Source organism: Misgurnus anguillicaudatus, chromosome 16 (genome assembly GCF_027580225.2).
Source record: "Misgurnus anguillicaudatus chromosome 16, ASM2758022v2, whole genome shotgun sequence".
Lineage (NCBI taxonomy): Eukaryota > Metazoa > Chordata > Actinopteri > Cypriniformes > Cobitidae > Misgurnus > Misgurnus anguillicaudatus.
In genome coordinates, this window is record NC_073352.2 from 457,497 (window position 1) to 1,024,277 (window position 566,781).

The 566,781-nt window shown below is 39.5% G+C and overlaps 3 protein-coding genes and 3 long non-coding RNA genes across 8 annotated transcripts; 3 read left to right on the plus strand and 3 right to left on the minus strand.

Moving 5' to 3' along the window:
• The first annotated feature begins 7,977 nt into the window (after positions 1 to 7,977).
• On the plus strand, positions 7,978 to 10,317 carry LOC141350103 (uncharacterized). Its single transcript, XM_073854591.1, has 2 exons — positions 7,978 to 8,944; positions 9,388 to 10,317. Exons 1-2 carry the CDS (start codon positions 8,585 to 8,587, stop codon positions 9,712 to 9,714), a joined length of 687 nt encoding a protein of 228 aa, XP_073710692.1. The 5' UTR covers positions 7,978 to 8,584; the 3' UTR covers positions 9,715 to 10,317.
• A 4,613-nt stretch (positions 10,318 to 14,930) lies between these two features.
• Positions 14,931 to 16,220, minus strand: LOC141350104 (uncharacterized). The gene is made up of 3 exons (XR_012358073.1): positions 15,988 to 16,220; positions 15,483 to 15,590; positions 14,931 to 15,233 (listed from the first exon to the last, which is right to left on the minus strand). It is a non-coding gene; the product is annotated as an uncharacterized lncRNA (long non-coding RNA).
• Positions 16,221 to 55,090: 38,870 nt separating this feature from the next.
• Positions 55,091 to 57,676, minus strand: LOC141349999 (uncharacterized). The gene has a single exon (XM_073853988.1). The coding sequence runs from the start codon at positions 56,671 to 56,673 to the stop codon at positions 55,690 to 55,692; it is 984 nt and encodes a 327-aa protein (XP_073710089.1). The 5' UTR covers positions 56,674 to 57,676; the 3' UTR covers positions 55,091 to 55,689.
• A 33,665-nt stretch (positions 57,677 to 91,341) lies between these two features.
• nup210 (nucleoporin 210) lies at positions 91,342 to 393,446 on the minus strand. Of its 3 annotated transcripts, none has more exons than XM_073853990.1 (40): positions 393,318 to 393,446; positions 333,552 to 333,688; positions 311,928 to 312,059; positions 306,772 to 306,868; positions 283,792 to 283,942; positions 282,248 to 282,380; positions 272,147 to 272,305; positions 270,276 to 270,344; positions 266,114 to 266,220; positions 264,128 to 264,268; positions 263,828 to 263,965; positions 242,996 to 243,151; positions 227,886 to 228,079; positions 224,577 to 224,718; positions 224,258 to 224,476; positions 218,277 to 218,450; positions 218,005 to 218,197; positions 217,805 to 217,911; positions 208,220 to 208,324; positions 208,027 to 208,128; positions 201,605 to 201,733; positions 201,388 to 201,515; positions 201,179 to 201,314; positions 195,064 to 195,126; positions 185,903 to 186,082; positions 185,748 to 185,828; positions 185,534 to 185,665; positions 180,612 to 180,770; positions 180,405 to 180,496; positions 178,927 to 179,101; positions 142,787 to 142,965; positions 139,026 to 139,246; positions 138,814 to 138,950; positions 138,387 to 138,501; positions 133,908 to 134,054; positions 133,330 to 133,583; positions 114,464 to 114,668; positions 95,899 to 96,015; positions 95,690 to 95,764; positions 91,342 to 93,138 (listed from the first exon to the last, which is right to left on the minus strand). In XM_073853990.1, exons 1-40 carry the CDS (start codon positions 393,338 to 393,340, stop codon positions 93,035 to 93,037), a joined length of 5,508 nt encoding a protein of 1,835 aa, XP_073710091.1. In that variant the 5' UTR covers positions 393,341 to 393,446; the 3' UTR covers positions 91,342 to 93,034. The 3 variants fall into 3 exon arrangements, with proteins under 3 accessions (XP_073710091.1, XP_073710090.1, XP_073710092.1); XM_073853989.1 differs by lacking the exon at positions 393,318 to 393,446 and adding an exon at positions 391,006 to 391,575; XM_073853991.1 differs by lacking the exons at positions 272,147 to 272,305; positions 282,248 to 282,380; positions 283,792 to 283,942; ... (2 more) ...; positions 333,552 to 333,688; positions 393,318 to 393,446 and adding an exon at positions 270,425 to 270,768.
• On the plus strand, positions 319,140 to 321,177 carry LOC129422051 (uncharacterized). The gene is made up of 3 exons (XR_008637276.2): positions 319,140 to 319,647; positions 320,103 to 320,197; positions 320,938 to 321,177. It is a non-coding gene; the product is annotated as an uncharacterized lncRNA (long non-coding RNA).
• Positions 393,447 to 400,887: 7,441 nt separating the features above from the next.
• LOC141350000 (uncharacterized) lies at positions 400,888 to 416,883 on the plus strand. The gene is made up of 2 exons (XR_012357846.1): positions 400,888 to 401,343; positions 415,740 to 416,883. It is a non-coding gene; the product is annotated as an uncharacterized lncRNA (long non-coding RNA).
• The last annotated feature ends 149,898 nt before the right edge of the window (positions 416,884 to 566,781 follow it).

Consider the following 566,781-nt stretch of genomic DNA (forward strand, 5'->3'; position numbering starts at 1 on the left):
GTCCCTTACAATTATTTTGAACATTTATAATGAAGTAATTTGTTATTGTTTGGTTATAAAAATAGACCTAAGTAAGCAATAACCTTTACCTTGTGGCATACAAAACGTATGTGAATCCCTAAGAATAAACTGGTTTTCTTCAGTGATTTGCCATAAAATGTGATCTGATCCCAGGCCTGGATTGGCCATAAGGAGGACCGAAGAATTCCCGGTGGGCCAGTCTGTTTTTTTTTTGGCTACGAGGGCTGGTGTTGTCATGCCCACTTATCCAGCCCCACTCACTTAATTTGCAGGTGGGAGATGTCTCCATTGCTTTATGCCCAAGTTGATTGTGTCCTGAGTCCCGACCACTTATTGGAAGAATTCTTGCATTAGGGTCCATTAACATCTAATGGCGTTTTTTTTTAATTGCATAGTACCCCAGTTTGGGTTAGGTCAGCTTACGTTTTCCATACTATATTCCTTATTTCGTTTTCTAAATATAAACTTATGAATTTCGAAATGTATATAATATACATATATATTTTTTTAAATCTAATAGATTTCATTCCCTTTATTAAAGGACTAGTTCACCCCAAAATGAAAATGTCCTAATCAATTACCTCAATGCCATCCAAGATATCCATGTCTTTCTTTTTCCGGTGAAAAATACATTGGTTTTTGAGCAACCAACTGAGTTGGTTGCCATCTTGGATGGCATTGGAGTGAGTAAATGATAAGAACATCTTCTCATGAGGTTCATGATGTGAACTAATCCTTTAAATATCTTTGTGTGTTTCCTAGATTAAAAAAAGTCTTATTAGTTTAGAATGACATGAGGGTAAGTAAATGATGAAAGAAATTTCATTTTTGGGTAAATTAATAACCTTTTAAAAAATTGTGACTGATTTAGCATTTTGTTTGTTAAGGTCATTTGAATATAGGATTTCTAAATATTTTATTTATAATTAGCCTATTGTTTAACAGCCAATTAAGCGTTGTCATTTGACTTTAGCTCTATTTTCACATTTTCTGGTTAACTGTACATGAACATCCCTTCTGTTTCTGTAGGGTTTAACAGTTATTTAAATGAACAAAATTACAAATATGAGTAACATTGCTGTTTTAGCATTGCAGTTTTAATTGATGGGAAATTGCATGCCTCTACAATTTAGAAAGAGACTACACAAGTTTAACTTTCATTGGAGGTGTGCAAGGAGGAAACCCTGCTCTCTAAGAAAAACATAAAGGACAGACTGAAGTTTGTCAGCGAGAATGTAGACAAAGACCAGGACTTCTGGAATAATGTTCTTTGGACAGATGTGTCTAAAACTGAATTATTTGGACACCACAACAGAGGACATGTTTGATGTAAACCAAATAAAGCATTCCAGGAAAGGAACCTCATAACAACTGAAAAACATGGAGGTGGAAGTGTCCTGGTTTGGGGGTTCTTTGTTGCAGCAGGACCTGGCCTGCTCACCATCATGAATTCTACTGTGTATCAGGGGGTGCTTGAGGAACATGTGAGACCATTTGTAAATAAAAATTAAGCTGAGGCGGAACTGGATCCTGCAACAGGACAATGACCCAAAACATACCAGTAAAGCCACCAAGAACTGGCTTAAAACAAAATGGAGAGTACTGGAATGGCCGAGTCAAAGCCCAGATCTGAATCTCATTGAGATGCTGTGGGCTGGCTTGAAACGGGCTGTACATGCAAGAAACCCATCAAATTTCTCACAGCTAAAAAAATGGCATTGAGGAGTAGGGCAAACTTTCCTCAGGCCAATGTCAGAGACTGATAGATGGCTACAAGTAGCGTCTCACTGAAGTAATTTCAGCCAAAGGGGGTAACACTCGCTATTAGAGGGCAGGATGTCCTAACTTTTTCCTCTGTGACAATTCACAGTTTTTCTGGTTTACCTGCAACTAAATCACTTTCTTTTCCAGAAAATAAGAGCAAGATGAAATCCAGTGATTTGTAAATATTTCTTAATAAAGAACAGAAAATGTAATGGGGTGTCCTAATTTTTTCACATGTATATATTTAACTGTAGACATGAAGCACTTTTTAATCCATGTGTGCACCAAAACCATGTTGTGTACCTCCAGAGTTGTGTAACGCCAGAGGTTCGGGCTGGAAGACGTGCGTTTAACATGGTTTGTGCTGAACTTATTATGAGAAACATACGTTTCAGGATGGCTTATCCAGCTATCCTGTCATTTAAAGGAGCATTTCACCCATAGAAACATTAATCTTTATTGAAAGTTTGTCATATTTGTAGTGGAAATGTAACATACATTTTGAATTTGGTGCCTATTTGACCGAGAAAATGGCTGTTTGTAGTCTCACTCCCTCAACAAAGATATTGGACTTCCTTCTTTCAATGATGCAAAATTATGATATTTACATCATTGAAAGAAGGAAGTGCAACACTGAAGTCTGTATTTCTCCTGTTTCAGCAGAAACTGAGGAAATGATGCACGACCATTCAAAAACATGACTGGAGTTCTAACTATACACAGCTTAATGCAAATGGGTGAAGTGTCCCTTTAAGGCTAACGAAACGCAAAAGTCATTCAAGGACCCAATTAACGCCAACATTTTTCTTTCAATCCTGACTTGACTGGTAAAGTAGTCTTCACTTATTAATGTGATTATGAGTGCTATTTGCCCCATCTAGTGATAATTTGCTGATAATTATGTGTGAATGGGGCACAGTGGTATTATGCAATACATGATATATCTGAAATGGAGAGTTGGTAACTGGATACTGTGAATGGTTGGTTTTCTTTTTTTTCTCTTCTTTTTTTATGTTTTTCTGTTTGTTTGTTTTTTCCTTTTTTACTCACAGGGTGTTGTTATAAAAATTAGAATATGGTCCCAGGTTTTCTGTATGATATGTACTTCTATAGTTAAGTGAAAATATGATTCTATCATAAACTATGGGAGTGATAGATATAAATTGTAGTATTTAAAATGAGGAATTTGAACATTAATTCTGCACATCTAACAACATAAGCTGTGATTATTATAACCCTGAAGATCTGAAACAAAATAATGACTTATCTTTTTCACTAATGCATCTAAATATTAGAAGTCTTAAAAAACATCATGATGACCTTGTTGCACTTCTTGCTAGCATAGGGAAAAGTTTTGATATAATTGGTTGCAGTGAAACTTGGATGAGTGAGCAAACCCTTTTGGATATTTATAAAATAGAAGGATACTCAATGTATTGTATTAATAGGCAGGGTAAATCAGATGGATAAAAATAGTATTATTTTGGGAGATTTTATTATTGACATTTCTAAAGAAGATATAAAGGGAATTGATTTTATAAATATGCTTTACTCCTCATCATTCTTTCCTACGATTGATAAATACGTGTCACAGAGAGTAGTAGGTCTAAAATTGACAATATTATAACAAATATTCAAAACACTGACTGTAAATCAGATGTAATATATTCTGACATCTCTGATCATTATCCTGTGGTGTTTTTCACAAGCTGGATAAAAAGAGTATCTGATCCATGCATTGATAGGAAGGTAAAAGTTCTTAATAACAAAACATTAACAAATCTAATTCAACACCTCCAAAGTAAAAGCAGGAATGAAATATATAATGCTAGTGATCCTAATTACGCTTATAATTGTTAAATTGGTGTACCAACCGATGCTATCAATGCGAATATTCCAGAAAAGATATTCAAACATAAAAAGGAATCTCATCCGTGGATCACTAAAGGAATCCTAAAGTCTATCCAGAAGAAGGATCCAAATAGTGATAACAAAATCTTATATACACAGTACAAAAATAAATTAACAAGTTAAATATGACATAGCAAAGTGGGTTATTTTACTGATCGTCTCAAAACTGCTTCGGGGATCAGAAGAAATCTTTGAAGATGTTGAATGAGATACTTGGCCATAGTAATAAATCCTCTTTTATGCCTGACACTGCTGTGCCAACCTAATCAAATAAGTATACTATACAAGATCCCCTATCTGACAGATTAAACAGATATTTTGCTTCTGTCTGGAACAATTTATCTCAACAACTTGGTCCACCATGGGGTGCTAATTATAAAAAATTCTTGAAGAATAATTATCCAAACTCTTGTTATTTTAGACCTGTAAAATGGAAGTCACTAACATTATTAATAAAATCAAATGCTCTTATACAGCTGGTGCTGATGGAATCTGTAGTAAGATCCTTAAAGCCATAGTAAAAGAAATAGCTGAGCACTTTGCCCATATAATTAATTTATCACTACAGTGTGGTATAGTTCGTAATCAAACTAAGGTGGCAAAGATATAGTTTACAAATCTGGGGACAAAAGTGATTTTCAAAATTATAGACCTATATCAATTCTACCAAGGTTTTCAAAGGTATTGGAAAGGGTGGTTTGCTTGCGATTGGTAGATTACCTAAGTAAAAATAAGTATGGCCATCTTAGATCTTTTAGAGAAAATAAATGATGCTTTTGAAAGAAAAGAAGCTGGTATTAGGGTTTTCTTTGATCTTTCAAAAGCTTTTGATACGATTGACTTTCAAATTTTACTTGATAAATTGTCGCACTACGGGGTCAGGGGTGTGGCTCTCCAGTAGTTCAGGGACTATATTTGTGGAAGACGGCAATATGTGAACTTAAGACTCTGGATTAGAAAATATAGTATTTGGGGTTCCCCAGGGGTTTATTTTGGGGCCTCTTTTGTTTATCGTTTACATTAATGAATTTGTATTTTGCTCCTTTGATGTTCAAAAATACTCTTTGCTGATGACACAAATCTGTTTGTATCTCATACAAACATGAATTATTTGTAAAAAATCCTAAATGATAAATTAGCAGAAGTAGAGACCTGGTTTAAATGTAATAAATTATCACTAAACATTAGTAAAACCTTTTATATTATTTTTCGTTCAAGTATTCATAACTTTAGGGATTGTGACATTCATTTAAATATAGATGGTAGAGCAATACAAAGAGTTGACGCAATAAAATTTCTTGGATCCATATTGGTCAATTCATAAACTTAAAAGAACATATTAATAAGCTAGTTAAAAAAGCTAAACTTGTGGGTTTGTTCTTTAAAGTGAGACATGTGCTCCCATCAGATGTGCTCTTGTCACTGTATAGGACGCTGTTTGAGCCTCACTTGAGCTACTGTAATTTTATTTGGAATAATTCCTACCCTACTCATACTGAAAAACTTATGATATTACAAAAGAAAGCTATAAGAGCTATTTCACGGGCCACATACAATGCTCATACAAATGCTCTCTTCCATGAATATGGTCTAATAATGCTTCCTGAATGTAACTTTTATCATAATGCATGTATAATGTACAAGGTGGTCAACAGGTTAAATACTAGATTGTGTGAACTCATTCCATTATATACACCTTCTCACACATACCACACTAGACATAAACTACTTTTAAAAGGTAAATGGAGGAACTTAACAAGTGCTAGGTTTAGTGTATGTTATAGTGGTCCTAAATTATGGAATGAACTGGATACTAATTTTAAAAATCTATTTTTTTTTTTTTTATTATTCAAAGCAACAACTACTGGAGAGATACAGACCTGAGGTATCTGCGGCTGATGTGGAAGAATTTTAATTAAAAAAACTATATTTGTGTGAACTATATTTGTGTGAACCAGTTTGATGTGAAGAATGGTTTGCCAGTGAAAAGATTCAAAGATTATTAGAGTGGTCTCATGACTGTAAAGTAGAACTGCACAGCACGGCCTATAAATAGCCATAGGTCCTGTTACATGGGTGCATGGATGCAGAGTTAACATGTGAAGACCAGTACTACCTATACATGGTTCCTATTCAAATATAAGTTGTGCAGCATAAGCAATGTTTAAATGTATACATGATTGGAAAATCCAAATATGGGTAGCTGTGCTTACCAGTTACAAATATTTAAGGTGGCATATGCAGATGATGAAGAAACCAACACCTGGCAAACATAAAACATGTTTAAAAGTAGCATAAAGGGGTGGTTACAACCTTCAGAAAAACTGTATATAAGCATGGGCCTAAGCCAAGAGTTGTTAGTTGCTCAATTGACCAACTCGGCTTTGTATCATTGATATTAAAGTCTATCCTGGAAAAGGAACCCTCTGCTTCCAGACATTATTTTTTAAGACTGAAATTTACAACAACATTCTTTATAAAACTGAAACCACAACACTGATCCATGTACCAAAAGGAAAAGTTTAACCCTCAATGTAAATCATGATGCAAGGTGTAGAAAATGTTAATTACTTTCAGGTGGGGGGAGGGTGGTGTTTGGTGGTGGGATGGAACCCTATTTATAAGCTGCTGCTTCTTGGGAGTCCATTTTTCACAATAGTATTAAATTGTATCTGCTGCATTGAAATGTAATTTTATACCAGAGGTCCTGGGGCCTCATTTATAAAAGTGCGACGTAGGAACTATTCTGAAATGATCTTACGTGTGATTCAGAGAAAAAGAGCGTACGCACAAAAAAACATGCGTATACGCCTCTTTTCCAGATGTGCAGTTTATAAATCACAAATGATCCCAAAATTGTGCGCAGCCGAATGCTCTTAGAACTCCGCCTTGTAAACGCCCCTAATTTAATTCATTAGCATATAAATATTAAATGATCAAAGGCCAAATTCTCTGACTGCTACAATGGCAGTGGTAAAAAACATATTTGTTGTCGTTTGCTTAAGTTTTTAATATTTCTTAATTCTAGCATGGATACTTTATTGCCATCACTTGAGTTAAGGTGATTATTAGTGGACCTTTCAATTCACGTGTTTTATTTTACTTTACAATAAGGTTCATCAGTTAACATAAGTTAATGTATTAACTAACATGAACAAGCAATGATCAATGCATTTATTACAGCATTTATTCATCTTTATTAATGTTAGTTAACTCTTTCCCCGCCATTGACGAGATATCTCATCAATCAAGAGAAAACGCTTCCCCGCCAATGACGAATATTTCCGTCTTTCCGCAATAACGCTATTATCCACTAGGTTGGCGCCCTTCCGCAACTTTTTAAAACCGGAAGTATTGCCCTATGGCAAGCGGCTGCATGTCCGTGTCTGTTTTAAAGATCGCTCTGAATGGGATCTCTATGAAAAGTCCATCACAAAAATGGAATTATCTCAGCTTTTTGCTCAAAATGTGGTGTTTTTGCAGAAACCTATCCATATTCAAAAGCTGATTACAAAAGAACTACTGAAGGTAGGATGAAATTTTTTTTTTTTTGAAAGCAGAGGGTCTGTTCTTTCATTTGGTATATTGTATGTTTATATATTTGAAGAAGAACATTTTCTGGAAGGCATTAAACTTTTGTGAAAATCATGAAAAACGCTGGCGCTGGCTGGCAACTTTTTTTTAAAACGCTGGCGGTGAAAGAGTTAATAGAAATAAAGGTTTAATTGTATGTCCATGTTAAAATGATTGAATTCGCATTCACAGTGTATTAACTAACTTTAACAAGATTTTAATAAAGTAATAATTGTAAAGTAATTGTTGAAATTAACATTAACAAAGATTAATAAATGCTGTATAAGTGCAGTTCATTACTAGTTAATGTTAACTAATGTAGTTAACTAATGAACCTTATTGTAAAGTGTTACCCATTTAAATATATTTTTACACGTAAACATAATGTTTGTGTCTTAAAAGTTTTGTTTCAGTTTGCCATGCCTCCTGCCCGGCTGTGTAAAAATAAAAATATTTTTTTTACTTTAAAATTCAAAGATCGTATCATAAACTGTCTGAATATATTCCATATGGATTCATTTGGATTTACAGATGTTTAACATTAAAATCAATGCATGGGAATACAGAACCCCTAAGGGGACATGGAGAAAAAATTAAAGTTTAGTTTTGCGTGCTCACATGAAACTATCGCATGCTCACGTGAAACTTTCGCGTGCTCACGTGAAACTTTCGCTATAGTTTCGCGTGCGCACGCGATAGTTTCGCGTGAGCACGCGATAGTTTCGCGTGAGCACGCGAAAGTTTCGCGTGAGCACGCGATAGTTTCGCGTGAGCATGTGAAACTTGCGCATGCGCACGTGAAAGTCGTATATTGATGTGGCCATACTGGAGACAGTCACAGCTAGAGAAATGACTACGTTACAGAATTAGTTGCGCTATATTTTAGGACTTTATTATAAGGACATTGCTGCTTTGCTTGCAAGTCGTCACCATTATATGGTTTCGATACGACATTTTAAACGGATTTTAAAGTCTTGTAATCTGTTCCGGTGCAAGGGATACAGCGATTTGGATCAGGCAATTACTTTCATTCATGAACAGTTACAAACATCTGGTCAGCTCCACGGGTATATAGGTGGATGTACACAAAATGCAAGGAGAGTGGAATAAACATAAGGAAAGAGGATGTTCGATTAATTCTACGAGAACTGGATCCAAGGGGTGTTGATCTCAGAGTGAGGAGACGGCTCGTCGCCGAATCTACTTTGCTAAAGGGCCTAATTACATTTGGCAGTTAGACTCTTACAACAAACTGAAGCCTTTTGGCATCTGCATAAATGACTACATTGACGGATTTTCGCAGAAAATCATCTGAATGAATGCATTTACCACCAGCAGTGATCCAAAACTTATTGGTGGCTACTACATGGAGGCAGTGGAAAGGTTGGGTGGTTGTCCAAGGATTGTCCGAGGCGACCGAGGCACTGAGAATGGTAAAGTCAGAGACTGTCAGCGCTACCTCCGTCGCAACATTCACGATGGCTCTGCTATTGACAGCTACATTGAAGGGGCAAGCACGGCCAATCAGAGGATAGAAAGTTGGTGGGGCTTCCTCAGGCGAGAATCAATGGAGTTTTACATTTGTCTGTTTGCTGATCCTAAGGACCGTGGTTTGTTCAACGGTGCGTATTTGGACAGAGGTCTAATTCAATTCTGCTTCATGGGCATCATCCAGGTAAGCTACACATAGCCTACACTCACAGTTGATTACATTGTTACACACCTACATTACTGTAAACATAGGCTGTCACAAAAAATCAATTGTACAAGGTCTACACAGTAACACGCGGCGAATGTGTAAAATAAATGTGATGTTGCCTATGATTGCTGAAACAAAATAGATGGAACATCATGCTATTGGCAAGAGCATATCATTTTTTCATGTGTCTGGATGTTGTGTAACCTACGACATTCTGCATACTAATCAGTTTTTGTGATAACCTAATTATTAGTGACAGTAGTTGGTGTTAAACTGTTAAGGCTTATATATGCAGTAATTATTTTAGTGTGATTTACGAGTTTTTGTTTAATATTTTGTTATGCCCTAAATAAAAAACCCATGACCATAACAAACTGCAAAAATCACTTAATTGCTTCCCAATTAACCTTTTTTTCCAGGATGAGTTAGATGAGACTACCTGTGTGTGGGATTCCCATGTCATCAGACCATCAAAGAATGACAAAGTGCCCAGTGGTCGACCCAGAGTCATGTACATGTTCCCTGAACTCTACAGAACTGATGACTGCATTTCCCCACTGGAAAGAGACGATTTACAGCTTTGTCAGAGTAGCTGCACATTTCGAACAACAGTGCCATGTGACACAGACATTTACGACATCTGCAACTTCCTGATGGTTGAATCCCAATTGCATCTTCCAGCTGATGCTTATCAAGCATTGGATTTGTATCTGCACTTGAGAAATGAAATCAGATCCACTTTCTAATTACATCTACACGAAACACACCAATGTTCTCCATTCAGTGTGTAAATGATAGCCTACTGATGCTGTTAATTCATCTGTTACAATATGTGTATAATGAATCTTGGTCATTTAGAATGTTTTTCTTTGCCATCACATCAATCATAAACAGGGAAATATGGACGAAAGCACAGCAAATAAATAAAGGATATGACATGAATGAACAATTGTAATTTTTATTTAACAGTATTGGACATTTTGAGTATGTTTCCCATGTGAGGCTTCAACAAAAACAGCCATTGGTATTTGCCATTAAAATGTGAATGTGTGAAATGCAATATTCTGCAGTATTGTACAGTAATAAAAGCTTCCCTGAAAAGGCATAACATAAATATAACAAAAATGTATCTTAATAATCACGGTCCAAACGTTCTCATGAACAGCAACAGCATTTAAGTGCTACCTGCAAATCTGCAAAAACTTGTATTAAAACAAATAAGTAAAAGCTTAAAGGGCGTGTTGCAGGTTAACCACCACTTTCGATTAATGGGTACATAAATCACTCAAGATATGTGTATAATTTTTAAAATGTCTCAAAAATGGTCTTAAAGACCATGTTTTTGGTATTAACCGTTTTTTTTTACGCAATTCTGCGATGACGTTACGCAATTTCTGCGAAACGCCCTTTAACATTTTTACTTACATTTAGGGATGCATAACGATTAATCAGAACAAAAGTTTTTGTTTACATCCATATATGTGTGTGAACTGTGTATAATAATTATGTTTATATAAATGTGCACACATGCATGTATCATTTTAAGAATTTAAGACATATTAAGAATTTATATATAAATTATACATAAATATACAAATGTAAACATTTGTTACATGCATGTGTGTGCATGTATCTATACAATGTTATTATACACAGTTCACACACATATATGGATGTAAACAAAAACTTTTATTCTGTTATATGTATAACTGTTTTAATAAACTTTCTGAGTTGCTAACACGTTAGAACCAATGGGGAACAAACCACTTCTGTTGCCAAAATGCGCGCACAGGCTATTTGATCAGGGACGTCACTAGGATTGGAAGACAGGGGGGGCTCAGCCCACAGAGTATTTGTAACTTGTGTTTGCAAAATTTTTGCACTCACATCTGAGCTACAATTATGTCAACAACCAGTCAAGAAACCAAGATGTTAACAAGTAAAACATGACAGACATATCCTCCTCTTCATATTAAATATAATAAAAAAAAATTTAGTGTATGCTTTGCATAGTGCCTAGACCTGCCAACAAATGCTTATTGTTATAAGAAATTCAAGAAAAGAAAAGAAAAACAATCCTTAGACCTATAGACCATTACTGACCTCAATCACACCGGGTCCGGCTCCCTCAGAATCGACTGGCCTGCCAATCTCCTGCAGCTGCTTCTCTTTCTCTCTCCTAAAATATTTTCTAATATCCATCTCATCTGCTCAATGAATTGAAGGATACAACAGTATTGCATTAACAGGGACCCTATGATGACATTTTGTTTTCAGTGACAACAACATTCTATGGCGATTGATACTGTTGAATATGCCTCTTTTTGAGATATTTTATTTTAAAGATTATTAGGCCTATATTGTTGCCAAAGAATAAAGAGTTGTGATTAGATTGCTAAGTTAACAATTTCTTGTATTTTGCTTGTGCAAGACTAAAGTTTTTCATGACATAGCAAACCAAAATATTCCCATTCCTTTACCACAAGAAAACGTAGCTAAAGGTAAGCAGCCAGCAGGTAATTAAAAACAACTTACAATTTTACTCCTCCGTATCACGACACTTACCAATCTTTATTTCACCATTAGCGTGCGTACTAGCGTGTGTATCAGTATCAGTTTGTGTGTGTGTGTGTGTGTGTATTGTGTAATAACAAGCTTCTTCTTCTTCTGGTGTTTAATGGCGGTTGGCAAACCAACTAAAGGTGCATTTTCCGCAACCTACTGGATTGGAGTATGGAGCATAATTTGTAATAACAAGCTACAATAGCACATACAGGCAACCGGAAGCGATCGCCGTTTTCCGGTTTGGTCACTTGACGTTCGACATCTAGCGTATTCTGTCCGACTTGTCAGATGTTTTTTTGTAGCTGGATATATAACATTTGTTGAGTCTAAATATTAATGAGGATACGGTTTTTGATAAATCAAATTTTATTGTTGTTCTTATAATCATTTAGGGGGTCGCTGTCCGATGAAACTCACGTATGTTCATTTTGCCGATTTTGAGATTTTTCGACAGATTGAATGTCCAGGTTCATTTCCATATACAGTATGCGTCACATACCTAAATAGCCAATGAAAACTTGTGAAATCATGTCATCTGATTTTCACGTACCCGTTTGGTGTCAAAGCTGTCAATCACGCCGCATATCTTCCGCCTGTGAAGCATCTCGCCGGTCTCGTAAAGTTTTATCGAAGCTGAGCACTGGATATAGCCGAATAAACATGACAATGACTTTCCTTCGAGGTAAACGTTTCCCCCGGACGCCAGACTAACATCTAGGAGTTACTTCATTACGGTAGGACTGTGCAAACAAAGTATCTGTCTAGCATTGGTAATATTTACGCTGGGGATGTCCCCACCACTTTTTGAAAGCATTTGGTTAAAATGTTCTGAAAAATCAAACGATGCTTAAGACTGGTTTTGTGGTCTAGTGTCACATATGTTGCGTTGTATGCTTATGGTGTGTTTTCTTGTACATATGTAATGAAATTCATTGTAATCATTTATTAAACGCGCTGCGGTTTTCTACGGTATGGTGCTTTGGCATTGTTCGGTTGAGCTGGTGTTGCAGGGATTGTTACGTGTGATGTGTGCATTCGACATTGTTGAGGGTTTATAAATTTATGCTGAGTATTTTCTTGTTGTTGACTGGCCTACGCTATGCCCATTTTTGATGCGCGTTATTCAATATTTTTCCCGTCCTGCAGTAATGTTTTTATAAGATCTTTTGTCCCCACCACTTTTCAACCCAAACTAACGCCCCTGTTGTGTAGCATTACCATGTCAGTGTATTGATTCATTGTCCCTTAATGGTTTGCAAGAGACATTTAATACACTTATAATTAATATTAAATAAAGTAAGCGTATTTAACCAAGACGTAGGCTATTTAATGAACTGAGCGTGTTCATCTGTCAATACGAAACGCGACTTTGGCCATTCTAATTAATGATCGGAAGAACGCGTATCGATCAAAGTTACTGTAAAATATGCACGCATGTCCATTTAAACTCAATTTTGGTCAAATGTGGATTATATCATGACACTGGCAAGAATATGGTTACATGTAAATATGCTGTACCAAGTATGACAACGCTACATTCAACTGCTTCTGATATACTGTGTTTTTTTCACTTTCTGAAAAGTTACCGTTTTGGACATACGTGAGTTTCATCAGGCAGCGACGATATGCTTCATTATACAGTATAATATTCACTAAATGTTAATGTGTTGGGACAGCATGAAGCTTAAAGGGTTAGTTCACCCAAAAATGAGAGTTATGTCATTCATACATTACATATGTACCCGTAAGACCTCCGTTCATCTTTGGAAACACAGCTTAAGATGTTTAAGATTTAGTCCAAGAGCTTGCTGACCCTCCATTGAAAATCTATGCACAGTTTACTGTCCATGTCCAGAAAGGTAATAAAAACATCATCAAAGTAGTCCATGTGACATCAGTGGGGCAGTTAGAATGTGTTGAAGCATCGAAAATACATGTTGGTCAAAAAATAACAAAAATTACAACTTTATTCAGCATTGTCTTCTCTTCCAGTCTGTTTTAAATGCGCATTCCCAAGACTGCAGTGACACTGCTGAAGTAGACGCATGCTGACGTGTTATCTGGTGTGCCCGAGCTTCGTTTACAGTCTGAGGAATTAGGACATCTGCGACATGCACACTTACGCACAATTAAAAAAATATAGCAATACCAAACACAAACAATGTAGAACAGCTTGAATACAGCATGTGTCTCCATCAGACAGTAAACGAAGCTCGGGCACACCAGATAACACGTCAGCATGTCTACGTCATCAGCGTCACTGCAGTCTCGGGAACGCAGGACTCAAAACAGATCGGAAAAGAAGACAATGCTGAATAAAGTTCAAAACATTCTAACTGACCCACTGATGTCACATGGACTACTTTGATGATGTTTTTATTACATTTCTGGACATGGACAGTATATCGTACATACATTTTCAATGAAGGGTCAACAAGCTCTCGGACTAAATCTAAAACATCTTAAACTATGCTTCTGAAGATGAACAGAGGTCTTACAAGTTTGGAACAATATGAGAGTGAGTCATTAATTACATTATTTTCATTTTTGGTGAACTATCACTTTAATGACTATATGAAATTGTTAAAAATATTTTATAACTTCCATTTGAAAAATTAGAAAAAGCCAGGGAGCCGCTAAAAAGCCGTAATACGGCTATAATCAGGTAAATATTAACTTATAATTGACGAGATACTGTAACTCGTTAATGACAGCGAGAGAGTTAAGTATATATAAAATAAATTGAATTGAATATGTGTATCTCATTTTAGACAGCTTAATTGGTTACCTATAGAGGGTAGACTTAAACATCTTAAATTAAAAATGGTACACAAGATATTTAATAAAAGAGCTCTTTTATATTTTAATAATTATTTCTCAAGGGTTAATGAGAAACATACTTATAATACCAGGCAAAGTCTTATGAATGTCACATTATACAATTTTAAGAATATGTATGGGCGTAGGTCTTTTCATTACTCAGGGGCTGTAGAGTGGAATAAAGTGCCTCTTAACATTAAATGCATTATGAATACAGGTGGTTTTAGCATGAAAGTTAAAAATTGGATATTAGGTGGGTTGTCTTAGACTAGAGTAGGTATGGTTTTTGTATATTGTAGGAATTTTATTGTGATTGTATTTGTTGGTATTCTGGAAAAGTTTTTAGATGATGTGGTTTATTTATTTGTAATGCCAATGCCCCTACTTCCTTTGCTCTAAAAGTGAGGTTGTATTTTACTTCAAGGACCACAATGGAAATAAGTTATTTTTAACTTTATTGTGTTATCCTTGACAAATGTGTTATTTCACTTTTTGTCCAATAAATCAAATCAAAAGTAAGTGATAAGGCTGCCGAGGTGTCCTGTTAAACGGTATTAAAGAATAAGGGGGAGGCAAAGCCTGACACTACTTTTGGTAAGTAACACTATACCTGAATATTGTTGAGGTCAGAGGGATTCCAAAGAAGGGTGGAGTCGTCATCACCACCATCATCACCATCATCACCAGCACAAATACCTCCAAACTGTACTTCAAAGTCTTCGAGAGACACATTGATGGCAAGGGCAATTTGGGAATCCACCTCATAACGACACTGGTCTCCAAGTTCATTTGACGCAAGCACATTAGAAACTGAAGGCAGGACTTCTATGTCGCTCATCTCACAAGGGGCTGGTCTTGATTGCCTTGTTGGTTCCCCAGTCTGATGGTAATCAAAGAAAAAAAAGGAAAAAACAGAACAAACACAGAATTATTACATAAGCTCACGTAATGCATGAGCTGATTTAAACTTTCATGTCTAGCATAACATAGCATGTCTTTATGGGGGGTCCATCTCTGACACAGAATGTAATTGGGGCAGCACTACACAGCATTTGTTGAAGACTGCACAACATATCTCAGATTGGGTAAATTTGAGTAAAAATGTAGACTTATATCTACTGGAGATTACGCTTTCATGAGTTGCCTGGACTGAGTCAGTAGGTGCTGCATCTGCATCTGAATCAGACAATTTCTCTAGAGGATCCTCTTTTGTAGTTTCAGTCCTTTTGGTTTTCTTCTGCAAAAATCAGCAGATCAGCAAATAATGGGATTTTACAACCATGGCACACTCTTTCTAACCTCATTGTGAGTTGGCATTTACAGTAGTGGATGGGTGGATGTCCAGACAGCTTTGCATACACTGCCTACATGTACAGTCACTGACAAAAGTTTAGTCATCTCTTTAGATATTTTTTTTTATTCTGATATTTAGCACTTTGAGTCTCGAGACAGGACCTATTGTCAAAATTTCGGTGTCCACCACTCTAGTTCATCCAAAACAAACCAGAAAAGAGACTTAAAGTGCCAAATACCAGGATTTTCCTTTAAGCAAAATACACAAACTTTTGGAGTTTTGTTGAGCAAATGTGGTAAATTTTCATAAAGATGTCATGTGTGGCCAGGCAGCAGCTTACGCTTTCATGAGTTGCCTGGACTGAGTCAGTAGGTGCTGCATCTGAATCTGAAGATTTCTCTAGAGGATCCTCTTTTGTAGTTTCAGTCCTTCTGGTTTTCTTCTGCAAAAATCAGCAGATCAGCAAATAATGGGATTGTACAACCATGGCACACTGTTTCTAACCTCATAGTGAGTTGGCATTTACAGTAGTGGATAAATGGATGGGTGGATGTCCAGACAGCTTTGCATACACTGCCTACATGTACAGTCACTGACAAAAGTCTTGTCATTCCTTTAGATATTTTGGATTTTAAAAGAAAATTCTGGTATTTAGCACTTTGAGTATATTTTCTGATTTGTTTTTCAACGAACTAGAGTGGTAGACACCAAAATTTTGACAATAATTCTCGTCTTGACTTTTTCACTCCTTTATAATCGTCTTTGACTGCTTCACAATGGCTGGCTATGGGCATGCACAAACATGTCATTAAAACAACCATTAAAATTATTTTTCAAAACTGTGCCACTCACCGAGTAGTTAACCTTTTAAGCGTCACCCACCCTATTGAGTTAAATCTATACTCTTGGAGCTTTCAAACAATATACAGTTTGTCATGATTAGATAATGAGAATAACATTGAAGTAAATGTAGTCATCCTGCTGGTGGGACAGTGATATTTAGCAGAAAATAATTTTTTTGAGGCACACTCTCTTCATAAATGAATCAATTACTCTCCCTACATAATTTATTTTATAAAACACTGTTGAAATGTCTATTCTGCAGGCTTAGACCTTTCCAACGATATATAGTTTGTAGTGATAGATTAAAATTTACATCAACAATATTAATGCAAACTTGGGTGTCCCGTATTCGGGACGGCGACGCTTAACAGTTTAAGTATATATCGCCAAAAAATCCCCACAGTTTCTCAAAATGTTTTTAAATGGTTTTTCACATCCAAAACATATCAAACCACAATATCAGCCACCTTTTATATTTCCTAAACTTTTTATATTTGGTACAGAAAATAAGTTTTGACCAAACCTTAAATTTCAAAAGTATACATCAATATTTTAGCTCAATAATCTATAAACCACATTGTTACCCAAAAATGTTTCAGTAATAACTCAGCATTCATATCAATCCCTTTATTTATTTGGGCTCTCTTTATTTTTAGGGCTCATTTCTTGGATACTCTAGCCCTTTATTTGTAGGGTGTATAATTCAGCCAGACTGTTATCCCTTTATTTATAGGGCTTATCTTTCATACTTTATCCCTTATAGGGTTTATCAAACATTCACCTTACACCCAGTAAGACAGCCACAATGACAGACCAAGGGAAACGCATGCACCACCCCCACTAGATGCAAAGTTTAAAGCACACTCACGTACTCACACACTGCAGCTGCATACATACACACTCAAACACAAATCATTAAACAAATAAACAATCGTCAATTCACTTCCCCGACATAACGATTTAAACCTTTACACGTTCTTTTAACTTCAAATTAAACCAAATAAACAATCGTTAATTCACTTCCCCGACATAACGATTTAAACCTTTACCCCTTCTCTTAACTTAAACCTCTACGTCATTCTCTTCCCCGACAGACGTAGCATATGCAACCTTGCATACAAACTCTTACGCGTTTTCTTTTACTTTCAAGTCACTGTGATCATCACCGCCAACTCATCAGTAAGTCAAATACAGATTCATGCATGCAAGCCTTAGTTAGATTGTAACCTTGAAATCAAAACCCAGTTCACATATATGGTTCTTAAATTTAGAAGAGCTTAAATTTCTCACCATGTTGGGCTATTCTGACAAACAACACAAACCTAATTAATAAGCAAAAAGTGCTTACCTTTTAGTATATGGCCATGTTGTTTGTGTTGTCCGTCAGGTTCGCCAGGTGGTGCGACTGTCCAGCCCTTTTTAATCCTGTTCGTGACGCCAAATGTTGTGGTTTTCCTTTTCCTCAAATAAAACAATCTTCAGTCTTAGGTTTTGATTTCAAAGATGGACTTTATTGTTAGCGAAATAAAGCCGTGAGATCTTGCAAGATCCACTGGCTGCTTCTTGTACCATGGCTGATATATATATGCTTTGGCTCCCTCCATCCCCATGCTTAGAACAATATAGGATTTGTAATATGAAGAACCACATGAGATTCCTCAGACCAGTGTCTCCTTCCCATGACCTATTTGACCCTTGGCTATTCATTATTCTAAAACCCTTTGTGCCCTTTGACATGAAACTATTTGACATGAATACACACAGCTGGTTCTTAAATACACACAGATGGTTCTTAAACTACTGCATAGTTGGATTATAATGGTAAACTCATGATGCACATATTGGGATTAAAATAAACTACTTCAGCTTCCAATCTTATATTCCCGGATTTGACTAGTGGCACGTGACGCCCGCATTCTTCATCTGGTGTGAGGTTAAACGCGTAGAGTGTATATCCGTGCAGAAAGGCCTCTCTATTGATAGACAGAGCTTGATTTTTCAAATGTTTTCCCGAAGCCAATGCTAGCTGGTAAAATTCCCTTACAGCAGAACCGCTGCCAAAGTCAGGCTGGAGATGCTTTGAAGGTGTCTGAATGTCATCAGAATAGACCGCTAAGAATTCCAAATTGTAGTTTTTAAATGTAAATGGGTTTTTATTATAAGCGCCTGTAAAGGCGTCATTATCAAACACTCTATGATACACCGATAAGGATACGTGCTGGAACTCTGTGAAATTAGTCCGTCCCCGAGCGACACGTCCGTTTGGGCAAACAAACTTCCAATAGGATAATTAATTACCCCCACAGGCGCTCCGGCGGCTATGTCTGTATCGTCAGGATTAGTAATTTTCACCCTCAAAAACAGCAATGTGTTATTTAAATTGATATAATCCTCTCCGGTTCCTGCTATAAAAAATTCCAATGGGGCTGTGTCTGATTGATAGAGCCGATAAAGGTGGTATTTCTACATAAGTATTTTTTCAATTGATGTCTGACTCAGAGGTACCGTGAATAAATCCAGTTCGGTTTAATGCACTCTTCTGACATATTGTAGCAGAGCCATGATCTAAAACATTTTTTAACTCTCTTTGCCGGGGTTTTTTTGCTGGTGCCTTACGCTTTACGACTGGTGATTTCTTTGCTGTACGGCATGCTTTCTTTGGTTTCTGGCCACTCCTTTTGGTTCCTGGTGGCCTATACGTATGTCTGCGTGACATTACCATCAAACCCAAACCGTCTTGATCGTGGTTGTTGAAAGAACCTGATATCATGTTGCGCATGACGGCTCTCCTGATTTTGCCAAGTGGTTGATGTCCTCAGGGCAACATTATGTTGACCCTGGGACAACATTTCAATCAACCAATCAGATTTCAGAATAAGTTTACAGTTTGTTTTAAGTTTAAGCTTACAACAAGGATTAGCTGTTTCTAGACCATTGTTTTTCCACTTATCATGTCCCTCTGATTTTAGGGTTTGGTTATGGTTAGGGTTTGGATTTGGGGTAGGTTTAGCTTTTATTTAGAAAAATGTTGTCCTTGGGTCAACACAATATGTTGCCCTGAGGACATCAACCACTTGGCAAAATCAGTTCGAGCGCTAATGACATCACTAAATATGTTTTTCGCCGCCGATTTAAGATGCGGTTTGGCTATGTTAAATCCCCGTTTCAACAGGGGTATAGCAAATCTAAACACCCAGCTAACAAAAAAAGGTCCCAAGGACGTCCCCTAAATGGCATCTGCGAACGTCCCCCGGACGTTATCGTGTAGGGTCCCGTTCCGTCGAGCGGACATCCGCGAGGACGTCCTCTGGACTATCACAAGGACGTTCGCAGGACGATCAGCGGACTTTCGGGACTTTTAGGGGACGTTCGCCTAAAGTCCTCAGCACGTTGTTTTATTTCATTACAACCAATGAAATCAGAGACGTGAAACATTGTTTACCACAAAGTTCTTTTATTTTAATTGAATAGAATCCTGTGCTCCGTGTTTGTTTGTTTGAGTGTGCGTGCGCGAGCTCCCGTGCGCGTGCCTGATCTCCCGTACGCGTCAGTCAAACGCGCTTCAGCTGCGTGTGTGTGCTGTCTGCTGGACTCCGATGTCAAATATTTCCGTGGTCTTCTAACCTAAAACAACGAAATGAACACATTTAAAAGTTAAGTAGTTATTATTTATTGGGGTGGTTTCCCAGACAAGGATTAGCTTAAACCAGGACTATGCCTCAGTTTAATTATGAAATATAACTTTAACACACATGCCTTACTAAAAACATTACTTGTGTGCATTATGATGTTAAACAAAGGGCACTGATGTATTTTAAGATTTCTCTGTCCTGGAAACCCCCCCGGTATGTTTAAAATGTCTTGCAAAAAATCTGTAGCAAATATTCAAAAGATAAAGGAAACAGAATTCTGTACTAAAACTAGAAAGCATGCACAACTCACTTTTACCTAGTATTTCATGCTTATGGCATTATTGTTGCTGTTACAGTTCACTCAAAGTAAAGGTGGGTAAATGTCGACATACAGTACTGTGCAAAAGTCTTAGGCCAGCATGGTACCATTAGATTTGTTGTTTTTGTATTTAGGGTAAACTCTCCTTCCACTTGAGCAATAGCAGGCAACTGCAAGATCTCTTAAACCTAAATGAAATTAAATCCTTATTCTAATCATCAAATGACTTAAGGCTTTTTTGAGGAGAATGAAGTCCTGAAGACGTGTTTCGTGCCAAGAGAGGTCACACTAAATACTGACTGATGTCATTTGAAGACATTTACTTCTGAAAATTGTTTTGTTTTTAATTGTGTGTAAGTTTTTCCTGTATTTTCTGTTTGTATCTTAATAGGTACCATCAACTGTGTGCTAACCATCATTTTTCAAAATATTTTCTTCATTATTTATCAAGATACTTCCAAAATATTTTTTCCTACTATGGAAGTCAATGTTAATGTATTTCATTATTTGCTCTACAAGCTTGCGGAGGTGATACGATGACGTATTAAACATCCTCGACACAACTGAAGGCACAACTTAAAGAGATAGTTCAATGAAAATTCTGTCATCATTTCAAAAGAGTCTGGCTGCAGACTCAGCCGCGCAGGCGCACTTTGTCACATGCACGATCAGCCGCACAGGCGCACTTTGTCACATGCACGCTCAGCCGCGCATGTGCACTTTGCAGCGGGTCGAATACGGAAATACTTCAAAATGCTGTCTACAAACTAAAAGCCCATGATAAAAGAACTTCATATTAACATCACCTGAAAATATATATGAAAATGAAAAGTACAGGTTGGCTGTAAAATCCTATTTTTAAAAGGTGGATATTACTTTTAAGAGTAACGTAAAGACTAATGGCTCAGGTCACGGCTGAAAGAAACTTTTTAGCTGAAAGATCTTGTGGAACATCTACAATAATGTCCTATTCACATTGTGAAACAATATTTCATAGCATTACTTCCAAGTACAACAATCTTTTTTCAATTTTCTATTTGACCAAATACTCTCAGATGCATGTCATCAACAACATTTTCTAAAAATGCACACACGTAAAACAAATAACAGTGTTTTGTGTTGTGAAACAATATTTCATAGCATTACTTCCAAGTACAACAATCTTTTTTCAATTTTCTATTTGACCAAATACTCTCAGATGCATGTCATCAACAACATTTTCTAAAAATGCACACACGTACAAACAAATAACAGTGTTTTGAAACAATATTTCATAGCATTACGGACCGTGTACTTTTGCGTCCATTCATTTTTCCTTTATAAAACATGATATGAAAAATAAAATATAAACGGTTGTTGTATTTTTTAAATGCAATATTAAATTTCAAAATTTAAATTCAAACTGTATTTAGAACATCCTACCCCCAAAAAAACAAATATTGATGTATTTTCTGATTTTTGTTTATGATTTTTGCACCTTTATTATACATTTAAAACTAAAATTAAAAAACACGATTATTAGCTATTTCACATTCAGACTTCTTTGGCAGTGATCGCAGTGCTTTGCTTCATGCTGTTGTGGATTTTTTAGTGATTACAAAAAATAATTTTCAGCAGAGGGTTCCATTGCCAAAAGATGACTTTATTGCATACAACAATAAGGCCGAGTTGGTGGCCAAGCAACTAAAGAGTCTTTTTCAGAATGCAACCTAATATACAGTTCTCTAAAAGTTGAAACCCCTCCCATGTAGTTGTTTTTAGCATGTTTTTATGTTTGACAGGTGTGGTAACTTCATTCCTTCCAAATGTCAGCCTATGCATTTTTAGCTCTGCTCTCAGTTACCATATTTTAAACCCTGCATACATTGCAGTCTTTAAGACTGCTAGTCTTCAGCTTACAAACATGAGACATACATACTTGCAAAACACATTTGAATCTGAATACCTTGTTCACCAAAGATACAGATCTGAATTAAAAAATCTTCTTCATTCCACCCTTTGAGACTTTCACAAGTCTCACCCAAAGTGCAACTTCATAATCCAGTTCAATTAAGTTAAGCTTAATCAATGGCCCAACTAAGCCATCTTTCCCTTACCAATGACTAAATCATGCTGCCGCACTTTGGTGGAGTGTGGAACAAATATCCTCTCCTTGGAGAAGGAAAAGAACCTGCTCCCTAATTTAACATACCATTCAAGCATGGGCCATATGATGTTATTGTAGTGGTTAAATCAGAACTTATATTCATATTCATCATAAGAGTGGAAATGAGTCAAAACCTTTTCAATACTTATTATTTTCATTATCTTTTTCTGATGTAGTATTACCATTTTCTAACTTTTGTAAAACCCATTTTTGATGCACTTTGTAATGTCCTATATGAAGTAACTTTTCATCTTGATATTTCAACATTAACATTTGTTTCAAAATAGTAAGTACACAGTCAAATAACAATCCATCCAATTAAAATCCTTACCCTCTGATAATTTGCATCATTTACCTTATACCTTTGATAATATTCATCCTTTAACCTATACCTTTAATCATTTGCATCATTTAACCTATAAATCATTTGACATACCAAAATATATCTTTGATAATTTGACAAACCAATCACCCATTTTCCTAATTTTAAATCACACCAATTCCACATTAAGATTCTTTCTTCCTGTATTAGTTGCAGTTCCTATCCTAAACTCTTATTTGATAGCTTCAATGAATACCTATTTTGATGTTGTATTGTTAGCATAACATTAATCTCCATACAATAAAACTATACCCCTTTGTAGTATCTCATTGTTTGTCTAAGATTGTTAAAACATCATTAGTTAAAGTTAATAAACCTTTGTTGATTATAGTAGATATAATTTAGTAATTCTAGATTTAATCAATATTTATTCTAACCATGATTTTGTCTCATTTCTTGCTTAAATTGGAACATATAAATAGGAATATATACCAAACCAATTTAGGGATAAACTATTTTAGTTTTATCATTTGTTTTCTCTGTATTTTGTTCAATATACTTCAATATAATCATGATGATTTCTTAAATTTACCTTAGTCTTGTACATATATATTTCTTCTCTAATTGCAGAACCACCATAAGTTATCATTTCCCATCAAATCAAAATTAAACCAAAAGAATTCTGCTAACATTACTGTTTACAATCTTCATATGTCCAGTGCTATGATCTGATTCCCACATTCTTTTTACTGTATACTAGCATTGTCCACCCTTTCCATACCTAAAGCCAAAATTATTAAGGATTTATAATAGCTTTTGGAATTTTATATTTGATTTGTTCAATGTTTTTGTATGTTATAGAATATTCCCTTTAAATATCCCTCATCTTTAGTTCCATCAGGTTTACTGTAGCATTCATAATCTTTAGTATTTTTTTTTCCTATTCTGCCTTTTTCCTATTTTAATGCTTTTATTAACTTTCCAAAATTGAGACTATTTACCAAAATATGCCCTATAAAATGGATATTTAAACCAGAATTTGTCAATTTGTTAAATTGAACACCCCTATAATATCATGTTGACTTTTGATTATTATTACCTTTCGTAATTCAGAGCATAATAAGCAATTGTTCATACCAATTTCTCTTATCTTTGAAAATGTTGTACCATTTGTACTATTCATTATGTTTTTGTTGTTTCCCATAAAATATCCCCAATATATATATTTTTCCTTCCGTTGATGTCCTTTTTCTTCTTTTGATGTCCTTGTCTCCTTGTTGTTTTGGTACCTTCAGTATTTTATCTAGATTTTGTTCCTCCTGAGATTATTGTAGAATAAGTTTTCACTGGTGTTACCGGTCCTCGCTGAAGTGTTACTGATCCTTGCTGATAGGTGAAAAGTTAATTGAAAAGAGTTTGATTATTGACTGCAGTCGTGTGAATTTACCATATGTTGCTGATAATTGTCAAACTGCTTATTAGCTTTATTTTTCAATTTCCATGACTAATTCCTTGAAGTTTTCCTTGTGTGTCCTTTACACATTACCAGCAACTTTGTCCCTGTGTATTGCTTGTGAACTCCACTGCTTTGCACTCATTGCTTGTTGCTCCTGAAAGTCTCTCCTTATTTTCATATTTTCTTAACTTTGTTGCCGTTGCTTGATCTGCCTCGAGTGGTCATTACTTAGTTCTTTATTTGTTTGTAGACTTGAATTGCTTTTCATTTTTCTATTGTTGTCTTCTGTATCATGTCTTTTATTATTTTCTTTTCCTCAGTTCTCCTCTTCATTATTGTGTTTAAGTTCTCCTCTGCTCCTCAGCTCTCCTCTTCAGTATCGTGTTTTTTGGTTCTCCTTTTCTCCTCAGCTCTCTTCTTCAGTATTGTGTTTTTGTTGTCCTCCTCTCCGACTGGTATATTCGGAATGCTGTGCAATGGCTCAGATGACATCAGATGTGCTCCTTCCCCTTGGCCTGCTGTTAGGGCTGCTCTCCCTGGTCCTTGTTTTATGTCACTCTCTCCTGAAGACCTTCAGATACACTAGATCCCATGGCATAATATGGTATTTTATCTCCATCTCCTCATCGGGCTCCTTTTCTTGTTCCTGCACACAAATAGCTTATGCATACAGTTAGTTTTATCACATAAGATCTCATCTTTATTTGTAATTGTTCCAAAAGCTCCAACTGCAGTCGTTCCAGAGGCTGTCCTTTTTTGGGGATGAATTTTTGTTATCACATATAGTATAGCGCAGACATTGGTATTGGCATTGGTATTGGCATTGGTCGACCAATAAGCATTCCATGCAGTGTTAGTTGAAGTCTTTCACTCGTTATTGCAAGAGACAAAGCATCCAGTCAGTTCAGTTTCATGCTTTCCCATGTTTTGCTGAGTTTAACCTTGAAGGGATGTTTTACTCTTTATGATTAAAGATGGTAAACACTATGGTAATTTTAGTTTTTCCTTTATTCTTTACTGTTGCAGTATTCGCTTTGTAGTTTTATCTAAAATTATTCCTAATAGTGTTTTAAATTTAGGGATTACTTCTTCTATCATTTTTATCTTTATTTTTTGGCACTAGCTTTACCTGTTGAACAGAAATTTAACCAGTATTGCACTTAAATATTCAGACAATTTCTCAAATATGGAGAATAATACCCATTTTTTCTCTTTTTAATATTTAATATTAATTTGTTATTTTATATCTCTGTTTTTAATTTGAAATTAAAACCACCCATCTGGAAAGGTAACATTTTACTGTATTATAGAATGATTTATCCCCAATGTACATTAGATGTCTTGAATGTCTTTCTTTGTCCCCCTTTGGGTACCACAAAATGTTCATAACATCCTGCTTGTTCTTCTTCTCTTCTATCTTCTAATTAAGGCTTTTATATTAACACTAAGCAAAACTTCTGTGTGGCTTTCTGAGCCTTCTTTAGCCTCCCAATCTGCTGTGTTGTTCCCTGTGATAAAATATCATTCATTTTTATATAAGTTTAATATTTTATGATTGCCATTTACTTTGATAATGTTCAATGCAGAAATTAAACCCCATTTATTCAGTACATTGATTATGTATACCCTCATTCTTTTGAAAGCCTCTTTGTTCCCATACCGAATTGGATATTGTTTAGTTTCCCAAAAAACAAACAAATATTTCTTCTGTTTGACAACTCAAATATATAAAGCAAATATCAATTACAGTATTGGTCATCTGGGAAAACATTTGTTAGCAATGTGGATCTGGATATCAACTGTTTAGTCTTACAATGTCATTAATTGGATACTTCAATTAGTACTTTGTTCTCTACATATTTTAACAATTAATACATCTTCTTAATCTTGCATGTTGTTATCATCCGCATTTATTGTTTTTATGAAAACTATTTCCTGACAAATGATTGACTATAACATATAATTCTAATCAGGGCCGTGCAGAGACAATTGGAGGGGCAGGTGCTCAAAGAATAAAAAGGGCACTTTGCTCGCTGATACGCAAGCAGACAACTGAAACAAATAATAAAGTAATACAGAATAGAAAGATGATTTTAGGTCTAACGTTTTTCTTTATTTTCCTTGCAAATAGAGTGAGACAGAAAAATCTATATAGACTGAGTTTTATATCTATATATTTATGCATTTGGCAGCCACTTTTATCCAAAACGACTTACAGTGCATTTCATTTTGTGTTTGTGTGTGTGTGAACAGTATGCAGTTTTAAAATTATATGATATTATTGCATTGTGACATTAAGATATTATTACGTTTACAGGCTTGTGTTTTTGTTGTCATATTTAAAATATAATTCTATTCTAATCCTGTTCGAAATTTGTATACAAAGATAGTAGCCTACATATTTTAGTTTTGAATCGTGTTTGTGTTGTGTTTTTGCACACTTTGATGCCTTGATGACAGGGCAATAAAATAATGACATTCATCTCTCCTTTCTTTCATTTAATGAAGCCTCTAGTACTTTCTTTATTTTCAGGTAAACTAAAACTGTTTGCAAAGCTGGAGAGTTTTTGACTGAGTTTATAATTTAGCACAAGTATGGCTATATTACCCAACATCAGCTCACATTGTCTTTTATCAAAGGCGAGTCCAATCGTAAATTCAATATGATACAAAAATTAAACGAGTTTTTTACCGTATTCATCGGATCTTGCTCTTCCAACAACCTCCGCGTGACAGGTGGATGACATTAGAACAGCCCGAGAGCAATTTGAAATCAGACTCCTCCGTATGATTTCCCGAATATTTCTCGCGGTACTTAGATGTCATGTGCGTTTCGATTCTTGCATTGCTGCGTTAAGTTGAGCACACCTAAACACGAGACAGCTACCTGTATGAACTCCCGGCAGAGAACGTCCCTGCCTTTGCTTCATCCATTGTTTTTATATGGGAAGAATGTTTTATTTTCAGCGTGAGAAATGCAAGGTGTGGCGAGTAAACTGGCTGAAATGCGTGTGTCTCCCGCCGAATGCGTGAGACTTGAGAGCCCTGTTTGCATCTAACATTCTAGAGATGTTAATACACACAGACAGCAATAAACAAAAGCTGTGCATGCTCTCCTCACGTTGTTCTTGTAAAATAATAACAATATAACAAGCATCGCTTCGGTTCAATGCCGGCTCGAGGGGGATCCTCCCTCTACTGCGCACCATGTCGTGCACGTGTGGGCGCTGTTAGCGCTGTGAGCTAGCTAGTGATCGTCCCTAAAGAGATTGTCCAATGAAAGGTCAAAACGTCATCATGTGACTAATTTTATTTGCGTCTAAATTATTTTTTATTAATTTTACTAATAGTTAGATTGGGCAGGCCTTCACAAAAGGGCATTTAATTACAAAAAAAAATGCCTTGACAAAAAGGGCACTTTGGTCATCCAGGGGTAAAGGGGCAGGTGCTTGGGCACCCACCGCCCCCCCCCTCTGCACGTGCCTGCTCAGATGCATGTCATCAACAACATTTTCTAAAAATGCACACACGTACAAACAAATAACAGTGTTTTAAAACAATATTTCATAGCATTACTTCAAGTACAACAATCTTTTTTCAATTTTCTGTTTGACCAAATACTCTCAGATGCATGTCATCAACAACATTTTCTAAAAATGCACACACATAAAAACAAATAACAGTGTTTTAAAACAATATTTCATAGCATTACTTCAAGTACAACAATCTTTTTTCAATTTTCTGTTTGACCAAATACTCTCAGATGCATGTCATCAACAACATTTTCTAAAAATGCACACACGTACAAACAAATAACAGTGTTTTGTGTTTTGAAACAATATTTCATAGCATTACTTCAAGTACAACAATCTTTTTTCAATTTTCTATTTGACCAAATACTCTCAGATGCATGTCATCAACAACATTTTCTAAAAATGCACACACATAAAAACAAATAACAGTGTTTTAAAACAATATTTCATAGCATTACTTCCAAGTACAACAATCTTTTTTAAATTTTCTATTTGACAAAATACTCTAGGATGCATGTCATCAACAACATTTTCTAAAAATGCACACACGTAAAAACAAATAACAGTGTTTTAAAACAATATTTCATAGCATTACTTCCAAGTACAACAATCTTTTTTCAATTTTCTATTTGAGCAAATACTCTCAGATGCAGGTCATCAACAACATTTTCTAAAAATGCACACACGTAAAAACAAATAACAGTGTTTTGTGTTTTGAAACAATATTTCATAGCATTACTTCCAAGTACAACAATCTTTTTTCAATTTTCTATTTGACCAAATACTCTCAGATGCATGTCATCAACAACATTTTCTAAAAATGCACACACATAAAAACAAATAACAGTGTTTTAAAACAATATTTCATAGCATTACTTCCAAGTACAACAATCTTTTTTCAATTTTCTATTTGACAAAATACTCTCAGATGCATGTCATCAACAACATTTTCTAAAAATGCACACACATAAAAACAAATAACAGTGTTTTAAAACAATATTTCATAGCATTACTTCAAGTACAACAATCTTTTTTCAATTTTCTGTTTGACCAAATACTCTCAGATGCATGTCATCAACAACATTTTCTAAAAATGCACACACGTACAAACAAATAACAGTGTTTTGTGTTTTGAAACAATATTTCATAGCATTACTTCAAGTACAACAATCTTTTTTCAATTTTCTATTTGACCAAATACTCTCAGATGCATGTCATCAACAACATTTTCTAAAAATGCACACACATAAAAACAAATAACAGTGTTTTAAAACAATATTTCATAGCATTACTTCCAAGTACAACAATCTTTTTTAAATTTTCTATTTGACAAAATACTCTCAGATGCATGTCATCAACAACATTTTCTAAAAATGCACACACGTAAAAACAAATAACAGTGTTTTAAAACAATATTTCATAGCATTACTTCCAAGTACAACAATCTTTTTTCAATTTTCTATTTGAGCAAATACTCTCAGATGCAGGTCATCAACAACATTTTCTAAAAATGCACACACGTAAAAACAAATAACAGTGTTTTGTGTTTTGAAACAATATTTCATAGCATTACTTCCAAGTACAACAATCTTTTTTCAATTTTCTATTTGAGCAAATACTCTCAGATGCATGTCATCAACAACATTTTCTAAAAATGCACACACGTAAAAACAAATAACAGTGTTTTGTGTTTTGAAACAATATTTCATAGCATTACTTCCAAGTACAACAATCTTTTTTCAATTTTCTATTTGACAAAATACTCTCAGATGCATGTCATCAACAACATTTTCTAAAAATGCACACACATAAAAACAAATAACAGTGTTTTAAAACAATATTTCATAGCATTACTTCAAGTACAACAATCTTTTTTCAATTTTCTGTTTGACCAAATACTCTCAGATGCATGTCATCAACAACATTTTCTAAAAATGCACACACGTACAAACAAATAACAGTGTTTTGTGTTTTGAAACAATATTTCATAGCATTACTTCAAGTACAACAATCTTTTTTCAATTTTCTATTTGACCAAATACTCTCAGATGCATGTCATCAACAACATTTTCTAAAAATGCACACACATAAAAACAAATAACAGTGTTTTAAAACAATATTTCATAGCATTACTTCCAAGTACAACAATCTTTTTTAAATTTTCTATTTGACAAAATACTCTCAGATGCATGTCATCAACAACATTTTCTAAAAATGCACACACGTAAAAACAAATAACAGTGTTTTAAAACAATATTTCATAGCATTACTTCCAAGTACAACAATCTTTTTTCAATTTTCTATTTGAGCAAATACTCTCAGATGCATGTCATCAACAACATTTTCTAAAAATGCACACACGTAAAAACAAATAACAGTGTTTTGTGTTTTGAAACAATATTTCATAGCATTACTTCCAAGTACAACAATCTTTTTTCAATTTTCTATTTGACCAAATACTCTCAGATGCATGTCATCAACAACATTTTCTAAAAATGCACACACATAAAAACAAATAACAGTGTTTTAAAACAATATTTCATAGCATTACTTCCAAGTACAACAATCTTTTTTCAATTTTCTATTTGACAAAATACTCTCAGATGCATGTCATCAACAACATTTTCTAAAAATGCACACACATAAAAACAAATAACAGTGTTTTAAAACAATATTTCATAGCATTACTTCAAGTACAACAATCTTTTTTCAATTTTCTGTTTGACCAAATACTCTCAGATGCATGTCATCAACAACATTTTCTAAAAATGCACACACGTACAAACAAATAACAGTGTTTTGTGTTTTGAAACAATATTTCATAGCATTACTTCAAGTACAACAATCTTTTTTCAATTTTCTATTTGACCAAATACTCTCAGATGCATGTCATCAACAACATTTTCTAAAAATGCACACACATAAAAACAAATAACAGTGTTTTAAAACAATATTTCATAGCATTACTTCCAAGTACAACAATCTTTTTTAAATTTTCTATTTGACAAAATACTCTCAGATGCATGTCATCAACAACATTTTCTAAAAATGCACACACGTAAAAACAAATAACAGTGTTTTAAAACAATATTTCATAGCATTACTTCCAAGTACAACAATCTTTTTTCAATTTTCTATTTGAGCAAATACTCTCAGATGCAGGTCATCAACAACATTTTCTAAAAATGCACACACGTAAAAACAAATAACAGTGTTTTGTGTTTTGAAACAATATTTCATAGCATTACTTCCAAGTACAACAATCTTTTTTCAATTTTCTATTTGAGCAAATACTCTCAGATGCATGTCATCAACAACATTTTCTAAAAATGCACACACGTAAAAACAAATAACAGTGTTTTGTGTTTTGAAACAATATTTCATAGCATTACTTCCAAGTACAACAATCTTTTTTCAATTTTCTATTTGACAAAATACTCTCAGATGCATGTCATCAACAACATTTTCTAAAAATGCACACACATAAAAACAAATAACAGTGTTTTAAAACAATATTTCATAGCATTACTTCAAGTACAACAATCTTTTTTCAATTTTCTGTTTGACCAAATACTCTCAGATGCATGTCATCAACAACATTTTCTAAAAATGCACACACGTACAAACAAATAACAGTGTTTTGTGTTTTGAAACAATATTTCATAGCATTACTTCAAGTACAACAATCTTTTTTCAATTTTCTATTTGACCAAATACTCTCAGATGCATGTCATCAACAACATTTTCTAAAAATGCACACACATAAAAACAAATAACAGTGTTTTAAAACAATATTTCATAGCATTACTTCCAAGTACAACAATCTTTTTTAAATTTTCTATTTGACAAAATACTCTCAGATGCATGTCATCAACAACATTTTCTAAAAATGCACACACGTAAAAACAAATAACAGTGTTTTAAAACAATATTTCATAGCATTACTTCCAAGTACAACAATCTTTTTTCAATTTTCTATTTGAGCAAATACTCTCAGATGCAGGTCATCAACAACATTTTCTAAAAATGCACACACGTAAAAACAAATAACAGTGTTTTGTGTTTTGAAACAATATTTCATAGCATTACTTCCAAGTACAACAATCTTTTTTCAATTTTCTATTTGACAAAATACTCTCAGATGCATGTCATCAACAACATTTTCTAAAAATGCACACACATAAAAACAAATAACAGTGTTTTAAAACAATATTTCATAGCATTACTTCAAGTACAACAATCTTTTTTCAATTTTCTGTTTGACCAAATACTCTCAGATGCATGTCATCAACAACATTTTCTAAAAATGCACACACGTACAAACAAATAACAGTGTTTTGTGTTTTGAAACAATATTTCATAGCATTACTTCAAGTACAACAATCTTTTTTCAATTTTCTATTTGACCAAATACTCTCAGATGCATGTCATCAACAACATTTTCTAAAAATGCACACACATAAAAACAAATAACAGTGTTTTAAAACAATATTTCATAGCATTACTTCCAAGTACAACAATCTTTTTTAAATTTTCTATTTGACAAAATACTCTCAGATGCATGTCATCAACAACATTTTCTAAAAATGCACACACGTAAAAACAAATAACAGTGTTTTAAAACAATATTTCATAGCATTACTTCCAAGTACAACAATCTTTTTTCAATTTTCTATTTGAGCAAATACTCTCAGATGCAGGTCATCAACAACATTTTCTAAAAATGCACACACGTAAAAACAAATAACAGTGTTTTGTGTTTTGAAACAATATTTCATAGCATTACTTCCAAGTACAACAATCTTTTTTCAATTTTCTATTTGACAAAATACTCTCAGATGCATGTCATCAACAACATTTTCTAAAAATCTATGCATGCCCTGCACACACGTAAAAACAAATAACAGTGGCTCTAAGAAATCATCCTTTATGTCCTCCACACTTAAGAACTGTTCCAAGGCCTCATCAGCTTCTTCATCATTCATGCAGAGTATACGAGGTAGCTGAACTGAGCCAAGAAGATCCCCAGAGTTATCCAAGCACCACTGACTGGCAGTCTTAAGTTCTGTCATGAGACGCACCTAAAAAAACAATGCAAAAGAGAATGAATAAAAATATGCTGAACAATACTTGACAAATTAATACTGACTGCAGACACACCCCTTCTATCTAATAAAAATCTCTCTCTCTCTCTCTCTCTCTCTCCGTACAGTTTAAGAATATTGAAAACTTGTAACTTAGCATCTGCTAAATGCCTAAGTGTAAACGTACAATAGCTGGAACCCCTATAACAAATACCTTTGGTAGAGACTGAACCACCTGCTTCTTCGGTGCAACCTCGAGGGTGAAAAGATTGGTTTCACCTACCTAAAAAGCAAATATGAAGTTTTGAGTGTAAGCCTCCCTGCAAGTAAGCCTACGATGGCCCTGTATGGGCATAGCCTAAGGGCCCCGCGCAGGTTTGCTCACTGGCGAAACGTTGGCCCCTTAGCGCTGGCCCTGCATGGGCAGCCCTCACTTAGCCCCCAGGAAGTCCTCATACAGCAAAACACCCAGAGTTAAATAAACACTGCTGGATGTATATATTGTCCCATCTTTCAGAGTGTTAAAAAGTAACAATGAAGCAGAATTAAAAGCTCTGTTATCCTCTCTTTCACCATCTCTGTCTGAAATCTAAAATTGCATTTTACATCTTACTTGTAGAGTCATTTTCTTACTTAAGGTTGAGATTTTGTTTCATTTAAAGTCACCACTATTGTGATCAGTGTTTGATTTAGTTAAACTTGACTCTTACATTGTTCAATTGTTTGATTGCTATAACTTTGTGTGTTTAAGACATGTTTGTTATGGCAGAGTGCAACTGTTTGGTGGTGGTCAGTTCAGTAAATAAAGTCTAACCATCATCATATGAAAACGTATGTATTAATTTATTGTTTGCACACTTATCAGAAGCATCTTTCTCTGACAATAATGTGATACTACAGTATGAGATCCAGCTCTATCATAGCAGTTTGTCTTTCTGCTCAAAACATGAAAGGTAAAACTCTTTTGTAAGTTACATTGGGTGTCCCAAACCTCGTCTGGCTAAGCCCTTTTGCTTCTGGTTATTAAACAATTGTCAAGTGTTTCATTTGGGACAGTAGTACTCTTCCTAAATTCATATACTAGACAGTTGAGTAAATGTTACATATTGTAAGTGCATAGTGTATAGTATATCATTTGAGACACAGCTATTGTTTTAAATTTATTGTAAACTATACTTATACTTACAATTGTGTAGTCAAATGGGGCATCCAGCACAATGTAAAATGCAGACTATAAATGAAAAACAAGCCAGCATTAGGGCAAAAACAATGCAATAAACCACCATAAATTTAACTATTTGTTTATATTGTACATCTTACCATCAACATAAATATACCGCAGTCGTTTCCATATGGTTGCCCTGGAAAACCCTTTAATATGCACAATTAAGATTTAAACAGACAGATAAAATTTAGATAGACAGACAGACGGATGGCAGGCAAAGATTTTGATAAAAGGACAAGACATAGATAGACAGATGGATAAGAGACAGACACAGATGGGTAGATGGATTTGATTTATATAGACAAATGGATAGACAGCTAACCTGTAAATCAAGGCCTGTTTTTTCAGTCCATTTTCCTGGTATTATTCTATGCGCAATGTCCCTGTCAAGAATGCGAAAGACAAATACATGAAGAATAATTTCTGTGTCAAAATGTAAGGCTGTACAAGCATATGTATTGTGCATGCGCAAGGTTATTGCATAGATAAATTATTTATCTATCCATCTATACAACCTTTTCGCATACATCAATATCTAAAATACTGCGTTTCAAATGAGAGACTGGTCAAAAGAAACGGACCAGCTCTAAACAGCAGAACAAATATCTACAGCAGGGGTGTCAATCCTGAACGGCCTAAGTTTAGATTCAACTCTAATTAAACACACATGATCCTGCTAATAACATCCTCATTTGAAAAACCATATATGGAATGCATGCTGTGGCAGGGTTGGAACTAATTTCTGAACGTCTGGGGCACTCCAGGATCTGCGTTTTGACACCCTTGCTCTACAGAGTTCTCAGACGTTAAGCAGAAGCTTAAAAATGATGACACCCTAAAGGTTACAAAATAGTTATGTGACACCCAAAAATGTCAGTTTGGAATTTGTAATGAAATGGTGCAGTGTGAAAAAGGGGTCCCCCGAGGCAAAAGGTCTGAAAAACCTGCTTTATAATAAGAACAGCTTCTATGCAATACATATAACAAAATAATTGAACAGATTGAACTTGATCAATGAACTTGAACAGAGAAAGGTCATAAGAACGTGACCATCTCTAAACAACAGAACCTGATTTTATCTAAAAACCTCAAAAGTGATTTGTATGCCTGGGCACCAAATCCATGCAGTGTCACAGCACATTTAGAATCTAGGTAGAAAATCACTTTCTGTGCTGGTTTCAAAACTTAAAGAAATTTGTTTAAATCAAATTATCATACAGAAATAAACTCTTATTAAAATATACTGCATTTATTAATATGATAATGCTTTCATACAATTTTCAAAATGCTATAACTGTAACTTTATGAATTATACGTTTTTAATTACATACACAGAGCTGGTAGTGTCCTGGGGCCTCATTTATAAAACTTTGCGTAGGATTTGCGTCAGAAGTGGCGTACGGATGAAACATAGGACGGGCGTACGCACAGAAATATTCTGATTTATTAAACCGCGCGCACGCACATCCTACGCATTTTTCCCTTAATAAATCACAATCAATTCTAAATGTAGCGCAGCTTTTGCGGCTTCATGACACGCCCATAGTTGCCAATAAATAGTCCGTGAAACGCCCACAAGTTAATATGCATTGATTGCGAAATCATGGCAAACACATAGAGGAAATAAAAAAAAACGTAAATTCACTCAATGTGAAGTAGAAGTTATCGTTGGCGAGGGGGAAAAGAGGAGAAAAACGTTGTTTGGAGGGCACAGTGTGGGCATTACGCATTGTGATGGGGCATTTTATTTCCATTCATTTAATTGCATCTGACAAGCTACAGATGTCGGTAATAATCGACGTGGAAATGGGACATTGTTCAGTGCAAATGTAATTTCTTGTTGCTTCCTGAATGGTTGAGACATACGCCATACATTGTTTTATCAAAAATAAAACACACTAAAGGCATATGCATGAATACCATAATTCCGTAGATTATGAAGATATGGTTTACTATGAAAACAACTTTCCCCAGTGGACAATTAATACATCTATCTACTTATTTATCTATCTATCTAACTATATATCTCCTTAATTATCTATCTATCTATCTGTCTATGTAATTGCATCTATATCTGCTCCGCCAGACGGACACATTGACGAGAATATCAGTTTTGTACATAGAGGATGAATTGCACAACATGCCAATATTATTGCAGAACATATTTTTACTTTTCTTTTAGCAAATATGTGTTCATTAGAATTTTTGTTGTAATTTTCGATTTATTTATTTATTTATAGTTGTTTCACTGCTGATCGATCAAACGGGTGTTCGTGTAGGCTGTTAATTGTAAGACTTGCTTTGTGAAGTCTTCATGTTATTTATGAGAGGTAGTGTTGTCATTTTTACTTTCACTTTCACGTGTTTCTTCCATCTGCCGTCGGTGTCGCCATTTCTCATTTCACCCGTTTTTGTACCCGTTTTTGTGCGTACCCTGGGTCAGAGCTTGCTTGACGGACAGCACATTTTCCCGTCAAGTTTGCTTTTTATAAATAACAACTATTGCGTACGCAACGTTTATAAATGAGGCCCCTGGTGTCCATATGGGAATCACCACAGAATCTTTTAAGTGAGTATCATCCTAGAGCAGTAATGAAAGATTCAAAGTCAGAACATATGATTTGTAAGCCTAACTAGGCATGGGACAGTGCATACTTACAGGTAGACTTAACATTGGATCACATTTTTTGGGGGGCAGCCATGTTGGTACGACAAACAGGTCAACAACATGAATGTCCTTTCCCTGCAGAATATTTTGTGTAGAATCATCATAAATCTGGCTAATTCTAATTTGATAATTATATCAATACATTTGATAAATTAGAAAGTACCTTTGACTCTGCAATTTGTTCAATCAGTTGAAAACAAGCATTTTCAATCTAGAGAAACACATTGTAAGAGATAATGGCTAACTGTGAATATTGTTATAATACAAACTGTGCATTAAGTGATTTTAACTGACAATGTGGAGGCAAAGAAACACCTCACACAAAGCATTGAAATCATATGATGCACAGCTAGCCGTGCAACACCAGCCAGCCAATCAGAAACAAGCATGTAACTAAATTGAGGAAACACTTGAAACAATCCACACAAAAAATGTATCATAAATATTAAACCACCGATATCTTACAGTAGCTCCATGTATCTGCTTAAACCCAAGGTCCAAAAATCAACACAAGTCAGGCATGCTTTTGCAGTTCGAACAATCAGCTCATCCTTAGGTCTCTCCATGTCCAGTATGTAATTGAGCTAAAAAATTGCAATATTTGGAAACCCATGGTTAAACAAACACAAACTTTTGCAGAACTGTTATATTGTTGATCTTATGAAACTAACCAGTTCTTTCTGAGCTGAATGGTATCTTAAAGACCAAGATGCTCTGCAGGCAGTAATATTTTTGAAATTTGTGTCGACTTCGCATTGAGGTCCACACACTTCTGCTTATTTTAAGATACACAACAATTTAGCAAGAATTAGCAAGGAACCAAAAAAAAAACAATTAAAAAATTCTTACCAAGATCCTCAACTGCATGCGGTGAATGTTTCACTGCTGAGACATGCTCAGGACCTGACCCCAAACCAGGGGTTAGGACCTGACTTGGAACTTGGTTAGTTCCACTGACTTGCTTGTCAGTGGAACGCGAGGCTGAGATGATGATGATAAAAACCAAGATTAGATCTGCAAATTAATTAACATGAATGTATATTAACTCAAAATTGCTTGTCCAAAGTCGGACAGGACCATATTGTTAATGCTGTGAGGTATGTGACCACGCTGAAGCTGTCCCTCCAACAGCTTCTTGTTTGTCGATTCATTTTTGTGATGGATAATGTTTTGCATTATAAAAATGTGTGTTGAAGGAGCCATGATATTGACAAAGTAGTTGTTTTTCCTCAAGTCTCCAAAAAATTGCTCAGCAATTTGGCTGTTCAGCCAACCCTGTAGTTCTGGCACCAGACCGATTTTTCTGAGAACATCCTTTGGGTCTTTTGTATTGGATTCATGTAGAGATACTTTGAGCTTCCCCTGTTTTGCTTTGTTAATATTAGGGATGCACCGAATCCAGGATTCGGATTCAGCCGAATACTGGGCTTTTTTGACGGGGTTCGGGTTCGGCCGAATCCTAGATTTTTTTTCCACCGAACCCTAGACTTGCGCTACGCTGGTCGACGTCACGCGGCCGTTGATTACACACATCGGGTGCTGATGTGGAGATGAGCTTTTTCTTTCGGTGAGCCTTAGGGGCTGGACACACCAAAACTTTTAAACACGGCTGAAAACGCCTTGAGGATGCCAAATGCCAGCTGTTTTTCATCCGAGCGCTTGGTAGCTGTGATGCTTCAGCTGTGAGCTGGTTGGTTGCTGTGGTAATGTCCCGCCCCTCCTCCACTGTAATTGGACGGCCGTGTGAAAACTGACATTAACGAGCGGAGCTTCTCACTCAAAGTTAAATTAACCGTGTGTCTCAATCAGCTTCCTTGTTCAGTAGTCAGGGCACTGATCAGGGAGTCAGCCATTTTAAGGGCTGTCTCAATCGCAAAATCCGTTCAGTGCACTGGAACGTTCATTCCCTAAAAATTCCCACAATGCAACGCAAAAACCAGTGAGCATCGATGGTCCCTATGTTCCCTAACCGGAAATCACGTGACCTTTTCTGAAGCTCGCCAACCAAACATCACGTGATCCAACTCAATAAACTTTATGAAATGATACAGAGCTTTTATAAAAACAAATGTTTGTTTTAGTTGTAAATATAAACACACATTGCTACACAGTAAGGGACCACAATCTACTTAATATTTAACATAATAATATTTATTTAAAATTGTAAATATATTTATTACATTTAAACTGTAATTATATGCCTCCAATTTTATGCACAGATATGTAAGAGAATAATGACAGCATTTTTCATAATGTACTGTTTTTAAAATTAAGAGAGATGTTGGTTTTGCCGGTTGTTGATGAGTAACAGCTGTGAGTGATTACAACACGCTTAAGCATCCACGTGACAGAAAAATAAGTGAACATTGTCCCAATGTGAAGTGAGCTAGGGTCCTTACCAGTGCCCGAACCTGTGTACACGATATACTGATTCACGACCTCGGGAGCTAGGGAACGAATTGAGACACACGGATAGTTTTCAGCGCAGAGCTGCTTGCTTATTGGAAAAACGAGCGTGTCGCAACGCATCACTTTCATTATGCATAGGCTTATGGTAATTGTCAAAATAGTTTTTCCAACTTGTTATCCTGGCATAAGGTACAGTTAAAATTAAATAAAATGAAAAATACACTGCGGACGTTGTTTACTTCATTAATGTGCTTTACTGTGTTAATGGATTAAGGATGCGAGTAGGATTCGGTATTCGGTTTCGGATTCGGCCGAATCTTAAACGGTGGATTCGGGATTCGGCCGAACCTAAAAAATCTGGATTCGGTGCATCCCTAGTTAATATTCTCATGTGTGGAGTCTGCCAGTCTTCCTTCATATGGCTGAAATGGAAGAGACGATGGTACACGGAAATTGGCATGTGTAGCCAAGCCTCGAGCAAAGTCATATATTGTCACATTAGGTAAGTGCTGCCATGACTAAAGCAGGTCCGCAAAATCTTAACTTATAATTATAAACTTCAAACTGTACACCACACCATGTGGACACAGGACAACAGACCACCCACCTGAAAAAGACATTCAAAATGAAGAGAAGTGAAAATAAAAAATTTTAACATATAAAACGAGTTTCTTACCTGATGCCCCCCCAGATTTTCTGGAAAATGTTGTTGTATGATTGCCTGTTTTGCATTTCTGTTCTCAATCTTAATATCAGGTCCATGCGAGATCCCTTGGAGTCCACATTACAAGCCTTGCACAGCTTTCTCACAACACCAACCTATTATATAAATGGTTCGTGATCACACAAGTCATACTGGGTTAAAAGGAAATGATTAAAACAGTTCTACAAGGTTTTAACCTTCTGTTTCATCAACTCATCCACAAGACGATCCTCAGAAACACTGAGAACCTGAGCTTCAGGTGATGTGACTTTTGGAGAGACAACTTTCTCATACTCTGTATTGAGTACTGTGTTACCCTTCCTCGTTTTTTTCCAATCCATGGAGCCCACTTTTCATAACTTGGCTCCACAACAAATGGATTTTTTGCTCGGCCTGAGGGGGAAAACATTTACAAATATGTAAGTAATGTAATCATATCAATATTAAACCAGAAAACCAGACTATAGAATATTGAAGACATGTCACTCTTACATGAATACATATATATATTACTAAAAAAGACAATGTACCATCATACAACTACTTACTGGAAACAAAGCCACGTGCAATCATCTCCAGATCAACTGACTCCCAAAACTCCTCAATGTTTACTTCCCCTTTGAACTCTGATGGTGGTTCTTTGAGGTCACTCACTGTATTGAAAAATGTTTTTAGAAACTCCCTTTAGGTTTTAAAAATGTAACAAAGTTTGTGTAAAGAAATATTAAATATTTGTTCTGAGTTCGTCACACCAAAGAAACGTGTTATTAACCACCCAGCCAAATTTGAATGATAAAAAACTGCTAAATGATAAAAAATAAGGTACCAAAATTGTGTAAACTCAGCAGAATTCTCACAGCAAAGCTGCAATTTGACAAAGTATCATAAAAGCCATTTGAAAGCACAAGAAGCCATCTCACTGATGTCCTACATTAATCTGTCTGAGCAGCACTACTTTCAGTTACAGCAGGGGTGTCCTGGAGAGCCATAGCCCTGCACAGTTTAGATTAAACTGTAATTAAACACACATCATCCAGCTAATCACATCCTTCTGGCTTATTTGAGAATTATATGGTATGCATGTTGTAGTAGGGTTGGGAACTAATTTCCGAAAGGAAATGGCACTCCGGGAACTGAGTTTTGACACCCCGGCTATAAGAGATGTCTTTAACTTAAAGAAGTGCTACACAGAATGATTATTTTACACATGTTATAGTGTTAGGGAAGGGGCCTCATGATTTTAGGCCCACCCAAAAAAAAAACTATATGCACAATTTAGTAGTACATAGTTTACATTTAGAATTAATTATCTTAATTGACAGACTTTACGCAGGCTTCAAATTCCTTTACCTGCCATGCTGAAAACGCTCTTCTTATGCAAATCCATGATTACCACAGAGGGGTGGTAACCACAGTTTACACAAGAATATGTATAATCACTATCTGTTAGGGTCTCAAAATGACAGTAAGCATGGAGTACAGTGTCTCGATTTGGGTACTTCTCTCCCCGAAGGCTCTCCAAAGTATCAATGGCCCTGGAAACAGCAACGTGACTCTGAATCACAAAAAGTGGAATAGATGGTGTTTATGAAATTTTAATTTTAAAATTTAAAGTGTCATTTAACTTAATGATACACACAAACCTGTAAACTGTGTCTAAGATAAAGACAAAGTTCCGAACTCAGAAGAATGTAGTCGTTTAAATTATGGAGCCCATCACGCCATTCTTGGTAGATCATATGGCAACTTGGGCATTTTCGAGTGTAAGTTGAAACCCCTATAAAAGGAAAATAATAAAGATCAGCTGTATTCAGTAAGAAGGCAAACACATAATTCTGTAACTCAAATATTTCTATTTGAACTTATGTAAAATTACCATTAATGACTCCAGTCATGGTGACAATTCTGGCATTTCTTGTTGTTAATACCAGCATTTCAAGTGCTGTATTTTCATTACACACCATACAACTGGTCTCCACAGGAAGCAAACTTGATGGAAACTCAGGTGATGTTTTTGGTTGGGCTACTTTCTTCTTTGAGTAAATATACTTCACAGTGCGGTGCAGGTCAAACTGGGGAGCAGAGGTGAGGTCTTCTGAGAGTTGTGTAACTGAGGAGTCAATTGCTTCAGATGGTTTCTATAATTGTTTATTTGTTTGAAACAAGTGCCATTTGGCAATGTTTTTGTGGGGGCATGATATTCGGGGCCTTGCACAGGGGCAGTGGTAAGTACCGTCAGTTGAATTGTAAGTGACCATAACTTAAGCCCAAGACGACTGAAGTGATGGATCATGGGCTCATGTATAGACAGAGTGATCTGCTTTTGCGAGTCACCTAATGCGACTAACACTGAAAACGGGACATGTGCTGTCTGTGCTACTTTCTGTCTCTTCAGACAAACTGCCTTCTTGGCTTCTCCAAAAAATTTTAGTTGAATCATCTCATCAAGAACATTAGGATCCAAGGGCTCCTCAAACACTGTATCACAACAGTAGTCCAGTGAACGGAGGTGTTCACATAGGCTAAAAGTGCTTCCACTCCTGTAAGCAAACGGCTGGTATTGCCAGCACTCTTGTAACTCACACCTAACTTGATGATGTTTGCCCCAAGTCTTTTTTTTGAACATGCACTGGTACAAAAAAACCATGACCACTCCTCTGAACAGCCTACACTCCATTTGATAGGTCTATACACACACTAGACAGATGTGATTGCATTGTTATATCTTTTGAGTGGTCAGTGTGTTTCCCTTGAATGTGCATGTTCAAGTTCTTCTTTAGCATAACTGCTGAACAGTGTGGGCATGTACTTTTTTTGATTCCTAGTAGCAGTAACTGAAGACTGTCCTGCAGATGCTGGCACAGGTAAGGACATGCATGGGGTCAGCACAGGTGTGGATGTGCATGGATCCGATGCAGATGCTGGCACAGGTAAGGTCGTGCATGGAGTCAGCGCAGGTGTGGATTTGCATGGAGCCGATGCAGATTGTGGCACAGGAAAGGTGGTGCATAGAGTCAATGCAGGTGTGGATTTGAAGGGAGCCAATGCAGATGCTGGCACAGATAAGCACGTGCATGGAGTCAGCGCAGGTGTGGATTTGCATGGAGCCGATGGAGATGCTGGCACAGGTAAGGTCGTGCATGGAGTCAGCGCAGGTGTGGATGTGCATGGAGTCAATGCAGACGGCAGCACAGGTAAGGTCGTGCTGAGAGTCAATGTAGGTGTGGATTTGAATGGAGTCAATGCTGGCACAGGTAAGGATGTGCATGGAGTCAGCGCAGGTGTGGATTTGCATGGGGCCAATGCAGATGGTGGCACAGGAAAGGTTGTGCATGGAGTCAGCACAGGTGTAGATGTGCACGGAGTTAATGCAGAAGGCAGCACAGGTAAGGTCGTGCTGAGAGTCAATGCAGGTGTGGATTTGCATGGATCCGATGCAGATGCTGGCACAGGCAAGGACATGCATGAAGTCAGCACCGGTGTGGATGTGCATGGAGTTAATGCAGATGGTGGCACAGGTAAGGACATGCATGGAGTCAGCGCAGGTGTGGATTTGCATGGAGCCGATGCCGATGCTGGCACAGGTAAGGACATGCATGGAGTCAGCACTGGTGTGGATGTGCATGGAGTCAATGCAGATGGTGGCACAGGTAAGGACATGCATGGAGTCAGCGCAGGTGTGGATTTGCATGGAGCCGATGCAGATGCTGGCACAGGTAAGGTCATGCATGGAGTCAGTGCAGGTGTGGATGTGCATGGAGTCAATGCAGATGGCAGCACCGGTGTGGATGTGCATGGAGTCAATGCAGATGGCAGCACCGGTAAGGTCGTGCTGAGGGCCAATGCAGGTGTGGATTTGCATGGAGCCGAAGCAGATGCTGGCACAGGTAAGGATGTGCATGGAGTCAGCGCAGGTGTGGATTTGCATGCAGCCGATGTTGGCCCAGGAAAGGTTGTGCAGGGAGTCAGAGCAAGTGTGGGTTTGCATGGAGCAGATGCTGGCACAGGTAAGGTCGTGCATGGAGTCAGCGCAGGTGTGGATGTGCATGGAGTCAATGCAGATGGCAGCACAGGTAAGGTCGTGCTGAGAGTCAATGTAGGTGTGGATTTGAATGGAGTCGATGCTGGCACAGGTAAGGATGTGCATGGAGTCAGCGCAGGTGTGGATTTGCATGGAGCCAATGCAGATGGTGGCACAGGAAAGGTTGTGCATGGAGTCAGCACAGGTGTGGATTTTAAGGGAGCCGATGCAGATGCTGGCACAGGTAAGGTTGTGCATGGAGTCAGCACAGGTGTAGATGTGCACGGAGTTAATGCAGAAGGCAGCACAGGTAAGGTCGTGCTGAGAGTCAATGCAGGTGTGGATTTGCATGGATCCGATGCAGATGCTGGCACAGGTAAGGACATGCATGAAGTCAGCACCGGTGTGGATGTGCATGGAGTTAATGCAGATGGTGGCACAGGTAAGGACATGCATGGAGTCAGCGCAGGTGTGGATTTGCATGGAGCCGATGCCGATGCTGGCACAGGTAAGGACATGCATGGAGTCAGCGCAGGTGTGGATTTGCATGGAGCCGATGCAGATGCTGGCACAGGTAAGGTCATGCATGGAGTCAGTGCAGGTGTGGATGTGCATGGAGTCAATGCAGATGGCAGCACCGGTGTGGATGTGCATGGAGTCAATGCAGATGGCAGCACCGGTAAGGTCGTGCTGAGGGCCAATGCAGGTGTGGATTTGCATGGAGCCGAAGCAGATGCTGGCACAGGTAAGGATGTGCATGGAGTCAGCGCAGGTGTGGATTTGCATGCAGCCGATGCTGGCCCAGGCAAGGTTGTGCAGGGAGTCAGAGCAAGTGTGGGTTTGCATGGAGCAGATGCTGGCACAGGTAAGGTCGTGCAAGGAGCCAAAGAAGGTGTGGATGTTCATGGAGCCGATGCTGGCACAGATAAGGACAGAGCCGGTGCAGATAGTGAGGATTGTGGAGCAGGTGTAAGAACAGAGTTCTTTGGAACCACTGGAAATGAAGTAAATTGGGGTTGTACATATAACGTTATGCATTTCTGCAGGTGAACCTCCATTGTATTCCTTCTAAGAACAGTTTAACTGCAAGTAGGGCAGTGATAATGGGCTAATCTGTTCTGCAAGCCAAATGGCATTTGCATAATCTTTTATCTAGAACAGTATGCAAATCAGTGAAAAATAACATAACAAAACAGTTAGATTAAACACAGATTAGTCAATGGGGACCATTTTTAGGTGATCTACTCCTTTAATTAAAAAAGGAATGAACAGATGATACACAGACTGAATGAGAATGAAAATTGAATTAATTTTAAAGTACACTAATCTTACCTTGGAAAATTATTGCATGTTGTATATGGGCCTCCCAGTGAGCCTGAACTTTATTTTTATTCATTGGCTTCAAGGGAAGGACACAAAGGGCAATGATAAAAGTTGCAAGATGTGCATTTTTGTATCAGGTGCTTAACACCTGTCAAGACTATTGAATGATGTATCTGTAAACATAAATGAAAATACAGAAATGAAAATCATTCTGTGGGGGGTTTAATGGTCTTTGACTTTTTGTTTGATCATATTCTATGCACCTCTCGTTTTAAAGAACCATTGTTAACAACATTAAAATGCATTGTGTTATTTTAAAGATCTTAAATAGTCATCTTCAAAAAATAAGCAAAACCTGTCACAGCAACAGCCCAAAACACAGAAGACAGTAAAACACTTAATATTTTTACCACCTAAACAAAATGACTTTAACTTAGATATCTGTTTACTAATTAACTGTATGATAAACAAGCCCTTAATAAAAATTAACCATGGTTTTCCTGCTGTTAAACAAAAAATAACACATTCACTGTAGTAAATCTGTGGTTTTGCTGATGTAATCAATACACAAAACACTTTTTACCACTACACTTTTACCATAAAAAACATGCTTAATTTTCGTAAGGGGGTAACGTTATGTTAACCAATAAAGTTAGCACTGACACGATATATCAAATAGACATTAGGATAGTTTTCGATAACATTGTCTTATAGATTAAAACAACACTTTTACATCTCCTTAATCATGTATGAATGAAACAAATAATTTATACTTGCAAAGTTGAAATTGGTGCAATGAATTTCAGATACATATAAGGATCATTTTCGTTAACATTTAAGTTACCTAATTATTAAAACAACACTTTTACTTCAACTTAATCTTGTACGAATTTAGTAAATATACTTACAAGTGGCATAAGCGCACGTGTCTGATTGCCTCCGTGATGTAGCAGTCTAAGTGCGCATGCGCGGCTGAGCGTGCATGTGTCTAAGTGCGGATGCGCGGGTGAGGGTGCACTATGTCTGCAGCCAGACCCTCCTCCATCATTTACTCATCCTCGTGTTGTTTTAAACCTGTATGCATTTGTTTTTTTTTTGATTAACACAAAAGAAGATATTTTGAGGAATAATGGTTAAACCACAGCAGATAGTGACCATTGACTTCCATAGTAGGAATAAAAAATGATGGAATTTAATAGGTACCATCAACTGTGTGCTAACCATCATTTTTCAAAATATTTTATTCATCATTTATCAAGAAACTTCCAAAATATTTTTTTCCTACTATGGAAGTCAATGTTAATGTATTTCAATATTTGCTTTACAGGCTTGCGGAGGTGATACGAGGACGACTTAAACATCCTCAACACAACTGAAGGCACAACTTAAAGAGATAGTTCAATGAAAATTCTGTCAACATTTACTCATCCTCGTGTTGTTTTAAACCTGTATGCATTAGATTTTTTCTGATTAACACAAATGAAGATATTTTGAGGAATGATGGTAATCCCACAGCGATAGTGACCATTGACTTCCATAGTAGGAATAAAAAAAATGATGGAATGTAATAGGTACCATCAACCGTGTGCTAACCATCATTTTTCAAAATATTTTCTTCATCGTTTATCAAGAAACTTCCAAAATATTTTTTTCCTACTATGGAAGTCAATGGTCACTATCGCTGTGGGATTACCATCATTCCTCAAAATATCTTTTTTTGTGTTAATCAGAAGTAGAAGTCAATGGTAATGTCTTTCATTATTTGCTTTACAAGCTTGCGGAGGTGATACGATGACGACTTAAACATCCTCGACACAACTGAAGGCACAACTTAAAGAGATAGTTCAATGAAAATTCTGTCATCATTTACTCATCCTCATGTTGTTTTAAACCTGTATGCATTTGTTTTTTCTGATTAACACTCTGGGGTCGACTGTGGCGCGGGCGCCACAAACTCTTTATTTTTCAATCACTCCGCAAAGAGACTTAGATTACCCTGCTGATTTTGGACATACAGATATGATTTATACATCATTTAAAACGTTAAAGTGTCTATTTTTTTCTATCCACTCCCAATAAAAACAGAATGTTGGTCTTTTCGCAAAATTAAGAAAATAAACATGATGCATGTTTTGTTCTCTCTCCCTCAGTGAAGTTTCAGAAACATGTCAGAAAATTAACTGTAACTTAATGAATACTTGTCATAGAAACAAAAGATAAATGTCTACATAATGCTGGAATGCATTATGTAGACATTGTAACAGTGCTGACGTGTTTTGGGTGTTGTGCTTCGTTTTTATGAGTAAAAAGTTTGATGACCAATTTTAACCAGTTTGCCTCCCATATATTTACATTCTTGCCTGCAAATCAGCATTTATCAGACTGTGCTTTCATTTGCACCTCCGGATTTAGCGATATCATCGCAGTTTTGCCTTGCCGGCTTACCTGGACGTTGGGATTTTCTGGTTGTCGGCGCGGAGTTTCACTGGACTGCTGCGGTTTACCTGCTGGCGTGTTTATCGGAGTTTCGTTTGTTCCTCGGCCCGCGGCTCTGGTCATCGCAGTTTTGCTCTCATTGACCTGTCTGGATTGGACCTTGCTGCTATGTCGCGAAGTGGTGCCGGTTGGTCTGCTGGCGTGGCTGTCGGAGTCCTGTGGCTCTGCGTTTCGTCTGCCTGCCCGGATCGCGTTGCTGTCGTCGCGGAGAAACGGAGTGCTGACGTGGTCGCTGAGGCTTGGTGCTTTTGCCTGTCATCCTGTTCGGACTGTCCGGTTGTCGGCGCGGAGCTCGGGAAGCTGTGGTGACTGATTCGCTGGAGTGCGTGCAAAGCTGTCGTTTATCAGCCTCAGCTTGTTAGCCGCATTGCCTTATGACTTTTTATTGCATTGTTCATTGAACTGTTGAATTGTTGTCGTTAACCTTTTTTAGGCCTTGTAAAGCCTGATTTTTCGTTTCAATATGTCTGGTGTGCTGTTGTTTAGGCTAGCTATTATTTTTATATTCAATGTAGAATACATAGTTCTCCTCAGCATATCTTTAACGATCAATTTGTTATACTACCTACTTATGCGAAGACCTCATCTGATTTAACCTGTGATTCCAGAGATGTTATCTCTCTTTTTATTACTCACCATCTAGGTTTATCATCATTAAATCCACAACTCACTATACCGTTTGTGTCATATTATGCTTTTAATTTATCCCATCATGTTCAGAACTCTGTTCATATCATTATATGTACCCAAAACAACAGAAGGCCAGTTTTGACAGTTTTTACTTGGTTATTTATTTTACTTCTTTTAAGTTTCTCGGGTGATGTTGAGTCAAACCCTCGTCCGGTTGCTCCAAATACATTGGTCCCCCAGGGGTTTTCCTTTGCCTAATTTTGTAATCGTAAAAGCCTAGGTTTCTTGCATGTTAACATCAGAAGCCTTATGCCTAAATTAGATTTATTCACTGCTTTAGTACACTCAACCAACCCTGATGTTGTAGCCGTGTCTGAATCTTGGCTCAGGAAAGTCATTCAAAATTCTGAAATTTCTATTCCTAACTATAACGTTTTTCATCAGGATAGAACTACTAAGGGAGGTGGTGTAGTAATTTATGGCAGAGATAATTTGCAGATTTCTGTTATACTGTGAAGGTCTGTGCCCAAACAGTTTGAGCTTCTACTTTTAAAAATCCACCTTTCAAGAAACAAGTCGCTCACCGTTGCTACCTGTTACAGACCCCCCTCTGCCCCTAGTTGTGCCCTGGATGCTATTTGTGAGCTGATTGCTCCACACCTGTCCTCAGAGTTTGTGTTGCTGGGTGACTTGAATCTGGACATGCTTAACGCTCCGGCAGCCTTTCATTCTAAGTAAGATGCTCTTAATCTTACACAAATCATTAATGAACCTATTAGATACAATCCCAAATCTGTAAATGCGGGCACTATTATAGATATTATTCTGACTAACATGCCATCCAATTCAATTAAATTCAATTCAATTAAATTTTATTTATATAGCGCTTTTCACAATACTTAATTGTTTCAAAGCAGCTTTACATTAATAGAAGCAGTAAAAGCACAGAAAAACGACAGATAGCACAACATAATACACGATAGCATAAGCAGTCAAATTTGCTGCGGCTATGACTCGACATTATAAGCGAGCGTATTACTAATGTAACGTCTAGAAGAGGAAGCTAAATTAAGGCCAAGAAGGCTGCCTCCCCGGGGTAAAAAAACCCCTAGGAGAAAAAAAACCCTGGGCTGTTTATCCGAGGAAATAAAAAAAAAGTCCTAGGAGGGAAAAACCCTTGGGAGATATATATGTATATACACACATATAAACGGATAAGGAGATTAAGCGGAGATTAAGCGGGTTCTGCCGGTGATCGTTGGTCAGGCATCAACTGGGCATTACGTTGAAGGACGACCAGTAGATCAGAAGTGTGCCGACTTTCACATCTACCAGAACTGGGTCTGTTTGTCCAATTGTCCTCGGGGTCGAGGACGAGACAGGGAGAGAAAAACAAAATCATATTAGCGTAGGGGCCGTTCACATGTAATGCAAGTGTCAGACAGTGATGTAGTTTAATCATCTTAGTTTCAGACAGACTAACTATTGCGGCATAATTATATTATCCACAGTTGAGGATTTTGCAAATTGGTGGCCCACTGCGATGGTATATATGGTAACTAAGGGTCACCTTCCGATCTTTAAGAGAAAATTAAACCTGTCGACCCGTTTGACTAAGGCCTGTAACCACACTGTCGTCGTTAATGCAGGTTCAGTGGAAAACGGGTCTATATTGCATACTATTTACAAGATCACGAGAAAACGCCAACATCGCAACCTGACCATACGTGTCAACCCGTTTGACTAAGGCAGGAGGCCCCACTGTCGTCGTTAATGCAGGTTCAGTGGCAAACTGGTCTGTATGGCATACTATTCACAAGACATACGAAAGCACCAAAATCGCAACCCGACCATACGTGCCAACCCGTTTGACTAAGGCCGGAAGCCCCACTGTCGTCGTTAATGCAGGTTCAGTGGCAAACTGGTCTGTGTGGCATACTATTCGCAAGACAAGGAAAGCGCCAAAATCACAACCCAACCATACGTGCCAACCCGTTTGACTAAGGCTGGAGGCCCCACTGTCGTCATTAATGCAGGTTCAGTGGCAAACGGGTTTGTATGGCATACTATTCACAAGACACACAAAAACGCCAAAATCCCAACCCGACCATATGTGCCAACCCGTTTGACTAAGGCCGGGAGCCCCACTGTCGTCGTTAATGCAGGTTCAGTGGCAAATGGGTCTGTATGGCATCCTATTCACAAGACACACAAAAGTTCCAAAATCGCAACCCGACCATACGATAAGATAAGGTTTTTATGTATTTATTTGGTTGGTCTGTGTTATGACCGCGAGTGCTTTGTTCCGTACAAATAACTATTTCGAGTTAAGTACCTTTACTAGACAAATTATGCAAATGCTTTGTTGAAGAGAAAAGTTTTAAGTCTAGATTTAAAATGATCGACTGTGTCTGATTCTCGGACATCGGTTGGTAAATCATTCCAGAGCTTAGGGGCTAAGTAGGAAAAGGATCTTCCACTTTTAGACACTTTTGACAGTCTAGGGATAATCAAGAGACCAGAATTTTGCGACCGTAGTGTGTGTGATGGATTGTATTCTGATAGTAATTCTCTAAGATATGAGGGTGCTAGGCCATTTAAAGCTTTGTAGGTGATTAGTGATATTTTAAATTGTATGCGATATTTAACTGGAAGACAGTGTAAAGATGCCAGAATTGGGCTTATGTGGTCATACTTTTTAGATCGAGTAAGTACCCTTGCAGAAGCGTTCTGAACTAGCTGAAGCTTGTTTACTTAATTTGCATGGCATCCCCGAGTAGCGAGTTACAATAGTCTATTCTAGAGGTCATAAAAGCATGGATAAGCTTCTCTGTGTCAGATGTAGACAGTATATGGCGTATTTTTGAGATATTTCTAAGATGGAAGAATGCTGTGCGGCAGACGTTGGCGATATGACTATCGAAGGATAAGTTGCTATCGAACATCACACCTAAGTTCCTAACCGTGGAAGATGGCACCACAGTGCAGCCATCTATGTGCAACTTGTAATCTGACATTATTGAACCGAATCGCTACAAACATAATATAAGTATCTCTGTCTTATTGGAGTTGAGCTTAAGAAAGTTATGTGCCATCCAGTCACTAACATCGCTAATGCAGTCTGTTAGCTTAGAAAGCGTGTGTGTTTCACTGGGATGTGAGGAGATGTAAAGCTGGGTATCATCCGCATTATCAGGAAACATAACATAAGTTTTCACTGCTATGTCTCCTAGGGGTAACATATATAACGAGAACAGGATAGGACATAAAACCGATCCCTGCGGTACACCGTATTTAACCAGGGAGTGATATGACTCGTCCTCGTTTACATAAACAAAGTGATAGCGATTGGTTAGATACGACCTAAACCAGGCTAGCGCCTGACCACTGATACCAACATGGTTTTCTAGTCTATTGAGTAAGATTGTGTGATCTATTGTGTCAAAGACTGCACTAAGGTCTAGTAATATAAGAATTGAGATTTCACCACGATCGGATGTTAATAGGAGGTCATTTGTAACATCGCTGTCTCTGTGCTATGGTGGGGCCTGAATCCTGATTGGAACTTTTCATATGTACTACTATTTGTCAAGAATGTGCGTAACTGGCTTGCCACTACCTTTTATAATATTTTCGAAAGAAAAGGGAGATTTGAGATTGGTCTAAAGTTATTAAGCTCTCCCTGATCAAGGTGTGTTTTTTTAATCAGCGGTTTAATGACTGCTAGTTTGAAAGCTGTTGGAACGTATCCTATTTCTAGTGATGAGTTAAAGATATTTAGAACCGGGGTTGACACTACAGGGAATACCTCTTTAAGTAGTTTTGTGGGAACGGGGTCGAATATACAGGACGATGATTTGGATGATGTAACTAGTCTAGAGACCTCATCTATTGTAGTAGGTTTAAATGGACCAAGATGTTCGTATGGTAGTCTAGTGTTAAGTGAACTAACGGGTAGAGTGGTGGCTGCCTGGGTAGCTACGATGTTTTCCCTAATAGCCGTCATTTTGTTAGAAAAGAAGTTCATGAAGTCGTTACTATTGTGTTGAAGTTTACTATTGGTTTCTGTTTGTTCTTTGTTTCTAGTCAGTTTTGCAACTCTGCTAAAGAGGAAACGAGGGTTATTATTATTATTATTATTATTATTATGATTCTCATTTATAAGCTTGCTAAGATAGGTAGATCTGGCGGTTTTAATAGCCTGTCTGTAGTGTTTAACACTCTCTTTCCATGCTGCACGCCATACCTCTAACTTTGTGCTTCTATAATTTCTTTCCATTTTCCTAGTTGCCTTTTTGGGAGCTGGCGGTTTTTCTTTGATTCTCTTTTTTCGAATGGGAGCAACGGCATCCAGTGTGTTAGAACAGACATTGTTTAGGTTTTCTATTACAATATCTAGATCGTCACAGTTATCTGCTACATGTTTAATTTGGGACAGGTCTGAAAGAGTGCTAATAAAGCTTTAGTGGTGGAAATTATTGTTCTGGCTAGGCGGTAGCATGTTGTGGATTGAGTGATCCTATCTAGAAGTACAGTGTTTGACACAAGGTCTTCTCGCGACAGTCCCTCCCTGGAGGATTGCCCTGAGGAGGGACCTTCTGTCTCAAGAAGGGATCTGTGGAACCTCCATGTGTGGTCTCTGGACGGGGCGCGGAGGTTTTAGATGATTTACCCCAGGCGGTATCTAACACCATCGCTGCAGCGCGAGCGCCGTCTACGAGACAGGCGTATACGCTGAAATGGAACCTGTTTGTTGAATGCTGTACCTCTCAACGAGAGGACCCCCGGGAATGCTCAATCAGTATTGTGCTTTCATATCTCCAGCACCGCTTGGAGAAGAGGCTGTAACCATCTACTATTAAAGTAGATATTGCGTCGATATCCGCGCATCACTCACCCATAGACGGTAGATCTGTGGGTCAGCACGATCTGGTCATTAGGTTTTTAAGAGGTGCACAAAGGTTGAATCCTTTGTGCCCTCCCTCTATTCCTCCTTGGGACTTGTCCATGGTGCTGAAAGCCCTGCAGGACACCCCTTTCGAGCCTCTGCGGATGTTGAGCGTCAAGTTTCTCACTATGAAAACGTTGACGCTCCTCGCATTGGCTTCTATTAAGAGGATAGGGGATCTTCATGCATTTTCGGTCAACGATTCGTGCCTTCAGTTCGGGCCGGCTGAATCCAGCGTTACACTGAGACCCCGGCCTTCAGAGATCAGGTGGTGAACTTACAAGCGCTGCCTTCGGAGGAGGCAGACCCAGCCATGGCTTTGTTATGTCCTGTACGTGCACTACGTGTGTATGTGGATCAATCTCAATGCTTTCGGACCTCAGAACAGCTCTTTGTCTGTTACGGTGGTCAGCAGAAAGGGAAAGCTGTCACTAAACAGAGGATGTCTCATTGGACTGTAGACACAATCGCCCTGACTTATGAGAAACAGGGCATTCCTTGCCCTTTTGGTTTGAGAGCCCATTCAACCAGAAGCGTGGCTTCATCTTGGGCTTTGGCTCGTGGTTTCTCGCTTTCAGATATTTGTAGAGCTGCTGGCTGGGTGACACCTAATACGTTCACTAGATTCTACAGTGTTCGTGTTGAGCCGGTATCCTCTCGAGTTCTCTCGTCAGATCAGTCAGAGGAACGGCTCCTGTGTCGGCTTGGAGCCTTTCTTTTTGGTGCTGCACAACGACACCATTATGGAAGGACGTTAAGGCAAAAACGTTACAAAAACTGTTTTTTGTCTCCTCCACCACTTGGTGGCCGATGTTGCGGAGCATCGGCTGTCAGCCTCTCACAAGATGTATCCTTAAGAACCTGGGTGTGGCTAGCGCCCACATTGCGCCCTCTAGTGGTTTCTTTGTGAGAATTTTTGTGGAAAGTTTCTGATTTACCACGTTTCCCTTAGCGGAGCTCGTTCCGCCCCTCTCTAGTGTGCTAAGAGAGTGTATTTGTTAGACCTCGAGTCTTTTCAACCATCATCTTAGTGGTAGACCCCTAGAGGGTTTTTCTTCCGCAGCGATTTTAGTCCCGCCTGACGAGTTCGCTTCCCAGTTCGCCTAGTAACTATCGTGGGTTAAGGAACAAGTAGTGACCGGCCTCTGCTTCAACCCCATTTCCGTCTCCCTAAAAGAGGAGAGTCGGAGGGTTTACTCAGGCACTGGAAGGGTCAGCTTCAGTGGCACTTTGGTAGGGATTCCCAATTCGTCGGTGATGACGTGACGTCGTAGTAACCAACTGAAAGGGAACGTCTCGGTTATATATGTAACCCTCGTTCCCTGAAGGAAGGGAACGGAGACGTCACGTCCCATCGCCACAGTTTGCTGTTCCACTGCTGATACCGGCCGGACCCTTTCCTTCTGTCCAGCTTTCTCAGCAAAAAATTGCTGATTTGATAACTGCACCTGCCGCTCATTAAATACCTGTGCGGCGGGCGGCGCTGGCAGATGCAATTATCTACATGCCAAGTTCATTGGCGTTTTAAAGGTTTCTCGAAGCAGATAAGTAACCCGCGAAGCAGTTCCCAATTCGTTGGTCACGACGTGACGTCTCCGTTTGTACTGGCCTTGTTAGACTTCTCAAGCATGTAACTGTCCAGTAAGTTAAACAGTGACTCAAAAAACCTTGCTGGAGACATCAAGTCGTTTATGAAGTTTATGATTCAACTGTGAAACTGTAAAATATACAAAATTCACTATTACTAAGTATGAAGTTGAAAGATTACAAATTGATGATAAAGTAAGGTTAAATAAATCAAGAAAATGTACATTAAAATATCAAAATAACCTTCTCAAATATATCACACAATATATTAACACTGTGTACTTACAGACATTGCGTTGAACAGATGCAAAGAAAGAAGATGTTTGAGGATATCACAGCTACCACATTTTTCTGAACTTCTGCAGTACAAGTACAACTGATACTTCCTGCTTCCTGAACTAACAGGCTAATTGTGACTGCTTTTCAAAATTAAAGTCCTCAGAGTAGACATACATAAAATAAGTCCCATCAAATCTAAATTAACACCGTCCTGCACACTCCCCACTTGGGATTGAAAGAATCCCAAATCAATTTATAACTTTTCAGATGACAGGAGGAGGATAAGTTCGGAGATAGGACGTGACAGGATTTTTTGAATGCCATCCTTAGTCACTCTAACATCCACTTTCCTGATCAATCCATCTTTGCTTGGTGATGTTTTCACAACAATTGCCATTGGCCACTCATTTCTATTAACTTAAATGTTCTTTAGCAAGACAATATCCCCTTCTTTCAAATTAGTTTTTTTGTCTTGCCACTTTTGTCGGGATTGCAAAGTACTAAGGTATTCCTTTTTCCATCTTGTCCAGAAGATGTCAGCTAACCTTTGCACTTGTTTCCATTGTTCTTTAAGCAACTCATTATTCTCAAAGTCTCCAGGTGGGGGAGGTGTAGCACCTGTCTTTTGTGTCAAAAGAGTAGCAGGGGTGAGAATGAAGGGAAATTCTGGGTCGGAGGACACTGGGATTAAAGGCCGTGAATTCATCACCGCAGTCACTTCCGCCAAGAACGTGGTCAAGACCTCATGTGTGAGACGGGAGGATTTTTCATCAAGTAGCATGCAATCAAGAATGCGACGAGCAATCCCGATCATTCGCTCCCAGTGACCGCCCATATGAGAGGCATGAGGTGGATTGAATATCCAGGTGCAATGCTGTTCCTTTAGATATTTCTGCACATCCTCTGAACTGACACAAGATTCATCCATTTTGAGTTCCCGAGAAGCTCCAACGAAATTTGTGCCACGATCCGAGTGTAGTTGTTTAACTGGCCCTCTGATCGCAAAAAATCTTCTCAGGGCATTGATGAAACTACTAGAGCTCATTGTTTCGATTACTTCAATGTGGACGGCTCTTGTGCACATACATGCAAACATGACTGCCCACCTCTTGGAATTAGCTTGACCTCCTCTGGTCTTACGTACTGTCACTTCCCATGGTCCGAAAACATCAACACCCACATAGGTGAAAGGTGGAGCTACTGTCAACCGTTCCACCGGCAAATCTGACATCTGCTGGTGTTCAGTCTTCCCTCGCAGCTTCTTGCATGTCACACACTTAAAAAGCAGACCTCGTATGCACTTCTTACCTCCTACTAGCCAAAAACCAGCAGCTCGGACAGCACCTTCAGTAAAGTGTCTGCCTTGATGTTTCACAGCCTCATGATAATGTCGCACAATCATTGTTGCCACATGATGTTTACCCGGGACGATGATAGGGTTAACTTCACAAGTTTCCAGATCAGACCTTTTAATACGACCCCCTACTCGAAGTAAGCTGTTGCTGTCAAGTACAGGAGATAGTTTCCTCAACACACTCTTACAAGGAAGGTTGTGAGCTGCAGTGATGCTTTTAATCTCTGTTGAATAACTCTCGTATTTAGCACCCTTCAAAACAAGAATTTTTGCTTTCTCCAGCTCTTCTTCAGAAGGACCTTTGCTACAGATATGCCATCCCCTGCAACTATCATCTTGTGAACGTTTGGAGAAAGAATTGGCAATGTGAATCAGAAGTGCTACTGCTCTTATGAGAGTGCTAAAATTAGAGAATCTGCTGAATCTTGCAGAGTTCCATGCGAACTTTGGAACTTCAGTAAGATTCGAACACAGGTTCTAGTCAGTTTCGCAACTGTGCTAAAGAGGAAACGAGGGTTATTGTGATTCTCGTTTATAAGCTTGCTAAGATAGGTAGATCTGGTGGTTTTAATAGCCTGTCTGTAGTGTTTAACACTCTCTTTCCATGCTGCACGCCATACCTCTAACTTCGTGCTTCTATAATTTCTTTCCATTTTTCTAGCTGCCTTTTTAAGGGCTGCGGTGTGATGGTCATACCATGGAGCTGGCGGTTTTTCTTTGATTCTCTTTTTTCGAATGGTAGCAACGGCATCCAACATGTTAGAACAGACATTGTTCAGGTTTTCTATTACAATATCTAGATCGTCACAGTTATCTGCTACATGTTTCATTTGGGACAAGTCTGGAAGAGTGCTAATAAAGCTTTAGTGGTGGAAATTATTGTTCTGGCTAGTCGGTAGCATGTTGTGGATTGAGTGATCCTATCTAGAAGTACAGTGTATGACACAAGGTAATGGTCAGAAACTGCATCACTCTGAGGTGATAGGCATTGGCCCTGTCACGTTTTGTATAATATTGAGAGAATTCAGAACATCCATAAACGCAGGTCCTAGTGCATCTTTTGGGTTATCCACATGGATATTAAAATCACCAACGATAAGAGCTTTATCTACAGTGACTACAAGCTCAGACAGGAAATCTGCTATTTCTTTAAGGAAATCTGCATGGTGGCCCAGAGGTCTATAGATTGTAGCTAAGGCAAAAGAAAGCTGTTTGTGGTTACGATCAGGTATTTCCATATTTAACAACATTAGTTCAAATGATTTAAATTTTAGTTCAGATTTTTGGTTTACTTTAAAATTTTTGTTGTATATTGTAGCTACACCACCCCCTCTCCCCTTTAATCGAGGTTCGTGTTTATAATAATAGTCTTGTGGGGTGGATTTGTTTAAACTAATGTAGTCGTCTGCTTTAAGCCAGGTTTCTGTTAAACAGAGTGCATCTAAGTTTTGGTCAGTAATTATTTATTGACAATAGGTTCTTTATTGGTAAGCGATCTAATGTTTAGAAGGCCGAATTTTAACATTCAAGGTTCATCTGTTAATGTATTGTTTTCTAATTTTATATTAATCAGATTTGTACCAGATGTGGCAAGCGGTGCTCTGTATTTGTTTGTTCTTGGAACAGATACAGTTGAAATGTGTTGATATTCTGGTAAGATCGACTCAAAGTGCTGGGATATAAGTGATCTTGACATATCACGGCAGCTAACAGACGGACGGTTAAGCCGATCCATCTGTTTCCTGACCTGGGCCCTGGATAGTCAGACTATATCAGAATTAAGACTATTGATCAGATTTCTAGTGAGTATAGCGCTTCCTTCCGGTTACGGGTGAAGGCCATCTCGGCTTAGGAGGAGTGGTCTCCCCCAGAAATGCTTCCAATTGTCTATAAACCCCACATTATGCTGAGGGCACCACTTTGACATCCAGCCATTGAGAGTCACTAATCTACTATGTGTTTCATCTCCCCGGTAGACGGGGAGGGGACCAGAGCATATTACATTGTCTGACATTGTTTTTGCAATTTCACACATATCCTTAATAGTATCTTTGGTGATTTCCGACTGGCGGAGCCTGGTGTCTTTCGTGCCAGCGTGAATAACAATCTTAGAAAACTTCAGCTTAGCATTAGCCAGCACTTTAAGTTTGGATCTATTGTCAGACGTTCTGGCTCCCGGTATACCGTCGACTATGGTGTTTGGTGCCTCAATGTTAGTGTTCCTGAGTATAGAATCTCCAATGACCAGGGCACTTTTAACAGGCTTTTCAGCTGGTGTACTGCTTAGGGGATCGAATCTGTTAGAAATTACCGTAACGTTATGGGTCTTAGAAGGATGCCGGATATGACTATGCCGCCTGACAGTCACCCAGTTAGTCCGCCGACTTAACTCTGATGTCAGAACCGAGCCATGTGTATTTTGATAAACACTATGCGCGCTCGATACAGTATTTGTAATATTTACATTAGCATTTGATGTTGGAACCGAGCCATTAGTATTTCCGCTCGATACAGTATTTGCAACAGTAACATTAGCGGTTTTGCTATCCTCAACTAGCGTTCGGATGCGCGATTCTAGTTCAGCAACCTTCTCAGTCAACCTTACTACTTCAATACACTTAGTGCATGTAAACCCCTCTATGCTAATGACAGAAGCTAAACTATACATGTGGCAAGTAGTACATGTTACAATAACAAGCGGAGTCTTACCGCTTTCATGTTCGGCGATGGCGTCTTCGTTTACCCAAGGCATCCCCAGGACGATGCACCAGTGCCGCAAGCGCTACAATGATATCAGGAGATGGGGGAAGTCCAAGCTTGCCAGCATAAATCGGGCACGCCGTGTAACGAGAGGTGGATCTCCCTCTACACAGGATCTGACGCCAGCAGAGGACATCGCTGCGTCCACTCTCACCGCTGAAAGCGTTGAAGGGTTTGGGGGCTTTGAAATCGGCACCCAAGAAACGCAAGCACTCCAACCCCAAGGTACACTTACAAATCAAGTTCACATACATTAAGGTTTCTTATGAAGACATTTTATTTATCATTATATACATAAAATAAATGTAATACAGCCACACAACAAATTTCTGAAAATATTTTAATCGTTATATGCATAATAATTTTTTTTAACGCAGCCACACAATAAATAAAAATAATGTAATAGCTTTGCAGAAAGACCCTGGCCTGGCGGGCCGTGCGCACAGGCCATCTGAGGAGGGAACAGCACATCAATCAAGACCTACACGCCGTGGCAGCATCGCTAGACCAGAAGACCACCCATTCCTGCAGCTCCAGCAAACCAGATTTGAAATGCTGGAGCGGGAGCTGTCCGGGATGCGGCGAAGTGTGAATGCCCGTCCTGACCGGGTGGCGATGTTGCTGTGGCCTCTCGGACGCATCTTCTCAAGCCTTGAGAGGATTGCTGCAGCCATGGAGCGTGCCCCTTCAAGCGCACCACCACCTCCTGTTGTGTCTCCTCCTGTTGCGCCTATTCCTCCTTCCTCCACTCCATCTCCGTCCACCCGTTCCACCAGACGCACACCGCGCAATGTCATTCCCGGACCCTCAGGTGTCCAATCCCGCCGAGGCGCGCGTCGCAAAACTACCAGAGGAGGGAAAAAGAATTACAGTTTTTCTGTTTAAATATTTTTAACCTAATTTTCCTTTTTTTATCAATTACTGTTTGCTATTGATTTTTCTTTTTGACTAAATGTAAACAAATGTCACAAATAAATACTTTTGAATGTTTTGGACTCGTTCTCTCTGAATCACCACTCGAGTATGGTTATATTTTTGCAATTTAGTATAATATTAGACTTAGATAACTTTGCATACCTCACTATAAACGATGCAGCAGCTCTTCTGCCAAATAAGCTCTCCTCTCCCGTGCTGCTGCTGGGGCATTTGGGTTAAGTGGCATCGGCACATGCAGTTCACCATCACGTCTCCTTAAGTCCTCTAATATTTCCTCATCTATGTCAACACAATTTTGATTTATGGAAATGTTATGTAAAACACAACACGCCACAATGATTGCTGCGACTTTGTGAAGACTGTACTGTAAAGTGCCTCTTGATCTATCCAAACACCTAAATCGAAGAAGCCTGTTGAAAACAAAAGAGACTGTGCTAGGAGATGTGCTAGGAGATGCAGATACAGGTGATATAGACTGTGCAGAGTCAACAACCACATCTGAAACACTTCCAGTGCATAACGAAGAGTTAGTTAAAGAAATGTGTTCAGATTTGTCTAACAAAGAGCCAACCAAAGAACATTCAGAGTTGCATTCACCTGTACTGAGAAGATCTCAACGCACAGTAAAACCTCCTGATAGACTGAACCTCTGAATATTGCTGAAATATATCTTAAGTTTTTGAATTATCATAAAAGTCAAGCTAATACTAAATGTTAACAATTGATTAGTGTTATTGGGATGGTAAGGCAATAATTATTGATATTGTTGTGCAATGCAGTACATCTTGTATAATGTGCTTATTGTTAGCTTAGTATTTATCTGAATTAAGTCACTAGTGTTTTTGTAATAACTTGTTCTTGATGTCTAGTGGAAAGGGGATGTAGTGATAGTATATATATGAGTACTAGTACGGTACAGAACCTAACCACTAGGTGTCAGTAGCATTACATTTATCTGTAGAGTATACAGCTGAAGAGTGAGAAGACTACAAGAACACCTGTGTAGTGATTAATGCTGTGTGCCTGCTGAGTGAGAGCCTCGCATGAATAAAAGATCATTTAATTACGCAATGTTTACTTTATTGAAATAAGAAACATTACACGCATTTTCAGTATGCCGAACGTTCGTTCAATTACAGAGCGTGTTTGTGTGTGTTTTCGATTAAACTGCATTTCACGCATTGTTGCTGGCATCAAAAATGGTGTCATCAGCCATGTCTTTAAGGGATACCCATTGTGCCCTAACAGCCAACCATCCAACGGGGGATTCCCCTCGAAGAAGGCAGGAATGGAAGAGTTTGCCAGTATGAATGAGTCGTGGCTAGAGCCAGGATAAATCGCAAAGACATGGGTGATTTTACTATAAGCATCGCAAATTACTTGTACGTTGATTGAATAGGTTCCCTTGCGGTTGATGTATACAAGTGCGTTTTCGGATGGGGCACATAGCTGCACATGGTTGCAGTCTATACAACCAAGGACACCAGGGAACCCATACTTCGCACAAAATGCCTGCTTTGCTCTTTCCTGGCTGTCAGGTGTGACGGGGAATTTGATGTATTCCCCAGCATGTCAGACTAGACCTGATGTAACTGCATGTATAGCCGAACTTATGGCAGATTGTGAAATGCCTCCAATGGAGCTAAGGGGGTGTTGGAACGACCCAGACTCATAGAAATGTAATGCCGCTGTAACCTTTACTGCAACGGGCAAGGCATATGGAGAGGGTGCATCAGTCCCCAGCTCATCTGCCAGGAGATGACAGATGTCTGTCACAGCCTGGCGGGTCAGGCGTAGCTTGCGCAAGCATTCCTCCTCACTGAGGGAGAGATATCTCAGTCTTGGCCGGTATACCCTCTCCCTCCGGCGTCTAATTCTCTGTCCCAAGACATACTCCATCTTACTGTGCAAAAGAAAAAAAATATGAGCCAACTCAACTGGTAAGTTGAATACTAAGGTTTTTAATGTACTTACATATGGTAAAGGTGATTTCGCAGTCTTCCGATTTTTTTCCTGGTTCTTGACGGACAAACCAATTTGTCAGATGTCCTTATATACACATATGTCTTGTCACTTCTGGGCAAACAGGTCTTATCCGTCATTACTACAATTAGCCTGAATAATTAGTAAGCTACATTTATGCCTATTTTCACCACATCTTCGTGCACACCACAATGATTTCCCTTATCTCATGTATTTATATTTTTTATTGTAACAATTTATGATTCAATGATTTCCCTTATCTCATGTATTCATTTTTTTTATTGTAACAATTTATGATTTAATGATTTCCCTTATCTCATGTATTTATATTTTTTATTGTAACAATTTATGATTTGCAAAAATAACTGTTGCATCTGTGTAGATTAGATAAGCAATGCGCGTTGTGCACGCTGTACATTATGCTCAAGCATGCGCCCTTAAGATAGCATAATGAACTACACGCAACGCGCCACTGACTTCAGACTAGTTTTTTTTGGTTAGTAGCGCAATTGTTTTTTGAAACTGCAAAATAGCATAAGAGATGGTTTGCGCCGGAACACGCCTCCTTTTTTGCGCTGAACCGCCCAGGGAGCGCAAGCTCATTCCCTAGTTTGCCGACGTGTGTCTGTGGAGGGAAAAACCCGCTGTGCGCCGGTGCAAAATAAGAAATGATACATGACACTGGCAAAGTCAATTGCGCTGGGTGAAAGATAGGGCCCTATGTGTCACTATCAGTTGCGGCCGGGATTTCTCTTCAGAGGGACGCGATTCACGCGAATTCATAATGCACACGCATCGAATGTGATAAAAGACACGTGTGTATTTGTGCGTTCGTTACACGCGCGTCGAGGGGGTTTATGTAAAAGACGTTTGTGTGTGTGTGTGTGTGTTTGTGCATGGGTTTACGATAAAAGACACGCGTGTGTGTGTCAAAAGGGTTAATGATAAAATATGCGTGTGTAAGAAGGACACTGTGTCTTAAAACAGTGATTCCCAACCGGGGGTACGCGTACCCCAGGGGGTACGTGAAGAGTTTCCAGGGGGTACGCAAAAAGATTTACATTTTGCTTTGATCTCATTTACTTTTAATAAAAATGTCTTTCGTTTGTCCAGTCATTGACCTACGATTGATTTTTGTGAGGAAAGCATTGTAAAAACAACAACTTTGTAATTTTAATCTTATCATTAATATAATTAGCCGTCAAGAGTAAATGCGCTGCATGATCCAAAACGCAATAGCGATGTCCAACTCAAGAACGATCTTGACTATTTTTAATGAACCTGAATAGTTTCTGAAGACACAAAGTTTATTAACTATAATTAATGTTTAAATAATGTTATAATATTCATTCCCGCTGCCGTTGCATTTTCAAATTTTGCAAAAAAAACTTTTGCATTGTTTTTGGCTAACATATTTTGTCCTGTATGATGTCTTTTGTATTTATAGAGAATAACTTAACACATTTTGTTTCTCTTTATATTTGAACAGAATAATTTAACTTATTTGCAAACTTTAATTATCAGTAACTTAAATTGAGATTTTAGTAAATTTAGGGCATTTACTAAAAAGGACGTGAGAGCTCAATTCCAAATAAGCGCCGGAGTTGAAAATTTGCGTGTGATTTACTACAAAGGCGCAAATAAAATACACAGGCACAATAATGACATAAGCACATTTCTCTAATGACCACTGCAATCTACTAAGAGCAGCGCAAATTAGTACAGGGTCGCAAATAAGAGACCTCGGCAGGACATCGCAATGAAAATGCGGACTGCGGAGTGTGAAATTCCAGCTAAGTAAAAGTACACTATGAACCGGAGGATGAAAGGTGAAGGGTAAAATAAGTTTTGAAATACCTGATTTTACTTCTCCTCGTGACTTCTCCTCCTCTTTTCTCCAGCAAATTAAACATAGCATGGCTTGGCAAACTATATATTTATTTTAAAGTATGTTCCTCTGGCAAAATGTAATACTCTCCTCGCATTAACGTTAACGTAGGAAAACTTCCACAAATGCATATGCAATAAGGTCGCAAAAATAACACCTTTTCAGAGCTAAATATCTATTGCGTGTCTTTAGTAAGTTCAGTCGTTATTTAACGTCAAAATGATGGTTTGCGCAAGCTATTAGTAAATCTGGCCCTTAAAGGGGTCATATGATGAATTTTTTAAATTTGTAAAATAAGTCTTTGGCGTTCCCAGAGTCCATATGGGAAGTTTTATCTCAAAACACCCTACAGATAATTAATTATAGCATGTCAAAATTGCCATTTTGTAGGCCTGAGCAAAATGTGCTGTTTTTGGGTGTGTCTTTTAAAATGCAAATGAGCTGATAAAATGCAAACACTGATCGCAATGGTAGTGGTTTGTTGAAATAAACATGCTTCATCAGTTAGTGCTTTTTACTTTAGTATTTAAAATTAATTAATTAATTAAAATTACTAATGATTTGTCTTTAAAACACAACTTTGGTTTAGTTTCGATGAAGGGGTACTTGAGCCTTACTGATAGGGCTGTGGGGGTACTTAGGGCTAAAAAGGTTGGGAACCACTGTCTTAAAACACTCACTTAACATTAAACTGATTACACATGAGATTAAATTGAAAGTTAGTTTGATCGAAAAATTGTTATCCAATCATAGGAGTGGGCGTTTACTTCCAAGTCGTCAATGCAGCCCGCCCATTAAAACGGATCATTTCTCTAACCAGCCTCAAAACCAGGGTACAAAATGGCCTATTACTTACCATGCAAACGTCATGATTAGACCTCAGACAACAGTATAAAACAATAAAAACGACAGAGGAAGGGCACCGTTAATGGTAATGTATTTCATTATTTGCTTTACAAGCTTTCGGAGATGATACGATGACGACTTAAACATCCTCGACACAACTGAAGGCACAACTTAAAGAGATAGTTCAATGAAAATTCTGTCATCATTTACTCATCCTCGTGTTGTTTTAAACCTGTATGCATTTGGTTTTTTTTCTGATTAACAGAAAAGAAGATATTTTGAGGAATGATGGTAAACCCACAGCAGATAGTGACCATTGACTTCCATAGTAGGATAATAAAATGATGGAATTTAATAGGTACCATCAACTGTGTGCTAAACATCATTTTTCAAAATCGTTTCTTCATTATTTATCAAGATACATCCAAAATATTTTTTTCCTACTATGGAAGTCAATGTTAATGTATTTCAGTATTTGCTTTACAGGCTTGCAGAGGTGATACAATGACAACTTAAACATCCCGACACAACTGAAGGCATAAATTAAAGAGATAGTTCAATGAAAATTCTGTCATCATTTACTCATCCTTGTGTTGTTTTAAACCTGTATGCATTAGTTTTTTCTGATTAGCACAAAAGAAGATATTTTGAGGAATGATGGTAAACCCACAGCAGATAGTGACCATTGACTTCCATAGTAGGAATAAAAAAAATGATGGAATTTAAAAGGTACGATCAACTGTGTGCTAACCATCATTTTTCAAAATATTGTCTTCATTATTTATCAAGATTTTCCAAAATATTTTTTTCCTACTATGGAAGTCAATGTTAATGTATTTCAGTTTTTCCTTTACAGGCTTGCAGAGGTGATACAATGACAACTTAAACATCTCAACACAACTAAAAGCATAAATTAAAGAGATAATTCAATAAAAATTGTGTCATCAATTACTCATCCTCGTGTTGTTTTAAACCTGTATGCATTAATTTTTTCTAATTAACACAAAAGAAGATATTTTGAGGAATGATGGTAAACCCACAGCAGATAGTGACCATTGGCTTCCATAGTAGGAATAAAAAATTATGGAGGAAATGATGGTTATGATGGTTATGCATTATGCAAACCAACAGTAGATAGTGACCATTGACTTCCATAGTAGGAATAAAAAATGATGGAATTTAATAGGTACCATCAACTGTGTGCTAACCATCATTTTTCAAAATATTTTCTTCATTATTTATCAAGATACTTCCAAAAAATTTTTGTTTCTACTATGGAAGTCAATGTTAATGTATTTCAGTATTTGCTTTACAGGCTTGCAGAGGTGATACAATGACAACTTAATCATCCCGACACAACTGAAGGCATAAATTAAAGAGATAGTTCAATGAAAATTGTGTCATCATTTACTCATTCTCGTGTTGTTTTAAACCTGTATGCATTTGTTTTTTTTCTGATTAACACAAAAGAAGATATTTTGAGGAATGATGGTTAAACCACAGCAGATAGTGACCATTGACTTCCATAGTAGGAATAAAAAAATGATGGAATTTAAAAGGTACGATCAACTGTGTGTTAACCATCATTTTTCAAAATATTTTATTAATCATTTATCAGGAAACTTCCCCAAATAAAAATGTCCTGCTATGGAAGTCAATGTTAATGTATTTCAGTATTTGCTTTACAGGCTTGCGGAGGTGATACAATGACGACTTAAACATCCTCGACACAACTGAAGGCATAAATTAAAGAGATATTTCAATTAAAATTCTGTCATCATTTACTCATCCTCGACTTGTTTTAAACCTGTATGCATTAGTTTTTTCTGATTAACACAAAAGAAGATATTTTGAGGAGTGATGGTAAACCTACAGCAGTTAGTGACCATTGACTTCCATAGTAGGAATAAAAAATTATGGAATTTAATAGGTACTGTAGCATATGGCTCGGAGTCAGATCGAGGCCATTTGGCGTCTGGATCGTAACAGCTCTAAAATTATGATAATTAGATAACCCTGTCTCCCTTTGAGACAATCGTCGAGATCTCTATAACCTATTAAGGTTGTAAAATGGGCGACAATTAAAACAAATGCAGTCGTCAAAGGAGGTTCAAAGGAATTCCACCAGAGAAACCTGAGAGCCGATCGAACGACAATCGCCAGAGACACAGCAGGGGGCACAGACTATAGGTCTCTGACGAAACCACGTTTAAAGATCACAATGAGCTGTTTAAATGTATATATATTTTATATTCCTTTACTGCATGATGGTGTATATGTGATGTAACTGTGTGTTAACACTTTAGTTAGATTTTGTTCACTGTAACATGGTTCATATCTTAGGTATGAAATTATTATTCAACGTGAACTTAAACCCATGTCTTGTCTAGTATCAAATTAATCTACTTTTTATTTCCTAATCATTGCTATGTATCATATTACCATAAGCCGCATCAATGTCATTTAATATCGATTTGAAGAGTTATGGAAACAAACTTTTATCATTATGCAATTTTATCACTTTTATCATCATTGTTTTCCCGCGCGATCAAACACTTCCCACATTGGTCATTCACCTTAAATGGGCTGGGCGTGTGAAAGGTCAAAACGGCCTATCGCCCAAGCCATCACTGCTCAGTAGCTCTGTAACTCAGCTGACCCGGTGGCTCAGGAGCGCTCAGTTACTCAGGGAACCCGTCAGCGCAGTTTGGAAACTCGCTGAGACTCACCCAGAGTCATTCGGATTCAGCATCTTTTCTCTGAGCCCTGTCTTTCTTCGGGACAGTCTTCCTGGCTTACACTTTGCACTTCGAGTTCGGACAATCTATGCGGAACAGTCCGGCATATGGAACCACCTAACGGACTCTATCATCTTACGAACACACCTGGATTTTCTTTCCCTCCCTGCTCGCACCGCGCGCATCAGAAACTTCGCACTGCATCACAAAGAGCCAAATGCAAGTATAAACTTGTTTTACTCGCCGATGTTTAAGCTTTACCCCTTATAAAAATGAAGGCGCTCCTTAGATTTTCAGATGGTTTGTGCAGATGTTAAGGAATAGTGCTATTACCAATCTTTTACTCTCTCTCTAGCTTTTTCAGTCTTTTCTTTCTCATCTATGTTTTATGTTATTGTATGTGTGTATGTTTAGTTAATCGTTGTGTGTCCTTCGTTTGTAGTTAATAAACCGGTTTTGCATTTTCACAATTGAATTGTTTCTGTATTCAATGCTCATGAAATTAAAGTCACTATTTCTGCCTTTTGATCCAGCTACAAGCTGCGAGTAGCACTGTATATCAGTGAGAAGGTTCATTTTAAAGGCCATGAAATTAACATTTCTTAGACGTTAATATATGATTATGGATATATGTCTTCGGTGGACGAACATATTAATTAATTGTTAATATTAATTCTGCTACGCCAGGTAAAACCTGATAAATTTGTATAGTTAATTACAGTTAATTATACATAATATTCCCTTTGAGCTAAAAACAAAGATTCCCTTGGGAATCCCGTAGTGTTTCGGTCGGAGGTTCATAGTGTTTGAAATAACGTTATTCCCCTCCTCCCGCTGAATCACTACATTATAATGGTGGAGAATGCGGGCAGATTTAAACATTATTTTCTGAGCAAACCAGTTACAAGTAAAATGTGTTTGGCATTGTGTGAATGAAAAAGAACTATCAGCTATAACTGATTTCGTTCTTTATTTGTATGAATGAAAATGTATTTTCCTGTATCATTTTCAGGACGTAACAGACTTGCGCCCTGTTATGTACAGCAGGCCAGCTGACAGTCTTGCCTGGGCCCGGGACAAGATAATCTTGGAGGGCCCCCCACCCCTTACTTTTTACTGGTAACAAGACATTTGGCATTATCCGATTCAGGACCCACGAATATTGCATATTATACATTGTATAAAACATTTAGTTAAAGGTGCAGTGTGTAATTTTTAGAAGGATCTCTTGACAGAAATGCAAAATAATATACAAAACTATATTATCAGGGCTGTATAAAGACCTTTTTATAATGAACCATTATGTTTTTATTACATTAGAATGAAACGTTTTTATCTACATACACAGAGGGTCCTCTTACGTGGAGTTCGCCATTTTGTGCTGCCATGTTTTCACAGAAGCCTTTAACAGACAAACTTTTTTTACTAAGTTGTCTCCGACGATGACATGTTTTACCGGTGGCAGCTACTGTAGCTTCTCTATGCGTTTCAAAAGCGAGGGGTGAGCAGTGGATTAAGCCGTTGGTTGCAATTTGCAACCTCACCACTAGATGCTTCTAAAATTTACACACTGCACATTTAAATGTAGTACACTGAAAAAAATTATTCATTGAATTTAATCAATTTTTTAAGGTAAGTGGTTGCAATCAATTTATTTAAGCTATATTTAAACAAAAAAGATTAGTAAAGTAAAATAAAATATAAAACTTGTTAAAATGTAGCTTAAATAAATTGATTGCAACCACTTACCTTAAAAAAAACGGATTAAATTCAATGAATAATTTTTTTCAGTGTACTGACACTGTATACTGACACAAAATATCATACAATCACGTATGAATTATGAACAGACTATTGCAAATATCAGTAAAACAACTTCAGCTAATATTATGCCGTGTTTGGACTAAAAATTGAATTCAATTCAATTTTTTATATAGCGCTTTTCACAATTGTTAATTGTTGCAAAGCAGCTTTACATGAGAAGATGTAGAGGAGAACACAGAAAATCAATAGATAATATAAGAAGTAGAGATAGCGGTTAAGGTTAAACCATACAAGCGAGCATATTAATAATGTAACGTATACAGTAAAGTGCTAAGTTAAGCCAAAGTTGGCTGACTCTCCCTGGGACGAAAAAAACCCCTAGGAAAAACCCAATGGAAAAAACTCCTAGAAGGACAAAAACCCTTGGGAGGAATTAATATATATTTATATATATATATATATATACGGTAGGGATAGGAGGCGGGTAAGCGGATTAAACTGGTTTAGCCAGTGGGCGTTGGTCGGGCATCGGCTGGTCATCACATTGAAGGACAGCCAGGAGATCAGTGGTGCGATGACCTTCACAGCAACAGGAACTGGGTCTGTTTGTCTCATTGTCCTCGGGGTCGAGGACAAGACAGGGAGACAAAAACAGAGTTCTATTAGCGTAGGGGCCGTTCGCATGTAATGCAAGTGTCATACATCATAGTGGTTTAAGTCAGCTCGGTTCCAGACAGGCTAACTATTGCGGCAATAGCATATTGCCCATATGAGGTATGTGAGTACTTTGCTCTAGACAAAATAACTACTGCGGGAAAAGTACATTTACTGGACATTTTATGTGAATGCTTTGTTAAAGAAGAATGTCTTAAGTTTAGATTTAAATTGATCGACTGTGTCTGATACTCGAACATTATTTGGTAAATCATTCCAGAGCTTAGGGGCTAAGTATGAAAAGGATCTACCACCTTTAGACACTTCTGATATTCTAGGGATAATTAATTGACCTGAATTTTGTGAGCGCAGTTTACGTGATGGATTGTATTCTGATGTAGTAGTTCTTTAATATACGAGGGCGCTAGGCCATTTAAGGCTTTGTAGGTGATTAGTAATATTTTAAATTGTATGCGATATTTAACTGGTAGCCAGTGTAAAGATGCCAGAATTGGACTGATGTGGTCATACTTTTTGGATTGAGTGAGCGCTCTTGCGGCAGCGTTTTGGGCCGGCTGTGGCTTGTTTGCCTGGTTTGCGTGGCGTCCCCCAAGTAACGAGTTACAATAGTCTATTCTAGAGGTCATAAAAGCATGGATAAGCTTTTCTGCGTCTGATGCGGACGGCGTGTGGCGTATTTTTGGGATGTTTCTGGGGTGGAGGAGTGCTGTGCGGCGGACGTTGGAGATATGACTATCAAAAGATAGATTTCTGTCGAACATCACGCCTAAATTCTTAACCGTGGAAGATGGCACCACCGTGCAGCCATCTATGGGCAACTTGTAATCTGACATATTATGTTTGTAGCGATTCGGTTCAATAATAAGTATCTCTGTCTTATTGGAGTTTAGCATAAGAAAGTTATGTGCCATCCAGTCCCTAATATTACTAATGCAGTCTGTTAGCTTAGAAAACTGGTGGGTTTCGCTAGGATGCGACGAGATGTAAAGCTGGGTATCATCCGCATAGCAGTGAAAACTTATGTTATGTTTCCTGATAATGTCTCCTAGAGGTAACATATATAACAAGAATAGGATAGGGCCTAGAACTGATCCCTGAGGTACGCCGTATTTAACGGGGGAGTGATATGACTCTTCCTCATTTACATAAACAAAGTGATAGCGATTGGTTAGATACGATCTAAAGCAGGCTAACGCCTGACCACTGATGCCAACATAGTTTACTAGTCTGTTGAGTAAGATTGTGTGATCTATTTTGTCAAAGGCTGCACTAAGGTCTAGTAATATACGGATTGAGATTTCACCACGATCGGATGTTAATAGGAGGTAATTTGTAACTCTAAGCAGCGCTGTCTCTGTGCTATGGTGGGGCCTGAATCCTGATTGGAACTTTTCATATGTATTATTATTTGCGTAGCTGGCTTGCCACTACTTTTTCTAATATTTTAGAAAGAAAAGGTAGATTTGAGATTGGTCTAAAGTTATTAAGATCTCCCTGGTGAAGGTTTGGTTTTTTAATGAGGTCTAATAACTGCTAGTTTGAAAGCTGTTGGAACGTATCCTAATTCTAGAGATGAGTTAAAGATATTAAGTACCGTGTCTGACACTACATGAAATACCTCTTTTAGTAATTTTGTGGGAACGGGGTCAAGTATACAGGACGATGATTTGGATGACGTTACAAATTTAGAGAGCTCTTCTATTGTAGTAGGTTTAAATGACTCAAAATGTTTGTTTGGTAATCTAGTGGAAAATGAACTATTGGGTAGATTGGTGGCTGCTTGCGTAGTTTCTATGTTTTCCCTAATGAACATAATTTTGTTAGTAAAGAAGTTCATGAAGTCATCACTATTGTGTTGGAGTTTACTATTGGTTTCTGTTTGTTCTTTGTTTCTAGTTAGTTTCGCAACTGTGCTAAAGAGGAAACGAGGGTTGTTATGATTTTCTTTAATAAGCGTACTGAGATAGGTGGATCTGGCAGTTTTAATAGCCTGTCTGTAGTGTTAAACACTCTCTTTCCATGCTGAACGCCATATCTCTAACTTTGTGCTTCGATAGTTTCTTTCCATTTTTCTAGCTACTTTTTTAAGGGCTGCAGTATGATGGTCATACCATGGAGCTGGCGGTTTTTCTTTGATTCTCTTTTTTCGAATGGGAGCAACGGCATCCAACGTGCTAGAGCAGACGTTGTTTAGGTTTTCTATTATAATATCTAGATCTTCACGGTTATCTGCTACATGTTTCATTTGAGACAGGTCTGGAAGAGTGATAATAAAGCTATCTTTAGTGGTGGAAATTATTGTTCTGGCTAATCTGTAGCATGTTAATAATATGTTTATTTTTTATAGCACCTTTCAAGAACCCAAGGTCGCTTCACAATGTGGGCCGAATACAAATAATAAGACAAATATACAGGCCAATTGCTTATTATGACAGACAAACAAGCAGCATGTTGTAGACTGAGCGGTCCTATCTAGAAGTATTGTGTATGACACAAGGCAATGGGGTGATATTTCGATGTCATTAATATTGAGTCAGAGTGACAGAATTAAGTCTAGTGTGTGATTACGAGTATGCGTGGGCCCTGACACGTTTGTATACAATTGTATGTATACAATTGAATACATATTACTCCTCTCTTTAGAAATTTGAAGGAAACATATAAACTCAATCAATATTTCTCCAAACATGCACACCTTTGACCCAAAAGCCCCGAGGGATATTATTTTGTAAAGAGCTTTCATGATGAGCATGCATTACATTTTTCTCAAGGGTAGAGCCCTGCATTTCAACCCAAGCCCGACCCGACCTTTTAACACCCCTCAGGTCGGGTTTCGGCCAATTTTAACGTCACAGCTGATACGCGGGCGGACCTCGGGCTTATTTAGGCTTCTCCATCTTTTTATATTTTTCAATTTAATTAAAATAACCTTTTGACAGAGGATGATTACAAAACAAACATAGTAAGACTTTTAACCTATAGCATGAGTCCGCTATAAGCACAGCCAGCCACACATTTACAATGCAGCTGTTGCGTATTTAACAGCAGGACCTTCAGCGCACCGGGAAAAAATATTAATGGAGGACTAGATTAAAACATTGGACACTGCGCATAATCTATGCAAACAGCATCCAAGACATAATCTATAATATATATATATATATATGTCACGGCTAGGGGCTGGCTATTAATGGCTAAAGCCACGCCCCTTCTCAACTTCCACCTCGAGGAGGTCCCCAAAGCCAACCCAATGACCAGACAACACGAGAACAGGTAAGTATTAAAACAAACTTTATTTAAATATTTAAAATAACTTGGGAATTGGGGAAGGGGCAATTAAAACTAAGCTTTCTCTCTCTCTGCCTTCCAGGCAGACCACGACACAGAGAGGTGGCAAGAAGGGGAAGAGGGCAACAGGGGTTCCAGGGGGACTGGTGACCAAAGGTATAGGGGGGGAGACGGGAACACAGGCTCCTGCCCAACTCCGCTATCCGTGGCGCCCTCCTCTTCTTTCCTGGAGGCAAAAATAAAATAGTGTGATTTTTAGGGGTTTAACTCTCTCTCTTCACCCGTGTACCTGTGTTGCGCTATGCAGAGACTTCACTGCTCAGGCCCATACAGCTCTTTGTAGTAGCTCACTCTCCTTCCTTCCTCTTTCCACAGGCAGCGACTGGGACACAAAGACACGGTTTAATTTGGACTTGGGTGGTGCTCACCTCTCCGCTGCTTACAGCTCTCGGTAAGTGTGATTTTCCACAGTTCGCATTCCTGATGTTCACTCCTGTTCTCCCTTTCTCCACAGGCAGCTTGGACACAACAACACGGTTAATTCAACTTGAATGCTTCTCACCTCTTCGCTGTTTACAGCTCTGGGTACGTATAACTGTCCACAGTTCGTTCTCCTGACGTTCACTCTCGTTCTCTCTTTCTCCACAGGCAGCTTGGACAACAACAACACGGTTAATTCAACTTGGATGCTTCTCACCTCTCCGCTGTTTACAGCTCTGGGTACGTATGACTGTCCTCTGTTCGTTCTCCTGACGTTCACTCTCGTTCTCTCTTTCTCCACAGGCAGCTTGGACACAACAACACGGTTAATTCAAACTTGGATGCTTCTCACCTCTCCGCTGTATACAGCTCCTAGTAAGTGCAGCTTTTCCCTTAGCTCGCTGTACGGCGTTCTGATCAACAATGTAACGGGGGCGAGCTTACAACGGCTGGCCTACACAGAAGGTCAAACAGGCGATGATTTCCCCAGAAGGCGCCGGGGGCAAAACCCTCTCGGCGAGTTCGCTGGTCAGCAGGGGGGGCGGAATGTCACACCGTCTCGCCGGGCCGAGCGCTGCCCTATCCTCAATGCCCGTAGGCCGATCGAATACCGGACAGGGGCGCCCTTTCGTAGAGACCACGGGGCGGCGGAACTCCTTCGCCTCTCACTCTGCAACAAGGGAAAACACACGGTAAAGTAGTAATGCAAAGGCCCGTAGTTGTACTCACACACACACCGCCAGCTTCCAAGTCTTCACCGCCGCGCTCCGAAACCTGTCGACATACAGACGGGGGCGGCTTCCAGAGGCCCACACCGTCACTTCTCACTCAAACCGCACACAGCGTATAATAGATGATATTCCTTGCGACCGTTAGCCTCTCCGTCTCTTCCTCAGTAAAATGGATGATGCGGGGTATGTCTGACAAGACACACAGCACTTGCACAGCAACCCACAGCAAATACACAGCATCACTTCAACGTGAAAGGTTTTCAAAATACATGGACTCACCCACCACACTACAGGTGTACACAAGAGACGCCCGACGTCCTCCACTTCGCTGAGGTCGGATGGGGGCGATGACCATACGGCCGGAATGTTTAATTCTGCTGCTGTGGCTGCTGAGTCCAAATATTCCTGCGGCTCACCTACCGCGCTGGATCAGGGGTAGGGCCGCCCTCCTCTTCCTGGAGGTATTCGGTAAATGCACAGGTTAGTTGTTACACTTCGTTTTAATCCAGAAGCTAATACTCACAGCGGTCCTCTTGGTTAACGTTTTGCAAAACCGTTACGTTTCCTTCTTCCTTTGTTCCTCTAGATGTGTCACTTAGACCGATGTTTCTTCCACCCACAGGGTTTTCTCTTACTCCCGCGTCCACTGCGAACTACAACAGAGAGAGAGAGAGAAAGTATAGCCAGCCACCAATGCGTACCGAATGAGCACAGCTCCGCACCTCAACACACACACACTAAGCACCAACGTTTACAAAGCACCCTCCGGTGCAGTGCTCCTTTAAATATCACAGCTCCGTCCTTTTCGCCTCTCTTGGCTGCCGCACTCTTTCCTCTTGCTATAAGCACTCCGTGGATCAACGGCGCCCTCCGGCTCCTCCAAGGACGGAGCGTGTGATTTTTCTGCCCTAGGCAGCAATGGAGCTCGTGCCCAAAAAACACTTCTCCTTCGTGCATCTTTTGGCCTCTTTATGTGTCTTGCCTTTTCCCTCTCCTCCAATCATGGATTGCCAGCTTCATTCGCCACACCTGTTGCTCGTTTCCTCATAATCTGTGTTGCTAGGGAGACTAGAAAGTGAAAGGTGCTTTAAAAATCGGGCCCGGGCGGAAACCATCTTCAGGCGGAACCTTTCTCCGCCACTTTCGGTTCCGCCCCATCATAGTCACCCGGTGACATATATATATATATATATATATATATATATATATATATATATATATATATATATATATATATATATATATATATATATATATATATATATGCATAGCGAAGTTGTAAGATAAGGCAGGTTGCATGTTTATTCGGTTTCATGTTTATTTCGTTTTGTTTTGTAGCTATAGCCCTTTAAATTTTTTTATTTCTGCACCCGTTGCAGCTGCGAGCAGCAGAGCAACCTGCCTCCGCTTTTTAAAAATAGTGTGTGTTGATAATAAACGTTTAAACTAACACTGTGATATGCTGAAAATATATATTTTATATAGTTGTTATTATAGACAAGTAAAGTGTTGATTTGAGAGTTCAATTCATCAAACATGTCGTCAACTTGCTGTCGGCTGCTAACCGCTTCGCTTGTTGGTTATCATAAAAAAACTTTAACAAACAAAAATACTCTAAAATGTAAATAAAAAAAGAAATATAACTATTTTGCCATTTAAAACAAATCTGAACTGCTTTAAATGCTGCAAGAGTAGTACAGCTGTGTAAGGAATCTGTGTAAGGAGTTATTTTTTGCTATTTCTGCAGATTTCTTTTGCAAAATCTATGCAGAATTTTGCAGAATAATTAAAAATGTTTTAAAACGATCTGAGAGAATGTGCGCTGTGAATATTACAAAACAATAAAATATTTTATAATTACATTTTATTAAAGGATTACCCTGAATTAAACTGGACCAACATGAACCAACAGATAATGGATAATGTGCTGTCACGACGATAGAGTTTTATATAAAATACATATATTACTGTCTACAGTGTAACAGTAAAAAGAAAAGGCTTCTCATAATGAATGTAGCCTATATCAAGATCATTTCATCTGTTTAACAACACAATGTATATTTATCTTGTAAACGGATTTCAAATAATAAATAATTGTTGCGTCACTTACCAATAGAGACAATCTCATTATCTTCTCCGCGGTAAGTTTTATTTCAAATTCAAGTTTTACATATTAAATAGTTTGTGCTTTCTCTCATAAAAACCTCACTTCAAACAGCACAGACTTCTAAACACACGCGATGCAGTGACTATATCTGCGGTCACAGATTCCTAATGGGGAGAATTAGGAATTCTATTTTCTTCTATTTTCCTCTATACCTTTTGCGTGTTTACAAACAGAGGTTACGTTTTTTGGTGGCGGAGCCCAACTGGTGGCAGAAAGTGAATGCTTCTCAATAGCTGTGTGAAGTGTTTTAGCATTAAACTGTGATTTTTAAGGATCCGTTGTTCTGTAGAAGTCTGTTTCCCCTATATTTCTCTTAAGTGTAATGTTTCTTATAACGTTTTCACCAAGTTACGTTTATTTTTTAAATAAATTAAAAGTTTAAATGGCTTGGCTACTAATTGTGTGCATGTATGTAATGTATATGTATTGTTCATAATTGGTAAATCAATTATTTTTTACAGTACAATACTATCATGTATTCTGTATAATATAATTTATTAAACATTTCATCATTTCCTGTTTTCAATTTCTTCCTTATATTTTTAGTCTACGTGTTTGATCTAAAACTATTATGTTTACATACAAATTAATTTGTATAGGCCTGTTTATATATTATTAACACTTTACATCGTGTGTGTGTGTGTGTGTGTGCTATGTTTATATATTTATTACTAAACATCATAATTTAGAACAAACAGGAAGAAGACATAATTCAATTCAATTCAATTTTATTTATATAGCGCTTTTCACAAGTGTTAATTGTTGCCAAGCAGCTTTACATGAGAAGATGTAGAGGAGAACACAGAAGGCTAAGATATAGGGTAAAAAGAAGTAATAGAAAACGAAAAAAATACGAAAACTTTAATAAATGGTAATATTATTGATATTATGAACTAATTCAAATCTTTACTTTTTCTAAATAAATTATAAACGTAACGTGATGAAAATGCTATAAGAAACACAAAGAGGGATCAGACTTCGACAAAACACCGGATATCTTCTCTAATTATTTTCTATTCAAATTATTAAAAGTTTTTCAGATGATTTCATCACTCCAGTCTGTCCGGTTGAGGGCTTTTATTGCAACTATAAACACCTACGTTTATCTTCAAATGGTGTCTTCGACGACGGTATACTATAAAAATGAAGGTCATCTATTTTGGCATTCCTATTCTGACACTCAACAGCACAACAAAACATTTTCTAGTGAGTTATATTGTTCGTTTCACTCGTGTCTCATTCATTTCCACTGTTTTTCTGCCACCACATGCGCACCTGACGTAACTGTGACGTCAACTCGCAAAAGGTCTATAAGGCCTATATTTTCTTCTTTTCTTTTCTTTTCTTATAGAGTCTGACCGGACATTATGAGCGTACTGAACTTCAAATCAAATGAATCAAATATTTTCTTTATTTTTTAACAGTTATTCCATAGGTTTCAGTTCTGGGCCCCCCCTTTGTCAGTTTAAAGCGTACTACCTAGTTCTAACACTAGATGTCAGTCTTCCTTCTCCATTACTTTACGCTTGACTTCCGCTTTCTTTGTTTGTTGGGCGAAATATCGCCATCTGGTGGGGAAAGCTCGTTTGGTCCTCTCATATACTCTTTTGGGAGTGTATGACAGGAGTCAAACTTTTTTGATAAACCTTACTTCGATAACTAGGTTATTCTACTACTTTGTAGTTTTATTTCCTACATATTGAATGTTATGGTCTTAAATTATAAATAATAATTAATATTGCTGTGGCTTTATTAATTTATTATTTCTTTATTTAATTTTTGTTTAATTTTGATTTATTTTATTTTTATTTTATTTCATTTTTGCTGTTCTCTCTCACTCCTTACTTTCCTGATCTCTTTTCTATTGTAGAGATTGTATTTTAATTAAGTTTAAATTTAAATTTTAATGCAGTTTGATTTATTTAAAAATTTTAATTGAATCAATTCTTTACTCCCCATTCTTTTAGCCCCATAAGTCCCATTCTCAGTGAATTCATTTATGTTTTTAACTGGTGCAATAGGATAAGCCCCTGTGCATCTCTTTAAAGCTAAAACTTGGTGACCTCCACCACCGGGCACTCCAATCGCTAACCGTGCCAGCTGACACACAAAAGCCCTGCAGCCTGGCGGTGTGAAGGGCGTGACTGTTGAGCGGTCGAGGTGGGGAGGGCAGAAGGCCCGGCACTCTTGGCTGCTTGCTCAGGGAAGCGCCTTGTCTCTGTGTTCCACCCTCGGTTGTCTTAAATAGTCAACGAGTGTTGGTGTAAAAGAGATGCACTTTTCTCCCCTCTGTAGCCACTAGAGGCACCAGATCCCTCTCAGGTTGGGTCTAGCCCAGCCAATCTAGCTAAGCCACTCCCCTAGCTTGCATGACTCCATAGTGCCCTCTCCCTGTAAGGCCCTGTCATCAAATTTAGGGTAGAGATCCTGCTAAGCTGAAACAGGAAACCCCTTTTTCCACCTCCTATCCTCTTCATTTTCCCAGCCTTAGGACTTCGTCTGTTGGCTGTCTCCATTTCCATTTTCAGCTTGTTTTATTATTTTTATTTATTTTTTTAATTTATTATTATTTATTTGTTTTTCTTTCCTCTCTTTTCCCTTTCCTGTTTCATTTCATTTCCAGCAACCTATCCTCCTCACCCTTTATTTTAGTTTGTTTTATTTTATTTTTATCATTATAATTAATTGATTTTAATTATTTTGATTCATTCTATTTTGGGCTGAAAGATCAAAACGGCACAAACCATTAGGAGAATTAATTAGTAATACGCTCGATTAACCAAATGTCCAAGGCGACCTATAGGTTTTAACAAAGCGACAAATTACTACAATTTTTCCCTTATTTCCCCAGACTGATTATCTGTGCCGCCAGAGAAATATATATATATATTATTGCCGTAGCTCGCTGAACTGTGCGGACTCGCATTGGCTCTTTGTGTTTTCTCTTGTATCAGTGCGTCAACATGTCCAGATCACCAAGCCCTGTCAACCACTGGGACCAGCTAGAGGCCTGGCTCAGCGCTGTGACATTTGAACTCCTGCCCAACCTTGCTAACGAACTGCAACACCTGGAAAGAGAGCAGCTCGACAGCACCCTGGACAAGTTTATAGCCCACGACCCAACAAGGAGCTACAGTCACAAGGATATAGCCAAGATCACAGTTGCCATTGCTCACAACCTCATCATCCAGCTAAAACTGGAACAGGATGCAGCAGCTCTACAGCTCCAAGCAGCAGAGGCACGGAGGAATCAGGAGGATGCGCAGAATCGTCTAGATCAGCTGACACAGGGATTAGAGGTTCAACAACCATCAATGGAGCAAGAGGAGCACTGGTAGCTAAAGGACAAGATGGGACAACTCCAAGAGGCCTTGTTAAAACTCCGCACAGACACAGAGCACAAGGAGCAACAGGAAAAGACAGCCAGAGAAGAGCTGTCTGGAAAGCTCCAGCAGGCTGAACATCTGGTGAGAGCAAAGGCAGAACTGAAGGAACGTGATGCCAAGTTGAAGGCCTGTGAGAATCATCTGCGAGCGGCTCGAGATGAAGGTCGAGCTCTGGCTCAGCAACGAGACCAAGCTAGGGATGATCTTGACTCCGCTCAAAGATAACTTATTTATGCATATAAACTGCAAGCTGAACGAATAAGGGAAAAACCAACCTTTCCCTTTCATTCAAACAGTGAGCCTGCACCCCCCCACCAAAGCTTTTCTGTTGAAAAGGGGGGCGGGAGCCCACTGTTAAATCAGCCAGCATCCCAGAACCTCTCACTACCACAGAGGGGTGGGGACAGACAAATTTCCCGAGGTCACCTGCAGACATGCCCGGCGTGGCACCCAAAGACCTAGACAAGCTGGCTAGAAATATCCCAACATTTACCCCAGACCCTGCAGGTGGCCATGACATCCACGGTTACCTGCAGGACATTGACTTTTATGTGCAAACACTGCCAAATGTAACCACAAGAGACAAACTGTATCTGCTACCGATTACTTCCAGTCATGAGGTGAGGAGTTTCCTTGACCGGCAGCCAGAAAATGTCAAGATGGATTACGAGCAGCTGCAAAAGGCTTTAATAGAAGAGTTTTCGGATCCAGAGTCAGAACAAGGACTAGTTACAGCAATGGACCTCAAACAGAGCAGAAACGAAACTCCACAGGCCTACTACAACAGACTCAGGCAAGCTTACTTTGGCTCACGAAATGAGCCAGAAATGGAGGAGTACTTTAACTTCAGGACCCTTTTCCTGCTAAATCTTCATTTCACAGTAAGCCAACACTTAGGGGTTATGGCCTGCCCTCGCACGATGACAACCAGGCAGCTGAGGGACAAGCTTATGGTAAACAAAGAGCGGCCTCTGAAAAGACTGTTAAAAACCCTGTCATTCTCCCTGTCTCTGCACTGTACCCTGAACTACCACTGGAGGGCACACGACAGCACCACAGTGAAAGACCTTTCAACAGAGGGCCAAGAGGGTCAAGAGACTTTACAGCCAGCTAGGAATGGTACGGCCATGAGGGGGCTCGTCCCAAGCACCAAATGGGACGCGCCGAGAGGTCATGGAGCCGGCCAAACTCATCTGACAACCAGAAGGGTGGCGGCTCGTGGGAACCTGGCCGACGACCTAGAGGTCCTGCACCTGGCCGATCAAATACTGGTAACAGTCAACAGAGAGATGTCTCGATACACACAGAGCAAGGCTAAGTCTGAACTACCCCAGAAACAGAGTGACACAGACACGTCTGAGTCAGCAGAGATTCTGAGAATATTGAAGGAGTTAATCCAAAAGAGGCCCCACAAGGAGGACCACGAAGACAAACCCGACTCCTTATTCATCCCACAAACCAAAGACTTTGGCATACAAACAATATCTCAAACACCAACCAACCAAAACCTGCAAGTACCAAAGAGTGCTGTGTTAAGTGTCTCCTTCCCTACAGAGTCACAAGAAACCAGCCTTAACTGCCTTCCCATTATTTCAACAGCCCCAGTACCAAGCCTCCTGGGAAACCTGATCGAAAGAGGAGTAGCCAAAAAGCTATATCTATCCATCACCTTGGAAAATGAGGTTGAACTAGAAGCCCTCCTCGACACCGGAGCTGACCTAATGCTGATGTCATCCCAGCTTTTCACCAGACTCCAGAACAGAGCTAAGGCCCAAAATCTGACACTTAAACCCCAAAAGTGTATGCTGAATGTGCAGTCTTACAGTCAGACTGAAGTTCAACTGCAACAGGTGATTCCCATCTACCTGACAATCGGTCCTATGAGCATCATACACCCTGTGTACATCTCACCAATGGACTCATACCCTCTCCTCATTGGCAAAGACCTGCTAGACCGTTTTGAACCCTTAATGGACTTTAAACAGTTAAAAATTTGGGCTCAAGTGCAAGAACCTTTACCCTTTCAATCAGCCAGATCATCTGAGGTAAACTGCCAGGTCACACAGGTCATGGACGACCCCCCAGCCAGCCGCGGGAGCTTCGTCTCAGACCGAAACTCCAAAAGTTCACTGCTCTGCACTCTGCATCCAGCCAAAGACTCAGAGCCATACCCAGGATTTGACGCACAAGTTCAACAAAATTTAAAATATGTAAATGCCATGCAGGATAATGCAGATCATCAGAAACGACAAGCCTTTAACGTCGCTATCCAAGCTATGTTAAACCACCTCTCAGACCCCTCCACCTACCCTATCACAAACTCTGACCTGTCTGCTGCTCCAACCCTCAAACGTCTCAACGATATCAAGCACCTGCTGCGCATACAACACGACATCCTCTGGTATGTCCCTGATGACTGCACTACACCTACGCTTGTGGTTCCTCAGAGCCATAGGGGGGTCATACTGATGTATGCGCATGACACAGCATGTGCCAGACACCACCGCACAAAAGCCACGTATGAAACACTGAAACAGGTGGCATACTGGCCTGGAATGCAGCAGGATGTAGCAGAATACATCAAGGGATGTCTGGTTTGCTGCCAGTTCCAACCAAGCCAAACCACGGAGGACCACTGCAAAAAAGAGGTGTCAACTTCCCATTGTCAGACCTTCAGATAGACTGGGTTGAACCATACTTTCTCACGGTCATCTGCAAATTCACAAAGTTGGTAGAATGCCTTCCAGCACCCAATGACACCACTGAGACCACAGCATACACCACTCACCAGTATCTGGATGAACTTCATCTGGGAACGACCTTCGCTTTTCGAATGACCAAGATCTGGTACTGCAGTTTCGCCCAGCCAATTCAGACAGCTCACCGTCAGCTGTCAAAGAAATTTCTGCCACACTGGACAGGACCTCATGAGATTGTGGACAAACTCTCCCCCATTGCATACCAGATCAAGATGGGCAGGAGTCAGAAAGAACCAATTTTCAGATGGGTCCACCGGAACCAAGTCAAGAGACACTCAACATTTTGGCATGACAGTAAAGGGGGGATGAGCACTAACCAGGCCAAACTCCCTCCACACTGCCTCATCACTAGAACTCTGCCACCAAGGGAACAGCCGCTAATGAAAAGAAAGAGAACTGTCCTGACCAAACAAGGACCTGTAGCGCTCACCTATTGTTCCTTCTCTCTCTCCCTCTCTGTCACCAGGATAATGCTGTGGATCACTGTTCTGTACATCAGCCTACAGGGGAGATGGTCGCAACCTGAAATCGTGTCACCAGGTCCCGCCTCAGGCATCGTCCTAAAAGAGCAACCTGGACTCCTGATCACGAACTGCAGAACACATAGCCAAAAGGTCTACGTCCGACTCAACCCCTGTGATGTCTACAGAGCACACTACACAGCATCAGCACCAAAAACCAGTTGGGCAGGAGAACGATGGGCGCAGAACGCTTTGTTTCACGCAGAGGCCGACATCAAACACATGCTGTACTAACTTCAGAAGATGACTGTCACACAAGCAGATCTCAGCGGACAAACCAAGCGCCCCCAAGCGGTTCCTGGGGGCCCTACTCGGAGCCGCCACAGCAGTCGGAACTTTGTTCAACATTGGAGTCACCAGTGTCAATGCAGTCAGCCTAGCCACGGTGAGACGACATGTGAATGAGATCCAGGAGGAAATACCTTAACTGAGAGAACAACTGACAGCTAAGAGCAAATCACTGCAAACCATGGTCAAATCCTTAAAAGATACTGTAGTAATTCTCAACAAACACTGAACTCTTTGAAACAGATTTTCTCAGTACTGCAGGTGGATCACGCCTATTCTCAACTGGTCACAGCTCTGATGTCAGACATGCTGCGCGAGGTGAGCTCATTGGTGGACAGTCTAGCAATGGGTAGAATTCCACCCTACCTGGTACCCCTAAGCCTGATACAGACCATTTTATCCTCTGCCACTGCAGGCCCAACAAACACCCTGCAGGCGCATCTGGCCTACTCCCTAGGTAGCGCAATTCCCTTAAGCATAGCCCCCGAACAAGGCGAACTTGCTTTTCTGATAAACCTGCCAATCATCGAGTCACACAACATCTACAGACTCAAAGACATTGTCAATGTTGGCTTCTGGCAGGAAAACACCCACATTAGAATACGCACCCCGACGTTGTGGCTTACCACGACAGCAACGAACAGCTGTACCTTGCACCAAACCTGCGCATGTGCAGCCTCACTAAAGACATTCATTATCTCTGCCCCAGCAAACCTTTCCTTCGGGACAACACGGACGGCATCTGTGGGCTACGGCCCATGAAGATTGACTCTCGTTGTCGTGCCTCAGCTAAACCCACGAGCCGAGGTAACTAACACCCAAGCTGAAATCGTAGGTGACCGATGGCTGGTCAACACCCCAGCCAGCACGGCAACTTTGACCTACGACCAACACGAGACAGCCACCCGCATCAGTCTACCAAACCAGACGGTGTGGATTCAAGTTCCAAAAGATGCGATTCTTCACATCGATGAACTCACATTCTATCACCTTCCCAGTGAGGAGTACCACACCGAACTGGAAATTTCAACTTTCTTTAGGGACCACAACTTCACTTTAGACCCTGAACTGGAGATGAGAATTGCAGAAGGGGGGACCCAACTAATTGATGTCACGGCCATCGACACTACCCTCCAGGCACTTGCTCGCATGCCAGCTATGCACAGACTCCCTGTTGTCCGAGCATTGACCGCCGCTGACACGGTACTGTGCCTCTCCACAGGAGTAGGATACGCCCTTACCCTTGGCCTAGCTTTCATCCTCTACCAAGGGGTCAGCGGGATGCAGGAAACAGTGAACAAGTGCACAGCTGCCCTCCCTCGAGCCTTCAAGGGGAACCGTGGAAAGCAAGACACACAAGCCGAGCAAGAGTCCAACCTCATTGAAATCACCCCTCTGTCTACATGTGAAGCGCTGCAGAAAATTAAGATACACCTGCCATCCAGACCAAATGACCTGTCCAAGCATCACCTATTGAACCATCGCCCACCAAAGTGTCTCAGGACCCTGGTGGCCATGAAGAGGGGATATGTAGCAAATGGCTCGAAGTCAAATCGAGGCCATTTGGCGTCTGGATCATAACAGCCCTAAAATTGTGATAATTAGATGACCCTGTCTCCCTTTGTGACAACCGTCGAGATCTCTATCACCTATTAAGGTTGTAAAATGGGCGACAATTAAAACAAATGCAGACTCACCCAGAGTCATTCGGATTCAGCATCTTTTCTCTGAGCCCTGTCTTTCTTCGGGACAGTCTTCCTGGCTTGCACTTTGCACTTTCGGACAATCTATGCGGAACAATCCGCCATACGGAACCACCTAACGGACTCTATCATCTTACGAATACACCTGGATTCTCTCTCCCTCCCTGCTCACACTGCGCGCATCAGAAACTTCGCACCGCATCACAAAGAGCCAAATGCAAGTATAAACTTGTTTTACTCGCTGATGTTTAAGCTTTACCCCTTATAAAAATTAAGGCGCTCCTTAGAGATTTTCAGATGGTTTGTGCAGATGTTAAGCAATAGTGCTATTACCAATCTTTTACTCTCTCTCTAGCTTTTTCAGTCTTTTCTTTCTCATCTATGTTTTATGTTATTGTATGTGTGTATGTTTAGTTAGTCGTTGTGTGTACTTCGTTTGTAGTTAATAAACCGGTTTTGCATTTTCACAATTGAATTGTTTCTGTGTTCAATGCTCATGAAATTAAAGTCACTATTTCTGCCTTTTGATCCAGCTACAAGCTGCGAGTAGCACTGTATATCAGTGAGAAGGTTAATTTTAAAGGCCATGAAATTAACATTTCTTAGACGTTAATGTACGATTATGGATATATGGCTTCGGTGGACGAACATATTAATAAATTTTTAAAATTAATTTTGCTACGTCAGGTAAAACCTGATAAATTTGTATAGTTAATTACAGTTAATTATACATAATATTCCCTTTGAGCTAAAAACAAAGATTCCCTTGGGAATCCCCGTAGTGTTTCGGTCGGAGGTTCATAGTGTTTGAAATAACGTTATTCCCCTCCTCCCGCTGAATCGCTACATTACCATCAACTGTGTGCTAACCATCATTTTTCAAAATATTTTCTTCATTATTTATCAAGATACTTCCAAAAAACATTTTTCCTACTGTGGAAGTCAATGTTAATGTATTTCAGTATTTGCTTTACAGGCTTTCAGAGGTGATACAATGACGACTTAAACATCCCGACACAACTGAAGGCGTAAATTAAAGAGATAGTTAAATGAAAATTGTGTCATTATTTACTCATCCTCGTGTTGTTTTAAACCTGTATGAATTAGTTTTTTCTGATTAACACAAAAGAAGATATTTTGAGGAATGATGGTAAACCTACAGCAGATAGTGACCATTGACTTCCATAGTAGGAATAAAAAAATGATGGAATTTAATAGGTACCATCAACTGTGTGCTAACCATCATTTTTCAAAATATTTTCTTCATTATTTATCAAGATATTTCCAAAATATTTTTTCCTACTATGGAAGTCAATGTTAATGTATTTCAGTATTTGCTTTACAGGCTTGCAGAGGTGATACAATGACAACTTAAACATCCCGACACAACTAAAAGCATAAATTACAGAGATAGTTCAATGAAAATTGTGTCATCATTTACTCATCCTCGTGTTGTTTTAAACCTGTATGCATTAGTTTTTTCTAATTAACACAAAAGAAGATATTTTGAGGAATGATGTAAACCCACAGCATATATTGACCATTGACTTCCATATAGTAGGAATAAAAAAATTATGAAATTTAATAGGTACCATCAACTGTGTGCTAACCATCATTTATCAAGATACTTCCAAAATATTTTTTTCATACTATGGAAGTCAATGTTAATATATTTCAGTATTTGCTTTACAGGCTTGCGGAGGTGATACAATGACGACTTAAACATCCTCGACACAACTGAAGGCACAACTTAAAGAGATAGTTAAATGAAAATACTGTCATCATTTACTCATCCTCGTGTTGTTTTAAAACTGTATGCATTTTTTTCTGATTAACACAAAAGATGATATTTTGAGGAATGATGGTAAACCAACAGCAGATAGTGACCATTGACATCCATAGTAGGAATAAAAAATGATGGAATTTAAAAGGTACCATCAATTGTGTGCTAACCATCATTTTTCAAAATATTTTCTTCATCATTTATTTCCTACTATAGAAGTCAATGTTAATTTTTTTCAGTATTTGCTTTACAGGCTTGCGGAGGTGATACAATGACGACTTAAACATCCTCGACACAACTGAAGGCATAAATTAAAGGTAGGGTAACACATTTTGAAAAATGCTAACGGTAGCCGCCTAGCAATGAAATCCCGATCCCACCCTCAAGTCAAATCGCCATCCAAAGTCATGCCTCTTTCAAAACACATGAACACGCACAGATCAGACGGTCACATCATCATTAGTTTAAGCACACGTTCGGTTGTGTAGACGTAGTAACTATATCGTTACGCTAATCCGTAAACGAACCCAAATTTCATAAGCAACACAATGTTTCATCAAAGTAGAATATCTGAATCCATGTTAATACAAACATATCACGTACCTACCTTACCAAAATAAACAGTGCAACCACCCTTTCAGACCCTTTGCCTCCTGCAGCCGTTTCATCTCGTGGTAAAGCAGTAAAGTTACTGATGTTAATTTGGGTTTTTGCTCTTGCTGATCTAGGCAGTTTTTGCTGTTGTTGTTATAAAAGATGTCTTTCGTTGTGTGCCTCATGTGTAGGTTGTCAATTCAGCAGAAAAGTTTGCTGTTCTCACTGTTTACAGACAGGAGGTGAGCGCACGTGAACGCGCCGATGACATATGGTGTCTGCGTGGACTCGCTGCGCGGTGGGCATTCAAATTATGCTTACGTATAAGGGACAAAAATGGAAACGTCCGTTCGGACCAAAATCTATGATTTGTTGAACATTTTTTTCTTTCACAGATGACATAAACTTCTACAAATACATTTAAGCAACTTAACACAGTAATTGCTATCAGGATGTGAGGAGACTTTTAACCAGCATAACAAAAAATGTTTCAGGATCAAATCTGTTACCCTACCTTTAAAGAGATAGTTCAATGAAAATTGTGTCATCATTTACTCATCCTCGTTTTGTTTTAAACCTGTATGCATTAGTTTTTTCTGATTAACACAAAAAAAGATATTTTGAGTAATGATGGTAAACCCACAGCAGATAGTGACCATTGACTTCCATAGAAGTTTATGGTTGATATAGAAATATGTGAGTGAACAAAGTAGGCTACAGAACAAAAACGTATAAGTTCAGACAGAGCCTAAAGCGGGTTTTTAAGGCAGTGGAGTCGGGATGGTCATCCTAATGTTTCACATGGACGTTGTTGTTGATAAAAAGCATGTGGGTGAAAGTCAAGTTCAGGTAAAGTCTGCGGTGCGGACGCTGCAGATAAACAAAGATAAAACCTTTAAATCTTAAAATATATAGCTTAAAATGTGAATCACGGTTGTTAGGGTTGCTAGTTATTCTCTGCTATTTGCTTCTCAGTAGAACTGTACAATACGGAGTGCGGTTACCGCGACAACCCTAAATCATACAGTTAAAGCCGGTTGTAGCCATTTGGGATTGACAACTATTCATCCGGCGCGTCTCCCCGCGCGGGATCGATCACACATCCAGATACAGAAGCCACTTTGATGTTGATAAATGTAAACGGACTGTGTCCTGATATACTGATGATACGATCTGCCAGATGTGAAAAATGTGTTTGTATGTTAATGCAAATAAACCCTTTGCCGGAACTTCACCGACTTCCCATTTCGGTGTCACATGACCAATGGAGCGTAAATGATTGGCTGGATGTTGAATGATTTGATACAGGGATCGATTGCTTCTCCTTGCTTCCCTGGATGTTGACTCTGAATATTTTTACACAAAATTTTTTGAGACGTTGAATTATTTTGCACTGAATTTTCTGAGACATTGTTTTTTTTACACCGAATCTTTTGAAACATTGAATGTTTTTACACTGAATCTTTTGAGACATTGCATTTCTTTACACTGATTTTTTTTAGACATTGAAAAAAAAATTACTGAATTTTTTTAAAACATTGAAAATTCGATGGCTTTTAAAATTTAAAGTCTGATTTAGATGCAAAATAAAATTCAGTGTTAAAAATTAGAATTTAAAATCCAACGGCACAGATTTACTTCCATAGATACCCTGATATAAAGTTTTTTTTAAACCTTTACAATGTGATCAGATGTTACCTGTCGTGCAGTTATATAACATTTTTACAATGTGATCAGATAATATCCTGTCATGCAGTTATTTAAACCTTTAAAATATGATCAGATGTTACTTGTCGTCTAGTTATATTAAACCTTTACAATGTGATCAGATGGTACCTGTCATGCATTTATATTAAACCTTTAAAATATGATCAGATGTTACTTGTCGTCTAGTTATATTAAACCTTTACAATGTGATCAGATGATTTCCTGTCGTCCAGTTTTATTAAACCTTTACAATGTTATCAGATGTTAACTGCCATGCAGTTATAATAAACATTTAAATTGTGATCAGATGTTACCTGCCATGCAGTTACATAAACCTTCACAATGTGACCAGATGATATACTGTCATGCAGTTTTATTAAACATTTACAATGTGATCAGGTGTTAGTTTCGCATCCTCTAAATACTCATGTGTTGAAACTAATTCACAAAACAAAAGATATATCTGACCACAACATTTAAAAAGAAATTGACAAAAATCTTAAGCAGAATTATTATATAATACTATCAAATAATATTGCCCACTTCAAAACAAACTTCAGTGTTATTCAGCCCTTAACAGAAACACCAAATTGGCAAATTACTTATCAATAAAACAACTAAAAGAAATACAAATCCTGTTAAAATATTGACTTGGGGACCATGAATTCGCAATAGAAAAAGAAAGACACAAACAATCCTGGATACAGCGATTATGCAAACATTGTGATCGAAATGAAATAGAGGATGAGTTGCACTTTCTTCTTGTTTGCCCAAAAGACAAATCTTCAAGGGAATTCTTTTTTGCCAAATTTGAAAACTTGAATTGTTCATTTTTAGTTTGAATAATACAGAAAAACGTCAATATTTGTCGATATAGCAGCCAAATTAGCTGCAAAATCAGGCCAAGTGATATTTCAGGTGGGCTGGTAGGATTGTGGGGGGTTCTTTAACACTCTGGGGTCCGAACACTGGCAGAGGTTCTGACATGCTCTTACATTTGATCTTTTACAGTGGCTTTAAAACATATTAATGGGAAGTGTCTCATAACACAGCATTCAGCAAAAACTGGGCTACAATAATATATGAGCTACATGTATGTACATGTTTGTATTTTTGAGAGAATAATGTTTATGCGTGGTTTTTAAAAAAAGCTAAATTTTTAAGTCACTGATATAAGTCCATAAAACCCATACTAAACATGTGTTCACAACATGTTTTTCTTTAAAATACTAAACTAAAACAAACTAAAAATTTTAATTTGATATGAAATGCTGTTATTCTTAAGAATTATTCTCATGTCTGTAAATACAGATTTTTGGCCAAAAGATTGGCTGTTATGTGTGGGCCCAGGGTGGGCCAAGCCTCTGATTAGGTGGGCCAGGCCCACTCTGCCACCAACACCCCAGGCAAAATATGTATATGAAATCAACAGTTTAAGAGATGTTTAATATATTTTCTTTTAGTTACATGTTTGTATTATTAATAATGAAATAAATAATGATTGATTATAAAGACATTGAGGCAAATGTAATTATCTGCATTGTTTTATTTCTGTTAATTTTGTTATGTATGTATATTCTTTGTATATATTTATTGAAAATGCTTTGACAATACTACAGCTCAAATGTCATGCCAATAAAGTAACTTGAATTTGAACGAGAGAGAGAGAGAGCAAGACAGAGAAAGAGAGAGACAGAGAGAGAATGAGCAAGAATCAAGTGCTTCCTAATAATAGCATATTTATTATTTTAAAATGACAAAACAAAAACATTCTCCTGAAAGTACAATGTAAAGAAAGTTGGTCAATAAGCACAAACTATTATCAACTGAAAGATAAACTATTGATGAAGATATGATTAACAAAAAAGCAAACAGACATTGTCAGTGGAGTGGTATGTATAGGCAGTTTAAAATGTTCAAGGTAAGAAAAAAACAGTGCTACAGTTTAATGGGTCACATTATGGCAAAAGATTAAGCACTTAAACAGGCTCATAAATCTGTGGCATCTATTCATTCAGTCAAAAGTGATCACATAATCAGACCTCACAGTAAAACATGTATCAGTGTTAAAGGGACACCACTTTTTTTTTAAATTGCAAATTTTCCAGCTCCCAAAGAGTCAAACATTATATTTTTACCGTTTTGGAATGCATTCAGCCGATCCCCGGGTCCGGCTGCACCACCCCCAGCATAGCTCAGCACAATCCACCGATTCTGATCAGGCCATTAGCATCGCACAAAATAAACAACCAAAGACTTTCAATATTTTCCTATTTAAATCTTGACTCTTCTGTACTTACAACGTGTACTAAGACTGACGGAACATGACTGCAGCAGGCGCAATGATATTAGGCGGCACCTGAAAATAGTCCCCTTGGTAACTTTTAATAGCAGGGGACTATTTTGGGGCACCGCGAAATATCATTGCGCTCCCTGCAGGCATGTTACGGCAGCAAAGTCCTTGATCATTACCCCAGTTTTAGAGTACAGTTCCTAGACATATCAGCCTAGAAAATGGCAACTTTTAATTTTCCGTTGAAGAGTCAAGTTTTAAATAGAAAAAATATCAAAACCTTTTAGCGCGATGCTAATTGTCCAATCAAAATAAATGGACTATGCCAAGCCACGCCAAAAGTGGCACCGCCAGACCCGGAGATCAGCCGAACGGACTCCAAAACAGCAAAAATCCAACGTTCATGTCTACGGGAGCTGGAAAATGCGCATATTTTTTTAAAAAGTGGAGTGTCCCTTTAAATATAACTATTTTTAAACTTACACTTCACTGACATAAATGACAGAAATAATTCTGGTCTAGAACGACACCTGCTAATAGTTTGACAAAATAATACTCAATTTAGATTAGTAGTCAGTCTTGTAGTTTGATAAACCTTACACAATGTCTAAAGCATTTAACCTGAAGGATTCAATTCACATTTTTAACTGAAAGAAGCTGCACTTATAAAACCAAAGAATTCACTGAACAAGTTCTTCAAAAAATGTTTTAGATCTATACAACATGTGGCTCATGCAATTAAATGACTGGCCATTGGTTTCTTCACCCATAAACATTCGTTATAGCACCTGGTACTATATCAGTGTTCACACTATTAACAGTAAGCTACTGTATGCCCGGTTGACTGCAGACTTATATAAAGCTTGTCCTGAGATTCAAAACAATCATACACATTAACATCTTCAATACTGTAAAAATCATCATAACTTCAAATAAAAGCCGTACTGAAAGAGCTTTTGAAAGCAATACCTACAAAAATCACATCAAGCAACTCAAACATAAGCACACAACAGAATATGCAACACGAATATTAAGTTCAGCCACATATATGATTGTATTAACAAACATTTAGGTATACATCCATGTACTACTATTGTTCCTCGCAAGGCACTTTACTCTTTATCTGGAGTTGTAGTCAGGTGAATACAAGCGCAATCTTGGGCTTCCCTTCATGTCTGAAGACAAGCTGTTGTTGAAGGGGCTGTCAGTCAGTTTAGCGACACCTGACAAACAGCAACATTGTCAATGACAAAAAATAATTAAGAATGAATAAATGGTAAGACATCTGCAAACATCGACCTGAGGGACAGTTCTTTCAAATAAAGAAAATTCCCTGACAACCCTTCGGCTTTCAATAAGGATCAATACTCGGATGCACACTTGTCTAAATAAATCAAGTTCTGAATGTATGTTCGGGAGAAGGGTGTGTAAGTGTGTGTGAGGATGTGTGAGTGTGTAAATGTGAGTGAATGTAAGTAAGAGTGTGTAAGTGAATGTAAGTGAGTGTGGGTGTGTAAGTGTGAGTAAGGATGTGCAAGTGTGAGTGTTGGTGTGTAAGTGTGAGTGAAGGTAAGTGTGAGTAAGGGTGTGTAAGTGGGAGTAAGGGTAAGTGTGAGTGAGGGTGTGTAGGTGTGAGTAAGGGTAAGTGTGAGTGAGGGTGTGTAAGGGCGAGTAAGGGTAAGTGTGAGTGAGGGTGTGTAAGTGTGAGCAAGGGCAAGTGTGAGTGAGTGTAAGTGTGAGTGAGTGTAAGTGTGAGTGTTTAACGCCCCATTCAGACAGCCAACGAAAGTGACCGTTGGCGACCGTATGGGCGTGTCCAGCGACGCGAGAAAGTTAATGTCGAGCGACTTTCAGGAGCGACTACCAATGAGAAAAAAGCATGGAGTTCACGTCATCCTTCTCTCGTCAGTTACTGGCATGGATGGTACTCATTTGTTTATGACAAGCAGATTTAGAAACGCCTCATTGAAAGAGACAAGCGACAACGTCGCTGGCTGTCTGAACGAGGGGTAAGTGTGATTTTGGGTGTGTAAGTGTCAGTAAGGGTGTGTGTGTGTGTGTGTGTGTGTGTGTGTGTGAGAGAGGGAGTGAGGGAGGGTGTGTAAGTAGGGATGGGAATTGATAAGAATTTAACGATTCCGATTCCATTATTGATGTTGCTTATCGATCCGATTCCTTATCGATTCTCATTGGGTAAGGGAATAAGTACAAATTTGTATGTTTGTATTAACTCGCTTTAATATCTGTTTAGAAGACACAGAACAGAGTATACACAAATTAAGTGTAGCAACCTCAGAACAAACTTACAAGTAGGTGAGCTACTTCTTAAAGTAAAGTCCAGGGACCTATAGCCTAGGGCAGTGTTTCTCAACCAGTAAATATGTGTTAGGACTAGGAATTAATAAAACAGAACTAGACTAACATAAAACATGCAACTTTTGGTCATGCATGCATTTATTATTTTCTTTTGAAAAGACTTTTGGGAGTACTTCGACTCGCCTGAAAAGTCCGCTCCCCTTCTCCCTCTCATAATGGGAGAGGGAGGGTGTTAATGCTCCGATTCTAAGTACTCCCATAAGTGCTATTACGCCATACAATATAGTTCCTCTTTTAAATCCGCTTAGAAAAGCGCTACGTTTTATTTTGTACCACCAAACTTGCTCGTATAACTACTCGTCTTAAATAGGAAAAACGTTGATGTGTTTGGTCACTTCTAACTTTATCTCTAAATGGTACCATTGAATGAATGGGGCTAAGCTAAATGCTATCGCAGCGCGCTCCAGCGCTTACGTGCACGCACATAGATGATGGAGGGATGTGTCAACAATTCTTAGTTAAGGTAATAACATAGTTTAATATTGAAAATGAGTAGACTATTCCTTTAACACATTACCTTCGGCATTAATAACAGATGGTGGCCCGTTAGCTCCGCTGGTGTTTGACTCGGTGGTGTTGTTGTTGTGTAATAGTGTATCAAACACGCGACAGTCCTGCAACGCGATCGCTTTTCGCGTGAAATATAAGTTATTGATTCAACTGTTTCAGTGTTTCACGAAGCCTCAATCTGCCCACCACTAATTATAACCAAACTTTGGATCGTTCTGCCTCGATGCAATGTTTGCTGCGTTCTAAACCAAAACAACACAGCGTGTGTGTGTGTGTGACGTCATGACACATTTGCAACCAGCGGAACCGATAAGCGGAATCGTTAAGCAGGCATGCTAACGGTTCAAAGGAATCGATTTCCATCCCTATGTATAAGTGAGTAAGGATGTGTAAGTGAGTGTGAGGGGGAGTATGAGTAAATGTAAGTGAGTGAGGGTGTGTTAGGTGTGAGTGAGGGTGTGTAAGTGAGTATGAATGTGTAAGTGAGTGTGGGGGGGTGTGAGTAAATGTAAGTGAGTGAGGGTGTGTAAGTGTGAGTAAATATAGGTGAGAGTGTGTAAGTGTGAGTGACTGTAAGTGAGTGTTGGTGTGTGAGTGAGAGTATGTAAGTCAGGGATGGGCAACTTCGGTCCTGGAGGGCCGGTGTCCTGCAGAGTTTAGGTCCAACTTGCCTCAGCACACCCGCCTAAAAGTTTCTAGTATGCCTAGTAAGACCTTAATTGGCTGCTTCAGGTGTGTATTGAGTTCTGCACGAGAGCGCTCTCTGGCTTTTGGATGTAGTGGCATTTCACCGTAATTCATTGAGAAGCATAGCAAGCATCATTGGCCGATATATCGGTGCACCTCTACTTATTTTAATCAGCTGGGTGTATTCTCAGATGCATATACCTGCAGGAGGTGGAGTCTTCTGAATGAAAGCAGGATGACTGACAGAATCTCTTGGAGAAAACAGTGCATGACACACTATAAGGATAGAAAACAGTATATATTAATATACACACACCTGCCACATCCATAGACATAAACAATTAAACCCTTGTATTGTGTTTTTAACCATAAAATTCAAAGAGTGTGTGAACAAATGTGGAAGTGTTTACCAATGATTACAACAGCTGTGGAAGCCAGTAGAGCAAATAAAGTGAAGAACATCACTTGATAAGAGTCTAGAAACTGCTGGAAAATATTGGGTCCATCCTCTTCATCTGTCATACGAGCTATAGGAGCAAAGAAACTTGTGAATAATAATGATCAAAAATAAATCAACAACAGGTCTATTCTAAAGAAACAAAAACAAAACATAATTAGAAAAAAAATCATATGATGAACAAAGATTCAGTCATCCTATTTTTCATACTATCAGCCGCATTTTTTTCATAACTTGGCTGGTGCTGCATCTTATTGTCAGGTGTGCCTTGTAAGTCATTATGAATTAATTTTGACATTTATGGGGCAAAAGACATCATTACAGTCTACAGCCGCAAGAGTCCGCTATATGCTGCTCCTGTATTTATGTAAATCAATGGATTCAGTGATGCGGAATGACGAGTCTGTGAACTTCACGCTAGTTGGCTTGTTTGGTTAATTTAGACTATTCAACATTCCAGGTAAGTTCTGTATGCTATGGTTTATCGTTTAAATAACTGATAATATTACTTTAACGTACAGACATCTATTCAGCCTGCTGTTCTGTCTGCTATCGTTTAGTTGAATAACTTGCCTTTTCAGATTAAATTTCTGTTCTTCGGCTTAGATTTTGTGAAATAATTAGACGTATAGTCAACTTCGACTTATATATATGTTATTTCGACTTAATGAAGCATTTTTAAATGATGCGGCTTATAGTCTGGAAAATACGGTACCATTAAAGGTAAACTATTTTGGATTTGTTTTCTAGATGTACCCGGAGTATGTGTGTGTGTGTGTGTTGTTTTGGTTCTAAATACCACACAGATAATTTATTATAGCAGGTTAAAATGCTACTTTTTAGGTGTGAGCTATTTTTTGGATGTGTCACTTTAAATTAAAATAAGCTTGCTGGTGCTCCCTTTCCAGAGGAGGGTGGAGTTTCAACAACTCATGCTACAGCAGGAAGAGAATCGCACACGCAGTCAGTAATGTTCAGTAGTGGTTTTAAGCCTTATGGGGCGGTTTCCCGGACTGTGATTAGACTAGTCCTAGACTAAAATAAATGTAAGAGCAGTCCAAACTGAAAACAACTTGCACTGACATATCTTAAAATACATCAGTGCCTTTTGTTTTGCCTTAAAATGCATGCCAGTAATGTTTTTGTAAGATATGGTTGTTAAAACTAGTTATATTTCCTAATTAAGCTAAGGCCTAGTCCGGGTTTAAGATAATCCCTGTATGGGAAACCACCCCTATATGTTTAAACCAGTTTAAAAAGTCCATCATCTGACTGTATTGTGCTTAAATGCTTATTTATGAATTAGCAGATGGTGAGAATAAAAATAAAGGCACACAGAGGTCAGGTCTCATTATTTTATAAATAATGTGAACACTGCTGTCCTACTTGTGATCATGCATGCTATCATAGTTTCATCATAAAATCACATACTGTTTTTATAATATGGAAGCGAAGTTGCATTCTACTGTTAATCACACACGCAAATTTCCTAGTCACGATGAGCTGAGTGAAGCCTCATCTTTTATAGCAACGCTAAATGGGCTGTTTCCTGTCTGTAATTTGCACTACACAGACCAGAAATAGCACAAAAGTAATGTGAATAAAACATATCAAAGTCATGTGTAAAAGCACACTGGACACGCACTGAAAACGCTCTTCTGATGTGCAGCTCAGGCGTGTGATGATATTAACAGATAATGATTGTTCGGCAGAGAAATCTGTTAACTATCTGGGGTCGCCTGCGGCGCATGTGCTACAAACTTCTAATTTTGGACATACAGATATGATTCATACATAATTTAAAACGTTAAAGTGTTTAGTTTTTTTTGTGTCCACTCCCAATAAAAACACAATGTTGTGTTTTTTCGCAAAATTAAGACAATAAACATGAAGTGTGTCCTGTTCTCTCTCCCTCAGTGAAGTCCTTTCAGAAACGCGTCAGATTAACTGTAACTTAACGAATACTTGTCATACAAACAAATGCTTGGAATGTCTAAATGATGAAAGTGAAAACGAAAACAAATATTGCCATTCGTTGTTAACTTTATAAGAAGAGGGAGACATACCGCCTTTCTCTTGTTACCTCATTATCTGAAATAAGTTGCGAACGCCACACCCACGCGGCATTGATAGTAAGCAGAGACTATCCATATGCATAGGTCATGCCCCGCATGGCAACTCAATCCCTGATCCAGTCTCTCCATTCAGTCTCTGAAAGTTTTCTTTCCAGACGAGAGTAATTTCTCTGTACTTCCGTCAGACAGTAGTACGCACGACGGCCACACGCATACACAAACATACAAGGCATCATATTTGACGCGCTTTGTAATATTCTTATGAAAGACGCACACTGGACATCAAAACCTTGTTTATTCTCGTCTGTCTCTGCACAGCAAGTTAATTACACGCACAAACACACACCTGGCCAGGCATTCCTTTGCTGCTTTCACGTACAACACATGACAGAGAAATGGCATCTGTTAACAGACATCGTGTTTGTATTATAATGATTAGAAAAACACATATAATAGTCCAGACAACGATGGGCAGTTGTTCGTAATCAAAACTCTTATTTTAACAATAGCCAAACAGTACTTTTACCAGAGTTCAATAACAACTTAATATACTACATCCCTTATTAAATTTACCATGATTAACTATAGTATTTGAGCCAAAAACATGGTTGCACTTTTTCTGTAAATATATATCACCTCCATAAATATTGGAACAGACGCACATTGTGTTATTTTAGCTGTTTGACAAAATTTATTCCAGTTACAGTCATATAGTGAACTTATTGGCTTAAAGTGCACACTCTGCTTATGACTTGCAAATATAACTCAGTTAACTGAAATAAACCAGGCTTGATGACATATGCGGCCTCCGGAGGCTGCAGCCTTCGAATTAAGAAATGGCCGTTCTAATTGTTCATTCAAAGTTGCGAAAAAGTAACAATCTGCCCTACCAGTAAACCACCAGAACACGTTTTCAACGCGGCTGGAAACATTATAACCCCAAAAAGGTTCCTCACTTGTTTCACGGATGGAAAGTGCTACAATGCCTTGTAAGAAATTATGGACTCAAATAAAGTTAACCACAAATAAATCAGACATTTAAGTACATGAAACATTAGCCTATATTAATCCATATATCACAGCTTAAAAAAACACTAGGTTATTATTTAGGCAAATTATTTTTGATTAATTATGTTAATGTTATGTGAATATTAGCAGTTATCACAATTATGTTAATGTTATGTGAATGTTAGCAGTTATCACTATAACCACTGCATATAGAGATGTTTTTCATATTTTGTTCAAATGTTTAATATAGCTGCTGTTCATATATTAGTGTGTTATATGATTAGAATATTGTCCCGGTTTTAAATTAAGCACAGCAATCCCAGATAGCACAGGTATGTCTGCAAGATGTCTGGTAAAGATCTGGAGATCTGGAATACATCTAGTGCAGGGGTGGGCAACAGTTTTAGCTCGAGGGCCACAGTGACTTTGGCAAAGTAAGCGGAGGGCCACACTTGGGAAAATTGCAATTAAACATAGTAACATGATTAAATGGTAACATAGTTACATGATTAAATGGCTTCGCGTCGGGTCTTGATCACACTGTCGGGGCTTATTTCCCAATAACTACCGGCTACCTCTACATTATCCCTTACTTAACCACCAGGCAGTGTTTCCCACAGGATTTTGAGAGACTGTGGCGGTGATGACGTCACACGCCAATTAGCATATATGTGACTTCATTGGGTTGTGTTTTACTCTTTCATCTGTTACATTAAATTGCGTTTTAATACAACCGAATGCTATTTTTACATATTATCGGTTCTGTTGTCTATAAAATAGTGACTAAACAGGACCCAGTAATGACCCATGACCCAGTAACTCTTTGTTTAATCCAACCTGCTCTTTGCGGCCCGCCACAGATAAATCAATGTATGGGAAACACTGCAACCATGACAGTTTCATACAAATTGTGAGCGCATCGTGGGGGCCGGATTGAAGCACTATGCGGGCCGGATCCGGCCCCCCGGCCTTATATTGCCCATGTATGATCTAGTGTGTAAAAACATCTTATAAAGCTGCTTTACATACATTCTAAATCAAAAACGTCTTGCAGACTTCTTCAAAATGTCTATATGACATCTTTTAGGAAACGTCTCAGAGACGTATTGCAGATGAGCAAACAATCAAAATAATACGTCTTGCAGATGTAAACGCAGACATCAAATAGACGTCTTCGAGATGTATGTGTGCTATCAGGGATGAGATTTGAGAGTGTTTCTCCCTTTTCAGGAAAAATATCGGAAAAGCATCGGAATCACAATTCTTGACTTGGTATTGGTACCGAAACAATAATATTGGTACCATGACAACACTACTTACTTTATATAAATGACCTACTGTCTGTCCAGATGTTTCTGTGCAGATGTATGCTGATGACATGTAGTTTGTGTTCATGGTAGCAATATTTTTCGGGTAGTTGAGAAAATAACTAACTCCATGGTTAATTTTACAGCTTGGTTGAAACATTCTTGAATACATCAAAAACAGTAGTTTTTTTTTACCAAGTCTAATAATAATTTCAGTGTTGAAGTGTCAGGGGAAAAGCTACAATTTGTGTAGAAGTACAAATATTTTGGGGTTTTAATTGATTCAAAGCTGTTGCTTAAATCACATGTAAAAAGTTTTTTTAATATAATCAAATTCAACCTTATTAACTTTAGATACATTTGCCATCAAATGTCTACACAGGCAGCAAAAATGTACATGCACTCGGATTCACATATCTCTTACTGTTTGCCCATTTCGTTGTGAGCTAGTGTTTCAACTCTGAAACCACTGCAATCATTTTACAAACGAACTGTAAAAATTCTGTATAAGAAACCAAAATATTTCATTCTTGTCCAATATTACAAAATTATAGATTACTTACATTATTCTGTAATCGCCAGCGTTACTGCCAGATTCACAAACCATTAAGAGGAGAAAATGTATGCGTGTGTTTGTCAAGATGACGTTGGATCTGATTCGTGTGAATGCATGCGTTAACGTGATTACAGAATAATAATACAATGCAAGCAAACGTTTTGACACACAAACAACTTTATATTGATATCGCAAGACAGCATTTCACCTCAACGAGGAATCTGATATTAATATTACTGGCATAGCCTGATTTGAAACTGACAGTTTTGTCAAAGCAGCAAAAACCTTGTTCTCTTAATTTCTTACACCAGCTATTAAAATGCTGCCCATTTCTGCCTATTCCTTCTATCCATGCCCAGTGCCACTGTTTAAGACATCTTCCCTAGGCATCATATTACTCTTCATCCTTCTGACAACGTTTACTTGTTGTGACTTCTCTGCGGCATCTGCAGCTGGATCTCAACCACACCTTAAAAACCCCACCTATTCTACTTCTGATTGGCTAGTTTGTTAGTTTGGTTGAGAGTAAAAGATGTGTTCCTCTCATACTATTTGTAGGCGAACCCATAATTTTTTAATTTGCAGCCAGCACCACACACCAGAAATCGTACTGCAGGCTCTTTGGTGAGCTCTGCTTTGAATGAAGTTCCACCGTGACAAATAAATGGACTACTTGTTGAGTGATATGAAGACATGAATCAGAGGCACACAAAACGTTGACAGCGGTGAACGGTCATTTAGAACCGTGCCTTGCTCTTTTAGGGTGACTATTACCATCTCTGTCTAGGGACTACAGGTGAAAAATAGCCATTTGGCTTCCTCTGACATATTGACTTAAATGTGTATGAATATACATTTATTTATTTATTACAGGGACAATGAAGAGTTTGGTTCCAAAACACAATAAATCCATTTTGACAAATTTCGGTAAAAACATGTTTTGTGTACCAAGAAAGTGACAAGATGAAAACCACTATTTTCTGTTACAAACTGTCACATAGTATCTTTAGGTTATAAAAACATCCATAACTTGATTTTCAAAGATTTATTATAAAAGCTGATTATTTTTTCCACAAAATGCAATGAATCCATGACAAGTTTTTATTCAAAATGCTATAAATCTATTGAATCAATCGCCTATATAAATGTGCATTCATCTTGGCCATGTTATATTCCTTTAGTTGACTAGTTGTGCACACTAATTAAAAATATAAACATTAATGTCATTAATCAAAACACTTTGTGATTGTCAGAACACTGTCATTGCTGCGGTTATACTTGACGTCGTCGCTTAACGTTTTTCACAGCGATCAGCTGTAAAATGTTTTGGTCCTGCTCGATTTTCCGTTGACTTTGAGTAAAATTATGGAAAGTTTTTCATAAGATCCCCTGGGGTCAATGCGTTATCATGACAGAAACTTGATGCTGTCAGCCCGGGCAAACAAGCACCCGTCTCCCGAGTGCCTCTTGCGTAAATTATGAGATGTTGATGGCTTACATTTCTTTCCCGTCACAGAAAACCATCACAGGTTTTCCAATGCTATTAAAGTGTTATTTTGCTTTTGTTTGTTTGGTGATCACGAAGTACAAAGTAGATGAGGAAAACTAGGATTCCGTGTATTCAACGTGCCGCCATTGTTTGTTTACATTGCGTGAATGGTGCGCTGTAATCTGTGGAGTGGATTTATGGCATTCTGTAGAAAAGGGGGAGTTGCGTTTATTGCATTTTGGGAAAAAAGGGAGAAAATATGACAGAATAACACGGCAGATATTGGATTTTGCGTAAAATTAAGAATTTACTTTTTAATACTGACCTGATATAATACTGATTCTATTGCGTTTTGGAACCAAACTCTTCAAATACTCATGGTCAAATTTCTAGCGAGAACAGCAGCTGGTACCTGCTACACATTCAACAGTGTTGTCTGGTGCAGGATTCTAGACTGACATTTGAGCAGGGTGGCAGATGTTGGGACTAAATTTGGTAGCACCAGAGTCACTAGTTGGGGCAAAAAAAAAGAAACACTTAAACTATATCCAGATGTTGGACCTCAGACAGATTATAGTCGTGCAAAATAATGTGTCACTCCCGCATAGACTCATCTATGAGTCTCCAATCAATCATGAAAAATATGAAGCGAGTCTAATCAGGTTCTTGCTTTTCATTGCGGTCGCAACAGACACTATAAATTTAGCACTCATGTTGTTGTTAAGTTACTGTTTTTATGTTGTAATATGACTATTCGCTGATACTTCCCATGCAAACCAGCTCCCTTTAATCAAAACAACTGCACCTAGGGGTGTGACGGTTATTATATAACCGTGAGACCGACGGTTATAGTTGAACACCGTCATTAGAACTCTATAACCGACAAAACCGTGTTATTAAAAAATTAAAAAATATATATCATAAAGAATGTTTAAATACTAATTAAAAACAATTGTCAACAGTCTGTGTTACACGCCCCACCATGTTATCACGTCACGCAATGAAAAATACATAGCGGAGCAGACACTGACAACGCGCTGACATACAGGAGAGACCAGGGCACTTTTTGGGTACTTTTGAGATTAAACATATTAAACAAAGTCTCACCTTTCAAATCATCTCTTCCTTCTATTTAATTTATAGAATCAAATTAACATGAACGACCATAAGATGTTTTAACAGCGGAAAGGCTCCGCCCCGCTTTTCAAGTTCAAATCCTCCCATGTTATCTACTAACTCTCCTGAAAGCACATTCACTGCTAGTTGTCTTGCTGTTAATTGTAAATAAACGTAGAGCAAGAGGCTAATCAGTGTCTAATTTATTCAAATGCTGTTTTCACATCGCAAGCATGAACACTGAGCAGCGCGTATGCGGAGAGCGTTTGCCGTGCGTGGCCATTTATTGTGCTTTTGCACCGGCTGCGTTTGCAGCGCATATGGCGCAGTTTAATAACAGTAACAATCTCAAGTTCACATTACTTTATTTTACATGCATTTATGAGCAAAACCTCTTCAAGACGCTTTTTAATTCACATTGTTTTCGTGATGTTCTGGTCCGTGTAATGACAGATATTGACACAATTATAGACATTAAAAGCCCATGGCACAAATCTGTTTCTCTGAAGATTATTAAGATAATGATAGATAGAGAGGATTAATTTATGCTGGGCAGAGAGTGACAGCGCAGTTTTCTGGCAACAGTGTGTTTTTAAAATATTTAATTGCTTTCTGTTAAATTTCTCAAAGTTATTACTGTTTAAAACACACTTGGCATCACATCCCCCCCCCAGACGGTTATGTGACGAACCGTCACATTTGACTCACGTCATAACCATCATCACCAATTCTGAAACCGGCACAGCCCTAACTGCACCATACAGAGATTCAAGAGAGAGAGAGAGAGAGAGATGCAACGATGGTGCGTGCATTGGAGCTCCGTCGAGTTCATCATCTAAATCCTATTTTCTTACTATCTTGTTTCTATCTATATAATATAACTTATTGGTTTATCTTAGGAATACTTTACCATGACAATTATTGAGCAGTACTACTACGTGAAACGTTTTATCACTAGTAAACACCCAGTGTTAGCATATAGCCCACTAGCATCAACAAACGGTGCCGGCTGAAGTTAGCATTAGCCGATCTAATGGCGGATTCATCCGATTTATGTCTTTCAGACCTGTCCTCACCTGAGCGGGAAGCTGTGGAGGAGCTGATGCCCAGCCTTTGCAGATCCAACACGAGGTACAGTGCCCACTCCACCCTGGCTCCAGACGTCCACAAGCGACCGAGGCGTGCAGCGAGCGAGCACCCCACGCGATGCAGCTTCACGGACCGCGTTCGGGTGATCAGATGCTAATGTTAAAATTACAAATACTGTATAGATCGCGCATAGTGTTAAGCAAAATACAGTGGCTCGGTTCCGACATCAGATGCTAATGTTAATATTAAAAAACCTGTATAGAGCGCGCACAGTGTTAAGCGAAATACACATAGCTCGGTTCCGACATCAGATGCTAATGTTAATATTACAAATACTGTATTGAGCGCACATAGTGTTAAGCTAAATACAGTGGTTCGGTTCCGACATCAGATGCTAATGTTAATATTACAAATACTGTATCGAGCGCGCATAGTGTTAAGCGTAATACACATGGCTCGGTTCCGACATCAGAGTCAAAGCGGCTGACTAACTGGTTGACTGTCAGGAGGCATTGTCATATCTGGTGCCCATCCAAGACCCCTGTGGTAATTTCTAACAGATTTGACCCCCTAAGCAGTACACAAGCTGAGACATCTGTTAAAAGTGCGTTGAGGTACCAGCCACCATAGTCGACTGTATACCGGAAGCCAGAACGTCTGACATTAGATCCAAACTTAAAGTGCTGGCTAATGCTAAGCGTAAGTTTTCTAAGATTATTATTCACGCTGGCACGAATGACACCAGACTCCGCCAGTCGGAGATCACCAAAGACACTATTAAAGAGGTGTGTGAAATTGCAAAAACAATGTCAGACAATGTAATATGCTCTGGTCTCCTCCCCGCCTACCGGGGGGATGAAGCACACAGTAGATTAGTGTCACTTCACGGCTGGATGTCAAAGTGGTGCCCTCAGCATAACGTAGGGTTTATAGACAATTGGAAGCATTTCTGGGGGAGACCATTCCTCCTAAACTGAGATGGCCTTCATCCGTCATTGGAAGGAAGTGCTATACTCACTAGAAATCTGACCAATAGTCTTAATTCTGATATAGTCTGACTATCCAGGGCCTAGGTCAGGAAACAGACGGATCGTCTTAACTGTCCGCTTGTCAGCGGCCTTGACATGTCAAGATCACTTATTTCCCAGCAATTAGAGTCAATCATATCAGAGTATCAACACATTTCAACTGTATCCGTTTCTCGAACAAATACAGAGCACCGCTTACCACATCTCGTACAAATCTGATTAACATAAAATTAGAAAACAATACATTAACAGATGAACCTCGAATGTTAAAATTCTGCCTTCTTAACATTAGATCGCTTACCAATAAAGAACCTATTGTCAATGAAATAACTACTGACCAAAACTTAGATGCACTCTGTTTAACAGAAACCTGGCTTAAAGCAGACAATTACATTAGTTTAAACGAATCCACCCCACAAACTACTATTATAAACACGAACCTCGATTAAAGGGGAGAGGGGGTGGTGTAGCTACAATATACAACAAAATATTTCAAGTAAACCATAAATCTGAACTCAAATTTAAATCATTAGAAATAATGTTGTTAAATATGGAAATAACTGATCGTAACAACAAACAGCTTTCTTTTGCCCTAGCTACAATCTATAGACCTCCGGGCCACCACGCAGATTTTCTTAAAGAAATAGCAGATTTCCTCTCTGAGCTTGTAGTCACTGTAGATAAAGCTCTTATCGTTGGTGACTTTAATATCCACGTTGATAACCCAAAAGGTACATTAGGATTAGCGTTTATGGATGTTCTAAATTCTTTAGACAAAACGTGTCAGGGCCCATGCATACCGGTAAACACACATTAGACTTAATTCTGTCACTCGGGCTCAACATTAATGACATCGAAATATCACCTCAGAGCAATGCAGTTTCTGCCCATTGCCTTGGAGGCAGCATCAGAATTTTGGGGGATATTAGGAATAACGGTTCAAATGATTAATGGAATCCTTTTTTCGATCATCAGTTCATGAGGCCTCTCAGTTGTCTAATTAGCCTGATGGTATTAAGTGTTTTACAATGGAATGCAAGAAGTATTACAGCAAATGGACAACAATGTAAGAAGTTTATTACGGAGTTAGATCATAGACCAAACAAAATATGTGTGCAAGAAACATGACTTAAAACAAATTTAGGTATAATTATGTTCGGAAGGAAAGGAAGGAGTCACAAGTTGGAGGGGTAGCAACATTTATTCAAAAAGGTCTGCCATATAGAGTTCTTAATGATGTTAAAGCAACACTATGTAGTTTTCATGTAAAAATGACTTACAGCTCCCCCATGTGGTTGAAAAGCGCAACAGTGCCTGGTATCAGACACTCTTCTGCAGGCAGGGGGAGGGGCGGGGCTGTGTTTCCTAATTCCTACCCTCTACCGCAACTTTCAGAGTGTGCTTGTAGCAGCTAGGAGGCTGCTCAGGTTGCAGCAACAGTACAATTTGTCCAGTTAAAAGTTGTTCTATCACTGAAATAATTTTAGAGACATTATTTAAAGGTAAAAAAAAACTACATAGTGTTGCTTTAAAGAAGTAAAATGTGTATTGTAGGTATAGAAATACACTACCAAGGGGGATCAATTTAGATCTATAATTTCTATAATCCATGCAACAAAATCTCACTAGAGGCAGTTAATAAGGTTGGTGGAAATATTTGGAAAATGGAGTTCCAGTTTATGGGGGATAGGTCATTGGTCTTTTATAATATGTATAATATTCTTATTTATATTATATCTAGATTATTTACACGTTATCAAGTACAGATTTAACTATGATTTCAAGTGAGATGGCAGAAAGGTGTCACTGGGGTGATCACTTTCCAATATTGTGTAATATTAATATTAACAGATTAAGAATAGAATAAAATTTGCAAGGGAAATGGTTGTATGAAAAGGCAGATTGGGACTGAATCTGAGTCCCCTGAGCTTATTGTTCCTAACACGTCTGCTGAGCCCAAGTTTCCTGAGGTTTCTGTCACTACCATAAGGCCTGTTTCTGAATTTCCTGTTTCTGAGGTACCTATGTGTCATGTAGAGGCCAAATTGGTTATTCCTGATTTCCTGTGTCCTCTAGGTTAGCTAGTGTGGTCACTCCTAAGCTCCATGCACTCTCTGCCCTTGCCGAAATTACTATGTATTACTCTGGTCTGGACTCTTTGCCTGTTTCAAGATGAACAATCATGAACTCTCTGAACTCTCTGCCTGGCTCTATAGTGACTTTGTGGAACTCTTTGTATACTTTGCTCTTAATAACCTGTCTTTTGCTAACCTGGCTTTGTCAGCCTCTCCCTCAACTATCCCTGTCTACAGGTCTAGAGCGCCTCCAGCACCACCCAGGTGGGCAGAAGCTCCCCCAAGTTTTTTGGAAGGAGGCAGAGGACAACGAGGAGGAAGCCGAGGCACCTGCCTCACGACCCTGGTCCATGCCTGCCTCACGACCCTGGTCGGTAAAATCAGGCCATGCCCTTGCGAAGTATTGTATGTATGTGTTTCACTGCCTTACCGAGCGTCTCTGTTCATTGCCTCTTCTTATTCTGTTTCTTGTTGATGTTCTGGATTTTGACCAATTGCCTGTATATGTGGATTACTCTTTTGGATTGCCCTTACATTGGATTTGTTGGCTTGCCTAAGTAGATTTACATTTTAATAAACCTCCTGGACATGGATTCGTCTCACTCTCGCTTTGTGTAAAGCAGCCCACGTTACAGACTATAGAATTATCGAGCCGAATTTACCCCGATTTTCCCCTCCCAAGAATCAGAGAGAAAATTGGGTCATGGACCTCAGTCGGCTCCCGAAGTTCGGCCCAGATTATCCTGTAATGTGAGGCGTTCAAATATCTAAAATTACACCTTCCGATATGTTGTCAAGCAAATTCGGGCCGCTCCAATCTAATCAAGGATGTTTGATATTTAGGATTTTAAATCAGGATAATTACATCAATATTTTCACAATAATCAATGAGAGATGGAGATGACAGCTTTTGTAATAGGGACCGCAAACAAGCTGCTGTACGTGTAGACAGTGCAGCTGGAGAAACAGTTTGTGGAGATCAGGGTTTCATTCTTCTTTCATTCTGCCATGGCTGCAGCTTGTTCGGACAGACAGACTATTTAAAATAGCGAAATTAATTCCTTGCTTGATTCATGTTGTTCACTCTTTTTTAAATATATTTTCTAATTTTTTTTTAAAACAACAGAACATGAGGATGGTCACACCACGCACCTGCAGCTCTTCTGTGTATAGAAAAAATTGTATAAAATAAATAGGCATACACGAAATATGTTGCCCTTAAATAATTAGCATATTAACAAAACTAATTTAAAATATGATTTTCAGTTCTTTTTTGTGACGCGCTTCACAAACGCACAGAAACCGATGCTGCAGCCGGCAGAAAGCATGTTTTAAATATTGTTTTACAGAAGCACAAAGTTTTTATCCTATGACCACAAATAACCATAAAAGTAATTTTATTATCCTTTATTTAACCAGGAGAAAAACCCATTGAGATTAAAAATCTCTTTTTCAAGGGAGACCTGGCCAAGATAGGCAGCAAAGGTCATTCATGCTTGCTTTGTTGTTCATCTGCATGTATGCACTCCTAACATTGTGTTATCACGCCACTAGTATAATATAAATGATCCGCTGGAACATCACTCAAGTGCAGCCAGCGCTGATTGCTGAAACAACACTCACTAGGGTTGTTGTGGTGACAGAATTTTCCCAACGTTTAATCAGGAACCTGATGGGAGGGCTTATAAATGTGCAAGCAGACGTGTGCATTTTAGAGGCAATTGTTTAAATGCAGCGCTTGCGTACGGTGCATTAAATTGCTTATGAATCTATGTGCAATGCAAGTGCAACAGCTGGTTTAATAAAGTGCTTGAGCCAGTGGCAGAAATCCGTCAGTCCCAAGCTATGTAACTGGCTCTTTCCTCATTTAAAGCACTGCTTGAATAATAATAACAATAGGGTTTTTATTATTCTTAATGAAACACACTACAATAAATCGTCTAATCTTTTTATACTGCCCCCCAAAAGCTAACTGCAGTAACTATGCAAACACTGAAACCAAGAAAAATGCCCTTGAAGTTTTTACACCAGCCAGTCAAACATGTTACTGCAATTTTGGCACACAAATTTCTGAAATGGGACAAACTTGAACCAGGAGACATTGTCACAAGACACAACAGATCCTCTATGTGTGTGTGCATGGGTTGGGAGGAGGACTAGACCAGGTAGTCAACAAATAGTTAACTTTTATTTCTTTCACAAGCAGCACACAGAAACAACTTTCTGATGAAGTTACCAAAACTTTCAAGTGATGAACAAAGGACAAAACTGAAGATGCATTCTTATATTTTTTAAGTTAAAATGAAAGGCAACATAAACATTCGTTAAATGATTCCTCATAACATTTTAAAGCCACGATCTACAGAACATCACACAAAGATATAACAAAAATATTTGATAACTAAACCTAAAAAAAAAAAGTGATCCTCTGGGAAACAGTGGCTACAATTTAGAGATTTTATCTAATTTTACGATTTAGCGCGTCAAACAGTCATGACCAGAAAAAAAACGACAAAATGACATAATTTGTGATTGTTACTGTAAATTATAAAAACCAAGCTGTATATAAAATTCCTAAAATGTTAAATTATAACAAGATAAACACTGAAATTAATGACTTTATAAACACTACGCTTTATTATTTGAACAGAAATACCTGCTTGCTTACTGTGCCTTTGATAATCTCTGTATTCACTTTAGATACAGAAACACCTAATGATTCCAATCGTTTGTTTCAGAAATCTCTTTTCTATCATCTGAAAGTGAACACCGACCATAATATTAAATCACAAGACAGACAGTCGTGTCAGGCATAAATTTTGGTTATGTGCAGATATGTTTGTGTCATCTGCGAAATTTAAAGAAACGGCTTACTGTTTTGTAGTGTAACTTTTGAATGAACTTTTTAAATACATCTTACAACTTACACCTGTCAAAGTTTTTTGATATTTAGTTTGATGAACTCCTAAATACGATCCTAAATTTTACACGCAGAGAGCACCAAGCGCGTTTGGCTAAATTGCATGCGCCAGCACCATGGCCAGCACGCAACAGCATAACACTGATACAACTAAAAGCAATCCAAAATGTAAACTTACAGTGGCAAGAAAAAGTATGTGAACCCCTAGGAATAAACTGGTTTTCTACTGTGATTGGCCATAAAATGTGATCTGATCCTCATCTAGGTCACAACAATAGACAAACACAATGTGCATAAGGTGACAACACACAAATAATTCTTGTGTCTTTTTTGAGAACCCCCATTAAACATTCATAGTGCTGGAGGAAAATGTAAGTGAACCCTTGGAATTAACAGCTTGTTGAGCCTAATTTGGCAGCAAATACTTCAAGCAAGCGCTTTCAGTAGTTCTGAATCAGACCTGCACATCGTTCAAAAGCAATTTTTGCTCATTCCTCTTTATAAAACCGCTTTAACTCAGACACATTTGTAGGATGTCTGGTGTGAAACGCTCTCTTGAGGTCATTCCACAGGTTAAGGTCTGGGCCTTGACTAGGCCACTCCAAATGACGCATTTTGTTTTTCTTAAGCCAGTCTGTAGTGGATTTACTACAATGCTTAAGGTCTAATGATGGCAAGTGGTCCAGGCCATGAGGCAGCAAAGCAAGCCCAAATCATGATGTCCCCTCCACCATACTTCACTGTTGGGATGATGTTTTGATGTTGGTAAGCTGTGCCCATTTTGCGCCATAACATTTTTCCCAAAAAGTTCAACTTTTGTTTCATCAACCCATAAAATATTTTCCCAGTAGCACTGGGGTTTGCCAAGGTGCTCTTTTGCAAACTTCAGGCTCACAGCAATGTTTTTCGGGAGAGCAGCGGCTTCCTCCATGGTGTACTGTCATAGACACCGTGTCTGTCCAAAGACTTGCGTATGGTAGACTCAGGAACAGAGCTGTGTGCCCTTTCCAATGATGTCTTCAAGCCTTTAGCTGTTACTTGTGGGTTCTTCTTTACTTCATTGAGTATTCTGCATGGTGTCTTAGGAGTGATCTTGACTGTGCGCCCACTTCTAGGAAGGGTAGCTGGGTGATTCTCACGAAACCATTGAAACACCATGGCACTAATGATTTTAGCTTTAAAATGTGTAATATAGTAACATTAAAAAGCATCAGAATTAACACAATACTGTGTTCTACCTTGCACAATTTGTGATTTCAACATAATAATTTAAAATTGTAAATTTTATCTCATTTTCTGCTGAAATTCTCATTACCACAATGTGTCCGGCTGTGTTTGAACATGCGTTATGTTGTAATTTAATCAAATTAACACAAAAATATTAAGAATTTTTTTTTAAAAAATTTCACATATTATTTGCATAGCATTATCATAAGAGGCTGTTTTGTTATATGTGAAATCAGATAATGTGCACCCATATACGGCCAAAATTGAATGCTCCTCATTTCATTACACATCTGCGAGATTAGACTGTGAGATTGGAATCAATCAATTGGAATCAAGCTTCTCCTATCGATGCATCGAATCTTCAACTATTTGGGGTCAACTAAATTCTATAAGTTATAAGGATTAGACTTGAGTTGGTGCTAGAATGAGCATGCATCTACAGTATGCGTGCAAACACTGCCTGCATAACACATCCTTAAAACAACTGTTTTATGATCGTTGCCTCATAAACAAGAGCTGAGGAGGAGAAATCGCCTACGTTTCAAATACAATGGTTAAGTGTAGAAAGCTGCTAGCAAATTTAAATATAAAAAAAATAATAATAAATGTGTCATTCCTTTATATCCTCTTCTCCTGAGGTGACGTAAAGTACTTGCTTTAGCAAAATAATCTTAATAATATCCTGTAGTGTGTGATGCAGTAGGATTTTAAAATCTTGTTGTGTGAGCATGTTTAAGACTTGAGAGAAGAATATCTGACAAGATTCCCTTTCTGTGTGTGCTGCAACCAGATTTCATAATCTGCCAAGATTTAAAAAATCCTGTAATGTGAGCCGGCCATAAGATATTTGGTATTTTATTTTGAAATACTTCTTGATGCATCTTTGACCAACCGTGTCTGTCAGCTTTACTATTACCTTACACTTATCAAATGTGAAGCCTCCCTGATCGTTGACAGCAGCAGCTAAACTATACACGCGGTATGAAGTGCAGGTTACAATTGAGAGGAAGCTATTGCTTTCTGCAGATGTGTTGAGAGAGAAGAATCAGGGATGTCACGAGAACCGATACTTCGGTAACAAGTCGATACCAACATTTTTTTAAACATGACGGTACTTGCTATCTCTGGTGTATTTGTCGCTCCACAAGAGTTAAAGAAGAGGAAGAACGCCTCAGACGAGCACACAGGAATCCCTTCTTGTCGCTTTCAAATATAGAATTTGGCAAAGCTCTTGAAAGACAGAGATGCCGATCTCTTTAAAGAATTCAAGGTAAGTTTTAATTCATATTAACTCATATTAACATTATATACAAACTGTAAACTTTAATTTTATACTGAAACCCAGACCCTATATTATGTTTGTTTGAGGCAGCTGTTATTAATACAGTGTAACCAGCTAACTTTATGCTAGATGTTAATGTTTTGTGTAAGTCAGTTATTTTTTAATGACGCTGTATTTGCAACATTATAAACTATCTATAAATGGGCTACCATGCATCGCCATTTAGCCATCCTGTCAGCAAAATTCAGTCTAATGTCACTGGATTAAATAATTATTGAAATATTAATTATTTAATAACTATTTTCATCCTGCAACAATGTGAGTGATATTAAACTAATACTTGTGTTCAGAGTATGTTTGTGTGTGCACGTGATTGTGTTTATAAGTGCACCTTAGAACCTGTAGCCTTAGTTGATTTATTAGTCATTGTCAGCCAGTATGTTTAATAAATAAAATATCTTTCTTATTCTCTCTCTTTTTGACAGTATCAGCCAGAGGAGGATGTATACAAAGAGAGTCAGGAGAAAAGTCAACAAACATTAACACAGACAACCTAAACAGAAGCTCTTAAAAGTTTTCTGTAATGTTGAAATGTTTTATTAAAAAAAAAAATGTTTAAGTACAGTGGTACTGACTTTTTGTAGTATTGGTGGACTTGTGGACTACTAGATTTTTGGTACCGTGACATCCCTAGAGCACCAGTTAGTAGAAAAGGTAACAAGAGAATGGGAGAAGACAGTGAAGTTTAACTAAAGTTGGGAAAAAATTGCAGGCAAGCGAGCTACAAAAAAACTTGATCCATGCGCCAAAATCCAGAGAGACAGGAAGCGTCCATAAAGACCATAGTTGGATGAGACTGACAGTGAAAGCACTTCAACAGGCCTGCACAGAGCACAGACCTCAAACAACGTTGGAAGAGAGATTATCAGCAAGGTCTGCTTATTTTATATCAGGACCTGACCTCACAAATGCTCTACTTGATAAAAGAGAAAAAAATTCCACAAAAGCACTCTGAAAGAAGCTGCAAGTGGGAAGGTGCAAACAGGTAACCCAACTCCTTATTAATGTCTGTGTGTTTAGAATGCAGTGTAACTGTTAGTGTAATTGTCATTCATTCCAATACTTTTGTCCATTGATAAGAAAACAGAAAATATAAACTATAGCGCATGATTTTGTTGGTTTACCTTTGACATTTAATAAACAATTTTTGCACTAGTGCGCATCCTAACTGAACTATAAAACATGATTAATAAGTGCTGTAACAGATGGTTAAATTGTAAAACATCTATTGTCCAACTATAATCACAGTAATACAAAAGATCTTATTGTGAAAATACGTAACTTACCTTCTATAGTGGTACTGCTGACAGTTAGATGCATGACTGATACAGGAATGATCAGAACTTGATCACTGGATGAGCTGCTTATAGACAGCGATGCTGTCAATGCTCCTTGTGGCTTCAGCACACAAACAGTGTACCTGATATAGCTGGGGAAGCTCTTAGAGACCTCCTTCTCCTGTATGATGACTGCAGGAGAACTGCTCTTCACCTGACCAGAGGAGACGCAACCATTAACACTTATCTGAAACAAAACCCTGTAGTGTCTAAAGTTACAGCATTATCTATTACTTTATGAAGGAGCAACAATTAAACCATGATTCAAGTTTAGGTATTTTCTCACCCTTATATCACCCAAAACGACTCCATTACATTTTCTTGTAAATTACGTCGCATGAATCACAAAAATTTTATTTTTCTTTGATTTGATTGGTCACCGCTCAGCTCTGTTAACAGAAAGTCACGTCTTCTGTCATTTGAAACCACTCGTCACTTCCGATGTGAGAACGCTGGCGCGCTTCACGCTGGTTACTCATCGGTTTGTTGTTTGTTTGTTGATCCGTTTCTGGACATTTTCCAACTGGATATACTTTCTCTTTTGGATATGCTTCTACTGGGAGTCAACATATATGGACTATTTTCTGGACTGTTTTCACTCACTAAGAACTGGTGGACTGACCTGTCGGTTTTTGGGATCATGTCACACTGATCGGCTGCGAGGCCTCTCCCTTCCTTTGCATATCCTTGCGACATCTGATACTGCAAGTCTTTACTATCTTTATCAATTTGTTATGTCATTCCTCAATATGGTCGGGTAACCGTCCCGTCCGTGGTTTGTGTGGATTGTAGAGTTGATACGGTTCTGGCTAACGTTAGTTAAACTGATAAGTTGTTGTGTGGGTCCCACTGGATTTCGGTCACGTCGACAAGTAATAATATGCATGTTTTTCTCTTTGGTCTTTTTCTGTTGTTTCTGGCTGACGTTAATCAAGTAAAGTCACCAGAGATGGCTCTGCAATTTTCTTCTGCCCAACTCAGAAAGGTTCTGCACGCTTGCATTCGGATTCTTATAAATGGTGTGAATGGCTTGGAATTTTACACCGACCTCGTTACATACACCGTTCACGAAAGAAACTTTGGACGTATCACTGCTCGTCTTCAAATGATATTTGGTTATCTGCGCCAACACAGCGTAACTAGAAAACTACAACATCTTGCATTGAAAATGACTGACATAACTTCTGTGGCTGTGATCTTAATCTATCGACCTCCAACATTTCATTCAGACCTTTTCTCTGAGATTAGTGAGTTACTTACTCTTGTCTGTGCTAGTTATTCTTCTGTGATTTTTCTTGGTGATTTTAATATACATGAACACACTGAGCATTGTAATGAACTGATGTCTGTTCTGGATTGTTTCAGTCTAACTCAACATGTAACTTTTGCTACTCACTCCAAGGCTCATATACTAGATCTTATATGTACATCTGGCATAAGTAATATTCTTGTTAGGGGAACTGATTTTGCATTTTCAGACTACAAACTTCTAAACTTCAGTTTTAGTTTTCCTACAACCACATTACTTGTGAAAAAAATGCTCACTTATTGTAAAATCTCTTCTGTGGTTCCATCTGTTATTTCTGATTCAATAAAGTCTTCTACTTTGTCAGACTGTTTATTATCCAACTGTCCATCAGAAATATGCAGTATTTATAATAATTCAATTTCCCAAATATTTGACAAACATACTCCTGTTAAAACCAGACTGGTTCCATCTACACATGTCTCACCCAAAAGAACATTTGCTTAATTATCGTACAGCCCTTAATGCTGCAAGATCCTCATACTTCTTTTCCACTATCAAAAATTCTATGTGCAGACCCAAATCTCTGTTTGCTACGGTCAACAAGCTCACTAACCCTCCACAACATGTTATTTCTGTCTCTGAGACGATTGTGAATAATTGTCCTCATTTCTTTTTAGACAAGCTGAAATCAATCACTGAATCTCTTTCTAAAGACACCTCCTATACAACTGACTCAAATGCACACTTAATGTCGATTGACGCAGTTCACTCTACAAACTCTCTCACTGCTTTTACTCTCACCACTTCTACTGCCATAAGTGATCTAATTGTGAAGTCTAATTTTACATCCTGCCAGCTAGACCCAATACCCACTGTTTTGCTTAAGAAGTGTGTTCCTGAGGTTGAACCTTTTATAACACATATAATAAACTGTATTTTAATATCTAACATTGTTCCAGCAGAATTAAAAATGGCTGCAGTGACCCCGATTGTCAAAAAACCGGGCCTCGACCATCTAAACATGAATAACTACAGGCCAATCTCAAATTTACCCTTCTTAAGTAAAATTCTGGAAAAAGTAGTGGCTTCACAATTAAGATCTTGCTTAAGCGAAAATGGCCTTTTGAACCTTTTCAGTCAGGTTTTGCACTTCACATAGCACAGAAACAGCCCTTCTTCGTGTGGTTAATGACATTCTTATGTCCATGGATTTAGGGTTAATAAATATTTGTATTCTTCTCGATCTAAGCTCTGCTTTTAATACGGTCTGTCATGAAATACTTATCACCCGCCTTTCTAATATCGTTATCACTGGTTTAGCTCTTTCCTGGCTCATTTCCTATATCAGCGACAGAAAATACTATATCACTATACCAGGGCATAAATCTGCCATTGCTCCAGTCTCACAGGGTGTTCCTCAAGGTTCAGTTCTAGGTCCATTTTGTTTATCATTTATATCTCTCCACTTGGTGACATCATACGCATGCATGGACTCCAGTTTTATTGCTATCCTGATGACATCCAAATCTATTTTACCACCAGCTCTGATAGGTTATCCCTGCCTGACTCACTCACAGCATGTATCAGGGACATAAAGCACTGGCTGTCCTTGAATTTTCTCAAAATCAATAACAACAAAACTGAAATATTGGTGATTGGCCCTACTACCAGTCAAAAGGATGGACCTGTCCTTTGAAATTGATGGGGTTCATGTTAAGCCTTCTTCATCCGTCCGTAATCTTGGTGTCTTCTTTGACTCCACTCTATCTTTTGCCTCTCATATTTCTTCTGTTGTTAAAAACTCATTTTTCATCTCCGTAACATTGCCCGTCTTCGACCATCTCTCACTTTAGGTGACGCTGAAATTTTAACCCATGCATTGATCACATCACGTCTGGACTATTGCAATGCACTGTTTCTTGGTCTGACTATAATATAATATAAATATGGAAATAACTGATCGTAACCATAAACAGCTCTCTATTGTCCTTGCTACAATCTATAGACCTCCGGGCCATCATGTAGATTTTCTTAAAGAAATATCAAATTTCCTGTCTGACCTCGTAGTCACTAGATAAAGCTCTTATCGTTGGTGACTTTAATATACATGTTGATAACCCAACAGATACATTAGGATTAGCATTTATGGATATTCTAAATTCTCTCAATATAAGACAAAACGTGACAGGGCCCACGCATACTCATAGGCACACATTAGACTTAATTCTGTCACTCGGGCTCAATATTAATGAAATCGAGATATCACCTCAGAGCGATGCAGTTTCAGACCATTGCCTTGTCTCATACACGGTACTTCTAGATATGATCACTCGATCTACAATACGCTACCGACTAGCCAGAACAATAATTTCCACCACTAAAGATAACTTTATTAGCACTCTTCCAGACCTGTCCCAAATGAAACATGTAGCAGATAACCCTGAAGATCTAGATATTTTAATAGAAAACCTGAACAGTATTTGTTATAACAAATTGGATGCCTTAGATCAAATTCCAAAAAAGAGAATCAAAGAAAAAACGCCAGCTCCATGGTACGACCATCATACCGCTGCCCTTAAAAAGGCTGCTAGAAAAATGGAAAGAAATTATAGAAGCACAAAGCTAGAGGTATGGCATGCAGCATGGAAAGAGAGTGTTAAACACAACAGACAGGCTATAAAAATCGCCAGATCTACGTATCTCAGCAATCTTATTGAAGAAAATCATAATAACCCTCGCTTCCTCTTTAGCACAGTTGCGAAACTGACTAGAAATAAAGAACAAACAGAACCCACTAATAAACTCCCACACAATAGTAACGATTTCATGAACTTCTTTACTAAGAAAATTATGATTATTAGGGAAAACATTGTAGGTACCCAAGCAGCCACCACTCTACCCAGTAATACATTTAACGCTTGCCTACCATACGAACATCTTGAGTCATTTAAACCTACTACAATAGATGAGATATCTAAATTAGTAGGGTCATACAAATCATCGTCCTGTATATTGGACCCTGTTCCCACAAAATTACTCAAAGAGGTATTCCCTATAGTGTCTAACCCAGTATTAAATGTCTTTAACTCATCATTAGAATTAGGCTACGTTCCATCAGCTTTCAAACTAGCAGTTATGAGACCGCTCATTAAAAAAACCAAACCTTGACCAGGGAGATCTAAATAACTTAAGACCAATCTCAAATCTCCCTTTTCTTTCCAAAATTTTAGAAAAGGTAGTGGCAAGCCAGCTACGCACATTCTTAGCAAATAATAGTACGTATGAAAAGTTCCAATCAGGATTCAGGCCCCACCATAGCACAGAGACAGCGTTGCTTAGAGTTACAAATGACCTTCTCCTAACATCCGACCGTGGTGAAATATCACTCCTTATATTATTAGACCTTAGTGCAGCCTTTGACACAATAGATCACACAATCATACTTAATAGGCTAGAAAACTATGTTGGCATCAGTGGTCAGGCGCTAGCTTGGTTCAGATCGTATCTAACCAATCGCTATCATTTTGTTTATGTAAATGAGGAGGAGTCACATCACTCCCTGGTTAAATACGGCGTACCGCAGGGATCAGTTTTAGGTCCTATTCTGTTTTCGTTATATATGTTACCTCTGGGAGATATTATCAGAAATCATAACATACAGTTTCACTGCTATGCAGATGACACACAGCTTTACATCTCCTCGCATCCTAGCGAAACACAAAATTTTTCTAAGCTATCAGACTGCATCAGCGATATAAGTGACTGGATGTCACATAACTTTCTTATGCTAAACTCCAATAAGACAGAGATACTTGTTATCGAACCGAATCGCTACAAATATAATATGACAGATTACAAGTTGCCCATAGATGGCTGCACTGTGGTGCCAACCTCCACGGTTAAGAATTTAGGTGTGATGTTCGACAGCAGTTTATCCTTCGACAGCCATATCTCCAATGTCTGCCGCACAGCATTCTTCCACCTTAGAAATATCTCAAAAATACGCCATATGTTGTCTGCATCAGATGCAGAGAAGCTTATCCACGCTTTTATGACCTCTAGAATAGACTATTGTAACTCGTTACTCGGAGGATGCCATGCAAAACAGGTCAACAAGCTTCAGCTAGTTCAAAACGCTTCTGCAAGAGTTCTTACTCGAACTAAGAAGTATGACCACATAAGCCCAATTCTGGCATCTTTACACTGGCTACCAGTTAAATATCGTATACAATTTAAAATATTACTAATCACCTACAAAGCCTTAAATGGCCTAGCACCCTCATATCTTAGAGAATTATTATCAGAATACAATCCATCACGTGCATTGCGGTCACAAAATTCTGGCCTCTTAATTATCCCTAAAATATCAAAAGTGTCTAAAGGTGGCAGATCCTTTTCCTACTTAGCCCCTAAGCTATGGAATGATTTACCAACCGACGTCCGAAAATCAGAGACAGTAGATAACTTTAAATCTAGACTTAAAACTTTTCTCTTTAACAAGGCTTTCAAATAGTTGTTTTAACAATGGTACTTATCTCCTAATAGCTAGCTTGTACAACCTAATAAATAAATTAATTAATGAATAAATTAAAACCTTTTTTTCGTCAACACTTCAAAGCATGGTAAATCTCATTAATACTCTTTAGTAATATGCTGAAACTTTGAATTGGTTTTCGATTGAGTCTTAACTGCCAAATATGGCCGGCTTGCAATTTTGGTCTTTTCCCATGACCTTAAAATAGTATGTCATACAGAACCGTTTGCCACTGTACGTTAGTATTAACGACGGCAGTGGGGCCTCTGGCCTTAGTCAAACGAGTTATTTTTCCGTTTCTAAAATCATCAACTATATGTAATACACTTAACCAGCAATATTTAGCCTGTCCGGAACCGAGCTGACTAAAACCACATTACTGTGTGACACTTGTTTTCTATGTGAACGGCCCCTATGCTAATAAGATTTTGTTTCTCTCTCCCTGTCTTGTCCTTGATCCCGAGGACGAGACAAACAGATCCAGTTCCGGTACATGTGAAAGTCGGCACACAACTGATCTACTAGCTGTTCTTCAACGTGATGTCCAGCTGATGCCTGACCAAAGACCACCGGCAGAACCCGCTTAATCTCCGCTTAATCTCCTTCCTTTTCAATGTGTATATATATATATATACACCTCCCAAGGGTTTTTTCCTCCTATGACTTTTTTTACTTCCCAGGCTAAAATTCCGGGGGTTTTTTCTCCTAGGGGGTTTTTCAACCCGGGGAGGCAGCCTTTTTGGGCTTAACTTCTATACGTTACATTAGTAATACGTTTGCTTATAATGTTGATTTATAGCCGTAGCAAATTTAACTGCTTGTGCTATCGTTTATTATGTTGTGCTATCTGTCGATTTTCTGTGCTTTTCACTGCATCTATTATGTAAAGCTGCTTTGATACAATTACCAAATTGTGAAAAGCGCTATATAAATAAAATTGAAGTGAATTGAATTGACTAAAAAACTCATAGCAAGGTTACAGTATGTTCAAAACTCTGCAGCAAGAGTTCTCACCTCCACCAGGCGTTCTGCTCACATTACTGCATGATCTTCACTGGCTACCTGTGGCGTCACGCATTCACTTTAAGATATTGCTTCTCACATTTAAGGCATTACACGGTCTTGCACCTCCATACCATCTGCTCTAATGGAAAGGTGCTATATAAATAAAACAACTACTACTTGTTTTTCTTCTATTTGACATGCCCCTCACTTATTTTGACATTAAGGACCGCTGTTGCGTTATATTGCAGCACCAAAATACACTTTTAGACTAGGGCTGCACGATAAATCGCATGCGTTATATCATGCGCATCTCGTCAGTAATGCCAGTTCCTTGATTAGTAGTAAATCGCCATCTGCTGCTTCAGATGGAGCGGCATTTCCTACATAGAGCCGAAGTTTACTAACAAGCTTGGCCGTATTCCATACATATCCCCGGCGATATGGCCGAGATAATTTATACGAAATTGCCCCAATTGTCTGTGAACTCAATTGTGTGAGTCTCACTCCGAATGCGTGAGAGTTGCCAGCCCTGAATCACAAAAAATATGTAAAAAAAATCAAGCCTTATTTTTTTGCCCCAAGTAGCCGCTTAGTTCACTTATGCCTTGGACATTTTAAAAATACTGTCTTACAGTCTAATTCCTCTTTATAACATGAGATTCTGGACAAATGACAGAAAACCATGAGTTTTTAAATAGCTACAATAAACATTATAACCGTAAGATTATGAAATGTAATGTGACGCACTAGGATATTTTATAATGCAAGCAATTTTTACGGTACAGATGTAACCATTAAGAATGTGCTGTCTTTCTAGTGACATTCACCAGTTCGTCTCACTGAGTGCCGCAAAATCTTGCAAGCACGCTTCTTTGAATTTCAATTCAATTTTATTTATATAGCGCTTTTCAAAGCAGCTCTACATGAATAGATGCAGGGGAAAACACAGAAAAATCGATAGATAATATAAGAAGCAGAATACAGCGGCTAATAATAAACCGTAAAAGCGAGCGTAGTAATAATGCAACGTATACAGGAAAGTGCGAAGTTAAGGCAATTTTGGCTGACTCTCCATGGGATGAAAAAAAACCCTAGGAGAAAAAACCTATTTTAAAAACTTATTTTATTGTGCATGGGTATGTGTGTATTCTTAAGTGTATGTGTAATATTTTATGCACTGTGAAGCACTTTGGTCAGCCGTGGCTGTTGTAAATGTGCAATATAAATAAAACTGAACTAAATAAATGTGTTGTGTTTCTGCCTACTTTTAAATGATGTAAGTGAAATTGAAAACAAATATTCCCATTTGGTGTAAACTGTATAACAAGTTAGAGAGGTACAGTCTTTCTCTTGTAACTTCATTATCTGAAATGAGCTGAGATCACTACACCCCCGTGCCATTGACAAGTAAAAGAGCAGAGACGATCCACATGTACTGCTTACGCCCAACAGTTAATGGATACTCAACTCTGATCCAGTCTCTGCATGATAAGTTGACCATGTTCATTCCCTTGTGTTTGTACTATAACACAAAAAAGAGTCAGGACAAGTTTTTTACCCGGCTAAACTAGGTTTTTAAGAGCCAAAAAAAGAAAAGAAAATGGAGGAGTATTATGAAATGGATGAATACGTGAAGGATGTGTCACTGGCAAAAGAAAACTTTCCAAACCAAATGTTTGCCAAAAAGCATTCATGTGTATGTGCATCAAAGTGCTGCGATAGCATAGTTACTTCGATGTCATACAGTATGCCAATTAATCTGCGTAGTGCAGCATGGAGTCGATCACACATTTTGGGTTCAGTGTACATGCTTGAATGACACGTTTAAATGACTGGCGCCCTATCGCTTTCAAACCCAACTTTAGCAACGGTCCGGTACTTGGCCAATGTTAACATTTGATCATGAACCTATGTTCACATGATTAAGTTAATTATGTGTCTGCATTTTACTATTACAAATTAATTTCTGGATATCATTTCTAAGTAATAGAAAGCTACAGAGAAAATTCTGTAAATAGGATATTTATATGTAGGCTATTTTGTAAACTAACTTGAAGTGCTGTGCATTTAGCCAAATACATGTTTACATACTGCTTTTTTTATTTGGGATTTAAAAAAGGAGAAAATGTGTTGAATGCATATTGTCATTTCTCACAAAAGAAATTACAAAATTTCAACGTAAGGTAAGCAAACCAATTAGGGAGATTGTACATTTATTTTAAATGATATGAACAACGTTGATTCAACATGATTTTAGCATACATGCCTGACAGGCGTGGTGGGTGCGTGCAGCAGGTGACGCAAATTATGGGTCCTTTGAGTGTTAGACCGTCTCATTTCAGTTCTCTTTGCGGACTTCTGAGGCTGCCACCGTGAAAGACAGAGTGCTCGCCTTTTAAGGTTGCATGCTTAGAAGGTTGCAGCCCCTGAGATTGACTCTTGCGGATCTGTGGGGTCGTGTGGCGTTTCTCCGGGAACGCTGATCGCCCCTAAGGCGGCGGCTGTGAAGCTACGGAGTGAAGACCTCCACCTCACGGTGCTGAATCCGTCAGCTGGTTCGTCCAGCGGCTCTCAGCAACCGGATCCGCAACCAGCTGAGGTCCCGATGGAGACGGAGAATGCGCGTTCTGTGCCGCTTTCTACCTCTGTCGGACCTCCCGAGGATTCGGTATCTGCCGTAACATCGGAGGGGGAGCCGTCACTCTATAGTATGCACAGATGCCTGCAACACGGGGTGGGGAGCCATGTACGGCGAGCTTGCAGCCTCAGGAGTGTGGACATCACCTCAGCTGTACTGGCATATAAATTGCCTAGAGTCGTGGGCTGTATATCTTGCGCTCGTCCGCTTCAGCAGCGAGGCAAAGATGTATTAGTTTGCACAGACAACATTGCGACTGTTGCGTATATCAATCGCCAAGGCGGTGTGCACTCTAGTCACCGGTCGCATCTCGCCGTCATCTCCTCCTTTGGAGTCAGAAGCATCTGAGGTCTCTTCGTGCCATTCACATTCCGGGGTCGCTCAACACAGCGGCAGACGCGCTTTCACGAGCAGCGCGCCCAGGCGAATGGCGACTCCACCCTCAGTCGGTCCAGCTGATTTGGAAACGTTTCGGCAGAGCACAGATAGATCTGTTTGCATCTCCAGAAACAACCCACTGTCGCCTATTTTATTCACTGAACGAGGGAACACTCGGCGTGGATGCATTGGCACACAGCTGGCCGAGAGGTCTTCGTAAATACGCATTTCCCCCAGTGAGCCTCATTGCGCAGATTGTGCAAAGTCAGGGAGGACGAGGAGAGTATTCTTTTAGTTGCTCCATATTGAGCCACCAGGAGTTGGTTTCCAGAGCTCACCCTCCTCGCGACAGCCCCGCCCTGGCGGATTCCCCTGAGGAGGGACCTTCTGTCTCAAGCAGGGGGCACATTATGGCACCCACGTCCCGATCTGTGGAACCTCCATGTGTGGTCTCTGGACGGGGCGCGGAGGTTCTAGGTGATTTACCCCAGGCGGTATCTAACACCATCGCTGCAGCGCGAGCACCGTCTACGAGACAGGCATATACGCTGAAATGGAACCTGTTTGTTGAATGGTGTACTTCTCAACGAGAGGACCCCCAGGAATGCTCGATCAGAATTGTGCTTTTATATCTCCAGCACCGCTTGCTTACTATTAAAGTAGATATCGCGGAGATATCCGCATATCACGCACCCATAGACGGTAGATACATGGGTCAGCACGATCTGGACATTAGGTTTTTAAGAGGTGCATGAAGGCTGAATCCTTCGCTCCCTCCCTCTATTCCTCCTTGGGACATGCCCATGGTGCTGAAAGCCCTGCAGGACGCCCCCTTCGAGCCTCTGCGGACAGTGAGTATTAAGTTTCTCACTATGAACACTTTGACACTCCTCGCATTGGCTTCTATTAAGAGGATAGGGGATCTTCATGCATTTTCGGTCAACGATTCATGCCTTCAGTTCGGGCCGGCTGAATGCAGTGTTACACTGAGACCCCGGCCGAGCTACGTGCCTAAAGTTCCCACCACTCCTTTCAGAGATCAGGTGGTGAACTTGCAGTGTTGGGGTAGTTACTCAAAAAATGTAATTAGTTAATAGTTACTAGTTACTTCTTTAAATTGTAATGAGATTACTTTACTAGTTACTGCATTTGAAAAGTAACTTCACTACTTATTACTTTACTTTCCTTTTTTTTAATTTACCACATAGATACATGGACATGGTTTAGGCGGGGTGGCTGATGCATGGATTAAAGTGAAAAAAATTATTCTGACTGAAATTTTTTTCAGGCCAAGGCATATTCCTAACTAACACTCTATGTAGGCGAGACCATTAGCATTTTAAGGGGAGCATTTTTTGCCATTAATTCCATATTAAAGTCTCCTGTGGCATATAGGTAGCTGTAGTTTGCAGGGCATTTCAGATTAAGGCGAAACAGCTAAATAACTCACTATATAAAAAGAAAACATGAATATCACCACCTTTAATTAATCTTCTATTAATTATTTATTAATTGTAAATGTATTAATTTTAGCATTTACTAATACTTTTTTGAAATCAGTTGAAGTTGAAACTGTTAACATTAGTAAATGCACCATGAACTACTGTCAATTACTGTAATAACATAAACAAGAATTAATTAATGCTTATATACTCTATATTTTTCATTGTTTGTTCATGGTATATAATGCATTTACATAAACGAATAATCCAGGGTCAGTTCTGTTCACACAACAGCTTACAGTCACAGCTCTAATACAGTAACGTTATGTATGAATATAAACCCTGAAACGATTATGTCGAGTTAAACTCGTGTACAATAGGCACACGATCTCTGTAACCATAGTGACAGTTGTAAATTAAAATGACTGTACCTTTATAAAAAAAATATTACGTTACAATACAGGCGCTGATGTGCTATTTTATGCGCAATGTTTATGCTGTTTACTTTCTCCTAAGACCTAAATGTTCGTGTTTATATGAGGATACTTGCATATATTTTTGATGCATATTTGTATTTAAGGCCAATAAAGTGGCAAAAATACAACACAAGCTCAATGAGAAGCGAATGCGCAACTTGCATACTCTTACACAGAAACAGCGGGCGCATTTAGCACTGTTGTTTGTGTTTGAATGGCTTAAAATCACTTGTTTTTAAACTGCAGTGCTTAAATATATGGACAAATGTTGTGACCACAGCAAATGCAACTGCAAGAACCGACAGGTGGATGACATCAAAGTCCCGCGAGAGCATTTCGGAAGCAGTCTCCTCTTATGATTCCTCGTCAATCGCTCTCACGGGATTTGGATGCCACCACAAGTTTACCTACGAGTTTAACAAACCCGTTGTATCAGCCACTGGTTAAATCAGCATAGCAGTCAAAAACGGGACGCGGGTGATCAAGTACGGGAGAAATCATTTACCCTCAAAATACAGGACCACTAGTCATACTGTGCAATGACACGCAAGGTACCTGGCTGTTTGGTTTTCTTATCCCACGAACTGAAAGGCATGCCAATCTTCATCATTTCGCCAAGCCAAGTCAATCTCCATTGGTCTTTTACACCTTTATCGATCTCCAAAACATCGAAACATTCCTGCATTATCAGTTTGTCATTATCAGCTTAACGTGAAACAGACAGAAAACCCGGAGTGGATCCGGTGCTGATTACAGAACGCTTACAGTGGAGAGAGGAACGTGATTTGGCTCCACTCCAGGCTTTGATCACACGTCGCCTTTATGAAAAGTGAATTTAATAATTTTGCAGTTGACGGAAATCTGTCTAGCGACGGAAAACTTTAATCCATGCTGATGATGAGTGACTCCTTTAAATGACCGGTAAGCAGGATCTTTCGCCACAAGTGTTGTATTTCCATGCTGGGCTTACAAATGCTCAGACAGGTTGCTCATCGCGTTGTCAGCAGTTGAAAGACACTTGTCGTCTGGGCATAGCGTGCATTTCACATAAATATATTTGTCCTTTCGAGCAATAAGCTGAAAGTAATGTGAATATCGCCCCAGTGGCCGAAACCCTCCGTCTTCATTTCCCGCTCCCCTTTGCACCAGCAGCTACGTCAAATCAATCTCTATGGCAACGGCACACGTACAGGCACACGCATGTACGCACCACTTAAACAGACAGAACTTTACACCCAGGCAAACACTGCTTGGGTAACGCAGGAAAGCGCGTTCCTATAGTCTAGTAAAGTAGTGTAGTTACCAATATTATTAGTGTAATGCGTTACTTTACTTCGTTACCCAAAAAAGTAATTTAATTACTGTAATCCGTTACTTTGTAACTCGTTACCCCCAACACTGTGAACTTGCAAGCGCTGCCTTCGGAGGAGGCAGCCCCAGCCATGGCTTTGTTATGTCCTGTACGTGCATTACGTGTGTATGTGGATCGCACTCAAAGCTTTCGCACCTCAGAACAGCTCTTTGTCTGTTACGGTGGTCAGACTCAGCAGAAAGGGAAAGCTGTCACTAAGCAGAGGATGTCTCATTGGATTGTAGACACAATCGCCCTGGCTTATGAGAAACAGGGCATTACTTGCCCTTTTGGTTTGAGAGCCCATTCAACCAGAAGCGTGGCTTCATCTTGGGCTTTGGATCGTGGTTCCTCGCTTTCAGATATTTGTAGAGCTGCTGGCTGGGCGACACCTAATACATTCACTAGATTTTGGAGTGTTCGTATTGAGCCGGTATCTTTTCGAGTTCTCTCTTCAGATCAGTGAGAACATCTAGGAACGGTTCCTGTGTCGGCTTGGAGCCTTTCTTTTCGGTGCTGCACAACCGCATTATTATGGAAGGCCGTTAAGGCAAAAACATAACTGTTTTTTGTCTCCTCCACCGCTTGGTGGCCGATGTTGCGGAGCATCGGCTGCCAGCCTCTCACTAGATGTATCCTTAAGAACCTGGGTGAGGCCAGCACCCACATTGCGCCCCCTAGTGGTTCCTTTGTGAGTATTCCATGGAAAGTTTCTAGTTTACCACGTTTCCCTTAGCGGAACTTGCTCCGCGCCTCTCTAGTGTTACTAAGAGAGTTTATATGATAGACCTCGAGTCTTTTAACCATCACCTTAGTGGTAGACCCCTAGAGGGTTCTCTTTCCGCAGCGATCTTAGTTCCGCCTGACGAGTTTGCTTCCCAGTTCGCCTAGTTCAGTGTTTCTCAAACTTTTTCAGCCCAAGGACCACTTTATCTTCCAATTTTTTTCTGAGGACCACCTAACAGAATCTCACTCTAACACTCCCCCAAAAAACAACAAAATAGGAAGGATAAGCTAAGTTTAAGTTTAATATGCAACTGTTTCAAGTCAAAAACTACTTTTTTTTAAAACAAATGCAATGCTATGTTCAGAAATTATTATATGAATTTTATTGCATTTGAAAAAGTAAATGTGAAATGAGTTGCAGCTTAATATGAAAAACAAACTGCACATGTGAAAAAAAAAATGCAATTAAACATACTAAAACTGAGGTAGTGGGTATATGAAGTCTATGGTTGTAACTATGGTAATAATAAAATACTGGAAAAAAATGTTCCCCTTAATGTCCAAAATCACTGAAGTTACAGGGAAGTTACAAAAACTAGTACATTACAAAACTAATAGATCTGTGGATCTGTGCATTTTAGCTGCTTTCAGTTGATGCTTGATCTTTTATTTTGACTCCTCTTTGGTTTAGCCAACCGATCCATTTTTATGTTATTAAAACAGAAAGGCAAGAACTGATATCACAGTTTTGCAAGTGCATTAAAAATCGACTTAAATAAGTGACAATTGTATAAACCAGGGGTTCTCAAAGTTTACATTCAAAGGTCATAGGTGTGATTGGCGAAAAAAGCAGGAAAATATACGGCACACCTACCATGACGTGGCGACACACACACACACACACACACACACACACACACGCACACACACACACAAAATGAAATACAGTTGAAATATAATTTGGGCTCAAAGTTGATCGATCTGAGTGGCCAATCGTCAATCTGCGTGGGCAAGTGCCACCCTGACCATTATGTAGCCTTGCCACTGCTTCAGACTGAACAAAATCATTTTGTGCATTTAAAGGTAAATACAACAATGTGGTGCATTTTGAGAGTAAAAATAAGTGACTATCTATGAGGATTTTTATGTTCTTGTAAACAAATTTATGCCCTTTTAGTTATTAAAATCTTTGATTGCCTATTGTAAAAATAAAAAGGCACACAAGCCACATAAACATATGATAAATGATATACGCCATTGGTAAAAACATGTTTAATGTTTATAGAATAATTAGTGGGGGCATTTAATACAGATTAATTATTGATTACAACATTTGTTACTTTATTCAAATGTTGTGACTTTCTGGAAAGGCAGTCAAGTGCATTTGTCTTTTGCATAGTTCTTTTGGCAAAGCATCTAACAGTCAAAGCTATGCGTTTCACACACCAGATCCATGAATGTTTGTGCTTATCATTATATTATTCTGTAATCGCAAGCGTTACTGCCAGATTCACAAATCATTAAGAGGAGCAAACGTATGCGTGTGTTCGTCAGGATGACATTGGATCTGATTAGCGTATATGCGCGCGTTAACGTACGTGATTACAGTATAATATAATGCAAGCAAACTTTTTGACAAAAACGCAACTTCATATTGATATTGCGAGACCGCATTTCACCTCGACGAGAAATCTGTTATTTACATTACTGGCATAGCCTGATTTGAAACGGACAGTTTTGTCAAAGCAGCAAACACCTGGCGGGTTCTCTTAATTTCTTCCTACTAAAATACTGTTTGTCTCTGCCTATTCCTTCTATCCATGCCCAGTGCCACTGATTTAAGTCCTTTATCAATTAGGTCGTCTTACCTAGGCTTCATAAACTTACTCTTCATCCTGCTGACTCAACGTAAACTTATGACTTCACCGCGGCCGCGCGGCATCTGTAGCTGAGCTGGACCTCAGCCGCATCTCAAAGACCCCTCCCTATTCTACTTCTGATTGGCTAGTTTGTTAGTTTGGTTGAGAGTGAAAGACGTGTTTCTCTCATACCATTTGTAGGCGAACGCATGATTTTTTTTAATTCGCAGCCAACAACACACACCGGAGATCGGACTGCAGGCTCTGTGAACTCTGCTTTGAATGAAGTTCCATCGTGACAAATAAATAGATTATTGCGGAGTGATATGCGGTTATTTATAACGGTGCCTTGCAAACCCCCCCACACACACGCAAAAAAATGGATTTGCATGATTCACGAAAGCCTCATTTTCAGGTCGGAAAAGCCGGAATTCCGGATTTATCCGGAAGAATCACACCCCTGAAAGGTCCAAATCTGAATTCTCATCATTTACATAGGTCCGGAAAAACTTTATGTAAATCATATGTTTATATAACAAATCAACACAAATAGTTTGGGAAAAACATAAGTGTATTTTGCATTTAAACTAAAAATAATTTTTTAAACAAACACAAGAAATAATGCTTACTATGCTTCTCAATGTCTCAATGAATTACGGTAAAATGACGCTACATCCATAAGCCAGGGGGCGCTCTCGGGCAGAAACTTAATATGCACTGCAAACGAAGAACCAGACACACACAGCTCCAGGAAATGTCTTAAGGATATATTTATATTGCTGTTCTAAACGGGTGAACCTCTCCCTCTTATTGGCCGTGTGCAAATATCAATAAATCAATAGAACATGATGATTAAGTTTTTGTTTGGTGAAAAATGTATAAATAAGCATACACTAAATGTGTTTTACTTTAATAATTAGCAAATTAACAATTAAAAAGTAGCCTAGCCTATATGAGTTTATTATTTTTTCTGACGCGCCCCAAAACCGATGGAGCACAAAACACGTTTTTTATTATCTTAAAAGCACAATGTTTTCTTATTATTGCAAATGTACACAAATAAAAGTATACAATTTACAGTTTTGAATGTTGTTTTTCTTTTATCTGTACGACCATAATTTAAGGTAATTTAAAGGGACACTTCACCCATTTGCATTAAGCTGTGTATAGTTAGAACTCCAGTCATGTTTTTGAATGGTCGTGCATCATTTCCTCAGTTGCCGCTGAGACAGGAGAAATACAGATTTCAGTGTTGCACTTCCTTCTTTCAATGATGTAAAAATCATCATTTTGCATCATTGAAAGCAGGAAGTCCACTATCTTTGTTGAGGGGGTGAGACAACAAACAATTCATTTCTCAGTCAAATAGGCACCAAATTCGAACAAATATAGCACACTTTCAATAAAGATTAATGTTTCTACGGGTGAAATGCTCCTTAAAATATTATTCCCTTATGCCTACAAGTACGTACTGTAGTGGTACCCTGTTGTTACAAATAGGTACGCTGTAAATTCGGTTTAATTACCCGGTACTTTGCGGGTCGTAAAATAAAGTGTTACCAAAATAAGTAAATAATGTTTATTTTGAGCCGCACATCACCAGCTGCTAGTATCTCCTCCTCGCGTACCTTCACAGCCTGGTTGTACTAGTTTTAATGACATGCTGCTCTTGCTCTCAGGTGCTGTTGCTGTGCGTGTTAGGAAATGTAAATGTGCCATACGTCATAGTCATCGATGTCGCTATATCATTTATATCGTGAAATGATATTTTTTATCATGTAAAAAAATTATAGTGGTATTATCATGGACGGTAGGATATGGCACATCCTTACCATACATACACGCTAAACAGGATTTATAACTGCACCCACAACTACATGCCGCCATATACATATTGTGTATAATGTATATTATGTTGAGTATGATTTGTACAGTTTGTCCTATTGTATTCTGCACTGATTTGATTTGAAACATGACAGGTTTGATATTTCCTTCGCCAGAAAGTTTATGCTCTTTCTTCTAAATGCTGAAGTGCTATGCGATTCTTGTCCCCATGACGCACATTTTTAATGGACACATCTGTATTACAGAAAAGTTTTTTTTTTTTTAAAGATTGTTAACAAGATGAAAACACTGCTTGCATGTACATAGTATATTTTATAAGATAGGTACTGAATAAGTTTTTTTTTAATGTTGCAGTCCTAATGCCTTAAAATTACATTCAGTGTTTTATAATTTTTTGATGCGCCTACTGATGGGTATGTACTGCCGTAACACAAATCTCCACCACTCATCTGTCAAAATCGCTATTATTAAAATATTAATGAGTGAAAGTGATCCTAAAACTTTTAAATTGGTAGTCAATGTTACATAAGCTAGTTGGACAGAAAAAAATAATACTGCTCTATGTGTAATTGCATAGCACATAATAAGCTACATAATAATACATTGTACTTCATTATATATTCCAGTATACATACTTCTATCCTCTGTATGTTTCTCCTCATCTTTCCACTTTTCTTAACCTGGACAATTGATGGCTCTTTTTCTTATTTGTAGTTTAATATTGCATTACATCTATCGCTCTGCCTCCCTATGCAGTGTCTCCATTAAAAGCTGTGACTATGTGAACTAACTTAGTTAACAGCTGATATCCACCCAGAAGTAACAAATCTTCTCTGGACAAACACTACTAAGTCCCGACCAGATTAACTGATGACGTGGTGACAATGATATGATTGACACGAGATTCAGATGAAAAATTACAATCTGATCACATATTCCGTTATCCTCGCCATCATGGAGCGCATGGCTCATGGCTGCATAGCAATGGGTGGCGCAACGCCACGCCAAGGAGCGCAACCTCAGCTCCCGAGTACTTTGGAAAGTAAGAAACACCTTGACTCATTAGTTAGACGCGACGCCTGAACGAACCCTTAAACGTTTACATAAAAAAGCAAAGGAATATGAAACAGTGAAAGTGAATCAAAATGTATCTGCGGGCCAGATTATGTTATATTGTTGAAAGGTGATGGAGTTTGAGACCAATGACATAATGGTTTTCAAATGCATAGCTATTTTGTTACACACGTGTTGAACCAAAACTTAAACCAATAACCACAAAGATCTTATGATATGTTATGAAAAACAGTGTTACATTAAGTTGTTGAAGAGCTCCAGCGGTGCCATAGACTGTGAGATCAGCAGATGTGTGTTGGTTACTTAGGATGATTTCTGTCTGATCAGCATATATTCCAGGATTGACAGGCAGCCGAACACTATTGTGATCATCTCCAGTCAAGTGATTTCCTTGTATAGAAGCAGACACCTCCACATCAGTCATAGACATGCTCAACACCTTCACCTGCTGCTCACTCAAGGCCTTAAAGCTCAACACGCAGCTGTAGAAACCTGCAGATCATAGTCAAAAAGAGGACACGTTAATTCAAAACATGATACTGCATTTCAAATTCACACAACACATATACAGTACATATAAAAGGTATAGAAGCTTGGCTAGCATCGCTAACATCAACCAATACAGATACAGACAGGAACCTGGGGTGAAGCTAAGGAGCGACCACATCAAGATACAGTATAGCTGCTTAACAGAATCAGTCATAACAAGGTCACATAACCTAGTATTATCCTGTGTGTCCCAAACATGTCAACTGTGAATGAAGGGTGGATTTCACTTATAAGATTTCAGTGTTAGATTAAAATGTTTAGTGAGACCTGTAGTGGTGTCAAAGGAAGAGTAAAAGTGGTAGACATCATGCGCTGAGAAATCCACAGCACTGCTGGTGAAGCGGGCATGGCAGCTGATGGATGACTCTGGATGAAGAAGTGAGATGCTCTCTAACTGCCAGGAGGAGCAACTTCCTGTCAATGTATCAGATAACAGCATATCAGTTATGAGATGTTGTGGATAAACGCAACCATCATTAAAAATGAATAAACGCTTCAGTCCTAGGAATCAAACGCATGACTCAACAGAAAGGACAGCCAATCTAGGTTTATTGTTGCATTCAATAATTCTTAAAAAGCCAAAGATGTCCTGTGAATATACAGTGGCCTTAAAGCCTCGATAACATAAGAAAATGCACTTTTAAATGTGTTTCTATCAGAGCCACAATGTGGGCAGAAACATCCTGTTATATTATACAAATCAAGTGATGGGAATAACGGCGTTATTTTTTCAGTACTAAGCTTGAGATGTGGATCGTGCTCGCGCTTGAGGTGCGCGCAAACAAAACTTATCAAACAACATGTGAGTAAAGTGAGATCTGTCTCTTTTTTAAAGTGAGATCAGTCTTTTTGTGCTTAAATATTTAAATCTGCCAATCGGGCCAGTGAATGTTGTACCTCTGCTAACACACATTAATGTTAACACGTTTGTAATAATTATCTTACCAATGATGCACAGAGCAATCCCTAAAATTCCAGCAGTACGTAAAAGCGCCTTTTAGAGCATTGTCTGGTGCGCATTTTTTCTTTTAATCGCGCATGCACACCAGTTATGTGCACCCCTGACTATTTCCCCCACTATAATGCCATTACTGACATTAAAATGCTGCGTGTTATTATAATTAATCTCACTGAAGTGAGTAGGCTCTCATTCAGACAGGCAATGTTTTTCTCTTGTGTGTGTGTGTGTGTGTGTGTGTTGAGGGGTGGGAGACACATAACTGATGATGATTGGTCTGTGTGTGTTAGAGGGGGTGGGACAACCACATAACCTATGATGATTGGCTGAATTTCCATCGTTAGCCAACCAGAGGCAGGCAGAGTTCATACACAAATACATGCACAGTGCAAGAAAGTGCAGTGTTGCCCACTTGGTGACTTTGTCGCTAGATTTAGCTATTTTTTTAACCCCCTTTAGCGGCTTAAAATAATGCGACTAGGAAAAACCTAGCAATCTTTTCTGGCAGGTTTGGATACGCAAAAGCATGTATCGTTCTCTCCTCTCAACGAGCAGCGAGTGCTGCTGCTAGCCACTCACAGGCAGCCCAGTGTAGCGGCCGATCCTGTTCCCCTCAGAATGTCTGTTCCCCTCCAGTTGATAAAGTGTTTCTGCTGACAGCGCACATGTGCAGGCATCACAGATTAGCTGGTTGTTTTAAATTTTTTTTGTATGGTACAGCATATGTACAGAGTTTGTACAAACTAATACAGCTCACAACTATTAAAACTATAAAATAAATATTAGGAAAACACAGCTGAGTGTACAGAAACGAGAAGGGGAACAGATATTCCGAGGGGAACAGGATGGGCTGCTACACCGGTCCTCGCGTGCAGTCCGCCCGAGTCGCACACACCTGCAATGACACAGTGATGGCAAGTACAACAAGCTCAAAGGCAGCGGTCACAAACACATAGTATAAGCACAAAAAACAACAAGTTATTTGAAATACTTGAACTTTTTAAAGTAATGCAATAGTTACTTTCCCTGGTAATTAGTTACTTTTATAATGTGACATAGTTACTATTTTTGGGAAAGTAACTAGTAACTGAGTTAGTAACTATAACTAATTAATTTTTTAAACTAACATTGCCAACACTGTACAAATCCACCTATTCTTCTTTGTGTAATCATCCTTTAAACAGCAACAGTCACAAAAAAGGCTGTTGGGGAACCCCATCAATGTGACATTTTTCATTGCAGCCACAAATGGCCATGTTCAATATCTTACTGTATAATGAAAAATTTGTGGTGTATTTTGAGTTGAAACTTTACAGACACATTTTGGGGAAACTAGAGACTATTTTTATATTGCTGAAAACACCTAGGTTAACAGCCATTTAAAATTTTAGACAACTTTGGACTATATAAAGGTTTGTTCATCTTTAAAAGTATTAACTCATCTATTCACAGAAAGATGTCGTTTGACTTTTATCCATAAAACACACAAAATATGTATAAGTCATAAAGAATTAAGTCCAAGTTATACGCCTTATTCAGCCTGCTGCCATGTTGATTCCAAAACAAGGCGTGCAGAGTGTGCGCTTTAAATCTATTGTTTTGTACCGGGATGCTGGTCATTCAGCCATCAAAACACATAAATTACATCATTTGACAAATTTCCACAAGACAAAGAACATCAGAAATAGATAAGAGATAAGAGCAGTGCAATGTGTATATAAAATCTGTTTTGCGATTTGCCTATTGGCTAATCATCTTATGTTTTAAGCATTGTAAGCAACACTAGGGGCTGTGTGCTTAGGGTCATTGTCATGTTGGAAGACCCAGCATCGACCCATCTTCAATGCTCTAACTGAGGGAAGGAGGTTGTTCCCCAAAATCTCGCAATACATGGCCCCAGTCATCCTCTCCTTAATACTGTGCAGGCCCATGTGCAAAAAAACACCCCCAAAACATGATGCTACCACCCCCAATCTTCACAGTAGGGATGGTGTTCTTGGGATGGTACTCATCATTCTTCTTCCTCCAAACAAGTTTAGTGGAATTATGACCAAAAAGTTCTATTTTGGTCTCATCTGACCACATAACTTTCTCCCATGACTCCTCTGGATCATCCAAATGGTCATTGGCAAACTTAAGACAGAAATCGCCAGTACGCTGAAGAAGGGCATTCAGCCCGAAACGTTCGTTGTGCGCGATTAAACGCTATTTTTGAAGCTTGAACTGTGAGTGCTGTCCCTTTCTCACATTTTATGACAAACTTAAGACAGGCCTGGACATGTGCTGGTTTAAGCAGGGGAACATTCCGTGCTATGCATAATTTTAAACCATGACGTCTTAGTGTATTACCAACAGTAACCTTGGAAACGGTGGTCCCAGCTCTTTTCAGGTCATTGACCAGCTCCTCCCATGTAGTTGACAGTCATGCTTAGCTTCTTCAATTTTCTAATGATTGCTCCAACAGGGACCTTTTTTCACCAAGCTGCTTGGCAAATTTCCCTGTAGCCCTTTTCAGCTTTTTGGAGGTCTACAATTTTGTCTCTAGTGTCTTTGGACAGCTCTTTGGTCTTGGTCATGTTAGTAGTTGGATTTTTACTTGATTGTATGGGCTGGACAGGTGTCTTTATGCAGCTAACGACCTCAAACAGGTGCATCTAATTTAGTATAATAAATGGAGTGGAGGTGGACATTTTAAAGGCAGACTAACAGGTCTTAGAGGTCAGAATTCTAGCTGATAGACAGGTGTTCAAATACTTATTTGCAGCTGTATCATACAAATAAATAGTTTAAAAAATCATACATTGTGATTTTTGGATTTTTTTTAGATTGTGTCTCTCACAGTGGACATGCACCTACGATGAAAATTTCAGACCCCTCCATAATTTCTAGGTGGGAGAACTTGCAGAATGGCGGCGTGTTCAAGTGCTTATTTTCCTCTCTGTATATTGGTGTTTTTTAAAAAAGTAAACATGCTTACAACATTAGAAATTAGCGATTAGCCAACAGACTAATATCCAAAACGGGTATTATTTACACAATGTGCTATACTCATCTCAAATTAGGTAATATGTCCCTTCTTATTTTAACAATCCATGATTTCTGAGGTTCTTTGTACTGTGGAAATTTGTCAAATTATGTATTTTCTGTGTTTTGATGGCTGAATGACCAGCATCCTGGTACAAAACAATAGGTTTAAAGCGCATGCTCTGGACGTCTATCCCTCACAGCCTCGTTTTGAAATCAACATGGCGGCAGGCTGAATAAGGCGCATAGTCGTGCGTAAGAGCTACGCAGTAGGCTATAGGCCTGTCAAGATAATGACAATATAGCCTATAGAGCGATAGGTTGGTAGTTTTTTTTAGAGACGATATATCACCAAAGTGTTTACATGTGTATTTGTTTGCAAAAATTTTTTATATCATTAGCATTTTAGCCGATCACAATTGCCCCTGTTATTTCTGTCTGTTTTGGAAGAGAGAGAGAGAGAGAGAGAGAGAGAGAGAGAGGCAAGGGACAGTGACAGGCCAAGAGAAGGCTCCTCAAGCTGAAATTTCGTGTTTTTCTGGTAAATACATACAGTTTGCAAAAATACATCTGACTGGAATTGGATTTTAAGCTAACTTACAACCCAATTATTAGGCTATTTTATTGTCATATCTAATCAGTGACATAAAATGGTCTTAAAAAGACAACAATATCGACTATCTCCATTATTTCTATTATCCTACATCTATGAGGTGTTAGGAAGTGTGAATGTGATTAATACTGAGATGAAGAACTTGATGTACCAATGATGTTACTCTGTCTGTCTCTGGTGGACATCAGGACTTTACTGCCTCTCTCTTTCTTCACTGAAGATGATGGAAGTGTAATAGTTGTTCGCAATGGGGTTTCAATTACAACCTATCAGACAACAAAGTATTACAATACTGTAAAGGCAGTTTTACATAGATGGAGACAACAAGTTCATTTTCAATCGGACAGAGGTGAAAAAAATCTGCGGCTTCAGCATGACATCACAAGTGCAAAGAAATGTCCAGTGTAAAAACAACAAAAACTAAACAGGGTAACACACTTTCTACAGTTCATCAGAGATCACAAATATTCTTCATATACTTGAACATGTAATAAACAATTTATTTTTTATCTGCCGTCATAAAAAGAAAATCCCTACATAAATTCACGGCCTCACAAAACTGTAAGATGTAGTCTCACCTCTCTGTATGTGTGGAGCTGACCGGATATTTCATAATACACAGTAACTGTTCCTGCGTCTCTGGCTACAGCGACTCCAGACCTGGACTCAATCTCCAGCAAAGCACTGGAGGATGAACTCCAAACTCCTGATGTACCTGCACATGAGAACCATCAGTAAGCTGTACACAAACACTGAAGATCATTCTGTAGATGAGAGGATAATATCTTACCCTCCTGATTGACAAACAGAGCTGAGAAACACACCACATCTCCCACCACGAGCCTCTGAGCTTCAGCTGGATGTATGGCGTGTTGGACAGGCAGAGCGAGATAATCGGCGAGTCCAGTCTGACCAGAGTCCCAGACTCCCAAAAGAGTCAAACCCACATTCACTGTCCGCACGATTAGTGTGTTATTACTCGAACCCTTACCAACCTGAACCAAATCATCCCTGCATACACAAGACATATGATAACTGCTCATAAATGAGGATATAAACAAACAAAAAACTCAAATCAAAACAAAAAGGTTTTACATTTCCCTGTCACTTGGAATTATAAACCATTATGATGTTAAACATTTCTGTTATATCTGCAATTAAATAGAACATTGACAAAAAACAACAACACATAATGACTTTTCTCTTACTTGTAGTGCTAAAAGATATCTCTGAATCACAAACATAATTTGTAACACATATCCTTTGACTGCTGATCATATTGGCAAAACCAACTATTCATCACAGTGAACAGACAAAATGAACTTGTTTAATGTTTTTTTTTCTTTCTTTTAATTTATGCACACACAGATGTAGGAAGAATTTCAAACAGTGTTTGTGGGGCTCCACATAAAGAATAAATTGCATTGCTTTTCAGTGCTCTAATCACCAAATGTATTTTAATCGTCTACAGTATGAGACACAATAGAGCAACTCTCTCTGAAGTTTACACATCAAAAGTTCTGATCTTTGAAGGGCATAGGGATGGTCATGTCTGATTCAAACCTCACACAAGTTCATACACAGAGAGATGCCTATCAAAAAGCAAGTGAACACAGAATTTTTTTGTTCTTGACAGGACACAAACAAACAAAATTATCTCAACCACAGTATTCTTTATCAAATAAAAAATTGTCTATGAAGTTAAGTGTATGTATAGAGTAGAGGCAGAAACCTGGTCCGTGTTTATCTTAAAGAGACAGGAACTTAAATTAACCTACTTAAGTCTATGTCCATTTTGACTAATATCGGTAAAACGGGTTTTCTATACCTAGAAAGATGAAAACCACTATTTTCAGTTACAAACCTTCACATAGCATCTTTAGGCAATAATAACATTAAACATTCAAATCCATAATTTGATTTTCAAAGATTTATTATAAAAATAAATTATTTTTTTCCACAAAATGCAATAAATCCATGACAAGCTTTTTTCCAAAATGCTATAAATCTATTGAATCAATATATAAATGAACATTCATCTTTGCCATGTTATGTTCATTTAGTTGACTAGTGGTATACACAGATTAAACATTAAAGGCAGAGTCCACGATGTTTGAAAAACGCTTTGGAAAAGGAGACGGGCCGACTACCAAAACACACTTATAGCCAATCAGAGCAGTAAGGAGCGTGTCTACTAACCGACATCCTTGCCGGGTTGCGTATGTGTGGGGCGGGTCTATCAACAGAAGGTCCCGATTCAATTGGGGTAGGGGCGTGTTTGTTTAGGTGATTTCAAATATCAACATTGGCTTTCAAACATCGTGGACTCCGCCTTTAATCAAAACACTTACTTTGTCATAATAAGATCACTGTCATTGCTGCGGTTATACTTAGCACGTCGTCGCTTTACAGCGATCAGCTGTAAAATATTTTGATTCTGCTCGATTTCCGTTGGCTTCACGTAAAGTAATGAAAAGTTTTTTCTAAGATCCCCTGGGTTCAATGTGTTAGCATGAGATACGCTTAATGTTGACGGGAGAACAAGCAACCGGCATTTTTCGTCTCCCGAGTGCCTCTCATGTAAATTATTAGATGTTGATGCCTTGCGTTTCTTCTCCGTCACAGAAAACCATCCCAGGTTTAGCAATGCCATTAAAGTATTATTTGTTTGTTTGTTGATCACTAAGTACAAGATGAGGAAAACTATCATTCTAGGATATATTGATTTACAATTTCAAAGTCACTTTTTGGTTAGGAAGGCAATATGCAAGGAGGCTGGAAAGCTCTTGAATAATCTGTGATTGACAGCTGAGAAAACAAAAGACTTGCATAATGAGCCTTTAGGCATGAATGTAAGAAGACGCCATTATTCCATCACGTGTTTCTTTGTGCTTTCTCATGCGTAATCCTATGTTAAATAAACGTACTGTGGAGAGATATACACGAATAAACAAGGTTTTAGATGTGCTGTTTGCAATCACGTCTTTTATAAAAATACCACAAAGCGCACACACAAAATGAGTTTGTGTGTGCGTTGGCCATCGGAGATAACTTTTAATTTTAGTTTAGTCTACAGCAGGGGCGTCATGCACCAATTTCTTTTAAGGGAGCACAGTGTCAACAGCTCACAGAAATTTGTGCATACACAGACATCAAACGAAATATTATAGAGCTTTCAGTCTTTTCCATGGCACTTACATTTCTAACAATCTGAAAACCCCTGCTTTCATGCAAAAACCTCCAAAATAAGAGTGATGACTAACTTTAATATCAAATACTATTCAATCGGAATAATGACACATTTGCATCATATTTACATCTGAAACGGCATGTTTTATTTAAGTCTTAATGGCTTGTTTAATTGTGTCATTAATGCATTTTGCACAACAACTACATTATCATATAAAATTAATGTAATTTTAAATCCATAAAGTATATAAACAACGAAAATGACATAAGCTATAGCCACGTGATTAATTTTAATGTTCAATAATGATTTTAAAAAATATGTTTAGATAAAATTATTAGAGGAACGGATTTTTGCATTCAATTTTACCTCATGTGAGCATGTGTGATTCCTCGCCCGCTTGAACTCTGGCGAACTTTGGCGTTGTGCCAAGAAGTTGAATCTCTACTAATATAACGTTGAGACGGTCACATTTAAAACCGTACATTTTCTACACAGAGGAGGTTAACTGCACATTACAAATAACAAACTTTTTATATTAAAACCTTGCATTAAACTAACAAATTAAATTCCTGAATACATTTATAAACTATTATAGCCTATACATTTTTAACACCAAAAATGCATTACTGTTTTGATTTATTTTGGACTTGAATATGTTCGATCTCTGTAAACATTTATATTACTGTGACACCTGTGAGTGCTGACTCATGAATCAAGGTGATAGGTTCAAGGGTTATTATTACCAGTTCGTAATTTCAAATGTAGCCACGCGGTATGCGCGCTCATAATGAAAGTGACGCGCTCATTTTCTTAAAGGAGCATTTCACCCATAGAAACATTAATCTTTATTGAAAGTGTGTCATATTTGTAGTCGAAATCTAACATACATTTCGAATTTGGTGCCAATTTGACTGAGAAAAGGGCTGTTTGTAGTCTCACCCGCTCAACAAAGATATTGTACTTCCTTCTTTCAATGATGCAAAATGATGATTTTTACATCATTGAAAGAAGGAAGTGCAACACTGAAATCTGTATTTCTCCTGTTTCAGCGGCAACTGAGGAAATTATGCACAACCATTCAAAAACATGACTAGGGTTCTAACTATAGAAAGATTAATGCACATGGGTGAAGTGTCCCTTTAAAGCGCATCGGCGCCGAAAGTGCCTCTGATTGTAATTTGCTAATTTTGCCTGCACCTGAGGCTGGACCTGCCATTAAGCCGGAAATCCGGCCCCCGGACGGAATACTTTAAGCCCTGGTGTGTGTGTGTGTGTGTGTGTGTGCACGCAGTGTGTGTGCGTGTGTGTCTGTTCAGTGCGTTGTCTGTATAAGCGGGCACAGTTTATTTGTGTGACATTACCTGTTTGTAGAGAATATGAGGTGTGAGTTATGGCTGTTTAATGTCTCTCCTGTGCTGTCATGAAAGTGAACATTGAAGGTCAGCAGAGCTCCCAGTGGGATGGCAGATAAAGTCTCTTTGTTAGATGTGTACAACACTGGACTGCTGGTGCTCACGCGCAGATATGATACAGTCACCACCTTAAACAACATAACAACAGCTGTGTGTTACTCCTGTCATTCTGACTGACAACAAAAAAACACTTTCATTCTTTCCATCATGTTATTAGGAGGCATTCCTAATTCTAGTTGTCCAACTGGACTCAGTGAGCAAAAATATAAATATATATTTGATTAACATAAAATACTTCGACTACACTTAGGGGCCAGTCACACCAAAAGCGTTTATGGCAGTTGCAGGCGCCTTTTTTGAATGATATTCTTTGGGCAGGGCGCGTTTGCGCGCTGTTTATGCGCGCCGAGCGCCTTGCGGTTTTTTGCCGCCTGCCGCGCACGCGTTTTTGAAGGAGCGCTGAGAGCGGAGAAGCACCCGACGTCATTCGCGTCTTTCCATTGTCCAATCAAATGATGGGAGAGGCGGGCCTTACGTTGTGGTGAGGGAAGTTTACAGTTGCTTTGAAGAACCGGACACCACTCGCTCACTCTCTCCTGCGTGTTTGTGCACCTCTCACCCTCAAACAAGGTCAGAGCAAGCGCCCTCTTTTTAAAGTTTCTGCTAATATGACAGTTAACAACAAAAGAGCGCTCACGCTTTAATATTTGTTTGACAAGACAGCTGACTCGGTGGTTGCTTAGCGATATGAAAAGCCGCGTCGCACTGCTCTTTTTTTTAAAAAAAGGCAGTGCGTCGCGCCTTGCGTTTGCAAGCGTTTAAAGCGCTTTTGGTGTGACTGCCCCCTTATTGTATTATTCATTTTATTGTGTTAATTATTAATTGTGAGATTAAAAGGTCACAAGATTTCTCATGAAGGTGAAATATTGTCTCCTGATACCAGCATAAAGTTGAGTTTCTGAGGGTGCTTTCTTACCTGCTTTATTTAGTTTGGTTGAATGATACTAGAGTTTACTTTATCTCACTTGGTGTGGTTCGTTTGGGCAGGTGAGAATGCAGCAGTGCATTAAAACATTATCTTTAAGCCGTATCCGCACTTCATTTTCTAAATGAATAGTTTGCCTAAAGTGGTGTGTATACACACTCTAAGAAAGGATTTTAACACATTGTTTTGTGTTGTCCTATTTAACACATTGTGTTATTTTATCACATCGTGTCATTTCGTGTTGATTTTATGTTGAAATAAATAAAAGTTAAAATAGTAAAAATTAACACAAAGATGTGTTTAACACTGATTCGTTTTAAGATTGCAAACTATGTAGTTTAAATATATAACGACCATGAATACAATCAGAATGTCGTCTCTCCATACTTTATAAACAGCAGTGTGATGTCTGCTGTTTATTTAGTTCCGGGGTTCTGTTGGAATTCCCCGCATGTTAATTCTGACCAATCGAAAAGCAGTTTAGGAAATACTTTCAAAGTCACATGTGGCCAACAAGTGATGTGGATGTTATCATATGACAGCATTTTGATTTGTTTCAACTGGTCCAGATCAAAGCAATCAATGTGGCGTGAAAGGGAACCAAACAGCTAAAAAAGCTACAATGTATAATTTGTGTGAAAGTAGGGGAGAGCCAGGGCGAAGTAAAGCAGGATGAAAGTAACAAAGTGATTTTCTCAGAGCCCTGATTACATTTGCATTCCAAACTATGACATCAACTTTATCATGTAAACCTTGACAGAGCTGACAAATATTGCGTTATTTCGTCATCGTCTCCCACAAAGCCAATGTTGTGTTTCTGGTTTCATGTGTTACAGTACTTATCAATCTAAAGGTAATTTAGTGCTGTAACACATGCTGAAGTCGGCCTTCTTTCAAAAGTTTTTCAAAAAAGTAAATCTGGTTTAATCTGGTTCGTTCCTGTCGGATGAAACTGAATTTAAAATTAAAATGCAACTTAATTAATTTTTTTCCAAATAAAATAATAATATATGTCTGCAGCTACAAATTATGTCATAGTCATGTTTATTTACTAAAAAATGTGTAACACAAAAATCTATTTTGATCTGTTGTGTTACTTTTAATCCACCTGTGTGAAAATATGAAAATATTACAACGATAAAAGATGCATTAGTCCATAGAGTTTTAATCAAGATAACAGAGAAAAGAGCCCCAGATTTTGTCAAACTGCAAAATTGAATAAGGCAGTGTCTAGCATTGATAGAATGTTCATTAATATCCTTTAAACTCTTTTGCCATAATTCCTCAAAATTTATACTCCGAGTTCTTTCTCCTACCGTGTGTCTCAATCAGCTCCCTTGTTCAGTAGTCAGGGCACTGATCAGGGAGTCAGCCATTTTAAGTGCTGTCTCAATCGCAAAACCCGTTCAGTGCACTGGAACGTTCGTTCCCTAAAAATTCCCACAATGCAACGCAAAAACCAGTGAGCATCGATGGTCCCTATGTTCCCTAACCGGAAATCATGTGACCTTTTCTGAAGCTCGCCAACCGAAAATCACGTGATCCAACTCAAAAAACTTTATGAAATGTTACAGAACTTTTATAAAGACAAACGTTTGTTTTAGTTGTAAATATAAACACACATTGCTACACAGTAAGGGACCACAATCTACTCAATATTTAAAATAATAATATTTATTTAAAATTGTAAATATATTTATTACATTTAAAATGTAATTATATGCCTCCAAATTTATGCACAGATATGTAAGAGAATAATGACAGCATTTTTCACAATGTACTGTTTTTAAAATTAATTCAGAGAGATGTTGGTTTTGCCGGTTGTTGATGAGTAACAGCTGTGAGTGATTACAACGCTAGGGTCCTTACCAGTGCCCGAACCTGTGTACATGATATACTGATTCACGACCTCGGGAGCTAGGGAACGAATTGAGACACACGGCTATTCTAAATCTAATAGTGGGGGAATTGACCTTTCGCCGGCCCCTCCCCCAAAACGGCCATTGTCCAATCACACATCACAGCAACCGTTACTATGCGAGCACCTCCGACAAACATTCACGCCTGCAGCGTTTGTGAGCGGTGCATACAATGGATAAAACAGTGTGGACTGCCCCATTCAGTTAAATGTGTCGAACATTTACGAAGCATAAATACGTCTGCACAAAGGTAAGGCTTACAGCTAACTAGTTACAGTGTGGTCTAGATCTACTAACTAGAGGCAAGAACACAAATTGGACCAAAGTTATGATTACCATGAATATAATTGCCAGAATGTTAACCTACTCTCTAAGCTAAATTTAATGAGTTATTTTGCCAACATTACAGGGCTCGACATTAAGGCTTGTCCGCTTATCCGGGACAAGTGGATTTTTTCTAGGACAAGTGTAAGAGAAAATTAGTTGTCCGACTGGACAAGTTAAATTTCAAACAATGTTACTTAACGTTATGTGCCGTTCAGGGACGTGCACAGACATTTTGAGGGGCAGGGGCTCAAGTGAAATAAAGGGCACTTCTCATAATTATGTATATTTTTTTTCTTTTTTTTTTTTAAACAAAAAGTATATATATATATTAACGCAATTCTGACTTCCTTTTTTAAAAAAATATTTAAAAAAGTTAATTAATTTTATCTTCCTCAAACTCATGCAATTGTTTAATTTTCAAAAGATGTCTACAAAATAATCAGTTGTTCACACAGACACCATGGTCTCCTTAGTATTCTAGGTTTATAGAGCAGCAAAGGAAGCCATTACACAATGTGCATGTTTTGAAAACATTAAATTACACATTAATTACAAATTTGTTAAAATGCTAAAAACAAAGTTGTGACTGCTGAGTTAGCGCTACATGCCAATAAATGCTATATCATATGCTAGCGTTTAGCTGATTAGTTGTTAGTTGTAACTCAAAATGTATTTTTGTCTGATAAGGGCTCAAAATATAAGGTCTGTTTACTAATGTGAGCTTCTGGCATGAGCTTCAGAGCAGAGCCAATCAGAGCAGAGCTCAACATTATTATTCATGACCCTTTCAAATAGGGCAAAATAGACCATTTAATTAAAATGACAAATTCTAGGGTTGTAAATAGACATGTAAAAACGTTTCTGGATAATTTTTGCACTAAATAAAGCAATATACCTTCTATGTAATTGTCAAAGAACAATTTAACATATTATGACAACACATCCTATGGCACCTTTAATCTTAGGTTTCATATTTATTAGGGTTACACATGTCAGAAACAACAAATATAGATTAGGCCTATTTTATTTGTATTTTCTATTTAACTTTTTTGTGATGTCAGGGAAAATTCAGACTGGGCAAGTAAAATACTGAACCATCAGATTTCTTCCCAATCTACTCCAGCACTCCAGTATAACACATTATACTTATTTAACAGCCATTACAAAAAACGCAAACAAAAAAGCTCACTACTGCAGTTAGCAATTATTTTATTGTTTGTGCTTTATTATTATATGAGCAGTGTGTTTAAACTACATACACTACACTGTTACAAGTTTGCAACTCTTCAGGTTAATATGGGATTGTCATGGAAAACAATGTCCCTGAATCGGTATATGTAAAAACGTGTCCCTATTGCATAAAACTGTTAATATAAGAATGCTTTCTTCCTCACACACTTACCGGTAGCTGCCTGCATAATCATGCACATGATCGCGTCTTGTTCGGGCTGAGCTTTGGCGCTTGAAGCGCGAATGATGCAGCACGAGTGTAGACAAGCCAATCATAAAGCGAAGTAAGTTAGAGAGGCGGGACTAAGGAAAGGTCAAGCCAATCATATTAGCGATTTGAATTTTGGAGGCGGGACTCATCTGTTAACCGTTTGTGTGCCACAAATAGCGCTATTTTTCTTTATATAAGAGTTTAAATCTCATTTAAATGATTTCTGAATAAATTCATGTTAAATTAAATAAGCAACAAGTAAAAAACACAAGAAACAGACAGACATCAGTTGTTATATGAATAAAGATCATATTATTATTATTTTTTTAAAATCACCCCCCCCCCCCCTGTGAAAGTACATTTACTGCAATAGATGCAATTTTCATGTTTCCTTTTAATTAGCCTGAACATTTGCGTTTACTAAATAAAAGACAGTATTGCGGTCAGAATTCTGGTAATAGCCCTTTGCATATTTTGCAAATAATGACAGATGTCATATTTAATTTATTTTTCTCTGTGACATTTTTTTTCTCTGCTGACAGTAGGCTACAATGTTTATTTTTATTTTGAGGAAATAACAGGTAGGAAAAACGAATGAAGGTAAACTGGTACAATTTTTGTATACCCTTTTTATACCCAATCTCTCTTTCTCTCTCTTAGAGAAATATAAATGTGAGATTCTGGAAATGAGATACATTTATTTAATGGTATCCGTCGGGAAACAATGCTGTCATAAGAGTTTGAGCATGTGTACTTCTAAAACACAATCGATTAAACAATTGCAGAGGTATGACTTTATGAATCATTTGCAAATGTACCTCGCAAATAATGTTAATACGTGAAGACGTTCATCTCTGTAATAATCGCTGAAAAGTAATTGCAGGCCTCTGCAAAAAAAAACTTTACAATTATCCAGTGATCGTGGCACCATAATCAAAATACTATTTTACTGCAGTAAGAATATTTTAACGAGTAGCATACACTTTTAACGTAGGTTTGAAAGGAACCTGTTTCATTTATCATTAAAAGCATATGCTAAACGTCTCCGTGCCTCCGCGCACAGACGCAATTCATATCTCTCCTCCTCATCTCCTCCGTTTTTTCTTGTTTCTTGAACTTGGTGCTCGAGTCCGAGCTAAGGTTCGAGCTGCCTTTAAGAACAGCAAGCTAAGTTCGTTTACCGTTAATTATTAAGACTGGGCAGGCAAACTCATTACGGGTGGAAAAATAAAAAATAGTTATCTTAATTTTTAGGACTTGGATCATGTACATTGCCAAATAACTTGTGTCATAATAGAACAAATATTTAATGGACTGGTTAGAAAACATTATATTCATATGAAACGTTTTAAATAAACTGATGAGTTTTGCATCAAATAGTTTTTTATAACGAATAATAATGACTATTCATAGACCATTCATTATTGCATGTATGAGTTAGAATTTGAAAAATGACGATTTATCTAATTTTCCTTTAAGTGGCTGTTCGTGTCGCGCATCTAGACGCGCGGCAAGCGCACTCACATATAAACGCATCTGAATCTAAACTCGTGTTCACAGGCGAGCGCTTTGAAAAGCAGAAGAAACCCGTGCGTATTGCGCTAACATTTTTAAAGCCGGCAAATTATGCGAGTGGGGCTGAATAAGTGCAGCACCAACCTTCAACCCGGTGGCATGACAACTCCGGCCCTCGTGGCCAAAAAACAGACCGGCCCACAGGGAATCCTCCCGGTCCTCCCTATGGCCAATCCGGGCCTGGTTTAAAATGTTATACATTTCGCAAAGGATGTTTTTCAGCACTTGTTCGAACAGCAACTCAGCAACCCCTCCCTCCACAATTTTTTTTAAAAGCTGAAACGGTCCGCGGTGAAAAAAGCAAGGGTTGAGGATCCCTGTTCTAATGGAATGGATTTTGACTAACAGCGCCTTGATAAGTGAACAAACAAATGCGCTAAATTAGAGAAAAAGTGGGTGGGTCCATTATCATTGGTCTTAAAAAGTGGGTGGGTCCTGTCCCACCCACTTATAATGGTTCCGATGCCCATGGACTAAAGTCCGTATTTTTCTCTTCTAAATTTCGGTAAAAACACATAATGGGCTTAAAATCTTGATTAAGAATCTGTTTTATAATGAGAATCTCTCTTTCAGCACGCCTATATGTGTTGTCTGGTCTCTATCGTTTTTTTAGCAATGGGAGATATAAATCCTGGTTTCAAAGTAAATTTCAAAAGTTTTACTTGATTAAATAGTTAAAAAAAACATGAGGTTGAATTATGACTATAAATTGTATGTTAATCTCAATTCATTTTAATTAAAATTCAAGTATTGTAGCAATTATGGTAACACTTTATTATAATGTTCATGATTTAACATTAGTTAATGTATTAACTAACATGAACAAACCATGAGCAATACATTTGTTACAGTATTTATTCATCTTTGTTAATGTTAGTTAATAGAAATAAAGCTGTTCATTGTTTGTTCATGTTAGTTCACGGTGCATTAACTAACGTTAACCAAATTTTAATAAAGTATTAGTAATTGTTGAAATTAACATTAATAAAGATTAATAAATGCTGCACAAGTGCAGTTCATCCTTAGTTCATGTTAACTAATGCAGTTAACTAATGTTAAATCATGAACATTATAATAAAGTGTTACCGCAATTATATGTTATACATTATTATTAACACACCTATAATACTTAAAAGTATTTTAAGGTTGGATGATAGAGATTTTATATGCCACCCCAGAGTAACTGCTGGCCCCTGCCTGGCCACCCCTATGAAAAATCCCTTGCTCCGCCACTGATTAGCAAAACACAAAAATCCATAATATTATAAATCTTTACCCGGACAAGTGACTTTTGTGCATGGACAAGTGAAACACAAATTTCGGACAAGTTCCTCAAAAAGTTAATGTCAAGCCCTGCATTAGTTAACATGTTAGCTAACGCTAGCTATATTAGCTGCTGTTGTGTTGGGACTTTCAGCTCCTTAACTTTATTTTTCGTCAGTTTACGATAAAGTTGAACATAGCGCCCTAACAATCAACTTTAAATAATTTGTTTTTTTATCTTTCATGTAGCATTTTATGAACGGAAACCTACCCCTGAGTTTCCCAATCCCGTAAATGCTGTGCAATTTTATCATATTGCACATTTTATTTATTATATTATCTGTCCTGCAACTTTTAAGCCAAAGCAATTTCCTATTTGTGAAATCTGGTTATCACCAAAGGAAATAAAGCATTATGATTCTCAAAACGGCTATCCTCAAAACAACAGACAGAGAAATGTTAGTTAGCTTTGAATGGCTTTGAAACACATCTAGGTTTAGCTAGCTAACATACCCTTGTATTTTAACAAAATAGCTACTCTCAATAGACATTAAAGGCGCTCTAAGCGAATTGAAGCGTTTTAGACCATAAAACATTTTTTGTTACATACTGGAAACATCTCCTCACTATCTGCTTGCTGCCTGTCCGCTGATCAAACTGTAAAAAAACGCGATCTCTGTAGACAGCACAAACGGCAATATCAACAAGTGGCCAAACCTAGCATCACAAAGCAAAACAAAGTATTCCAGCCAATAAACGACAAAAAGGATTTGGGGGTGGGGGCTGGGCGCGTTCATGAAAGCACGGAAGGGAGGGGGAGGAGTTAGCTACGCTCCGTCTGTTTGACAACAGTTTCAAACGTCAACAATAACTAACGTCTCGCAGATTCGCTTAGAGAGCCTTTAATAGACCATACCATATGAAAGAGAACTAACCCGGCATTGCAAGAGCATGACTGGTCCACAAGGCTGTGCTGGTTGCATTTGAGTTACAGGTCATGTGGTTTCTCATTTTTTGCTTGGGTTATTTTTATATTTTGAATATATCCCTCCACTGCATACTGTAACCCCTTTTGCCTTGATCTGGAGGAAATCGCTGAGGTATTGCTACAAAAAAGGTCACTGACACGCACGGGTATATCGCTTTTCGTCATGGCAATCTGTCGCTCTGGTCATTTGTTTGTCGGAAGTAGCAACAGTAACTAAGGGGGGCGGGGCTCGGCGAAAGGCCAATTAAAAGATTGCAGCAGATCATAAATTATCGCTTAAGCTTTTCTACTTCCTTTACTTTGATCAACACACTTATCAATAATTGAGGGTGACGTTTTTTTTTCAATGAAGATATATGGGCACATATATAATTCCTAATCTGTAGATATAAAAAAAAGATTTTGGGGAAGTTAAAATTTCTGTTGCAGCTGACAAAAGGATGCCAGGACCCCATCAACGAAAAGGTCCCCAATAGTACATAGACCCATTTCTTTCCATTGCATGAAGGTCTTGTCCAATATTGATGGTTTAAATGATGGATTCTTAGCAATGGGAATCGAAAACGAAAGGGACTTTATCTTGAGGTATTCTTTAATCTGTTTCCAGATACGCATTATATTCCGAATTACAATACTATTATTGAAAGTTGAGTGGTCTTAAGTTACAGGGGAAAGAATCACCGCTCCTGTATTGTAGGGGTAACACTGACAACAAACTATTTAGAGCCAATCTGGAGGGCTACACTATGATCATCCAACCACAATGAGATTAATCTGATGTAAAAAGCCCAGTAATAAAGACAAAAGTCTGGGAGTGCCAGACCGCCCTCTTGTTTAGATTTACAAAGGTGTGCCTTCTTAACTCTGTGATTTTTATATCCCCATAAGAAAGGAAGAATAATCAAACAGGGCTCAACGCATATAATTTTTTATACTGGCCCAGTCGGGCAAGTGGTTCAGGTTTTCACTTGCCCTGCCAAAATTTTCACTGGCCCCAATAAAAAAAACTCTCTCTCGCTACCATGGCACCACCCGTTGCTATGGGATCTGCCCAGACATGCGCACACCCGATTGATTTGAACCTGCACGAGGCACTCTAGAAAGAGCACAAGCATGGCAGAGAAATTGCATTCAGAACTCCCAGAAACTGAATTCAGAAGTCACAGTACCTGCATATCCAGTCAGCGAAGGCAAACAAGGCAAAAAGGGAATAAACGAAGCAATCAAAGAAGAGTAAATATCACGTGGCTTTTCCTCGTAGCGGTATTGTCTGCGGAGTGTAGTCCTCATCAGAGTCAACATCACGGAAACTCTTCCATGCAAAACACTGGCTTAATAGTGAGTAAGGCATCCTATCTGTTTATATTCCTACTGATAAAGTTAGGTGTATTATTACATGTGATTGTGACATGATGTTATTACATGCACCGCACTCCTTCCTCTCCGCTCGTCTGAGGTAAATCCTTCTCCCAGCAAAGCTGTCAGTGTCGCGCGTTCATGTGTTTTGGGGGCGTGGCTTTAGAAGAAACCCAGAAGGGAGGGGGTGGAGTGAATGGAAAAAATGAGCTGTGTTTAAAACAGTGGTGAGAGGTCTACAGACACTCGATTTTTATACTCTCTTTTACTCTCTTATACTCAGAGTACTTACATTTTACTTATGTATTGATATATAAAGACAGTTTAAACAAATTTGTAAAAAAGTTTTTTTAGATAATTCCTGCCTATCCTGCCTTTAAAGCTGGTTAATGTTATGAAGCTTGTGCTTTGACTGGACGTGTTTAAAAGCGCGCTGTTTATGATGCACATCCACAAAGGGAGTTAATGGACAAGTTCGATATTATACACTTAAAGCCCTGTTTTTAGATTGTTTATGGTGAAATAGAACGGTTTTGACTGAAATTTCGACATGCGGCTGCCCCGAGAATTTTCGGGTGTTTGTGTTTCACCTCCCACGTCTACAATGGGTTGATAGGTGCACTGGAACAATCCTTCCGAAAATGCATTAAACTTTTATTTACAATGACGTGAAACTCACTGAGTGGTCAGGGGTGTTCACTGATATGCTCACACAAAAATCGCTGCAATAGGTTCCAACAGGTGTTTTAGCATTCGTTGTTAACTTGTGGACCTATTTTTCCAAACGCCTCACACCCGTACATTCTTCTGCTGAGAGCTTGAATAATAGACACTCCAGCCCAGGTGGTGGCGCTATTCCCCATTGCCAATTGCAAGAATATAAAACAAAGTTCCCAGCGCGGAGTAATACCGTACCTCACAGCACATCTAATACAAGTCAATGGAGTTGGCAAAAACTACAATAAAACTTGTTGGAAAGCATCTTTTGCAGTGTTTTTTGTGTGAGCATATCAGTGAACACCCCTGACCACTCGGTGAGTTTCATGTCTTAAAAACTCCTAGAAGGAAAAACAGATGTGTGTCGTCAGCAAAGAGTATTTTTTGAACATCACAGGAGCAAAATACAAAATCATTAATGTAAACGATAAACAAAAGAGGCCCCAAAATAGATCCCTGGGGAACCCCAAATACTATATTTTCTAATCCAAAATCTATACCATTTAAATTCACATATTGCCGTCTTCCACAAATATAGTCCCTGAACCACTGGAGAGCCACACCCCTGACCCGTAGTGTGACAATTTATCAAGTAAAATTTGAAAGTCAATCGTATCAAAAGCTTTTGAAAGATCAAGAAAAACCCCAATACCAGCTTCTTTTCTTTCAAAAGCATCATTAATTTTCTCTACCAGATCTAAGATGGCCATACTTGTGCTGCAGTTCTTCCTAAAGCCATATTGTGACGATTCTAATATATTGTGTTTATTTAGGTAATCTACCAATCGCGAGTAAACCACCCTTTCTAATACCTTCGAAAATGTTGGTAAAATTGATATGGGTCTATAATTTTGAAAAACGCTTTTGTCCCCAGATTTGTATACTGGTATTATCTTTGCCACCTTAGTTTGATTAGGAACTACAGAAGACAAGGGAAGCGAGCGGGATTCCGTGTTAAACTGAAGGCTGGCTTAATCTCCGGAACCATCAGGTTCACCTGTTGCAGTACAGCGGGTCCTCGGTTAACCTCTGGTTGCTACGTGAGCGGCCGCTCTCTGGAGAGACTGTATCGGTGGATTCGTCCGACTGATGGGAGCTGTGCTAAGGAATCTGTTCGCTCGCTCTCGCCACGGATTCGCAGGCGAGGATCTAATCTTGGCACCCTTCGTGCACTAAACCGGGAAATCCTTTACCTGCTGCTTCTCTACCGATCAAAATGGGACTACTCAATGTTCGATCTCTAATTATCAAAACTTTTATTCTTCAGGATCTCATTATTTCCAATGATCTAGATTTTATATTTTTGACTGAATCCTGGGTTAAAGAAGGCGATAACAGCCCTTTTTCCGAACTTGTACCACATGATTATTCTTTTCATAACTGCCCGAGGAGAACTGGTCGGGGAGGTGGCATAGCAACAGTTTTTAAATCAAAATTTAACACAAGGACTATTGCGGCTGATGCATACACGAGCTTTGAGGTACAGCTCTTACAAATTAACTTGCGATGCCCAGTTCTTTTTGTTATTGTCTATCGCCCACCGCATATCAACAACAATTTTCTGAATGAATTCGCGGATCTTCTCGGAGGACTAATTCCACAGTTCGATCACATTCTAATTGTGGGGGATTTCAATATACATCTTTGCTGTCCAACCAAACCCTTGGTCACTGACTTTGTGAAACTCACTGAGTCCCTGGACCTTTTGCAGTGGGTGAGAGGGCCGACCCATGTCCATGGGCATAGGCTAGATCTGGTTCTTTCATATGGGTTTGGCATCTCTGATATGGAAATCAGTGATGTCAGCTTTTCCGATCATAAGTCAGTTCTCTTTTTCGCCGAACTGCCTGGATTGGCTGCTGCTGCACCCCCACCTATAACTATGAAGCTCTATCTCTCTTCCCAGTCAGGTGAGATTTTTTCAGCTGCATATGCCTCAAGTGGACTCTCATTGCCTGCTCTCTCTCCTAAATTTGATGTGAATCATCAGCTGGACTGTTTTAATCAAAAATGTTTAAATGCTTTAAATCTTACTGCCCCTCTTAAACCAAAACGAACTGTAACAAAACCTCAACCATGGCTTACTGACTCAACACGATCTCTTAAAAAAGATTGTAGGAAAGCCGAGCGAAAATGGGGTAAGGATAAGCTGCAGGTTTCCTACGAAATTTGGAGAGACTCCACACGTGTGTACCAGAGAGCAGTTAAAGCTGCTAAAGCTAAATATCTATCAGATGTGATTGACAATAACTTGAATAAGCCTCGGACACTCTTTTCTGTCATTGACTCTGTTCTTAACCCACCTGTAAACATCTTTCCTGCCTCCTCAGCAGCCTTGTGTGACCAATTATGTGAATTCTTTAATGAAAAAATTGTCAAGATGAGATCTAATTTATCTTCTAAGGCCAACACTCCTCCCCACATATCAGAGGAACTGACTCTATTTACTGCTTTTTATCCGATCACACTGGAGCTCTGTAAAGATATCGTTGATAATTTAAAACCTACCTCCTCAATCTTTGACACTATTCCAACAAGATTTCTTAAACAGATTTTTAATAATATTGGACATGACTTTTTAAACATTTTAAACCTCAGTCTAACAACAGGGGTCGTTCCTGATGCCCTAAAAACTGCATCAGTATCTCCACTATTAAAAAAAACGAATCTGGACCCTTCAAATTTAAATAATTTTAGACCCATTTCAAATTTACCCTTCCTCTCCAAGATACTGGAAAAAGCTGTGTTATCTCAGTTGCAGTTGCACATGGCGTCCAATAGTCTTTTTGAAAAATTTCAATCAGGGTTCAAATCCATGCACAGCACTGAATCAGCCTTGCTAAAAGTTTTAAATGATGTCTTTTTAGATACAGACAAAGGAAATCCAGTGGCTTTGGTACTCTTGGACTTGAGCTCTGCCTTTGACATGGTTGACCATCAAATCTTGATCTCTCGGCTGGAAAATTGTGTTGGTCTACAGGGTACAGCTTTGAAATGGTTCACATCTTTTTTAACAAATAGGAATTATAGTGTATCTATTGGGCAACATAGCTCATCTCCCTGTAATCTGACCTGTGGTGTACCACAGGGTTCAATTTTAGCTCCTGTCTTATTTTCCATTTTTATGTTACCTCTAGGCTCAATTTTTAGGAAGTATGGTGTTTCTTTTCATTTATACGCCGATGACACCCAGCTTTATCTACCACTGCAGCAAAAAAGCAGCGAACCCTTAGGTCCTCTCCTTTCTTGTTTAAATGAGCTACAATCATGGCTAAAACAGAACTTTTTACTGCTTAATGAAAATAAGACTGAAATTATTTTATTTGGTGTTAAAACATATGATGAATATGCCCCTCAATTTGGCCATCTCGCTTCTTACTTGACCTCTGTAGTTAATAATTTGGGTGTCTAAATTGATAAATACCTTGACTTTGATAAACAAATCAGTGTAGTTGTGAAATCCTGTTTCTACCATCTAAGAAGCATTTCCAAACTTAAAACTCTGTTATCAAAAAAACAATTTGAACAGGTTATTCATTTGTTTGTTCTCGCACGATTAGATTACTGTAACTCTTTGTATTATGGTATCAGTCAGTCATCTTTAATGCGCCTTCAGATGGTACAGAATGCAGCCGCAAGAGTGTTGTCAGGTAGACGTAAGTTCGATCACATTTCTCCAATCTTAATCTCTTTAAATTGGCTACCAATTATTTCACGAATTAGTTATAAAATCCTTATTTTTGTTTATAAAGCCCTTCACAACCAAGCACCATCTTAACTTTCTGAGCTAATTAGTGTTCATAGGCCAAACAAACATCTGAGGTCTGCTGATCTTGATCTCCTTTCAGTCCAGAGAACCAGATTCAGTCGCAGAGGCGATCGAGCTTTTGCGATCTCTGGCCCTACTTTGTGGAATAAGCTCCCTTTGTCTATTAGAGCTGCACCCTCCTTACCAGTTTTTAAATGCAGACTCAAAAAAACATCTAATAGTGTAAGATTTGTAATGTTGTATCATGTAACTGTCTTATGTCTTGTTATTTTATTACTTGTTATTCTTATTTTATTTTATTTTAGTGATTGTGTTATACTTATTGCTGTTTTCTTTTAATAATGTACAGCACTTTGTCCTAACTTAACCGTTGTGTGAAAGTGCTTTATAAAGAAAGAAAGAAGAAGAAGAAGAAGAACTACACCACACTGTAGTGATAAATTTATTATATGGGCAAAGGGCTCAGCTATTTCTTTTACTATGGCTTTAAGGATCTTACTACAGATTCCATCAGCACCAGCTGTATAAGAGCATTTGATTTTATTAATAATGTTAGTGACTTACATTTTACAAGTAGATCTAAAATAACAAGAGTTTGGATAATTATTCCTCAATATTTTTTTATAATTAGCACCCCCTGGTGGACCAAGTGGTTGAGATAAATTCTTCTCAACAGAAGCAAAATATCTTTTTAATCTGTCAGATAGGGAATCTTATATAGTATAATTGTGCAGGATTGTGTTAATTTAGATTTTGATGGGACTTATTTTATGTATGTCTACTCTGAGGACTTTAATTTTGAAAAGCAGTCACAATTAGCCTGCTAGTTCAGGAAGCAGGAAGTATCAGTTGTACTGCAGAATTTCAGAAAACTGTGGTATCTGTGATATCCTCAAACATCATCTTTCTTGGCATCTGTTAAACGCAATGTCTGTAAGTACACAGTGTTAATATATCGTGTGATATATTTGAGAAGGTTATTTTAATATTTTGATGTATTTTTATTTATTTATTTAACCTTACTTTATCATCAATTTGTAATCTTTCAACTTCATACTTATTAATAGTGAATTCTGTATATTTTTACAGTTTCACAGTTGAATCATAAACTTCATAAACGACTTGATGTCTCCAGCGAAGTTTTTTGAGATACTGTTTAACTTACTGGATAGTTACATGCTAGAGAAGTCTAACAAGGCCAGTACAGTGAAAATACATTAATACAACAGACTGAGAAGGACGCTCAAGAATTGTGTGGAATCAAGATTTAAACATTGAAAAGACTCTGTCACATACAATCTGATTTTTCTGCATATTAAGTCCCATATAAGCATGGAAGAAGGTCGGGCAGACTCTGCAAATCTTAAAGGCACAGCCGAAGAGGTGCACTCTGTCACCGCACATTCCTTAAAAGCATCCAGTCATCCCTCAAGAGCATCCAGTCGTCACTCGAGTGCCAGCATAGCTGTTTTCAAAGCGAGAGCAAAAGCTGAAGCTGCGCAAGCCAGAGCAGCATACGCTAAAAGAGAAATTGAATTAAAAGTTGAACAGGCGCGTCTTCAAGCTACACTAGAGGCTTTGCAAGAGGAAAAAGAAAAGGATGCTGCTTTAGCAGAAGCTCAGGTACTGGAGGAAGCATTGTTAGAAACAGAACAGAGCACAGCCACCAGAGTATCAGTATCAGTTCCCCTTCCCATCGAGGACAGTCGAAGTAGAACAGCAGATTATGCGAAAACACAATTTAAGGTCAGTAGTGGTACACTGCCATCTAGTGGAGGAAAAGAAATGCAACCAACAGTTCAATCTTCTTAGTTTGTAAGTCCAATTAAAAGTGAATCAGATTTTAAGGACTTACAAATTAGTTCACAGATCATGGATTTTGGTGCAGACATGTCTCAGAATGTCACCCAAATGCAGTCTCCTTATCACTACCAAATGCAGAGTAGACCTCTTGATAAAGAAGATTCCTTGTCTGTTACCTACGACCTTGCAAAGTATCTAGCTCGTACGCAGCTTGGGTCAGCAGGGCTTACTTACTTTGATGATAAGCCCATTAACTAGCCCATTTTCAAGATGCTATTTCTGGTCTTGGTTTTTATCTTGCAGAAGAGCTTGATCTCTTAATTAAACACCTAGGTAGAGAATCCTCTGAGCATGCACGGAGACTGAAAGCTGTTCATATCAGAAATCCATCAGCTGTGCTGAGAATGACATGGCAGAGACTTGAGGAAATATATGGTTCTCCAGAAGCAATTGAACATGCTCTTTTTGCTAAACTTGAAAACTTCCCCAGAGTGTCAAATAAAGACCCACAAAAGCTTCGTGATTTAGGAGACATCCTCTCAGAACTAGAATCTGCTAAATTTGAAGGATACTTACCAGGTCTGGCATACTTGGACACTTCTAAGGGAGTAAATACTATTGTGGAGAAACTTCCATATAACATTCAAGAAAAGTGGATGTCATTTGGATCCAAATATAAGCAAGAATATCATGTTGCTTTTCCTCCTTTCTCAGTGTTCGCAAATTTTGTGCGTACGGAAGCAAAAGCACGCACAGATCCGAGTAAAAAGAGATCAGTCAGCCCGAACAAAAGCTGCCCAATACATGGAAAACCTCATCCATTGAAAAGATGCAGAGGGTTTAGAGAAAAGTCTCTACAAGATAGAATGCAATTCCTGAAAGAACAGTCTGTGTGTTACCATTGCTGTTCTTCTACAGACCACCTTGCCAAAAACTGCCCCGTAGAAGTTCAGTGCAATGAGTGTGGTAGTGACCGTGACCTTTCGGCACTTCATCCAGGTCCTGCCCCCTGGAAAGCTCAGGCATCTACCCCTTCATTAGACCATGGCGGGGAGAAAGACAAATCATCTAGTCATGAGGTTACATCTGAATGCACAGAAGTCTGTGGAGAAGGTCTGAGTGCACGGTCCTGTTCAAAAATCTGTCTAGTTTCTGTTTATCCAGCTGGACAAAGAGAGAAATCAAAGAGGATGTATGCTATCCTGGATGAGCAAAGCAATCGCTCTTTGGTAAGAAAAGATTTCTTTGACATCTTTAACATCAAAACAAGTCCATTGCCCTACACATTGAAAACATGTGCAGGCCTTCTAGAGACAGCGGGTAGAATAATTTCAGATTTTGTTGTGGAGTCTATTGATGGAAAGATAAGTCTACCTCTCCCTACTCTTCTAGAATGTAATCAGATTCCAAACAACCATGCAGAGATGCCAACTCCTGGTGTAGCATTCCATCACAGCCACCTGAGACATATTGCACAGGAAATACCACCTCTTGACTGCAATGCTGATATTCTTCTTTTACTTGGCAGAGACATCCTGCAAGTACATAAAGTACGCAAACAAATTAATGGTCCAAATAGTGCCCCCTTCGCTCAAAAACTGGATTTGGGCTGGGTTGTCGTCGGGGATGTGTGTCTCAAAGGAGCTCATAGGCCAACTTCAGTTCATACCTTCAAGACTTTCATCTTAGAAAATGGCCGTCACAGCTTTCTGAGTCCATGCTACAGTCAAATCAAGGTAAAAGAGAAGTTGGATGTTAATCCACAACAGCAACAATCTCTAGAATCCCTGTCTGAGGACTCCATTTTGTTAGTGCCTGATGGTGAAAGCATTGGCCATTCAGTTTTCTCTTACACTGCAAATGATCATAAGATGGCTCCATCTGTGGAAGACATTAGGTTTCTTCAGATTATGGACAAAGAGTTTTTTCAGGACAGCGGCAACAGTTGGGTTGCTCCACTGCCCTTTCGTGAGCCCAGACAAAGTCTACCCAACAACAAAGACTACGCATTGAAACGTCTTCTTGCACTGCGACACACTCTGAACAAGCGACCGCAAATGAAAGCACACTTCCTGGAATTTATGAAAAACTTGCTAACAAATGAGCATGCAGAGATTGCACCGTCTCTTCAGCAAGGCCAAGAAGTGTGGTACCTGCCGCTGTTTGGGGTGTACCATCCTAAAAAACCTGACAAAATTCGAGTTGTTTTCGATTCAAGTGCTCCATATCAGGGAGTTTCACTGAACAGCGTACTTCTCACAGGCCCAGATTTGAATAACAGCCTGATAGGGGTCCTGATGAGATTCCGTAAAGGGTCTGTGGCTACTACTGCTGACATACAGCACATGTTCCATTGTTTTCTGGTTAGGGAGGACCACAGGAATTATCTTTGTTTCTGTACCACAGGAACCCATGACCTTGACAGTGAAATTGTGGACCATAGAATGCGTGTGCATGTTTTCGGGAATAGCCCATCACCAGCTGTGGCTACTTATGGTCTACGGAGAGCAGCAAAAGAACATGAAGAGAGTTTCTATGTTGATGACATGCTGAAATCATGTGCTACACAGGCTGAGGCGATCGACCTTCTCAAGCGTACACAAGAGATGCTTGCAGTGTCTAACCTTAGACTCCACAAGATTATCTCTAACTGTCCAAATGTGATTAAAGCATTTCCTATGGAAGATCGTGCTGAAGGCATTAAAGATCTACAACTTTTCTCTAATGGCCTTCCCATCCTGCATAGTCTTGGTGTGGCATGGAATGTTGTAACAGACTCCTTCATGTTTCATGTTTCAGATGATGACAAGCCTTTCACTCGTAGAGGGATCCTATCTACTGTAAATGGCTTGTATGACCCTCTTGGATTCCTTGCGCCCGTTACCATTCAAGGGAGATTACTGTTGAGAGAACTTACCAAACAAGGTGAGGGCTGGGATTCCCCTTTGCCAGAAGACATGGAGGTTGAATGGAAAAAATGGAAAAATTCTCTTCAAGATTTGAAAGAGCTTCAAATACCTCGTGTTTGCACATCCATTCCTCTGACTGACGTCCAGAGTAAAGAACTTTGTGTTTTTGCGGACGCATCAATTAAAGCCATCGCTGCTGTAAGATACCTGAAGGTAACAGATCAACATGGTCACACGGATGTTAACTTCTTATTTGGAAAATAAGCACCACAGCCAGACATTACTATCACAAGACTTAGCAGTGGAAATTGCAGGCATGATTGTGGAAGAGATGGACATGACCTTTGATCACATCTGGTATTATACTGACAGTAAAGTAGTACTAGGCTACATCCATAATCGAACACGGAGGTTCTATGTTTACGTGAACAACAGAGTTCAACGAATCCATAAATCCAGTTCACCTTCACAATGGCGATACGTTCCCATAGGACTTAACCCAGCAGACCCTGGATCCAGATCTGTGCCTGCAGCACTCTTGGGTACCAGTTCATGGCTCACAGGCCCACACTTCTTGCATAATTCTGAGCTTCGATCTGAATCACAAGAATCATATGAGCTTGTGAATCCAACCTCAGATTCAGAATTAGGTCCACAAGTGTGTTCGAACCTTACTGAATTTCCAAAGTTTGCATGGAACTCTGCAAGATTCAGCAGATTCTCTAATTTTAGCACTCTCATAAGAGCAATAGCACATCTGATTCACATTGCTGGTTTTTGGCTAGTAGGAGGTAAGAAGTGCATCCGAGGTCTGCTTTTTAAGTGTGTAACATGCAAGAAGCTGTGAGGGAAGACTGAACATCAGCAGATGTCAGATTTGCCGGTGGAATGGTTGACAGTAGCTCCACCCTTCACCTATGTGGGTGTTGATGTTTTCGGACCGTGGGAAGTGACAGCCCGTAAGACCAGAGGAGGTCAAGCTAATTCCAAGAGGTGGGCAGTCATGTTTGCATGCATGTGCACAAGAGCCATCCACATTGAAGTAATCGAAGCAATGAGCTCTAGTAGTTTCATCAATGCCCTAAGGAGATTTTTTGCGATCAGAGGGCCAGTTAAACAACTACACTTGGATCGTGGCACAAATTTGGTTGGAGCTTCTCGGGAACTCAAAATGGATGAACCTTGTGTCAGTTCAGAGGATGTGCAGAAATATCTAAGGGAACAGCATTGCACCTGGATATTCAATCCACCTCATGCCTCTCATATGGGTGGTCACTGGGAGCGAATGATCGGGATTGCTCGTCGCATTCTTGATTGCATGCTACTTGATGAAAAATCTTCCTGTCTCACACATGAGGTCTTGACCACGTTCTTGGCAGAAGTGACTGCAGTGATAAATTCACGGCCTTTAATTCTAGTGTCCTCCGACCCAGAATTTCCCTTTATTCTCACCCCTGCTATTCTTTTGACTCAAAAGACAGGTGCTACACCTCCCCCACCTGGAGACTTTGAGAATAATGAGTTGCTTAAAGAACAATGGAAACAAGTGCAAAGGTTAGCTGACATCTTCTGGACAAGATGGAAAAAGGAATACCTTAGTACTTTGCAATCCCGACAAAAGTGGCAAGACAAAAAAACTAATTTGAAAGAAGGGGATATTGTCTTGGTGAAGAACATTCAAGTTAATAGAAATGAGTGGCCAATGGCAATTGTTGTGAAAACATCACCAAGCAAAGATGGATTGATAAGGAAATTAGATGTTAGAGTGACTAAGGATGGTATTCAAAAAATCCTGTCACGTCCTATCTCCGAACTTATCCTCCTCCTGTCATCTGAAAAGTTATAAATTGATTTGGGATTCTTACAATCCCAGGCGGGGAGTGTGCAGGACTGTGTTAATTTAGATTTTGATGGGACTTATTTTATGTATGTCCACTCTGAGGACTTTAATTTTGAAAAGCAGTCACAATAAGCCTGTTAGTTCAGGAAGCAGGAAGTATCAGTTGTACTGCAGAATTTCAGAAAAATGTGGTATCTGTGATATCATCAAACATCTTCTTTCTTTGCATCTGTTAAACGCAATATAGCGTGTGATATATTTGAGAAGGTTATTTTGATATTTTGATTTATTTAACCTTACTTTATCATCAATTTGTAATCTTTCAACTTCATACTTATTAATTGTGAAACTGTAAAAATATACAAAATTCACAGTTGAATCATAAACTTCATAAACGACTTGATGTCTCCAGCGAAGTTTTTTGAGTCACTGTTTAACTTACTGGAGAGTTACATGCTAGAGAAGTCTAACAAGGCCAGTACAATAATTATGTGATTGGGTTGGTACAGCAGTATCAGGGATAACCGAGGATTTATTACTACGGCCAAGTATCTCATTCAACACCTTCCAGGATTTCTTCTGATTCCCCGAAGCACTTTGAGACGATCAGTGAAAAAACTCGCTATGCTATCACGTATTAAACTTGTTAATTTATTTTTGTACTGTGTATATAAGATTTTATTATCACTATTTGGATTCTTCCTATATTGTTTGTAAAGTTTATCCTTCTTCTGGATAGACTTTAGGATTCCTTTAGTGATCCACGGATGAGATTTCTTTTTTTCTTTGAATATCTTTTCTGTAATAATCGCATTGATAGCATCGGTTAGTACACCAATTAAACAATTATAAGCGTAATTAAAACTGCAAGCAGTGATGGAAGGGCCCTCGCACACATGACACCGCCACGCCGTGGCATAAGAATGAAAGGGAACAGTAGTAAATAGGCATTTAAGCATGTAAACATAGGTGAACCATTTAAAAGTGTAGTATAATGTGCCACATTTCCTGTTGCTAATTACAAATGACAGCGAGGTAGCATCGTGTAAGATAGCATGAGAGAGAGAGAGTGAGAGAGAGAGAGAGAGAGAGAGAGCGAGTGTGTGTGAGTATGAATGACTACATGTAAATATTGGCACTTAGATGTGTTCAGTCCAGGACTCTTATCAATCATGTGAAGTTTGGGACAAATCCGACATTGCATTATCATTGTAAACATGTTGCTTCCTGTTACCAGCTGGTGGCACTATGACCATAACTGACTATTGGCATCATAGTGACAAAGTAACGCGTTTCTGTAACTCCACTACTTTTAGCAGTAACGAGCATGTAACGAAGTATTTTTTTATCAAATAACGCAATTACATTTACTGAAATTTAAATGAGTTTGTTACTCGCGTTACTCTATTTTGTAAAAAATAGACAAGACATATCTGATGTCGCAGGACCGTAGTTTGCAGCGCAATGATTCATTACACTTCATCATAGCTGACAGTGCATATAGAATGAACATGAAAAATCTAAACGGGACAACATACCTTTGTTTAAAAATTGTGCGCAAGTCATAATCCATCCAGGCTCATGTTTGTAAATTATCTTCACCAAGCAATCGCAGTATGACATCAACTTGCATTTGTAGTCCACAAAGGTAATAAATCTAAGAAATGTTCATATATTCCTAGATGTTTACATCGGCTTCATGGAAGAGAATGATCCGCGATTGTTGTTTCCACTAAAATATTCACACTGCGCTGTACACCCGTGTTAAAACTCCATAGTATGTGTGAGCTCGCTTTTAGTTTTGGTTTCAGTCTCTCCGTATCCGAACAAACAATCCACTCGCTCTGTGTCTGTCTGACAAAACAATCCACTCGCTCTGTGTCCGTCCGACAAAACAATCCACGTAGCCTACTCCGTTTTCTGATTAAATATCTTCCTTTAATCCTGTGTATCATTTAAATCCAACAGAAATCAAACAATATATGACCAAAGAGCGCAGTCCCTGCGGCAAGCTTCACAAGCTGTGTTCCAATGCAAGGGCTGCACTCTACTAAGCATGTGCTAAAAGGTGAGCACTCGGCCTTTCAAGGCGCTCAGAAGTTCGCGAATAGAACTGAAATGAGACGGTCTAACCTTCGGAGGATCCATAATTTGCCTCAACTGGTGCACGCGCATCGCGCCTGTCAGCAGGACACAGCGGAGACGTTTCTAACTTATTAAAATAAATATGAAATCAGAAAAATTATAATTTATTTTAGAAAATATGACATGTTGACACAATTGTCTCCAAGTTTTTAAAGACTACACAATTTTAACACATTATATATTTTTGTAAACATGCAGAATATTTGTCTAAATGGTCTAAATGATATACATAAATAAACTAAGTTTACATATTAAGATAATTTCTAACAAAAATATTCAAAGGTTGAATCTAAAGCAAAATAGGCTCCTACAGTATGTGATATATTAGAGTCTTACGTGTAAAATAGCCCATCCATATCATTTTACTGTTTGACTGTTCAGTACTGTTCATATTTACATTTAAAAAGCAGACATACAAGTAACTAATTACTTTTGATATACAGTAACTGGTAGAGTAATTCAGTTACTTTTAAAAGAAGTAACTAGTAACTGTAACTAATTACTAATTTTCAGTAACTTGCCCAACACTATTGACATGTAGATGTGTTCAGTCCAGGACTCTTATTAATCATGTGAAGTTAGGGAAAGATCGGACATTGCATAATCAGTGTAAACATGTCACTTCCTGTTGCCAGCTGGTGGCGCTATGACCATAAGTGACTACTGACATGTAGATGTGTTCAGTCCAGGACTCTTATTAATCATGTGAAGTTTGGGACAGATTGGACATTGCATGATCATTGTAAACATGTCACTTCCTGTTGCCAGCTGGTGGCGCTATAACCATAAGTGACTATTGACATGTAGATGTGTTCAGTCCAGGACTCTTATTAATCATGTGAAGTTAGGGAAAGATCGGACATTGCATAATCATTGTAAACATGTCACTTCCTGTTGCCAGCTGGTGGCGCTATGACCATAAGTGACTATTGACATGTAGATGTGTTCAGTCCAGGACTCTTATTAATCATGTGAAGTTTGGGACAGATCAGACATTGCATAATCATTGTAAACATGTCACTTCCTGTTGCCAGCTGGTGGCGCTATAACAATAAGTGACTATTGACATGTAGATGTGTTCAGTCCACGACTCTTATTAATCATGTGAAGTTAGGGAAAGATCGGACATTGCATAATCAGTGTAAACATGTCACTTCCTGTTGCCAGCTGGTGGCGCTATGACCATAAGTGACTATTGACATGTAGATGTGGTCAGTCCAGGACTCTTATTAATCCTGTGAAGTTTGGGACAGATCAGACATTGCATAATCAGTGTAAACATGTCACTTCCTGTTGCCAGCTGGTGGCGCTATAACCATAAGTGACTATTGACATGTAGATGTGTTCAGTCCAGGACTCTTATTAATCATGTGAAGTTAGGGAAAGATCGGACATTGCATAATCATTGTAAACATGTCACTTCCTGTTGCCAGCTGGTGGCGCTATGACCATAAGTGACTATTGACATGTAGATGTGTTCAGTCCAGGGGCCTCATTTATCAAACGTGCGTACGCACAGAAGTGTGCGTAAAGTATGCGTAGGAACAGTTTTACGCAAAGTGTGGAATTTATCAAATTGCACTTATACGTAGAAATGTGTGTAAATATACGCACACCTCTGAGTATGCGTACGCAGAGCATCTAGTGGTAGAATAGCGATACTACACAGGACCCTGTTCCAGTGAGTAAAGAAGTGTCTATTTTTTATCCACAAGCAGGTGTTAAAAATGATTAATGTCAGTATGGTAACAGCAATGTATCTGTATCTGTGAAAGCTCTACATGTGATTTGTATGAATGAAGTCTCCGACAAATGCTTGACACAGTGCAAAGGCTTATCTTGCGTTATTGGAAGACTTGGCAAATAATCCATTGCGCCGGTAGCGCGTTTTCAAAGATCGCGCCATGATGCTGGTTATATATGCTGCTGTCCAAGGTAGAAAGTTGTCTGTCCTCCTCCAGTTGCACTCGTTTCACGTCGGTGTGCTGTGACGCTTTTTTTTCTGATAATTTAATGTCAAACCGCTTTTTTATTTCTTGAAGTGTTCTCTCCTCATATTCAACGGAATTAAACTCACTGGTAACATTTTCCCATGCAGATTTGTTTTCTTTTGTCATTCCTCCCGCACTAAGTAAACCAAACAGGATGTGTTATTAGGATTTTACCTCATCCAGCAGTAACTCAATTTCTGCGTCTGTAAAGTTCCTCTTTTACGCTCTCTTTGTCATTATTGCGATGAGGGAAAAAGCACAACCTCGTGACATATAACGGGAGGTGTTGTCACCATATATGGTTCATTGGAGGCGTTTCGGAATGCAAATGACTATGAACGTGCACGAGCATGGTGCTTAAGAACAAGTGGGATTTATCATCAAGGATTACTTACTGATGTGCGTACGAACCACGTGCGCACGTTTGATAAATCCCGATTTTTTTGTACTTAGGCACATTCTAAATTTCATTCGTAGGTACAAATATAGAACATTTTCTACGCAATGTTGATAAATGAGGCCCCAGGACTCTTATTAATCATGTGAAGTTTGGGACAGATCAGACATTGCATAATCATTGTAAACATGTCACTTCCTGTTGCCAGCTGGTGGCGCTATAACAATAAGTGACTATTGACATGTAGATGTGTTCAGTCCATGACTCTTATTAATCATGTGAAGTTAGGGAAAGATCGGACATTGCATAATCAGTGTAAACATGTCACTTCCTGTTGCCAGCTGGTGGCGCTATGACCATAAGTGACTATTGACATGTAGATGTGTTCAGTCCAGGACTCTTATTAATCATGTAAAGTTTTGGACAGATCAGACATTGCATAATCATTGTAAACATGTCACTTCCTGTTGCCAGCTGGTGGCGCTATAACCATAAGTGACTATTGACATGTAGATGTGTTCAGGTCAGGACTCTTAGCAATCATGTGAAGTTTGGGACAGATCGGACACTGTATGCCTGAGTTTCAGCAACCTGTTTCATAGCGAAACATCAAACTTTGGCTGTCCGAAACAGACACAAATTTTAATATAGAATCAAATCCTTCGCAATTTAGCATCACAAAGGCCTTAAGATGACAATCACCAAATATGAAGATGATCCGACTAAAACTGTAGGAGGAGTTAGTTAAAGTATGACTGCTGGAAATGAGAAAAACTGAGCCAAAATCTGAGAAATAATTCAAAATAGCTGACTTCCTGTTTGGTGTAGGGCGTTGCTCTATGACACTTTTTTGTAGGGCTTGTAATAATACATGAGCATACCGAAATTCGTAATTGTAAGTTAAACACAGTCCAAGGGCTGCTTCATTCAATATTTGAAAGTGGCGCTAAAACATGTTCCTTCAGGTTGCCAGTTGGTGGCGCTATGGCTATAAATGAAAATTGTTATGTAGATGTGTTCAGGTCAAGACTCTTAGCAATCATGTGAAATTTGGGACAGATCGGACATTGTATGCATGAGTTCCAGCAACTTCCTGTTTCATTGGAAAACATCAAACTTTGTCGGGCCAGAACCGACACAAATTTTTATGTAGAGTCAAATCCTTCGCAATTTAGCATCACAAAGGCCTTAAGATGACAATCACCAAATATGAAGATGATCCGACGAAAACTGTAGGAGGAGTTAGTTAAAGTATGACGCCTGGAAATGACAAAAACTGCGCCCAAATCACAAAAATAACTCTGAATAGCTGACTTCCTGTTTGATTTACGGCTTCACTCCAAGAGACTTTTTTGTAGGTCTTGTCATGCTACAGAAGGGTACCGAATTTTGTAATTGTACGTCAAACACAGTCCAAGGGCTGCTTCGTTGAAAATTTTTAGGTGGCGCTATAGAGCCATTTTCCCACGCCTAATTCCAAAGCCTACACCACATGTAAATTTTCATCACTCTTGACATCTGTGCAAAATTTCATGAGTTTTCGAGTATGTTTAGGCCCTCTAAAGTCCCGCTGAAGTCGGAGAAGAAAAAGAAAAAAAATAATAATAACTCCTTGAAGAACAATAGGGTCCTCACACCCCGGTGTGCTCGGGCCCTAATTAGGATCACTAGCATTATATATTTCATTCCTGCTTTTACTTTGGAGGTGTTGAATTAGATTTGTTAATGTTTTGTTATTAAGAACGTTAACCTTCCTATCAATGCATGGATCAGATACTCTTTTTATCCAGCTTGTGAAAAACACCACAGGATAATGATCAGAGATGTCAGAATATATTACACCTGATTTACAGTCAGTGTTTTGAATATTTGTTATAATATTGTCAATTTTAGACCTACTACTCTCTGTGACGCGTGTGTAGGTGAGACCAGGTTGGTTGTAACAATTTTTACTCATGCATGAATTGCTCATCTTCAAAAAATCTTTCAGCAGTAATTCCTACATGAAATGAAACTTTGGAGTCTTGGCTATAAATGTGTATACTGTTTACTTTTCGAATGTATTGTATCAGGAAGTAATTAACCATCAAAGACACTCTGACACAATGTGACAACCAACCCCATCACGGGGTTGGTTGTCACAGGGTATGGGGTTGGTTGTCCCTATAGAGGTTCAATAGGATTTCAATGATAAATTGGGATCTGAAAAGATAATGTGTAACTTTTTTGTTTTTTAAGCTAGAAACTGCAAATAAGTTTTTAATATGAATCCACCCCTATGATAGTTGTTATTAATGGCCCTTATTTTTAAACAATGGGATTAAAGTGGGTGATCAGTTACTTAAATAGGCTTTATCCCCAGCTGCACTATGAACTTCAGACAGCTCCTTGTTTCCTGTCTTCCATTATTGGACAAACTGATTAATCCAGGTGTGTCTGATTATTATTGTTGTGACTACTGAGGTCAGGCACACCTGAATTAATCAGTTTGTCCAATAATGGCAGACAGGAAACAAGAAGCTGGCTGAAGCTCAGGAAGTAGTGCAGCTGGGCATAAAGCCTATTGTCTACTGTGTTGAGAAATAAAATGAAATAATTTATAGTGATAAAACCTCTTTATTTAATGCTTTATTTATTTGATTTTAACAGCAAACAAAAACAAACAAACACACAAACAGTCTTAAAAGGTCTACATGTCCAATATTCTTATGTGACAACCAACCCCGCAAGCTATGTGACAACCATCCCCAACTGACTTCTTGACGAACATGATAAGCTAGCTGCCACACCGCTTTAACTTGATCGCTAAAAGATGACTCAAAATAAAGCTACTACTTTTAGCTTTTTAATGAGTGTTTTGTTTTTGAATGACTAATATCCTACAAGATCTCAACACAAAAACAACACCAACATGAAAATTTACTCCGACCCATAAAAATAAAAAATGTCTCCTAACATCAATGTTTTGTGTCTGCTCAGCAAAATTTAAAGTGCAAATGAGTAAGCTATTAAAGGCTAACAAATTGATATCCAAATTGTACCACAGCGCCATGTATTATGTCTGGAATAAGCAGTGTGACAACCAACCCGTGAGACAACCAGCCCCGGTCTCCCCTATTTATCAATCGTAGGAAAGAATGATGAGGAGTAAAGCATATTTATAAAATCAATTCCCTTTATATCTTCTTTAGAAATGTCAAAATTAAAATCTCCCAAAATAATATTATTTTTATTCATCTGATTTATACTAAAAAGGAGATTATTCAAAGTGGATTCTGAATGTTTCATAATCAGAGTTTGGTGGCCGGTAAATTATTCCAATAACGATAAATGAACCATTCGACATTTTAACTTCTAAAAATAATGAATCAGTATAACCATCACTAACTGACAAATCATGGCGCACCTTTACAGAATAATGTGAATTTACATATAAACATACCCCTTCTCCAATTCTACCCTGCCTATTAATACAATACATTGAGTATCCTTCTATTTTATATCACTGCAACCAATTATATCTAATATTTAAATGCATTAGAGAAAAAGAAAAGTAATTATTTTGTTTCAGATCTTCATGGTTATAATAATCACAGCTATTGTTGTTAGATGTGCAGAAATAATGTTCAAATTCCTAATTTTCAATACTACAATTTATATCTATCACTCCCATAGTTTATGATAGAATCATATTTTCACTTAACTATAAAGTACATATCATACAGAAAACCTGGGACCATATTCTCCTTTTATTACAAAATCCTGTGATTTAAAAAAGAAAAAAATAACATAAGAAAACACAAAAATAAGGAAGAAAAAAAGAAGAAAACCAACCATTCACAGTATCCAGTTAGCAACTCTCTGTTTCAGATATATCATGTATTGCATAACACCACCGTGCCCCATTCACAGATAATTATCAGCAAAGAGACTAGATGGGGCAAATAGCACTCATAATCACATTAATAAGTGAAGACTACTTTACCAGTCAAGTCAGGGTTGAAAGAAAAGTTTTGGCCTTAATTGGGTCCTTGAATGACTTTTGTGTTTCGTTTGCCTTAAATGACAGGATAGCTGGATAAGCCATCCTGAAACGTATGTTCCTCCTAATAAGTTCAGCACAAACCATGTTAAACGCACGTCTTGCAGCCCGAACCTCTGGAGGTACATCTGGCACAATGTGCAGTAACCGACCCTCATACTGAAGATTCCCAAGACGTTTCACTGCTGTCATCATCTTCACAACATCTCTGGAATGTTGAAGTTTAATGATCACAGTGCGCGGGCGATCCTCTTCAGGCACTCGAAGACCCCGATGGACACGGTCAATGGAAATAGCCTGGACGGGTAGCTGCAGGAGCATGGGAATAAACACCTCGAAGAACGCGAGCGGGTCACTCCCTTCTATAGACTCCTTCAGATTTACCAGCCTGATGTTCTTCCATCTCTGCCGGCATTCCAATAGACCTTTTACGCACTTCCGCATTTTTCAACTGGAATACGTCAACAAAGTGTATTTTAGCTTCCTGTTATCGTAGCGGCAGATACGAAAAATAACAGAGTCAAAGTGTCGCATTTCTGTGGTGTTGAAGGCTGTTAGTCTTCCAACCAGAAACAGCCCTACCTTTATAATAGTTTATAATAGTTTATAATAGTATATAATAGTAATAGTAAGTGAAGGAAGTGCCGCAGCAAGAAGAGTAAACATGCAAGAACGGGAAACTTTTGCCAACCGGCATTCTGTCTGTATTAAAACCTCCAGTTTGTGAGGCTCCTCGCTCTTTCTCATTGATCTGAAGCATCTACCTCTCACTACTACCTGTCCCTGTAGTATATTTGATACTTTAACCACATGTAACAAGAAAACATTGCGTGTTATCTCTCATATAGAAATACACAACTTTGCAGCAGACTGCCAGTATTATTTACCTAGTACAGCAGCTACACCAAATTACTGGTTGTTATGTTAATCTTATGCCATCTCACTTAAACATAACCTACACACAACATATTCACTGCGATGTGTTAAATCTTATATTACAAACTCACAACCCCTAGATTTACAATTAATGTAAACGGAGTTATAGCCGGTTGTGAAGCTATAGCTTACCTTGATAAATGTGGATAAACTCAGCGTGGAAGAATTTATATCCCTTATCCAGTTTGTTCCCTTTAGTGGACGAATGTATACCCACCGTCTTCACCACATCGGCGCTGGTGAACTTCGGTAGACAAGTTAGGAAAGTTGGAAACACTCTAGCTGCCATTTCTCCACCAACAACAAAGCTTATACCGGAATTGCATTTACACTTTGTTGACGTATTTCCGTTTTTTTGCGTAAATGGTCTATTCCGATACTTTCAGCTCCTTGTTCACTTTTTCCAACGCGTCCACTCAGTCTTTTATCGGAGCGATGTCATCCTCCAGCTGGGAGATGCACGTTTCAGCCTCGGCTTGGCGAGCAACAAGTGCCGTTGTCGTAGCCGCGACATCATCAATACTCTTCATCATATTATCCACTTTAGTCTCAAGTTAATCAAGCGACTCATTTACTGATCGTAGAATGCGCTGACCCTCATCAGCAACCGCCGCAGAAATACTCTTTAACAAAGCTTCAGTCATCAGAAAAGCAATTCTTTCAGAGTTAGCACTAGGACCTATGCCAGTGTCAACTAACTGGCTGGTCGCACTCTCTGAAGCATCACAGTCTTTGGGCAGTTGTTTTGATGGTTTGTGCATTTTTACAAAATACCTTGTTTAATTCCCTGACATTAAAGTAAGAGTGCAATGTTAATAAAGTAGACAAAACTTTGAGTGGAGCGAGTATCTACCGTCAACCTACTTCCTCATCATTTTCTAATTTGGCAAGTAGTTTATGTGGCTTTTCCCCGAATTCAAAATATTTCTGTTTAATTAAAAGAAATGATTTACTTAGTTTGTCTGAAACAATTGTATTATACTCATAACTTAACTGTAGATTTTTGTGTGCTTCTAAAGAGGGGTTTTGCGCATTTTGATTATCTAATAAATGAATCTGCTTCCCCAAATCTAAAAGTTTTGCTTTATACAGTTTATTTTTGGACCCCTGATAAGAAATGACACAACCTCTAATAAAGGCTTTCGGTGTCCCAAAGTAATTCTGATGAAACTTCAGAGGTATCGTTATTCTCAAAAAATATTTCCAGTTGTGTACGCATATACTCTTCAAATTTAGGGTCACTGACTAGTCGAGAATCCATTCTCCACACAGGACGAGAAGATGTTAAATTACTAAAGACAAGTTCAAGTGTGACTGGAGCATGATCTGATATTATCATGGATATCATTAATATATCATCAAAATGGCAAGTCCTTGTGTCATTGTTCATGAACAAGACAGTCAAAATGTTGGCATAATATACCAAGTGTACACAATTATGTGTGTCAGTTTTTTTATGTAAACTGTGGAAGAATTTACATTTTCACCTTTCATTCTGTAAACAAATTACACAACGTGTGATTCTGAAAAAAATGAAAGTACAGAATAAAGAATGTTACAAAGGTATATTTCATTGTACACATGGGATACTTTTTACCCCTGTGTGCACCAAAGTAATGTTGAGTATTTGCTGCTAAAAAAGCAATTTTTTGCTTCATCTGATCATAGAACATTAGGAAAGTAACTGACACTACTGGACATTCAAACGGGATGGTTTCTATGGTCAGATGGGTTCAAATTCATCAGGCATTATAGGTGAAGACTCAGAGCTGTTCTCTTGGGAAAATGAGGTTGCAAATATTTATCTCATAATCCCTAATATCCCTGCATCAGAACATCGTACAGACACGGGGGTTGGACCGTTTTACTCGTGACTCGGAGGGTAATCACTAATGGATGCCAATTTTCTCCCTAGCAACCAAATACAGTACCCTAGCAACCGAATAAACAAAGCCTTATATCTCTGTATCAGAAGAGCATAGATACACAGGGGTTGGACCGTTTACTTGTGACTCCGAGTGTAATCACTATTGGATGCCAATTTTCTCCTTAGCAACCCAATACAGTACCCGAGCAACAGAATAAGCCATTACTCCCTCACGTGTTGATCATGAAAGCAGTAATGCGAGTGATCCTGTGTTTAATAAACTTGCTGTGCGATATAACCTTAGACGCAAGTAAATAAGGATTGTACTGTTTGCAATCGCGTATTTTATACGAATACCAAAAACCGCGTCGATTTCCTGACTCGTGTGTTTGTGTATGTGCGTTTCCCCTCGCGTGAAATGTTTGACGGAATGACAATATATATTTTCGATCTCACTTACATCATTTAAAAGCTGACATTCCAAGCATTATGTAGACATTTATCTTTTGTTTCTATGAAATGTATTCGTTAAGTTACAGTTAATTTTTCTGACGCGTTTGAGAAAGGACTTCTCTGAGGGAGAGAACTATATTGTATGGCGTAATAGCACTTTTGGGAGTACTTCGACTCGGCGCAGTAACACCCTCCCTCTCCCATTATGAGAGTGAGAAGGGGAGCGGACTTTTCAGGCGAGTCGAAGTACTCCCAAAAGTGCTATTACGCCATAAAATATAGTTCCTCTTTTAAATCCGCTTAGAAAAGCGCTACGTTTTATTTTGTACCACCAAACTTGCTCGTATAACTACTTTGGTCACTTCTAACTTTATCTCTAAATGGTACCATTGAATGAATGGGGCTAAGCTAAATGCTATCGAAGCGTCGCAGCTAATGGCGATTCACAACTTACGTGCACGCACACAGATGATAGAGGGATGTATCAACAATTCTTAGTTAAGGTAATAACATATTTTAATATTGAAAATGAGTAGACTATTCCTTTAAACATTCCTAGGTGTCTGGAAAGCCAGTCAAGTGCACTTGTCTTTTGCATCAAGAGCTCCGCGTCCGCAGGTTCTTGTCATCATATTATTCTGTAATCACATGCACTAACGCATGCACGCACCAGAATAACGAACCATCAAGAGGCGCGAATGTATGCGTGTGTTCGTCAGGGTGATGGTTTGCGTGGCTGCGTGCGTTAACGCGTTACAGAATAATATAATACAAGCAAACATTTTGACACAAACGCAACTTTATACTGAAATCGCGAGACAGCATTTCAACTCGACGAGAATTCCTGTAACGCTTTTATACACTCCTTATATTTACATAGTCAAAGCCATATCTATGGTCAAAGCAGCAAGCAAATGTCCTCGGTCTCCGCTCTGCATCTGCAGCTGGCTCTCATCCACACTTCAAAGACCCGCCCCATCCTACTTCTGATTGGCTAGTTTGTTAGAGTGAAATATGTGTGGCTCTCATACTATTTGTAGGCGAACGCTTGAACTTAAACTGATTTTTTTTTACATTCGTCCCCAACGCCGCACGCCGGAGATCCGGCACGGTGCCGGAAAACTTTAAGCCCTGTGTTTATGATCACAACAAACATTATAAGTAAGTAGACTGACAAATTAAAACAAAATGCTACAAAAACTATAAAAAACAGTTTTGCTTATTTGTATCAACATGGTACAAACGGTGCTAAATAGCACTAAAAGTGGTTCTTGGCTCGTAATCATAGAGGAACCATTTTTAGTGCTATATAGCACCTAGGAAGCACCTATGGGCGCACTCACACTATCCAAACCAAACCGCGCTCGGGCGCGTTTGACCCCCAAAGCCTGGTTTGTTTGACTAGTGGATCGCTCTGTTCCGCGCCAGGGCGCGGATTGGTTAATCGCGCCGAGGCCGGGTTGCAGAGGTGGGCCGGAGCGCGATTTACTTGGGCTCAGGCGCGGAAGGCTGTGGTGTGAGCGCGATTCAAAAGGTGAAGACGTCAGTTGCGCGACCACTCACCTTCATCTGTCTCCATAAAAACCTTTTGATGCGCACAGCGGGGTTACGTGAATGTCTGAGCTGCACACGTGACAGATCAACTAAGCAATATGATGACATGTTAGAGGACTGTCTGTAATCGCGCACCAAACGACTCCAGGTAAAAAACACAGACTTATCATTGCGGTGTGTTCCAGTGTTAAAGGTGCCATTTGTAATAATTGAGGTAAAAGATTTTAGAAAATTAGCTACACGCATCAAAAGAATGAGAAGAAATAAGGGCAAAGATGTCATTAAAAAATGACAAGGTATAGTGCTGCAGAAATATCAATCTGAATTAGCATGCTAAATTACTAGCTACAGCCCGACTGGTGTTGTAATACCAGTTTCGACCATGGGAGGCGGTATGCGGGCCACGCACATAACCGCCAGCCAAACTGCAATACACGAATAAGTCGCGTGTGTGGGAGTACAGCCCTTTACTACTACCGCTGCGTCCGAAGCTGACTTGTTGACTTAAGAAGCATGAAGGCAGATCAGAGAAATGCAATTCGGACAGCCATGGATTCGGACATGCCTTCCTGCCTTGCAATAGGGTTTTCGGACGCATTTCAGTTCAGGGAAGAGAGCGGAAGAATGGCTAAAGCAAGAGACATTTACCACTACCACAACCATTTGCTGCAGGGAACAATGCGCTCGGAATCACAAATAAAATTTGATAAATTAAGGAACCGAACCAGAGTAAATACTGGCACTGCTTTTCATCGCTGGAGACAACTAATGGACATGAAAGAAATGAGGTTCGACTCCCAAATGACAACATTTCTTTTCGATTGGTAAGTAAGATGCTGTTAGTATTTCGCTAGAAGTTCACTTATAATAGGTATTGCGATAACCTATGCTCAGCTTGTACATGAACTACGGCTTTGTGCAGTAAATGTGGCTCCATCTGAAAGCAGCTAATGGCAATTCACTTTTAATCAAGAAACAGGCTTCACTGACGAGAAGCGCAATGACTATCGCATGCAAATTATCGCGCATCCTTAGCTGTTAGCGTTTAATAGTTAGCTCTACCCACAGATCCGATCCGGTTTTCACCCGTTATCTACCAAGCTGATACTAAAATGTAACATTAGCTAAGAAGCTTGAAATGTCTTCGATGATAATGAACACCAAATGGACGCACGAAACGTAGCGGAAAACATTGCAATTTTAATGAGACCGAATGTTTTTTTTGTGACTAATGATAACTTAGTTGCTAATGTAAATCAAACTTGATATATGCTGCTAAATTTGCAGCTGCTAAATTAAAATAGACTAACTCACTTTCTGGAGGTATACTGCCCCCGTCTGTTTGGAGTGTGGAGTATGAATTGATTTTTTTTTTGGCGGATATTTTAAATGGTCCCTTTAAGAGAGAGCTTTACTTCCTGCTTTTTTCAAAACAAACGCATCTTAATGACGAAAGCGCGCCCGGACTCGTGTCGATAAAAAGTGCAGTGTGAGTGCGTGCACCTGGGGGAGTAGGGAGGGGTGACAATCGCGCTGGGGCATGGTTTGATTTGGTTTGGATAATGTGAGTGCGCCCTCCATACGGGGGTCAAATAGCACCACATATGGTTCTACATAGCACCTTATGGTTCTTCACAGGTGCTACACAGGTTAGCTTCATTGGTGCTATATGGCACTTAAAATGGTTCCTCTATGATTGCAAGCAAAGAACCACTTTTAGTGGTATTTACCACTTTGTTTTTAGAGTGTATGCATTTATGTCAAATGTAACTTTGTTTAAAGATTTTCTTCCAGGTGTATGTGGGCTTTTACCTTCACAGCGATGATGATGGTTTGATTGACACCAAAGGTTTCTTGCGAGCTGATCTGTAGCGATGCTGTTCCTGTTATAGAACCTGATGTCAGTTGACCTTTATCATCCACCTGAATGACAGCACTTCTGTCTGGGCAATCCAGCACACGATATGACAAAGACCCCAGTCCATCTCTATAGGAAATAACATCATATATTTTCAGTCCAAACTATTTACTGTAACAGCACTTCATGGGTGTTTGGCAGCATTACCATGTGCGTACTGTACCCGAAGATTTAATCCTGCAGGCGCCTCTGACTCCTAACATGTAATTGTGCATGCGTTTCATCAATAAAAACATGCAAAACAATAGGCTATAAATACATCAAGTAAATGGAGGTTTTCATTCTGAGTTAAAACCGGGCTGTTTGCTTTATTAACATTCTTTAAATTTGCTCTTCATGATAACAAAAAAATGCTTTTGCTCTGTGCTTTGTTTACACGCATTGCCTAATGTTTTTGACAAAAAGCAGCATATAAAGTAAGGCATTTTTATTACGTTTTATTTAAATAAACAAATAATCTAATATTCAATTCTACATAACATGTATGCATTTTATTTTATAAGCTTAAAAATATAATAACCACGTTGCTGTTGTTACGCGCCTGGTCTTTTTTAGTCTTATAAGAAGAAAAAGATTAAATAGGAGAACCGTAGGGTGACACTGTCATGCCAACATAATTAGCTGTGTGTGTTGATCAGTGTTGCCAGGTTTGCGGTTTTCCCGCACAATTGGGCTATTCTGAAAATACAGTTGCGGGAAAAATTTCAGAGCCGCAGGTTGAGTTTTTTTGGGCTAGTTTTATAATGTGCCGTGGCCACGAAAATGTTTATCTGTAGACTTATAAAATAAACGTTCTTTATTTTCCTAATGTGCATTAATCCCATAAGAAATAGCTGTCAACCCAAGGACAGCTGCAGCGTTTTGCTCTTAACATCACGTCAGAAACAAGAAATTGCCTTATGTTAGGAGTTACGTCTATACTGAGACAATTTTTACAGACCATGTGAACCCATCTTTGTATGATATTTTCAAGTTAAATAGAAAATTTTAAATACATAGATAGTATGTTAAAAGGGCAGAGTTCATACTGTCTCAAAATGGCACGGTTGGGTACACTTCGATGTTCTTAAGATAATCTTAAGAAGTACTAAAGTAGGTTTTTTTAAAGAACAGAATAGTGTGTGAAAATAGAGCACCTTAAGTGCATTAAGAAAATTTTCATCTGCATGGAAAGTACATTAAAAGCAATAGTAAGAGTTTTTATTTTAGAGCCTTTGTTGTAATCCGCAGTTTTCAACTGTGATTGAACAAATGTAAAAATTGGGCTAGTTTTTATTCCTTTTGGGAGGGTTTTAAGTTGTCATTGGGCTGGAAGTTTTTCTTGGACCTGGCAACCCTGGTGTTGATCTTCAAAACAGTTTACTAATGTTACCTGTTGGTCTGCAGTTTCAGCAGTGAGTTTGGTGACATCAGTATCTCTTCAGTTTGAACTTCTGGGTTGAGCAACTGCAGCTTATCGTAAACCTTCAAGATGACAGTGTTAAATGTCAATGTGCTGAACAGTCATCAAATGGAAGAAAAGGTAAATGTTTTGAAAGCCTGAAGTTATTTTTGAGTAAAAGGACACAATTCAGTCTACCTGAATCTGAATCTCATCGTGGAGCTCCAGTGCATTGTCCTGCATGTGTCCAAAGAGTGGAACAATGGCCTTTAGCTGCACCCTCAGACCTGTTCGACCTTTACTCCTGCCAGATACAGTCATGGCAAAGTTATGCTCTGCGCTGAGCTGGACTGAAGCCTGAAAGAAAAATCGTAATAATTGTTTAACCCTCTGTAGGACTTGATTTAAAGACTGAAGGTATTATAAAATAAAAAATAAAGTGGCACCCCAATAAAAGCGTCTATACAGAGGCAACCCGTGACAGTGGCGCCTGCAGCCATACGGCTGTCCATGCTGTGAGTACTATGGGAGGGGGCTATAATTTGTGGTTTTATTTTTTACACAATTATTAATTGATTGTGGATATATCGGTGTATGCTCATAACATATTAAGAAAGAAAGAGAATAAGGAATATCAATAAAGATGTGCCCCGCGTTGTTCAATTACCCGACAATTAATTTAATTTAATAGAGTAAATTATTGTTGACAAATAACTGATAATTGATTAACCGTTTACATTCCTAGTCACACTCCAATAAATATATGTGAGGCCAGGGGTAAATTTACTTAGTACAAATTAATACATAGGTGGTACTTCACTCCTTCTAAACTTCACAGAATGGCAATTATGCCTAATTATGTATGCTGGAAATGCAGATCAGATCCAGGGACATATTTGCATGCTATTTGGGAATGTGGGACAGTTTACCCTCTTTTGCCAAAGAGTACTGGACAGTATATGAAGATGAATTGGCTTGACAATACCCATGTCACCAAGATTGTGCTTATTAGGGGATAAGTCTGTTTTACCAGGAGTTTTGAAATATGATTTTGTGGTTGTCAAGGTGGGGGTGATTACAGCTGCCCGAGTGATTCTTAGTGTGTGGAAGGATTCATCTACTGTAGAATTTAACAGGTGGAAAGAAAATTAGTTTTTCTTCTTCCTGTGGGTGTTTGGTTTTAACTAACGACTTTATTAAAGCTTTAGTTCAGTCATGTTTTCTCGCGTGCCATCACGTGCATTTCTGAGTGAGCAGTGGCAGCGTGCCACAAAAAAGGAAATTCGTACAGGCGCTCGCGGACATTGATTTCTACATGCTCGCGCCACTTTGTGTTTTCTGTTAAAGGGGTGGTTCAATGGTATTTTATGCATACTGACTTATTAACACAGTTATAGAGTTGTTTCCTCATGCTAAATTTAGGCAGAGTGAAAGAACTTTGTCAAATTGCCCAGGTTAAGAAAAGAGAAAAGATGAGGAGAAATGTACAGAAGATAAAAGTATGTATAGTGCTATATATAATGAAGTATATTTTATTATTATGTAGCTTACTATTCAATTACACATAGAGCAGTATTATTCCTTTTTTTTCTGTCCAAGTAGCTTATATAACATGGACTACCCATTCAAAAGTTTTAGGATCACTTTCACTTATTAATATTTTCCCACATATAACAGAAAATTAATTAAAACTGAAATAACAAATAACAAAATGAAGTCAATACTATGACTAAAAACAAGCCAAAATAAATCAAAATAAACCAAAATAAAAACTTACTGTTGGTAATTTTTTTATAATAGTTTATAAATGTATACAGGAATTACATGTTAGTTTAGTGCAAGGTTATAATAAGTCTTAAGAAAAGATTTACTTACTTTTATAAAATAATGTATATTAAAAAGATAAAACCACTGCTTATATATTTTCAAGTATTATTATTCATTAAATAATAGAAATTAAAAATGATATTTACAGAAATTAAAAATGATATTTACAGAAATATTGTACTTGTTTGAACGTTAAAATAGCTCTGCGGCCCCCCGATGAAATGTCTGTCTTAGAAATGGCCCCAAGCCAGTTTGAGTTTGAGACCCCCCGAGTTAAAAAGTGTTGTATAGTGTTGCAGGACTCGTACTCGCTCCTTCCGCGGTAGTAACTCCTTCTTCATTTTTTTGTATGTTATCGGAAATAATCTGTAAAGCTAATCTTTCATTTATAAATCAGATTAAACTAAAGACTCTTCACAGATATAAAGGATGTAATACTACTCTATAGTTACTCCAGATTAACATCAGGAATGCAGAAACAGGGTGTGTTATGTGAGCTTTAAATGCCACTGCAACGCATTTACAAGTGTGAATTACGTTTCATACAATTACGTTTTTTGTCATGATTAGCAATGTAAATTAATATACTGGCAAATAAAGTGAAATATTAAACTGGGCGTAAAACTTAAACTTGAGGCACAACACAGGACACTTGGGCACAACAGATTTACACTGGAGAAACGCCCTGGTTGGCAGGATAAAATAAAATGGATGCAAAATTACCTTTGAAACGATGTTTAGAACCATCCTCCCTAAAACCACTCACAGTATAAGGATGGACAGAGAGGGATAAAAACCAATTTCGTTATTTTCGTTTTGACGGCTCCCAGCTCTCCACTTGCAGCTTTTTAAAGTTTAAAACTAGCGCTATGATTGGTCAAAGTCTTTTTTTCCCAACAGGTTGCTGCCCAATGCATTTACACCAGTAGACAAGTTGCATACTGCGCATATGCAGAGACAGTTGAACTCAAAGCCATCAATGCATTTTTGCGTATTTTGAAGTGACATATCGTAGCAACGTAGTTTGATGTCTAAAAGCGTATCTGCCATGCAAAATGCGTAAAGGTTGGCAGATCTGCGCTCCTTACCATGATTGAAAGATTCGGCCACAATGCAATGCTAACCGGAGTAAACTTGGCTGAGTTCGAAGCTGGAGGAATTATAGTAATGTCGGTCTTGTCTACACCAATTCCAGGAAGTAAACTGTTGCAAACAATCTGTGTGTTTGTTGTAGTCCAAGAAAATAGATTTACGTTGAAGATAACAACTCACGTCATCGTTTACTTTGGGGAATGTACATTTTGCATGTCATTAACATGTACTAATACACACTTACACATCAAAGTACAGTGAGGAAAATAAGTATTTGAACATCCTGCTATTTTGCAAGTTCTCCCACTTAGAAATCATGAAGGGGTCTGAAATTGTCATCGTAGGTGCATATCCACTGTGAGAGACATAATTTAAAAAAATCCAGAAATCACAATGTATGATTTTTTAACTCTTTGTATGATACAGCTGCAAATAAGTATTTGAACACCTGTCTATCAGCTAGAATTCTGACCCTCAAAGACCTGTTAAAAAGTCTGCCTTTAAAATGTCCACCTCCACTCCATTTATTATCCTAAATTAGATGCCCCTGTTTGAGGTCATTAGCTGCATAAAGACCCCTGTCCACCCCATACAATCAGTAAGAATCCAACTACTATCATGGCCAAGACCAAAGAGCTGTCCAAAGACACTAGAGACAAAATTGTACAACTCCACAAGGGTGGAAAGGGCTACGGGGAAATTGCCAAGCAGCTTGGTGAAAAAAAGGTCCCTGTTGGAGCAATCATTAGAAAGTGGAAGAAGCTAAACATGACTGTCAATCTCCCTCAGACTGGGCTTCTATGCAAGATCTCACCTTGTGGAGGTCTTAATGATCCTAAGAAAGGTGAGAAATCAGCCCAGAACTACACGGGAGGAGCTGGTCAATGACCTGAAAAGAGCTGGAACCACCGTTTCTAAGGTTACTGTTGGTAATACACCAAGACGTCATGGTTTGAAATCATGCATGGCACGGAAGGTTCCCCTGCTTAAACCAGCACATATCCAGGCCCACCTTAAGTTTGCCAATGACCATTTGGATGATCCAGAGAAGTCATGGGAGAAAGTCATGTGGTCAGATGAGACCAAAATAGAACTTTTTGGTCATAATTCCACTAAATGTGTTTGAAGGAAGAAGAATGATGAGTATCATCTCAACAACACCATCGCTACTGTAAAGCATGTGGGTGGTAGCTTCATGCTTTGGGGGTGTTTTTTTGCATATGGGACAGGGTGACTGCACTGTATTAAGGAGAGGATGACCAGGGCCATGTATTCCGAGATTATGGGGAACAACCTCCTTCCTTTAGTTAGAGCATTGAAGATGGGTCTTCCAACATGACAATGACTCAAAGCACACAGCCAGGATAACCAAGGAGTGGCTCTGCAAGAAGCATATCAAGGTTCTTGTGTGGCCTAGCCAGTCCAGGCCTACACCCAATAGAGAATCTTTAAAGGGAGTTCAAACTCCATGTTTCTCAGCGACAGGCCAGAAACCTGACTGATCTAGTGAAGATCTGTGTGGAAGAGTGGGCCAAAATCCCTCCTGCGGTGTGTGCAAACCTGGTGAAAAACTACATGAAACGTTTGACCTCAAATAAAGGCTACTGTAACAAATATTAACATTGACTTTCTCAGGTGTTCAAATACTTATTTGCAGCTGTATCATACAAATAAATGGTTTAAAAATCATACATTGTGATTTCTGGATTTTTTTTAGATTATGTCGCTCACAGTGGACATGCACCTACGATGACAATTTCAGACCCCTCCATGATTTCTAAGTAGGAGAACTTGCAAAATAGCCGTGTGTTCAAATACTTATTTTCCTCACTGTAGATGTAAAATCGTGAATCCGACCATAGGTGCCCTTCAAAGCAAGTGCAGAATGTTGCCTTTTTTACTTGTGGGTAGTGAGGAGGTAGTAGACCACTTTTTGTCATGGGTTATGTATGCCTATTCCACCCACTATCACAATGAGTAGGCCTATATTTCAGATCTATTGGAAACATTGTATATGAATACATAATGTAAAAATGTAAATGTATTCGGCTAAAAATTAAAGTCAAATACACTCAGGATGGCATTAAGGTGAGTAAATTATGGGGTAATTTTCAGTGAACTACACCTTTGAGGTTTATTAAAATTAGCACATCTATAATCAAAGAAACAAAACAAGAAGAGATGGAGTTTTACTCTGAAGCCTCTGCGTGGCGTGTATGAATGTCCAGGATGTCTCTCTTAGTCACAGACCAGTGGAAGGTCAGTCCAGGTAAAGCATTGCCAAAAGAGAAGGGCGTCTGAGAGCTGGTCAAGCCCATCACATACACTGGCATCTACATCAAGAAATCAGAATAAGAGCTTTCTCAAATGCACAAGTACACATCTAATAACATCTAGAGCAAATCATGAGTTTACCTGCATTCCGGTCTTCATTCTGGTGATGGGAGCTCGGATTCGAATAGATTTCAGCTGGACAACCTCGACGTCCACTTGATCCTGATAAGAAACTCGTTTAACACAAAAAACAACAGTAATTTAACCAACCTGTACATCTGTCTGCAGACTCTCACCTGAGACACAACCACTAGTTTGCCAGTTTCAGTGTCGACTGCTTGGACAATGCCAGTTACTGTCATGTTGCCCACCGACAGGCCCTGGACATGCCCCAAACTGTTAACAGAGGCGATCGACTCGTGGGACAAAGAGAAGAGGATGTTGGACTGGGGCTGTGGTCCACCCTCTGATGTTATCTAGAAATCAAGAAGTGACAAATTAGGCATAAGGAAAATGAAGCCTGTAACAATCCTTAAGATATGCAGCATTAAAACTAAGAGAAGTATTACAGGGCACATATTATTCCCATTTTAACAAGATGTAATGTAAGTCTCAGGTGTGCCTAAGATGTGTCTTAAGTTTCAGCTCAAAATACCAACGGATCATGTGTTATAACATGTCCAAAATTACCCTATTTGGGTGAGAGCTTAAAAGTGCTGTTTTCATCTGTGTACCTTAAAATGCAAATGAGCTACAGCTCCTTACTCCCTTACCAACAGACAGTGAGTGCTTTAGATCTGTGAATACAGTCTGAGACAATAGTAACTTTAGCCCCATTAGGGCTACAACGTGCTAACAATCACATTTAGAAAAAGTAAAATACAGACTTTTACATAAAGCCAATCTTACACTTTATATGTACCCTAAACACGGCAAGCTAAATCAAATATTCGTTTCTATGTACATTGTACATAATCCAACAGAACATCTGCGTAAGTGCACAGCCAAGCGTTGCTAGATCCACGTAACACAACCAGTCCAGTCTCCAGTGACTATTTAAACTAGGCCAAAACCATCAGCTTGACTTCTGTGATGATCACAGGTGCAGTGTGAATGCTCTCTAACTTGTTAACATCAGCGCTAAACAAAGTATTGATGTAAACACAGAGTTTAGGTATGCATTGTGCAGTTATGTGTCTCAAACTGCCGAATATAGCATCTATGTACTTATATATCTATAGTACGAGGTGATGCACGCTGTTCTTCAAACTTTTTCAGGTATTTGCATGATAATAAAGAATATTTAAAATGATTATGTTTAACAATTATTGCTTTTCAAATGATTCTGCCGTGTGTGTGCTAAATTTCAAGAGTTTTGAGCATGTTAAGGGCCCAAAAATGCCCTGAACCCAGGGCTGGTGGCACTTGCGCTACTAACTTTTGCAGTTACTGGTGCAAAACATGATTTAGTTTAGTTTAGTTTTATTTAAAATTTGACAAGACAGGACATTGCAGAACAAAACCCTGAAATGTGTCAAAATACACATACTCCAAGAAAAAAAATATTCAAAATTGTATATAATAAATATATATATATATATATACTGCCCTCCAAAGGCTAAGTGCAGTATCTACGCAAACACTGAAACTGAGAAAAATGGCTTTAAAGTTTTTTACACCAGCCAGTCAAACATGTTACTGCAATTTTGGCACACACATTTCTCTGAAATGGGACAAAATTTAACCAGGAGACTTTGTCACAAGACACAACAGATCTCACAAAGCCCATTTTAACCCTTAACTCAATTTTGACCAAATGCGTAGTTACTGCGCTTTCGCTTTGTAGGGCAGTATACACAAATACATATACAAGACAGGACATTGCAGAACAAAACCCATCTATTCAGTCATCTATTCAGCAATTTTAGAGCACGAGGAATAAAAGAAAGTTAATGGCGTTTAGTTTTACTTCTGTGTACATCAAATGTTCTGCGCCGCTGAAGAGAATAAGCAGGAGTAGAAGCCATAGGCAGGAAGCAGTGCAGCGGTGACAAACTATCCTTAAGTGTCTTAGTAAGAGTACGTATTGTGGCTTCCTCACGGCCTCTCATTTAGTTTTGGTAGAGTTGAAGACGGAATACCTATTATCCGACAACACCGCTTTTGAATCCTCTCCAACTCCTCAGAGAGACTTTTAGGAAGTCCACCCCATACTGGACTAGCATACTCGAGAACTGGACGAATAAAGGTCAAACATACTTGCACTAAAGCATCACAAGGAAGTCCAGCTTTTTTTGCAGCACAAAGATATGTATTCTGGGGCGTGCCTTCGAAATCATGTACTTAATGTGGGCATCCCATGACAAGTCAGATGATATTTGGACTCCGAGCAATTTAGAAGTAGAAACTCTGCTAATTGCATTCCCTGAGATAACAGGGAAGAGAGGGGAGGGAATGTTTTCCTGGCTTCTGGCACTGATAACCATGTCCACAGTCTTAACTCCATTTATTGCCAATGAGCGTTCCTGTTCCCAATCCACTACAGAATCCACGTAACTCTGTTAATAACTCTGTAATTGTTAGGTAATCAGCATATTTTACAGGTATTACAGGAGGAGGCAAATATGAATCCAGGCTATTTATGCATAAGACAAAAAGCAATGGGGATAGAAGTCCCCCTTGAGGAACACCAGCTGAAACTGAGAAGGACTTGGACACACAGGAGCCCCACTTGACGCTCTGTTCTCTATTACTCAAATAGCTTTTTACTATGCACAAAAGAGGTCGTCTAACGTGCAAATCAGCTAGAGAATGAAGCAGTCTAGAATGTTCAATTGTGTCAAAGGCTCGAGAGAAATCAACAAAAACAGCGTGGATGTCCATTTTGGGAGAGCTGTTAAGTGCATTGTGCCAGTGTTGCAAAATTTGAATCAATGCAGTATCAACTGACCTGTTCCTCATAAAGCCATGTTGTGATGGCTTGATCTTAGTAGCAGTATCCTCTAGAATGGCATCTCTGAGGATTCCTTCAAACACTTTTCCAACACAGCTGAGTAGTGAGATATGGCGATAATCGGCTGGAAAACTAGGCTTTGCTTTTTTAGGAACAGCTTTGGCTATGGCCTCCTTCCATTGTTTTGGAAAAATGTTATGCTGAATGCATGTGTTAAAGATGTCACATAACACCGGTGCCAACTCTTCATGAAAAGTCTTTAGCACCCAGGGAGGAATGCAGTCAGGACCTACAGCCTTAGCTGCATTTACTTAAAGTCTGGTCTTAACTTTTCCAATACTCAGAGGAGGTACACTACAGTTTGACAGTTTGCAGGTAACTTCTTCCTCAGACAGAGAGATATGACTCGCATAGTTCCACACGGAAGCAAAATGTCCTGCCAAAGTATCACATTCACGTTGCATGATGTTTTGGTCCTAAAACACCATGTCACACTTGTCTCCTTCTATTCCCATTATGCTCTTCAATGACTTAAACCATTGCTTTGGTTTAGAGCATCGCAGTTCTTCCACCTCATGCTGGTAAAATTGTTTCTTTGCGTTCTTAATTTGTTTTGCAGTGATTGATTTTAACTTCTTATACAGGGTTTTGTTACCAGAACAAAAAGCATGCTGTCTGTCTTTAATCAGATCTTTAATTTGAACAGTCATCCAAGGCTTGTCTGTGTTTGTAATAGAGATTTTCTTTAAAGGAATTGTTTTATTCAAGATGGACATAAGAGTGGAAGCAAAGGCACCGACCTTAGCCTCAGGATCCATAACTCCATGAATGTAAGAAAATCAGTAGTGTTCATTTGGAGGCCCAATTCCCTCATTGTCTCTGGGGTGCGTTTTCTGCAGACAATATGTTTAATAGTCTTGGTGGGCCAGTTTCCTGCATTAAGCTGCAAGATGGTCTGATGGTCATACAAACCAACAGGAGGCAAATGCTCAGGTGTATTATACATGGAGGAAATATTGGTGAATATTGAGTCTAATTGGCTAGCCTTTCTTGTTGTTCTGGACACAATTTGTTTCAGACCATTTCTGCTACAGATAGCTTCAGACTTATACTTATTTGTATCACCAAGTATGACAATTGCAGCCTGTTGGTAATTGCATTCAATGTATGTTAGACAGCTATCCAAATACTGTGACTTTAGTAAATCCGGTTGTGCCGTTACAGAGGAACGTGGAGGAAAATATAACACAGCAGCAATAATACAGCTTAACTCACGTGGAAGACGATTAGGACGTAACAAGACCCACAAAACTTCATGTTTGTCCTCTTCTAGTTGCGTCAATCGAATTTGTTGGATGGTGTTACAGACATACAAGGCAACTCCTCCTCCCCCACCTTGTTCACGATCTCGTCGATGTATTGTATATCCAGGCAAAGTAACGACTGAATCTGGGATACTAGCATTTAGCCAAATCTCCGTGACAGCAACAACTGCTGAGTTATTGTTCAGTGCTACACTATGCAGCTCATCACATTTGTAGCGTAAAGAACGCACATTAGAAAAGAGAAAACCAGACATTGTTGATGCTGTCTAGTGTTGGGTTATCTCTAGTGTTGATGCTGCCTAGTGTTGGGTTATCTCAACAATGTTGAGGCATTGTTGATGCTGCCTAGTGTTGGGTTATCTTGATATTAATTAAGTTCTTAGGATGGTACCCATAGTTAGATAAAAACATTCTTTGCCCACTTACCTGTCTTTTAATATCCACATCAGTTCCCGGTTAGGGCGATTTCTAACAATTGTACAGATTGAACGAATATGATTTCTCCCAGCTTTCTTTAGCCTGACGTTGTCATACTCAATTCTAGTCAGAATTTGAGTCTGATACCGCTCCATTGAGCTATAATTATGAGGCGTGTCTCAACCGAAAAATGCCTCTGCACTCAATTGGATAGACCTACGACCAATCAGAGCAACGGAGTGTATGTTGAAATTACGTCTTTGCAGCCTGACCGAACTGCTAGTTATTTCGCTACAATGACACTAACATTGTGATTATACTAAGTCTGAGTTAGCGAATGTACATCAACACCTACTATGTTTACAACATTTCGTTTATATCACAACATGAAGTATTTACTAAGTCATGGAGTATGACTATCTCTTAGCATTTGTACGTTAGGTGAACTTCATCCACGACGATACCCTACGTTGGCTTGAAAATATTGGACCCTAGCATGTCCCTCCAATTATTCAGCAACCACGACTCCGGGCTTCCGAAAAGAAGCTGGCAATGACCGCTAATTATATCCATCTCGTCGTGCACGCAGAGTTGCATCGCCATGATAAGGTTGCCCATTTCAGTTGCGACCAACCTTTGCCGAATCCCATAGGAAGGATTCAACACACGCGCTCTTTGGTGACGTGGTTCATTACGTTACTGTCGTTTATCTGTCAATCATCGTATAAAGCCCGCCCTCACAATTTGATTCGTCGGCCTGTTTTGATATTCTCATAGTAGCTCCTCAACGGTGAATCCCCAGACCGATCTTCCCCGTATTTCAAATCGTGGTGGGCGGGGCTAAGATCGGCTGGCACCCAGGCTAAGCTTTCTTACCCCTTGGACGAGATCTGAGTCGAAAAATCCCATTAAGCTGCAGTATGTTCTTGACTTCAGGAGCCAAAGGAGATGCACATCTTCTCAGACTTTTTAAAAAATGGAGGTCACTTAGATGTCCAATTTGTGCCATTGTATGGAAAAGATGGAAGCAATTACTTGAAGAAAAATTCCTCAGTACTTCCTAGAATCCACCCAGTTTAAGAGAAGTAGGCCACATACCAGAATCCAACCAAAATCTTCCAGAAATAGATCCATCCACATGTCCTTGCTTCCAATTTAGCAATAAAATCATACAAATAAATACATTATCCAAGTTAAAATGGTTAAAAAAAGACTAAAAACTCCCAGCTACCAAACAGCTCAACATTCATGCGGCTGCCATTAAAGGCACCACCCTCTTTTTAGAGCCAACGTTTTTTTTTTTGGTCGCAGATATTAATTATATTTAGCCGCTCTGGATAATAATGAACAATAATGAAACTGTACTGCATACAGATGTGCTTTTTATTTTACTTGCCATCTTTTAAACCACATGCCTTCTATACCGTGTATATGCACAGTAAAAAAAAAATGGATATAGCCATCAAATCAGAATTGGGCATCAAGATTTGCAGTGTAAATGAGGCCTAAAGTATATTAATAGACAGTGCAGGTCTATAGATTATAAATGTGACTGATGTTATAATGGTCATAATTTCTATTAGATAGGCACTTTTACTGCTTCTGCTCTATCTTTCTCTTTCTCTCTTGCTGATTAAAAAAAGCTTAATCCACTCGTTATTTCAGATTTAAAAGTCTACTTTCTGTCCTGGTGACAGGTAATGTAATGTAAAACTTTACATTACAGCTTTGGGTTATTTTATATTTTGAGTCAGCTTGACATTAGCATTGCTTTTTGCTACCATCTCTGTGCAAACCTTTTAGATTTTAGAAAAGATGTGGTTTATTAATAAGATTTTAAAAAATGGGAGAAAGAAAATGCAGCATGTGGTCATAACTAGAGCCAGTTGTTATCACCGTAGAAACCGGTGACACGCTGAAACTGCACTCGAGCTTTAGCGCGGTAGCGCTCACGGCCGTACTCAGATCGACTCGGGTTATACACACAATATTAATCAGACTTAAGACCCTAGTAATTAAACTAGGACTGACCCGGACCCGACTGACCATTTAAAATATAAACCTGGAACCGTACGGGTCCCGAGCCTTCTGTGAGAACCTCTAATGGTAAAACTCTGCTCAAGTTCAGAAACATGGAAGGATACAATGTGACACTGAGCTTCCCTTGCGTCACATTTAATTCATTGAGAAACAGAGAGCACGTGAACGCACACAGATCTCATCGGGAGAGACACGACGTGCTCGCACACCAAATTAACTTGATGTGTTGAAGGCTCAGAGCACGTTATAAAACATGTTCTTAAAATACACATTTCTGTTTTAATAAATGATCGTAGTAACTCATAGAATATTGCCTAAAACATAAGGTAGGTTCAAAAATAATCAGTGACCCATTAAACATTTGGGTCACAATGGCATTTCAAAAGGTCGCATTTTGGTCGCAGCTTATTTCCCTGCCTGAACATAGACACAGATTGTCTGTAAATGAGTACATGATCAAAGTTTTTGCAGTGTATGAAAGAATGTAGACGGTTTCATCAGACACACATGCGTTTTTCCAACCCACGGGTCCCGCTTTTATGAAATATTTGGCCCGCACCAACTTACCCCGCAGCACTGTATCTATTTTTAGAACCAACACACCTCACACTCAGGACCATTAAAATAGACATTCTAGGTATTTGTAATGTAAATGAAAAGAGCCTTTATTTAACCTAAAAGTGCTTGTAAACCATTAGATTACATCGCCCTGTAAACTGGCAAAAACATACGCTTATGAACCATAGAAACCAGCATGGTCATATTAATATTGAGATAGGATAATAATAAACATTTTTAACATTTACAAAGCAGCGTTTGTATTATCTATTTACAAATTCCAGACCTTAATTTCTCCCACACCTTGTCTTTCCTCTTCACTTTTATTGATAACACTTTACAATAAGGTTCATTATTTAACATGAAATAATAATGAACTTCACTTATGCAGCATTAATTCATCTTTGTTAATGTTAATTTCAACAATTACTAATACTTTTTAAAAACCTTGTTAACGTTAGTTAATGCACCGTGAACTAACATGAACAAACAATTAAAAGCTTTATTTCTATTAACTAACATTAACAAAGATTAATAAATAATGTAACATGTATTGCTCGGGGTTTGTTCATGTTAGTTAATACATTAACTTATGTTAACTTATGAACATTATTGTGAAGTGTTACCCTTTTATTTCTACTTGGTACTTTCGTGACGTGAGACCAAAGGTTTGGGGATATCAAGTTACATTGTGGGAGTTGCGTTGCTACATAGGCCTACGTAAATTTAACATCATCAAAGAACCTAATAAAATATGAAAATATATACTCCCAAAATATTTAATATAGGCTTTTGGGAATTGCATGCAACATACATTTTAAAAATGTTGTATTTAATGACTAATCCGCCCCGCAATAAACTTAAACAATTACTTTAATTAAGAGTAGATTTACTTGATTTAGCTAGATTAGATTTTAAACCCTTTCAACTGCAGATTGACCACCCAAATTAAGGCTACATTTATTAGCTGGTATATACCAGGTGTCCATCTATCATCTGTGTGCGTGCACGTAAGCGCTGGAGTGCGCTGCGACGCTTCGATAGCATTTAGCTTATCCCCATTCATTCAATGGTACCATTTAGAGATAAAGTTAGAAGTGACCAAACACATCAACGTTTTTCCTATTTAAGACGAGTAGTTATACGAGCAAGTTTGGTGGTACAAAATAAAACGTAGCGCTTTTCTAAGCGGATTTAAAAGAGGAACTATATTTTATGGCATAATAGCACTTTTGGAAGTACTTCGACTCAGCGCAGTAACACCCTTTAGCTTTTTTGAGTGTTTTGTTTTTGAATGACTAATATCCTACAAGATCTCAACACAAAAACAACACCAACATGAAAATTTACTCCGACCCATAAAAATAAAAAATTGTCTCCTAACATCAATGTTTTGTGTCTGCTCGGCAAAATTTCAAGTGCAAATGAGTAAGCTATTAAAGGCTAACAAATTGATATCGCCATTTAGTATGTCTGGAATAAGCAGTGTGACAACCAACCCATGAGACAACCAGCCCCGGTCTCCCCTACTTTTCCAAACCCTGTAGGAACCCTGCCATGGGGTGGAAGTGCACATGTATGCGAGGGCCCTTCCATCTCTGCTCGCAGATTTATTTTCTTTTGTGGTACAGTTTATAATTATAAAAAAGCTGGCCTAAAATCATCATGTGTAGGTCACATTACAAACAATCTATATCAGCAAGTAGCAGAGAGATTATGTCCTGATACATGAAGCCATAGCATTGAAAGAGGATGTGGTTTGTTTGATTGTATAGAGTATGATACTGACTCTTCTTTAGTGTTAGTTTCATCTGTCTGTGCTTGAGGGCCACTGTCTGGACATTCTGAGTAACAGCAGCTGCAGCAGCAAATCACAAACTCAAATCTAACTGAATAAGCCATTCCATCACAGAGCATCAGGGCAAACATCAATACACTTGTCTTTAACAAGACCAGGCAAAGCTTTAACATACACAAAACTGGAAACACTTTAGTTTTAAAGTCATCATTCTTCTTGTTTGAACATCCAAGGCTTTCTATAACGCATTGATATACAGTGTTTCTCTCATTACTGTATAATACATTACACTAATGGTATTGTACAAATATAATGATTTGTTTAGGGGTGAAATATAACAAGTGGGATTTGTTTGAGAATTAATACCTGCATCATAGCTCCAACTATTAGAGTAACTTTCCTGGGCAGCAGTCTGAAAGGTGGAAAGACCTAGAAAAAAAAAAAAAAACATTACTTCTGCATATGTATTCAAACATATATTTCTAAACTTTTAAAGATATTAGACTGAATAAATATATTGCTGTAACGTTGGTTGTGATTGGTGACGTGCATAGCGCTCACGTACCCCAAGTGGCAGATAAAGTCTGTGCATGTTTAATAAACACATAGGGGCTACATTCACGCACGGGGCTCTGACAAGTGACAACGCAATTCAAGATGCGTTCGTGTCTGCGCGTTATATGTACAATAGTAAAGTCACTGGTTTGGCCACGCTGACAATATATAGTTTCTCTGCACGAATCACGTAAGTGACCCGTTTTGGCTTCAAAACACTGAATTTCTCCGAAAGGTGATGAGTTTGCATGCCTGCATATTACTTCCTCCATAATATATTCATTGTGAAATTACTAATGTTAACCACTCAAAGACACTCAGGAGTTGGCAGGAGTTTGCAGGAGTTGAACTGCCAATCAGTCCGTCATGCTTGTTGAGCATTTCGAAAGCCCGGGCACGCTTCAAACCTCTGCATTCGTCTCTGACAGACCGATTGGGGAATGATATTTACTTACCGCACCGCCTTCATACACTAGCTTGCCCCTGTTCCAACAGCAAATAACATCTTCTATATTCTTAACTCATCACTCATTTGTAGAATATATATCGCAAGGTGTTAAAAAGATTAATGGACAGATAACCTCATGAGCATTGTAGAATTATTAATTTCAAAGCTTGTCATTTTATTTTTAAGACAAAAATTTAAGATGTTCTTAAGTAAATATTTGAGAACTCCTTACATAATGTTCGAGAATTGCAATTAGAAACAATCTTACAAAATTCTATCATTTACATTAAGAACGTTCTTATTTTTTGTCTTAACCCTCAAACTGTCCTCGTTTTCTGTTTACACTTCTGGCTCTTGGGGTCTAAATGACCCCAAAATTAAAAGCATAATTCTGAGAAAAATATATATATTTTTTTACTTCTCATTTATACAATAAAGCTGTGTTTTGAGAGGTTTGAAGTAGTTTTGTACTGGTTTACCACTAAATTCCTCAACTACACCATTGGCTTGCCTGAAAAATATCAATTTTTTATGAAAATTCACATAAATCATGATCTAAATTTGATTTAAATTCTTTTAAGATATTGATATTAGGTGTTGAATTCAGCCATCGGTTTTTAGAAAAAAACAAAAGAATTTCGACCAGCAGATGTCGATTCAGAACTGCTGAAATCACAACTTTAGTGATACATGTTGTGAAATGTTTATATAAACATTAGTGTGTGTGTGTGTGTGTGTGTGTGTGTGTGTGTGTGTGTGTGTGTGTGTGAGAGAGAGAGAGAGAGAGAGAGAGAGAGTGTACCTGGTAATTATCACGTTGTGGGGACCAATTGTCCCCACAAAGATAGGAATACCAGTGTTTTTGTGACCTTGTGGGGACATTTTGATGTCCCCATGAGGAAACAGGCTTATAAATCAAACAGAATGATGTATGTTGAAAATGTGAAGTAGGAGAAGGGTTTCTGTGATGGTTGGGGTTAGGGAATGGGGTAGGTTAGGGGAATAGAATATACCGTTTGTACGGTATAAAATGCATTACGTCTATGGAATGTCCCCACAAAACATGGAAACCAGTGTGTGTGTACATGTGCGTGCATTAGGTCACACCCCTTTATATCTTTTTTCTGAATTTGTGGCTGATTTTATTTGCCAAATTATATAAAAATGCTCTCTGTTGTAGTCATACGTGTGTGTGTGTGTGTAGTATGTGAAACCCTAGGCTAATGACTTCTCCAAGAGCTAATTGGAGCCAGGAGTCAGCCAACCTGGGGTCCAATCAATGTAATGAGATTGGGTGTGTTGATTAAAGCTGCCCTGTCCAATAAAAAACACACACCAGTTTTGAGTTTGCTGTTCTGAAGAAGCATTGTCTGATGTGAACCATGCCTCACACAAAAGAGCTCTCAGAAGACCTACGATCAAGAATTGTTGACTTACATTAAGCTGAAAAGGGCTACAAAAGTATATCTAAAAGCCTTGATGTCCATGTGTCCACGTTAAGACAGATTGTCTACAAATAGAGAAAGTTCAGCACTGTTGCTACCAGAGGTGGCTAAACTATATACAGTTTAAATGAGCATATAATGAGATGAGTGCCATGTCATACATTTGACACGTTTATAGTCTTCTAACTTCCCTGACCTGGGTGCCTGATGTCAGTCTCTCTCTCTCTCTCTCTCTCTCTCCAATGTCTAATGACCTGCGCATTCTCGAGGACGTTCTTAAGTTCAGGCATGAAAACGGGTCAGGCGTGAAAAAGGTGAGAAGGGCGATGTGGCCTCTGATGGGGCCGTGAGGTGGGAGGACCCCCCCAAGAATAAATATTGTGGCCTCATTAGGGAACATGCTGTAACTTAACTTATTTATTCTTCAGGCATATGATTGGCCAAGGACAAAAAAGAAGGAACTCAACATCCCTCCACGTGCACAGAAACAAAATGCACACCATAACATACGCAAAAAATACATTATGACCATTATTTCAATTATTTAAATCTGACGGACAATTTAGATTTAAAATTTAAAATGTAAACATTTGACTAGTAACAGAAACCATGTTTAAATAAATGGGTTGACAAATGTGGAAAGCTGTAACAAGTAGAATTCCCTTATTATTTTAAATCTGCAATAATTTTATTTTGCCATAATCTGACCATCAGTCCAAGGCCATACAATTTTAAGTTGGCCTTGCAATAGGGTGGATCTGAAGGCCTACATCTAATTTAAAATGAATTAATTTTACAATATAGTACTGGTTAAATTAATTACATTATGGTTTTTGAGTCATGGGTTGAATAATTTTCAGATAAGCAAAAAAGTGATGTGGGAAAATAAAATAAGAACAAATCAAGACATTACAAGCATATAAAATAGGAAAGAACAAATTTACAAATAAAGTAAGATCTAACAGTATTGATTAGGTAGAGAAACAATAACAAATTAATATAACACTGTTTTCATTCTATAAATAAAAATAATTGATCTTTTTAACTCGTCAATCAAGAGAAAACGCTTCCCCGCCAATGACAAGTATTTCCGTCTTTCCGCAATACCGCTATTATCCACTAGGTGGCACCCTTCCGCAACTTTTTAAACCCGGAAGTATTGAACTAAGGCAAGCTGCTGCATGTCCGTGTCTGTTTGAAAGATCGCTCTGAATGGGATTTCTATGAAAAGTCCGTCACAAAAATGGAATTATCTCTGCTTTTTGCTCAAAATGTGGTGTTTTTGCAGAAACCTACCCATATTCAAAAGCTGATTACAAAAGAACTACTCAAGGTAGGATAAAACAGGTTTTTTTGTTTGAAAGCAGAGGGTCTGTTCTTTCATTTAGTATATTGTATGTTTATATATTTGAAGATCATGTAAAACGCTGGCGCTGGCTGGCAACTTTTTTAAAAAACGCTGACGGTGAAAGAGTTAAAGTTATAAAATTGATTTTCCTTTTGTCTTTTGTAGTTTGATTAACATAATGAGTCAAACATAAGCATTTCTTATAAGACGAACTGTCCATTTAACAACGGAGAAGCGATCTATACACTGACACATGATCAACTTCTCACTTATATTAAACGACTGTTTTTATGAGAATACTTGCAGAGACGGCGGTATTACAAAATAGTTTGTGCGTATATATCCTGTCGAGCCCAAAAAAATTATGCGTTTGCGTGATTTTTCAAACACGCGTTGGGCGTGGGCTTTTGAGTTTGTGCACGTATGCGCAATGAAAACAGTTCACTTTAGCATCTTTGTCGCTCAAATAGTCTAAAATCGCTTAAATGTTACTGTAAACGGTAAACTTTCTTATTAACTGTACTAGTAACAGTATGTTATATTATCATGCAATATTTTGCAGTTTCACCATATTTACATTTAAGTTCTTACAGCCGTAGACCAATGTGACTTACAAGCGATGAGTATGTCAATAATTCGTTCCAATCCATTCCTTATGACTTCTCGATTCACTCTCATGATACTTTGATGTCAGCTGCCTGCCTGTTGGTTTTTGCAGCGCAGCATGAACTCAAACAAACCTAATGTCTGGGATACATGTTGAATGACGGCGAGGGCGCGTCTACAAACAACACGCGCATACCCCCCTCCCCCCAATTTTTTTTCTCATCGAATCTAAATGATTCGAGTGGGTCACCATTTTTTGGCTTTAAAGCGGCGAATTTTGGTGAGGGATTTTCATCCCTGTAAGTTGTGTTTGACTTGACGCGAAGCTGCTAGACCTCGGAAGATAATGCGCATGGTATTAAAAACGTGTCGTGCAAATGAGCGGTAAAAATCCGGTCGCCAATTTCGTACCCAAAGCATGAATCCTACCTTTCATAGGAATGAAACACTCACTTTGCGTCAGTGGAAAGTGGTCGCTTAAATATGACAAGGGGTTTCTTTAATAAGATTTGAACTGAGGCGGGTCTGCATTAGTGCGCGCCTGTCTCGTGCGTCTCCGTGGTCCTTATTGCGCGTTCCCCCGGCCCCCGCCCATTAATCATACGTTGCGCGTCTTTATCACCTTGCTCTTATAAAATATTTTTTTTTACTCAGTAATGGATATGATTAAAAATGTAGCGAAGTACAATACTTTAAATAAAACATACTTAAGTAAAAGTAAAAGAAACAAAAAAAACTACTCAATTACAGTAACGTGAGTAAATGTAATTCGTTACTTTCCACCTCTGGTTGCTACACTCCCTAGGCGTGGTCGTCCTGTAAAGATGACAGCAAGAGCACAGCGCAGAAAGCTCAATGAGTTAAAGAAGAATCCTAGAGTGTCAGCTAAAGACTAACAGAAATCTCTGGCACATGCTAACATTTTTGTTGACAAATCTACAATAAGGAAAACATTAAACAAAAATGGACTTCATGGGAGGACACCACGGGGGAAGCCACTGCTGTACAAAATAACAACATTGCAGCACGTTTGAAGTTAGCAAAAGAGCACCTGTATGTTCCACAGTACTACTGGCAAAACATTCTGTGGACAGATGAAACCAAAATTGAGTTGTTTGGAAAGAACACACAACGCTATGTGTGAAGAACAAAAGGCACAGCACACCAACATCAAAACCTCATCCCAAATGTGAAATATGGTGGAGGGGGCATCATGAACATCATGCAGGCAGGCTACCGGTAAGTGAGTGAGGAAGAAAGCATCCTTATATTAACAGTTTTATGCACAAAATATGGGACACATAACAATTCAGGGACATTGTTTTCCACTGCAATCCTATATTAACCAGAAGATTTTCACTGACATCACAAAAAAGTAAAATACAAATAAAATAGGCCTAATCTATATTTGTTGTTTCTGACATGTGTAACCCTCATAAATATGAAACCTAAGATTAAAGGTGCCAAAGGATGTGTTGCCATAATGTTAAATTGTTCTTTGACAATTACATAGAAGGTATGTGGCTTTATTGTTTGTACGTGCGTGTGTGTGAGAGAAAGAGCGCGATAAAGTCTGTGTGAGAAGGAGAGAGAAAGGGCGTGTATGTGTGTGTGTGTGTGTGCGTGTGCATTAGGTCACACCCCTTTATATCTTATTTTCTGCATTTGTGACTGATTTTATTTGCCAATTTTCATACAAATGCTCTCTGTGGCAGTCATACTCGTGTGTGTGTGTGTGTGTGTGTTTGTATGTGTTTGTGCACAAGTAGCAGGCCTTCATTTCTGTTTCAAAATTTTAAGATTTATGCTGGATTTATTGATATTTATTTTTTGACAAATGGAAAAAAAAAATTTTTTCTGCATTTCCCATTCATCACTTACAATTGGGGTCACATTGAGCCTTTTTTCTAACTAATGAAATGTTGTTTGGGGTCATATAGACCCCCAAGGACCGTTTGAGGGTTAAGAATGTTTTCGTGAATCCGGCCCCTGATATTTGCTACATAGAAGAGATACTGGTTTAACAAATTATACAGAAACTACTGTGAAAGAAGTGATTGTTGAATAAAGAAGCCTTACTTCGATTTGCTGGAGTGCAGAAATAATTTTTCTGTCATTTTTATCCATCACTGTGGCAGACACACTGGTCTGTCCTATCACCAGACCTTTGACCAGAAATGTGGCTGTATCCTCTTCTGAGGACTCCGACAAAACTCTAACGCACAACAGAGTTGATTAGCTTACATGCATGGCAAAAGAGAAAGTATAGGAGACACAAAGTTACTCACTGTAATGAGATAATAGATGAAGCTGCTTTCAGTTGGAGATTCATGACAGAGAAATATTTGGAGTGGAAAGGCTTTCTATTGCCATCCAAAACCCGAACATATGCTTTGACTGACTTGCCAATCTCCACCTAAAAGATAATAGACAAACAGCAATCTAAAATAAGTAGTCTCTACTAGTACAATTTTGGTAACATTTAAGGTCTTTAATGTAACTGACCTTGTCGACAACACGCACAACAACTTCCAGAATATCAGCGATGTGTACTGTAGCCATGGCAGGAGAAGGAAAGGCCAAGCAGAGATCATGGACCATTACTTGTAAGACCCCTGCCTGTACTGGCACCACCTGAGTTACACATCAAATTAGATTCACATTCACATACACTGCCCAGGAAAAAATAAAAAAAGATTTCAGATTAAGAAATTCATAAAATGATTTCCCACTTTATCCCATGATCCGGTCAGGTAAACTTTGTGTACAAATTCTGTATTTTTAAAATATTAATAATAGACAAATTATGAAATAAAGATCAGGATTCAATGCCAAGTATTATTTCTACTGGTCGGGGGTCAGTAGAGTGGTTCAGATTTTTACTAGCGACACACCATAAAAAAGCACTGAATAAAAACCGCCTGGTTATTGTTTTTGATTCAACAAATCTAAATATTTAAGGTTATGACAGAAAAAATCTACATAGAAATATTGTAAAAGACAAATAAACAGTTAATAATTAAATGTGAACCTAGACCACAAAACGTAAGGGTCAATTTTTTAAACTTCACATTAAAGCCAGCTTTCACAATATATTTTCGCATTAGTGGTGAAAATGTTTATCATAGCATTTATGTGCTTTGTGTCATGATTAAGCACACAATGTGCTTTGAATCGTTGGAATAGCTGAAACTTTGCAAAGCCTGCAGTTCTGTGCCTTCGATCTCTAACACTGACTGTGTTCAGCAGAAAAGTGTGACACCGTCACACAAGAAACATGTTGTACCGCTCATTTTATACATTATATTGTGGTTTTATGTATATTTGAGTTTTAAATAGGTTTTACACGTTTTCTTAGCCATTTTATTCCATTTTATTCCTTTTGCTATTTTATGTGTTTATGTCTTTTATTTTGTTTGGGTTGCCTGTCATGTGAGTAATCACATGACAGGAAACAATGCCAGTATAAAAGGAAGCAGCAGAAGCACATTGTTAGCATATGCTAAAGCTAAACCTCTGTTGGATTGTGGAGTTACCTTTCATTGTGGACTTACCCTTCCAAACACGTTTTGTGGATTACACTTTTATTGTATAAACACTGGAGGACACTTTGAACACTTGGACTTTTAGCACACTTGGACTTTTAGATTGTTTTAGGTTTGGTTTTTTATATTCCTTTCTTTTAACAGTCTTGAGTTTTTAGTGTGTTGTTTTAAGTCTTGTGTTTGTAAATACACTTATTTAAGTTGATTACACTTGTTTGTCTCATCATTTTAACTCTTTTAATCTCATACAGTAAAATCTGACCCCTTATATATATTTTGTGACACAACCGATAGGGCTGATTGTTACAAAAGTAAGTAGACTTAGGCTATGGCATTACATTAATGCGTTTACCTTTTAAAACGCATTACTTTTGCCACGTTTACGCCTTTCATTTACACTACGCCACTGTTTTCGAAAACGCTGAAGACCCTGTTTTAGTTTGAGAACTTCGGGGTTGCTCTGCAGTGTAAATGAACGTAGACAGAGTCTTATGTAAATGAACAGCTGATGTTAATGACATACATACGCACGCACGCACGCACGCACACACACACACAAAATAAAAAAGTTGAAATATAATTTGAGCCCAAAATTGATCGATCTGAGTGGCAAATCGTCAATCAGCATGGGCAAGTGCCCCCCTGAACATTATGTAGCCTTGCCAGTTGCCACTGCATCAGACTGAACAAAATCATTTTGTGCATTTAAAGGTAAATACATCAATGTGGGGCACTTTGAGAGTACAAATAAGTGACTAGATCTATGAGGATTTTTATGTTCTGGTAAACAAATTTGTGCCCTTTTAGTAAAATCTTTGGTTGCATATGGTAATAATAATAAAGGCACAGAAGCCACATACACAACTTGATAAATGAGATTCGCCATTAGTCAAAACATGTTTAACGTTTATAGAATAATTCTTGGGGGCATTTAATAAAGATTAATTATTGATTACAACATTTGAACGCTGAATTTAAAGTGGATACTGTTACATTAAAGTTAGTTACTTGTTGTGACTTTCTGGAAAGGAAGTCAAGTGCATTTGTCTTTTTCGAGCTACGCGTTTCACACACACAAGCACACACACACACATGCATGCACGCACACACGCGCGCACACACAGGCAAACCAGATCCATGAATGTGTGTGTTTGTCATTATATTATTCTATAATCGCAAGCATTACTGCCAGATTCACAAACCATTAAGAGGAGCAAACGTATGCGTGTGTTCGTCAGGATGAGGTTGGATCTGATTTGCTTATATGCGTGCGTTAACGTACGTGATTACAGAATAATAATGCAAGCAAACGTTTTGACACAAACGTAACTTTATATTGATATTGCGAGACAGCATTTCACCTTGACGAGAAATTTTATACTTACATTACTGGCATAGCCTGATTTGAAACGGACAGTTTTGTCAAAGCAGCAAACACCTGGCTGGTTCTCTTAATTTTCTTACTACTAAAATGCTGCTGTCTATTCCTTCTATCCATGCCCAGCGCCACTGATTTAAGTCCTTTATCAATTAGGTCGTCTTACCCAGGCTAGGCTTCATATACTTACTCTTCATCCTGCTGACAACGTTAACTTATGACTTCTCCTTGGCCGCGCGGCATCTGCAGCTGGATCTCAGCCACACCTCAAAGACCCCTCCCCATTCTACTTCTGATTGGCTAGTTTGTTAGTTTGGTTGAGGGTAAAAGATGTGTTCCTCTCATTCTATTTGTAGGCGAACGCATGATTTTTTTTTTTTAATTCGCAGCCAACACCACACGCCGGAGATCCGACTGCAAGCTCTTTGGTGAGCCCTGCTTTGAATAAAGTTCGATCGTAACTAGGGGGGTGCACAGAAAATTTCAGCCGAAAATGGCATTATCGGTTTCGGGACGGAATAAAAAATCCAGCCGAAAAGTCAACCGAAAATGAATATCAACCGCGCGCCTCCCATCCGTGCGCTTGCGCTTGGGTTTCACTCACGGTCAAGCTTGTATAAGTTGTCACCCACCCCTCCCCTCCGTGCTCAATCAGGTTTCACTCACGGTCGAGCTGTTTGCACGCGTCTGCAGCAACATGTCTGCGGTATGGATGTATTTAACTGCAAAAAGGCGATAAAATGAGCAGCTTTCTGTACGCACAGAGGCACACGCGGTTGAATGTGTCCGGTCCAGATGTGATCATCACAGTATGCTCTTCAAAGATCAGAACTCTTGATGTGTAAACTTTAGAGAGAGTTGCGCTAATGTCTCATACTGTAATCCATTAACATACATTTGGCAAATAAAGCAATGAAAAACAACGCAACGTTTTTTATGTGGAGCGACTGTTGCGCTGTTTGGGATTCACCCTTGCAGTCTCTGTGTGTGAACGCGCGTTTTAGTGCCCTTAATAGTGCACATACGAGAGAGACGCGTTTAAAAAAATAAAAAAAAACAAGTGAACATAAAATCTCTCTGTTATTGACAGGTCACATATAAACAAAATTATCTCCACAGTATTCTTTTATAATAAAACATTTGTTTATGTCTTAAGTGTATGTATAGATTACAGTCAGAAACTGTGCTTAGAAGATTAACCTACTTAAAGGAACAGTATGTAAGAAATGTATATCAATTAATCATAAAATGACCATGATATGTCACTAGACATTAAGAAATCATTTTCATTTCAAATACTTATATCAGTGACAACAGTGGTCTGGCCAGGATATTGTCATTTAAAAAGTGGAGTTGCTGCCCTCAACTGATGTTTATGTTGTCATTTTGTGTATTGGCCACCAGTTATGTGACTGCATTACCAGTTTTAGCCACAAGTTTTGTGATTGCAATACCAGTTTTGGCCACAATCCTACATACTGTTCCTTTAAGTCTGTGTCATTAATGTTAATCAAACAACCCATGACAAAGAGACAAATAGCTCTAAAAATAATAATATATTTAATTTATACAATAAAGACAGTGTTATGATTCATTTAATTTAATTTCTGTACCTAATGATAATTTCAGACCTTATTAATGTACAACTTTGTTCTTTTTTATAAATGTCTGCAATTTCTTTATTTGTTATTAGATTTTTCCCACCCGCTTTTTGCTGATTCGAAAAATAATCTGATCTGTGCCTCAAAAACTGTAATGTGATGCGAACTGTGAGATTTGTGATTCTTCACACACCCCTAGTAAAGTTAGTACACAGTGATAGCCATAAATGCAACTGTACTAATAATTGGCATAATAATTTCTTTCGCTGTTTCGGTTTTCGGCCTTGGTTTCCTTTTTTTCGTTTTCGGCCGAGAATTTTCATTTCGGTGCATCCCTAATCGTGATTCGTGACAAATAAATCGACTACTTGCGGAGTGATATGCGGTCATTTATAACGGTGCCTTGCAATCCCCCCCATATACACAAAAAAAAATTGAATTGAATGATTCACGAAAGCCTTATTTTCAGGTCAGAAAAGCCGGAATTCCGGATTTTTCTGGAAGAATCACACCCCTGATTACGAAAGATAGACTGTAATTTTAAACGCCATATAGGGTGTTGTAAAGGCCAATATGAATGGAGAATTGTAATGGGTCTGACATTATTTTCGAGTTTAATTTAAGTTTTGTTTGCTACTTTAAAATGAATTTTGTTTCATAAAATTGGTCTCTTAATTTTAATCGATGTTTTGTTGATAAGTGTTGTGAATATAAATTAATAAAAACAATAAAATCAATGTCATATTTATATTTAATGCTCGTTTAGCCAATTGGGCTTTTTGCTATTTATGTGTTGCTAGCGGAGGACGTGCACTGACCTCGCACACTTTTAAAAATTAACGTCATATTAATATTTATTAATTAATCGCACACTAAACAGCGACAGGTAAGGGAAGATAAATTAATGGGTGTTTTTCTAAAGAATACAGTCAGTTCATAAGAAAATTTTTAAATGGACTATAAGATCATAAATATGAACTGCAAACAATGAACTATAATAAATATAACAGCGTAAAATGGCTGAAGAGGAACTCCCTACATTAAAGCAGTAAGCATTTCTGTAGGCTAAAGCTATACTTCACCTCTTATTATGTTTGATTGAAGTTTGCATTTGCTGAAATTTATTTTTGCTTCAAGTTCATTACTGTTTAGTACTGTTCACTTGAATGCTTCCTTTTTAAATCAAAGACATTTCTGTTTGGTTTATAACATCAACATTAACCTATTAATCATAATTATATGTTGAAGGGGGAGCTAGAAGAATATAAGACTTTCCCAAACACATTTTTCAGGTTCAAATAGTTATAGGTTCAAAAATAGTGTCTGTTGTAGTTGCCGGCAAAGGATCCAGGTATGAATTTTTGTCATATCGCACACCCCTAGGCTGCATAAATGTGCAAAGGTAAGCTATTATTAGAGTAATAAGTTATTTTACACTTTTATGCACATGCCCAGTTACGTGATTGGTCATGTTTCATGCGTTTATGGTCGTGTATAGTGTGGATGAAGATTATTTTTAAAATGGCAGTATAAACGAGGATCGTTTTCATTTTAAAACGGCGTTTTAAAACGCAAATGCTCTAATGTAAACAGGGCCTATATAAGGAGGAGTAAATTATAATGGGTAAATATTCCTTAATACCAGGGGTGGGCAATCATGTTCCTGGATGACCACAGTCCTGCAGAGTTTAGCTCCAGCCCTAATCAAGCAAACCTGAAAAATCTAATCAAAGGTTTCAGTATCACTTGCAAATGAAGTTCAGGTGTGCTTGATTAGGGTTGGAGCTAAACTCTGCAAGCCTGGGGCCCTCCACGACCAGAATTGCCCACCCCTGCTTTATACAATAGGACACAGCTGATCACATAAGAAAACAGGTGAACCATTTGTCCCATACAGAGACAACTTTCCCTCTTAAGCCCGGAATACACCGCAGGATTTTTGCCCTCCTATAAGATCATTACCTTATCACACTGTGCGACATGGAACGTTTAAACTCGGGTACGGCAGGCGCGTGGTAAACAGCATGCGCTCGTGGTAAACAAATACCAGTACGCAGGTCGTAGCAGCAAACACACTGTACGTTGATCATTGTGAATTTCTGACACTGTCAGAAAACTATCGTAGGCCATCTTTGGACGCAAGACCGGGAAACGAATGTCTTTGAACCTCTCTCACTGTACGACACTGGACCACCGATGAAGAGCCACGAATAGTGACGATTGTTTTACAATGGCAATCTTTCGTCTGGGACAGCCAATAATCGTGCAGTGTATCCCGGGCTTTAGTTGGTTAAAAAGTAACGGAATAAAAAATGTGAGTGATTTACTTTTCCTTATTATCATCTACAATAATATATAAAGCCGTTTTTGTGAAAATCTATTTAACTTTCCTTTAAATGTTACCTGTGCAATTCCCTGGGACTCTTGGAACAGCAAATCTGCAATTCCCTTGATGCTTGCATTGACATAGAAATACCCTGAGCCTTCTTTCAGTGTCAGATCAGCCTGCAGACACACACACACACACAAAATGTGTGATGCACAAATATAAACTCTTCCTTGAATATAGCAAACAGAGATGTGTAAGGGAACTTACCATGACATCTGGGTGGTTGTATATGGTGATGGTGTTAGGAGTCACTCTCACATCCTCCACTAATAGAAGGTCCAACGTACAGGAGACTGGGCTCAGATGATCAAACTAACACACACACACACACACAAATATCAAAGCCCAGTTTCAGGTTCAGAATGACTCGTGAAACTATCTGATTAACTCTTTCCCCACCATTGAGGAGTTATCTCATCAATTAAGAGAATACGCTTCCCTGCCAATGATGAGTTTTTAATCCATATTTCTGCTATTATCCACAAGGTGGCGCTCTTACCCATCTAATAAACCACCACAGCATCTATAGATCCAAAAGCAGTAAATACTCCGCAGGGCTCGAGAGTGCAACCAATTTTTTCAATGGTGTGACTTAAAAAAAATTTGCGACCAGCCGTTCAAATTAAAAAAGAATCTGCAATTTGAAAGTTGTCTTCTGGTTCAACAACAGATATACATTGGAGGCTGTTGACACTTGGCATTAACATGCATTTTCGTCGATCGGATCACAAGTGGACGACGTTAATGCCAAGTGTAAACGATGTTCAAAACGTTTTGAGCTCGTACACTTTTGACCACTTTCAACGACATTAAGAGGTAATCGAAACCCCTTTCGATCGGATTGCTTTTGTAGTGTAAACGCACATGTGGTTGAATGTGTTCGAACAGCCGCACGGACCGCTGTTCTTTTTAAAGGTGTACAGTGCTATTTTAGCCTTTCATTGATAAAACTAATGGAGCTGATCTCCGCTTAGTTTCATTTTGCAAGCGTGTGAAAGTTACGCAATCTTATTTCACCAATTGCGCTGAAAAATCAGCAAATTATACATGTACAAAACACTGTGCAGCAAAATCGACGAAAACACATTTTAATACCAAGTGCAAACAGCCCCTTAGACACACACACATCGTGGTCTAAACCAATCAGATAGTGAAGGGCGGACACCTCCCTCCCTCTCCCTCATAACTATGAGCCGCGGTTGTGGACAAATGTGAAGCAAAGTCGAGAGAGAGCACCAAAATGCACAAAAGAGACCAAGTCTGTGCGCACGAAAGAGACAAATTGCACAAAAGAGTCCAAGTCTGTGTGCGCAAAAGAGAGAGAGACAAAATGCACAAGAGAGTCCGAGTCTGTGTGCGCAAGAGAGAGAGATAGACAAAATGTGCAAAAGAGTCCGAGTCTGTGCACGCAAGAAAGAGAACCAAAATGCACAAAAGGGTCGGAGTCTGTGCACACGAGAGAGAAAAACTAAATGTGTGTGCGCAAAACAGAGCGAGTTTGCGCAAGAGAAGGAAGCCTTACATGAAACACCTTTACCTATTACCACTATATCGACTAATATCTCAATACTGCATTTAGGGCTGCAACTAACGATTATTTTAATAATCGGTTAATCTGTCTATCATTTTTTTTTATTAATCGATGAATCGGATAATAAAAAGCATTCATTTCCAACCATTTTTTCAGAAACAGAACTGAAATCTTCAGAAAGTGCACAAGCATGTTGTTCCTTGTACATCCCTGAGCTGTTAAAGCAATAATAATAAAATCAAATAATGATCTAACACAAAAAAACATACACATGTATGCTTTACATCTGCCAAATATATAAACTTTTTTTAAATAAAGTGCACCTGAGTTGCCAGAACAATAAATAATTTTTAAAAAAAATAAAGAACAATACAAATCAGAAGCAAAATTATCTTATATAAGATAATTATATATAAATTATATAAGAAAATTAATCTTAATGAAATATCAAAGAGAAACAAGATTATTTTTATTACTCTATTGGCAGATAACTTTGCTTGTTTTGAGCAAACAATCACTTAATTTTGAGGTGTTTTATTTTTCAGAAAACAAAACAAAATTTCTTATGCCATTTTCTTGTTTAGTAAATGCATCTTGATCTGCATTGCAAACTTGTGTAACAGATGTCATAAGAAGCACTAGTGCAGTGCTCGTGGCTAATTTCGTGTGTTTTAGTGCTCATTGTTACAATTACACTGCAAAAATTCAATGACATTTTGATTTGTGCATGATAGAAAGAAAATACTTATACTGGCCAGAGCATGTGAGCGGTGCAGAGTGTTGAGCGGTGTGGTAATATTTCCATCATTTCCGAAAATTTTCCGCTCGCTCAATATCCTTTGATAATTTGCTAGTTCGAGAATCTGTAAAAACGGCTAGCAATAAGTTATGGAGTTCAAATATTGTTTTAATGAAGTCGCCAGCCTTATATATAAATGAAAGGAATGAAATTAAGGGGCTGTTTACACTTGGTATTAAGATGTGTTTTCATCGATCGGATCACAAGTGGACGAGAGAGACACATTACGTTTACACCTGGTATTTAAACCCGTCTGTCTTGTCCACTTTCGACCGCTTCTGTCCTGAATACTGTGAGGGGGCGGTCTGTCGAGATGGTGGGCGAGTCTTTCTGCTGTCATTCAAACGCGAGCGGGAGCAATGATGAGTTTATATGGACGCAAACTAATATTATGTCGGAGTCCACTGCTTGTTTAGCAAGAAAACATGCTGCACATTGTTTTTTACTTGTATATGTTAGAGCTTTCTCTGATTGAGAAATAGAATTGATGAAATAGGATCGCGCAACTTTCACACGCTTTTAAAACGAAACTACGGAGATTAGACGCTTTAGTTTTATCAATGAAAGGCTAAAAATAGCACTGTTCACCGTCTGTTCACGCCCAGAAGTCAGAAAAGACTTAAAACTTGTGTTTAGTACCTCAGATTAGATAAATGGGCGGAGAGAAGGCGGTTGCGTCTATCTGTTCAAACACATTCAACCACATGCGCGTTCCGCAACTACAAAAGCGATCCGATCGAAAGTGGTTTCGACTACCTCTGGATGTGGTCGAAAGTGGATGAGCTCAAAACGTTTTGAACACCGTTTACACCTGGCATTGAAATCGTCCACTTGTGATCCGATCGATGAAAATGCATGTTAATGACAAGTGTTAACAGCCTCTAAGATGACAGAATAACTGTAGCGTCGTCTGCATCTAGATGCAGTTTTAAAGATTAAAATTACTTTAATCAAACTGATCAACATAAAAACAAAGCGGCATAATATAACTGATTGCTTACCAGCTTTAAAGCTAGAGCTGCAACTAACGACTATTTCTTCTGTCGACTAATCTAGCGATTGTTTTTTATTATTAATATAGTGTTCTTTTTTGATTACCCATTTAATCTGTTGGATAATCTGTTTTTCTACTCTCTGTCTGATCTGACAGTCATTGTTTGTTTTATTGTATTTTAACACAACTGAATGCTATTTTCAATTATCTGTTCTGTTGTCAAGACATATAGGGGCGGGTTCACAGACAGGGATTAGACTAGTCCTAGACTAAAATAAATATAAGACCTGTCCAAACTGAAAACATTTTGCACTGACATATCTTAAAATACATATTTTGGCCTCAAAATGCACACAAGTAATGTTTTTAGTAAGGCATGTTTGTTTAAACTAATTATATTTCCTAATTAAACTAAGGTCTAGTCCTGGCTTAAGCTAATCTCTGTCCAGGAAACCACCCCAAAGACTATTAAAATAATGACTAAACATGACCCAATAACCTTGTGTTTAATCCAACCAGCTGTTACTTTAACTACTAAGTTACTAAAATCTTGATTTATAAACGCGACATCGCAGACAATTTGGCGCAAATTAAAAAATTGCCATTACACAGAGTTACTACAGAAGGTATGCGGGGGCATAGGAGAGAGAGAGCTCGCGCACAAGCACATAGAGAACCAGTGTGTGTGGGAAAACACTGCTAACCTTTCATGATAAACTCGAATCAGTCGTCCTCTCTGCCAGTAACATCTGACGTTTACGTGAAAATGCAAGTACACAGAGAAATCCGCATGGAAAACACGGCCAACTTTTAATTCTTTCACTCAGTGTCATGTATGAGAGGCGCTGTCTAGAGGCGCTTTCTAGGGGCTTCACGCAGAGAGAGAGAGAGAAAGCGCGCGCACAAGAGAGGCACCACCGAGTAATTTCATAGCCATTTCATTTTTATTTCTTTAAGACACAGCTGTGTTCTGTACTGTAAATTTGCACTTAAAAAAACTTCTTGTTAAGAAATTGTTCTTCAATTAATTTTTTTATTTTTTTTCAAAAAATATATTTATATAATAGTATAGTTTGTTAATCTTTTTCTCATAAGAGGAAAGAAATGTAGCCTACCTGCTTCTACATCGGTGCCCCTCGTTGTTCTGGATTTAAAAAATAATTTTACTTTAGTAAATGAATGTGGTAAAACCGCATAGCGCGTTAGTGAGCCACGCAAAATCACACAAGGGAAATTCCTTCACCGCGACAGCCCTAATGATAGTGCATCAAAAGGTGAGCTGGTTAGTTACACACCATTCGATAATAAATTAATTCATGAATAGGTAAGGTAAGACTCTCGTGTTGAATTGGGCCACGAATCCGATCATGATAATGCAAAATCATGGCCACAAATTTAGAAGCTATCTTTACATTATGGACACAGATTAACAATTCATTTTTTTATTTAGTCTAAAGTATGGCCATAAATTAAGAATTTGTTTCCACGATTCAACAGTTCGTTCCTTATAGTTTTACTAAAACGTAGGGGTATAACGATTAACCGTGCAAATGCGCATTTTCTCAATGAATGAATCTGAATGAATTACGGTGAAATCCAGGCACAACCGAACACCAGGGGGCGCTCCCGTGCAGAAACTCCCTTTGTGCCACAGAAGAAGAAGCATTACGAATGCTATTCCAGGAAATGTCTACAGGAATATTTATATCACTGTTCTTCAAATTGTTTCAGGTATTTTCATGATAATAAAGAATATTTTAAATGATTTTGTTCAACGAGTGTTGCTTTTTTAAAATGCACTTTATAAACGACTCCGACTCGTTATGATTTTAGATTGATAAGTACTTCCTACTGACCAAATGCAGTAGTACACGCACAAGCTGTGCATGAAACAAAGAATCGCAGCCTTGCGATTCAGAATCGATTTCAGACAGGCATTTTTAATTGGACACACGGTTGAATCGTTACATCCCTACAAAAGCGTGGAACGAAGTATTATAATATTTCGTAATTACTCATTACATTTATTATTATTTAAAATTGTGAATTAGTAAAACATGGATGTCGTGGAAACAAATTGTTAATTTGAATAATATCCGGAGATCCGTATCAGTTAAACTAGGTCTAATAGCCAACACACAACTGTACATAACTGCGATTTATCAGCTAATACTTTAATTAAATGCAATTATCCAAGAACACAGTGCGAGAGAGAAACCAAGTGGGTTCACTCCGCTCCGGCGTGAACCTAACATTTGTGCAAAAAGTTAGTGTAGAGCCCTGCTCCGTGCATGTTTTGATGTCGCTCTGAATCTGATCTCTAATTAAAATCCTTTACAAAAATGCACTTTTCGTAATTTTGAAGAAACCAACGATATTTGAGAGATGATAAAAAGAGAACAAATGAAGATGGGATGATTTTTTTTAAGCAGAGGGTCTATTCTTTTATATTCAATATGATATATTGTATGTTTATATATTTAAAGAACAACATTTTCTGGAAGGCATTAAACCTTTGTAAAAATCTGGCACTGGCTGGCAACTTTTTTTTAATGTTGGTGGGAAACATTCACGACTAGAAATGTCAGCATACTGGACTGATGCAGATTTCCTGTCATTATTTATAATGTAATTTACCGTGCTGAACCGGAGATCTTTTAGCACAGGGTTCCCACACCTTAGTTAACTTCAAATTTAAGGACCTTTCAAGGACTTTCCAGGTCCAATACCCTCAAATTCAAGGACTATATGTGGGACACATTTCAAGTGAGAGCAAGGTTACATCGTGTTACCTTTTAAGATACATTGTTACAGTTCCCATTTGAGGGAACTTGCGCTGCATCATAGCGGGGACAATTTGGGGACGCCTCTAGGGGTATGTGCGTCTGAATGTGTATATCAAATTCAACCAATGGTGAGGCTTAACGACAAAGACAGGGTGATGCAGGAGCCAGGAAGTATGGCAAGGGAGACTCAGCGTCTCATTCCCTTCTCAAAGGACAACAGTTACATACGTAACCAGAGACACAGAACCCGCTTAATCTCCGCTTAATCTCCTTATCCGTTTCAATGTATATATATATATATATATATATATATATATATATATATATATATATATATATATATATATATATATATATATATATACATATATATATATATATATATATATATTAATATATATATATATCTCCCAAGGGTTTTTCCCTCCTAGGACTTTTTTACTTCCCCGGCTAAAAAGTCCGGGGGGTTTCTCCTAGGGGGTTTTTCAACCTGGGGAGGCAGCCTTCTTGGGCTTAACTTAGCACCCTCTTCTATACGTTACATTAGTAATACGTTCACTTATAATGTTGATTTATAGCCGCAGCATGTGCTATCGTGTATTATGTTGTGCTATCTGTCAATTTTCTGTGCTTTTCACTGCTTCTATTAATGTAAAGCTGCTTTGATACAATTACCAAATTGTGAAAAGCGCTATATAAATAAAATTTAATTGAACTGAATGTGTCAAACACAACTATGTGCAAAAAAGCATATATAATTTTGGTATAAATCAACATTCACATACAGAAGATATAAGCATTTAAAGCTAACAGGTTAGCACGTGGGCTTAAAAAGTCTAGAATTTTTGTGATATTCAACACTACACAGTGAATAATATGGATTTCTTTCCAGAAAACTTCTTCCATAAAATAGATTCAAGCACTTACAAATGACCTGTATCTATGTATGTATTTCTTCAAAAACTTCCCAGGGCCTTGAATCCCCCCCCCCCTCAGACTCACAAACTTTCAAGGATTTCAAGGACCCGTGGGAACCCTGTCAGTAGCATAAAGAATTTCGCTTCAGGTTAGTTATCGACCGATATATCGACCCGCCGATACATCGGGCCGATTTTTGCAGGTTTTACGTGTATCGGCATCTGCTGATACGCGGCTTGCGGTCGCTGATAGTTTTTCCCCGGCATTAATTACAGACAGGCGTCCACAGGCAGCTCTGTGTTGCAGGAGACGCTGCCTGCAGCCCGTGCATTGCCCCTCCCCCCACTAGCAGAGCGCTGCAAGCCTGCTCTGGTAAGTTTTAAACTTTCAAAGCATCTTTTAACTGGTTGATTGAAATATTGCCACATACTTTGAAACTGTAAACAAGTTGCTGTATTGCTGTGATTCCGTGGTGTTTGAGTTTTATTAAGCAACCACCAGTCTGACGTTTGGATGCGTGCTCATAATGCCGCAAGCGAACGAAGGTCATGTGATCATAGCCGAACAGCTGATCATAACTGGACAGAGTGGGTTTTTAATTCTCATCAACATAAATATATGTAGTAGTAAAAGGCTAGAAATCAATATCCATAGCTGATAGTTTCTTATCATGGTTGCATAGAAATGACAGACACCACAGAGAGTACTTGTGGATGTGGGTGTATTAAGAATTTCCTGCGAAGGGTGTTAGGGCCCTATAATTTCCGCGATCATGGAATCGCGGAATTGGCAAAATAACATGGAATCTAGTGTTAACACGGAATTTCACATATTTTGAATAAAATTCTGTTTTTGTGAGAAGAACGTATGTGGGAAATGCAGAACGGGGGAAGCAAATCTGAGCAACACCCCCCCCTCCCATCATTTCAGACCCCCTCCAAAACATTGAAACCATGGCGAAGCGGTTCTCCACTACTCTGCTTTCGTCAGCGAAAAATGTAAAAAAAATTGACGCCAAGCACTAGGTTCCGAGCACTTTTGTGTGACTTTTATGTGACCGGAGAACTGTTATTTTGTAAGTTTTAGCACAGTGTTCCCCTTGTTATGCTGCTTGGTTGTTGCTACTGTGTGCAATAGTGTAATTATTTTATTTATTTTTAATATTTTCAGCAGCACTGAATTTTCTTACTTGTTCTTCCTCACCTGTTTTTAATATTTGTTAAATATAGTTCAATAAATGTTCCTTTTTTAAATTGAGAGTTGTAACATTCGGTTCTATCATTGTGTAATTTTTATGATGTAAACTGAATGAGCAAAAGCAGTATCGGCTCCAAATATCGCCTAAAGAAAATCGGCAGCCTGTATCTGTCATTGGCTAAGGCTGATGGGGAAAAAAAAATTGGTATCGGCACAAAAAATCCATATCGGTCGATCCCTACTTCAGGGTGCATTTTCCGTGTATTTTCAGGATGGCTGGGTTAAAAAGACCTTAACACAGTTTCATATAATTTGAAACAGACACAAAGAAAACAGTAGGGCTGGGTCAGAATATTCGATTATTCGAAAATTCGTTCGGTGGGTTGGCATTCGATTTTTCATTTTAAGATTCGAATATCCTATTTTTCTCAACAGTATTAGCTGCAGAGACTGCCAAGCAAGAAGTACACATTACGCTCCTGCTCTACAGGTGGTGGCATGGCGCTGAGAACCTGGCTTGCAACAGCCACCAAACTCCTCAAGAAGAAAATCATGCTCGTGTTGGCTAGAGGCTTGACCACATTAACTCTTAATAATTGTCAAATACATTAAATTTCTTGAAAAACAGATTTAATTTGCTTCACAAAATGCCAGTATGTCACAAGGATTACTTGTATATCTGATTTTGAGTTCTCAAAGTGGCGGATCCATTGACTTGCATTAAATGACAGAGCACTGGGGTTTTTCTACTGACAAAAAGTCACCAACATATCGGATAGCCTGATGGTCAGTAAATAAACTTGATATTGGAAGTATGCTACCGTGTTCTTTCTTTCTAGTAACCATAATTTATTCAGTGATTTTAATTGGTCAACAGTCCCAGTAATGAAGAATGTTTGCACAGCAGCTTGTTAAAAGCTGATTTAAAGGGATAGTTTACCTAAAAATGGAAATTGTCATCATTTCCTCTATGAATACAAAATAAGCTATTCTAATAAATGATAATCACACAGTTAACATTACCCATTTAATTCTATAGTAAGAAAAACAACTACTATAGAAGTCAACGGGTGCTTACCATCAAAATAAAAAGAACTATCCCTTTAACAGGATTTACAGGGCACACGTGCATAAAATTAATAACATTTGTGTGACCAGTAAAGGAGATGCTACAGCCCATTTACAGCCTTAGGATAGTTTTCTTTTTTGTTGAATAGAGCTGCCTGTGAGGATGGCAGAGAGCTCAGTGAGTGTTATAAAATTGCCTTATAAAGTCAGCATTTCAGTTTGATCTGTTAACTGTGCTGATGTTATGGGGTGAGGCATGTGGTTGCATATTATTAGTCATTTCCTACTGAGGAAATGAATTTAGAGCTCGTGTTCGTTACAAAGCGGAAGTTCAGAAACTTCCAGAACCTCAAATTGATTTTATACTTGGTCCTTTTCCTCACACAAGCACCTGCTAGATCATTTTGTTTGATTTATTTGCCTTTAAACTGTGGCATGTTTGCATTATCAAAGTGACTATTTGAGATCATAATGAGATTGACAATGCAGAAAAACACACCCCTCTCAAAACAGCTGCTGCCTCCAGATGAGATGTTTGATAGTCCACAGCTGTTACCGTGATGGCTGCGATGCCCGATTCACGATGCACAACGACAGTCTGGCAACCTGCAGAGAGTTTGTCAATTGATTATATCACATACATGCAAGAGTGCAGCATTTCCTAATTATTCACAATCTGGCATATTTATCACAAGGTACCGTGAAGTTTTTTCTGCTTGCTATTATCCTCCTGTAAGTGTAACTGCATGGGCATAGTGGGCTCAATGCTCGCCAGGGACACTTTAGATGATTCCCAGGTGATGCTCAGAGAGCTGAAGTTATCAAACTTTCTGCCCTGGTGGTCAAAAGCTGCCAAGTCCAGCTCTGGATTGTGATAATTGGAAACTGGCACCTACAAACCACAAAGTAGAAACACTTCAGAACTTTATTGCAAGACTTCCTGAGACGCGTGTGATGTTTTGACAACTAACCACTTGTTTGTTCTGCTGCAGAAGTGGGCAGGAAACATCCAGTCGAGGGGTCGTGTAGACGGGGCTCAGCGTGAGACGTGACGGAGGTGCGCACACAAACTTCACCACGGCTGGTTCCATCGCGGGGAAAGGATTTGTTACAGTCGGTTGGTTGCCAACAGTCATAGCCAAGACCTGCGAAATCCCAAATGTTTCAAACCTTATGTTATGAACCAAGGTTATTATAGTTTTTATTTTGCAAACACATTTCTATTTAGTTTCAGTTATAGTTTTAGTAATTATAGTTTAGCAGCTAACAGCAGCTAGACTGTCCGACATATTTATCAGTTAACTGATAAGCCTCAGCTGACCTCACATGCATAAAGCGCCATCTACAGGTAAAAACCCCTTAAAAGTTTGTAAACATTGCAACGTCTCCGGGTGGGCGGGGCTTAGCCGGAGGCAAAAAGAGGCGCAGACGCAATGCTGACAAGCGTTAGCTAGCACGTTTTAGGAGGAATTTATTAAACATGGATGCAGAAGAATATTATCTGTCCGAATATGTACAGTCACTGACACTGGCTATTTTTGTAAATTAACTCTGTAACAGTTAGTTCTTATATCTTGTTCTCATTGAAAACATTTTAACCAGGTTTTGGATATTTCCTAGACAACATATGAACTACTTTTAGCTGGTTTGGGGAATTTTGTCAAGGCTTATTGCTGGGCTAACTATGATTAGCAGTGTGGATTGTTTTAAGAGACCATTCAAAGGACGGCACACACATCTGTTGCTGTATGTTTGTTTAACATTTAAGCTAGCTAGTGCGTTGAAGGTTGACTTATCACCTATAAAACAGAATCTTGCTGATTTGTACTAAATAAAACCAACACACCAGTACATATGCATAGATTATTTTACCTGCTATGAAGCGTGCACTGCAAACACAAGCATTATTTATGATCGTCTCCGTCCATTCAACCACAATTGTCTTCTTTAATGTTATTTCTGTGAAGGAATGTCTGCCGGGATCCTGTAAAACTTTAGTTTTGAACCAAAAGTGCTGTTCCTTCTATTTTGGCAGCCAAAACACAACAAGACGACATTTTAAAGTCTAAACCTCAAACTTTTAGCGCGCCTGCTATGAGTTCTTCATGTTTTGCCTCCAGCTAGAGTGGTGACGTCAAATTAAGTGACGTAGGCGATTAAGGGGTCCTGTTTGGTTTTAAACTAAACCACGTCAGATTTTTCGCCACGGGGTGAGAGCTTATTAATTACAAAAACGAATACTTTTTTTGATAATTATTATTTTATTTCAGTTAGTTTTTCAATAACTGTTGCTAGTTTCGATTAGTTTTTCATTTATTATGAATTTTAAATTTCAGTTAACGAAATGTTTTATTAGCTGATAGTTTTAGTCTCAGTTTCAGTTTTCGTTTACGGAAATAACCTTGTTATGAACCCCAAAATATTATGAAACTTTTGTGAGGGAACCCCTAACTAAAATATATATCAATTTATTTATGTACAGTGACGACTGGTGGAGGAATTTTTTAAGGAGAAATTGTGGCCAAAACTGGTATTGCAATTACAAAACTTGTGGCTAAAACTGGTACTGCAACCACACAACCAATGGCCAATACACAACATGACAACATAAACATCAGTTGAGGGCTGCAACTCCACTTTTAAAATGACAATATCCTGGCCAGACCACTGTTGTCAGTGATATAAGTATTTGAAATGAAAATGATTTCTTAATGTCTAGTGACATATCAGGGCCATTTTATGATTAATTGATATGAAATTCTTACATAATGTTCCTTTAATGAGTAGCTTTAATAAAACAATATGAGACTTTAAAACAACTTACAAAAAGACTTAAAGGTGCAATGTGTAAAATTTAGGAGGATCTCTTGACAGAAATAAAAATATAATATTCATAACTATGTTGCAATGTATAAAGACCTTACATGATGAACTATATTGTTTTTATCACCTAATGGTGCGTTCACACCGGGGATCTCATTTATAAAACTGTGCATAGGATCCTTACTAAAAGTCTACTAAAAGTTTATTTGCCAAAAATATTAAGACTTACAAAACAAAGCAAGGACAATCATCATCGCTATACGAGACATATTTGTACTTTTACAGGAATTAAAAGGATCTTGTTTGGAAGAAAGTGAGTGAGGAGGTCGAACAATCTGGTAAGTTTACTCAATTTGAGCTATATAAGCACCTCCCATGACGTGAAATTACACGTGAATGTCTTGAATTTCACGTGTGAATGAAGCAAGTAAACTCAAAATGTTCAAGCGTCCAACTACGTGCAAATAGTCCCGTTGTCTTAGGTGACGACATGCTTGTCCTGTGGCAGCTACCGTAGCTTCACTATGCATTTAGAAAATGACGGATGACCTTTGGACTGAGTTGTTTGTTTGCTATTCACAGTCTCACCACTAGATGACACTAAAACTCCCCGATTGCACCATTAAAACAAGTATTTTTTTCTGCTACCCATACACAGATAATATATAAATAAAGAATTATAAGTTGTTGTACGTTATGTCTAAGGGTTTTTTAGGGCCCTGGGGAAGTTTTTACCAGCACTGACATTTGTATGAAAAACATAATAATGACAAAAGTCTCATAATACAGTGTTCAGCAAAACTGGGCTACTATATTAGGTGAGCAACACATGTTTGTATTTTTGAGAGAAAAATGTTTATGCGTGGTTTTTGAAAATGCTACATTTTTAAGTCACTGATATAAGTCCACAAAACCCATACTAAAGATATTTTCACAACACTGTTCAAAACAGGATCTAGTAGTCTAGAGTTTTTTTTCTTTAAAATGATGTGAAAAATCATAGAATTTTTAAGTCACTTTTTGCTGAGAAAGGCCATAGTGAGAAAGCGCGAAAATTCCTGAATAATCTGTGATTGACAGCTGAGGAAATAAAAACTTGCATAATGCAGAGATGTTCACAAGTCTCTGAGCTCGAGTCCGAGTCAAGTCTGAAGTCTTTGAGCTTGAGTCCAAGTCAAGTCTGAAGTCTCTGGGCTCGAGTCCAAGTCAAGTCTCAAGTCTCGTTGTAACAAATAAAACTCTAATAACAAATAAAGAAATTATAAACATTTATAAAAAGGAACATAGTTGCACATTAAGTAAGGTCTAAAATTAGCATTATGTACATAAATTAAATTAAATGGATTATAACACTGTCTTTATTGTACAAATTAAATATTATTATTATTATTTTTGAGCAATAGAAGTGATTTTCTGTTTGTCTTGGGTTGTTTGATTAACATAAATGACACAGACTTAAGTAGGTTAATTGAGGTTACTGTCTCTTTATTAAGAACAAATAAGCCCAGACTGGTTTCTGACTGGTTTCTTAAGACATAAACAAAAATGTTTTATTAGAAAAAGAATACTGTGAGATCATTTTGCGTGTATGTATGTGCCTTGTCCAGAAAAGAAAGATGTTATGTTGGCTTAACTTTTGAAACACTTCTCTCTGTATGTACACTACTGAGGGGACTAAACGCTTGCTCAAACACAGGCGGAGCGCTTCAGGAAGAAGATGCAGCAGTCGCTTCACATAAAAACGTTACGTTGTTTTTCATTGCTCTATTCAGCAAATGTATGTTGATGGACTACGCTACAGTATGACACAAAGTAGCGCAACTCTGGACCTGACTGGAGCTGGACCGGACACACTTAACCGCATGTGCGTACAGAAATCTGTTCACTTGAGCGCCTTTTTGCAGTTAAATTGTTTAACCATTTAAACAATTGCAAGCCTTAGAAACAGTGATAAACTTACCCTATTTAAATTGCATATTAATCCGCAAATCGCATGCCAGCCGAACCGCGGATCCGTCACAGCACTACCCAAAGCTTCGGATGAATGCCACAGCAGCGGCCGGTGCATTCATGTATGTTCGCGGCCACGCGCAAGGAGCAGATACGTCACGTGTTACGTCGTGGGCAGGTTGTAGGTAACGGAGGGAGCTATGACAGCGAGCTCACCAGACGTTTCCTAAAAATAAACATTGTTCACGAGTCACGCGGCTCGAGTCCGAGTCGAGTCTGAAATCTTTGAGGGTCGAGTCTCAAGTCGAGTCTGAAGTCACTGTGTGTGTGACTTAAGTCGCACTCGAGTCCGAGTCTCAAACTCGAGTCCCCATCTCTGGCATAATGAGCCGAATAATGAGCCTTGTAGGCAGGAATGTGAGAGGAAACTACTTCCTCTGTAGTAAAACCATGATAAGGTATACTTTAATTTAAATATTTTAATAGAATGTAAATACACACACACACACACACACACACACACACACACACACACACACACACACACACACACACATATATAATATATATATGTATTATCTATTGAAATATTTTGTTATTCAAGTAGCTTTGCAGAGTAATAAAAAAGTGATCGAGTTTGAAGCACGCACGTCGCGTGACCTCAGAGAGTTAACGCAAAACAATTCACACAGCGGCATTTTCACACAATTACTAAAACAGAACATGAATTGATGGCCCCATTAGGTGTAACATTTCTACTCACCTATTTATAAACAAAATCCATCATTCCTGTTGTGTTATTTGAAGTTCTGTTTTTTCGCCAGGCATTTTTAATTTCTAACTGTTGATCAAAAAAAAAGCTTTCCGAAATAATTTTGTAGTCAATAATACCCAGTGATGCTGTTCGCGGCCATGTTGACTAACAGTGGACTTGTTTCAGTGCGGTAATGAACGCTAATTGGTTATCGGAATTACATACCAATGGTGTTGATTTTAACTGGTTATTTATGTGTATAAAAGAGGCATTTGAATTTGCCTCTGAGGTCTCGTACACACTGCATATTAATTTGGCTGTCACTTCACCTTTTAATCCTGTTCTGTACACACACAGTTCAGTAATTTACGGGACTCACAACCGCATTCTACAACCTAATTAACTCCCGCAAAATGCAGTTAGTGGCAACCGAATTTACAAAAACTCTGCACAGTGTGTACATAACCGAACTGAACAACTAGTAGTTACTCAAGTGTTTAAATAAACAGGACAGGTCTCTCTTCTGAAAAAAATAAATGCTTAGAAGAGGAAAAAGTCTTCTGTATGCGCGGTTCAGAAAATGACAGAGGCACTAGCATTTGCTGACTAGTGTGGTTGACAGATCTTGCACTAAAAAAACAGCGAACAAGAAAAATCCAATAATAAACCAAAATAAATCTAAATGCTTTACTTCAAAGATCAAAATACCGGCACCCTCACACTTTATTAACACCAAAAACTTGATTGCTTCATGAGCCAAAAGCCATAAACGGTTAAGCGCCAAAACGGTATTTACGTACAAAAAAGACGAGGACCTGGCAACACTACAAGACCGCGCGCTTCACGCTGTGAAGCAGTCTCACAAAAGCGTAAAATACACAACACAAAGACGGAGGTTTATTGTTTATTATTATTTTGGTCAAAGCTGTGAGTGATAAGCACGCGAGACGGCAGAACGTTGCTATGGTTATTTCTGTGCCAATCATCACATTTTCAGGAGTGAGTCTTGTTCCGTACAGACATGAAACGAACATTTAGGGGATTCACTCCCACATTTTAATGCGGTTGTCACTCCCGAAAGTTTGCAGTGTGTATGAGACCTAAATGATTTTGCATCATTTGAATATCTATTTTGAAAGATCAGTTTTTAAATTTTATCGCTTTACCTATAATAATTTTTGAGTACTTTTAAAAGAGGCTCAGCCGAGGCTGATGAGCCGTCACTGCTATAACAAATATAATTGTCTACACTGTGAAATAAAGAGGAAAACTCACTAGAAAGGTATGAAGCAAAAACAGTATATACAATTTTGGAACGTATGTAGTAAGAAATTATATAGAAAAAACATATTAAATAAAAACACCTAATAAATAATTGACTTTGTCAAATTGGACTATGACATCACACAGGTTTCTCTGGATTACCTGTTCTCCCAGAGAACGACAAGTGGCTCTGAGCAGATGTCTGGAGTAGGTACGAGAGGCTGGTCCTTGAAGAGACAGTGTAACACTGTTGTGGTCCTCAGCGGTCAGGTTTCTGAAGAACTTAGATGGTTCTAGCACCCACGGTCTAGGGCCGCCTTCAAAAATCATGTCTTTAGAAGAGCCCAATGTCACCACAGCCACAGATACGGGGTCAATCGACTGTGAAAGCAAATGAAATATATGCAAGCTAAATGTCGGTGCACTTCATGTCAACAACACGGATTTGTTGTTTTTTTACATTACATCTAAAATAAGTTACCTTGAGTGGGGGGTAGGCAGCAATGGTGATCTTTGCACTGAGGTGAACGTTGCTGTGGGTGTAACTAACCAGTAGGTTGGTGTATCCAGGGGTCAAAGACTTGACTCGAACTCCACTGCAGTGACTTAAACCTGGGACAAGCCTCCCTTATAAACAAATAAAATAGATAAGAGAATAGCCTTACATAGCCTTCTAAAACCATTCACCACATAATTTGCTGTGCTCCTGTTAAACCTCTCTTAACATGAGAGATAATTTATCTTAAAATTAGCCCTAATTGTGATTTATGCCCCTGATCCATTACTTGTTTTTTTCCCTTGCAGGGTTTTACCTGCATAGAGAATTTGGATGGGCCACCTTAACCAAATTTCGTGACGCCCCTGGCTCTTTACAGGTGTCTTGTCATGTGTTTTGTTATCAAAACAGTGACTGCGCTGACTAAGCTTTACAAGAACAGTTTCAATTTAAGAAGTTTCCTCCAAGTAGCTATATTGTAACGTTCAGCCTAAAAGAAGTCTGAATGTGAAACCGTCAAACTTACACCTCATTGCTACTTCAATCGTACCAGATTTACCAATAAATAAATACTTAATTTGTGTTAAAACTGCCATATTTTATTCAAAAAGCAAAATATATATGGTGGATAATAAAAGCAATAGGTTTTATTTACTTATTACCTAGTTAAAAGTATAACATACAAACTCCCAGTGAAATGTATTCAACACCATTGTGAATTGTATATTGTGTTTCATACCAAGTGAAACATGATACTATAAAGTGTACGGTAATGAAGAAGGGCACATTACAACAATAAATGTTAAAACTATAAAAAAGATGCCAATAAAAAGAAACTAAATGTAAAATTAGATCAATTAGTTAACGATATTGCGCAAATGCTCTCGGTCTCTTCAAAGGTCTTCGCAAATTTAGACTCAGTTATACATCACATCTCTTCTAATTAGCTTAAAGTCCAGCACACATATTGTCGTCAGTAAGGGTTACATAAAACAACTGTATTCGTTTTTAGTATTTTCTGCGCTCGACAGATCCCGCAGAATTTCAGAAGTGCTTGCGGCATTCTTCTCTCTGAGACGCGCATTTTTAAAGGCCACATCTGTATGGATCAAAAATAACCCAGACATTTTTGTATATATGTAATTTTATCTGTTTCTCTGAAGTTTAAAATGAATACGAGTCACAAAACAGAGAGTGAGAGAATGACAGAACAACGCAAATGTATTCATTTTAATCATACACAATATAAGCATAAACATGTCGTTTTTTCTGTTTCTCTAAAGATTGAGCATTAAACGTGTTGTTTTATTACAGATCATTTAAATGTGCTCGTGTGGTTTGGTCAAAAAGTAAACTCATGAGTGTTTGTGGAAATGTATTATATTGTAAAATGCTGAAAATCATTGTGTCTGTTTAAAACACTAGCACATAAAGGCATGAGACCTAAAAGTCTTTTATTTTTATCCCACCATGTTCCCCATTTGCTGATGAACACATATTTAGTATTCATAGAAAAGATGATTGACTTTTTAAACTGGTTCAAATATCTGAAGCTGAACAACACCGCTACTAACTTGTTTAGTGAGAATCTCCTTGTTGTGGCTGTCTGATACTGTCTGAGCTCTTAAAACTCCGCCCACCTGAGCTGCAAGCACCAGCTCATTTGGATTTAAAGGGATACACACAAAAACTGTGTTTTTTCTCACACCCATAAAGTGCCTATTTTGACATGCTACAATAAATGATCTATTTGGTATTTTGGGCTAAAACTTCACATATGTACTCTGGGGATACCAAAGATTTATTTTACATCTTAAAAAAGTCTTGTGAAATGTCCTAATAAAGCCAAAAATTCACTTTCACTACTTAAATGTTTAGGTTTCAGGGTTTGTTAACATTTTGGATTGAACAAGAGCACTGTAGTTGTACAATAACAAAATGAATCCTCAAAAATACAACTTGCCTAATAATTGTGCACACAGTGTAGTATGCAGTACTATAACATCGTCATTCAAAATTAAGACTACAAGTAATTTGAGTGGTTTTATGTTTACATTTGACTGAATTCAGCTGCTTGGTAATGTAACAGTTTCTTATTTTTTATTAGTTTGTCTTCAATAATTGCACAAGGCTTCAACTATATTTCTTAGGTTATGGTTTAGTTTGGCACTACAAAAACAAGAACAGTGGTTTTCAAAATACATTAATTTACTAGCCTGGGTTTCCCCATGCTGCCTGGCGTGCAAATGTATTCACGCTCCAAGTCTAGCATGGCAACTATGGCCCTTTTTTGCCCCTGAAATAGGGAACCAATCACAGAACGGGGAGGAGGCAGCAAGACGATGATGACGTCTATGCGACACACCAAAGCAGTTTTGTTATTTGTTATAACACGGCAACAGACGCAAAGTTACTTTTCAATGCAGCCTTAGATAGCGTTCTAAGTAGTTTTGAACGCAAGTTAATTTAAAAAAAGAGCAACATTTGGCGTTAAACAATTTCATATCCAAGAAGGATGTTTGTATATGGCAAAACATGATAACCACAGAGAGTTTTATAGGACCAACCTGCTAGGCATCGTCGTTGATTAAGTACATTTAATTTATAAATGGTAAGTGGTATTTATTAATATTATTATCATTATGCCTGTACTGTGGTTGTCATAGTGCCACTAAATGTGTTGCTTTTCAATACAATATACAGCTACTGGTTTAGTTGCATAAATTTCAGCTTCACTCGTACCCGATAAAAGTCGTTTACGTTTGAATTGATGTCGCTCTGCATACGCCATCTGGTATAATTGAAATGATTGGCTATGAGATACGTACAGATGCATTTGATAGACATTCGTAGCACCCAATAAACGGCTCTGGGCATTCGTAAACCACGCCTCAAATACGAGAAAATTAGACTGGTCTGGTGTTAGCCAGGCTATTAATTTACAGGGCTTGCAAAATTTCAAAATCCCTGTTAGCCCTTCTGGCAGGAACGCTTCAATATTTGGTAGCCCAAATAAATACAAGTAGCCCGTATAAAAAATACATTATGTTTAATGTAGGATAAATCCTGTATTTCCATGCAAACCAACTGTTCCTGCCTATCCCCAGCTAACATATTTTGGTTCCCAAAATGTTCTCCTAACGTTAGTTTTTTGTTTCCAGAACGTTATTTTCCAAGGTTTGTTTTTGGTGTGCCAGGAAAAGATGCATCCTGCACAATGGGGGCCAAAAAAGGTTGAGAACATCTGCTGTAGAGTACTGTTGTGAGATACTGTGTGAAGTGCATTTAACACCACTCCCCTCCAGCAGTTGAAATACGCCACGGCTTTCCATGTCCACCTGCATGTCAAAGTGTGAACAGTCACTGAGAGTCACTCTCTCTCCATTTAGCTCACCAAAGATCCTCAGTGGCAGATCCAGAGTGAGACCAACACGAGCCTCTACTGCACATGGGCTGAACTCCATCCCTACCGGCTCAATAACAAACACCTGCACACAGACAACATCTTAAAGAATTGTTTCACCCAAAAATTAAAATCAGCCCATAATTTACTCCTCTTACCCACCATGCCATCCTACAGGTGTTTAGGACTTCCTTCTTTCAGCCAAACACATTAACGGTTATACTAAGTCAATTTTAAAAGTCAGGGGTCATAGTTTTACTATTATTTGTGTTGGATAACCAAATAACCACACATTTACCAAAGTCTCACTAAAGGATATTTTAGTGAAACTATAGGAATGAAAAATGTCCAATACCAAAATAACTGTACTTCTATATTAAAACTGTTTTATTTTCATAATGTTAGCTAATAGCAGCCGTTTTTCTATGTTCAGAAGAGGATATTCTGTATTGATCTGGTTTTATTTATTACATTTGGCTTCATTTGGTACATTATAACGCTCAGTTATAATTTTTTACTTCTTACGCATGTGACATGAAAATGGGAATTCGTGAAACTCTGATCAGTTTCTGATCTATGTAAAGATTCATTTCCAGTGAGCAGGTTGTGCTGGAAAATTTGTGAGACTTTATGCCTTTAATTTGTAGAATGTTTTAGGTGTTTAATGTTTAAACTGTTATGAGGCATTGTTTAAATGTTTAAGTGTTTAAAGTAGTTTCATAAGCTCTTACTTCGTGTGAGAATGTTAAATTCAAGTGAAATTGTGATTAACTCTCCCCACTTTTATATAGATGTTTTTGGAGATATTTGTAATATCTTTTCTAAACTTTTTATTAAAAATAATAATTTTCTTATGTTTACTGTGCAATTGTATGCAGACAATTTCTGTATGTTTACAATTTTAAGGTATTACAAATAAATAAAAAATGAATAAAATGTTACAAAATAGTTTGAGTGTTTCTTTTTCTATTAGGACAATGGGAAATGAACAATTCAGCATGGTTCATTATCAATATAATTTTACCAATATACATTTTCAGATTGGGTGAATTAAAAAAAGAATGCTATGCTACCACAATTTTAAAAAGTTAATTGGGCAAAAAACATGGTTTCTTATTTTCAATTGGTTCAACCTGTTATTTCCCATTGAGCTAATTTTTAAACATCGTTGCCACAATTGATAAAATTCAATTCACAGAAAATCTATTGGCCCAAGTGAAAAATGTCAATGTTACCAGTCACTAGAAAATTTTGAGTTAGGGAGGCTAATTTTTTTTTTACAGTGTACTAATAGTAGTATTGCATTCTTATTTATGTATTAAAGATTTACCACTAAGTTAGTTAACATAGCTTCAGCATTCTTGGTTTGAAGTTTTAATAACCTTTCGTTTTGACTTGTTTGGACTCCGCCATAATTCGTCAAATTTGTGAGAGCTGCATTGCACTGTAGCGCTACAGTGTCATAGAGGTCAAATCACGACATTGCAGGCCCTTACATTAGGTTAAATGAGATCAAACAAATAAATTATTTTTGTAAATAGGACCTAAAAAATTCCGTTAGGAATTAATAGTGATTCCAAAACTGATAAAAAATTTTAAGAGTTGACAGCAATGGAGGGTTAGTTGTAAATTTTTCATAGTAAAAAAAGTTTTCATAGGTAAAGAATTTACTAAAGCAGGAAGAGGAAAGATAACATGCTTGTGCTTCAATTAAACACCAATTTTTATCTGGGCGGTGAAGCCAAAATAGTATATTTTGAAGAGGAACTATATTTTATGGCATAATAGCACCCTTGGGAGCACTTCGACTCGCCTGAAAAGTCCGCTCCCCTTCTCCCTCTCATAATGGGAGAGGGAGGGTGTTACTGCGCCGAGTCGAAGTACTCCCATAAGTGCTATTACACCATACAATATAGTTCCTCTTTTAAATCTGCTTAGAAAAGCGCTATGTTTTATTTTGCACCACCAAACTTGCTCGTACAACCACTCGTCCCAAATAGGAAAAACGTTGATGCGCTTGGCCACCTCCAACTTCATCTCCAAATGGCACCACCGAATGAATGGGGCCAAGCTAAATGCTATCGAAGCGTCGCAGCGCGCTCCAGCGCTTACGTGCACGCACACAGATGATAGAGGGATGTATCAACAATTCTTAGTTAAGGTAATAACATATTTTAATATTGAAAATGAGAAGACTATTCCTTTAACTTTGCATTCTCAGAATTTTTACACGTTCGCTGTATGATTTAATGAAATACGAATAGCCTAGTATATTCTGAATAGAAAAATGTACGAAAATCAAAATACTCTCAATTCATTTGGGTTTTTATTCCCCCCATGCTCACTTGTCTCCATTTTCCTATTTTTAAGAATTAAGGCTGTGTAGTAGAACCTATTCATTAAACTTGTGACTTTAATTTATTGTGCCATGCGTAATTGCGCATGAAGAGGCATTTGCACTTCATTGCATCTTTTGAAGGCCCAGCTGTAGTACTCACGGTTCGCCACTGGTGTCTTATATATAGTAAAAGCAAACCAGTGTTGAAGTTAATGATTTATTTGAGATTTGCCGTCAAATTGGTGTCTACCTCTATAAATGAAAGCTCAGACAAAGGCTTGACACAGTGCAATGGCTTATCTTGCGTTATTGGAAGAATTGGCAAATCATCCATTCCGCCGGGAGCGCGTTTTCAAAGATCACGGCGATGATGCTGGCTATATGCGGCTGTCCAAGGTGTAAAGCTGTCGTTGTCTGTCCTCCTCTATTTGCAATGATTTCACGTTGGTGTGCTGTGACGCTGATAATTTAATGTCAAACCACTTTTTTTTCCAATGGAATTAACCGCACTGGTAACATGTTGCCATGCAGATTTGTTTTCTTTTGTTAGTCATTCCTCCCACAATAAGTGAACCAAACAGGATGTGTTATTTAGGATTCAACCTCATCTAACGATAACTTAATTTCTGTATCGGTAAAGTTCCTCTTTTTCGCTCTCTCTTTGCCATTATTGCAGTGAAGGTAAAAGCACAACCACGTGACTTATAACGGGAGGTGTTGTCACCCTATATGGTTCATTGGAGGCGTTTCGGAATGCAACGACCATGAACGTGCACGAGCATGGTGCTTAAGAACACATGGGATTTATTATCAAGGATTACTTACTGATGTGCGTACGAACCACGTGCGCACGTTTGATAAATCCCAATTTTTTTTGTACTTACGCACATACACATGAGGCCCAAGGTGTTAACGTGATGTGTCTCTCTCATTCACTTGTGATCAGATCGACGAAAACACATCTTAATATCAAGTGTAATAGCACCTGGGATATTTTTCCTCCATCGATGAAAAAGGAGTGTCTAATAGTCTTGGGCGATATGCCCCATTTTGAGATCGTCCTATCGTCAGCCTGTGAGATCGGCGATACACGATAGTATCGGGGGCGGAGCAGTAGTTTACTCATTTATTTATTTGTTCATTTTTTACTCATTATGACAAGTCACTTGATTGGTGGACAAAAAAGAACAAGAGCAACACCGTAATGACCACAACCTTCTTAAACTGATGCCATTAATATGAGAGCGTCATTAAAGCCCAGGCGCTCTAACTTTCTTGTGTGCCAGGGAGCGCGAACAAGACTCTCTGTGGTTTTAACCCTCTGGGCGCTAACAACTCTTTGGTGCACAGAAATGTCAGAGTTAGGGCTGCATGGGAAAAATCATAATCCTGATTATTTAACATGATAACTTAATGACTGTAAAAACATGCACCTGTGCACACACACGCAGCGCACATACAATCACAATTCAATGCATTTGTTTAGTGCTGTTGCAGAAGGCTACACATGTCAAGCAGTGGTGCTCTCAGAGGTTTTTTTTATAACATCGGTCCAGCGGAACGCGATCATATTTTAAACACGAGGGATGTATTGCTGCAAATTGAAATGCATATCATAAACAGGATTACTATCTGACTTCAGACAGAGCGCAGCACTCTCTGCACATACGCGAGAGTGAGAGAGGCGCCAATATGCAGTGGGTTATATTTTAAACAAAAGGGATAGTTTGCCTCAGCTCACATGAAACGCATAAACTGAACAAATACATAAGGAAATACTACTTTAATTTATGTTTAGACTTCGGACAGATGCGAGAACACGTGCACGTGAGTCAGAGAAGCGCAGCTGGTCATGACGCACTGGATATAGGTGCTAGAACAAGTCCAAGGCGCGCGCATTAAGCCCATGTGCGTGCAAGAAGGAATTCTCTCTTTACAAGCTCTCCGCGTAAAGTGAAGCCCACAAACCCTCATGCGAGGAAAAGCATGCAAAAACTATAATGATGATAATAATAACCATTCGCCAACTATCATCATGACTATCACTATGAAAGCCTGACATTGGCGATATGTCTGAAGATTGTCGATAAACGATAATATCGTCTATCGGCACAACCCTAGTGTCTAAGCTATGTTTATGGTTGCTTTTTGTATGTGATTTAAAACTGACATATCATGAAAATCAGACTTTTTCCATGTATAACATAAATCTGTGTGCTATGATGGATCACGGGCAAAAAACACTGTAAATTGTTCATTATTTTTCATTGCTTTTGCTTTGTACTGGAAGCCATGTTAACCTTGGCATAACCTTGGGGGGGAGCTAGAAAGTAATATGCAGTTGGTTGTCATATAGAATTTCACCTCTAGATGGGAGTAGATCATACACAGTGTAGCTTTAAGAAAAACATTCCATGACTTCATTGGACCCAACAGTTTAAAGTTTAAAATTGCAGCTTCAAAGGGCTCTAAATGATCCCAAACGAGGTATAGGGGTCTTATCTAGCAAAACGATTGTAATTTTTAGCAATAAAATAAAAATATGCACTTTTAAATGACAACTTCTCATCTTGCACCAGCCGTGTTTTGCACCAGCGGTGTAACGCGCCAGTGCGACCTCAGGTAATTGTGTACGATTGACAGCATGTAAGACAATCACTGGTTTTCACGAATACCGTGAATGCGTGCTTTTTAGGACATATATGATGACTAGTCATTAGATTTACCACTATTTAAAATTATTTCAAATCTAGGAAGATGCAGGCTATTATTTAAAGACACACTATGCAGTTATTTTACCTTAATATAACAGCTTCAAAGTTATTTCAGTGGTAAACAAAGTCATAGTTACCCGAATCATCCTCCTGTTGAAGCTCGGGGAGGACGCCGCTACTAAAACCAGCTATGCAAGCTTGAGAGAACCGCCCCTGACAAATCTCATGAGAATCACGACTTGCTTTACGGCAACGACGTCACACACGTTAGGCTTGTTTTACTTCGTGTGGCGCTGCAAGAACCGACTGCCGGATGACGTCAAACGCGATAATGATCCGAGACGGCACTTTGACGTCATCCGGCTGTCGGTTCTTGCAGCGCTGCATGAAGTCGATCAAGCCTATAACAACAACTGAATGCGCAAATTTGAGACGTGACGCTAAACGATTTAAAAGTTAAAAAAGCGCGTCCGGAAGTGAGTAGGAAAAGAGAATCTGGCCGCGTTAGGAACCGGACAAGAGTCCCACTCTGTCAGGTTTTTACTCGTTGGCGTGAGCTAAAAGACAGCACTGGATGGGATGCTGATCTGGCGATCTTGTTAATGGACTAGTAAGTAAATCTCTCATTTGTAAACTTGTTTGCGGTCTATGTTGTTGCGCTTGCTTGTAGAATGTCATGCGATTATCATGATTAAAAGTTGTCAATATCTCACATAATTATCAGGACATAAATAAGCCTAGAGGTTGTAAATAGTGTAAACATGCACAATTTGCAAACTATTATGATAAATAGCAATAATCATGTATAGTGACATTATAACGACCAATGTTATGAAATAATGCTATGTACACAATTAACTTTGTCATGGCATTTTGTAATGTTTACATTACAATAAAAGAACACAAATGAAATGATACAGTAGACATAGACTATAGACTGTTTACTTGTGATTTAGCTGCAATCATGTAAAAATGTTATAAGCTAACAAACGCTGTACTTTATTATTATATGCACTCTACACTTGGAATAAACTTCTTATCCTATTACCATCATCTGTAGTTTAGTAGACTATGCAGTAGCCTAATATTTGTATGAAATTGTGAAACATTACCTGGTCATTATCTGTGGAGTACTAGAGTGGGAAAGTACGACAGTTGCAAGTATTCTCCAGCGACTCTAGGGGTCGCTGTTTTACAAAAACGCCGAAATGCATAGAGCGGCTTTAAAGCCCCCTGTGTTATGGATTATAAAGTCCCCCTGTGTTATTAATTGTTATTAATATGTGTTTTTTATATGCTTTAAAACAAACCAGGTGCAAATTCATCTTTCAACACCATTGCCTACATCTTTTTCCAAAGTCTCAAAAACAAGATTTAAAATCCATTTTTTCTGTAGCCTGTAACCTATCATGTCAACACAGTTGAACGAGTAGCTTAGATAGTTCGAGCCATAGATTTAAATGGATGGGCTGAAAATACCTGCTAAAGAGATCTGCTTCTGTGACCTGAGTATGTGCTGCTAACACGTGCAGTGTTAATGGTCTACAACACGATTGTAATAAATACAAGCAACTTACATATGAATTATAGAAGCTATGCAGTGGAGGATTTTTATTATGCTTTTATTTTAATATTATTAATTTTTATTTATCATCATATTTTTCATATTTTAATTACAAACATAAGATCATAAATTTTGATACATATGGATATCATTTTTTTATTATAACGAACATAATTATGCTCTTTAAGTCTTTTCAGCAAGTACAATGTCCAAGGACTTAAACATCATGTACCATCATGTGCTGTCTTATATGATGTTTAACTGTTTATGTTCTTAATCACTGACAAACTGAAGGTTATCTTCTAGATGACGTAGAAACGGATGATTGTACTAGGGGTGTGACGGTTATTATATAACCGTGAGACCGACGGTTATAGTTAAACACCGTCATTAGAACTCTATAACCGACAAAACCGTGTTATTAAAATATAAAAAAATATATATCATAAAGAATGTTTAAATACTAATTAAAAACAATTGTCAACAGTCTGTGTTACACGCCCCACCATGTTATCACGTCACGAAAAATACAGAGCGGAGCAGACACTGACACACGCTGACAAACAGGAGAGACCAGGGCACTTTTTGGTTACTTTTGAGATTAAACACATTAAACAAAGTCTCACCTTTCAAATCATCTCTTCCTTCTATTTAATTTATAGAATCAAATTAACATGAACGACCATAAGATGTTTTAACCGCGGAAAGGCTCCACCCCGCTTTTCAAGTTCAAATCCTCTCATGTTAATCTACTAACTCTCCTAAAAGCTTATTCACTGCTAGTTGTCTTGCTGTTAATTGTAAATAAACATAGAGCAAGTAGCTAATCAGTGTCTAGTCTATTTAAACGCCGGTTTCACATCACAATCGTGAGCACTGAGCAGCGCGTATGCAGAGAGTGTTTGCCGCGCGTGGCCATTGTGCTTACACCGGCTGCGTTTGCAGCGCATATGGCGCAGTTTAATAACAGTATAACAATCTCAAGTTCACATTACTTTATTTTACATGCATTTATGAGCAAAACCTCTTCAAGACGCTTTTTAATTCACATTGTTTTCGTGCTGTTCTGGTCCATGTAATGACAGATATAGACACAATTATAGACATTAAAAGCCCATGGCACAAATCTGTTTCTCTGAAGATTATTAAGATAATGATAGATAGAGGATTTCATTTATGCTGGGCAGAGAGTGACAGCGCAGTCTTCTGGCAACAGTGTGTTTTTTAAATATTTAATTGCTTTCTGTAAAATTTCTCAAAGTCATTACTGTTTAAAACACACTTGGCATCACATTCATGATTTTATGGTAAAATGACACTTTCGTGTCAATCCACGAGCATTTAAACAAGCAAACCCCCCCCCCCAGACGGTTATGTGACGAACCGTCACATTTGACTCACGTCATAACCGTCATCACCAATTCTGAAACCGGCACAGCCCTAGATTGTACGCGTTTCAGCATCTAACTATAAATGTGTGTTCAACCTTGTAATCGGGGCTCTTGGGTTTAGACTTCTAGCACCAGGGGGTGAGAGCCTATTCTGCAGAATATACTAAATTCAGACAAAGAAAATTCTGTCGACAGTGTGTCTGTGTGATCCTTGACTTTCACTCTTAGTGAATATTATTTGATGCGGCTGAAATTCCACGACAATAATGGCGATGAGGATGCGGATTCCACAGCTGAAGACTCGAACCAGAAGGTTTGGGAGAGACTGACTGATCACCCCTGAGACAAGAGGTCTCGGGCTCCGTACCCCAGGCCTAAGGGAAGGGAAGAGTCTCAACCATTTCTGAAGTCAAAGCTGACGGAATCTGGAAAAGAACCGTTGTGGTGGAATCTGAATAGATAATACGGTAAGCGTTTTTCGTTCGTGACCATGGGTCAGGGTAATTCGAAAGAGAGTACAAAGTCAATGGATCTGGAAAATGGTGTGTATGCTCGAGTGATCAAATCAAAGGGCACGGGGGCGTTGGAAAGCGTAAAATCTGGGAGAAAAGGTATGATTTTCCTCCTAAAGGAACACTGAGTGTAAAAGCACTCACTTTATTAAGGGAAAAAATCATTGCGGATGAGAGCACAGAGTAAGATAAAGACCAAGGACGAACTGACTCAGACTAAGTCAGAGCTAAACATTAAGCATAATGTTTTCCTACATCAGATTCATTACATGATGAAACTAACTTTCTGTTTTTTCCTCCTCCATATGCACCTGCACTTACCCCACCTGGGGTACATTTCTCTTATACAAAGGTACCTCTTCTAGACGATGATCTCCAACCCCCTCCAAGAAGACTCCCACAACCACCCGCACAAGAAGCATTACCAAGAATACAAACTGCACCCCCGCCAGCGCAAGAACTACCACCTGAGCTAAACCCACCAATCCTCCTCGACAGCATCTTGGAAGAGGAAGAGGAGGAAGTTCAGATGAAAACATCAACACAGGAGAGGTAACATCCTGGGAATCCACCTAAAGCAAATGTTCCTCGGGGGACTTCAACCTGAAATTCAAACGAAGGTGAAGCAAACCTGCATCGGATGGGAATCAGGAAAGCTGAGTGAGGTCATTACACCTTCTCTACATGTTGAATGCCTGCATGACGAAGAAAAACGAAAGAAGCAGAGAAAGGCCGATCAACAACTATCTTCAGCTTTTGTCAAGATAGGCGAATGGGGCCAGCAACGGCGCTATCAGCACAGTTTCCTTTCACAAGGACAACGTTTTCCAGGAGAACTGGCAGCAGAAAGAACGAGAGAAGAGGAGAGGAAAGCAGTGGCCGGAAAATGCAAAAGAAAAATTTTTGCTGGTATTGCGGACAGAAAGGACACTTGAAAAACCAATTTTTCCAATTCCTGAAATCTCAAGAGACACTGGAATCCCAAGCGGGCGCGGGAAACTTTGCGGGGTGTAAAGAAAAAAGGGGACTGAAGCCAGGAGGGGGAAAGAGAGAATCAGACGGAAGGAGAGATCAGACGTAAGTCCAATCTTGTTTTTTCTGAGGTTCAAATGCCATATTATCTGCTTGCTAATTCTGTTTTTTCTGATGTGTGTGATAGGGAAAGAAATGCTCTATGCAATGAAGGACTTGCTTTGCTTGATATTGATCGAGAGGCATACTCTAAACTGCCTCTCGAAGAAATAATGGTTGAGGGACAGGTATTGTTGTTTATGGTAGACTCTGGATGCAACTCACTCTGTCATACGCAAAGATGAATTCCCATTTGTCACCTTGAGTGGGCAGTTTAACTCATCTATGAGTGCTACGGGGCATATAGTGAGGGAAGAATTTACTGCTCCACTCTGTTGTATGCATGACGGTAATGAGTTCATGCATATGTTTTTTTTTGTCTGATGCGTGTCCAGTAAACCTCATGGGGAGGGATTTGATGTGTAAAATGAATGCTAGCATCTTATGTAACAACCAAGGCCTGAGTATTTTTTGTTGGGATCCCAGAATGTTGTATATGTGTGTGTCTCTGTTATATGTGTATGAATGGGCCTTTCAGAGTGAAGAATTGTGTGGTGAAGGGAAGATAAGATTGCCACAAGCCAGCGAGGTCATTCCAGCTGATAATATGCATTGTACAGCTCATGTTGCTGAGTCAACAGAGAGAAAGTGGGAAGAGAAATGGTTCTCTGTAAAAACAGAAGGTTTGACAATAACCCACATATGCTGGAATGACTCATGGTGTGTGGCACTCGTTAAATTGACAGAAAAGCAAGAACAAATTCTGATGTTGAAAATTCGGTACCCCATGTTTCTATTGCAAAAGATACCAGTCAGCCATGGGAAAAAGCAGGTGAATTTGCAAAGGCCTGCAGCGAGGCTGTTGATTGGGAAATGTTGTCAGATAACGTACAGTTCTCAGAGCAGATAACGGCACACAGGAGAAGTTGTGTTTCTTTTTTCATTGCTGAGAGAGAGTTGTAATTCAGAAAGCTGTTTCTGCAGACTCAAATTCACAAAACATTTTGCCAGCACACATGACATGTGCTAGCATTGATTTACCGCAAGAAGTTCTTGACAAAGTACCTGATTACCTGTGGGCTAAAGATAAATATGATGTGGGTTTGATTAAAGGGTGTGAACCAGTAGTTATCAGCCCAAAGAGTTGAGGTTTGTTCAAGATCTCCAAGCAGTAAATGTTGCGGTACAAGCAAGGGCACCTAATGTGCCAAACCCTTACACAATTCTCTCACAGATACCAGCTGACAGCCAGTGGTTTTCTAGTGTAGTGGATATTTCGAATGCATTTTTCAGTGTTCCTGTCCATCCTGCTTTTACATTTGAGGGGTATAGCGAGAGCCCCAGGATTTACAACCCAGAATTGCATTGTTCATTACAGAAACTTGTGTTGGTTGATGATGTTGCTTTATTGCAGTACGTGGGTGACCCCTTGGTGGCGGCACCGACTCAGCAGTCGTGCACTGACAACACCATACGGCTGCTCACACATCTAGCTGAGGAGGGCCACAAGGCCAACACCAAGAAGGTACAGTGCTCTGTCCAGAAAGTAACCTTTCTAGGACATGAAATTACACCAATGGGTAAGTCTCTCTCTCCAAAGAGAATAGAGGCGATAGCTAACATACCAAAACCCATTACAAAGAAACAAGTAATGTCATTTTTGGGTATGACATCTTATTGCAGGACTTTTATTGCTTACTATTCTGAGATGCCACAACCATTGCATGACATGATTTATGAGAAACCTTAAGCACTATCAGAGAAGGTAGAATGGACAGAGAATTCTGAAAGGGCATTTGTGGAACTAAAACAGACATTACAGCAGGCACCCACTTTGGGGCTGCCATATCCAAAAAAGCCTTTTATTCAAATGGTGGATGAAAGAAATGGCTGTATGACATCTGTTTTGTTGCAAGAACATGGTGACAAGTTGACACCAGTTGCATATTTTTCAGGTCGCCTTGATGCGGTGGCCAGGGGCCTACCAGGATGTCTCAGGGCAGTGGCACCTGCGGAGAAAGCTGTACAAGCCAGCAGTGAGTTTGTGGGTTACGAACAGCTGCGGCTGCTGGTCCCTCACTCTGTGTCTCACATATTGCTTGAACAGCGCACATCTCACTTGTCTGCAGCAAGGTGGCTGCGTTATTCCTGTGCATTGTTACAAATGTCTAATGTCACAGTTGAAAGATGTACAGTTCTGAACCCGGCGACATTGTTACCTACACCTGACGAAGGTACACCACACTGTTGTTTGTCTGCCCTGCGGGAATTATGTACACCAAGGCCTGACCTAGCTGACACACCCATACCTAATTGCACCCTCACATATTTTGTGGATGGTTCCTCTTCCAGAGATGACAGAGGCATGAATAGGATGGGGTGGGCAGGTGTGTCTGACGTTGAAGTAGTGAAATCCGGATGCTTACCACCTCACAAATCTGCAAAGGTGGCTGAATTGCATGCACTAACACAAGCTTGTCAACTTGCTACTAATCAATCTATAACCATTTACATTGACTGCTGGTTTTACTGACAGCTGCTCTCCTAGAGCAAATTTTACTCCTTTCTCAAATAGCTGTGTGCAAATGCAAAGCCCACACCAAGGAACAGGACGTGGTGTCCAGAGGCAATGCACGCGCGGACGCAGCGGCAAATCAAGCGTCTCTCATGTCCACTAACGTAGATTTTTCTCTTACACAGATTTCCCAGGAAAAGGAAGCTGAAACGGCACAGGAGTCACTAATAAGCATGCAAACATTTTCTCTCCCAACAGAAATAGCTCTATGGAAATCGTGTGGAGCTACCAAAACTTCTGAAGGGATTTGGATGGGTCCAAATCAAAAACCTTGCTTACCTAAACACTTTTATTCCCATTTTGCTAGGTTGACACATGGCTTAGACCACGTGTCCAAAGGAGGAATGCTGACAGCCATGGCACAAAATTGGTTCACAAAGGGTTTTCTCCTGTAGCACAGAGACACTGTGAAAAGTATCATATATGTCTGGGTAATAATGTTGCAAGAGGGGTAAAAACTTCACCTGTGGGGCATCCCATTCCTGAGGGACCATTCACACATGTAATGATGGATTACATTGAATTGACACCAGCAGAGGGCAAACGTTACTGTTTGGTGATGACAGACATGTTTTCAAAGTGGACTGAAGCCACACCCACCAAACATGCAGACAGTGCTGGGGTAACAAAAATGCTATTGAAAGACATCATTCCTAGATGGGGAATCCCAAACAAAATTTCCAGGGATAATGGAGCACACTTCAATGCTCAGGTGGTGAAAGATGTGGGTAAATTTTTGCAAATCAATTTGACCAATCACTGCGCCTACCACCCACATAGTGGAGCTGCAGTGGAAAAAGAGAATGGCACCATCAAGGCAAAACTAAGCACAATGTGTGAAGAAACAAAATTGAATTGGGTTCAGTGCTTACCACTGGTACTCATGTACAGGAGAATGAGGGTCAGAGACCGAACAAAATTGTCCCCTTTTGAATTAGTTTTTGGAAGACCCCCACATATGGGGTGGGAACCACACAGGGCGATAGGTGATACCATTCGAAATGAAAATGACATGTTGCAGTATTGTATTTCTATGTCTTCGATCTTTCAAAATATCTCAAAACAGGTTAAAGCAGCACTACCACGCCCCGCAGAGGGACTTTTGCACAACATCAAACCAGGAGATTTCGGGTTGGTGAAAAACCTGAGGAGGAAATCCTTGAAGGCGAGACGGTGGGAGGGGCCATTTCAGGTTCTGCTGACGACTCACACGGCCGTGAAGGTCGCGGAGCGTGCCACCTGGGTGCACGCTGCCCATTGCCGGAGGGTTGGTCCTAGACTGCAAGTTATGAACCAAAGGGAGGACGACTAGTCGACTGCTACGGACCACTTTTCCGCATCGGAGGGAGCCACAGACCCCTGTATTCTGCAAGTTTGTACAAAGAACGACACGAGAGAACGGCAACAGCTCACAAAGTATTGGAGGACTCCAGTATTATGGGTTTGGTTTGGACACACGCACACGAAATTTTTAATGTGGGTGACCGGAATGACGCATGCACCTTAATAACTGTAATTACAACACCAGCTTTGAGACCAGAAATTAATTTAGACACTAAGGTAATTTCATTCACACAACAAAGCAGAATAGCTTTGGTCCTACCAAACCCGAACCTACAAAGGAAATTAATCAACAAGGGCTCACGACCCCAACTCTAACTGTGCTCAGGGCTCACGACCCCAACTCTAACTTTGCTCAATCCGAAACCATCAAGGGCTCACGACCCCAACTCTAACTGTGCTCAATTTCTCCAAGAAAACGAACTATTTTTCTTCTTTCAAAAATGAGGTTCATGATCATATTATGTGTGTGCATTTTTGCTTTTGCAACTGCACAGAACTCTATGTACACTATGGTTAAGGGTAATAACCAGAGCTACGTAACGATGACAGTAAATGAAGTTATGAATAAATCATAAAAAGGGAGTAGTGTAGTGGAGGATTTTTATTATGCTTTTATTTTCATATTATTATGTTTTATATTTCATCCTATTTTTCATTTTTTAATTACAATCATAAGCTCATAAATTGTGATTCATATGGAGATCATGTTTTTCTGCTAACGTACAGAATTATGCTCTTTCTGTCTTTTCAGCAAGTACAATGTCCAAGGACTTAAACATCATGTACCATCATGTGCTGTCCTATATGATGTTTAACTGTTTATGTTCTTAATCACTGACAAACTGAAGGTTATCTTCTAGATGACGTAGAAACGGATGATTGTACGTGTTTCAGCATCTTACTATAAATGTGTTTAACCTTGTAATCGGGGCTCTTGGGTTTAGACTTCTAGCACCAGGGGGTGAGAGCCTATTCTGCAGAATATACTTAATTCAGACAAAGAAAATTCTGTCGACAGTGTGTCTGTGTGATCCTTGACTTTCACTTTTAGTGAGTATTATTTGATGCGGCTAAAATTCCACGACAGCTACATGTCTGGAACTGCTGAAAGGGCCTTTTACCTACATATATTAGTAAGGTCTGAGCTGGGGCGATTAAGTGGAGACAGGGACTAATTTGCATATACATGAATCTGCATATACTAATTGAGATGGTATGTAGAGTTACATATAAGATATGAAAAAAAATCACTGGAAAATCTTTTAACATTGCTATTCAGATGCTTAAAGATGAGTGACTACAAACTGACTACAGGAAGACCTTTGTGTTTAGCTGAAAACAAAAAGGCATATACATATAAGATGGCATTAAACTGAGTAAATTATGGGGTACTTTCCATTTTTGACTGAACTATTCCTTTCAGGTTTACAAGCTCAAAAATGTTCAAGCATAACACAACCACTTCAATGATTTGAATAACTGCTGGCATCACCTTCATGTCTCCATAGTGCAGTGGATTTCTCACATCATGCGCGTAGATTACACTGACACCAACATCTCTGACAGTTGTCATCAGTCCCTTCACTGTAACCATGGCAACAGCTAAGTTAGTGGATGACCAGCTGAAGTTTCCACTTCCTCCTATTGCCTGTAACATACACAAAATGTGATTTATTATTGTAAACTTAATAAAAACACTAAATTAGTTTACATTAAACAATTTTTAAATGAAAAATCAATAACAATTTGTATGAAGACACCATTTGCAATGAATTATAAAAACATTCTTAAAGGTAGGATAGGCATTTTAGGAAAGGCAAACCATAGCAAACTAGCTTTGAAAGCCTAACATCCTTCCCTCCCTTTAGAGCGTTCACCAAAGCCCAAAGCTTTTTCATGATCCACCAGTCTTTATTTTTCTGCCTTTTATTTGTGTCATGTTTTGTTGGTTCAGGAGAATATTAAATTATGTTTGCCGTCCATTCTTCCGCTTGGTCTCTAAATCTGCATAACAAAATCAGGCCAACGGCCAGTCAACAGTATTCATGTTTGCAAACTTAACAGGGATAAAATGTGGCAAAGATGCGAGCTATGGTTAAGAAAGTTTGGTTTTTGGTTCCATTACGCGATAAACGGCATTTAAAAAAATGCATACATGCATACTTGCGTATTATGGGGGGCCAAACCGAAAATAATAAATTATAAAAACTGAATATATAGTTATAAGTTTAAATATATAAATGTAAATCATGAACAGAGGGGGAAGTAACGAATTACAACTACTCACATTACTCAGGCATGTGATTGGCACAGGACAAAAAAGAAGGAAGGAACTTAACATCCCTTCACGTGGGCAGAAACAAAATGCACACCATAACATACGCAGAAAATACATTATGACCATTATTTCAATTATTTAATTCTGACGGAAAATTTAGATTTCAAATTTAAAATGTAAACATTTGACTGACAGAAACCATGTTTAATTAAATTGGTTGATAAATGTGGAAAGCTGTAACAAGTAGCATTCCCTTACCATTTTACATCTGCAATAAGTTTATTTTGCCATAATCTGACTATCACTCGCAAGGTTATACAATTTTAAGTTGGCCTTGGAATAAGGTGGACCTGAAGGCCTACATCTAATTTGAAATGAATTAATTTTACAATATAGTGCTGGTTAAATGAATTGCATTATGGTTTTTGAGTCATGGGTTGAATAATTTTCATATAAGCAAAAAAGTGATGTGGGAAAATAAAATAAGAACAAATCAAGAAATTACAAGCATATAAAATAGAAAAGAACAAAGTTACAAATAAAGTAAGATGATCTAACAGTATTGATTAGGTAGAGAAACGGTATTAAATTAATATATAACACTGTTTTCATTCTATAAATTAAATATAAATGATCTTTTTAAAGCTATAAAAGTGATTTTCCTTTTGTCTTGTAGTTTGATTAACATAATGACTCAAACATAAGCATTTCTTATAAGATGAACTGTCCCTTTAACACCGTGAGAATACTTGCAGAGACTGTGATATTACAATATAGTTTTTGCGCATATCTCCTGTCAAGCCCAAAGAAATGATGTGTTTGCGTGATTTTTGAAACGCGCATGGGCTTTGGAGTTTATGCGCGTATGCGCACTGAAAACAGTTCACTTTAGCATCTTTGTCGCTCAAATAGTCTAAAATCGCTTAAATGTTACTGTAAACTTTCTTATTAACTGTATAAGTAACAGTATGTCAGTATGTTCTTATTACAGCATTTCATGCAATATTTAGCAGTTTCACCATATTTACATTTAAGTACTTACAGCCGTAGACTAGTTAGCCCAATGTGACTTACAAGCGAGGAAAATGTCCATAATCCGTTCAAATCCATTTCAACAAAAAATATTTTAGGTCACTTTGCAATGTCAGTTTGTGTATATATGTTGTTTAATTGATTGATGCCTTAGTATTCAACAATGGAAGTTTTACAGCGCTTTGTGTTGACTTTACATCCCGAAGGCAGTCTCTCTACGCATCTTCAACAAGCTTGTATGACGAAGAACACAGAAATGCGGATGACATCACAGTAGCGCGAGAGCCGTTCGAAAGCAGACTTCCTTATGACATCTCGATTCGCTCTCGTGATACTTTCATGTCACCTGCAGCTGCCTGTCGGTTTTTGCAGCGCAGCATGAACTCAAATAAATCTAATGTCTGGTAAACATGTTGGATGACGGGGAAGGGCGCGTCTACAAACAACGCGCGCATACCACCCTCCCCCCGAAAATGTTTTCTCATCGAATCTACACGATTCACGTGGGTCACCTTTTTTGGCTTTAAAACGGCGAATTTCGCTGAAAGGTGAGGGATTTTCATGCCTGATGTGTATGACGTAGAACACAGAAAACGTCAGGGATCCATGTTGGATGACAGCGAAGCTCGCGCACAAAGACAGCGCGCGCATACAGACAACGCAGGCATACTGAGACAGCACTTGCAACAACACGGGCATACAACACGCGCGTGATTACCCCCCATCATCTAAAAAAAAAAAAAACTCATCGGATTTACGCGATTCAGACGGGTGATCCCACCAAGGACAGAAAATACGGAAATCCTTATTTATACGGAAAAATCACATCCCTGATTACTGTAATTAAGTAGTTTTTTCGTGTACTTGTACTTTTATGAGTAAATTTTTAAGTCTGTAATTTTCCTTGTACTTAAGTACAAATTAAGGTAATTAATGTACTTCGCTACTTTGAAAATCACATTCGTTACTAAGTACTTGTAGAATTTGAATTAAATTAATATTAAAATCTTTGACAGCATTTTGATATCCAATAGAAATTATTGATCGTGGGCGGGCCAATAAAAACCCTTGTATTTGGACCGGAAATCTCTGGAGAGCTATTCAATCGATCCTCGGGCGTCGTTCTCTTTTACGTTGTTTTTAGTGTTTTAATGTCAAAGAACTTTGGCGTTATGGACGCTGAATTAATTAAAAATTCATGGCCGCACCTGGGAGTTTTTCACAAACAGAGGAAGGAAAGGAGACAGCGTGCAAATGTAATGCAAACTATGTTTGCCACCTGCAGTGATTTCGGCTTACAATACTTCAGCCTCTAATCTCAAAAAGCACATTATGGTATGAAGACTTATAACCATATTTATGTGATTGTTTTCGTTTTTAATGTTGGGTAGACCTCATGATAAATTGACTGAAAACATCACTTGAAACATGAGCTTCAGTTACCTAGGTGACGAGCACATAGACCGTAAAAAAAGATTTAGCATTGTAAAATGGCGCTCAAAGTTAAATTTCATGTCATTGTCAACATTGTATTATTCATAATGAATCAGTGTTTTAAGCTTATAACAGTCTAATAAGGCCTCTTTTATCAAATTCGTCTGTTGCCGCGTCCCACTGGCGTAGCAGTGTAACTGCACTGACAGCTGTCTAAATTACACATATGCCAGTGCTAAATGCTGATAACTTTTGAAATATTAGTAGGGTACTTTTTCAAAGCTTTCTTGTCCAATAATATTTTTTAACTCTTTTACCCGCCATTGTCGAGTTATCTTGTCAATTAAGAAAAAAAAAATTTGCATAAAAAACGTGTTTCTGAAGAATTTATGTTAATGTGCAATACCGCGATTGTCCACTAGACAGCGGACTTACCCAATTTATGGATAAACTGAAGCCAAAACGTTATTTACTAATTTTATGTTTGATATTCGTTCTGAATCTGGGCTGCGTTCTCCGAAACTACCTTAATGCTATGTCGTTCTTAAGTTGTACCTTAAGCTGTACCTTATCGCTAATACGTGTTTTCCAAAACGTTCTTAGTTACGTATCACTTCTGTAAGTCATACGTTCGTAAGGTTGGTCTGGAGCGCTCTTAGCTATACCTTATCCCACATGACTCCACTAGGGGCCATCACTTTCATAAAAGCTTACATTGCAGTCTATATAACTAAATATTTGTAAAAAAAAAAAACACTCCGTGTTAAAGAATAAAACATTCACATAATTAGACATCATTACATTGATGGTTGTTAGATTTTTATTATGTTTTCCAAAGGGACATCAACTGCGAACTAACCCTAACCCTACAGGATTAAGAAACTATTTAAAAAATATATTTTGGGTGATGGAGTTGGTGAAACTGGCAGCTATACAGCGAATCCTACTATTTCATTTGTGCATTTCATATCCGTTAAATCTTAGTCTACCGGCTGGTATTTTAGCTGCATAAATAAATCGGGTAAAATTACAAAAAATAATTATGATTATTGTTATATGTTAATTCGACTTTGCATCGAAGTTTTTTAATGTTTTATAACGTTGAGGCAACTGCATGCCATATTCTTTATAAACATCAAAATAAACTGTGCACTTGATTACTGCTTGTATAGTCTAAGGTCAACAAAATTTCCACATTAAAATTAACCAAAGCTAAAATCTAAAGCAATCATACTATATATTTATATAGGCTGTTATATAAAATTTGACATGTTATATTTAGACAGACAGGCTCCAGAAATGCGTCCATTAAGCTTTATCCGCATTGTAACCACGGTGCTTGCGCATCCAGTGTCCAAGCACAATAAACGCGTGAAATAATGAACAACAGCAGTTTGTTTTTATATATTTTAAGTGTAATGCACAGCCAAGTGCTTGCACGGCCCACCTTATTCCCCTGTGCAACGCACTTATTGGGAACCCCTAATATAAATGATCCTTTCAAGGCATAGCGGATGAATTGGAGCAGTTTAAACATGATACGTTTGGAAATAAAGTTGCGGGTTTTGCACGGGTTTGATATAAAATATAGAAGGTTGAATTTAGTTGTTTGCAACTTGAAATATTTTTTACCAGATATTCCTAATAAATTGAACTTGAACTATTTCTAAAATGTTTCTTTTATAAAGAACACCGCTATCTCATAACGTAGCGAAACCTATTACATAAAGTGAATAATTGATTGTCGAGCAATCGATATGAACCTATTCAGAACCTCCACCATGGACAGCACCCGCTAAGGTCGAACTTAAGATGGTTTACCTTAAGCAACATCCTAAGGTATAGTTCGGAGAACACGCGTAGGAAAGGTATACCTGTAGTTAAGGTGTACCTTTTGAGTCTTCGTAGCGCGCTAAGAGAGAACGTTATCGGAGAACGCACCCCTGATCTCTAACTAAATTCCTTCACAAAAATGCAATTGTTTCAGCTTTTAGCTAAAAAGAAAACGTGTATTTGTAAAAAAAAAAAATACCAATATTTAAGAGTTTATAAGCAGGGAAAAAAATAGGATGAAATGTTTTTTCACTTTTTTTATTGTTTGTATGAAAGTAGAGGGTCTGTTCTATCATTTGATATATTTGTATGTTTATATATTTTTAGAAGAAAATTTTCCTGGAAGGCATTTAGTAAAACTTTTGTGAAAATCATAAAAAATGCTGGCGGGCAACTTTTCGAAAAATGGCTGGCGGGGAATGAGTAAATGTAAAAAAAATCTGTTTTTAAATAAAATAACCCAACAAGCTTATTTATGGTGCATCATAATTCATTAATAATAATAACATTAGACCATTTTTATAACTTGATAAAAATTATATGAAGAAACTATATGAAAAAATATAGCTGCTGTTAAAATCATTTAACATTCTTTAAACAGACAAAATTCCTGTACTATGTGTTTGTTCGTATAAAACACAAATTGCCTGTTTTTAATCCATTCATATTTCTGATTTCATTCAATGGATTTAATGTTTATTCAATAAATATCACCGGCTAAAAAGTAATTTGTACTTGAGTAGTTTTTAAGAGGGGTACTTCGTACTTTTACTTAAGTACATTTTTAACACCACTACTTTTACTTGTAATTGAGTATTATTTTAGCAACTACTTGTACTTGAGTACATTTTTCAGTACTCTTTCCACCACTAATATATATATATATATATATATATGTAAATCTTGAATACATTGTTTTAAGTCTGAATATATAACAGTGATGGAGTACTCGAGTCCTGGACTCGGACTCGAGTCCGACTCAAATCACTATTCTTTGGACTCGAGTCCGACTCGAGAATCCATTCTCTGGACTTGTGACTCAACTTGGACTCGCGGATTGATGACTCGTACTTGGACTCGGACTCGAGGATATATACAATCGCACTTGAGCATTCATCACTTTGTTTTTGACTAAATATGTTATAAAAAATTATATAAGGTGTTACACTTTTCCTGTTTCATGCCCAAGACCGGTCGCGATCTCCCTTCACAGACACTGCTACCTCTCGCTCTCTTTGCTTGACAACACACTCACTGACGTCACTCACTTTTATGCTTGTGCAATGCATGATGCATGATTCGCGGGCTAAATGTTCACATTTGTAAAATGCAGAAAGACGTGCCCCGGATCGTGAAGTTCGCCTACGCGAATTTTGCTTCTAATGCTGGAAAGAGCAGCGCTAAATGTTGTGTGTGTATAATCGCACAATTGAGGAAAAGACTGGGACAACCTCAAACTTTAACAGACACGGATGCACCCAGAAAAGTAAGTAAAATGCTTTCCATAACGTTAGCTTTTTTTTAAAAAATATTACTGACTAATGCATATATAGCAAACAGAAGAAGCTAAGGTTAATGTATGTCTGGTTCAGATTACAGCAATTTTCATTGATTTTGATGTACGTTTTTTGACAATTGGATATAAAGTTTTTCAATACTACAATATATGGTTTAAAAACGTCTGAGTGCTGCCCTCTTCAGGTTGAACGGTGGCTACTGCAGTTGAATTTTCCTACATCCAATAGGAAAATTCAACTGCAGTAGCCACAGTTTAACCTTAAGAGGGAAGCAATCAGATGTTTTTACACCATATATTGCAGTATTGAAACACTTTATATCCAAATGTCAAAAAACTTACTAAAATCAATGAACTGCTGTGACGTCCTAGTGAGTCACTGTGTTCTGTTTGAGCTACAGGTGATTGACAGATTGGATGACGTAGCATCGCACCTGCACTAAATCAGCGCTCTTTATAAGGGATCCGTGTGAACTGATGAGGGAGTGAGACGAGACTTGTGCTTGCTGGAGTGGTTTGCCCGTCATGTGACTACCGGTGTGTCTCGAGGGATATGGAGTTTGCGGGAGACCGCAACCGCATTCGAGGAGTTCTCGTTATGATCCGCCTCACCGAGAACGGCTTTTGGACATGATTCTTTTGTTGGTTTTGTTGACTTTAATTGTTTACACTTGTATCACTTACACGCACCTGCTGACACGCTGACAATTCATCTACACTGACTACTATACATTTCATGTTTACGTTCTTTAGTTTAATAAATTGCTTTGCAAATTTAACGGTTGTGTGGTGTCTCCCTGGTTTTGTTGCGTTCCTTGACAAAGAACCGTAACAAATGGGGGCTCGTTAACATATGCGTTCGTTTGATTTAAATTAAAATATAGTTTTGTGTAAATGTGAAGGGAACAAGCAAATCATTGTTTATTCGCATTATTTGGGAGATGCACGCTTGAGTTTATATTTAAAGATGTCCCGCGAGTTCGAAGGTAGTCGTCATTGAAGGTAAGTGTATTTTTATTACGTTACAGATAAAACATTGTTCATATTCCCCATTAGGTATTAGCAACGCTTTGCGTTGATTTGTTATTTTGCCTTTTTTATTTTTGTGTAGGCTTTTGGGTGAAGCACACCGCCGTGGTAACGAATTGGGCTATTTTGCTCAATTTCGAAACTGCCGGTATTTGGTGTTTAATGCCGCTTTACTCTTGAAAGCTGCACGAAGATTAGGCATAGAATAGTGTAGAGGGTGGTTAGGCAGTGTAGAAGGGGAAAGCGTGAACATATGTTTGATCTGTAGCTGTTGTTTTTAAATGCACTTACTTTTCAATTGAATAAATTAGCCAGCAAGTTTAAGATTTAAATATGGCATCCATTGAAGAATTTGTTAAAGCTCCATCAGAGGACGTGTTGAATTTGTTTGTGAAGGAAAAATTGTGGGAACTTGTAAACCATTTTAAAATTGGTGATGTAGATAAACGAACAAAGAAAAAGGAACTTCGTTCTATCGTGAGAAATTGGTTGATTGAAAATAAACTTTTAGTCGTTTCCACACAGAAAAAACCTGAGGCTGCGAAAAATCCGGTGGATATTTTTTCAGGGTTGTCTTTTGAACAAAGAAAAGAAATTTTGCAAATTCAACAGAATCATGATAAGGAATTGGTCAAGGAAACTAGGATATACGAGTTTGAGTTGGAAAAATTAAGAACTGAGAACTTGCTCAAACAACGTAAAATTGAATTCGCACAGAAACAATTAGAGGTTGAAAAATTGACACGCGAGTGTGAGTTGCAAGCGGAGCGTTTAAAGTTAGCAAGGGAAGGCAGATTACCTATTGACCCTGGTGAAAGAAACTATGGTGGTTTTGACATGGCTAGTAATTTAAGATTGCTCCCTAAATTTAACGAACATGATCCGGATGTGTTTTTCTCTTTGTTTGAGACTCTTGCTGAAGAAAGGAATTGGCCAAATGCTGTACGAATTGTTATGCTCCAAACTGTGATTACAGGCAAAGCACAGGAGGCATATGCAGCTCTTCCGATGGAGGACCGGCGAGATTATGATAAGGTAAAAGTGACCATTCTAAAGGCTTATGAGTTAGTTCCTGAAGCATACCGCCAGCGTTTTAGGAACTGGAGGAAAGGTGAACGCCAAACACATTCTGAGGTGGTAAGAGAACTTGTTTCACATTTTGATCGTTGGTGCACTGCTTCAGATGTGGATAACTTTGAGAAGTTACGTGACCTTATTATTTTAGAACAGTTTAAGAACATTGTACCTGACTATATTGCCACATATATAAATGAAAAGAAGCCAAATGATGCGGTTGAAGCTGCAGTTCTAGCAGATGATTACATTTTGACTCATAAAACTGCATAAAGAGATGACAGATCAGTGCGTCACTACAGTAATTTTGCTGAAAATAGAGTTGCATCAAGGAAATTTGAGCCAACTTTTTCTTCAAAATTTGAGAGAAATGGTCCTGGGAAACCTGACCGAGATTTGGTATGCAATTACTGTTTCAACATTAGACATTGGAAAAATAAGTGTCCTGTTTTGGCCGCAAAGTTGAAATCTAGTCAAAAGAAGTCTCATGCTAATGTTAGTCCTGTATTAATGACTGAGACTACAAAAGTCAATAATTTGCAATCAGATGCCTCTATGGATGAGAATACAGTGTGCCACTTAAAAACTGAAAATCACTTTGCACCTATTATTACACAGGGTTTTGTTTCTTTGACCAAGTCAGAAGAGAAAGTCCCGGTTAAGATCTTAAGAGATACAGGATCTTCTGAATCCTTTATCCTTCAGTCTGTCTTGCCTTTTTCTGAAGTATCAAGTGAAGGCAGGGATGTTTTGATCAAAGGGATTGGTTTAAACACTCTTTCTGTTCCTCTGCACAGAGTAAATTTGACTTCGGAGTTGGTCTGTAGAGAAGTAACCATGGGAGTCCGTCCATCATTGCCGGTGGATGGTGTCATTGTAATACTCGGGAATAATTTAGCTGGAGGTAGGGTATGGCGAGAGGTAATTCCACCACCTGTGGTAGTGCCCACTCCATTAACTGAGAAATCTGATGCATTAAAGCAGAAGTTCCCTGAGGTATTTACATCATGTGTGGTAACGCGTTCTAAGAGTCGTGAGGCTTTTTGTGAAGAAAAAGTGTCAAAGTATGCACTGTCTGGTTTGTCTACTCTTTCTCCTATTTCTAAGAGGGAGTTGATAACGGCCCAACAAAATGATCCTGGGTTGCAGAAATTGTTTGAGGATGTTATTTCATCAGAAGAGGTGAGAAGTGCTGTCAGTGGATATTTTGTCCAAGATGAGCTACTTTTGAGGAAATATGTTCCTTGTAAAAAAGGTTTGATTGGAGAGGCTGTTATTCAAGTAGTGGTACCAAAACCGTTCCGTGAAATGGTAATGAAGGTTGCGCATGGTGAAGTAGCAGGTCATTTAGGAGTAAATAAAACTTATGACAGAGTTTTGCGACAATTCTATTGGCCATGTTTGAAAAAGGATATCTCAGCCTTCATTAAAACGTGCCATACATGTCAGTTAACAGGCAAACCGAATCAATCTTTGAAACCAGTGCCTCTATCGCCTGTAGTTGTTACAAGTAAACCTTTTGAACATCTAATAATTGACTGTGTAGGTCCATTGCCTACTTCTAAATCAGGCAATGTATATTTGCTGACTGTAATGTGTCAGGCAACTCGGTATCCGGCAGCTTACCCTATTCGAAAAATTACAACCAAAGCAGTTGTGAAAGCTCTAACCCAATTCATTTCTGTGTTTGGGATACCCAAGATTATTCAGAGTGACAAAGGGTCAAATTTCACCTCACGTATGTTTGATGAAATTTTGAGAGTGCTTAAGGTGAGACATAATCAATCAAGCGCATATCACCCTCAAAGTCAAGGTGCTCTTGAACGATTTCACCAAACGTTGAAAGCATTGTTACGTAGTTACTGTGTGGAGTTGAACCGTGACTGGGAGGAAGGGTTACCCTGGTTATTACTTGCAGCTAGAGAGGTACAACAAGAAAGCTTGGGTTTTAGTCCGAATGATCTAGTTTTTGGTCACAGTGTACGAGGTCCTCTCTCTGTTTTGCGGGAAGGACTGTGTGAAGATGATCCTCCACAGAATTTGCTAGAATATGTGAATGGTTTTCGTAGACGTTTATTTTTGGCTGGTTTAAGTGCGCAGAAAAATCTTGTCGGAGCACAGGGTACGATGAAGAAGTACTATGATAAGCATGTAGAATCTCGTGTCTTTACCCCAGGTGATAAAGTGCTAGTTTTGTTGCCTTCATCTGGATCTCCTTTTTGTGCACGTTTTACTGGTCCATATAAAGTTCTGCGAAAAATGACTGACCAAAACTATCAAATTGCAACTCCAGATCGACGAAAAGCAAAGCAATGTTTTCATGTGAATTTACTTAAGCCTTATCATTCTCGTCATTCTGAAAGTCAACCAGTTAGTCCAGTTGTTACTGTTTCTAGTACCTCTCTTGATCATGTTCAATCTCTTTTTGTAGAGAGAGGGGAGGATGTGATGGTCCCTGGAGACTGCGTTTTGCTTCCCCGGTTAAAGAATTCAGAGACTCTTCAAAATTTGGATGCTTTGCTTTTGCATTTATCAGATATACAGAGGTCAGAGTTGACAAAGTTAGTGTTTGATTTTCCTAGTCTGTTTGCAGATGTTCCAACTCGTACACATCTTATCCAGCTTGATGTGGATGTGGGAGATGCCCGTCCTATTCGACAGCGTTTCTACAGGGTTCCTATGAGTAAGCGGAAAGTGTTGGAATCTGAAGTTCAGTATATGCTGGAGAATGAGATTGCTGTTCCTTCCTGTTCCAGTTGGGCTTCACCATGTTTGCTGGTGAAAAAGCCAGATTCTACTTACAGATTTTGTACTGACTACCGTAAATGAAATGCTATTACTAAACCTGATGCGTTTCCACTTCCTCGAAAGGAGGACTGTGTAGATCAGGTGGGGACTGCACATTTTGTAAGTAAACTGGACCTTCTAAAAGGATATTGGGGCAAGTGCCTTTAACTCCTAGAGCTCAGGAAATCACTTCATTTATTACACCATCTGGATTATATTCGTACTCCGTGATGAGTTTTGGCCTGCGAAATGCACCCGCAACCTTCCAGAGATTGATGAATAGAGTGGTATTTGGTCTGGAAGGTTGTGCGGTGTATTTAGATGATGTTATTGTTTTCAGTGACACATGGGAACAACATTTGGTACGCCTTCATGCACTTTTGACTCGTTTGGCAGAGGCGCATCTTACCGTCAACTTGGCAAAGTGTGAGTTTGCCAAGGCGACAGTAAGATATTTGGGTAAAGAAGTTGGCCAAGGTGAGGTACGTCCTATTCAAGCCAAAATTGTGGCTATTCAAAATTTCCCTCCCCCATCAAACAAGAAGGAGCTGATGCATTTTCTGGGGATGGTGGGGTATTATCGAGGGTTTTGCCCAAATTTTTCAACGGTGGTTTCCCCACTCACTGATTTACTTAAGAGTTCCATCAAATTTGTTTGGAGTGTGAATTGTCAGAAAGCTTTTGACAATGTTAAGCTATTGTTAACCACTGCTCCTGTTCTAGCTGCCCCTAGGCTGGATGAATCTTTCAAAATACAGGTAGATGCAAGCCAGGTTGGTGCTGGGGCTGTTCTGTTACAAACAGGCGAGACTGGACTTGAACATCCTGTAAGTTTTTTTTCTCGTAAGTTTAATACTTACCAAAAAAACTATTCTGTAATCGAGAAAGAAGCCTTATCTTTAATTTGGGCTCTTCAGCACTTTGACGTATATGTGGGGGGAGGACTACCAGTGGAGGTTTATTCTGATCATAACCCCTTAACATTTTTACATTCCCTACAGTCCCAGAGTCAGCGGTTGATGTGCTGGATTCTCTTTTTACAGCCTTACAGCTTAACTGTAAAACACATCAAGGGTTCTGATAACGTAGTGGCAGATGCGTTATCTCGTGTTCCTGATCAAACTGAATGAGTTTAATGTTTGGCCAGTCGTATCTGTTTTTCTGTTTCCTTTTTCTCCTTAATTTGCTTTCAGGATCCAGATTGCTGGGGGTAAGGGGACAAGGAGAATTGAGATGGCTGTAAGAACATACTATTACTGGTGGATCGGATGCTATAGAAATAAAATAAAAGGAAGTATGCTTTTAGAACTTTTCATTTTTGGGTTGGTTCTGTGGTGCTGTGCGGATCCTTTTCATAGGATACAGGATCTTTTAAAGGGGGGTGTGTGATGTCCTAGTGAGTCACTGTGTTTTGTTTGAGATACAGGTGATTGACAGATTGGATGACGTAGCATCGCACCTGTACTAAATCAGCGCTCTTTATAAGGGATCCGTGTGAACTGATGAGGGAGTGAGACGAGACTTGTGCGTGCTGGAGTGGTTTGCCCGTCATGTGACTACCGGTGTGTCTCGAGGGATATGGAGTTTGCGGGAGACCGCAGCCGCATTCGAGGAGTTCTCGTTATGATCCGCCTCACCGAGAAGGGCTTTTGGACATTATTCTTTTGTTGGTTTTGTTGACTTTAATTGTTTACACTTGTATCACTTACACGCACCTGCTGACACGCTGACAATTCATCTACACTGACTACTATACATTTCATGTTTACGTTCTTTAGTTTAATAAATTGCTTTGCAAATTTAGCGGTTGTGTGGTGTCTCCCTGGTTTTGTTGCGTTCCTTGACAAAGAACCGTAACACTGCACTAATAAAGCCCCATTCTTACAGATCATTAACTAAAAAAAGTTGGTTTAGGGTTTAGTTACTCTTTAAGTTATCAACAGACGTTACTAGTCACTGTGCCAAGGTCACCCACACAATCTCTCTCTCTCTCTCTCTTTGCATATCGTATAGATTTTTACGTTTTAAGTATCTTTAAAATACAGTGTCCTGTAAAATGCAGGTTTCTTTTTTTCGCTGAGTGTATTTCCATAATACAGTGTTAAAGGATTAGTTCATGTACTCCTCACACTGCCATCCAGGATCTTTTTTTCTTCAGTGGAAATAAATTGTTTTTTAAAGAAAATCATTTCAGGATGTTTTCTTAATGGACTTCAATGCCAACTCAGTTGTTTGTTCTTGTTTCCATAAAAACAAAACAAAATGCAGCATGATTAAACATGCAATTTGTAAATTTTCTACGCTAGTTCTCAATCACAAGTTCACAACAATGGAAGTAAACACATGCTTTTGATGGCGTCGTAAAGTTGCAAAGTGTATATGTCAAATCAGTAAATAAACTCCCTTTGCAATCGTGACAGTGGTGACATTTTTGTTTAATGTAGAACCTCTTTAATACATTTTATCAGTTTTTTGAAGGTCCCAGAGTGGAGACATGTAGGGACTCTCAGACTCAAATACGGGACTCGAACACTGGGGACTTGAGACTCGACTCGGACTCGAACTCTGGTAATGGTGACTCGACTTGGACTCGACTCGGACTCTTCTTTGGTGACTCAGACTCGAACACTGGGACTCGAGACTCGACTCTGACTCGACAGTTGGTGACTCGACTACAACGCTGATATATAAATATAAGTCTGACTATAAAGTTATAAGTTTAAATATATAAATGTAAGTCTGAATATATATTTATAAGTCTGAATATATAAATGTAAATTGTGAATATATAGTTATACGTTTGAATATATCAATTTAAGTCTGAATATATAAATGTAAGTTTAAAAATATTATACATTTGAATATATAACTTTATTTATCATTTATTTTTCTGTTATCTGAATTTATTCTTGTCAGCATCAATAAAACCATTTATCATACACCCATACACCAGGTGCAATGCAGCGCAAATCACGATGCAAGTGTTTTTTGCTAGTTTCAGCCCAGTGCAGTTGTCATTTTCATCTTCAGCGCCAAGTTGTTTACAAAGCAAATACATTTGCGCCCATGAGCGTTCTGGTCTGAAAACGAGATGTATTCAGGAGCATTGTTGGCGGGTTGCTATTTTCAGCACTGTTTCCTTAGTATTTTTGTCTTATTTTTAGTAGAAATATCTAAAAATTCTTAAATTAAGCTTTTTCTTGATGAGCAAATGAAAATACAGTGAGAAAAATAAGTATTTGAACACCCTGCTATTTTGCAAGTTCTCCCACTTAGAAATCATGGAGGGGTCTAAAATTGTCATCGTAGGTGCATGTCCACTGTGAGAGACAAAATCTAAAAAAATCCAGAAATCACAATATATGCTTTTTTTAACAAATTTTTTGCATGATACAGCTGCAAGTATTTGAACACCTGAAAAAAGTAAAATGTTAATATTTGGTACAGTAGCCTTTGTTTGCAATTACAGACGTCAAACGTTTCCTGCAGTTTTTCACCAGGTTTGCACACACTGCAGGAGGAATTTTGGCCCACTCTTCCACACAGATCTTCACTAGATCAGTCAGGTTTCTGGCCTGTCGCTGAGAAACATGGAGTTTGACCTTCCTTCAAAGATTCTCTATTGGGTTTAGGTCTGGAGACTGGCGAGGCCACGCCAGAACCTTGATATGCTTCTTACAGAGCCACTCCTTGGTTATCCTGGCTGTGTGATTCAGGTCATTGTCATGTTGGAAGACTCATCCTCGACCCATCTTCAATGCTCTGAGGGAAGAAGGTTGTTCCCCAAAATCTCGCAATACATGGCCCTGGTCATCCTCTCCTTAATACAGTGCAGTCGCCCTGTCTCATGTGCAGAAAAACACCCCCAAAGCATGAAGCTACCACCCCCATGCTTCACAGTAGGGATGGTGTTCTTGGGATGGTACTCATAATTCTTCTTCCTCCATATATATATTTCTGCATCTGTACCTGTGTAGCTAATGGACTTAATCTAATGTGACAAAGCTAATCTTACTAATACAAAACCAATATATATGTTACAAAAGAAAGCAATAAGGATTGTAAAACAGGCTGACAATTATGAACCAACAAATAAATTATTTATAAATTTACAAGCTTTAAAATTTGTTGATTTAATTGACCTTTATACTGCACAGATCATGTATAAAGTTTATAAGAATTTACTTCCAAATTGTGTACAGAGGATGTTCAAAATAAGAGAAAGTCATTATAACCTAAGAGGAATGTATATGTTTATAAAAGTAAGGGCAAGAACCAATATAAAAGACAGATGTATATCTGTTAAAGGACTTAAACTATGGAATAATTGTGACAAGGAATTAAAATTGTGTACATCACTCAGTACATTTAGGAAAATGTTTAAAAGTAAGGTGATAAATAATTACAAAAAATCAATATGAATAATTAAGTACGATATATATTTATATATATTTTTTTCTGTTTGTTTTCTCTTTGTGTACCTTTGTATTTATATCTTCATAAATTGTCTTATGTAACTGTATGTTTATTTTGAATGGACCAATTCGCTTATTGCGTAATTATGTATAAAGGGTAGGCAAAATAAGCATAAGCTTCAGCCTGCACCTTTTTCGGTTGATATGTATGTATATATATATATTTTCTTTGTTTTGGAAATTATGTGTGAGGACCAAAATAAATGTTGTTGATTGATTGATTTATTGATTACATGTCAGTATAATTTCAAGCAATTTTGGAGAATTAGAGTCTTTCTTGTAAGTAAATTAAAAGTCAGCTTTAAGAAAACAGCAGATGTCTATTAAAAAAAGCAAAAGTTGGTATGTATGGTTATGTTCTCAATAATACAGCTGTTTGATTGATTTAACACTCAAGCATTTAGTTAAGCAGGTTCTGTTAATTTAAATAATAAATAAGTATAATATAATTATTATCATATACAAAACACAAATATCTTTAGCATAGATATCTTTACCATGCTTCAAAACGCAACGCAGCACAACGTCATTTAAACAACTGAAGTTGCATGATATAAATTGATACATTGTTATACTATTTAAATCACACAGATAAGTTGGTTATGTCAGCAGCCAAAGCTATACCTTTTCACAGGCTTGTGAATGTAAACTGACCTGAAAGTGATGCACGGTTTCATTTTGGACTTTTCTTTTACATTTGAAGACAGAATGTGTCACGATCTTGGTCTGATCGACGTTCCGTCTTTTTGCTTCTCTGTGTTTGTTTTGTATTTTGACAGCTCCACACGTGCGCGTTTCTCACCAGGGCGATCTCATTATTGATTATTTCCTGCACCTGCATCCTTCACCTGTTCCTGATTTTCTCCCCATTTCGTTTGGTATTTAGTCTCCCTGTGTTCATTGTTCTTCGCGAGTTCATCACTGTTATGTCTTGCCTCAGTTCTTGTCTACACTGTAAAACCTATAAGTTAACTCAACTCAAACCATTTAAGGAAACCGGTTGCATTAAACCATTTAAGTTTTAAAACACATACATTTGAGTACTGTGAACTTAAACAAATTGAGTCATACATGCAGGAATATACATTTTTCGGAGTTTGCTGTATCGCTATTACCGCCCTGCCAGACTGTCTTAAATAGAGAAATAAGTTAATTCCTTGATTTGCGTTGTTGATTCATTTATAAATAATTCCCCTAAAGGCTTTAGTTTATGCGCAAAAAGCATTAAAATGAGAACATGATGATTACGCTTTCTTTGGTGAAAAAATAATAAAATAAATAAGCCTACATGAAATGTGTTTCACTTAAATAATTATCAAATTAACAAAACGAATTCAAAAGTAGCCTATAGCCTATATGAGTTTATTTTTTGTGTGACGCACTCCAAATCCGATGCAGCACAAAAAACTTTTTTTTACCTATTTAAAAAGCACAATGGCCCTCATTTATCATTCTTGCGTAGAAACGGGCGAATATGTTGGCGTAAGATTATGCTTACACTACTCTCACCGCCTGATTTATGAAACTGTGCGTACCGTTGATATTCAGGTGTACGCAATATCTGCCCTTCATAAATACCGCGGCCGAAAACGATCGTCATTAGAATAACAAGCCCATATAAATTCAATTCTCCGCCTCCCCCACGCCCTCATTTTACACCATTGACACACGAAAGACGGCAAAGAAGAGAATCCGGGAAAGTGAAAAGAAACAAAATTGTTTTATTTGGGAGTTTAAAGAGTGGGATTAAAGACACATTTATAATTGGATGACAATTTGTAATATTCTTATTTTTATTTTTATTATTAATTGATATTTAGAAGAATAATTATTTATTATTATTATTATTTACTGTTGCCTACATCTAAATTCTATGTCTGCTTAATGGTTCAGTTAAAAAATTTTTTAATAATATTTTAAAATGATGTAGTAACTTTTGTAGTGTGTTGTTCTGTATTTACATACAGTTGTTTGTTAGCTGTATCTTAGATCCAGTTTGATACGGAGCTCCGGATATAATTCAAATTAACAATTTGTTTCCACGACATCCACATGTTTTAGCTAAGCTAATTCATAATTTTAAGTAATAATAATTGTAACAGTAATTACGAAATATTCTAAATATTATAATAATTAATTCCAAGGAACAAACTGTTGAATATTGGGAACAAATTCTAAATTTATGGCCATACTTTAGACTAAATAAGAAAAAGAAGTGTCCATAATGTAGCATAAAAAATTATTCATGGCCATAATTTTGTCCGCATGTCATCATGATCGGATTTACGGCTCCATTCAACACAAGCATTTTACCTTACCTCATCTGTATTTATTTATCATCGAATGGTGCGTAACTAGCTTACCTTTTATTGCATTACCATGTTTTCGTAGCACATCCTTGTGCTTTCTTGCAATGTGCCGCTTCAGATTCCAGGAAGAATATTTGCTAACTCTTTACAGTCTATTGCTAGACGTTTTTACAGATTCTCGAACTAGCAAATTATCAAAGGGCGTTCTGGGTTCAACGAGCGGTGCTGAGGGAGCGGAATTTTCGGAAAGGCGCTTTTTGATGGTAATATTACCGCACCGCTCAACGCTCCGCTCCCACTAAGCTCCGTTCACATGCTCGCTCTGAAACATCAGGTAAAGCGCACAGGCTCTCAACTGAAGGAATATATGCATACAAATCAAATGCTTTGGTAAAGTCTCACAAATTAAACATTGAACATTGTTGCATAAAAATAAACACTGAAGTTTATAATTACTATGTTTTTTTTACAGTGGGTCATAATATATCATATATTTTAGTTTGTCAGTGCGTTTTGTCGTGTTAGGAAGTGTTTGCGCATTTCTGCACTAACTCAAAATGTGCGTACACCACCTCCTGAGCTGGCGTAGGATTTGAGCGTGCCGTACGCCAACGTCCATATTGATAAATCTCAAAGTCACCGTGGTTTTGGGTGTACGCAAGGTGTACGCTGGAAATTTGGTGTACGCACTTTTGATAAATGAGGGCCAATGTTTTGTTATTATTGTGCAAGTAAATATACCCAATTACAGTTTTGAATGTTGTTTTACTTTTATTTGTATGACCATAATTTAAGGTAATTTAAGGTAATGCAGGATGCAAGCTCATCACGCGTTTCATGCCATCACCGGCGCGGGATTACACAGGGCAGCGAGAAAGAGACATTAAACTTTAAACATTTAACATTCTACTTGTGTTTTTTTGGACATCTTTTTGGAATCACTGCAATCATATCATCAATTTATAAGGTATAAATATAAGTGCAGCACTTATGAGTGTTCAAACACTGCTGACAGCTCAGCTGTCAATCTGCAGTGCCGACCGTCATGGTCCTGTGTTCTGCATGAAGATCTTTAAAAGTTTTTATTTACTTCACGATTTGCGGTGCGTTCAGTTGCAGCCTTTATGTCAAACGGGCGGGTATGAAATAAATCGATGCTGATGTCGGATAACAGGTCAAGTGTTATTTTAATCGCGCGGATGCGGATTATCAAACAGGACTGTGCATGCATCGTATAAGGAAAATGGAATGACAACATGAAAATGATAAAATAGCCTACATGTTTATATTCTGTATTAAACCACCATGGGCGCTAAACTTACGGTGTTAAAGGGACAGTTCACCCAAAAATGAAAATTCTGTCATCATTAACTCTCCCTCATTTTGTTACAAACCTGTATAAATTTCTTTGTTCTGATAAACACGAAGCAAGATATTTTGAGGAATGTTAATAACCAAACAAAGCATGAGCCCCATTCACTTCTATAGTAGAAAAAAATAATACTATGGAAGTGAATAGGGCTCATGAATGGTTTGGTTACAAACATTCCTCAAAATATTTTCATTCATGTTCACTAGAACAAATACATTTATACAGGTTTGTAACAACATGAGAGTGAGTAAATTATGACAGAATTTTAATTTTTGGGTGAACTATAAATCCGATGCGGTCAAAAATTAGGGTGCACCTAACTTTTGTGCTGGTGCACCTAAGAGAAAATGTTAGGCGCACCAGTGCAACCAGTGCAAAAAGTTATTCTAGAGCCCTGCATAACACAGACGGCGCTTGCAAATATCCACTCTGTATACTCTGACTCCGCCCATATCAAACAAACACATTGCTTGATTCTAGACCGTCTGCTTTGTGCTTGGTCTTTACACATTAATCGCGACGATTGTCTTTAACTAATCTTGGGGCGCACATATCGTTATCATGATAAAAAATACGATTAATCGTGCAGCCCTACACACTCTCCTCATTCACGAATTTACTCACACTCGGTTTTTGTATGTCCATCGCATTTTGACTTTTCTCGTTTCTTGTCACAGCGAATTTGCGTTTCTTTTGCTTCCGCCATTGTCGCTTCACTTGTAGAGAGGCATCAGAGTGGCACGCATGGGATTATGGGAATTGTAGTTCTCGCGTCCCTCCACTCCCTCCACTTGGCCGGAAAAAAACGACACATGTTGCCCGGAAGACCTAACGTTTTACCGAATCGTGACCACAGTGGTACCGGGAAAATACTGTTACATCCCTAGTATGCACACTTTCTATTTATAATATAGTTACACAATATATACTATACGTCACATAGATCCAAGTGAGCTGAGGCCTGGAACATATAAAGTGTACTATGAGTGCAGGTCTACAGGGACGTGGGGAAAATTACACTTGATACACGGCAACCGTGCCTACTGTGGTTATGTCCTTATTCGCCTTGTCACATACCTATCCTTATCATTCTTCACTTCAACTCAACAATCTTTGGTCTTTGTCTTGACTCAAATTCAGATGAGCTAATTACCACACTGCAATAATGAAGTCAAATAATTTTACCTTAATGGTATACTGGTATGCCCCTTCTTTAGGTTGCCATGGAAATGTAAGGATTGTAGGGGTGAGCACTATGGGGTTGTAGATCTCAACATCCTGCTCATTATGGACTGGAACAGGGAGCAGATGGATGCTACCTGCCTAAAGACACAACAATAACATCACTGAACACTGTGAAAAGGTTTTAAAAAACACTGTAAAGGGGTTTTAATGCAATAATCTTGACTGCTTCAGAGGTTAATGGAAACAGATGCGCTTTATGAATAAAATGTTCACATTTTATAAATGACAGAAAAACATTACTTGATCAATAACAGCTTTCAGTGTGCCATCAATGATGGTTTGACCACTTTTCAAGGCTTTCACATAGTGGTAGGATCCATTAAGAGATGATTCCAAAACCTCAAAATACATTGCTGGGAATGTGGTTTCGATACAAACATTCTGAAATAAGAAATAAGAAATTTAGTAACATTTGCTTTTAAATTCCCCCTCACCAAACTTCATAATAAATTAATAGATCAAATTGAACAAGTACAGTAATTGACCCAAAAAAATGTAATTTGAAACTGATGTGGTCACCTTTCTTCATTTCCAGGGGTGCCCAAATTCGGTCCTGGAGTGTTGGTGTCTGCAGAGTTTAGCTCCAACTTGCCTCATCATATTTGCCTCAAAGTTTCTTGTATGTTTAGTAAGACCTTAATGAGCTGCTTCAGGTGTGTTTGATTGGGGTTGGAGCTAAACTCTGCAGGACACCGGCCCTCCAGGACCAAGTCTGGGAACCCCTGGTCTATACACAAATGAAATGGGTGGTTCAATGGTATTTCATGCATTCTGACTTATTAACACAGTTTAAGAGTTGTTTCCTCATGCTTAACATAGGCAAAGTGTCAAAAAAGCAGTTGGATGTGTTAAAGAGTATTTCTGTGCCGAATGCACTTTGCCAGGGCTCGTACAAGTTTCGAAAAGTTTTTATCGATTACGGGCCCAGCTGATGTTTCAGGGGTTTCTATACATATCACTTTTTATATGCACTTCCCCGAAAAACCCCACCCACCCGTCAATCAGCGGAAGACGCTAAAACTTACAAACATCACTTCACGCGATAGCTTGTTTAATATCAAGACTTAACAATGGCACGAAAGCCGAAGTGTTTTTGGATGTAAGGAGAAGAAAGCCAGCATTATGGAAACAATGGATATAGTTTGTTTATCCGGGGTAGCAGCGGAGTTTTGTGTGTGTGTTTGTACAACGCTGGATTTCTCAACCGGGTCATGAGTTGCATGCGGTAAGTTTTGAAATAGGCGGGCAAAAGTGCATATTATATAAATGACATGAACATGTAATGAATCATAAGTTAAAGGTATTGCGGATAATTTTCTATTTCCGGGTGGATCATTAAGACTATTGGTCCTCCAAGTTGTCAATCAAGATTGTTGCGAAGGCGGAGAAGGCGGTTCTTTTCTAAAATTCGAGAAAATCCTCCACTATACCTTTAAACAGCGTTGTATAGTGTTGCATTACTTGTACTCGCTCCTCCCGCAGTAGTAACTCCTCAATTTTTACATACGTTATCGGAAAGATTCTGTAAAGCTAATCTGTCTTTTATAAAAAAATATATTACAAGCATATAAAATAGAAAAGAAAGTTACAAATAAAGTTAGTATTTAGGTACAGAAATAGAATCAAACAAATAATAACACTGCTTTCATTCTATAAGTTAAGTATAATTTATCTATTTAAAGCTATAAAAGTGATTTTCCATTTGTCTTCTGTAGTTTGACACAAACATAAGCATTTCTTATAAGTGGAACTGTACCTTTAAGAACGGATAAGCACAGATCCATACACTGAAACATCTGATTTTCTTTTCTGACTGCGTGGACCAGCCGTCAATCAGTCAAGCATTAAACAATTTGTATTAACAGTATTTCATGCAATATTTTGCAATCCATACCGATAAAATCCTTTGTTGAATGTTGAATGACGACAAAGCGTGAGTCTACAAACAACACGCTTAAACCCCCCACCATCGCAAAATTAAACTCAGCAGATTTACGTAATATAGACAAGTCATTCCACCAGGTCAGAAAATACAGAAATCCGTATTTATCAGGAAAAAATCACATCCCTGCTATGTTAGTTTTCAAAAAAGACTGAAAATAGTTGTACCTTTTATCATAATATTATAAAGATCTTTAAAGTTGTGTTTGTCATCTGTATATTGGTTTATTTGTACATCATTCTGAAAAGCCCAAAAACATTGTAAAATGTCCAAACCCAACTTACATCAGACAGATGAATTTTGTGGCCTGATTTATCAAAGACTTCAATGAAGATCTCGTATGTTCTCTGTGTCTCAAGTACCCAGCGATCCTCAGGCTGAATCTTAAATGCTGGTAAACAAGACATCCAAAGAGCTTTTAATTAAAGTACAATAAATATTTATCAATAAACACCATAACCACCCATTAAATGATATGAATATTGCCCAAAATACAGTCTTTAGCCTAACACTAACATTTGCCAGTTAAATATCTCACTTATTTACATTTATTTTTTTGCATGAAACTATTCTTTTCATCTTGAACAAAAGGTTTTATCTTAATTTGGGTGCTGTATTGTTTTGACACGTACAAATAAGGTTTCTAATAACATCACAGAGCAATGATGTGAAGTAGTAAAATTTCCCTGTCTTTGCCTGGTATAGTGTAATAACATCCTAGCCTGGTCCAACCAGACTCTCGTACATTCATTTCATTTGTACAGAGAGTCTGGCCACGCTCCATTGCAAAGCGTTATTTCTGTTAAGGAGGGTCCTCTGTTGAAGTTTAAAACTATTGGATCTGCCCAGAGTCACTCAGGATCTGCCATAGGCGCTCCTAACGTGTGGTCCTGACGTATATCATGCGCCGAAACCGGACGGAAACAACAAGTCCGAATGATCAGACAAACAAAACTTAGCAAACATTGTTCTTGCTCCGGCTTTTACTTCTGTATATTCGGCAGTTTTGCAACAACGGGCCGAATAGCTTTTCTCACGTCTTTCTCCGCTGTCATTACTGAACTACAACTCAAACTGACGCACGACCTCAAAGTCATCGTTCTTAGCCACCCCCCTCTGTTCACTGATTGGACCTGCAGATTTTTGCAGGAGAAAACTAAACTCTACACAGCAGTCCCAGACGTAGTACTGAAGCGAAATGAAAATTAAGCGGAAGCACGTAGGAGGGCGGAGCAAGGCTAATAGTGCCCTCCAGTCGGGCTACCAAAACGTATCTCTACCCTGCCTGTCAGGCTATCTTAAAATATATTTTAATGCGTTTGCATACTCTGACAGAGAGGTTGGGAAATTATGTTTTATGTTATTTATGTAATTATATGTAATTCATGATCTTCCTAATTTATCATTGATGATAGAATCCATACACAGTGAAGAGAATTCCCATCATGCACACAAAATGGTTATAACTGACAACTAAGGAAAATACCAAATCCAGTATCTCAGAAAATTTAAATATTGTGAAAAGGTTAAATTTTGAAGACACCTGGTACACTCTAATCATCTAATTAACTCAAAACACCTGCAAAGGCATTTAAATGGTCTCTCAGTCTAGTTCTGTAGGCTACACCATCAACGGGAAGACTGCTGACTTGACAGTTGTCCAAAAGACGACCACTGACACCTTGCACAAGGAGGGCAAGACACAAAAGGGCATTGCAAAAGAGGCTGCTCTCTGTCCAAGCACATAAATAGAGAGGCGAAGGGAAGGAAAAGATGTGGTAGAAAAAAGTGTACACGCAATAGGGATAACCACACCCTGGAGAGGATTGTGAAACAAAACCCATTCAAAAATGTGGGGGAGATTCACAAAGATTGGACTGCAGCTGGAGTCTGTGCACAGGCGTATGCAAGACATGGGTTTCAGCTGTCGCATTCCTTGTGTAAAGCCACTCAGACAGCGTCAGAAGCGTCTCGCCTGGGCTAAAGACAAAAAGGACTGGACTGCTTCTGAGTGGTCAAAAGTTATGTTCTCTGATGAAAGTAAATTTCATTTGGAAATCCGGGCATTTGCTTTGGAAATCAGGGTCCCAGAGTTTGGAGGAAGAGGAGAGGTATGCAGTCCACGTTGCTTGATGTCCAGTGTAAAGTTTCCACAGTCAGTGATGGTTTGGGGTGACATGTCATCTGCTGGTGTTGGTCCACTGTGTTTTTTGAAGTCCAATGTCAATGAAGCCATATACCACGAAGTTTTAGGGCACTTCATGCTTCCTGGTGCTGACCAACTTTATGGAGATGCAGATTTCACTTTCCACAGGACTTGGCACCTGCACACAGAGCCAAAACTACCAGTACCTGGTAAAAAACCATGGCATCACTGTTCTTAATTGGCCAGCAAACTCGCCAGACCTTAACCCCATAGAAATCCACGCGGTATTGTATAGAGGAAGAAGCAATATGCCAGACCCAACAATGCAGAAGAGCTGAAGGCCACTATCAGAGCAACCTGGGCTCTCATAACACCTGTGCAGTGCCACAGACTGATCGACTCCATGCCACGAGTATTGCTGCAGTAATTCAGGCAAAAGGAGCCCCAACAAGTATTGAGTGCTGTACATGCTCATACTTTTCATGTTCATACATTTCAGTTGGCCAAGATTTCTAAAAAACTTAAGTAATTCAAATTTTCTGACATACTGAACTTGGGATTTTCCTTAGAAATAAACATTTTAAATATATCAGTCTGTGTGTAATGAATGAATACAACATATAATTTTCATATATATATATATATATACACACACAAGGTAGAAGCTATATATACACTCACCGGCCACATTAATAGGTATACCTGTCCAACTGCGCGTTAATGCAAATTTCTAATCAGCCAATCACATGGCAGCAACTCAATGCATTTAGACATGTAGACATGGTCAAGACGATCTGCTGCAGTTAAAACCGAGCGTCAGATTGGGGAAGAAAGGTGATTTAAGTGACTTTGAAAGTGGCATGGTTGTTGGTGCCAGACGGGCTGGTCTGAGTATTTTTAGAACTGCTGATCTAGTGGGATTTTCACACACAACCATCTCAAGGGTTTACAGAGAATGGTCCGAAAAAGAGAAAATCTCTAGTGAGTGGCAGTTCTGTGGGAGCAAATGCCTTGAAGCCAAAGGTCAGAGAAGAATGGCCAGCCTGGTTCGAGCTGATAGAAAGGCAACAGTAACTCAAATAACCACTCGTTACAACCAAGATATACAGAAGAGCATCTCTGAACACACAACATGTTGAACCTTGAGGCGGATGAGCTACAGCAGCAGAAGTCCACACCTGGTACCACTTCTGACAGCTAAGAACAGGAAACTGTGACTACAATTTGCACAGCCTCACCAAAATTGGACAATAGAAGATTGGAACAACGTTGGTCTGATGAGTCTTGATTTCTGCTGCTACATCAGATGGTAGAGTCAGAATTTGGTGTCAACAACATGAAAGCATGGATCCATCCTGCCTTGTATCAACGGTTGAGGCTGGTGGTGTAATGGAGTGGGGGATATTTTCTTGTCACACTTTGGGCCCATTAGTACCAATTGAGCATTGTGTATTGTTTCTGACAATGTTCATCCCTTTATGACCACAGTGTACCCATCCTCTGATGGCTACTTCCAGCAGGATAACGCACCATGTCATAAAGCGCAAATCATCTCAGACTGGTTTCATGAACATGACAATGAGTTCACTGTACTCAACAGGCCTCCACAGTCACCAGATCTCAACCCAATGGAGCATCTTTGGGATGTGGTGGAACGGGAGCTTCGTGCCCTGGATGTGCAGCCGACAAATCTGCAGCAACTGTGTGATGTTATCATGTGAATATGGACCAAAATCGCTGAGGAATGTTTCCAGTACCTTGTTGAATCTTTGCCACGAAGGATTAAGGCAGTTCTGAAGGCAAAAGGGGGTACAACCTGGTACTATTAAGGTGTACCTAATAAAGTGGCCGGTGAGTATATATACACACACACACACACACACACACACACACACACACACACACACACACACACACACACTATTTTCAGCTGCTGCGCAACATCACTGCGCCTCCGGCAGCCTGTCAGTCACGATGTAACTATAGAAGAGTCAAGTTTTAAATACGAAAAATAAATATTGGTTATTTTTTTGTGCAATGCTAATGGTCTAATCAGATTCAATAGCTAAGCTATGCTAAAAGTGGTAGCGCCAGACCAGGAGATCAGCTGAATCGATTTCAAAAAGGTAAAAATCAAATGTTTAACTCTAGGGGAGCTGGAAAATGAACATATTTTCAAAGTGGAGTGTCCCTTTAAAGCCTATATCCATAACAACTACATTATATCCTGTTTTCCTTGGTCAAAATGTAGAAATATAGATTGTGTTCATGTAAAGCTGCAAACTAGTAATGAGACTAACCTAAGTATCCAGGCTCCACCACATATATGGTGCTGTTGGGCAGACGAGAAACTCCCTGCATTCCAAGACCTTAACAATCAGAATAAAGGAAACCTAAAAGTGATGATCAAATTCAATTTAAAAACATTAACATTGTTTTATAAGCTAACCTGAGCTAGGGCTGTCAAGGTAACCACAATCCTGTGATATGGCGCTAATCACGCAAGGTGACAACCACTGCAATAGTCACGTCATCTTTTTCATGATGCTATGCCCTTCTTGCATTTACAAAAAATATATTTCTTTTTTAATCTTTCATCTTTATCAATAAAAAAATGTAACAATACCAGCTACATAATAATAATAATATAGCTTATTTACAGTGGCAAGAAAAAGTATGTGAACCCCTAGGAATAAAATGCTTTTAGTTTATGGGTTCACTTACGTTTTCCTCCAGCACTGTGAATGTTTAATGGGTGTTTTAAAAAAAGTCACAAGAAACTAGAATTATTTGTGTGACATTTGCACATTGTGTTTGTCTATTGTTGTGACCTAGATGAGGATCAGTTCACATTTTATGGCAAACACTGTAGAAAACAAGTTCATTCCTAGGGGTTCACATACTGAACGTATGACACCAGGATGAATGATGTGATACCGTAGGGCTGGACAATAATTCAATATCAATATTTTGAGTTAATAAAAAAACAATGATATGGTTTCTAAACATCGTAAATCAACCTATAATGGTCATGTCATGACACATACAAATCCAGAAATTTCACTTTAGCAGTCGCCACGACATGACTAGATACGCAAGTTTGGTCATCATATTGCAATAAGGTTACATTACAGTCACATATTTTGGCTAGCTGGGAACTTGTCTAAATTTATGGAGCCTTGTTCAATACAGAACAAAGCGGTGTCTTAATTAAATAAAAAGGAGCAAGTATTAATGAGGCATTTTTAATAATATAGATATACGTTCATTTATATACTAATATTATTATACTAATATATGATTCCATGAGTATGAAAACAAAGTAATTATTTTGTTGAAAAAGAGTTTGTTGAAATTATATAATTTCAGAACAAGCTTAAAGGCTATCCATAACAACTTTCATTGAGGCTATATCCATAACAACTACATTATATCCTATGTTTCTTGGTCAAAATGTATATAGAAATATGTAGGTAAAAAATGAAGTGAAGAGTCTGAAAGTGTTCAGTCTCTTCACAATAAAGCCACCTGCATTACATCAGCTGCAACTCATTCATCTGTGGTGCGGATATTGCAGATACACAAAGATAAAACCTTCAAAGGTTATTATTTAAAGCGGTTGAAAATGTTGCTAATTATATTAGGGCGCTTTTGTGTTGATCGATTTCATTAAATATTTTTTTTTTACTTTAAAACTGCATTTAGAGTCAGGCGACGCTAATTCTGTCATCTTAGTTTCACTTCGCGTGCTCAGGGATTTTCATATATTCACTGTATAATTTAACGAAATACGAATAGCCTAGTATATTTACATTTTGAATAATTTACCATCTAAATAGTAACTTACTTATTTGGCCCGTATTATAGATCGTGAACAGTGCGTTTTTTGCGGTTGCTTGTCAGTAGCGCAATAATAGGTGGTTACTAAGACAGCCCTATTCACCACAGCTGTATTTTTTAAGTGAACAACTAGTTCTTGTTAAACACACAATGCATTAAGCATGATATCAAAGTATTGCAAGAGTGACTTAAATCTGTGCTAAACAATGCAGATGTCTAACTAAAACTAATTAAACATTGGCTGTCAAAATTAAGACTGTATTGTCACAGTGACTAGGAAGCTTTCAAAGTCGAGGGTTTTTTTCCAGGTGAAAGGGTCAGTGAAGGATACTCTTGTGCTCCAGTAAGATATTGGTGTGACCACGTTGAAGTGCAAACACAGTTGAGCTGCTCTGGTCTAAGCTCGCCACAGGGAGCTCTGGGTTTCCATCAGAAGCAAGCACATTGTTCTGGAGGTGAAGCCCATACTGGTCACATGGCATGGACAGCTCTGTAAGTAAAAGACACACCGTCATAAATTCATCTCACTTCAAAAACCACATCCCTACTTCTTACCCCTGACACAATTTCATAATCCTACTTTTCATTACACAGACCAGTCAATGGGACAGAAAAATACATTTCATAGATTAGAAATATAAAATAATAAAACTGTCACCATTTACGAAGCCTTGTGTTGTTGCAAACTCGTATAATTTAAAATAATTTGTTTTCGACAAAAGACAAAGAAAATCTTGAAATGAATTTTAAATATATATATAGTATATTTTTCCATACAATGAATGAATCTATCAGTTACTTACGTACACTCAGAGTCATATAAAGAGAGAGTTACGACACGCTTTGATATTGCTGCCGCGCGGTCACATGATTCATGTAACGTTCTACATATCCAAACAAAGTCGGGCTGTCAGTCTGTTTGCATAGGTTTTCAGCTATTTTAGGTAGGGATGCGCCGATCCTAATCGGCCGATAACGGCATTAAATGACGCGATCGGCACTCGCTAAAATTGCCGATCTCATGAGCCGATCTTTCTGTTTACTTTTGTCATCATAGCGTTCCTGATGCGGCTGCAATTAGAGATGTGGGATTTGATTTTGTTTTACTAATCGTGCTGTTTATAATCTTAATTCATGTGTATTGTTACAACAATGATTTCTGTGCTGATTAATGTAGAAGATTGCCCTGTAATAAGACATTGCCATATAAGGATGAAATGCTCGAGGGCACAAAATGTTCTGTATATTGTGTGTGTATGGTATGCAACCCCCACAGGTATGTGGAGATGGAGTCAGATTCACGAGGAAAAGCAGCCTTTGTGGGTGGAGATTCTAAGAAGAAGATCGACGTCACATACTTTATAAATAACTGTTTTCCCCAAATGCTGGATGTTAGTTGCTTGCCTATTGTGGCCTTGAAACAACCCGGCGCGCTGTAAAACTTTTTCATATCTGATCAATAAATAGTTTAAGTTTTATTACGGTGTCTTCCCTCTAATTATGAATATGCAATGGACGCCTTAAAAGTCCAACAGAGACCATTTTACACAGTGCGAGCATTTTGTAACCCGTTGCTCATGTGTGACAGATTTGGATTTCTCTCTCTGCCTTTACAGAGATATGCGTATTTTCTATGAGGACGCGCTCCGGTCCTCAGCGCGATGCGTCTTCACATCCCTATCAAACAGCGTATACAACACATATCTATCGCGGACAATTGCATCCTCATGCCAAAAGTTTATTACTTGCATTAGTTTTGAAGTTTTAAACTTCCATTTTCCTCACAGCTGCTCTTGTTTGCGGACACCCGCCGCACGCATACACAGCAGCCTGTCATTAGTGCACGTGAACAGAGCGATATCTCTCACGTCTTAAAGCTACAGTATCCTAATTCATCTCTCAATAAAATTACTCTCTGCTCATCAGTGAAGAACTGTTGTACTTCATACGAATGCGTGTATATTTAATTCATACAGTAAAGACTGTGAAGTGTTTCATTTTAATCACTTATAACAGACATAAACCTTTTTAACCTGTTAACCTTTTTCCATTTTCTGAACCCCCCCACAAAAAATATCATAGCCAAACTAAAAAAGATAAAGTTTATGAAGCCTTTGAACTAAAAGCATAAGTTTGGTCTCATTTGAAAGCAGACACTTGGAAGTTTATTAAGAGGTGAAAATTAGTTACTGTCATAATGAAAAAAGTTGTTATAGAGAGCTTAAATTATACTTTTTTTATTAACTCCACCAAAGATATATGAAATATTGTTATGAAAAACTAAATGAAACTGGCCTTGGAGCAATCTAGAAATGCTCTGCAGATAAAGTCATGGGTCTGACCATGTTCTGTTTTAAATCTGAAGATGATACCTCTAAAACTCTGTATTTTATTAAATGTTTTTTAGACCCATGTCACGTAAATTTATTTAGAGAAAACAGCAAAAATGCTAAGCTAATGTTTGTTTATTTATATCTCACAACATCCTTAAAGTTTATTGTCCTATTGCTCCGTGTTTTAAATAGACTCATTAAATAAGCATCTGGATGAGTCATTAACAACTTTTAATCCGGGATATGGCTGTCTAAATGTTTATTTTATTATTATTATTAATAATTACTCATACATTCTATTTAGTGTTTTATTTCCTCCTTTTGTCTCAATTCACTTTCTTTTTATTAAATTCCTTTCTTACAAAAAGAAACTTACCTTAAAGAAGCTTTACCAGTCGAAATTATTCCTAGAAACATATATATCATATCTCCAGACAGCAGATGTTTACAGAACAGCTAGTACGTTAGCTTAGCATACCATCAAAACACGACAAATAAAAGCATTTATAATAAAACTCACTTTATAACATCAAAAGTCGTGTGCTTAAACAATCATGCGTGATCTGATGTGGCTTTGGATCATAAAATAAGACCGAAAATAAACAATTTTATGCTATTTATGCTGTTAGCTTTGCTCGATTAGCATAGCATTATAATATACAGTACTGTTATGAAAATACCAGACATAGCGTTAAAAATACAGACAAACCATATATAATCTTAATCGTGTTTATTGTCTCCATGTTTCAAAACATCTTATTTGCATGTTATTATTAAAACAGCGATCGATCGTTGCACGTCACTGTTCAAGTTCACAGCTGTGTCCCAATTCAAGGGCTGCGACCTTATGAGCATGGGACCTTAAAGATGAGCACTCGGTCTTTCAAGGTGGCAGCCTCAGAAGTTTGCGAAGAGAACTGAAATGAGACGATCTAACCTTCGGACGACCCATAATTGGAGTCACCTGCAGCACGCGCCTGTCAGCAGGACATAGCGGAAACGTTTCTGCCTTATTAAAATAAATATGAAATCAGAAAAATATTAATTTAGTTTAGAAAATATGACACGTTGATGTAGATTAAACTATTCAACAGTATATTAAATTAATCAACCTTAGAAATATATGCATCATAAAAATAATAATATTAACACAAAACATAACTTATAATACTAAAACGGTGAAAAGAAAAATGTTTGATAAATACACACTTTTATTTAATGAAGGTTTTAATTGTTTATTTTAGAATATCAAGCCGTTATATGCAGCCGTTGCAGAAGCGCACTGAATCTTGGGATATCCTCGGCTGTTAAGGATCCATTTGTTCTATTCTTAACACCGCGGAGAAATGAGGACGCATTTTGAGGCTTCATTCTAAGCATCCTTTGAATTGGGACGGCCTTACCAGCCTCAAGTCGCGCTGCTGTGACGCAATCGGTCTTAAAATACGTCCTTAGAAGGTCGCAGCCTTTGAATTGGGACACAGCCCACGTCTGACTGACAGCTGATCTCTGTCTTCTTCATGAGTGTCATAACAAGACTGTCTGACTTTAGCGCCCTCCGGCTTCACGTATGAATGAAACAAACTGAGTGTGAATGTCTGCAGACTCCAGCTTGCTCATATCGCCATGTTTGGAATAAAAATGGGTGAAATATTACCCCCCCTGCAGAAATTTGAAGTAAACATATAAAATTGAAGTCATATTTCTCCAAATATGCATACTTTGAATTAAAAGCCCAGATGGATGTTGTTTTATCGAGTGCTTTTATGACGATCACGGAGGAGTATTTTTATCAATGAGCGCGGCTGAGGGTTATATTTCAAATTAAAGGTATGTACCGTTTTTAATTTTCATAACTCCTGACAAAAATGAAGAAATTACTGTCACTATAGGATTTTCAGATTAAAATAAAGGTCAAAAACTAAATCTTAAGTCAAAACACTTGATGTATAGTTGTTTAATGTAAGTACATTTAAACTAACAGTAATTTAAATTATGTAAATAAATAGCTCTTCAGTGCGCTCACGCCCTCGCGCAGGCTATTATAGGCATATTACATTTCTCTTTGCAAGAAGAAATATTTGTTGTGCTTATTTATTTGATTCTCTATTAAAACAATAATATACCTAATTTATAGTTAGTTTCATTTCTACAAATGGTGCTAACTCGGCTATTCCTATATGAGTAAATATAAAAAAATTATTTTATTTAATATCTTTTATAAGCACAAACCTGTTTCCTAATTGCTGTAAGCAAAAACGCGTTAAAACAAGTCCATACAAGATAAACATTCAATTTATTAATTTCTAAATAGCATGCCATACATCAGGGCTATTCAATTAGTTTGTTGTGGGGGCCAGTTCATGAAAAGCATCACAAATGAGGGGCCGGAGATATAACAGATTTTAAATTGGCCAAGAGCAGTAAAATCAGGTGTATGTTTGTCAGCACGATACGCATACAGTGGTGCAGGTGCTGGGCTGTGAGCGATGGGCGATTAACTCGTTTTAATTGCATTCTTGTGTGAGAACGATGACGCGCATAATATTTGAGCAGTTAGTCTGCTTTGAATTTTGGAAAAACTTTTTGTCTAGTTCACAAAATCGTTTCAACGAGTTTCCTTTATTAAGACATCTAACGCAAATGTCATTGTGGATAAGCAAGTCGTTGAGCTGACATATCAGACAACAATTGTCGGAAACGGCAGCGTTTTTAAGCTGGAAATACAACAAATAAAGTTAAAACAGCCATAGAGACCGGTCTCTTAACTCACCACTGTCAGCTGTTGCATCTTGAGACGCGGGCGCGAGCGGGGGAGGCGATCGCATTCAACTTGTGGACCAAAGCGCAAATATAAACATGTGACACAGCTGCTCGCACCAGTCACGTGACTCGCGCTCTGCAGCTGAAACAGACGCACGCGCATCAACTCGGAACTGTAGGGCCCGTTGTCTAACTTACTTAATTTATTCTAGAGATGTCTTTTTTACAGACTACATAAAGGGCCGGATTAAATTACCTGGGGGGCCGGGTTTGGCCCGCGGGCCGCCAATTGAATAGCTCTGATGTAGATAATAACAACATCTTATTAACACTCAACAGTAATCAGTGTTTCCGCTATATACATTCTACAGTAGCGGCCCGCCACGTCTAAAACATCCCCGCCACACCTTCGGTTGTGGATAGAAGGGATACAGCAAATGAAATCTTGCCGGATGAGCACTGTTTTATCCTAATCCTTCACCCAAACCCAACTCTAAACACAAACTTTCACACGATTGTAGGATGTATTTGTATCTCATTTAGCCAGAGCCGCTGTTTTCATCCTAATAATCCTACCTCCAAATCTAATCATTAACTTTCCTGCATTTGCTGTATCCCTTCTAGACAAAACCCACGGCGGCAGCTCGCAAAATAAAGAGCCCTGTCAGACTGGCTGTCTTTAAAAATAAATGAATTCCTTTCTGGATTCGCGTTGTAAACTCATTTATAAATAAATCGCCTAAAATATAATAATTTCCCCCATGGGTTTAGTTTCATGCACAAATAGATTTAAATCAACAGATGATGATTAGGCTACGTCTGTGTTTTGAGAAATAATAATAAAATAAATAAGCCTACACGAAATATGTTACACTTAAATAATTATCAGATTGACAAAACGAATAAATTTGAAGTATTTGGGTTTCTGTTCTTTTTTGTGACGCGCTATAAAACCAAAGCAGCAGAAAGCACTAGGGATGTGCATTTATGTCAGTTTTTCATTTCGATTAATCCATAGGTCTGAAGAATGAGTACTCGATTAACTGGGGGCGGGGCAATCAAAGGGGCGGGGCGTACACGTCATGGTGAAAATGAAAATATTTTTATTAAAAACACTCAAATAAAACTTAATTTGAAGAAACTATGACAGAACAATGAACACATACTAGATTTTTAACCGTCTTTCATTTTTAATCATAAATGCATAAATGCATCATAAACGGCACATTAAACACATCCAGTCAAAGCTCAAGCTTCATAACATTAAGCAGCTTTAAGTCTTTTGCTATCATTTTAGCGTTTAGCTGTGTCGTGTCATCCTCTTACCTCAGTCAAGATGTAATGTTAATGCTCGTATGGCTCTCTGGTATCTCTTCACAATTGATGTTTAAATATGGGATGATAACCCATTGAACTTTTGACGGCGCTGTACATTTAGCACCTGACTGACTGTATTTCCGAAAATCACGGCATCCTTTAAACCATAGTGCCTCAGTGATGTAAGTTGTGGCCGGCTTCGCGGGCTGGCAGTCTGACGCACATTGCACGGATCGGCGGGTTCCTGCTGCGCGGAATTATCTGTTTGTTTTTGAATCACGCATGGTAATGTTACTGATGTCATACGTCAGTCTGCGTAGCTCGACGCGACGTCAAACACGCATCTCCAGACCCAGTCTTTACTACCACATGCGCTTGTAATGCTAACCAGACATCCAAATGCCCCCATATCCACAATAAATAAATAAACCCACATGATCATTCACTGTAAAAAGTGTTTCTGTGCCTTAGTAGATTTAAAAAAAATAAATTGAGTAAACTGTATTAAAAATTTTTAATTCTTGTTTTTTTAATCAAAATATGAGTTAAAATACAATAAAAATTGGAATAAATTGATTAATTCTAAATGAACACATTATTGAGTAAATTCAACTTAATTTTATTATCTATAATCGATTTAAATTTGTAAGAAAGAAATGAACTTATTAATTTTGTGTTAAAACTACATGAATTATTTTAGTAAACACAACTAACTAGGCAGTGGACTTGCAGTTCCCAGCATGCTTTGCATGGGACTGCATTTGGAGAGTGAAATTTGAATTGAAACTTTTTTTGTTTTGTTTTTAGTTTAGATTAGTGTTTAATGTTTATTTATCTTCGATATTTGGAAGAGTTTCTGTTTCTTCTTTGAGTTTTGTAGTTACCATTGTTCAGAAGACTGGTGCTTGTGCATAGACTGCATACTGAAGTATGTCGCGCTTTACAGCTGCCCAAAACGAAACTGAGTGGGTGTGTTGTTTGAATAAACATTTCTAGTCCTCATCTCACGGGATAAAAAACAACAACTAACCATAAATATGCTACCTGTACCAAGAAAAGAAGGTTTATCTAACTGAGTAATACTAGCACAATTAGTTAACTCAACTCAATTTTATTGCATTCATATTAAGTAATGTTAGTGTGTTCAATATACTTAAAAAAGGTTGAAAGTTGACTCAACCTAAAACTTCCCATGCAGTCACTTGCCTCACTTTTTATAAGTTAGATCTAGGTATTACTTTTTACAGTGTTGTTTTCATGATCGATCATCGATGCCACGTTCGAGTACTCGAGCAATCGAGTACTCGTGCCCATCCCTAGAAAGCACGTTATGTTTTTGATGATTTTAAATAAGCACAAGGTTTTCTCCTTATTGTGAGTTTACACAAATAAAAATACAACATTTACAGTTTATGTTGTTTTACTTTTATCTGTATGACAATAAATTTAGGGTAATTTAAGGTGCAAGGTCATCACGCGTATGATGTTCACCGGCGCATATCTACACCGACGCAGGGCAGGGCTGCGAGAAATGACATAATTACTAAAAAGACATAAAAACTTTCGATTTAACATATTACGAGTTTTTTTGGACAATCATTTGTAATCACTGTACTCATATTATCAACTTATCAGGCCATTTGTTATTCAGAATATAGGCTATAAGCGCAGCGCTCTGCTGACCGCTCAGCTGTCAATCTTCTGTGCTTCAGATCGACACTCACAAAGTTTCACATTTAAGATATTTGTCCAAAAACAAAAGGCTAAATACTGAATACTACTCATATGGGACTGTAAGACATTAATAGTCGAATCTGTTTGGAAGGAAATTTACATTTTTCCTGTGGGAAGAGAAGTACGTTGGTAATAAAAACTTGAGGCAGACGGTGAGACTGTTTCATCTGTTTCAGACAGCAGGGTCGGGGTACCCGCGGGTGAAACGCATAATATTTGAGGTAACGGGTGTATTGATATTAACGTGTCATTTGCATTGTAGATGCAGGTCGGGACTCAATAGGCAAGAGTTAACTGCAGGTCTAACATCCAACAGCAAAATTCGACTTGATTCCGATAGGTAGCAGTTTTTAAAGGGCCGTGTGCTTATTTGTGTTTAAGATCTGTCTGAAGACCGTTAAAGGTTTATATTTAACGGTGGGATTTGCGATGTGACCGGGTCGGGGTCTTTATGTCAAACAGGCCGGGTGTGGAATAAAATTGCTGCTGATGTTGGGTGTTCTGTCAATCTCAGCGGTGTGAACTATCAAACAGGACTGTGCGTGACTTTGCTACAGCTCTGTAACGCTAAACACGAGCACGAACTTTCACACTACATTAAAACTACAATTTAAGATCCGTACGAAGCAATAAAACGTATTTTTTAAGAAAATACAATTAAGATCAAACATAGAAAAGCAATATGCTATAAATATAAGTAAAAAAAATGACAGCATGAAAATGATAAAAAAATACATGTTTGTTTACTGTAACCTATATTCTACATAAAAAAAAAGTACATTTATAATCATCATGGGCGCCCCCTGCCGCCACAGCTGGAAAAAATCCTAGAGAAAACACTGAGTAATCCTCTGAACCAAAACAATACTGATAAACAAAATTAACCATACTATAGCAAATTAAACCCCTTATTGGGATACTCAAATACAACAACAACAAAGTAAAAGTTTTGTCACTGCACCAGACAAAAAAAATGAACACAAGCTCATATATATATATATGAGGGATAATGTACACTGCATACTAAAGCTTTCTAATGCTAACTTAGTCTGACAATGTCAATATGTAGCCTAGGCCTAGAGAATATAGTTGATATTATCTAATTAAACAGTACACAATGTACTGTATATAAAAGCTTTTTAATTTGCATTATTGTTTGCAGCTTATTATTGCATGGATCACAAAAGACTATTGTTTAACAAACTTGTCCTTTAACATGCCACAATAAATTACCTATATGGTATTTTAAACTAAAACTTCACATATGTACTCTGGGGACACCAAAGATTTATTTGACATATTAAAAAAGTCTTGTGAAATGTCTCCTTTAAGGGTACTACACTACAAAAGCAATCCGATCAAAAGGTTTTCGACTACCTCTGAATCTTGCACGCAGCTTCTTCAATTGTATGAATAAACCATGATTGACTTTGAGCAGGCAGCTCGCACTGTATGAAGAAACAGCACTTGATGCATGTGCATGTTGGCCGACGGTGTGGTGGTGCGGGGGCATGTGACGTCATTTTTTACACATTAAGGTTTTCAAAACAATTCCTCACATGCAATAACAGGGAATTAAGCTATCCAAACATAGTAGTGGGTGTTTACATCCAGGAAACAGACTTTATCTGTTCGCTTTTGAATCACGCATGGTACCGAAGTCATACGCCAGTCTGCGCAGCTCAACACGCCATTAAACACGCACCCAGTCTTTTCTACCACTTGAAAGGCTAACCTGACCTCCAAATGCCGCCATAACCCCACAAAAAAAACACGATCATCAATTTCGTGATCGATCGTCAATGCCATGTTCAAGTATTCGAGCATTCGAGTACTCATGTCCATCCCAAGTACATAAGAATGACTTTATTGAGCTCTTTAAAAGTACAGTACATGACAGTTCAGGGACTAGTGGTAACAGTGAAAACAATAGTCTGGCTTTGAGACCAAATGTGATGATATAACATCACAAATATGCTAATTAGTATGTCAAGAATTCAGACCCCCCTCACCCCTCATTTTCAAAAACTCGTCGGATCTAGACGAATCACAAGAATGACCTATTTTGTATCAAAAACGGCGAATTTCGCCGAAAGGTGACAAGTTTGCACCCCTGAGAATTGATTCTGAATCTTTTTGATTCAAACAATTCCCATGACTAAAGGACAAGCAGCAGCTAAACTGAATATTAGTTTCAAAGAGCAAATAAAACATATGACTCTCCTGTGCAAAACATTTACATTATAAGTTGACCTTATAATAAAGTATGACATGTCCTTTTTTACCTGTGATCTTTCCTTGACGAATTTTCTGCACTTTGTATTTGATGGAAGTGCCAGCAAGCAGATAAACATCATATGCCGGACTTAAGAGAATGTTTTCAAGAATCAGTAGCCTGATTTCAGCTGCACCAACATCCTGCAAATGATTCAGTGTTTAATTTCTGATGTGAACGCTAATAAATCTGCTCTTCAAAATCATCACTCACATCACTACAATAGAAAAGCATACCAGAACATAATGTACTGTGGAAATAGGGCTGGGTTTCGATTCAAAATTCAAGAATCGATTTGATTCCGATTCTCAAGATCTTGAATCGATTATCATTGTTCGATTCGATCCGATCTGATCCGATCTTCGAGATTTAGATAAGTGTTCTTGAAAAAAAGCACAAAATGGTGCCAGATAGGGGTGGGCGGAATGACCAAAAATCTATTCCATGAGTCATTTTATTTCACGGTAACGGTATATTTCATGGTATACATGTTTTTCAGTTTATATTGTTTTTGGATTATAAAAATGTGCAGTTATTTGCCACTCACTATAGCTTTTAACTGCTCACCACAGTTGTAAAATATGGACAATTTAAAGTTAATAATGTTAAAGTGAAAATGCCCAGAGGATAACAACAGATTACGGTAAGTCTTGATAGACAGAATCTTGTTTTTAATTGAGTTATTAATTTTATAGACTATTGAAGCTTTAGTATGCATTGTATTTTGTATTTATGCATACATTACATTAAAAATAGGCAGTATGTAAAATGAACAGGTATAAATTTATGCACAAACCTACAGACAGGATAAATACCTGTATATGAGAGACGGAGCTATAGATATAGATATTATGACGGGTGCTATGATGTGATTAAGTCTGTTTTAAGGTCTTGACGCTCTTTACTTTCTATTAGACATTAACATTTGCGTCCCTTACTCGTCTTTCAGATCAAATATGTTTGAACTATAAGCGAATAAGCCGTCAAACTACATCGCTCCAGCAGCGCATTTGTCACTGATATACACGCGAGCTTTGTATTGGCTTGCTTAAAGTTCAGAAAACTTTACAACTATTAGCATTAGCCTATGTGTAAGAAGAACTCTTTATTTGGCGACCCGTTGCACACGCCTCAAGAAACCTCTGCCTGTCAGAGACCGGCTGCATGAACACAGAGGGGGAGAGAGAGAGAGAGAGAGAGTTTCGCTGGAGACCCGCGGTGGATTCACTGGCGCTTATTATAAAAATAACACAAATAACTCGTTCATTTCTTAAGAGTGGAGTATTTTACATATAGATCGCAACTTTGAGTGTTTCTAGAGTTTTCAAAACAACCGCTTGCTTAACGTTACTGACCGCTATGTTAGTTGTTTTAATGTCCTTCCACCTCGCGTGCATGCGTGAATTCAATGACGCTGCAAGTTTAAGTTATTAATTATTAAATCGATCCTCTGAGTTACGGATCGATCTTTAGAAATTAACATGAAAATCGATTCAGAACCGGTGAATCGATTTTTTCAACACAGCCCTATGTGGAAAAGCATCTGAAGGGTACCTTATAAAGAGCTTCTTGTATTTTGGCTTTGATCTTGGCTTGGCCGGTTTTGATTCCTGAAACCAGTATGATATCTCCTTGATGTCCTACTCGTTCCATTTCAGAGATGTATGTTGGAGGTGTGTACGCTGACTCTGCAAACCGCAGAACCCTGCAATAGAGATATCACAATTAAACAGAAAATTCTCTTATGTCTTTGTTCTATTCACACTATAAATGGATCCCGCCATGGGGTGAAAACAGGGTTTGTTTCCTGGATCGACATGAGCTGGAGCCATTCTGACCATGTGATGTGTGGATCATGGGCAGATGTACCACTTGCACACCAAAGAAAATATAAAACCGTGAATCGGATAATTGGTGCTCTTTAACTGTGAGTGTGTCGCAAGGAGATGAGATAGGGGAGACCGGGGTTGGTTGTCACAATTTTTACTCATGCATGAATTGCTCATCTTCAAAAAATCTTTCAGCAGTAATTCCTACATGAAATGAAACTTTGGAGTCTTGGCTTTAAATGTGTATACTTTTTACTTTTCGAATGTATTGTAACAGAAAGCAATTAACCATCAAAGACACTCTGACACAATGTGACAACCAACCCCATCACGGGGTTGGCTGTCACAGGGTATGGGGTTGGTTGTCTCTATAGTGATTCAATAGGATTTCAGTGATAAATTGGGATTTGAAAAGATAATGTGTAATTTTTTAGTTTTTTAAGCTAGAAACGGCAAATAAGTTTTAATACGAATCCACCCCTATGATAGTTGTTATTAATGCCCCTTATGTTTAAACAATGGGATTAAAGTGGGTGATCAGTTACTTGAATAGGCTTTATGCCCATCTGCACTATGAACTTCAGCCAGCTCCTTGTTTCCTGTCTGCCATTATTGGACAAACTGATTAATCCAGGTGTGTCTGATTATTGTTGTTGTGACTACTGAGGTCAGACACACCTGGATTAATCAGTTTGTCCAATAATGGCAGACAGGAAACAAGGAGCTGGCTGAAGTTCAGGAAGTAGTGCAGCTGGGCATAAAGTCTATTGTCTACTGTTTTGAGAAATAAAATGAAATAATTTTTAGTGTTAAAACCTCTTTATTTAATGCTTTATTTTATTTTAACAGCAAACAAAAACAAACAAACAATCAGACAAACAGTCTTAAAATATGTGACAACCAACCCCGCAAGTTATGTGACAACCATCCCCAACTGACTTCTTGACAAACACGCTAAGCTAGCTGCCACACGGCTTTAACTTGATCGCTAAAAGATGACTCAAAATAAAGCTACTACTATTGGCTTTTTAATGAGTGTTTTGTTTTTGAATGACTAATATCCTACAAGATCTCAACACAAAAACAACACCAACATGAAAATTTACTCTGACCCATAAAAATAAAAAATTGTCTCCTAACCTCAATGTTTTGTGTCTGCTCAGCAAAATTTCAAGTGCAAATGAGTAAGCTATTAAAGGCTAACAAATTGATATCAAAATTGTACCACAGTGCCATGTAGTATGTCTGGAATAAGCAGTGTGACAACCAATCCGTGAGACAACCAGCCCCGGTCTCCCCTAAATCATTAGTAATGCAAATATTAACTGCATCCTCTATATATGAAGGTGCATGAAATGTCTAATCAGCAAATTTCTAAACGCAAATTTCTAATCAGCAAATCACACTGCAGCAACTTAATGCATTTAGGCATGTAGACAAAGTCAAGATGATCTGCTGCAGTTCAAACCGAGCATCACTCAGAATTCAATTCAATTTTATTTTATTTATATAGAGCTTTTCACAATTGGTAAATGTTTCAAAGCAGCTTTACATTAAAAGCAGCAGGGCAAACACAGAAAAATCCACAGACAATATAAGTAGCAAAATACAGCGGCTATGAATAAACTTTACAAGGGAGCGTATTAATAATGTCTCGTATACAAGAGGGTGCTAAGTTAAAGGAGACATATCATGCTAAATCCATTATGTTGTATATTTGTAGTGTTTAGAAGTACATAAAAGTTGAAATAAGTCTCTTCAGGTGCTTTGTTGATATTTTTATATTCTGTTTTGGTCATATTTTCCAACCTGTTCTGATTTTTCTATTATCTATTACGTTTTTTCACAATTACGTCACAGTGTTTGCAGCGGAACTGCCAAATAAGGACACTGACTCCCAGCCCAACACTTCGAGCAATCCGCCATTTTTTATTTCTCACTGCGATATTGTAGTCCAAGCCTAAGGATGCAGAAGTTACGAGAGAGTAAGTCAAAATGTTCGGCTGAACCTGTGCCTGGTTGAGTTTTATTTTTCACGGAAATGTACCCACATCTGTGGGTAAAGTAATTTTTTGTGCGCGAAGCACTTCAAGGATAACTATTTCACCAACCTCCTCCAGTATAAAGTAGGATTTGCCGATAGACTTCGTCTGACTGAGGGGCAAATTCCTTCTATCTTTGGAGACGATGAGCAGAGCACTTCAGTAAGCTGTAAATAACTTTAAAAAAAGTAAAGTACACGGTGGTCATGGTTTTAGCAGTGCTGTTTCTCAATCCGAAGGCTGCAGCCTGTGGATGTCGCATGTGGTCATCAAGCCTGGTTTAAGTTAACCGAGCATTACATTTGCAAGTCATGAGCATATTACAACAACTTACGATTAACGAAGAATAATAGTCAACTTTATAATTGTTAATATTCTGAAGTAAGACTGCCTTGATGATGTATGCAGCCTGGAAATGCGACCTCCGGAGGCTGCAGCCTTCGGTTTGACAAACGGCAGTAACACGCCATTGCGATACCTCCATATGAAGACATTGTTCTGCATCTTCATTTTCATTTCGCTCCGTTTCCGACTCTGGCTCGAACATGTAGGGCTGGATGGACAAGTCTTCCGTTGTTGACATTTTGTGAATAACCAGTGAATAAAAAGTTTCTGTGCCGCTAGATAATCGTATCTCTGCTATAAAACTACAAAAATGGCCGAACGGGGTGGAGTTTAACCGAGTGTGACCTCTGCAACCTGGAGAGGGGGCAGGGTATAAAGTGTCTCACTTGCATTTAAAAAGACAGCACCAAAATGAGTTGCTCCCAGATGCACATCAGAAAAGGGGTAGAAAGGGGGCCTGTGGGGCTATAATAATGAGGAATTCAGACCCAAGCATTGCAGTTCCACTTTATATAGACCACAAATAGATGATTTATATGTAAAAGGACAGATTTAAAAGCATGATGTCGGCTGACTCCCCGGGTTGAAAAAACCCCTAGGAGAAAAACTTCTGAGAGGATCAAAAAGTCCTAGCAGGAAAAAAACGTTGGGATATATATATGTATGTATGTATGTATGCATGCATATATGTATATGTATATGTATATGTATGTGTAAATGTGTATATGTATGTGTAAATGTGTGTGTGTGTGTGTGTGTGTGTGTGTGTGGTTGTGTGTGTGTGTGTGTGTGTGTGTGTGTGTGTGTGTGTGTGTGTGTGTGTGTGTGTGTGTGTGTGTGTGTGTGTGTGTGTGTGTGTGTGTGTGTATATATGAAGAGTTTGGTTCCAAAACACGATAAACACCATTTTTGAAAAAAAATGAGTTACTGCCGAAATCAGTATTATATCAGGTCAGTAGTTAAAAGTAAATAATTAATTTTACGCAAAATCCAATACCCGCCGTGATATTCTGTCATCTTTTCTCCCTTTTTTCCCAAAATGCGACAAACGCCACTCCTTCTTTTTTACAGAACGCAATAAATCCATTCCTCAAATTACAGCCCACCAGTCACGCAATGTAAACAAATAATGGCGGCGCGCTGAGTACACGGAGTCCTAGTTTTCCTCATCTACTTTATACTTCGTGATCAACAAACAAAACAAAATAATAATTTAATTGCATTGCTAAACCTGTGATGGTTTTCTGTGACGGGAAAGAAACGTTAGCCATCAACATCTAATAATTTCTGCGAGAGGCACACGGTTGCTTGTTCTCCAGACAGCATCAAGCTTCTCATTGACCCCAGAGGATCTTATGAAAACTTTACATTATTTTACTCAAAGTCAACGAAAATCGAGCGGGACCAAAACATTTTACAGCTGATCGCTGTGAAAACGTAAAGAGACGACGTCAAGTACAACCGCAGCAATGTGTTCTTAATATAACAAAGTAAGTGTTTTGGTTAATGCCATTAATGTTTATTTTTTAATCATTGTATACCACTAGTCAACTAAATAAATATAAAATGGTAAAGATGAATGCACATTTATACATTGCTTTAATAGATTTATAGCATTTTGAAATAAAAAAACTGTCATGGATTTATTGCATTTTGTGGAAAAAAGAATTCGTTTTTATAATAAATCTTTGAAAATCAAGTTATGGATTTAAATTTTTTATGTTTTTATAACCTAAAGATGCTATGTGAAAGTTTATAACAGAAAATAGTGGTTTTCATCTCGTCACTTTCTTGGTATAGAAAACTCGTTTTTACCAAAATTTGGCAAAATGGATTTATTGCGTTTTGGAACCAAACTCTTCATATAAATGTGTGTGTGTGTGTGTGTGTGTGTGTGTGTGTGTGTGTGTTAGGGCCGGAACTCGATTAAAAAAATTAATCTAATTAATTAGAGGCTTTGTAATTAATTAATCGAAATGAATCACATTTTAATCACATATAAATATTTGACCTGAGAACATTGAGAAGCTACCAAGTTTTAGTATACCATGAATAATGACTGAATACATAAGCTTAAGCAACAAAATATTGTTTGTTTTTGTTCAACCAAGTCGTTGTACTCTGAGTCGGGCTAACGTCCACGCTAGCTGCTATATGTTTTGCATTAAGATGATACTTGAGGCTCGATGTGCTGCGGCGATATGCAAATTCCTTGTTGCAAAGCTTACACACAACCATGCTCTTATTGACGTTTCCATCCGTTCGTTTTTTATTTTAAAAAATCCCATCCACGGGGCCAGTGCTTTAAGTGGCCCAAAAGAAGTGCCGGTACTCTATTTTTTTTGTTTTTTTGCTGACTGGACTTCTATATTGAAGGGGTTTTATATTCAGCAGTTAACAGACGACCTTGTAAAAAATAATAAATTCTTTTATAAGTTTGTGGATTTGCTTGAGCTAGAAATAGCTATTGAACATACATAAAATGTGCAAAAGGTAGATATGCAAGTAAAATTTTCAGCATGGTCAAATGCTAAAACTAGTTGTTCAGAGCTTAAAAACAAAAACTTTAAAATGACACCAAGACCATGTCTATGGGTTCAAGAATAACAAAATACTGGCCATTTGAAAATAGAAAGTCATAACTTTATTTTTTCCCATTGTTTTCCATTTTGCGGGTGGTAAAACTACTGTGCGCGTCGTTCAAATTAATTCAAATTTCGTTCACTTGTAGTTTAGCAATTAAACTAAATGTCTATTACAATTTCAAGAATGTTTTTACTCTGCACATCGCCTGAGGAAATCTGAAGTTGTGTCGAGGGAACCAAACTGACAGCCGCGACAGCGGAGATTATCACGTACAGTACCTACAAAAGGGTATTGGAAAAAGCTTGCGTCTGACCTGCAGCGATATCATTCTGGCTTGGTGGGATGTCAGCCAGGGAGTCCTCTGATTCTGACCTTGTTCTTTTACTACTCAGAGTCTAAAACAAGGAGGGCATATTAAGTGTTCATTGTATTTTCATTTTAACCAACCAGCTATGGTTGCGCATTTCACAAACAAACACACACCTCTGTGTATATTGCCATATACTTTGAAAGTGTAGCTAAGAAAGTGTGGTGGTCCAAATGGAAAACGCGAATGCCTATAAAACTGCTTGCCATTGTATTTAGGGAGCTTCAAATATAGCGTTCAGGCTAACCGTATGCATACGGCAGCTGTTACGAACACTGGTCATAGGATTAAATAATGCTGACGTTGTTCCGTGATTCCGTGGTATTTGTAGGAGTTTTATTCAGCGACCACCAGTCTGACGTTTGGACGCGACGCATGCTCATAATGCCGCAAGCGAACGCAGGTCATGTGATCAGCCGAACAGCTGATCATAGCTGGACAGGGTGGGTTTTTAATTCTCATCTCCATAAATATATGTAGTAGTAAAAGGCTAAAAATCAATATCCATTGCTGATTTCTCGTCATTGTGGAGAGCGCAGTTCATGGTTGCATACGTTCATGGTTGTTAACGCGGAATTTCGCGTAATTTTCGTCAGCGAAAAAAATCAAGAAATTTGACGCAAAGCACTTAGTTCCGAGCAGTTCCCACATGACTTCTATGTGACCGGAGAACTGTTATTTTGAAAGTTTTGTCAACATTTCCGTTCACTGGGAGCGCAAAGATACATGCACTCTCTCATCCATGTCTCTCTCAGTGCACGTCTCTCACGTGCACGCACTCTACTATCTAACCGAAGTCTGAACACAAATCATCATGTATTTGTTCAGTTTTATGCGTTTCAAGCGAGCTGAGGCAAACTAACTATCCCTCGCATTTATTATAGGGCCCTAGGGTGTGTGAGGTACAGAAGTGGGGCAATGCGCATGTTATTCAGAATTCTTTTTAAGTTGTTTTTTGATCAGTATTGCTGTTTACCATTTTCCTTGTCTTCTTATGAAAGACATTTGCTCTACAAGAGATTGAGTTAAGTGCACGAAAACTTAGACCTAAGCATTAAATAGGTTGTAAATAGTTGGTTACTTTCAAGGAAAAAGTACAGTGTTCCCCTTGTTATGCTGCTTGGTTGCTGCTACTGTGTGCAATATTGTAATTATTTTATTTATGCTTAGTATTTTCAGCAGCAAGGAATTTTCTTACTTGTTCTACCTCACCTGTTTTTACTATTTGTTAAATATAGTTCAATAAATGATCCTTTTTTTAAATTAAGAGTTGTAACATTTGGTTTTATCATTGTGTCATTTTTATAATGTAAACTGAATGAGCAAAAGCAGTATCGGCTCCAAATATCGGCTAAAGAAAATCGGCAACCTGTATCGGTCATCGGCTTAGGCTGATGGGAAAAAATCGGTATCGGCACAAAAAAATCCATATCGGTCAATCCCTAATGTGGATATGGGAAGCTTTTGAAATTGGGTAGGCCAAATCCAGGCAGAAATCCCCAAAATAGCCTCAGAGGTGTGAACTCTTTGGTTACATATATGAATGGTACAGTGATATGTGACACACAAAAACTATAGAATAATTAGTGGGAGCATTTAATACAGATCTATTATTGATTACTAAACTCCACAGCAACCTTTGCTTCCTGAATTTAAAGTGGATACTGTAACATGCATAGTTGTTTTGGCAAAACATCTGTCACATTCAGAGCCCCACACTTCACACACGCAGGTAAACCGGATCAACGCGCGTGTTGGTCTTCATGCACTGCGCATACCTGTTGATGATAAAGTTCTGTGAGAGCAGAGTAGCCTAACGTTACTCCATATTCTTTCAAACCTTTTGACCATGGATCAAGCCACAGTGCAGTGCTGGTGATCTGACTGACTGATTTTAACACGTCAATGATTAAAGAATTAACTGCATGTGTTAACGCTGGCAGCCCTAGTTTTAACATCAAATGAAGTTTGAGCTCGTAGGATTGAGCTCCTTTCGAGGACAGCAAACCAAGTTTGTTTACCAGTTAATGTTAAGACTTATGCTGTGTTCCAGGCAGGTTTTTGAGCCCGTAAATCACGACTTCAAAACCACAACAGACAACTCGGAACTGGGAGTACATCGATCTAGTACGAATTCACAGGTGGGAAGACTGCCATTCCAGTGCACTTTCACAAGTAGAAGGTTGGAAAACACGAGTTACAGGTTGCCTGGAACGCGACATTAAAGCAACACCAGAGTTTTTTTTACCTTAAAATAACATTTCCAAAAAAGTTTCAGTCGTTCATCCACTCGAAACAGGGTGAACGGCACTTTCACATTCGCTTTGAAGCCCTCTATCGGCCAAAACCGCACTAAAGAAGTATCCAACCGTCGGGTCGCAGTCCTGTAGTTCGAGTGAAAACTACAAAAACTTGTTTTACGGCAAGTTACAATCCAATCAGAGCCAGCTTTGCTGAAGTAGGCTAAATTATTTACGACAGTGGTAATGGGCAATTTTGCTTTCAACCTGTAGGGAGAGCAAAGAGCAAAAACTCTTTAGTGTTGCTTTAATAGGCTGGCAAACTTGTGAATTTACATTAAATTCAATGATTCCTCCCTGTACTACTAGGTAAGAGCTTGCATACCACCACCATACTTTTAGAACCACAGAATAATATTAAAGTTATTTTAAACTTTAAAACTTCATTTAGAGCAGATGACGCTAATTTTGTCATCTCAGTTTCACTTTGCGGTTTAAAATGAATGGGTGTAAAATCCTCTCCGACTCGGACTCCACGCGGTCTTTTCCGACATTTTTTTTCAGATGAATAATGCAGGCATGATCCACATAGTTGGCTGAGCCACATACGCTATGGATAACAATCTGCGTCAGCTATGTCATCATTACATTGCATGAGCGTCCTGACACACATAAAATTCGAATGCACAGTTTTGCGTTCAAATATGCATTTACTTTTTAAATTCGAAAAAAAAATTAAATTCGAATTTTAATTTCCTGTACCGCATGACCCGCGCAAACAAAACGTATTGTTTTCTTCTAGTCAAGTAAACATGTAGTTCAATTATCCATTTTTATTCTATGTCATTATGTCAGTATCAGTATTGTCTTTCTACCATGCACAATACTATCTACGGGCACTGCACTAGTGCTTCTAATGACAGCTGGACAGCTGTCACACAAGTTTGCAATGCAGATCAAGATGCATTTACTAAACAAGAAAATGGCATAAGAAATATTATCACAGAATAATAATCATCTTTGGAAAATCTCGGTTTCACTGTATAGACGGTTTCATCGGACGCGTGTGTTACACGTCTGTATCCGAACCTTACTTCCGGTTTCGTTTTTTTTAATGCTCTGACTAGTTGCTAAACTGATCTCTTGAACAAATGTCTCGTCGAAAATAACAAATGTTTTGGTTTCCTAGGTAATCTATGTGTTGTTGTTTTTTGCTTGTTATATAAATAAACTACATTTAAAGTACTTTGTTGTTATTTATTATTAGCGGAAGTTACGTGCAGACCACGACAGCCGCTTGTTTATGTTGTTACTGCTGAAACAGTCTATAGACGTTTCATCGGACGCACTGGCTTTCTCGCGGTTATGCGTCTGGACAGAACCTAACTTCCGGTCTCTGTTTTTTTAATGGCCTGACTAGTGGCTAACCTGAACTCGAACAAATACCTCGTCGAAAATGACAAATGTTTTGATTTCCTTGTGACAAGGGAGACAGCGATCATGGATCACTGCTATGTGAATAGCACACATTTTACACAGTAATGTTAGCTCAGTGTAGTTTTTGATATGCTATGATTTGAACTAAGGTCAACTACTTCTTGTTTATTTTGCTTGTTATTCAGAAATAAACTACTCTATAAACTAGGGATGTCCCGATCCGATCACGTGATCGGAAATCGGCCCCGATCACGTGGTTTCAGACTTGATCGGAATCGGACGTTACCTCCCGATCAGGACTCGGATACATATGCAGAGTTTAAAATCCGGCGTCAAGGTGCCGCTCTGCTGCGCTGGTGCATGTGAACGGGAGAAGGGTATTCCTGCACAACTGGAAGCTGCAGTTTTAGGACCCCAGTTCTATGACCGCAGTTTTATAACCCTACGTTTTTGTGACAGCGCCAACTACCGAACTGGATGAGCAAAACCATTCATTTGAGATGGACGACATGGAAAGCAATCAGACTGTGAGTACCGATTTAATGAAGTTTTATTTAAGTATATAAGTAGGATTGACTACAAAATCTCCCTCCTTACCCACCAATGCATCTATGGTGAAGCCCCCCCCCCACTTCAAAGAACTACTTACCTTGCAGACCTCCACTCGTGCCCTCAGATCTGGTACAGGGTTTCGACTGAAACAGCCCAAGACAAAGCTTCGGACTTTGGGAGATCGGGCCTTTTGTTCAGTAGCTCCTAGGCTGTGGAATGCTCTCCCCGACCACCTGAGGACACCACAGTCTGTGGATGTTTTTAAACGTGGCCTCAAAACTCACCTCTTTAATAGAGCTTTTAACTGACTCGCTATGTTCTTCTTGTTGTATTGTCTCTTATTTATTATTATCCTGTAGCACTTTGAGATTTTTCTAAATATAAAGTGCATTATAAATTAAATTTATTATTATTATTATTATTTTATAACATTTAAACGATGCAAAGTTTACATAGCGCGAACTGAATTAATAATTAATTCCCACCAATTAAACATTTGTGTGCTAGTTTTATAAATTACTACGACATTCTTAGTCCGTGGCCATATTTCATTTTATAAATCCTTGTTGAGTTTAACGTTAAATGACTACATTAATCGTTTTTAGTGAATGGGAAGAATTTAATCGAAAGATTGAAAAACAATTGAGGAAAGAAGGGAGATCATTCAATTGGTGGGTAGGGTATTGCTGTTATGTATTTACAAATATTCTGTCTCTCTCTCTCTCCCTCTCCCTCTCTCCAACAACTACATAAGTGTTAAATCAGAGATATATATTTCAGTTAAGCATGTTAAACAAATGTTTCTTATTTAACATTCTCTCTCTCTCTCTCTCTCTCTCTCTCTAGAGTTCAAGCCTGCAGCCATTCTTTAATTGCAGCAGCTGATGGATTGGTTGCATTGTTATTGGTTGCATTGTTTGTTGCAATGTTATTGGTAAAATCACATGAAAATATATAGATATATACATATAAATATACATTCTTGAATGATTCTTGAGTCTTGTCTTGGCTCTCTACAACCTTAAAAAATTGGCTGTAATTTAGTGACTGCATATGCTGATTCCATCTTTATTTTACCTGATAATTAGCTAATTAGTTAAGCTTATAGAGCTAAACTTAACTTAGGTTTAGGGTTATAATTCAAGAAATTAAGACTAATACATTTAAAAATATACATTTTTCATTTATAGTTTGTGTAAATTTGTTTACACTGAAAATTGTCACTTAAAGCACATTTGGTAATTAATTAGGGGTCAAGCCCAGAATGGGCGAAGACCCCTATTGTATCTGTTAGTTTTCTTCTTTATTATTCTTTATTATTCTTCCTGTCACCTTGCGGTCTATGGCAGCCCATAGAACCGTACGTAGGAAAGTTATGAAATTTGGCACACTGACAGAGGACAGTCCAAATAATATCCATAGCAATTTTGGAGTCTCTATCTCAAACCCGCTAGCGCCACCATCAGTCCAAAGTTGCACTTACGTTTTTGCTTATAACTTCTGATCCGTAAGTCCTAGAAACGAAATTCTTGTTTCCTCCGATTCCTTGGCTTAAGCCGATTCGACCCTATGACGTCACTTTCCGTCATGAAAATTTTTCCGCCATTTTGAATTATTCGTAAAACATACTTTTGCAAACTCGTCCGAGAGTTTGTACCCGATTGCCACGAAAATTGGTATGTAGCATCTAGAGACCCTCACGGCAAAAAGTTATTAAAAGAATTTTGATAAACCAATCCGTTGTCGTATGGCGCGTCAACAAATTTTACGTAGAGCGCAAAAAAACAGATTTTAGTCTGTATCTTTGCCAAACTTAGACCTATTGACACAAAACTTGGTACGTGATATGCCAGTGAAGAACTGAGGGTGCATGCACAGTTTCGTTGCAGCGCCACCTAGTGGCCAGACGAATGTATTATACGCCTATAACTTTGGCTGTGAATGACTTATTTTCACGGGACTTGTTTCCTTGGAGTTTTGAATAGTTGCCGAGTCCAACGATACCAAACATGCCAGGATTCGTCGTACGGTTAGCCCTGTGCATCAAAATAGCGCTTAAAAAACATGCGCGAATATCTCCGCGAGCATTATTCCGATCGACTCAAAAACACCATAGGAAGAAACTAACCTAACCTTCTGAACAAAAAGTTCTATTGGTGTTATATTAAAATTTTCATCAGAAATGGCCGAAAATTGCAAAAAACGAAAAATTACCTTCAAATTTTTTGTTTTTTACACATAAATGGTTGTAACTTTGTAACGAAAATATATTTTTCCACCAGATTTGATACGCTGATGCATAAGCACATTCTGAGGCTACACAAAAAAAATTGTATGCTTGCAACCCCTAGATGGCCTTATAATTGAACAAAACCTTTGATAATAAGCCAGCCCTACGGTCATACAACTGTTTCTTCACTAAACTAAAGTGTATAGACATAAAACTAGCTAGATATAACACAATCATGACCTGATGTTGCATGCACAATTTTGTCATTGCGCCACCTACTGGTTTTGAGATAGAATATGGTATTTTTGCCTAAAACTACTGCAACAACACATCTAAAACCATGAGTCATCATGGATTATTCCTTTCATGGCTTTGACTATAATCACTGGTGGTTGCCAATTCACTCCCTAGCAACCATTGAGAATACCTTATTAACCGTTTTTGCAAAAGCTATATCTCTGCATCAGAACATTGTAAAGACACGGGGATGGTCTCTTTTGACTAATTAAACTTGTTATAACATGATGTGACCCATGTTTTGCCACTGCAAACACCACTCACATGTCCTTCAGTGCTCTAATGTTCCATGATTATCAATAACAGAAGGACGATTGCAGTAGACAAGAACTTAGATTATTTTTGTTGATAACTTTTTTGTTTTTTCATCTAAAATTATTAGGTCTACCTAGGTTCTTCAATCTGCTATTCCAATCTCAATTTTACATCCTTTTGTGCCCTTTTCGGCTTGACCCCGGCATTGCTGCTTGCAGCTATATTCTTACATTTAAAATTACATTTATGAAGAAATAGTACTGAGATTACTATATTGATATAATTATGTACAAACGTTATTACAAACTAAACCACCAGGGGCCCAGAACTGCGGACCTGAAACTGCAGCCGCCGCTATATCATCCAGTTCGGTAGGTGGCGCTGTCAGAAAAACGTAGGGTCATAGAACTACGGTCATAAAACTGCGGTCATAAAACTGCAGCCTCCGGTTGTGCAGGAATATACTATTGGTGAACGGACGAGAAGAGAATAGGCTTGTTCGACTTAATGCGGCGCCACAAGAACCGGCAGCCGAATGACGTCAGAGTTTCGCGAGAGCGATTTAAAAGCAAACTCCTCCATATGATTTCACGGATCACTCTCGCGGTAGTTTGACGTCACCCGGCTGTCGATCTTTGCAGTGCCGCATGAAGTCGAACAAGCCTATTGATGAGTTTTCATTCAAAGGCTTCACACTCGTGCGTGCAGGGAACCCACGACAAAACCGGGGTTTTACCGCTCATTTAAACGACGCGTTGATCGTTTTTGTCATCATGTGCTCAGACGCAGCTCCGCGTCTCACTCGAGACCTCAAGAACGCGCATTCGCGCAGGATCATTTGACATTACTGGATAGATGAGAGCTAGAGAGAGAGGTAAGAATGGTGCCCACGTCGAAAAAACTTAATAGAAGTCTAGAAACAAAGTATTAAAGTATGTATAGCCATGTCACTCATCTCATTACACTAGATTACTGGATACAACTTATTGTATAGTTTAATAAAATAATGTATTTTGATTATACAAGTTAATTACGACCTAACTATAGGTATTTTTTAACTAACTGCTGACCAGCTTAGGGAATCTCTATAGCTATTTTATAAGACATATTGCTGAATCAGTATGTTGTTTTTCTTGTTAATTGAGTCTTTTTGGGTAGCCTATCTTATGCATAGATTTAGTCAAGGAGGTTGATTCTTAAAACTTCCTTCAAAGTTTGATCAATTGTGCATAATGACATGTGCAACAAATGCATATAGGGTGTCAGACTCATAGATTTGCATAATTTAAAGTTCAGGTTTTAAAGTTTGGGTCAACATGTGGCACAGCTTTAAAACTGAAACTTAAAATCATATCAGAGGTCCAAAATGTCATTGAAACACCAGTGGCTTTGCTGACATCAGGATAAAACATGTTACCCCTCGAACCCTCTCTCCTAACAGAGCCTCCCCACAAAAAAAAATCCCAATTTAACCCCTGTACATATACTATATATATTCTCATTATTTTTTAACACATCTATAGTTATGTGCTGGCACAGAGTTAGACTCTTTTGACTCCAAACAGAAACAGCAACGCGTGCGGCATGACATAAGGAACATCCTGGGTCTGTTTTTTCACTCTTCTTTATTCTTTTTTTATGTATAATAGAAGTATCGGATCGGGACTCGGTATCGGCAGATACTCAAAATCAAATGACTCGGACTCGAGGGCAAAAAAACCTGATCGGGACATCCCTACTATAAACTACCCAAATTATTCACATAATGCAGATTTTAACTTTTTTCAGTGGAGGATAGAGATAAGAATTTGCAGCTTCTGGTTCTGACATATTTTCTCAGCTGTACATGTATGAGTGGAGTTTAAACAGCCACGTGGAATGAAGTGGCATATGTGCAGCAGTGCAGGTGTGATCTTTAATTTTCCCCCAAATCCGTGGATAAGCAAATGTTCACGGCATGACAACCGTGCATGTTAAGATCACGTTAAACCGTCATACCGGTATACCGTTACAACCCTAATCTATCTGATCAGAGAAGTGACTAGGTGTAAAAAGCTGGAATGTTAAAAAAAATAATAATGTCAGTGTTTCCCCTACCATTATATAAGGGGGGCGCCCTGCCCTCCTAATGGCTTGACCCGCCCCCCCTTGAAGGTCAAGTATATTTTATTTGATTTTCTTTATAGCACCAGATAACAATTTGTTATTTTATTAAACAAACTAAATAGCCCTCAAGTAATGTGTTACTTATCTTATTTCTACGATGGCATGTCTTTTTGTCTGTGTTTAAAATTATCCAATTGAGTGCGCACATTTATATTTTACTGTTCGGCTTAATTCACTGAATATGCACTCTGTCATGTTGCGTGCAGCGCACGCCTCATAACTGAAAAGGTGACGGTGTTTTCCCACACACACGCGCGCATTCTCTCCCTCTCTATCATGCTGTACAGTAGCTATATGCTATAACTCTGTGTAACAGTAACAGTGTATGCTGTCATATTTCTGAATTTGCATTGATTTGTCTGCGCTATTAGGCTACGCGACCAGGGCTTGACATTAACACCCGCCAAATGCAGGTAGATTTCGGCTGTGGCGGGTAAGACAGCCAATCCCACTAGCCACTCTGGCTGGTTGAATATTTTTTTAATTGTAGTTTTCTTAAAAGTTATGCAAAATTATAAACAATGCGCAATGACACTGGGAAACTACAACTCCCATGAGCACTCCCTGCAACGTACTGAGACGCGCGCACGATGCAGCGGAGGCTCGCGTTGCGGACCAAGCGGCAACGTTTTACCAGAGAGAGCGCAAAAGCTGATGGATTTGCGAATGCACGGGTCTGAGCGCATACACGCACACTTTGAGAAGGATAAAAAAATTGCATGGAAGTGACTGAAGAGATTTAAAGTGCGTGCACACTCTCTGGGCAAGAGCGGAGAGAAATTCATAGCGCATACCTGAATGCACACGTCCCAGTTTTGTCCGAAATCAAAGGAAACCCACAAGTGGAGAGGTTCGCGCATCATTTTAATGTAGGCTACTTTGTGCAAAAATAATACATTCTCGACATTTGCCATTCAAAGTCTTAAATAGCTTTTAACAGAAACAATGATCAAGCATATACATTTTACTGCTGTTGTTAATAAATATTTCAAGTGTTTGTCTAGGGTTTTTGTGTTTATCTTTTTAGTTAATCTTCTACACCGCGCTCCACTGTTAATATATTAATTTAAAGTTAATCTATTTATGCCTTTCTAGCATGTTTTTCATGCACCTAAATATATGATATGATCTATACTGATATTAACAGCTAAATAATGTAGTCTTAACTTGGGTGGTCAGTCTGCATTTGAAAGTCAATCTGCATCTAATGTAGCTAAATCGAGTACAATTACTTAAAGGCATTTTAGGATGCCATAATCAAGTTTAATCATATAAAATTTATTTTACCAGCAACAAAATTGTGCCCAGTGAAAATGCTGAGTGGGTAGTAACTTTGGAAAACAACTAGCCACTTTGGCTGGTGAGCAAAAAAGTTATTGTCAAGCCCTGTACGCAACATACAATAAAACTCACATTTGAAATAAAAAAGCTCATAAGCTCAATAAGCATTTTACAATGAGGGGTCATGCACTCCAGCCGGCTGCTTCTACCAGGCCCAATTATATAGCACCTACATTTGCATCCGGCTTTAATCTCCCACAGTTTTCTTTTGCTGAAATTCAAACTGTAGATGTTTTGAGAGAGTTACAAAATCTCAATTCATATAAATCTGCTGGACTTGACAATTTAGACCCCTTCTTCTTGAAGATGTCAGCTGCAATTATTGCTTCACCTATTACTAGTATTTTTAACCTTTCATTTTTTTCGTCAGAGATTCCTAAAGACTGGAAAGCTGCTGCAGTTGTCCCCCTATTTAAAGGGGGGGAGGGCACTACAGACCCAAACTGTTGCCGACCCATCTCTGTTTTGCCCTGCTTGGCAAAGGTTTTTGAAAGCCAAGTCAACAAACAGATAACGCGCTATCTTGAATCACATCATCTCCTCTCAGATATGCAGTCTGGATTTAGAGCAGGTCATGGGTGTACCTCAGCAACACTAAAGGTCCTAAATGATGTTATTACAGCTCTTGACCAAAAACATCAGTGTGCTGCTGTTTTTATTGACTTGGCAAAAGCGTTTGATTCTGTTAATCACAACATTCTTATTGAAAAACTTAAGGCTCTGGGTTTCTCAAGTACTTGCCTTTCCTGGTTTTCTAATTATTTCACTGATAGATTTCAACGTGTTAAGTCTGAAGGCCTGCTTTCTGATCCTCTTGTTGTATCGAAGGGTGTGCCCCAGGGCTCGATTCTTGGCCCGATTTTATTTTCTGTCTATATTAATGATGTGGCTCGAGTTGCGGGCAACTCTTCTATTCATTTTTATGCAGACGACACGGTTTTGTACACATCTGGTCCCACATTGGAAAGTGTATTAGCGAAACTTCAAAAGAGTTTTGATGATATTCAATTAACTTTCCGGGATCTTCAATTGTCTCTAAACTCCAGTAAAACAAAATGCATGATTTTTAATCGGACACATTTTATATCTAAGTGCCCAATAAATATTACTACTTTGAGTGGGTCTAAGCTGGAATACGTGGATACATACAAATATCTAGGGGTTTGGTTAGACACCTCGCTCTCCTTTAAAACCCACATAAACCATCTCCAGTCAAAGATCAAGTCCAGGATTGGGTTTCTATTTCGAAATAAATCTTCATTTAACTTTTCTGCAAAACAGGTTCTTGTTAAAATGACTATCATCCCAATGCTAGACTTTAGAGACGTTGTCTATAGGAATGCTTCTAACTCCTTACTTAAGAAATTGGATGTTGTCTATCATAGTGCTATTCGCTTTATTACTAAAGCTCCACATAACACACACCACTGCACTCTTTACTCATTAGTTGGATGGCCTTCGTTATAAAATCGACGCCTAACTCACTGGTATCAGTTAATTTATAAATCCATACTTAACAAAACACCATCTTACCTAAGTACTTTAATAACCATGTCAGTATTTAACTTGCGCTCGAGTAAATACAAATTTTTGGTCCCTACAAAAGTACGTACCTCCTTTGGCCGTTTTTCTTTCAAATTTTCTGCTGTCAATGATTGGAACAATTTACAAAAGTCTCTTAAATTAGAATCCTTGGTTTCGATCAGCACTTTTAAAGTTTTGCTTTCAAATTTACTGACGGACCGATGTATATGTTGATATTATTTTTTACTTTGTTGCATTATCATTTAATTGTATCTGTATGTTTTATATGATTTTGTTCTTGAATGTCGGTATGTCATGTGTAGTTTTATGTCGCCTTGTACTTTGTGCCTGTCTTGGCCAGGTCGCGGTTGCAAATGAGAACTTGTTCTCAACCGATTCACCTGGTTAAATAAAGGTAAAATAAAAAAATAAATAAAAAAATAACACAAAAAGACATGATGAGAAAACAGCAGTAAGGCTTCAATGTAAATGTATGGTTATTTTGTCAAACAATTATAAATCGAGTTTATATATCAGGATTTCAGCAGAGACGCAAGAGAGAGAGACGCAAGAGAGAGAGACGCAAGAGAGAGAGACGCAAGAGAGAGAGACGCAAGAGAGAGACGCAAGAGAGAGACGCAAACGAGAGACACAAGAGAGAGACGCAAGAGAGTGGCAACACTGTTATCGGAGCTCCGTCGAGTTCATCATCTAAATCCTATTTTCTTACTATCTTGTTCCTATCTATATAATATAACTTACTAGTTCATCATAGGAATACTTTACCGTGACGATTATTCAACAGTTTCAATAAGTGAAACGAGTTATCACTGGTAAACAGCCAGTATTAGCATATAGCCCGCTAGCATTAGCAAACGGGGAAACACTGCTCCGTGCATTGGAGCTCCGTCGAGTTCATCATCTAAATCCTATTTTCTTACTATCTCGTTCCTATCTATATAATATAACGTACTAGTTTATCTGAGGAATACTTTAACTAGTACTCTTCGATTATTGAACAGTATTAATAAGTAAAACGATCTATCACTAGTAAACACCTAGTGTTAGCATATAGCCCGCTAGCATCAACAAACGTGCCGATTGAAGTTAGCACTTGCTCACTGTCTGTTTACTGTAAATCTGCCTTCCTTTTCGATCTAATGGCGGACTCATCCGATGTATGTTTTTCAGACCTTTCCTCACCAGAGCGGGAAGCTGTGGAGGAGTTGTTGCCCAGCATTCGCACCAGACGGTACAGCTTGCCACACATCACCCTGGCTCCAGGCACCCGGAGACGACCAAGGCATGCAACGAGTGAGCACCCATCTCGATGCAGCTTCACGGACCGCGTTCGGGCGAACGGAGACGCTATCGCACAGCATGAAAACGGTAAGACTCCGCTTGTCATTGTAACCTGCACTACTTGCCACATGTACAGTTTAGCTTCTTCCGTCAGCATAGAGGGGTTTACATGTGCTAAGTGTATTGAAGTAGTAAGGCTGACGGAGAAGGTTGCAGAACTAGAAGCGCGCATCCGAACGCTAGTTGAGGACAGTAAGACCGCTAATGTTAATGTTACAAACACTGTTTCGGGTGCGCCTAGTGTTAAGCGTAATACACATGGCTCGGTTCCGACTTCAGAGTCAAGGCGGCTGACTAACTGGGTGACTGTCAGGTGGCCTAGTCACATTCGGCATCCAAATCACGTTCCTGTTTTAATATCAAACAGATTTTCTCCACTCAGCAATACACCGGCTGAGACATCTGTTAAAGGTGCCCTGGTTATTGGAGATTCTATACTCAGGAACGTTGGCATTGAGGCACCAGCCACCATAGTCGATTGTATACCGGGAGCCAGAGCGTCTGACATTAGATCCAAACTTAAAGTGCTGGCTAATGCTAACCATAAGTTTTCTAAGATTGTTATTCACGCTGGCACGAATGACACCAGACTCCGCCAGTCGGAGATCACCAAAGATACTATTAAAGAGGTGTGTGAAATTGCAAAAACAATGTCAGACAATGTAATTTGCTCTGGTCCCCTCCCCTCCTACCGGGGGGATGAAACTTACAGTAGATTAGTGTCTCTTCATGGCTGGATGTCAAAGTGGTGCCCTCAGCATAACGTAGGGTTTATAGACAATTGGAAGCATTTCCGGGGAAGACATGACCTGCTAAAGAGAGATGGCCTCCATCCGTCTCCGGAAGGAAGTGCTATACTCTCTAGAAATCTGACCAATAGTCTTACTTTTGATATTAGTCCCTTTCACACATACAGTCTTTACTGGTAATTTACTGGTAAATTGCAGTTAACATGTCATGTGTGAACAGAACCTTTCCGGTAAATCAGTGCTCCCAATTTACCAGTAAGACAGGTTGTAAGATTAACGGTAATTTACCGGTAAGCACTGTGTGTGAACGAAATAAGCATTACCGGCATTTAGATGACGTCAGACCGCGCTGACAGATTGGGCGGGCCAATCAGATAGTTTTTTATACAGGTGACGCGGTTTCCCCCAGACTGTTTACGGACGTTTCCACACACTTGTTGCTTAAAAGTCGAGCACAACTGAAGTTAACATCCACATTTCTTCAGCAAAGTTGTTTAAAACAGCTTACCATCTAATTGCCAAATTGCCAACGTCCTTAGCACACCATCTGTGAAGCCTAATGTGCAAACGCGCAGGTTCCGTTTGACGCCGCCTAACGCAATGTTGTTTGGTCACGAGCAACTTCGCGACCGTTTGCCACAGATGTAAAAACAACAAAATACGGACCGTGGATATTAAGTCATAACCCGCCGTTTACAAATACGACACGGACGGAGCTCGCTGGCCGCACGTCACAGGCAACTTCCGCTTTCTCTCCGAGTTTACCGGTATTTTGATACTGATGTGTGAATGATGTCTTACGGGTAAATAGACGGAACGTCACTGCATGTGTGAACAGCACATTTTTGTATTTACTGGTAAATTCATTCTGGTAAATTCATGGTAATTTACCAGAATTACTGTGTGAAAGAGGCTATTGTCTGACTATCCAGGGCCCAGGTCAGGAAACAGACAGATCGGCTTACCCATCAGTCTGTTAGCTGCCTTGACATGTCAAGATCACATATATCCCAGCACATAAAGCCTTTTTTAACAGAGTACCAACACATCTCGACTGTGTCTGTTCCTCGAACAAATAAAATACAGAGCACCGTTTACCTCGTCTCGTACAAATCTTATTAACATAAAATTAGAACACAATACATTAACAGATGAAACTCAAATGTTAAAATTCGGCCTTCTTAACATTAGATCGCTTACCAATAAAGAACCAATTATCAATGAAATAATTACTGACCAAAACTTAGATGCACTCTGTTTAACAGAAACCTGGCTTAAAGCAGACGATTACACCAGTTTAAATGAATCCACCCCACAAGACTATTATTATAAACATGTTCCTCGAGTGCTTACTCGATCTAAAAAGTATGACCACATCAGTCCAATTCTGGCATCTTTACATTGGCTACCAGTTAAATATCGCATACAATTTAAAATATTACTAATCACCTACAAAGCCTTAAATGGACTAGCGCCCTCGTATATTAAAGAACTACTATCAGAATACAATCCATCACGTAAACTGCGCTCACAAAATTCAGGTCAATTAATTATCCCTAGAATATCAGAAGTGTCTAAAGGTGGTAGATCCTTTTCATACTTAGCCCCTAAGCTCTGGAATGATTTACCAAATAATGTTCGAGTATCAGACACAGTCGATCAATTTAAATCTAAACTTAAAACATTCTTCTTTAACAAAGCATTCACATAATATGTCCAGTAAATGTACTTTTCCCGCAGTAGTTAGTTTGTCTAGAACAAAGCACTCACATACCTCATATGGGTAATATACTATTGCCGCAATAGTTAGCCTGTCTGGAACCGACCTGACTTGAACCACTATAATGTTTGACACTTGCATTACATGCGAACGGCCCCTACGCTAATAGAAATTCTGTTTTTCTCTCCCTGTCTCGTCCTCCACCATGAGGACAATGAGACAAACAGACCCAGTTCCTGTTGCTGTGAAGATCATCGCATCACTGATCCACTGGCTGTCCTTCAACGTGATGACCAGCCGATGCCCGACCAACGACCACCGGCTAAACCAGTTTAATTCGCTTACCCGCCTCCTATCCCTACCGTATATATATATATATATATATATATATATATATATATATATATATATATATATAAATATATATTAATTCCTCCCAAGGGTTTTTGTCCTTCTAGGAGTTTTTCCCATTGGGTTTTTTTTCCTAGGGGGTTTTTTCGTCCCAGGGAGAGTCAGCCAACTTTGGCTTAACTTAGCACTTTACTGTATACGTTACATTATTAATATGCTCGCTTGTACGGTTTAACCGCTATCTCTACTTCTTATATTATCTATTGATTTTCTGTGTTCTCCTCTACATCTTCTCATGTAAAGCTGCTTTGCAACAATTAACACTTGTGAAAAGCGCTATATAAATAAAATTGAATTGAATTAAAGGAACAGCTGGTTGGATTAAACTCAAGGTGTGACTGCATCGTGTTTACTCACTACTTTATAGTTGACTCGTTTCATGTCTGACAACAGAACAGATAATTAAAAAAAAACAGGATTATTCTCTCCAACAAATGCATCATTTACAATTTGTTTATCATATAAATTTATTAACTAACATTAACGAACAATGAATGAGCAATATATATATACACACACACACACAACCCCCCCCCCCCCCCCAAAGCTGTAAACCTAGGGGAAACACTGAATGTTAAGTAATGTGAAATAAATTTATTAAAAAGGACTTGTGCAATGTTGAGAAATTGGCAAAATAATAAAGAAAAAAAAAAAAATTAAAAAAATATTTATTATTTGGTATTCGGCTGAGTTTATTTTATTTTATGTGGATTCGGTCAAGAATTTTCCTTATGGACTGCAAGTCATGAACACACAAACACACAAAACAACAACACCAGAGTGTTTTTATACTGCAACTGCAGTTACAAATGATAATCTATAGAGTCTAATGATTGTTTGTGATTTTCTATGAAGACACATGACAAAAACACATGTCGACATTCACCATAGACTGTGGCTGCCTCAAAGTTCTCAATGCAGGGAAAACCCTCATGACTTTCCCATGTCAATATAACTCCATAGTAATTAAACTATTCAATTTTTCCGGTTTTGGCCAGATAGGGATTCGTGTGGAGATAAAAACAATAGTCAGCCATCATGTGAAAGTTAAAAGTGCGTTTACAATAAAACTGTGTCTTACCGCAGTGCGTTGTAAGAATCAGGGAAATCTGCCATTTCTGCCTCTTTTACCATAGTCCATTCAAAAGACAGACCGGCTAAAGTACTAAAGGTGTTTCCTGCAAATTGACAAAAACATATATCAAAACTGAACATTAAAATGACAATACATCATGAAAATACAAAGTAAACAATAACATATTCATGATATTCAGTGTTAAATGCTACGGAGGAGGGGTCATATGCGGCAATAGCAGAGCAGGCCAATCAGGCCAATCAAAGCACATCGGTGCTTTTCAGAACGATGAGCTCTGTAAAAATTAGTGTTGTCACGATACCAAAATTATTGTTTCGATACCGATACCATGTCAAGAAATTTGATTCCGATACTTTTTTTACGGTACTTTTCCTGAAAAGGGAGAAACACTCTCAAATCTCATTGATGTCCTTTATTTTAAAAATGGGACAACATTCTAATCATATAACTCACTAATAAATTAAAATATGAATATTAGATATATTAAACATTTAAGCAAATGAAATATATCAAAATATAAAAAATAAATTAGAGCAATGGCATTCAAGGTAAAAAAAAGAAAAATTTTAGCAGCATTCTCTCAGTTTTTCTCTAGTGAGCATTAGCATAGTAAAAAAGGATAAACAAGTACTTAAACAAATGTACTGCTTTTTGTTTGTTATTGTTAGCTAATACATTAACATTTATATGATGAATAGATTATAGTGCAAATGTGAAAATATACCCAGTGATGGCAATAACGGCGTTAGAAATAAACGGCGTTACTAACAGCGTTATTTTTTTCAGTAACGAGTAATCAAATAAATTACCGTTTCCCTCGTTATAACGGCGTTACGGTTACTGAGAATAAATGCTGCGCGTTGATATAATTAATCTCACTAAAGCGATTTTCACCAGAGTAGGTTCTCTCATCCAGCCAGGCAATGTTTGTCTCTAGTGTGTGTGTGTGTGTGTGTGTGTGTGTGTGTGTTGAGGGGTGAGAGACACATAACTGATGATGATTTGTGTGTGTGTGTTAGAGGGGGTGGGACAACCACATAACCGATGATGACAAACGTCCTAAGCATGTACATAGTTATTCACTGAAAGTTGTAAATTTTAGTTTTTAATCAGTTATTATATATTCATCTTCATAGTATCAGATCAGCAGACAGACCGCAGCATATTTAGTATTAATGACAAACGTGCTCATTCTGAAATCTAAATAAATAATCATACTTTGTACCGTATGTGCATGCAATAATTTTCTGGTTTTATGTTATCTAAACTTATTTAGAGAAATAACACTGACCGTGTAGCTGAATGTCAAAAAAAACTTTATTTATACCCGTGTCATTAACAGAACGCTGCAGACACACTCACCTTAACGGTTTTTTATAAATCCATTTTCCTGCCCGATTAAAACATAAACATTGCAAATAACACCAGAATTAACTATTAATTTACATACACATATCCTAAAAAATAATCTTGCGTGACTGATACGCTGTAAAGCGGGTGAATTTAAAACATGATTTTGAATGGAAGTCAATGACGCCCTCTGCCAGTTGGGTATACCAAGATGGCGGCTCGAACTCTGCGCTGGCTTCACCTCACGCTGTTACATTAAGCGCTCTATGCGCAATCCAGTCATTACACAAACACATGCACAGTCCGGGAAGTGCAGTGCAGTGTTGCCAACTTGGTGACTTTGTCACTAGATTTAGCAACTTTCTAAACCCCATTAGCGACTTTATTTACAAAAAGCGACTAGGACAAATCTAGAGATCTTTTCTGGCCTGATTGGAGACTGACGCGAGAGCATGCATCGCTCTCTCTCCTCAACGAGCAGCGGGTACTGCTGCTAGAGACTGACAGGCAGCCCGGTGCTCGGGGTGCAGTCCGTGAGTCCCACACACCCGCAACGACAGCGCGATGACAAGTACAACAAACTCAAAGGTAGCAGTCGCAAACACAAAGTATAATGAAGTAAACATGTTTTTTTGGTGTGTTGATTCTTATTAGCCAAACCATGGTTTTACTACAGTAAACCATGGTTGTCAAAACCTTACATGGTTGTAAGGGACAAAATTAGTGGTTTCTCTTTAGTGTCTAATTCATTCATTTAACAAATTTTATATTGAGGGCATCCAAGTTATTTGAAATATTTGAACTTTCTTTAAGTAACGCAATAGTTACTTTGCCTGGTAATTAGTTAAAGGTGACATTAGTCCCTTTCACACATACAGTCTTTACTGGTAATTTACTGGTAAATTGCAGTTAACATGTCATGTGTGAACAGAACCTTTCCGGCAAATCAGTGCTCCCAATTTACCAGTAAGACAGGTTGTAAGATTAACGGTAATTTGCCGGTAAGCGCAGTGTGTGAACGAAAAATATGGCATTACCGGCATTTAGATGACGTCAGACCGCGCTGACAGATCGGGCGGGCCAATCAGAAAGTTTTTTATACAGGTGACGCGGTTTCCCCCAGACTGTTTACGGACGTTTCCACACACATGTTGCTTAAAAGTCGAGCACACCTGAAGTTAACATCCACATTTCTTCACCAAAGTTGTTTAAAACAGCTTACCATCTAATTGCCAAATTGCAGACGTCCTTAGCACACCATCTGTGAAGCCTAACGTGCAAACGCGCATCCGTTTGACGCCGCCTAACGCAATGTTGTTTGGTCACGAGCAACTTCGCGACCGCTTGCCACAGATGTGAAAACAACAAAATACGGACCGTGGATATTAAGTCATAACCCGCCGTTTACAAATACGACACAGACGGAGCTCGTCGGCCGCGCGCCACAGGTAACTTCTGCTTTCTCTCCGAGTTTACCGGTATTTTGATACTGATGTGTGAATGATGTCTTACTGGTAAAAAGACGGAACGTCACTGCATGTGTGAACAGCACATTTTTGTATTTACTGGTAAATCCATTCTGGTAAATTCATGGTAATTTACCAGAATTACTGTGTGAAAGGGGCTATAGAATGATTGAACAGAGTATTTATCCTTGTTCTGTGATGTGACATGTAGACAAAAAAAATTTTGTTTGGGTCTGTAATGCCTTAGAAGCTTCCTAAAAACCTCTCTCAGATAGCTCTATTAGGGTGGGGGATTTTAAACAAGTAGTTTTGCACCTATTTGGCTCCCCCTACTGGCTTAACTTGCAATCTCATTACTGATTGGCTGACTTTGCTGCCACTCAAAAAATGTAGCCAATTATTTTAAAGTGGATGGGCAGTTAGATGCCTGTGATGTCATTAGCATCAGTTTTTCAGATTGGGCTGTTTTCTGGCTAACATTTCTAAAAGAGGAATTTCTATGAGACTGAGATGTTTAGCATGTCTAGCACTTTTTGTATGTTTGTGAATGTGGGTAGACTACCATTATTCAACAAAGACAAGGTAAAAATGGTTTTTCATTCTCTGTCCCCTTTAATTGTAAATGATGTAACACAGTTACTAAGTCTACTCTTACTATTTTTGAGAAGTAATTAGTAACTATAACTAATTACTTTTTTAAAGTAACGTTGCCAACACTGAATATACCTCACTGAACGACATGAGGGTTAATAAATGACATGTTTTTGTGAACTTAAAGCACAACAGTATCTGGGTTAATTTACTTTTTAGCACAGTCAAAATATTTTCTTGTCAGCTAAAATGCTGTCTGAATTTCCTAAGGCTGATAACTGTGAGGCGATTGTATTAACTTGGATCATAAAAAAGGCAAAGAAAAAAACGTGACAACACGCATATCAACAACAATTGCAACAATCTAGAATTAATACTTAGTGATGATTATCAATCTCTCGTCGGCGTGTCGGTCCTTCAGTGCTTTGCTAGCGGCGTTAGCACACGGCTCCGTAGCAACGCATATTTGGTTTACTTCACTTGTGTCTTTCGGGTTTGCATGTTTATTTGACTCGCATCCGAAAACTCCACACATCACAACTGCTTGGCTTTCCTTGTACTGTTAAACCAGAGCGAACGAGACGAGGAGAGGAGGCGGAGCACTGCATTCACGCGCACTGTGTGTGTGTGCGCGCAGTTTAAAAAAGAGAGAGAGTGAGAACGCGCAGCTGGTGTTCGCAGAGTTAAGGCCTCGTTATAGTTGTGCATAGGTCCTACGGTGTAGCCGCGATGGTGTAGGTTCCGCGTCATTTTTCATTTATACTTTTACGTCGTCGTCCGCGTCGACGTGCAAACACCTGCGCAGACCGCTGGTAGGCAGTAACCATGCATGTTACCACAGTAGCTAAAAATTAAAAATTTTGCGAGGTGCACGTCAGGCTACGCAGAGCTACGCACAGGCTACGGATAGCCTACGCCGTAGCTACGGCATATAACTTACGCACGACTATAAATCGGGCTTCACAAAAAAACCACGCACAGCTCGTCTCGGAGTATTCATTCAGCGGGACACGAGTATTGGAATTGTTTTAAATGTTCGGTATCAATATGTATAGAAATATCGATATTTTTTTGACAACACTAGTAAAAATCTTTATTTTTCAGAAAGGCATAGCATAGAGGAGCAACAACATTGTACAGCATGTGGAAAACAATGTGACTTTTTAACCTTGAACTGTGCAAACAAATTGCATTTAAGGCTGTGACGGTTATTATATAACTGTGAGACCGACGGTTATAGTTAATCACCGTCATTAGAACTTTATAACCGTCAAAACCGTTTTATTAATATATTTTTATCATAGAGAATGTTTAAATACTGATTCAAAATCATTGTTAACAGTCTGTGTTATTAATGATCTACGTCGTTTGCAACTGTATTTGATTCTTTGGAAAACAGTATAAGTAAGATGTGCAGATGACTTATGAACATGGAGAATATATATTAGGTCAATTGACCGTCGCAATAATCCGACCCCCTTAGTTACTGTTGCTATGTCCGACAAGATACGCCACTCACATGCCCCAACATGTTCTCACGCAGTGAAAAATACATTGCGGAGCAGAGAGGACACTGAAAACAGACAGGACAGACCAGGTTACTTTTTGGTTACTTTTGGTATTAAACAAAGTCTCACCTTTCAAATCATCTCTTCCTTTTAGTTAATTTAAAGCATCAAATAAACATGAATGACCATAAAAAGGAATGTTGTTTTATAGTAATACAGAACTCACCTTCAGAATCTAATGCACTGATGCTGAGCTCCAGTGGAGAATCCTCCAAGTGAAGTTCTCGTGTAGTAGAGACGATCTGGATCTCACTAATAACATCCACTATAGCATCACAGCGCAGCACCTGTCCTGTCGCTGAAAACAACAGCACCTCTGTCAGATCAACAAACATTAATGTATAAACTACAGAAGGACATTTTCTCTCTGAGAAGATAGGGGACAATCTTTTGTTACATATTAATGCACAAGAAAAAAAGACGTTAAAATGTGCATATGTTGAGTTACATTTTTTGGTAGAAAAGTATATAACGTTATATGAAAATACCATACCAATTAAATGCAAAAGTAAAAATTTTGTACAAGACTCTGAGCGCATAAATTTAGTAAAAAAGTAAGAGTTTCAAAGACCATTTTTTTAACAATGTGTCATATTACGCAACCAGAGGGAGTCGTCTATGCTCTATGTTGGTTCAGAGTAGGTTGGTATTCAGTAAAAGCAGTCGCAAGTTATTGTGTTTTCAGTAGTTTTGTATTTCAATATATCATCGTGACAGTAAATTATTGTGTTTGTGGGGGTTGCACAAACTCCAGCCTGTCAGGACAGCAAGTGCACAGGTTTCCTATGAAGAATAAGGACGGCGCTATCTTCTGTGTCTGGGTGTGTTTAGTGCAGAGGAGTGACTTCACATCTCCATGTGCTTTGAAAAACGTGTTAGTGTGTAGCGTTCCAGTTAGATTAAAGAATTATCATCCCTACGATATGATGGAGTTGAACAAGGGATGCCGAATCAAGAACCACGTGAGGCCTGTAGTTTTACCGCCGGCGATGAAAACATGATCATGGGTCTGTCTGAGATTTCACCTCAACGAAAACGTGAACTCTGCACAGTAAGCAGGGCTTGAGGTTGCGACCAATGCAACCTAATTTTTCAGCGGTGCGACTTTAAAAAATCTGAGGTTGCACAAGTGTGACCAGCCGTTCAAATGAAAAAAGTCCACGCAACTCAAAAGTAGTCTTCTGGTTCAACAACAGATATACATTAGACTAGGGATGGGCATTTTCCAGTAATTTACTATTAGAATATTTAAGCTCATAAAGAATGAATATTCGAATATTCGTTTATTTTAATTATGTTAATTAAGACATGCGTCTTTTGTATTTTTCATTTTGTCATAATTTCACAGAAGGCTTATAATTAGGAAATATCCACAACAAGCTAAACTTATAATATGTATGTATGTATGTATGTATTTTTAAGTTGAAAACATTGTAAAAATATATTTTTTTACATTTTTTCTGTAGGATATTTTTTAAGAAGAAAGGCGTTAAAACCCCATGCGGAGCGAAGTCTGAGTCAGTCAAACCCTTAGTTTCAAGTCGGTTGTTAGTATGAATTCATTATTGTTTGATCCTACATACATTATATTATACCAAATATTATACACTAACCCCAAATCTAAGTGAAGTTTGAGGACTTGCAAAGTTTAAAGTTTGAGGACTTGACAAAGTAGGCTATCATCATTTAAACCCTTAAACAGACTCCAAATAAGAGCCCGGAGCAAACGAAAAAAACTAGGGATGCACCGATAGGAATTTTTTGGGCCGATACCGATTTAAACAGAAAACTTCTGGCTGACACTGATGCCGATATTAAACACTTGTATACAATACTATACAGTTGGTCTATGAGCTAGTTAATTTCTGCATCAAATTATTTTTACTGAACATGGATTGGATCTAATTAACATTTAACTGACCAACATAATAAGAGAGGCACAAATTAAGCTAAAACAAATATAATAAGACAGCATGACAACCTTCAAAGGTGTTTTTTGCTATTCAGCATTTCTTTTATCAACAACATTAACTCATTTTTTACATATAATGGATTTCTTTATGCAGTTAATTAATAAACAATCGGTATCGGCTTTTCGTGCTATTGCCGATATGCAGATGGTTTCACATTCATCAAAAATCGGCCGATACATACATCGGTGCATCACTAAAAAAAAACACATCTACATAACCGACTGCTCAGTCGCCATATAAATATCTTCTCAGTTTAGTTTGACATGTATTTGCGAATAAAGAAAACCCTATTTATCCTACCTGCTTCGGTGAAAGCCCGTTCTTCTGACTAGATATAATAATGCCGATGCTGCGGAGAAAACTCTTCCTCGTGATGATGGTTCTCCGATAAAAACAACAGACGGATTGAACAAGATTGAATATCTGTATTTAACATTATTTTACAAATAACGTAAGCTGGCTCGATAGATTATTGTTGACTGTGCAAAGTTACTAACGTTAGCTTAATTTAACAACATTTCACAAAGACGGAGCTTTGCTTTTAAACTGCCATGTGCAATTATCCGGTTCATTTTCGAAAGAGCACCGCATATAATAAATGTTCTCCGTTTCATTTCGTTCTCCGTGCCTGTCTCATTATTAACAAAATAAAGTAGACTTTATAACAGAAAGCTTACAAATCTCTCATGATGGGTTGATGAGGGCGGAGGCGAGGCACGTTTAATAACACGTGAGCTCTCACTGAACCAGTGGCCAAATACAGCGCGGCGCACAAACCCGGAGATAAAAGGAAAAACTTAAATTCGTCTGCAATCTGCATTGCCAAACAATAAGAAATACATACAAATTAATGTTCATGTATATCTTACATTTAAGTCTGTAAAAGACAGTATAGATGAAGTGAAAAAGCATTAAATAAGTCGTAACCCTTTGGTGGCACATTAAAAACAAACAAACATTCGAATAGCATTTTTTAAATTCAAATTATTATTGCCGATCGAATATTCGTATATACGAATATCCGTGCCCATCCCTACATTAGACACAAAAACATCGTGGTCTAAACCAATCAGATAGTGAAGGGCAGACACCTCCCCTCCCTCTCTCTCATAACTATGAGCTGCGATTGTGGACAAATGTAAAGCGAATGTCGTGAGAGAAAGCCAAAATTCACGAAAGAGACAGTCTGTGCGCGTGAAAGAGACATATTGCACGAAAGAGTCTGAGTCTGTGTGCACGAGAGAGAGAGACAAAATGTGTATGCGCAAAACAGAGGGAGTTTCTGCAAGAGAAGGAAGCCTTAATCCATGAAACACTGAAACACATTTACCCATTACCACTATATCGACTAATATCTCATTAATACGGTTTTCTTTATTGCAAAATGTGTAAAAAAAAATCCATTGTGTGCTCTTGTTCTCACTAACCAGAAATTAAACTTAGAAATAACACCACCTCATAACCACTGCATTATCTTGTAGAAAAGCATCATTACCCAACAAACTAACCTGGTAATGTTAACTTGCTGCTGTCATCTCTGTATTACTTCATCTGTGCTCTCAGTGTAACTTTAGACCTTCACATCGTTTATCAGGTAGATTAACATTACTCATATCTAGAAGTAATTGTACATGCCGCCATCTGTTTACATAATGCATGAGGGCAAATAAATAGTAAAATCGATTTATATAGCATGATGTACTCCAACTGTACACCAACCCTATCTTTGACCTTTATTTTTCACACAACTAAATTAACACATTTAGAGTTGTAGTTTGGGATTGCAGTTCCGTGCTGTTGCACAATTAAATAAAGGTAAACCGGTTTTAATTTTAGTTGTCCAGGTACAGCACAAGATGGTTAGTGTGGGGACCTTGAATAAAGGGGCTTTCAATAGAGGTTTCAATAATCGATTAATAATTTCATTAATAATTTAAATAACCTATTTGAATATTCTGTTCTGTGGATGAGTAATGGCACTTCTTAGTCACAGAGGGGCAATATCACCTTATGAAGTGAGAGGTTTCTTGTATAGCGATTTAAGGGTTTTCCGTACGTTTTTAAATGGGTCAGATGGTAAATCTTTCTTTCGGTGCTACATAAATAAAACGGAATTGAATTAACTACAAAAGCAGATCTACTTGGTACATATCTGATCTAAACTTTATAAAGAAGTTTTTATACACTAACACAATTTGTGATTATGATTATTGTTTATTGATTGTCACCAAAATGGGGGTATTCAAACCCTTTTAAAATCCTTCTTCCTCTGGAACCTGTCCTCCAATGGCTGACACATGCAGGTAAGGGCTTCCTGATGGCCTCCAAAGGCGGCCATAGGCCCAGCCGATAACTTGCCTATGCTTTGTAGCAGTATTGTCTGGAGATGGGGACAAAATATCTATATTGATCATAGAGATTGACTGTATCCTAATATTTTTGTATTTACAAATTACAAATATCGGATTGAGAATTGCGCGCTGGACGACACGGCATCTGAAGAAAGGAGCTAACAACAACAGCAGCTTGCACAGCAAATATTGCGGTAAATAAAAATTGGTTCAGCATATCAGTTATCAGGCACATAAGCATCCAAATATTTGGTATCGGTTTTTTAAAAAATCAGTATTGGTCGATCTCTAATTAATTGTCCCTGCACTCTTGCAGCATAATTGTATGGCTGTGGTTCATCATACTAGTTAAAATAAACATTTAATATTTCCTTGGCGTCCGAACTGCCGTTGCGATCCATTTTTTTCTTACTGATTGAATTGACTGAACTTCCTATGGTCACGTCACCTCCGGTTTGGCGGTTTTTAGAAGCGGGATTAAAATGTCCTTAAAAAAGGACTCCAGAAGCCTTACTAGCATATTTATAATTATATTTTAAAGAAAATCTAGTTCCTACATTATTTGAAGCACTGGGAGGTTTAACCTCAAATTTGCTCTTCAAGACAGCAGTCATTGCTCTTAACAGTTCCTGCTGAATTTTGCATTTCTGCAACTCGATTTTAGAAATCGGCAGCAGAATTTGACCCAGGAAGCGTTGAGTGACGTCATCATATTGCTTGATGCTCTTTGCACTTCAAAAAAGACTGTGTATTTTAAAAGGTGTAATGTGTTTTTAGCAGCATCTAGCGACGGGATTGCAAACTGCAATCAGTCTCAACTTTGAAATGCAAGGAGAAGCTACTGTACAGTAGCTGCCACAGGACAACCAGTCATCACCTGAGACAATGTAGGAATAAAACAGGCTCTATAAACACGTGACAAAGACAACCATGTTAGTGGACCTGTGGTGCATGAGGATGTCACGCAAATCAGGTAAACAAGGTTCAAAACGCTGCCGCAAGAGTGCTTACTCGATCTAAAAAGTATGACCACATAAGTCCAACTCTGGCATCTTTACACTGGCTACCAGTTAAATATCGCATACAATTTAAAATATTACTAATCATCTACAAAGCCTTAAATTGGCCTAGCACCCCCATATATTAAAGAATTACAATATTATCAGAATACAATCCATCACGTACACTGCGATCACAAAATTCTGGCCACTTGATTATCCATAGAGTATCAAAAGTAGGGCTGCACGATTTGGGTAATTTTTTCCATTGCGGTTATTCATGCTAATATTGCGATTGTGATTATAATGGTATAAATGGTATCATGAGTCAACTTGATGGGTTTTAAGGAAATCCACACACAGTTTAGTGATAATGCTAAAATGTGTATTTGTAAAACTAGAAATGTTTTCCTATTGCCACGTGATGTAGCAACTGCTCAGTGTCAGTAATCCTAAATCCAAAATACTGCCATACAACAGACGTAGAGTTTTTTTAGCTACCAGATCACTGTCAACCTCCTCTGCATCTATCTTCACTCTGGTATTTCCACGCTGCGCACACACAAGTGACGACGCACACTACACACGTGCATGCCACACATGCACTGCCTTTTTTGTTTGTTTTTTCTTTCTTTTTTTAAACAGCAAGGAAAATCATTAAACTGTTATCAGAAAGTTTGTGTTAACAAGTCCACACATGTATTTATTTAATATAATTGCAACATTTTGCTGTCATATAATTGCACAGGTTGACATTGCGATTGCGATGCGATTAATTGTGCAGCACTAATCAAAAGTGTCTAAAGGTGGTAGATCTTTTTCCTACTTAGCCCCTAAGCTCTGGAATGATTTACCAAATAATGTTTGAGAATCAGACACAGTCGATCAATTTAAATCTAAACTTGAGACATTCTTCTTTAACAAAGCATTCACATAAAATGTCCAGTAAATGTACTTATCCCGCAATAGTTAGTTTGTCCAGAACAAAGCATTCACATAACTCATCTGGGTAATATACTTATGCCGCAATCGTTAGCCTGTCTGGAACTGAGCTGATTTAAACCACAATACTGTATGACACTTGCATTACATGTGAACGGCCCCTACGCTAATAGGATTCTGTTTCTCTCTCCCCGTCTCGTCCTCGACCACGACCAGTTCCTGCTGCTATGAAGGTCATCACACCACTGATCTACTGACTGTCCTTCAACGTGATGCCCAGTTGATGCCTGACCAACGACCACCGGCTTACCCGTTCACATACCCCGATAGTGTATATGTATGTATGTATTTATGTATTAGGTAGGGCCCTATAAAATCCGTTTTATTTTTTCCCAAATTCCGTTTTATTTTTTCCCAAATTCCGTTTTCTCCGTTTTAATTTTTGCAAATTACGTTTTCTCCGTTTTAATTTTTGGCAATTATATTTTTTACCCTTTACTTTTATTTTAGTCATAAAAAGAGTGTGCCTTTAATGTTAATGATTAAAATGTAAATGATTTGTGGAAAAACTGGATAACAGGATTACTTAATGACTATAAAAGACGCATTTACACACACACATACACACGCGCACATACACACACACACACACACACACACACACACACACACACACACACACACACACACACACACACACACCTCAATTGAATGCATTGTTTAGTGTTGTTGCAGGAGGCTACAACAAGGTGTCAAAGCAGTGGTGCCTTCAGAAGTGCCTTAAACACATCAATCCAGCGGAACGCGATCCATATTTTATACACAATCGCTTGAAATGCATATAACTTTACAAACATACACAGGATAGTGATCTGACTTAGGACAGCATGAGCACGCAGCTCTTTGCACGTGCGAGCGAAAGAGAGACAGAGAGCGGCGCCATGATGCAGATGATTTTATTTTAAATGCAAGGGATAGTTAGTTTGCCTCAGCTCGCTTGAAATGCATAAAACTGGACAAATACATGAGGATTTGTGTTCGCACTTCGGACACATGCGTGAGCGCGTGCACGTGAGAGAGGTACAGTGAGACAGACGTGGATGAGAGAGTGCATGTGGGTCAAAGACGAGACGTCACCATTTTGGTGTCCGCATCAAATATAATTTACAAAAGTGATTTTACATACAAAAAAAACATATAAAATGCAAGTAAAATGTCTACTTTTATGTTTCAAATAACTTTTGTGAAAATACAATGACCAAATATGAGTTTAATAATGCTCCAAAGTGTAAAATCGTCATTCAGCGTAATGGTCCGGACTATGATTTTACTAATACATTTTTAAATAAACGTATAAAATACCATGTTAAAAAAAATATTTGCTTCCTTGGCATGTTCACATAAGTGTTGGCTGTTTTATATTAATAGGACTATGTGTTATTTTTTTCGTTAAATATTGAAACAACTAGGGGACTTTTGTCCCGAATATGCAGTTTGTCAGAGGTCATTCAGTGTAACGGGATCAGGAAACCATTTTGAAATTAAATAAACAAACAATAGTCATCAAGCAGTCTGTGACATCATCAAAAGACCCCCTGAAGACCATGTGGTGATTCAGCAAGGTAAGTTTATTGCCCTTAATTATTTGATAATTTCACCTTTTCATAGTGTGGTATCTTGAGTTACAAAAACGACTGTCATTCAGTGAAATGCAAAAAAACACTTTTATTGTTAGATTTTTTGAAAAATAAGTAGATGTTGTGAATAACGATGATAAACCTTTCTGGTCAAGTTCACTGTTTGATATAGGTATCTAGTTGTTAACTACTAATATTAGCTTAAGTAAAAGTTTCGTCATTCAGGGTAATGTTTTGTCATTCGGTGTAATGCAAATTGTATGTTACACCACAGTGTCATCCATTACACTGAATGATAGTGTCACTGTTTAGATAACATTTTTAGCATTTTATTTCTATTTCAGATAAATGAGGGATGTTTAGCACAAAAAAATATATCAAACTTTATCAATATTATTGTTTTAATGTATTTTTGTCGTTTTGGTACTGATTTCTTTTAGATGCCCACAAACAAAGAGAAAGTTTCTAGGCACTGGCAGAAAGTTAATGCAGACCCAGTAGCTAGGGCAATGCATTTAGCAAGGAGACGAGAAAGGTATTGAGGAGTGCAATGTAAAAATAATAGGGCTGGGTTTAAAAAGATAGATTTCCCCATTTTAATCAATTCTAATTTTGAAGAAACAAAAGTGATTTGTAAATCCCAATAATCAGTCTTTCAGTCTATGCTGTTTTCAGCTGATGTTAATCAATATCAAATTGATTTGAAATTGAATCAAACCGTGAAATTTGTGTCCAAGCCTAGCCCTACAGAGTAATAGTTGACTGCTGTTTTTAGATAGAGATTCCACCCTACCTATACCACAAGTTAAAGGGATAGTTCACCCAAAAATGAAAATCTGGTCACCATTCACTCACTCCCACGCTGGTAAAAACCCGCATGATTTTTTTTGTTCTGATAAACACAAAGGAGGATATTTTGAGTAATGTTTGTAACCAAACCGTCCGTGGACCCCATTTACTTCCATAGTATTATTGTTAGTATCATAGTATGGGGTCCACAAAAGGTTTGGTTGCAAACATTTCTCAAAATATCTTCCTTCCATTTATGCGAGTTTGAAACAACACGAGAGTGAGTAAATGATGACAGAATTTTCATTTTTGGGTGAACTATCCCTTTAAGAGAGGCCACTGAGGGGATTCTCCGCCCATAATACAAATCCTGATAACATGTCATTTATGTTGCCAAACAGAAAGTATTTTTTAATTAATAACACGTTTTATATAGATCTGTGTCAATAATTTTATGTCAATAATTACATGGAATCTGTATTTCAGCAACCAGAGAAGAAAGCAAGCTGCCTTGGCTGCAAATCCTGATCACCTGTCAATCAGGAATTTATCAGATGCTGCAGCTGAGAAGAGGCGAAAGCAATGGCGGAAAAATCAAAGAAAACACAGGGCAGAAGCTAAACGTATAAGGGCAGTTCTGGATCTTATTATACAGTATTACCACCTGTTCAGTTAATTTTTACGAATATGATATGCATTATGGAATAAAAATGATTATTAATTTCAGCATCTACTTCTGTGATTTGTTAAGGAATAAAATGATACAGAATAATATTCAAAACATTGCAATAATGGAAACAATGACACTATTTTTGTCAAAAATGTCATTCAGTGTAACAAACCATGGTCATTCGGTGTAACACATATATTTATGTAGAAATGAAACAATATACTTATTCTGAGCTGTACTTATTAAAATATGTATAATAATGTGTGATCCTTCAAAACTTTTATTTTATTTGAATTGATTTTCACTTCCTTACAAAAACTTCTTGCTGACAAATGGGTAAAACCTAATGGTTTAAAGGATATTGGCGAAGTAAAATGCTTTAAAATGACAAATAGTTAGTATTTGGTGTCTGCACTGTGATCTATAAATAGAGTCTTGTAATGTGTCATCAAATAATAGTTTTTCTAAAAATGTCTGATAATATTTTTTTGCATAAAAATATTGTTACACTGAATGACATTTTAGTTGGTGTCTTCTGTACAATTCCAGTAAAAATGTATGGTAGTAATTATTTTTTGCTCAGAAAAACATATAGTTAAACAGGACATATTCTAATGTATGTGAAAAAGACTAAATTTAAAGCTCTTTTACACTTTTATTTTTTTTTATGCTTTAAACCCCCTTTTCGTCTTTGACCCATGTATCTTTGCGCTCACCGTGAACAGTGTTGACAAAACTTCCAAAATAACAGTTCTCCGGTCACATAAAAGTCATGTGAGACCTGCTCGGAACTAAGTGCTTAGCGTCGAATTTCTTAATTTTTTCGCTGACGAAAGCAGAGTCGTGGAGAGCCGCTTCGCCATGGTTTCAGTGTTTTGGAGGGGGTCTGAAACGACGGGAGGGGGCGTGTCGCCCAGATTTACTACCCCCGGTCTGCATTTCCCCCAGACATACGTTCGTCTCCCACACAAAAACATAATTTTATTCAAAATATGTAAAATTACGCAAAAGTCCGCGTTAATACTAGATTCCGTGTTAATACTAGATTCCGTGTTAATTAGCCAATTCCGCGATTCCGTCCGCGATTCCGTGATCGCGGAAATTATAGGGCCCTAATTAGGGATGCCAAAATTCTCAATACATTAATGAACCGTTCGGTTCGACCCCCACGGTGCAATACGCGCATGTGAATTGCGGTTTATCCGTACAAATCTGTCAGTTTTATATTCCCTGCACTTTTGTTAATGTGCCCGTCCGCGTGATCTGCAAGCTTATGAACGCCACAGCGATGATATCCGTGTGCGCTAGCTGCGTTAACTCTGCTTGCAATGCTGGTGTCAGATTTCATTCGCGTGCACACACGTGAACAGAAGTACGACAACAAAAAGAAGCAGGATGACTGTCTTTTAAATCTGAAGTGTGGATTAATTATTTGCGCGTGTAGATTGCATACAACATCAATGTAAAGATGCAAATTCACGTGGGGCAATGCGAATGACGCAAATTGGGCTTGTTATTGATGCAAACGCGCGTTATTTGCCTCAAACACGTCTTCCACACAAGTTGAAAAAGTTCAACTCAAGAAGAGGTTGCGCCTGATGCTAAAATAATTCCCACCAGTAATCATGATTGAGGAACGCATTTTTGGTTTCTACACAGACAGCATGATGTTGGATTTAACAGTAGTGCAGTAAGGTATAGCCTTCATTTACAATGTAAAGTTAAATTTACTAAGTACAGGTATATAAAATGGCCAATTTATGTAATGTTATGAATTCACATGTTCCCCAGTTTGAATAGGATATCATTTTTATATGTCTTTATTTAATTATATCTTATATTATTGTATCAGTACACTAGAAATATGTAAGATGATTTTTCCATTTACATAAAATAAAGAGAACTGCAATTAAATTTCTTCTTAACATCTCACTGTTCCTGTTACCCAAGCATAGAAAATTAAAAAACACTTTTTTAATAGGCCAAGGCATCAGAACCGAAACCGAACCGAAAACCGTGGACAAGAACCGAAAATTGTATTGAACCGTGAACCAAGTGTATTGTTGCATCACTAGTATGTATGTATGTATGTATGTATGTATGTACATATATTAGGGCTGTCCTCGACTAAGGATTTACACATTCGAATCAGAATTGTCGAATCTTTTCATAGTCGACCGATAGTCGAATCATCTATGTGTGTGTGCATGGGTTGGGAGGGGGTCAGACCAGGTACAAATTGATAACTTTTATTTTCTTTCACAAGCAGCACACATAAACAAGTTTCTGATAAAGTGACCAAAACTGTCTTTCAAGTGATTAACGAAGACAAAACTGACGATGCATTTATATATTTTTAAGGTAAAATGTAAGGCAACATTTGTTTAATTATTCCTCATAACATTTTAAAGCCACGATCTACAGAACATCACACAAAAAAACTTTTTGATAGCTAAACCTAAAAATATAACAAAGGTGACCCTGCCTTGGAAACCTCGGCTAATTCAGTGTTATTTAATTTGGAGATTAAGCGCGTCAAAGCAGTCATGACCAAAAAAAACGACAAGTGACAAATAATTTGTGATTGTTACTGCAAATTATAAAAACTAAGCTTTATATACAATTCATAAAAACACTGAAATTAATGATTTTATAGACACTACGCGTTATTATTTAGCACAGAAATACCTGCTTGATTTCACTTTGATCATCTCCATTCACTTTAGATACAGAAACAACTGATGATATTATTTATTTCAGGAATCTCTTTTCTATCATTTGAAAGTGAACACCGACCATATTATTAAATCACAAGAAAGACAGTCGTGTCAGGCATAAATATAGGTTCGGTGCAGATATTTTACGTTTCATTACCGAATTTAAAGAAACGGCTTACCTGTTTTGTAGTTTAACTTTTGACAAGATAACCACTATGTTTTTAATACATTTTAAAAATGTATACCCTTCGAAAACATCCGTTTTTAATGTTTAGTTTGATGAACTTCTAAATATGAGACGAAGAACACCTAGCACGTTCGGCTAAATTGCATGCGCAACCATGGCCAGCACGCAATAGTGCAAAATCTATACAACGAAAAGCAATCCAAAATGTACAGACTTAAATTAGATCAGAATTTACGTTTATAAAAAATACATTTTTTTAATAAAATAAGGTCAGAAGTAACAAAGTGCAGAACAAATGTGCAAAATGCCCCAAGTGCACGAAAACAAAACACAAGCCAAATAGATACATCAGATAACCCAGAGTGATTTATAAATAAAATAAAATAAAGAAATTATTAAAAGAATATAAGTATAGCCAGAATTGCCAGCTTTTTCTTTTAAATGTAGAAACAAAGAGGCAATGGTTTATTAACATATGAACCTCTTATGGACGTGTAGCCCGGTCACAGGGGTTGCTGGATTTATTAACGCATTTTAAAAATATTTATTGAAAGCTAATACTTCACATATTATTTGCAGAATTATAATAATATGCTGTATATTAATATATTGGGAGAAAGCTGTTATATGTGAAATCAGATTTGTGCACAGTGCACCCATATACGGCCAAAATTAAAGGATCCTCATTTCATAACACATCTGCGACGATTCGACTGTGAGATTGGTAGTCGAATCAGGCTTCTCCTATCGATGCATCGAATCTTTGACTATTCGGGGTCACCCCTAATATATATATACAGTTGAAAGAAAAAGTATGTGAACCCTTTGGGCTTACTTGGATTTCTTCATAAATTGGTCATAAAATGTGTTCTGCTTAGGGCTGGGATAAACGATTATTTTTTAAATGATTAATCTAGCGATTATTTTTTCGATGCATCGATTAATCGAACGATTCATTTTATCAGTCCGATTCTCGATTATCTCCCCATTAATTAACTAATAGCAATTTATACATGTTGATTTACATATCTGAATGTAAACATTTCAAAATATGTTCATTGCTCTTAAAATTTCAAAATAAAAAAAGACTATACAAGTGCAAAATAATGCATTCTTAGTCAGAGGTAGCATTCAATAAAGCGTTTGCAGCTCATACTGTGCAGTTTAGTAAATGAATAAAAATCTCAAGTTCAAATTACTTTATTTTGCATGCATTTATGAGCAAAACGTCTTCAATGTGCCTTTTAATGGTCAGTGTAACTTTTAAAACTTTATTTGTTTAATCCACGTTGTTTTCGTGCTGTTCTAGTCCATTTAATGACAGAGATAAACACAATTATAGACTTAAGAGGCACATACATTTTTAAATCTCTTTCTCTTAAGTTTGTTAAGATAGATGAGGACTTATTTACTGCTGGACAGAGAGTGAATGAAAGCGCAGTCTTCTGGCAACAGTGACATATTTCATTGCTTTCTGTTAAATTGCTCAAAGTCATGACTGTTTAAAACACACTTCACATTCATGATTTTATGGTAAAATGACACTTTTTCGCGCCAATCCACAAGCATTTAAACCATAAACAAAGCACTTTCACTTCAATTGAGCATGAGCAGCGCAGCAGAACTGATGCAGAAACGATTGCAGCACAGTTGTTACAAAGCCGCGAACTCGCGCTGCTCATGTGGCAGGGTGCATGCTTGTTAACATTGGCGCTGAAAAAAAACACGCGCTGCACGTACAGATCGTACTGAAACCGGCGTGGACTGAAGCCACTCGCGTTGCTACTGTTCTACGGCGCCGCCTTTTTGGGTCTGACGAATCGACGCGCATATTTTGCGTTGACGTATTTTTTGCGTCTACGTCGTCAATGCATTGTCCCAGCCCTAGTTCTGATCTTCATCTAAGTCACAACAATAGAGAAACACAGTCTGCTTAAACTAATACGCACAAGCATTATACGTTTTAATGTTTTTATTGAACACAACACGTAAACATTCATAGTGCAGGGTGGAAAAAGTATGTGAACCTTTGGGTCTATTAATTTATTAATGTACATCTGCAATGATGTCTCCCACACAACATTTATCTACTTGTACAATAACAACATCCATATTAGTGCTAATGTTTTGCTTTTCGTCTACAGCGCATTTTGAGTTTCTGCACGAGAGAGCCCCCTGACTTTTGGATGTAGCGGCCTTTCACCGTAATTCATTGAAAAGAGAGAAAGAGCGAGAGAGAGTTCCGTTGAGCAGCAGCAAAAAGATGAGCTCCTGATTTTTTGACTTTTAATGTTGTTTTAAAATAAGACAAGCATTCAGTTTTATCAGATTTAAGACAGAAAGACTTTCTACAACTAAATACCTGCAAAAAGAGATTAAATTAATCAGGAAAAAACAGCAGAAGACAACTGACAGAAAAGAGCCTAAAAGTTCATTCAGCTGCCACAGAGAGAAAAGAAGAAAAACCTGAGTGACCACAGACATACTGCACAAGGTCTACAATCAACTACCTTTATTTTTGGAGAAAGATTTTGACCAGAAATTGCTATTTTTGGATTAATTAAGCTACAATATAAGGGCTTACTTCATTGAATATCTGCCTTTTCATAGAACAACAACAAACTGTCAGTAACTGTCAGAAGATTTGAACAATGACAGATTCAATCCCCATCACATACCCATCTAAAGCTAGCAATGAGATCTTAAAGAAAAAATATAAAGAAAAGCTCCTCAAGGACAGACCCGAGACACTGTACTGTGACTTATACAAAAATGGAGAGGTCAGTAATGCCATATTTTACACAGAAGAGCCGGAAGCTTGGCATTCAGCAGTAAGACAGCATTACATTACTGTCATCAGAAAGGGCATCAGTAACGGGTGGAAACTGCAGATCAAAGAAAATGATCATTCAGATTCGGTCATCATAACACTTAATCTGTACAAAAATGGGACTGTGATGATTCAGGGCGATCTGAAACAGTTTGGAAAAGATTTTCTCCAAATTAAAGAAAAGGCCCAGCTGAACAAAACAAACCACAATACAATGAAACAAACAGAAGACACGACCACCTGTCAAAACACCAATGAGCAGTCAACAGATGACAGTGAGATCTCCCTTTTAAACAGCACCATCAACGATATGAAAGAAAAATTCAGAGAGATGGAGATGGAACTAATACAACTGAGAGAGGAGCTACATAAAGTAACAAAACAGACTGATCAAACAGAGAAAGAAGAAGATTACAGGAAAGAAATAGCAATGTTAAAAGAAGAACTTAAGGAACTGAAAATACAGAGAGAGGAGGACAACAAACAACTATCTGTAATAAGAGAAGAGATGAGAGAACTGATAGGGGACAGACAGTCCTACAGAAAACAATTGTCAGGTCAAAAAGAGCAGCAGCTGACACAAAAAGAAGAAGAAGAAGAACAACATAGTCAAGATCTGACTCCTTCATCAGCTCCAATAACTATCAACCACAGCAGCCCTCCTCCATCTGACTCCAACAGTCAAACACAGCCTGAAATCATACTTTTGATGGACTCCAATGGGAAGTTTATTAATGAAAAGAAACTGTTCCCAAAAAGAAATGTTAAAAAAATATGGTGCCCAAACACACAGAAGGCTTTGGAGCTCTTATGTGAAGAACAGCTGGGTTCCCCCAGTCATATTATCATCCATACCGGCACCAACGACCTGAGAGCCCTGCAAGAGAGAGTAGCTACAGCTCTCATACACGTCACAGAGAAGGCATCCTCCAACTTCCCTTCAGGGGGAATGCTTATATGGTACAGAGCACAGCTCTCAGACTCCATCAAGTCTATAAAAGTTGAAAAATTTTACATTTGGTTAAAAATTCAAAAAGATATCGTGTCCACGGACCGTGACATATTCTTGTGTGCTACATATTTACCCCCAGCTGATTCTCCTTATTTTAATCAAGACACATTTACCATCCTACAAGATGAGATCTGCCATTTCCAGACCAAAGGCAATGTAATATTGTGTGGCGATCTAAATGCCAGGACTGGAAATGAACCAGACTTTGTCAATACAGGGAGACAAATATATTACAAGCACCATGCACCCTCTGCCCTCACGCCATCCCAGAAATAATTATGATAAACTCACCAACAGAAGTGGGAAAAGTCTCCTAGAGCTCTGTCAATCACTGGGCTTGTATATAGTGAACGGTCGCATTAGAGGAGACTCTTTCGGCTGTTACACCTTTAATTCTTTTCTGGGTAACAGCACTGTAGATTACTTCATTACAGACATTGATCCAGTGCTTCTCAGAGCATTTACAGTCAGTCCTCAAACACCTCTGTCAGATCACTGTAAAATTACACTTTACCTAAAACAAACTCAAAACCATACAATATACAAACAACCCTCTCAATTAGAAAGATTGCAACAATCTTACAAATGGAGAAAAAACACCAAAGAAAATTATCAAAGTGCAATGGAAAATCAAGGTATCAACCTATTATTGGACAAATTTATAATGAACTCTTATCCACAAAATAAAGAAGGAATAAATCTGGCTGTAAATGACATCACTTATATATTCCACAAATTGGCATCGATCTGCGAATTAAAAAAAATATCAAAAAGGAAACCAAGAAACAACACAGAAAAATGGTTTGACAATACGTGTAAAAGTCTCAGAACAACAGTACGAAAGCTTTCAAATCAAAAACACAGGGATCCTGACAATCAAGAACTCCGCCATCAATATAATCAAGTTCTTAAAGAATACAAACAAACTCTCAGAGCAAAAAAGGAAAAACATACAGAAGAAATATTCAATGAAATGGAGGAGTCAATAAATACAAGTAACTTCTGGAATCACTGGAACGCTCTCTATAGATCAAAACAAGAAGAATTGGCCATTCAAAATGGAAACATATGGAAGACACACTTTGAAAATCTGTACAAAACAACCGAGATAAATCCTGCTCGAAATAAAATCAAAACTAAATTAGAAATCCTTAAAGAAAAAATTAAAGATAACCAGAATCCTCTGGATTTCCCATTCACAATGAAAGAGCTAATTGATAGATTACATGCATTAAAATCAAACAAAGCATGTGGCATTGATGGAATATTGAATGAAATGATTAAATACACCAATACCAAATTTAAGACTGCAATAATCTTATTATTTAACACCGTACTGAGTGTAGGATATTTTCCGGATGCCTGGAATCAAGGCCTCATTACGCCCATCTTTAAACAAGGAGACAAATTTGACCCGAACAATTACAGAGGCATATGTGTCAACAGCAACCTGGGGAAAGTATTCTGTTCCATTATTAATCAAAGACTGCAAAACTTTCTTAAAACCCACAACGTCTTGGAGAAAAGTCAAATTGGATTTCTGCCCAAACACAGAACTTCGGACCACATCTATACCCTCCACACTCTCGTTGATAAACATGTACACCAAAACAAAGCCAAAGTTTTCGCTTGCTTTGTTGATTTTGAGAAGGCTTTTGATTCGATATGGCATGAGGGACTCTTCTTAAAATTACTGGAAAATGGGATTGGAGGGAGAACGTTTGATTTAATCAGTAACATGTACAAAAATAACTCATGTGCGGTGAAAATAGGCAACAATCGCACAGAATTTTTCTCACAACAACGAGGAGTCAGACAAGGTTGCCCATTAAGCCCCAGTCTATTTAACATTTATATCAATGAATTAGCCAAAACCCTAAATAATTCCACTGCTCCTGGCCCAACCCTGAATGAATCAGAAATTAAATGTCTCCTCTTTGCAGATGATTTAGTCATTCTGTCCAAAACAAAAGAGGGACTGCAACAGCTCCTTGACCTCTTAGAAACATTCAGTCAAACATGGGCTCTTAAAATTAATATGGCAAAGACCAAAATAATGATTTTTCAAAACCGATCCAGATGCAGGGAATATAAATACACCTTCAGAGCAGGAGACCAAGTTATCCAACACACCCATGAATACACCTATCTGGGACTAAAAATAAGTTCAACTGGGAACTTTAATTCGGCAATAAAAGAACTAAAAGCAAAATCATTGAGAGTCTTCTATATGATTAAAAATACAATCCAATATGACATTCCAACTCAAACATGGTTAAAAATCATAAAGGCAATAATTGAACCAATTGCATTATATGGCAGTGAAATATGGGGACCACTAAGAACTCAAGATTTTTCTAAATGGGAAAAAGAGGAAACCGAAACGTTGCATACCCAAATTTGTAAGAGCATCCTAAAAGTAAATAGAGCAACACCAAACAATTCATGTAGAGCTGAATTAGGGCAATACCCCTTATTGATCACCATCCAAAAAAGAGCTCTGAAATTTTACAAGCACTTACAATCCAGTGACCCAAACTCATATCAGGCTCAAGCCCTGCAGTGTGAAGAGCAGAACCTGCACAGATCTGGAGGCCTTTCACAACTCATGATAGATCTACATCCAGACCAACAAAGCCCTTTTTGGCCCAAACAAATTATAAAAGTACAAAAGCAAAAATACATAGCCTATTGGAAAGATGTCACACAATCACAAAGAAAGATGGAACTTTATTTACAACTGAGAGAGGATTACAGGCCAGCAGAATACCTGAACTGTGTGAAAGATCATAAAATGAGAAAGACACTAACTAAATACAGATTGAGTGATCATTATCTGGCCATAGAGAGAGGACGTCACAAACAAAGATGGCAGCCTCGAGAGCAGAGACTGTGTTTATTGTGTGCACAGAAAGCTGTGGAAACAGAAGAACACTTTTTTCTACAATGTGATCAGTATCAAAACATTCGATCTGCCTACTTTACAACATTTGAACAAATAATGCCAAATTTTATGGCACTATCAAACCCAGAAAAATTAAAATGTATATTGGGAGAAAAATCCAGCTTGATCACAACAGCAGCAAAATATGTAACAGCCTGCCATAAACAGAGAGAGTCAGCCAGTGTACCTAACTAAAGTCAGATTTAACATCTTAACATGTCTGAATAGATGTACAAAGTTTTTTACTTATGTTTTGCATTTATGTATTATTATAATTTTTTTTTCTTTTTTATTCATTTATTTAAATGTGTGTATATATATACATTTATTTTGTTTTTGTCTATATATTATAACCAATATTTTTTTTTTTTTTTTATGTTTATGTAATGGCCAATGCTTTGGCAATGCTGTACAAGTCATGCCAATAAAGCTTATTTGAATTTGAATTTGAATTTGAGAGAGAGAGAGAGAGAGAGAGAGAGAGAGAGAGAGAGAGAGAGAGAGAGAGAGAGAGAGAGAGAGAGAGAGAGAGAGAGAGAGAGAGAGAGAGAGAGAGAGAGAGAGAGAGAGAGAGAGAGAGAGAGAGAGAGAGAGAGAATGCAAAATGCATAAACAAGATGCAACGCGACTACAAAAGCCACACTGCACAAATGGCATTTTACCTTCTGAGAACCTTGGGTGTTTTGTCCTGCACTGCCATTTGCTTTATGCCATTTTAATGAGGGCTGTGACGGGGGCAGTTTTTTACCACTGCGGTGGTAATGCACAAATTCACCGCGGTGGTTATATATTGTGTGTGGGGAGGTAGGTTGGTGGGTGCGTGCATGCGCACATTGATGCATATGGGTCTCATAAATAATGCATACAAATATAAAAATGTAAAAGAAGCACCCAGGGGATCGGCGCATATCTGCGTGTTTATTGTAGCACTTCCACTCATGAAATAACAAGTGAGAAACCTTTTGGGGTTATAATGTTTCCAGCCGCGCTGAAAACGTGTTCTGATGATGTACTGGTAGCGCAGATTGATACTTTTTCGCAACTTTGAGTGACCAAGAGAGAACGTCCGTTTCTCAATCCGAAGGTCGCATATGCAGGCTGTATGTCATCAAGCCTGGTTTATTATTTTCAGACATTTGCAAGTCATAAGCATATTACAACAATGTATGATTAACAAAGAATAATAGTCAACTTTATAATTGTAAATATTCTGAAATAAGACAGTCTTGATGACATATGCAGCTTGCAAATGCGACCTCCGGAGGCTACAGTCTTCGGATTGAGAAACGGCCAATATCTTCCCTCATTGTTCCTCCCCCAATTCAGCGGGTCGTCAACGATATCAGTTGCCTTCCCTTGCAAATAGCGCATTAACTCCGCGTCTGCTGGCTGTTTGCGTTAACACAAACCTTAAAAAATATAAAAGTCATAGCACACTATTCCCGAATAGTCCGCACGTTTGAGACTTTAAATGAAGTTTCTAAGTTAAACGGTTCGAGCTAAATTAATTGCGGAAATTTGGTTTGGAATAATAATATTAATAATAATAATAATAATAATAAAAAGCCCAGTAACAACAGTACAAACTTGTTAAGCTCATTATTATCTATGTCCATATAGCATTTGCCTAACAAGCAACAATTTAAAAAACCTATCATTAATCTTTAACTAAATAAATAAATAATCAGATATTTGTTTAAAATTTCAAATAACTGTATGCTCTATTATTTAAAAATCAGTTTTGCCCATTAGTTCAAAACAAGCAACATGGTTGTAAACAATGAGGTAAATAGAAACATTTAATTCAAATGTTTTAGCTGTTATTTATTTACTTTATTTTTATTGTAAATTTCAATTCGTGTCATAGTAATTTTCAGTTTAAATTTTGCTTTTAAAATGTTAAATTTTCATATTTTTCTCTATTTACTTATTTATTTTATATTTACCTAGATTGACTTTAAAGCTTGCTTCAACTTGAAGTAATTGAAAGATCATGTGTTACTGGAGTCTGTAATTATTAACGAATATTTTATTATTAGAGTGCAGCATTTTATCAAGCTTTTCTGGTCTTGTGCAATTAAATAGAACAAAATAAAACGAAAAAGGTCAATTTTTACAGTTGGGTTAAAAGAAGTTTGATATTAGCAGCGTTTTTAAGATTTTTAAACTATCGGTATCTGCTTTAACCATTAAAAAAACATATCGGTCAACCCCCTAGTTTTTTTATATGAATTTGTTCTGAATGTTGTCTCTGGTATACTGTTAAATCACCTAAAAGCAGTGCTTCCCAATTCTGGTCCTCGAGCACTCCCTCACAGAAAGTTTTAGATGTCTCCTTATTTAACTTATTAGCTTGTTAGGGAGACGTGCTTACTATTTTGGAAGGAGGCTGATAAGTTGAATCAGGTTTTTTAATAAGGAGACATATAAAACTTTCTGGGAGGGGTGCTTGAGGACCAGTACTGGGAAGCACTGACCTAAAGTGATTAAATAATGTTTTCACATGTAGTAGTTTAAAAGAAGAATCCTGTAATTGCCAATTTAGGTTGTTTTTAGTTTTTCAGACAGATTTTCAGAAATCAGATACTACTTTGGAAGTCACATGTACAGACAAACCAAATGACTTAACCAAAATTAATATTAGCAATAACATCATCAGGACACTGGCAGCAATGACAAAGCTTTACCAACATCAAATCACCACCTATAGTTTATAAGACTGATAAAAGTGGAAACTCACAGATGTCCTCAGCAAGTATAATACTCGTAAGTCTGGATGGTTGAGTCGATCGGGCCTGCAGAATGGCTCTCTGGGAACACTGACGCTCATTCACATCCACTGCCTCTATACTGGCCACCTCTGGTCTGTTTGATGACCTGTAAAGAGTGAATGCAACAGTAACTGAGTTAACGGACTCTTAATGCATTGCTTTGTGAAGAAGTGTTTCATCTAAACTTGACTTAATTCAAGCGGTCATACTTGTGTGTAGGGATGTCACTGTACCAAAATCTAGTAGTCTGTACCAATAACACAAAAAGTACACGTTACTCGGTACCCAAGTCGGTACTAGGGTTGTGCCGATAGACTAAAGTATCGTGTATTGACAATCTTCAGACATATCGCCAATGGCAGGCTTTTATGCCGATAGTCATGACGATAGTTGGCGAATGGTTATTATTATTATCATCATCATAGTTTCACATTAACATGCACATTGCATGCTTTTCCTCACATGAGGGTTTTTGGGCTTCACTTTATGCGGAGAGCTTGTAGAGAGAGGATTCCTTCTAACACGCACCAGCATGGTTCTTGGGCTCCTAGCACCTAAAACCAGCGAGTGTCTTGTTCTAGCTCCCTGGCATGCAAGACATTTTAGAGCGCCTGGGCATTAATGACGTGCTCAGATAAATGGCATCAGTTTTAAGAAGGTTACGGTCATGACGGTGTTGCTCTTGTTCTCTGTTGTCCACCAATCAAGTGACTTTTCATGAGTAAAAAATGAACAAATAAATACATGAGTAAACTACTGCCCCTGGGAAAGTTACCCAATTTTGCTCCTGTCTGTCACTCATGTTTTTGTGAAAATCTCTTACTGCTCTTGACTAAATCACTTTTCTAAGTGTTGGTCAGGGCTCTACACTAACCTTTTTCCCAAGGAGTACATTTGCTTCTAAATAAAAATATTTAGGAACACAATAAAAAAAAAGTTGATTGGGGGGCCAAGATGGTGGCACGAGAGGTAGACGCTTTTGCTGATGCTCCTGCCTCACTCAACATAAAACTCATTATTTGCTCAGTTGAGTACTTAATTTAAACAATTTTGGCAATGCAACCTGAGGTATTATGTCATTAGAAACTTTTTGGCCTGATTCTTTTGGCCTGACTTATTGTTCGTTTCCATAACTTTCAAGACAAGCAGCGGGTTGTGGATGCCAGCAGACGTGCGGCCCAAAAGGGGGACCTGATGTACAACAGCTGTAAAATTTCGTTCTATCAGGATTTTTCGGCTGATGTTCAACGCAGGCAACGGGAGTTTTATACGGCGCGGCAAAAGCTACAGCAGATGGGAGCACAGTATGTCATGCTTTACCCGGCCAAGCTCCGCGTTCCCATCGGTAAAACTACTAAAATTTGTGAATCCCCTGACGAAGTTCTGGCCTTTATTAACTCGACAAAGTGAACGTCTTATCTTGAACTGTACCTGGTTACTTTAGATGGGCTTATATAACTTTACGGATCGTATATACGTTACATTAGTAATACGTTTGCTTATAATGTTGATTTATAGCCGTAGCAAATTTAACTGCTTGTGCTACCGTTTATTATGTTGTGCTATCTGTCGATTTTCTGTGCTTTTCACTGCATCTATTATGTAAAGCTGCTTTGATACAATTACCAAATTGTGAAAAGCGCTATATAAATAAAATTGAATTGAATTGAATTGTTCACGGTTGTTTTTGTTTTTTTGTTTTTTTTTATAATGTTCATTATAAGGTTCACTGTTAAAGTTTGGGCAGGCTCTTTTTTATCCGAGTACTTAATTTGTTATTTTATGAAGGGAGGAGCATTTCCATATGTCTGTATTTATACATTAAAAATTGCCTTATGCATCAATGCTGGGTAGTAAACTAAGAATATGCACTGGGAATGTTAGGGGTTTGCATGGAACACTAAAATTAAGGAGGGTTATGTCTATTCTTATTAAGGTAAGGGTAGATATTGCCTTACTACAGGAAACACATCTAGATGATGAGGCACATTTAAAGTTAAAACACAGCTGGATTGGCCAAATCTTTTTTTCATCATTTATAACTAGTAGTAGAGAGGTTGCTATACTTATTAATAAGAATATCCCTTTTAGGGTGTTTTCACACCTAGTTCGTTTGAGCCCTCCAAACGCTCTCAGATTAGTTCAGGGTGTATATGTGAACAAACCAAGTGATCTCAGACTCCCCTAAAAGGACCCAGAAGTGAACCGAACTCAGACCACGTCAGGAGGTGGTCTGAGTGCGGTTCGCTTTTGGGTTCTTTTGTGGTTCGATTTCTTTTTGATATGTGAAATCAATGAGGTCCCGGTCCGCTTTGCGTGTCGTTTGGACATTGTATCAAAATCAACTGCTGCACAGAAAGCTGGGGTCGGAGTTCTTATGAAGTTGTGATGTGAACAAGAAAAGGTCTGAGATCACTTCAGTTCTGAAGAGGACCAAAAAAAGAACTGGGTGCTCTTTTGAGTCCACTATATTGTGAACACCAAAAGGACTGAGGTCACATTCAGCTAGTTCCTTTTCTGGTTCACTTTAAGTGAACTGGGTTTGCTTCTTTTAAAATGAACTATATGTGAAAACACCCTTAATGTTGTAAGGAGCGACAAAGACTGTTTAGGTAGATATGTTTATATTAATGGGATTCTCTATGGGGAAGAGGTATCGCTGCTAAATGTGTACTTTCCTCCAAACTTCTCCCCAGATTTTCTCATGTCAACCCTTGCTAAATTTTCTGTATATCCCTCTGAAACACTCATAATCAGAGGGGATTTTAACTGCCTGATGAACCCTTTGTTGGACAAATGGCCTGTTAGAAATCCCTATCATACTAAGCAGTCAAAAGCATTAGTAGCTATCTGTGAGGAACTGGACTATTTGGATGTTTGGCGCACTCTTAACCCCACACAAAGGGACTTTACCTTCTATTCAGCCCCACACAAATGTCATACAAGAATTTACTATTTCCTTATTAATAAGCTGCTTTTGCAATCGGTTGCCTGCTGTCAGTTGGGTAACATTTTGGTATCAGATCATGCTGCTGTATTATCTAGATTTATTAATTCAGGGAGTCCCACAACGAACAAGGAGGTGGTGCTTTAACACTAGCTTACTCAAGGACTCAGCTTTTCTCCGTGCAGAACTCAAAATGTTTTTCTCAATTAATTCTACTGATTCAGTCAGCCCATCTTTAGTATGGAAAACTTGCAAAGCATATATTAGAGGGCTGATTATTTCATACTCATCTAGTAAGCGACGCAGACAACTGGCAAAGCAGAAACTTCTTAAAACTGAACTTGATAATGCTAAAAAAGAATTTAATGCAACTTTGGATTCTAAAATACTTGAAAGAATATCTAATATTAGGACTTCTTTGGATTTGTTGTTAACACAAAAAGCTAATACAATTTTTTTATTTTCAAAGCAGAGATTATATGAGCATGGCAACAAGCCCAGTAAATATCTTGCTCAGTTGACCAAGGTTAGGGCAAAGCAACAATTAATTACATCGGTGTTAGACACATCTGGCAAATGACATTTTGATAATCCTTCAATTAATGATGTGTTTAGGGAATTTTATTCAAATTTATATAAATCTGAAAAATGTGTTGATGTTGCAGAGAAAATGTATTCCTTTTTTAATAATTTCCCCCTGAAAACTCTCCCACAAGCTTATAAGGACTTTCTTGATACCCCAGTTAGTAAAGAAGAGGCTATGCAAGCACTTCAGAGTCTCCAGGCCGGTAAAGCACCGGGCCCGGATGGCATAAGTTCTGAATTATATAAGGAATTCCATTATGTCCTGTTGGATCCCCTTCTTGAGATGTTAAACCACTTTTTTGAAAAAGGATTGCTACCCGATTCACTAAGAGAGGCTGATATCTCATTAATTTAAAAAAAAAAGGGAAAGATCCAGAGGACTGTGGATCTTACAGGCCAATAGCACTGCTCAACTGTGATTTGAAAATGTTGTCCAAAATAATTGCACTTCGATTAGAGCAGGTATTGCAAATATTGGTTTGCGAGGACCAGACTGGTTTCATTAAAGGAAGGAGTTCTAGTCACAATGTCAGAAGGCTTTTGAATATAATTAATATTTCACAGAATTGAAAACTTGACACTTTAGTTATTTCATTAGATGCCGAAAAGGCATTTGATCGCGTTGAATGGCTCTATTTAATTTATACTCTGGAGAAATTTGGGTTTGGGGAAAAGTTTTTGAGGTGGGTGCAGTTGCTCTATACTGAACCTTCATCTGCCATCATCACTAATAGCATTAGATCTAAAACATTTCTTCTGGGCAGAGGCACCAGACAAGGCTGCCCACTTTCCCCATTATTCTTTGCCCTTGCCATTGAACCCTTGGCAGAAGCAATAAGATATGATTTGGTGATTAAAGGGGTTACAATAAATGACAAACAACACAAGATTTCACTTTATGCAGATGACGTTCTGCTATTCCTGTCGGATGTAAATACATCAGTTCCACGATTATTAGATGTTATCCACTTCTTTGGAGAATTTTCTGGTTATAAGATTAATTTGACAAAATCTGTTGCTTTACCATTGGGCAGTCTTACCTCAGAAACACACATGCTCTCTTCTTTCCCTGTTAAATATTCCATGTCAGGTTTTACTTATTTAGGGCTTCATACAACCCCAACATTTCAACTTTTATTTAAAAATAACTTGAAAAAAATACATAATGATTTGCAGAGGTGGAATGCTCTTCCCATATCTTTTTTGGGAAGAATTGCTATTATTAAAATGAACATTTTACCTTGTTTAATGTACCCCTTAATGATGCTGCCTATTTTACTTTCTAACAAAGTTAAGGAGCTTAATGGATGGCTTTCTTGTTTTATATGGAGTAAAAGGAAACCAAAGTTGAAAATGAACAAACTACAGCTCCCTAGTCATAAGGGTGGTCTAGATGTTCCCAATATTAAATTGTATCAGCTGGCGTGTCTGCTTCGTTTTGTGGCGGATTGGTTGAAGAATGATCCAGGTTCTATTTGGCTTGATCTTGAAGCCACGCAATCTCAGTGTCCTCTTCAGAATCTTTTGTTTGTTGTCAACCCTATAAAGCTAAAAGCTCTGTATGATAGCCCAATCATACAAAACACCCTTAACCCTCTGGGGTCCAACCATTTTGGGACACTCTCAGAGGTTCTGACATGCTCTTACATTTGGTCTTTTTTCAGTTGCTTTAAAACATAATAATGGCAAGTGTCTCATACCACTGCGTTCAGCACAAACTGGGCTAAAATATTATATGAGCTACATGTATGTACATGTTTGTATTTTTGAGAGAAAAATGTTTATGCGTGGTTTTTAAAAAAGCAAAATGTTTAAGTCACTGATATAAGTCCACAAAACCCATACTAAACATGTTTTAACAAGACTTTCCTAAACAGAATCTAGTAGTCTAGAGTTTTTTCTTTAAAATGATGTGACAATCACCATGCCTACTTATTCACATAAAACAATGTATTCATTTAGAAATTGTAAGACACTTTTTGTTTAGACGGGCTGTATGCGAGAAGGATTGATTGACAGCAAGCAAACAAAGGCTCGCATAATGAGCTGCATAATGAGGCAGGAATGTGAGAATGAACTACAGTAAAGAATGTGAGGACAAATGTATACATGTTTGTTTGAGGTTTATTAAGTTAACAATATAATCAAAATAGAAATGATGGTTAGTAGGACATTTTAAGTTTATTTGGAAACAAACCTTATTCAAAAACTTTGTATAAACTAAGAAACTGATACACAACAGAGCTGTAAACTTCATGTGGCTCATGTTACCATATAACTTTATGTCCAAAAAGTGTTTTTCCACTTCATAGTTTTGTACTGATGAGAAAGATGCAGACCTCTAAGAGAGATATAAACAGCTGTTAGCATAAATTGTCCACAGAAATACCCTTACTTATATAACTGATGGGTAAATGTCACTGATACTAAGTTACATTATACTATCTTGTACATAAACTTAATCTCAGATAAACATCTGCAGCAATTAATTTAAAAAGCTGTTTTCAGATGACTGTTTTCAGATGCCCATCCCCTTATCGTCTAGCTTCTGTTTTAAACGAGTTTCTGTAAGCGCGTATGAACTTTAAAAACACATCGCATATGGCGCGTCCATGTGAGCGACCTTGCGTCTCCGTGTAACGCAGCGCTCACAAAAACGCTCATAAAAAGCGCAATGTATGGAATTGCCTTGGATGTAAACAACATGGAATCATTTTACAGCAAACCCCGCAGCGCCGCATTACTCAAAGTTGCCATGAAGGATACGAAAGTGAATAATAACTGTGTCTAACACTGTACAGCATGTAAAAGATATCCGCCATTACGGGAGGTCACGCGGATTTGTTTGTAAATAAGCATGTAAACATGGAATCATATTACAGCACACACTTAAAAGATACAGCAGTGCAGGCTTACTGAAAGTTTCCATGAAGGATATAAGTGAATAACTGTGTTTAACACTGTTACAGCATGCAACAGTGAAATCCGGCATTTTGTGAGATCGCGTCCGTTTGTAAACAATGCGAAAGTTTTTCAATCCGAAGCGTGCAGTCTGCTAAGGTTGCTTAACGTTACTGTATGTAGGCTGAACTGCACAAGCCATGAGCATATTAAGTTACATGATAGCAAATATAAATGGTATAAATTAACTGTTAACGTTACTTACTTCTAATCCAGCTCCAGTGCGTTCTCCATTGTTATTCTTAGGTAACGTTAAAGATAAATGCTTCTCTTCCTCAATGTCCAGACATAAATGAAGATATTCCTCACGTGTGTGTAAAGTTTATCTCCCAAACATGCGGTAAATTCTTTAAATCTGATCAAACTTTCCGCTTTGCTTGTTATGGTTTCATTACCATGTCAACAGCTGTGGGCGTGACCAAATTAAAGATAATGAAGTCAGCCAGGAAAAACTGTACTCTCTTTACTTCAATGCAGATTATATAAACAGGCAATATTTGTTTTCGATTATATTTAGCTTGTTTAAAAGTAGACATTTCAGGCTTTCTTTGGATATGTGTATCATGCTTGTGTGACGAGTATTCGCGGAGTTTCAATTGATTTTTGTAACGTGTTTTGAGAGACAGCTGGCGGAGACAGAAATGTCTGGATCCACACCCTGTTTATTTTCTTTATTTGACAAAAACACAAAGATCTGTTGTTATTGTGAATGAACACATATTATAGAAGACCCTTTACCGTTTCAAATGATGTCAAACACGTAAGTGTATGATTATTAATGATGGAGTATTTTAAGTTGATTCTGCCATGATAAGGAAAAAACACGTCAAAACGCGGCCCCGCGTTTTTGGACCCCAGGGGGTTAAAGCTTGGGCACAATCACGCAAGTTAGAGGGGAGGTCTAATTTAACATCAGTTCTTACACCAATTCAAAACAATCCTGATTTTCCCCCTGGTAACGATGACTCTGGATTTAACCTCTGGAATTCTTTAGGTATTATGAGGCTGACAGATATATTTGAGGGTTCATCACTTCTGTCTTTTGAACTAGAGCCCGACCCATATGCGTTTTTTCGGGCCGATGCCGATACAGATATTAGGGAGTAAAAAAAGACAGATAACGATATATCGGCCGATATTCTTTATGTGTATATTATATTTCAGTATGTACTACAGTATATTATACTACAGTACTGTACATAGAATACACTATATACTTTAACATAATATACTGTATATGAATAAATACAATGCAATGCAATGATCACTCACAAATGTGACCCGTCACGGAAACCAGGGACACAAGTCGGCAGCACAAGTTCCGAGAAAATGAGAAACGAAGTTTTTTTTTTCAAAATTTGTGATTTTCGTTTTATTGGAGAATCTGTTAGTTGAGATCACGAAGAAGCCTCTCCATGTTTGAGATAGCAGTTTTTGTACATTTAAAAGCGTACATTTTGCGGTTAAAATAGGCTTGTTTTTCCAGAGATTCTAGCGTGCAGCAGGGGGGCGTCATTGTCTGTGTATATTTACATACTGTATAAGCTTGTGTTTTCGCATCCGCCCCCAAAGGGAACAGCGTGACTACTAAATAAGGATAGTTCGCCCAAAAATGAAAATAATGTAATTAATGACTCACCCTTATGTCGTTCTAAACTCGGAAGACCTCCGTTCATCTTCGGAACACAGTTTAAGATGTTTTAACGTTAGATTTAGTCCGAGAGCTTTCTGTCCCCTTCATTGAAAATCTATGTATGGTTTCCATGTCCAGAAAGGTAATAAAAAGATCATCTAAGTAGTCCATATGACATCAGTGGGTCAGTTTGAACGTGTTGCAGCATCGAAAATACAGTTTGGTCCAAAAATAGCAGAATTACGACTTTATTCAGCATTGTCTTCTCTTCCGGCTCGAGCGCGAAGTCACGTGACTGTAGTGACGCGGCTGCCCTGTTCCTCAGATATGTTTGCTAAGTTGTTGTTTTTTCAAGCGTATAGCGTGCGTCTCCCCAGATTGTAAAGCTTGGGCGCACAAAACAAAAGAAAAATAAAAGAGGCTGGGGCAGAACAAATAACAGTCAGCTGCATCGTAAGTCAGCCGCGTCACTGACTTTATGCGGCGCTGCAGTCAGATGACGCCTAAGCACCGGGAGAGCTCCTCAAGAAATCTTTCGGAGTAGTTTAATTTCGAGTCGCTCTCGCGGCACCCCGCCGTCATCTCTTTGTCAGTTCCTGCAGCGCAGCATGAGTCCAAACACACAGAATTTACATAGAGATTGTTGAATTCATTATATAATTGGCTATATGTTTTGTCTATCAATATTTTCCATGAAGTCATTGGCTGATGGAGGAACGAGCGAGCGATTGGTAACATCTCTAAAGGACGTCACGTTTTCGACGGCGCTGTTTGGATGATCTGTTATACTATCTATAAAATAAAAACTTAACTTTGAAGGCGGGTTCACGTGTTTAACGGAGCGTAATCATATACCCTTACATGTTACGATGTAAATAGTCCTCAGATTGTATATTATGTTGTATTACTAGACATTCATGCGAAATCTGATGTCAACAATATAGACTATACATCTTTATTTCACGGATTATACGCATTTGTGGACAAAATGGTCATTGGATAATCTGAAACAGACTGGATTCGAGTTGTGATCAACACAAAGGTAAAAAGTCAATGTTTATTTTTGCATGTTGTCATTTGGACTTCTGTCATAAAATACTACATGATGATAGAACATCAGTATCTCAAAAAACGGCTTTACAGAGGGTATGGCTTAGCTTAATGAGATGTAAATGAGCCCTATTGTCTCCCCCAGTTGGAAAGAAGAGTCTCTTTCGTCTCGATTTTCTCGGTTTGAGTATTTCTGAGTTCCTATATTCAAATGGGCACAACTTCTTCATATGTTATCAGATTTCCATGTGTTACACATCGTTGGAAAGCTTAGAAACTGCACTCTCAGAATCTGTGAATAACTCAAAATGGCCCAGATCCGACTTGTGTCCCTACTTTCCGTGACTGGTCACAAATGTGGTGATCACTCACAAATGTGGTGATCCAACACTTATATTGATGTGACAAAGATATGTACTATAGGCATGAAGTTAACAATAAACTTTATTATCCAAAATTAGTTGGATATCAGTGCACTAAACAGTAAACTTGACTTATTATAAATAACTTTAAAACACAAAGAGAACAAAAGCATAAAACTTGCATCATTTGCAGTTTTGACGAGAATAACATTATAAAGAGAAACTTATGAAGTCATTGATTAATTTTGGCTTTACAGTAAGTTGTGTACTTCACAAATTAGTTAGCCACTCACAGTTACGAAGACAATGGTTGACGGAGCACATACTTATGTACGCTATGTTTAATGTTGTGCACAACGTTTTTATAACACAAACCCAGGGTTCCGTGCAAACTTAAGACTTTTATAAAAATAAAGCGTCTTCGCTCCGCCTCTTTTATTTAGCAAGGGTGTAGAGTTGCGCAAGCTTATTGAATCAATTGCTCTGAAATGAGCATGTTACCTAAAAACACAAGCAGCAGTAATCTCATATAGTGATATATAAGTGCACGGCTGCGCGTAGTTTAAACGTGTCATTTCTCCGTCTCGCGTCATTTCTCCCGCTTGCGTTTTAACTCGCAAGTCGACAAAGAGACGGATTAAAAACACCAAATGTAAGCGGGAATGCGTCTCTCTTGTCCATTTATAATCCAATCGACCAAAGCGCGTCTTAATACCAGGTGTAACAATGTTGTTTAGAAGACACTGCGTGACTGCAGCCACCTGAACTGAGAGACTGACTGACTGAAGGGAAGGGGGTGGGGGATTGAATGGTGTCACTACAGTGAGTGACCTGGGTCACCATTAGCAACCAGTATGGCGCACTCTGCTGGACAAACAAGTACTTACATCTTTCAAATGCATTTAATGTGTTCTGTAACAAACGTTTATATCGGCGCATATCTGCGGCTTATACGCCGATACAGATATATCTGCGACATGCTCATATCGGCCGATAAAATCGGCAAAACAATAAATCGGTCGGGCTCTATTTTGAACAGCTGTGTGCTAAATTTAACCTGCCAAGACACAACTTCTTTAGGTACTTGCAGCTAAGGGACTTCATTGGGGAAAAAAACTCTATATACTAACAATTCCAGGACCGAAATTAAGAAAATACTACTTAAAGACACGAGACAAAAAAAGATACACTAAATTTGACTCTCCCAGATGACACCGATAATCTTAAACAGATGTGGGAAAATGATTTTGTAGTAACTTTCTCCAGCGAGGATTGGGATTTAGTCTGGGATTATGCTAAAAGAATATCAGTGTGTAATAGACCAATTTCGTGTTTGCAAACACAGATGACTTTTTGTGGGCGGAGCCAAACTGGTTGCAGAAAGTGACTGCTCCTCAGTAGGGTTGTGAAGTGTTTTAGCATTAAACCGTGATTTTTATGGATCCGGTGTTCTGGCGAAGTCTGATTCCCCTATGTTTCCCTTTAGTGCAATGTTTCTTATAGCGTTTTAATCACGTTACGTTTATTTTTTAGATAGATAAAAAGTTTAAATGGCTTGGCTACTGATATGCATGTATTTAATGTATATGTATTGTTCTTTTTTGCTAAATCAATTATTTTTACAGTCTGAATCGCTAAGTACATATAAAAGCAATACTATCATGTATTATATTTAATAGCGTTTATTAATTGATTCTCCTAACATCCGACCGTGGTGAAATATCACTCCTTATATTATTAGACCTTAGTGCAGCCTTTGACACAATAGATCACACAATCTTACTTAATAGGCTAGAAAACTATGTTGGCATCAGTGGTCAAGCTCTAGCCTGGTTCAGATCGTATCTAACCAATCGCTATCACTTTGTTTATGTAAATAAAGGAGGAGTCACATGACTCCCTGGTTAAATACGGCGTACCGCAGGGATCAGTTTTAGGTCCTATCCTGTTCTCGTTATATACGTTACCTCTGGGAGATATTATCAGGAATCATAACATACAGTTTCACTGCTACGCAGATGACACACAGCTTTACATCTCCTCGCATCCTAGCGAAACACAAAATTTTTCTAAACTATCAGACTGCATCAGCGATATAAGTGACTGGATGTCACATAACTTTCTTATGCTAAACTCCAATAAGACAGAGATACTTGTTATAGAACTGAATCGCTACAAATATAATATGACAGATTACAAGTTGCCCATAAATGGCTGCACTGTGGTGCCAACCTCCACGGTTAAGAATTTAGGTGTGATGTTCGACAGCAGTTTATCCTTCGACAGCCATATCTCCAATGTCTGCCGCACAGCATTCTTCCACCTTAGAAACATCTCAAAAATACGCCATATGTTGTCTGCATCAGATGCAGAGAAGCTTATCCACGCTTTTATGACCTCTAGAATAGACTATTGTAACTCGTTACTCGGAGGATGCCATGCAAAACAGGTCAACAAGCTTCAGCTAGTTCAGAACGCTTCTGCAAGAGTTCTTACTCGAACTAAGAAGTATGACCGCATAAGCCCAATTCTGGCATCTTTACACTGGCTACCAGTTAAATATCGTATACAATTTAAAATATTACTAATCACCTACAAAGCCTTAAATGGCCTAGCACCCTCATATCTTAGAGAATTATTATCAGAATACAATCCATCACGTGCATTGCGGTCACAAAATTCTGGCCTCTTAATTATCCCTAAAATATCAAAAGTGTCTAAAGGTGGCAGATCCTTTTCCTACTTAGCCCCTAAGCTATGGAATGATTTACCAACCGACGTCCGAAAATCAGAGACAGTAGATAACTTTAAATCTAGACTTAAAACATTTCTCTTTAAAAAGGCTTTCAAATAGTTGTTTTAACAATGGTACTTATCTCCTAATAGCTAGCTTGTACAACCTAATAAATAAATTAATTAATGAATAAATTAAAACCTTTTTTTTTCGTCAACACTTCAAAGCATGGTAAATCTCATTAATACTCTTTAGTAATATGCTGAAACTTTGAATTGGTTTTCGACTGAGTCTTAACTGCCAAATATGGCCGGCTTGCAATTTTGGCCTTTTCCCATGACCTTAAAATAGTATGTCATACAGAACCGTTTGCCACTGTACGTTAGCATTAACGACGGCAGTGGGGCCTCTGGCCTTAGTCAAACGAGTTCTGTTTCCGTTTCTAAAATCATCAACTATGATTCCGTTTCAATGTGTATATATATATATATATACCTCCCAAGGGTTTTTTCCTCCTATGACTTTTTTTACTTCCCCGGCTAAAATTCCGGGTTTTTTTTCTCCTAGGGGGTTTTTCAACCCGGGGAGGCAGCCTTTTTGGGCTTAACTTCTATACGTTACATTAGTAATACGTTTGTTTATAATGTTGATTTATAGCCGTAGCAAATTTAACTGCTTGTGCTATCGTTTATTATGTTGTGCTATCTGTCGATTTTCTGTGCTTTTCACTGCATCTATTATGTAAAGCTGCTTTGATACAATTACCAAATTGTGAAAAGCGCTATATAAATAAAATTGAATTGAATTGAATTGAATTAAATATTTCATAATTTTCCTGTTTTCTATTATTTCTTCCTTATATTTATCTTACGTGTTTGTTCTAAAACTATTATAAAAGTATTATGTTTAAACATACATTAAAAAGGCCTGTTTATTTATTAAAAACACTTTACATCGTGTGTGTGTGTGTGTGTGTGTGTGTGTGTGTGTGTGTGTGTGTGTTATATTTATATATTTATTAAGTATGTAAACGTAATCATTTTAGAACAAACAGGAAGACATAAGCTAAGATATAATGAAATAAAAAGAAATAATAGAAAACAAAAAAAATATGAAATATTTTTAAAAAAATGATATTATTGCTTTTTCAGTATAAAAAAACATTTATTCTGAATAAATTATAACTGTAACGTGATAAAAACGCTATAAGAAACACATGGAGGGAACAGACTTCGACAGAACACCGGAAATCTTCTCTACTTATTTTCTATTCTAATTATTAAAAGATTTCCAGATGATTTCCTCGCTCCATTCTGTCCGTTTAAGGACTTATTGTAATCATAAACACCTACATTTATCTTCAAATGATCTCTTCGACGATGGTATTCTATAAAAATGAAAGCCATCTTTTTTGGCATTCTTATTCTGACACTTAACAGCACAACAGGACATTAGGAGTTATCTTGCTCTTTTCACTCGTGTCTAATTCATTTCCACTGTTTTTCTGCAACCGCATTGCGCGCGCAGCTTGCAGTGACGTAACTGTGACGTCTACTCTAAATTGGTCTATAGAGCACGTGCTATTAAATTCAAAATAATACGTCGGCTACATATCACCCCTTATATCAGAAATAAAATGGACCCAAAACTTTCCCCCAATTGCTCAAAATGTAAAATATCAGTTGGTAATTATATTCACTGTATTTGATCTTGTCACAAAATTCAGTTGTTTTGGAAGAAAGTTGCTGATCACATTGGCAATATTTTAGGAATAACATGCTCATTAATTCTAGGTATGCCAGCTGGTATTGTTTTGAATAAATATCATACAAGACTTTTTAATATTCTAACTTTTGCTGCAAGAAAGAACATATTGATATTCTGGATAAGCGAGAAGACTCCTTCAATTAAAAAATGGCACAGCCTTGTGAAAGAACTCATACCAATGGAACTTTTAACATGTATGTTACATTCTTCTACAGACGTATTCACGGATATGGACACCCTATTTGGACTATGTTTCTCTCACTTTGGATGATTGTTTATTTCTTTCTTGCAAGTTGCTGTAACAGCTCATAACGAGAAGCCTATTCCTATTTCTGCAGGAGAGTGTGAGCAAGTGGAGTCCGGTTCTTCAAAGCAACTATAAACTTCCCTCACCACAACGTAAGGCCCGCCTCTCCCCTCATTCAATTGGACAATGGAAAGACGCAAATGACGTCGAGCGCTTCTCCGCTCTCAGCGCCCTTTCAAAAATGCGTGCGCGTTTTTGAAAGGCGGCAAAAAACCGCAAGAAGCTCGGCGCATAAACAGCGCGCAAACGCGCCCTGCCCATAGAATATCATTCAAAAAAGGCGCCTGCAACTGCCATAAACGCTTTTGGTGTGACTGGCCCCTATGTAAGGTCTAAAATTAGCATTAGTTACAGAAATCGAATCAAATGAATAATAACACTGTCTTCATTGTATAAGTTAGAGCTACAAAAGTGATTTTCTCTTTGTCTTCTTGGGTTGTTTGATTAACATTTAAAGGATTAGTCCATTTTCTTAAAAGAAAAATCCAGATAATTTACTCACCACCATGTCATTCAAAATGTTGATGTCTTTCTTTGTTCAGTCGAGAAGAAATTATGTTTTTTGAGGAAAACATTGCAGGATTTTTCAATTTTTAATGGACTTTAATAGAGCCCAACATTTAATACTTAACTCAACACTTAACAGTTTTTTTCAACGGAGTTTCAAAGGACTATAAACAATCCCAAACGAGGCATAAGGGTCTTATCTAGCAAAACGATTGTCCTTTTTGACAATAAAAATAACAAATATACACTTTTGAAGCACAACTTCTCGTCTAGATCCAGTCATGATGCGCCAGCTGACCCCACGCAATACATCATGACGACAAGAGGTCACAGAGGACGAACGCGAAACTCCGCCCCAGTGTTTACAAGTGTCTTGAAAGAGGACCGTTCCTACGTTGTTGTATGTCAACTGATACTAATTAATGTCTTTGTGGCAGTTTATTGTTTAAAATGGTAAATGGTAAATGGACTGCATTTATATAGCGCTTTTAACAGACCTATGGCCATCCAAAGCGCTTTACAATTAGCCTCACATTCACCCATTCACTCCCACATTCATACACCGACGGCGGTGTCAGCCATGCAAGGCGCCATCCAGCTCGTCGGGAGCATCTGGGGTTAGGTGTCTTGTTCAAGGACACTTCGACACTTGGTCCGGTGGAGCTGGGGATTGAACCACCAACCTTCCGGTTTGTAGACAACCTACACGAACCACTGAGACACTGCCGCCCCTTAGGTCCGCAAACAGGGTCTGAAATTAACACCCGCCAAGCGCCAAATGCGGGTAAATTTTCCGTTTGGCGACTAAATTCAAAAGGCTACCCGCCACACTGGCGGGTGATTTTCATACCAAAATATTAATGCAATATAATGTGTTTGTCAGTAACTAATCTGGGGACGAGGTGAGCTAGCCACAGAACGTCTTTACCCTCCAAGTCTCGCACTAGAGACGGTCTGTTGCTAGCTAGTACTGCAGGTAACTTGCGGTCTGCAGCTATCTGCTGCATATTAGCTATCAAAATGCATTTTGACTTTATAGGGAGGAAAAATATATTTAAATGCTTATGCATTCTTTCACAGATTTGGATGTGTAATAATGGTGTATGAAATTCAGGCATTGGGTAAATTACGTTTGAGCGCGCGCTCAAGTTTTACTTTCACTTTCGCGATCGCGTGAAAAGACGCAGTACAGGAAGCAATCCGTCAGGATTTGTCATGGATTTGTTGGGCATATCCTCCAACTTCGTCCTGTCAGTCATTACTATCCTCACGTAAGAAAATTAAATCTTACAGATTGTACGGGCAGTGAAGAGAGTGACTCTGTGCACAATCGCTCTTAAAGCGACAGTAACCCCTGTTTTTCTGATCAAAAAAATTATCCAATCTGTAACTAGATGATCCAAACTGTGAGTTTTGTGACCCACTAAACCACTTTTAAATGGTGAGTATATCTGATGTGGGGATGAGCAGGAAAAGTTGGTTTACATGGAAATCCGGTCTTTTTGTTTGTTAAAAAAACAACAGCATCAAAACAACAACAAGAATAGCAGATTAAACATTGTGGTAAGAGGCCCTATTGGCTTTGTATTGGCAAAATTTGGCCTGTGGTAAAACTAATTGAATAAGCCTGTGCTATGCCCACAAAGTCAAGTGGCATTTTCTTATCTGTGACATCAGTTAATATTTCAGATTCAGAATCTGATGTATAGATATTTCACTTTGGTTAGAAGAAAAAATTGTACTGATGATTGATATGTACTGAAAATTGATATGTGTTATTTGTGTTTTGATAGATATTTTGTCTTAATACTCTACATTAAAAATAATTTTATTTATTTATGTATTTTGTATTCGGGCTACTTGCATTCATTTCGGGCTACCAAAAACTGAAGAGTTCCTGCCCGAAGGGCTACCAGGGATTTTTTGCGAGCCCTGCAATGAATACAGTAAATGAAATCAATGTACATGTGACAAAAAAAGGCTGTTTATTATTCTGGCCGGTAAAAAATATGCTTGGCTGGTGGATTTTTTCATCTACCAGTCCCCGTGGCAGGTGAGCCAAAAAGTTAATTTCGGACCCTGTCCGCAAATGTGCGTTTTATATATGTAACACGTGACCTCCCTACGTCACTACGCATTTACGTTAGGTCGCGCTGGACCGGACCTAGACCAAAAGTTGTGGTTTAAAAGTACATATTTTTTATTTTTCTTGTCAAAAATGACAATCGTTTCGCTAGATAAGACCCTTATGCCTCGTTTGGGATTGTTTATAGTCCTCTGAAACTCCGTTGAAAAAAACTGTTAAGTGTAGAGTTAAGTATTAATTGTTGGTGTCTATTAACAATGTTTTTATTAGAAAAAGAATACTGGAGATCATTTAGTTTGTATGTGCCCTGTCAAGAACAAAAAGATTTGATGTTTGCTTGCTCAAAAGTGCACCCGTGTGTGCATTTTTGAGTACCCTAAACCCACACACACATACAGACGGAGGGCGAGTTCCAAATGGCGCAGCGAACAGTCGCTTCACATAAAAGCGTTACATTGTTTTTCAGTGCTCTATGTAATTTAATCGACTACAGTATGAGACACAGTAGCGCAACTCGTAGAACAATACGGTTAAAAGATGGCTGTGTCCCAAATGACCTTGTTATTTGTACACTGTGACTATACAAATTACAACATCTAAATAGGAAAACGTTCGCGTTATTTTGTCACTTATTGGGAGCAGTATGCTAGCTGGAGCTATTTACTTCCAGTCTCTGTGTTAAGCTAGGCTAGCAGTGGGTGTGTCAGACAGAGTTAGAGCACGCACGGAGATGAGAAAAGTATGTATGGACTTGTATGGGGATACGGTGAATAAGCTAAATTCCCAAAATGTGGGTGTGTTCCTTTAACAACTAACTAGGTTAAGCAGAAACAATAAATGGGTTTTATAAATGCACTGACAGAGGACCGGCACTGACTGTATGAGTAAATACAAAACACCACAGCAAACAAGATTCTGTTTGTCAAGACTTACTCTGTGGTTATCTTCTTGGCATTTTCATTCTAACGCTAACTTTAACTTTGGGTTGGGCAATACAGCCTAGTAGCGGCACTCGCTAAAGAAACAAACAGGGTAAAACGGAGCGTTAAACTCATCAGATCACATAATTAGGGCCCGAGCACCGAGGAGCAGGCCAGAATGGCCTGCACCGAAAGGTGCGAAGCCCTATTGTTTTTGCTCTGATTTATTTATTTATTTATTTATTTCGTTTCGGGGCAATTTGGGGACCTTAAAATACTCAAAAACTCTTGAAATTTGGCACAGACGTCAGAGTCATCCGGGCGTGACAAGGAAGCTCTGTAGCGGCCCCTGTAATTCAAAAACAAACATTGGGGCACGGATCGGGCAAAAATGTACGCACATGTACGAGAGTTGGTACACATATAGATCTCATTGACCCGAACAACTTTCAATCTCTAACATTTAAGCTCCGCCCAACAGGAAGTCGGCTATTTTGGATTGTTTAAAAAATGCATGCAGTGAACTTTTGAATACTCCTTCTAGGGGATTCATGAAATTGACACCAAAAGTGGTCAACATGATGTCGAGACATTGGACTTGCTAAATTGCGAAGGGATTTTTGATTTCTCGAACGGTTCTGCCATGGCGAAATCAGAGAAACAGGAAGTGTCTAATATCTAAGGCAAAAAATGTCTTATTGTGATGACATGCGGGGTGTTTGTTTGTCTGAAGATTCCGATCACATTGATGTGCCTATTGTGAGTCTCGGGTATAGCGCCACCACCAGGCGCCAGGAGGTGTGTCAGTCACAAAGGTGGATTTTTTGACAGTTCTATCCGATGTTCTTTTAAATACTCCTTCTAGGATATTCATGCGATTGACACCAAAAGTGGTCAACATGATGCTGAGACATTGTAGATGATAAACTGCGAAGGGATTTTTGATATCTCGAATGTTGTTCCTATGGCAACGCGTCAAATTTTACTTTCATTTTAAAGGCTTATTTAAGCATTACAGTTGCATGCGATGTTCTTTTAAATACTCCTTCTAGGGAAATAATGTGATTGACACCAGAAATGGTCAACATGATGCCGAGACATTGTAGATGATAAAATTGCGAAGGGATTTTTGATATCTCAAACTCTGTTCCCATGGCAACGTGTCAAACTTTACTTTCATTTTTACACACATTTAAGACTGACAGTTACATGCTGTGAACTTTTGAATACTCCTCATATGGGATTCATGCGATTGACACCAAAAGAGGTCAACACGATGCTGAGACATTGTAGACGGTAAATTGCGAAGGAATTTTTGTAGGGATGTGCAGCGGAGTCAGTATTTGTATCTGTAACAATCTCAAAATTATTTGTATCTGTATTTGTATTCGGATGGAACCGGAAGTGGGCGGGTCTTTAACCGGAAGTTTGTAATATTACGTGAAAATGGCATTTTAAATTAATTTATTATAATAATTGTAATATAATTATAATACTTTTTACATTTACAACTTAAATAACTGTAAACATTTATTAAAAATAATATTACAAAATTTTAATCATAAAGACAAATAACTTGATACTCATTAATAATAGGCATGGAAAACAAACTTCTCATTTTCAAAGCCTCATACAGCTTGTGCCTATGTGCATTGAACTTGAGAGCACGTTGACTGTACATCACCTTTAAGTGTTTATTGTGTCTTTCAGCACATATGTGACCCATTCTGTCTAAATGAGTGGGAGGTTTTCAGAAAAAAATAAGTACCCTACATTAATCCCTCGTTCAAATACTCTAGTAATTAAACATCTAAAATGATCGTTATTTGTACGTTTTCTGAGAGTAAAATGATATATACTAAGATGCGTGTCATGTCTGACATCTTGGTTTCGGGTTTAAAACATGCAGGAATTTGAAAATAAAATGCAAGACTTGCTTAAAGTTTAAAGAGTTTTTAAGAGAGATCAAGTTCCGGACTGATTTATGTTAAAAAGTTATTAAGATCGACAAGACTCGCATTGACTGACAGATCCGAAACGCAACGCAGAGACACAAAGTGCACGCACTGAAATACACAGAATAGTTTCAAAAACAACGGTTTTGACAAGAATTTACGAAAGCATAATAAGCATTACAACAAGCTTGCTGAGCTCATTATTATCTATGGACATACAGCGTTTGCGCGAACAGAACGAATTGTTTAAAAAAACTCTCATTAATCTTCATCTAAATTAATAAATAATCAGATATTCGTTTAAAAATTCAAATAACAGTATGCTCTATTATTTAAAAATCAGTTTTGACTTCGTTCAAAACAAGCAACATGATTTTAAACAATAAGTTAATGAGAAAGATTTAATTCAAATGTTTCAGTTGTTTATTTACTTTATTTTATGTTAACTGCAATTCATGTCATAGTAATCTTCAGTTTAAATTTTGCTTTTAAAATTTTACATTTTCATATTTTATCTATTTACTTATTAATTTTATATTCACCTAGATTGACAATGAAGCTTTCTTTAACTTTAAGTAATTAAAAGATCATCTGTGACCGAAGTCACACGGAGACACGGTTTATTAACGAATATTTTATTATCAGAGTGCAGCATTTTATCAAGGTCTTCTGGTTTTGTGTAATTAAATAAAACAACTAAAAGGGTCATTTTTTACAGTTGGATTAAAAGAAGTTTGATATTAGCAGTGTTTTTAAGATTTTAAACTAATTCCAAAAACAGCTGGCATTTCTAAATAAGGGACGCGCAGAAAATGTCATTCATGTCATTTTATAGATTGTACTCCTTCACTTCACACATATATTATTCGTGCTTTAAAGGGTTTATAATTTAGAACTGTTCCAGTAAACATGTGATTATGTCTGGCCGAATATTTTTTCTGTTATTCGAATGAATTCGTTATTCGTTTTGAAGCCATTATCCATGCCCTTCCGAATAACGTATTCGGCTTCGGGCACATCCCTACATTTTTGACATCTCGAACGCTGTTCCCATGGCAACGCGTCAAACTTTACTTTTATTTCAGGCATATTTAAGCCTCTTGGCGTGCTGAGATTAAGTTTAAATTTGGCACATACATCAGAGTTGTCGACTGTTAACCCTCTGGGGTCGGACCCTTTTTGGACACTGTCAGAGGTTCTGACATGCTCTCACATTTGGTCTTTTTTCAGTGGCTTTAAAACACATTAATGGCTAATATCACATAACACTGTATTCAGCACAAACTGTGCTATAATAATATGTAAGTTAAATGTAGGTACATGTTTGTATTTTTAAGTTAATGATGTTTATGCGTGGTTAGTAAAAAAATCGAAACAAAAATGTTAATTGTTGACAAAAACGTCAGATAAAAGTGTGTCTATTTAGTGGCTCAATAGTGCCCTTGTTTGTCTAAAATGTGGGGTTTCTTTTACCTACAGTACCTAAATGGATCAGTAGCAACATGAAATAGTCCACTGATATTTACCCACTTGATGCACATGCCCACCGTGCATCGTTTTCTCTGAGGCACCGTGTAGCGGTAAAAAAAACGTGCGAGGGCCCGCCATCGCTGCTTGCAGCTATATTTAGGGCCTGAGCACCGAGGAGCAGGCCAGAATGGCCTGCACTGAAAGGTGCGAAGCCCTATTGTTTTTGCTCGGATTATTATTAGGGCCCGAGCACCAGGCCAGAATGGCCTGCACCGAAAGGTGCGAAGCCCTATTGTTTTTGCTCGGATAATTCTTTTTAGGGCCCGAGCACCAAGGAGCAGGCCAGAATGGCCTGCACCGAAAGGTGCGAAGCCCTATTGTTTTTGCTCGGATTTTTAGGGCCCGAGCACCGAGGAGCAGGCCAGAATGGCCTGCACCGAAAGGTGCGAAGCCCTATTGTTTTTGCTCGAATTTTTATTAGGGCCCAAGCACCGAGGAGCAGGCCAGAATGGCCTGCACCGAAAGGTGCGAAGCCCTATTGTTTTTGCTCGAATTTATTATTAGGGCCCGAGCACCGAGGAGCAGGCCAGAATGGCCTGCACCGTAGGTGCGAAGCCCTATTGTTTTTGCTCGGATTATTATTAGGGCCCGAGCACCGAGGAGGTGCGAAGCCCTATTGGTTTTGCTCGAATTTATTTATTTATTTATTTTTACTTTTGGGCATTTTGGGTGCCTTAACATACTCGAAAACTCTTGAAATTTGGCACAGACGTTAGAGTCGTCCGTCATTGCGAACTGGCAAAGGCTGGAACACGGGCGTGGCACAGGGGCTCTGTAGCGCCCCCTGTAATGCAAAAAAAAACATTGGTGCACAGATCGAGCAAACATGGATGCACATGTACGAGAGTTGGTACGCATATAGATCTCATCGACCCGAACAACTTTCGCCCTCTAACATTTTAGCTCCGCCCAACAGGAAGTCAGACATTTTGGATTGTTTAAAAAATGCATGCAGTGAACTTTTAAATACTCCTTCTTGGGGATTCATGGTATTGACACCAAACGTGGTGATCATGATGTCAAGACATTGTACTTGCTAAATTGCGAAGGGGTTTTTGATATCTAGAACGGTTCTGCCATGGCGAGCCGACAAATTCATGGCGAATTTAGAGAAACAGGAAGTGTCTAATATCTAAGCCAAAAAATGTCTTATTGGGATGCAATGTGGGGTGTTTGTTCGTCTGAAGATTCCGATCGCATCGATGTGCCTATTGTGACTCCCGGGTATAGCGCCACCACCAGGCGCCAGGAAGTGTGTCAGTCATGAACTTTTAAATACTTCTCCTAGGGAATTCATACGATTGACACCAAACATGGTGAACATGATGCTGAGACATTGGACTTGCTAAATTGTGAAGGGATTTTTGATATCTCGAACGGTGTTGCCATGGCGAGGGGACAAATTTATAGCGAATTCAGAGAAACAGGAAGTGTCTAATATCTAAAGCAAAAAATGTCTTATTGGGATGAAACGCAGTGTGTATGTTCGGCCAACGATTCCGATCGCATCGATGTCCCTATTGTGAGTCTTGGGTATAGCGTCACCAACAGGCACCAGGAAGTGTGGCAGTCACAAAAGGTGAATTTTTTGACTATTTTTGACTATCCAGGGCCCAGGTCAGGAAACAGACAGATCGGCTTACCCATCAGTCTGTTAGCTGCCTTGACATGTCAAGATCACATATATCCCAGCACATAGAGCCTTTTTTAACAGAGTACCAACACATCTCGACTGTGTCTGTTCCTCGAACAAATAAATACAAAGCACCGTTTACCTCGTCTCGTACAAATCTTATTAACATAAAACTAGAACATAATACATTAACAGATGAAACTCAAATTTTAAAATTCGGCCTTCTTAACATTAGATCACTTACCAACAAAGAACCAATTATCAATGAAATAATTACTGACCAAAACTTAGATGCCCTCTGTTTAACAGAAACCTGGCTTACAGCAGACGATTACACCAGTTTAAACGAATCCACCCCACAAGACTATTATTATAAACATGTTCCTCGTCTAAAAGGGAGAGGGGGTGGTGTAGCTACAATATACAATAAAATATTCAAAGTAAACCATAAATCCAACCTAAAATTTAATTCGTTTGAAATAATTCTGTTAAATATGGAAATAACTGATCGCAACAACAAACGGCTTTCGTTCATTTTAGCTACCATATATAGGCCTCCAGGCCACCACACAGATTTTCTTAAAGAAATAGCAGACTTCCTATCTGAGCTTACAGTCACTGTAGATAAAGCTCTTATAATTGGTGATTTTAATATCCATGTGGATAATCCAAAAGATGCATTAGGACGTGCGTTTATGGATGTTCTAAATTCTCTCGGCATTAAACAAAACGTGTCAGGGCCCACGCATACTCGTAATCACACACTAGACTTAATTCTGTCACTCGGACTCAATATTAATGACATCGAAATATCACCCCAGAGCGATGCCGTTTCAGACCATTGCCTTCTGTCATACACAATACTTCTAGATAGGACCGCTCAGTCTACAACATGCTACAGATTAGCCAGAACAATAATTTCCACCACTAAAGATAGCTTTATTAGCACTCTTCCAGACCTGTCTCAAATGAAACATGTAGCAGATAATCGTGAAGATCTAGATATTATAATAGAAAACCTGAACAACGTCTGCTCTAGCACGTTGGATGCCGTTGCTCCCATTCGAAAAAAGAGAATCAAAGAAAAACCGCCAGCTCCATGGTATGACCATCATACTGCAGCCCTTAAAAAAGTAGCTAGAAAAATGGAAAGAAACTACAGAAGCACAAAGTTAGAGGTATGGCGTTCAGCATGGAAAGAGAGTGTTCAACACTACAGACAGGCTATTAAAACTGCCAGATCTACCCATCTCAGTACGCTTATTAAAGAAAATCATAACAACCCTCGTTTTCTATTTAGCACAGTTGCGAAACTGACTAGAAACAAAGAACAAACAGAAACCAATAGTAAACTCCAACACAATAGTAATGACTTCATGAACTTCTTTACTAACAAAATTATATTTATTAGGGAAAACATAGAAACTACGCAAGTAGCCACCACTCTACCCAATAGTACATTTTCCACAAGATTACCAAACGAACATCTTGAGTCATTTAAACCTACTACAATAGAAGAGCTATCTAAACAAGTAACGTCATCCAAATCATCGTCCTGTATACTAGACCCCGTTCCCACAAAATTACTAAAAGAGGTATTTCATGTAGTGTCAGACACGGTACTTAATATCTTTAACTCATCTCTAGAATTAGGATACGTTCCAACAGCTTTCAAACTAGCAGTTATTAGACCGCTCATTAAAAAGCAAAACCTTGACCAGGGAGATCTTAATAACTTTAGACCAATCTCAAATCTACCTGTGTACATGTGTGTGTATGTATGTGTATATGTGTGTATGTGTGTATGTATATATATGTATGTATATGTGTATATATATATATATATATATATATATATATATATATATATATATATGTGTATATATATATATATATATATATATATATATATATATATATGTATATGTATATGTATATGTATATGTATATGTATATATATATGTATATATATATGTATATATATATATATATATATATATATATATATATATATATTAGGGCTGTCAATAGATTAAAATTTTTAATCGCAGTTAATCGCATGATTTCATGAGTTAACTCGCGATTAATCGCAAATTAATCGCACATTTTTATCTGTTCTAAATTTACCTAAATGTAACACTTTTTAAGATTTTAATGCTCTAATCAGCATGGATTTGGATAATATATATGCTATATGCAAATATATGTCTACAACAGCCTGTTTACATTTTCAACAGAACCATCAGCCATAGTTTTATAAATGTTTTTGCCTTTAGAAGACCTTGTTCTTTCTCCATTTCTGTTTGCTGCTGCATCATTTGTGACCTGTGCTGGCAAATTGAGTTGGGATGAGCAAATTTTCAAAAATGTGTCATTTATATTTTAACAGTCTCTATTAAAAAACTTCAAAACAATTGGAACAATTTTTGGAATCTGACAAAGCATGACCGAACTATACCTGTTAATGCAGAGCAAAAACAATATCAATATACATATATGTTTTTCTTTTCTTGTTTAATTTTGACATTGAGACAGACCACTTTAAGACTGTAAGATAATGCAAGGTTTTAATATAATGACACAACAGATACTTTTCCTTAACAGTTAACCAAACATTCACTTCAGATATATCAGATTATAGGTCATACCTGCGTGAATTCTTGTCAAAACAGATATTTTTAAACCTGTAATTTTGTGTTGGATGTCTATATATATCGAGCCCAGTCTCCTGAAGATGCGTATAAATAGCACGAAGTGTCACGCACTCGCGTGTTTGTGTGCATGCGCTTCAGACGTCTGCGTCAGACATCGCTTTTGAGCCTTGTCACTCTTAATAACTCTTTCAACATCAATCAGATCCCGAACTTTATCTCTCTTAATAATTATTTTAACATCAAGAAAGTCCTGCGGTCTATTTTCTATAATTAGGGGCCAAGCCCGCAGGGCGGCAGGCCACTATTGCGTTTGATGGTTTTCTTATTATTATTATTATTATTATTAGGGGTCAAGCACCGAAGGTGCTGAGACACCTATTGCAATTGTTAGTATTATTATTATTAGGGGTCAAGCACCGAAGGTGCTGAGACACCTATTGGAATTGTCAGTATTATTATTATTCTGCTGTTTCTTCTTCTTCTTAGCCATAGGCGTCTATGGCAGCCCTATGAACCGTACATAGGAAAATGATGAAATTTGGCACAGTTGTAGTGGTGGTCTTAAAAAGTCACGTGACCAAAAATGGGGTCTCTAGTACAAACTCTATAGCGCCACCAGCAGTGCAAAAATTCAATGTTCAAATGGTTATAACTGCTGATCCGCTTGATCCATGAAAATTCTACTTAGTACACGTGATTGCTCTCCTCATGCTTGTTGTTTTTAATACCTTACATGAAAACTCCACCCATTACAGTAGCGGCCATTTTGAAATGTACAGTATTTCGTTTATTCGCTACTCCTCCTTCAAATTTGGTTAAATTGTTATGAAATTTGGCACAGGTGAACTTTGGAGTGAGCCGCACAGAAATGACCAAACAGAATTTTGATATTTATCTTTGTTCAAAAGTAATAAATGTGCAAACTTAACGAGGTCGACACAAAAATAGTTCTGAGGCTGTATCTCTGTCATTCTTTCATCAATTGAAATGAAATTTGGTACACTTCATGTGGACCATGAACTTGGGGTTCATGCAAAATTTGGTGACAGCGCCACCTATGGGTCATGAGATATGAAAAATGGCTTTTTTTGCCTATAACTACTGAATTGTTTGTCAGAAAATTATGATGTTGGTGTTTACGGATTCCTTGGCTCATGCCGAATCTGTCGATATGTATTATGTCGGGTTTGACCACACCACCTGTCTGCCATTTTGAAATTGATCATAAATTGTTATATCTTTTGAACTATTGGACATATTCGTACAAAAATAGTCAGGGAGCTTCGGCATGATGTCCTGAAGGTACCTGGGAAGTCAGAGTACAGCGCCACCTAGGGGTTATGAACTATAACAGTTCTTATAGAACTGTTTATATCTTCAGAATACTTTGTCTGATATACATTTTCTTTGTGAAATTTTATTTACTGGTTTTTGCCGATCGCAACAATACCTTGTTTGTCATTTCCCATCATTCTGTTCATGTGTTATTGTAAGGCATATGGTAAATGATTTTTTCGCTACTCCTTTTACAAATTTTGTTTATTTTATGCCAGGGTCTGCTTGTATAATGTTTGGAGCAATCCGCACAGACGTGACTGAACAGATTTTTCTGCTGAGTGTCAAATTTTTGAGAAATACCTCTGTAAAGCGGACCGTGCCTGTCATGCTGTCCCTTTGTCATATTAAAAAGAATCTGACAAAATTTGCACATGTTGTTCATTATTGTACAAAATGTTCTTCACGAATTCAGTGCCATTTAAGTTATCTGATTGCCCTACACTTTGTATTTCTGTTTATTTTTGCTTTGTTGTGTTATTTCTGCCCTTTCAGTGATTGGCATGTCAATGTTTGCAGTTTTGAAGCCTCTTTTCCACAGCCTTTCAACCCATGATTCCTCAGTGGCGCATGCGGTTAGTGCTGTGCTTTGAGAACCTGGGTTCATGGGTTCAAATCCCATGTGCAGTGGTTTTTTGTCTTAACTTTTTTCTCACTTAAGTTTTGTGATTTTCATACTATACATTGTATTTCAGTTATTTGTGCTCTCTGTTATCATTTCTACACTTTTGGTAATTGCTGGATATCAATGTTTATAGCTGTAAAGCTGTATTCTATAGCTTGGACACACCAACTCAGTGGTGTAATCGTTTTCTCAGTGGCGCATGCGGTTAGTGCTGTGCTTTGGGAACATGAGGTCATGGGTTCGAAACCCAGCTCTTACTTCCACTTATTGAGATTTCCTTTTGTGTTCCCTTTAACACGTTCTTCTCGACCTGTCTGGTTTTCCACACGTGTTATATTTTTGAAATCTTTTCTGTTGTTGCTCCGCACTGCAGTGGTTCTGCTCTGCATTTGCTTTGCTTCGGGTTCGAGCTCTGTATTGCACGCTTTCTGTGTTTTGCGCATTTGCTGCGTCGTGTGCTTTTGCTGTGCTTTGAGTGCTCATTGCGCTGAAGGTGCTTGACCCCGCAATTGCTGCTTGCAGCTATATTTAGGGGCCAAGCACCTATGGTGCTGTGGCACCTATTGTTTCTGTTAGAATTTTTCTTCTTAATCTTCTTCCCCAATGGGAGTCTATGGCAGCCATATGAACCGTATGTAGGAAAATGATGAAATTTGGCACAGTTGTAGTGGTGGTCATAAATAGTCATTTGGCCAAAAATGGGGTCTCTAGCAGTAACTCTATAGCGCCACCATCATCTCAAAAATTCAATGTTCAAATGGTTATAACTCGTGATCCATTAGATCTATGAGAATTCTACTTAGTACACGTGATTGCTCTCATCCCGCTTATTGCATTTGATACTTTACAGTAAGACTCCTCCCATTACAGTATCGGCCATTTTGAAATGTACAGTATTTCGTTTTTTCGCTACTCCTCCTTCAAATTTGGTTCAATTCTTATGAGATTTGGCACATGTGATCTTTGGAGTGAGCCGCATAGAAATGACTGAACAGAATTTTGATATTTTTCTTTATTCAAAAGTAATTAAAGGCGGAGTCCATGATGTTTGAAAGCCAGTGTTGATATTTGAAATCACCTAAACAAACACGCCCCTACCCCAATAGAATCCGGACCTTCTGTTGATAGACCCGCCCCACACATACGCAACCCGGCGTTTGATTTGATTTTATTGGCTATAAGTGTGTTTTGGTAGTCGGCCCGTCTCCTTTCCCAACGCGTTTTTCAAACATCGTGGACTCCGCCTTTAATGCGCGAACTTAACGAGATTGATGCAAAATTGGTTCTGAGGATGTATCTCGGTCATTCTTTGATCAATCGAGATGAAATTTGGTACACTTCATGTCGACCATGAAATGGGGGTCCATGCCAAATTTGGTGACAGCGCCACCTATGGGTCATGAGATAGGAAAAAAGGCTATTTTTGCGCATAACTTCTGAATCGTTTGTAAGAAAATTATGATCTTGTTGTCTACGGATTCCTTGGCTCATGCCGCATCTGTCGATATGTATTATGCCGGGATTGACCGAACCGCCTGTCCGCCATTTTGAAATCTGTGATAAATTGCTATAACTTTTGAAGTATCGGATATATCGGCGCAAAAATCGGTAGGGAGCTTTGGCATGACGTCCTGAGGAAATCAGATAACAGCGCCACCTAGGGGTTATAAACTATAACAGTTCTTATAGAACTGCTTAAAACTTCTGAATTCTTTGTATGGCATGTAAGCTCTTTTCTGCTGCCTCTTGAGCTGTGTCTACTGAGTGGCGCATCTGTTAAGTCGTATGCATTGAGATCCTGAGTTCATGGGTTCAAATCCCACCTGAGGCAGATGTTAATTTCTTCTATTAAAGTTTTGTTCTTTCCCACTTATTCTTCTTGACCTGTCTGTAGTTCACATATGTTCTATTTTTGCCATGTTTTCTGTTGCTGCTCTGCACTGCGGTGGTTCTGCTCTGTCATTGCTACGCTTTGGGTTCTTTGCAGTGCCTTGTGTTCTTGATGCACCTTGGGTGCTCAATGCGCCCTGGGTGATTGATACGTTGTATGTTTCTTGCTGTGCTTCGGGTGCTCATTGCGCTGATGGTGCTTGGCCCCGTATCGCTGCTTGCAGCTATATTTATTATTATTATTCTTACTCTTGTCCAATGGGAGTCTATGGCAGCCCTATGAACCATAAGTAGTAGAATGATGAAATTTGCCACAATTGTAGTGGTGGTCCTTAATAGTCATGTGACCAATAATGGGGTCTCTAGCAGTAACTCTATAGCGCCACCAGCAGATCAAAAATTCAATGTTCGAACTGTTATAACTAATGATACATTTAAACTATGAAAATTCTACTTAGTACACGTGATTGCCCTTCTCACATTAATTGATTTTAATACCTTACAGTAAGACTCCTCCCATTACAGTAGTGGCCATTTTGAAATGTACAGTTGTTTGTTTTTTCGCTACTCCTCATTCAAATTTGGTTCAATTGTTATGAAGTTTGTCACAGATGATCTTTGTAGTGAGCTGCATAGAAATGACCGAACAGAATTTTGATATTTATCTTTATGCAAAAGTAATAAATGCGTAAACTTAACGAGGTTGATGCAATAATGGTTCTGAAGCTGTACCTCAGTCATTCTTTGATCAATTGAAATGAAATTTGGTACACTTCATGTTGACCATGAACTGGGGGTCCATATCAAATTTGGTGACAGCGCCACCTATGGGTCATGAGATATGAAAATAGGCTATTTTTGCCCATAAATTCTGAACTGTTTGTCAGAAAATTATGATCTTGATGTCTATGGATTGATTACATCATGCCGCATCTGTCGATGTGTATTATGGCGGGTTTGACCAAACCGCCTGTCCGCCATTTTGAAATTTCAGATAAATTGTTATATTTTTTGAACTATTGGACATATCCGCGCAAAAAGTGGTAAGGAGCTTTGACATGATGTCCTGAAGGTACCTGGGAAGTCAGAGTACAGCGCCACCTAGGGGTAATAAACTATAACAGTTCTTATGGAACCCTTTATAACTTCGGAATACTTTGTCTGATATCAATTTCTTTCTGAAATTGTATTCACTGGTTTATGCGGTTGCAACGATACCTCATTTGTCATTTTCCAATATTCTGTTCATGTATTATTGTAAAGCATTTGGTAGATGATTTTTCCGCTACTCCTTTTGCAAATTTTGTTTATTTTTTGCCAGGTTCCGCTCGTATAATGTTTGGAGCAATCCGCACAGAAATGACTGAACAGATTTTTGATATTCTGTTCTCTTTCTTAGAAATACCACTCCAAAGTTGACCGTGCCTGTGACGTTGTCTATTTGCCATAGTAAATTAATATGACTGTATATTACATTGTATAGCATTACTATACATAATGATCTGCTTGTCTTCAATTTCACTTGAACTCATGTACATTGTATTTATGTTATTTCTACTTCTGCTGTGTTAATTCTGCATCTTTGGTGATTGACATATGTCAATCCTTGCAGATATCTAATCTTTTTCTGCTGCCTCATGAACTGTGTCAACTGAGTGGCGCATCCAGGAAAGCACATGCATTGAGATTCTGAGTTCTTGGGTTCGAATCCCACCTGAGTCGTATAATAGGTTTTTCTATTAATGTTTTGTTCTTTCTCATCAATTCTTCTCAACCTGTCTGTAGTTCACATATGTTTTTCCATGTTTGCTGTTGTTGCTCTGCATTGTGGTGGTTCTGCTCTATGATTCCTGAGCCTTGCGTGTTTGATGCGCTTTATGGTGCTTGCTGTGCTTTGTGAGCTTGCTGTGCTTTGTGTGCTTGCTGTGCTTTGTGTGCTTGCTGTGCTTTGTGAGTTTGCTGTCTTTGTGTGCTTGCTGTGCTTTGTGAGCTTGCTGTGCTTTGTGTGCTTTCTGTGTTTTGTGAGCTTGCTGTGCTTTGTGTGCTTGCTGTGCTTTGTGTGCTTGCTGTGCTTTGTGAGCTTGCTGTGCTTTGTGTGCTTGCTGTGCTTTGTGTGCTTGCTGTGCTTTGTGAGCTTGCTGTGCTTTGTGAGCATGCTGTGTTTTGTGAGCATGCTGTGCTTTGTGAGCATGCTGTGCTTTGTGTGCTTGCTGTGCTTTGTGAGCTTGCTGTGCTTTGTGTGCTTGCTGTGCTTGGTGAGCTTGCTGTGGATTTTGAGCTTGCTGTGCTTGGTGTGTTTGCTATGCTTGGTGTGCTTGCTGTGCTTGGTGAGCTTGCTGTGGTTTGTGAGCTTGTTGTGCTTTTTGAGCTTGCTGTGCTTTGTGTGCTTGCTGTGTTTTGTGAGCTTACTGTGCTTTGTGTGCTTGCTATGCTTTGTGAGCTTGCTGTGCTTTGTGAGCTTGCTGTGCTTTGTGAGCTTGCTGTGCTTTGTATGCTTACTGTGCTTTGTGAGCTTGCTGTGCTTTGTGAGCTTGCTGTGCTTTGTGTGCCTGCTGTGCTTTGTGTGCTGGCTGTGCTTTGTGTGCTTGGTGAGCTTGCTGTGCTTTGTGAGCTTGCTGTGCTTTGTGAGCTTGCTGTGCTTTGTGAGCTTGCTGTGCTCTGTTTGCTTGCTGTGCTTTGTATGCTTACTGTGCTTTGTGAGCTTGCTGTGCTTTGTGAGCTTGCTGTGCTTTGTGTGCCTGCTGTGCTTTGTGTGCCGGCTGTGCTTTGTGTGCTTGCTGTGCTTTGTGAGCTTGCTGTGATTTGTGAGCTTGCTGTGTTTTGTGTGCTTGCTGTGCTTGCTTTGGGTGCTCATTATTGCGCTGAAGGTGCTTGGCCCCGAGTTGCTGCTTGCAGCTATATTTATTATTATTAGGGGCCAAGCACCTATGGTGCTGTGGCACCTATTGTTTCTGTTAGTATTTTTCTTCTTAATCTTCTTCCCCAATGGGAGTCTATGGCAGCCATATGAACCGTATGTAGGAAAATGATGAAATTTGGCACAGTTGTAGTGGTGGTCATAAATAGTCATTTGGCCAAAAATGGGGTCTCTAGCAGTAACTCTATAGCGCCACCATCATCTCAAAAATTCAATGTTCAAATGGTTATAACTCGTGATCCATTAGATCTATGAGAATTCTACTTAGTACACGTGATTGCTCTCATCCCGCTTATTGCATTTGATACTTTACAGTAAGACTCCTCCCATTACAGTATCGGCCATTTTGAAATGTACAGTATTTCGTTTTTTCGCTACTCCTCCTTCAAATTTGGTTCAATTCTTATGAGATTTGGCACATGTGATCTTTGGAGTGAGCCGCATAGAAATGACTGAACAGAATTTTGATATTTTTCTTTATTCAAAAGTAATTAATGCGTGAACTTAACGAGATTGACGCAAAATTGGTTCTGAAGCTGTATCTCGGTCATTCTTTGATCAATCGAGATGAAATTTGGTACGCTTCATGTCGATCATGAAATGGGGGTCCATGCCAAATCTGGTGACAGCGCCACCTATGGGTCATGAGATATGAAAAAAGGCTATTTTTGCCCATAACTACTGAATTGTTTGTCAGAAAATTATGATTGTTGTGTCTACGGATTCCTTGGCTCATGCCGCATCTGTGGATGTGTATTATGCCGGGATTGACCGGACCGCTTGTCTGCCATTTTGAAATGAGTCACAATTGCTATAACTTTTGAAGTATTGGCTATATCGGCGAAAAAATAGGTAGGGAGCTTCGGCATGATGTCCTGAAGGTACCTGGGATGTCAGAGTACGGCGCCACCTAGGGGTTATAAACAATAACAGTTCTTATAGAACTGCCTATAACTTCTGAATACTTTGTCTAATATTAATTTTCTTTGTGAAATTAAATTCACTGGTTTATGCCGATTGCAACGATACCTCATTTGTTATTTTCCAACATTCTATTAATGTGTTATTGTAAGGCATATGGTAAATTATCTTTTCGCTACTCCTTTTACAAATTTTGTTTATTTTATGCCAGGTTCTGCTCGTAGGTTCTTTGGAGCAATCCTCACAGAAATGACTGAACAGATTTTTCTGGCACCTAGGCATTTTTTTGAGAAATACCTCTGTAAAGTTGATCGTGCCTGTGATGTTGTCTATTTGTCATAGTTAATTACTGTATATTACATTTTATAGCGTTGCTCTACAGAATGTTTTTCTTGTCTTCAATCTCACTTGAGCGTTTTGATTCTCATATACATTATATTTCTGTTATTTCTGCTCTACAGTGTCATTTCTACATCTTTGGTAATTGGCATATGTCAATCCTTGCATCTCTGTAATTTCTTTTCTGCTGTTCCTTGAACTGTGTCAACTGAGTGGCGTGGCGGGTAAGGCACACGCAATGAGATTCTGAGTTCTTGGGTTCGAATCCCGCCTGAGGCAAGTGTTCATCACTTCTATTACATTTTGTTCTTTCTCACCTATTCTTCTCGACCTGTCTGTAGTTCACATATGTTCAGTTTTTGCCATGTTTTCGGTTGCTTCTTGGCACTGCGGTGGTTCTGCTCTGTGATTGCTACGCTTTGGGTTCTTTGCAGCGCCTTGTGTTCTTGATGCACCTTGGGTGCTCAATGCGCCCTGGGTGATTGATACATTGTATGTTTCTTGCTGTGCTTTGGGTGCTTAATTAGGGGTCAAGCCCGCAGGGCGGCAGGCCACTATTGCGTTTGATGGTTTTCTTATTATTATTAGGGGCCAAGCACCGAAGGTGCTGAGGCACCTATTGGAACTGTCAGTATTATTATTCTTCATCTTCCCCAATGGGAGTCTATGGCAGCCCTATGAACCGTACGTAGGAAAATGATGAAATTTGGCACAGTTGTAGTGGTGGTCTTAAAAAGTCATGTGACCAAAAATGGGGTCTCTAGTCCTAACTCTATAGCGCCACCAGCAGTGCAAAAATTCAATGTTCAAATGGTTATAACTGCTGATCCGCTTGATCTATGAAAATTCTGCTTAGTACACTTGATTGCTCTCCTCATGCTTGTTGTTTTTAATACCTTACAGTAAAACTCCACCCATTACAGTAGCGGCCATTTTGAAATGTACAGTATTCCGTTTATTCGCTACTCCTCCTTCAAATTTGGTTCAATTGTTATGAAATTTGGCACAGGTGAACTTTGGAGTGAGCCGCACAGAAATGACCGAACAGAATTTTGATATTTATCTTTGTTCAAAAGTAATAAATGCGCAAACTTAACGAGGTTGACGCAAAAATGGTTCTGAAGCTGTAGCTCGGTCATTCTTTGATAAATTGAAATGAAATTTGGTACACTTCATGTGGACCATGAACTTGGGGTTCATGCCAAATTTGGTGACAGCGCCACCTATGGGTCATGAGATATGAAAAAAGGCTATTTTTGTGCATAACTTCTGAATCGTTTGTCAGAAAATTATGATCTTGGTGTCTACGGATTCCTTGGCTCATGCCGCATCTGTCGATGTGTATTATGCCAAGATTGACCGGACCGTCTGTCCGCCATTTTAAAATGTGTGATAAATTGCTATAACTTTTGAAGTATCGGATATATCGGCGCAAAAATCGGTAGGGAGCTTCGGCATGACGTCCTGAGGAAATCAGAGAACAGCGCCACCTAGGGGTATAAACTATAACAGTTCTTATAGAACTGCTTATAACTTCTGAATTCTTTGTATGGCATGTAAGCTCTTTTCTGCTGCCCCTTGAGCTGTGTCTACTGAGTGGCGCATCTGTTAAGTCGTTTGCATAGAGATCCTGAGTTCCTGGTTTTGAATCCCACCTGAGCCAGGTGTTAATTTCTTCTATTATAGTTTTGTTCTTTCTCACCTATTCTTTTTGACCTGTCTGTAGTTCACATATGTTCTATTTTTGCCATGTTTTCTGTTGCTGCTCTGCACCGTGGTGGTTCTGCTCTGTCATTGCTACGCTTTGGGTTCTTTGCTGAGCCTTGTGTTCTTGATGCACCTTGGGTGCTCAATGCGCCCTGAGTGATTGATAAGTTGTATCTTTCTTGCTGTGCTTTTGGTGCTCATTGCGCTGATGGTGCTTGGCCCCGTATCGCTGCTTGCAGCTATATTTATTATTATTATTATATTTCTTCTTCCCCAATGGGAGTCTATGGCAGCCCTATGAACCGTACATAGGAAAATGAAACAAATTTGGCACACTTGTAGTGGTGGTCCTAAATAGTCATGTGACCAACTATGGGGTCTCTAGCATTAACTCTATAGCGCCACCAACACTTCAAAAATTCAATATTCAAATGGTTATAACTGTAGAATCATTTGATCAACAAAAACTCTACCTACTACATCTGATTCCTCTCCTCACGCTCATTACAGTGACCACCTTACATTAAGACTCCACCCATTACAGTAGCGGCCATTTTGAAAAGTACAGTATTTTGTTTTTTCGCTACTACTTTTGCAGCGTTCATTGCATTGTTACGCAATTTGGCACAGATAATCTTTGAACCGAGCCGCAGAGAAATGACCGAACAGAATTTTGATTTTTATCTTTGTTCAAAAGTAATAAATGCGTACTTTTATCGATGTCGACCCAAAATTCGTTCTGAGTCATTATCTCGGTCATTCTTTGATCAATTGAAATGAAACTTGGTACCCTTCATAAGGACCATGAACTGGGGTACCATGCCAAATTTGAGGACAGCGCCACCTATGGGTCATGAGATATGAAAAATGCCTATTTTTGCCCATAACTCTTGAAATGTTTGATAGAAAATTATGATCTTGGTGTCTATGGATTCCTTGGCTCATTACCAATCTGTCGATATATATTATGCCGGAAATGACCAAACCGCCTGTCCACTATTTTGAATTTTGTTTTAAATTGTGATAACTACTATTCTATATAATGTATCGGCACAAAAATCGGTAGGAAGCATCGGTATGATGTCCTGAAGGTACCTGGGAAATCTGAAGACAGCGCCACCTAGGGTTCATAAACTATATAAAACAGCCCATAACTTCTGAAAACTTTGTCTGATATTCATTTTCTTTGTGAATTTTTATTCACTGGTTTATGTCGATTGCAACGATATCTCATTTGTCAGTTTTCAACATTCTGTTCATATCTTATTTCATAGCATATGTGCAGTAGTTTTTTCGCTACTACTTTTGCAAATTAAGTCTATTTTATGCCAGGCTCTGCTCACATAAACTTTGGAGCAATCCGCACAGAAATGACCAAACACATTTTTGATATTCTCTGCCATTCCCGAGAAATACCTGTCCAAAGTTGACTGTCCCTGTGACATTGTCTCTTCGTCATATTAAATTATTATGACTGTATTATAACATGTTGTGCATTCCTATACAAACATGTTTTTCTTGAATTAAACTTTAACTCTTCTCACTTAAACTATCTGATTCTCATATAAATTGTAATTTTGTTATTTCTGCTCTGCAATGTCATGTCTGCACCTTCCTTCCTCCATTTGAATGCTTGCAGCTCTGAAAACCTTGGCTAGCTACACTGCCTGTGTAGCTCAGTCTATTAAATCGCATGCATCAAAACTCAGAGGTTGAGGGTTCGAATCCCATTTGATGCATGTGTTATGTTTTTCTATTAATATTTGTTTTGAGTTTATTCTCACCTATTATTCTCAACCAGTCTGTTTTCCATGTTCTGCACGGCTTGCAATTTGGTGGCCAAGCATCATCACCAGTTCAAAAATGCAGTAGCGGCCATTTTGAAAAGTACAGTATTCAGTTTTTTTGCTACTACTTTTGCAGTGTTTGTTTAATTGTTACACAATTTGGCTCAGATTATCTTTGGACCGAGCCACATAGAAATGACCAAACAGAATTTTGATATTTATCTTTGTTCAAAAGTAATACATTTGTCAACAGGAATAACTTTTAAACCATTTAATCAACTAAACTTCTACGGAGAATATTTGATGGGGTAATCTATGCCTTCCCAGTAGCTCAACCAAATGCGTGATGGGCATGAAATCCAGAGGTTGCGGGTTCAAATCCAGCGTAGGGCAACAATTAAAATGGTTGACAAATTTCTGTCATGTAGAGTCAAATGTTCGAACAGGTTTGACTACCAACAGGGGATTTAAAAAAATATATTCTGATCTTGAGAAAAAGCTCTTCAAACTTGAACATACACATTGTCACTACAGCAATCTAGCTTGAGCAGCTGTCTGTATGTAGGTCTCCCCTGTAGCTCAACCAGATGAGTGACAGGCGTGAAACCTGGAGATCCTGGGTTCAAATCCTGGCTAGGGCAGCAATTGAAGTCTCTTACTTTAGAGTCAAAAGCTTCAATTCATGATTTGTATTTTACTTTATTAGTTTTACAGGTTTTATTTCGTTTGTGCTCTTTTGGTTTAAGTCTCATGTGTAACATGTATGATGCTTTGGTGGTTCAATTGTTTTCTAGGTCAGCATTGGACTAATCGGTCCTTCTTTCAGCATGCAAATAAATATTATACTTCAAAATTTTTATTTTTTCATTATGTTCATTCTCATCTGAGTCCTGTGTGCTGATAGTTCCCATACATATCTGCTACATTGCATTCTTCAATTGCATGTCCTTTCAGCTTCGTTGCGTGTTGCAGGACCATTGTTGCTTGGCCCCGTATCGCTGTCTACAGCTATATTTTCTGAATGCTTTTTAAAACGAAACTAAAAAGTGAAAGAAGACGCATCTTTGCTTTATATGGATTTGGGACGGTACACCTCACAGAAAACGTGCAGATAAAGAAAACTGCACGTGCAGAAAACGTGCATTTTAGATGTTTAATTACAATTTAGAGCATTGGATTCGCTAGACGAGAGCTTAATGTTCTTATCTTAATGTTCCGACTCATCAGACAGCGCCAGTCACTTGCTGCGTCTCAATTCATCCAGCTGTGGGTCAAACAGAAATTGCGTGTTGCGTTAATCGCGCGTTAATAAAATTAGTGCCGTTAAAATGAATTTGCGTTAACGCGTTATTAACGCGTTTATTTTGACAGCCCTAATATATATATATATATATATATATATATATATATGTATGTATATATATATATATATATATGTATATATATATATATATATATATGTGTGTATATGTGTATATATGTGTGTATGTGTGTGTATGTGTATGTATATATATGTGTATATATGTATATATAGATATGTGTGGATATATATGGATATATGTTTGTGTATATGTACAGGTGTATACATATCAATGGCCCCTACGCTAATTGGGTTTTGTTTTTCTTTCTTTATGTCTCGTCCTCCTCTCCGAGGACAATGAGACAAACAGACCCAGTTCCGGTAAATGTGAAAGTCGGCACACCTCTGACCCACCGGCAGACCTTCAACGTGATGCCCAGCTGATGCATGACCAACGACCACCGGCAGAACCCGCTTAACCTCCGCCTAATCTCCTTAATCGTTTCAATATAAATATATCTCCCAAGGGTTTTTCCCTCCTATGACTTTTTTTTACTTCCCCGGCTGAGCCTGGGGGTTTTTTTTCTCCTAGGGGGTTTTTCAACCCGGGGAGGCAGCCCTCTTGGGCTTAACTTAGCACCCTCTTCTTTACGTTACATTAGCAATACGCACGCTTATAATGTTGATTCATAGCCGCATCAAATTTAGCTGCTTGTGCTATCGTGTATTATGTTGTGCTATCTGTCGTTTTTTGTGCTTTCCACTGCTTCTATTAATGTAAAGCTGCTTTGAAACAATCACCAATTGTGAAAAGCGCTATATAAATAAAATTGAATTGAATTGAATTGAATTTTCTTTCTAAAATATTAGAAAAAGTAGTGGCAAGCCAGCTACGCACATTCGTAGAAAATAATAATACATATGAAAAGTTCCAATCAGGATTCAGGCCCCACCATAGCACAGAGACAGCGCTGCTTAGAGTTACAAATGACCTCCTATTAACATCCGATCGTGGTGAAATCTCAATCCTTATATTACTAGACCTTAGTGCAGCCTTTGACACAATAGATCACACAATCTTACTCAATAGACTAGAAAACTATGTTGGCATCAGTGGTCAGGCGTTAGCCTGGTTCAGATCGTATCTAACCAATCGATATCACTTTGTTTATGTAAATGAGGAAGAGTCATATCACTCCCCCGTTAAATACGGCATACCTCAGGGATCAGTTCTAGGCCCTATCCTATTCTCGTTATATATGTTACTTCTAGGAGACATTATCAGGAAACATAACATAAGTTTTCACTGCTATGCGGATGATACCCAGCTTTACATCTCGTCGCATCCTAGCGAAACCCACCAGTTTTCTAAGCTAACAGACTGCATTAGTGATATTAGGGACTGGATGGCACAAAACTTTCTTATGCTAAACTCCAATAAGACAGAGATACTTATTATTGAACCGAATCGGTACAAACATAATATGTCAGATTACAAGTTGCCCATAAATGGCTGCACGGTGGTGCCATCTTCCACGGTTAAGAATTTAGGCGTAATGTTCGACAGCAATCTATCTTTTGATAGTCATATCGCCAACATCTGCCGCACAGCATTCTTCCATCTTAGAAATATCTCAAAAATACGCCATATGCTGTCTGGATCAGACGCAGAAAAGCTTATACATGCTTTTATGACCTCTAGAATAGACTATTGTAACTCGTTACTCGGGGGATGCCATGTAAACCAGGTAAACAAGCTACAGCTGGTTCAAAACGCCGCTGCAAGAGTGCTTACTCGATCTAAAAAGTATGACCACATCAGTCCAATTCTGGCATCTTTACACTGGCTACCAGTTAAATATCGCATACAATTTAAAATATTACTAATCACCTACAAAGCCTTAAATGGCCTAGCGCCCTCGTATATTAAAGAACTACTATCAGAATACAATCCATCACGTAAACTGCGCTCACAAAATTCTGGTCACTTAATTATCCCTAGAATATCAAAAGTGTCTCAAGGTGGTAGATCCTTTTCCTACTTAGCCCCTAAGCTCTGGAATGATTTACCAAATAATGTTCGAGTATCAGACACAGTCGATCAATTTAAATGTAAACTTAAGACATTCTTCTTTAACAAAGCATTCACATAAAATGTCCAGTAAATGTACATTTCCCGCAGTAGTTAGTTTGTCTAGAACAAAGCACTCATATACCTCATATGGGTAATATACTTATGCCGCAATAGTTAGCCTGTCTGGAACCGAGCTGACTTGAACCACTATAATGTTTGACACTTGCATTGCATGCGAACGGCCCCTACGCTAATAGAATTCTGTTTTTCTCTCCCTGTCTCGTCCTCGACCACGAGGACCATGAGACAAACAGACCCAGTTCCGGTTGCTGTGAAGATCATTGCATCACTGATCCACTGGCTGTCCTTCAACGTGATGACCAGCCGATGCCCGACCAACGACCACCGGCTAAACCAGTTTAATTCGCTTACCCGCCTCCTATCCCTACCGTTTCTATATATATATATATATTAATTCCTCCCAAGGGTTTTTGTCCTTCTAGGACTTTTTCCCATTGGGTTTTTTTTCCTAGAGGGTTTTTAGTCCCAGGGAGAGTCAGCCAACTTTGGCTTAACTTAGCACTTTACTGTATACGTTACATTATTAATATGCTCGCTTGTACGGTTTAACCGCTTTCTCTACTTCTTATATTATCTATTGATTTTCTGTGTTCTCCTCTACATCTTCTCATGTAAAGCTGCTTTGCAACAATTAACACTTGTGAAAAGCGCTATATAAATAAAATTGAATTGAATTGAACAGTTCCATGCGATGTTCTTTTAAATACTCCTCCTAGGATTTTCATGCGATTGACACCAAAAGTGGTCAACATGATGCTGAGGCATTGTAGATGATAAATTGTGAAGGGATTTTTGATATCTTGAACGCTGTTCCCATGGCAACGCGTCAAACTTTACTTTCATTTTCAGGCATATTTAAGCACTTTTCATGCACTTTGGGTGCCTTAACATGCTCGAAAACACCGGGAATTTGGCACAGATCTCAAAGTCGCGTGCCACTAGGCTCATGCAAAGGCTGGAATATGGGCGTGGCAAGGGAGCTCTGTAGCGCCCACTGTAATGCAAAAACAAACATTGGGGCACAGATCGGGCAAAAATGTACGCACATGTACGAGAGTTGGTACACATATAGATCTCATCGACCCGAACAACTTTTGCACTCAAACATTTTAGCTCCGCCCAAAAGGAAGTCAGTTATTTTGGATTGTTTAAAAAATGCATGCGGTGATCTTTTGAATACTCCTTCTAGGGGATTCATGGGTTTGACACCAACCGTGGTGATCATGATGTCGAGACATTGTACTTGCTAAATTGCGAAGGGACTTTTGATATCTCGAACGGTTCTGCCATGGCGAAGCGACAAAGTCATGGCGAAATCAGAGAAACAGGAAGTGTCTAATATCTAAGGCAAAAAATGTCTTATTGTGATGACATGCGGGGTGTTTGTTCGTCTGAAGATTCCGATCGCATCGATGTGCCTATTGTGAGTCTCGGGTATAGTGCCACCACCAGGCGCCAGGAAGTGTGTCAGTTACAAAGCTGGATTTTTTTGACAGTTCCATCCAATGTTCTTTTAAATACTCCTTCTAGGATATTCATGCGATTGACACCAAAAGTGGTCAACATGATGCTGAGACATTGTGGATGAGAAATTGCTTTTTTTTGATATCTTGAACGCTGTTCCCATGGCAACGCGTCAAACTTTACTTTCATTTTGAAGGCATATTTAAGCCTTACAGTTGCATGCAGTGAACTTTTAAATACTCCTTCTAGAATATTCATGCGATTGACTCCAGAAGTTGACAACATGATGCCGAGACATTGTAGATGATAAATTGTGAAGGAATTTTTGACATCTCCAACGCTGTTCCCATGGCAACGTGTCAAACTTTACTTTAAATTCAGGCATGTTTAAGGCTCTTGGCGTGCTTAGTTGAACTTTAAATTTGGCACACACATCAGAGTTTTCGGCTGTTAAGTGTTGACAAAAAGGTCAGACATAGGCGTGTCTCTTAAGTGGCTCACTAGTGCCCCTGTTTGTCTAAAATGTGGGGTTTCTTTTACCTACAGTCCCCAAATGGCTCAGAAACAACATTAAATAGCCCACTGATATTTTATCCACTTGATGCCCTTGCCCACCGTGCATCGTTTTCTCGGACGCACCGTGTAGCGCAGGGCTCAAAATTAACTTTTTTATTTGGGAGCACTGGTGCTCCCAACTTTAAAGAGTTAGGAGCACCAGCAAAAATTTAGGCGCATCCATCCAAAAATTAAAAAGCACCACAACTACAATGTAAATGTTAATAGATTTATTTTCTTAAAAATAAAACACCACCGCCGGGCTTTACACATCCTATGGCCAGCATTTAAAAGTTGGTCTTCTATTTTATTTTTTATTTTATTTTTTGCTGCATAAATTCCTAAATGAATACCCAAATGCTGTTGAAATAGTATAGCAGCAATAATAATTTAACAATTACAGGTAACATGATTAAGATTACATAGAAAATCTAGCAAACACGTAAAACATTGATTAATTGTGACATTACAAAAAAGTAACCCTAATATAGAAGTCTAATATATATTGGTATTGATAACTGCATTACCAGGATGCTTTTACTACTAAATAGGCAATGTTTTAAAAAATACAACAAAAACATACCATCAGCGTTGTCGTATTCCACGTCAACATGGACCACAAGGATGTTTGTCGAATGTCCATTCACCAGCGCATGCGCACATACACCATCAAACACACTTTGACAGACAGGTCGGTGTCTCCATCAATAATAAACACATTTGTCATGACACGTCTTATGTTTTTGGCACTTTCGCCATGTTTAAGCAAGGTACGTCTGGCGCTTAAAATGTTTTGATTCCGCCATTAACGCCGTTTTACAGGATTTACAGTAAACACAGTAAGTTACATTTTCATAACGGAGACCCTCGAAATCTTTAAGCCACTCTCTCTGAAAGGTTTAACGTCAACTCGTATTTTCCGGTGGTGGAGTTACATTTGAATCCGGGTCGTCGTAAAAATACAGTAATAACCTTAGCTGTAATAGGCTCGCTCTCGTCATGCTTGCGACGCGTTCGTCTTTTCACATTTCCGCGCTTCACAGCAACAAAGAATGACTGACGCTCATATTAGCCAATCTGCGGTCTTCATTAAACGCAAGAACTTAATGGTGAAATTTGATTGGTTATGTATCGTTGGAGAGAACACTGAACCTGGGGCAGCGCCAGCACGCAGGATCACAATCAACTCGCGTCACAACAAAATGGGCAGTCGCACAAATGCTTCCAAATATATTTTAAAGTCGCACAGATTAAATTTCGGTCGCATATGCGACCAAAATGGTCGCAATTTCGAGCCCTGGTGTAGCGGTAAAAAAACGTGCGAGGGCCCGCCATTGCTGCTTGCAGCTATATTTATTATTATTTTTTTAAACACTTTTGGGCATTTTGGGTGCCTTAACATACTTGAAAACTCAGGCAAAGACGTCAGAGTCGTCCGTCATTGCGACCAGGCAAAGGCTGGAACATGGGCGTGGCACAGGGGCTCTGTAGCGCCCCCTGTAATGCAAAAAAAATAATTGATGCACAGATCGTGCAAACATGTACGCACATGTACGAAAGTTGGTACGCATATAGATCTCATTGACCCGAACAACTTTTGCGCTCTAACCTATTAGCTCCACCCAACAGGATGTCGGCCATTTTGGATTGTTTAAAAAATGCATGCGGTGAACTTTTAAATACTCCTCCTAGGGGATTCATGCGAATGACACCAAACGTGGTGATCATGATGCCGAGATATTGGACTTCCTAAATTGCGAGGGGATTTTTGATATCTCAAACGGTTCTGCCATGGCGAGGTCACGAATTCATGGCGAATACAGAGAAACAGGAAGTGTCTAATATCTAAGGCAAAAAATGTCTAATAGTGATGACACGCAGGGTGTTTGTTCGTCTGAAGATTCCGATCGCATCGATGTGCCTATTGTGAGTCACGGCTATAGCGCCACCAACAGGCACCAGGAAGTGTGTCAGTCATGAACTTTTAAATACTTCTCCTAGGGAATTCATACGATTGACACCAAACGTGGTGAACATGATGCCGGGACATTGGAGATGCTAAATTGCGAAGGGATTTGTGATATCTTGAACGGTGTTGCCATGGCGAGGCGACAAATTTATGGTGAATTCAGAGAAACAGGAAGTGTCTAATATCTAAAGCAAAACATTTCTCATTGGGATGAAACGCAGTGTGTTTGTTCGGCCAACGATTCCGATCGCATCGATGTGCCTATTGTGAGTCTTGGGTATAGCGCCACCAACAGGCACCAGGAAGTGTGGCAGTCACAAAAGGTGGATTTTTTGACAGTTCCATGTGATGTTCTTTTAAATACTTCTCCTAGGATTTTCATGCGATGGACACCAAAAGTGGTCAAAATGTTGCTGAGGTATTGTAGATGATAAATTGCGAAGGGATTTTTGATATCTCAAACGCTGTTCCCATGGCAACACGTCAAACTTTACTTTCATTTTCAGGCATATTTAAGCACTTGGCATGCACTTTGGGTGCCTTAACATGCTCGAAAACACCAGGACTTTGGCACAGACCTCAAAGTCGTCGGCCATTAGGACCGGGCAAATGCTGGAACACGGGCGTGGCAGTAGAGCTCTGTAGCGCCCCCTTGTAATGCAAAAAAAATATTGGTGCACAAATCGGGCAAACATGTACGCACATGTACGAGAGTTGGTACGTATATAGATCCCATCGACCCGAACAACTTTCACAATCAAACCTATAAGCTCCGCCCAACAGGAAGTCGGCCATTTTGGATGGTTTCAAAAATGCATACAGTGAACTTTTGAATACTCCTTCTAGGGGATTCATGGGATTGACACCAAGTGTGATGATCATGATGCCGAGACATTGTACTTGCTAAATTGCGAAGGGATTTTTGATATCTCGAACAGTTCTGCCATGGCGAGGCGACAAATTCATGGCGAAATCAGAGAAACAGGAAGTGCCTAATATCTAAGGTAAAAAATGTCTTATTGTGATGACAGACGGGGTGTTTGTTCGTCTGAAAATTCTGATTGCATCGATGTGCCTATTGTGAGTCTCGGGTATAGCGCCACCACCAGGCGCCAGGAAGTGTTGCAGTCACAAAGGTTGATTTTTTTGACAGTTCCATGTGATGTTCTTTTAAATACTCCTACTAGAATGTTTATGCGATTGACAACAAAAGTGGTCAACATGATGCTGAGACATTGTACATGATAAATTGCGAAGGAATTTTTGACATCTCGAACGCTGTTTCCATGGCAACGCGTCAAACTTTACTTTTATTTCAGGCATATTTAAGGCTCTTGGCGTGCTTGGATAAACTTTAAATTTGGCACACATATCAGAGTTGTCGGCTGTTAAGTGTTGACAAAAACGTCAGATAAAGGCGTGTCTATTTAGTGGCTCACTAGCGCCCCTGTTTGTCTAAAATGTGGGGTTTCTTTTACCTACAGTCCCCAAATGGGTCAGAAACAACATGAAATAGCCCACTGATATTTACCCACTTGATGCCCTTGCCCACCGTGCATCGTTTTCTCGGACGCACCGTGTAGCGGTAAAAAAACGTGCGAGGGCCCGCCATCGCTGCTTGCAGCTATATTTATTTTTATTATTTTTATTATTAATTTTTTTTACATTTCGGGGCAATTTGGGGGCCTTAACATACTCAAAAACTCTTGAAATTTTGCAGAGACGTCAGAGTCGTCGGCCATCAGGTCCGAGCAAAGGCCGGACTACGGGCGTGGCAAGGGAGCTCTGTAGCGCCTCCTGTAATTCAAAAACAAACATTGGGGCACAGATCAGGCAAAAATGTATGCACATGTACGAGAGTTGGTACACATATAGATCTCATCGACCCGAACAACTTTCGCCCTCTAACATTTTAGCTCCGCCCAACAGGAAGTCCGCCATTTTGGATTGTTTAAAAAATGCATGCGGTGAACTTTTGAATACTCCTCCTAGGAGATTCATGCAAATGACACCAAACGTGGTGATCATGATGTCAAGACATTGGACTTGCTAAATTGCGAAGGGATTTTTGATATCTCGAACGGTGTTGCCATGGCGAAGCGGCAAATTTATGGCAAATTCAGAGAAACAGGAAGTGTCTAATATCTATGGCAAAAAATATCTTATTGTGATGCCATGCGGGGTGTTTGTTCGTCTGAAGATTCTGATCGCATCGATGCGCCTATTGTGACTCCCGGGTATAGCGCCACCACCAGGCGGCAGGAAGTGTGTCAGTTACAAAGCTGGATTTTTTTGACAGTTTCATGCAATGTTCTTTTAAATACTCCTAGAAAAATCATGCAATTGACACCAAAAGTGGTCAACATGATGACGAGGCATAGTAGATGATAAATTGCGAAGGGATTTTTTATATCTCGAACGCTGTTCCCATGGCAACGTGTCAAACTTTACTTTCATTTTAAAGGCATATTTAAGCCTTACAGTTTCATGCAGTGAACTTTTAAATACTCCTTCTAGGATATTCATGCGATTGACACCAAAAGTGGTCAACATGATGCCGGGGCATAGTAGATGATAAATTGCGAAGGGATTTTTGATATCTCGAACGCTGTTCCCATGGCAACGTGTCAAACTTTAATTTCATTTTATAGGCTTATTTAAGCATTACAGTTGCATGCGATGTTCTTTTAAATACTCCTCGTATGGGATTCATGCGATTGACACCAAAAGTGGTCAACATGATGCTGAGACATTGTAGATGCTAAATTGCGAAGGAATTTTTGACATCTCGAACGCTGTTCCCATGGCAACACGTCAAACTTTACTTTTATTTCAGGCATATTTAAGGCTCTTGGCGTGCTTAGATTAAATTTAAATTTGGCACACACATCAGAGTTGTCGGCTCTTAAGTGTTGACAAAAACTTCAGATAAAGGCGTGTCTTTTTAGTGTCTCACTAGCGCCCCCGTTTGTCTAAAATGTGGGGTTTCTTTTACCTACAGTACCTAAATGGATCAGTAGCAACATGAAATAGTCCACTGATATTAACCCACTTGATGCACATGCCCACCGTGCATCGTTTTCTCGGAGGCACTGTTTAGCGGTAAAAAAACGTGCGAGGGCCCGCCATCGCTGCTTGCAGCTATATTTATTTTTATTTTTTATTTTTTAACACTTTTGGGCATTTTGGGTGCCTTAACATACTCTAAAACTCTTGAAATTTGGCTAAGACGTCAGAGTCGTCCGTCATTGCGAACTGGCAAAGGCTGGAACACGGGCGTGGCACGGGGGCTCTGTAGCGCCCCCTGTAATGCAAAAAAAAAACATTGATGCACAGATCATGCAAACATATACGCACATAGGCCTGTCGCGATAAACGATAAATCGATTAATCGCACGGTAAATAAAATGAGCTCAATCATTTTTTTACGCCGCGATAATTCACATTTGCATGCTTGTTTGTTTTCCTTGTCTCTCTCTCTCTACCAAAGAGACTGGATGACCGCTCCGTGCAACGAGTGACAAGGAGTGACCCCTCGTCAGTCATTTGTCAGTCGCATGATCTGTGTGGGGAGGGGGGACTCCTGGCGTAGCCTATCACAGTAGGCGTACTGAGGAGGATGAGCGCCGCGTGAGGAGTGTAGCAGGATAAAACACTAGTTGAGACGAGAGTTGGAGAAAAAGATGGATTTACTAGAGGCTGTTTTCACTTGTCATTAACATGCGTTTTCATCGATCGGATCACAATGTTTTACGTCTTTTCTGACACAAGGTGAACAGTGCTATTTTTTTAGCCTTTCATTGATAAACTAAAGCGGGTGATGTCCGCAGTTTCATTTTGCAAGCGTGTGAAAGTTGCGCGATCTTATTTCATCAATTGTGCTGAAAATTCAGAGAAAGCTCTAACATATACATGTAGAAAATACTGTGCAGCATGTTTACTTGCTAAACAAGCAGTGGACATAATATTACTTTGGGTCCGTTTAAACTCATAATTACTCCCGCTGGCGTTTAAATGACAGCGGAGAGACTCGCCCACCGTCTCGACAGACCACCCCTTCACAGTATTCAGGACAGAAGCGGTCGAAAGTGGACAAAAGACGGATTTAAATACCAGGTGTAAACGTGATATGTCTCTCTCGTCCACTTATACCACGTGTAAACAGCCAAGTTTCAAAACCAAACGCTACAGCTGCAGTGTGGGAGTACTTTGGATTTAAACCTAATGACCGAGGTGAACCACTAAACCTGAACGAGCCGTTATGTCGCATTTGTGGTAAAAACGTAGCACTTAAAAGTTGCAACACGACAAACATGCATATGCACCTAAAACGCAATCATCCTGTTATTTTGTTCATTTCTTGTGGATATTTAAAATGTCTTCCAGTTCCAGTATTACTTATTGTTTAAAAATAAAAGTTTATAGATCTTCGAAAAGGTGTATCTGCATTATTATAATGGTCCCGGAGCATCAATGTTATCGTCTATCGCGATAAATTCTGAGGCAATTTATCGCCTAGCAAAATTTGTTATCGTGACAGGCCTATACGCACATGTACGAGAGTTGGTATGCATATAGATCTCATCGACCCGAACAACTTTCGCCCTCTAACATTTAAGCCCGCCCAACAGGAAGTCAGCTATTTGTGATTGTTTAAAAAATGCATGCGTTGAACTTTTAAATACTCCTCCTAGAGGATGCATGCGATTGACACCAAAAGTGGTGAACATGATGTCGAGACATTGGACTTGCTAAATTGCGAAGGGATTTTTGATATCTCGAACGGTTCTGCCATGGCGAGCCGACAAATTTATGGCGAAATCAGAGAAACAGGAAGTGTCTAATATCTAAGGCAAAAAATGTCTTATTGTGATGCCATGCGGGGTGTTTGTTCGTCTGAAGATTCCGATCGCATCGATGTGCCTATTATGACTCCCGCGTATAGCGCCACCACCAGGCGCCAGGAAGTGTGTCAGTCACAAGTAGGGCTGTGACGATAACCGCGTCACCGCATCACCGCAGTATTTAGATGACTACCGCGGTGCTGAGGTCATCATCGTCATCACCGCACTTTTTTATATTTTCATTATTTATTTATTTTGCTGGTGAAAGTTACAGAAGTCATATTCTGTATAATGTGAACTATACACAAAAGTCATTGTTAATCATAATTTACTGTCTTCCATCCTGTGTTCAGGGCTTCTAGAGAAAAAAACGGCTTTCTGCACAAGGGGGAGGGTCAGTCCATTAAACATATAGGGGTTTATGTGCGCGTGTCTGATTATTGTTATTTAATTACCAAGTTTCAGTACTTCGTGTTTACAGAAAAGGTTTAATTAAATACACACAAATAGCCTACTGTCACGGGTGCAATCTTCTTAAACATGAAGCCATTACTTTAAGCGCGTCATGCCCAGGTGCTCTGATATTTGTTGCATGCCATGGAACCGTACCAACTCACTGCGCGAATAACTAAATCTCAAGTGCATCTCACAGCCACGCGCATTACATTATTCAGGTGCAAGAAGGTGTCCGGGCAGAATGAAATGCGCGTTGGTAATGATAAGAATAGCATAATTATTTAAAACTATAATGGGCAAACATTAGGGTTGGGTACCGTTCACATTTTTTACCGGTACCGGTTCCGATACCGGTACCTGGAATTCGATACCGGTACCCAGCGGTACCTTTTTCGGTACTTTACTCTGACTTAAAGGTGCAGTGTGTACATTTTAGCGGCATCTAGTGGTGAGGTTGCGAAATGCAACCAACGGCTTAGTCCATGTCTCACCCCTCGCTTTTGAAACACACCGCCACCGGACAAACATGTCATTGTTGGAGACAACTTACTAAAAGAAATTGTCCTTTAAGGGCTTCTGTAGAAAACTGGCAGCACAAAATGGTGACTTCCATGTAAGGGGACCCTCAGAATATGTAGATAAAAAGGTCTCGTTTTAAGGTAATAAACACATAACGGTTCATTATGTAAGGTCTTTAAACACCCCTGATTATATAGTTTTGTAAATTATTTTGCATTTCTGTCAAAAGATCCTTCTAAAAATTACACCCTGCACCTTTAAGTGACTTTGGGTGGACATAATAAGCCCAAACCTCTCATTTTCAACATTTTGTTATTTATTTCAAAATGTTTAATAATACACACAATCTTTACAAAAAAATCCCTATAACATCCAGGGCATATGTCTTACATATAAATAAATAAATAAAACTTATAAGTAAGATAAATGATCAATGAACATGAACGTCATAAAAGCAACATAAAAGTAAACTTTTATGTAGAAAACAATACAGAGCGAGTGTTCTCTACAGCAAGGGACACAGTAAGGATGTAGAAAAGGACTGGACACAGATACTTTTTTGCCAAGCTTGCCAGCATTGGCATTTGGTTCGCATGTGGTTGAATGTGTTCTCGAACAGCCACACGGACCACCTTCTCTCCGTCCATTTATCTAATCTGAGGTATTGAGCACAAAGTTTTACGTCATTTCTGACTTTTAGCGTGAACACACAGTCTTTAGGCTTTCATTGATAAAACGAAAAGCGGCTGATCTCCGCAGTTTCATTTTGCGAGCGCATGAAAGTTGCGCGATCTTATTTCATTAATTGCGCTGAAAAATCAGAGAAAGCGCCAACATATTCATGTACAAAACACTGTGCAGCATATGTTTACTTAAAACACAAGCAGCGCCAAATTAGTTCGCGTCCATTTAAACAGTCATTTCTCCAGCTCGCGCTAAAAGGAAAGCAGAGGGACTTCCCCGCAGTCTCCACGGACCACCACTCAAGTAATCAGGACAGAAGCGGTCGAAAGTGGACAAAAGAGACGGACTGGTGTTGATAAATACCAGGTGTTTACAGAATTTGTCTCTCTCGTCCACTTGTGATCCGATCGACGAAAACGCATCTTAATAAGCCCTCTTGTGCTTTTAAATACACATTGTATAAGTGCTGCTTCCTCAGGTTGGATGTTTTACACTGCCTGCCTTGCACTTACTGCACTTATATTGCAGGTAGCATTGTCTGCATCATCCTTTGTGAAATTTAACCACACGTTAGATCGCTTTTTGTTAGCCATTAAGCAAGTTGCAAAGGGGTGTCACCAAGTTCCCACACAATCTCTCTCTCTCTCTCTCTCTCTCGCGCGCGCGCGCGCGTACCAGACGCGGCGCACGGACATGTTCTCTCAGGTACCGAAATTGAGCACCGATGGATTTTATGTGAATCGATACTGGGTAGTACCGACGCAATTCGGTCGGTGCCTATAAAAGTACCGAGTTCGGTGCCCATCCCTAGCAAACATGCCAACTATAGTTATGAAGGCTAGCGCAATCGGCTGAAGACCTATATGTCTGACTATCATAGCGAGGAAATGCCACTATCTAAAATCACATCTTATGATGATTAACTATCATGTGGCATTTGTCGGACTTGGGAGCACCAAACATACCTTTAGTAAAGCATAAAACTTCAGCCCAGCAACGACAGTTGGAAATCTCCAAGACTTTTGCGAGATGAGCGAAATACCAAAGGGACAGCACAGCAGTCAGGCAGGTGAGCGCTAACATACTGACAGCGTGACTCGCTAATGGTTTAAACTAATTTCTCCAGCTCAGGATCAAAAAACTCTTATTACGTTCTTGATTATGTAAATTGGCAGCAGAAATTTAAAGCATTGATTGGAGTATCTATAAGTTTTGCGCAGTTATTTATGGGATGATGCAATAGGCTATTTCGTTTCGTATCTGCTTTGAAAAATTCTAATGAAACATATTAACTATAGTAACATGAAATAGTATTTATTTTCAATATCTTTTGAGTTTAATATGAATTATGGAACAGTTTTTGTCATTGGCTGTAACCCATTTTATTGTGCAATAAATTATTTAACGTTCAACCAGTTGCGTTTGGAGGAATGCGTTATATGCACGGAGTGTTACCCGAAAAACACTCTAAAAATGTCTAAAGAAATTGGAATCAAGGTTTTGCTTACAAGAAACAATGTTAAGCTCGACATGTTCTGTCTAGTTTTTTTCTGGTTGCTATTTTATGATATGTATTGTACAAAATGGGTTATAAACAATGACAAAAAATTATATAATTCCTATTACGTTCAAAACATGTATATAAAAAGCTATGGAAATACATATTATTTCATGTTTTTAATAATAAATAAGAATACTGTTCCCCGATGCTTTGCCGGGGGGTGCGGGGGGGGGTGTCTGGTTTAGGGTCGCTTGGGCTTTGGGGGGTTACTGTTGTGCGGTTAACCGCATAACCGCGTGATTTTTTGATGCTTCACCGCGGTGAGAAAAAAATCCTAACCGTCACAGCCCTAGTGACAAGGCTGGATTTTTTTGACAGTTCCATGTGATGTTCTTTTAAATACTCCTTCTAGGATTTTCATGCGATTGACACGAGAAGTGGTCAACATGATGCCGCGACATTGTAGATGATAAATTGTGAAGGGATTTTTGATATCTTAAACGCTGTTCCCATGGCAACACGTCAAACTGTACTTTCATTTTAAAGGCATATTTAAGCCTTACAGTTGCATGCAGTGAACTTTTAAATACTCCTCCTAGGGATTTAATGCGATTGACACCAGAAGTGGTCAACATGATGCCGAGACATTGTAGATTACAAATTGCGAAGGGATTTTTGAAATCTCGAACGCTGTTCCCATGGCAACGCGTCAAACTTTACTTTTATTTCAGGCATATTTAAGGCTCTTGGCGTGCTTAGATTAACTTTAAATTTGGCACACACATCAGAGTTGTCGGCTGTTCAGTGTTGACAAAAAGGTCAGATAAAGGTGTGTATATTTAGTGCCTCATTACCCCCCCCATATGTCTAAAATGTGGGGTTTCTTTTACGTACAGTACCTAAATGGGTCAGTATCAACATTAAATAGCCCACTGATATTTACCCACTTGATACACATGCCCACCGTGCATCGTTTTCTCTGAGGCACCGTGTAGCGGTAAAAAAACATGCGAGGACCCGCCATCGCTGCTTGCAGCTATATTTTATTATTATTATTATTATTTTATTTTTATTTTTTACATTTTGGAGCAATTTGGGTGCTTTAACATACTCGAAAACTCTTGAAATTTGGCACAGATATCAGAGTCGTCGGCCATTAGGACCGGGCAAAGGCTGGAACACGGGTGTGGCAGGGGAGCTCTGTAGCGCCCCCTGTAATGCAAAAACATACATTGGGGCACAGATCGGGCAAACATGAACACATGTACGAAAGTTGGTAAACATATAGATCTCATCGACCCGAACAACTTTCGCACTCAAACCTAATAGCTCCGCCCAACAGGAAGTCAGCCATTTTGGATTGTTTCAAAAATGCATGCAATGAACTTTTAAATACTCCTCCTAGGGCATTCATGCGATTGACACCAAACGTGGTGATCATGATGCCAAGACATTGAACTTGCTAAATTGCGAAGGGATTTTTGATATCTAGGGCCCTATAAAATCCGTTTTATTTTTTCAAAAATTCAGTTTTATTTTTTCCCAAATTCTGTTTTCTCCGTTTTAATTTTTGCAAATTCCGTTTTATCCGTTTAAATTTTTGGCAATTATATTTTTTACCCTTTACTGTTATTTTAGTCATAAAAAGAGTGTGCCTTTAATGTTAATGATTAAATGATTTGGGGAAAAACTAGATAACAGGATTACTTAATGACTATAAAAGATGCATTTACACACGCACATACACACGCACACGCACGCGCGCGCGTGCACACACACAACTCAATTCAATGCATTGTTTAGTGTTGTTGCAGGAGGCTACATCAAGGTGTCAAAGCAGTGGTGCCTTCAGAAGTGCCTTAAACACATCAATCCAGCGGAACGCGACTTAGGACAGCATGAGCACGCATCTCTTTGCACGTGCGAACGAAGGGGAGACAGAGAGCGGCGCCATGATGCAGATGATTACATTTTAAATGCGAGGGATAGTTAGTTTGCCTCAGCTCGCTTGAAATGCATAAAACTGAACAAGTACATGAGAATTTGTGTTCGCACTTCGGACACATGCGTGAGCGCGTGCACGTGAGAGAGGTACAGTGAGACAGACTTGGATGAGAGAGTGCATGTATCTTTGCGCTCACCGTGAACAGAGTGTTGACAAAACTTACAAAATAACAGTTCTCCGGTCACATAAAAGTCTTGTGAGACCTGCTCGGAACTAAGTGCTTAGCGTCGAATTTCTTAATTTTTTCGCTGACGAAAGCAGAGTCGTGGAGAGCCGCTTCGCCATGGTTTCAGTGTTTTGGAGGGGGTCTGAAACGACAGGAGGGGGCGTGTCGCCCAGATTTACTTCCCACGGTCTGCATTTCCCCCAGACATACGTTCGTCTCCCACACAAAAACATAATTTTATTCAAAATATGTAAAATTCCGCAAAATTCTGCGTTAATACTAGATTCCGTGTTAATTTGCCAATTCTGCGATTCCGTTCGCGATTCCGTGATCGCGGAAATTATAGGGCCCTAGATATCTCGAACGGTTCTGCCATGGTGAAGCGACAAATTCATGGCAAAATCAAAGAAACAGGAAGTGTGTAATATCTAAGCCAAACAATGTCTTATTGTGATGACACGCGGGTTGTTTGTTCGTCTGAAGATTCCGATCACATCGATGTGCCTTATTGTGAGTCTCGGGTATAGCGCTACCACCAGGAGCCAGGAAGTGTGTCAGTCACAAAGGTGGATTTTTTTGAAAGTTCCATGCAATGTTCTTTTAAATACTCCTAGGATTTTCATGTGATTGACACAAAAATTGGTCAACATGATGCGGAGACATTGTAGATGATAAATTGTGAAGGGATTTTTAATATCTCGAACAATGTTCCCATGGCAACGTGTCAAATTTTACTTTTATTTAAGGCATATTTAGGGCTCTTGGCGTGGTTAGATTAACCTAAAACTTGGCACAAACATCAGAGTTGTCGGCTGTTAAGTGTGAACAAAAATGTCAGACATAGGCGTGTCTCTTAAGTGGCTCACTAGCGCCCCCCTTTGTTCAAATGTGGGGTTTCTTTTACCTACAGTCCCCAAATGGGTCAGTAACAACATAAAATAGTCCACTAATATTTACCCACTTGATGCACTTGCCCACTGTGCATCGTTTTCTCGGAAGGCACCGTGTAGCGGTAAAAAACATGCGAGGGCCCGCCATCGCAGCTTGCAGCTATATTTTACAGTATTTTCCTGACTATATGTCGCTCCGGAGTAGGCATGGGCCGATAACCGGTTTCAAGGTATACCGAGGTTTTAAACAGTCAAGGTTTCAAAACCACTAAAATGTTCTGTGATACCGTCTCCAAGGTATGAGCTGTGTTTATACAAAATTCATTAAATCATTAAGTCATGTGATTGATTTGATGTTTACATTTAATATACATTACGAAAATACTATATATTTTTTGAAAGCATATTATAATTTAAAGGCTTTATTTTTACCCAGCATTTGAAAGTAACACATTTTAGTGTTGCAATGGCAATACCGCAACACCGTGAAACCGTGGTATTTTTGCTAAAGGTTATCATACCGCCAGAATCTTATACCGGCCCATGCCTACTCCGGAGTATAAGTCGCACCATTAAAAAATGCGTCAGTTACACGAAATAACATATATAAGTCGCAGTGGACTATGTGTGACATTTATTTATACAATTCACAAAATCTGCGCCAAAGAACAGACATTTCATCTGGAGAGGCAAGTTATTCAACTAAACAATAGCAGACAGAACAGCAGGCTGAATAGTCTGGAAAATACGGTAATGGAAAATGAATAGAAAAGATGCATTGGTCTAATAAATATTAAGTACACGTGCGGTATAATCGTGAATGGTATATGTCACACCCCTACTTTAACTTGCCCATATTTTCAAAATGTGGTGAGCATTTAGCTATAGTGAGTGGCAAATTTCTGCAAATTTTTATATTTCAAAAACATTATAAAGCTGAAAAACATACATACCGTGAAATATGCCTTTACTGTGAAATAAAATGACTCATTCTGTGAAATGGAGTTTTGGTCATACCGCCTACACCTACTGTAAAGTTTTTCCAGGTAAACTAATGTAGCTAGCTCACGGTAATAGTACCTTATTTGCATAATGTTACTTAAATATGTTTAGTTACTGCAGAGTTTAAAAAACATGGTTTGTAAACTTTTAGGTCACCGGCAATTTGAAGGTGTGGCAAAAGATTAGTTTTAGGCCCTGAGTGTAACAATTTCCTGAAAGTATTTCATTGCTTTCAATTGTGCTCTTACAAAACAGATATGAAAAAATTAGTCAGCTTTAGGTTTGTAGATTTGTAATTGCAACGATAAAAACCCTACAATAACATCTCATTTGTTAAAATTAGCATTAAACATGAGCAAACTATAAGAAATGTAATTTTACAGTATGTATTCATCTTTTTATTTTAAAATGCATTTGTTACTTCATGTTAACAATTGATACTGAGAAAACAAATATCGGTGTCATTGGGCCTTTTACTTAAAGTTACTGAAATAAAACCTGGGTATAACGTTACAGCGTTAAAATAAAAACAAAGCTCACATGCCTGACAGTAACTTACACATAATTTATTTTTACTAAAGTCATAACATTACATCTTAAAATGTAATTCATAAATAAATAGTATATTATCAGACCTATAGTTATTTGGTATTTGAACTTCATAAATATAGTGCAAGAAAACAGCAATAAAAATAATCACAAGTGTAATTCATTACTTGGCTACTATATACGACACATTAAATTCTGTTCAATGTACTTACCATCGATAACAGCCTTCACTAGCTTCCAGTGTAAAGTTGATTTTGGTAGTTCTGGTTAGTGGTAATAAAACTTTAGGTATGTTTAGTTTAGCAGCGCGTGTCAGACCTAAGGTGAAAACCACCACGAGGACTAGACCCTGCACGAGCAAGCGACTATTTGCCATTCCAAAGAGATTGACTTATATTCTTATATTTCCAGTGTTTGTCAGATTATTATCGGTGTATAACACACATTCGTCGGATTCCTGAAGAAACTTTATGTTCTTCTTTATGTTTTATGGCGGGTGGCATCCAACGTTGAAGAAACTCTTGACAGATGCTTGAAGAGACTCTTGACAGATGCTGCAGTTTATTCACACAGACACGCGTGTCTTACATTAGTTCACACGTGTGACTTCGGCAGGGCTTTTACTTATTGTTAACTCATACAAACTGCTAGACTCTAAAAAAAAACAGAGATTAAACTACCAGCAAGTATAGAAAATGTTTCATGATTCGAGTAAATATTCGCGTGAAAATACCCGCCATGGGTTAGTATCAAAGCGGCGTCACGTGATGCATTCTGGGACATGATCTACGTCATCCTAATATGACGAAATTCTTTAAAGGCACACGATCTACGACACCTGACATTCAATTCAATTCAATTTTATAGTGCTTTTCACAATTGCTTAATTGTTTCAAAGCCACTTTACATTAATTCATGCAGGAGAAACACAGGGAAATTCTGCTGTGCTTGTAATGTTATTGTTGCTAAAGGTTATTTTAAAGCTGTATTGTTCAAAAAATGTAAAATGTTATATATGTTTCCTTCTTTTCATAAAAATAGCATTTATCTTCTATGACAAACTTGTTGGGCAAAACGTGTCACCTAAACTTTTTTAAAAACACAGAGCTTATTTTTTCAATAGAGGGTATGCATGGACGTCACTTTTCCACGTGAACACACCGGAACTCGCCCTGTTGAGTGGCAAACGTTCAACAAAAATGACTGGCTTTCATAGTGGCTGCTGCGAAAATGCCAGTAAAACCAAAGAGTATAGAAGCACAAAAGGGGAAACTCAATAGAACGTTCCATTGCAACACCAGCGCCCAGCAGCAGCCCCACGAATCCGCCATTTTAGTAATGGTAATATCAGCTACATTAAAAGATCAAATTCAAACTGAATGATGATAACAGAGAATAACATACAATCAGACCAGTGATCATTAATCCCTTTTTACAGCTAATTTTCAGATATTTGGACAAGTCTTCCACTTTTATATAGGCTAATTTTACATACATACATACCGACATAAACTCATCCACACATAATATTTGGCTCTATATACATACACACACATCTGAATTGCTCGAAATGGATTAAGTAAAAAAAAACAGCCACTGTCCAAAAGTGGCAATTATTAGGATAACAGACAGAGCATCATGTTCTATAAGATTATAATGTTTGTAGCGGGATCCAGGGGATTATGTACAAAATATATTTCATACCTAGTGGAGTTGGTAACTAATAATAGTAGTAAATGTGTAAAGTAGCATAAAATAGAATTACATAATAAAGCAAGAAAAAACTACCTCAAATGTGTAGGCTATTTATTTAATGATTGGATTTCACAACTAATAACAACAACAAATCAACAGATACATACACGACAATACAGCGTTTCGTGTAGGAGTAGCAAGTGAACAAAATTTTAATTTAAGAAACTTACTATTGCGCTTCTGATTTGGCTGTGAAATTCGCTGAGAATGAATTCAGAATGAATTGGCTGTGAGAATTTTCATTCCAAAATGGCAGCGCCGCGCTACTGAAGCGCCACCTGACTGTTGCCAAAAACGAATGAGAGTTTCCCCTCTTGTGCTTCTATACTCTTTGGTAAAACTGACTATTATCAGCTTAAATTGAATTTAGTTGGACTTGATAGCAGAGGTGGACAATACTGCCTTACATTAGTTACATTTTCCAAGCATCTGTGCTTTAGGGTTTTTGTCTTGGGAAAATAATTACTTCACTAAATTCTAAAGCCTAGAATCATACTGTGTATTCTTTAATATTGCATATTAAAATTTATTTAATACCTAATTACATTAAAATTGTGTACTTTTACTTGAGTAAAAGTGTGTAATGTACTTAAATATTAAATGTAAAACAAAAAAAACGTATTATGAAATGTAATAGAGACTTATGGTCATATGCTTTGGAATGTATGTATTCCAAAGAAAAACACAGATAAAATATAAATACTTGAAAAAATACTTTTAAGTAAGTGAAATTTTTAAGTAGTGTGACCCTAGCAACTTGTTAACCCACCTGTAGTCAGTGGACGTTGGCATGAACAATCTATTTACTTCTCCTTTGGTGTTTTTTGGCAGTCTGTAAAACGATAGCTCCGAATTCTTGGAAAATCTGGTAGAACAGTCTATCGCACAACAGCTGTTTCCCATTTAGACACGTTTTCCCCGTGTTTCCGCTGATTTCACACTGTACTCAAATGCTGACGCTCTGTCTTTTGCCATACCCGTATGCATTGCCGTCACTTTTCCCCGTGATCCTGCCCCGGCGAGTGGCAAACGTTCAACAAAATGGCTGGTTTTCATAGCGGCCACTGCGAAAAATACCAGTAAAACTGACTATTATCAGCTTAAATTGAATTTAGTTGGATTTGATAGCAAAGGTGGACAATACTTAGTTACATTACTTACATTTTCCAAGCATCTGTGCTTTATTAGGTTGTTTGTATTGGGGAAAATTTACTTCAATACATTCTAGAATCACTGTGTATTCTTTAATATTGCATATTAAAATTTATTTAACACCCAATTACATTAAAATTGTGTACTTTTACTTGATTAAAACTGTGTTAATGTACTTAAATATTAAATGTAAAACAAAAACTTGTATTTATGAAATGTAGAGTTAAATTGTTATAATATGCTTTGGAATGTATGTTTTCCAAAGAAAAACACGGATAAAATACAAATAGGCCTACTTGATAGTGACCCTTGCAACTTGTGAACCCACCTGTGGTCTGTGGACGTACCGAACGATTCACTTCTCCTTTCAGTGTTTTTTGGCAGTCTGTAAAACGATAGCTCCGAATTCTTGTTGGTCTGTTATTACACTCAATCGCACAACAGCTTTTTCCCATTTCGACGAGTTTTCGCCGTGTTTTCTGTCATATCCACTTGCATTTATGTGAGGGGTATTATTTGTTTTTTTTTTGTTTTTTTGCGGTCATTTTAGATAAATATCCTTACATGACTAATATCAGGCCTTTATGGCCGTGCTCTTACATCTGAACACTTGCCTTTACATTTCTTAAGAATTTTCTCATCATTATTGCTCGTCTAGTGGGTAGTGCTGTGCGCAGTGGTTTGGGCAGACATACTGTCAACGACATGAGTTTAATACTGACTTGGCGTATATTCTGTTTTATTCATGACAAACATTTGTAAAGTTTGTAGCCTTTTATGCCCAAGTATTATGCCTAATTTCATTTTTAGATGAGCTGCTGTCATTTTTTTGTCCATGGGATTGCATCTGCATGAAAATGGATATAATAACGTACAGTCCTCAGTTTATGTACTTCTGATATTTTTATCGTGATGAAAAATTAAATGTACGCATTTACGAGTAGCAATTTCCAACAAAAATGTTTTTCTTTAAAATATATGCTCGTAGTTGCTGTACACTTGCAGTTACACTTTCAGTTTTAGTAGTAAAAAGGATTTAGACCTCTTTGTCACGTGCTGTTACCATGGTAAATCGTAATATATGAGCTCCATTGATGATGGCTTTTTCATAGTGCCTGTTTACGCGCTTAACTCAGAGTTAACCTACTCAGAGTCGATTGAACTAACTCAGAGCAGCTGTTCTGTAACAGAAAACTCAAGAGTTTCCTATCGCAGAGTAACTCAGAGTTGGTTAAACCTCCTTATTGAAACGGGCCCCTGGTTTTTGTTGGTCAATGGCGTAGTCTATTTTAGTTGCCTCAAAATAGCAACACGCCAACAATGCGCCTGAACACACCTCGTTTTCAGACCACAACGCCCATGGGCGCAAAAGGGGATATTTTTAATAATTTACTCTTTAACTGAGACAATGATTTTACTTAAAGGTCCCGTTCTTTCTGTGTTTTTAAAGCTTTGATTGTGTTTACAGTGCGCAATATAACGTGTTTATGTTTCACATGTAAAAAAAAACCGCGGTAGTTTTCACTGTCCTAAAAGCGGGCCGATGTCTTCCTTGATCTATGAAGTCCCTCCTTCAGAAATACGTAATGAGTTCTGATTGTGTCGTTTGTTTAGTGCAGTGTTTCCCAACCTTTTATTTGCCACGGCACACTTTTGATGAGTAAAAATCATACGGCACACCACTATCAAAATAAGCATTAACAGAACTGCACAAACCTGTATTGCAATGCTTAAAATTACTTGTTAAAATAAAATGTTATATTAAATGTAGTACTCACATTTAATGTGAAACTTGAGCTTGTTTTGATGCACACAAAGATGACATCCTAGCTGGAATGGATGACAGTGACACTCGCAGCTTTCTCTGTTTTTGTTCTTTATGTATGTCAAACTAGAAAAGCTGAGCTCACATAGGTAGGTTGTGGAAAATGAAAACAACACTGAGATTGCACTGTCTGCGATGACTGGATACTCTTTGGCCACAGTCAACCAGAAACTGTCCAAAGGCAGATCACTGAAAGCAATTTTCAAGCCACGGTCCTGTCACATTTCAGTCAGCTGCTCTTGCTGCTGCAGTGACAGTTTGTTTGCATTCTCAATTGCAGATGAGCTAAATGGGTCTCGCACCCAATCAAAGGCTTCAGATGAAGTTGAGGGAAAATAAAAAGAGAATTTTTCTTCCAGAGTTTTTAGATGCTTTGAAATTACCACACACAATGTCGCAGTGTTGTCTGAATGTCCAGCGTGGGTAAGGGGAAACATTTCAAGAGAGCCTCTTTCCACATGTTGTCGCCAAAGAGTAGTAGTAGTAAAGTCTTATGGTTCGCACCCATCTCCTCGCATAACGTGGCAAAAATGCAGCTTTTCAAAGGTCTTGTTTTTACAAAATTGACAATCCGCACTGCACTATCCAACACATCAGATAACTCATTTGGTAACGTCTTTGAAACAAGTGCTTCGCGATGCAGAAAACAATGTGTGACCACAACGTCTGGATTTTTCTCTTTCACCCTGCTGACAAATCCTTTGGTAGACCAGGTCATAGCTGCTGCTCCATCTGTACACACACTTACACAGTCTTCCCATTTTAGACCTCCTTGCTCGACATAATCGGATGACACCCAAAATATTTCCTCTCCTGTTGTTTTTGATGGCAACTCCTTGCAAAACAAGTAATTTTCTCTGATAATTTCACCATCCACAAAGCGCACATTTGCTAACAGCTGAGCATGGCCACTTATGTCTGTTGATTCATCAACCTGCAGGGCAAATTTTCCTCCACTTGTTTTTATTTTTTCAAGTACAACACTCTCAATGTCAGCGGACATATTATCAATGCGTCTGGCGATTGAATTGTTTGAAAGGGGCACTTTTTCTATTTCTTTGGCAGCATTTACACCCAACATTGTTTTTACAATTGCTTTGCGTGCCGGCAGAATTAACGACTCCGCCACTGTATGTGCCTTTTTCGATTTTGCCACCAACTCAGCAGCCCGGTAGCTAGCTTCGAGCGCTTTTTCAGAAACCGTGGCATTCTTTCTCATAAACGTAGCCTGTTTCTCTGTTTGATCTTTCAAACGTATAAAATAATTTATGTCTTTTTTATTGAGTGATGGGTGCTTTGTTTGTAGATAGCGTTTAAGTTTGCTGGGAACCATCGCATGGTTGGACAGTTTTTCTCCACAAACCAAGCATAGGGGGAGTGCTGCCGAGGGATCCCCAGTAAAAGTGAACCCATATGACAGATAACTGTCGCTGTATTGTCTTGAGCTCACCGTTTTGCCTTCTTTCTTATATCCTCACTGTTAGACGTTCCAGGTTCAGATTCAGGATTGGTAGAATTTGTCCATGTTTTCGCGGGTCTTCGTAGTAACTTGTAATGTGAAATGCGCACATTGGGAAAAACGTGAGTCACGTTGAAACGCAATGACATCACAATCAGCGAGAGGGCTGAGTGGGTGATGATAAAACAACTACTTTGCATATATTACTTCTTTGGAGCAATGATGCGCTGCATAAATAATTTTAATAATTTAAATAAATAATTTGGTTGTTCTTTCGCGGCACACCAGACAAGCTGTCACGGCACACTACTGTGCCGCAGCACAGCGGTTGGGAAACGCTGGTTTAGTGTGTTGTGATTCGATAGCGGGTTAGCTTGCTGTTAGCTTAGCTGGCGACCGACGTATTCCTGTGAGCAGAGTTTAGTCAAAAAACTGTTCTAGTGACGTCATTAAAGCAGGAAGTAGAGGGCTGTAGTCCAAACCGGCCGTTCGCTATAGGTTTTGAAAGGGGACTTCTGTTAAAGAAAATATATCGCCTGGCAGTGAGCTTTATCATTTTACAGGTATTATTTATGCTGGTATTAAAGCAACATTACACACTTACTAGGGTTTAAAAATGGGATCAGAAAGAATGTGACTTTTAAAGTCCCTGTAAAGTTAGATAATGAATGTGTTCTGAGTATGTCACACCACAGAAAAATGTGTTATTAACCACCCAAATTTGAATGATGAAAAAAATGGCAAGTAAATAAAATAAGTTATCAAAATCTTGAAAAAAATAGGCTGCATTCTTTGCTCTGTGATGCACGTGGTGTACACATATTTTGACATGATGAGCCACACACATGACATGCAACATGTTTGAAGAGCTTCGCATTAGCTTCGCACTGATTTGGATCTAACTTTTCTTTTCAAGTTACCAGCTATGACAGTTACAGTAATACAACCAGAGATCTCTGGTGTTTAAAGGTGAGCCTATCACATCCTGTAAAATCAGCAGACATTAATATTGTTTCAGAAACCCTTGCATAGTAAAAAGCAACATAATTTCTCCTAATTGCCATTAAACATATTTACTTAGAAGACCAAACTAAGTAATATGGTAATCTTCATTTCCTCTCATTACCAATTCTGGGTGTGTACAGTTAATGACTGTAATAGTTCTGAGTAACATCTTCTGATTCTTCTCAATATTACATTTACAAAGTTCAGTGATCTGTGTAGTATTGCGAATCTCTACTGTGATATTGATCATTTTCACTTTAGGTACATTACAAGCACTCTAAACCAGCCATCAGTCTTAAGTGTATGTCATGTTTAGATGCTAAAGATCACTTAACACTGAACTTACACGTTGCCTGGTAGAAACTCTTCTACTTGTTGCAAAAAAAATGTTGTAACCCATGCTGGCAAATTGAGTCAATATTCAAAAATGAGTTTGAGTTTATTAATTAGTATTTTGACAAACAATACCTGTTGAGAGAGAGAGAGAGAGAGAGAGAGAGAGATTTGATTTTTACATCAGTAGTTATAGCGGACCGGTATATGTCAAAATATGATTGATTTATGACCCCCTTTGACAGGTGGGTGGGACTAGCAATCAAACGGTGTACATGGTGTCTAGTTTTGAGAGTCGTATTTTATGGCTTTTAGACAGCGGCTGTCCGGAGCTGTGCGTGTTTTATGACGTGTCAATCAACATGATGTTTTATGAACAAAGTTCGGGAGGAACACGTTCAAATAATCAACCTAATCACCTCAACTATGACCAGCTGTTGACAATCAGCAATCAGCTATCCACCTGATCGGCATCAACAGAAACCTATATAGACTGGAAACCAACTCACCCTCATTCCTCGATAGTTTCAGCATGAATTGAACATTGCTTAAAACTTAAGACAAACATCAACCAACGCCAACATCTTCTCTAAGAAGTTCCATAATCTTCACATCTCTCTTCAACCAACTCTTCCATCTACAAAATCCACACCCCGCCGCAAAGCCACAAACTAAACAAGGAAAGATCACAAAGCTACATCTCTACTCACCAAAAGGTTTTCCATCCTCGCAAGAGCGGTTTCTTCAGACCGCACCAGCAGGCCTTCAGCCTGTCCAGGTTGTGATCAAGATTCTGCCACCAAGCCTCAATATTTTTTTCGCTCCGAAGATCGCCGCAAAGCAGCCTGTCATGCACTGCACGATGCAACACATCCCAGCGATACAGGTTTCCCATCCAGCTCAAGCATGTTTCCGCCAGCGGTGTTATAGCCCTGCTTTCACAAACCTTTCCGTCTAATTTCTAACCCTTTCCCCTGTCTGTGGCCTGCGGCTCCACCATCGGGCTCGAGCACGAGACTGCCTCCGCTAGCAGCATATGCCCGGACGCCCCTACCTTTTCCCCCTTGTTTTCTTATAATTATAAATCAAACCGGTATGACATACATACACAGCACACATTAATTCGTAACTTGCATCATGTTGCCAGTTGCGCAAGAAATAATTTCAAAGCCACATGCACACTGGCAGTGGAAGCAGCTGCTGTTATCCAACAGCTACATTAATTTAATTCGAGACTGGGAAACGCTATCGTTTTACATAAGGAACACAACCCGAGCCCATATTGATTCCTGCCCTGCATCTGCAGGTGACACATTGATGTTGTTCCGTTGGCTCGTGTGCGTACCCTGCTCAGGGGTTGCTTTTCCCGAGCAACGGCATAACGCGCTGCTAAACCACCATACCGTGCATAGTTGGAGAGGCCAGCTGGCTTGTCATGACTATTTCCTGAAAACATAGCAACTTTGTCGCACATCCGTCGCTGAACTATGTTGTCTCAACAATAAAGTAAATGATGTCAAGACAAATTAATCTGTTCTAGAGTTGTTCCGATTCCGATACCAGTATCGGAAAGCGGCCGATACCACAAAAAATTATGGCATCGGAATCGGCAAGTACTTGAACCCATGTACCGATCCGATACCATTTTCCTAATAAACCTAGTTATGCCCGTTATAGCTAACACTAAGGGCCCTATTTTAACGATCTGAAACGCAAGTCCGAAGTGCAAAGCGCAAGTGACTTTGTGGGCGGATCATGGGCGCTGTTGCTATTTTCCCGGCGAGAGAAATAAGTCTTGCGCCGGGCGCAAATCAATAAGGGGTTGGTCTGAAGCAGGTTCATTATTCATAGGTGTGGTTTGGGCGTAACGTCAAATAAACCAATCAGAACGCTATCCAACATTCCCTTTAAACGCAAGGGCGCAAGTTCCATGGCGGGTTGCTATGATTATGACGGATTTGACAGGCGCACGCCAGGAGCGGTTCACAGCCGAGGACACCCACGTTCTTGTAAAAGCAGTCAAAGACAGAGAAGTTGTTTTGTATGGGGATGGGAGAAACCCGCCCAAATCAGCGTCGGTTAAACAGGCGTGAGAGGAAATAGCCGCAATTGTCTCATCAGCTGCGCCAAGCACTACAATGATGTCAGGAGACGGGGGAATCCCAAGCTTGCCAGCATAAATCGGGCACGCCGGGCACACAGGAGGACATCGCTGCGTCCAACCTCACCGCTGAAAGGGTTTGGGGACTTTGAAATCGGACACAAGAAACGCAAGCAAGGTTCAACCCCAAAGTACACTTACAAATCAAGTTCACATACATGGTGGTTTCTTATGAAAATATTTTAATCGTTATTTGCATGATAATTGTTTAACGCTGCCACACAAAATAAATAAAAACTATCACCACAATGCTCACCACAATGATTTCCCTTATCTCATGTGTTAATATTTTTATTGTAACAATTTATGATTTAATGATTTTCCTTATCTTATATTTTTTATTGAAACAATTTATGATTTGTAAAAGTAACTGTTGCATCTGTGTAGATTAGATAAGCAATGCGCGTTGTGCACGCTATAGTCAAGCATGCGCCCTTAAAATAGCATAATGAGCCACGCGCAACGCGCCACTGACTTTAGACTAGTTTTTTTGGTTAGTAGCGCAATTGTTTTTTGAAACTGCAAAATAGCATAAGAGATGGATTGCGCCGGAGCACGCCTCCTTTTTTGCGCTGAACCGCCCAGGGAGCGCAAGTTCATTCCCTAGTTTGCCGACGTGCGTCTGTGGAGGGAAAAACCCGCTGTGCGCCAGTGCAAAATACGCAATGATACATGCGTCACTGACAAAGTCAATTGCGCTGGGTGCAAGATAGGGCCCTAAAGCTAACGCTGCAAAGCGAAACTCATTTCTTCTTCGCTGCTCTGAATGCGAACACCAGGAAGTTACCACACACGTGACGCAACCATTGTTTACTAGAGCGGCGAAGGAATGAAAGCATGCAGCCGTATGTCCGCTGTTTGTAAGTATTTCAGACTAATAAAACATCGACATGTCTCAACAAAATCCGCGTCCGCAGATTTCCACGGGGAACTCCGCAGATTTAATGCCCGTGATTGACAAGCACACATACGCTTGAGATTTGAGATGTCATTGACAACAAGCACACATACCCTCATGCGTTTGTGAGCAGCATTGACAAGTACATGAACCCTGCGCGTGCTGTTTTCTGTGAATGTTTTTAATGATAAGAGTATGAACTGTTTGATATATGAGATGAAATAAAACTTACCACTGAGTTTAACCGCAGATCTTACTTGTCTCTGTCGTCTACGTGACGCGAAAGTCAGCACATCATCATTTCAAATCAGTTTACAAGACGAATGCTCTTGTTATGTTTAATATAAAGTTTACATTGCGTTGTAAAAATGATAAAATTATCTTCATACGTGCTTAATTCATAATAAGAACGTAGAAACACAAGCTTTTATTTTGCTATAATATATATTAACAATAATATATGTCATTTTAGGCTACAAACTATAATTCTACAAGCACATTATCTGGTTCATGTTGGTCCAGTTTAATTCAGAGGACTCATTGGTTTGGTGTATTCATTTTAATTGTAAGCCTTTATTAATTATTTTAGATGCAATTTTGTACTATTTAATAGCTTAAATTCTTTAATTTAAAACCATCCCGAAGAATTCCACAGACTTTTCCAATTATTCTAAAACTAAAACAGCCTTTCAGTTTACAGTGTTAGATTTGTGGCTGATTTTCTCATAAGAAAAATAAATATTACTGTTAAATGTCTTTCAGATAATAAAAATACTGTAGTTCACTGTATGTATTTGTTAATGTTTTATACAGGAATAAGTCTGAAAAACACCATAAAACAGTTATATCCATTCATACAGGGCTAGTAGTATGTACAGCTGTATATTTTACAGAGACACACCCAGGTATCGGATCAGTACTCGGTATCGGCCGATACCCTGAGCCCAGGTATCGGAATCGGTATCGGGAAGAGAAAAATGGTATCGGAACATCTCTAATCTGTTCAGATCGATTTAATTTCCTCTTATTGCTGTAAACTACATACATCACATCATAGCTTTTGTTGTCACGTTTTAGTTCTCTGTTGTTCAAATCAGGGCTTAAAAACGAAAAAAATTAGCAATCGTTTCACTCCGAGCAGAATCGATATTTTAACGTTTCCTTTTTTGCGTTCCTCATTGAACATTTACGTTCCGAAAACGGTTTACTAACCGGTTAATAACGTTATTTTAATTCAGGCTATACTTTAACAAATGCATGCATACAGACTAATTTTCACACAAAAATAATAACATAACACATGATATAACTAAACTTCAACATTTCATTAATTGTTAAAACCACAAAATAAATACCTGCATTAATTTTAAGTATAAACAGCTGAAAAAAACGACCCGTTATGCCGGTCTTTTACTGGTTGAAACCGAAGCATACTCTGCTGGATGTTTACGTTAAATGTGCCTCTGTAAGTTACTTCAGTGAATCCCGGCTACTGTACTTCTCCCCCACATCCTTTAATATTGCAGACAGACTTGTTAAGACAGCTTGTCGTAAGAAAAATAATAACAAAAATGAATTTCTTGGTGGCGACCCATCTAAAAAGTAATTGACAGTGGTATAAGTCCCCTGGCTTTTTTGAGTTACAGTTTGCATCTTCATATTTCCAAGCAAGTTTTAACTTAAACATACCTCTGAACATTTGATGGGTAGCTTTGTGGTTATTTAAGACAAATGCTATCGGGCCGGAGACTCGATGACTGCGGCGCGGGCATTTCACTCACGCTATGTGTCAAAGTCACTCACGCTTGATGCGTCAAAGTCACATGTTGTACTGTTCAATTCATGATTGGTCACTGATAAAGTACAATATTAAAGAAAACGATAAAATAACGTTATTAACCGGTTAATGGTAATTTTAAATAAACGTTTCTGTTCAGAACAATTAAAATTGATTTTGTTTTCGTTTTTGTTCCTGTTAAAATTTCGTTCGTTTCCGGTTTTCGTTTTCGTTCCTTGAACCGGTTCAGAGCCCTGGTTCAAATCCAAGATTCGTCTTTCATTCGCAAGTTTCCTTCTACATCACTCATTCCAGGGATTCCCCAGGGTCTTAAAGCTCATAGTTCTGCGCAGTTTTCCAAAAACAGCGCTTCAATTCTGTTTACAACCTAAAAGACATGAAACAGACTTTGTCTATATTTAGATTACGTTTATAGAAATCACTGCATGCTGCTTTCTTATTTGTTTAAAAGCATGATCTACCCAAGTCTACACGTTATACTAACTAGGAACGATACTTCTAACCACAGCCGTCCAACTGATATTTGGACTTTTAATGCGGCTGATAAATAACGTCACTGAGCCTGACTAAACTTAAGAGCACTTTATTTGAGATCTTTTCAAATAAAAGATCATGTCATTTAATTCAACATGGATAAAAGTGCAATTTTAAATAAATGTATTTAGTGATAAATAATGTTCTATTAAAGAAGCGGGTTTTGTTTGTACCCTATTGCCATCAATCATATTTCTTAAAAAATAAAATTGGAATCGGCCAAAGCATGTATCAGCATGTCACAATTAAAGTAAAACTGAAATTCTGAATTAGCCAAGGAAATTGGAACCAGTGCATCTTCACTTGAAACCCCCACCTCAAATGCCTCTTTAGATACCATCCTCCAAGCTGTATCCCCCAGAATCCTACAAACCTACCCAACCCCTTGGAAGAGCTTCAAGACCTTCTACTCTTCTTACAACCTGTTTTTCCTGTTTTTGTCCCTACTCACCATCTCATTCATATCCTACCTCAATCACCACAAGAACCTCAAAGCCAGCTCCATTAAAGGATACCTAAGTGGAATCCAAAATTTTCCACAAACTTCTTTTTTGGCTCACCCTCTCCAGTAATAGCCAGCACCCAGACATCCACGCTCGTAAGGAATCCAAAGAACCCACCCGTCCTGATGCAAGACAGCCAGTAACCTTAGAAATACTCACCATATGCATCTCCACCCTTTGTCAAGATTTCCACTCCACTAACACTACCCTCATACTCTATGCAATGTTCATTCTGGCCATCACTTGCAACTTCAATCCAAATAATCACCCAACAGTTTCAGATTTATCACTTCTGGACAACGATACCATTTCTTATTCCATCAAACAAAGCAAGACGGACCAAATGAGAAAAGGCCATTCCATTTACATCTTCAACTTCCAAACACCAATTCAACCATACCAGACTCTCCTAGCATATCTACATTCCAGAGACTCCCAGGGTAGATCCACATCAAACCCACTCTTCACAGATGACTCAAATCGCCGGGTTACACGCTTCCGGTTCCAAAACACCTTAAATCTGTCCTACTCCTATCTGGCTTCCCAACAGACCTCTTCTCCAAAACCTACATTCGATCGAATCGCTCCAACATCAGAGAAGCTCAACGAACTTTCATCAGCGGATCCCACCAGCTCCAAGACCACATAAACTATCAGACTTTATCCACTGCCGCAGCAGTGATGTTTCCTCTGCTCCCGCAGGAGCCCCCCTCTTTTTCCCTGCACTCTACTAACCTCCACTGCTATGGAAGTGGTTTCCCTCTGCTCCCGCAGGAGCCCTCCCTTCCACAATTTCTCCAACGCCACAGCAGTGATGTTTTCCTCTGCTCTAACATCAAACCGCTCCCACATCAGAGAAACCCAACAAACCTTCATCAGCGGATCCCACCAGCTCCAAGACTGTATAAACTATTAGACTTTATCCACTGCCGCAGCAGTGACATATCTCTGCTCCCGCAGGAGCCCCCCCTTTTTTCCATGAACTCTACTAACCCCCACTGCTATGGAAGTGGTTTCCCTCTGCTCCAGCAGGAGCCCTCCCTTACACAATTTTTCCACCACTACAGCAGTGATGTTTCCTCTACTCTCACATCAAACCGCTCCCACATCAGAGAAACCCAACGAACCCTCATCAGCGGATCCCACCAGCTCCAGGACAACACAAACTATAAGACTCTCTCCACTGCCACAGCATTGATTTTTCCCTCTGCTCCCCCAGGAGCCAGATTTTTACTAAAATCCACTGCCGCAGTAGTGGTGTTTTTACCATCTCCCACAGGAGATCTGTTCTCCATTGCTGCAGCGGTGTCATTTTCTCTGCTCCCGCAGGAGCCCTGCTTTTACTAATCCCCACTGCAATAGCAGTGATGTTTCCCCTGCTTCCAAAGAAATCCCTACTCTCCACTGCCGCAGCAGTGACATTTCCTCTGCTCCCGCAGGAGCCCTGTTTTCCACCACCGCAGCGGTGTTGTTTCCTCTGCTCCCGCAGGAGCCCTGCTTTCACTAACCTCCACTGCTATCGCAGTGATGTTTGCCTCTGCTCCCGCAGGAGCCCGTTTCCACTGCCGCAGCAGTGATGTTTCCCCTGCCTCCTGCAGATGCCTGTCTCTCCACCGCCGCAGCAATGTTGTTTCCTCTGCTCCGCAGGAGCACCGCTTTCACTAACCTCCACTGCCACAGCAGTGATGTTTCCTCTGCTCCCACAGGAGCCCTGCTTTCCACAATTTTCCTTCACTGTCGCAGCAGTGATGTTTCCCCTGCCCTCGCAGGAACCCTATTTTCACAGCGGTGCCTTTCCTCTGCTCCCGCAGGAGCCCTGCCTTCCACTAATCTCTACTACCATTGCAGTACTGTCTCCTCTGCTCCCGCAGGAGCCCTACATTTCACAAAATGATGTTTTATATAAACAAGGTTTGGGAGGAGCTGATCAGTCAATGAACACGGCTGGCTCTCGATCATTAATCAATGAACACGGCTGGCTCTCAATCACTAATTAAGGAACACAGCTGGCTCTCGATCATTAAGCAATGAACACAGCTGTTTATCAATCACTAATAAACACAACAAACTTAGTACCAGCTCTATAAATAATCAAGACTCCTTACCCTCATTCTCCGGAATTTTCGCAAGATGTCCAGACAATTAAACGTAGCACAGGAAATGCACCGTACAGCACAGGATTCTCCCGGGCCTTTCAACAGCGGTCGGGATGTTTCAATCGAGCCCGAGGCCTCCCCACAGGCCGGGCGATCTTCCCGCACTGCTGAACGAACTCCGAGGAGAAAAAGACCGTCTCCTCGCACCCCGCAGAGGCGCTCACCACCATCACCGGCTTCTTCTTACGCTTCTGCTTCTCCAGGAATCCCCGACATCAAGAAATGGACGGTCCTAGGCCTCAAACTAGCGCTTGAAAACGCGGATATTCAATTTTCTCGCAAGCAAACAAAGGCGCAGCTGTTCAGCCTCCTCCGCGATTGCCGGAGGGCTACTCAACCCCCGCAAACAGCCGTGTCAGCGAGCTCTGACTCCTCGTCTTCACAAGCACGGAGTACACCGTACTCCCGAAAGACACCGGGGAAAACACGGAGGTCTCAAAGACGCCGCATGAAGCCATCAGCTAGCCTGGGCCGCCCGCCGATGTCTCCAGCAGCAAGCCCACAAGCGTGGAAGCTAGCAAGCCAGCCAGACAGCGTGAACATGCTTCCGCTCACGGCAACGGCTTCGCTCCTCCCACTGCCACTTCCTGCTCCCGGCCAATGGCCTGCTGCCCCTCTGTCTCTCTGTCACACGGGGTTGCGTTCAGCAGCAGCGCCGCCGCTTCTATCTGTCACTCTCACATTTTTCCCACTTTTGCCGCAGGAGCCGACTCGAGCGTGAGGATGCCTCCGCTAACGAGTCAGGCCCCGGTTTTTGCCGCAGGAGCCGACACGAGCTTGAGGATGCCTCCGCTAACGAGTCAGGCCCCGGTTTTTGCCGCAGGAGCCGACACGAGCGTGAGGATGCCTCCGCTAACGAGTCAGGCCCCGGCACCCTCTATGACTTTTCCACCTGATATTTTTGCCCACGGATCGACCCAAAGCGTGAGGCTGCCTCCGCAAGCGGCTCCAGCGGCTTCTTTTTCTGTTGATTCTGTTCCCCAGACCCGTCAGCACCAATGCCCATCCCACCCAACGCATTGGCCTTGGAACCTCCCCCTGTCATCAATTCCATCAGGCAGCAGATTTTAGCAGGTGCGGACGTAGATCTTTTTACACTTCTTTCACCACTCTCACCTCCCCAGACTGACAAGCAGATCAATTGTGGGGAATTCACAGTAACACTCAAAAACACTGCACAAATTTCTTCTCGCATTCTAAGTTTGGCCGAATTCACTGTTGCTTTTTCACGGTATTTAGAAGTTATTTGCACAACATACCCACATAGGAGACGCGAGCTCAGCGATTACCTCACAATAATTGCGGAGCTCGCTTTATCACACGGAGGATCTCACTTTTACACTTACCACCGTTTATTTTCCCCCAAATGCGCCATTCGCATCGCTCAGTGGAACCAGTGTCCCGCTCTCATTATTTGTCCCACCAAAAAATCAAATAAAAAATCATATAACTATTTATCGACTCCTGTCAATATTTCCTGTTTATCCACAGAGTTAGCATCACATCCCAACGATAATTTCACAAGCTACCTCTTGAACGGCCTCTCGCAGGGTTTCAACCCAGGCGTATTAGCTTCGCCTACCTCAAGCATGATCTGTCCAAATTTGCAGTCAGCGCTCGTTGAACTCGAAACCGTCGACTTGTTAATTCAAAAAGAGGTCAATGAGAAATTCATCATGGGCCCCTTTTCCGCTCCTCCTTTCAGTACATTTCGCGTGAGTCCAATTGGAGTAGCCACCAGGAAATTTTCTGGGAAAAAGCGCCTCATTTTTGATCTTTCTTCACCACACTCTTCTCCTTTTCCTAGCATTAACAGCCTCATTACGCTCGAAGAATTTTCATTGAAATACCATGACATTGATCAAGCTATCACTCTCATTAAAAATGCTGGTCGCGGCGCATGGATGGCAAAAGTAGATATTACATCAGCATTCAAAATCATGCCCATCCACCCTGATTTTTGGCACCTGTTTGGCATATGCTGGCGCAATAAATTCTACTTTTCCGTCCGAATAACTTTCGGGTGTAGAAGCAGCCCCAAAATTTTTGACATGCTGTCAGAGGCCATTTGCTGGATTCTTTCCAATAACTACGCAATTCCCCACGTCATACATCTTTTAGATGATTTTTTAACCATATCTCCTCCAGATAATCTCCCAGCCGACCATCTCTCGACAGTGCAGGGAGTTTTTCAGAAGCTCGGAATTCCGCTCGCTCAGGAAAAAAACGCCGGTCCAGATACTTCCATTGAATTTTTGGGAATCATCTTAGATTCTAAAAAATTCCAAGCGTCGCTACCCAAGGAAAAAATCGTCAGGATCATCTCAGTAGCTTCCAAACTGCTCGACAACCCATGTTGCTCCAAACGCGAGTTACTCTCAGTACTCGGCTATTTCAATTTTGCAATGCGTATAATTCCCCAGGGACGCCCTTTCATCTCACATGTCATTTCTCTCTCGACAACCGTAAATACATTCGAAGGTCTCATATCCCTAGACGAGCCATGTCTTAACGAGCTCAGCCTATGGGTAAGATTCCTAAAGCAGTGGAATGGCATTTCTTTCTTTTATGAAAGCATGATTTCTCATCCCACGGACATTCAATTATACACCGCCGCCGCCCCGTCCATCGGTTTCGGCGGCTATTACAGAGGCCGCTGGTTCACGTCAACATGGCCCAATCAACTTTCTGATCTCCCAGAGACCCTGTCGTCATCTGCGCTGTTTGAGTTATACCCCATAGTAGTCGCTGCCTTTTTGTGGGGGAAAGAATGGACCTCAACCAGCATCGTCATACACTGCGACAGCCAGGCAGCTGTACAATGCATCAACAAAGGTCGCTCTCATTCCCTCACATTAATGCCTTTACTAAGACGTCTAATATGGACTGCAGCATGTGATCAATTTTTGATCTCGGCCACATACATCCCCGGCCGTAACAATACAATAGCCGACTCTCTCTCGATTTGCTTTCCAGAAATTCAGACAGCTGGCACCAGAAGCGGATCTCCACCCAACACCAGTGCCTCCTTATTCAACACTAATATTCCCATAAATCATCCACTCAAAGACCTTCTTAATACCTCTCTAGATAACAGACTCCATGCGGTCTTCCCAGGGAACTCTTCAAACCTATTTGACAGCTCGGAGAAGCTGCAGAGCTTTCATCAATTACACCAGATCACAGCCCTACCGCAACAAGATTCCATTACAACTAATGTCGCAGCGCGACCGCTCTTTCAGAAGCCCAAGCCTTTATTTTACACTCTGCCGCAGCAGATGCCTTTTTCAAGCCAGTATCGCAGCAGCGACCGCCCCCGCAGGGGCCTGTGCTTCTTTTTCGCTTTGCCGCAGCAGTCGACTTCCGAAGCCAGTATCGCAGCTGCGACCGCCCCCGCAGGGGCCCGTGCTTCTTTCACATGCTCTGCCAATAAAACCTTCCCTTTCCAACTCAGGCCAGTATCTCAGCAGCGACCGCCCCCGCAGGGGCCCGTGCCTTTTCCTCGATCTGCCGCAGCAGTCGACTTCTGAAGCCAGTATCGCCGCTGCGACCGCCCCCGCAGGGGCCCGTGCTTCTTTCACATGCTCTGCCAATAAAACCTTCCCCTTTCCAACTCAGGCCAGTATCGCAGCAGCGACCGCCCCCGCAGGGGCCCGTGCCTTTTCCTCGATCTGCCGCAGCAGATTATTTCAACCTCGAAGCCCGTATCGCAGCACGACCGCCCCCGCAGGGGCCAGTGCTTCCTTCACATTTTCTGCCCAGCAGAATCTATGCATCTATCGCTGCCTAAGCAGTACTGCTCCCTCTGGAGTTTTCTTCTTCCCCAACTACCTCATGTCTGGCTCCTCTAGAGCACAGCCCCATCTCAGGGCACAAACTGCTTCCTTCGCTCCCCTGGAGTCCTACCTTGCTCCTTACAGCACTACCTCACCTATTACCTTTAAAAACTCCCTGCTCTTCTTCAGAGCACAAATTTCTCCCATCCCTACATATTGGCAGCAGCAGATTTTGCTCCCCCGGAGCCCCCTATATTCTTCAAACTACAGCCTTTGGGTCCAGGCCTCTGCCCCACCTCATACTTTCCTTCTCAACCTCTTCACAGCACTTCTCAACAGTGCCCGCTCTCCAGAGCTGCCTTTTTCAATTCTACCCTCTACTTCAGCATTTTCCCCAATGAGGGCCAGCACCTCGCCTTCTCAAGCCAGCCTTCTTTGGGGAATTGTTGTTCAGGCGGCTGTCCTGCACCACCTGCTCTTTTTGGGGATAACCCGGGTCAGGGCACCCCCCAGGCCCGGGGCTCCTTCCCCGCCCAAGGGACGAACGTTCCGAACTCGGGGGGTATTTCCCGAGCTCGGAACCTTCGCCCCGGGACAGCACGCCACTCACGCTTATAAGCAGTCCCACTTTATTGTAAGTGAGGCAAACTCGTAAAATGATGTTTTATATAAACAAGGTTTGGGAGGAGCTGATCAGTCAATGAACACGGCTGGCTCTCGATCATTAATCAATGAACACGGCTGGCTCTCAATCACTAATTAATGAACACAGCTGGCTCTCGATCATAAAGCAATGAACACAGTTGTTTATCAATCACTAATCAACACAACAAACTTAGTACCAGCTCTATAAATAATCAAGAATCCTTACCCTCATTCTCCGGAATTATCGCAAACCCACCTCCACCCCTTTGCCTCACTACGTACATTTAGCTCAGCACCGGGGATAACCCGGGTCAGGGCACGCCCCAGGCCCGGGGCTCCTTCCCCGGTCAAGGGACGAACGTTCCGAACTCGGGGGGTATTTCCCAAGCTCGGAACCTTCGCCCCGGGACAGCACGCCACTCACGCATATAAGCAGTCCCACTTTATTGTAAGTGAGGCGAACTCGTAAATTCTCCACTGCCACAGCAGTGATGTTTCCTCTGCTCCCGCAGGAGCCCTAATTTTCACAATCTCTGCTCCCGCAGGAGCCCTGTTTTTCCCAACCGCCGCAGCGGTCCTATTCCCTCTGCTCCCGCAGGAGCCATGCCTTCTCACATTCTCCACTGCCACAGCAGTGTCACTTTCCCTGCTCCCGCAGGAGCCCTGCTTTTCACAATCTCTGCTCCCGCAAGAGCCCTATTTCTCCACCACCACAGCGGTGCTGTCCCCTCTGCTCCCGCAGGAGCCCTGCTCTTACAATTTCCCCACTGCCGCAGCAGTGATGTCTCCCCTGCTCCCACAGGAGCCCTGTTTCTCCACCGCCACAGCGGTGCTGTTTTCTCTGCTCCCGCAGGAGCCCTGCTTTTCACAATTTCCAACTGTCACAGCAGTGATGTTTTCTACTATCCCGCAGGAGCCCCGTTACCTCCCACTTTACATTCAGCAATTTTTTGGGGGGACACACACAGTTCCCGGCTGCTGTCCGATGCTAGTTTGCAATCTTTTGGGGGATTGTTCTGGGTTCGGGCCTAAGGCTGAGCCCGGAACCCTCTCCCCGCCAGGAAGCGCTCCGGGCTCAGTCCATTAACGAGCTCGGAGCCCTCTCCTCGGACAGCATGCCAAATACGCATATTAATAACTCTGTTCTGAATTATTTGTAAGTGTGAACTCGTGAAATGATGTTTTATTAACAAAGTTCGGGAGGAACACGTTCAAATAATCAACCTAATCACCTCAACTATGACCAGCTGTTGACAATCAGCAATCAGCTATCCACCTGATCGGCATCAACAGAAACCTATATAGACTGGAAACCAACTCACCCTCATTCCTCGATCGTTTCAGCATCCCTCCACCTCCCCTTCTCCGCACGATTGCATAGTCACCTTACTAACCAGAACAGGGGGGATTGTTCTGGGTTCGGGCCTAAGGCTGAGCCCGGAACCCTCTCCCCGCCAGGAAGCGCTCCGGGCTCAGTCCATTAACGAGCTCGGAGCCCTCTCCTCGGACAGCATGCCAAATACGCATATTAAAAACTCTGTTCTGAATTATTTGTAAGTGTGAACTCGTGAAACATTGTTTTTCCTGTGTGTGAGTGTGTGTGTTTTTTGTCACACGAATGTTGTCATGTTTATTGCTGTCAAAAAAGTTTATTGTTTAGGCTGTCCAGTTTCTGGACTGTCAGGTTTTACCAGCTGTCTCTCACCCTCTCACCCCCTCCCGTCCGCGCTTCTCGCCCCAGCGCGTCTCTCAACGGGGTGTCCCTTGTAAACGAGTAAAGATTTCTAAAACTCAATGTTGGTAAAATAAAGAGTAATTCACCCTCACGTTGACAAAAAGTAAAGGTTTATTTTAGATTTAGGGAATTCTTGAACCATTCTCTGCTTAAAACTTTTGATTGTAACATCACAATTTATTTAATATATTCCGTATACGAGTATAGTTTAAGCAATGTCCCTATGCCATAACCTTCGGCACCATCAATACTACAATCTTTAGACTAAAGTCTAAACTAAATAAAAATTTTAACCGGTTCACGAGATCCGTGAGTCGTTTAACAACCCCGATCTCTATGTTCACGTGCATTAAAGCTCGTGCACCGACGGTGACAGACAACTTACGCTGATGCATCCACATATATGACGTTAGGAAACTTTTAAACGATTAAAGACATTTTCATCCCATCTTCAGGGTTTGTTTTTATTAATGTCTACTTAAAACCATATGTGAATATGTGTATATTACAACGAATCTTATCATGTATGCTCTGACAAAAGTATTATTTTAGATTTTAGGTGGAGCGGACACACGTATTTATGGCAAATACTGTTTAATATAAACGGTTGTTTTGTCAAAAGTTTCTTTATAGTCATCAATCAAGAATCAAATATTTTAGATGTATCTGGTTAAACTTAAATCTGATATTTTCTATTGAACTAGGCTATTTTTCTGATCAGTCACAAACTTTCACAAGCTGCTGTGTGTCCTACCCGTTTTTGTGTGAGAGAATTCACAGCAGGGGATGGATTGTAAAGTAGTTAGAGTCTTTTAAAACCGTGTTGGTAAAATGTAACATGATCCACTCTGACAAGTAAAAGGTTTATTTTAGATTTTAGGTGGAGCACCAGCGCCTATTTTATGGCAAACTACACTGCAGGATCTAAAAGTTTGTAACATCACAAATTTATTTAATGAAATATTCAGTACGTGTATATTTAAGCAATGAATTGTGCCAAAACCACCGGAGGCCGACAATTCTTTAGACTAAAGTCTATTTATTTTAAACTAAATAAAAGTTGATTCGCTTCACGAGATCCGTGAATCTTTTCATGCACAGTATTCTGTTCACGCCATTAAAGATCGGGCTCCGGCGTTTACAATAGAGAACATACACGGATGCGTGTTCATATCTGCCGTTAAGAAACTTTTAAACGATTAAAGACATTGTCATCTCATCTTCTGGGGTTTGTTTAAAATTAAGATCACCTTAAAACCAACTGTGAACATGTGGTTATTACACAATAAATGTAATTCTGAGCGCTCTGGCTATATAAAGGTTTCTTTTAGGCGTATCATTATCACACACACACAAGATAATGATTAAAACACGTTATTGCATAGCGCAATAATGCACATGGCCTCACATATCTATGGGTTTAAAAACAATCTTTTTAAAGTTTAAGACATTTTTACCCCATTTTCTGGTTTGTATTCACTGCGGATCCTAACTTCCAAGTGTGAATATGTGTGTGTATTATACAACAAACGTAATTCTGTCAACGCCTCTGATTTTACCGTGATGATTATTCAACAGTTTCAATAACTGAAACGATTTATCACTGGTAAACACCCAGTATTAGCATATAGCCCGCTAGCATCAGCAAACGGGGAAACGCTGCTCCGTGCATTGGAGCTCCGTCGAGTTCATCATCTAAATCCTATTTTCTTACTATCTCGTTCCTATCTATATAATATAACGTACTAGTTTATCTTAGGAATACTTTACCGTGACGATTATTGAACAGTATTAATAAGTAAAATGATCTATCACTAGTAAACACCTAGGGCTCTATCTTACACCCGGCGCAATGCAGCGCAATGTGCGATGCAAGTGTCTTTCGCTAGTTTCCACCCTAATTTTCACGTTTAGTGCCGCGTTGTTTAAATAGCAAATGCATTTGCGCCCCCTTTGCGCCCATGGGCGTTCTGGTCTGAAAAACGAGGTGTGTTCAGGCGCATTGTTGGCGCGTTGCTATTTTGAGGCAACTAAAATAGACTACGCCATTGACCAACAAAAACCTGGTCTAAAGTCTAAAGTCAATGGCGCAATATGTTTTATGTTATTTAAAGAGCGCATTAGTAAAATGCGCCTATAAACGGGAGGACAACGCGGGTTTGCTTATCACAAAGTACATGAATGCGCAGCAGCACAAAAATGCTTTTAAATATGAAAGATTAAAGGATTGAATTTAAGAGATTATTATTGAGTCTCTTGGACATATTTATAAATGAGGACTGATTATGAGACGTTAGAAGGCGCAAAGAGCTGCTTTACCTGCAGCCTGATAAGTAAATAAATGCTTTGCTTTAAACAAATGCGTCTGTTTTTAAATGTTTTTTTTTAATGATACCTCACGGATTTATTGTATATGATGTACCTGTGGATATGGCGAGATGAGAAACATTTGTAAGTAATGCTTAAAAAAACTCTTTGCTTAAAAAAACTCTTTGCTTAAAAAAACCCTGTCCAAAGTGCTGAAACGTGCGGAGAGCCGTTTGTAAATTCTTTATCTCCTGTTTGTTACAAATAAAGTATTTTTAGAGTACAAACCTTATCATACATACTTGTAAATTATTTTTTGATGATATTGGATAGCCATACATTTAAAGCAATTACAAGCCTGCTTTTTACTTCCATGACTAAAAGAAAACGGGTTTTAAAGGTTTTAATAAAAAAATAACAATTTCAATATAAGGGAAAAACAACACAAATATTTAACATTAATCTTAAACTGGGGATCTTCTACCTCCGCTTAGTTTTTCAGTTTACAAAGTCCGTCGTCTAAATAGGGATTAGACATAGCGCCAGCGCAACTTGCTTTTAAAGGGGATGAGAGCTGAGACTCTCATTGGTTTACTGCACATTACGCCCAAAATACTCCCATTACAATAGGACCAACCCTTTTCGACCATGCGCTCGGCGCAAAAACGATTTTTCCCGTCGTTAAATTAGCAAAAGTGGATTCGGACACGCCCATTTAGACGTTGCGCTGTGCGCTTTAGACAATGCGCTTAGATCGTTAGAATAGGGCCCCTAGTGTTAGCATATAGCCCGCTAGCATCAACAAACGTGCCGGCTGAAGTTAGCACTTGCTCACTGTCTGTTTACTGTAAATCTGCCTTCCTTTTCGATCTAATGGCGGACTCATCCGATGTATGTTTTTCAGACCTTTCCTCACCAGAGCGGGAAGCTGTGGAGGAGTTGTGGCCCGGCATTCGCACCAGGCGGTACAGCGTGCCTCACATCACCCTGGCTCCAGACACCCGAAGACGACTGAGGCATGCAACGAGCGAGCACCCATCTCGATGCAGCTTCACGGACCGCGTTCGGGCGAACGGAGACGCCCAGCATGAAAATGGTAAGACTCCGCTTGTCATTGTAACCTGCACTACTTGCCACATGTACAGTTTAGCTTCTTCCGTCAGCATAGAGGGGTTTACATGTGCTAAGTGTATTGAAGTAGTAAGGCTGACGGAGAAGGTTGCAGAACTAGAAGCGCACATCCGAACGCTAGTTGAGGACAGTAAGACCGCTAATGTTAATGTTACAAACATTGTTTCGGGTTAAACACATGGCTCGGTTCCGACTTCAGAGTCAAGGCGGCTGACTAACTGGGTTACTGTCAGGCGGCATAGTCACATTCGGCACCCAAATCACGTTCCTGTTTTAATATCAAACAGATTTTCTCCACTCAGCAATACACCGGCTGAGACGTCTGTTAAAGGTGCCCTGGTTATTGGAGATTCTATACTCAGGAACGTTGGCATTGAGGCACCAGCCACCATAGTCGATTACTGGGAGCCAGAGCGTCTGACATTAGATCCAAACTTAAAGTGCTGGCTAATGCTAACCGTAAGTTTTCTAAGATTGTTATTCACTGGCATGAATGACACCAGACTCTGCCAGTCGGAGATCACCAAAGATACTATTAAAGAGGTGTGTGAAATTGCAAAAACAATGTCAGACAATGTAATTTGCTCTGGTCCCCTCCCCACCTACCGGGGGGATGAAACTTACAGTAGATTAGTGTCTCTTCATGGCTGGATGTCAAAGTGGTGCCCTCAGCATAACGTAGGGTTTATAGACAATTGGAAGCATTTCCGGGGAAGACCTGACCTGCTAAAGAGAGATGGCCTCCATCCGTCTCCGGAAGGAAGTGCTATAAAAATCTGACCAATAGTCTTACTTTTGATATTGTCTGACTATCCAGGGCCCAGGTCAGGAAACAGACAGATCGGCTTACCCATCAGTCTGTTAGCTGCCTTGACATGTCAAGATCACATATATCCCAGCACATAGAGCCTTTTTTACCAGAGTACCAACACATCTCGACTGTGTCTGTTCCTCGAACAAATAAATACAGAGCACCGTTTATCTCGTCTCGTACAAATCTTATTAACATAAAATTAGAACACAATACATTTACAGATGAAACTCAAATGTTAAAATTCGGCCTTCTTAGCATTAGATCGCTTACCAATAAAGAACCAAATATCAATGAAATAATTACTGACCAAAACTTAGATGCACTCTGTTTAACAGAGACCTGGCTTAAAAGCAGACGATTACACCAGTTTAAACGAATCCACCCCACAAGACTATTATTATAAACATGTTCCTCGTCTAAAAGGGAGAGGGGGTGGTGTAGCTACAATATACAATAAAATATTCAAAGTAAACCATAAACCCAACCTAAAATTTAATTCGTTTGAAATAATACTGTTTAATATGGAAATAACTGATCGTAACAACAAACGGCTTTCGTTCATTTTAGCTACCATATATAGGCCTCCGGGCCACCACACAGATTTTCTTAAAGAAATAGCAGACTTCCTATCTGAGCTTACAGTCACTGTAGATAAAGCTCTTATAATTGGTGATTTTAATATCCATGTGGATAATCCAAAAGATGCATTAGGACGTGCGTTTATGGATGTTCTAAATTCTCTCGACATTAAACAAAATGTGTCAGGGCCCACGCATACTCGTAATCACACAGTAGACTTAATTCTGTCACTCTGACTCAATATGAATGACATCGAAATATCACCCCAGAGCGATGCCGTTTCAGACCATTGCCTTGTGTCATACACAATACTTCTAGATAGGACCGCTCATCTACAACATGCTAAAGATTAGCCAGAACAATAATTTCCACCACTAAAGATAGCTTTATAAGCACTCTTCCAGACCTGTCTCAAATGAAACATGTAGCAGATAACCAGGAAGATCTGGATATTATAATAGAAAACCTGAACAACGTCTGCTCTAGCACGTTGGATGCCGTTGCTCCCATTCGAAAAAAGAGAATCAAAGAAAAACCGCCAGCTCCATGGTATGACCATCATACTGCAGCAATTAAAAAAGTAGCTAGAAAAATGGAAAGAAACTACCGAAGCACAAAGTTAGAGGTATGGAAAGAGAGTGTTCAACACTACAGACAGGCTATTAAAACTGCCAGATCTACCTATCTCAGTACGCTTATTAAAGAAAATCATAACAACCCTCGTTTCCTATTTAGCACAGCTGCGAAACTGACTAGAAACAAAGAACAAACAGAAACCAATAGTAAACTCCAACACAATAGTGATGACTTCATGAACTTCTTTACTAGCAAAATTATGTTTATTAGGGAAAACATAGAAACTACGCAAGCAGCCACCACTCTACCCAATAGTACATTTTCCACTAGATTGCCAGGCGAACATCTTGAGTCATTTGAACCTACTACAATTGAAGAGCTCTCTAAACTAGTAACGTCATCCAAGTCATCGTCTTGTATACAAGACCCCATTCCCACAAAATTACTAAAAGAGGTATTTCATGTAGTGTCAGACACGGTACTTAATATCTTTAACTCATCTCTAGAATTAGGATACGTTCCAACAGCTTTCAAACTAGCAGTTATTAGACCGCTCATTAAAAAACCAAACCTTGACCAGGGAGGTCTTAATAACTTTAGACCAGTGTTTCTCAAACTTTTTCAGCCCAAGGACCACTTTATCTTCCAATTTTTTTCTGAGGACCACCTAACAGAATCCCACTCTAACACGCCACCAAAAAACAACAAAATAGGAAGCATAAGCTAAGTTTAAGTTTAATATGCAACTGTTTCAAGTCAAAAACTAATTTTTTAAAAACAAATGCAATGCTATGTTCAGAAATTATTATATGAATTTTATTTCATTTGAAAAAGTAAATGTGAAATGAGTTGCAGCTTAATATGAACAACAAACTGCACATGTGAAAAAAATGCAATTAAACATAATATAACAGCCTAGGTCCCACTTAATGTCATTCCAAAGAGCCATTAGTTTAAAACTGAGGTGGTGGGTTATATGAAGTCTATGGTTGTAACTATGGTAACAATAAAATACTGAAAAAAATGTTCCCCTTAATCTCCAAAATCACTGAAATTACAGGAATTTTACACATGAACAAAAACTAGTACATTACAAAACTAATAGATCTGTGGATTTTAGCTGCTTTCAGTTGACGCTTGATCTTTTCTTTTGACTCCTCTTTGGTTTAACCAACCAATCAATTTTTACGTTATTAAAACAGAAAGGCAAGAACTGATATCACAGTTTCGCAAGTGCATTAAAAATCTACTTAAATACATGACGATTGTATAAACACATGCCTAGTTTAGGTTATCTTTTGGCGGACCACTGGGGGGGGGTTTGGACCACACTTTGAGAATTACTGCTTTAGACCAATCTCAAATCTACCTTTTCTTTCTAAAATATTAGAAAAAGTAGTGGCAAGCCAGCTACGCACATTCGTAGAAAATAATAATACATATGAAAAGTTCCAATCAGGATTCAGGCCCCACCATAGCACAGAGACAGCGCTGCTTAGAGTTACAAATGACCTCCTATTAACATCCGATCGTGGTGAAATCTCAATCCTTATATTACTACACCTTAGTGCAGCCTTTGACACAATAGATCACAGAATCTTACTCAATCAACTAGAAAACTATGTTGGCATCAGTGGTCAGGCGTTAGCCTGGTTTAGATCGTATCTAACCAATCAATATCACTTTGTTTATGTAAACGAGGAAGAGTCATATCACTCCCCCGTTAAATACGGCGTACCTCAGGGATCAGTTCTAGGTCCAATCCTATTCTCATTATATATGTTACCTCTAGGAGACATTATCAGGAAACATAACATAAGTTTTCACTGCTATGCGGATGATACCCAGCTTTACATCTCGTCACATCCTAGCGAAACCCACCAGTTTTCTAAGCTAACAGACTGCATTAATGATATTAGGGACTGGATGGCACATAACTTTCTTATGCTAAACTCCAATAAGACAGAGATACTTATTATTGAACCGAATCGCTACAAACATAATATGTCAGATTACAAGTTGCCCATAGATGGCTGCACGGTGGTGCCATCTTCCACGGTTAAGAATTTAGGCGTGATGTTCGACAGCAATCTATCTTTTGATAGCCATATCGCCAACGTCTGCCGCACAGCATTATTCCATCTTAGAAATATCTCAAAAATACGCCATATGCTGTCTGCATCAGACGCAGAAAAGCTTATCCATGCTTTTATGACCTCTAGAATAGACTATTGTAACTCATTACTCGGGGGATGCCATGCAAATCAGGTAAACAAGCAACAGCTGGTTCAAAACGCCGCCGCAAGAGTGCTTACTCGATCTAAAAAGTATGACCACATCAGTCCAATTCTGGCATCTTTACACTGGCTACCAGTTAAATATCGCATACAATTTAAAATATTACTAATCACTTACAAAGCCTTAAATGGCCCAGCGCCCTCGTATATAAAAGAACTACTATCAGAATACAATCCATCACTTAAACTGCGCTCACAAAATTCTGGTCACTTAATTATCCCTAGAATATCAAAAGTGTCTAAAGGTGGTAGATCCTTTTCCTACTTAGCCCCTAAGCTCTGGAATGATTTACCAAATAATGTTCGAGTATCAGACACAGTCGATCAATTTAAATGTAAACTTAAGACATTCTTCTTTAACAAAGCATTCACATAAAATGTCCAGTAAATGTACTTTTCCCGCAGTAGTTATTTTGTCTAGAACAAAGTACTCACATACCTCATATGGGTAATATACTATTGCCGCAATAGTTAGCCTGTCTGGAACCGAGCTGACTTAAACCACTATAATGTATGACACTTGCATTACATGCGAACGGCCCCTACGCTAATAGAATTCTGTTTTTCTCTACCTGTCTCGTCCTCGACCCCGAGGACAATGAGACAAACAGACCCAGTTCCTGTTGCTGTGAAGGTCATCGCACCACTGATCCACTGGCTGTCCTTCAACCTGATGACCAGCCGATGCCCGACCAACGACCACCGGCTAAACCAGTTTAATCCGCTTACCCGCCTCCTATCCCTACAGTATCTATCTATCTATCTATCTATCTATCTATCTATCTATCTATCTATATATATATATATATATATATATATATATATATATATATTAATTCCTCCCAAGGGTTTTTGTCCTTATAGGAGTTTTTTCCTAGGGTTTTTTTTCGTCCCAGGGAGAGTCAGCCAACTTAGCTTAACTTAGCACTTTACTGTATACGTTACATTATTAATATGCTCGCTTGTATGGTTTAACCTTAGCCGCTATCTCTACTTCTTATATTATCTATTGATTTTCTGTGTTCTCCTCTACATCTTCTCATGTAAAGCTGCTTTGCAACAATTAACACTTGTGAAAAGTGCTATATAAATAAAATTGAATTGAATTGAATTGAATTTAAACATGTCGTGTTTTTAAGATGAAGCGCCCGTGTGTGTTTTATGCCAAATAGTATTCGATCTAAACTCATCCTTTGTAACATCAAAAGGTTCTTTATAGACAATCCAGAATTAAACATTTAGACGTCTATGAGTAAGTTTATATCTGATAGCGCATGAACCGCTCCGTATTCTGACTGACGGATCTAAACTCTTGCCTTGTAACATCAAAAGGTTCTTTATAGACAATCCATTTTAGATTTGTCTGAGTAAATTTATATCTGATGTCACATTAACAGCGCCGTGTCACGAATAAAACTTAAAACAGTTATTTTAGTTTCTAACCAGACAAGTTTTTAGTCTATGTGTGCGTGTGTTCGGATCTGTGCGTGTGCGCTCGGGGTCTGTGTATGCATGTGTGTGTGTGTGTATGCGCTCGTGTCTTTGGGTGTGAGTATGCGCTCGTGTCTTTGGGTGTGAGTATGAGAGTCTGTGTGTGTGTGTGTGTGTGTGTGTGTGTGTGTGTGTGTTTGCATGTGTGCGCTTGTGTCTCTTGCTGTTTCTAAAGTCTTGATGTTAATTCTGCCCCCATTGACAAAAAGTAAAAGGGTTTTTTTTAGATTTTAGGCTTCATTACACAGATACTTTAAAACATGTTATCTCATATCTGCGGATTTAAAGAAACTTAAAAGTTTTAAGACATTTTATCTCACCTTCTGGTTTGTTTTTAATTAATGTAGCCTTAAACCCATCTGTTATCCCTTTAGGGAACAATAAAATGTTTGCAAATATTATTTATCAAAGTTGACAATGTTATAATCCAGGTTGTCACTGTTAGATTTTCTTGAATTTGGCTGCTCAGTCTTTCATGGCTCGCCAACGTATTAGAATGTATCTAATACGTAAAATAATAAGCAGGACCAAGTGCATGTGGGGAAAAGAGATTTAATGAAGGTTCTTATGTAGCATAGTTCTTCAGGAGCGATGTTGTCGTGTCAACCTTCTACATTCTTAACCCAAAGTTCTGCCTGTGTGAGCAGACCTTTATACATCTTACACAAACAATACAATGGCACCCCATGGAGACTTTGATCTCTGAGGTGACAATCACACCCATGGAGAACCTACGAGAATGTGACCTAATAATGACCTGAGGGGTAACTGTATGGGCCATTTGGATAGTTAATAACATCAGGTCACAGTTGTAATGTAATCAGACTAATAATAAAGTTGATAACATCAGGGCACAGTTGCAACGTAACACATCAGACATTGATTACGCATAAAGAAATATATACAAAATCCTTCATCACTAACGTGACAACAAACATTTCTTTAAAGACAAAACATTTAACAAACTTGACATGGCTCACAGAGACACACTAGGCTTTTTTTGTGGTTTTGTTAAACATGATTGTGTGCTTCCATAAAACTATCTATAACCACTACACCAGCTAGGACGTGACTCTACATAACATTAAAATCAATAAATACTAAATAAAATAAAAATATACTATTCAAGCATCTTAACCTGATATTAGGTTAGGTTTGAGATGAATCAGCATCTATAGCTTTACGACTTACAGCACAAACCCCCAGAGGATAAAGGGATGTGTGTGTGTGTGTGTGTGTGTGTGTGTGTGTGTGTGTGTGTGTGTGTGAGTGTGAGTGTGTGAATGTGTGTACCTGGTAATTATCACGTTGTGGGGACCAATTGTCCCCAAAAAGATAGGAATACCAGTGTTTTTGTGACCTTGTGGGGACATTTTGATGTCCCCATGAGGAAACAAGCTTATAAATCAAACAGAATGATGTTTCTTGAAAATGTGAAGTAGGAGAAGGGTTTCTGTGATGGTTGGGGTTAGGGAATGATGTAGGTAAGGGGAATAGAATATACAGTTTGTACAGTATAAAATGCATTACGTCTATGGAATGTCCCCACAAAACATGGAAACCTGAATGTGTGTGTGTGTGTGTGTGTGTGTGTGTGTGTGTGGTTTGGTAGTTACAGGCCCGGCTGCAGGATGAAATGACTGAGGGGGCATGTGAAATTGTTGAGGGGCTTAACTTTATATCATCAATGATACACTGAGATCTCGCTTTAAAAAGACTTTTTAAATGCAGCGGTCCATAAAACACTCCATATGCAACTGCACAGCACAGGTAACCACATGGCCACGGGAAAAATCTCCCTCTCGCCAACAGGGGGTGCTGCAGCACCTGCAGCACCCCGTGTTGGCGAGAGAGGGATATTTTTATATTAAGTAAAATATTTTGCACAATTTATATATTACTTATGAATATTTTGGGAAATTATTTTTTACACACGTAGGTTATTAAGTGTATTTTGGATTTTAATTTCATTACTGTCTGTGCCTACCCATCTCCGTGGCCTCATCCGAGCGCACTTTCTCTGCCTTGAGTCTTTTGAAGACATGGGTACGCAGCACCATGACCCAGAAAAAACTCACACACCTTTGGCTGATGCATGCCCACACAGAAATTCTGAACTCCCTGGGCATTCGTCCCCTAACTCATGAGAGACTTTGGACTTTATTATACAACCGGGGCAATGTGCGACGCGAGTGTCTTTTGCTAGAGTAAAAAGCGCGTTGAAAATATGCGCAGTATTAACGGGATGACAACGCGGGTTTGCTTACATGGATGCGAAGCAGCACAAAAACGCGTTTTAATATGAAAAATTAAAGGATTAAAATGTAAAAGATTATTATTGAGTCTCTTGGACATAAATGATGACCGATTATGAGACGTTAGAAGGCGCAAAGAGCTGCTTCATCTGTAGCTAAGTAAAATAAATGCTTTGGTTTAAACAAATATATCTATTTTTAAATGTTTTTTTTAAATGCAACCCCACAAATTTATTGTATATAATGACTCTGTACCTGTGGATATGGTGAGATGAGAACGTTTGTAAATTCTTTATCTCTTGTTTGTAACAAATAAAGTATTTTTAGAGTACAAACCTTATATAAAGCATAATATATTCTAAAAATGTAATTATACACCATGTATTTCTTTATACAATATCAGAGCTAAACCCATTATTATTTTCGTTCAATTTATGAATTATTTATAAGTTTAAAAAAAGATAGTAATAGTACTATTTAGTTTAAAAAAGAGCTATTTAAAAATATACAAGGTATGTTACTGTGAGAATATTTTACCACTGTTAATCGACGTGTGATCCTAACTTAAAAACGAAAGTTAAATATGTTCGTCCGCATGGACATTGAAAATACAATATTATATGTTGTATGTATATCTGAAGTTGTAATGAAAGTAATTTTTCCTGGGATTTTTAAAAGTATTTCTGCTTCTGATTAATAGCGCATTATATATATTCATCTGAGAACTGTCTCTGTGTTTCAGACCCTGCTGTGTGCACTGACTGAAGTGTATATGACAATAAAGTAGTGAAACTCAATGTATTTATAAAAAAAAAAAAAACTATTTTCAAAGGAACTGTATTCTTACAGTTATTCAAAGATGCACACATTATTCCGCAAATTATTTGAATATTAAACGAGAGAATGTATATACGGGAATGGACGTCTCATATGGCAATAAATATCCACATAGGCTATAACTTAACATAACAGCATAATGAAATGAATAAACAAACAAGGAAGCAGGATTGACGTGTAAATTGTATTATTATTACCGGAAAAACAGCAATATTAGCCTACTGAAATAAACTCTGAGGTAGGCTAAATGTGCAAACACGCTGTTAACCGCAAGTTAATAAGCAATAAAAGTGGATAAAACATTAATATCTCTTAGAACTTTATATGACAAAAATGATATTTAAAGGAAATGTATTCTTACAGTTATTAAAAGATGCACAAATTATTCCATATATTATTTCCTGTTTAAGAGCGCGTTCCTCTCTGGCCTCGCTCTGTTATAATAGCTGATTGACAGATGCGCATCTCCGTCTTTCAAACAAGTATCATTATAACCTTTATAACAGTAGAGTAAACTTTACAGTTGCTTCCACTGTGTTTGTCTGATATGAATACACGTCGGCAAATTATTATTATTTGAAAATAATTTGTATTTATTATTTGCAAATTATTATCTTATTTGAATAGATTTTTATTGCTGCTTCCACAGACATCATGGTGTATTTTACAAACTATAGGCTATTGTTTTACCAGTGCTTATGTGTATTTAAATGTCTGAAATCTAAAATAAACATTATGAGGTTGAAAACACATGCATAGTGTTGATATATTACAGCGCTGAGCTCGTCCATCTGGCTCAGCGTCAATCAACGCGAAAGACGTTTGAATCTGATAGTAATGTCACGTCACTGAACACTCCACCCACATGGGGACAAGGTCAAACCACTATTCAAATCAAAAGGATTAAAATTTCACTTGCAACCACGAAGAGAAAAACAAAACACAGGGGGCACAAATCAGATCCGAGGGGGCAACGCCCCCTTTTGCCCCCTCGTGGCGCCGGGCCTGGGTAGTTATCACGTGGTAGGGGCCCCAAATGATCAATGGCAGGGTTTTTTATGAAGCAGAGCAGGTCCTGGTCAGCCTGCGGTGTTAGGTTCAACATAGGTTAACATGTATCATTGCGTAATAAGCAAACATGAAATAATATTTTACCTATGATTTGTTTCTGATTGCTTCACCATTAGTACGTGTATGTGATTAGATTTACATTCCAAACTATGACTTCATTGTCTTTTTCATACATTGTTCATTATTTTCATTGGTAGTGTCAACTTATGTCTGAGATTTTTACAAAATCACCAGATGTTCTCTGGTGTATTTTTCTTAGGCAAACTTTTCTTTTGCAATCTTAGGTGTGGTTATCACGTGGTAGGGGACCCAAATGGTCAATGGCAGGATTTTTATGAAGCGGAGCAGGCCCTGGTCAGCCTGCGGGTTAGGTTCAACTAAGGTTAACATGAACTCATCAGATGTTCTTACTTGTGTATTTTCTTAGGCAAACTTTTCTTTTCAAACTTAGGCAGTATTCATACTTTTGTCTTTTCTTACATTGTTCATAATTTTTCTTCGGTAGATTTTTACTCACCACAATGATTGTCAATCCATGTCCATCAACAATTGTATACTTTAACAAAACTACGTTTTAGTAGTTTCATTGTATAGTCACTGTGGCTTTCTGCATTGAATTTGTTTACTGTTTATGTTTCTTGTATGTTTTGATGTGCCGACTTCATAAAAACAAAAAATATACAAGGATTCTCTGTCTTGATGTGTGCGTTGTTACTATAAGATGCACTCATTAGAACATTTAGACATCTTGTTTAGACAATGTGTGACATTGCTCATTCTTCATATGTTTTTGCATTCATAGAAATTACATGTGCCTACTGCTCATGTCTTTCAGCGGTGTAAAAATAAAGTCATCAGTGTTAGTATGAAAAGCTAAAACCCCACAGGCACGACCTGATCCTAATTCTGTAATTTTGTTACCTGACGTCTGTCACATAGGCAAAGATCAACTATTCCATGTCTCTATGAATCCTGACAGAGTTTTGGTTTCATGTACACATCACATCAAATCTAAACCATGGTAAACCTAAATACATTTGTCTGCTAAGATCTCTAATTTTCTGACATGATCACAAAAGATGATAGGGTAATCATCAAACATCACTCACTTTTTAGTTTCCGAAAGGTAATTTTTTGTTTATTTTATTTTAACAAAGTTTCTTGTTTGGGCTTAGCTGAGAAGACATATTATTTTAAGTTTACATAAATCTGTGTTTAAATCATTAAATGAATGGTTATTTTCAAATTCAGTCAACATTCAGAATGGCTATGTTGACTGAACTAATTAAGGCAAATCTGGTAAATTTGTGGACTAATGACAGCTATGTTTCCTGACAACAAAATGCTCATTATATTACTGTTATTTGGTCACAAAATGAAATTCCACTGAAAAAAATGATTATGGCCCCAATTAAATGAAGCATACTTCAATTTAGCTAGTTTTAATTATTTTATTTAAGTTTTTGATTTTAATTAGTATATATTAATAGGTTTTAAGCGAATTACATGTGCTTTAAATCCAAGTCATTTTAATTAATTAAATTCAGTTTAAAAAAATAGTTTGGTTCTTTGCGCATGCGCACAAATGCACATTTTCCCTGGCGCTAAAAGGAGTTTCCAACTTTCCAGTCAGGTTCACGGTGACGGTGGGAAAGGAAGACGGGATATTTCAGCCCCGGAGTTTTGCTCAGTCGGTCTATTTGCACAGTAAGTAATATTTCATGTAATACAGCACCTTTTTTACTGTGACGAGTCAGACAAGGTTGGATCCATTTGCAAATCTTTATTAGTATCACACAGCAGTTTAGACAAAGGCAATGCAATGTAGCGGTAAAACTGGTATGTAAACACAGATACGGCTTGGGGCAGGCAGATAGTAATCGTAATCGTTAACACAGTCCAGAATCGGGGCAGGCGGAAAGCAATCGTAAATGTAAACACAGTCCAATATCGGGGCAGGCAGAGATCATTCGTAAACGGGTAAACAGTCCAAGGTCGAGGCAGGCAGCTAAACATCAATAATCCAAAAGGCAGTCCAAAAGTAATCACCAGGGAAACAAACACAGGGAAAACGGAAATAACGCTCAGTAGTGCTGCACGGGGCAAAACAAGACTTCGCAAAGAGCGTTTGTGTGTGTCCCAGGTATATAGGCAGGATAATGAGTAACAGGTGGAGTGTAATCAGCGGAGCGTGGGGCATGGTGGGAAATGTAGTTCCAGTTAGAAGTCAGGTGAATGTGATGTTTGAACACCGGGGACGTTAGCGCTGACATCCGTAACAGAACCCCCCCCTGCGAGCGGCTCCAGACGCGGGACAGGTTTTTCCTCGGACGGCCACGGGGGCGAGGGGCCGGCTTATCCGGATGAGACCTGTGGAAGACAGTTATGAGATTGGGATCCAGGATGTCCTTAGCGTCCTCCCACGATCTCTCCTCCGGGCCGCACCCCTCCCAGTCTACCAGGTACTGGATGTTGGATCCCCGCCGTCTGGAGTCTAAGAGCTTGTGTACCAGGAAGGCTTCCTCACCATCCACGATGAGTGGGGGGGGTCTTGTTGAGCCGGACTCTACAGCCGTCCCCGGATTCTCGGCGGGTTTGAGCAGGGAAACATGAAAAGTGGGGGAGATACGATAATTAGCAGGCAGTTGGAGACGAAAAGACACAGGATTAATTTGTTTTATGATTTTGAATGGACCTACATACCTGGGACTTAGTTTCTTGCATGGTAGTCGAAGCCGGATGTCTTTGGTGGAGAGCCATGCGAATTGACCTGGTTTGTATGAAGGTTGTGGTCGTCTGGACTGATCTGCCTGTTCCTTGGATCTTCTGACTGCACGTGAAAGATGAACGTAGGCTTGTCTCCAGGTTTCTTGACTCTTGTTAAACCACTCATCCACAGCGGGGACTTCTGATGGCTCGTCATCCCACGGAAGCATAGGTGGTTGGAACCCGAGTATACATTGGAATGGAGAGAGACCTGTAGCAGTTTTAGTGATGGAATTCTGTGCGTACTCGGCCCAAGGTAAGAAGCGACACCACTCATTCTGATTTTGATGACAGTATAATCTGAGGAATTTGGTGAGTTCTTGGTTAGCACGTTCTGCCTGTCCATTAGACTGTGGATGATATCCGGATGTAAGGCTTATGTTGACGTTGAGTGTTTTAAAGAAGGCTTTCCATACCCTAGATGTGAATTGGGGTCCACGGTCCGACACAATGTCCTCAGGGAGTCCGTAATATCTGAAAACGTGACGTACCAGTTGTTCGGCTGTTTCTAGGGCTGACAGGAGTTTGGGCATGGGGACAAATCTGCAGGCTTTAGAAAAGCGGTCCACGACTGTAAGGATTATGGTATTACCTTTGGAGAGGGGTAAATCAGTGACGAAATCCACAGCAATATGAGACCAGGGCCTTTTGGGTATTTCCAGGGGCTGAAGAAGACCTGCCGGAGCTTGGTGGAGAGATTTATTAGCTGCGCATGTGATACAAGCATTGACAAACGTGGAAACATCCTCATGCATAGATTGCCACCAAAATTTGTTTCTCAGTTTTTGTAGTGTAGTGTTAATACCTGGATGTCCTGAGCTGGGAGAGGTGTGTACCCATTGGATGAGGTGTCGTCTGAATTTGGGTGGAACAAATGTTCGATCAACGGGGCACCCACTGGGTGGTGGTTTCTGAGCGTTGGCTTGGTTAATTTCCTGAACTACATTCCAATGCACGGGTGCAACAATAAGGGTGGGTGGGATGATGGGCTCAGGTTTGGTGGGTTGTGGAACAGAGTCGTATTGACGAGACAGGGCATCAGCTTTCGAGTTCTTTGACCCTGGACGGTAAGTGATTATGAACCGAAAGCGAGTAAAGAACAGGGCCCACCTAGCCTGTCTGGTGTTGAGACGCTTTGCTGATTGCAGATATTCAAGGTTGCGATGGTCAGTAAAGATGGTGACTGTGTGTTTGGCACCCTCTAGCCAATGCCGCCATTCTTCTAGTGCTGCCTTCATCGCTAGAAGCTCACGATTACCCACATCATAATTGCGTTCAGCTGCATTCAGTTTTCTAGAAAAATATGCACAGGGAAAAAGTTTATTGGGTTCACCTTGCCTTTGTGATAGTATAGCGCCAATGCCTGAGTTGGATGCATCTACTTCCACAATGAACGGACGATCAGGATGATGCAAGATGGGAGCTGACGTGAACATGAATTTAAGGTCTTCGAATGCTCTTTTTGCATCGGGACACCACGACAACTTGTGATTGGTTTTCCGTACCAGGGAAGTTAAAGGGGCTGCGATGGAACTGAAATTTCTGATAAAGCGTCTGTAGAAGTTTGCGAAGCCCAGGAAACGCTGGAGGTCTTTTACTGATTGGGGTTGCGGCCAATTTAATACTGCATGTACCTTTCGTTCATCCATAGCTACCCCTTCGGGACTAATGACATACCCCAGAAATGAAATGGATGTGGAATGGAACTCACATTTCTCTGCCTTGGCGTAAAGTTGGTGTTGTATGAGTCGCTGTAGTACAGTTCTGACGTGTTGGATGTGTTGTTCTCTGGAATCTGAATAAATCAGTATGTCATCGATGTACACAATGACGAACTGGTTGAGCATGTCTCTGAACACGTCGTTTATGAAAGACTGGAACACGGAGGGACTGCTAGATAGGCCGAAGGGCATGACCAAATATTCATAGTGACCATTCGCCGTAGAGAATGCGGTCTTCCACTCATCACCTTCGCGGATGCGAATGAGGTTGTAAGCATTGCGCAGGTCGAGCTTATTGTAAATCTTGGCGTTGCGAAGCTGTTCTAGGGCTGCAGGGACTAAAGGAAGCGGGTATCTGAATTTAACTGTGATTTCGTTGAGTCCGCAGTAGTCAATACATGGACGTAGACCCCCATCCTTCTTCTCCACAAAAAAAAATCCTGCTGAGGCGGGTGATGTGGATTTACGAATAAACCCCTTGGATAGTTCTTCGTCTATGTACCTTTTCATGGCTTGGGTCTCGGGCTCTGACAGGGGAAAGATGCGGCCCTTAGGAAGTTGTGAGTTGGGAAGCAGCTCAATAGCGCAGTCGCAGGATCGATGGGCTGGAAGCTGTGTTGCTTTGGTCTTGCTAAATGCCGTTGCCAGGTCATGATATTCCTTAGGTACATTGTCAGGAAGAGGAGTCATGGTACCTACTGGTGACGGAAGTGGAGGTAATTCAGGTTTTCTGGGAATACACTTTAACTGGCAAGAGGGGCTCCAGTGCACTATTTCCTTGTTGCTCCAGGAAATAAAAAGGGTCATGTTCGTGTAGCCAGGGGAAGCCAAGGATGATGGGATTATGAGGTGACGGCATGGCGTAGAAGATGATGTTCTCAGAGTGATTGGTGGAGATGTTCAGGGTTATTGTTTCTGTGATATGCGTGACGCGACCTGAGCCGAGGGGTCGTCCATCTAATGCTGAGACAGAGAGAGGTGAGCAAGGGGTTAATTTAATATTGTGAGTTTTAACTAGATCAATGTCAATGAAGTTACCGGCAGCCCCGGAATCTAGCAAGGCTTTAGTAGTTACAGTGTGACCATGAAATTTCAATGTAACAGGAATTTCGAGACAAACAAAAGTTCCCTTGGGGGAAAGAGCACTCACCCGGCCCAAACGGGACTGAGCAGGTCGAACAGGGCATGAAGCTATGACATGTCCGGGCTCGCCGCAATATAGACATAATCTCTCTCTGAATCGGCGATCTCTCTCCTCCACAGTTAATCGTGCACGACCCACTTGCATGGGTTCACATTCCTCAGTAGACGTAACAGGGAAGGTACTCACATAACGGGTGGGTCTTCGTGTCCGGACGAGATTGTCAATGCGAATGGCCAGATCCACAAACTCAGTAAAACTCTTCCCTTCGTCTCTGCAGGCCAATTCAGATTGAAGCTCACCACTTAATCCTTGCCTAAACATCGTCTTGAGGGTGGTTTCCAGCCAGTCTGTTTGTGCTGCTAACGTGCGAAATTCCAACGCGAATTCAGCCGCGGTGCGGCGACCTTGACGCAGCGCCAGCAGACGCTCACCCGGATCGCGTCCTCCAGCTGGGTGCTCGAACACCACCTTCATGGTTTGTTGGAATTCGTCGTATGTGCTGTGATCAAAACCTCCCGAAGTCCATAATGCTGTTGCCCATTCTAAAGCCTTACCGGTGAGTAGCGTACAGACTAGCGAGATCTTGCCGATCTCGGTGGGGTAAACATGGGGTTGCTGAGCGATGAATAATGAGCACTGCATAAGAAATCCACGGCATCTTTCAGGTGTACCATCGAATTTCTCGGGGAAAGCCAGTCGTGGTGTAGTAGGAGCGACAGGATGTGGCTGTGGAGCTGGTGAAGGTGGCTGTGCAGTGGCTGCCGCGGAGGAAGCAGCGGCTGACGTGGCCGCGAGCCCGTGTAGGCTCTGAACGGAGCGCACGAGCTCCTCCGTCAGTGATGTTAGCCTCGCTAGCTGTTGTTGGTGAGCCATGAGGACGCCGGCTTGCGACGAGAGCTCTCCGGTGATCTGGGAAAGAGTTGCTGGATCCGTGGGCGGCGAAGTCTTCTGTGACGAGTCAGACAAGGTTGGATCCATTTGCAAATCTTTATTAGTATCACACAGCAGTTTAGACAAAGGCAATGCAATGTAGCGGTAAAACTGGTATGTAAACACAGATACGGCTTGGGGCAGGCAGATAGTAATCGTAATCGTTAACACAGTCCAGAATCGGGGCAGGCGGAAAGCAATCGTAAATGTAAACACAGTCCAATATCGGGGCAGGCAGAGATCATTCGTAAACGGGTAAACAGTCCAAGGTTGAGGCAGGCAGCTAAACATCAATAATCCAAAAGGCAGTCCAAAAGTAATCACCAGGGAAACAAACACAGGGAAAACAGGGAAATAACGCTCAGTAGTGCTGCACGGGGCAAAACAAGACTTCGCAAAGAGCGTTTGTGTGTGTCCCAGGTATATAGGCAGGATAATGAGTAACAGGTGGAGTGTAATCAGCGGAGCGTGGGGCATGGTGAGAAATGTAGTTCCAGTTAGAAGTCAGGTGAATGTGATGTTTGAACACCGGGGACGTTAGCGCTGACATCCGTAACATTTACAGTGAATATTTTTATATACTTAAAATACGCCGTTTATAAGATAGCTCCTCCAGGCCGAGTGCCGGAGGCAATCCCAGCCGTGACGATATAAGTTAACCAAATACCACACGACTCCGAGAGCGAAATTGCTTTTATACAACAGTTCGACGGCACATGTTTGAAAAACGAAAACTAGAAAACAGCAACAGAGTTCTTTTAAAAGCCTCTTTGTTTGGGAACTACTTTCTTCCGCCACGGATTTCACTCGGCTGTTTCGAATCTCACAACAAGCCGTTTCTTAATATTACCGTTTCTTTGTCACAAGATGTAGTTTTAAAGGAATAGTCTACTCATTTTCAATATTAAAATATGTTATTACCTTAACTAAGAATTGTTGATACATCCCTCTATCATCTGTGTGCGTGCACGTAAGCGCTGGAGCGCGCTGCGACGCTTCAATAGCATTTAGCTTAGCCCCATTCATTCAATGGTACTGTCACGGCCGGGGCGGACCCAAGGTGACTAAAAGGCCACGCCCCTCTCTAACTTCCACCTCGAGGAGGTTCCCAAGACCACTCCAATGACCCGACAGACAAGTATACTACAGTTTAAAAGTATAGCTTTATTTAAATAGTTAAAAGAAGAAGGGGAAGGGGAAAGGGCAATTAAAACTAATAAGACTTCTTCTCGCCTCCAGGGCAGTTTGGATCAAGGAATGGGGACAGGGGCTCCTTTACGGCTTGGTCCTTGAATCCGTGGCGCCCTCCGTTCTTCCTGGAGGCAAAACAGGTAAAACACTGTTAGTGACTTGATTTCAACACGGGGCAGCAATAGCCTGCTTTTTCATCCGTATCTCCTGCACTCTTAGGTTTTCCCTGTGGGGGCCCCTCGCTCTCTTCGGGACGGTGTAACAAGACAAAGGTAAGTGTTTCACTCTCTCTCCACAGTTCGTTTCTTCCTCCGGGTGTGCTCGTTGTTCGATCTCACAACCTGGGGTTTAACTGCACTCGTTGGTTCTGAATCATCACATTCACAAGTAAATCCGTGCCCAAATCTTTTCACCTAGTCACCTTTTGCCTCTTTTCTTCCCCAAGGGATTGACGTAGATCAAACACAGCGTGCACAAAGTACACCAACAAGCACCCATCTGATGTCTCCAAAGGCCTTTTTGTACTCTGCTTTCTCCTCTGATCATCCTATCAGGAATCGCTGTGTCAATCGCCCCCACCTGCGTGTGATTTGGCTTGATTTAGCGTTCGGGGAAACCCCGGAAATTCCGGTGTTTAGAGTTAGTTGTCCGGGTGGAACCATCGTCGGGCGGAACCCATCTTCCACACTTTTGGTTCCGCCCTCACAGATCGTCACCTGGTGACAGTACCATTTAGAGATAAAGTTAGAAGTGACCAAACACATCAACGTTTTTCCTATTTAAGACGAGTAGTTATACGAGCAAGTTTGGTGGTACAAAATAAAACGTAGCGCTTTTCTAAGCGGATTTAAAAGAGGAACTATATTTTATGGCGTAATAGCACTTTTGGGAGTACTTCGACTCGCCTGAAAAGTCCGCTCCCCTTCTCCCTCTCATAATGGGAGAGGGAGGGTGTTACTGCGCCGAGTCGAAAACGAAGTGTGTTCAGGCGCATTGTTGGCGCGTTGCCATTGACCAACCAAAACCTGGTCTAAAGTCTAAAGTCAATGGCGCAATATGTTTTTTGTTATTTAAAGAGTGCATTAGTAATATACGCCTAAACAGGACGACAACGCGGGTTTGCTTAACACAAACATGAATGCGCAGCAGCACAAAAACGCTATTAAATATGAAAGATTCAAGGATTGAATATAAAAGATTATTATTGAGTCTCTTGGACATAAATGAGGACTAATTATGAGACGTTAGAAGGCACAAAGAGCTGCTTCACCTGCAGCCTGGTAAGTAAATAAATGCTTTGCTTTAAACAAATGCATCTGTTTTTAAATGTTTTTTTTTAAATGCTACCTCACAGATTTATTGTATATGATGACTCTGTACCTGTGGATATGGTGAGATGAGAAACATTTTTAAGTAATGCTTAAAGAGTAACTAAACCCTTAACCAACTTTTTTTAGTTAATGATCTGTAAGAATTATGCTTTATTAGTGCTGTTCATTGATTTTAGTAAGTTTTTTGACATTTGGATATAAAGTGTTTCAATACTTCAATATATGGTGTAAAAACGTCTGAGTCCTGCCCTCTTCAGGTTGAACGGTGGCTACTGCAGTTGAATTTTCCTATTGGATGTTGGGTCCAAAAAGTAACTTGTGACTTAAGCAGGTTCAAGCTCACCACGCCCTTGTTACGATCTCACCACATGCTTGGTACGAGCTTAGTTCGTCCCCTCTATCTCCGTTGGGATCTGCCCACTTTTCTTGCATTTTTCAAATATTGCCAGTGGGTGGAGTCAGGCTCTGACCAGGGGTTTAGTTACGCTTTAAAAAAACGGACGCTGTCCAAGTGCTGAAACGTGAGGAGAGCCGTTTGTAAATTCTTTATCTCCTGTTTGTTACAAATAAAGTATTTTTACAGTACAAACCTTTTCTTACATACTTGCAAATTATTTTTTGATGATATTGGATAGCCATACATTTAAAGCAAGTAAAAGCCTGCTTTTTTACTTCCATGACTAAAGGAAAACGTGTTTTAAAGGTTTTAATGAAAAAATAACAATTTCAGCAAAAGTGTAAACACACAATTTTTAACATTAATCTTAAACTGGGGATCTTCTTCCTCCACTTAGTTTTTCAGTTTACAAAGTCCGTCATCTAAATAGGGATTAGACATAGTGTCAGCGCAACAGGCTTTTAAAGGGGATGAGAGCTGAGACTCTCATTGGTTTATTGCAGGTTACACCCAAAATACTCCCATTAATCATTAAAAAAATAGGACCTACCCTTTTCGACCATGCGCTCGGCGCACAAACCATTTTTCCCGTCGTTAAATTAGCAAAAGTGGATTCGGACACGCCTATTTAGACGTTGCGCTGTGCGCTTTAGACAATGCGCTTAGATCGTTAAAATAGGGCCCAAACTGTTTCTGCAAATCTCATGTTAAAGGAGTGGTTCACCCCAAAATGCACCCTCTTGACTTGACCATAGTAATTTCACAGGGCAAGTAAAGCCCTGAACCACTGGCCCGACCGGGTTGAGGCCTGTTCATGTTTCCATGGCAATCATGGCATGCTTATTATGCTCGCACCTGCTGTCCCTCGCACTGTATCCATGAACGCTGAACAAAAAAGTCAAGCATTGTTAGTTGGCATATGCTATTCGAATTGAAATTAATTGTAATGGTGTAACCCTGCTTACTTCTCTTGTTGAATAATTGGCAAGTTTTAATGGAAATGTAAAATATTAGTTATCCAGACAAAAGTGCTCTTGTTTTCAGTGTATTTTTATAACTCTTTTGTAATGTATTCGTTATCAGAGCCCTTAGTGATGTTGATAGTGTCAATGCTAAGATTTTCATGCATCAACAGCCACTACATCAGTCTGGATCAGGTAATGTTGTGACATGTTAACCCTGCTATTTTACAGTATATACTTAAATGCATTGTGCAAGTCAAGTATGCATCAACATTCTAATATATAGAATTCTCCTTCAATATTGCACTAATTTAAATTTTTTTTTATATATTGTCAGGATTGAACAAGAAACAGGCAGCCAAGGGTTGTCAGGTCAGAAACAGAATGACACACAAACAAAAGAGACTTCACAGTTGAGAAGTTAGAGTGGCTTTTTAAAAACACCTGATACTTGTTACTCAGTACTGGTTTATCATTGTCATTGGGAAAATATAGGAAAATAATTTAGGAAACAATGGTTATTGTTAAGCAAAGCACTTAAAATCTTCTGGATGTACCCAAAAAGCGAACAAATGACACGCAGTGTGATTATCCTGCAATAGATACGCCAAATTCCGATTTTGCGTGCATATGATACGCCAGTCCTTCCCATATGCTTATATGGCAAATCGTTTTGTGTCGTTTTATTTATTGTTTTCTCATTTTTTTTCAGTTTTTTTTACCATTTTCGCTTGGGTTAAGGGTTAGAACAACTTTTTGTTATATATAAATGACATCCTAACCCAAACCCCAACTCTAACCCCAACTCCAAGCGAACATGGCTTAAATATAGACAAAAACTTAGAGAAACCTGTATATTAAATAACCTGCTTAAACAAATCTGAAATCTAACCCTAAACCCAAGCGAAAATGGTTTAAAAAACAGAAAACAAATGAGAAAAAAATAAATAAAATGACACAAAATGATTCACCATAAACAGTCTTGTTCAAAATAATAGTAGTACAATGTGACTAACCAGAATAATCAAGGTTTTTAGTATATTTTTTTATTGCTACGTGGCAAACAAGTAACCAGTAGGTTCAGTAGATTCTCAGAAAACAAATGAGACCCAGCATTCATGATATGCACGCTCTTAAGGCTGTGCAAATGGGCAATTAGTTGAATTAGTTGAAAGGGGTGTGTTCAAAAAAATAGCAGTGTGGCATTCAATCACTGAGGTCATCAATTTTGTGAAGAAACAGGTGTGAATCAGGTGGCCCCTATTTAAGGAAATTCAATTGCAAATGGACTTTGATTTTACATTTGAAATTTGGCATATATTGTACGTTCGCGTAAACGGAAATGCAAACAGTTTACATTTGCATTTGAATTAAGTCACAGTTTTTACCCCCACAAGTAGGAAACGCAATTATAAATACAATTTGCAATTCCTTTTTAATATTGTCTGGAATATCGTTCCATATAATACGTCTTGCAGATGTAAATGCAGACATCAAGTAGACGTCTCCGAGATGTATATGTGCTATCAGGGCAGGTTCATGATGGGAAAATCGTTCACAAAACTCTCTTTCAAAGTTTTATTTCTTTGTTTAATACCATTTGAGTTTGTCATTTATATAATATTTATATAAATTTATATAAATGTCTTTAATTGGTTCTAGGAAGCTTTCTTACCTGCTGTCGTTACTCCATTAAGCAACAAGCGTATTGTCTTTGTTTGTTTGTCTCTTTGACGGCTAACTTTCAGGTGAAGGGCTCGTTATAGTTCTGCGTAGGTCCTACGGCGTAGCCGCGATTGTGTAGGTTCCGCGTCGGTTTTCATTTATACTTTTTTGTCGTCGTCCGCGTCGACGTGCAAACAAAACGCGCAGACCGCTGATAGGCAAGTTAACCCACAAACTAAGAAGAAACAGCAACTTGTGTATGATTTGAGAAGACCAGCAATGATGGAAGTAAATAAACAGTGACTTTTGATGCAGTTTGAGTTAAATCATTCTTCAACTTGGCCATTCTTTGTTTTCACCATCGCAAACGGAAATACCTATGACGCAGGTTTTTTACCTGATGGGAGGGGTTCTGGTAGACCAATCACAGCGCTTTGTGGTCCGCGTAGAACTGACGCGCTGTTAAAAATTTTGCAAAGTGCACATCAGGCTACGCATAGCTACGCACAGGCTACGGATAGCCTACGCCATAGCTACGGCGTAGAACTTACGCACGACTATAAATCAGGCTTGACGTGCTTACGTTTGGCAGGAGTTATGCACTGAAAGATGTGGTTTCATCATCCAGATGTATTTACACTTGTCCAGTTTCCTCTGAAATGCGTCCCAGACCACCTCCTAAAGTGGTTTGAGTGATCGGATTTAAATCCGTCTCGAAAACGTTTCGGAAGGCATTTATATCTGGTTTTTTAACAATCGGATAGCTATTCGATCAAAGAAAACACATTAAGTGACCAGGTGTAAAAAGCCCCATATACTTCACATGCTTTATGAAGATGCGTAGAGCAACTGCCTTTGGGATATAAAATCAAGTGTAAGACACAAAACGCGGTGAAACTATAACTGCAGAATTCTGAGGCGTGATTCAATTAAAACAACATACAGTATATACAAAGACTGACACTGCAACGTGACCTGAAAGATTTTTTACTGGAATGGATTGGAATAAATGGTGGACATACTCCTCGCGTGTAAGTCACACTGGTCTAATGTTACTAGCCTACTGCTGCAAATACATAAAAATAAATATGGTAAAATTGCAAAATATTGCATGAAATGCTGTTAATAAGAACATTCTGCTACTAATACTGTTCATAAGAAATTTTATTGTTTACAGTAACATTTAAGCGATTTTACAGTATATGAGTGACAAAGAAGCTAAAGTGAACTGTTTTCGGTGCGCATACGCAAACAAACTCAAAAGCCCCCGCACTGAAAAGTGCGTTTCAAAAATCACGCAAACACATTATTTCTTTGGGCTTTACAGGAGATATACGCACAAATTATCTTGTTACTGCTGAACAGATCGTGCATCGGAGCTCCGTCGAGTTCATCACCTAAATCCTTTTTTCTTACTATCTTATTCCTATTTATATAATATAACTTATTAGTTTATCCTAGGAATACTTTACCGTGACGATTATTGAGCAGTACTACCACGTGAAACTATTTATCACTAATAAACACCCAGTGTTAGCATATAGCCCGCTTGCATCAACAAACGGTGCCGGCTGAAGCTAGCATTTTCCGATCTAATGGCGGATTCATCTGATATATGCTTTTCTGACCTGTCCTCACCTGAGCGGGAAGCTGTGGAGGAGTTGATACCCGGTTTTAGCAGATCCAACTTGAGGTACAGCGCCCACTTCACCCTGGCTCCGGACGTCCACAAGCGACCGAGGCGTGCAACAAGTGAGCACCCTACGCGATGCAGCTCCGCGGACCGCGTGCGTGTAAATGAAGACGCCATTGCCCAACATGAAAGCGGTAAGACTCCGCTTGTTATTGTAACATGTACTACTTGCCACATGTATAGTTTAGCTTCTGCCGTTAGCATAGAGGGGTTTACATGCACTAAGTGTATTGAAGAAGTAAGGTTGACTGAGAAGGTTGCTGAACTAGATTCGCGCATCCGAACGCTAGTTGAGGATAGCAAAACCGCTAATGTTACTGTTGCAAATACTGTATCGAGCGAAAAGACTAATGGCTCGGTTCCAAAATCAGATGCTAATGTAAATATTACAAATACTGTATCGAGCGTGCATAGTGTTTATCAAAATACGCATGGCTTAATTCCGACATCAGAGTCAAGCCGGCGGACTAACTGGGTGACTGTCAGGCGGCATAGTCATAAACGGCCTCCTTCTAAGACCCATATGGTAATTTCTAACAGATTCGATCCCCTAAGCAGTACACCAGCTGAAACGCCTGTTAAAAGTGCCCTGGTCATTGGAGATTCTATACTCAGGAACACTAACATTGAGGCACCAAACACCATAGTCGACTGTGTACCGGGAGCCAGAACGTCTGACATTAGATCCAAACCCAAAGTGCTGGCTAATGCTAAGCGGAAGTTTTCTAAGATTGTTATTCACGCTGGCACGAATGACACCAGGCTCCGCCAGTCGGAAATCACCAAAGATACTATTAAGGATAATGTGTGAAATTGGAAAAACAATGTCAGACAATGTAATATGCTCTGGTCCCCTCCCCGCCTACCGGGGAGAAGAAACACGTAGTAGATTAGTTTCTCTCAATGGCTGGATGTCAAAGTGGTGCCCTCAGCATAATGTAGGGTTTATAGACAATTGGAAGCATTTCTGGGGGAGACCATTCCTCCTAACCCGAGATGGCCTTCATCCGTCTTTGGAAGGAAGTGCTATACTCACTAGAAATCTGATTAATAGTCTTAATTCTGATATAGTCTGACTATCCAGGGCCCAGGTCAGGAAACAGACGGATCGGCTTAACCGTCCGTCTGTTAGCTGCCGTGATATGTCAAGATCACTTATATCCCAGCACTTCGAGTCGATCTTACCAGAATATCAACATATTTCAACTGTATCTGTTCCCCGAACAAACAAATACAGAGCACCGCTTGCCACATCTGGTACAAATCTGATTAACATAAAATTAGAAAACAATACATTAACAGATGAACCTCGAATGTTAAAATTGGGCCTTCTTAACATTAGATCGCTTACCAATAAAGAACCTATTGTCAATGAAATAATTAATGACCAAAACTTACATGCACTCTGTTTAACAGAAACCTGGCTTAAAGCAGACGACTACATTAGTTTAAACAAATCCACCCCACAAGACTATTATTATGAACACGAACCTCGATTAAAGGGGAGAGGGGGTGGTGTAGCTACAATATACAACAAAATTTTTAAAGTAAACCAAAAATCTCAACTAAAATTTAAATCATTTGAACTAATGTTGTTAAATATGGAAATAACTGATTGTAACAACAAACAGCTTTCTTTTGCCTTAGATACAATCTATAGACCTCCGGGCCACCATGCAGATTTCCTTAAAGAAATAGCAGATTTCCTGTCTGAGCTTGTAGTCACTGCAGATAAAGCTCTTATCGTTGGTGATTTTAATATCCATGTGGATAACCCAAAAGATGCATTAGGACGTGTGTTTATGGATGTTCTGACTTCTCTCAATATTAGACAAAACGTGACAGGGCCAATGCATACTCGTAAGCACACATTTGTAACGACTTGATAGAGAGGAGGAAGCAAGTGCAGGCAATCAGAAATGGTTTATTAAAGATGATGGTAAATACAATGAATAACTGAAATAATGACTGAGTCCAGAATGTTGGCAATGGTGATCGAAGGTCTACGGTGGCGTGAGAAGTGCTGGATGGTGAAGTCGGTGGTGAGTGTGATGATGGCCAATGGATGAAACCAGGAACGGACCGGAACACTCACACGAAGACGACAACACGAAACACTAATCCAAACACACAAACACGCGAGACGATAATCCAAACTGTGTGGCTGCAACATGAATGAGGATCTGACAACAGGGAGAGAGATGAATGAGTATTTGTAGCTGAGTTGAGATGAGGATCAGCTGGAGCGAGACAATCAACACACAGGTGACAACAATTAATCAAACGAGCACATGGAGACCACGTGAGTACAAACACAAACACAAAACATGACACGGAGGAAACAGTGGATTTCCTACCATGACAGTACCCCCTCCCCTAGGACGTCACCTGACGTTCCCAGCCGGCTTTACCTGTAGATTGTAATCATCAATAAGGCGGTGATCCAGTATGTCCCGAGCAGGAACCCACCTTCTCTCCTCCGGACCGTAACCTTCCCAATCCACCAAGTACTGAAATCCGCGCCCCCTCCGTCTAGAGTCCAGAATATGGTTAACCGAATATGTGGTCTTCCCATTAACGATACGAGGCGGGGGGGGAACCGGAGCAGCCGGATTAAGACGGGAAAAAATCACCGGTTTAATTTTGGACACATGGAACACGGGATGAACCCTCCTGTACGCTGGTGGAAGGCTAAGACGCACTGTTACCTGATTAATGATTTTGGTAACAGAAAACGGGCCAATAAATTTGGGAGCAAGCTTATTCGAAACGGAACGCATCGGAATACTCTGGGTTGAAAGCCACACTCTTTGATTGACGACGTAACGGGGAGGCTTCGACCGGTGGCGATCGGCCTTAGCCTTGGTGTGCGACCTTGCCTGGAGCAGAGCTCTGCGAGCTCTGGTCCAGGTGGGGTGATACCTCTGGACTAGTGCGTGTGCGGAGGGAACCGACACCTCGGATTCAGTACTGACAAAATAAGGTGGTTGGTACCCTAAACTACACTTAAATGGAGACATGCCCGTAGATGACACTGCCAGGGAATTGTGTGCGTACTCCACAATTGAGAGTTGTTGACACCAGGATGAAGGATTGTTGGAAGCCAAGCATCGCAACACCCTTTCGACATCCTGATTGGCTTGCTAGGTTTGACCATTGCTCTGGGGATGGAACCTGGACGAAAGACTAACAGTCGCTCCTAACAATTTACAAAACTCTCGGCAAAATTTGGACACAAATTGGGGACCCCTGTCAGAAACCACGCCTGTCGGAAGGCCATGTATACGGAAGACGTGGTCAATGACAGCTACCGCTGTTTCCTTGGCTGATGGCAATTTGGGCAAGGGAATGAAATGAGTCGCCTTCGAGAACCGGTCCACTACGGTTAAAATCACAGTATTACCCTTAGAGGGTGGGAGGGCGGTAATGAAATCTAGCGAAATGTGGGACCAGGGTCTCGAAGGGACAGACAGCTGTAAGAGTAACCCATCTGGAGGTCGATTGGAAGTCTTACCAATAGCACAAACCGAGCAAGCCAAGACGAAGTCGTGTACATCACGAGCCATACCAGGCCACCAAAATCGTTGCTTGACTAGAAATCTAGTTCTACTAACCCCTGGGTGACAAGCAACACTGGAATAATGACCCCACTGGAGAACGTCTGACCGTAACCCTTCCGGCACAAACAAACGGTTCGGTGGGCAACCAGCCGGGGGCGTTACCCCGCCTAAGGCAGTCAAAACCTTCGATTCGACCTCCCATCTGAGCGCGGAGATAATGATGGTCTCCGGTAAAATGGGCTCGGGAGTAGCAGTACGATCGGAACGCTCAAAAAGACGGGATAAAGCATCGGGTTTGATGTTTTTGGAACCCGGCCGGTAAGAAAGTGTAAAATCGAAACGACCGAAAAACAATGCCCACCGAGCCTGCCTGGAGTTAAGTCTTTTGGCGGTTCTAATGTATTCGAGATTCTTATGGTCCGTCCATACAATGAAAGGTACACCTGACCCAGTGACGCCATTCTTCCAATGCCAGTTTGACGGCCAACAACTCTCGATTGCCAATGTCATAATTAACTTCCGCAGGAGATAAACGGTGAGAATAATACGCGCAAGGATGCACCTTTCCATCTGAGGATGCGCGCTGGGATAACACTGCTCCTACCCCCACCTCTGACGCGTCGACCTCCATTACGAATTGACGTGAGCGATCAGGGGTGACAAGAATGGGAGCTGAAACAAAGCCTCAGCTGCGTCTGACCACCTGAACGTCAAACTAGGGGAAGTCAAAGTGGTCAGAGGCGCGGCTAGTTGGCTGAAATTGCGAATGAAACGCCGATAAAAATTGGCAAACCCTAGAAATCTCTGCAGGGCCTTGCGAGACTCTGGGGATGGCCAATCTACCACAGCCTTAACCTTCTCAGGATCCATGCGAACACCCTCAGTTGAAATGATGTGTCCTAGAAAAGAAACAGACTGTGCATGAAAAACGCATTTCTCCGCCTTGACAAACAATCCATTCTCTAGCAACCGCAGAAGCACTCGTCGTACGTGTTGCACGTGTTCCTGGAGAGACGAAGAAAAAATCAATATGTCATCCAGGTAAACGTATATGAACTGATCGACCATGTCTCGCAACACGTCAATAACGAGTGCTTGGAAGGCTGCGGGCGAGTTGGATAGACCGAAAGGCATCACGCAGTACTCAAAATGGCCTCTAGGGGTGTTAAATGCAGTCTTCCATTCGTCCCCCTCCCTAATACGGACCAAATGATATGCATTACGTAAGTCCAATTTGGTGAAAACGGACGCTTCCTGCAACCTCTCATAAGCTGAAGACATAAGCGGCAAAGGATAGGTATTCTTTACCGTTATGTTGTTCAACCCTCGGTAGTCAATACAAGGTCGCAAGGATCCGTCCTTCTTTCCCACAAAAAAGAACCCTGCCCCCGCTGGAGAAGAGGAAGACGGATGAACCCCGTTGCTAGAGAACTGGATATATATTTCTCCATGGCCGCCGTCTCTGGAATAGACAAAGAATATAACTTGCCCTTAGGCGGAGAGGTACCTGGTAATAACTCTATCGCACAGTCCTAGGGACGATGAGGAGGAAGAGAATCAGCCCGAGACTTACTGAACACCTCCTTCAGGTCGTGGTACTCCGCGGGCACGTTAGCCAAATCCACTGCTTCCCCCTGAAACACAGACTCAGAAACATTAACACCAGCAGACAAAAGACAAGACAAATGACACTCCTTGCTCCAGCTAACCACAGATCCGAGACGCCAATCGATCCTGGGGTTGTGTTTATGGAGCCAAGTGTGACCGAGAACAATGGGTTCTGGGAGTCTGAGGTGAGTCCGTGATGAAAAATGAAATCTTCTCTGTATGGTTACCAGATGTGACAAGGGAAACAGTAATAGTGGTCTGAGTGATGACTGGCAACCTGTGTCCATCAAGTGCAAAAGGTGCAATGGGGTGTTTGAGGGGTGTGAGAGGGATGTTGAGCTTACTCGCAAAGTTGACAAACACAAACACAAAACATGACACGGAGGAAACAGTGGATTTCCTACCGTGACAACATTAGACTTAATTCTGTCACTCGGACTCAATATCAATGACATCAAAATATCACCTCAGAGTGATGCAGTTTCTGACCATTACTTTGTGTCATACACTGTACTTCTAGATAGGATCACTCAATCCACAACATGCTACCGACTAGCCTGCACAATAATTTCAAACACTAAAGATAGCTTTATTAGCACTCTTCCAGACCTGTCCCAAATGAAACATATAGCAGATAACAGTGACGATCTAGATATTGTAATAGAAAATCTGAACAATGTCTGTTCTAACACATTGGATGCCATTGCTCCCATTCGAAAAAAGAGAATCAAAGAAAAAACACCAGCTCCATGGTATGATCATCACACCTCAATAGACTAGACAACTATGTTGGTATCAGTGGTCAGGCACTAGCCTGGTTTAGGTCGTATCTAACCAATCGCTATCACTTTGTTTATGTAAATAAGGAAGAGTCATATCACTCCCTGGTTAAATACGGTGTACCGCAGGGATCAGTTTTAGGTCCTATCCTCTTCTCGTTATATATGTTACCCCTAGGAGACATTATCAGGAAACAACATAAGTTTTCACTGCTATGCGGATGATACCCAGCTTTACATCTCCTCACATCCCAGCGAAACACACACGTTTTCTAAGCTAACAGACTGCATTAGCGATGGTAGTGACTGGATAGCACATAACTTTCTTAAGCTCAACTCCAATAAGACAGAGATACTTATTATTGAACCGAATCGCTACAAACATAATATGTTAGATTACAAGTTGCACATAGATGGCTGCACTGTGGTGCCATCTTCCACGGTTAGGAACTTAGGTGTGATGTTCGACAGCAACTTATCCTTCGATACTCATATCGCCAACGTGTGCCGCACAGCATTCTTCCATCTTAGAAATATCTCAAAAATACGCCATATACTGTCGACATCTGACGCAGAGAAGCTTATCCATGCTTTTATGACCTCTAGAATAGATTATTGTAACTCGCTACTCAGGGGATGCCATGCAAATCAGGTAAACAAGCTTCAACTAGTTCAAAACACTTCTGCAAGGGTACTTACTCGATCTAAGAAGTATGACCACATAATCCCAATTCTTGCATCTTTACACTGGCTACCAGTTAAATATCGCATACAATTAAAAATATCACTAATCACCCACAAAGCTTTAAATGGCCTAGCACCCTCATATCTTAGAGAATTACTATCAGAATACCAGTGTTGTAATGTAACGAAGTAAAAATACTTCGTTACTGTACTTAAGTAGAAATTTCACGTATCTGTACTTTACTTTGCTATTTAAATTTATGTCAACTTTCACTTTTACTCCACTACATTTTCTAGATAAAATGTATACTTTTACTCCGATATATTTCCACTAAGCATATTCGTTACTCGTTACAAAATAAAATCAGAAGAAATGTGTGCGACCTCAATAAGGGAGGTTTTGGCGAATCAGTGCTTCTATATTGCATTACGCTCCGCACACTCTATTTCACGCACACTCTATTTTAGCGTAGTGTTGCCAAAGGATGAGGAAGCACAACTGTAACTGCAATGAATGCACCTACTGGAGGACCTCCCGTTATCGTAATCGACCACCCCGACGATGAACAGGGTGAGAAAGCTAACGTTATACACCCGTGGCCGTATTTGTAAAAAATGTTTTTGTACATTGGAGTTAAAGATTCCGGATTACCGAATAAAGTGCCTCTTATGCCTACCAAAAATCACTTACATTTTGTCATTTAAAAACTCCCCGTCCAACCTGAAGAATCACATCAAGGTATGTTGAAATAATAGTTATTAAGTAAAGCCACAATGTCAATGTGATTCAACATTAGTTATTATAAGCCGTATTAGATAATTATCTGTCTAATGTGATGGCCAGGCGCACATATTTAATAAACGTCAACGTTATACACCGCTGATTTTCCCATGGATTTATTTAATTCACAGAGAACTCTCAACTGAAACACGCTTAACTGTTTATGGTAACATTATAGCATAACTGCTGGTCGAATATTCCCTCCGGTAGGCTAATGTTAGATTGAAAAATATTTTTTGTGTTAATCAGTGGCAGGTTAGAAAGAAAGTGTTAAGGACTGTATTCACGTTTTCAAAAGCATCATACTTGAGATTTCCTTTTATGTTAATTAACTCAAAACTCAGTGGTTATAGGATAATGTTGAATACATTGTGAATGTACGCTTGCATTGTTGATCAAAGTCACAGTGCTTTCATTGCCACACAACGAGTTGGCATTTTTTTCTTAGTAGAGCAGCTAACTTAAAGGGATACTCCACTTTTTTCAAAAATATGGTCATGTTTTAAAATAGCAGCTTCACGAAGAAATACAGCAGAATCTTAATATAAGCCTACAAAACATGCATGTGGTACTAAAAAAGCACAACACATAATGGAACGGAGACGCCATCGCCCAGCATGAAAACGGTAAGACTCCGCTTGTCATTGTAACCTGCACTACTTGCCACATGTACAGTTTAGCTTCTTCCGTCAGCATAGAGGGTTTTACATGTGCTAAGTGTATTGAAGTAGTAAGGCTGACGGAGAAGGTTGCAGAACTAGAAGCGAACTCCGAACGCTAGTTGAGGACAGTAAGACCGCTAATGTTAATGTTACGAACACTGTTTCAGGTGCGCCTAGTGTTAAGCGTAATACACATGGCTCGGTTCCGACTTCAGAGTCAAGGCGGCTGACTAACTGGGTGATTGTCAGGCGGCCTAGTCACATTCGGCATCCAAATCACATTCCTGTTTTAATATCAAACAGATTTTCTCCACTCAGCAATACACCGGCTGAGACATCTGTTAAAGGTGCCCTGGTTATTGGAGATTCTATACTCAGGAACGTTGGCATTGAGGCACCAGCCACCATAGTCGATTGTATACCGGGAGCCAGAGCGTCTGACATTAGATCCAAACTTAAAGTGCTGGCTAATGCTAAACGTAAGTTTTCTAAGATTGTTATTCACGCCGGCACGAATGACACCAGACTCCACCAGTCGGAGATCACCAAAGATACTATTAAAGAGGTGTGTGAAATTGCAAAAACAATGTCAGACAATGTAATTTGCTCTGGTCCCTCCCCGCCTACCGGGGGGATGAAACTTACAGTAGATTAGTGTCTCTTCATGGCTGGATGTCAAAGTGGTGCCCTCAGCATAACGTAGGGTTTATAGACAATTGGAAGCATTTCCGGGGAAGACCTGACCTGCTAAAGAGAGATGGCCTCCATCCGTCTCCGGAGGGAAGTGCTATACTCTCTAGAAATCTGACCAATAGTCTTACTTTTGATATTGTCTGACTATCCAGGGCCCAGGTCCGGAAACAGACAGATCGGCTTACCCATCAGTCTGTTAGCTGCCTTGACATGTCAAGATCACATATATCCCAGCACATACAGCCTTTTTTACCAGAGTACCAACACATCTCGACTGTGTCTGTTCCTCGAACAAATAAATACAGAGCACCGTTTACCTCGTCTAGTACAAATCTTATTAACATAAAATTAGAACACAATACATTAACAGATGAAACTCAAATGTTAAAATTCGGCCTTCTTAACATTAGATCGCTTACCAATAAAGAACCAATTATCAATGAAATAATTACTGACCAAAACTTAGATGCACTCTGTTTAACAGAGACCTGGCTTAAAGCAGACGATTACACCAGTTTAAACGAATCCATCCCACAAGACTATTATTATAAACACGTTCCTCGTCAAAAAGGGAGAGGGGGTGGTGTAGCTACAATATACCAGGGAACTACACTAACCTTTTCCACTGGTGGCACTTGCGCTACCAACTTTTTCAGTTACTGGCGCAAAATATGATTTGGTCGCACATATTTTTTTCAAGTTATATTAAGGCGCTTTGGATAATAATGAACAATAATGTAACTGTATTGCATACAGATATGCTTTTTATTTTACTTGCCATCTTTTAAACCACATGCCGCCTTGTTTTCTTAAACGTTGCAGTGTTTCCCATCTGAAATTTACTTGTGGTGGTAGCTGGTGAAAAGGGCAATCATTACCCACTGACGAATAATGGTCTACTATACATGTGACAAAGAACTAATAATGTGTGACACAACACAATACTTTGATTTATTGAAAATTAATATTATTTCACATTATATTTCATTAATCTAACCACCCCAAACTTTCTTTGTCATTAACAAAGCTGACACTGTTTGTCAAAACACCACGAAAACACTTACTGTTGTTGCACTGATATATGAAGCAATTAGACCCCTTTTATCAAACTCAATATAATACAATACTATGTATAGTATATTAATAGACAGTGCAGGTCTATAGATTATAAATGTGACTGATGTTATGACTGATGTTATAATGGTAATAATTTCTATTAGATAGGCACTTTTACTGCTTCTGCTCTATCTTTCTATTTCTCTCTTGCCGATTTAAAAAGCTTAATCCACTCATTATTTCAGATTTAAAAATCTACTTGCTGTCCCGGTTACCGACTTTACACTGCTTTGCTCGTTCAGTGCAATGGGCTTGACATTAGCACTGCTTTTTTGCTACAATCTCTGTGCAAATTTAATATGGATATGGTTTTAGAAAAGATATGGTTTATTAATAATAAGATTATTAAAAAAATGTGAGAAAGAAAATGCAGCGCGTGGTCGTAACAAGAACCATCGCCATAAAAAAAGAAGGCACGCTGAAACTGCACTCGAGCTTTAGCGCGGTAGCGCTCATGGCCGTTTTCCGATCGACTCGGGTTATAAACACAATACTAATCAGACTTGGGACCCAAAGTAATTAAACTAGGACCTAACCGGACCCGACAGACCATTTAAAATAAACCCGGAACCATACGGGTCCCGCGTCCTCAGTGAAGAAAGACCTCTGCTCAAGTTCAGAAACATGGAAGACACTGCGCTTGCTTCGCGTCCCACCCAATTCATTGAGAAACAGAGAACACGCGAACGCACACTCATAGGGAGAGACACGACGTGCTTTCACGCAAAATGAAGCCAACATGTTGAAGGCTCAGAGCACATTATAAAACATATTCTTAAAACCCACATTTCTGTTTTAATAAATGCTCATAGTAAATTATAGCATATTGTCTAAAACATTAGGTAGCACATTTGCGACCCATTAAAAATTAGGGTCGCAACGGCAGTTCAAAAGGTCGCATATGCGACCATTTTGGTCGAAGTGTAGTTCCCTGTATACAATAAAATATTCAATGTAAACCATAAATCCAACCTAAAATTTAACCTAAAGTTTGAAATAATAGCGCCGCCATCTTAGACTCAGGAGAGAGTATTAGCGTAGTGTACGCACTTTTCTTAGTGACGTATGACAAATTCGGAGGGCGGGGGGACAGAGCAGCAGCAGAGAAACCTCTGTACGCTCCGTAAGCGCTCATCCTGAATGCGGATGAGCGTAAGATGGCGGCGATTCCGGAAGATAGTTAATTACGTTAATAAAATTTTAAATATGGATATTTCTACAACAACACTGCACGGATTACCCTCAGAAGACCTTTGTTTATCATCCTGGAGCCGTTTGGATTTAATTTGTGAAGGATGGACGCACTTTTTTTGGACTTGAAGGTCGTGGACTATGGCTGGACCCCATAATATTACATTTAATCAACTGAAAAATCTAAAATATTTTCTAAAATATCCAAAAATGTGTTTGTCTGAAAAACGATGGACAATGCAACTCGGACAGCTTGGGGGTGAGTAAATCATGGGTTTAATATAGTTTTTGGCCGAACTATCCCTTTAAGACTTTTACTTGAGTAATATTTTAAAAGACAACTTTCACTTCTACCAAAGTCTTTTTCTAGTACAATACTTGTACTTTTACTCAAGTATTTGTAACATCTGGCTGGACGTCAACTGGAGGTCTCTTCAGTCTGGGTCGTTAACGGTTTCATGCTGTGACCCTAGATTGAGTTTTGTCACAAGGTCTGCTTGGACGCTTTCATCAGAAGATCCTAATCTCCTGATAACACACATTTCCAGACCTATCGACTCTCTCTGCCTGTCTTTATTGCACCAATCTAAGCAAATTAACACCTCAAAGCAATCTTCAAACCGTGACCATAGACAAAGCAGCCATGACACAAAAATGTGTCTGTCTTAGAACACAGCTAAGACCAAAATAAATTGGTTTAAATTGTATATATTATATATCCTTGTATTGCATGTTTGTATCTGCAATGAACCACTTTCTTGTAACACTAAAGGGATGCTTTGTTTATCTTAGCATGTCTCATAATTCACATTTATGAGATTACTATTTGATGTGTGTTTAAGTAATATCTTGTCTACACTCTATTTAATGCCCTTTTCCTTTCCTGATCAATGATGTGCATTATCTCACCATAACTGTTACCAAACTAATTTAAGATTAATCCAAGTTATTATTGAAACATCTCTGCATTAAACAAACCATGCAGATTAAGTCTTGGAAGAACAAAGACTTGTCTTCCCGCTCGATCAACACCCTTTCGGATTGGTCATCTGAACTTCAAAGGGGTTGGTCTAAGCTCAGGTAATGCTAAGTTCACACTACATGATTTTAAGTCAGATTTAAGCCCGATTTGCAAGTCGTTCGCTCGCCGACAGGTCGGGGTGTGATCGGGTGCAAATCGCGGGGGATTAGCGGGCGATCGACGTTCGCGAATCTGTTGGTATGAAAGAGCCAACCACGCATCAAAGACGCTCGCAGACGCCTCGCAGACGCATCGCCAACACCAGAAAAATATCTAGCATGCTAGATATCTAAAGCTGTCGCGCGACTCAACCTCCTGTGATGTCACGAGCTACAGCCAATCCGACCAGGGGTTGAGGTCACACGGAAAGATGAGTAGCATGTCACAGTTATGAATGCCTGTATGACGTTTCACATATATGTACCACAACTGCGCTGAGAAAAAGAAACGGTTGAGAGAAATAGCAAACGCTGTAAAACAGCCAGGTGAGCAAATGTTATTATTACATTATCTAAATGTTATAGGGTCAAATGTAAATTAATTGGTCATTTTCCATATGGATATTATCGTAATCCTATGTTTTGGGATATGTCAGTAAAACATTATAAAGTGTATAATTATTTTTACTGTAATTCTGTTTATTGTTATATATTGTGTATTAGAGGATATTCAGCTTCATTACAATCTGCCTTTTGTGCCAGTCGAAAGAGCTTAAAGGCAGAATAGGCAGGAATTATCTAAAAAAACTTTTTTACAAATTTGTTTAAACTGACTTTATATATCAATACATAAGTAAAATGTAAGTACTCTGAAATAGAGAGTATAAAAATCGAGTGTCTGTATGCCTCTCGGCACTGTTTTAAACACAGCTAACTTTTCCATTCACTCCACCCCCTCCCTTCTGGGTTTCTTCTTAAGCCACGCCCCCAAAACACATGAACGCGCGAATTACCTCAGACAAGCGGAGAGGAAGGAGCGCGGTGCATGTAATAACATCAAGTCACAATCACATGTAATAATACACCTAACTTTATCACTAGGAATATAAACAGATGGCTTTTATAAACGGATGGCTTTTATAAACGGATGGCTTTTAGTACTCACTCAGCCAGTGTTTTGCATGGAAGAGTTTCTGTGATGAAAGCATTGTTGACTCTGACGAGGACTACACTCCGCAGACAATACCGCTACCGCATCATCGACTCGAGGAAAAGCCACGCGATATTTCCTCTCGTTTGATTGCTTCATTTATTCCTTTTTTGCCTTCGCTGACTGGATATGCAGGTACTGTAAGATGTGAATGCAGTTTCTGTGAGTTGTTAGTGCTATTTCTCTGCTGTACTATTGCTCTTCCTATTGCCTCGTGCACGTTCAAATCAATCGGGTGTGCGCATGTCTGGGCAGATCCCATAGCAACGGGTGGAGCCATGGTCGCGAGAGAGAGTGATATTTGAGCAAGCTAATCATATGTTTCGTCCCGGATGGAAATAATTAACTGTGTTTAACACAGTCGTGAGAGGTCTGCGGACGCTCGAGTTTTATGCTCTCTTTTTTAGAGTACTTGCATTTTGGTTATGCATTTGTATATAAAGACAGTTTGGACAGACTTGTAGAAAAGTTTTTTGGATAATTCCTGCCTACCCTGCCTTTAAACCAAGGAATAAATTCTCATATTTAGTTTGAATAAACAAATAAAATAAATGAAAGTGTGAATGTAAATATTAACTGAAAACAATCCATTTCTTTATTGATTTTAGACTTTACTGTTGCACAAGTGGACTCACAAACAACTATATACATCAACTTCATTTGGGAACCATGGCTTTGGAATTGAGGGATATTTAAGACCCAGTTCTCTTATCACATCTCAAAAGAAGCATAATGGTTGTCATGGTCTTGTCAGACATCTGTGCTAGAGTAAGGTCTGAGTGCATCTGACAGGATCATGACAGTATTATGTTCTGTGTGGTGCTGCCGCGAATAGTCGACATAGTCGACGTAATCGAACATGAAAATTTGTCGACGGCAATTTTTTTAATCGAGGAGTCGCATATTTATTTTTCTCCCGTCTCAAATGGCTCACTGTAATTCACTGTCTCTCGTCTCGAACGGCTCACTGTAATTCACCTCCACGCCAGTCTGTGCGCCCTGCTGGTTAATCTGCTATCCTCTTCTCTCTCTCACCCCCCGCCTTCACTGTTTTGATTTGAAAAATGGCGAACGCAGAGTCTACAGATTCAGGTGCGAGACCGAAAGCTTCCAAAGTATGGACATATTTTAAATCAAGCCCGAGTTGTGACAAAAGAGTGGTTTGTACACTGTGCCATACGTCGCTGGCTTACCACGGGAGCACGACGACAATGCACGAGCATCTTAAAAGAAAACACACGGGAGTTACTGACGACGCACCCAAAGAGAAGAATAAGACAACGTAAGTATAATTATTAATGAAACGCGCGCTAGTCTGTACTGTTTATTAATTCTTGAGATGTACAATGACTGTCTTTGGATGTTAAAGGCGACTTAGACTTTGCAATGTTGTATTTCAGTGTTTCCCATAACTTTCTATGATTTATTTGTGGCCGTTCATCACGGAATCAACACTGGCCGCCACAAATAGATTTATCATGATTCCCATTTAACTTACATTTTTGTTTTACTTTTTAAAACGGCATAATTCGTTGTTGCGAGTGTTCAGCGTGCCTCCCTCTAACAGCAACAGCGTATTCTCTCATATTTTTGAATTTGCACCCAATTCTGCGCTATACGCAATATAAAAATAACTATCACATGCATTTGCAACAGCAGTAAGACTTTAATGTAAATGCTTTAGTAAATGATTTAGTCAGACGATGTCACGTTAATAAATCATGATTTTAGCGGCAGTTAAAGGAACAGTAGGTTTGATTAAACACAAGGTGTAATGGGTCGTGTTTAGTCACTATTTTAAAGCCTACTCGTTTTATTTCTGACAACTGAACAGTGTTAAGTGTTAAAATGCAATATAATGTGACAGATCGTAGAGTAGAAGTGAAATATATTTCAGATGCCAACATTCGTTTAAACGCAAACATGACACGATGTGTGGCGTCATCAAATTTTAAAATCCTGCGGGAACCACTGTGTTTGTATTTGTACTCTGCACAATGACAGTAAAAATTCAATTTTCCCATTGCTAACCAACTGTGGTTTTGGGAAACGCACACCATGTCTACATCAGTAGGCTAATTGTTTTTTCTTCTCTTTTTGTCAGTTGCAGGCAAAGCAGTCTGACTGAATTTCTTCCAAGGAAGGACTGCACTCCACAACTTGCAGCAGTACTCACTGACAGTGTCCTGAAAATGATAGTGAGAGATATGAGACCATTGTCCATTGTTGAAGGTGAAGGATTCAAGAACATGGTGGCAACATTCCAACCTGGCTACATTCTACCCAAACGCACATGTTTCACCAAACTTATGGAGAGGAAATATGATGTGGAATTTCAGCAAACCAAAGATGCCCTGTCCTGCAGCTCCATGATATGTCTGACAACAGATATGTGGACATGTATGGCCACAGAGGCATACTTGGGCTTAACCTGCCACTTCATAAATGATGAATGGGAGCTCATGAACTTTAATTTGACCACCATGCCACTTCAAGAGAGGCACACAGCTGTAAATATCGCATCATGGATTGAAACTGCAGTTGCCAAATTTGAAATCCCTCTTCATAAAATACTCGCCATAGTTCATGACAATGCAGCAAATGTTGTATGTGCCCTCAAAATCTTAGAAGAAAGACATGGGATCTCTTCCGTCCGCTGTTCTGGTCACACTCTGCAGCTAATTGTGAACAATGCAAAGGAGCAGAATACCCATATTCAAAAGGCCATTGGTGCTGCAAGGTCCCTGGTGGAGCACTTTGACAAGAGTGAGGTTGCCAGCAATAACCTGAAGGTAAACCAAAAACAAATGGGACAGCCAGAAAACAGCCTCATTCAAGATGTAAGTGTGAGGTGGAACAGTACGTATTATATGATCAGACGTCTGCTGGAGCAAAGATGGCCTATAACTGCATGTTTGTCTGACCCATGAGTCACAAATAGGTCAAAGCATTACCTTGACCTCAAGCCAGAACAATGGAACCTCCTGGAAGAGCTTGAGAGAGCTCTAAAACCCTTTGAATGTGCTACAGTGTACCTAAGTGGGGAGTCATATGTGACACTCTCTAGCCTACCCCCTCTCATTAAAGGGCTTCTAAAAAGTGCACAGACCACTTCTTCATTTGAGAATCCCCACATACTGGCATTTCAGAAAGCTGCAGAAAAGGAAATAACGGAAAGGTGGCGAAATGAGATTGAATTCACTGAAGACACCCCAAATACCAGCCTAATTGCTACTGCTCTTGATCCTAGATTCCGCAGGCTGAAATTTTTGTCTGCAGGTGACATCTTGAAAATGCAGGGAAAGATTCTACATCTTGCACTTGAAGAGAAGCAGAAGTCTTTAGTTCAGGAGCAGCACACCACATCCAGCAGTTCTCCTGACACAAGTGAGAAGGCCCCTGTGTCAATGATAGATACATTGCTGGGGTCAGACTCAGATTCGGATGAATTATCCCAACAAAGGGACAACGAGAATGATGAAAATGATGATGACATGCATTCAGTGCGAGAAGAATTTTTCAGATATATTGGGGAACAGTCTTCCTCCAAAAACAAAAATCCTTTGCAGTGGTGGAAGTCCAATCAGTCCAGGTTTCCTTGCCTAGCATCTCTTGCAAAGTCTTTTTTATGTGTACCTGCCACTTCTACACCCTCTGAGCGCCTGTTTTCCTCAGCTGGAAACATAGTTTCAAAGAAAAGAGCCAGCTAAAGTCCAGACCATGTTGACATGTTGACATTTTTGCACTACAACACAAAATTTTGAAGCAAGAGTAACTCTCTTGCACTACATGCCTGCACTTAGGTTATCATTTTTTGTTGTTTACATTTGTAATTTTTATGTGGTAACATTTTAAGTTATTTATATTGTTTACATTTGTATTTTTTATTTTGTAACATTTAAGTTATTTATACTGTTAATGTCACGGTGATCCGTGTCATGTTTTGTTTGTGTCTCCGATTACGTCACCTGGACAATTCACGGACTGATTCATCACACCTGTTCCCTGTTAAGTGTTGTGTATTTATACTGCTGTCTGTTTCTCACCTGTCGCCGGATCATTGTCATTGTCGCCATTCCTGTTGTTCTCTGTATTGGATGTTCCTGTGTTGCTGTTTTACTCCTCGTGTTTTATTTCTGTTCGTTTTATATTAAATGTTATTTATTTCATGTGAACCCTGCGAGTGCGTCCTGATTCTTGTTCCCAGTCGTGACAGAATGATCCGGCCAGACTGGACGCAGCGGGTTCACGGAGGGCGGCTCCCCCAGGAGTTTCGTCGAGGGGGAGTAGTGACATCGGGGTTCATTCCCCATCAGCCCCGATGTCTCTTGGGGACCACCGTGAGCGATCGCTCGCTCCTGCGAGCATGCGGGAGGAGGATCGGCCCAGGCGGTCCCCCAACGGTTGAGTCGTCGTCGACGGTCCCTCGGAGGACCACCATCCTGCTCGCAAGGGGATCCGGAACGGACCACGCCCGATCATTTCCCCGGGGTGGCTACCGAGAGAGGGTCTCCGTTTCCGCGAGGGGATGGGAGATGACTTCCGGGGGCAGCTGATCGTCGGCGATTCTCAGGAGGGGGGTAATTCGTCTGCCTCGGTTCTCGGAGCGATCGCTCCGGTTCTCCTGGCGCAGTCCGGCCTACCGTTCCTGTTGGTCTCGCCAGGGTCCCCAAGCCCTCCACCCCTCCCTTGGACTCTCGCTACCAGACTTGTTTTTTTTTTGTTTATGTGAGTGTCTGGTAGCCACTCGTAGAGGGGAGGGTTATGTCACGGTGATCCGTGTCATGTTTTGTTTGTGTCTCCGATTACGTCACCTGGACAATTCACGGACTGATTCATCACACCTGTTCCCTGTTAAGTGTTGTGTATTTATACTGCTGTCTGTTTCTCACCTGTTCACCTGTTCCCCATTGATGTGGTGTCTTTATAATGCCCTCTTGTTCTCTGTCGTGTGCGCGTTCGTTTTGGAAAACTCTGTTCATGTGCTTCATGTCGAGATCTGTTCCTGTTTTCCCGTGTTTAGTTTGTGTTCATCACAGTGTTTGGTTTATGTTCTGTTTTACCCCCACGTGGGTGTTTTTGTTCTTCTTTAATAAATACATAGTTATATTTTTGTACATCCTTGCGTTTGGGTTCGTCTTTTAGTTTTTCCTTATTCTGTGTTAAATCACACCGTGACAATGGGGATCATATTTAATGCCCAGGAGACTGACAAAAGTGGATCAGTGTTGTCACCTGAACAACCTACCCTATGCATATATCATACATGACATGTGCGGTCCCGATGTGTTTTTGTTTACAAACTATTGACTTTACTATGTATTACATTTATCAATAAGGTGATTAAACTTGTTAAAGGGTTTAGATTGAATTTCCCAGTGCTGTTTCATGAAATAAATGGTCTATCGAAAGTAATACATTTAATGCAACAAAGTATAAAAGTATAAAACACATTGAGTCATATTTTACAAAAACAGGCAATATGAATAGTGCTTTAGTGCAATGTAGTACATTAGAATGTATATTATGTGAACAGACAAAATATACATTGTTAGAACACATGCAGTGCGGCACATTAACACAATTAAACATTACAAAACTCCCTATGTAGAGCTCCTTTAAGGGCTGGGTGATATATAAATATCGTAATATAATTGTGTGTGATTGGCTGTTAGATTAATCCACATTGAGTAAAAATGCCCAGAGCTTATCATCACAATCGCTATAAATTTTATCATGATCAGATATGTTGATGTTTAATCGCCCTAGTATAGAAACATTGTTAATGTTCTGTGAATAATGAGTGTGGATCAAGAAATAAAGTTAGTATAAGGCACTTAATTGCAACATGCAGATTGCCTTTATAACATTCCTGCACCTTTTGATTTGTATGCAATTAAAATTTATTGAATAATAACACAACAATAAACAGAATACTTAAAACAATGAATAAGTGAACCACACTTGTGTTCTTTACAAACACAGGACTTTAGAACACAAAAGATAACGAATGTCCTAAACTGACAATAACTGGCTTTAATCTGCTGTTTGCACGGATAACTCTACATCAGTTCCTTTTAAAATGTCATGAACTTGCCAGTAAACACTACCCGCTGGTGAGACAAAGTAATCCCGCAGCAGATTGCGCTGCACTTTTGCTGTTGCCATACAATTGCGTTGTGAGGTGTATTTCATCGGTTGAAAAGCACCCATCCCATGATTCTTCCACTGCCCATCAACCATGTTGTGGTCAGCAGTCTGCTACAGCTGGAGTGGCAGCAAGTACCCCAAAGCAATGTGGAAACTGCCACTTCCTTTCGAAGTCCATGGCTATTGTATGCCACTCTCCTTCCGTTGATGGTGTCTAAAACAATAGGACACACCAAATTTCAGTGATTAAATTATTATATATTCAAGACTACAGTTTACAATGGCTTTATTTGCATAGTTATATGCAGAACAAAGTTGGATAGCCATGCTTTTGTGAGTCAAACACCTTGGGTCTCATTTATAAAACTGTGCGTAGGATCCTTACTAAAAGTCTACGTATGCACAAAAGCCAAAATGGCATATGCCAAAAAATATTAAGACAGACAAATCAATGTTCCCTTTCTGCAAGTGTGCGTACATGAATTATCTTCAGATCCCACCATGCAAGCCCATTCTCCCATTAAGTTTTTTTTTATAGATCACAACCTTTGCGTGGGAACTGGCGTACGCATGTTTCCAGACCTGTTTTGTGCGTACGCATGCTTTATAAATGAGACCCCCTCTTACTTAATCCATATAAATAAGTATAACGATAAACTAAACAACATGTAGAATAACAAATATTACAATATTAGGTTTGGAAGTAATTTTATATTTATTGCTGTGTTAGTTAACACAATTCATGTTTCTACACAAAATACTTTAATATATACATAGTGTAAGCTCTCAGATAAAATCATGCAATTAATGTATACAGGTATGTATAGACATAAAAATAGAATTACTTATGCTTTCCAGAACTATATCCCTGTTTCTAATAATACTTTTTACTAAAATACTTTTATCAAAGACAGTCAACTGCTGATGTTCACAATGTTATGGGTGTTCTTTTTTTTTAAATGAAGTAGTATATATATATATGCAAGAGAGAGACGCAAGAGAGAGTGGCAACACTGTTATCGGAGCTCCGTCGAGTTCATCATCCAAATCCTATTTTCTTACTATCTTGTTACTATCTATATAATATAACTTACTAGTTCATCTTAGGAATACTTTAGCGTGACGATTATTCAACAGTATTTATAACTAAATCGATTTATCACTGGTAAACACTTAGTGTTAGCATATAGCCCGCTAGCTTCAACAAACGTGCCGGCTGAAGTTTGTTTACCGTTTCCTCACTGTTTGTTTACTGTAAATCTGCCTTCCTTTTCGGTCTAATGGCGGACTCATCCGATGTATGCTTTTCAGACCTTTCCTCACCAGAGCTGGAAGCTGTGGAGGAGTTGTGGCCCGGCATTCGCAACAGTCGGTACAGCGTGCCTCACATCACCCTGGCTCCAGACACCCGGAGACGTACGAGGCAGCCAGCGAGCGAGCACAGGTCTCGATGCAGCTTCACGGACCGCGTTCAGGCGAACAGAGACGCCATCGCCCAAAATGAAAACGGTAAGACTCCGCTTGTCATTGTAACCTGCACTGCTTGCCACATGTACAGTTTAGCTTCTTCCGTCAGCACAGAGGGGTTTACATGTGTTAAGTGTATTGAAGTAGTAAGGCTGACGGAGAAGGTTGCAGAACTAGAAGCGCACATCCGAACGCTCGTTGAGGACAGTAAGACCGCTAATGCTAATGTTAATGTTTCAAACACTGTTTCGGGTGCGCCTACGGTAACGCGTAGTACACATAGCTCGGTTCCGGCAACTGATTTAACACGGCCGACTAACTGGGTGACTGTCAGGCGGCGTAGTCATATTCGATGCCCATCGAAGTCCCCCCTAGTAATTTCTAACAGATTCGACATTCTAAACAATACGCCGGCTGAGACATCTGTTAAAGGTGCCCTTGTTATTGGAGACTCGATACTTAAGAACGTGAACATTGAGGCACCAGCCACCATAGTTGACTGTATACCGGGAGCCAGATCGTCAGACATTAGATCCAAACTTAAAGTACTGGCTAATGCTAAGCGTAAGTTTTCTAAAATTGTTATTCATGCTGGCGCAAATGACACCAGACTCCGCCAGTCAGAGATCACCAAAGATACTATTAAAGAGGTGTGTGAAATTGCAAAAAACAATGTCAGATAATGTAATTTGCTCTGGTCCCCTCCCCGCCTACCGGGGTGATGAAACTTATAGCAGATTAGTGTCTCTTCACGACTAGATGTCAAAATGGTGCCCTCAGCATAACGTAGGGTTTATAGATAATTGGAAACACTTCAGGGGGAGACCTGACCTGCTAAAGAGAGATGGCCTTCATCCGTCATCGGAAGGAAATGCTATACTCTCTAGAAATCTGACCAATACTCTAAATTCTAATACATTTTGACTACCCAGGGCCCAGGTCAGGAAACAGATAGATCGGCCTACCCGTCCATCTGTTAGTTGCTCTGACATGTCAAGATCACATATATCCCAGAACTTAGAGTCTATCTTACCAGAGTATCAACACATTTCAACTGTGTGCGTTCCTCGAACAAACGAATACAGAGCACCGTTTACCTCGTCTCGTACAAATCTTACTAACATAAAATTAGAAACAATACGTTTACAGATGAACCTCGAATGTTAAAATTCGGCCTTCTTAACATTAGATCGCTTACCAATAAAGAACCCATTGTCAATGAAATAATTACTGACCAAAACTTAGATGCACTCTCTTTAACAGAAACCTGGCTTAAAGCAGACGATTACATTAGTTTAAACGAATCCACCCCACAAGACTACTATTATAAACATGAACCGCGTTTAAAGGGGAGAGGGGGTGGTGTAGCTACAATATACAATTTTTTTTTTAAAGTAAACCATAAATCCGAACTAAAATTTAATTCATTTGAAATAATGCTATTAAATATGGAAATAACTGATCGTAACCATAAACAGCTCTCTTTTGTCCTTGCTACAATCTATAGACCTCCGGGCCATCACGTAGACCCTCCCAAAGAAATATCAAACCTCCCGTCCGACCCCGTAGTCACCGCAGACAAAGCTCCCACCGTTGGTGACCCCAATATACACGTCGATAACCCAACAGATACACCAGGACTAGCATCCACGGATATTCCAAACTCTCTCAACACCAGACAAAACGTGACAGGGCCCACGCACACCCACAGGCACACACCAGACCCAACTCCGCCACTCGGGCTCAACACTACTGAAATCGAGACATCACCCCAGAGCGATGCAGTTTCAGACCATTGCCTTGTCTCATACACGGTACTTCTAGATATGATCACTCGATCCACAATACGCTACAGACTAGCCAGAACAATAATTTCCACCACTAAAGATAACTTTATTAGCACTCTTCCAGACCTGTCCCAAATGAAACATGTAGCAGATAACCCTGAAGATCTAGATATTGTAATAGAAAACCTGAACAGTATTTGTTCTAACACATTGGATGCCGTAGCTCCAATTCGAAAAAAGAGAATCAAAGAAAAAACGCCAGCTCCATGGTACGACCATCATACCGCTGCCCTTAAAAAGGCTGCTAGAAAAATGGAAAGAAATTATAGAAGCACAAAGCTAGAGGTATGGCATGCAGCATGGAAAGAGAGTGTTAAACACTACAGACAGGCTATAAAAATCGCCAGATCTAAGTATCTCAGCAATCTTATTAAAGAAAATCATAATAACCCTCGCTTCCTCTTTAGCACAGTTGCGAAACTGACTAGAAATAAAAAACAAACAGAACCCACTAATAAACTCCCACACAATAGTAACGACTTCATGAACTTCTTTACTAAGAAAATTATGATTATTAGGGAAAACATTGTAGGTACCCAAGCAGCCACCACTCTACCCAGTAATACATTTAACGCTTGCCTACCATACGAACATCTTGAGTCATTTAAACCTACTACAATAGATGAGCTATCTAAATTAGTAGCGTCATCCAAATCATCGTCCTGTATATTGGACCCTGTTCCCACAAAATTACTCAAAGAGGTATTCCCTATAGTGTCTAACCCAGTACTAAATGTCTTTAACTCATCATTAGAATTAGGCTACGTACCAACAGCTTTCAAACTAGCAGTTATTAGACCGCTCATTAAAAAACCAAACCTTGACCAGGGAGATCTAAATAACTTTAGACCAATCTCAAATCTCCCTTTTCTTTCCAAAATATTAGAAAAGGTAGTGGCAAGCCAGCTACGCACATTCTTAGCAAATAATAGTACGTATGAAAAGTTCCAATCAGGATTCAGGCCCCACCATAGCACAGAGACAGCGCTGCTTAGAGTTACAAATGACCTTCTCCTAACATCCGACCGTGGTGAAATATCACTCCTTATATTATTAGAAATTAGTGCGGCCTTTGACACAATAGATCACACAATCTTACTTAATAGGCTAGAAAACTATGTTGGCATCAGTGGTCAGGCGCTAGCTTGGTTCAGATCGTATCTAACCAATCGCTATCACTTTGTTTATGTAAATGAGGAGGAGTCACATCACTCCCTGGTTAAATACGGCGTACCGCAGGGATCAGTTTTAGGTCCTATCCTGTTCTCGTTATATATGTTACCTCTGGGAGATATTATCAGAAATCATAACATACAGTTTCACTGCTATGCAGATGACACACAGCTTTACATCTCCTCGCATCCTAGCGAAACACAAAATTTTTCTAAGCTATCAGACTGCATCAGCGATATAAGTGACTGGATGTCACATAACTTTCTTATGCTAAACTCCAATAAGACAGAGATACTTGTTATCGAACCGAATCGCTACAAATATAATATGACAGATTACAAGTTGCCCATAGATGGCTGCACTGTGGTGCCAACCTCCACGGTTAAGAATTTAGGTGTGATGTTCGACAGCAGTTTATCCTTCGACAGCCATATCTCCAATGTCTGCCGCACAGCATTCTTCCACCTTAGAAATATCTCAAAAATACGCCATATGTTGTCTGCATCAGATGCAGAGAAGCTTATCCACGCTTTTATGACCTCTAGAATAGACTATTGTAACTCGTTACTCGGAGGATGCCATGCAAAACAGGTCAACAAGCTTCAGCTAGTTCAAAACGCTTCTGCAAGAGTTCTTACTCGAACTAAGAAGTATGACCGCATAAGCCCAATTCTGGCATCTTTACACTGGCTACCAGTTAAATATCGTATACAATTTAAAATATTACTAATCACCTACAAAGCCTTAAATGGCCTAGCACCCTCATATCTTAGAGAATTATTATCAGAATACAATCCATCACGTGCATTGCGGTCACAAAATTCTGGCCTCTTAATTATCCCTAAAATATCAAAAGTGTCTAAAGGTGGCAGATCCTTTTCCTACTTAGCCCCTAAGCTATGGAATGATTTACCAACCGACGTCCGAAAATCAGAGACAGTAGATAACTTTAAATCTAGACTTAAAACTTTTCTCTTTAACAAGGCTTTCAAATAGTTGTTTTAACAATGGTACTCTTCTCCTAATAGCTAGCTTGTACAACCTAATAAATAAATAAATTAATGAATAAATTAAAACCTTTTTTTCGTCAACACTTCAAAGCATGGTAAATTTCATTAATACTCTTTAGTAATATGCTGAAACTTTGAATTGGTTTTCGATTGAGTCTTAACTGCCAAATATGGCCGGCTTGCAATTTTGGCTTTTCCCATGACCTTAAAATAGTATGTCATACAGAACCGTTTGCCACTGTACGTTAGTATTAACGACGGCAGTGGGGCCTCTGGCCTTAGTCAAACGAGTTCTGTTTCCCTTTCTAAAATCATCAACTATATGTAATACACTTAACCAGCATTAGTTAGCCTGTCCGGAACCGAGCTGACTAAAACCACATTACTGTGTGACACTTGTTTTCTATGTGAACGGCCCCTACGCTAATAAGATTTTGTTTCTCTCTCCCTGTCTCGTCCTTGATCCCGAGGACAAGACAAACAGATCCAGTTCCGGTACATGTGAAAGTCGGCACACAACTGATCTACTAGCTGTTCTTCAACGTGATGTCCAGCTGATGCCTGACCAAAGACCACCGGCAGAATCCGCTTAATCTCCGCTTAATCTCCGCTAAATCTCCTTCCGTTTCAATGTGTATATATATATATATATATATATAACTCCCAAGGGTTTTTTCCTCCTATGACTTTTTTTACTTCCCCGGCTAAAATTCCGGGGTTTTTTTCTCCTAGGGGGTTTTTCAACCCGGGGAGGCAGCCTTTTTGGGCTTAACTTCTATACGTTACATTAGTAATACGTTTGCTTATAATGTTGATTTATAGCCGTAGCAAATTTAACTGCTTGTGCTATCGTTTATTATGTTGTGCTATCTGTCGATTTTCTGTGCTTTTCACTGCATCTATTATGTAAAGCTGCTTTGATACAATTACCAAATTGTGAAAAGCGCTATATAAATAAAATTGAATTGAATTGAATACTTACCTCAAATCTTTAATCCCTGCTGTCCCCGTGTGGTGCTGATCCACCTCTCCACATCACATCTCTATATTTTCTTCTTTTGCGGCATTGCATCGCGCTAACGGTTTGCAGCACTTATTTCTGTCTGAAGTCTATATATACAAACAAAAGTTTTGCGCGTCTTGTTTCTTCTTCTGTGGGTTTTTACCGGCGCGCGTGTAGTTTTGTGTCATTTCCGGTTTGTTTTATCGCGTGATTTTTCATGACAGAACGTGGTTTGTAGACAAGATAGAATCGTTGGGTAATAGAGTTGTTCTGAACTCGTGTAGTGCGTTACCTCCTGTTGTGGGGCATTCACGTTGTGTCGTGTGGTGTGAACTGCTCAACAACGTGAACACTCCTGATTTCACAGAGAGCAAGTCATGTAGTGTGAACCGCACAGTTCGGACCTATGTTTCAAAGTCATGTAGTCTGTACGAGCCTTTAAGAGGCCTGCACCCCAATTCATTGCATCTTACAATTGGCCTACAGTTCTCAACAGCTCAGCTTCCTGCTGTGGGACCCCTATCCCTCTAGTTTCGGCATTCCGCCACTTGGACAAACTTCGAACAAACCGGACAAATTAATCACCACAGATTAACCAGACCGACGGATTAACCCAAAAAGGAACAACTCCTATGGACACCTCAGGACTCCGTCACGTGACCACAAACTCAGGAACTCTCTTCCACGCACCCACAGCTGGACTTGCACATGCGCATCACAAAAGCCAACGCAAGTATCGCTTGTTCATTCGCTGTAAAAAGTTATTGCCCCTTATTAATTAAGGTGTTTCTCAGAGTTCTGATGGTTTGTGTAGAAGTTAAGTCTATAGTGATATTGCCCTTCTTTTACTCTCTCTCTCTCTCTCTCTTAATTTTCAATTCTTTCTCTTTCATATATGTTTCTCGTTTGTTTGTTTGTATGTATAGTTAGTATCGTATGTTTTTGTAGTGTAACGTAGTTTAATAAACCGGTTTTGCATTTCACAATTGAATTGTTTCTGTGTTCAATGCTCATGAAATCAATGTCACTTAATCCGTCTTAAAGATATTAAAGCTACGTGCTTAAAAATACTTTATAGCAGTAAGAATGTTATTTTCTAAAGGCCACGGAATTAACTTCTTAAATGTACAATTATGAGTATTTGCTGGACAAATACACTAATTAATTGTCATTATTATTCTGCTAAATCAGTTTAAAATCTTAATAATTTGTATAATTAATTACAGTTAATTGTACTTATTATTCCATTTGAGCTAAATCTGGGAATTTCCCCAAATTCCCTTAAATTCCCGTAGTGTTTCGGTCGGAGGTGTTGTAAATAACGCTGTTCTCCTCCTCCCGCTGATTCACTACATATTAATGGTGGAGAATGCCCGGGCAGATTTAAACAATATTTCTGAGCAAAAAACAGTTAACAAGTCAAATGTGTTTTGCATTGTGTGAATGAAAAGAACTATCAGCTATAACTGTGTCCGTTCTTATATTAGTATGAATGAAAATGTAATTTCCTGTATTATTTTCAGGACGTAACAGACTCGCGCCCCTGTTATGTATAGTTAACTGCAGTCTTTAAGGTAATCGTATTAAAAAACCCTTTTAATACAGCGTATTACCGTCTGATTCCGCCTAATAAAGATGATAATTCCTTTATTTAGAATTGCGAAGCGGTGGTCGAGTGAGTACTCCCATCTGATAAGGCAGGGGTGGGCATCGAGGGCCACAGTCCTGCAAAGTTTAGCTTTAACCTTAATCGAACACACCTGAATGTCATTTCCAAACAGTCCTGAAGACTTCAATTAGATTTTTCAGCTGTGTTTGATTGGGGTTGGAGCTGGGCTCTGCAGGGACACTGGCCCTCAGGACCAGGAGTTGCCCACCCCTGTGATAAGGCCTTCTTTTAAATCTCCAGGAAATCATTTACAATTAGAGAAGCTGTCTTTTTGTATGTTTCCATTTTTATTCACGTAGGTGAATTTTTAAAATTGTAAGCACCGAGGGTAAGACTTTTCAATTTTAAAGGAGATAAACCTTGATCAAGTAACTTATGTCAACGGAGAAGAAAGCCCGTTAGACTTTTATTTATTGCGTGTCCCAGTAACGTAAGCCAAAACTGGCACCGGACGAACACAGCTCACATTACATCCGTCGTCTTAGCAACGCAGCGGTCACCGATGTAATTATTGTATGGAAGCGAATCTTTGTCAGTTTAAAGCGTACTACCTAGTTCTAACATTAGATGTCAGTCTTGAGTGTCTAACACTTCTCCTTCTCTCTCACTCTATGCCTGACTTCTGCTTTCTTTGTTTGTTGGGCGAAATATCGCCATCTGGTGGGGAAAGCTCATTTGGGTCCTCTCATAAACTCTTTTGGGAGTGTATGACAGGAGTCAAACTTGGATTTTTGACCTTACTTCGATAACTAGGTTATTCTACTACTTGCTAGTTTGATTTCCTACATATTGAATGTTATGGTCTTAAATTATAATAATAATTAATATTGCTATGACTTTATTAATTTATTATTTCTTTATTTAATTTTTGTTCATTATTTTATTTCATTTTTGCTGTTCGCTCTCTCTCCTTACTACCTCTTATTCTCTTTTCTATTGTAGAGATTGCATCTTTAATTAAGTTTGAATTAAAATTTAATGCAGTTTGATTTATTTTTAAATTTTAATTGAATCAATTCTCTACTGTGAATAGAATCCAGCCCCATAAGTCCCATTCTCAGTGAATTCATTTATGTTTTTAACTGGTGCAATGTGATAAGCCCTGTGCATCTCTGTAAGTTGACACTTGATAGATGAATCAGAGGCTTCGCCAGTGGTGAGTTCTACAAGAGACCGGTCCCGCTGAACTGACTCGAGTGTTACAGTCGGGGTGCTGCGGTAGCTCCCTCCTTTAGCATCTTAGGCAGCAAGACGCAGTGCGACCTCCGCCACCGGGCACTCCAATCGCTAACCGTCCCAGCTGACACACAAAAGCCCTAGCGGCTGTGCCAGCTGGTGGGTGAAACCTTTGAGTGCCCGGTGGTGTGAAGGGCCGTGACTGTTGAGCAGTCGAGATGGGGAGGGCAGAAGGCCCAGCACTCTTGGCTGCGTGCTCAGGGAAGCGCCTTGTTTCTGTGTTCCACCCTGGGTTGTCTTAAATAGTCAACAAGTGTAGCGCAAAGAGATGCACTTTTCTCCCCTCTGTAGACACTAGAGGCACCAGATCCCTCTCAGATTGGGCCTAGCCCAGCCACTCTAGCTAAGCCACTCCCCTAGCTCACATGACTCCATAGTGCCCTCTCCCTGTAAGGCCCTGTCATTAAATCTAGGGTAGAGAACGTGCTAAGCTGAAATAGGGAACTCCTTCTCATCTATATTTTTATCTCCTATCATTTTCATTTCTCAGCCTTCTGACTTTGTCTGTTTGGCTGTCTTATTTTATTCTCAGTTTTATTTTTATATGAATTTCTTTCATTGTTATCCATTTTGTTTTATTCATTTAATTTTCAGCGATTTATCTTTCTCATCCTTTATTTATTTTCTTTTATTTTCTTTCTTATTTTATTTTATCATTATAATTAATTAACTTTAATTATTTTGATCTTATTTTATTTTGGGCTGAAAGACCATATCTGCACAAATCATGAGAAAATGTATTAGTAATGTGACCGATTAACCAAATGTCTGATGCGACCAATAGGTTAAAACAAATCGTCCATTCATTAAACTTTTTCCCTTTTACCCACACTAATTATCTGTGCTGCCGAAGCAAGGCCCTGATAATAGTTTGTAATTTGTGCCACTAGCTGATCACGTCAGTTAGACCCACAAAGCCAATATTTTTATTTATTTTAGCTCGTTAAAATTGTGCGGACTTGTATTGGCTCTTTGTGTTCTGTCACCCACCAGTGCGCCAACGTGTCCAGATCACCCAGCCCTGCCAACCACTGTAACCAGCTGAAGGCATGGCTCAACGATCCGACATCCGACCTCCCGCCCAATGTCGCCAACGATCTGCAGCGCCGAGACCGAGAGCAACGGGATGGCAACCTGGACAAGATCATAGCCTGTGATTCAACACAGAGCTACAGCCACAAGGAGATGGCAAGGATCACAGGTGCCATCACTCACCACCTCATCATCCAGCTTAAGCGGGACGAAAGGAACGTCGCCCAACTGGAACAGGATGCAGCAACTCTAAAGCTCCAAGCAAAGGATCCCTGGAGTACTCAGGAGGATGCGCAGACTCGTCTAGATCGGCTGACACGGCTGTGATGCCAAGTCCAAGGCCTACAAAAACCACCTGCAAGCTGCTCAAGCTGAAATTCAAGTTTTTGTTTAGCAACATCACCAACCTAAGGACGAACGTGATTCCGTCCAAAAAGAACTGTTATATGTTTTCAGAATGCAAGCTGAATCATTGAGAGAGAAAGCATCATTCTCCTCTCATCCAATCAGTGTCTCTGCACTCCCCCACCAAAGCTTCCTGCTGAAAAAGAGGGGGGTGAGAGCCCACTGTTAAGAACTTTGCCAGCGTCCACAACCCTCTCACAAGAACACACGGGGGTGGGGCCAACACCTTTCCCAAGGATGTCTGCAGACACACAGCGTGGCACCCAAGGACCTCAACAAGCTGGCTAGAAACAGTCCAACATTTAGTTCAAATACTGCAGGTGGCCATGACATCCACGCTTACCTGCAGAACATTGACTTTTTATATGCAAACGCTGCCTAATGTAACCACAAGAGACAAGCTGTATCTGCTATGGATTACTTCCAGCCATTAGGTGAAGAGCTTCCTGGACCGGTAGTCAGAAAGTGTCAAGTTGGATTATAAGCAGCTGCAAATGGCCTTGATAGACGAGTTTTCAGATCCAGAATCATGATGAGGACTAATTGCTGCAATGGACTTAAAACAAAGCAGAAATTAAACTCCACAGGCTGACTTTCACTCTACTTCAGCTCACAAAATAAGCCAAGAATGGAGGAAACATCAAGATCCTCCCCCTGCAAAGCTTCATTTTACCGTAATGCAACACTTAGGATTTATGGCCTACCCTTGCCTGATGACAACCAGACAGATGCAGGACTTCATCCATAAAGCCTACGGTAAACAAAAGCCACCTCTGAAAAGACTGTCATCCTTTCTTTCTTTAAAAATTACCCCAAAACGGCCACTGGAGGCGAACAACAGCGCCACAGTGGAGGACATTTCAGCAGAAAGCCAAGAGGAACGAAGAACTTCACAGCCAAGATCATCAGACAGCCAGAAGGACAGCGTCCATGGAAACCATCCTGCACCTGTCAGAACGAGAAGTCCAAACTGTCAACAGATGGACCCGGCTCGACACACAGTGAACAAAGCTAAGTCTGAACTGTCAAAAGCAAAGCGACACGTACACATCTGAGTCAGCAGAGATTTTGAAAATAGTGAAGGAGTCAAATCCAAAGGAGGCCTCACAAGGAGGACCGCGAGAATGAACCAAACTATTTATCACTAGCAGCAGCACTGGAATACAGCAAGAACTTTCCAGAAAAAAATTTCCATCGCAAAAATCAGAGACTTTGGCACACAAACTGTATTTCAAACATCAACCAGTCAGATTCAGCAGGTACCAGAAAAGTGCTGTGTTAGACTTCTGTTTCCCTACAGAATCACTGAAGACCAGCCTTAACTGCCTTCCAGTTACCACACAAAACCTGGTACTAAGGCCCTGGGAAACCTGAATGAAAGAGGAGTAGCTAAAAGACTCTATTTAGCAACCACCGTGAAACACAAGGTCAGATTGGAAACCCTCGCCGACACTGAAGCTGATCTAATGCTGATGTCATTCCAGCTTTTCACAAGACTCCAGAACAAAGCTGAAGCACAAGATCTCAACCCAGAAGGTGTATGCTGAAGGTGCAGTCTCACAGCAAAACTGCAACAGGTGCTTTCCATCCACCTGACCATCTGTCCTATGAGACTTCTACACCCTGTGTAAATCTCAACAACGGACATGTATCCTCTCTTCATTGGCAAAGGCCGGTTAGGTAGTTTTGAGCCTTTAATGGACTTTAAAAGTTGGACATTTTGACTCAGGTGAGAGAACTTCTACCTTTTCACTCAGAAAATCATCTCAAGTACATTGCCAAGTCACAAAGTTATGGATTACTCACCAGCCAGTCGCAAGAACATCGTCTCAGACCAAAGCTCAAGCTCACTGCCGTGCACATTACAACCAAAGACTCAGAGCCTTATGACCCTCGGGTCACACCAGGTATCAAGCTGAATGAAACAACATCAACAGACAACTCAGCTGTCAGTCTCAAACGGTTCAATGCACTCATCGTGAAGACACCAGACATTTCATTTGCTGCCAAGCTCACTCGATTCTCATTGAACGCACACCTGTCAACCATGGTGACCGCCAAGGCATCGACACTCTGAACTTGAAATGGAACAGCCGGTGTTTAACCAACGACTTCCTGGTTCATCTCAAAACTCATGTTAAACCTATCAATGAAGTCATATGGGCCCCATTAACCCCACAACCCTCCAGGGCCCCTGTCAAGTGTGAGAACCTTCTGTTAGGCAAGACCATAACAGAAGTCTGCACCCTGGTGAGTGAACAAGAGACTGTAATACCTGCTTTCACCAAAGGTGTCGCTGTTCGAACCAACCTACGACGAGGTCAAACCCTTAACACCACATTCGGTTTCTTTTAGAGATGCGCGGTTGGCGGTTACAGCCGCGGACTCCGCGGATAAACCGCGGATCGGGCGGATGACGTGACGAAAAATAATATTTTAATTAAATTCGGGCGGGTGGCGGATCGACTGCTTGTTATTAGCTTTGTTCTTCAAAGCATACGACCTTAAAGGTGAGCATTATGTCTATCAAGGTGGCAGGCTCAGAAGTTCGTGAAGAGAACTGAAATGAGATGGTCTAGCCTTCAGAGGACCCATAATTTGGGTCACCTGTTGCACGCGCCCCCAGTAGCGCCCATCGCGCCTGTCAGCAATAAACAGCGGAGACATTTCTGACTTATTAAAATTAATATGTAATCAGAAAAATATGCATTTATTTTAGAAAATATGACACATTGATGTAGATTAAACTATTCAACAACAGTATCATCAACCTTAGAAATATACGCAACATAAACCGAATAATATTAACACAAAACATAACTTATATTACTGAAACAGTGACAAGAAAAAGTTTTCTAAATACACTTTTATTTAATAAAGGTTTTAATTGTTTGGGATAGCCTCGGCATGTTAAGGATCCATTCGTTCTATCATTAACAGCGCAGAGAAATGAGGACGCATTTTGACACAGCTCTTATCAACGCCGGCGAAGGAGGTACGTGGCAAACTCAAAAAAATGAGAATTAAAAACAAAGGAAATAAAAGGTCAGAAAAGGGTTGCCTGGAATAAGTTTTACAAAGTGGTAAATCAGGAGGATGACACTAGTGCAGACTATGTAATTTGTGCGTTTAATTTAGGCTATTTATTTATTTTTGTCCCATGTCATGTGCGCCGATCGGAGACTGGTCTTTATGATTTAAAAAGAAAGCATTCAAGTGAACAGTACTAAACGAACTTGAAGCAAAAATAAATTTCAGCACATGCAAACTTCAATCAAACATAGTAAGAGGTGAAGTATAGCTTTAGCCTACAGAAATGCTTATTGCATTAATTTTTAAATGTGTGCGAGGTCCGTGCACGTCCTTCGCTAGCTAAACGTGCATTAAATATTAATGACGTTGAGTTTATTGTTTTTATTAATTTATATTCACAAAACGTATCAACAAAACATCGATTAAAATTAAGAGACAAATTATCTGAAACGAAATTCATTTTAAAGTAGAAAACAAAACTTAAATTAAACTCGAAAATAATGTCTGACCCATTACAATTCTCCCTTCATATTGGCCTTTACAACGCCCTATATGGCGTTTAAAATTACAGTCTATCTTTCGTAATAAGCTAACTAAAATTAAACAAAACATAAACACATTACAACAATATTCAAACCCAACAATACTCAAACATAAATATAAAATAAACATTATGATACATGTTAAAACAATCCGATATAGCATTTATAATAGCTGGTTGGTAGATGTTTACTATTTTTGTCAAAACCTCCGTTGCAAACCTCAATTTACCTGAATAAAATAATTTTTACTTTGAAAATGATGCGCTGTCACGTTAACACCAGCTGTTTGTTTACATAAGACTCCATCTACATTTACACTCAGCGCAACGTCTGATTTCTTAAACTAAAACAGGGTCTGCAGCGTTGAAGAACGAATCCGTTTATGAGGGTCGAAAACGGTGATGTAGATGAAAGGCGTAAACGTAGCAAAAGTAACGCATTTTAAAGGATAAACGCATTAATGTAAAAATATAGCCTGAGTTCACTGCTTATATTCTAGGGCTTTCTAGTCTCGCGGCTGTCATCAGCAGCGGCTGTCATCAGCAGCGCCTTGCATCGCCCAGTCAGCGGATGGCGGGCGGGTGCGGTTTTGAAAACTGGTCAGAAACGTTGGTGCGGATGGATGGCGGACGGATGATGAGTTTTGTGATGCGGTTGCGGATGAAATAAAAGCCCATCCGCGCATCTCTAGTTTCTTTCAACCTTCAACTAAACGCATGGAGCATGGCCTTTCATTGAAAGCCACACACACCTTTGTTGAAGTGACATTTTGTGCAGCATACATCCTGGTCAACAACTACATGTCTACAGACATCAAAATTCCAGGAGGATCTGCTAGTATGGCTAATAAGCCAGGACTTTCATTGTGATCTCACTGTTTCAGTTATAGATCCCATGCATCACTCACTGATACCAGATGGTTGAATCGAGAACACAATGCTTTTACATCACCTTTAAGCTCATCGCCATCACGTCTGTCATGCCGGAGGATAAAGAACAGGTGTGCAGAACAGAAAAGACTTACACCGCCTCTCAGCATGTACATGTGCTGCCATCACTAACACCGATGATGAAACTCCCTCTACAACTGTCAACAGCACAAACGACATGGCACCCAAGGAGCCATACGCAGGATTCGAGGTACCAATTCAGCAAATTTTGAAAAGAGCAGATGTCATGTAGGATGATGCGGATCGCCAGAAACTCCTATACAAGCACAAAGCATCCTTTGCAAAAGACTCTGTAAACTTTGGCCTCACTAATATCCACATTATGCGTATCCACACACCCAAGTGCTCCTCCCACTCTCTTCAAAGCAATACAAGATCTCATTGCTTTACACGAGCCAGTGCAGGAGATCATCGACCTCCATGCCGAAAAAGGTGCCATCCACCCATGCAACACCACCTGTTCATCCGCACCATGCCTGGCCTAACCTGATCCTGACCGTGAAAAACACTGCTCTGCACATTGTGGGCTTTACATCGATTCTCCAACGTCATCGGAGCACAGGAAGTGATCGTCGAACCCTGCCAACGACCAGTATCATCCCTGCACAGCCAACACATCCGAGACGAAGTGGCCACCAACGCCCGCAAAGCAACGTGGGTAATGGCCCTCCAAGGATGCAAAGTCAAGGCACGATACGCACAAGTCTGCATTAAGAAATGGACTGGCTGCATGCCAAACAACTCACCTGCCACAGGTACTGTGAAGGAAACGTTTGCCAGGGCATGCCAACAGCCTAAACGATTGATGCTCCTACAAAGCAGGAGCAGGTGTTCTGTAGGTGAGCAACAAACACTGCACACTCCAACATGAGCCTCCAGCCATCTCAATATGCAGACGTCGCAGCAATCCTGATCACTTCCCAAACTGCAGCAGCACACAACATCACAGAACTCCTTATCTGCACAGACTCAAAGTAAGTCAGATTAAGTTTCACACATCATCTCTCTGGGTGGAGAGAGAATGGATACAAACTGCTAACAACAAGCCAGTCAAGCATCAACACCTGTTCCAAGCCACAACCACGGAGCACAACATGCTTGGTATCTGAAGAAGGCCATTCGAAACAGCACGGACAAGATAAAGACTTTAACAATTAAATAGATGCCCTCACAAAAACTGGTGCACTACATGATTGACAACCCGTGGGTACAAACAACCCACCCACCCGCCCAACTGTGATTGCACTGACCTGCGGCCAGCACACGCCCACCACCACAGTGCCCATCACACAGCCACTTACACTGGCTCCACATATCTCAAACAGTGACATAGCTGCATTACATGCCTCTGACACCACCATACGAGCTATGTCAACCACCTCTAAGACCCCTCCACCTGCCCTATCATGAAACAGCATGCACCTGACACCAAGTCACAAGAGCCACGTACGAACCACTAAAACAGGTGGCTACGACTGGAAGTCATCATGAGAGGAACTGGACGTGGATGACAATGTTTGGTACAACAGCTTTGCACAGTCACTTTACACAACTCACCAGTGACTGTCGAAGAAAGTTCTGCCATGCCTTATTGGTCCTTAGCTGTTTTCTGTAACTTTGTTAATATGATACAACTCTAAGAATGTGTTTCTCTCTTCCTGTCTTTTCCAACTTTGTTAATATGATACAACTTTAAGAATATGTTTCTCTCTTCTTCTCTTTTTTGGTTTTTTGTAAATTTATTTATAGATTATTTTTTCATTTGTGTATTGCATATCTGTGTATTTGTACAATTTGTACATTTTGAGAAATGTATTTTGATGAATTTCGATGGTTGCTTGTATCTTGAGCTCTCTCTTTTGGAGAGAAAGTGTATACAGGTCAAAGGTGAACACCCTATTTAAGGGAACACCTGTGATTAATTTGTGAAATCGCCAGTGCGCTGAAGAAGGGCGTTCAGCCCGAAACGTTCGTTGTGGGTGATTGTGGAAAACTCCCTGCTGGACTGATGATCTGATGTCACTCCCTAGACTCACGTATTTGTGCACATGCGCAGTTTCGCCATTTTACTTTATAGTTCACTGCTGACACGATTACAGCTGCTCCTGAGTTGCATGTTAATTGTATACTTTTCTGTTGTGTTGCCGTGTGCATTATTGAGAACGTAAGTGCACAATATTATGTCAATGATGGTATTGCATGTGTCTTTATTTGTTTAGTTAACATAATATTGTTTCTCTTAATTATAGTTCAGCATGCTCACGTCTTCTGTAATGATAATAACGTGCTGTTAATATATAACTTAGAAACAATAGTTAATATCTTGATTTATGCATGTGTTGTACATTTGTTAATTATAATCCTGTTTAGGATTAGGTTAGTTTTGCACTAGCAATGGTATTTGCTTATTGAAATGTTGAAGCGCGTTTCATTGTGCCGTTCGCGCCACCAGTCTGTCACGTGACTGTTGCACCTGCATATTGACGATATGTTCATTTGTGGTCTTAGACTGACATCTAGTGGCCAATAGATATAACTGCATTCTTTACTTTATTGGATTATAGTAATTTCCATTACTACTCGGTATTGTTTTGTGGTTGTATAGCAGTTATTTATTGCATATAATTATTATACTTCAGAGTGAGTAGTTACTTATTAATCTTTAATCTGTGTATATGTGTAATTGTTATGTACAGGTTTTATTTACATATTCTGTATTTCTTTATTTACAGAAAACCACACCTCACACACATACAGACAATTGCACTAACACAAAGCACTGTATTTGCCTGCAAGAATGGGATGTCAATAAGTCTGTTGAATAAATCCAAGGTTGCAGCGACTCTCTTACCGGAGTACATAGCCAGCTTGGGTAGCGCCAGCAAATAACGCACACGCACTTCACAGTGATTAAACGCATTTTGAAGCTTGAACTGTGAGTGCTGTCCCTTTCTCACATTATATGACATTATTCACATTGAGGGATTCAGCACCCAGTTTGATTTACCCCATTATTAGTAAGTGTGAGCGTGTTGTTGTATAGAAGATGCTGGACAGGACCCCATCAGATTGTGGACAAAATCTTTGCTGTTGCATACCAGACCAGGATGGACAGGGAGCAGAAAGAAACAATCTTCAGATGGCTCCATCATAACACAACCAACACCATAAACATTGAGGCATAACAGAAAAGGGGGCACTAGTTCCAACTAGACCAAACCGCCTCATTACTGCCTCACCACCAAACAAGCAGCTGCATCTTGCATCAAACCCACGCAGGTGCAGCCGCACTAAAGACATTCACCATCTCTGCCCAAGCATTCCTTTTTAAAGGACAACACTGATGACATCTGTGGGCTGCAGCCCACGAAGATCGACTCCCAGTGTTCCACCTCGGTTAAACCACTAGCCGATGCCACTAACACTCGTAGGTGACTGATGGCTGTTCAACACCCCAGCCTATACAAACGCTTTAACCTACACCACCACCCACATCAGCCTGCACAACCAGACAAAGTGGATTCAAACTTCAAAAGATGGGATCCTCCGCATTGATGACCTGGCACTTGATCACCTTCACAGTGAGTAGTACCACATCAAACTGGAAATCTCACCTTTCTTCAGGGACCACCACTTCATCGTTAACCCTGAACTAGAAATGAGGATTGCGTAAGGGGGGGACCCAAACTAATTGATGTCACAGCCTTCAACACTGTCCTCAAGAGACTCGCTCGGATGCCCACTACAGACAGCCTTTGTGTTGTCTGATCTTGGACCGCCACTGATACGGCGCTGTGCCTCCCTGCAGGAATAGGATACGTCCTTACTCTCAGCCTAGCCTTCATCCCATAACGAAGAGTCAACGGGATGCAAGAGTTCGGTGGAAAGGTGCACAGCTGCCCTCCTGTCAGAAATTCAAATGGAACCATGGAAGGCAGGACACCCAGGCAGAGCCAGAACCCAACCTCATTCAAATCACCCTTTGCCTGTTTGACCGAATACTGCTGACAGTTAAGAAACACCGGCCATCCAGACTTCATGACCTGCCTAATCATCGACCGCCAAAGTCTCCCTGGACTTTAACGGTAGTGAAGGGGGGATATGTAGCATCTGGCTGGACGTCAACTGGAGGTCTCTTCAGTCTGGGTCGTTAACGGTTTCATGCTGTGACCCTAGATTGAGTTTTGTCACCAGGTCTGCTCGGACGCTTTTATCAGAAGATCCTAATCTCCTGATAACACACATTTCCAGACCTATCGACTCTCTCTGGCTGTCTTTATTGCACCAATCTAAGCAAATTAACACCTCAAAGCAATCTTCAAACCGTGGCCAGAGACGAAGCAGCCATGACACAAAAATGTGTCTGTCTAAGATCACAGCTAAGACCAAAATAAATTGGTTTAAATTGTATATAATATATATCCTTGTATTGCATGTTTGTATCTGTAATGTACCACTTTCTTGTAAAACTATATGGATGCTTTGTTTATCTTAGCATGTCTCATAATTCACATTTATGAGATTACTATTTGATGTGTGTTTAAGTAATATCTTGTCTACACTCTAATTAATGCCCTTTTCCTTTCCTGATCAATGATGTGCATTATCTCACCATAACTGTTACCAAACTAATTTAAGATTAATCCAAGTTATTATTGAAACATCTCTGCATTAAACAAACCATGCAGATTAAGTCTTGGAAGAACAAAGACTTGTCTTCCCGCTCGATCAAAACCCTTTTGGATTGGTCATCTGAATTTCAAAGGGGTTGGTCTAAGCTCAGGTTAAGAGGCCTGCACCCCAATTCATTGCATCTTACAGTTGGCCTACAGTTCTCAACAACATTCGGTTCATGGCTGTGGGACCCCTATCCCTCTAGTTTCGGGCATCCGCCACTTGGACAAACTTCAACAAACTGGACAAATTAATCGCCACAGATTAACCAGACCGACGGATTAACCCAAAAAGGAACAACTCCTATGGACACCTCAGGACTCCGTCACGTGACCACAAACTCAGGAACTCTCTTCCACGCACCAACAGCTGGACGTGCACATGCGCATCACAAAAGCCAATGCAAGTATCGCTTGTTCATTCGCTGTAAAAGTTATTGCCCCTTATTAATTAAGGTGTTTCTCAGAGTTCTGATGGTTTGTGTAGAAGTTAAGTCTATAGTGATATTCCCCTTCTTTTACTCTCTCTCTCTCTTAATTTTCCATTCTTTCTCTTTCATATATGTTTCTCGTTTGTTTGTTTGTTTGTTTGTATGTATAGTTAGTATCGTATGTTTTTGTAGTGTAACGTAGTTTAATAAACCGGTTTTGCATTTCACAATTGAATTGTTTCTGTGTTCAATGCTCATGAAATCAATGTCACTTAATCCGCCTTTAAGATCTTAAAGCTACATGCTTAAAAATACTTTATAGCAGTAAGAATGTTATTTTCTAAAGGCCACGGAATTAACTTCTTAAATGTACAATAATGAGTATTTGCTGGACAAATACACTAATTAGGGGTTCAAGCCCGTAGGGCTGAAACCCTATTGTATTTGTATGGATTTTTATTATTAGGGTTTCGAGCACGAAGTGCTGAAAACCTATTGTATTTGTCTGTTTTATTATTAGGGTTTCGAGCACGAAGTGCTGAAAACCTATTGTATTTGTCTGTTTTATTATTATTATTATTATTATTATTATTTTTCCGCCATAAAACGCGTCGCCCAGCACAAACCATAAGTCATAGAAACTTGCCACTTGGTCAACTGGTTGTATATTAGCAGGCTACTCAGATACACTGAATCAGCCAAATCGGCCCATAGGTGGCGCTATAGCAATGCCCGACGCGTTGGGGCTCATAACTCCTAAACCGGACATCCTACACTCAAGCGTTTGGTATCATTGTAATCCTTGGCTCCAAACTTAAAAAATGTATATCTCCGATTTCATTTCCGGTATGCAAATTTTTTCGCTAATTTGCATAATATGCATTTTTAGCCAAAATGAACTAGTCCTAGGTTTTTCGCCCGATCGGAATCGTTCCAATGCAGGAGAAATCTGTGGAGTGAGTAGGTAAATAATTATCGAACAGAATTTGAAATTCCACTTCAGGGTCGCTAAGGGGCGCCAAAACTCCATACAGGAAGTAGCCTATCGTCACTGAAATGGCTATAACTCGTGAACGGTTTGAGATATCTTAACGAGGTTTGGTACACATATGTACCAGCTCAGTCCGGAGTCACAGTAAAAAAGATGCGGATTTTGGGCACTAGGTGGCGCTATAACAGGTTTGAGCTCGGGAATGGCTATTACTACACAACCGTTAGCCCGATACACTTAATATTTGGTATGGTGTGTCTTTGTGCAATGTACCATGAGGGTCTAGAAGGACATTGGCGTATCTTCAAAAACATGGCCGTCGTCGGCCAATGAAGGTTGAGGACTGATTTGACAGGGTTAACAAAGGTCGATCGAAACGAAACGCATTGTGCTTCTTCGTGTACTGCTCCTGAAGGCCTGTAAGAATTATGGTGTCATTTGGGCACTAGGGGGCGTAATACCGTATTTAGGTGCCTGTATCACGTGACGTTTGACATACACAAACAAACATGACATCATATGATAGATCGGCTCATGACAAAAAACTTTGCCTCTTGAAGCGTTGCTGTCAATCAAACGGTTCGTTAGTTATTGGCAATAACGTTCAAACCTACTTTTGCGAACTAGTCCTAGGTTTTTCGCCCGATCTGAACCTAACCAAGGCTGATTGATTCTGTGGAGTGTGAATATGAATAATTATCAAAAAAAAGTTGAAATTTGTATTCAAACACGCAAGGAGTGGCCAAAAACCGAACTGGGCGGAGCTTAAAACATTTAAACAACCATAACTCGAGAGGTGTTTGAGATATCATCATGGGGCTTGAATTATATGTGTAGGCCATCGGTCTAAGGTTGTGATATAAAAAGCTTGCCGATCGGTCACTAGATGGCGCTATAATGGGGAAAATGGCACTAAATACTGTGATTATGCAACGGTTACAGGTAAATAAGCCTATAACTTTATCTGTGATCAACACATTTTCATGGTCATTGTTTTTGTATGATCCTGAATTGTTTTCGAATCCTATGATACCAAGCATGACAGGTTTCGAGTTACGGTTCGACCAGAACTGTGTTTTAGCTCATAAAAACAATCACTAATATCTTCGTAACCGTAAATCCTATCGACTCGAAAACACCATAGGAAGAACCTTACTTTACCTTCTGAACAAAAAGCTTTATTGGCGTTATATTAAAATTTTCATCAGAAATGGTCAAAAAATGCGAAAAACCAAAATTTACTTAAAATGTTAATGTATTCAAGGTTGTATCTTCAAAAAACCTATGCGTAATGACACGGTGCTTGGTAATTGTGATGGTAGTCAGGACCTGAGGGAGTATGCACAGTTTCGTTTGCAGCGCCACCTAGTGGTCGGATGCATATTTTACACGCCAATAGTCAACGTATTTAAATGGGACTTGTTTCATAGGAGTCCTGAATTGTTGCAGAGTCCAACGATACGAAACATGCCAAGTTTCGCCTTACACTTAGTCCTGGGGTTACCAGAACACAATTCAGGAGGACATTAAATATGTCAAGCATAATCTTTGCAGCTGTGTTTGCTGTCCACTGTAGGTCTTTGTGGTCTGCTGCGCTGCAGAATAACTCATTCTCATTAACAAATTATCCTCATAACGTCACATTAAGGACGTTACATGTTTGTCCTATAGGTGCACGTGTGTGTAAGCATACATTGTCTGTATGATCTGTTTTTGACCATCTCTTTCGTTTTGTCTGGAGCGAGGTGGTCTATCATTCATTGTGGCTGTGTTCGGGTGTAACTTTTCAGCCTGGTCAGCGACGTCTGACGTTTTTGACGTGCTTTTATGCTCGAAACCCGGCAATTGCTGCTTGCAGCTATATTTATTATTATTATTTATTATTTTTCCGCCTTAAAACGCGTTGCCCAGCCCAAACCGTAAGTCGTAGAAACTTGCCACTTGGTCAACTGGTTGTATATTAGCAGGCTACTCAGATACAGTGAATCAGCCAAATCGGCCCATAGGTGGCGCTATACCAATGCCCGACGCGTTAGGGCTCATAACTCCTAAACCGGACATCATACACTCAAGTGTTTGGTATCATTGTAATCCCTGGCTCCAAACTTAAAAAATGTATATCTCCGATTTCATTTCCGGTATGCAAATTTTTTCGCTAATTTGCATAATATGCATTTCAAGCCAAAATGAACTAGTCCTAGGTTTTTCGCCCGATCGGAATCGTTCCAATGCAGGAGAAATCTGTGGAGTGAGTAGGTAAATAATTATCGAACAGAATTTGAAATTCCGCTTCAGGGTCACTAGGGGGCGCCAAGACTTAATACAGGAAGTAGCCTATCGTCACTGAAATGGCTATAACTCGTGAACGGTTTGAGATATCTTAACGAGGTTTGGTACACATATGTACCAGCTCACTCCGGGATCACAGTAAAAAAGATGCGGATTTTGGCCACTAGGTGGCGCTGTAACAGGCTTGAGATCGGGAATGGCTATTACTACACAACCGTTAGCCCGATACACTTAATATTTTGTATGGTATGTCTTTGTGCAATGTACCATGAGGGTCTAGAAGGACATTGGCGTATCTTCAAAAACATGGCCGTCGTCGGCCAATGAAGGTTGAGGACTGATTTGACAGGGTTAACAAAGGTCGATCGGAACGAAACGCACTGTGCTTCTTCGTGTACTGCTCCTGAAGGCCTGTAAGAATTTTGGTGTCATTTGGCCACTAGGGGGCGTAATACCGTATTTCGGTGCCTGTATCACGTAACGTTTGACGTACACAAACAAACATGACATCATATGATAGATCGGCTCATGACGAAAAACTTTGCCTCTGGAAGCGTTGCTGTCAATCAAACGGTTTGTGAGTTATTGGCGATAACGTTCAAACATACTTTTGCGAACTAGTCATTGGTTTTTCGACCGATCTGAAACTAACCAAGGCTGATTGATTCTGTGGAGTGTGACTATAAATAATTATAAAAAAAAATTGGAAATTTAAATTCAATCACTCAAGGAGTGGCCAAAAACCAAACTGGGCGGAGCTTAAAACATTAAAACAGCCATAACTCGAGAGTCGTTTGAGATATCATCACGGTGCTTGAATCATATTTGTAGGCCATCGGTCTAAGGCCGTGATATAAAAATCTCGCCGATCGGACACTAGATGGCGCTATAACGGGGAAAATGGCACTAAATACTGTGATTATGCAATGGTTACAACTTTCACGCCTATAATTTTATCTGTGGTCAAGAGATTTTCATGGGAGTTGTTTTTTTTATCATCCTGAATTGTTTCCAAGTCCTACGATACCAAACATACCAGGTTTTGCCTTACGGTTAGTTATGCACTGCAAAAACTGTGCTTACAAAACATGCGTGAATAACTCCGCGAGGGTTATTCCGATCGACTCGAAAACACCATAGGAAGAAATTTACTTTACCTTCTGAACAAAAAACTCTATTGGCGTTATGTTAAAATTTCCATCAGAAATGGCCGAAAATTGCAAAAAACGAAAAATTACATTCATTTTTTGTGTTTTCTACACATAAATGGTTATAACTCAGCTATGAAATGACATTTTTCTACCAGATTTGATATGCTGATGTCTGAGCAGAGTCTGAGGCAATACAAAGAAAATTGTTTGCCTACACCACTAGTTGGCCTCATAATTGAACAAAACCTTTGACATTGAGTAAGACTAATGGTCATACAATTGTTTCTTCACTAAACTAAAGTGAATAGCCATGATACTAGCTACATGTAACACAGTCATGACCCGAGGTTACATGCACGAGTTTGACATAGCGCCACCTAGTGGTTATTTGTTATTTTCACTTAAAAATACTGCAACCTTACATCTAAAATCATGAGTCATCATAGATTGTGCCTTTCATGGCTTTGAGTATAATCATTGGTGGATTGCAGTTCACTCCCTAGCAACCAATGAGAATACCCTAGCAACCATTTAGCAAGAGCTGTATCTCAGTATCAGAACATCTTAGAGACATGGGGTTCGGCTATGACGACAACTATGAACAAGTGTGTCTGGTAGCTTACTTTTCATCATTTATTTTGTACAATGCAGCAAATCTACTCAGGCATGCCCTTAAAGGTCATAAGATCCCAAATCGCTTGAACCCAGGCGAATGACTTCACATTAAGCACGTGACATGTTTGTCCTATAGGTGCACGTGTGTTTAAGCATACATAGTCTGTATGAACTGTTTCTGACCATCTCTTTCGTTTTTGTGGATGCTGGATCAGCCTGGTCGACGACGTCTGACATCTTTGATGTGCTGTCCACTGTAAGTCTTTGCGGTCTGCTGCGCTGCTGTTTGTGTCGTATATGCACGTCTGCAGTCTGTTTGAACCATTGATGACCATACCACGACTCAATGGCCTTTTAGTTAAACTAAACACAGCCATTTCTGAATTGTATGTTTCCGTATAAATCTGAATAACTTATTCTCGTTAACAAATTATCCTTATAACTTCACATTAAGGACATTAAATGTTTGTCTTATAGGTGCACATGTGTGTAAGCATAAATAGTCTGTATGATCCGTTTTTGACCATCTCTTTCGTTTTTCTGGAGCGAGGTGGTCTATCATTCATTGTGTCTGTATTCGGGTGCAACTCCTCACCCTGGTAATCGACGTCTGACGTTTTTGACGTGCTTTAATGCTCGAAACCCGGCAATTGCTGCTTGCAGCTATATTTATTATTATTTTTCCACGGTAAAACGCGTTGCCCAGCCCAAACCGTAAGTCGTAGAAACTTGCCACTTGGTCAACTGGTTGTATATTAGCAGGCTACTCAGATACAGTGAATCAGCCAAATCGGCCCATAGGTGGCGCTATAGCAATGCCCGACGCGTTGGTGCTCATAACTCCTAAACCGGACATCAGACAGTCAAGTGTTTGGTATCATTGTAATCCCTGGTTCCAAACTTAAAAAATGTATATCTCCGATTTTATTTCCGTCATAAAATTTTTTCTGTATTTTCGATTTTGTCGAAAAAAATAAAAACGAACTAGTCCTAGGTTTTTCGCTCGATCAGAATCGTTCCAGTGCTAAAATGTTCCTTGGAGTTCGAATATCAATAATTATTAAAAAAAAGTTGAACTTTCGACTCACGGTCGACATGCCACGCCCAAACGTCTGAAGTGTGCGCAGCCAATTGGACTTTTTTGGCTATAACTGGGGACAGAAATGAAGTATCAACACGACACTTGGTATTTGTGATGACAGTCATGGCTTGAGGTTGCGTGCCTCGTTTCGTCACAGCGCCACCTAGTGGCCAGACAAATCATGTAAATGCTTATAACTTAGGCTAAGTTTGACGTATTTTCATGGGACTTTTTTACTAAGAGTTTTGAATTGTTGCCGAGTCCAACGATACCAAACATGCCAGGTTTCGCCTTACGGTTAGCCCTGCACAGCAAAATAGCGCTTAAAAAACATGCGTGAATAACTCCGCGAGGGTTATTCCGATCGACTCGAAATAACCATAGGAAGAAATTAACTTGAACTTCTGAACAAAAAGTTCTATTGGTGTTATGTTAAAATTTCCATCAGAAATGGCCGAAAATTGCAAAAAACGAAAAATTACATTCATTTTTTGTGTTTTTTAGATATAAATGCTTATAACTCTGCAACGAAATGACATTTTTTCACCAAATTTGATACGCTGATGTCTGAGCAGAGTCTGAGGCAATACAAAAAAAATGGTATGCCTGCACCACTAGTTGGCCTCATAATTGAACAAAACCTTTGACATTGAGTAAGCCCAATGGTCATACAACTGTTGACTGTTGACAACTGTACTAAACTAAAGTGAATAGCCGTGATTCTAGCTACAAGTAACACAGTCATGACCTGAGGTTGCATGCACGAGTCTGTCTTAGCGCCACCTAGTGGTTATTTGTTTTTTTTCACTTAAAAATACTGCAACCTTACATCTAAAATCATGATTCATCATGGATAATGTCTTTCATGGCTTTGAGTATAATCATTGGTGGATTGCAATTCAGTCACTAGCAACCAATGAGAATACCCTAGCAACCATTTAACAAGAGCTGTATCTCTGTATCAGAACATCGTAGAGACATGGGGTTCGGCTCTTTTGACTCATTAACACTATTTTAACATTTTGTGACCCAAGTTTTACCACTGCAAGCACCACAAACATTTCCTTCAGTGTTCTGTTTGTCAATGTTCCGTGAGAAGAGAGGGAGACATTTCACTGAATGATAACACCTTTTTTGCTGACAACTTTGAACACGTGTGTCTGGTAGCTGCGAATGACTTCACATTAAGGACGTGACATGTTTGTCCTATAGGTGCACGCGTGTTTAAGCATACATAGTCTGTATGAACCGTTTCTGACCACCTCTTTTGTTTTTGTGGATGCTGGATCAGCCTGGTCGGCGATGTCTGACGTCTTTGACGTGCTTTAATGCTCGAAACCCGGTAAATGCTGCTTGCAGCTTTAATTAGGGGTTCAAGCCCGTAGGGCTGAAACCCTATTGTATTTGTATGGATTTTTATTATTATTAACTATTTTTATTATTTTTCTTCTGCCGTAAAACGGATCGTGCAGACCAAACTGTAAGGCCTAGAGACTTGAGACTTGGCCAAATGGTAGGTCTCATTCGTGCGCGAAGTTGACAGAGTGTCATCCCAATCGGCCTATGGGGGGCGCTACAGCAAAGGCAAACGCGTTGATGCTCATAACTTCCACAATTCTTGTCTAAATGTCAAGTGTCTTATATCACTGGATTCCCTGCGTCAAGACGAACAAAATGTATATCTCCGATTTCATTTCCGTCATGAAAATTTTTCCGCTATTTTCAATTTTGTCGAAAAAAATAAAAACGAACTAGTCCTAGGTTTTTTGTCCGATCGGAACCGTTCCAGTGCTGTAATATTCCTTGGAGTGTGAATATCAAAAGTTATCAAAAAAAAATTGAACTTTCGACTCACCATCGTAAAGCCACGCCCAAACGCCCCCAATGGGCGGAGCCTCTTGAACTTAAATGGCTATAACTTGGGATTGGAAAGAGGTATTGACACCAAATTTGGTACACATATACAGGGGACTATTCTGGGGTGACGTGTAAAAAATTGCGCCGCTTGACCACTAGTTGGCGCTATAACACCACCTCAACTTTAAAGGTCTGTAACTTCAGAAATATGGGACCGATCAATTTTACATTTGGCATCGGTGCTCCTGGTCAAGGGTACTATCAGTGTCTAAAATGAATTTCGCGTACATGGCCGCCATCGGCCAATCAAGAAAAAGCAGCTATTAGACGGGGTTAACGAAGCCCGATCGAAACAAAACGCGGTGGGCCTGTTTGTCTCTTGGCCATGAAGGTCTGTGCAGAGTAAGAAAAAATTCGGCCTCCGGGAGGCGCTATAACGTTTTTGCGGTGTTTAAGTGATTGTGTATTATGCAGTGTTTCAGATATCAACAAGATCTTTATATCATTTAATAGAGGTACTTACAATGAATAACTTTTCCTCAAGAAGCACTTGTCTCAGTCGAATCGTTTATTAGATATTCATCATTTTCTTTGAAACCTACTTTTGCGAACTAGTCCTAGGTTTTTTGAGCAATCTGAACCAATCAAGTGCTAGAACATTCCTTAGACACTGAATATCAATAATTATCAAAAAAAAGTTGAACTTTGCACTCGTGGTCGCAACACCACGGTCAAAAGTACGAAGAGGCGGGGCCACAAATACTTAAATGGCTATCATTTATGATAGGAATGAGATATCAACACGAAACTTGGTACACCTATGAATAGACCTAGGCCGAGGTCACATGCAAAAAATTGCAGAGATTGTCCACTAGGTGGCGCTATAACCTAAGAACAAAGAACAATGACTATGGCATATGTATACGACACATAAATATTTGTCTGACCTACTTGTTTTTTAAGCACATAACATCTGATTTCAGATTCTTATAAGGGTCTATTATGATAATTACATATCTTAGAAAACATGCCGACCAACAGTCAGCTAGCATTAACCATGTACGAGTCCAGCGTAATGGTGTGCGATTACAACTAAACTGAGGGGCCTGTTTGTCTTATGTTCTCAAGTGTCTGTGAGGATTTTTGGCTCATTATTCCGGAAATATTTGTATCTAGAACAACGGGTGTAACGTTAACTGTCCCCTAGATCAGTGATTGTCAAAATTATTCCTGGAGGCCCACTGCTCTGCACATATACAAAAGTCTTCTATTTTAAACAAATCTACTTTAATCATTAGTAGAGATTTGTATGAACTGAACTGATTGTGTCAGATGAGATAATCATACAAAATGTGCCGAGCATTGGGTCTCGAGAAACCACTGCGTTTCGCTGAGTTGAAAGTACTGCTCTAGATGTTTATGTTTATATGAAAAACAATTTTGTGAATTTGCTGTACTATCTGGGGAAATATCAATATGAAACATAAAATAAACTTTTGCCGTTGTATTCCTAGATTTGATGTGATGTCACATAGTGATGTGGGCACCATTTGTAACCTGTATTCGTTATTTTATTTGTAGCTGCTGTTATGTTCCTTTTGTCCATGGGTTTGCATCTGCATGAAATTTATTATAAGATTCAATGATTTGCAGTCATTTACCTCAAAGACTTGAGGTAATAAATTCAAGCATTTTGAAATGTGACATTTTCAAAATGGACCAGACTAAGTATATCTAACTAATTAACTAGTAATGTGAAGCTTATGACAAAATATTAATAGTTTTATTAAGATCAGACAATATATGTCTTTCCAAGACTAGGGCTGGTTGAATAAACATAAAGTAGCCATTCAGTTAAGACTGTGTTTTAAGGACTAGTCTGAATAACTAGTAGTTAGTTAGGGCTAATCAGTCTTACAATTTAAACCTGTGGAAAACAACCCAATAAAGTTATAAAGCTTCAAATGTTGTCTTAGAATTCTTCAAATCCTAAAGGTATGAAAAAGATTGCTGTAAATATGTGGATCCTTAAAGAACAGGCCAACATTTGAAATAATAACTAATAATCATACATAAAGAGAATATATATTTGGTTATCAGTAGCTTTAGTATTCTAATCTATTTTCCATGACATAAACATGTCATGATGTGTCTTATAAAGTTTTTAATAATTGTTTGTATAATTATTGCAATGAAATTGTAATGTTATGATACAAGTGGTTGTTTTAAATGTAAATGATTTACTGAAAACTTACTCTAGCACAGCACATGTGTGAACACAAATTAATGCTTGATAGCAAATCTGACTGACATTTGCTTAATGACACCATATTTGTTATTAACTCCATTTGATATAAACAACACATCTGGATCAGTTATGTATGTGCATATCCAGTGGTTAAATATAAAAATATGTACTTTAGTACTAATTTTAGGCCTACTATAATATGACAGAGGCTGTCATATGAAATACTTGTACGTTTGCACACAATATCTATGTCAAAGAATATATATGTTCTATAAGAACAATTACTTTTGTTAAAAAATAGTGTAAAAGATTTAAACAAGCAAACAAATTTATGTAATTAAGGTGATGTGACATAATGCTTGTGTAGGAATTGACCTTTGCCCTGCTAAAAAACCTTGTTTTGTCTTTGTTGGTCTCTAATGGTATGTATTGGTTTTATTGGTTCTATGTATTGGTTTTGTTGGTTCTATGTATTGTTTCTAATAGAATATGGCCCAAAATACACTATAGTGTAGTGGTTTTAATGGTAAAAGCTAATGGTTCCTATTGGTATTTTAATGTAAACAATTAAAATTTTCTGTAATGGTTTTATTGTTTTTTTTTCAGCAGGGTGGTTTCTTTCTGAAAAGAAATATGAAAACTAAGAAGTAGAAATCTTACTCTAGACTGACTTTACATGTTTTATCATCTATCTTACTTTTATAACCTATCTTATATTTATTTTATTTTATAATCAAATCATCAAAATGTATTAAAACTGTTTTTAAAAAACAACAATAGTATTAAATGACAAATGTGTCTATTAACTTGAAATAAAATCTAATTATCTCCACTTCTGTTATCAAATTAAAATATGAATAATTTTTATATATATATATAAATTTTACAAACTCACTACCATAATATTAAAATCAAATAGTTTAAATTAAAACTTGTTTAAAGGTTGAACTGCAGATTAGAGTTAGACCAACATTAAAATCCAAACTTTGACATTTTATCCACTAGATAGCAGTAGAGGATTAATAATTGGGTAGTTGTTAAAAGCTTTTTTTATTATTCATTTCAAGATCAAAAACATTGCATACATACAAGAGGTTTACAATGTGCTTATTTAACATTCAACATAACAATGGATCAAATAAAATAAAACAAATAATAAATAAATTAACAACAACATGGGGATATTCTACAATAATTCAATAAAAGAAAAGGTTTAAAAAATGTTATATATTTGCTTTGCTTTTTTATTTTTTAGACTTTTAATAGTTTCAAAATAATTTCTTAATTCCGTTCTAAATAAAATGCTATTGGGTTTATTATTTGCCCATTTTTGTTTATGGATGTAAAATTTTCCATATATAATCATTAAGTTGATTAACAAGTCTTTCTCCACACAGTTACTTTTATAATACAAAAATATATCCTTACCAGATAACTGAATTTATATTTTGTGAGTTTAAATATCAAGTATTCCACATCAATCCAAAAAGATTAAGTAATTATACATGGATAAAATAAATATTTTATGGATTCTACTTCCAAATTGCAAAAAATACAAGTAAATTCTATATCTCTTTAGAATCTGAAGACTACTTGTTTCACTGGATAAATTAAATGAATCAATTTATAAGTTATTTCTTTAACCTTATTCATGAGACAGTATTTATGTGATAAACTACAAACCTCTTTCCATACACGTTGACTATATAAGGAGTTCCAGTATGGTTTACATCTAGGCAAATATTAATTTCTACATAGTGTTCTTATATAAAAGTTATACTTTTTTTCTAGAATATTTACTCCATTGATACATAACTGAGTATTATGTAAGGAGTTACAATCATAAGATGTATAACCTTGAAATAGTTGAATAAGTCCACTAGGTATGACATCAAATACAACTGCAAATTCCTTAGCAGTTACTGGAATCTTATAGTGATTGAGGAATTCACAATAATTAAAGAGGTGACCATCATCTTTAAATAACTGCCTCACTAATATTATTTTATTATCATACCAATTTCTATAAAATAAGGATTTGTTTTTGTATATAATATTCTTGTTATTCCAAATAACAGATCTATGTGGAGAAAAGTTTATATCAAAATTGTATTGTATAAAAATTCCAAACCACCCAATTTCTGAAAAATCATTTCTGGTTTGATGTTCCATATACTACCTTTGCAACTTCATTAACTTTTTATCCACTTATTTAAAAAAAAAAACACAGTTAGCAGTATTAAAATCTAGTACATTTTAAACTCCTTCCTCAACTGGATTGCATAGAATTGACTTTTTAATGTAGTGCGGTCTGTTCTTCCATATGAAATTAAACAAAATAATATCCACCTCTTTTATAACTGATTGTGGGACTTCTAAAGCAAGAGCTGTATACACTATAGTTGTTAAAAGCTTTCACTGCTGGGTCCGTTGTTCATACGTAGATTACTCGGTTAGCTGGATTTCATTGTTGACAATTTAGCTTCATGTTGAATTATTTGGTTCTTCGAAGGTCATCCTAGAGTTGTTGTTATAGTAACATGTCCGTAAGGTTAAAACTGCTCAGGATTCAAATTCAACTCGTAATAAAAAATGATACATAATATATTTTAGTAATGTTATTTAAAAAACGATATAATATAAAAAATATAACTAAGACTTTAAGGACTAGTCTGAATAACTAGTAGTTAGTTAGGGCTAATCAGTCTTACTATTTGGATTTAAATATAATTTAAATAATTTAAATATTTTTTCACATGATAATTAAAACAGTGATTTTCAATCAAAAAGGTAAAAATGTATTACTAACTTTGAATACTAGTCTTAGAGATTAATGTTAATGACCATTGGTTTAAGTGTAGCTCCAGACTAAAATTTAGTCTTCAGTTTTAGTTGTCTTACTTGAAAATAGCTTACACTGGCCTACCTTTAAATATATCAGGGCCATAGTTTTGTCTTAAGATGTACACCAGTAATGTTTTTATAAGGTTTGTTTGTAAAAAGTACCTAAATGTTTTTACATAACTAATGGCTAGTCATGCATCCATTTAAACCTGTGGGAAACAACCCAATAAAGTTATAAAGCTTCAAATGTTGTCTTAGAATTCTTAAAATCCTGACGGTATGAAAAAGATTGCTGTAAATATGTGGATCCTTAAAGAACAATTATAGGCCAACATTAGAAATAATAACTAATAATCAAACATAAAGAGAATATATATTTGGTTATCAGTAGCTTTAGTATTCTGATACAATTCGTTGTTTTAAATGTAAATGATTTACTGAAAACTTACTTTAGCACAGCACATGTGTGAACACAAATAAGTGCTTAATAGCCAATCTTACTGACATTTCCTTAATGACACCATATTTGTTATTAACACAATTTGATATAAACAACACATTTTGATCAGTTATGTATGGGAATAGCCAGTTGTTAAATATAAAAAAAATGTAGAGCTTTAGTACTATTTTTAGGCCTACTATAATATGACAGAGGCTGTCATATGAAATACTTATATGTTTGCACATAATATGTATGTCAAAGAATATATATGTTCTATAAGAACATATACTTTTGTTAAAAAAAATAGTCTAAAAGATTTTAACAAGCAACCATTTAGTAAGACCTACAGAATAGATCTTTATGAACTAAAATGACTGTTTCAGATGAGAGAAACATACAAAATGTGCAGAGCATGTTTGTGTATATGCTCCTTTTGTCCATAAAAATATATACGGATTAATTACTTGCATACCTCACTTTATTTACCTAATTAAAACAGAAAGCCTTCATGGTACTCGATTAAAGGACATGAACATGACTATACTCAAATTCCTTATTGTGGTTTTTAGGTGCAATTTTCCGTTATGTCCACTAGATGGCAGAAGAGGATCAATCACTGGCTGACATTTGCACTCACAGAAAACACAGAAGATGATTACTCTTTAACTAAGTCTACTATTAATAGAACTCTGTTTACATTTAAATCTGTTCAAATTTTAGAAGGATCTCTTGACAGAAATGCAAAATGATATACAAAACTATATATTTCAGGGGTGTATAAAGACCTTTCATAATGAACCGGTATGTGTTTATTACCATAGAACGAGACCTTTTTATCTACATACACTGAGGTTCCCCTTACATGGAAGTCACCATTTTGTTCCGCCATTTTTCTACAGAAGCCCTTAACGGACAATTTTTTTACTAAGTTGTCTCCGAAGATGAAATGTTTACTAAGTTGTCTCCGAAGATGAAATGTTTGTCTGGTGGCGGCTCCGTAGCTTCTCTATGTGTTTCAAAAGCGAGGGGTGAGCAGTGTAATAACCCATTGGTTGCATTTCGTGACCTCACCACTAGATGCCGCTAAAATTTACACACTGCACCTTTAACTTCATGATTTTACTGTGATAACTCAGAACAATTGAAGTGGTAGTCTTTCACTAAATGTAATTTTAATATTATAAGTTTTAACACTCATGTCACTTTATGATAGCTGTGAAACGTGAACATAATTTTGGAGGCACTTACACGACATTTGCAGTAAGACTTTTTTTATTTAAAAAAACTACATATCAAATGAGTGTGTAACCATGTCAATATTAAGTCTTGTTCTTTAACTGTCTTATTTCTCCTTTCTCAGGTAAATGTGTGTGTGTACAATATACAATGCAGAATATCTATATGGCCATGTCCTTAAACGTCTTGTGATCTAAATGGCTTGAACCCCGGTAATCGCTGCTTGCAGCTATATTTAATTGTTATTATTATTCTGCTTAATCAGTTTAAAATCTTAATAATTTGTATAATTAATTACAGTTAATTGTACTTATTATTCCATTTGAGCTAAATCTGGGAATTTCCCCAAATTCCCTTAAATTCCCGTAGTGTTTCGGTCGGAGGTGTTGTAAATAACGCCGTTCTCCTCCTCCCGCTGATTCGCTACATATTGCTTTCTAGTACTTTATACAACACTGCAGAATACAATCCATCACTCACACTACGGTCGCAAAATTCTGGTCTCTTGACTATCCCTAGACTATCAAAAGTGTCTAAAAGTGGAAGATCCTTTTCCTACTTAGCCCCTAAGCTCTGGAATGATTTACCAACCGATGTCCGAGAATCAGACACAGTCGATAATTTTAAATTTAAAACTTAAAACTTTTCTCTTCAACAAAGCATTCGCATAATTTGTCTAGTAAAGGTACTTAACTCGCAATAGTTATTTTTACGGAACAAAGCACTTAAGGTATTAACACAGACCAACCAAATAAATAAATAAAAACCTTATCAGCATGAACACTTCAAAATGAATTGCATTAAAGGGGGGGTTTAATGGTATTTCAAGCATTCTGACTTATTAACACAGTTATAGAGTTGTTTCCTCATGCTAAACGTAGGCAAAGTGTCAAAAATGCAGTTGGGCGTGTTTCAGAGTATTTCTGTGCCGAATGCACTTCGCCAGGGTTCGTACAAGTTTCGGCTAATTTTTTTCGATTACGGTTCTAACTGACGTTTCAGGGGTTTTCGATACGTATCACTTCTTTATATGGGCTTCCGCCGGAAAACTTCCCCCGGAAAACCCCGCCCAGCCGTCAGTCAGCGGGAGACGCTAGAGCTTGCTAACAGCTTATCACGCCACTCAGCTTTGTTTAATTTCAAAAGTCAACAATGGCACAACAAGAAGTGTGTTTTTGGATGTAAGGAGAACACATCCAGCCTCATGGAAACAATGGATATAGTTTATTATCCGGATTAGCAGCGGAGTTTTGCGTGTGTGTTTGATGCGGTGGATTTTCAGAACCGGGTCATGACGAGTTACACGTGGTAAGTAAGACTTCTGTCTTATGTTGGAAATAGGCGCGTGTATATTATATAAATGACACGAACATGTAGTGAATCAAACGTTATAAGTGTTGTATAGTGTTGCATGACTCGTACTCGCTCCTCCCGTGTTATAACTCCTCCTTCTTCATTTTTTCGTACGTTATCGGAAAGATTCGTTAAAGCTAATATTTCTTTTATAAATCTGATTAAACTAAAGACTCTTCAGAGATATAAAGGATGTCATACTACTCTATAGGTACTCCAGATTGATATCAGAAATGCAGAAACAGCGTGTGTTACGTGAGCTTTAAATAGTTTGCCACCGTTTGCCACTGAACCTGCATTAACGACGACAGTGGGGCCTCTGGCCTTAGTCAAACGGGTTGGCACGTATGGTCGGGTTGCGATTTTGGCGCTTTCTTGTATCTTACCACTTTTGAGCACCCTAGCAACATCTCCCATAGACTGCCATTATAAAATGCCTAGATGGATATCTTTGCACCACAGTGTCATAGAGACATGGGGGTTGGCTCATTTTACTCAGGCATCCAATCAGTCTCTCAGGATCCTTACATAGGTATTAAGCCACACCCCTAGCAACCTCTTTTGAGCACCCTAGCAACATAAAATTCAAACAGTTATATCTCGGCATCCGAACATCATAGAGACACGGGGGTTGGACGGTTTGACTCGTGACTCAGAGTGTAATCACTATGGGATGCCATTTTTTTCCCTAGCAACCAAATACAGTACCCTAGCAACAGTGTAAACAAAGCCTTATATCTCCGCATCAGAACATCGTAGAAACACGGGGGTTGGACCGTTTGACTCGTGACTCGTTGGGAAATCACTAGTGGATGCCATTTTTCCCCTAGCAACCAAATACAGTACCCTAGCAACAGAGTAAACAAAGCCTTATATCTCTGCATCAGAACATCGTAGAGACACGGGGGTTGGACCGTTTGACTCGTGAATCAGAGTGTAATCACTATGGGATGCCATTTTTTCCCTAGCAACCAAATACAGTACCCTAGCAACAGAGTAAACAAAGCCTTATATCTCCGCATCAGAACATCGTAGAGATATGGGGGTTGGACCGTTTGACTCGTGACTCAGAGTGTAATCCCTATGGGATGCCAATTTTTTCCCTAGCAACCAAATACAGTACCCTAGCAACAGAGTAAACAAAGGCTTATATCTCTGCATCAGAACATCGTACAGACACGGGGGTTGGACCGTTTGACTCGTGACTCGGAGTGTAATCACTAGTGGATGCCAATTTCCCCCTAGCAACCAAATACAGTACCCTAGCAACAGAGTAAACAAAGCCTTATATCTCCGCATCAGAACACCGTAGAGACACGGGGGTTGGACCATTTGACTCGTAACTCAGAGTGTAATCATTATGGGATGCCATTTTTTCCCTAGCAACCAAATACAGTTCCCTAGCAACAGAGTAAACAAAGCCTTATATCTACGCATCAGAACATCGTAGAGACATGGGGGTTGGACCGTTTGACTCTTGACTCGGAGGGTAATCACTAGTGGATGGGAATTTTTCCCTAGCAACCAAATACAGTACCCTAGCAACAGAGTAAACAAAGCCTTATATCTCCACATCAGAACATTGTACAGACACGGGGGTTGGACCATTTTACTTGTGACTCGGCATGTAATCACTAGTGGATGCCAATTTTTCCCTAGCAACCAAATACAGTACCCTAGCAACAGAGTAAACAAAGCCTTATATCTCCACATCAGAACATTGTACAGACACGGGGGTTGGACCGTTTGACTCGTGACTTGGAGGGTAATCACTAGTGGATGGCAATTTTTTCCCTAGCAACCAAATACAGTACCCTAGCAACCGGATAAACATAACCTTATATCTCTGCATCAGAACATCGTAGAGACACGGGAGTTGGATCGTTTTACTTTTGGCTTGGAGTATAATCATATATGTTCCCCAGAATTTTGCCACGGCAAGCACCACTCACATTTTCTTCAGGAAATGTACCTATCTAGTTATGTTGGCTTTGAAAAAGCCAATATATTGTTATTGCTATTAAACTTATTATTATGTTGGCTTTGAAAAAGCCAACATATTGTTATTGCTATTAAACTTATTAGTGGTGCTTGCATTTATGCAAGGCATCACTATTACTATTCCTCAGGGATATTATTATTTTTATATCTTTATTCTTATGTCGCATAAATTTCGGCGCGTAACTCGTCCCACACGGTTTGTCGTAGACCCATAAAAGAGGGCCCAAATTGACAGGTTTATTGAGGAATGGTGTGCTATATCTTTTTTAAGGGATCGGGTGCAGGATTTTCGAAAGGGGGGCGAAAAACCACCCGAAAAATCCCATTGACTTAACATTGCGCCCAACTTTGACCAGTCATAGCTCCACTCGAGGATTTTGTAGAAACATGTGGGTTACAACATTTGAAGAGGGTGGTAGGCTCAGTATGAACATACACCACAATGGGGTGTAAGTTGTACCCCTGGGGTGTAAGAGGCACCTGAAATTTCCCATTGACTTATAATGGGGCAGGAAACATGCCCATATAAGGGAATAAAAAAGTTCCAGATGAGATATCTTTGCTTTACAATGTCGTAGAGACAAGGGGGTGGGCTCATTTTACTCAGAGATCCAATCAATCTATCAGGATAGTCCCAGAGCTATTAAGCCACGCCCCTAGCAACCATTTTGGGCACCCTAGCAACATCTCCCATAGACTGCCATTATAAAATGCCCAGATGGATATCTTTGCAGCACAGTGTCATAGAGACATGGGGGTGGGCTCATTTTACTCAGGCATTCAATCAGTCTCACAGGATCCTTACATAGGTATTAAGCCACGCCCCTAGCAACCACTTTTGAGCACCCTAGCAACATAAAATTCAAACAGTTATATCTCCGCATCAGAACATCGTAGAGACACGGGGGTTGGATCGTTTGACTTGTGACTCAGAGTGTAATCACTATGGGATGCCAATTTTTTCCCTAGCAACCAAATACAGTACCCTAGCAACAGAGTAAACAAAGCCTTATATCTCCGCATCAGAACATCGTAGAGACACAGGCATTGGACCGTTTGACTCGTGACTCAGAGTGTAATCACTATGGGATGCCAATTTTTTCCCTAGCAACCAAATACAGTACCCTAGCAACAGAGTAAACAAAGCCTTATATCTCCGCATCAGAACATCGTAGAGACACGGGCGTTGGACCGTTTGACTCGTGACTCAGAGTGTAATCACTATGGGATGCCAATTTTTTCCCTAGCAACCAAATACAGTACCCTAGCAACAGAGTAAACAAAGCCTTATATCTCCGCATCAGAACATCGTAGAGACACGGGGGTTGGACCGTTTGACTCGTGACTCAGAGTGTAATCACTATGGGATGCCAATTTTTCCCTAGCAACCAAATACAGTACCCTAGCAACAGAGTAAACAAAGCCTTATATCTCCGCATCAGAACATCGTAGAGACACGGGGGTTGGACCGTTTGACTCGTGACTCAGAGTGTAATCACTATGGGATGCCAATTTTTCCCTAGCAACCAAATACAGTACCCTAGCAACAGAGTAAACAAAGTCTTATATCTCCGCATCAGAACATCGTAGAGACACGGGGGTTGGACCGTTCGACTCGTGACTCAGAGTGTAATCACTTGTGGATGCCAATTTTTTCCCTAGCAACCAAATACAGTACCCTAGCAACAGAGTAAACAAAGCCTTATATCTCCGCATCAGAACATCATAGAGACATGGGACTTGGACCGTTTGACTCATGACTCGGAATGTAATCACTATTGGATGCAAATTTTCTCCCTAGCAACCAAATATGGTACCCTAGCAACAGAGTAAACAAAGCCTTACATCTCCGCATCAGAACATCGTAGAGACACAGGGGTTGGATCGTTTAACCCGTGACTCAGAGTGTAATCACTATGGGATGCCAATTTTTTCCCTAGCAACCAAATACAGTACCCTAGCAACAGAGTAAACAAAGCCTTACATCTCCGCATCAGAACATCGTAGAGACACGGGGGTTGGACCGTTTGACTCGTGACTCGGAGTGTAATCATTATGGGATGCCAAATTTTTCCCTAGCAACCAAATACAGTACCCTAGCAACAGAGCAAACAAAGCCTTATATCTCCGCATCAGAACATTGGAGAGACACGGGGTTTGGATCGTTTTACTCGTGACTGGAAGTATAATCATATACTGTCCCCAAATTTTGCCACGGCAAGCACCACTTCACATTTTCTTCAGGAAATGTACCTATCTAGTTATTATTATTAGTGGTGCTTGCATTTATGCAAAGCATCACTATTACTATTGCTCATACTTATTATTTATATCTTTATTTATTCTTATATCTGGACACTTTTTCGGCGCGTAACTCGTCCCACACGGTTTGTCGTAGACCAATGAAACAGGGCTCAAAATGACCGGCTTATTAAGGACACGTCTGCTATGACTTTTATAAGGGATCGGGTGCAGGATTTTCGAAAGGGGGGCGAAAAACCACCCGAAAAATCCCATTGACTTAACATTGCGCCCAACTTTGACGAGTCATATCTCCGCTTGAGGATGTTGTAGAAACCTGTGGGTTACATTATTTGAAGAGGGTGGTAGGCTCTGTAAGAACATACATGACATTGGGGTGTAAGTTGTACCCCTGGGGTGTAAGAGGCATCCGAAAATTCCCATTGACTTATAATGGGGCAGGAAACATGCCCATATAAGGGAATAAAACAGTTCCAGATGGGATATCTTTGCTTTACAATGTCGTAGAAATAAGTGGGTGGGCTCATTTCACTCGGGCATCCAATCAGTCCCTCAGGATCATCCCTGAGCTATTAAGCCACGCCCCTAGCAACAATTTTGGGCACCCTAGCAACATCTCCCATAGACTGCCATTATAAAATGCCCAGATGGATATCTTTGCACCACAGTGTCATAGAGACATGGGGGTGGGCTCATTTTACTCAGGCATCCAATCAGTCTCTCAGGATCCTTACATAGGTATTAGGCCACGCCCCTAGCAACCACTTTTGAGCACCCTAGCAACATAAAATTCAAACAGTTATATCTCGGCATCCGAACATCGTAGAGACACGGGGGTTGGACCGTTTGACTCGTGACTCGGAGTGTAATCATTATGGGATGCCATTTTTTCCCCTAGCAACCAAATACAGTACCCTAGCAACAGAGTAAACAAAGCCTTATATCTCCGCATCAGAACATCGTAGAGACACGGGGGTTGGACCGTTTGACTCGTGACTCGGAGTGTAATCATTATGGGATGCCATTTTTTTCCCTAGCAACCAAATACAGTACCCTAGCAACAGATTAAACAAAGCCTTATATCTCCGCATCAGAACATCTTAGAGACACGGGGGTTGGACCGTTTGACTCGTGACTGAGAGTGTGATCACTAGTGGATGCCATTTTTTCCCCTAGCAACCAAATACAGTACCCTAGCAACAGAGTAAACAAAGCCTTACATCTCCGCATCAGAACATCGTAGAGACACGGGGGTTGGACCGTTTGACTCGTGACTCGGAGGGTAATCACTAGTGGATGCCATTTTTTTCCCTAGCAACCAAATACAGCTCCCTAGCAACAGAGTAAACAAAGCCTTATATCTCCGCATCAGAACATCGTAGAGACACGGGGGTTGGACCATTTGACTTGTGACTCAGAGGGTAATCACCAGTGGATGCCAATTTTCCCCCTAGCAACCAAATACAGTACCCTAGCAACAGTGTAAACAAAGCCTTATATCTCCGCAGCAAAACATCGTAGAGACACAGGGGTTGGACCATTTTACTTGTGACTCGGCATGTAATCACTAGTGGATGCCAATTTTTTCCCTAGCAACCAAATACAGTACCCTAGCAACAGAGTAAACAAAGCCTTATATCTCCGCATCAGAACATCGTCGAAACACAGGGGTTGGACCGTTTGACTTGTGACTTGGAGTGTAATCACCAGGGGATGCCAATTTTCCCCCTAACAACCAAATACAGTACCCTAGCAACAGAGTAAACAAAGCCTTATATCTCCGCATCAGAACGTCGTAGAGACACGGTAGTTGGACCATTTTACTTGTGACTCGGCATGTAATCACTAGTGGATGGCAATTTTTTCCCCAGCAACCAAATACAGTACCCTAGCAACAGGGTAAACAAAGCCTTATATCTCCGCATCAGAACATCGTAGAGACACGGGAGTTGGATCGTTTTACTTTTGGCTTGGAGTATGATCATATATGTTCCCCAGAATTTTGCCACGGCAAGCACCACTCACATTTTCTTCAGGAAATGTACATATCTAGTTATTATTATTATTCCGCTTTCTTCTGAGACTAAATTTTAAACACTAACTCGTCCTAGAGCTTTCAAGCTACATGCACCAAATTTTCCACGGACCTTCAGACTGGTCTGACTTAGTGTGCTATATCTTTTCTAACTGATGGGACCTTCCGAATTCCTAAACGGGGGGCTCGAACACCCCAAAATTTCCATTGACTTAACATTGAGACAAACTTTGACGCGTCATAGCTGCGAGTGAGAAACTTGTAGAAACTTGTGGCTTACCACATTTAAGGTGGCTGACAGGCTCTGTAAGAACATACATCACAATGGGGTGTAAGCTGTACCCCTGGGGTGTAAGAGGCCCCCAAAATTTCCCATTGACTTATAATGGGGCAGGAAGCATGCCCATATAAGGGAATAAACGCGTCCCAGATGGAATATCTTTACTTTAGAGTGTCGTAGAGACATGGGGGTGGGCTCATTTTACTCGGTCATCCAATTAGTCTCTCAGGATCACCCCAGAGCTATTAAGCCACGCCCCTAGCAACAATTTTGAGTACCCTAGCAACATCTCCCATAGACTACCATTATAAAAAGCCCAAATGGATATCTTTACACCAGAGTGTCATAGAGACATAGGGGTGGGCTCATTTTACTCAGGCATCCAATCAGTCTTAATAGGATTCTTATTGAGGTGTTAAGCCACGCCCCTAGCAACCAAATATGAGCACCCTAGCAACATAACAAACAAAGCCTTATATCTCTGGATCTGAACATCATAGAGACATGGGGGTTGGGTCTTTGGGTCATGTTAGCTTCATGCTAGCTTCATGCTAAGTCATACTAGCTTCATGCTAGTTTCATGCTAGCTTTATGCTAATTTCATAATATATCTTGCTAACTTCATGCTAAATCATGTTAGCTTCATGTTAAATCTTGTTAGCTTCACGCTAAATAGTGCTAGCTTCATGCTAATCATGTTAGCATTATGCTAATCATGCTAGCTTCACGTTAAATCATGCTAACTTCATGCTAATTATGTTAACATCATGCTAGCTTCATGCTAATCATGCTAGCCTACTGCTAGCTTCATGCTAATCATGCTAGGCTCATGCTAGCTTCATGCTAATCATGCTAACATCATGCTAGCTTCATGCTAATCATGCTAGTTTCATGCTTATCATGTTAGCATCATGCTAGCTTCATGCGAATCATGCTAACATCATGCTAGCTTCATGCTAATTATGCTAGCTTCATGCTAATCATGCTAGCTTCATGCTAATCATGCTAGCTTCATGCTAATCATGCTAGCTTCATGCTAACTTCATGCAAATCATGCTAGCTTCATGCTAATCATGTTAGCATCATGCTAGCTTCATGCTAATCATGCTAGCTTCATGCTAATCATGCTAACTTCATGCTAACTTCATGCTAATCATGCTAACATCATGCTAGCTTCATGCTAATCATGCTAACATCATGCTAGCTTCATGCTAATCATGCTAGCATCATGCTAGCTTCATGCTAATCATGCTAGCATCATGCTAGCTTCATGCTAATCATGCTAGCATCATGCTAACTTCATGCTAATCATGCTAGCATCATGCTAGCTTCATGCTAATCATGCTAGCATCATGCTAGCTTCATGCTAATCATGGTAGCATCATGCTAACTTCATGCTTATCATGCTAGCATCATGCTAACATCATGCTAACTTCATGCTAATCATGCTAGCATCATGCTAGCTTCATGCTAATCATGCTAGCATCATGCTAGCTTCATGCTAATCATGCTAGCATCATGCTAGCTTCATGCTAATCATGCTAGCATCATGCTAGCTTCATGCTAATCATGCTAGCATCATGCTAGCTTCATGCTAATCATGTTAGCTTCATGCTAGCCTCATGTTAATCATGTTAGCTTCATGCTTATCATGTTAGCATCAGGCTAAATCATGCTACCTTCATACTTAAACATATTAACAGCCAGATAGCGTACTAAACTAAACTTCTGTCAAACCGTTTTAAACGTTCAGGCTACGCTTTTTCAAGCCAACATAAAGTTTGTCTTCAAACTTTAATATCTAGTTATTATTCTTTTTCTCCCCCCAAAATTATAAACACTAACTCGTCCTAGGGCTTTCAAGCTACATGCACCAAATTTTCCACGGACCTTCAGACTGGTCTGACTTAGTGTGCTATATCTTTTCTAACTGATGGGACCTTCCGAATTCCTAAACGGGGGTCTCGAACACCCCAAAATTTCCATTGACTTAACATTGAGACAAACTTTGACGGGTCATAGCTGTGAGTGAGAAACTTGTAGAAACTTGTGGCTTACCACATTTAAGGAGGCTGACAGGCTCTGTAAGAACATACATCACAATGGGGTGTGAGCTGTACCCCTGGGGTGTAAGAGGCCCCCAAAATTTCCCATTGACTTATAATGGGGCAGGAAACATGCCCATATAAGGGAATAAAAGCGTCCCAGATGGAATATCTTTACTTTAGAGTGTCGTAGAGACATGGGGGTGGGTTCATTTTACTCAGTCATCCAATTAGTCTCTTAGGATCGCCCCAGAGCTATTAAGCCACGCCCCTAGCAACAATTTTGGGTACCCTAGCAACATCTCCCATAGACTACCATTATAAAAAGCCCAGATGGATATCTTTGCACCAGAATGTCATAGAGACATAGGGGTGGGCTCATTTTACTCAGGCATCCAATCAGTCTTAATAGGATTCTTATTGAGTTATTAAGCCACGCCCCTAGCAACCAAATATGAGCACCCTAGCAACATAATAAACAAAGCCTTATATCTCTGGATCTGAACATCATAGAGACATGGGGGTTGGGTCTTTGGGTCATGTTAGCTTCATGCTAGCTTCATGCTAAGTCATACTAGCTTCATGCTAGTTTCATGCTAGCTTTATGCTAATTTCATAATATATCTTGCTAACTTCATGTTAAATCTTGTTAGCTTCATGCTAACCTCATGTTTACTTCATACTAATCATGCTAGGCTCATGGTAGCTTCACGCTAATCATGCTAACCTCATGTTTACTTCATGCTAATCATGCTAGCCTCATGCTAGCCTCATGCTAGCTTCATGCTAATCATGCTAGCATCATGCTAACTTCATGCTAATCATGCTAACATCATGGTAGCTTCATGCTAATCATGCTAGAATCATGTTAGCTTCATGCTAATCATGCTAGAATCATGCTAACTTCATGCTAATCATGCTAGCATCATGCTAGCTTCATGCTAATCATGCTAGCATCATGCAAGCTTCATGCTAATCATGCTAGCATCATGCTAGCTTCATGCTAATCATGCTAGCTTCATGCTAATCATGCTAGCATCATGCTAGCTTCATGCTAATCATGCTAGCATCATGCTAGCTTCATGCTAATCATACTAGCATCATGCTAGCTTCATGCTAATCATGCTAGCATCATGCTAGCTTCATGCTAATCATGCTAGCATCATGCTAGCTTCATGCTAATCATGCTAACATCATGCTTATCATGCTAGCATCATGCTAGCTTCATGCTAATCATGCTAGCATCATGCTAGCTTCATGCTAATCATGCTAGCGTCATGCTAACTTCATGCTAATCATGCAAACATCATGTTAGCTTCATGCTAATCATGCTAGCATCATGCTAGCTTCATGCTAATCATGCTAGCATCATGCTAGCTTCATGCTAATCATGCTAGCATCATGCTAGCTTCATGCTAATCATGCTAGCTTCATGTTAATCATGCTAACATCATGCTAACTTCATGCTAATCATGCTAGCTTCATGCTAATCATGCTAATCATGCTAGCTTTATGCTAATCATGTTAGCATCATGCTAGCTTCATGCTAATCATGCTAGCGTCATGGTAGTTTCATGCTTATCATGTTAACATCATGCTAGCTTCATGTTAATCATGTTAGCATCATGCTAGCTTCATGCTAATCATGCTAACATCATGCTATCTTCATGCTAATCATGCTAGCATCATGCTAATCATGCTACCATCATGCTAGCTTCATGCTAATCATGCTAACATCATGCTAGCTTCATGCGTATCATGTTAGCTTCATGCTAATCATGCTAGCATCGTACTAGCTTCATGTTAATCATGTTAGCTTCATGCTAATCATGCTAACTCCATGCTTATCATGCTAATTTCATTCCACTCAAGTTGTCTTCATGATAAATCAAGCTGTATTCATTCGTAATCATGCAAACAACCAGCTAGACTAAATTTAACGTTTTAACTTAACGTTTATCCTGTGAAACTGTTCAGGCCACGCTTTTTCAAGCCAACATAAAGTTTGTCCTCAAACTTTAATATCTAGTTAGTGGTGCTTGCATTTATGCAAAGCATCACTATTACTATTGCTCAGGGATATTATTAGTGGTGCTTGCATTTATGCAAGGCATCACTATTATTATTGCTCAGGGATATTATTAGTGGTGCTTGCATTTATGCAAGGCATCACTATTATTATTGCTCAGGGATATTATTTTTATTCTTATTTCTGGACAAAATTTCGGCGCGTAACTCGTCCCGCACGGTTTGTCGTAGACCCATGAAAGAGGGCTCAAATCAACCGGCTTATTGAGGAGATGGTGGCTATATCTTTTATAAGTGATCGGGTGCAGGGTTTCCGAAAGGGGGGCAAAAAATCACCCGAAAAATCCCATTGACTTAACATTGGGCCGAACTTTGACGAGTCATAGCTCCGCTCAAGGATTTTGTAGAAACTTGTGGGTTACCACATTTGAAGAGGGTGGTAGACTCTGTAAGAACATACATAACATTGGGGTGTAAGTTGTACCCCTGGGGTGTAGGAGGCACCCAAAATTTCCCATTGACTTATAATGGGGCAGGGAACACGCCCATATAAGGGAATAAAATTGTTCCAGATGGGATATCTTTGCTTTACAGTGTCGTAGAGATAAGTGGGTGGGCTCATTTTACTCAGGCATCCAATCAGTCTCTCAGGATCATCTCAGATCTATTAAGCCACGCCCCTAGCAACAATTTTGGGCACCCTAGCAACATCTCCCATAGACTGCCATTATAAAATGCCCAGATGGATATCTTTGCACCACAGTGTCATAGAGACATGGGGGTGGGCTCATTTTACTCAGACATCCAATCAGTCTCTCAGGATCCTTACATAGGTTTTAAGCCACGCCCCTAGCAACCACTTTTGAGCACCCTAGCAACATAAAATTCAAACAGTTATATCTCCGCATCAGAACATCGTAGAGACACGGGGGTTGGACCATTTGACTCGTGACTCAGCGTGTAATCATTATGGGATGCCAATTTTTTCCCTAGCAACCAAATACAGTACCCTAGCAACAGAGTAAACAAAGCCTTATATCTCCGCATCAGAACATCGTAGAGACACGGGGGTTGGACCGTTTGACTCATGACTCAGAGTGTAATCACTATGGGATGCCAATTTTTTCCCTAGCAACCAAATACAGTACCCTAGCAACAGAGTAAACAAAGCCTTATTTCTCCGCATCAGAACATCGTAGAGACACGGGGGTTGGACCGTTTGATTCGTGACTCAGCGTGTAATCATTATGGGATGCCAATTTTTTCCCTAGCAACCAAATACAGTACCCTAGCAACAGAGTAAACAAAGCCTTATATCTCCGCATCAGAACATCGTAGAGACACGGAGGTTGGACCGTTTGACTCGTGACTCAGAGTGGAATCACTAGTGGATGCCAAATTTTTCCCTAGCAACCACATACAGTACCCTAGCAACGGAATAAACAAAGCCTTATATCTCCGCATCAGAAAACCGTAGAGACATGGGGGTTGGACCGTTTTACTTGTGACTCGGAGTGTAATCACTAGTGGATGCCATTTTCCCCCTAGCAACCAAATACAGTACCCTAGCAACAGAGTAAACAAAGCCTTATATCTCCGCATCAGAACATGGTAGAGACATGTGGGTTGGACCGTTTTACTTGTGACTCGGAGTTTAATCACTAGTGGATGCCAATTTTTTCCATAGCAACCAAATACAGAACCCTAGCAACCGAATAAACAAAGCCTTATATCTCTGCATCAAAACATCGTAGAGACACGGGGGTTGGACCGTTTTACTTCTTGGTTGGAGTATAATCATATATTGTTCCGAGAATTTTGTCACGGCAAGCACCACTTCACATTTTCTTCAGGAAATGTACCTATCTAGTATCTAGTTATATCTTTATTCTTATGTCGCAAAAAAGTTTGGCGCGTAACTCGTCCCGCACGCTTTGTCACAGTCCCATGAAAGACGGCTCAAATCGACCGGATTATTGAGGAGATGGTGGCTATGACTTTTATAAGGGATCGGGTGCAGGATTTCCGAAAGGGGGGCGAAAAACCACCCAAAAAATCCCATTGACTTAACATTGGACCCAACTTTGACAGGTCATAGCTCCGCTCGAGGATTTTGTAGAAACATGTGGGTTACAACATTTGAAGAGGGTGGTAGGCTCTGTAAGAACATAAATCACAATGGGGTGTAAGTTGTACCCCTGGGGTGTAAGAGGCACCCGAAATTTCCCATTCACTTATAATGGGGCAGGGAACACGCCCATATAAGGGAATAAAACTGTTCCAAATGGGATATCTTTGCTTTACAGTGTTGTAGAGATAAGTGGGTGGGCTCATTTTACTTGGGCATCCAATCAGTCTCTCAGGATCATCTCAGAGCGATTAAGTCACGCCCCTAGCAACCATTTTGGGCACCTTAGCAACATCTCCCATAGACTGCCATTATAAAATGCCCAGATGGATATCTTTGTACCACAGTGTCATAGAGACATGGGGGTGGGCTCATTTTACTCAGGCATCCAATCAGTCTCTCAGGATCCTTAAATAGATATTAAGCCACGCCCCTAGCAACCACTTTTGAGCACCCTAGCAACATAAAATTCAAACAGTTATATCTCGGCATCAGAACATCATAGAGACACGGGGGTTGGACCGTTTGACTCGTGACTCGGAGCATAATCCCTATTGGAAGTCAAATTTTTCCCTAGCAACCAAATACAGTACCCTAGCAACCGAATAAACAAAGCCTTATATCTCCGCATCAGAACATAGTAGAGACACGGGGGTTGGACCGTTTGACTCGTGACTCAGAGTGTAATCATTATGGGATGCCAATTTTTTCCCTAGCAACCAAATACAGTACCCTAGCAACAGAGTAAACAAAGCCTTATATCTCCGCATCAGAACATCGTAGAGACATGGGGGTTGGACCGCTTGACTCGTGACTCAGAGTGTAATCACTATGGGATGCCATTTTTTCCCTTAGCAACCAAATACAGTACCCTAGCAACAGAGTAAACAAAGCCTTATATCTTTGCATCAGAACATCGTAGAGACACGGGGGTTGGACCGTTTGACTCGTGACTCGGAGGGTAATCACTAGTGGATGCCTATTTTTTCCCTAGCAACCAAATACAGTACCCTAGCAACAGAGTAAACAAAGCCTTATATCTCCGCATCAGAACATCATAGAGACACGGGGGTTGGACCGTTTGACTCGTTACCCGGAGCGTAATCACTATTGGAAGTCAAATTTTTCCCTAGCAACCAAATACAGTACCCTAGCAACCAAATAAACAAAGCCTTTTATCTCCGCATCAGATCATCGTAGAGAGACGGGGTTTGGATCGTTTTACTCGTGACTGGAAGTATGATCATATACTGGCCCCAGAAATTTGCCACGGCAAGCACCACTCACATTTTCTTCAGGAAATGTACCTATCTAGTTATTATTATTCTTATGTCTGCACACTTTTTCGGCGCGTAACTCGTCCCGCACGGTTTGCCGTAGTCCCATGAAAGAGGGCTCAAATTGACCGCATTATTGAGGAGATGGTGGCTATGACTTTTATAAGCGATCGGGTGCAGGATTGTCGAAAGGGGGGCGAAAAACCACCCGAAAAATCCCATTGACTTAACATTGCGCCAAACTTTGACGGGTCATAGCTCCGCTCTTGGATTTTGTAGAAACATGTGGGTTACATTATTTGAAGAGGCTGGTAGGCTCTGTCAGAACATACATCACATTGGGGTGTAAGTTGTACCCCTGGGGTGTAAGAGGCACCCAAAAGTGCCCCATTGACTTATAATGGGGCAGGAAACATGCCCATATAAGGAAATAAAAAAGTTCCAGATGGGATATCTTCGCTTTACAATGTCGTAGAGACATGGGGGTGGGCTCATTTTATTCAGACATCCAATCAGTCTATCAGGATAGTATCAGAGCTATTAAGCCACGCCCCTAGCAACCACTTTTGAGCACCCTAGCAACATAAAATTCAAACAGTTATATCTTGGCATCAGAATATCGTAGAGACACGGGGGTTGGACAGTTTTACTTGTGACTCAGAGTGTAATCAGTGGCCACATCATTGGTCACTCCCAGGCCACGCCCCTAGCAACCAAAATGGGCACCCTAGCAACATAATAAACAAACCCTTATATCTCCGCATCAGAACATCGTAGAGACACGGGGGTTGGACCGTTTTACTTGTGACTCGGAGTGTAATCAGTGGCCACATCATTTGTCACTTCCAAGCCACGCCCCTAGCAACCAAAATGAGCACCCTAGCAACAGAGTAAACAAAGCCTTATATCTCCGCATCAGAACATCGTAGAGACACGGGGGTTGGACCGTTTGACTTGTGACTCGGAGTGTAATCACTATGGGATGCCAGTTTTTTCCCTAGCAACCAAATACAGTACCCTAGCAACAGAGTAAACAAAGCCTTATATCTCCGCATCAGAACATCGTAGAGACACGGGGGTTGGACCGTTTGACTCGTGACTCGTAGGGTTATCACTAGTGGATGGCAATTTTTTCCCTAGCAACCAAATACACTACCCTAGCAACAGTGTAAACAAAGCCTTATATCTCCGCATCAGAACATCATAGAGACACGGGGGTTGGACCGTTTGACTCGTGACTCGGAGGGTAATCACTATGGGATGCCAATTTTTTCCCTAGCAACCAAACACAGTACCCTAGCAACCGGATAAACACAGCCTTATATCTCCGCATCAGAACATCGTACAGACACGGGAGTTGGATCGTTTTACTTTTGGCTTGGAGTATAATCATATATGGTCCCCAGAATTTTGCCACGGCAAGCACCACTCACATTTTCTTCAGGAAATGTACCTATCTAGTTAGTGGTGCTTGCATTTATGCAAGGCATCACTATTATTATTGCTCAGGGATATTATTATTATTATTCTTATGTCTGCACACTTTTTCGGCGCGTAACTCGTCCCGCACGGTTTGCCGTAGTCCCATGAAAGAGGGCTCAAATTGACCGCATTATTGAGGAGATGGTGGCTATGACTTTTATAAGCGATCGGGTGCAGGATTGTCGAAAGGGGGGCGAAAAACCACCCGAAAAATCCCATTGACTTAACATTGCGCCAAACTTTGACGGGTCATAGCTCCGCTCTTGGATTTTGTAGAAACATGTGGGTTACATTATTTGAAGAGGCTGGTAGGCTCTGTCAGAACATACATCACATTGGGGTGTTAGTTGTACCCCTGGGGTGTAAGAGGCACCCAAAAGTGCCCCATTGACTTATAATGGGGCAGGAAACATGCCCATATAAGGAAATAAAAAAGTTCCAGATGGGATATCTTCGCTTTACAATGTCGTAGAGACATGGGGGTGGGCTCATTTTATTCAGACATCCAATCAGTCTATCAGGATAGTATCAGAGCTATTAAGCCACGCCCCTAGCAACCACTTTTGAGCACCCTAGCAACATAAAATTCAAACAGTTATATCTTGGCATCAGAATATCGTAGAGACACGGGGGTTGGACAGTTTTACTTGTGACTCAGAGTGTAATCAGTGGCCACATCATTGGTCACTCCCAGGCCACGCCCCTAGCAACCAAAATGGGCACCCTAGCAACATAATAAACAAACCCTTATATCTCCGCATCAGAACATCGTAGAGACACGGGGGTTGGACCGTTTTACTTGTGACTCGGAGTGTAATCAGTGGCCACATCATTTGTCACTTCCAAGCCACGCCCCTAGCAACCAAAATGAGCACCCTAGCAACAGAATAAACAAAGCCTTATATCTCCGCACCAGAACATCGTAGAGACACGGGGGTTGGACCGTTTGACTCGTGACTCGGAGTGTAATCATTATGGGATGCCAATTTTTTCCCTAGCAACCAAATACAGTACCCTAGCAACAGAGTAAACAAAGCCTTATATCTCCGCATCAGAACATCGTAGAGACACGGGGGTTGGACCGTTTGACTTGTGACTCGGAGTGTAATCACTATGGGATGCCAGTTTTTTCCCTAGCAACCAAATACAGTACCCTAGCAACAGAGTAAACAAAGCCTTATATCTCCGCATCAGAACATCGTAGAGACACGGGGGTTGGACCGTTTGACTCGTGACTCGTAGGGTTATCACTAGTGGATGGCAATTTTTTCCCTAGCAACCAAATACACTACCCTAGCAACAGTGTAAACAAAGCCTTATATCTCCGCATCAGAACATCATAGAGACACGGGGGTTGGACCGTTTGACTCGTGACTCGGAGGGTAATCACTATGGGATGCCAATTTTTTCCCTAGCAACCAAACACAGTACCCTAGCAACCGGATAAACACAGCCTTATATCTCCGCATCAGAACATCGTACAGACACGGGAGTTGGATCGTTTTACTTTTGGCTTGGAGTATAATCATATATGGTCCCCAGAATTTTGCCACGGCAAGCACCACTCACATTTTCTTCAGGAAATGTACCTATCTAGTTAGTGGTGCTTGCATTTATGCAAAGCATCACTATTACTATTCCTCAGGGATATTATTATTATATCTTTATTCTTATGTCGCAAAAATTTCGGCGCGTAACTCGTCCCACACGGTTTGTCGTAGACCCATAAAAGAGGGCCCAAATTGACCGGTTTATTGAGGAATGGTGTGCTATATCTTTTTTAAGGGATCGGGTGCAGGATTTTCGAAAGGGGGGCGAAAAACCACCCGAAAAATCCCATTGACTTAACATTGCGCCCAACTTTGACCAGTCATAGCTCCACTCGAGGATTTTGTAGAAACATGTGGGTTACAACACTTGAAGAGGGTGGTAGACTCTGTAAGAACATACATCACAATGGGGTGTAAGTTGTACCCCTGGGGTGTAAGAGGCACCCGAAATTTCCCATTGACTTATAATGGGGCAGGAAACATGCCCATATAAGGGAATAAAAAAGTTCCAGATGGGATATCTTTGCTTTACATTGTCGTAGAGACAAGGGGGTGGGCTCATTTTACTCAGACATCCAATCAATCTATCAGGATAGTCCCAGAGCTATTAAGCCACGCCCCTAGCAACCATTTTGGGCACCCTAGCAACATCTCCCATAGACTGCCATTATAAAATGCCTAGATGGATATCTTTGCAGCACAGTGTCATAGAGACACGGGGGTGGGCTCATTTTACTCAGGCATCCAATCAGTCTCTCAGGATCCTTACATAGGTATTAAGCCACGCCCTTAGCAACCACTTTTGAGCACCCTAGCAACATAAAATTCAAACAATTATATCTCGGCATCAGAACATCGTAGAGACACGGGGTTGGACCGTTTGACTCGTGACTCGGAGGGTAATCACTAGTGGATGCCGTTTTTTCCCTAGCAACGAAATACAGCACCCTAGCAACAGAGTAAACAAAGCCTTATATCTCCGCATCAGAACATTGTAGAGACACGGGGTTTGGACCGTTTGACTCGTGACTCGGAGGGTAATCACCAGTGGATGCCGTTTTTTTCCCTAGCAACCAAATACAGCACCCTAGCAACAGAGTAAACAAAGCCTTATATCTCCGCATCAGAACATCGTAGAGACACAGGGGTTGGATCGTTTGACTCGTGACTCGGAGGGTAATCACTAGTGGATGCCGTTTTTTTCCCCAGCAACCAAATACAATACCCTAGCAACAGAGTAAACAAAGCCTTATATCTCCGCATCAGAACATCGTAGAGAACCGGGGGTTGGACCGTTTGACTTGTGACTCGGAGGGTAATCACTAGTGGATGCCAATTTTTTCCCTAGCAACCAAATACAGTACCCTAGCAACAGAGTAAACAAAGCCTTATATCTTCACATCATAACATCGTAGAGACACGGGGGTTGGACCGTTTGACTTGTGACTTGGAGTGTAATCACCAGTGGATGCCAATTTTCCCCCTAGCAACAAAATACAGTACCCTAGCAACAGAGTAAACAAAGCCTTATATCTCCGCATCAGAACATCGTAGAGACAGGGGGTTGGACCGTTTGACTCGTGACTCGGAGGGTAATCACTAGTGGATGGCAATTTTTTCCCTAGCAACCAAATACTGTACCCTAGCAACAGAGTAAACAAAGCCTTATATCTCCGCATCAGAACATCGTAGAGACACGGGGGTTGGACCGTTTGACTCGTGACTCGGCGGGTAATCACTAGTGGATGCCATTTTTTCCCTAGCAACCAAATACAGTACCCTAGCAACAGAGTAAACAAAGCCTTATATCTCCACATCAGAACATCGTAAAGACACGGGAGTTGGATCGTTTTACTTTTGGCTTGGAGTATAATCATATATTGTCCCCAACATTTTGCCACGGCAAGCACCACTCACATTTTCTTCAGGAAATGTACCTATCTAGTTAGTGGTGCTTGCATTTATGCAAGGCATCACTATTACTATTCCTCAGGGATATTATTTTTATTCTTATTTCTGGACAAAATTTCGGCGCGTAACTCGTCCCGCACGGTTTGTCGTAGACCCATGAAAGAGGGCTCAAATCAACCGGCTTATTGAGGAGATGGTGGCTATATCTTTTATAAGTGATCGGGTGCAGGGTTTCTGAAAGGGGGGCAAAAAATCACCCGAAAAATCCCATTGACTTAACATTGGGCCCAACTTTGACGAGTCATAGCTCCGCTCAAGGATTTTGTAGAAACATGTGGGTTACAACATTTGAAGAGGGTGGTAGACTCTGTAAGAACATAAATGACATTGGGGTGTAAGTTGTACCCCTGGGGTGTAAGAGGCACCCGAAAATTCCCATTGACTTATAATGGGGCAGGAAACATGCCCATATAAGGGAATAAAACAGTTCCAGATGGGATATCTTTGCTTTACAGTGTCGTAGAGATAAGTGGGTGGGCTCATTTCACTCGGGCATCCAATCAGTCCCTCAGGATCATCCCAGACCTATTAAGCCACGCCCCTAGCAACAATTTTGGGCACCCTAGCAACATCTCCCATAGACTGCCATTATAAAATGCCCAGGTGGATATCTTTGCACCACAGTGTCATATAGACATGGGGGTGGGCTCATTTTACTCAGGCATCCAATCAGTCTCTCAGGATCCTTACATAGGTATTAAGCCACGCCCCTAGCAACCATTTTTGAGCACCCTAGCAACATAAAATTCAAACAGTTATATCTCCGCATCAGAACATCGTAGAGACACGGGGGTTGGACCGTTTGACTAGTGACTCGGAGTGTAATCATTATGGGATGCCAATTTTTTCCCTAGCAACCAAATACAGTACCCTAGCAACAGAGTAAACAAAGCCTTATATCTCCGCATCAGAACATCGTAGAGACACGGGGGTTGGACCGTTTGACTCGTGACTCAGAGTGTAATCACTATGGGATGCCAATTTTTTCCCTAGCAACCAAATACAGTACCCTAGCAACAGAGTAAACAAAGCCTTATATCTCCGCATCAGAACATCGTAGAGACACGGGGGTTGGACCGTTTGACTCGTGACTCAGAGTGTAATCATTGTGGGATGCCAATTTTTTCCCTAGCAACCAAATAGAGTACCCTAGCAACAGAGTAAACAAAGCCTTTTATCTCCGCAGCAGAACAACGTAGAGACACGGGGGTTGGACCGTTTTACTTGTGACTCGGCATGTAATCACTAGTGAATGCCAATTTTTTCCCTAGCAACCAAATACAGTACCCTAGCAACAGAGTAAACAAAGCCTTAAATCTCCGCATCAGAACATCGTAGAGACACGGGGGTTGGACCGTTTGACTCGTGACTCGGAGGGTAATCACTAGTGGATTTCATTTTTTCCCTAGCAACCAAATACAGTATCCTAGCAACAGAGTAAACAAAGCCTTATATCTCCGCATCAGAACATCGTAGAGACACAGGGGTTGGACCGTTTGACTCGTGACTCAGAGTGTAATCACTATGGGATGCCAATTTTTTCCCTAGCAACCAAATACAGTACCCTAGCAACAGAGTAAACAAAGCCTTAAATCTCCGCATCAGAACATCGTAGAGACACGGGGGTTGGACCGTTTGACTCGTGACTCGTAGGGTAATCACTAGTGGATGCCATTTTTTCCCCTAGCAACCAAATACAGTACCCTAGCAACAGAGTAAACAAAGCCTTATATCTCCGCATCAGAACATCCTAGAAACACGGGGGTTGGACCATTTTACTTGTGACTCGGCATGTAATCACTAGTGGATGGCAATTTTTCCCTAGCAACCAAAACAGTACCCTAGCAACAGAGTAAACAAAGCCTTATATCTCCGAATCAGAACATCGTACAGACACCGGGGTTAGACCGTTTGACTTGTGAGTCGGAGTGTAATCACTAGTAGATGCAAATTTTCTCCCTAGCAACCAAATACAGCACCCTAGCAACCGGATAAACAAAGCCTTATATCTCCGCATCAGAACATCGCAGAGACACGAGAGTTGGATCGTTTTACTTTTTGGCTTGGAGTATAATCATATATTGTCCCGAGAATTTTGCCACGGCAAGCACCACTCACATTTTCTTCAGGAAATGTACCTATCTAGTTAGTGGTGCTTGCATTTATGCAAAGCATCACTATTATTATTGCTTTCGGTTATTAGTGGTGCTTGCATTTATGCAAGGCATCACTATTACTATTGCTCATACTTATTATTTATTATTTATATCTTTATTTATTATTCTTATATCTGGACACTTTTTCGGCGCGTAACTCGTCCCGCACGGTTTGTCGTAGACCAATGAAACAGGGCTCAAAACGACCGGCTTATTGAGGACACGTCTGCTATGACTTTTATAAGCGATCGGGTAAAAGATTTTCGAAAGGGGGGCGAAAAACCACCCCAAAAATCCCATTGACTTAGCATTGCGCCCAACTTTGATGGGTCATAGCTCCGCTCAAGGATTTTGTAGAAACGTGTGGGTTACAACATTTGAAGAGGGTGGTAGGCTATGTAAGAACATACATGACATTGGGGTGTAAGTTGTACCCTTGGGGTGTAAGAGGCACCCGAAAATTCCCATTGACTTATAATGGGGCAGGAAACATGCCCATATAAGGGAATAAAACGGTTCCAGATGGGATATCTTTGCTTTACAGTGTCGTAGAGATAAGTGGGTGGGCTCATTTCACTCGGGCATCCAATCAGTCTCTCAGGATCATCTCAGAGCTATTAAGCCACGCCCCTAGCAACAATTTTGGGCACCCTAGCAACATCTCCCATAGACTGCCATTATAAAATGCCCAGATGGATATCTTTGCACCACAGTGTCATAGAGACATGGGGGTGGGCTCATTTTACTCAGGCATCCAACCAGTCTCTCAGGATCCTTACATAGGTATTAAGCCACGCCCCTAGCAACCACTTTTGAGCACCCTAGCAACATAAAATTCAAACAGTTATATCTCGGCATCAGAACATCGTAGAGACACGGGGGTTGGACCGTTTGACTTGTGACTCAGAGTGTAATCATTATGGGATGCCAATTTTTTCCCTAGCAACCAAATACAGTACCCTAGCAACAGAGTAAACAAAGCCTTATATCTCGGCATCAGAACATCGTAGAGACACGGGGGTTGGACCGTTTGACTCGTGACTCAGAGTGTAATCATTATGGGATGCCAATTTTTTCCCTAGCAACCAAATACAGTACCCTAGCAACAGAGTAAACAAAGCCTTATATCTCGGCATCAGAACATCGTAGAGACACGGGGGTTGGACCGTTTGACTCGTGACTCAGAGTGTAATCATTATGGGATGCCAATTTTTTCCCTAGCAACCAAATACAGTACCCTAGCAACAGAGTAAACAAAGCCTTATATCTCCGCTTCAGAACATCGTAGAGACACGGGGGTTGTACCGTTTGACTCGTGACTCGGAGTGTAATCATTATGGGATGCCAATTTTTTCCCTAGCAACCAAATACAGTACCCTAGCAACAGAGTAAACAAAGCCTTATATCTCCGCATCAGAACATCGTAGAGACACGGGGGTTGGACCGTTTGACTCGTGACTCGGAGTGTAATCATTATGGGATGCCACTTTTTTCCCTAGCAACCAAATACAGTACCCTAGCAACAGAGTAAACAAAGCCTTATATCTCCGCATCAGAACATCGTAGAGACACGGGGGTTGGACCGTTTGACTCGTGACTCGGAGTGTAATCATTATGGGATGCCAATTTTTTCCCTAGCAACCAAATACAGTACCCTAGCAACAGAGTAAACAAAGCCTTATATCTCCGCATCAGAACATCGTAGAGACACGGGGGTTGGACCGTTTGACTTGTGACTCGGAGGGTAATCACTAGTTGATGCCGTTTTTTTCCTAGCAACCAAATACAGTACCCTAGCAACAGAGTAAACAAAGCCTTATATCTCCGCATCAGAACATCATAGAGACAAGGGGGTTGGACCGTTTGACTCGTGACTCGGAGGGTAATCACTAGTGGATGGCAATTTTTTCCCTAGCAACCAAATACAATACCCTAGCAACCGGATAAACACAGCCATATATCTCTGCATCAGAACATCGTAGAGACACGGGAGTTGGATCGTTTTACTTTTGGCTTGGAGTATAATCATATATGGTCCCCAGAATTTTGCCACGGCAAGCACCACTTCACATTTTCTTCAGGAAATGTACCTATCTAGTTATTAGTGGTGCTTGCATTTATGCAAGGCATCACTATTACTATTCCTCATACTTATTATTATATCTTATTATTCTTATGTCTGCACGTTTTTTCGGCGCGTAACTCGTCCCGCACGGTTTGCCGTACTCCCATGAAAGCGGGCTCAAATCGACCAGTTTATTGAGGAGAGGTGTGCTATGACTTTTATAAGGGATCGGGTGCAGGATTTCCGAAAGGGGGGCAAAAAATCACCCAAAAAATCCCATTGACTTAACATTGCGCCGAACTTTGACGGGTCATAGCTCCACTCGAGGATTTTGTAGAAACATGTGGGTTATAACATTTGAAGAGGGTGGTAGACTCTTTAAGAACACACATGACATTGGGGTGTAAGTTGTACCCCTGGGGTGTAAGAGGAGCCCGAAAATTCCCATTGACTTATAATGGGGCAGGAAACATGCCCATATAAGGGAATAAAACAGTTCCAGATGGGATATCTTTGCTTTACAGTGTCGTAGAGATAAGTGGGTGGGCTCATTTTACTCGGGCATCCAATCAGTCTCTCAGGATCATCCCAGAGCTATTAAGCCACGCCCCTAGCAACAATTTTGGGCACCCTAGCAACATCTCCCATAGACTGCCATTATAAAATGCCCAGATGGATATCTTTGCACCACAGTGTCATAGAGACATGGGGGTGGGCTCATTTTACTCAGGCATCCAATCAGTCTCTCAGGATCCTTACATAGGTATTAAGCCACGCCCCTAGCAACCACTTTTGAGCACCCTAGCAACATAAAATTCAAACAGTTATATCTCCGCATCAGAACATCGTAGAGACATGGGGGTTGGACCGTTTGACTCGTGACTTGGCGGGTAATCATTATGGGATGCCAATTTTTTCCCTAGCAACCAAATACAGTACCCTAGCAACAGAGTAAACAAAGCCTTATATCTCCGCATCAGAACATCGTAGAGACACGGGGATTGGACCGTTTGACTCATGACTCGGAGGGTAATCACTAGTGGTTGCCATTTTTTTTCCCTAGCAACCAAATACAGTACCCTAGCAACAGAGTAAACAAAGCCTTATATCTCCGCATCAGAACATCGTAGAGACACCGGGGTTGGACCGTTTCACTCGTGACTTGGAGGGTAATCACTAGTGGATGCCATTTTTTCCCTAGCAACCAAATACAGTACCCTAGCAACAGAGTAAACAAAGCCTTATATCTCCGCATCAGAACATCGTAGAGACACGGGAGTTGGATCGTTTTACTTTTGGCTTGGAGTATAATCATATATGTTCCCCAGAATTTTGCCACGGCAAGCACCACTCACATTTTCTTCAGGAAATGTACCTATCTAGTTATTATTATTATTATTCTTATGTCTGCACGTTTTTTCGGCGCGTAACTCGTCCCGCACGGTTTGCCGTAGTCCCATGAAAGAGGGCTCAAATCGACCGGTTTATTGAAGAGATGGTGGCTATGACTTTTATAAGCGGTCGGGTGCAGAATTTCCGAAAGGGGGGCGAAAAACCACCCGAAAAATCCCATTGACTTAACATTGCGCCCAACTTTGACGGGTCATAGCTCCGCTCGAGGATTTTGTAGAAACATGTGGGTTACAACATTTGAAGAGGGTGGTAGGCTCTGTAAGAACATGGATAACAATGGGGTGTAAGTGGTACCCCTGGGGTGTAAGAGGTGCCCAAAAATGCCCAATGAAAAGTCAATGGGGCAAAATCCCATAGACTTACCATTGCAAAAATTTTGACGGGTCATAGGTACGAGTGAGGATTTTGTAGAAACATGTGGGTTACTAAATTTAAAGAGGGTGGTAGGCTATGTAAGAACATACATGACATTGGGGTTTAAGTTGTACCCCTGGGGTGTAAGAGGCACCCGAAAATTCCCATTGAGGAAACATGCCCATATAAGGGAATAAAACAGTTCCAGATGGGATATCTTTGCTTTACAGTGTCGTAGAGATAAGTGGGTGGGCTCATTTCACTCAGGCATCCAATCAGTCTCTCAGGATCATCCCAGAGCTATTAAGCCACGCCCCTAGCAACCACTTTTGGGCACCCTAGCAACATCTTCCATAGACTGCCATTATAAAATGCCCAGATGGATATCTTTGCACCACAGTGTCATAGAGACATGGGGGTGGGCTCATTTTACTCAGGCATCCAATCAGTCTCTCAGGATCCTTACATAGGTATTAAGCCACGCCCCTAGCAACCACTTTTGAGAACCCTAGCAACATAAAATTCAAACAGTTATATCTCGGCATCCGAACATCGTAGAGGTACGGGGGTTGGACCATTTGACTCGTGACTTAGAGTGTAATCATTATGGGATGCCAATTTTTTCCCTAGCAACCAAATACAGTACCCTAGCAACAGAGTAAACAAAGCCTTATATCTCCGCATCAGAACATCGTAGAGACACGGGGGTTGGACCGTTTGACTTGTGACTCGGAGTGTAATCATTATGGGATGCCAATTTTTTCCCTAGCAACCAAATACATTACCCTAGCAACAGAGTAAACAAAGCCTTATATCTCCGCATCAGAACATCGTAGAGACACGGGGGTTGGACCGTTTGACTTGTGACTCGGAGTGTAATCATTATGGGATGCCAATTTTTTCCCTAGCAACCAAATACAGTACCCTAGCAACAGAGTAAACAAAGCCTTATATCTCCGCATCAGAACATCGTAGAGACACAGGGGTTGGACCGTTTGATTCTTGACTTGGAGGGTAATCACTAGTGGATGCCAATTTTTTCCCTAGCAACCAAATACAGTACCCTAGCAACAGAGTAAACAAAGCCTTATATCTCCGCATCAGAACATCGTAGAGACACGGGGGTTGGACCATTTGACTCGTGACTTAGAGTGTAATCATTATGGGATGCCAATTTTTTCCCTAGCAACCAAATACAGTACCCTAGCAACAGAGTAAACAAAGCCTTATATCTCCGCATCAGAACATCGTAGAGACACGGGGGTTGGACCGTTTGACTTGTGACTCGGAGTGTAATCATTATGGGATGCCAATTTTTTCCCTAGCAACCAAATACAGTACCCTAGCAACAGAGTAAACAAAGCCTTATATCTCCGCATCAGAACATCGTAGAGACACGGGGGTTGGACCGTTTGATTCTTGACTCAGCGTGTAATCATTATGGGATGCCGATTTTTTCCCTAGCAACCAAATACAGTACCCTAGCAACAGAGTAAACAAAGCCTTATATCTCCGCATCAGAACATCGTAGAGACACGGGGGTTGGACCGTTTGACTTGTGACTCGGAGTGTAATCATTATGGGATGCCAATTTTTTCCCTAGCAACCAAATACATTACCCTAGCAACAGAGTAAACAAAGCCTTATATCTCCGCATCAGAACATCGTAGAGACACGGGGGTTGGACCGTTTGACTTGTGACTCGGAGTGTAATCATTATGGGATGCCAATTTTTTCCCTAGCAACCAAATACAGTACCCTAGCAACAGAGTAAACAAAGCCTTATATCTCCGCATCAGAACATCGTAGAGACACGGGGGTTGGACCGTTTGATTCTTGACTCAGCGTGTAATCATTATGGGATGCCGATTTTTTCCCTAGCAACCAAATACAGTACCCTAGCAACAGAGTAAACAAAGCCTTATATCTCCGCATCAGAACATCGTAGAGACACGGGGGTTGGACCGTTTGACTCGTGACTCGGAGGGTAATCACTAGTGGATGCCATTTTTTCCCCTAGCAACCAAATACAGTACCCTAGCAACAGAGTAAACAAAGCCTTATATCTCCGCATCAGAACATCGTAGAGACACGGGGGTTGGACCGTTTGACTCGTGACTCGGAGGGTAATCACTAGTGGATGTCAATTTTTTCCCTAGCAACCAAATACAGTACCCTAGCAACCAGATAAACATAGCGTTATATCTCAGCATCAGAACATCGTAGAGACACGGGAGTTGGATCGTTTTACATTTGGCTTGGAGTATAATCATATATGTTACCCAGAATTTTGCCACGGCAAGCACCACTCACATTTTCTTCAGGAAATGTACCTATCTAGTTATTATTCTTCTTCTTCTTCTGAGACTAAAATTTCTGCGGCTAACTCGTCCTACAGCTTTCAAGCTACATTCACGAAATTTTCCACGGACATTCTGACTGGTCTAAAGAAGTGTGCTATATCTTTTTGACAGGATCCGACTTACAGAATTCTTAAAACGGGACATAAAACTTCCGAAAAGTCCCATTTACTTAACGTTGCGACAAACTTTGACAGGTCATAGCTCCGAGCGAGAAATTTGTAGAAACTTGTGGGTTACCACATTTGAAGAGGCTGGCAGGCACTGTGAGAACACACCTCACATTGGGGTGTAAGTTTCACCCCTGGGGTGTAAGAGGCCCCCAAAATTCCCCATTGACTTATAACAGGGCAGGAAACACGCCCATATAAGGGAATAAAAACGTTCCAGATGGAATATCTTCGCTTTCCAGTGTCATAGAGACATGGGGGTGGGCTCATTTTACTCAGGCATCCAATCAGTCTCTCTGGATCGTCCCATAGCTATTAAGCCACGCCCCTAGCAACCATTTTTGGGCACCCTAGCAACATCTCCCATAGACTGCCATTATAAAATGCCCAGATGGATATCTTTGCAGCACAGTGTCACAGAGACATGGGGGTGGGCTCATTTTACTCAGGCATCCAATCAGTCTCTAAGGATTCTTATTGAGGTATTAAGCCACGCCCCTAGCAACCAAATATGAGCACCCTAGCAACATAATAAACAAAGCCTTATATCTCTGGATCTGAACATCATAGAGACATGGGGGTTGGGTCTTTTGGTCATGTTAGCCTTATGCTAGCTTCATGCTAAGTCATACTAGCTTCATGCTAGTTTCATGCTAGCTTTATGCTAATTTCATAATAAATTTTGCTAACTTCATGCTTATTCATGTTAGCATCATGCAAGCTTTATGCTAATTCATGTTAGCATCATGCTAGCTTCATGCTAATTCATGTTAGCATCATGCTAGCTTCATGCTAATTCATGTTAGCATCATGCTAGCTTCATGCTAATTCATGTTAGCATCATGCTAGCTTCATGCTAATTCATGTTAGCATCATGCTAGCTTCATGCTAATTCATGTTAACATCATGTTAGCTTCATGCTAACTTCATGCTAATTCATGTTAGCATCATGCTAGCTTCATTCTAATTCATGTTAGCATCGTGCTAGCTTCATGCTAATTCATGTTAACATCGTGCTAGCTTCATGCTACTTCATGTTAGCATCGTGCTAGCTTCATGCTAATACATGTTAGCATCGTGCTAGCTTCATGCTAATTCATGTTAGCATCATGCTAGCTTCATGCTAATTCATGTTAGCATCATGCTAGCTTCATGCTAATTCATGTTAGCATCATGCTAGCTTCATGCTAATTCATGTTAGCATCATGCTAGCTTCATGCTAATTCATATTAGCATCATGCTAGCTTCATGCTAATTCATGTTAGCATCATGCTAGCTTCATGCTAATTCATGTTAGCATCATGTTAGCTTCATGCTAACTTCATGCTAATTCATGTTAGCATCATGCTAGCTTCATGCTAATTCATGTTAGCATCGTGCTAGCTTCATGCTAATTCATGTTAGCATCGTGCTAGCTTCATGCTAATTCATGTTAGCATCGTGCTAGCTTCATGCTAATACATGTTAGCATCGTGCTAGCTTCATGCTAATTCATGTAAACATCGTGCTAGCTTCATGCTAATTCATGTTAGCTTCATGCTAATTCATGTTAGCATCATGCTAGCTTCATGCTAATTCATGTTAGCATCATGCTAGCTTCATGCTAATTCATGTTAGCATCATGCTAATTCATGTTAGCATCATGCTAGCTTCATGCTAATTCATGTTAGCTTCATGCTAGCTTCATGCTAATTCATGTTAGCATCATGTTAGCATCATGCTATTTCATGTTAGCATAATGCTAGCTTCATGCTATTTCATGTTAGCATCATGTTAGCTTCATGCTAATCATGCTAACTTGATGTTAGCTTCATGCTAATCATGTTAGCTTCATGCTAGCTTCATGCTATTTCATGTTAGCATCATGCTAGCTTCATGCTAATCATGCTAACTTGATGCTAGCTTCATGCTAATCATGTTAGCTTCATGCTAGCTTCAGGCTCATCATGCTAGCTTCATGCTAAATCAGACTAGCTTCATACTTAAACATACTAACAGCCAGATAGTCTACTAAACTAAACTTCTGTCAAACCGTTTTAAACGTTCAGGCCAGGCTTTGTCAAGCCAACATAAAGTTTGTCAACAAACTTTTCTATCTAGTTTTTATTATTATTCTTATATCTGGACAAAATTTCGGCGCGTAACTCGTCCCGCACGGTTTGTCATAGTCCCATGAATGAGGGCTCAAATCGACCGGTTTATTGAGGAATAGTGTGCTATATCTTTTTTAAGCGATCGAGTGCAGGATTTCCGAAAGGGGGGCAAAAAACCACCCGAAAAATCCCATTGACTTAACATTGCGCCGATCTTTGACGGGTCATAGCTCCGCTTGAGGGTTTTGTACAAACATGTGGGTTACATTATTTGAAGAGGGTGGTAGGCTCTGTAAGAACATACATCACAATGGGGTGTAAGCTGTACCCCTGGGGTATAAGAGGCACCCGAAAATTCCCATTGACTTATAATGGGGCAGGAAACATGCCCATATAAGGGAATAAAAAAGTTCCAGATGGGATATCTTTGCTTTACAGTGTCGTAGAGATAAGTGGGTGGGCTCATTTTTCTCGGGCATCCAATCAGTCTCTTAGGATCATCCCAGAGCTATTAAGCCACGCCCCTAGCAACAATTTTGGGCACCCTAGCAACATCTCCCATAGACTGCCATTATAAAATGCCCAGATGGATATCTTTGCACCACAGTGTCATAGAGACATGGGGGTGGGCTCATTTTACTCAGGCATCCAATCAGTCTCTCAGGATTCTTACATAGGTATTAAGCCACGCCCCTAGCAACCACTTTTGAGCACCCTAGCAACTTAAATTTCAAACAGTTATATCTCGGCATCAGAACATCGTAGAGACACGGGGGTTGGACCGTTTGACTCGTGACTCAGAGTGTAATCACTATGGGATGCCAATTTTTTCCCTAGCAACCAAATACAGTACCCTAGCAACAGAGTAAACAAAGCCTTATATCTCCGCATCAAAACATCGTAGAGACACGGGGGTTGGACCGTTTGACTCGTGACTCAGTGTGTAATCACTATGGGATGGTAATTTTTTCCCTAGCAACCAAATACAGTACCCTAGCAACAGAGTAAACAAAGCCTTATATCTCCGCATCAGAACATCGTAGAGACACAGGGGTTGGACCGTTTGACTCGTGACTCAGAGTGTAATCACTATGGGATGCCAATTTTTTCCCTAGCAACCAAATATATTACCCTAGCAACAGAGTAAACAAAGCCTTATATCTCCGCATCAAAACATCGTAGAGACAAGGGGGTTGGACCGTTTGACTCGTGACTCAGTGTGTAATCACTATGGGATGGCAATTTTTTCCCTAGCAACCAAATACAGTACCCTAGCAACAGAGTAAACAAAGCCTTATATCTCCGCATCAGAACATCGTAGAGACACGGGGGTTGGACCGTTTGACTCGTGACTCAGAGTGTAATCACTATGGGATGCCAATTTTTCCCTAGCAACCAAATACAGTACCCTAGCAACAGAGTAAACAAAGCCTTATATCTCAGCATCAGAACATCGTAGAGACACGGGGGTTGGACCGTTTGACTCGTGACTCAGTGTGTAATCACTATGGGATGCCAATTTTTTCCCTAGCAACCAAATACAGTACCCTAGCAACAGAGTAAACAAAGCCTTATATCTCCGCATCAAAACATCGTAGAGACACGGGGGTTGGACCGTTTGACTCGTGACTCAGTTTGTAATCACTATGGGATGCCAATTTTTTCCCTAGCAACCAAATACAGTACCCTAGCAACAGAGTAAACAAAGCCTTATATCTCCGCATCAGAACATTGTAGAGACACGGGGGTTGGACCGTTTGACTCGTGACTCGTAGGGTAATCACTAGTGGATGCCATTTTTTCCCCTAGCAACCAAATACAGTACCCTAGCAACAGAGTAAACAAAGCCTTATATCTCCGCATCAGAACATCGTAGAGACACGGGGGTTGGACCGTTTGACTCCTCACCCGGAGTGTAATCATTATAGGATGCCAATTTTTTCCCTAGCAACCAAATACAGTACCCTAGCAACAGAGTAAACAAAGCCTTATATCTCCGCATTAGAACATCGTAGAGACACGGGGGTTGGACCGTTTGACTCGTGAATCAGAGTGTAATCAATATTGGATGTCAAATTTTTCCCTAGCAACCAAATACAGTACCCTAGCAACCAAATAAACAAAGCCTTATATCTCCCCATCAGAACATCGTAGAGACATGGGGGTTTGACCATTTGACTTGTGACTCGAAGTGTAATCACTAGTGGATGGCAATTTTCTCCCTAGCAACCAAATACACTACCCTAGCAACCGAATAAACAAAGCCTTATATCTCAGCATCAGAACATCGTAGAGACATGGGGGTTGGACCGTTTTACTTGTGGTTCGGAGTATAATCATATACTGTCCCCCGAAATTTGCCACGGCAAGCACCACTTCACATTTTCTTCAGGAAATGTACCTATCTAGTTATAATTATTATTAGTGGTGGTTGCATTTATGCAAGGCATCACTATTATTATTGCTTTCGGTTATTATTATTCTTCTTCTTATATCTGGACACTTTTTCGGCACCTAACTCGTCCCGCACGGTTTGCCGTAGTCCCATGAAAGAGGGCTCAAATTGACCGGTTTATTGAGGAGAGGTGTGCTATGACTTTTATAAGGGATCGGGTGCAAGATTTTCGAAAGGGGGGCGAAAAACCACCCGAAAAATCCCATTGACTTAACATTGCGCCCAACTTTGACGGGTCATATCTCCGTTCGAGGATTTTGTAAAAACATGTGGGTTACAACATTTGAAGAGGGTGGTAGACTCTGTAAGAACATACATCACATTGGGGTGTAAGTTGTACCCCTGGGGTGTAAGAGGCACCCGAAAATTCCCATTGACTTATAATGGGGCAGAAAACATGCCCATATAAGGGAATAAAACAGTTCCAGATGGCATATCTTTGCTTTACAGTGTCCTAGAGATAAGTGGGTGGGCTCATTTTACTCGGGCATCCAATCAGTCTCTCAGGATCATCTCAGAGCTATTAAGCCACGCCCCTAGCAACCACTTTTGAGCACCCTAGCAACATCTCCCATAGACTGCCATTATAAAATGCCCAGATAGATATCTTTGCACCACAGTGTCATAGAGACATGGGGGTGGGCTCATTTTACTCAGGCATCCAATCAGTCTCTCAGGATCCTTACATAGGTATTAAGCCACGCCCCTAGCAACCACTTTTGAGCACCTTAGCAACATAAAATTCAAACAGTTATATCTCGGCATCCGAACATCGTAGAGACACGGGGGTTGGACCGTTTGACTCGTGACTCAGAGTGTAATCACTATGGGATGCCAATTTTTTCCCTAGCAACCAAATACAGTACCCTAGCAACAGAGTAAACAAAGCCTTATATCTCCGCATCAGAACATCGTAGAGACATGGGGGTTGGACCATTTGACTCGTGACTCGGCGGGTAATCACTATGGGATGTCAAAATTTTCCCTAGCAACCAAATACAGTACCCTAGCAACAGAGTAAACAAAGCCTTATATCTCCGCATCAGAACATCATAGAGACACGGGGGTTGGACCGTTTGACTCGTGACTCGGAGGGTAATCACTATGGGATGTCAAATTTTCCCCTAGCAACCAAATACAGTACCCTAGCAACAGAGTAAACAAAGCCTTATATCTCCGCATCAGAACATCGTAGAGACACGGGGGTTGGACGGTTTGACTCGTGACTCGGCGGGTAATCACTATGGGATGTCAAAATTTTCCCTAGCAACCAAATACAGTACCCTAGCAACAGAGTAAACAAAGCCTTATATCTCCGCATCAGAACATCGTAGAGACATGGGGGTTGGACCATTTGACTCGTGACTCGGCGGGTAATCACTATGGGATGTCAAAATTTTCCCTAGCAACCAAATACAGTACCCTAGCAACAGAGTAAACAAAGCCTTATATCTCCACATCAGAACATCATAGAGACACGGGGGTTGGACCGTTTGACTCGTGACTCGGAGGGTAATCACTATGGGATGTCAAATTTTCCCCTAGCAACCAAATACAGTACCCTAGCAACAGAGTAAACAAAGCCTTATATCTCCGCATCAGAACATCGTAGAGACCCGGGGGTTGGACCGTTTGACTCGTGACTCGGCGGGTAATCACTATGGGATGTCAAATTTTTCCCTAGCAACCAAATACAGTACCCTAGCAACAGAGTAAACAAAGCCTTATATCTCCGCATCAGAACATCGTAGAGACACGGGGGTTGGACTGTTTGACTCGTGACTCAGAGTTTAATCACTATGGGATGTCAAATTTTCCCCTAGCAACCAAATACAGTACCCTAGCAACAGAGTAAACAAAGCCTTATATCTCCGCATCAGAACATCGTAGAGACACGGGGGTTGGACCGTTTGACTCGTGACTCGGAGTGTAATCATTATGGGATGCCAATTTTTTCCCAAGCAACCAAATACAGTACCCTAGCAACAGAGTAAACAAAGCCTTATATCTCCGCATCAGAACATCGTAGAGGCACGGGGGTTGGACTGTTTGACTCGTGACTCAGAGTGTAATCACTATGGGATGTCAAATTTTTCCCTAGCAACCAAATACAGTACCCTAGCAACAGAGTAAACAAAGCCTTATATCTCCGCATCAGAACATTGTAGAGACACGGGGGTTGGACTGTTTGACTCGTGACTCAGAGTGTAATCACTATGAGATGTCAAATTTTCCCCTAGCAACCAAATACAGTACCCTAGCAACAGAGTAAACAAAGCCTTATATCTCCGCATCAGAACATCGTAGAGACACGGGGGTTGGACCGTTTGACTCGTGACTCGGCGGGTAATCACTATGGGATGTCAAATTTTTCCCTAGCAACCAAATACAGTACCCTAGCAACAGAGTAAACAAAGCCTTATATCTCCGCATCAGAACATCGTAGAGACACGGGAGTTGGACTGTTTGACTCGTGACTCAGAGTGTAATCACTATGGGATGTCAAATTTTCCCCTAGCAACCAAATACAGTACCCTAGCAACAGAGTAAACAAAGCCTTATATCTCCGCATCAGAACATCGTAGAGACACGGGGGTTGGACCGTTTGACTCGTGACTCGGGGGGTAATCACTATGGGATGTCAAATTTTTCCCTAGCAACCAAATACAGTACCCTAGCAACCGAATAAACAAAGCCTTATATCTCCACATCAGAACATCGTAGAGACATGGGGGTTGGACTGTTTGACTCGTGACTCAGAGTGTAATCACTATGGGATGTCAAATTTTCTTCCTAGCAACCAAATACACTACCCTAGCAACGGAATAAACAAAGCCTTATATCTCCGCATCAGAACATCGTAGAAACATGGGGGTTGGACCGTTTTACTCGTGACTTGAAGTATAATCTATATTGTCCCCCGAAATTTGCCACGGCAAGCACCACTTCACATTTTCTTCAGGAAATGTACCTATCTAGTTATAATGATTAGTGGTGCTTGCATTTATGCAAGGCATCACTATTACTATTGTGCGGGGATATTATTATTATATCTTTATTCTTATGTCTGCACAAAATTTCGGCACATAACTCGTCCCGCACGGTTTGTCGTAGAGCCATAAAAGAGGGATCAACTTGACCGGATTATTGAGGGGACGCGGGCTATATCTTTTTTAAGCAATCGGGTGCAGGGTTTTCGAAAGGGGGGCGAAAAACCACCCGAAAAATCCCATTGACTTAACATTGCGCCGAACTTTGAAGGGTCATAGCCCTGCTCGAGGATTTTGTAGGAACATGTGGGTTACAACATTTGAAGAGTGTGGTAGGCTCTTTAAGAACATACATCACATTGAGGTATACCTTGTACCCCTGGGGTGTAAGAGGCACCCGAAATTTCACATTCAAAGTCAATGGGCGAAAATCCCATAGACTTAACATTGGGAAAAACTTTGACGGGTCATAGGTCCGAGCGAGGATTTTGTAGAACCATGTGGGTCACAACATTTGAAAAGGGTGCTAGACTCTTTCAGGACGTCCCCCACAATGGGGTGTAAGTTCACCCTAGCAACCATTTTGGGCACCCTAGCAACCTATCCCATAGACTGCCATTATAAAATGCCCGGATAGATATCTTTGCACCAGAGTGTCATAGAGACATGGGGGTGGGCTCATTTTACTCAGGCATCCATCCAATCAGTATCCTAGGATCCTTAAAGACCTTCTAAGCCACGCCCCTAGCAACCACTTTTGAACACCCTAGCAACATAAAATTCAAACAGTTATATCTCGGCATCAGAACATGGTAGAGACACGGGGGTTGGACCATTTTACTTTTGACTAGGGGTGCAACAATTGGGCACATCATTGGCCACTCCCAAGCCACACCCCTAGCAACCGAATTTGAACAACTTAGCAACCGAATAAATAAAGCCTTATATCTCCGCTTGAGAACATCGTAGAGACACGGGGGTTGGACCGTTTGACTCGTGACTCGGAGGGTAATCACTAGTGGATGCCATTTTTCTCCCTAGCAACCAAATACAGTACCCTAGCAACAGAGTAAACAAAGCCTTATATCTCCGCATCAGAACATCGTAGAGACACGGGGGTTGGACCGTTTGACTCGTGACTCGGAGTGTAATCATTATGGGATACCAATTTTTTCCCTAGCAACCAAATACAGTACCCTAGCAACAGAGTAAACAAAGCCTTATATCTCCGCATCAGAACATCGTAGAGACACAGGGGTTGGACCGTTTGACTCGTGACTCGGCGTGTAATCACTATGGGATGTCAAATTTTTCCCTAGCAACCAAATACAGTAACCTAGCAACAGAGTAAACAAAGCCTTATATCTCCGCATCAGAACATCGTAGAGACACGGGGGTTGGACCGTTTGACTCGTGACTCGGAGTGTAATCATTAGTGGATGCCATTTTTCCCTAGCAACCAAATACAGTACCCTAGCAACAGAGTAAACAAAGCCTTATATCTCCGCATCAGAACATCGTAGAGACACAGGGGTTGGACCGTTTGACTCGTGACTCGGCGTGTAATCACTATGGGATGCCAATTTTTTCCCTAGCAACCAAATACAGTACCCTAGCAACAGAGTAAACAAAGCCTTATATCTCCGCATCAGAACATCGTAGAGACACGGGGGTTGAACCGTTTGACTCTTGACTCGGAGTGTAATCATTATGGGATGCCAATTTTTTCCCTAACAACCAAATACAGTACCCTAGCAACAGAGTAAACAAAGCCTTATATCTCCGCATCAGAACATCGTAGAGACATGGGGGTTGGACCGTTTGACTCGTGACTCGGAGTGTAATCATTATGGGATGCCAATTTTTTCCCTAGCAACCAAATACAGTACCCTAGCAACAGAGTAAACAAAGCCTTATATCTCCGAATCGGAACATCGTAGAGACACAAGGGTTGGACCGTTTGACTCGTGACTTGGAGTGTAATCATTATGGGATGCCAATTTTTTTCCCTAGCAACCAAATACAGTACCCTAGCAACAGAGTAAACAAAGCCTTATATCTCCGCATCAGAACATCGTAGAGACACGGGGGTTGGACCGTTTGACTCGTGACTCAGAGTGTAATCATTATGGGATGCCAATTTTTTCCCTAGCAACCAAATACAGTACCCTAGCAACAGAGTAAACAAAGCCTTATATCTCCGCATCAGAACATCATAGAGACACGGGGGTTGGACCGTTTGAAACGTGACTCGGTGTGTAATCAGTATGGGATGCAAATTTTTTCCATAGCAACCAAATACAGTACCCTAGCAACAGAGTAAACAAAGCCTTATATCTCAGCATCAGAACATCGTAGAGACACGGGGGTTGGACCGTTTGACTAGTGACTCGGCGTGTAATCACTATGGGATGTCAAATTTTTCCCTAGCAACCAAATACAGTACCCTAGCAACAGAGTAAACAAAGCCTTATATCTCCGCATCAGAACATCGTAGAGACACGGGGGTTGGACCATTTGACTCGTGACTCGGCTTGTAATCACTATGGGATGTCAAATTTTTCCCTAGCAACCAAATACAGTACCCTAGCAACAGAGTAAACAAAGCCTTATATCTCCGCATCAGAACATCGTAGAGAGACGGGGGTTGGACCGTTTGACTCGTGACTCGGAGTGTAATCATTAGTGGATGCCATTTTTTCCCCTAGCAACCAAATACAGTACCCTAGCAACAGAGTAAACAAAGCCTTATATCTCTGCATCTGAACATTGTAGAGACACGGGGTTGGACCGTTTGACTCGTGACTCGGAGTGTAATCATTAGTGGATGCCATTTTTTCCCCTAGCAACCAAATACAGTACCCTAGCAACAGAGTAAACAAAGCCTTATATCTCCGTATCAGAACATCGTAGAGACACGGGGGTTGGATTGTTTTACTTGTGGTATGGAGTAAAAACATATACTGTCCCCCGAAATTTGCCACGGCAAGCACCACTTCACATTTTCTTCAGGAAATGTACCTATCTAGTTATTAGTGGTGCTTGCATTTATGCAAGGCATCACTATTACTATTGCTCATACTTATTATTTATATCTTTATTTATTTATTCTTATATCTGGACACTTTTTCGGCGCGTAACTCGTCCCACACGGTTTGTCGTAGACCAATGAAACAGGGCTCAAAATGACCGGCTTATTGAGGACACGTCTGCTATGACTTTTATAAGGGATCGGGTGCAGGATTTCCGAAAGGGGGGCGAAAAACCACCCGAAAAATCCCATTGACTTAACATTGGGCCCAACTTTGACGGGTCATAGCTCCGCTCAAGGATTTTGTAGAAACATGTGGGTTATAACATTTGAAGAGGGTGGTAGGCTCTGTAAGAACATACATGACATTGGGGTGTAAGTTGTACCCCTGAGGTGTAAGAGGCCCCCGAAATTTTCCATTGACTTATAATGGGGCAGGGAACACGCCCATATAAGGGAATAAAACCATTCCAGATGGGATATCTTTGCTTTACAGTGTCATAGAGATAAGTGGGTGGGCTCATTTTACTCGGGCATCCAATCAGTCTCTCAGGATTATTTCAGAGCTATTAAGCCACGCCCCTAGCAACCACTTTTGAGCACCCTAGCAACATCTCCCATAGACTGCCATTATAAAATGCCCAGGCGGGATATCTTCCCTTTACAATGTCATAGAGACATGGGGGTGGGCTCATTTTACTCAGACATCCAATCAATTTATCAGGATAGTCCCAGAGCTATTAAGCCACGCCCCTAGCAACCACTTTTAAGCACCCTAGCAACATAAAATTCAAACAGTTATACCTCGGCATCAGAACATCGTAGAGACACGGGGGTTGGACCGTTTTACTTGTGACTCGGAGTGTAACAATTGGTCACATCATTGGCCACTCCCAAGCCCCGCCCCTAGCAACCAAATAGGAGCACCCTAGCAACCGAATAAACAAAGCCTTATATCTCCGCATCAGAACATCGTAGAGACACGGGGGTTGGACCGTTTGACTCGTGACTCGGAGGGTAATCACTAGTGGATGCCATTTTTTCCCCTAGCAACCAAATACAGTACCCTAGCAACAGAGTAAACAAAGCCTTATATCTCTGCAGCAGAACATCGTAGAGACACGGGGGTTGGACCGTTTGACTCGTGACTCTGAGGGTAATCACTAGTGGATGCCAATTTTTTCCCTAGCAACCAAATACAGTACCCTAGCAACAGAGTAAACAAAGCCTTATATCTCCGCATCAGAACATCGTAGAGACACGGGGGTTGGACCGTTTGACTCATGACTCAGAGTGTAATCACTAGTGGATGCCATTTTTTTCCTTAGCAACCAAATACAGTACCCTAGCAACAGAGTAAACAAAGCCTTATATCTCCGCATCAGACCATTGTGCAGACACGGGGGTTGGACCGTTTGACTCGTGACTCGGAGGGTAATCACTAGTGGATGGCCATTTTTTCCCTAGCAACCAAATACAGGACCCTAGCAACAGACTAAACAAAGCCTTATATCTCCGCATCAGAACATCGTAGAGACACGGGGGTTGGACCGTTTGACTCGTGACTCTGAGGGTAATCACTAGTGGATGCAATTTTTTCCCCTAGCAACCAAATACAGTACCCTAGCAACAGAGTAAACAAAGCCTTATATCTCCGCATCAGAACATCGTAGAGACACGGGGGTTGGACCGTTTGACTCGTGACTCAGAGGGTAATCACTAGTGGATGCCATTTTTTTCCCTAGCAACCAAATACAGTACCCTAGCAACAGAGTAAACAAAGCCTTATATCTCCGCATCAGAACATTGTGCAGACACGGGGGTTGGACCGTTTGACTTGTGACTCGGCGGGTAATCACTAGTGGATGCCAATTTTTCCCTAGCAACCAAATACAGTACCCTAGCAACAGAGTAAACAAAGCCTTATATCTCCGCATCAGAACACCGTAGAGACACGGGGGTTGGACCGTTTGACTCGTGACTCGGAGGGTAATCACTAGTGGATGGCCATTTCTTCCCTAGCAACCAAATACAGTACCCTAGCAACCGGATAAACATAGCCTTATATCTCCGCATCAGAACATCGTAGAGACACGGGAGTTGGATCGTTTTACTTTTGGCTTGGAGTATAATCATATATGTTACCCAGAATTTTGCCACGGCAAGCACCACTCACATTTTCTTCAGGAAATGTACCTATCTAGTATCTTATTATTCTTATGTCTGCACACGTTTTCGGCGCGTAACTCGTCCCGCACGGTTTGTCGTAGACACACGAATGGGGGCTCAAATTGACCGGTTTATTGAGGAGAGGTGTGCTATGACTTTTATAAGGGATCGGGTGCAGGATTTCCGAAAGGGGGGCGAAAAACCACCCGAAAAAATCCCATTGACTTAACATTGGGCCGAACTTTTACTGGTCATACCTTCGCTCAAGGATTTTGTAAAAACATGTGGGTTACATTATTTGAAGAGGGTGGTAGGCTCTGTAAGAACATACATCACATTGGGGTATAAGTTGTACCCCTGGGGTGTAAGAGGCACCCGAAATTTCCCATTGACTTATAATGGGGCAGGAAACATGCCCATATAAGGGAATAAAAAAGTTCCAGATGGGATATCTTTGCTTTACAATGTCGTAGAGACATGGGGGTGGGCTCATTTTACTCAGACATCCAATCAGTCTATCAGTATAGTCCCAAAGCTATTAAGCCACGCCCCTAGCAACCACTTTTGAGCACCCTAGCAACATAAAATTCAAACAGTTATATCTCTGCATCAGAACATCGTAGAGACACGGGGGTTGGACCGTTTAACTTGTGACTCGGAGTGTAATCATTATGGGATGCCAACTTTCTCCCTAGCAACCAAACTAAGTACCCTAGCAACCGAATAAACAAACCCTTATATCTCCGCATCAGAACATCGTAGAGACACGGGGGTTGGACCGTTTTACTTGTGGCTTGGAGTATGATCATTATGGGATGCCAATTTTCTCCCTAGCAACCAAACTTAGTACCCTAGCAACGGAATAAACAAAGCCTTATATCTCCGCATCAGAACATCGTAGAGACATGGGGGTTGGACCGTTTTACTTGTGGCTTGGAGTGTAATCACTATTGGATGCCAATTTTCTCCCTAGCAACCAAATTTAGTACCCTAGCAACAGAGTAAACAAAGCCTTATATCTCCGCATCAGAACATCGTAGAAACACGGGGGTTGGACCGTTTTACTCATGACTCGGAGTGTTATCACTAGTGGATGTCAATTTTTTCCCTAGCAACCAAATACAGTACCCTAGCAACAAAGTAAACAAAGCCTTATATCTCCGCATCAGAACAACGTAGAGACACGGGGGTTGGACCGTTTTACTTGTGGCTTGGAGTATGATCATTATGGGATGCCAATTTTCTACCTAGCAACCAAAACAGTACCCTAGCAACTGAATAAACAAAGCCTTATATCTCCGCATCAGAACATCGTAGAGACATGGGGGTTGGACCGTTTTACTTGTGGCTTGGAGTGTAATCACTATGGGATGCCAATTTTCTCCCTAGCAACCAAATTTAGTACCCCAACAACAGAGTAAACAAAGCCTTATATCTCCGCATCAGAACATCGTAGAAACACGGGGGTTGGACCGTTTGACTCGTGACTCGGAGTGTTATCACTAGTGGATGTAAATTTTTTCCCTAGGAACCAAATACAGTACCCTAGCAACAGAGTAAACAAAGCCTTATATCTCCGCATCAGAACATCGTAGAGACACGGGGGTTGGACCGTTTGACTCGTGACTCAGAGTGTAATCACTATGGGATGCCATTTTTCCCCTAGCAACCAAATACAGTACCCTAGCAACAGAGTAAACAAAGCCTTATATCTCCGCATCAGAAGATCGTAGAGACACGGGGGTTGGACCGTTTGACCCGTGACTCGGACCGTTTGACTCGTGACTCAGAGTGTAATCACTATGGGATGCCATTTTTTCCCTAGCAACCATATACAGTACCCTAGCAACAGAGTAAACAAAGCCTTATATCTCCGCATCAGAACATCGTAGAGACATGGGGGTTGGACCATTTTACTTGTGAGTCGGAGTGTAATCACTAGTGGATGCCAATTTTCCCCTAGCAACCAAATCCAGTACCCTAGTAACCAAATAAACAAAGCCTTATATCTCCGCATCAGAAAATCGTAGAGACATGGGGTTGGACCATTTGACACGTGACTTGGAGTGTAATCACTAGGGGTGCCAAATTTTTCCCTAACAACCAAATCCAGTACCCTAGCAACCGAATAAACAAAGCCTTATATCTCCGCATCAGAACATCGTAGAGACATGGGGGTTGGACCATTTTACTTGTGAGTCGGAGTGTAATCACTAGTGGATAACAATTTTCTCCCTAGCAACCAAATACAGTACCCTAGCAACAGAGTAAACAAAACCTTATATCTCCGCATCAGAACATTGTAGAGACACGGGGTTTGGATCGTTTTACTCGTGACTGGAAGTATAATCATATACTGTCCCCAGAAATTTGCCATGGCAAGCACCACTTCACATTTTCTTCAGGAAATGTACCTATCTAGTTATTAGTGGTGCTTGCATTTATGCAAGGCATCACTATTATTATTGCTCAGGGATATTATTTTTATTCTTATTTCTGGACAAAATTTCGGCGCGTAACTCGTCCCGCACGGTTTGTCGTAGACCCATGAAAGAGGGCTCAAATCAACCGGCTTATTGAGGAGATGGTGGCTATATCTTTTATAAGTGATCGGGTGCAGGGTTTCCGAAAGGGGGGCAAAAAATCACCCGAAAAATCCCATTGACTTAACATTGGGCCGAACTTTGACGAGTCATAGCTCCGCTCAAGGATTTTGTAGAAACTTGTGGGTTACCACATTTGAAGAGGGTGGTAGACTCTGTAAGAACATACATAACATTGGGGTGTAAGTTGTACCCCTGGGGTGTAGGAGGCACCCAAAATTTCCCATTGACTTATAATGGGGCAGGGAACACGCCCATATAAGGGAATAAAATTGTTCCAGATGGGATATCTTTGCTTTACAGTGTCGTAGAGATAAGTGGGTGGGCTCATTTTACTCAGGCATCCAATCAGTCTCTCAGGATCATCTCAGATCTATTAAGCCACGCCCCTAGCAACAATTTTGGGCACCCTAGCAACATCTCCCATAGACTGCCATTATAAAATGCCCAGATGGATATCTTTGCACCACAGTGTCATAGAGACATGGGGGTGGGCTCATTTTACTCAGACATCCAATCAGTCTCTCAGGATCCTTACATAGGTTTTAAGCCACGCCCCTAGCAACCACTTTTGAGCACCCTAGCAACATAAAATTCAAACAGTTATATCTCCGCATCAGAACATCGTAGAGACACGGGGGTTGGACCATTTGACTCGTGACTCAGCGTGTAATCATTATGGGATGCCAATTTTTTCCCTAGCAACCAAATACAGTACCCTAGCAACAGAGTAAACAAAGCCTTATATCTCCGCATCAGAACATCGTAGAGACACGGGGGTTGGACCGTTTGACTCATGACTCAGAGTGTAATCACTATGGGATGCCAATTTTTTCCCTAGCAACCAAATACAGTACCCTAGCAACAGAGTAAACAAAGCCTTATTTCTCCGCATCAGAACATCGTAGAGACACGGGGGTTGGACCGTTTGATTCGTGACTCAGCGTGTAATCATTATGGGATGCCAATTTTTTCCCTAGCAACCAAATACAGTACCCTAGCAACAGAGTAAACAAAGCCTTATATCTCCGCATCAGAACATCGTAGAGACACGGGGGTTGGACCGTTTGACTCGTGACTCAGAGTGGAATCACTAGTGGATGCCAAATTTTTCCCTAGCAACCACATACAGTACCCTAGCAACGGAATAAACAAAGCCTTATATCTCCGCATCAGAAAACCGTAGAGACATGGGGGTTGGACCGTTTTACTTGTGACTCGGAGTGTAATCACTAGTGGATGCCATTTTCCCCCTAGCAACCAAATACAGTACCCTAGCAACAGAGTAAACAAAGCCTTATATCTCCGCATCAGAACATGGTAGAGACATGTGGGTTGGACCGTTTTACTTGTGACTCGGAGTTTAATCACTAGTGGATGCCAATTTTTTCCATAGCAACCAAATACAGAACCCTAGCAACCGAATAAACAAAGCCTTATATCTCTGCATCAAAACATCGTAGAGACAAGGGGGTTGGACCGTTTTACTTCTTGGTTGGAGTATAATCATATATTGTTCCGAGAATTTTGTCACGGCAAGCACCACTTCACATTTTCTTCAGGAAATGTACCTATCTAGTATCTAGTTATATCTTTATTCTTATGTCGCAAAAAAGTTTGGCGCGTAACTCGTCCCGCACGCTTTGTCACAGTCCCATGAAAGACGGCTCAAATCGACCGGATTATTGAGGAGATGGTGGCTATGACTTTTATAAGGGATCGGGTGCAGGATTTCCGAAAGGGGGGCGAAAAACCACCCAAAAAATCCCATTGACTTAACATTGGACCCAACTTTGACAGGTCATAGCTCCGCTCGAGGATTTTGTAGAAACATGTGGGTTACAACATTTGAAGAGGGTGGTAGGTTCTGTAAGAACATAAATCACAATGGGGTGTAAGTTGTACCCCTGGGGTGTAAGAGGCACCCGAAATTTCCCATTCACTTATAATGGGGCAGGGAACACGCCCATATAAGGGAATAAAACTGTTCCAAATGGGATATCTTTGCTTTACAGTGTTGTAGAGATAAGTGGGTGGGCTCATTTTACTCGGGCATCCAATCAGTCTCTCAGGATCATCTCAGAGCGATTAAGTCACGCCCCTAGCAACCATTTTGGGCACCTTAGCAACATCTCCCATAGACTGCCATTATAAAATGCCCAGATGGATATCTTTGTACCACAGTGTCATAGAGACATGGGGGTGGGCTCATTTTACTCAGGCATCCAATCAGTCTCTCAGGATCCTTAAATAGATATTAAGCCACGCCCCTAGCAACCACTTTTGAGCACCCTAGCAACATAAAATTCAAACAGTTATATCTCGGCATCAGAACATCATAGAGACACGGGGGTTGGACCGTTTGACTCGTGACTCGGAGCATAATCCCTATTGGAAGTCAAATTTTTCCCTAGCAACCAAATACAGTACCCTAGCAACCGAATAAACAAAGCCTTATATCTCCGCATCAGAACATAGTAGAGACACGGGGGTTGGACCGTTTGACTCGTGACTCAGAGTGTAATCATTATGGGATGCCAATTTTTTCCCTAGCAACCAAATACAGTACCCTAGCAACAGAGTAAACAAAGCCTTATATCTCCGCATCAGAACATCGTAGAGACATGGGGGTTGGACCGCTTGACTCGTGACTCAGAGTGTAATCACTATGGGATGCCATTTTTTCCCTTAGCAACCAAATACAGTACCCTAGCAACAGAGTAAACAAAGCCTTATATCTTTGCATCAGAACATCGTAGAGACACGGGGGTTGGACCGTTTGACTCGTGACTCGGAGGGTAATCACTAGTGGATGCCAATTTTTTCCCTAGCAACCAAATACAGTACCCTAGCAACAGAGTAAACAAAGCCTTATATCTCCGCATCAGAACATCATAGAGACACGGGGGTTGGACCGTTTGACTCGTGACCCGGAGCGTAATCACTATTGGAAGTCAAATTTTTCCCTAGCAACCAAATACAGTACCCTAGCAACCAAATAAACAAAGCCTTTTATCTCCGCATCAGAACATCGTAGAGAGACGGGGTTTGGATCGTTTTACTCGTGACTGGAAGTATGATCATATACTGGCCCCAGAAATTTGCCACGGCAAGCACCACTCACATTTTCTTCAGGAAATGTACCTATCTAGTTATTATTATTATTCCGCTTTCTTCTGAGACTAAATTTCTGACACTAACTGGTCCTAGAGCTTTCATGCTACATGCACCAAATTTTCCACGGACCTTCAGACTGGTCTGACTTAGTGTGCTATATCTTTTCTAACTGATGGGACCTTCCGAATTCCTAAACGGGGGGCTCGAACACCCCAAAATTTCCATTGACTTAACATTGACACAAACTTTGACGGGTCATAGCTGTGAGTGAGAAACTTGTAGAAACTTGTGGCTTACCACATTTAAGGTGGCTGACAGGCTCTGTAAGAACATACATCACAATGGGGTGTAAGCTATACCCCTGGGGTGTAAGAGGCCCCCAAAATTTCCCATTGACTTATAATGGGGAAGGAAACATGCCCATATAAGGGAATAAAAGCGTCCCAGATGGAATATCTTTACTTTGGAGTGTCGTAGAGACATGGGGGTGGGCTCATTTTACTCAGTCATCCAATCAGTCTCTTAGGATTGCCCCAAAGCTATTTAGCCACGCCCCTAGCAACAATTTTGGGTACCCTAGCAACATCTCCCATAGACTACCATTATAAAAAGCCCACATGGATATCTTTACACCAGAGTGTCATAGAGACATAGGGGTGGGCTCATTTTACTCAGGCATCCAATCAGTCTTAATAGGATTCTTATTGAGGCATTAAGCCACGCCCCTAGCAACCAAATATGAGCACCCTAGCAACATAATAAACAAAGCCTTATATCTCTTGGTCTGAACATCATAGAGACATGGGGGTTGGGTCTTTGGGTCATGTTAGCTTCATGCTAGCTCCATGCTAAGTCATACAAGCTTCATGCTAGTTTCATGCTAGCTTTATGCTAATTTCATAATAAATCTTGCTAACTTCATGCTAAATCATGTTAGCTTCATGTTAAATCTTGTTAGCTGCACGCCAAATAGTGGTAGCGTCATGCTAATCATGTTAGCATCATGCTAATCATACTAGCTTCACGTTAAATCATGCTAGCTTCATGCTAATCATGCTAACCTTATGCTTACTTCATGCTAATCATGGTAGCCTCATGCTAGCTTCAGGCTAATCATGCTAGCATCATGCTAGCTTCATGCTAATCATGCTAGAATCATGCTAGTTTCATGCTAACATCATGCTAGCTTCATGCTAATCATATTAACATCATGCTAGCTTCATGCTAATCATGCTAGCATCATGCTAGCTTCATGCTAATCATGCTAGCATCATGCTAGCTTCATGCTAATCATGCTAGCATCATGCTAGCTTCATGCTAATCATGCTAGCATCATGTTAGCTTCATGCTAATCATGCTAGCATCATGCTAGCTTCATGCTAATCATGCTAGCATCATGCTAGCTTCATGCTAATCATGCTAGCATCATGCTAGCTTCATGCTAATCATGCTAGCATCATGGTAGCTTCATGCTAATCATGCTAGCATCATGCTAGCTTCATGCTAATCATGCTAACATCATGCTAGCTTCATGCTAATCATGCTAGCATCATGCTAGCTTCATGCTAATCATGCTAGCATCATGCTAGCTTCATGCTAATCATGCTAGCTTCATGCTAATCATGCTAACATCATGTTAGCTTCATGCTAATCATGCTAGCATCATGCTAGCTTCATGCTAATCATGCTAACATCATGCTAATCAAGCTAGCATCATGCTAGCTTCATGCTAATCATGCTAACATCATGCTAGCTTCATGCTAATCATGCTAGCATCATGCTAGCTTCATGCTAATCATGCTAGCATCATGTTAGCTTCATGCTAATCATGCTAACATCAGGCTAGCTTCATGCTAATCATGCTACCTTCATACTTAAACATTCTAACAGCCAGATAGCCTACTAAACTAAACTTCTGTCAAACCGTTTTAAACGTTCAAGCTACGCTTTTTCAAGCCAACATAAAGTTTGTCTTCAAACTTTAATATCTAGTTATTATGTTGGCTTGAGAAAGCCAACATACTGTTGTTGCACTTAAACTTATTATGTTGGCTTGAGAAAGCCAACATACTGTTGTTGCACTTAAACTTATTATTCTTTTTCTTCTGAGACTAAAATTTCTAACTCTAACTCCTCCTAGAGCTTTTAAGCTACAGACACCAAACTTTGCACAGACCTTCAGTCTGATCTGAGGAGGTGTGCTATATCTTTTCTAAGCGATCGGACTTACGGTTCTCCTAAACCGTCCGATTAAACATCCCAAAAAAGTCCCATAGACTTACATTCATAGAATGTTTAGGCTGAGTGTTTATTTTCAAATTCTAACTGTCAACTCTCATTCATACAAATACATTACATCATCTCTCAACCTCTCTCTGTCTATCTCTGTCTCACAAAACTCACTCAATAGCACAGACAAACACAACTACACACACACACACACACACACACACACACACACACACACACACACACACACACACACACACACACAGACACACAAACACACACACACACAACCACACAGACACACAACCACACACAACTACACACAGACACACAATTACACAAACAAACACAAAATTATATATAACATACTATCACAAAAACACAGACATGTACACACACACAACCACACACAAATACACATAGACACACAACTACACACAGACACACAATTACAAACACAAACACAAAATTCTATATAACATACTGTCACAAAAACACAGACACACACACACACACACACACACACACACACACACACACACACACACACACACACACAACTAAACACAACTACACACACACAGACACACAATCACAAAATGACACACACAAACACAATATTACACACACAAACACACACACACACACACACACACACACACACACACACACACACACACACACACACACACACACACACACATAAATGTCCCAACTGCCCTAAATGCCCCATCTGCCCCAAATGCCTCATCTGCCACAAATGCCTCAACCGCCCCATTTTGCCCTAAATGCCCCATTTGCCCCAAATGGCCAATTCTGCTCCAATTGCCTCATCTGCCCCAAATGCCTCATCTGCTCCATTCTGCCCAAACTGCCCTAAATGCCCCGTCTGCCCCAACTACCCAATTCTGCCCCAAATGCCCCAACTGCCCCATCTGCCCTAAATGCCCCAACTGCCCTAAATGCCCCATCTGCCCTAAATGCCCCATCTGCCCTAAATGCCGCAACTGCCCCATTCTGCCCCAACTGCCCTAAATGCCCCAACTGCCCTAAATGCCTCAAATGCCCCAACTGCCTCATCTGCCCCAACTGCCCTAAATGCCCCAACTGCTCTAAATGCCCCAACTGCCCTAAATGCCCCATCTGCCCCAATTATCCAATTCTGCCCCAAATGCCCCAACTACCCTAAATGCCCCATCTGCCACAAATGCCCCATCTGCCCCATTCTGCCCCAACTGCCCAATTCTGCCCCAACTAACCCATCTGCCCCAACTAACTTAACTGCCCCAACTGCAGCTCCATCTATTACTCTCAGACTAGGCTTTCTCAAGCCAACATAAAGTTTGTTCACAAACTTTAACCTCATCTAGTTATGTTGGCTTGAGAAAGCCAACATACTGTTGTTGCACTTAAACTTATTATTATTATTATTATTCTTTTTCTTCTGACCTAAAAATTTCTAACTCTAACTCCTCCTAGAGCTTTCAAGCTACAGCCACCAAACTTTGCACAGACCTTCAGTCTGATCTGGCTTGAGTTGCTATATCTTTTCTAAGGGATCGGACTTACGGTTCTCCTAAACCGTCCGATCAAACATCCCAAAAAAAGTCCCATAGACTTACATTCATAGAATGTTTAGGCTGAGTGTTTATTTTCAAATTCTAACTGTCAACTCTCATTCATACAAATACATTACATCATCTCTCAACCTCTCTCAGTCTATCTCTGTCTCACAAAACTCACTCAATAGCACAGACAAACACAACTACACACACACACACACACACACACACAACCACACAGACACACAATCACACACAACTACACACAGACACACAACTACACACAGACACACAACTACACACACAAACACAAAATTATATATAACATACTGTCACAAAAACACAGACATGCACACACACGCACGCACACACACACACACACACACAATTACACACACAAACACAAAATTATATATAACATACTGTCACAAAAACACAGCACACACACACACACACACACACACACACACACACACACACACACACACACACACACACACACACACAACCCACAACCACACACAACCACACACAACTACACACACACAGACACACAACCACAAAATTACACACTCAAACACAATGTTACACACACAAACACAATATTACACACCCAATCATACTCGCACAAACACACACATAAATGTCCCAACTGCCCTAAATGCCCCATCTGCCCCATTCTGCCCCAAATGCCTCATCTGCCCCAAATGCCTCATCTGCCCCATTCTGCCCTAAATGCCCCGTCTGCCCCAACTACCCAATTCTGCCCCAAATACCAGAAATGCCCGATCTTCCCCCTCAGCCCCAAAAACCCAATTCTGCCCCAACTGCCCAAAAAACCCCATCAGCCCCAAATGCCCCGACGGCCCCAACAACCCAATTCTGCCCCAAATGCCTCATCTGCCCCAAATGCCCCATCTGCCCTAAATGCCCCATCTGCCCCATTCTGCCCTAAATGCCCCAACTGCCCTAAATGCCCTAAATGCCCCAACTGCCCTAAATGCCCCATCTGCCCCAACTACCCAATTCTGCCCCAACTGCCCTAAATGCCCCAACTGCCCTAAATGCCCCATCTGCCCTAAATGCCCCATCTGCCCTATTCTGCCCAAACTGCCCTAAATGCCTCAAATGCCCCAACTGCCCTAAATGCCCCATCTGCCCCATCTGCCCTAAATGCCTCCTCTGCCCCATTCTGCCCAAACTGCCCTAAATGCCCCATCTGCCCTAAATGCCCCAACTGCCCTAAATGCCTCAAATGCCCCAACTGCCCCATTCTGCCCCATTCTGCCCCAACTGCTCTAAATGCCCCAACTGCTCTAAATGCCCCATCTGCCCCAAGTGCCCCGTCTGCCCCAATTATCCAATTCTGCCCCAAATGCCCCAACTACCCTAAATGCCCCATCTGCCACAAATGCCCCATCTGCCCCATTCTGCCCCAACTGCCCAATTCTGCCCCAACTAACCCATCTGCCCCAACTAACTTAACTGCCCCAACTGCAGCTCCAGCTATTACTCTCAGACTAGGCTTTCTCAAGCCAACATAAAGTTTGTTCACAAACTTTAACCTCATCTAGTTTTTATTATGTTGGCTTGAGAAAGCCAACATACTGTTGTTGCACTTAAACTTATTTTTATTTTTATTCTTCTTTTTCTTCTGACCTAAAAATTTCTAACTCTAACTCCTCCTAGAGCTTTCAAGCTACAGCCACCAAACTTTGCACAGACCTTCAGTGTGATCTGACTTGAGTTGCTATATCTTTTCTAAGAGATCGGACTTACGGTTCTCCTAAACCGTCCGATCAAACATCCCAAAAAAGTCCCATAGACTTACATTCATAGAATGTTTAGGCTGAGTGTTTATTTTCAAATTCTAACTGTCTTCTCATTCATACAAATACATTACATCATCTCTCAACCTCTCTCAGTCTATCTCTGTCTCACAAAACTCACTCAATAGCACAGACAAACTCAACTACACACACACACACACACACACACACACACACACACACACACACACACACACACACACACACACACAGACACACAACTACACACAGACACACACACAATTACACACACAAACACAAAATTATATATAACATACTGTCACAAAAACACAGACATGCACACACACAAACACACACAGACACACAACCACACACAAATACACATAGACACACAACTACACACAGACACACAATTACACACACAAACACAAAATTATATATAACATACTGTCACAAAAACACAGACACACAGACACACAATCACACACAACTACACACAGACACACAACTACACAGACACACAATTACACACACAAACACAAAATTATATATAACATACTGTCACAAAAACACAGACTCAAACACACACACACACACACAGACACACACACACACACACACACAGACACACACACACACACACACACACACACACACACACACACACACACACACACACACACACACACACACACACACACACACACACAAACAGAAACACAACCACACACAACTACACACACAAACACAGTATTACACACCCAATCATACTCACACAAACACACACATAAATGTCTCAACTGCCCTAAATGCCCCATCTGCCCCATTCTGCCCCAAATGTCTCAAATAACCCAACCGCCCCATTTTGCCCCATTTGCCCCAACTGGCCAATTCTGCTCCAAATGCCTCATCTGCCCTAAATTCCCCATCTGCCCCAAATGCCCCGTCTGCCCCAACTACCCAATTCTGCCCCAAATGCCCCAACTACCCTAAATGCCACATCTGCCCCAAACACCCAATTCTGCCCCAACTGCCCTAAATGCCCCATCTGCCCCAAATGCCCCAACTACCCAATTCTGCCTCAACTGCCCCATTCTGCCCCAACTGCCCTAAATGCCCCATCTGCCCTAAATGCCCCATCTGCCCCATTCTGCCCTAAATGCCCCAACTGCCCTAAATGCCTCAAATGCCCCAACTGCCTCATCTGCCCCATTTTGCCCCAAATGCCCTAAATGCCCCAACTGCCCAAAATGCCCCATCTGCCCTAAATGCCCCATCTGCCCTATTCTGCCCAAACTGCCCTAAATGCCTCAAATGCCACAACTGCCCCATTCTGCCCTAAATGCCCCATCTGCCCTAAATGCCCCATCTGCCCTAAATGCCCCATTCCGCCCAAACTGCCCTAAATGCCTCAAATGCCCCAACTGCCTCATCTGCCCCATTCTGCCCGAACTGCCCTAAATGCCCTAAATGCCCCAACTGCTCTAAATGCCCCAACTGCCCTAAATGCCCCATCTGCCCCAATTATCCAATTCTGCCCCAAATGCCCCAACTACCCTAAATGCCCCATCTGCCACAAATACCCCATCTGCCCCATTCTGCCCCAACTACCCAATTCTGCCCCAACTAACCCATCTGCCCCAACTAACTTAACTGCCCCAACTGCAGCTCCATCTATTACTCTCAGACTGGGCTTTCTCAAGCCAACATAAAGTTTGTTCACAAACTTTAACCTCATCTAGTTTTTATTCTTCTTTTTCTTCTGACCTAAAAATTTCTAACTCTAACTCCTCCTAGAGCTTTCAAGCTACAGCCACCAAACTTTGCACAGACCTTCAGTCTGATCTGACTTGAGTTGCTATATCTTTTCTAAGGGATCGGACTTACGGTTCTCCTAAACCGTCCGATCAAACATCCCAAAAAAGTCCCATAGACTTACATTCATAGAATGTTTAGGCTGAGTGTTGATTTTCAAATTCTAACTGTCAACGCTCATTCATACAAATACATTACATCATCTCTCAACCTCTCTCAGTCTATCTCTGTCTCACAAAACTCACTCAATAGCACAGACAAACACAACTACACACACACACAACCACACAGACACACAATCACACACAACTACACACAGACACACAACTACACACAGACACACACACAATTACACACACAAACACAAAATTATATATAACATACTGTCACAAAAACACAGACATGCGCGCACACACAACCACACACCGACACACAACCACACACAAATACACATAGACACACAACTACACACAGACACACAATTACAGACACAAACACAAAATTATATATAACATACTGTCACAAAAACACAGACTCACACACGCACGCACACACACACACACACACACACACACACACACACACACACACACACACACACACACACACACACACACACACACACACACACACACACACACACACACACAACCACACGCACACGCACACGCACACCCACACGCACACACACACACACACACATAAATGCCCCAAATGCCTCATCTGCCCCATCTGCCCCATTCTGTCCCAAATGCCTCATCTGCCCCATTCTGCCCAAACTGCCCTAAATGCCCCAAATGTCCCATTTGCCCCAACTACCCAATTCTGCCCCAAATGCCTCATCTGCCCCAAATGCCCCATCTGCCCCAACTGCCCCATCTGCCCTAACTGCCTCATCTGCCCCATTCTGCCCAAACTGCCCTAAATGCCCCAACTACCCAATTCTGCCCCAACTACCCTAAATGCCCCAACTGCCCTAAATGCCCCAAACACCCAATTCTGCCCCATCTGCCCTAAATGCCCCATCTGCCCCAACTACCCAATTCTGCCCTAAATGCCCCAATTGCCCCATTCTGCCCTAAATGCCCCAACTGCCCTAAATGCCTTAAATGCCCCAACTGCCTCATCTGCCCCATTCTGCCCCATTCTGCCCCAACTGCCCTAAATGCCCCATCTGCCCTAAATGCCCCATCTGCCCTAAATGCCTCATCTGCCCCATTCTGCCCCAACTGCCCTAAATGCCCCATCTGCCCTAAATGCCCCATCTGCCCTAACTGCCTCATCTGCCCCATTCTGCCCAAACTGCCCTAAATGCCCCAACTGCCCTAAATGCCTCAAATGCCCCAACTGCCTCATCTGCCCCATTCTGCCCCAACTGCTCTAAATGCCCCATCTGCCCTAAATGCCCCATCTGCCCTAAATGCCTCATCTGCCCCATTCTCCCCAAACTGCCCTAAATGCCCCAACTGCCCTAAATGCCTCAAATGCCCCAACTGCCTCATCTGCCCCATTCTGCCCCAACTGCCCTAAATGCCCCAACTGCTCTAAATGCCCCAACTGCCCTAAATGCCCCATCTGCCCCAAGTGCCCCGTCTGGCACAATTATCCAATTCTACCCCACATGCCTCAACTACCCTAAATGCCCCATCTGCCACAAATGCCCCATCTGCCCCAACTGCCCAATTCTGCCCCAACTAACCCATCTGCCCCAACTAAGTTAACTGCCCTAACTGCAGCTCCATCTATTACTCTCAGACTAGGCTTTCTCAAGCCAACATAAAGTTTGTTCACAAACTTTAACCTCATCTAGTTATTCTTTTTCTTCTGAGACTAAAATTTCTAACTCTAACTCCTCCTAGAGCTTTTAAGCTACAGACACCAAACTTTGCACAGACCTTCAATCTGATCTGACTTGAGTTGCTATATCTTTTCTAAGCGATCGGACTTACGGTTCTCCTAAACCGTCCGATCAAACATCCCAAAAAAGTCCCATAGACTTACATTCATAGAATGTTTAGGCTGAGTGTTTATTTTCAAATTCTAACTGTCAACTCTCATTCATACAAATACATTACATCATCTCTCAACCTCTCTCAGTCTATCTCTGTCTCACAAAACTCACTCAATAGCACAGACAAACACAACTACACACACACACACACACACACAGACACACAACCACACAGACACACAACCACACACAACTACACACAGACACACAACTACACACAGACACACAACTACACACACAAACACAAAATTATATATAACATACTGTCACAAAAACACAGACATGAACACACACACATCCACACACAGATACACAACCACACACAAATACACATAGACACACAACTACACACAGACACACAATGACAAACACAAACTTATATATAACATACTCTCACAAAAACACAGACATGCACACACACACACACACACACACACACACACACACACGCACACAACTGCACACAACTACACACACACACACACACAACCACAAATATACACACACAAACACAATAAAACATACTGCCCTAAATGCCCCAACTGCCCTAAATGCCCCAACTACCCAATTCTGCCCCAAATGCCCCAACTGCCCTAAATGCCCCATCTGCCCCAAATGCCCTGTCTGCCCCAACTACCCAATTCTGCCCCAAATTCCCCATTCTGACCCAACTGCCCCATTCTGCCCTAAATGCCCCAACTGCCCTATATGCCCCATCGCCCATAAATGCGCCACCTGCCCAAAATGCCTCACCTGCCCCATCCTGCCCAAACTGCCCTAAATCCCCCAACTGCCCTATATGCCCCAACTGCCCTAAATGCCACAAATGCACCAACTGCCTCATCTGCCCCATTCTGCCCCAACTGCCCTAAATGCCCCAACTGCTCTAAATGCCCCAACTGCCCTAAATGCCCCAACTGCCCTAAATGCCTCAAATGCCCTAACTGCCTCATCTGCCCCATTCTGCCCCAACTGCCCTAAATGCCCCAACTGCTCTAAATGCCCCAACTGCCCTAAATGCCTCATCTGCCACAAATGCCCCATCTGCCCCAACTGCCCAATTCTGCCCCAACTAACCCATCTGCCCCAACTAACTTAACTGCCCCAACTGCAGCTCCATCTATTACTCTCAGACTAGGCTTTCTCAAGCCAACATAAAGTTTGTTCACAAACTTTAACCTCATCTAGTTATTATTTTTCTTCTGAGACTAAAATTTCTAACTCTAACTCAAACGTCCCAAAAAAGTCCCATAGACTTGCATTCATAGAATGTTTAGGCTGAGTGTTTATTTTCAAATTCTAACTGTCAACTCTCATTCATACAAATACATTACATCATCTCTCAACCTCTCTCAGTCTATCTCTGTCTCACAAAACTCACTCAATAGCTCAGACAAACACAACTACACACATACACACACACACAGACACACAACCACACAGACACACAACCATATACAACTACACACAGACACACAACTACACACAGACACACAATTACACACACAAACACAAAATTATATATAACATACTCTCACAAAAACACAGACATTCACACACACACACACACACACACAATCACACACAGACACACAACCACACACAACTACACACAGACACACAATTACACACACAAACACAAAATTATATATAACATACGTCCACAAAAACACACACGCGCGCACACACACACACACACACACACACACACACACACACACACACACACACACACACACACACACACACACACACACACAGAGACACAGAGACACACACAATCATACTCACACAAACACACACATAAATGTCCCAACTGCCCTAAATGCCCCATCTGCCCCATTCTGCCCCAAATGCCTCAAATGCCCCAACCGCCCCATTTTGCCCCATTTGCCCCAACTGGCCAATTCTGCTCCAAATGCCTCATCTGCCCTAAATGCCCCATCTTCCCTAAATGCCCCGTCTGCCCCAACTACCAAATTCTGCCCCAAATGCCCCAACTACCCTAAATGCCCCATCTGCCCTGTCTGCCCCAAACACTCAATTCTGCCCCATCTGCCCCAAATGCCCCGTCTGCCCCAACTACCCCATTCTGCCCCAACTGCCCTAAATGCTTCATCTGCCCTAAATGCCCCATCTGCCCTAAATGCCCTATCTGCCCAAACTGCCCTAAATGCCCCAACTGCCCTAAATGCCTCAAATGCCCCAACTGCCTCATCTGCCCTAAATGCCCCATCTGCCCTAAATGCCCCATCTGCCCTATTCTGCCCAAACTGCCTCAAATGCCCCAACTGCCTCATCTGCCCCATTCTGCCCTAAATGCCCTATCTGCCCTAAATGCTCCATTCTGCCCAAACTGCCCTAAATGCCTCAAATGCCCCAACTGCCTCATCTGCCCCATTCTGCCCCAACTGCTCTAAATGCCCCAACTGCTCTAAATGCCCCATCTGCCCCAAGTGCCCCGTCTGCCCCAATGATTCAATTCTACCCCAAATGCCCCAACTACCCTAAATACCCCATCTGCCACAAATGCCCCATTCTGCCCCAACTGCCCAATTCTACCCCAACTAACCCATCTGCCCCAACTAACTTAACTGCCCCAACTGCAGCTCCATCTATTACTCTCAGACTAGGCTTTCTCAAGCCAACATAAAGTTTGTTCACAAACTTTAACCTCATCTAGTTCAGTGTTTATTGGTTTTGTCAAAGCTTATATAACATTTCGCAGAGTAGAAAGTAGAAATAGAAAGTAGAAATAGAAAGTATTAGACCATTATTATCCCTGTTCCCTCCCCCCTTCCCTCACCCATCCCATTGCACTCAGGACTTGAAAGACACAATATAGGATATAAACAACAAAGATCTGTAAGTACATATTTATACACATAAAATGGAATTTAAAGTAAATAAATATTAATGAAAGTACTACGTAAAGAAAAAAAAAGAAAAAAAAGAGAAAAAATATATATATATAAAAATAGTATTAATACATTTTATGTGCAGTTTATGTATCTAGAATCTCTTTGATTATAGATATCCAATTCTCCCATCTGGACAAAGATACAGGTTTAGCGTGGTGAGACCGTGCAGATGATAATTCCAGATATAGTATGTCTAGTAAAGAATGCAGCCAATGCTTAGTTGAAAGGTCGTGAGGTGGTTTCCAGCGTTGAACAAGTAGCTTTTTTGCCGCAGTCAAGGCAGATAGCCAAAATTTCCGTGGATTCTCACTTAGAGGGAATTGAGAGTTGTCATTTAGAACGCCTGTTAAACGCGTGCACGAGACAGAGACAGACCTGCCAACCTTGGAAATTGTTTTTGAGTACAGTAGCATCGGCCGAAAGGACAGAACACGGGTTTTTAACATATAATTTAGCACATGCACGTGCAGACGCACGCACACACACACACACACACACACACACACACACACACACACACACACACACACACACACACACACACCTCTTGGTAACTTTCAATGTGACATGCTGCACATTGCACTCACTTTTTTCCCATCCAGCCATTATCTGCTTTAAAAATAATTATAAATGTGAATAAAATCATGTTTAACTAAATTTGCCATACATAGTGATTAATAACATTATTAATGTTAAATACTGTATTCTCCGAAGTTTAGCATGTCTGCACAAACACTGTTAAAGTGATATTCCTGTTAAATAGTGGGTGATAGTTCACCCATAAATGACATTCTGTTATCATTTACTCATATTGTTCCAAACCGTCATGATTTCGTTCTCGAGTGAAACACAAAAAAATTTTTGTTTTTCCCTGACTAGCAAAAAATACAATGGAGAGCAGTGGGAACCAGACACTGTTTGGTTACCAACACTTCAAAATAACTTGTGTTCCACACAATAAAGAAACTCAAAGGTTTGGACGGTCTGTACTGTTATGTAAACTATGACTGAATTACATTTTTTTAAGACAGTATTTTAACACTGCTTTAAATTTAACCATAACTGTGACAGTACTGCTGTTTACTGTACAGTATGTCTGTCTTTAATTTATTGTAGCTTTGTTTACAGTACAGTACGGCATAGGCACCTATCACGTGGGTGCTCGAGACACGAGATATTCTCCATGTATAAAACTTTATTTGATGTGGTTTGTATATGATGTTTTATTTTATTGACAATTATCAAGAGCGCGTTATTGTAGAGCGCATTTAATCCGCTTCACTCGGATGTCAGGTGGATTCCCTTCACTGAGAGTGAATTTTCCGTTTTTATTTGACTAAAACTAGATGCTCTCCCACATGGTAAAATCATGGTACTTTTTCGTAAGCGCTCAATTATAAAATATGCTAATTTACAAATCAGAAGTAATGTTAGCGCATCTTGCCGTCAAGTGCACGTTATGAAACGGAGCTCGCGAGACTGTTGACTTCATAGGATTATACTAAATCATTATTTCAACTTTGCACATCCACCCTGACCAGTTTACCTTAGGGGGTCAGACGTCTTGACTCTCCGTTGAAAAAGATCGTCAGAAACAGCGGGTGGAGGACAGAGATCACACGGGATTTTAAGGTTCCGTCGATAGCAGACTCTTATTACTGATTGGCTATACGACTTGTCAATCATCCCCACTTTCTATTTGGTGGATGAGCCCAGTGCTATGATTGGACATTTTTTTTATTTTTTCTGTTATTTTTTCGAGTACTTCGTGCGGCAGAGGCGTCATCAGGTTTTGCGTAGTTTAGAGTGACAAATCGTACCACCGTACATTGAGGTCAAAATGAGTACCTGCTACGCAAAATGCGTACAGGTTGGCAGGTCTGCAAAGAGAGAGCATGCAGGTAGTTCTTCTCTTCGCTCTGTTTACAAGTTGCTGTCGGCATCTTTACAGTGTCTGTGCGGTTTGTGACTTGTTCCAGGGCTAGCATCGCTAATCATAGCTTACATAAACTTTTACTAGCAGTCATTTTAAATGGATTTCTCCAAATAGCATGACAAAATGTACCTTTCCAGTAGAAACTTCGCATGGGAAGCCCAACCAGTCCCATTACCTTACGCCAGCGTGTGAAATAATCTCCCATAAACACTCTTTTTTCTTCATCCTTTCTCCAGTCCTTTCCCTTCTTGTCATACAATTCGTAGACACTTTTTCTCTTGCGACCCTCAGACACAGCGAGAACACAAGCTTCAATGAATGTTTGAAACCGTAGCACATAACACATATACATGTGAATGTGCGCATGTTCAAAAAGCGAACCTAGGGACAAGCACGTACGACGGTTATACGTCAACATATCATCAGAATGATTGACATCTGGGATGACCAATAATATAGATGATCCACCCAGAGAAAGAAAATCTTCCGCTATACCTTTAAGTATAAATAACTTTCTGACAGTAAAATATATGTCAAAGAGATGCATATTTGCAGAAAGTAGAGACTCTAAGCTTTCAAACAGTATCTCATATATGTTACTGGGGTCCATAACAGACCATTAAAGATTAAAAGAATATTTTATATTAAGTCAAAATAAGAAATTTTGGATCCGGGACAGGGTCCTAGGGTTTAAGAGGTTAATTCATTCTTTGTCTGTGCAACCCACCCTTAGTATTTTGCAATCTCTATAGAAATGAGACCACTTCCTGTGCTGATTGAGCAACACTATGCAAAGCATGAGCTTCTGACTAAAAACTGAAAAGTTATCAGTCAAAATCATCAATGTTTTAAATGATTATTTCACTCTGCTTGTTTCCTGTAGTGAATCATGCATGTAGAGCACGGTCACATTACAGACAGCTGCATGAAATATTAGCGATACATCAAAGTTAGAAGACTTTGTCTTTGTTTACTGAATACATGATTACTGTTAATAGTGAAGTAAGTCTAAATAATGTATGCTGCACATAGCACTATACAGTATGTCACACCAGCAGATGAAACATTAGAATAAAATATAAAATATCAGTAACTTGGCAGAGCCTTCATTATAGTATGAATTCACTGCAGACGGCTTTTGTGATGCACTGACATTGTCTGCTGAATTGAGGTAAACCAAACATAGTAACTTACCAGCAATAATAAAGAGGAAAGCAATAACCTGAGACATGCCAAGTCCTTTTCAGCTTACAAAGTTTCACTGTTTATTAGAGAGGTGGAGGCAGAAGTGTTTTCAACATTCTCCTGTTAAGTGTTCACAGAAGAAATGTGTTTTTAGATATTTTGTATGTTGCCATAGATGTGGCTGACACAGAGTTTGGGAGATCATTACACCAGAAAGGAATGAGGCACTTTCTAAGCACTGATCCTTGGGGGACTCCGTTAATCATATTATGTCATTTGGACAGCTCTTATCTTTAAGATACCCTGAAGGAGTGGTAAGATTCAAACCAATGTAATGTAGTTTATAAGAGCATTGACAAGAGGATATGGTGATTTGCCTTATTAAAGGCAACGGACAGATCTAACAGAATTAGGACTGAGGATTTAGAATCTGCCTTTGCCTAGCCACAGTGCTTTAGAGAATCATATGCATGACGTTTTAGATGAATAGACACTGGCAGAGAATGAGTTGAGCAATACCTGATATTTATTAAGCTCTGAAGGATCTTTAGTTTTGCACAATTTACGCTCAGCATCCCTGAGTTTTGTCGAGGGTTTAACAAAGAGATCAGATAACCAGCTGCAGGAGGGCGCGGCTCAAGATGCTCTGGAAGATAGGGGACAGAGATTGTCTAGACAGGATGTTAATGTTGAGCATAAAGTGTCTGTATCCATGTTCACATCAAGTTATAAGAAATTTGAAGGGAATGCAGCTAAGGCTATGTTTACACGTACATGGTTATTTTGAAAAACTGAGAGATTTACTTTCGTTGGTGCCCCTCGTTTACATGCAAACGGAGAACTCGCCTCTGAAAACGATTGTTTCTAAAAACTCTGGCCAGAGTGGAGATCTTGAAAATCTTTGGTTGCACGGTTGCATGTAAACTGAGACAAACGGATGTTTAAGCAGGCAACGTCACAAAGTATGCGCCAGAGCTCGCACCTACGTCAATAGTGCGACCTATGTTTACATGTGACTGCTACTCTGAATGCTTCCAGGATCACATTTATGTTCGTGCAAACTCGTTTCTTGTGTTTGTATTTGCAAATACAGCTGCTCTATTATGTCGAGGAGCAGAGACGAGTGCTTGGAGGACAGCAATTTTATGCACGTTCGACTTCATGCAGCTCTGCAAAAACCGACAGACAGATGATGTCAACGTACCGCGAGACCGAGTTGAGAAATCACACGTAGAGGTCTAATTTCAAATCGCTCTCGCGGTACTTTGACGTCATCCGACACCTACTGCAACAACTCCTCCCTTCAACATGAAGAACCAGTCCGGTCACCACCAGCGCTGCCGGCTTACGTGGGTTCTTGACGGCATATATGCGCTGGTATGTGTAAATGAACACTTTTCTGAAAACTGACATGTGTGCATGATATTATTTTTGAAACCGGAGAGGTTAAAATGTCTGTTTATGAAAATAGCCGCTCACCTGTAAACATAGCCTAAGAGAGAAAGAGCTAGGAGAGAGAAAGCATAGGTCAGTGGTTCCCAAACTTTTTCAGCGTGTGGCCCCCCTTGTGTATGGTTCATTCCTTCGCGGCCCCCCAAAGAAAATTTGTGACAAAAAACTGTAATGACAAAAAACATTAAATTATAAAAAAAATGGTGCTTTTGGTTAGTAGCCAAATTTTTTTAGATTTAATTACACAGAATTCACGATAAATTAATGTATTTCATAAAATGTCATAAAACTGGGACCCCCCTGGCACCATCTCGCGGCCCCCAGTTTGAAAACCACTGGCATAGGTTACACCCCAAAACTGGTGGAGGGGTGGCTGGTAAGAAGATATATACTGAATGCAATTAAAAGGGGTCAGATATGTGTAGAGGGGAGAAAGTAACACTATAAGTAATGCAGTTACATGTACAGTTATGTTCAAAATAATAGCAGTGTGAAGTTTAATGAGAAAAATTGTTAATTATGTGAACAAACAGCTCATTTTTGTCATTTATTAAGAAAGAGGGGAAGCAAATGTATCGCCTATTGTTATAAAATATATCTGTTGCTGAATTGAAGTAAAATGAGCCACTCCAAACAATGCTCAGAGGAACAATGCAATTTGATTAAAAAGTTGATTTGAGAGGGGAAAACGTATAAAGAAATGCAGCAAAGTTTATGATGCTCAGCTTAAATGATCTCATATGCTTTAAAATGGCACCAAAACCCCAAAGCACATGGAAAAAAACAAGCAACTTCTGTTAAAACATATTGAAGAATAGTAAGGAATGGAAAGATTCACCCTTTCATCACCTCTAGAAAGATTAAAGATGATCTAAAATGATCTGTAAGTACTGTGACCAGTGTTGGGGAAAGTTACTTTTAAAAGTAATGCATTACATTATTAAGTTACTCCCAAAAAAAGTAACTAATTGCATTACTTAGTTACTTTTCATGGAAAGTAATGCTTACGTTACTTTTAGTTACTTTTGCGTTACTTTTTCTTGGCTAAAGCTTGATCTCTTTCAGGCCTTGCCGGTGTTTTTATGACTGAAAAGTTCTGCATTCAGAAATTGCATATTTCATCACAAAAATGTTTAGCTCTGGCCTACCATCTTAGTTTCTGACTCAAACTGTTTCCACACAGGCACAGAGAGTGCATACGTTTAGTTTAATTCAGTACATATTTTTTAAACAAATTAATTAAACTAAAAAAGTAACTTGAGTTACTTTTTTGAAAAAGTAACTCAAATATTAATGTGTACATTTAAAAAGTAATGCGTTACTTTACTCGTTACTTAAGAAAAGTAATATTATTACGTACCTCAAGGTACTTGTAATGCGTTACCCCCAACACTGACGGTGACAGTCAGAAGACGTCTGATTGAAGCTAAGCTGTTTGCAAGCCTCTGTAAAGCAGCATTTTTTAAATCAAGACAAGTGCAGAATCACATCAACACATCAACTGACCCAAAGAAAAATGACGTGGCCTGATGAGAGTAAAATTGTTCTTATGAGGTTTAGGGCTCTATCTTACACCCGGCGCAATGCAGAGCAATGCGCGACGCAAGTGTCTTATGCTAGTTTCAACACGGCACAATTATCATTTTCAAGTTTAACGCCACGTTGTTTAAATAGCAATTGCATTTGCGCCCAATGATGCGTCCATGGGCATTCTGGTCTGAATAGAGGTGTGTTCAAGCATATTGTTGGTGCGTTGCTATTTTGAGGCAACTAAAATAGACTACGACATTGACCAACAAAAACCTGTTCTAAACTCTAAAGTCAATGGCGAAATATGTTTTTTGTTATTTAATGAGCACATTAGTAATATGCGCCTATAAACGGGATGACAAGGCGGGTTTGCTTATCACATACATGAATGCACAGCAGCACAAAAACCCTTTTAAATATGAAGATTAAAGGATTGAAAGTAAAAGATTTTTATTGAGTCTCTTGGACATAAATGAGGACTAATTATGGAACATTAGAAGGCGTAAAGAGCTGCTTCACCTGTAGCCTGGTAAGTAAATAAATGCTTTGCTTTAAACAAATGCATCTATTTTTAAATGTTTTTACATGCTATCTTACGCGTTTATTGATGACACTGTAGCTGTGGATATGGTAAGATGAGAAACATTTTAAGTAATGTTTTGTAAAAAATCCAATGCTGCTGTTCTAGTTCTGAAACGCTTTGGCTCTCTGAACGTTTGTAAATCCTTTATCTCTGGTTGTATTTTTAGAGTACAAACCTTTTCTTGCATATTTGCAAATTATTTTAGGAGATTAACATGATTATGTAGGATATCAATACATTTACAGCAATTCAAAGCCTGCTACTTGTACTTCTATGACTGAAAGAAAAAGGCTTTTAAAGGTTTTAATTTAAAAAAATTCAATAAAAATGAAAACAACAAATTTTTAACATTATTCTTAAACTAGAGGTCTTCTTCCTCCGCTTTGTTTTTCAGTTTACAAGGTCTGTCATCTAAATAGGGATTAGACATAGTGCCAGCGCAACTTTTAAAGGGGATGAGCGATAAGACTCTCATTGGTTTATTGCACGTTACGCCAAAAACACACTCATTACTTATTAGGAAAATATGTACAACCCTTTTTGACCATGCGCTCGGCGCACAAACCATTTTTCCCGTCATTAAATTAGCAAAAGTGGCATCGGACACGCCCATTTAGACCGTGCGCTTTAGATGATGCGCTTAGATCTTTAAAATAGGGCCCTTAGTGGTTATCGATAGAGTCTTGGGCAACCATTGGGTACTTAATTCAAGCCACAGTACACCGTAAAAACAGTTAAACATGGTGGTGCAAAAATCATGGTATTGGGATGTTTTTCATACTACCGTGTTGGGCCTATTCATCGTACACAAGGGAACATGGATCAGTTTGATGCATCAGAATAGTTTAAGAGATTATGTTGCACTTTGCAGAAGAGGAAATGCCCCTAAAATGGATGTTTCAACAAGACAACAACCCCAAACACACAACCAAGAGGGCAAAATCTTGGTTACCGACTAAAAGGATTGAGGTTATGGAGTGGCCAGCTCAATCCCCTGATCTCTACCCCATTGATATTAGTAATTCAGTAGTTTAAAGTGAAGTTAAATCTGAAGAAATTTCTTCAGTTTTAAGTGTTTACAAAGAAATTTTTTTTTCTTTTTTTTAGCAGCTTAATATTCATTATCTTTGCTTCCCTTTAAAAGAACAAGACAGACTTGTAAACTGTGTTAATGAGTTGCTTTGTAATTGAATGTTTAATGTTTTCAATACATTTGAAATATGAAAAAACAGTTTATAAGATTTTTGCACTTTATTCACTTTTATTAGTAAACTGCTATTATTTTGAACATAACTGTATATACAAGGTTGAGTTAGTCATCTGATTTGTGGGTTCCTGTTACTGACGTCAAATGAGGTGAGGACAGAGCCAGCGTACACATACTTACTACCTTTATTATACCAAAGCAGTAGTAAATTACACCAAAACCTTATTTTAGGTTTCCCAAAAGTGACAAAAAATGGCTAAGATATAACATATCAAAGCGATTTAGATTTGTGCACATTTGTTGTTTTTTGTCACTTTTGCAAGACTTTTTGTTTAAAAAGTAATTTTCAAGACTTCATTTTTATGTACATATACAAATAATTACTGTTAAAATGTTCTCTTATGTTCTGATTCAAATTATTTGTTGTGAATAGTGCTCGTAAATAAACCTGACTTTAAGTGCAGTGACTTTATATGTCAGCAAATCAATGAATATGTGAGTCCCCAGTTAGAAAGACATCAAGAGGCTAGAGTTCACTAGAATGACATCCTGTCTGTGATAGATAATAAGATAAACTGTCAAAAACACAGACACTATCTCAGCCTAGATCTTAATGTATTGATTTTATCAGCAAAAAACTTAGGCCTGAAAAAGTATTAGGGCACTTAACTTACACTTAACAGTGCCTTTGTATTTTGCAAAATACTATTGTTTGTAATACAACAATAGCTATAACCACAGAAAGGTCTTCAGAAAGGTTTGGGACAAATACCTGGTCAGCATCACATTAAGAGTATTTTCTTGTGTATGTGTGTCTGAGAGAGCGAGAATGAAATTTTGTGGCTTTTTTCATGAACTGAGGTCTAGGGGCTATGTAAGTACCATATAAGTTTCAAAACAGTCATTTAAGAGTCAAATTCACACAGCCTGCTTGAAGTAGCTGTGAGTTAAAACGGTTCGTTTGTACTTCCGTGAAGTTGCTACGTCACCGTGAGACAGTCGCCGCCTTCAGTCTCCACCCCGAGCACTGTCCACCATCCACTGCCCCACCCCCTTGTTGCTAAACAAACTCCGAAGTTATATCACACCACGTGAGAAAATGCTGTTCAATTGATGGATGTCAGGAAACTAAATCATTGCAAAGGCTTCTGAAAACATTAATATACGAGAACAATGGCTACTATTCATTTAATTAGAAATTCCTCAACAATTAGTTCAACTTTAGCCGTCTGATCTAAACATTTCACAAGTGACTGCTTTAGTGTGGCAGTTCAATGCTGGTTTCTCCAGGAATCTACTCATCAAAGATGTTGCAGTCCTTAGGGGAGACCGGGGTTGGTTGTCACAATTTTTACTCATGCATGAATTGCTCATCTTCAAAAAATCTTTCAGCAGTAATTCCTACATGAAATGAACCTTTGGAGTCTTGGCTTTAAATGTGTATACTTTTACTTTTTGAATGTATTGTAACAGGAAGTAATTAACCATCAAAGACACTGACATGGGGTATGGGGTTGGTTGTCCCTATAGTGATTCAATAGGATTTCAATGATAAATTGGGATCTGAAAAGATAATGTGTAACTTTTTAGTTTTTTAAGTTAGAAACTGCAAATAAGTTTTAATATGAATCCACCGCTATGATAGTTGTTATTAATGCCCCTTATGTTTAAACAATGGGATTAAAGTGGGTGATCAGTTACTTGAATAGGCTTTATGCCCAGCTGCACTATGGGCTTCGGCCAGCTCCTTGTTTCCTGTCTGCCATTGTTGGACGGACTGATTAATCCAGGTGTGTCTGATTATTGTTGTTGTGACTACTGAGGTCAGCCACACCTGGATTAATCGGTTTGTCAAATAATGGCAGACAGGAAACAAGTAGCTGGTTGAAGTTCAGGAAGTAGTGCAGTTGGGCATAAAGCCTATTGTCTACTGTGTTGAGAAATAAAATGAAATAATTTTTAGTGTTAAGACCTCTTTATTTAACGCTTTATTTTATTTTAACAGCAAACAAAAACAAACAAACAAACAGACAAACAGTCTTAAAAGGTCTACATGTCCAATATTCTTATGTGACAACCAACCCTGCAAGCTATGTGACAATCCCCAACGACTTCTTGACAAACATGATAAGCTAGCTGCCACACGGCTTTAACTTGATCGCTAAAAGATGATTCAAAATAAAGCTACTACTTTTAGCTTTTTAATGAGTGTTTTGTTTTTGAATGACTAATATCCAACAAGATCTCTACACAAAAACAACACCAACATGAAAATTTACTCTGGCCCATAAAAATAAAAAATTGTCTCCTAACCTCAATGTTTTGTGTCTGCTCAGCAAAATTTCAAGTGCAAATGAGTAAGCTATTAAAGGCTAACAAATTGATATCAAAATTGTACCACAGTGCCATGTAGTATGTCTGGAATAAGCAGTGTGACAACCAACCCGTGAGACAACCAGCCCCGGTCTCCCCTACTTTGTTGGATCCGACCTTAAATCCACAACCCGTAAGTAAACACATATTAAGCAGGGCTGCACGATAACTTGCACGCGATTGTCACGCGAATCTCGTCGTTAGTAGTAAAGCGGCATCACCTGCTCTCAGAACCGGCTGCCGGTTGCCGTTTCTGAAAGCAGCTGATGGTGATTTACTACTAATCAATGAACCGGCTTTACTGAAGAGATGCACGAGACAATCGCATGCGAATTATCAGAAGTCCTAACTTTTAAATTACATTATGGAGCCAGAGAAAACTGAAATGATATATTGTAAACAGTTATGAAACGCTAACGTGTTTGCTAACTAGATGCGAAAGTGTTGTTTTGTAACGTTAAAGTCTTTGGTAGCCACCGGTTTTGATATGAATACAAACAACATCTGATTTCCAACAGATATTCTAAGTTACAGACACAAGCCCTTTTGGTGTCTGTTTGTTTTAAACATGGTAAGGTTAAAATCTCTTAGTCTCTGTGTCTATTGGTTTACTAACCTAACATTTAGTGTCCAGAAACTAACACTTAGTGTAATTCCATGGGTAACTTTATTTCAACTGCGTATTTCACTCATAAAACAACAGGCCTATCAGAAGAGAGGCTCATGAATATTACTTATTACATGCCAAAACGTCTCGGTTACTTATGTAACCCACGTTCCCTGAATAACGTTACTGCAGGTTCAACAAAGGAAAGGCTTTAGAGATTTACAAGGGAAGCCGCGACCTTCAGTCGTGCAATGTCCACCACAGTGTTCAAGATCGCCACCTTTGGCTATGTCTGGCTTACATGACGGACGCAGACGAGAACAACTTCTTGAATGCTCCTGTCTCACAGACCGGCCTCCTCGGCGAGCCCGTGGAGTCGTACAGCTCCGCTGCGCAGACTGAGGCGATCTCCTAGGTCATGCCCCGGCGAAAGAGAGCTGCCCTTGGTCCACCACGCCGGCTCCTCAGTCTGCCTCTCGCCGTCGGCGTCCTGCGGCGGCCACCTCTGTTCCCCTCCTCGGACCCCATCTTGGCCCGCTCGCTTAGCCGCTTCCCGTGAAAATCTGGAGTTTGTGGCCAGAGACGGGCGACCCTGAGTGGCAGAGGATCACTCTTCAGGAGACGGTGATTCGCTCCTTCCCTCGGTAGAGGGTCGGGTGGAAAATCCTTGGTTTGCATCTGTTCCACCGGCTGTCCAGCCAGTACCCACTTAACCACACATAAGAGTGCATTCCTCTTCCCTCTCCAGGTCTCCAGAGGATCGAGAGAACCGTGAGCGGACACACCAGCTCACCCTACCTCTCCTCTATCGCCAGCGGGTGTTTTTCCGGAGTCTGCGCTCTCCGCGCAGGAGACCAGACGACCGTCACTCTCAGCGGGCTCAGGTCAGTGTCACACACACACATACTGTAGATGTTTATGCTGTCACAGCAGACGCACCGGCAGTCCTACCTGTCTCGCTTCGCTGCCCCACCGCGGGTACTTCGGTAGTGTCGTTAATTCTCCTCGTACGGTCCCTGGATGCTTCGCTTCAGTTCCCAGCCCGTCTCATTGGGTTTTACGCACTATCCGCCTCCGTTACGAAATACAATTACCGGTACTCCCCCAAATTCTCGGGAATCCGTTTTACTGTAGTGAAAGCGTCCGATGCACATGTACTGCGTGCAAAAGTCGATGTCCTGCTGGCGAATATTACCCAAAATACGCGGTGGGTTACGACCGATTTATTTACGCACCGGCTCTACAAATGTGATCCTTTAGGATGATACGCCGAGGCTCGTATTTCAATATTCAGATCGGTTTGCAGCCTTAGACCTGTAAGACGTGTACTTTATGTGTCCATCTCTCCTCGCATTAGACCGTTTTTCGCTCTGCGTTCATGGGGTGGGCATATTAATACTAAGTACACCATTCGAGCTGTCTCTCTCTCCCCGTGTCTCCATGAAAGTGCTAGTCACGGCATTAAAATCTCAGAGAGAGAGAGCGTTGTTCGCATTCTGCTTATATTTACGTCAACTATAATGGCTCGTTCTTGGCAGACGTGCGCGAACACAGAGATTTAATGCTTCAGCATCTCGCTCGTTTAAGTCATCAGGTCAACTGGGAAAAGAGCAACTTTGCCCCGTGCAGAGGATCCTTTTCTCAGTATGGAAATAGACTTGATCGATTTATTGGCGTGTTTTACAAGAGCGCGCAACCAGTCAGTTCTGACTTGCCTTGGTTTAATTCGAGGGAAGTACGCGGTCCCTCTGAAACAATTTCAGAAGCTCCTGGACATATGGATTCAGCTGCGGCTGTGACGCTGCTCGAGCTGCTTCATATGAGACCGCTTTAGCATTGGTTTTACGATCGAGTCTCGAGGAGAGCGTGGCGCAACGGGATATACTG

What these genes read in the sequence shown, in the direction of transcription:
- nup210 (XM_073853989.1), bottom strand. Translation starts at nt 391,169, where the DNA reads ATGGCAAATAGTCGCTTGCTCGTGCAGGGTCTAGTCCTCGTGGTGGTT. An exon ending in TTTCAACTGCTGGAGGGGAG is followed by an intron (nt 224,719 to 227,885) that starts TGGTGTTAAATG and finishes TTTATAAGGGAG; the next exon opens with GCTTGTCCCAGGTTTAAGTC. An exon ending in ACAACCACCCAGATGTCATG is followed by an intron (nt 208,129 to 208,219) that starts GTAAGTTCCCTT and finishes GTGTGTCTGCAG; the next exon opens with GCTGATCTGACACTGAAAGA.
- LOC141350103 (XM_073854591.1), top strand. Translation starts at nt 8,585, where the DNA reads ATGAATGCATTTACCACCAGCAGTGATCCAAAACTTATTGGTGGCTAC. An exon ending in GCTTCATGGGCATCATCCAG is followed by an intron (nt 8,945 to 9,387) that starts GTAAGCTACACA and finishes CTTTTTTTCCAG; the next exon opens with GATGAGTTAGATGAGACTAC.
- LOC141349999 (XM_073853988.1), bottom strand. Translation starts at nt 56,673, where the DNA reads ATGATTGTGCGACATTATCATGAGGCTGTGAAACATCAAGGCAGACAC.